Raw genomic sequence first — 576716 nt, forward strand, 5'->3', positions numbered from 1 at the left:
ATAACTTAAAGTATCTTCATTCATTAACACATTTCATTCTAATAACACAAAATGGTGTTGTGTAAGCCTTTGTGCCTTCTACAAATACAGCAGCAGGACAAAAAAAAAAGTATCTATTTAACATCATGGGCTGTAATAATAATTATACAATTTCTAGTATAATCTTCCATTTTTCTCCAACTGCTTTTAGCAAACATGCTCAGAAGTTGATGTAGCAGTAACTAAAAAGGTAGTTTTATTACTTCTAGGATATGACTAGTGTCTGTGTTACACCATATACCCCATATTTGTCCTTTTGTCTCTCAGGACTTGCATGTTTGTATATGCACATAGACTTTGCCATTAGATTTATCTGAAGCTTATTCTCAGTCTTTAATATCTTAAAGGAACAGCAGAAAGGCCATATTGTGAGCAGTACAAAGGATACAAAGGAGGGGAAGAGTGTGCAGGGAAAGGAAGCAAAGATGAGACCTCAGTGTGGCATTGGATGATTTTAGGCTATTGGTTTAATAAAATATTGAAAATGTGTAACAGTTCACAGAGAACTGCTCTGAAAATTGACCTTTAAGTTAGGCAAAATCCCAACAAACACACAAACCCCAAAACAGGCCTTTTAGTGTGCATGTTTGCACTTCTGAGTTAACAGTCACTAAGGAAGTTCTTCGTAAATGTTTCATAAGTGTAATAAAAATTAGTTTCTTCAACAATTGGAACTTCAATTCTATTGACTAAACTAAGTAAAACAAAGTAGCTCATACAACAATAGCTAATTCTTTGTTGTGTGATCCATCTTTTGTTCAAAGAAAGCTAAGCCTAATCAAGTAAGGTTGTCTTTACAAAGTGAGCAGATATATTCCTTTTTTACTTTCAAGATACTAAAAGCTAATCTGAAAGATTATGAAACATTAATAACCTGTAATGCTGACAAAACACTGAAAGAGAAGCTATTACGGTAACAGGAAAAGCTGAATTCTAACTTGTTTGGCTCTTTCACCTCCAGCCTCCTGAGTGTCTGACATTTTGATGAAACCACATTACATTTCTACAAAAAAAAAAAAAAATGTTTAGGGCAATTATTTAGAGCATAAGAACATAGATTGTTGAAATCTTAAATTATTTGGCCAGAATCTGGTAAAAACTAGAATCTGAGCTATGGGACTACTTACTTAACTTAGAGTAATGCAAGTACAGTTAATGAATTAATGCCAATTTTCAGTAGCTAGAGAGTAGTTAGTGAACATTGTGTTGTTAATTATTCTGTGCAGACTCTCTTCATCTGGAGTTAAAATAAATGAAAGGATGGCATCCTGTGTTTCATAGCAATTTTCCATTTGATCATACAATCAAAACTGAGATTAGATTTTCTCAGTTTGTTGCTGAGATGCACCAGTTTGAAACAAAATTGCCCTCATCACTAACTAAAAGTAACATACCCTTGATAAAATATATGACTAAAATCAAATTGGTTAATATGAAATAATTCCCACATTTTTTTCTGCTTGTTTTCTTAGAAGTGCTATAAGACATGTCCAATAATCCACTTCATGTCCCTGTGGGTAAACTCTGTATTGGAAGGAAACAGCATGACTGTTCTGACTTTCTGTTTTGCTGCCTCTGTAGCATCTTTTGCCTGAAGTAAGTGTACCTCCTTGTCTTCCTTCTTTGATTCCCAGCCACCACAGCAAAGGAACCCTTTGTGGTATCCTGGATCTACTGACAAAGTATGAATGAATTAGACAGCAGGAATCTATAAATCTATAAATCTTATCTGCCTCCTCTGTAGATCATTGCTGCTTTTACGTACTGTCACAAAGCAACAGTTTGGGACAATGTGGGAAGGGAAGGAAACTTAAAAATACATGTGTGTATGTGTTTATATTTGTTTGTACATAGTGATGGATGATGTATTTACAGATTTACAGATTCCTTATCTCATCTAAGGGAGGATTACTACATCACTTCAGCTGACTGATACGAAGCATGTATCACTTCACTTTTCTCTAAGAAGAGATATTTCCTTTGTTTTTGCAGTAAATATTTTAGAAAAAAATATGAAATATACTGGAATACTAGTTAGAGCTTGACACATTGCTCTGTTACTCTAGTTTTACACCAACATAATTTTTCAAATGTCAGTGAAGTTACTGTAGCATGAAACCAAAGAAATACAACAGAGATTTAACACTGATTCTAGGTAGTCCTTCCCAGCACTGTATTGTCAGTGAATCTGGCAAATAATTCCATAAAATAAAGTGCCAGCTGATTGCTGTGTTGCTAACATTCATGATAATCTCCCTTGTCTTTCTGTTCATAAACTACCTCAATTTCTCTAAACAATTGCTTTAGTGTAGCATGGAGAACAACTCCTACAGAATATAGGATTTTTTTTGTATAAATTCCGTACTCTCAATAGATTGTAAATTAAGAGTTGCCCTATAATTGCAAATAAAAACAAAGTCAACCAGTCCTCAGTGAAACAGTAGAGTCCTTCCCTTCTATCTGTATGTATCAGGAAGTGCTTTTCAGAAAGTTCAATTTTAATAAAAATGCTTTGAGTTCCCTTTATGCACTTGAATACTAACATTTCAGATGGATATTATTGACTAGTTCATAAACATCTTGGTCATGTGCATGACTTTAATGTGAACTGATAAGACAACTAAGTGAAAATTTAACTCACTTGAAATATAAATCCATTGGAATATTTGCTTAACCAGAACACAAAAATAGTGGGAACTTATGCTGTACAAATCTCTTTTGGTGCTTATACACAGAGGACAGGTTCACAGGGTATAGTTATCACCTGAAGTGATTTGCAAGCACTGTAGAAAGGAATACATAAAATAATACAAAGGAGATCAAGGGAGGAACAAGAACTGAATGCTTCTGAAATTTGTTCATTCTTAGCAGGAACTTAAAATCACCCAAATCACCTTTTAAGTCAGCATTCAAGCGACAAATTGAAGATGAGGCACAAGACAGATGCTGTAAGGAATCAACAGTTAATACACAAGCCCCATAAGAGTACAGAAATCAGATTTCTTCTCAGAAAATGACAAGAGACAATATGCAAGAGAAATTGTGGATTTTCCTCCCTTTCTTCAGTGACGCAAAAGAAGAAAGAAAGACATAATTTAACCATTGAAAGAAGTGTCTCCTAAATTCAAAAAGAATGAATAGGGAAAAGTTTAGGTTTACTTTAGGCTTTCAAGTAGTCATTCTTATAGTCCAAGAAATGCAATCAAAAAGATTAGAGAATCTCCAGCTGATAGAAGTGTTATCTGGTGTCATTGTAACCAGGTAGAAACCGAACAGCTTGCTTCTCATAGACACTCAGTGCAGTGCTGTCAATAACTACAGGTTGATTTGATAAGTAGTGTTAGTAATAGTGGTACTGACCATTAACTTTCTCTGTATTTATTTAGGGAGACAGCGGCATTACAGATTCAGAGAGACTGAGAAACAGCCTAATTCTTGGAGCTCTTCAAAGAGATCTCTTAGGGAGTGTGCAGTAAAAATGTACCACAAAGGATTACAGAGCTCCCTCACAATGAGGATCCTCTGCACATAGTGAAATGTGAAATTTTTTGCAATCATTAAAAAAATGTTGTGATAGAGAGCTTGCATTGTGTCACCCTGCAGTCACATAGTTTTCTTAAAACAGCATAAACTCAGTAACAGATTTGTTAAATTATGCAGGAAATGTTTCACAGTCAGTCTGCAAATGATTGTGCTAATTGATGAATAAAATCAATGCAGACAAAAAGCTAGTTTATATTCTTGCTAGATCACCACTACCTCACAGCAAATATATTCTTTTTCATGAGTTGTAATGCATTTGTTCATGTGTAGTAATGTTTTGCATCGCAGTTACAAACTTTTAGATTGTACCAGAATTTGTATAGACGCTTATCTATATTCCCACTAAATTATTGCCATTGTTTGTTATCATATGGTGAAGAGATTTAGCACAGTTCACACACCATTATCATTATTATTAATGCAATTTTAAAACGGTAATTAAATAGTTTATTCATTACCCTCGTTATTACTATCTAACGGAAATGAAATTTTCGTATTTCTCTCATAATACTTTAATAATACTTTTACTTTCAAACAATTATCTAAAAAGCAAGTGTAATTTTCTACTGAGAGGGCAGGAGATTAAATGTCTTGATGGACCTTCCCTTTATAAGGGCTGCAAATATCTTAATCAGAAATACTTTCTGAGTTTCTCCCATTTTTTCCAAAGATAATGTGATTCTTTTATTAATTCTTCATATCGTTCATATTATTTGAAAACATTTATTTTGTTCCTTGGTGTTTACTAAGCTTATTGCTTCAATTTTATGCAAAAATGTATATTTAATAATACTTATTTTATGTAAATATAAAATTTTCATATTCTATTCCAAACCAAGGAAATAAAAACTTCGTATCTGCTATCTGTTCCTGGAGACAATGATCTCATCTCTAAAACTGCGATGATACACCACAGACCATGTGCTATAAAATTCCGCATTAGGGATGGGAGTCATTCAGTGTTAACTTATTCAAATCAGAGAAAATGATTTGAAGTCTGTCTTCAAATCTAATGCACATGTATGTGGGAAGAGAAAAATGAAAGAGAGAAAATGGTTTGAAGGCATTATTATGCTTGTTCTGCAGTGACTAATAACATGGCAGTTGGTTAGTTAGAGCCTTGGTACAAGGCATGTTAGCTCAATAACTTTTTTAAAAAAAACCTCATGCTTTCTGTGTTTATGTATATTCATGGTCTTTATCAGCAAAGAATGTTGTGTTTATGTATGTTAATAAACTGTCAGAATTATGTTACTATTATGTTGTGGATAATGAAGTTAAACCTAGGTGTCCTTTTTCAAGAAAAAATAATTTAATTCCAATTGCAAATTAGTACAGACACTTACTGATCCTTTTTCAAATCCAGTTTATGCAGATATCATTTACAAATAATTTGTACTTCACTTAGCAGAGCTGTGACTAAAGTATGTTTTTAGATTTGATTGATAAAATGTCACCCTGGCTTATTGATATTAGCATACAGCTGAGAGTATCGTTCTGTAGCTAGAGTAATTCAGATCATCAAAAATGGAGTCAACCCTGTGACATCTTTCTCACTGCTGACCTCCTGATGTCAGATCCCAGGAAGAAGTGTGATGTTTATGCAAATCACTAGGAAAGCACTCCAGGTTTAATGCTTATACAGCTAATGTAATTTTGATACATGAAGTTACCAGGTACAGGAATATCTCTTGATGTAACCTTGAACAGATTGTCTTTTGATACTTTACATCATTCTTTTATCTCTTCAGAAGAGATAAAAGGACAACTAACCTCTTCCATAAATCTTCCTGGAAGAACAACATTTCTTTAGAGATTAATAATTGAAATGATCCAAGAAATATTCAAAAGTAAATAATTCACAGTTGAGTTACAACACAGGAATCATAGCATTCACTCATTGAGAACAGAATATGTCAGGAAGTACTGAGCCCTTAAGTCTTTGAGAAAAAATGTCTCAATCACCATCTGATCTCTTTGGACACCTAAAATGAATTAACATTCCATTCTGTATTCTGGGAATAAATATTTGGTAAGGAAAGTAGGGGAAAAAAGTATCCTTATTCTCAGAGATATGTATGCAGGGATACTTATGACCCTCTTTCTGTATGTTCTACTAACATTACTAAAACAAAGATCACACACTGTCCGGAATTCTTCATCCAAGGCAAGCTCCTTACCACAGAGGATTGTGGCATTGTTCATTTTCCATCTGGACCTGTGAATCTTGTAGCTGTGACTGCCCAGTGGCTAAAAGTGTCCAGTTTAACCTGGTGTTTAATATACTGTCTTGGAAGAGCAAATCTGCACAGGCAGAAGTGATATCCTTCTCACTTCTCAAAACCAGTAAGCTACTTTGAAACAAGGTGGGTGGGTGTGGGAAAAGTCTTCTTTCTCTGAGCTACTCATATCTAGAGAAGGATTGCACATTCTGACTCCTGAACTGAGATGTGCCTAATGGGAAGCACAGGATCAGGAATTCAGCCACGCTGTGCTTACTTTTCAATGTTCTGTTGGGGCAATAAGCTTTTTTCAGTTTTTCACTGGGGATTTTAGGGTGGGGAAACTGCAAGAACAGAACCATGTTGCTTAGTGATGTAAAATGTAGAACTTTTTTTCTAAGTGGGACTGGTACAGAAGGTAGATAGTGATCTCTCTTCTGTCACACACACATGGGCACTCGTTTTAAAGACATGATGACAGATACCAAGGTCCCTGCTCCTCCGTGATAACTGGCACCACAGACTTGGAGAAATGGAGTGCTCAACCAGTCTACACATCTGCGTCCTGGCTAGTGCCTAGGTTCCCTGTGTAGGGACTCCACTTCAGGCTCGACCTTCTGCACAGCATCGGATGGCTGTTGGATAGTCATGGATATTGTCCCACTGAGGGGCTAATGTTCATCTCCATTTATTGCTTTCTAATTTAGGCTGTTGGCATAAGCCACCAGTGGCCTTGCTGGTGGTGAAGCCCATGCTAACCTCTTTGACTTTGTCCATATCTAAAGCTAACTAACGGTTATTACCTGAGGTATTATCACCCTCTTGTTTCCCGTCCAGAGTATGTTACAATGGTGTAAATTGTGTGTTAGTGGTTCACCTGTGCTTTTTTTTATCTTTCCAACACATATCTGAACAATTATAGCAGGCTAGATGTAGTGTTTTCAGGTAGTCCTCCCCCATGACACTTCTCTTTGCTTCCTTGCTTTTCCAGTGCATACCAGAACCAGCTAATCGATCAGAGTTGGACAGATACAGTCCAGCCTTCTTTCATCTGAAAAATGCTTTCAGGTAGGTTTCACCCTGTGACACTATGTCACCTAAATCTGGGGAATCTGCAAACAATGTTCTGTTGGGTGCCCTGGCATGTTCTGACTTTATAGAATGACAAAATTAATGCATTTACCTCTCCCTCTTTTGCCACTTGTAATGATTTACATCAGAAGAAACCTCAGAAACAAGAGACAGAGGGGAGAATGCTAGGGCATTCTCCAAGCAAATTGCTGGTCTTTCTTACCAGTGTGAAGGCAAAGAAATTAGGGTGCTTTTTTGATGCCCACATATATAATGTATTCAATAGATTTACAAACTATATTTTTTCCTTTGTAAGCATATGTGTATCAAGCAAGGTGTGTTCGTAGACATCTAAGACATATTGTTGCTTTTAGAAAATTTCATCAATATGCAAATTGTGTCCATGGTAGTTCTGGCAAAAAATGAAAAGCTTTAACAAAATAGCGTATTGTGCATTAAATGGTCTCAATTTATAAAATATTGTAATAAAATTAATTTGGGTATTATATAGCATGTAAAAATAAATATTGTGGTACTATGATTAATAGCAAAGTAGAAAATGATTGCAGTTATGGTCTGCTGAATGATACACGCTAGAGTAAAGAATTCGGATTTATGGGGAACATGTTTGGTTTTGATTTACAGTATTAACAATCTCCTCCTTACTCTGTCAGACTGTTGTGCCTTAACCCTAGCCAGCAACTAAACACCACACAGCTGCTCGCTCACTCCCCACCCTGCCCCGGTGGGATGGGGGAGAGAATTGGAAGGGTAAAAGTGAGAAAACTCGTGGGTTGAGTTAAGAACAGTTTAATAATTGAAGTAAAATGAAATAGAATAGTAGTAGTAGTAGTACTAGTAGTAGTAGTAATAGTAGTAGTAATAATAATAATATACAATAACAACATACAAAGCAAGTGATACAGTATACAGTTGCTCACCACCCACTGACCGATGCCCAGCCCATCCCTGAGCAATGATCGCTGCCCCCTGGCCAACTCCCCACAGTTTATATGCATGACATCATATGGTATGGAATAGTCTTTGGGTCTGGGTCAGCTGCCCTGGCCGTGCCACCTCCCAGCTTCTTGTGCACCTGGCAGAGCACAGGAAGCTGCAAAGTCCTTGATTAACTTAAGCACTACTTAGCAACAACTAAAACATCAGTGTGTTATCAACATTATTCTCATACTAAATCCAAAACACAGCACTATACCAGCTACTAGGAAGAAAATTAACTCTATCCCAGCTGAAACCTGGACACAGACTTATGCAATTGGTTGGTCATATGATAAGGAATTGGTGCATTCATTCAACACCTACTCAGGCTTTGGCTAACACATAACCCATGCTCGATGTATGCTGGGAGCAGCATCATTAGGTCCATGTGAGAGAGACATGTAGGCGACATGACGTCAGTTTATGCAAAAAGCTTTTGAAGCGGTTCCAACAGGACTGCTGAGGCTTCCATGGTTCCCTGTGTGATACAGGGGACACCTGCACCCTGACGGAGGGGGAAGGATGAGCACTTTCACCCTCAGCTAGGTTATGATTTTGCTCATAGGTGTGCAAGTTAATTACAAGTCACAAGTTACAAACTGCAATTTAGGAGTTATGAAATAGAGAACTGGCGGGATTGAGCCCTTTTTTGTCGTGTTTGTTTTCTTTCCTAATGAGCTCATAAAGTAAAGTTTAATTGACAGAGTACATTGTCCTGTACATTTGAGAGCTCCAAACAGACCATGACAGTGCAGACAATGAAACAGCGGGGTGGAAAAAAAAGCCTTTTAAGTGCAGAATATAAATCACTGGCTTATTTCAACATTAATTTGAAATAAAAGTACATGCAGTCTGCTTTAGCATTGATTTTTAGTTTCAATATCTGATAAGACGTTAACTAGATTATACTTTCATTCATTAAAATAGTCATGTTAGAAAAGACTTCTCACAAGGAGGTGCATAGGATCCTTCTTATCATCTTTTTATCATCTTTGACCCTTATTACAAAGTGGGAAAGGAGTATAGAGAGCATCTGAATGTTCCAAAAACTTGAATGTGTTATCTTGTAAAAGCTGGGTAGTCACAATATAACAAATACATTAATGATATAACTTATTTATAGCACTATATTTATTAGAATGTTAATTAAATATTTGAAAGTTCTATAATCCCCTAATTTGTTATTACCTTCTAAGTCATTCTCATTAACCCTGTTACACAAACATACGTGTTTCATTTTCTTTTGAGATTCTCAATATTGTTACAAATCTCCTAAGAAGGAATCTTGTTATAGAGGTCCTAAAATACCCTTGTCTCCAGCAATCTTCCCAGTGACAGATGATTTCAACCTTGGGAATGTTAGCCAGTGTACACCTTTAGTTAATCTCTTTCTCTACCACAGCAGTCTCATGATCTCTTCGAACAGTATGCTCATTTAAAAACATTCTAGGTGTGAACTCATTACACTGGACAAGGTATTTTATGTTTGGACCCTTACGGTGTTTTGAAGACACTAGCCTCAAGGGCAATACAGAATAGGGTGCACTGTTCATACCTAAATCTGGTTCAGAATTTTCTCTTGAAGTGAGTTGTCATTTTAAAATGTTGTTTGCCAAAGCCTAGAGTTTTCATAAAAAAAAAAAAGCAGTTTTAACTAAACTTCAACAAAACCCTGATAGAATTTCAGAAGACATCTTCCTTATATTTGGTGAATGGCCAGGAACCTTCAGCCTTACTTGTGTCAGGCCCTTTTCTTCCTGTGCTGCTCCTGAACAATACTGGCACCTTCAGGGCTTCCACACTGTAGGGTTTAGGCTTCCCAGTGACATTGGTTGCCACTGAGTATGAGGTTATGGGACAACTCCTGTGTGTGACATGACTGTAACTCTTGAAAGTTAATGAAGTCATGTTAAATTATGACATTTGAAGATCTAGGTTTAATTATTTAATTTCAGTCTTAGTTCATATGGGAATAATAGCATGTAAGACATTGGTTTGTAAGAGTTGTTGTGTAACAGGAAATCTTTATGTGAAAAAAACTTGTCTCACAAAACCTTGTCAGCCTTGGTTACAAAAAAAAACAAAAACAACAAACTGAACACCAGAACATGGGTACAGATTTTACAGAATTTTGTGCATAGATTTGAACAAATTATTCTTAGGGTAAAACATAGGAAAGAACAAAGTGACATAAGTTGGATCACACACAGAGTCACAAGTTTTCTGACCGTTCATAGTTTAGAAGCAAAATGAAAAAAAGTGATGGAAATTCTTCATCCTGATTTTTGACCAAAATCCTGTGTTATGAATCTGATGTTACCTTTATCAGGCAATTTTGTGGGAAAGGGAATTTGGCTACATATTTAGCTAATAGATCTTTATTTAGAAGCGTAACAGTAAAAGCAGCATATTGAAGTTTTTATACATGTAGGAGGATGAAGCTTATCATGGCTGGTGTAGTAGAGGGTTTGTGAATCCCCACCAAAGTAAATTGCAAGGAGGTCTAGTGTATCACACATGTGAAGGAGTTAGGGAAAGTGCCAAGGAAACACACTGAAGTGAGAATGAGTCTGGTTTAGTGCACACTTTAATACATTCTTCTCTTGGTTTTCACAATATTTTTTCAATTTTTCACATTCTGAGCATATGTTTTATTCTAAATTTTTCTACTTTAGTCTAGTAAAATCTTGGCCTCGAGGGAGAAAAATCTCTCTGTCACCAAGGGGCAGGAGGATGGGAGGAGAACAGAAGAAGGGGAAGAGATGGAGGATTTAAATGTAATTCTGCCAATTCAGTCATTATGTGTAAGTAGGGATGTGAAACTTGCATATTAATTTACTCTGCATCTCAGATGGTAGAAATAAACTGTGGGAAGACTGTGAAGGCTAATCCAATCTGTACTCTTCTTGATTTTTTAAAAAATTCATTTCTAAAATAGCATCTCAAATCCCAGATGACTTCCCATTGTTTTCTAACCACTTAGAACAGGGGATAAAGGGGCACGACTGCTAAATCATTGGTGATTTTAAACAAGATTAGTACAACAGCCAAGACCTTGGAGGACAGAAGAGACATTGAGGTAGCGGTTGAGAAGTAGATTGTGATGCTTTGGATAGACTCCTTTGGAATATGTACATGACAAACAAATCAAAGAAGTGGGAACCTTTAACAAGTACATGACAGCAGTCTGGATTATTTCCAGGGATCATACCAGAATATTGTTTCTTGTTCTTCACTTGTGTGACAACTGAAATTTTAAAAATTAAGGAACTTGATGTTGAAGTTAATTTACTAACTAGCAAACATTGGGTTTTCTAATGAAAAATACATGAGGGATTTTGCAAGTGATAATTTTTACAAATCCCTTAACACCCTGTTAAGATATTAAGCAAATTTAGAGGAAATTGTGAGAAAACATATTCTGTCTGATTTTCTGCTTTCTGCATGCTACATTAAATGACTATTATTTTCTGCATGTCTAGTATGCTGAGGAGGATGAGGATATATACTCTTCTGGTGTGACCTATCTTGAAATATTAGGCACATCAGTTACAAGTGACAGAATTAAACCAAACCATGAGTGGGTAAAAAAAGTCTACTTCAAACAGTATAAATAAATCTGTGACAACAAGGAACGTCATGCCATGTTTGATTTATACATTAACCTCTGAGACATTTCTGGCCAAATCAGTGATGGAGGATGCGAGGGAGGAGATATTTACTGCTGGTTCCTGTTTTATCTTGTAATCCCACAAAACTACTGGATGTTTTCATTCTCTGAATTCTTAAATTTTATGTTCTTAGAAAGAATAAAAGAAAATGTTACAGCTGAAAAATAAAATTATAATTAATAAGAAGATATCTGCAAAAATAAAAAGGACATAACACCTGATTTTGAGTTGATTACCATATCATGATTATCACAATATCCTACAAGGAAGAAATGTTTTAAAAGGCTCCGAAGTGAGAAGGGACAGGTTCTTCTCCTTTTCTTAGCTATCTGGGATCATATTCTTGTCTCTCTAAGCTACAGTAAGTAGACTATTAAGACTAAACATTCAAGAGAGAAAAGCAGAAAGAGGTAGTGACAGGAAGAGGGGCAAAAGATGGCAAAATCAACATCAGTAACCCACTTTATATTTCTCTGGTGCCCTTAATCAATTATATATGAAACTTTATAAACTTACAGAGTTTAAAGTTCCTGTCATTGCGTAACATAAAATATTGTCTCGTTTGGTTTCTCCTTCTAAATTGACTGGTCATTTACAGCAGATGTTAGTCTGACGTAATTCAAGACTGGGGTTATCTAGTTCTCTATGAATCAGAAATAACGGTATTTTCTACAGTATGTGTCAAGTTTGGAACGACCATCTCTGACACCAAAACTAATAAGAATGCAGATACTCAGTCTGGCCTCTCAAGATGCATGGCAAGTCAGTGACATTATGACTGCAGTCTTTGTAGTTTAGATATGTTTGTACTGGGATCATCCTCAAATCAAACCCACTCATTTTGCACAGGCAAGGTGATCACTATGACTAGATGCTACGACAGTATTTCCAAGCACTGACTTATTAGATCTGAACTGAAAACTCATGTGCAGTACATTTTTTCATTCTCTGTCATAGAACCTTATTGTCTGTAAAAAATCATTTAGTCTCAAATCCATAAGCAGATATTATAGACAGACAGAATCCTGCAGACTCAGAGAGTTATTTAAGAAGTTTCTGCTTGTGTCTCTTAGAAGCTGCTTCTTCAACTGATGGTACTGCCTGCTCAATTGTCTAAGAGGTACTAACTGTGTGGGTTTTCTTCAGTCCTGTTCAATAAAAAGTAAAGAAGTTTAGTTTAAATTTGTAATGAAATTAATTTATTTTGTGTAAGGATGAATAAGAAACACTTGCCAGTGAATATAATGGAAACTAATCCAATTGAATTTGACCATGTGTGTTACTTTGTCAATAAACTTTCCTGCATTTTGTGAGTCACACTAAGCAAGTAAGGTAAATCACATTCTACTGCTATTTTTAATGAAGATATAAAATAGTTGCCTGAGTCATATCAGGTGTAACACCTGTCATTCTCCCCACATGGCTGAAAAGGATGGTGTTTTTTCCTACTGGGGTGATTGTATGATTGCAACAATCACATAGGTTTAAGACTCTCCTTGTATTTTGGAAGAAATGTTGAATAATTTATTATTCTAATTAGACAGCAACAACCTCTCTCCTAATAGCTCAATGTGTTCTTTTAGCACTTTTGATTAGAAGATGTATGGTAATGATACATGGTCAAGAAAAAATTGCTGTACCTAAAATATTTCCCTTCGTTATTTTCCACCCCTTAAACAGTCCTAAGACTTTGATTCTGCATGGTAATAAACAAGCCTTGTTAATTTCTGTGATGATACTGAATAGGCGATTTTCCTAGTTTCAGCAGAAATACTGTTTTTGTATAAATAGAAGACCTTTGTGATCGATACTGTCTTTATTGTGGTGACAGAACCTTGCCTTGAGAATTCTGTTTTGGCAACACTGACAGTTTCTCCCATCATGTATAACATGGCTACCTGCTCTCAAAGTTTTGCTTTAAACTTATCATTTTGGGATTTTCAGGAATGTCATTAAGTTTTACTACACAAAAAATAGAACACAATGGTCAAATACAGAACATACCATATTTTGCAGATTGGAAGTCAGGCATAATGAAAGTAGAAGCATAATATGGTAGTATTCTGTCAATGAGTATCTTAAAGTAGGATAGAAGCAAGTTTCCTCCAAACATTTAAAAAACCAAGATCTTTCTTATATGTAATACAGGTTCAATATACTGTACCTCACTACCTTAAAATGGCCTGACAGAAAGAAATGCAATGAAGTATAAAAGATATAGTGCAGCTACGGATTCTTTTCTAAAGGAAGAGTCACTGAGTCTCTGTAAAACTTCTCATAAAAATGATCTTATTACTCAGTTTAGCAACAGTTTCCAAGACCCTTCCCTTGAAAAATCACTTGAAATGTACCAATAACAGACGCCATATTCAATTTGGAATTTTTAAGAACAAAATTTTAAATTAACTAAGTGCAAATACTGACAACCTGGAAAAAAATCAAAATATGCATGCAGTGCCTTAGAAGACAGATTCTCTGAGTTCTCAGTCAGTGTACCTCACAATATGAAAGCAGATTCTTCCCTTGCTTTTAAAACATTTATATGTTTTGCTGTTTTAACCAGGATTAGGGAAAGGCAGAATTCAAGGGCAGTGCGAGTTGAGTACACACATTTGGTATATTTATTCTTTAAAAAATTCTTCTCACCACCTCTCTCAACTGAAGATTGAAATACATGTTAGGTCAAATTGTTTGACTTGCAAGACACATCAGGATTCTCAACCAACTTTTTCTTATTGTCCAGTTTCTTGAAGGGTAACAGGAGATTCTGTCCACTATTTCATAGCTTGTTGCTTAGAAATGGTAGGTGGGACATAAGTTACAGTAAGTTACGTTATGTGTTTACAGGAAAAAAAATTGCTGCATTGATAAAGTATGCCTGCATTTATCATCAGTGATCTTTTTATGCAACTGTTACTCATAATTGGTAATAAATTAGTCATATATAGTCCCACAGTTGTGAATTAAGGTAGATCTTTGCAAAGATTTTTTAGAGTGGTTTAGGGCTTTTTATGTTTAACATTTCTTTTCTGCTGGTACAGTTTCTGTAAAGATGCAACAGTTGAATTGCTCCTCTACATCACGTAGTGATATATTTCAATAATTTTCAATCAGAATTCTAAAAAACAGCACTGAAGAAGTCCTTGCCAGTTCCTGCACCTTAAATGTGGCTAGTAGGTATGATTCTCTTAGTAGTAGTAGTGCAAGACACAAGTAATATCATGGAAGACTGCTCTCATTCTCAGTATAGAAGTGTATTATCAGCTCACTTCATGCATTCAAGGAAAGCTGCAGCAAAAGTTAATTGAAGGAAGACATCCTTAGGACATTCCATGTTTCTATGTATATTCAGACATGTTGTAAGGTATATGTATTCCTAAAAGCCTAGCAGTGAAAAAATACTTGAAATGATTGATGACTGCTAAGCTTGCTAAGGTAGTTACTCCAATCAGTGTGGAAATCACAATTAAAGGAATGAAGTGAGCTTAGTGACAGCTCAGGAGCTGAGTCAAACAAGACGGTAGCAAGACGGAAAAGGAAGAAGTAAGCAGGGTGCTAGTGAAAAGGCTTCATTTAGAGGTGTTGATAAATTGTAGTTGATTGAATGAAGATTGAATGAAGGACTGAGACTACTTGAAAACCTTCAAATTTGAGTTACAGATTAATATTTTTGCACATTCACTTCTCACAGAAGATTTTAATAACAGTAACATAAAATCTGACTGTATATGAGATGGAGGTCTGCTGAGAGGCAATTGGAAACGGTGTTTGTTCCAGCTAAATGGTGGCAAGGCTACTGCATTCATATGTAGCTACTAGAAGTTTGCAAATATGCTCCCGCAGCAAATTTGCAGATGATACTAAATTAAGGTGTACCTGCTGAACAATAAAGTTTCAATCCAGAGAGACCTTGAGAAAACCATATATTGGGGCCAACAGAACTCTTATGACATTGAATACAGAGATATGTTAATCTGAGAAGTAGTAACTCACATATCAGTATAACCTGGGTACTGACTGGCTAGCCCTGCTAAACTGGATCTGGGCATTTCAGTACTGAATGTGTGTCAGCAGTGTGCAGTCAGTGCAAACAAACAAAGCCAGATAGCAGGGTACTTTAGGATAAGCATGGTCAGAAGTCTGAGGAAGTTCTTCCTCTTACTCAGTGCTTGCAAGGACGCAAGGATACTATGCCCAATTTAGGACCCTCCAGTTCAAGAGTGATGCTAAAAAGAGCAGGGCAACCAAGATGGCTGGGCACCTAAAGTACTGGTCTCCAAACTTTTTTGATTCTGCATCTGTATCATTAAAATTTTTTGAACATGCACCCACAATATATGTATATTTATTATTTATAAATGATATGTATGTACTACTGTACTGATATATTATGTACATGATAAAACATACACAAAAATGGAAACAAAAAAAGTATGAGACAAAGGTCAAATAAATGTTATTTTTAAAATATTATTTTATTTTACTTTATTTAACAATGGTACAAAACCCACTTTCTTCCTATACCCCAATGGATTGTCTAGCACACCCACGCACCCTAGTTTGGAGATCACTGACCTAAAGCACAGAAGGAGAGGATGAGGGAGCTTGGCTTGTCTACTCCAATGAAGAAGAGACCAAGGGAAGCATGTTTATGATAGCCTTTGATTACTTGAAGAAGGGTTACAGGGCTGAGGAAACAAAGGCGCTAGGTGGTATAATAAAGGGCAGTTCCAATACTTGTAGCCTGGGAGAGCCACCCTAGTTGTTAGAAAGCAACTCCTCACCATGGGGTCTGTGCAGGACTGGCATGGGTCACCAAAGAGGTTGTTTAAACTCTATACCTCAAAGCTGTTAGGATTTGGCCAGGAAAAACTATAGCTGACCTGACATAATATTGGGGATAGCGCTGCTTCAGGTTGAGCTAGGTGATCCCCAGAAGTCTCTTTAAACTAACATTTCTATGATGCAGTGCCTTTAATTTTAAAGAAAAAAAAAAAGTGAGATAAAACCTAATGAATATGTAGAGCTACTGCCCAGTTTAGTTGACCAGTGTGTGTGGGTGTCTTATACAAGAATGATTTTGCCGGCTTTGACCAAAAGTCCTTATCTAGCTCTTTCCAGCAATGTCCAGTAGCAGGTATGTCAGATATCTAAAGAACTAGGAACAGGGAAATAAAGTAGTGATACTTTTCTTAATGAAGTCTTCTTCAGTGATTTGTAACTTGGAGATTTTCTGAACTAAAAGTGTTATTTGTGTTCTTTATAATCCCTGTCTAGTAATATGGGCCCATCTATGGAAACTTGCTATGATTGGTCATAGTTTAGAATTTGCAAGGCCTTTTTATAGCAGTCCCTCCTAACAAATAAAGGCAAATGTATATTTTTTATGCAAACAAAATCCCATTAACTGTTAAAATATTTTTTTTTCTTTATTTGTTCTACCAGAAGTGGAGTCACAATTGGGTATTAAGATACTGGTTTTTAATCCTGTGCTACTTTATTCTTTTCTGAATATTGATATATACTCTTTTACAAGGACAGAGGAGTACCTAGGGCTTACTGTAAATATCTGCTGGCAGCTATGCAGGAATACCAGTTGCCAAATACACAAACTGTTCTTTTATGACTTGGAACAATTTTCTTGGTGAGGGAATGGGAAGCTTTAGTCACACACTTTTTGCTTGTATAAGGAAGGCTGTATGAACATTTCCCGCAAAGAGAAAAGAAGAGATGTAGTACACTTTCATTGATAGGATATCAGAAAGTTATGTAATGCTGAGCTTTGAAAAGAAATTATAAGGAAAAAGAGGATCAAAAATGCAATTTCAATTTTTGTGAGTGATTCTACTTTATCTGCTTAAAAAGTACATGGAAAGCAATATATATTTAAATTTTCTATGAAATAGATTTTTGCTCACAAATTTTAGTTTTAAAGATGTTTTGTTAGTGTTTCATTTAGAGTATTATCATGTAGGTTTATGATCTACATATTGTATTAGCCTTTTTTTTTTGACAGCAGATACTATGAGATATAGCTGATAAAATTTCCTTTCTGCTTTTGTTTTTCTGTAGCTTATTGTAGTTGTTACTGTATTTGATATCATTCTACATGCTGAAGTTTTCAAAAAGCTTCAGTCCTCATTCCATAGCCTTTTATAGATTGAAATACAGCTACCGATAAGGATTATAAATAGAGATCCTGTTTCCTTCACCTGAAGGACTGTGAAATACTTAGGTTTAAATACATGTGCACTATATGGCTGAACTTCAAAATGAAGTAAAATGCAAAGATCAGCGTAGTATTTCTAAGCTCTGGGTTTGCATTGCTTAGAGGAAGAATTATATTTTCCCTAATACATTTTGAGGGGCCTAAGAATAAAGCAAGTTTATTTCCCTTTTCTTCTTTATAAAGGAAAGTTTGTCTTCAATAACTTTACCATACTTCTTTTACACAGGTTTTACACAGCTTAGGTGGTTCTCCTGCTGTATAAATACTAGCCTAAAAAATCAGAAATACTTACATTTACAATCATGAAAGTAGAAATGCTGAATTTTGAGAATGAAAAATTTACAAGGAAATTAGACACTGGAAAATACGCCACATGTATCTTTAATAAAGTTAGCTCAGTTTGAACATCAAAAAAAAGATGAATTCATTTAGTCAGTTACACAAATTTGCCAGATTGTGACAATGATCTCTGTAGATCAGATCCATCAAGCACCTCTGAGAGTTTATTACAAATATGTGTGTATGCTTGTATCTATAACAATTGGCCACAGTACTCTGATAGCATGCAAAGAAATTAATGAAAATATCAAATGAAACAAACTGAGGACATGCGAGGAGAGTACAAAGCCTAAATGGAATAAACAGACAAAACTTTCCTGCCTTAGAGATTGTCATAAGTATACTCCTAGGTTTTCTTTCTTTTTTTTTTTTTTTTCCTCTCCCATTTGATGGCAGAACTCATTTGTGTCAGTTCCCAAGCAGGTCATATCTTTCCACTAAGAAAATGCTGACCTTAAAACAAGGCTTAAAAGGAGTGACCCAGCCTATGGTGGAAAATTAGGGGAGAAAAAAACCATACATTTCTACAGAAAAAATGTGGAACAGGTAATCACTATTTAAATCAGATTTTCTGTGCTCACTCAGTCAGCCCATGGTTCAGAGCATTTGCAGTTTATACAGACTCTACCTTCATTGCAGTTGTTCTTAAAAAAAGTACCAATCAGCTAAGATTTTAACATTTCTAAGCATATGTTTACTATATGAATTGATCTGAATTCTGCTTTCCGAGCAGCAATTTCTTTTGTCAGCTGTGTAATGTGACATACGCATCTTAAGATGAATGGTTCAGGTAGATATTGTTTAGTCTATTTATTCATGGCAATCTACTGAACACTAGTGTAACTCTATGGGGACTGTAGCTACCAACAGGTAGCTAAACTGTCCTGCTAGCTATTGGGAGAGAAAGAAAAGAGACAGCAACCACCTGTCAACGTAGTAAACCAGGTGTCTGCTCTTCCACGCATCATAACAATCCTCCAGGCAGGCAACAGAATGTAAAGCAGGATGTGGTTTCAGGGACAGGTTCTGTCAAAGTTAAACTCTTCCTGTCTCTTCCCCAGAAAGGATCTAGGACATCTGGAGACATTTTTATCATCTGCAAAAGTTCTTGTTAATTGAGTTCCAAACTATATTTCTGCTGTTGCAAAAGAAGAGGGAAATATGAATTGGGAGAAGTCTACTTTTCACATGGTGAATATGAATGTGGAAGTGAAAAGCATAATGACAGACTGCTGTTTGTAGTTAACCTGTTTCATGATGCAGGAGGATGAATGTGCTCAGATTGTTAACCAAAACTTTACAAGTGCGAATCAGGCAGAGAAAATGCCAAGAACTAGTATTTGAAGTATCTGTTGTATTTGTCCTCAGTCAGCTTACCCTGACTATAAGCTGACTATAGAAGGGAAACAGGAAAACACTGATCCAAGAAAAATAAGTAGATAAGAGAATCTGGTTGTTGAAACCTTATTTTTCCATAATGTATAGAAAATTTTGCATTTTCCTGAATATTTTCACAGCAGTTTAAAGGACAAAGCAGTAATAACTGATAGATTGTTACACATGTTTGAAGCTACAAGAGAAATCAGATAAACTTAATCTTTTAGGTTTATTCTACTCTTTTCCTTCCTCTCCCATAGTTGCCTTTGTTTTTCTCTTTATCTGAGTCAGATGCCTCCAAAATCCAACTTTCTTAGCATAGGATACAGCAGCAACTTTTCATATTTTTTTGTGTTTTTTATCTGGGGGGGTTCATTTGTTGTTTTTTTTTTTCTGTTGATTATTAGTTGTTGCTTTTGTGTATGTGTATGTATATAAGAGGAAATATAAAGATTGTTGCTTTTATAATAAAAAGCTTCAGGACATACAAATTCTTACATGAATAAAAGTATGAAATTCAGTTCTGTCACCTGCATTATCCATTCACATTTCTTTTTTTCTTTTTTTTTTAAATAGTGTGTAGTTAGGTTAAACTTTGTCTTGAACTTTCTTTTTCACAATACATGGATAATTTCTGTTGAGGAAATATCGGGCTCAGATGCTGGGCACAATCTGGTGACCAAATGTGCTATGCAACTTCAAAGAACTGCAGAAGTTGTTTTCATGAAATTGCTGTATTTCTCCAATTTTTTGACTGTCTTTGTGTTCTGGAAGCAGTTCTTAGAGCATGAGGTTAGTACTAATTACACTTCTAGTTGTTAGTCATATTAACTAATTAACTCACTTGTCATAATTTCTGAATCTATAGTTTGCCACTATGGGAGAAATCTTGCCATGTGAACAGGAGGGATATAATTCCTGTGTTTATACAGTAGAAAAGCAAACATACACTTATTGCGTATGTCTGAAAACAAGATGACCTGGCACTATGCTCTGGCCTTGAGGTCAAGTGATATATTAACATGTCTGATCTAAACTAGCAGGCATACATCCTTGCTCAAAACACATCCCATGCAATTCTCTGCCTTTGGTGTGCTGTCCTGGGTTCAGCTGGGATAGAGTTAGTTTTCTTCTTAGTAGCTGGTAGAGTGCTGTGTTTTGGATTTAAGATGAGAATAATGTTGATAACACACTGATGTTTTTGTTTTTGCTGAGCAGAGTTTACACTAGTCAAGGACTTTTCAGCTTCTTGTGCTCTGCCAGGTGCATAAGAAGCTGGGAGGGAGCATAGCTAGGACAGCTGACCCAGACTGGCCAAAGGGCTATTCCATACCATATGACATCATGCTTAGTATATAAGCTGGGGGAAGAAGAAGGAAGGGAGGGACATTGGGCGTGATGCCGTTTGTCTTCCCAAGTAACCGTTACACGTGATGGAGCCCTGCTTTCCTGAGAATGGCTGAACACCTGCCTGCCCGTGGGAAGTAGTGAATTAATTCCTTGCTTTGCTTTGCTTGCGCGTGCGGCTTTTGATTTACCCATTAAACTGCCTTTATCTCAACCCATGAGTTTTCTCACTTTTACTCTTCCGATTCTCTCCCCCATCCCACCGGGGGGGAGTGAGCGAGCGGCTGTGTGGTGCTTAGTTGCTGGCTGGGGTTAAACCACGACATGTATATAGGCCTGTATTTCTGTATCATGACAGGTGCTGGTTGCCTAATACAGCTATGACTTATCACATGGTCACTTCTTACATCTTCCCTCATGATCTGGATGGCCTTATGTTTTCCAGACTCACTCTGGAGAACCAAAGGTTCCCTACTGGAAGTTAGTGGAAGAAGCCTCCCTTTATCCATATTTCTTTGCTACCCCTGCTGCATTCTGAATCTGTGCTACTTGAGGACCTGAGTGATTGCCATCTTACTCTAGTATGCTGAACAAAGCCCAGGAGTCTCCACCATGCCATGCATACCTGTAATCTACTGTATCAGCACTTGCACACAGGCCATGGCACCCTGCTCTGTGGCATAGCAGGTTGCTATGCATATGTAATTTTTGATAGATGCCACTCTATCTGCTGCAGTTGCTGTGGGAGAATGTCTTCTTGTTGCAGTGACAATACATGCCACCCTCTCTTCCTGGGTCTATCCATTATGACGCCAAGATTATGACCCCAAGACAAGTACGTGTCACCCCATTCACCCTCTCCTATTTGCAGGAACAGAGCAGTTTACACTCACCAGAGCCTGACTGCAGGCTTGATCCCACTCCCACACGTGACTCTCTGTCACTTGGGATGTCCTGAACAGATCTGAGGTGGCAGTGCCTCTCATGGCGTATGATGAATCTGAAAAGACAGCCTAGAATTGTTGGCCAGTCTCAAGTGAGAGAGTCCATCAAGGACTTACGTCTTGCCTTCTCGACATAGTCTTGCTAATGTAGACAGCACTGCTGAGCAGCACTAGAGGAGTAGAACAGGTTGTGTACCTCCATGTAGCTAATCCCAGTGCTGTGGTGAAGTGTTAATAGCCACCATGCCTCCCTCCAGGCTTCTTCCTACTGGATCTTAACAGTGAGAGACTCTTGGCCTATGCCAAACCTCCTTAACTTTTGCCTAGTTCTATACAAGAATCCACAAGAACTCAATCCTTGGGTGTCTTCTTTTTGACTCTTGCACAAGAAATAATGAACCCTTTAACTATGACATTTTAGGCATCTCAGTCAGCCTGGACAATTGAACCTTGGGGCATGCCATATAGGCATGACATTATCTGTACTGCCTACTGTGTATACTACCTGGTATGGGTTAATCCTCAGACCTTTCTGTGCAGGGGGTGGGAGAGTCCTGTTAGATGGGAACAGACTAAAACTGTACTAAGAACCATGTTGACAGTCAGTATGGGTAGTAGTTGAGCATCAGTACCCAGGCCCACCCTTTGACAGTGTTTAATTTATTAATGTGGACTTAGCTGTTGGGGAACAACTTTTTAGTAAGGACAATCTGAAAACTTCTATTTAAAAATCATCAACCTGGAATTTTCTCTCCAGAAATATCTGCTTGGCAGTCTCTCTAATTATAGTTTGCTTTGCTTTTGCTGAACCATCTCGCTGAGGAACTGTGGTGATATCTGCCTTTCATTTGCATTTGATCTTAGTTTTATATGGGTCTTGAGTATAGTTTGAGAAATATACTCAAACTGCTATTAATGATGGGTAAGGTGTAATAAAATACTTTGCTCCTATCAGTTGCCTATTGGTCCCAAAATGACACTGGAATACTTTTAGAGCAAATAAGGCATAAACACAGTCTTTGAGTGCTTTCACTCTGATAGCCTCAAGAAGTTGTAAAAGTGCTCTCTTGTCTAACTGTTCATCTAATGAAATGCTCATCTTCTATCTTTTATTCATTTGCTTTTATTCATTTGATGAGAAGAATTGCAGAGCCATTTGTGTATAAGTGCTATTCATTTCAATTTTAAACATGTCTCCTCAAGCAAACAGAAGAAAGCGTCCACTGGGTAACATGTAGATTGTGATTGCTATGGGAGTCCTTTGTCTTTATAAAAATTTTTTAAAAGACAAAACTGCTATTTGGCTGACATGAATTAAATGATAGAAATTTAATGAAACAGAATACACTAAAGTGTGTGCTGAATTGAAGTAGTCTGTCCTGCTTATTAGTGGGTTGCACTATTATGCCATTTTATGTATGGGGAAAGTAAAGACTTGCTAGGCTGAGTTCCTCTTTCTAACCTCTCCCACCCACTCTAGAACAAATACAGGGTACAGACTTCAACAGTTTGATATAAGTGAGGCTCATCTGAGTCAAAGGAAAACAGAAGCATGCAGAACAAATAGCAATAAGATACCTTATATATAAATGGCAATAAAAAACCTATCTGCATGAAATAAGTGAGAGCCTGTTAATATGAGATTTGAAGCGTGTCCTATAAAACATTCCAAGCATGTTACAAGGTAGCAGTCCATTCTGTGAGTGTGTTTTTTACTTAAATATTGCTATGAAGAAAAGTATCTGTTGACAGTAGGCTTCTCTGATCCTGTTTCTAGGGAGTTGAATTATAATCCGTTACTGGAATTTGTCACAGCTGTCTTGCTTCTTCATCCACAAATCATCATAGCTTTCTGTTGTTAAGCTATAAAGAAAGTGTTCTTTCGACATGACCTCTTCTTGGTTTTTATTCCCTTTGTGATCTTTTAAAACTAGGAACAATAAATTCGACTGTGTGCATCAAAATATTTTGTAGTGAACCAAGAGAATGAAATTGGAAAAATAGCATTTTGGAGGCTAATATACTTTTGGAACATTTGCTTAGGATGAGACTACTCTTTCCCAGATTACATAACTCTAAGCCAGGCGGACATGGTCTTTGCAGGTTAGCTATGTGCACAGGTAGAGCCTGACTGTCCCTTTTACTTAGGATAGTGCACAGTGGAACAGTTTCCACTCTTTTGGAAGTTATGCTATTGTAAATGAAAGGAGAAACAAGCCCTGTGTCCTCTTCTAGTGCTGTCAAAATGTATACAGTATGGCCAAGAGTGATTGTTGAAAGACTTTCCTATTGAATAGTTGCACGGGAAAAGCTCTGATGGGTCCCTGGGCTCCTTCCAGAAACATCCAGGTTTTCAACTTTTATAATCTTAAACTAATGAAATTGTACCAAGTATACTTAGTCTGGGGAAAACTATCGAGAACATAAAAACCGAAGTAATATAACCTATAAAGAAGCTAGGAATACACGTACATATTGAAGTTCAGGTAATAATTAAATGGTACATGTATATCTAAAAGTAAAAGGAATTTTCAAAGCAAGTGCGCAAGGAATCAAGCATCAGATTTCCATTCATTTTTTAATCATATCTGGGTGTTCAATACCTGCCCTCTTTTGGGTAATTAATTCCAATTCTGTATTGTACTCCAACAAATTTGCACCATGTGGTATTTCAGCAGAGAGACTGCAGGATCAGCACATTAGTGATGAGGACAAGCTTGACAGGGCTGGGGGATGGACGAGTGGTCCAGAGAACATTGTCCTGAAGTTCTGCTTCATCAATCACAAAAACAATTATTGCTCTCAGAAGCTGAAGATAGTCTGAATGGTTATTTTGTTCCCATTTCATATTACTCAAAACTGTTTTTTTTACAAAAAGCAGAAAAAAACCAGCCTAGACATTTTACAAAAGCTGGCTTTTACAAGAGTGTGGCACTTCCTCCATGCATAGAAGCGGGAGCATCTGACTAAGTATTGGGGCAGCGCAGGCGGGCATCAGAAATTTCAGGCATGAAAAATAATAGTTTTTAAGTCAATCAGAAAATTTGTGTACATTTCAGACAAGGTTTGAAGATTCAGTTTAAGTGCATTCTTTTCAAGTAAAGATGATAGCTAGTTAATATTTCTATTTATTTTTTGGGTTACTTTTTTAAATGTTATCTTACATTGACAGCCTATATTTCCCCTTTACAACAGTATCTACAGGATAACTTCAGAATCTAAGTACAATTTATTATAACTTTTTTAAATTCTTCAGAGCAAGAAACCTCAAAATCATTTGAGTTGACTTTTGAATTTTAAGTGTAACCATAAATATCTATTTGATTTCCATATGCTGGTAAGGCTAACTGTAGGAAAATGTTCTAGTTGAGAGACACAAAAACCCACAAGGTTTTAACTTACTCATGAATAATTTTTATTTGTTGTCTCTTGATAATGAATGAAAGAGAAGCAGAGTCACTTTCTGAACTTAATGTAACAACATCTGTTTTGGTTTTGGTTGTTTTTTTTTTTTTTTTTTTTTTTTTTTTCCAGTTTACTGCATTAGTTAGACAGCAGGAAACTGTATTAAGCCTGTTTAGATGTTTGCATTATATATTGTTCTAATCTACAAAAGGATACTGAGTATAAGATCTTGTGAAGGATAAATTGTATCAAAGTAATTATGAAAGGGAAGAGAGGGAGTTTTACACCTCCCTGAAAAAAAAGTTTCTTTTTAGGGAGTGAAATGCAGGTGAGGACTTCTAGTATAACAAATCTATAAGTAACTACGGCAGATAAAAAATTTAATTAAAAAGACCAAAAACATCCTCTACCTAAGGGGGAAAAAAAACGAAAAAAAGGATTTTTGTAGTGAACAATTAGCAGTGTAAACCCTCTGAAAGATATGTAGTAAAGATGAGTTCCTGCTTCCACAGAGCAAAAATGCCTACACAGAGGCAGAAACCATGATTGCCACCTTTTCAGGAAGGAAATAAGTATCTCTGTTGTAACTTCAGTTAAGCTGTGTGGGTTGTTTTGTTTCTTTGCTTAAGACTTTTTGAAATATTTTGAACTATGCTGTATGGTTTGGATATTACAGATAAATGCTTGTTATGTGCCATTTGTCTTATGAGTAATTTAAAGTAACTGGACTACAGAAGGGCTCTTACCATTCAAGGATTAGATGATTTTAAAAAGTAGGACCTGCAGCAATAAAGTGTATTTCCGTTTGAATATAAGCCAGAGATATATCATCACAAAGACCTGAAAAATCAAGTAACCTCTGGGCAATTGATGGTGACATCGAAGGCTTCTGGTATATAATAACAGCATTGGGTAAACACTTTAACCCCCAGATCGCAAGAAAAGACTCCCAGAAGTGTACTCCCAAGTACTGGTTTTAGAGAATTTTTTTTTTTTTCTTTAAATACAGTAATACAAGCACTCCACAGTTCCTGGGAATTTCTAATTTGGGAAGTTCAAAAGGTCTTATGGTTTTATGGTCATTTATATTGCAATGGACATCAATCACATATCACAGTTTGTGAAGATCTGTGGATAGTAGCTAAATACACACAGAATATTTTGCTGAAGAAGTGTTCCATGTCTGATTTAAAGGAAATCCATGGATGTTTCTAACCTTTCCTTCCCCTGTGAACTTTGGCAAGACACAAACATAATTTTGAAGGCAATATTAGCTAGTGTCATTGCAGCCTTTCAATATTATAAGGAATGCCAGCTAATGGGAGAGACATGTCAGAAGCTGTTGTTGGGTATATAAGCTGGTAATGAATCAGAGCACTGTAAAGCACAGATGGCACAGAAGAGAACAGAGTAAGCAAAGCTTCTTGCAAAATTGTTGTGAGATCCACTACTCATTCTCTGCTTCTGTCCCAGTTGTCCTTCCCCTTTGTAATCACAATGATGGTCTCTAAGGTCCAGTTCTCAAAGCAACAATTTGGTTCCAAGCCTATAAAGCAAGGACAAATAAAAAAAAAGCATAACAAATCAAACCTAAGAAGGTAGAGTGACCATAGAATCCATCAGACTTTTAGAGGTTAATCAGCTACAGCATTTATAGCTCAGCTTGAGTAATATGAAACAGGATCTCTCTTCTTTATAGTGCTAACTCATCTACCACTCTGTACTCATGAAAGTACATAGTCTGTTTAAATGCTTCTGTAAGCAACTATCTGGAAAGAGCAATTTGCAGATGCAGTCTGCAAATATGGAAAAAGGCTGAACTGTGTAGCTGTGATTCAATCACACTCCTTCTGGTACATTCCAGGATACTTTGGCTGATGTGAGACAAGAGTAACCTACCACAAACCAGCCTTAAATTGAAAGGAAATAGTTGTTTACAATACAGAGAAAGTAATTTTCTCAGTTATATTCTTTAGGTGGCATCTTTGGATGCTGTTTACATTTTTAACTATTTTAAACATTGTTTTTCAAAGTACTAATATGATACCAAGGTGACTTAGACTTCATTTGAGCTACACTTTTAGCCATTCCTGGTTCTGTTCTCAAACTTCATTTTATTACTGTATGACAAGGACAGAGAGGTAATACACTTATTGAGAAAAGTGAAAAGTTGCCTTTCTCTTTTATTGCTTACTGAATTTTAGATTGCTTGGATACCAGTATTCAAAGCCAAAATAAAACTAGCATCATATAACCTTCACTATTTTTATTTTCTGTGCATGGAATCCATGAAAACTTACATTTCCTTTTATTAAAGATGCATATCTTTCTAACCTTGAACAAGAAATTGATGAAATAAAGAGATCAACTTGTAGTGAAGTATAGATACTGGGCTTAGAATACATCTGCGTTGCTTGCACAGTACTAGTATTAATAAATGTATAAACAGGGATAACAGGAAGCAGTGTTGGTAGTTATTGAAGTTGAGCCAAACTTTCAATTGTTAAAGTGATGAGTTTAAAACTTTGAGTTTTGATCTGCAGCTGAAACTCAAAGCCTTCAAAGAATTGTTATCCATTCACAAGATGTTTCTTATGGAAATCTTGTGAGAAGAAACAGTATTCTGCAAACTTGTAGTCATGTTTGTTCAGTGACTGCAATTTCCCCAGTCCTCTGTGAGGTATATATGCCAATCGGGAATCTTACCTCTACTTCTGGTTCTTAAATATCTTGATGTTTAACAGAGCATGTTGCACATCTAAGATGTTAAGATTAGAGTTCCAAAATTCCTTCCATTTGGTCTGCATCATGGTTTCAGATTGTCAAAATCCTTATTAAAAAAAACAAAAAAACAAAAAAACCCAAAAAAACTAACCCACAACCTGTATATTAGCAACCATAAGCTTCCATTCTAATTGAATCTTGCTTGCCAGCAATCTAGTGTGAAAGAATAAAAAAATAGTGATCTAGTGTTGTTCCCATTACCCAATTAGTTTTGAGATGCTATTAACCCTTTCTCCTCCTAGCAATTAGATTAATTCCATACTTCCTGGAGAAAAGTGCTCATGAAAATGTACATGACCGTAGAAAGTAAAGCTTGGCTGCTCTTATCACAATAATAATTCTCATTAGGGGTTTTAGTAGGCATTTAAAACATTTTAATTAGAGCTGTTAAAGATGCCCTTCTGAATATTCAGCAGTTAATATGAAGAGACTTGCTAACCCAGAGCATAAGAGCAAGTAATATGAGGAAGCTGGTGACATAAGTTAATTGCTTTATCACCATGATGTAATATGCATTATTTATCAGTGGCAACGCAATATCTCCATTAGAAACAACTATAATTATTTAGTAACATGTTAATGCTGCTGCCTTATCTCTTGGTAACTATGCAATAAACCAGTGAATTCATGTCCTCGTTATATTCAAGTATCTCAGTTAGTACGTAGATATTTTCCAACACTTTCAATATTCCTTGTGAGAATATTTTTACAGACAGCTTCTTGGGATACCAATAAATCTTTTTACTAACGTATATCAGCTATACCTGCATTTGAGAACTACTTTATATTCAGTACTGTAGGTGTTCTGAATTCTTTTTCATTATTTTAAAATATTAATGCAGTACTACACTAACTGTAATGTGCAATATTGAAAGATATACTGAAAGATTTGTAAACCAGGTTAACATGAATCTTACTTTATTAGGAACTTTTTAATATGTTTAGTATTTAAATGGAGAACTCTACTATTCCATGATATTAACAACAGCATCCCAAACAAGCAACATAGTTTTTGATTCTGTAAGGTCATACTCATTAAAAGAAACCAATTTGTCTTTCTACATGGTAGAATGATATACTACAAGTAAACCATCAGCTCTCATGAAAGTTAATTCTGAGTGTTTAAATGCAAACACCTATATTATCTCTAAATTTAACAAACTTTCTATTACTATTTGCTTTTGGTAAAAGTGCTAGAATCTGTATGAAACTTATACTGCAGGTCACTGCACTATAAAGCAATGCTTTTACATGGAATCATAACCGAATATATTATAAATCATTTTTCTACTGTTCATCTTTATTTCTATTACCAAATGTAGCATACAGCAATTGTCCAGAATTATAGATTAGTCAGCCATATAGCTGACATCATTAGACATATTACAGTATAATGTACAGAAAAGCAACCTCAGCTCTCAACACCAATTTCTCTACATAATTGCTTTAATAAATCGGCTCTACTTATGGCACATTCTATATTGATGTAAAATAATTAACACAAGAAAAAGCACTGCAACAAACAAAAACCCAGATGGTGCTGTGTACAATAGGGCTTTATTTAGCAAAATAAAGCACATCACTGGGCAATTTCAAGGCAAAATGTGTAATTTATGGAATGTTCTTACACAGAGTTAATAGCAAGACTTTATTCCACTACTGAGTAAAAAGGGTAAATAATCTCAATTATTTTCTCAATTATTTTCAATTATTATCTCTACAAAGGTTTTGTAGATCAGCAAATAATAAAATATAACTACACCTGAGGTGGTATTTATATCCACTAGCTGGGCCTCTGCAATGTTTCTATGAAATGTTATATGTAAGTTCTAGCCATTAGTTAATGTCCAATAACAATAGATTTTGAAAATATAATCTTACTTCCCTTTATGGGAAAAACTGAACTGTGTAATTCTTGACTTTCCTGAAATTGTGAAGCATGGCAGCTATTGCATTTTTACCTATAGAGCATTCATTGAGACACCTTGTAGGTGTGATTCATACCACAGAGGAGAAACTACCCATGTTGTTAGATTAGAAAGTATTTGGGCACTTCAAATGCCACAGGTTTCCTATAATAGTGGCCAAACAGTTTTGTAATCTTAGTCTCTTTTCAGTGTTTTGGACAAGTCTTCCATTCCTAGTACACACAAAATACGTTAAATATGTAATTTGAAGATGTGGAAGTCACCACATTTTCATCTTCTTGGTATGTGTTAGTGAAAATTAATGCATACCACAGTTTCCTTCCTGATGGAAGGAAATAAATGTCCAGTTCAAGAGAGTTCATCCTAAAATTCCTAGCACATTCAATCTGAGATTTGAGATAAGCACTTTTGGGTTCCACTGCACACACAAAAAATACAATACTCTGTGTCCCTTTTAGTGCACGTAAAGAGGAAATAGTTTCTGTAAGAACCCTAAAATCCATTGGGAGTTATGTACATCTGATTTAATGGTATTATGTGTGTCTCTTTCACTGGAATGACCACTTCACACTTAATATCATAAAGCAGCATGGTTTTCCTGTCAGGTTCTGCAATATCACCAAACTCTATTGCCATTTACTTGCTGTTACTTCTTTCATAAGTGTTATCCGTGCCTCTCCAATATATGCAGAAAAGATTCCAATTACCTATTTTTGTAGGATGTTTTAAATTATTTTAAAAGCTGGAAGCTACTTGGAATGTGTTACTATCATAACAGCTCCTTGGCAGGAACTGATACTGATTCATGGAATGGTTGATGTTGGAAGTGACCTCTGTTCAAGAGGTCATCTTGTCCAATGCCCCTGCTCAAGCAGTCTCACATAGAGCATGTTGCCCAGGACCATTTCCAGACAGCTTTTGAAGATCTCCCAGGGTGGGTATCTTCACTAGTTGTCACTTGAAAGATCCTGCTTCCGTCTAATTTACATCCTCTCTATTTATATTCATGTGTGTGGATGATATCCGTGATGAGCCTTCTCTTCTCTAGGATAAACAGTCTGCAGCTCTTTCAAAATTTACTCATATGTGAGATACCTAAGGCCCATCATAACCTAAGCAGCCCTGGGCTGAATTTGCTCTAGTAGCACCCTGTCTCTCTAACAGGCCTAAACTTCCTCTCCAGCATGACTGCCTATCAGGTCTGGATGACAGTGAAAACTGAGTTAGAGCAAAACTCTCATATCTCTTTGTCAACTGTTGTTCAGCTGGTCTTGTGCTTCACTGATTTTGGTAGATTCTATGATGTGACATCTCCCCAGTTTCAACTTTTTTAGGAAGTAGCTATTGGGCACATTTTTTTTTTTATTAATAAGAGCTCTGTCACTGGGAAGGCTAATCTATGCATGGAAGACTAGCTAAAGAAAATAGGATTCATTAAATATAGCCTGTTACTCAAGAGTAGCTGGAAAGAACTGAAGAAGCAGCATCCCCCACCTTGCCAGTTAGAAAAATAAAATTGCAAAACATGTGAAAGTGATAAAACACTTATGCTAAATTGTGTTTTCTAGCCTTGGCTTGGGCTGGAAAGATAAAAGCAGGAAGTTTCACTCGTCATAGCAGAGTAATACTTGTTCCCATTGACTTTCTAGAAACAACACTGATTTTTTTCTGAGCTCACTCTAAAGCAACTGTGCCGGGCAGACAGAATCATTGTTACTTTTTTCTTCTGGGCATGAAAAAAAAAAAGGAATCTCCAACAGTTTCTGAGATCTGGTGAAAATACACAGTTTATAGGCAGTAGCTAGAAATGGATTTCCTCACTGCTAATGACAGTGGCGATATGAACATCCTGGACAAGGATACTCAGTGCCAGCAACCTTACAACATCGAAACTAGAAGATCTGCATCTTCTCTGACATATGATGTCTATATAGGGATGACACTGCATGGTAATGTTATTGCTGTGCTAGGTACATCATAGGCTTGAGGTCTGGTGAGAGAACTGGAGAAAGCTTCATGACCACCTGCTCAAGTTGGAGTCTCCTATAGTATTTTCATCTCTTCCATTCCCGTGATGAAATACTCCAAGTATTCAGTCTCATATAGCATGAAAAGGAGGTCACAGAATATGGTACAGAGATGCCATAAGCAGTACAAAATGTGTGTTTAAACATGGGTACCTGTATTGGGTTTGCGTGGCAAGGTTTCGGTAGTGCGGGAGATACAGGGGTAGCTTCTGTGAGAAGCTGCTAGAAGGTTCCCCCATGTCTGATAGAGCCAATGCCAGCTGTTTCCAAGACGGACCCGCTGCTGGCCAAGGCCAAGCCCATCAGCACAGTGGTAGCACCTCTGGGATAACGTATTTAAGAAGGAGTGAAAAAAAAAAACAACTGCTGGGGAACAGTAGCTGGAGGAGAGGAGTGAGAATATGTGAGAGAAACAACTCCGCAGACACTCAGGTCAGTGAAGAAGGAGGGGGAGGAGGTGCTCCAGGCGCTGGAGTAGAGATTCCCCTGTGGCCTATATTGAAGCGCACGGTGAGGCAGGCTGTCCCCTTGCAGCCCATGGAGGTTAACGGTGGAGCACACATCCACCTGCAGCCCATGGAGGACCCCATGCTGGAGCAGGTGGATGTGACTGAAAGAGGCTGTGACCCCGTGGGGAGCCCTTGCTGGAGCAGTCTGTTCCTGAAGGACTGCACTCTGTGGAAAGGACCCATGCTGGAGCAGTTTGTGAAGAACTGCAGCCCGTGGGAAGGACTCATGTCAGAGAAGTTCATGGAGGACTGTCTCCTGTGGGTGGCATCCCACACTGGAGCAGGGGAAGAGTGTGAGAAGTCCTCCTGCTGAGGAGGAGGGAGCGGCAGAAACAATGATGAACTGACCACACCCTCCATTCCCCATTCCCCTGTGCCGCTGGGGGAGAGGAGGTAGAGAAATCGGGAGTAAAGGTAAGCCTGGAAAGAAGGTGGGGGTGGGGGGAAGGTGTTTTAAGATTTGGGTTTATTTCTCATTACCCTACTCTTATTGGATTGGTAATAAACTAAACTAATTTCCCCAAGTCAAGTCTGTTTTGCCTGTGACGGTAATTGGTGAATGATCTGTCCCTGTCCTTATCTCAGCCCATGAGCCTTTCATTATATTTTCTCACCCCTGTCCAGCTGAGGAAAGGGAGTGATAGAGGAGCTTTGTTGGCACCTGGCACCCAGGCAGGGTCAATCCACCACAGTAGTGAATATGTGAGTCACTTGCGGTTGGCTTGTAAGTTGCAAAGTCTTCAATTTTATTGCAAATAGATAGAAATCTTCTGAAGGTCAGACTTACATGGAATAATTTAGAAAAAGGAAGGGCATAAGTTTTCATTACCAGTGAATACTCTTCAAAATATATCTTACTCTACTGCAAGAAATTAGACGCATCGTCTGTAAAGACTGTGCAGAAGTAGTTGTAAATTTTAAAAGGGAGCTAGAAGTCCTAAGTAAAAATCTTTGTATGTTTTTATGTCTGCAATTAGTTTATCTCAATTGGCGCAGTTGAGCAGTGAGGTGTAGCTGAAAATATATGATGGAATGTCCTTATATGTTCATTTTTGTGGAGAACTTGAGCATGTGTACTAATGAGTGCACTCTTTGCCAGCAAATGCAGCTGCATTTACTGAAAATTTTGTCTAGAACCAAATTCAACACTTACTCATCACACTGTCTGGAAACATGCAAAATTAGTAATGAAAGCAAACATTAGATATCCTTCTAAAAGTTTATTCTGAATAAAAAATCCAGATGATAGCTGCGGTTAAACTTTACTCATCTGAGCTTAATTGTGAAATTTATCCCTCTACATTTTAAAAGGTCACTATGCTTTTTTCTGCTAAATAGAAGGTAGCTGTGAATGCATTACTTTTGTGGAAGTAGTTGCTCCAGAGTGCAGTAAATATTAATTTACTTCACAATACAAGTTTTGAGGGGAATTGTAAGACTTTGCTATGTGCTCTGGAGGTTATGTTTTCTAGGATAATTTCCTTCCCAAAATGCAGAAAAGCAATATTGCGAAGATTTCATTCAGAGTTATTCTGGTCAGCTGCATAGAAAAGGAGTTTCCTTCTCATGGGCTCTGAAAGCATCTAGTTTTGTTTATCTTCAGTAACATCTAACAAAATAATTTACCAGATCATGAAATATTCAAACCAACTAGAACATGTTGTGAAAGAGTGGACATTTCTTCCTGTTTTGTGTACTTGATACAAGAAAGCATACTCTTGAAAACCACAGCTACATATTAATGACATTGAAATGCAGGTCCTGATTTCTAGTGAATAACACCAAGCTGGTAAATACTAATAATAATTTGGGTAAGATTTTTGCTATTTAAAATCATAGTAAAGAACAGATCTGATGAAATATTTTGTACAAACTAATATTATTTAACTATATTATGCATATACCCCCTATATTAAGGGACAACTATATGTTCTATGGTCTAATCTAGCAGAATTGTCATTTACATGAAACACACAGATAGCAGGAATTTTTCTCTTAGAGGCCTTCTGTGGTGGGTTCATGTTGGCTAGCAACCAGACCCCCACCCAGCTGCTGTCTCACTCCCCCTCCTCAGCAGGTAGGAAATAAGATGAAAAAGCTGACAGGTCAAGATAAAGACAGGGAGATCGCTTACCAGTTACTGTCACGGGTAAAACAAACTCAACTTGGGGAAAATTAATTTAATTTATTATAAACTAAGATGGAGTTGGGTGGTGAGGAACAAAGATAAAACCTAAATTACCTTCCCCTCACTCCCCACTTCTTCCCAGGCTCAACTTCTCTCCTTCATTCCCAGCTTCTTGACCTCCCTTCCTCCAAGCAGCACAGGGGGATGGGAAATGGGGGTTATGGTCAGTTCATAACAATTCATCTCTGTTACTCCTTCCTCATCACACTTTTGCCCTGCTCCAGCTGGGGGTCTCCACAGGCAGCAGTTCCTTAGGGAATATCCACCTGATCTGGCATGGGGTGCTCCACACCTGCTCCAGTGCCTGGAGCACCTCCTCACCCTCTTCCTCTGGCTTTGGTATCTGCGGGCTTGTTTCTCACACTTTTTTTCTTCATTCCTCACACGGCTGGGCAGCGGTTCGCCCTTTCTTAAAGATGCTTTCACACAGACACACTGGCTTGGCTGAGGGGTTCGGCTATGCCTTGCAGTGAGTCTGTTGGAGCTGGCTGGAATTGGCTGTGTCCAGCATGGAGCAGCCCCAGCCTTTCCTCACAGAGGCCACCCCTGCAGCCCTCCCACCCCACTGCCAACGCCTTGACACTTAAACCCAATACAACTTCTCTTGTTTTGTCCTATCACCTTCAAGTAGGTTTTCAACCTTCATATTTTATGTTAAATGAATCAAAGAGAGCACATGTTGAATTATGGAAGAGATGCACTCTACACAGAGCAAAGTGAGTTTGTCTCCTTTCAAATCACACAGAGGACTGCATATGATTTTGACAGTATCAAAAATAGCTAGTCTTCAACAGCATATGGGGCTGCTCCTATTCAATTCTCAGTCTAGCATCAGTTGTGGGTGATTTTTACATTTTGGATAGATAAACAATTGCTATTTGATCTTCCTCTTTCTTTTATGTTTCCAACTGTGCTGATTTACAACATAAGTTAGAACCAGTGGTGGGAAAATGATGGTGGAGGTGGGAGAATTGCGTGAGAGAGGAGAGAAACACTGAAGACATATCAGCTGAGGTCCAATGGTCAGTCTTTCTGTACATCAGAAGAAATATTATATAAATGTTCTTGAGACCAAAGTTTTATGCCTAAGACATGGAGAACACCAATTTTAAGCACTGTTCAATGCTCTCTTCAGCACTTTTTTAAAAATGAACAGACTTCAATGATAGCAATGCACTAGGACTACTTCATATACAGAATGATGATGGGGGAAAAGAGCTCTCCTCCTTTTCACTTTGGTCATTGAATTAAAAAATATCAGAGTTAATCAGAGAAACTCTCAAATTGAACTGCAGAAGTCCTACTGCTGTAAGAATGACAGGTAAAATAGACAAGGAGAACAGCAAAGAGGAGAGAATTTTGCCTTTTCTTAGTCTTAAAAAGAAGAACCAAAAATAAATACATTAAGATAATATTTAAACATCAGTATAGAGAAAATTATTAATTTACATGTCTTATCCTATTTTTTTTTAAAGTGCCTATTATAATTGTGATAGTCTGATAATCCTAAATATTGTAGTGTTCAGAAGTTTTTAAACAGCATAAGAAAGAAGTGTGGCCAGCAGGTTGAGGGAGGTGATTCTGCCCCTCTCCTCTGCTCTGGTGACACTCCACCTGGAGTACTGTGTCCAGCTCTGGAGTCCGCAGCACAGGAAGGACATCGAACTGTTGGAGTGGGTCCAGAGGAGGGCCACAGAAATGATCAGAGACATGGAACACCTCTATAAGGAAAGGCTGAGAAGGTTGGGGTTGTTCAGCCTGGAGAAGAAAAGGCTCTGGGGAGACCTTATTGCAGCCTTTCAGTGCTTAAAAGGGGCTTATAAGACAAACTTTTTAGTATGGCCTGTTGCGATAGGACAAGGGGTAATGGTTTTAAACTAAAAGAGGGTAAATTCAGACTAGATATAAGGAAGAAATTTTTTATGGTGAGGGTGGTGAAACACTGGAATGGGTTGCCCAGAGAAGTGGTAGATGCCCCATTCCTAGAAACATTCAAGGTCGGGTTGGACAGGGCTGTCAGCAACCTGATCTAGTTGAAGATGTCCCTGCCAATTGCAGGGGGGATGGACTACATGACCTTTAAAGGTCCCTTCCATCCCAAAGCATTCTATGATTCTATGATTATTTTTATGTTTATAATTTTAAATTATAAATTAAAAGTGCTCTGTTTTAGTTTTACAGGCTCCCCCTTATCTGCTAGTTTTTTTGGTCCATAACTGTTTCTATAATATTATTAGTTTCATTTGATACTTTTACCATTTTGATATCTTAAAATGCCATTTCTAAATAAAGGTGCATGGCACTGGGAAAAAACATGAAGGTAGAAAGCATGAGGCAATATTTCTGAGAAATTAAGAAATCAAGACTAACCATGGAATTGAGTTATGTAGTAAAGTAAATCTTAAGTGCTAATTGTATTTAAAATATATAATACATATGAGGTATGCCCAAGGTTTGCAGAATTCACCATCATGGATTTGAATATTTCCATAATGCAAATCTGGGGATCTAAATTGTAAAGTTTCATTGTGTTTCCATTGCCTTCAAAAATCATTTTGCATTTAATTTCTGTTTCTCAAGCAGTTACTTCACCTCTGACGTTTAAAGAAATGGGATGAAAGCAACATGCTACAATGGCTTCTATTGTTCTTGAAGGTCAATATTTTCTGTAAAGAGTGGAAGTGGGATGGAAAGTGATCGTTTTAGCATTGGCTGTGTGTAAAGGATTCTTTGGTTTTGTTCATCATTTGCCAATTTTCCAGCCACCCACATCACACTTTATAGGAGCAAGAGCACCTAAGAGTCTGCAATCCCAGGCAGTTTCTCTGCATTCACAGTAGGTAATGTTATAGCTGCCACAAATGAGATTGTCAATTTAGTATATGTAGCGAAGGTAGTAATTGCTTGCTAGCTATGGGTTTAATTATTTGCATGCTTAGTTTCACTAAACCCATTCTTTAATCAGACATAAATATATATTTATTCTGGAAGTATTTCTATAAAGCTCTATCCGACCTCTGAGCTTTGATTCACAGCACTGTGCTCTGGTCACTCGTTCATAAACAATTTCTCTGGTAGGTTGTCCTCTTTAGCTCTCCAATTTTGCCAAGACTGAAGATTTGGGAGTCTGCTGTGATCATTCATGAGATGCAAAATCTAAGCTGCTTTCTTTCCCTTCTTGCACATACATAATTCTCTACCCATTCAATTGCCTTCAGAGTTACAATGTTGCAGGCTTGACCTTGATTATGCTAAAAATTGTTTAATCACTAGACTACAGAATCTGAAACTTAGTAATTAAGTTTGACATTATAAAATCATAGAATACCAAATAATTATAGTTAAATTGTGATGAACATATTATTATATATTTGATGTATATTAAAATCATTCAGATAACTAGGAATCTAGATAAAAAGATGACAGTAAAATAAGTCATACTAAGATGTCATAATGTCATTTCCATAGGTGAAACTGAGTTAAAGAAACAAAACAAGACATCTCTTATAGCTTGAAGTAGCATTGCTTTTCCACTAAAACCCAAGACCTATGGGCACTGCTTGTCCCTTTTAAAAGAGTTCTTTCCAAATTACTTTTCTATTTAATTTCCATTTCACAAGTTTGTGTTAGCAGTATGTAATCAATGACTACAGAAACCAGTGTATAGATTTAAGTCAGTCAATGCTGTATTGAAACACATCATTGCTATGATAACAGTAAGAGGGAAATCTGAAGGACTTCAAGGTGCAGAATATTACAGTTAAGTTGGAAAAGAAATGGAGCAACGTGAAACATTTTCATTTATATTCAAAACAGATGAATAGTCCTGACTGTAAAAGACACTCATGGAATACAAATATGAGGACTTAAAATAGTGGGTGCATATTTTTTTACACTGTACACAGCTAGCAATCAATACCTGTCTATTTATAGCCATCCATATAGTTTTCCAGTTTGACCTAAAAATATAACTCAATCTGAAATTGTATTGTGTAGTATATTTAGGTATGTTAGCCTATACAGATTTTGTTGCTATATATAGCTGTAAATTCCTAAGCTGAGAGAGAGAAAAGAGAAATTAGTATCTTATGATTCAACATGTGTATTTATACTGTAAAAGTACAAAATTTCTTGCAGACCAGTCTAGAGAAAGGCAAGGGTGGAGGTTTTTTTCCTTTCATCACTTAAATATTACAGTTTATATTTTTTCCTGTATTTCTATCACAGATCTCAAAAAGTAATCATATTGGCTTTTACTTTATGTGGTTTTGCTGAGATTGATTCCAAGTTCTTTTTTCATCAAGTAGGTCAAAGTAAATATGAAATTACTACATCTGAGAATAGCACAAAGATTGTTGAAATATTGGGTGATGAGGAAGATAAGACTGATTTATAGATTATCTTTTGTTTTAGAAACAGAAACTGAATACAGTGAGGGATCCTAAATTTTTTCCTAATAGATCTGATGATGTACACTGCAGATGACATGTCAATAAACAGACTACTGGACTAACCAGTGTGGCAATTCTGACATTGCCAGAAAGCAATTTGGTTGTTTAAATTGTAAATTGCATTGTCTAAAATGCTTATAAACTTTGTATATTTATTAAATAAGTTGAGTTGATGTCGGCTTTTATTAGGGAAAGGGAACTCAATAAGGGAACTAAAGATTGAATATGCCCTCATTCAAGATGAGTAATTAGCTAATTCCATCCATGATAGAGCAAAGAAAAATTCACATTGAATCTAAAATCTAATGAGTGAAACATTACAAGAACCTGCTAAATTAATCTTGCAATTGGACTACTCATCAGTATACGGAAGAGCATACTATCTTAAAATTGATTAGGGATGGATATTCATATTGATCAGAGAAATAAGACCAGGTAAGATAAAATTGTTTCACACTACCACCTCTAAGGTTAATATCCTATGAATGATATTGCAGTTGAAGACCACCCCAGATGCACTGAAAAATAAATTGTCCTAGACAAGGCAAAACACTGCAGAAAACCCACATTTCAAACCATAAATTACACCAAACATGGAGAAGCAGTACAAATAATTTATGTCTGGAAACTGCTTAAACGTAACAGCAGGTGCTGGAATTGTGTATAAATTTATACATAACTTTCAGACTAATTTTTTGGCAAATTTAGAATAGTTGTTATACATAAGGTTCTCCAAAATAGTCTTCTGATTGCTCAGTGTAAATATTTGAGACACTTGACACTGTTGTGAATAAAGTCTACGTGAATAATGAAACCTATTGCAATTTGTAGTAAAATTTAGCTAGCTACAATGGCAATGAAAAGCTAGTGCAGTTATGAATATAAATTAGATATGTTTTGCATCTTCAATCTATTAAATTGCAATAGTTTAATTACTTGTACAATAAATTGCATAATTATTTAATGAGAACTGGGAGTAATTATGTTAATTGTTGCTTGCCATTGTATATCAAAAGGAGATAGTGTTTTCTTGAGAAAACCACTTTGCAGAAGTATTATTTTACATGGAGGTGCCAGAGAAGATCCATAATTAAAGCAGTGTCAAGATTTATATTTAAAAGGTTTTATTCAGCTACCGTTGAATTCAAGAAATCTTTGTATTGTTTTAGATTATTGTTGGAGTGGATCCCAAATAAGATTAGAACTTATTAAAATTCTTACAAATTAATTAGACAGTTACCTCCTCTCCTCCCCCTTGTGTTCTTTCTCTTTAAAAATGCAGATCCATCAAATCATCAACAAGAGGTTTAGTAAAAGGGTAACCATCTTGCAGTCTGGTAGCAGAAACAAGGCCACATTAGGGAGGGATGGGAAATTCTAGTTAAAAGTTACTTATTGTTGTACAACACCTTAGCTTTCAAGCAGAAAATGTCTTCTGTTTATTAAGTCATGTATTTGTGTTTTTGTTTTTCCACATGACTCTGTGTTTCAGAGTTTTAGGGGAAAAGCTGCAAATTCCAAGTGACACCTATCCAATATTGAGGCTTTTTTAACCTTGTATTTTGGTTATCATTGGCTCTACTTCCAGGAAACTGTGAGATTCTGTTTTGAAGTTTTTCGTGCAGAGTCCTTGGTGGGCCTTCTATAGCCTCTCTGGTTGGAGAGGCAATAGAAGTTAGGACAATCTTTTTGGGGAGGTCTTATGTTTTAAACACTTACTGGTCAATCCTTACGAACATGTCTCAGGCGGAGAAATGCCATGGAACTGAACAGAACCAGGATGTGGAACAGAATGTCTATTTTGGATGTGGTAGTTAGGTGAAGTTCATGCACCCGACCCTACCTGTCACATCTGGTGACAAGTTCAGGATGTAAGTTGTGTGCAGAAATCCCGTGTCTGATTAAAAGAAGGAGAATGAGAAAAGTCCAGGACATAGTAAGAGAAGTCTTGACTGATTTTCTTCTGACAAAAAAAAGATATATACAGTTTTACTGATGTGCTTGCAATTAGGTAGCTACTGGAGAATTAACACTGTAAGATTCATAGCTGTTGATCTAAATCACCAGTGCAAAAGATAGTGCTAACTGCAAACTTCTCTTAGTCTCTGAGAGTTGTTGGTGCTTCAGTTGAAACATGGGAAAGACTAAGTTTCTAATGATTTTTGGAAGCTCTAGAAGAATAGAGTTACAGAGCTAAGACAATAGGAAGCAGTGTTCAATGGAGGAGATTGCCAGCTGATTGTGTGATGCCCATTGTAACATTGTAGGAAGAAAGCACAGTCTAACATCCTGTAATAGATGTTTAGATCTAGCAAAACAGAATATAATTGTTCAAGATTGTCAGTCGTGAGCTAAAAGAGAAGATGCTGAGTCTATTGCTAATTATTATGGTAAATGAAGAGGAGACTCCATTAACTGCAGTCTCTCAGGACCAGGAGAATAGTCTCTTCCCTTGACATTCACCTTATGAATTTAACCAGGATTAAATCCTGGGTTTGGCCTGTTGAGCACAATTACCTGGTACGTCTGTGTTTAGTGAGGCATGGGTTTTTGCTGATTAGCAGAGATACAAGCATATTCTGGAATGGTCAGGTAATGAGAAGTGAGTTGGAGGATCAAAACTATGGTGTATATCTGACTTTTCTTAACTTTTAATATCTAGGGCATTAAAAATGTTTAAACTTTTTCTTATATTAAGTTTAAAACATTTTTTTAAAATTAGTTTAAGCTTAGTTCTTCAGTTTTGTTCTAATGCTTTTTACTGCCCTACAGTGTATCTGTTATTTCTCAAGTGTCATGTGTCAGAATAGCGGTACAGGTCAGACCAAAGAACCATTAATGCCAACAGTATCTATAAACAGAGGCTGAAAACAGGCATATATTACTTTTCTTCTGTATTTTTCCAGTGTCCAGCTACTTTCACTTCAGAGCACCTCTTGAGGCAGTTGATGATTGTGTATTTAGTAACCTCCCAGGGGAGTTTCTTCCACATACTTTTCAGTCTTTCCTGAACTTGTCCATTAGGAACAAGTATCTCAGGTGTACTACAGAAGAAACATTCTGAGGAAGTACACTCTTTCCTTTGTTCTGAACCAGTTGATTCCTCTTAATTGCTGTGTTTAAGGAGATAGTGAACAAGTAATCCTCATGGTTATGATTTCTCTATATAGCCTTCAGAAAAGCACAGCAGAAATTCAGTCTTTTCCAGACTGAAAAGTTTTAGCCTGCTTAGTTGTTCCTTGTATAGAAGCCATTCCAAGCCTCTGAACATCCTTGTTTCCTTCAAAAATTTTTACAGACAGTTTAACTATGTGCAGGTACAGTTTCTACTTATTTGCTGAGTACATGGATTAAGTCTCTTCACATCAGTCGTGTAGGTTTTCATTCTCTTCCTTACTGCTGTTTCTCCTAGTTTGCCCCAAACAGATGTCAGGTTTATGGGCCTGATGATTAGATCTCTTTGCAAACCTTAAAAAAAAAAAGAAGAAGAAAAGAAGGCACCATACAGGTATACTATCTTCTTGTTCTTGAGTACCAAGAAATAGTAAGTGAGCTGTCAAATTTCATATTTCATGCTTGAATTCTTTCAAAACTCTTTCATAAATGCTGTCTCATCCTGGTAACTTATTACTGCCATTTTTATCTATTTGATAGATAGCTTCTTCTGCAGTTGCCTTACATTCAAACAGATCCCCTGAGTTCCCATGCGCGAGGCTGCCAGCACAAGAATCTTCCAAATTTCTTCTGCAAAGAACAGAGAACATCTTTAGTGTGTCCACAGTAACCTTATCTTCTTTGAATGTTCTTTTTACAGTTTGATCAGAAGTTGGCCCTATAGACAGCCTGGTGGGCTTCTTGCTCCTGAAGCAGTTGGAGGAAAAGTTCTTACTAGTTTTGACTCTTTTTACTAGCTGCATCACAAACTCTTGGACAGCCTTATTGAGCTTTTACATTTAATGTGCCACAGTTTGATTCTCCTTACTGTAGTCATTTGGATTTGTGTCCCAATTTTTGAAGCATGACCTCTGTTATCTAATAATCTTCCTTACCCTGCTGTTTAGCCATATTGAATTTGTCCTTTCTCAATTGTTTTCTCCCAGGTGGCATCCACTGACCTGTGCTTCTTGTAGGATGTCCTTAAGTGATCTTCATGACATTGCTAAAGTTCATTCTCCTAGTTATCCTTTCCCCCCCCCCCCTTTTTTTTTTAAAGTAAGTTTCCTAATTTTTATGCCTTGAAACTGAAATTTAAATTCACCTAAGTTACAGAAATGTTATGAATATTTATCTCTGTAGTGGTCCATTACTAGCAATGGTAAAAAGCTTAACATCCTCATACTCAGAAAAAAGGGCTGTACCTGAGTGCAGGGTGCTTTGGTTATAGGTTTAGTATTTTTAGTAAAGCAATTGCCTATTTGCAATCCACTGAAAAATGATGAAGTAATTCTACATACAAGTAAATGTGTGAGCTCACAGAAACTGGTTCCCCAGTGGGCTTAGTAATGTATATTCCAAAGGCTATGTATTTGAACTCCTCATAAAGCACATACATAAAGGGAATTCAAAGATTTTAAGGACTGGAAAAAGAGATAAGGGAGTTACTGATAGTTCATGTTCACAGGAGGCAAAAATATGGGGTCTAAGAGAAGGTCAGTGACCAACTTCAGCAGGCAAAGTTTTACTTCAGAATAATGGCATTTCTAGGAGGACTTTTTTGTTTTCTTGTTTTCCAACAGGACTTTGCAGAGCAAATGTTAACTATCCTTGGCTAATACATATTCTTGATATATATGCACACTAGATCAAAACACATGCAATGTTGCTTAATCTTGTTGGTCTTTCTTAATGAAAATATATCACTACAGCAGCCAGAATGAACTGTAGTCCTTAATGAAACTTAAGTCATGTAACCAAGATGGGTTTGTGTTGGTTTTTTTTTTTTTAAAGATAGATATAAAGTATTAGTCTAATTTTAATTGGGAAGGAGAATGCTACAGCTGCCAAGACGGGAACTCTGTAAGAGTATTAAAAGCTGTAAAAGTACAAATTATTTTAACAATAATTGCAAAACCCATTGCAACAGGAAAACTAACATGTTTTTGAGCTGTGTCTGTTAAGAGAAACAACCAGTGAGAATTTTAGGTCTGAGTCTGTAGAGCTATTATAAAATTCATAGAAAAAATTCAGAATATAAAATGGAGAAAAAAAAAAGTGAGACAATATTTTTCTGATAAGCTGTTCTTTTTTAAATATTTGTGGTAACAATCATTTTAGTTTGAAAAGATCCTCTAGAGTGCCCTGTTTATCCAGTAAAATTTAAGGAATCTCTGTTGGGGAGAGAAATCAAATGGGAAAATTCCTTATAATAAAATTAAAAACAAGCATGAGAACTCTGTAATTTTTAATGATTTTCTCTTAAGTAAGTTGTGTAGTACAGCTTCCTGCCACTCTAATGTACAATTCTTCTCAATCTTTTAGCCTTATTTTTTATTTTGATATATGTGTTTGTGAAATTTTGTTAATTTCTGCAGGAGTGTCCTGTAACATATTGATTATATTATTCAAGGTCACGTTATTGTTATCTGCTTTTTGACTATATCAATTCAAAAGTAAGGAGATATGTGGACTCTTTGGCAGTCATAAAACACCTTAGGCATGTAATCTGAAGTTAAGCATTTTAACTGATAATGAAATTCCTCTGGTAGCAATCTTCTGTGTTTTAAAATATTTTTCTATGCTGCAGAACTGGATAGTATCAGGCATAGTTCCCTTACTGTCTTCTCTGATTCTTCTTTAGCCCGTATCACTGTAAAGGTCCGGAATGGATCAGATGGTTAAGGTGTACCTTACATCTCTGAGCATCTAGCTGGGGTGGGATTCTTCAGACAGAATAAAAGAGGTGTGGGATGACATTCAGTTAATAGCATATCTATTGATTGGCTCCTGATAGAGGACAGCTTGCTTCAAGGGATATCATCTGCAGGCTAGATTACTGGCAGCATGAGTTGCCTAATACTCCTGTGGTACAAAAAAATTTTGCTTTTGGCTTTCCTTGGGAAAAGGAATGAAGGAAGGAATAAATAATAAGTATGGTAGTAAGAACCTGCTGAGAAAAAGCAATCTAATAAAAATGAGTGAAATCCTGGCACTGTTGATGTTAGTAACAAAAATACCATGCTCTGAAAAATTCCTGATATTCATTCAATGGTAGGAACTGTATTGTTAATAATACTTAATATCAATGACAGTGCCTCTCATAGGATGGATCTTTGACTCTTAGAACTTAGTTAAGGAGAAAATTACTTAGATGCATAGCCGTTGTGCAGTTCAGGGACCTTAGTTCACTTGGAAAGAAAAAGGTGACTTTATGATACAAACTACAGATGATAATAGCTGTAAGTGTGTTTAGTTAAGTTTCACTAACCAAAAGACACCTAATGCCAAAATAGGTTAACTCAAAGTTATGTTGGAAAACTTTGTCTCAAAAACAGAATAGTTTGATCTGAATTGAGTAAACAAAGGATAGCAGCAAATATACATACCTTGCTCTAGGGAATCAAAACTTTGTTAGGAACTTATGAAATGAAGAAACTGTGTTAACCTATTACTTTAATATTACAAAAAAATACTAAAATCTGAGTAAATAAATATGCTGTGAACATAGTGAAACTTGTGAGATTCTGAGCAACACAGGTAAATGCCCCATACCAAAAGAAAATTTAGGTCACTGATACACATCAGCACTGATTTATAAGCTTTGATGTCCATGAGAGCAGTTGCTACATTTGATTTAAATTATTTTGTTTGTTGGTTGTGTCTAACAGTCATCTAGTGATGGGACTACATAAGTATGGTGGGTATGAACATGCACTTGAATTTATTTCAATTTAAATTTAATCTCACACATGAGGTTATATGCTACTAATTAAACAATGGCGTAACTGCCAGTTTTCTTGATTTGTTGAATTATTTGGGCAGTTTTGTCAATGTGACATTTCATAAGGATGTGCATCTGAAATGTGGTTTCCTTCTTTTCTGTTGGTGAACTGAAAATTAAGAGTCAGGTATATTTAAGTACTGTGCATAGTTCTGTGGAAATACTGTCCTGGATTTTCATACAAGATTGGATTTTATGTGCCACAAGATACCACAAAAATGACATATTGTGTTTATCACTGCTCATGGATTTATTTATTTATTTATTTATTGTTAGGGATTGTTAGCACCAATTTACAGGTATATCTATATCACATAGTTTACATTTTGCCCTGTGGCAATGTCCACCATTGCACACCCTAGTTATTCACTGTGAAAAAATGTTTTGGGGGACAGCTTTTTTTGGTTGTTTCTAAAGTGAAATTTAAATGATGGTCTAGCTTTTAAAAAGTAAAACCTGACAATCACCTCTATCAAATAACATAACTGTATAATGATATGCAAATTTTGGGAATTATAACACTTATACTATCAATTTATCAATACAGACTGCGTGATGAATTGATTGAGATCAGCCCTGCAGAGAAGGACTTGGGGATACTGGTGGATGAAAAATTGGACATGAGCTGGCAATGTGCACTTGCAACCCAGAAAGACAACCATATCCTTGGTTGCAGGTCAAGGGAGGTGATTCTGCCTCTCTACTTTGCTCTTGTGAGATCGTACCTGGAGTCCTACATCCAGATCTGGGTTCCCATGTACAAGAAAGACATGGACCTGTTAGAGCAGGCCCAGAGGAATGTCATGAAAATGATCAGAAGGCTGGAACACCTCTCCTATGAGGAAAGGCTGAGAGAGTTGGGGTTATTCAGCCTGGAGAAATGTAGGCTCCGAGAAGACTTTATTGCAGCCTTTCAATATATAAAGGGGCTTATAAGAAAGATGGAGAAAGACTTTTTACCAGGGCCGGTAGTGACAGACAAGGGTTTTAGATTAGATAGGGCATAAGGAAGATGTTTTTTATGATGCAGGTGGTAAGACACTGGAACAGGTTGCCCAGAGAGGTTGTGCATGCCCCATCCCTGGACGTGTTCAAGGTCAGGCTGGATGGAGCTTTGAGCAACATAATGTAGTGGAAGATGTCCCTGCCCATGACAGCGTGACTGAACTAAATGATCTTTGATGGTCTCTTCCAACCCAAATCATTCTATGATTCTATGTCTTGAAAACTTTTTTAAAATACTAAACCAGGAATTAAATAGCTTTTGTAAGTTCAGTGTCACAAAAAAAAAGTGACTCTCATTGTACATTTCAATTTATTTTTTTAATGAATTTACCAAAACATTGCAGAAAGAACCATAGTATCAGGTCTATAGCGAAGAAATAGAGTGCTTTATGCTGACTTTCTCATTTGAAAAAAGGTCAGAAAATCAATTATTTTAAATCAAACATCTCACATTAAATATATTACAGGAAATGACTACCTTTAAAATAAAATAAAACCAAAGCAAAGATAATCTATTTCTAATACTATTTTTGCATAGCTGATGGCTTAATCTTATTCTTGAAAGCTACTAGGGAGGCAGTTGCTGAAACCTTTTTCTTGGCTGCTACATGTTTTGAAGAGGTGCAGTTGTGAAGAATGTTTGGTTTTGAACATGCTGAATATCACTATTACACCATTTGTTTTGCAGATACTTTTATAGCAGCAAAACAGCGAAACCTTCTGAGAAAGGGAGAGAAGGAAAAAAAAGAAAGAATCCTACCTGATGAAAATATGAAGTCACAAAATAAACAACATATCAAATTTTATCTGCTGAGTTCTCTGTAGCATACAGCTTTTGCAAGATTCTTAATGTCTCCATACTGTGTTGAGAAAGTTATGGAATTATGCCCTTCTAGGTATGAAGCAACCATCTATAAGTTTGTCCCTATCTAGGGGGACAGAGCTGAGTATGAAAGAGAAAGGATAGGAGAAAGTGGTAAGGATTAGTGAGGCAGGGGAACATATTTTACAGATATGAATGAAGTGTGGCAGGAAACTAGGACAAGGAAGCAATTAAATCTTCAACTGGAAGATGAGAAGCAGAATTTACTTGATGCAGAACAACTTTGGGAGCAAGGGAATGGATAACAAGCTGAGTATAGAGAATAAGTTTTCATAAGGTATTTTTTGCGTTATAAATAAAGCCTGCAGGCTGATGGATGTAAAACTCAAGGTCTCTTCAAAGTGCTAGTTGTGTATTATTTCCCCCTTAAACAATGTTATGTGCATCAGATACCTGGTCCTTCTGTGCATCTCATTTGTTGGAAGGTGAACGCTGAAGAATGCACTTTAAACTGGGTATTACACAAGCAGTGGTCAATATTTTTTCTTTCATCTTTCAGGAAATGCTAGTGACATGAGTAAGTTTGGCTAAAGATCAACAATCAGATTCATTCTTGAGTTCTTCGGTAAATTGGAAATAAAAAGCTCATTTACAAACTGTATGAATCTCTAAGAAGCAGGATCCAGTATGTCTTCTAAAAGATTTCCAAGTAATCCTGTAAACTGCAAGTGTGGAGGGAGGGAAAGAGCGTCTGACAGCCAGTATGTTTGGCTTTTTTTTTCTGATCAAATACGGTTTACAGTTGCTTTTTTCAACTGTAATGTCCTCTCCCTCATTAATTTATAATTTATAGATCTTAAGTCTTTCCTGTTGCTCTTCCGTGAGTATGCTTCTCGGTGGTCCTGCAGAATTCTCCAGCAATTGAACATATTTCATTACTCCTCAAAATTGTTTTCTTATTTTATAGTGTATGGATTTACACAGGACACTGGTTTATTAACATTTAGACATAAACTCCTATTTTCCTTGAAATCTGGTATATTCATGATACATATTAAATATGTGTTTTTAACAGTTGCTCATTCAGTGCAGTACCATAGCAAATGTTTATAACTTTACTATATTTTGTCACTTTATTAGTACCTCATCTTACCTTGCTGAATTATGCTTCACTTTGATGGAGATAAATTGAGCAAGTCTAGAATTTCAGAGTTAGAGGAAGGTTTCTCTTAGTGTTTTGATCAATACTACTTTTGCAGTAGTATTAAATTAAGGGTTCCAAACGACCATTCCAGTGTCACGTTCTGTGATGACACTGCTATCAAAATTCTGTCTCATGAAGACTATCGCACAGATTCCTCTAACAAAGATGGCATAAATCCAAAATACTCTGCACCTCAGGTGGTAAGAAACCAGGATGTATATGTTTTGAGTTTTGGCCAGTTAGAGGATTTTCAATGAAATTAGAATAATTCTCAATACCAGGTTTATTTCAAGGGAAATGCTGTAGCTGTATTCTTCTTTTCTCTTTTACACAGAATGTATCCCCAAATCCTCTTAATAATTTTGTGCCTAATTTGCATAACATTTCTTGTTATTTGCCTCAATCATTTCTCTGTCATTCTGAGGAGTTTTAGAAACCAGACTTTTCATAGAATACTGCTTTTTGCCATGGTGAGAACAATAAAGCATGGAGATACTTGACACGTTCTGGAAAACATCCTTTTTTCAGAAATTACTTGTCCACATTGATTAAGGAAGATAACAATACTGTGTCCTTCCAATATCTTTCCACCTTTCATCTTTTACATTTATGGGCAGTTGCAGAATTATGCATATACTGAAAATTTACATCAGTATAACAACTTTGTTTTCAAAAGTATGATTACATTAAAATATTTGTGTACCTGCTGCTCTTTAGCCTGAGCAACACAAGGCTCAGCCCAAAGTCCGTATATTTGTTCCTCTACTGTACTGTGGATCTGTTTGTTGTGAATAGACCATTTTGGCCTTCTCCACCCAATTTCGATCTAGGTCATGTCTGTCAGAGATGCTATAATAACAGGTTTTATTATCTTTCCAAAATACATCAACAGTACTGATGAGCTGATCTCTTCTGCAAATCCATCCTGTACACACTGACTCATCTTTCAAGAATGTTTTTTATGGTTTGAGAAGAGAATGTAGAAGTGATTGGGGTGTTTCATAAGAAAAGTTCTCCTAAATGTGAGAGGTTATTACAGACTCACACTCTTGTGCTTATTAACAGTACCTGCTCTGCATTTTGCCAATGTATAAAGTTAATTGCATAGTAGCAGAAATAAATGTGTAAGATTACTGTGTTGTCACTTCTCTTAGAATTAAATGAACTTTCAGGGAGGAATATAAGCACTGGACAGGCTTCAAATTACATAACTAGTTATTAAGAACAAATAATGTAATGTTTGGTCATTTTTGGTTAAACTTTTCCAGAAAATTTCTGCCTTTAAGATGCCTCTTTAGGCTAATAATTTGATTCTACTTTGTAAAAATTTTCTGGAAAAGATTGTCTGTAAGACGTTAATAAAGATAAAGATTTGTTCTCTAAATTATATTAATATTAATTATTTTAAATGCATAAATTATTCATTAGTAATTAAAGTTTCAAATATCAGTTGAGTTAGCTTATAACTAATTGGAAAAAATAGATTAGTGAAATGTAATTAAACAAGAAAAACTCTTTATGAAAATTACTATAAAATAGTTATTAGATACTGCATAATACTGTCGATAAACATTTGACTTTAAAAGAGGATTTAGAAGAAACATATTTTACACTGAGAACACAAAAGCATTGAAAGCCATGGCAAAATGCTTTACTTGCTTTTTAACTTTATTAGTCATATGGTAGTTTTAAAAAGGAGGTGAAGCATTTTGCCATGGCTTTCAGTTGCTTATATATATGGCATATATAAGAAAAAAGCAGCTGTGATGTGTGAGTGTTTGTTTTAATAGGACAATTGGACAAAATTCTGCATGACTTTGAAAGGAAAATGTCCCTGATTTTCTGTGACACATTTCTAGACACTGATAAAGATTGTATTTTAAGGTGCGTGTTTTAATTTGGCTACAGCTAGAGCAGGTTTCTAGGTCTGACAGGAAACTGAGGATACTTGGCTATTGTTCTTCCAGGTCTGAACATTTCAATAGGCAAAAAGAGGGCTATACATCCTGTCACTTCCAATCTATCCCATCTATTTTTCCCTTATTTTATTAAAGTAACATAGAGGTGCAAGAAACTAAGAAAACAGACAGATCTCTGCTTGGTTTTCCTCTGTAATTCCTGAAGACTTAATGCAAAATACTAGGTTAAACTAACGAAATTGTCTTCTTCCCATGCTGATTTGTTTCAACATTAAAACTTTCTCAGCTTGTGTGTAACGATGAAACCACTTTGAGAACAACTTACCCCATTTCATTCAAACGCAAGTGAATATTCACATGCTGTTTTTGCCAGCTACCACTTAGCTCTAATTTTAGTCCTCTTGAGAAGGATTCACTGTTCATTCTTGCTTGTTGTGAAACTCTCTGACTCAGAAGGAGGTCGTGGTCTCTATAGCCTGTTTTCTGTATATTAAACTACATTTATCAGCTATAGCATATCTCCCCTTTACCTCCTCATTCTCACTCGCTTTCTGTACAATACACAACACGTGAATGTGGTAGGGAAAGATTGAACTAAAACTTAATTGTGTTCCAGTCATAAAGAATTTTTAAAAAGTTATTTTTAATGGTTTAGGTCAATTTTACTTAAAGTATCTCTATTTTAGTTTTATAGCTGATACAAGTTATGTTTATTCTTCTGTTGGTGATTATGCACTCCTCTTTCTTACAGCAGTAGACATACAGTTGTACACATGATTGGATATTTAGAAATCCATGACTGACCCATAGAATTGTACTCCCTTGTACTGCCCATTCATAACTGGGTTTGGTTATGTGCATTACTCCTTGAATTGCCAGATAATAAAAATAAGACAAATAAAAATTATGTTTTAGAACATTTTTAATTGTTAACTGAAAATGCTAAATCCGAAGATTGTATAGCTATTTGAGTGAATGTAGTTTCTCATAACCCCAAATACAAAAGTAATATTTTGCAAATCAATTACTTTACAGTTAAGAAAACTATGGATTTCTGTTGTGGCTAGTCAATCCAGAAAAATTCCTCTTTTATTGTTAAATCACACAAGATCTTTTTTTTTACAAAGGTGTTATGAAACAGCACAAGGTGATTACTAACTGCAATCTATTAAGCTCATATCTCACTGTGTCATAAGATGAAATCATTGATCTCTTGACATATCTGAAAGTCATCTGATAGAGTAGTTCAGGAGTACCAACACAAACATGAATTAAGAAATCAATTAGTTAATCGATTTTTAAATTACTTTGAAAATCTATGCAAAAAAATCCATCAATTTTTGACTGCTTTCTCTGCTGGAAGAAAAAGCTGTCATTAGTGTATATTTTGACTCTGTTCCTCAAAACCAATGATAAAAACATCATTTTTTTCCTTTTCCTAGTAGAATGGTTAAATACTATTAGTGGATGAGTTCTTGTTTATTTCTTACATACGGAATTTTATTTATTTCTTAGATTTATTCCTCACATAAAAAAACCCAGAACCAAAAAGACAAACTATGAAGCAATAGCAGCAGTTACACTCTCTTAAAAGTTTGTTTTACTGACCTATTTAATGAATGTATGGAAAGTTGAGGCAATGTCTGCCTTGAGAGACTCTAGACCACTGTGGCCAATTCAAGGAAAAGTATTGTGCAACATAATTCTTGTTTAAAACAAAACCAAGACAGGCTATGGAAGAAAATAATGTTGCTATAATTTAGATCTCCATTATACAAAGGCTTGCATGTACTGCTGACACACATTTCAGGTGCATATAGAAGAGAATTAATAGAATCAGATGTGATCAGATCAGATCACAGAAGATGTGGCAAGGACATAGAAGCTCCAAGGAAGTGTGAGTTTTTTTATAATAAAACAACTTAACAATGAATATTTCATCATTGAATGTTTTAAGGGAACAAGAATTAGCAAAGTGTTAAGATTTTCATTGTCAACTAAAAACTGGTCATGCTATTCTCTTAACCTTGTTCTGGGAAGAAAAAAAAGTTAGAATCAGCAATAAAATATTCAAACTGCATGTATATGTCCATTTTAGTAGTGTAATTTGCTTCAGTAATAGGTCACTTAGCTAAATAATGTAACTTCATTTGTAAATGGGTTGCATAATTTTGTAACCATTAGTCACTAACATAAAGTTCACAAATGAAAAACACTATAATCAAATATCTTGCATCACTCATTATGAAAACAGAGTTTAAATTGTATTCTTAAGTAATGATTTTAAAGGTCTAGTGTGATTATAGCGATAATCTGCATTACATTTGACATTGGAAAATGTCATTAGTTTGGACCTCAACAGGAAGAGACTTTCTTTTTGTCTCTTTTTCTCTTTTTTCTTCCCCCTTTTCTTGTGTATCCACCTTGGTCTTCTAGGATTAGATAGGGCTTGTCTAAAAGTAATTGGTAGATTTCTACCTTTTTTCTGCAGCATCAAAGTATTTGTTTTTGGCAGAAATGTGAAAGTAGGCATTCTTCCTCGGATGTGAATGCAGTTGGGAATAGATTTCATCTCTGTTTGTGACTCAGATGCTCTCTGTAGTGGCACCAGTCCCCAGAGTTGTTTTTATGTGTGTATATATATGTGTGTATCTGTGTGTACATATATGCATATACTTAGTCCTTGTCACACTACAGCCTTTTCTTTCTGTAGTGCTTCTTATGTCTTTTTCTCTCTCTCCCACCTCCTTCATTGAAAATGATCATTCTATATCCATGTCATTTTGTCCAGCAGACAACATTGTTTTCTCTGAGAGAATCTCAGTGTTCAAAGAAAGAATGTCAATATATTTCAAAAGCAAAAAACAGCCCATGTTACATGTTAAACCCCAGTTAATTTAGATACAGTAGGTAAAAATCTGCAAAGGTGGCAACACTTACTAAACACCTAATACACACTGAAGAGTTAGGCACTAGTCTTCAGTCATCTATTCACATCTTCAGCATTTTTGTATGAACATTGGTGCTAGCGCACTATTTCAATTCGTATTATCATTAACGCTATTGTTTTCTTAATATTTTCTCTTAAAAAAAAACTTTAAAATCATGTTGTGTCTGGGATCATTCATGGATTTTACACTAGTATTTTTATAGTCTCTAAACAGGGATATTTTAGATAATCAAATTGCTTAATACAGCATTTTGCATTTTGGTACTGTAGGTAAGAGGTTTTTTTCAAAGATTCTAAAACAATTTGCCATATAATTAGGCACTTCCACCAGATGTTTAGCAAATGTGTTTTTAGATCTGGGAGTTCTTGGCTTCAGTAATATGTTGTGCTCATGGTGTTTTTTCTATTCCTTCAAATGTCTAGTATAGCAAAACCAAGTAAGTAATTCATTCTGTTTTATTATCTGAGAATTTTCCATTTAAAAATAAAAACAAGTTTATAATAAACCCTGATATTATTGTATGAATCAGTGTATATTTTCCTCTTACCTCCTCTCAGTTGCTGCTATTTTGAACCTGATATTTTACTTTTCACTGATTAAAGTTTGCCTAAATCATTGCCTTAAAATAAGGGTGGCAAGAGATGAAGAATGTGCTGTAAAATTTGTTTTGTTCCTTAGAATTTTGTCCCTGTGTCTCACCTATTAAAAAAAAAAAAAAGCTTTTAATATCCTACATGTATAGCTTCCACCTATGGGGTTCTTCTGTTAATTCCCCAAAGTCTTTAGTATTTAGTACTGCTTCCCAGTTAGCTCATCTTTACACCTGGTTATTGAAACAGCTCTTCCTACCTTTTATAAGGTGTCCTCCCAAGCACTGGACATGCTCCATTTTTTTAATCTTAAATGCAACAACTAAAACTAGCTATTCTGGTTTTGGTTTCATTGAAGATGACTGTTGCTGTAAAATTTAACTTTTAGCTTTACTTCTTGTCCATACATCTCTGGACACCTTAATGCTTATTGCTACAGTGTGTAATCAGGAAGTCATGATGCAATCCATCCCTGTTTTGGAAAAAATGGGCCTTCTTTTACTCTGTTTTCTTTTTTTTTTTCATTGTATTTTTAAAAAAATGCTATTTGCCATCCTAGCTCCTGAATTTCAACTTTGTGTTTGATAGTCTTAAAAGCCATTTTGTTTCAAGTTAGTGAATTTACTCAGGGTGCTGCATTGGTTTCTGACTGTCCAGTCTATTCCTACATTATCCTCTAAAAATACTAAAAATACTAATGCTGGCAATAAAGATTTCTTAATGCGCCTTAGAGCACTACAGATTAGTTTGAAGTTCTCAGACGCGCTTTGTGTGACTGTCCTTAGTAATGATGACAGTGGTTGTTTGGATAATACCTCTGAGCTCTGTGCCCACTTGATCACTTCCCACAGTATGTTCTTGTAGCTCTTAGGACCCAATAGCGAGACTCCAGCCCCATGCTATTTATTTCCCTAGAATTTCTACTGAACTCTTGACTTTTAACCTTAATGTTTTTATCTCCATCTTCTGGCATTACTCCTACATTAAGGCTTTTTGAGATGACTTCTTCATGAATACATAGTCCTGCATAATTCTGCAACTGAACAGGGTCCTTCTGTTTTGTTGCTTCTTGTTGCCTTCCCTAGGTCAGGATTAGTTTTTGGTTTAGCCAAGAATTGATTTGGCTGGGGTTTATTCACACACTTTTTTTTTTTTTTTCTTAATTATGATTTGGATTAATCAGGTGCAGTGATCAGGCCCTGATTCTTCTGGTGTCTCAGAGATGCTATAAGGATATGCACAGAGATCAGGTTCAATTGCCCTAGTGCAAAAGAGGATTTAAAGGTACATGTGTACAACACAGTTGTGGATGATGCTTGTGTACTGTGAGTTAATATTTCTCATTTTTGTGAAAAATTGTATTGTTGAGCATGAAAAAATAGGTAAATGTTGCAGGAGCCCTCATTTACACTAGCTATTCAAATCAATAGATGTATTATTTCTTATTTTCCCTATTACCTGTCTGTTTAGTCAGAATACTTACTGTTTTAAACATTGGAAAATGGTTTCATGTATAAGTAGTTTTAAAATACCTATTTTTTTCCTCTACTGGAGATTTACTCATGTTGTTATACAAATGCCTAAAAGAATGTTGGCTGCTTTTCTAATATAAATCAACAAACAGAAAGAAACTGTAATTTTGGATGTCAGGAGATCCTCTGGAGACCAAATAATTTTCACACTACTTATACCTGATTTGAGTAATTCTAATTCATTGATGTGAATGACTGTGTGAGCAATTCTGTTGCTGTCAATAATGAAATCAGAAGCCCAGGACCACAAAGAGAAGCCAGTGCTTCTGCATGTTTGCATTTCTTCTATTTTCTCAAAGCGATATCACCTGAGATTAGTGACGCAAGAAATTCAACAGGATAATCCTTCCTCTTCATTTCACGTCCCCTGACATTAGAGTATGAGAGTCTCTGTGGTATCTCAACACTTCCATGCTGCAACAGATTGCCTCACAGCATAGCGTTTTCATGGATAAAGTGACAGGAAAGCCCAAATGTTCTCTGTCCATGTAATCTTATGCCTATTTAAACTTGTGTTTTGACCTTCGAATCTTCTGCCCCACACTGAGACACACTACTTGTAAAGCTACAGAGATCTGGCAAAGAGGCATACTAAAGACACAGAAATCCTTTTCCATTCTTCCTTTGGTACTGTTTCTTTATAATATGCCATTGTGAAAGTCAGGTAACAACTGGTATTGTTTGTTTGGTTGAGTATCCAGGAATTCTGAATAATAAACTAAACCTAAAAACAAGTGGAAAAATGTAGGACTAGAAATCTTAGAGCACATTTAGTATGAAATTTAATTTACAGAGTCTTGAAAGAATCTCTACGTACACAGCAAGGTAAAAATGAAAACTTGATTTTGAAATCGCAAGGAAGGCACAGTTATTGCTTTGCATATAGCTAATTGTACTGAATAGGCAGTTCTTGTAGGTTTTATTTTACTTAGCTTTTTAAAAAGTACCTGGATACTGTCTGAGCAGTTACTGAATTTCTTGAGGGCTACCATTACCCAATATTTTTAGTGTAATACTACAGTAACTTCTGTGAATAGATGTGGACTTAAGTCTAGTTTAAGAAAAAGAAGATGCAAAAAAGAATAGATTTAAAAAAAAAAAACAAACACAAAACCCCAAACGAACCAGAATAGAAAGTTTATACTGAATTATCATGAAAAGTTTGTCTTGAAAAGGTGATTAAAAAAAAAAAAAAAATAACCACTGAAAAAAATCTGTTCAGGAGTTTAAAAAATTCAGTAAACCAAACTCAAAACATTCATTACAAATCCATTGCAAAGGTTATGATTGCAATAAATTTAAAATAAGAAAAACTAGCAAATTAAATGCAAAATACTGTTCACACAAATACCTACAATTTTCCCTTTTTTTTTTACATAGCCAAATAAAATTTGGAGGATAGCTATTAGTTCTTCCATTAAATAATTGATGGTCATGCCAGTGTTTTCACCATAAAAATAGGAAAGGGAGTTACCTGACTGCAGTTTTGTATTAAATTTATTGAAGTAACTCATAGAAAAACAAAAATTTCTAGCATAGCTTTAGTGGATCTGAATTGATAATAAGATAGAATCATAGAATCATAGAATTGTTCAGGTTGTTAAAGACCCTTAAGATCATTGAGTCCAACCGTTAACCTAGCACTGCCAAGTGCACCACTAAACCATGTCCTCAAGCACTATGTCTACCCTTCTTTTAAATACTTCCAGGGATGGAGACTCAACCACTTCCCTGGGCAGCCTGTTCCAGTGCCTGACTACCCTTTCAGTGAAGAAGTTTTTCCTAATATCCAGCCTAACATGATATATTCCTTCTTCTGTTCCCTTTTCAGTCTTTAAAAAGCACACAAACACTAACGTGAATAGTGGTAGAAAAGGCCTTCAATTTTTCCTGTGCAATATTTTTCCTCCTTACTCCTCCACAGAGGCCACATTTTGGAATTCAAAACTGAATAAAGCAATTTGAAAAGAAAGAGATCTCAAATTAACAGTTATGTTTATTTATCACCTTTAAATTTATAGAATTAAAACGTAAAGTATTTTAATCCATATTGTTATTTGACAAGTAGGATAGGATAGGGTAGGGTAGGGTAGGGTAGGGTAGGGTAGGATAGGATAGGATAGGATAGGATAGGATAGGATAGGATAGGATAGGATAGGATAGGATAGAACAGAACAGAACAGAACAGAACAGAACAAGATAGGATAGGACAGAATATAATAGAATAGAATATAAGTATAAATATAAATATAAATATAAATATAAATATAAATATAAATATAAATAGAAATAGAAATAGAAATAGAAATAGAAATAGAAATAGAAATAGAAATAGAAATAGAAATAGAAATAGAAATAGAAATAGAAATAAAGAATAGAATGGAATAGAATGCAATAGAATAGTTTAGTTCAGTTGGAAGGGTCCTACAAGGATCATCTAGTCCAACTATCTGACCAATTCAGGGTTGACCAAAAGTTAAAGCATGGTATTGAGAGCGTTGTCCAAATGCCTCTTTTTAAGGCACTGACAGGCATGGGGCATCCACCACCTCTCTAGGAAGCCTGTTCCAGTGTTTGATCACCCTCTTGGTAAAGAAATGTTTCCTGATATCAAGTCTGAACCTCTTCTGATGCAGCTTTGAACCATTCCCACAGGTCCTGTTGCTGGATCCGCCAGCTTTGTTGCCCTCTGGATGCATTCAAATACTTTAACACCCTTCTTAAATTGTGGGGTCCAGAACTGCACACAATACTCAAAGTGAGGTAACACCAATGCTAAATACAGTGTAATAATCACCTCTTTTGACCAGCTAGCTATGCTGTGTTTGATGTACCCCAGAATGCAGTTTGCTCTCTTGGCTGCCACGACACACTGCTGCCTCATATTGAGCCTGCTGCCAACCAGGACCCCCAGATCCCTTTCTGCAGGGCTGCTCTCCAGCCCCTCCTCTCCGAATTTATACTTATGTCTGGCGCTTCTTCTTCTCAGGTGCTGAACTCAGCATTTGTTCTTGTTAAATTTCATGCATATTGAGAATATGCTTTACAGTTTATTTTTTGTTTGTGTGTTTAATACAGTTTTTTTCAAGTGAAGGCTATTGAAACAGCTGCTTTTTATTCACAAAATACTATTTTGTTGTGGTGATTCCTGTTTTTTACAGAAAAAAAATCTTATAGTATATCTTGTCTCTTGTGCTTTTGGGGCTTCATCTATTACAGCATGGTTTCTGTTTCTGTCAAGGCAATTGTTTTGGGAAGTCTTTGTGTGAGAAAAAGAACCTGTCTTAATCAGCAGAAGACATCCACAGGGTTTTGAAAATAAGGACAGTGGCATTAAGACAGTGGAGAAAACTGTTGTCATTGATAACTCTCCACATATAGGCGTTTGGTGAGTATTTTTCATAGAATCATAGAATCATAGAATCGTCAAGGTTGGAAAAGACCCTTAAGATCATCGAGTCCAACCGTTAACCTAGCACTGCCAAGTCCATCTATACCATGTCCTCAAGCACCACATCTATCTGTTCTTTAAATACCTCTAGGGATGGAGACTCAGCCACTTCCCTGGGTAGTCTGTTCCAATGCCTGACCACCCTTTCGGTGAAGAAGTTTTTCCTAATATCTAACCTAAACCTCCCCTGGCACAGCTTGAGGCCGTTTCCTCTCGTCCTATCACTCGTTACTAGGGAGAAGAGACCGACCCCCACCTCACTATAACCTCCTTTCAAGAGGTTTTGAGAATCATGTGATTTTTATTCTAACTTTACTTTTCTTTATGTAATGATTTATGTTAAGAATGCTTCAGCCTGTTGATTAGCTTTCTTTGCACTGGTGTTGAGCCAGTGGGAAGTCTATTATCTGGAGACGTGGAAGATTTCTGAGGTCTGAGAGAAGCCCATGGTCATGGCCTAAGTACAAACTAACTGGTGAAACTTCATCACTGACCAGAATGATGGTATTATGGATAGAGATCTTTAATTCTGCCACTACTTATTATTTCATAAGATGTTGCCTGATTTGCTAAAAAAGAGAAAAAAATAGAGTGTATCTGTAGGGATTGGCCTTTCAGTAGTGTTATCTAGGAAAAATGGTAATGGGTGCATGCAGAGCACAATACTGGAACCAAAAAATATCAAGAAAATATTACACAGTGCTAGTGGTATGTGTGTTAATATTGTGCATGAGACTGTATCTCCATCAGTCATTCAGTAATGCCTTCTCTTGCAGGCAGTTTATGAAATTAGGTGGATCTCTCAAATAGCAATTCTCATGTGCAATCTGATCTTCATTTTACTCTTTAACAGCAGCATGAAATAAAAAACATTTGGAAGCTTAGTGTCAGGCTATACGGAACTGGTATGCTGAAATTTCCTTTTCTTTCTTCTCCTTTTGCATTTTGTTTTACTTATCATTCTGGGATTTTGCTATATATGATATAAACATATATATGTTTATGTATATGCTGCTTACAGGGTGCTTAGCTAGCTGATCCATACAATAAAGAGAGTGAAGATCAATTTTCAGTTGTAATTTCTTTGAGTTTATCAGATTAAGAAGCATGACAGAGTCCTTTTTACATAAAAAATAAATTCAGTGTATGCAGTGATATAAAATACACATTTCTACCCCAAAACATCTTCTCCAAGATCTCTCTTCTTTTTTTGCTGATAGAGTTATTTTCTGGAATATTGCCTTTTCCCCTGTCTTTTCTGATTTGAAATTACTAAAGAAAGTGTAAGTCTGTGGAGCATAGAAGAATTTTTGTAGTTGTATGTAGACTTTGTGGCAAAGTATAAAAAAAATTTCTTTTTTTAATTATAAATTGTGGTGAGCAGGGAGGGCAAGCCGGAAGAAAAAACCTATGGAAAATTCAGTTCTAATCACTAAAGCAAGTGGTAACTAGGATCTGTATTAGACAATTAGATCAGATCCGTTTGCACAGCTTTATGAAGCTTTCTCAACTGAAAATCTTCTCTACACAGGAAAACGAGTGTCTTTTACAAAACAGTAACAAACTTAAAATTGGATGACACAATATTAATTTTTATTGTAATCCTGTTGTTGCTGATGAGGGGGACATTTCTGGACCTTTTTTTTTCCACCCACAACTTTCAATGTATTATCTATTTGAAGCAGAAATAGGTTTAGAAATTTATATGATGGCATCAGTGAACTGTAGTAGAACAGTTGTTTTCACAAACATTCACAGATGACATGTATTTAAAGTATACTACAACTACAAGGAAAGCTGATGGTGACTTAGAGTTCTTGCACTGGTACAGTTGAGGTACATTTTGTGCTGGGGTTAAAGATTGGTCTGTAGGGAAGGGGACAAAATTCTATATCTGAATTCAATCTGAGCTATGATTTGCTTGATTTTTTATATGATAAGCTAACAGTTCGTGTTACTTACTAACTTACAATGTACAAATGATGAATTTATTTTTTTCAGCTGATTGTCAGTACTCTAGGGTAACAAAAACTTGGTTTGGCCTTGATTTTTAAATACCCTAGGAAAAATCAAGCAGATAAATAAATAGGGGCACTCGTACTCCAGGAGATTTAGTCCCAAATGAAGTCAGTTATTCTGACTGCTAAGCACTGTAGTCTTTTTATGAGGTGTGTAAGGAACGGCATAATTACATGATCTAAATGAACTTGTGCAGATAAAAAACACCTGAAAAGACCAAACAGTTGTTGAAGCATTGCTTAAAACACTTAGAGATGACTAGATATTCCTACAACATGTTTGTTTTTTTCAGCAAATTTTTTTCAGAAATATTGTAGGGAAGTGTCCAGGTTTCAGCTGGGATAGAGTTAGTTTTCTTCTTAGTAGCTCGTACAGTGCTGTGCTTTGGATTTAGGATGAGAATAATATTGATAAAACACTGATGTTTTTGTTCTTGCTGAGCAGAGTTTACACTAGTCAAGGACTTTTCAGCTTCTTGTGCTCTGCCAGGTGCACAAGAAGCTGGGAGGGGGCACAGCCAGGACAACTGACCCAGACTGGCTAAAGGCCATACCATATGACATCATGCTCAGTATATAAGCTGGGGGAAGAAGAAGGAAGGGGGAACATTCGGAGTGATGGCGTTTGTCTTCCCAAGTAACCGTTATGCATGATGGAGCCCTGCTGTCCTGGAGATGGCTGAGCACCTGCCTGCCGATGGGAAGTAGTGAATGAATTCCTTGCTTTGCTTTACTTGTGCGCGCAGCTTTTGCTTTACCTATGGTGCCCAATGTGGGGCTCGAACCCATGACCCTGGGATTGAGAGTCCCATGCTCTACCTATTAAACTGCCTTTATCTCAACCCATGAGTTTTCTCACTTTTACTCTTCCGATTCTCTCCCCCATCCCACCAGGGGGGAGTGAGCGAGCGGCTGTGTGGTGCATAGTTGCTGGCTGGGGTTAAACCACAGCAGGAAGCAAGTGCACAAATGTTTCCAGAGGAGTTTTTTAGCATGGTTCTCCCTCATTAAATTTTTGTGACTATATTTGCAAAAGACATTAGAACCTGTTTAGAAAGCTGTTGTTTAAAATGCAGAGTTGTCTATTAAAAAATACTGGCATATATGCTAGCCTGTATTTCAAGGTGACTTGCCAACACTGGACAGACCCCTACAAAAAAAACAAAGAAGGCAACTTTCCATAGAGTCATTTTTAGAATATGCATCCTTCAGAAGACATCCCCAGGTCATCTGTTATAATCACTGATGAAGAGGGTCTGGACCAAAGACCAAATGGTCAGACATTGCACTGACATTAAGAGGACATTGTAGAACTTGAGGAATACTAGCACTGCATAAAGGGGCAGAACGTCCTCAAGTTGATGTCAAATATTTAACAGGAGCTGAGGCATGTGACAGATGATCCAACACACACATTCATTTAATGCACATAGCTAGAGGTCATAAAATCTACCAGTGGAGAAAATGCTTATGTTACATAACCAACAAGCCAAGCTCCATCAAAATCACTGCTGATGAACAGAAAAGAAAAAAAAATTATAAAAATAAGTTACATGACAGCATTCTTGATACCATTTGTAAACTCTGCTTCTTCAAGCTAACCCTAAGACCCCTGTGAGGAAGCAGAACTTCTCAAATTATTTGATGAACAACCACATAATTTCCAGCAATGTTTCCTGGCAATGTGTAAAAAAGTGTCATTATGACTGAAGACGTTGCTTTGCCTTCAGTGAAATAATTTTTTCCCTGCAGTTTAGAAAATTGGAACATGGAACCAGTGAAGATTTAAAACCCTTAATGTAGTACCTTCTTTGGGTGGTGCATGCAGAAAATTGATAGCAGGCCATTCAAATCCAGGTCCAGCCAAAAGAAACTGAGGAGCATAAAATGAAGTAAAACAATCACACTTCAAAAGATAGGAGGCCTTTTGCCAAATTTTTCAGAATATACCTGTATGTTCCTGAACATTCAATAACCAAGGTTTACAAATGCCATATTTTTATCATCTGTGCCAGAAGGTATATAATGGACCTCATCTAGCTTTCATGAAATAGTGCTCTTTGTTTTGTTGTTGTACTGCTGCAAAATATAAGGCGCAAAATTCCTGAAAAATAAATCCTTTAGGTAAGATCTAACAAATAGTGACCAGACAGCTGATGCTAGAAGCGATTTGAACAGTCAGTGGGGAATCACTCCAGTGACATCAGCTCAGAAGTTATGAAATTTCTATTCCTGATAAATCTATATATATGTATGCATTATTAACAGACAAACTGCACAGATGTGTTTGCAAGTTACAAACCTCAGCAGTGAACAGACTTATGATTGAGACAATGGCAAGTGGGATAACAACAATGACTAGTAAAGCAGTGGGAGAAAAATGAGAATTCTGATATTTGAAATGTGCATCTGATGCTCTATTATGGCTAGAATGCTTTCTTGAACATCTGACATACTTTCATTACTAGAAAGTGTTACGTTTATCTGTCTATTTATTGTCCATTTCATTTTTTCTCTTGTCTCTGCTTGGTAGGTCTATTTAACAATTATTATGTGAACTTTGCTGGTATAGTGTAAACATTACCACTGCTAAGGGCACCATCATCACTACCTAGCTAGTTCATTACAATTTGCTTTTTTGATATCAATAGCTGAAAATTCTGATCATGACTATTATTGAAAACTTATTTATTGAAGCTTAATAGTTAATACTTTATTCAATGAAAAACTCTTTGATCTTTTTATGGGATCATAACTACCTATGACTAAAGAATTCCACTGAAAATACTAGAGGTAGCTGAAATAAAATACTCTGGTAAGGTGACTATTTTCAGTAATTTAAGAAAGAAAGGAAGCATAAACCAGTAATCTTTACAGCCTCCTGTATTTTGAAATTTGAATTTTGTGATAGGATTTTCACTTTTCAATCTTCGTATTGATTGAATTAATCATTTAAAAAATGTGTCACAGAAGAGCTGTTCATGAATATAACTTAGTTTTGAAACATTATTTCGTCGTCTTGGTACTCCTTCTAATGCAAAAATATTAAATTTTTTAGCTAAGTCTCAGTGCATTTTTTTGTAAAACTTGGTAATTTGTAGTGCTTCCTAATATATTGTATGCAGCAATAAACAGTTTCCAGAAGATGGAATGATATCCTGTATTAAGAATTTCCACTCAAATAGGCAGTATTACCTTCAACTTGGCAAGCTTTGTAGGTTTTACTAATCATGCCACTGGTGCGTATTACAACATTAAAAGTAGGTTGGTTGTTAACTAGGTACACATATTGAAATGTGGTGAGGGGGTAGAAACACTGTATCAGAAACATTGTCTGGTAGTAGCTGTTTTAGCCTTTTGAAAGTACTGACACGGAAGTGAAATGAGAAATAAAAATAAAGAAGACATTAGAGATTCAAAAAGTTGCAAGTTTGCAATATGCCTGAAGACTCTTTCAGAAATTACTGTTTTTTTTTTTATATTACTAAGTGATGAAGCACAGAAAACTTAATATTATCTCATATAAATGTAAATATATTCACATTGGATGAAGAAACATAAACTCTGGCTTTTTGCAAGCGTGGCAGGAGTACAAAGGCAACTTAAATTTTTATCATGCTGCATCTGAATAGATCTACATAGAAATGGTGCCTTTTAATCATGCTCTTGGGAAGAAGAACAATGTTTCAAAGCTCAAAGATATTTTATAAATTTTGAAAATAGAGAAATTCTTAGGTCACCTCATAAAAAAAATGACAGAAATATAAAGATTACAAAGACAGTTTATTGTATACAAGATGAATGGTGTGGTTGTCTTGAGGTGTCTTTTTCCTGATGCTAAAAGTTTTTTTTCTGGATGGAATCTGACATAAATCTATCTGTTTTGCCACATAGTAGGAACCAATGTTAACTCTCCTTTTGTTTTGTAGCTCTAATGTTCACTTCCTGAAAAGTTCGACATTGCTTCACCAGCTTTTCTGCAGGTCTGCCAATACTAAAGTCCCTAAACAGCAAACCTATTAAGTCAAAAAAATTTGAATTCATATATGATTTAAAATGTACACCATCGTGGATTCAGAAATGTTTCTAACTATCCTACCATATAATACATTTCATCATTAATCTTTCTTTTATGTCTGAAGAGGAATGTATGTGAGAATAATCAGATTTTGGGCCTTTTAGTCCATGTTATCCTATAATGTTGAAACAATGGAACCATAAAGTTGGCCTTTCTGTCAGACAATATTTTTCATAGGCCAACCTGCTTGATTAATAAATTGTAAACAGAACTTTTGCTCCAAATGCAGCTTCTGTTTTAGGAAAGTGGCTGCTTCTGCTTTCTGAGTCTTTATTGTTATATTAATATTAATTTTCTAGGTTAGACATGAAGATATAGACTCATTATAACCACTACAGAGTATGAAATAATTCTTTAGACAGAGAAAATGAGGAAAGAAAGGAGGCTTTTGAATAAAGCAATAAATCCTTTTGGCAAAGATCATAGGATTGAAAGTAGTTCTTTTTTTGACATGTGAGACAGGTCAGAAGAAATATTCCTGAACCTTTATAAGCTCTCTCCAAATCTAGATATCTCACAAGTGAGCAGCTGTATGAAGCTGTAAAGCTTATGTGTGAAGCGTTACAATGGTTAGATAGTACCACTGCTAAAAAAGACTGCATTGGGAGTATCCCCTCCGTAGGCCTGTCTGTGAAGTGTCTGTTTGTAACAAATTTCTTTGTGGTTTCCTTTGCACTAAGACACTGCAATAGACTGGAAAAAAAAATTATTTTGCTTTCTGAGGAAAGTTTAATTTTTACACATGCATTTAAAAATAACTGGCTTTGCATGCCCTCATTTACTGGTGTGGATTTCTGCCACCTGCCTTTCACTGTTATTTTATTGCCCATGTGCCTGTTCTGTCGCTCCCCCATTCTTTATAGGGGGATTTCAGGAATAAAATTTAACATGTTTACTATTCTAAGTAAATTTTCAAAATAGGTTTTGATTGACATGCTAGTTGGTAACCGTAGCATGGAACTTCATACTCACACATTATGATAGCTTCAATAGATATTTTGCCTATATATTTTTACTGAACTTTGGCTGTTAACCTCTTCTGGGAATTATGATCTGTAGCATAAGTCCTCACTTAAGCACAAAGGATTTGGTAGAAGATTCCTAACGGATCTGGTAGAAGATTCCTCTGATTGAAAGTGTATCTTGCAATTTATACACTTTGCTAATTTCTTCCAAGTGAGTTGCCTGAGGGACAGAGCGATGTTTTTCTCATGGTCCCACCTTGTTAGTCCTGCCATGTTACAATCCTCATGTTTCCTGAGATGTAGAATTTTGGAGCCAGTTGCTGTGCACTGGTTGCTAAACATGCTTCTACACATAGCCCTATCTCAACAGCTGTCACAGACACTGAAGAGTTATGCAGGCATAATGGGAGGATCTGTTTATCATCCCTTAGTGCTTTCTTGCCCTTAATTCCTTTTCTTAGCAGAGTTATGAAACTTATGAAATCTGAGTTATGAACCTTGAAGAAAATCAATCTTTGCTGCATACAAATGCTCTTGCATTTTATCATTGCTTCTGTTACGACAGGCTTCTTGAAATTCCTTAACTTTGTACACCCCTGGTCTAGAACATGGACACAGTTCATGGAGGACACAGTAAAAGAATCACAGAGGGGTTTCCCCTTCAACTTGTGCATTTAAACCATCTTTTTTTTTTTCCTTATTAGTATTCTGTAGTCTTTTAGATGATGGAAAATTCCTGGGGCAGTAGCTATCATTAATAGCCTATAGCGTGGAGAAGGAGAGAGCGTAGGACGTGCCCAGAGATTACTGACCCTTAGCTTATTTAAGAGAGAACTTTGACATCTGCTTTATTGTCTTTTGTAACTGGAAATGGGTATGTGAATTATCAGGTCAGCTGCCATCTTTTGTTTGTGACTCAATTCTCAGTAACTGTAGAAGGGAAAATCTTCTCTTCAGTGAGGCAATGAGTAATGATGAAAAGAAGCCTTTCTGTGTACTAAACTGTATATATTGTACCAGCATATAAACTGGCAACCATTTAAACAAATGCATGGCTTATGACTGAGAGCAGACATGCTGGCAAATAACAACTCTGTAGAAAAAAATAGTTTAGGGTGTCTGATACTTAGCTTTATTTTGAGAAATGTTGTGATGAGTGCCTGCCTTCTCTGTCTTGAAGTCATGATGGCACTTGACAGTCTGCAGAGAAGTGAAATTAAATTTGCAGTGTCTTTTTTGAGAACATCTGTGGGTCACTCATTCTCTACAAATTCTTCTGACTCATTCTGTGCAAATTCTTCTGAAGGATTAAGCCCCTGTTAAAATTGTGGAAGTTCTGAAGTGACCTTTAGGAAAGGATGATATTTAATCTACACTTGTACATGTTGGGCCAAACATAGACTAGCTTCAGCATCCCCAGAAATTGATGATCTAATTTTAGTTTATCATTTTATTTATTATCATTAAACATGAAAATAAAGAATAGTTTTAATTTTCTAACTGCCAACTTGCTACCATCATTACTACTACTACTATTATTGTTATTTTTATTACTATTACCACTATTACCACCACTATTACTACTACTACTACTACTACTACTACTACTACTACTACTACTACTACTACTACTACTACTATTACTATATTCTTGCTTTTTTCTGTACCTAATGATGTATTGTTGTTGCAGTGCTTAACTTGTAGATTTTGTCAGACTATTGATGTAGTGGCATCAAGAAGGTTAGTAGTCTAGAACAATATAATACTAGGAACCACAAAAATCACTAACACAAATGCCCCAAAGTACAGGTGTTTCATTGCAAAAACTAAAAGTGCAGGAAGGTAAAACTGCATGTTTCATAAAAATGAAACTTGTTAAAATGAGACAGAGGTTGATATTTGTTTAAGAATACAGAAAATCACAAATGTATAGATTTGACAATATTTATTTTCAGATAAAAGTCTTGTTATTTTAATGATTGAATTACTGCGTTACTATTAACTATCTTATATGAAAACAATTCTTTTCTCTAATTCATTAAAAATACTGACAGAAGATTAATTCTTGATAGAGAAATCTAAGCATGAATATGCATGATTCTTTCAAGAGATTGTTCAACCTGTATCGGGTTTATCCATGCCAGATACGTTGTGTGCTTTAATATTTTAGCCACATAGCGGAAAAAATGTCTCCCACACACGGTGAAAACATTTCAGCTCCAGTAGGTTCGTTGGTACATATCAAAGTGACATAGAACAGTTAGAAGTTCTTTAACTGCATTTTTATTCCAGTGTTATGTTTACAACACAAAAATATCAGGCTAGAGATAAAAAAACATTGATAACCATGTGTATTACCATTTTTGGCTATGAGGTGAAATACAAGCATTTTGTTTTGTTTTTTATCAAAAAGCCAAATTATGTATATGTCAAGAACAAGATTAAATATTTGTTCAGCTAGTAACAACGCAACTTCTTAACTCCACATGTAGGTTTTCTTTACAGGCTAGTTAGAAACTCATCAAAATATATGTGGCTCCACTGTGCTGCCAGAGGGTCTGCTTTTCTGATAATCTGTGTGTGACAAAAGCCTTCATAAGAATCTGCTTTTGTGTAAAATCATGCCTATATAAAGCTACATGGTATACATTTGCAATTCTTATTCATTTTGTGAGTCAACATGACCTAGATCCTTTGCTAATAATATGGTATAATTCCTTTGTCAATGTAGTTTTGCTGTTAGCAGTAAATAAGGATCTGTAACCTAGTGATTACAGAAAATTTCAATTCAGTCACTAGATGAGGGAAAAAAAAAAAAAAACAAAAAAACCAACCAGAATGTTTACCCACCTCTGGTATTGTTCAAGAGTTATGAAGTGAAACCTCTATCTGAATTGGAAGGTTAGCTAACGATTATGGAGCACTGTACCTGCCACAGTTACAGGCTCAGTCAAACTTCTTTAACTTCTTTCTTAAAAGACCACCCCTTTGGGGATATTCTTGTTTTTATAACTTCCCATTTCATAGTTCTGTTTTTATAAAAGTGATTCTTTAGGTCGTAGCCCTTTTTCATCAAACACACAATTTATTATGTTGTGATTTGTAATAACATTGTACTGCCTGAGTATAGGACGGTATTTGTATTAGTGAGATAGATGTAGTTAGGAATACAACAATCTAGCATACCAGCAGTCAAAGGATTTTCTTGCTTATTGTTTGTTTATTTTACATACATACCAATGACTATGTGTACGTGTGTGTGTATATGTAAACATATACTATGTGACATAGTGAAAGGGAGCTTAAAGAACAAGGAAACCTGCAGATATTTACTGGCTTTTCCTTTTAGCTGAAGTAACATGAATGAACCTAAGTAGGGTTAAATTTCGCATATCAAAACCAGAGAAGAGAAACTGAGGCATAAGCTGATGGTAGCTTCAGCATATGTGAGTTGGTACATATGCAGTATTAACATATGTGGTGCATGATCTGACAACTGTAGATGGTGAGGAGTCTGTATATTTTTATTCAGTAAGAAGCAGCACCACATAAACACAGAAATTATATAAGGCTAGTGCTAAAGAAGGCAGAGGTGTTTTCCACAAGCTGATGACAGCCTACTAGCAACCGACAGAATGGTGGTTTGCAAACTGGTCAGAAGTTTGTAGCTGTTACAGTAGATGTTTTACAAAAGCAGAGTCAATGTTCACATTTTACAGGATGATTTTTTCCTAGTTATAGAAAGAAACACGTCTTAGAGCCATAGAGGAAATCTGTTTTAGGATTCAGCATACTGCCTTTCAATTCAGAACTCTCTTCCACTAACTTCAATGGAATTAGAGTCAAGCTTTTAATGATGTATCCTGTGGAAAACTTAGGCAGAAAGATCAATAAAGTCATGAAGAATTTTCTGTTCCAAATGCTAGTGATATCTCAGGACCAACTAAGGCAGCAGATTCCTTTTATACAAGAATCCATGATTGACACAATTCAGTACAACAGAATCAGGCACATAAATATTTCCTAGTGATGTTTGAGTACAGCAGTAGAATGATACTACACATTTATGGCATGTGATAGATAAGCTTTTAGCATGTTGCAGTGTCTCTTATTGTTTTGCACCTAATAACTATCATTACATGTATTTCATGCAAAAACACAGTCAACAGAAAAAAAGAAGAAAGAAGATCTTGACACAAAATTAGTGTCTGTGGTATATAAACAGCAGAGAGAAGGTGCTGTGTAAATTGTGCTTTCCTTTGGACTGCTATTAAAAAAAATCAAACTCAGTTTGAGTTAAAAAAAGCTAAAAAAGCTAAAAGCTAAGGCACACACATCATAAGTAGTCATGTCATTGTTACTCAAATGCATTTAGTCCATTCTTTTACTCTTTTCTTTTTAAGTTTCCAAAATGTAGTTATGACTGATACAGCCACCTATGTCAAATGGAAGGTTTCCTTAAAGATAGAACATTCATTAGAATTGCCATGAGGCCTACAAAGGAGGAAGATTAAGGACTGGGAGGTGATTACATCTAAGAGAAGAGATATAGGACAATGTGCCCTGAAGCCCACATGGTGCCTTTCTGCACTATCATCTATGCATCTGCACATATTTATTATTGTGTATCCTTTATCAGATACTCTTATAGATCAATAACTTGCTGGTTTCTGTGGAAAATAAGAAACACTTTTCTGAGAACTTCCTAACTATATTGAAGTACACTGATGATTGCGGAGATTATTTTGGAAAGTCTATTGTGATTCCACATACAGTTCTGCACATAGATGGTATAAAAAGTATGTGCGTGTATTTTTTCTCCATTGTGGTGAAAATGTCTATAAAGTACTAGAAACAAAGAATTTCTCAGATATATGACATATGTCTGTAAAAATTTAAGACAAATGAAGAGGAAAATGTAACTCACCTCTCATATAAAAAAACCCAACCCAAACCAAAACAAACCACACCAAAACAAACCAAAATGCTAAGCTGAGGAAGAAAGTTTTAGGGTAAGATCAAGGAAACAAATGTGAAAATTTACTAAAAAACTGGCTGTAGGGAGAAAAGAATATGACCACTGAGAATCTTTGGATTCTTCGTACAAGATGAAAGACTCTAGTGAAATTTATGGGTAACTTTGTAAGATTTTCTTTAAATGACATTAGGCCCTCAGCCTTTGACACATAGACCAGGTGTGATGTAGTGCACACATTACAACTGGAGGCCAGTCAAATTGATTGCTGTTCTGGAAGTTGGCAGCCATGTTGCCACCAGGTCATTTTGACTGCCGTACTCTGACATATGGGTCCAAGGCTCATTCAAGCTGAAGAGTTCAGACCTTAAAAATTTTCTATATTTTGAGTCCTGAAAACCTAAAGCTGAGTTTCCAGTTTGGCATGTGTAATTTAAGGCATAAATATTAAGGTGTACACCTTCAACTGGAATATCTGTCTGGTTTTGTCTGAAAATATGACTTAACAGAACGAATGAAAGCTGGAGACTCCGTTTGTGGTTTGTATTCCTAGGACTGGATCAGAAAGAAGGGTGTAAGGTATTGTTTTATTCACAGAAGCCCTGGAAAAAGCTTCACTTTGAAGTCTGATAGTAACTTGATTTCCTTTACATGGTAAATTTTTCACAAGGTTTAGTTGACTTCCTTTAAAGAAAATCCCTTAATAGGAGTTCAGAACAAAGTGGGGTACTGTATCTTGAGACTCTAGGATGTTGGTGTTAAAGAACTAACATTGACTATATCAACCTTAAGAGGCTTTGTCCTCTTGGCAAGTGAACTACTTAGTGGGTTTAATTCAGTGTACTTGTTACTGGGTTGATTTAATAACTGGAGTTATATTTTTACTTTAATTTGAAAATTGAATCATTCAGTTGGTAGTTTTAGTATAGTTCATAATAGTGAGATTTTTCTTTTAAACTGAGAGCATAGGTCAGGATGCTGTACATGTCTACAGACAAGCAACTACCTGTTTACATCTAAGTTAAATTTTACATCCCTCTAAAAGCTCAAAAGAGGAATTCTGATGTTTATTCACCTTTTGTTCTAATCAATGATGTCAAAAAATGCTGCACAGATAATTTTCCATTTAATCTACAGATTATCAGCAAAAGAGGTCTTTTGGCTATTTTAGGATATTGCTTGTATATGCTTAGGTGCAAACACTTGCTGACTTCTGAAAATGTAGCTGGATGTTAGCTGGTGATAGCACACTGTTTCTTCTGTACCTCCTAAAATCCCTTCCAGCTGTGATTATGCCACATATTTTCTCATGCTGTTTTGAAGTTTCCAATGCACCTACAGTGATTAAATATTATTTATTGAGATTGTAAGCTGTTCTTATTGTTTGTTTCAGTGGGAGAAGTGAGAAACACAAATTGTTTCTTTGAAAAAACAGCTCTTTGAAAAACATGAATGAATTAGTCTCCCGTGCATTGCTTTGTTGTCCTACTTGTAAAGACTATGAAAAGGATGTCTCTGAGCACTAGGTGGTTTTCTCTCAACATTGCCCTTAAGGCTTACACACACTGGTGGGGTGCTGGTTCCAAAAATAACAGAACTGAATTCACATAAGCTTTTGTTCTGCTGCCTAGGTCAGTCATGTATAGGTCCTTTCTTGCTGCATTAGTTCATATCTTGGGTTTCAAGCCTTTCCTTCAATTAAATTCTGCTGCTTTGTAAGCTTAACAACTTACTTTATTTGTACAGCTTTGAGACCTCTCAAGAACCCCTTCAAGGCAGTCAGTTTGCAAAGTAAACAGAGAGCAACTGGGCTTTACAAAAGCAACGTTCTTTCCTTATCTCATCCTTCTTCTGGATTGTAACTGAATCTGCTGAAATCTAAGCCGAATCCATCCTATACTCAGGCATGATTTATACATCATACCTAGAAAATTTCACTTAATTGCTCTGCAAGACCACAGGTACTCACTTGAGCCTAAACTCTTAAATACCAAGTTCTTTTTTAACTACCATTTTTTGAAGTAATTTCTAAGCATTCATAACTGTAGGCTGCTTTCTAAAAAAGTCTCTTTTCAAAGCATAAAACATAAATATAACACTTTGAAATATCTGCCGATATAAAGTTTTACAGAACATAGATAACTGCTAAAACTCAAGTTACAGATAAAGAATAACAGGAGAGTTCTTTGTTGACTGTTTTATCACAGTGCAGTCCAATGCTAAAATATTACATATAGAGTTGTCAGAATGTTTCGGATCGATTCCTTTCCCTTTCATCAGTTTTCTTCTTAATAAGTTTGGCTGGAAAACAAGGATTCTGTTTTTTTATGTAAACATCGAAGCTTTGAAAATTTCTGTTCTGCAATGAGATGACTGAGAGATTTCATGTCCTTGAAATAACCTCCTCCAGAGACAAGACTGATGATAACAAAAAGTTAAGTTCTGAGAAACGTTTTCTGGATTATGGAGTATTCACAACTTGTCTCTCTCTGGAACATGGCCTATAACGTGAGCATTTCTCAGCACCAATTTATAATTTTTCAGGCCAAGTCTATTCCTTGTCTTTGACCAACCAGTCCATCTTGACCATGGGAATTTACTATAAAAGTTATTATAGCAGAAAAAATAAAAAAAAAAAATTAAACTTTAGTTCAAAAAATAGAAAGAAATCATCATTTGCTCTTAACCACTAGTGTTTTTTGCATGGGTGATATATTTTGTAGAACAATTTTCCTTTAACAATGCTTTTATTATCAAGGATTTACATTTCTTCAAAGCTTCCTTCTCAGCTGAACAGCTTAATCTGTGGTCTTTTTTTTAATTTTTCATTTTATGAAGTCCTTTCTTTACCTCTGGTTTTTTTTTTTTTTTCAAATTAAAGAATTTATCTTAAAAATATTTGTTTAGAATCCTGTATTTGCTCTTTTATCAAATTGTCCTTTGAGTTGAATAGTAATAACAAAAATTGGATACTTCCATATTTGCTCACTAGGAGCTCCCAAATATTCCTTTTAAAATGAATGTATAATGTTCTTCAGTTTTATTTTCCAGTCTGTTGTGGTTTCATCTGGGACAGAGTTAATTTTCTTCTTAGTAGCTGGTATAGTGCTGTGTTTTGGATTTAGTATGAGAATAATGTTGATAACACACTGATGTTGTAGTTGTTGCTACGTAGTGCTTACACTAGTCAAGGACTTTTCAGCTTCCTGTGCTCTGCCAGGTGCACAAGAAGCTGGGAGGGGGAACAGCCAGGACAGCTGACCTGGACTGGCCAAAGGGCTATCCCATACCATATGACGTCGTGCTCAGTATGTAAACTGGGGAGAGCTGGCCAGGGGGCAGCAATCGCTGCTCAGGGACGTGCCGGGTATCGGTCGGTGGGTGGTGAGCAATTATATAGTGTATCATTTGCTTTGTATATTATTATATCATTGTTTATTATTATTATTATTATTATTATTATTATTATTATTATTATTATTACTGCTGCTGCTGCTGCTGCTGCTGCTACTATTACTGCTGCTGCTACTACTACTAGTACTACTACTACTACTATTCTATTTCATTTTACTTCGGTTATTAAACTGTTCTTATCTCCACCCATGAGTTTTCTGACTTTCACCCTTCCAATTCTCTCCCCCATCCCACTGGAGTTGGGGGAGTGAGTAAGCAGCTGTGTGATGCTCAGGTGCTGGCTGGGGTTAAACCACGACACAGTCTTTCTACACTCAAGGTCACTTCAACTTTTTTCTTTTGTCTGTTTTTATTGTACAGATACACAATCAGATTTTTTACTAGAATGGATATATAGTAAGTTGTTACACATTCTTTTATAAATACAGGATAATTTAACTTTAGAATTTGTGCTTAACATTCATTCCACTCTAAGAGTTTTGAATCAAGGATGAATTAAAAACTTACAGTCATGGCTGTCTGAGATGTTTATATAGCACTGTACTAATATTACCTTAGTGTTATGAAATTTATGCCTTCAACATAAATGGATAAATCTTGTCTTGTCTTTAACCATTTAGCATTGAAGAACAGCAGAACTCATAAATTACCTCATACAAAATAGGGTATACACTAAAGTGCAGAAAAAAGAGTTTAGAGAGTCCACTGCTATGTAGGACATCACATTTTCTTATCTCTCTCTTTCTTTTCTTCTTTCTTTCTTCTCAGGTGGACTGAAAAATTGCTGCTACTATGGAGATTGAGGTTAAAGACCTTATTCCACCAGTACCCAAATCTGGGTATGATCTCTGATGTTAGGATGCAGGATTATCCAGTCCTTCATAACTATATACACCTCTAGAGTGGGCACAAGTGTGCTTGCACAGAATTAGAGGAGCCTTTCATCTCTTTTTATACTGATCCTATTTTAGAGATGGGCAAGATGATCTCATAAAAAATGCAGCGAGAACAGTAGTCCGTCCCTGGAGATGTTTCTCTGAACCTGAGCTCTCCACACAGAGAAGCAGACATTACTACTACAGACTTGCAGTTATCTTCCAGAAATTGGTCATGTGATACAACTTAATCTGATTCACAGCAAGACAGTACGGTACAGGTGTTTGGCTACCCATTTTCTAGAGTAAGTTTGGAAGTTCACTCTTCTAATACACAATTTTCCATGCAACAAGATTAGGTGTGTTAGAAGCATTTTTAAAGCACATTGGCAGACCAGGTTTTGAAAAAGCTATATAATTTAAGAAATGCTGGTGAATCATTCTTAAAAAAATTGAATACTCTAGCCAGGCCCTCAGTTCTTTAAACTAAATGCTTTGTCTAGTAGTTCTGGAGGCACTGTTTCTGTGTCTTTTCTGCTACTGTTATCAGTTTGTGTCCCTTCTAATAAGCCCCTCAAAGACTGCTTGGGGCTCAATGGAGAAGTAAGATCTTGGAAGATAAGTCATCAGCAAGGAATTTAGCCCTTGTGGCCTTGGTTTTCATTTCCCAGGACTCTGCAGAATCAGACTCCTCTTTTGAGATTGCATTTTTTTCTTTTTTCTTTTCCCTTGGCACACTGTAACATTTTATGTAGCATCTGTGTCTACCTTGGAAACATGCTGTATGAAATGTTCTTTATAAAGGAATGGTCATCATTGTGTAAAATATGTTGCCTCTTAAGTCTTACTTGATAATGATATGGTGTTCTGAAAGTGATATAATAAGGTATTTTCCTTAGCAACATTCCTGTTGCTAATAAGCAGTTAAAATATTACCTTCTTGTAATGGAGATAATTGTACTTAAATTCTTCTTGTTACTTTTTATTTCAAACCTCAGAAACTTCTTACTGTGAAAATTTATGCAGGGATCCCAGAGTAAGATATTTCCTTCTTGCTCCTCTATCACACTTTCTAGACTACTTTGATATTTTTACGTACTGTATTTGTTAAATATATAAACTCCAACCCTACACATTCCTGGAGGGAGCCAGGACTCAGAGACTGGAGAATGTTTCTGCAATAACTATAATTATGAATATGGATGTGGTTACATTTTTTCTTAGCATTTCTCAGACAGTTTTAACACTTTACTGGTCTTGTTTCTTTTGTTACCATTAACATTTGAAGAGCTTTATTTGATTAAACTTTGGTGTTAGGAAATCAAGAGTCTTCCCTTCCCAAGCATATTCACACACAACTTGAGACATTAGTCTCTAAGCCAGTGTTTTCAAATCATAAAGGTTAGGATATTATTCATATTGGTTTTGAAAGGCTTTGTTAATGTTTAAGCATAAAGCTTTCCAAGTGGGAAGTGTAACCACTGTGAAAAATATTCTGAACAAGTAGTTTGAATTGATATTTGCATAGACATATTTGTACAACAAATATAAGGTTCTTATTTTTGAGTGAACAGTATAAGGGTAATTCAGTTCATGTTTTTGGAAAATGTCATTTCTATGCACACTACATTCATCTGCACATGACATCATCTCTGTTACAAGAGTAAAAAATGAATCAGTGTAGAAGAAGCTATAATTTCCCAAGATTTTAGTGTAGACTGTTGTCCAGTCACATTGATACTTTTATGGACTACCTCCTCACTATGGAAACTTGTATCCTAACTGTCTTAAACATAAAAGTAAATAATTATACTTATTAGTTCCTTAAATCTTCTTCCTTTCTTTTATGTGGATCTAAGCTCTTTTGTGTCCTGAATGCCATTTCTCTGTTGCTTAAAATGCATTCCCCTCTTCCAACTAAGGAAAAAGGCTCAGCCATCCAGGCTTTTGCAGTTACCCGAGTTTTGTGGTTGGCCTTCATTTTTGATCATTCTTGGTTGCCGGCTGACATTTTTTGTACAGTTGTTGGCTCCCACTTTCTTCAGTGCACAGGAAACTTTCTAGGTTTATAGTTAGAAGAAAAGAAATTGTAGGTAAGCTGCTTTGCATGGACAACAGCTAGGGAGCATAAGCTCCCTAGCAGTGCTCCTATTTTAAAGCTGACATACTATGTTTTTCTGTGTTTGTTTTTTTTGTTTTTTTGTTTCTTCCACTTTCCTTGTTTGTCAGGTACATTGGTACAAATGAAAAGGGTGCTTCATTCCCCAGAAAAAGATTTTTTACAAAAATGTCTTAAGAACACATTAGTTCCAAGGGAGAGGAAGATACTCCTACTGCACCATAAATCAAACTTTATTATTTATTGTAGTGTCATAGGTGTTCAGTCATAATAAATGATGTACGAGGTAAGATGCTAGTAAGAATTCTGCATATGTGAATAATTCAATGATTCTGTTTAGTGTCAGAGAACAGATCATGAAGCCTCTTGGGCTTCCAATGAGCTTAACGAATATAAACAATGGATTAATTTTAGGTCAGGGATATAACTTTGAAGTACCAAAGTAATTAGAGTTTAATTAAAAAAGACGTGCATGAAAGGTAGTTCGTATAAAATTTGTTTGGACATAAAAAGGAGCTTTCAATACTTAGACTGAAATTCTTGATATGAACACAGCCTCTCTCGGATATTTTTCAACCTTGTAACTGTTTTTGAAATTAGCTGTCTGATGGTTCCTTGAAGAGTAGAAGTAACACACAAGCTTTTCAGTAGCTGAAAAAAGGGAATGCGGTGTTCAAGTTGGAGCTGGTCTTGGTTTACATAGGACTTTTTATATTTTTTAATTTTGACAGTATAATTATACTAGTACGAAACCATTACAGTAATATTGGTGCAATACCAAATTATAAAGTCTGTTATTGTGAATTAAGAGTCATTCTTGACTTTTGTTGTTTAAATCATCTCCATAAATCAAATTGGAATTAGAGAATACACATAGATTATATGGCTATATATTTAATTACTTTAATTCACGTTCTGTGTTATAGTACTGTAACTTGTGTAGGCAAGCATGCAAGCAATCTAGTGCAACCTTGAGTAGCTATAAACCATGCTATTGTCCAGAGAAACTCTTTGTCACAGGCGTTCCAAAGCTGTTTCAAAGCCTTCTTGACTGCTTATAGGTCTATCCCAGTCATGTCTTGGCTGGACCTGAGAGTATGGATCCACCATTTATCTGTCAGCAGGAAATCATCTCAAAATACTTTAAATTTAGACTTGGAGACTGATGTCTTCTCAGAATCTGTTTAACAACCATTCATTTGTACTATTGTTAAACTGTTGCAAATTACAGAGCTATACCAAGGGATGTCTTAAATGCAATACCAGAGTAAACAGTGAGTCTTTTTTTCCTTATCATGAGTTACATCTAGTTGAATTGTGAATGCTTGTTTTGACCAGATCATAACACTTTACTATGAGACAGCTAATCTGCAGTAATTATAAACAGTATACTGTGGTTAGAGTACTCCAGTCTGTTTGGCATATTTGCTGTATATCTGCAAAAAACAATGAAGGTTTTAACAGTGCCCACAACAAAGAATTTTGTAAGCTTCCAGTACTGAGTATATGAAACACTTGGCTGCTCTCTGCAGTCTAATTGCTAAACAAGTTTCTTTCAGAAGTTGAATGTTTAAAATTGAGCATTTGGCTAATTGTGTTTAAGTGTGAGTGTATGTGTGGAGTACAGAGAAGATATCACTAGCTAATTAGACTGATAGCCACTTTTGAACAGCGGTTTGAATCTGTTCTTATATTCATTTATCAGTGCTGTGTTTAGTTGCATTAGTGTACTCTTGAAACTCTTTCTTTATCATTTTTTCTGTATCATTCCTCCTGACAGCCATTCTCTTACATTGAATAAAAAAGTGTAAAGGTTACTTTTAAGGCATTAGATAGTCTTAGCATCTGGCTAAGTGCTTGTCTTCATTCTGTGTTTTTCTCTTTCTTTGCTCTTTATCCTGCTTTCACCCCATCCTTTATTATTCCACTCTGATTTCCTATTCACACTCTTACATCCAGTACATGTTCTATTTTCTTTATCCTTTGTTGTCATGTTGTATGTATTATAGTGTATAATTTAAAAGTATGTGATTACTAGTGAAAGAGAATAATCTTTGTGGTTTATGACAACTTATATTTGATAGTAAATACATTCCTTAATTTTTTTTTTTTTTTTTTTAATATTTGTGCACATCTTTTGTTAAATTGTTCCAACCAGTTTCTCTCTTTGATGGGTATTTCTGCATTAACTAATGTGCATGAACTAATTTGTATATGTATTTTTTGTTTCATTTGCCCTGGAACTTACTCAGTCAGAGATTTGAACTCTTGCTAATTTTCCATAGAGCCATAGAAATGCCCAGCTTGGAAGGTACTTTTGGAGGTCATCTTGTGTCACTACTGTAACTATACATTTGAATAGTTGGCAACATAGTGGATAACAAGACTAACACTGTATTCTTTCAAACTTCTGTTGAAAGCAGAGCCTTAGATTAGTTTATCTAAGAACAGATTATATTTGGGAAACTGCATCAAAGCCCAAAACCAGTCATGAAGTACAGATAAGATCCAAAAAAAATACTAATGTGAACTTTTTAGAAGGGGGAAAAAACCTCACAACCCCTCTTTCTTTTAGCTTGCCTCTATTTTGCTTCTGGCACATACAGGACAACCAAGTGATCAGGCCCAGTCAGGATCGGTTTCTGAAAGGCAGGTCCTGCTTGACTAACTTGATCTCTTTCCATGACAAGGTGACCCACTTAGCGGATGAGGGAAAGGCTGTGGATGTTGTTTACCTGGACTTTAGTAAAGCCTTTGACACTGTTTCCCACAGCGTTCTCCTGGAGAAACTGGCTGCCCATGGCTTGGAAGGATGTACTCTTTGCTGGGTAGAAAACTGGCTGGCTGCTGGTCCCAAAGAGTTGTGGTGAATGGAGTCAAATCCAGTTGGCGGCTGGTTACAAGTGATGTTCCCCAGGGCTCAGTATTGAGGCCAGTTCTGTTTAATACTTTTATCAACGATCTGGACAGGGGGATCGAGTGCACCCTCAGTAAGTTTGCAGATGACACCAAGTTGGGTGGGAGTGTTGATCTGCTTGAGGGTAGGAAGGCCCTACAGAGGGATTAGGACAGGCTGGTTCATTAGGCCGGGGCCAACTGTATGACATTCTACATGGCTAAGTGTCGGATCCTGCACTTCGGTCACAACAACCCCATGCAACGCTGCAGGCTTGGGAAAGAGTGGCAGCAGAAAAGGAGCTGGGGGTGTTGGTTGACAGCCAGCTGAATGTGAGTGAGCAGTGTGCTCCGGTGGCCAAGAAGGCCAATGGCATTCTGGCTTGCATCAGGTATAGTGTGGCCAGCAGGACCAGGGAGGTGAGAGTACCCCTGCACTCGGCACTGGTGAGGCCGCAGCTCAAGTACTGTGTTCAGTTTTGGGCCCCTCACTCCAGGAAGGACAGCGAGGTGCTGGAGCATGTCCAAAGAAGGGCAACGAAGCTGGTGAAGGGTCTAGAGAACAAGCCTTATGAGGAGCGGCTGAGGGAGCTGGGGTTGTTTAGTCTGGAGAAGAGGAGGCTGAGGGGAGACCTTATTGCTCTCTACAACTACCTGAAAGGAGGTTGTAGCAAGGTGGGTGTCAGTCCTTTTTCCCAAGTAGCAAGTGATAAGAGGAAATGACCTCAAGTTGCACCAGGGGAGGTTTAGTTTGGATATTAGGAAAAATTTCTTCATTGAAAGGATTATCAAGCATTGGACCAGGCTGCCCAGGGAAGTGGTTGAGTCCGCATCCCTGAAGGTATTTAAAAGACGTGTAGATGCGGTGCTTAGGGAAACAGTTAGCGGTGGACTTGGCAGTGCTAGGTTAACGGTTGGACTTGATGATCTTAAAGGTCTTTTCCAACCTAAAGAATTCTTTGATTCTATGATTTTATTTTCAGAGCATGCAATAACATCCTCTGAGGCATCCATACAATAACAGTGATTGCAAGAAACAGGTGGAAGGCCTAAGGCATTTTTCTGAAAGCTTTTTACATTTAGGAACAATGAGATAGTCCTATGTAGAAGTTATCCCTTTAACAAAAGTAAATAATAGGCCTTGTGGGTGGTACTGTTCATCAGTGTTTGTGGTCCAATGGCATTTCAGTACTATTAACATAAGAGAGTTAACTGCTAGAAAAACCTGGGACTATGAGAATAACAATATAGGTAAAGAAGCTGTTGCAGTAATTTTCTGAAGTGGTGATTATTAAAGGAAAGGAGTAACTTTAGAAAAATAGCTGTTATGGTGATTCTGATTCAGAATAATATCTTCAGAAACCATGCACCTATATTTCAGATATATGAAATCTTTAGATTACCTTTCAGTACCTCTACCCTTTATGTAGAAGTTTTTGATTTTTTTTTAAAGAAGCACTAATACACCTCCAACGTACTATTAACTATGGAGAATTATTGCATGCATTACTTTGTGATTTCTTTTTTGTTTCATTCTATGTACTCACATGCATTTCTTTCAGGGTAAGCCTACAGGTGGATGAATACATGTGTATCACAAGGATCTAGCAACCAAATTTGCAAATGCATTCCCTTTCAGAAAATCAGAAGTCATTACTCATGGTTTATTTTTAGCTACTTTAGCTAGTTTTTATTTGAATACATATTTCTCCTTATTTATAAATTTTTATGGCAGATGTAAACAGTGTTCTTAATGTAAAATAAATTTAAAATTTGCCTTTTGAATATTATTGTAAACATCCTTCTTACCCATTTGTACAAGCAGAAGTGTTTACACATGCATAGTGGGAAACAGAATTTTTTTCCATGCAGCAAAGACTAGAAGGTTGTATAAATTGGTATATTGGTTGTATAAATTGGCTTACTATAAATTGGCTGTATAAATTGGCTTATTCAACAGTCAGCACTGGGATTGTATTGGAATCTCTGATTCTTTGTGCTCTGAAAGTGCAGGAACTAGGGAATTAAGATGCTTTAAATAAAGAAGTGTGTGAATGGGTTAGTGAAGAATTCAAAATCATGTCTTTCAAAGCACATCTTTGTTAGGCTTGAACTTCTGATTTTTAAATAGGAATGAAGGGATGGGGTAGACAACTTCCTCTGTATTTTCCAATTACTTTTGAACATTTCCAAATAGAATGAAGATTGCTTTTTATTCTTTCCTTATTATTGTGAATATTTTATAAACAAGCAATTTTCCTTCTCATGTTTCTTGTCTTTCTGAGGATCTGATGAAAAAAAAAAACGGTTCTGCAGAACAAATCATGTGTTGAATATCGAGGTTGGTAGGTTGGTTGCTTGTGCTATGCTATATTCACACAGTGTAACGTGAATTTGGAGATTGGTAATGGTACAGATTCTGTACTGTTTCTAAGAGCAATAACAAAATAGCCTGAATAGGCATCAACTAAGTACATTTTTAAGTAATGGGAGATTGAAAAATAATCCAGTAAACACAGGAAAGCTGCAGTTTTCTTTCTTCCATACAAAAGTTTTTTGAGATTGTATAAAACTTCACCAGTCTTGATCTGCCAATAATTGATATTTTTTCAAAGAACTCAGATAACTTTGTTTCAAAAAAGAATGATTTGATTTTTCATCATACTATAATTAAGATTGCAATTATTTTAATTTCCAAATTGAAAAAAAATAAAGACAGCAATTCTATTTTAGTTTTAAAAAGTTGAAATTGCACATACTGATATTAGAATTGTTCATACCTTTTATTTTAAATATCTGAAACCAAACACTTTTTGCCACAGGGTTTGAGGCAGACCACCACACTTTGAATGGGTAGTATATGGATTATATTTCAGAAGAAGAGGAAGATAACTAAAAGTGTCTGAGTAGCTGTATTGCAAACAGTTTTAAAGACTACTGAGGTAAGTCATAATGAGCAGAGGTTTATAAGCCCTTTTTCCTCACACCATAATTTTCATTTGTATTTTTTTTTGGCAGATCTTACTTGCAAGTAATTAGTTAAAACACATAACATTACCTGCTCAAATTATTTTATTAGTCATAAAATTATGAGTTGTTAGGAGAAAAGTCAATTAGTGGGTTACCAGATGAAGAAACAAGTGTGTACTAAAATACTCAAAAAAACCCCAACTTGATAATGATTTGGAATTTTTTGTGTCAAATATTCTTTATTAACGGTTGGTATTACAGTCAAACCGAAAATCTAGGATATATGGAAAAGAAGTAAAATAATTCAAAGTTCTTGTCCACATTGATTAGCACTTTAAATACAGCATATAATTTCTAAACTTAATAACATTCCTGTATGATTTACCAATTATATATGTGCACATACTTCTTAATTTTGCTAATCAGTATTTAATAGATTTTTATTCTAAAGGTTTCCTCAAGAATTTTGTTATTATATTTCATATCCTGATCAACTTCAGAGTTTAGTATTTTAAAGCAGACATTTATGTTTTTCCTATAGCTTATTTAATTAGTGTGTTTTATCATCTACCAGATTCTTAATATGCTTTAATGCTCCTCTACATTTATGCATTGATAATTCAATACTTGGAAAAAATATCCTGTTTATCCAGCTTTATGAATTTAGATATCTATGATCTTTATGCCTTAAATGAAAATCACTATAATCTGATAAGTTTTGGAGTAGTTTGTTTTTTAATTTGTATGTAAGTATACAGTAAATAAATTAGGAGTAAAAGACTAGGAGTAATAGAACAGCACTGTGGCAAAAATTAATAATTAGGGATGATGGCAAAGCATACCCAGGACTTGCTACCAAAGCTTCTATCTCTTTCTAGAGTAGTCTTGTTATTTTTGTTCTTTTGCACAGTATTTTATGCATAGTGATACATTTCAAGAAGGGAAGGAAGGATGTTGGTTTTTTTTTTTTGTTGCCTGTAGCCTGGTGCTTGAGCCACTCTCTGGGGAAAGAGAAGAGAACCTCTTTCTTAGCTTTTGGGAAACCTGGCTGTATGAAAAAATCATTCTTTTTGCCCCTTGAAAAAGGAACTGCGTTTAGATCTGTGATAAAGTGCCATAGACACTGAAGTGATTCTCTGTTATGTATATCAACTCACAGGAGGCATCTCCATGCATTTTAATGGAAGGTCATCAGAGAAGCTTAGGTTCACCTTTGTACTCAAAGTTTCTTATTGATCAGATTTAATTGTATAGTGAACATGCACACCATGCAACAAGCCTTCAGAAAACCGAACATCTCACATTCAGGTTTAAATTCATTCTCCCCATCCCACAGTTTAAATTATTCAAATCAAAAGATCATGACTATTTTGTCTGTCGATACCACACACCGAAATCCTTTATTGGCATTTTTCTTACAGGTGTATATTACTGGCAGAGAAAAGGAAATAATAATAATAATAATAATAATAATAATAATAATAATAATAATAATAATAATAATAATAATAATAATAATAATAATGATGATGATGATGATAATGATAATAATAATGATGATGATGATGATGATGATGATTATTTTGTTGTTATTGTTGCTAATAATTATAATGGACTTGACAAAGTCACAAATAATTCTGGTGAAATGATGGGGTGTGGGAATTTCCATTTTAAAGTACTTATTTTATGATAGTGGATGAAATAAGAGGAATAATAAAGCTTTTTAAAATTTTAACTGTCAATTGAAAATGCCTAAAAAATTTAAGGAAAATGTTTCTTTGAGAATGTAACATATAGAAGCCAATTTCAGAAAGCTTCATGGCCACCATACAATACAATTCCTTATACTGTGAAACTGATCGTACAAAAAATATGGATTTGTATAAATGTTGCTGGTTCCACTATCACTGTTAACTCTTCATGTAATATAAATAAAATGCCCTGCAAAATATAAATGCAATTAAATGATAATTTTCACATTTTAGAAGTAAGATTATTTTCTGACACTAAGTTTTTCTAAACAATTATACACTGGCATTATCAGCTGGTCAGTCAGTAATGTAATGTAATGATCCACTCACAAAAAACACCTGCAATTGTGTCCTGATATTCGCATGTGCAGTTACCATGACTGTAAATGGGGTAGCTACAATCTCAATAAGGAGGGGAAAAAACCCACACCAAAAACAGTACACCAGCAGCAGAACTCAGATGACAGATGCCCATGAACACTGAGGTATTCCATAATATTTTTCTACTTCTTACTGAAATATTGTATTCCTGTATCTCAGAGTAACCTTGAACCTAGAACATGATACAAGACATAGTTTTCCAAAGGTTACTTTAAAAATTAACCAGCAAGTTGCAATCATTTCTAGTGAACAGGCTAAATCTAAAGTTGACTTTAAACATATGCAATAGAATTGACAAATTAGGTTTGGCCATTGCAAACTGAGATGCTTCATTATTATACTTACCCTCTAATTGGGATGAATTTGTATATTCCAACAAGCCTTTTTTATTTTTTTTCCTTAGAGACATTTGTTGTTGCCCAATGTTTTTGCTTTTTTTTTTTTTTGGGGGGGGGGTAGGTGGGAGGGGGCTGGGGACATTTGCGTTTCATCTATGCAGACACTGTTGCATTGAATCATGTAAGGTTTTTCTTTTAATGTTCTAAAGTAGGAGTTGCATATTCCAGTTTTTCATGGCACTTTTAATATTAAGAAACAAATAGTGATTGTGGAAGCAGTTTTGAAAATGAATACTTAAAAAGAAGGGTACCGAAGAAGATTTAGTGATTAGGCTGACATTCATCATCACTTCCCTTGTAAAGGAAGAGGGAAACTTGTCTATGTTGCAAGTTCTTTGTCTCCCTTCCAAGAAAGAAACAGTTCAACCATAAAATGAGTGAATGAACGACTAGGGAAATCCCAAAGCCTTCCAGATATGTTGTGGAGAGTGATGACTGGATTTGTGGAAGGAGCCAGTCAGCAAAGCAACTAAAGGGCCACAAACCCATGACAAAGCATTGACTGTCAATTCAGAAATAGGCAACAAGATTATTGGTCTTCAATATGAATAATAAAAGTTTAGTATCCCTCAGTAGAGTTGATTACAGACTGGAGAGAAGGGGGAGCTAGGATAAATAAAATGCTGTGATGTCTTTGCCAAAACAGAGTAAATCCTAGGAAGAGACCAATTAATTAATGTCACTCTGAATAATGATTTGTGGTGGTGTCTGTAACAGAAGATCCCTCAGACACTGCAAGCTGTTGCCTTAGAAATTGAGCCTCCCTAATTAGCTAGATGACATGCAGGGTGGATCCTTCGAGATGGTACACCGTCTGGTCTGACTAACATGCAAAAAAACATCAACAGTGACGAGGCTGGCAAAGATAAATGGAAATGAGAGCCCCAAGAACAACAGTGCAGGGAGTTGGTGTAGCAGGTCAGTGCAGAAAAACACCTGGAGATAAATTAAAGTCAGATGATCTACTAAAAACATACAGAAAATGACAATTGAAACTGAAACAGGTTGTAAGGGTGGTCAGTACATGTTTTTGAAGTCTGAAGAAACACCTGTGTAAAACAACTTATAAATGGAACAGTAAGTGTCATAAACTCAGATACAGGGAAGAGGATCATCACTTTTTAAGTACTGGTGCAATACATATTTTTCGAAGACAAGGACCAGTACTTCACTTTCAGCAACTGGTGCTGTTGGGATAAATTAAGTACTGAGATGCAGTGCAAGTGAACATCTCCTATAATGTAACAAACATTATAGGTGCAGGGAATATACAGGTGAATAGAAATTAAACACTAATAAATTCAGTTATGAAAAATAAAGGAATGAGTGACATCAGTGACAAAGATCATCTGCTTTGTGAAGACGTCACGAAAAGAAGGATGAGGTACCAAGGGTATCATGTGAAGATTAAAAAAAAAAAAAAGCCTCTCATAAATTTATTTTAAATCTGAACTCCACCTTACTGAGAACTGTTGACGTAAGTAATATTATAGAGAATATTAACAACTAATCTGATGAACTGCCTGAGAATCTTGGCTATAATAATATTTGGTTACACTTGTGTATGAGTCTAGTACCTTCCTGGCTAGAATGAATTATTGCCAGACTCCTTTCCATTCCTAGCAGACAGGGGAGAGTGGAGGTTTGTACCGGAAACAAAATAAAACAACAACCAACCAATAAAATAGCATTTGGTGTATGTGTCTTTGGTCTCAAAAACAAAGCTCAATATAATTCACTTAATTACTAAGCCAAACTATCCAGAAGTTGCGGCAAACTATGTGTTGGGATATTATAATGTCCTGTTCTTCACCCATCAGCACCAGCTGGTGAAGCCCCTTTTTCATTAGAGGAAGAGGCTACATCTGTGTATAATTATGTCTCTGGATTTTGTTTTTCACTGAATATGTGATGTATTGCTTTGTAGTCCAGAAATCTTTGAGTGTGATGTTGTTGAAGTAACAACCACTATTCACTGAGATGTTTCTTCCCTCATTTGCCCTTACCCAACTCATACTGAACACTTGTACTCACAACATTTGTTCCGCTTCCTAGTTCAAAACCATTCTTGAAATCTAGCTCTTTGAAAATTTTTCCTCACTGTCTCCCATTAGTCATCATCCTTCTGCTTCTGCTTGAAAGTTTTGTCTGGGTTTTCTTTTGTTTCTTTTTCCTTTTGCACTTATCCTTTAGCACAGATGTGAATATATCCTTGCCATGCTCCAGCTAAGCTTCCGCTACAGTGCTGAGGTGGTGAAAGTGGCCTTGAAGCTGGGGAGACTCAAAAAGACAGTGTCTAGGTAGATTAAAGAATCAGTCTTCCTGAAGTTCGGTCTAGCATCCTAAGTTTCCCTCCATACAGCCTATATTCTGCATTCATCATTAGCCTAAAATTGTAAACTGACTTTGTCCTAAATGCCTCTTTTAAGATCTGAGCTATACACACAAGACGGCATTCGTGCCATTTGTAATTACTTGTAATTAATGGTGCACAGAGATGTACCTTGTTTGTCTTTCAGCATCTGTGATGCCTTCAGTGATGTCTGCAAACATCTGGGAGTTGTGACTGTTAATCAGCTTGATGACTACTGACTGCAGTTGGAGGGAAATACTTCCCATGCGATATGTCATATATTAGTGTCCCTAAAATATTTTCCTTTTTTTTTTCCAGGACTAGAAAAATTGCACAAGTACCCTACAAAAATTCCGGGATTAAAGTACCAATGTGCCTCCAAGCAGAATAGAAGGGATTAGATGTCTAAATCATATGCCCAAATTGTAGGGTGAAATGTATTAAAAGAACTAGTTAATTTTTTCCCTTAGAGAAAGTATCAAATTACTCACTGTAAAATTCCAAGGTAATTTTGGATGTTACTTTCAAAGTTTCCTTTGTGAAATACGTGATACATTATTTAACAAATCTTGGGCTTTTGAAATCTGTTTTATTGAAATGTAAGCAGTCTTAGAAGACTAGTTCTTTGATCTATCTAGCAATGGAAACATTAGTTTACATGTATAAGTAAAGCTAAACTTTCTTTTTGATTGACCTTTGAAATAATAGAAAAATATATCAATAGTTCTGTTAAAAAGCAACATAACATTTCCAAATTTGAAGTTTATTTGTAGAATAGGATTATTACAGAGTCAACTATACTTGTGAATTATTGCTGAAACATGACCATACACATTTAGATCAATGCATACAAAGCATGTATTAAACAGGAATTGCCGGTATGCTATACATTTTCTCTGCAAAATTATTGCTAAAGGATTGCCCATTATAATCATACAACTGGGAATGCTGATCCACAACACTTCTGCTGTTTCTTGAATCTCTTACATATAAAGTAAGTGAATTTGGTGTTACTGTGTATTTGCAAAGTTGTATGATGTCTTCAAATTAGGACAAAATATGTCTCACCTTGATTTTGTCAGTGACAATACATTTTTTCATGGCTTCATGAGTCTATTTTCTACACACCAAGTTATTTGCTCTTCTTTTCTCTGTTTTTGCTAGACTTCCAGATTCTCTTTGCTAACAACTTTCTCCTGTTCTTTGTGAGAACCTTCGATTTGCTCTCTATAGTTGATGTTTAAGAAATTTCTAGTGATTATATCTCACTTTCTTTCTTACAGTCTTTTTTCCAGAATTTGCAGTCTTAGTCTTCTATTTGGGGTTAATTTCAGTAAGAAAATATTGAATATTTTCACCCATTGATAACACGGAAGTATTTTCTTTTAATCCCTTTTAATTAAATAAAAAACATAACATCTTAAAATAAAAAGTTTTTTTGTTAATTGAAAAAAGAAAAAGTTAATTTAAAAAGCCAGAATGAAAAATTTACATAACAAGAAAGTTATCTTAACAAAACTGTTCTGAATTTGTGATGCATCTATACTAAATCTGTTATAAAGGTTTTTTACTTTAGAAGTTTCAACTTTACAATTTTCTGATACCGTTTTATTGCTTCCTTTCTATCAGCTGTCCTCTCAATGTTGGGACTTCTTTTTCTCCTTATATGTTCTGCGTAGCTCCTTACATGAGCTTTATTAATGAACTGATCTCCCACTTCAGGCACACAATGCACATATTAACCCATGTTAATATTTCTATAGGCACTTCATGGTAGAAATATTTAGGAAATTTTCAGAAATTCTTTTCTGTGCAGTTTCTAGTGAATATTACTTTATTTTTTTATTGTATCCCCTCCATAGCTATAATCTAATGAGTTTTGCATGTAATATTGGTAACTTAAACAATTAACTCAAATGTGATCTCCCTGTTATTTAATTTTTTGCAACTTGTCCATGTTAACTTAGCTGTGTTCCTTGATATCGCCTGCTTCCAACTTAAAATTAAATCTGAAACTTGGAAAAGTCAATGATTGAATGGTGTTTTAACACAAGTTAAAACTTCCTCCAGGAATGATTGATACACTTCGATTTTGCACTAAAAGATTATGTTATAATCAGTTACTCTCTACTATACTACACACCCATCCAGAAAAGTTACTGTATCCATATCTGGGGCACTAAGAGGCTGAGGTTATTTTTATATTGGAATTGAAAAGTGTGACAGCAGCTCACATGCGATGTACCTGGGGTGGGTTAGAGCTATCTTGCTTGGGCACTGACAATCTGGTGGCTTCAGCAGCAGGGGACAAACACCTGACTTCTTCCTTCTGTGGTTATGCGGTGGCAGGGCTGGTTCAGAAGCCCCAGAGTTGATGTTCCATATCTAATGGCAACGTAGATATGTGTAAAGCTGCTTCCAATTATCTGACATGGAAGTAGGCTCAGGATAAAAGTATTCTTAGAAGGTACGCTCTGCTTTCTTTTGTATAGGATAGCAATTCAGGTTATCTCAGCTGACTTTGCAGTAAACTAAGCCTCCTTTCCCCAGGAGGACGTGAGCAGTTTGAGTCTACAAATTCCTCCTAAATCTGATTATTTTTTTCTCTGTCATTTACACAGGAATTTTGTTAGATGCAATCTAAAACCACAATTTCATTTTTCAAAGACTAGACTTTGGCTGAGTGCATATTTAACTTTTTAGTACATTTTTGTTTCTTTTGGAATAAAAATGACTATAAAAGAGCAGAGGTTCTCTGTCAGAGTAGCATACTAGTTTGGTGTCAGGGCATCTTCAAACCTGAAAGTAGCATTTGTTTCCTCTCTGTTATCAGTGTTGTAAAAATGCAGAGGCAGGGATAATAGAGCAATAAAAATTTTAGCAATTTTTTAGCCTGAAATTCACTGAATTGGCTCTGGTGACAAAGTTAAAATAATTTCAGCTATTATAAATTATTGCTGTTAATTACAGTAAGCATAAATAAACCCAGTTTTTTACCATATAAATCTGAAGTAAGAGAGATATGAAACATGTCTTTCCATGTTGCTTTGTATTTTGAGAAGATATGTATTTTTACATGCTCTCTAAGACATGTGTGGATTTGCTCATTATGAATCTATAAAGATGGATTTAATTTACATTAAAAAAAAAAATCTTGGTAACTATTCTTTTAAAAATCCGTATTCAGACTTGGGTAGAAATGAGCACATTCCATTAAGAAACTATTGGGAAAAGTGTACAGAACAGCAGCTGGAACTGCTGGTATAGATTTCTAATGCTTTTTAAGAGTTTACTTTTTAATCATTGCAAACAGGAAATTTAATCTCCAGCTGAACATAAATAACAACAAAGACTCCATGACTCAGCATAAAGCTGTAAACCTAAAAAGGTCATAAAATACGAAACTCCGTATTAAAAAAGGCTCATATATACAAAAAGATAAACAAAACATTTGCATTCTGGCTCCAGTCAATGCATGCTGTTTAACAGTCTGAAGGACCAGAAAAATACATCCTCTTGTATGCAAGCTCTTAAAAAATGTTAAATAATACTAAACATTGTGTTTTTTTCTGAATAGATAGGTCATGTAATTTGATGAGACTTTATTTTTACTTAGTTTGAAATGTGTTTAGATGAGTTTCATGTTTTGATACAGAACAGTGTTTATTTGTATAAGTAAGCATGTATGTGTTGCATTACTGTCAGCAGTATAGAAAAGAAATGAGTATCATTGCTTTCTGTTTGCAGGCAGTTTTGACAACAACATGAAATGGGCAGAAACAAATTCTCTCTGTGAGTCTTAAAATAAAATCTCCACTAAATTAATAATGGGTTTACCTCGAAACTCAATGTGGCATTTTTATCAGTATTTCTAACTCAGGAATACTCACAGTGGTTATACAAAAATATATAGAAGTGCATGTACTTCTACTAAATACATCATAGACATACTTCTAAATTTTAAATATATACATTTTTACATCTGTATAAAGGGAGATATAATATATATATATGGACACTGTCCAATTGGACACAGTCAAAATAGATTGGTTTCACAACCCAATCCAATTCCAGATTCAATCTGCTTCTATAAAATTTACCACAGTAGAAAAAATGTGCTCCTTATATATAGAGTAATATTTCCTGAAATTTTCTGAAAATTAACTGTATTGATGTGAAAGCTATTGAGACCAGTTTGAATCTGTCAAACAAACAAACAACAAGCAAAAAAGGAACTAATTTAATGGCTTCAGCCAAACTCTAACAAACAAAACTTTATTTGAAAATTAAAATTTTTGTTCACCTAAAGAACAGCAACATAAGTACTAATATAGTTGAACTCACATCACCGTCTACCTTTTAAGTTTAGAGCAGCACCAGGATTTATGTCTGAGATAAGTACTTGAGAATTCCCCATTGATGGGTTAAAGGAAGCAAGGCTTAGGGTCAGCATGGTGCAGTCTTTTTCACTCCCTGCAAAGCCAATGTAAATGGTTTCTGTACTATGTATTCAACAAGAAACGTAGATTAACAGAGGCTCAAGGAGAGAGAACTTAGCTATACCTCTCAGATGAGGGTAAACTCATCCTTCCCAGTTACTTACCTACTTTGCAGATCCCCATGTTGCCGTGAAAATCCATTAGGATGGACAGCTTTTTCACATAAACCTAAAGAATATTCTTATTCATGATATATCTATTCTTAAACCATACGTGGAATTTGGAGTACAGCAGCCAGTTAGATCAAAAAATGGAGAAGTTTCCTTGATTTCAGTCTAATGACTCATATTTAAAGTTTGGTCCTGTAGTTATCTGTCATGTTAATGATACTCCTAGAAATTAATTTTCCATAATATTTATATTTAGGATTACCATTTTATTTTTGAACCATCCCACTTGGGCTCAGGCAGAAGTGCTAATTCTCTTGCAGCTCAAAAATCAGGTATTTGTGTAGTTATCAGAAACGAAGAGGTCAAGTATGAACCATTGTTGGCAAGCAGATCAGTTTGGTTTGGCACCAGCATGTAACAGAAGTCTCTAATATAAAGAAAACTCACAACAGTCATTCATGCTGATAATTATATTTGTCTGGACTTTTAGTACAAAAAGGTGAAGCATAATAAATCAGGTGGTGTCTGTCCTCACTCAATCCACCTGACATTTCTTGCCATTTTGTATTAAAATATCAGTAAATTAAATTTGTACAGTAACTTCTCTCACCTCAAGTACAATCAAATGGCGTTCTTCATACAGAGAGAGGCATGCCCAGGGAATTATAAATATCACACGAAGCAATGGTGCACTCAGTAATTCACGCTTATCTAGAATAAGATTTTATTAGCATGAACAATCCCAACAGTAACAAAATACTGAGGTTCTGACCTCCTGGTGGAGAACAAATAGAATATTTCATAACAGACATAGTGTTGAGGGCTGTCCAGCTTATGGTTTGTGAGCCACTGACACACACAGCTACCCCTCCCCGCATGGTTTGGGGATGGTACAGACACTTAACCCCTTCCAGTGGCCTGCACCAAGCATATGGGCTATGACCTGTGGTCTTGCTCCAGCTGCTGGTGCTGAGCTCCTCACTCATATCAGTCTCCCAAGAAGCTGTCACTTAGTCCTTGAAGGACTCACAGAGACACGATGGAGTGAGATTATGCAGAGACATAGCTGAAAAAGGATTTAATAAGAAGACAGAATGAACTGCAGCGATGAAATAGAGGTCTCAGTCAGAAAAGCACACTGACTGTCTAATTTTACATTCAACCAGCCCCTTTTGTACCCATTTCTGCCTACCTCCCCTTTGTTCATCCCCAGTCTCCTTCTCCTCCACAGTCCTTCATCAGTTTGCAGTTCCACTGGCCCCCCAACGTTCTGTACCCTCAAGCTTGCACCTCTGTCAGCTGCAAAGTCCCTCTTTCTTGCAGTTCCTTGGTAGCTGACCAGTTAGTGTGACTGACCAGGTTTGTTTCTTGTCTTTGTCTCCATTATGTCTGCCTGTCAGATTTGTGTCTCTGTATCTTTTGTTCATGGCTTCTCTCTTTTCCTTCCCATCCCCTATGACTAGGTCCTCAATCAGGTAATCCTATTGAAATGAACATTCCCATGTTCCCGTACCATTATCAATGAGTACAACTGACCAGGTTCATTATTGCCTCCCTTATTGTTTGTTGGTCAGGTTTGTGTCTCTGTGTCTTCTTGTTTATGGATTCCTCTTTTAATTATTAACCCTTTTTGCTTTAAAAGGTCCTTGGACAGAGAGCCTTAAGGGAGCTGACACTCCCTACTTCCACATACTCTTCCACAGAGTTCATTTTAAAACTCTAGTTGATGACAGGTTGCTTGATTAAAGCAAGCTTCTGTTAGAAATACATCTTGCTTAAAATATTGTTGGTAGTATTTTATGGGATTCTTCAGAGCACACACAGAGATAGGGTGATTAAATTTTAATCTGATAATCACTTTAGTTTTAAGAACTTTAATCACTGTAGTGAGGAGGTGGGGAGGAGCACAAACCCCCTTTTCCCTTCTTTCACAGGATACCAGACCTAAAATTTGCAGGTAACATTAACCTTCCTTTTCTCTGTTCTTTTCCTCCAGAAAGAGAATGTTGTTAAAGTAATTGCAAAGCTTCTATGCAAATGTGAGTAGGAGCAAAGAAGTGATAGAGAAAAGAAAGGGAAATCTCTTCAGCTGAGCTAAGACAAGAGTCCAGAAAAGTACACAACAGATTTATTACTTTGACAAATCTCTAAAAATTTGCAGGTATTAGGTCTGATGCTGTGTGTCTGAGGCTGACTGACAGCAAATATGCTGCTACCAAAAATAATACACTCAGTAAATAATCTAAGCAAAGTGCAAAGGGATCCTAAAGGAGTTAAGATACCTATAAAAGGCAGAAGGAGAGCTTAGGTTACCTACTGCACACTGTTTGTTTTAAAGATACATTTTGTCCAGTTACTTTTACTTTATTTTTTTTATATTTCAAGTGCTGGCACACTTACCTTCTGCAATTGAATTTGTCATTTGTCACTTGCAGAGACAACAGCATCTTCTAGGCTATAGAAACGGGAGATGCAGGTCTGCTCCCCAGCAAACATCTTTCATGACAGCAGTTCTTTTCTCTTTCATTATGTGCAAGACAGCATATGCAGTCCCTGAGGAGTTGAGAAGAGCAGAAGCAGGTCTTAAGATAATTGGTAGATTTTTAACAATCTGTTTATAGACCTAGAGAAGAGAGCTTTTGGTGAAGAAAAAGGTGAGGTTATTGAACAATTTTAGTCATTAGGTAAGGGAAAGGTAGGGAACAAGGCAGAGAAAGAGAACTTTTCCTTTCATTCTTGTATCACTCTTTAATGAAGAACTAGAACTTCATTTGAGAATTTCATTCAATAACAGAACTTATATCAGGATTTATTCTTTCCATTTATATAAAAATTGAGTGAACAATACTGGACTATTTTCTTGTCTTTGATTAAACTAATAAAGTCAATTCTAGTGTCTGTTTTCACTTCTAGAAGTTAAAAGCATGAACAAACACATCTGGTTTATTGGAGTGCATGTACAGCAACAAATTACTCACAGTTAACATTGCTGTGTGTCATGATTCACTTTCCGGCTTCTGACTGTCTGGTGTAGAATCATAGAATCATTTAGTTTGGAAAAGATCTTTAAGATCATTGAGTCCAACCATTATCCTAGCACTGTCCAGTCCGCCACTAAACCATGTCCCTAAGCATCACATCTACACGTCTTTTAAATACCTTCAGGGATAAGGACTTAATCATTTCCCCGGGCAGCCTGTTCCAATGCTTCGCAAAGTACTATATTGTGTATTATAACAGTCAAAAAGAATACAAGGAAGATTACAGAAAATATATACTGCTGAACCATTTATTGTACAGGGGATGCTACATATAGCATACATTTCATCAGCAAGAACAGAGGGCCAAGTCAGTGACAGTTAATTGTCACTGTCTCTCTTAATGTTCAAAGCCACTGATGGGCTAAAACCAAATCAGCATAGTAGTCTTGTTTTGAAAACAAAACATCAGTCTCTAATCTTCATAGAGAACTTGTTGAAGTATCGACTGGCTAAATAGACAGTAAGGTGGACTGAAAACTGGCTGTGTCCAGAGGGTGGTGTTTAGTGACATGAAGTCTAGCTGGAGGCCAGTAACCAGTGATGTACCCCAGGAGTCAATACTTGTTCCAATCCTGTTCAACATCATTAATGATCTGGAAGGTAGGGCAGAGTTTACCCTTGGCAAGTTTTCTGATGATACAAAACCAGGAGGAGTGGCTGATACACCAGAGGGTTGTGCTACCATCCAGAGGGACCTTGAGAAGCTGGAAAAATGAGGTGACAGGAACCTCATGGAGTTCAACACAGGGAAGTCCAAAGTCTTGCACCTGGGGAAAAGTAACCCCATGCACCTGTATACACAGGGCCTGCCTAGCTGAAAAACAACTTTGCAGAAAATTATCTGGAGGTCCTGGTAGATACCAAACTGGACAACTTGGTGCTCCTTGTGGCAAAGAAGGCTAACAATATCCAGGGCTGCATTAGGAGGCATGTTGCCAGCAGGTGAAGGAAGAGATCCCTGGAGTATTGTGTCCAGTTCTGGGCTCCCCAGTACAAGAGAGAGAAGGAGCTACTAAAGAGAATTCAGCCAAGGACCACTAAGATTATTAAGGGACTCGTGCATCTCCCATGGAAGGAACAGCTGAGAGACCTGGGATGGTTCAACCTGGAGGAGAGGTCTGAGGAGGGATGTCATCCATCTCTACTAATGCCTGAAGGGAAGCTGCAAAGAAGACAGAGCTAGACTGTCTTCAGTGGTGCCTAGTAACAGGACCTGAGGCAATCTGCACAAACTGAAACATGTTCCTCCTGAACATCAGGAAAAACTTTTTACTGTGAGAGTGACTGAGCACTGGAACAAGTTGCCCAGAAAGGTTGTGGAATATCCATTCTCAGAGATCTTCAAAAGCCATCTGGACATGGCTCTGGGCAATGTGCTGTAGGTGAGCCTGCTTGAGCAGGCATGTTGGACCAGATAACCTCCAGAGGTCCCTTCCAGCCTCAATCATTCTGTGATGCTGGCTTGAAAAGAAGTGTTTGTTTTATTGAAATGGGAGGATATCTGTGTTTGGTTCTGGTTTTTGTTATACGTATCTTCCAACTCTGGTTACTTCTTTTTTGTTTATGTATGCACACCAGTAAGAAAATAAGTCACGCAAAAATTTTGAGTTTCTCCATTAAAATATCTAAGAAATGCAATGAGATTTATAGAAATTTTAATAAAGAGACAAACAGGGAGGACATTCAAAAGCTGAGATGAGTTTAAATTGTACCTATCGGGCATCTTCTGTGTGGTTTCCCCCTTCTGAGTAATTGGCACGCTGCTATGCAATGGTAAAAGATGTAGGATGAAACTCACCCTAGTAGTTAATGAGAACTAGGATGAGAAATACCAATCTTAAAGTAAGGTCTGAAAATGAATGAAATATTTTCATCACAGAAAAAAAAAATAAATAAGGGTTTGCTGCTAAAGTTGATGAATCTGTCATTTAGGCCACAGACTTTTTGGTAAGTTTAAAAGCAAGTAATCTTCATTAAAAAATAGAGTAAAATTTAAAAAAAAATCTTCTATTAATAATATTATATTGGGTTTACATGGCAAAGTTTTGTAGTGGGGGTTAGGGAAAGCTGCAGGGGTGGTCTCTGTGAGAAGAGACCAGGGGTTGTCTCATGCTGGACAGAGCCAATTCCAGCTGGCTCAGGAAAGGACCCACCACAAGACACTGCTGAGCCCAACTGCAAAGATGACAGTGCCTCTGGGAAAACATATGTAAGAAAGGTTAAAAAACATTGTGGAGGAGTTGTGAGACAGAAGAGTGAGAAAAAGTGTGAGAGAAACAACCCTTGGACATGAACATCAAAGAAGGAAAGGTAAGAGGTGCTCCAGGCACGAGAGCAGACGTTCCCCTGCAGTCCATGGAGAAGACTGAGGTGAAGCATGTGTCCCTCTGCAGCCCATGGAAAGGACCATGGTGAAACAGGAAATCCCTGTAGCCTGTGAAGAGGACCATGCCAGAACAGATATTCACAATTCAGGCCACGAAGGACTCCATCCTGCAGCAGGTGGACATGACCTGAAGGAAGCTGCAGTCCTCAAAAAACCCACACAGGAGCAGGCTCCTGGGAGAAGATGTGCCTTGTGGAGAGAAACCCATGCAGGAGTAGGTTTTCTGGCAGAAACTGTAGCCTCTGGGGGGTCCATGCTGGACAAGTCTGTGTCTGAAGGACTGTAGTCTCTGGAAAGGACCCATGCTAGAGCAGTTGTCTTTTTTTCTCACCATCCAACTCTATTTTTAAATTGGCAATAAATTAAATTAATTTTGCCCAAGTCGAGTCTGTTTTGCCTGTGACAGTAACAGGTAAGTGGTCTCCTTGTCTTTATCATGACCCATGAACTGTTCCATCTTATTTTATCTGATTGTCCTGTTGAGGAAGGGGGAGTGAGAAAGCAGCTGGATGGAGGTCTGGCAGCCAGCCAAAGTCAACCCACTACAAATATTTGTTTAGTGACTGTGTACGATAATTCACAAAGCTTGGTCCTTTCAGGAGTGATACAATTATCTGTTATATTCTGTTGTCTTTTATGATATATGCTACTCATTTCCTTTCATTACCAGGCAATGGTCCTGGGACTTTTTTTTATTTTTGTATTGAATATGTCAAATATTCCCCAAACTGAGTGTGATGAAGTCCGTCAGCAATAGCTAATAGAGCCTGCTACTGCTAACAATTCTGTGCATTGAATTCAACTGATATTTGAAGTTTTTGACAAACTAAGGCATTTCCTATGTGGCATTCAGTAGATATCATATTTTTATTTAGTAGTCTGTGTTTATTAGACAATTCAATTTGCATTGATCATTACACATAACTTAGCCATGTTTCAACAGAAGGAACTTTGTATGGACAGGTAATTGAACTATTTCTTTATCTGCGTTGATCAGAAAGGACCATTTAGAGGGTGATTTTAACAGAATAACATGTAAGAAAATTTCCTCACCAGCTAAGTAGCATGACTGTTCCTTGACTACTACAATACAATTCTTTATGAAGAAAACATTGAAATATCATTAAATAGGAGGAGACATTACTAACACCACCAGACTGACATGCCATTGGTAAAGACTCCTGTATTGAAAGTAATTTGTTGCCATCTCATGAGAGTGCTTATAGAAAACTAAGAAATTCGTAACAGGATAATTGGCAAAACTGTTAATTTCCTAACATGGATCTTGAACAAGATCCTAATCACCACTTATTTCTATGCAAATGATAAAAGGAGTTATGAATCATCTTAGTAAAAAACAGACTTAGTCACTCTGCTAGTTTTTCATCAATCACAATGGAAACAAACTCGTCCCATAAGTCAATGAATTCTCTCTCTCTCTCCTTTTTTTTGGATAATCTATTCTGAGATCCATTAATTCTTCAGAAGTAAACCCTTCTATCAAGCCATCCTGTGATAATTTTTCAGCTCTCAAATATCTAGTGGTCTTGTTGCATTTATATAATTGCAAAGGTAAGCTGAGTGGCAGCTAGAAACAAATGAAAAAATGTCTTTCCCTTTTGCTGTACCTGAAATTATCTAGAGTGTGAAGGAACAGTTAGAACTCTAAACATCTGCACGGGGTAGGGTATCACATTTCTTGAATTCAAGATTTTTATTTCTAAGAATCCTGTCTCTCGAGAGAAATAGTTTAGAGAGCCTGCAACTCCTGAGCACCAACCCCATGTCTCTTTGTCTTATCCTGTGTTTTCAGACCACTTGTGTTAACTTCTCTCTCTAATATTCCCATTCAGCAACATGAGGGATAACATTTTATAAGGTCCTATATGAGTATTAAATATAATTACTGTTAAACTACATTGTTTACTTGTGTTTCCATAGTTTCTTGTGTAGATTGTAACAAGTTGTGAAGTTTGGTGCCTTTTTATGAAGAGAAAACACATAAATAATTTATATAATCTCATACATTAATACAACACCTTTTCTCCTGACAGCAACATGCTACCTCTTCTTCCAGATAGTTAGAACATTAAAGTACAAATTGTGTAATGTGTCTGTGTTTGATGAGATGGCATAACAGTCTTTGCATTGTAAATTAGAATTGTCTAATACAAAGAGAAGTGGAAGACGTTAATACTTCAAAGCAATTACATTTGGTATTACCTAATTCTGGAGACTTTGCAGTCTCATTGGGTTCATCTGCGTCAGTTGATAACTTAGAAAAAAATTTCCTCGTCTTGTTCCTCATGACACTAATAGGTTAGATAGTTATGTGTGATATAGTAAGATGGGTACAGAGTAACGTTTTGTTAGTCTGCTTGTAAAAAAGAAAATGAACCCAGGGTTCACCTAGAGTTTGACTATGGACTTCATTGTAATAATAGAGATATGAAAAAAATCTGAAAAGATTTTCACTTCTACAGTCTCTTTGAATCTGTAATTTTGGCCCAAACTAGCAAAAATACCAAAGTATACTGTATGTTATGTTTCTGTTTGTTTGTGGGTTATATGTTGCAGCAGAGTTATCAGCATGAATGTAGAAAATAAGTCTAGCCACAGGAGTTGATAAGGAAATATTTTTGTAAATTTTTGTAACAATCTGGCCAGAATTTTAACTCTTCCCACCTGATTTATAGTCATCCGTTTCTCTTAGGACTAATGATACCTCTGTTTCCACTGCCATTTTGATCCACAATTCCATCCTGGACCTAAAAAATCCATGAGAACTTCTATTTTCAATAAATTGTAATTTTTCTAAAGAAAAATATTCATCTTAATGGATTCTTAATGATCAAACCAAGCCTGCCTTTTTTATGAGATATGAGATTAAAACCAACTGACAAAGCAGCAAGATGCCAGGTGATCCTGAGCAGAAGACCACTGTACACAGAGGAGCTGGTGACCCACACAACACCTAACCTGTACAGGTACAGGTCTGTGCTGTGCTGTCCTGCACGTCCCACGTGGGCTTCAGGATGCGTTGTGTGGCACAGATCTTGTGGCTGCAAGGAAAGCTTAGCTGGCTGGTGGTAATAGATGAGCCTGCTGGTGGTAATAGATGAGCCTGCAGGCATCTCCAACTTGGTACCAGCAATTATGCCACCTGTGTGGCCTTGTCTTTATCTAAAAGTTCAGCCAGAAGCTCTGTGTGAAAATTCTCGGTGTTTGGCAGTGGAAATAATGAGTAAAGTTTTTTTTTCTTTTTAGTAAATGGTCAAAATGGGGTACTCTACCACAGACAGGAGCTGTGCTGTGTGCTGTGTCCTGATCAGAGGCACATTTGATGTTGCACAGCTCAAGATTCCCAACATCTGGGAGATGTAAGATTACCTATACTATACCCTCTTTCTGTGTAGTGTTGTTTTTAATAAACGGCATTTGAACTGATACTTTAGAGAGTCAGAGTGCCTTTCTTACTGGGACCATAACAAACCAGCATGTCCTGGTGCAAAACAGATGTTAAGATGCTGCTCAGAGGTGATAAAATGCAAACGGCAGTGTCTTTGGAGGAAAGATGGGAAGCAGTTGCAGCTGACATAAGTTGCATAAGCAAGTCTCCAGTAATGAAAAACAAATCAGTAGCCTAGAGGGAAAATTAAACATGTAAGAGAAATTCCTACTCTTCCAAATATGGGTATAAAATATACAATGAGTATGAACAGCAAATAAGAACTAGAAGAATAAAAATGTAAATACTCTGGGTATCCATGTAAGCAGAAAGTCAGACTAAAGTTTCTGTGTTGCTTAGAGATGACTGCAATCTCTAGTGCACTGTACTGACTGCTGCCTCCCCTGAATCAGAATGGCCCCTTTGAAGAGAATGAATGGTAATGGGGTACTAACAGGGAAAGAAATCTGTGATTCAATTAGTACAGCTGAGAACTTGTAAGCCTGTTGGAATTAAATGCAAAGACTGCCACATATTTGTGAGAAATATTATAATTATGCCACCCTAAACTGGAAGCAGGAAATCTGCCATAGTTCTATCACTATGCATTTGAGTAACATATTCCTTCTTTTCCAAGATAAGAAAAGATAACTTAAAATCAATATTCATATTCTACATTGTTTTGATTTGTTTCAAACTAAGCAGTTGCGTTTTCTGTCTACAGCATCCCAGTTATCCTTACAGGAGAGCTATCAACTGACAGACATACAAGGTGTGGGAATGCCAAGAAAATTATTCCTTTTCTACTTTTTCACCCCAGGACATTTCTCTTTCCATGAAGTTAAATGAAACAAAGTAAAGCTGAAAGCTTTATTAGGGGTTGTTCTCACTGAGTGGCCTGAGGAGATCTTTTTAAATGTTTATATTGTGCACTTGTCAAAGAGTGGAAGTGTCCTGTATGCAATGCTTTCTATAGAGCTTCAAAATTTCTAATACTGGTGTGAATCTGGCCATAGTTATTTGTTAAAGTTCCTCTGGCAAAGGAACATCTGCCAGACCAGATATTAATTAATATGCATTGTCCAAAACATCTGAATCTCAAATAATAACAGAATCATGACTATGAAGAATTTTCACATTGCTTCTGTTGCTAAGGGAACGACTTTTCTGTTACCCATGATGTTCCCATGAACCCTAATTTTTAATGGCTTTTGAGAAAGAGAAGAGAAAAAGCAGAAAATGCATAACAGTCAGCAGTGAAACACAGGAAAAATATCTGAACTATGTTCTATCTTTCAAAAATACTATTTGTTACTTCTAGAGAGGGGGAGGTGAGCATTTTAATTTTCTCAGGCAAAGAGCGATAGCTTCCATTTTATATAGTTAAGCTTGAATGTTTCAAAACTGAATGAATGAATGAAACGTTTTTCTGTTACTTTTTTGGATACTTCTGTCTTTTTCTTAACCTCATAAGTACTAAAATATTAAGACATGCAAATCCTGCTGTTGTTTATTTTATATGCACAAATGAGTCAGATGTTTGGATTTATATTTTTTTCTCCCTTAGGTGAGTGGGTGTGGGGTAAGCAAAGGCTTCAGGAAGCAAATAAAATTAAACAGTTGTAGAACTTAAAGTAATCATTTTATTATATATTAAATGTATTTTCAGATTCCAAATTATCTATTTTTTAAAAAAATAAAAAACATTAATCAAAACTGTGTTTTCTTTCCATTTAACTAAGAGCTAAATGAATACACATATATATAGTGAAAAATAGAATATTTTCAGGAAGCAGCTCCTGAAAGCTGGAGATATAGATGAAGATAGAGCTATTAAAACTCTCTTGAAAAGACATCAAATTTTCAACAGAAGTGATTTTACATAGACTAATTGGCTTTTAATTGCCATTCATGTTTTTTTCCTCCAGATTTTTTTTTTTTGCTTCAAACTAAGAGTTGTAGTAGTTAAAATACCTCTTAATTTGTAATTTTGCATGTGCTTAATGAAAAATTTGTCACTTTTTCTTTTGGATATGGTTACCTACAACTTCATGATCTCTGTCCAAGATCATTCTCTACATATTAAGAACAGTTAAATTTTTAATTTAAGAGACAGAAGGGAAGCTGCCTGCTTTTTAAATGGTGTTTAACACAAAAGCACATTACAGTGCTGCTCCAGAAACTTCTTTCCAGCAACTACTGGTAGAGTATGGCTTACAGTTTTCCCTTTAAATGCTACTGCTGTCACATTGACTCTTTACCTAGCTACCTAAACTAAACTCAGTAAACAAATTAACTGAAACTTATAATCTTAATTTCAGATATATGATTAATGATGAAGGTGTTCTTGTTGGTTGTCCCCATTTATAGGAACACTTTCAGTCTAGCAGAGACTGAGACAGAGTCTGCATTTGTGATTCATTCAGACTTTTCGCAGTGTTTGGACTGAGTTTAACACTACCTGATAAAATAAAGGTCAAGTAGGGATGAGACTGTTGACTAGGGATATACCAGAGTGTAGGCAGCAGCAATGGAAAAAATCTATATTAGACCTGTACGGGATGATGGTCAGTTTCGGCACAACTATAAATGGGTACAGCTGCCATAAATAATTTAACTGAAAATTAAAAAAAAAGGTTCTACAACAGACTCCAAAGAAATGTGAAGAAATGAATAAATGTGGAAATACTTCTTCCCCTCCCAGGTTTTCTGCCACTCTCAGTAAAACTATCAAAACCAAGAATAGAAGGCGTATTTTACTTCAGAGTGATTTCACTCTTTGTACCACAAGTAATGAATTCTATCTGACTATTGTGTCATGCTTCTTTGATATAAATATAAGAATGTGATAAGATGTAGAAATGTGAGATTTGGTTAAAATGGTTCTTGAATGAAATTGATTAAGAAAATACGTAAGTATAGCATGGAAACTTACCATAGTGTTATGGACAATGAATTTCTAATGTGCTGCAGTGCACAGCCTGTGTATTAGAGATACATTATTACTGTATTGCTAAAGAAGTAAAGTGCCTGACTAATACCGATACTTTTTCTCCCTGTTATTAAAGAAGAATTGTTTTGTATTGTGGGAACAAATGACAGATAGTTTAGTATACATGTTTGGTAGACAGAAAAGAATACTTGAGCTTCTAGATAATGGAGTAGTTTAATGTTACAGGGAACCATTGCATAACCTGCCATTTTCATCATGTTTACAAAATATGATGAACACTGGATAAGCTACTTAACCTAAAGCCCTCATCAGGAAAAAGAAAATTTGTTTATTTCTGTAATAAGTAGTGGCTTATTCTTTGGAAAATTTGGTATCTATGTAAATCATAAGTTTAAAATTCTGTGAACTGTAAATTGGGGTGAATAAAATCCAGCTCTAGCTTTTAGTAGGCCTTGAATACCACGGGGATAGTTAGGCTAAGTTCAATGGATTTCAAAGGATGTGAAATTGTAAAGATTCAAGAATGAGGCACCACATGCAGCCTGAGAGTGGCCAAACTAGAGAAGAGAGACACTGAAAAGGAAAAGTTTATTAACAGAAAAACAGATTAAAAGAACCATGACTGCCATTTCTAAACCAGGACTAGCAGAAATTAAATTTATTTGCATGCAAGATCAGATTCCTCTACAATGCAGAAAGCCTAAGACAAAGACTTGACTTTGGTGTCAAGGTGGACAGCAGGATATTTTTTCATTTACTTCAGGAACAGCATAGACTCTCCTTGAAAAAAATAAATGAGAATTAGATGAAAAATCAGTAATTTTTACAGCAATTGTAGAAAGCATTTGCAAAATCAGACATATTTTCTCAGGCTGACCTTTTTTTCCAAAGAAGTTTTTGCTAATGCTTCAAGAGTTTTTTCCTAGCTGAGAAATATTGCATTTTTTTTCATTTGTATCAGCTTACAGTGCAAATGCATAGAAATAGGTGACCCTTCTTTCCTAAATTATGGAATTTTAAAATACTTTTTCACACAATAGTTCATAAATCACTTCAAACATGATAAAATACATGCATTACAGTTCTTAGCTGAAAATTATGATACTTCTCTGTAAGTCCACCTTCTGCCAAATGGTTTTGACTGGGAAAGTTGAAACCATTGTTAAATTATGCAGCATACATAAAAAATAGACATTCTTAATTGGTGACTAGGTAAATGGTGCATTAATGGAAGAATGATTCAGTTCAGATTCATGAATTGGCTTTTTGTTGTTGCTTTGCTTTGATTGTTTTATTGTTTTCCTTTTTTAAATTAACCACATTCTTTTTTTTTTTTTCAATCCTGCTTGATAACCTCATACCTAGATTTATGCTCCTTCTTGCTGCACAGTATCCTTTGTGTAGACTGTGTAAAGTAACAAGAGGCAAAGAAAGAACATTAGTTAATGCCTTTGAGAACGTGATATTTTTGTAAATGTCATTTTGGTGCCACTGAATCAGCATTTTTCTATCATTGAAGTGCCATTTCTGAAACTACCACATATGTATGGATTGCTTCAAACAGTGGGGATTGAGCAGTGTGAACGATAAGATAATGCTCCCCTAAGAATACAATGAAGAGAATGGATTTCTGCTAGCACTTTGAAGAAAACAATTATACAAAAAGGTTCAAAATCATGTTTTTTAGGTGTTGCAGATGAAATATGTTAGAAGAAACTGGATTTGAAATAAGTCCTTAGAACTGAATTTAGTCAGAGGTGAATGCATAAGAGGTGAGAACCTGTCTATGAGTTTGGTACAGTAGACCATCTGAGAATTAAAATTATGTAGACTGTCTCTGGAGAGTCATTCTTCATTGAAGGTTGTTAAATAGGTAGAATATATTTTGTAATATTGAAAATAAGCAATGGATTGAGTTTAACTGCATAAAAAAGGCTTTTGTCCTGGCAAAATGATGATATATAATCATATGTGCCTGAATGAAAATCTCATTGGTAGCCATGCCTAGTAAGAAGCTAAAGAATGAAACATTTTATTACCTGCTCTTACACTGCCAACTCCTCCTCCTTCCACCTCCTAAAAGCAAGTTTAAGTCATAGAATAGAATCATAGAATCATTAAGGTTGAAAAAGACCCTTAAGATCATCAAGTCCAACCATTAACCTAGCACTACCAAGTCCACCACTAAACCATGTCCTCAAGCACCACGTCTACCTGTCTTTTAAATATCTCCAGGGATGGAGACTCAACCACTTCCCTCGGCAGCCTGGTCCAATGCCTGACTACCCTTTTGGTGAAGAAGTTTTTTCTAATATCCAACCTAAACTTCCCCTGGTGAGGCTTGAGGCCGTTTCCTCTCGTCCTACCACTTGTTACTAGGGAGAAGAGACCGACCCCCACCTCACTACAACCTCCTTTCAGGTAGTTGTAGGGAGCAATAAGGTCTCCCCTCAGCCTCCTCTTCTCCAGACTAAACAACCCCAGCTCCCTCAGCCGCTCCTCATAAGGCTTGTTCTCTAGACCCTTCACCAGCTTCCTTGCCCTTCTTTGGACACGCTCCAGCACCTCAATGTCCTTCTTGGAGTGAGGGGCCCAAAACTGAACACAGTACTCAAGGTGCAGCCTCACCAGTGCCGAGTACAGGGGTACTGTCACCTCCCTGGTCCTGCTGACCACACTATACCTGATGCAAGCCAGAATGCCATTGGCATTCTTGGCCACCTGAGCACACTGCTGACTCATGTTCAGGCAGCTGTCAACCAACACCCCCAGGTCCTTTTCTGCCAGGCAGCTCTCCAGCCACTTCTTCCCCAGCCTGTAGCGTTACATGGGGTTGCTGTGACCGAAGTGCAGGATCCGACACTTAGCCTTGTTGAATCTCATACAGTTGGCCCCGGCCCAATGATCCAGCCTGTCCAGATCCTCTGTAGGACCTTCCTACCCTCCAGCAGATCAACACTTCCACCCAACTTGGTGTCATCTGCAAACTTACTGAGGGTGCACTCAATCCCCCTATCCAAATCATCAGTGAAGATATGAAAGAGGACCGGCCCCAACACTGAGCCCTGGGGAACACCACTCGTGACCGGCCGCCAACTGGATTTGACTCCATTCACCAGTGCTCTCTGGGCTCGGCCGTCCAGCCAGTTTTTAACCCAGTGCAGAGTGCACTTATCCACGCCTTGAGCAGCCAGCTTTTCCAGGAGAATGCTATGGGAGACAGTGTTAAAGGCCTTACTGAAGTGCAAGTAGACAACATCCACAGCCTTCCCCTCATCCACTAAGCGCATCACCTTATCACAGAAGGAGACCACGTTAGTGAAATAGGACCTCCCTTTCATAAACCCATGCTGGCTGAGCCCAATCCCCCGATTATCCCGCACGTGCTGCATAATGGCACTCAAGATGATCTGCTCCATGACCTTTCCTGGCACCAAGGTCAGGCTGACAGGCCTGTAGTCCCTGGATCCTCCTTCCGACCCTTCTTGTAGAGGGGCATCACATTTGCTAGCTTCCAGTCATCTGGGACCTCCCCAGTTGACCAGGACTGCTGATAAATGATGGAGAGTGGCTTGGCAAGCTCCTCTGCCAGCTCCCTCAGTATCCTCAAGTGGATCCCATCTGGCTCTATAGACTTGTGAGCATTCAGGTGGAGGAGCAGGTCAGTGACTGCCACCTCTTCAACAACTGGGGCTTCATTCTGCATCCTATCTCCATCTCCCAGCTCAGGGGCCTGAAAACCCCAAGGATGACCAGTCTGACTATTAAAGACCGAGGCAAAGAAAGCATTAAGTACCTCAGCCGTCTCCTCATCCTTCGTGGCAAAGTTACCTTCCGCAGTCATATTTGTTCAGAAGACTTCTTTCAAGTAACAAGCGATAGGACGAGAGGAAATGGCCTCAAGCTGCACTAGGGGAAGTTTAGGTTGGATATTAGGAAAAAACTTCTTCACCAAAAGGGTAAGGCACTGAAACAGGCTGCCCATGGAAGTGGTTGAGTCTCCATCCCTGGAGGTATTTAAAAGACAGGTAGACATGGTGCTTAAGGACATGGTTTAGTGGTGGACTTGGCAGTGCTAGGTTAAGAGTTGGACTTGATGATCTTAAGGGTCTTTTCCAACCTTAACGATTGTATGATTCTATTATTCTAAGATAACTTTTGTTCAAGTTAGAAAATGTCATCTCTTACACAAGTGAGTCTTGAGGATAAGGCAATGTTGACCATCAGACAACTGTAAAGCAGTAGCTTGGAAAAGGCCACCTAAATAAACATTTTACCATGTAGTCTTCTGTTTTCACCTAAAAGGAGGGAGTTTAAGACAGAATTAATGTGTGCGATAGAGATAAAGGACAAAAAAAGATTACTGTCAGCTTAGATTTTGCAGTTCCTTAACTATTACAAAACCACAATGGGTGGAAGCAGCACCAGCTAGACTAAGCTACATCACTTCTATAATATTTTCAGCAAAATATGCTATATCTTTAGAAGTTGTTTTATGTAAGAAACAAACAAACCAGCAAACAACAACAAAACAAAACCCAAGAGACAGTAATTTTTTGTTCCTAGAAGTTCTTTTATGCAAAATAAGCCAAATACTCATCCTGCTTCAGTGAGGGCAGAGTTGAAATAGCACTGTTCCAGTTTTCAAGTTCAAAAGAGCTGCCCCTTATCTCAGTCCACAGACATTCCTAAATTTCTTGCACAGCAGAATTTGAGGTTGAGGAGACAGTGAGGAGCAACCTTCTCTATAAAGATAACAGGTCTGTAAAATGGGACAAATCATTCTCAGGTCTGTACAGTGGAAGTCAGGGGACTTGGAAAGAAAAACATTGTACCAAATAATGGTGACATACATTGCATGCTCATGGTATACACTGGAAAGGGTCAAGGTCTCTTAATGTCTCCTATAACAGCTACATTCCTTGAGTTTCTCCTAAATTCTCTGTGAATTTTGCCTGTATATTCAACAATGTATTTTCATAGTGTACAGCAGTGTCCCTAAATATTAGTCTCAGGTATTGTAAATATTTGTTATTTTGAGTACAGCTATTTTGTCAACAGAAGGTCTCATACAAACTTTGCAGGTCATTGGATATGCTTCTTAATTTAAATATCCAAGAGTATACTCCATCAGGCACCTCTTTGAAGTTAAAACATTCACTGCTTCCTTCACTGAATTTGATGCAAGTGTGAGAAAGAGCAAAGTCATCCGGCAGTTAGGAAGATAAATGTTTTTCTAGTTTGACTGTTTTATGCACTTGTATTGATTATATTTATTCTTAAAGATGTTGACTCAATTTTACAGTCTCATTACACACAGATTTTTTCTTGTTCAAAACCAAGCCTGGTTGACTGTTCATGCACATATGCACCTTATTTATAACATGTAAAATACTTTGTTAGTGTTCTACTAACATGTAAATTCTACTGAAAGTGAAGCAAGGTCTTTCTATTTTGCAATGTCTATGTTACCACCACTAATGAAGTCTACTAGTAAATTTAATGCAAAATACAGAAATTAAGCCCCCACAACATATTGTGTTTTAAACTGTGTGTTCAGCCACTGTAAATAACAGAGTAGATAGATGACATCGCTACTGAAAATCCTCCTGACTTTGTTACTTATTACCATCATAGCAGAGTGTTCAGCTCTCTGTATTTAAATTTATGTCAGTATTTTCAGTGTAACTTCATTTTAAGGATTGAAACTATTTTTTGATAGTGAACTATCGGAATTGTTCTGTGTCAGGCAAATGCATAAACCAAAAAAATCTGTATATGGTATTTGGGAAAAATGTGCAGTGGTATGAAGTTCATCTAATTACACAAAACATTCACTTGATCATTTCTGTGATTATGTGTTTTGGTACAGACAACTATTAAGGTATCTGTCAGAAATGTTGTACCTCTTGTAATCAAAGCGCAGTTAAACACTGCAACATATTTGCAGTGCTAAATGGTTAATGTTAGAAAAGTTCTCTAATGTCAAACCTGAATCTCACCTGTTATAATTTAAGCCTGTTACTTTGAATAATTTCCAAGATGAAAAATGTGAAAGAAAGTGTCTCCTTCTACTTTATAAGAGACTAGATGATAAATAAAGACTTTTCTTAATTCAGCAACCCTAATTTCTTCAGTCTTTCTGATAGGTTGCTGATTGTTGTTTGTGTTCTCCTCTGCTGACTCCGGCTATCATATATTTCTCTGAAGTATCAAGATGCAAAATTTCACAAAGGCTCTTGAGACGATGCTGAGCAACATTTACATTAATGTATTTTCTAATCTATCTTTCTGTTTATATTGCCTTGTCCATTTGCCATTTGTATCAGCAAGACACTGTTAATTCATGATCTCCTTGTGATCCATTTTAGTTGGTTCTGCTTTCTGGACCTTTTTCTGCACATATACTGTCTATGCTATCATTCTGACCCTCTGTTTCTGCAGCTGATTTTTTTCCTGCCTAAGTCTCACACTTGAACCTACTGAATGGTGGTTTTTTTTTTTTTTTTCCACAGGAGAAAGGAATGGTGTTCAATGCTCCTTTGTTATGATTCTTGTAAGCACAAACCATGGTTTCCATTGAACTGACAGATTCCTTCATCATAGTGAGAAACCATATGGAATCCTTCTCCTCATAGGTTTTCACTTCTACAATACAACATTCATAAGTATTTTCTGATTACCATTTCCAAACAGCTTTGCAACCTACCTTGTAGGGATTTCATATAGGTTAGATTTCCTAATATGCTTAAGAAGGTGTTATATGAGACAATTTCAGAAACCTCAGCAATTTTAGAATTGTTGGTTTTCCCCTGTTCAAAAGACTTGTTTTTCTGTGATCACACATTCTTTTATAATACTGAGTTAAATGGAAAATTTAATGGGAAATCCCAAAATCACTGTCTTGGAGACACTGGTTACCTTTGTGTTTGGGCTCAGATGATAATCTGTTATAAACTGTATGAATACATCCTAGTTATGTGATTCCGTGAGCAGCAAGTTATGTGTTTATACACAAGGTGAGGTTTGTATAAGGGATCTGAACATGTAGTCAATGGCAAGTAACATTATGTATACTTAAGAGGGAGGTAATGGTTTTAGTTAAGCTGATATGGAAATTTCTCATCTACCTTTAGATAGCTATAATGTAGCATACACATCTGAGCTACTAATCTGAGTTCTCTTTATAGTTACTATTGAGAAATAAGCACTTCTGGAGAGTGATTCATGTAACTTATTTTACATATCTATTTTAGGATGAGATGAATTGCAGCCTTTCAGCAGCTCTTTCCCTTTATTGACCATAACAGAAGTTTAGAGAATTAGCCCAGAAGTAAATTGGAATAGATGACTCCCATCCTGCCTTTGGATTAAATATGTGACAATTATTCGTGTTCTCTGTGTCTTTAACACCTTAGATTCCAGGCATAGATTTGGTGAGACGAAGGTCTAAACTTGGGTTAATGAACACTAATGTTTGGGGCTAACATTAGTTAAGAGTAGGGAAAGGGATAACTGAATCCAAACTCACTTCCACAATATCAGGATTAAAGTCTGTCTGCTGTTAAGAAGGATGAGAGGAAATGAAGTAGAACTATTCTTTTTCATTTCCTTCTGTGCCAGTACATAATGCTTGATGTCATCTATGTGAATATTTTGTACTTTGTTTATAAATGTTTACTTTTCTCAAATTTTAGCCTAAATTAATCTGTAGTAAGAGTGGTTTCAGGGAAATGGCTTACCTTTGCTGTTTCCTTATAATGGCAGTCCTCAGAAATGTAGCCCGAGGACACCTGTAACGTGACCTGTTCCACCTCTACTGCACATTTCACAGCACATCCATGGCACAATAAACTCTCTTTCCACTTGACGGATTAGCTTGAGAGCTGATAATGCTGTGGTCTGTAAGGAAGAAATGTCTTTTGGTAACCAGCACTAGCCAGGAAAACTGGGACAAGATATGTATCAGCTGTCATGGTTGACAAGTGGAGAGAAATAAATTGTATTAAATTAGATTTATAGTTAGGAAAATTCATGTGGTTTGCAGTTGTATAAGTCATTATTTTATAAGTCTAACTTATGCTTGGTCTCAATAATTGTTGATAATATCTGGCTCTTTGAACCAAATTATTGGCCTGTGGTTTTTATGTAAATAGTATATTTCAGTATCTTTTTTTGAAATATCTTATTATTCCTCCTATAAATGTGGAAAATGTAGTTTAACAGCAGGAAATGAAATGTGGTAACATGATCATGAAATGAAATGTACTAAATTTTTGTTATTGTTTTTAAAGTCTCATTAGATATGAACTAATTTAAGATTAATGTTATCTTTCCTGTACAATTTTTTCAGTTTTTCTTATTAAACTGCATGTACTAATTAACCTGCTAGTTAACCTTTCTCTCCTATCTTACCCTGTGATCACAGAATGTGCCTGTATTTTCAAATTTTAGTTGAAAATATCACTACTGATATCACTGCCCTGTGTCTTGTAGCCCACATGAGTTTATTTAAATATAGGGATTTAAATCACTGAATGTAATCATTATTTAAATCAGCAAGAAAGAAGCCTGCACTTAATTTATTTTAGTCTTGTTTTGCATTTATACATTTAGTTGGTTTCTAAAGAAAAGTTGGAACTCACTAGTTAGTAAGAATTTAGGGTAGGATGACTGGTGACTAAAATAGTATTTGTACTGCATTTGGTACTTCTTTTTGGTGCAGCATGATAATATATTAAATAAATATTAAGAAAAAATAAAGGGCATTTAATGATTCTAGGCATTTTTAAAGGTAATACATAAAATGGAAATTAAAATAAAAAATAAGTAGAAAATCATCACTTTAGCTCTTTGGGTCTATTTAATTTTTTGTGGGTTTGTTGTATTAAGAAATGAATGGGACATCGGTATTCTAGAAGGTTGATGGACAATTATAATTTAATAAAATTTTGCGTAATGAAGTAGATTTACAAGAAAAAGGGAAAAAAATCAGAACCTATTTGGCTGCCTTGTCTTCTAAGCAATGGATGTGTTATCTGCAGATACTGAATTTTGGACCTGTTCTTCAAGATTTTAGAAAATGTAATTTTGTTTATATTTTTCATCTGGTTTTGCCCTGCAGTGAGAATATAATTTTAGGACAATTCAGGCTGAGAAGGACCTCAGGAAATCTGTTGTACAATTACCTGCTCACAGAAGGATCAGGCATGATCTCACACCAGGGTGCTCAGGGCTTTATCCAGCTGGGCTTGAAAACCTCCAAGTATGGAGCCTGAATGGCCTCTGTGGACAACCTGTTTTTCTGCTTGACTGCCCTGAAGGACAAAAAAAATTCTTCTTATATCCAATCTGAACCTATTCTTTTGTTGGGGATACTATAAAAGATACTATAACTTTCAAAATTTGGTTTTACACTTGTACATGCACAACGTAACTGATGACAGAATATGTTATCTGAATTTCTTAGAAACTTCAGCAGCAGCCTTTGAGTGCCTGAGTGTTATTTGTGTACCTTAATTTTAGATGTTGTAGTTCTAGTAAGGATGGGTCTATACATAATACATCCTAATTCAAATTTAATACATTCATTTATTACAGAAAATATATTTATTTCTTAATAAGTGTGCATTCATTTCAACTGGTATATCTTTCGTGAATTACATAAATGCAGTTTCATATACCCTGTGCTGTCATGATGTACAGTTCTTGTCTCCATTGAGACTTTCTTGTATAAAGGGCTGGTAGATTTTTAAGATTAAGTTAAGAAAGAACTAACTGAAAATAAGGATGAAATATAGAAACCCAACATATAAATACATTAATTAGGCTGGTTTTGTATTCCAAAAGTAGCAGGGAAGACTGATGAGTATCTGAGGATGGGAATGGGAAAGAGATTACTAAGTAAGCAAGATCTGAGAGATAGGTTAAACTTCTTTGTGAAGCTGCACCTTAAAAGATCCATTTTCTAGGTATTGAGAGATATGTAAAACTAAAAATTACAACTTGGTCTAATGTACTTACTGTACAATCAATTTCAAAAGTAGAAAAATAATTAAAAGCCAAGGCCATTTGCTCAACTTTAAATAATAAGATTGTAGAAACATTTTGCCATCTTTTTCATAGAATCTGCTCAATAATGAAGTATTTTATGTCTTTAGCGGAATGAAGTCAAATCCAGGTTCGATAAATTTGGAGTAAAATAAAGGTCAATACCTTTCTATGAGAAATGAGTAAAAGAAAACAAGCAATACACATAAAAAATGCCATACCTGTACTGACATGAAACAACTGTGACATACCTGAATAGCAATGCTCACATTCATTTCTATATTAAAAGTCTAGAAACAGAATTGCTTAATTTTTCTCAAGCCCACAGGCAATTTAAGAAAGTAATTTTTAAGGTCTGTTTTAGTTCATACTATATTGCCAAATTCTTTGAGTCTTGGTTCAATGTACTTTCCTCAATGTCAAAAAAGCTAAGGGAAAGTTAAGAGGTCTCTCAGGATGGAGGTTCCTTTGGGAAACAAGGGATGCTTATTTATCTCTGCATCTAACATTCCTTTTTGACAGATATTGAAATGCTGATAATTCTGTGACTGATATAGCCATCTTTGGTGTGGAAATAGGCTTATAACTCTTAAATAAATGGGATTAATGTGCATATTTGTGCATATTTGTGCACATTATTAAGCTGATATTAAAGTTTCAGTTCAAAACAGCCCCATATTACATTTGAGACACCTGGAAGCATTGGTATGAGTAAGCCAGTGTAGGGGTGTTCCGATATTTGCAAGTCAGTGCAACATCTGGATCTTTTAATTCAGTGTTAAATTCATAAAAACTAATGCTCTTGGATCAGTAATACTTGTAGACTATTTCAAATTCATAGGTATTTGTACTCATAAGTATTCCTGGACAATCTGACATACCACAGAATGACATTTCAAACTACATGTTACTTATCTGCAGTATTTCTCTGAATCCATGGATCTTGAAACAGACTTCTATATATTCATAAGAAACCTGCATTAAACTCCATTCTGCTCCTTTATAACTGATGGCTTTCTTTTACTTTTATAACCTTCCCTACCTAAAAACATGGAAATAAATAGCTGGAAAAAAAAAAAAAATCTGAATGATGGTCTCAGAGATTATTTCATAGCAGTGGTTGAAAAAACTTAATGCTCTGAGAGATTATATTTCATAATAATGGTTGACTGAGTAAAATTACTTCATGCATGAACATCTCTGCTACTCTTGGCATTGAAAACTCCCAAATTTATATCTGGTGAAGACATGTATTTTGTGATAGGGTAAATTTGGTGTCATAGACTTTACTTTGACCTTCACATTTCTCAGCTGACTACACCTAAAAAACAAGTGTTAGCAGCAATAAATAAGAAAAGGTATTTATATCAATGTCTAAGCTCTTTGTATGAAGGAGCTTCTGAGACATCTGAATCCCATTAAGTGAATTTTTATGTGCACTATGTAAGTCTCATTGTGGTGTAACTAATGCATGTTGTGCTGAGATAATTCAGAATCTACTTACTAGTTTGTGTGAGCCTGCTTACCACCCTTCCCAACGTAAGAATCTGTGAAAGAAGGAGCAGGGCAGGTCTTGGTGGAGGTTGCAGGTCCAACACTGATTCTCCCAAGCATCTGAAGATGAAGGAGAAGCCTTTTCACATATGCCTTCTTACGAGCTTTGAATTGTGACTGGTTTAAAAGTAGCTTTGAAGAAACAAGGTCTTTTCTTTCAGTGAATTATATTTTGACTAGGAAAGTGATCTGAGAAAAGATGAACATTCATGTTAGGATTATCTGTTGTATTTTTAAGTAAAAGTAGAAATATTTGTGAAAAAATGTATTTATATAGGACTATAAGTAATCCTAATACTGACATTTTAATTTTCTCAATGCCTACCATCAAAGCACACTGTAAAAGAGGAAGAAGGTGTTTATTTTAAGTCCATAATTGTGATAGAAAAATGTCACTTTTATTAATCACAACTTATATTTCATTAGGAAGATCCTCTTTTAGCAGTTATGAATATTCTAAACTAAGTATTCTTCTGACACTCATGAGCTATTAAAATTAGGAATTTGCTAATGGTACAAATTTATGATTCTAAATTTATGAAGGTTGATATAATTAAGATAGGCATACTGAAAGAAAAATGCATCTATTAAACATGTTCAAGCTGATCAGTGTCAACATTTTGATATTTAAAGCCAAGATTTGAAAATTGTGTAATATAAGTTAATTAATCAAAAAACAGAGGAGGTGTCTTTGCCTTCTGTTCTTTAGGAATAAATGATACTGGTATTCTGTTTCTGCTATGGGACAATCTTGAAACTGAAGAAATAAGTACATGTCAAATTGCTTGAATCTGCTGACTTCAAATCTATTGTACTGTGTTTTTTGAAACGTAGGGCCATGCTAAGATGTTACATCTATAAGCCATACATTAGTTTCAAAGACTGTAAGAGGGAATAGAAAGAAGAGACAAAATATTTTATTCATTTGTCTGGATCTCTTGCTAGTGTGGCAAGAATTACATGCTGGATCAGCAAATCTCAACTGTTCAGTGATTTCCACGCTGTAGAAGACCATATTCTAGTTAATGGAACCTGTAAGCATTGAAAATGGGTTAATTTTATATTGGATAGGAATTAATCATTTTACAATTTCCAAGGCTCATTACAATTTTTAGTACATAACTTGATTAATTTCTCCTCTTTTGTTCTTGTGATGTAACTGTCAGGAGAATAAGTTATCATTGAATACTAATAGTACTGATATAGTTTATGAATTAAGGTGGTAGAACTTTGATCATCTCAGTGTTCTGCGCCATAGTTGGCCATTCCACCATGAGATATATTACTGACTGTCACTTAGGATCCATAAAGCTCAGTAAAGATTTTCCATTTCCAGAGAGCCATTCAATATTTTGTCCATAGGAAAGAATGTTTTAAAAAAGAGTAAAGCAGAAACAACAGCAGCATTGTGTGACAGATTGACTAGTTTGTGTTTTGTCTCTTAAAAGTAAATTGTGTCTGTTAGGCGTAGGCTATCCTAAGGAAGAGCATGTAGCCTAAAAGTAGGTCTAGGTGAATAACAGATTTTTCAGGGCGGTTGTCAAACTGAAAATTATGATCACAATAAGTAATGGTAATCCCTCACATGATATTCCTCCTATCAGGCAAAGAAACCATCATAATTCTCTGGATTTATTATTCTTGACGTAGTCCATATTCATTTTCTTTACAAAAAAAATTAAGTAAAAGTTACCTGAGAATACCAGATAGCCTGCCAGCTAGAGTAGTCTTTTGGCAAGAGGAAATGAGAGAAACAAATCCTGTAGGGAGGGAAAGAAACAAGCCACTTACTTATTGGAGATGTGCATTAGCCACATGATTATTGCATAAAACAGACCAGGAACTAAAATTTTGTTAATTAGCGACAGAAACTGCAGATAAAAATATTATCAAAGTTATCTTTAATTCATGTATGGTTTGGGAGCGACTGAAATTGTGTTTTCCCAGTGCCCAATAAAGAAAAATTATTACTTAAATTTCAATTAAATGCATTTTCAGAAGTAAACTATTTATGGATACAAGTACACCTGCACTAAATTATTAAACTTTTCTGGAACACAATTAAATAGCACAGTTGAATAACTGCTTAATGTTCTGTACTGGGTCTTTCTCCACTATCGTCTCACTGTTGTTTCTCTAGTAATAAAAGTTCTACCATAAAGGCAGAGTTATAAGGAAAACATCTTAATTCAGTTTTGTTAACCTCACTTTTCTGATGAAACAGCGGATGACATAAGTCATAAGATTTGTGTAAAAATCAGAATATTTCAAACAAAATCCATCATGTTTTTTTTCCCCCTAGTTCTATTGGAACAATAAAAGTCTTAGATTTAAGTTTCTGCCTGGGTAGAAAGTTAATTTAATATATACTTGGGTAGTAAAATGTTTCCAACAGCTGCGATTCTAACAGGAACCTTCACAGTGTCACACAGTTTGCAGTAAAATCCTGAGATTTGTCAGATCACACAGTGCATATCAGGGAGTATTCAAGGAGGCAAAGATTTACATGAGGCTTTGCAGTGTCCAGGCTTCTGGTTTGTGCTCTTGAGCTCTGGGTATAGTTGTAGTTTAGGACTAGATCAGTTCTCAGTTCTCCTTTGCTGTTACGTTAGTGATAAAATTGTTCACAGTGACATGGGACTCTTCCTGTAATTTGGAACAGTTTAGACTTTAGGTATAGCAGACAGGGCATAGAAGACAATCCAGGCTTCTTCTCCTGCTAGGTGTCAAATCCTTAAATCTAGCTTGCTAATTTTTCATTAGCAAATGGGAAAATGCACTCCTTTTACATCATGTTCCTATATTTCTAGATTCACTCTCAGTCAAGACGTAAATCATCATGAGGTACATATAAAATAAGAATATATAAAATTAATTCTGAGAATGAGTGAAAATAATTATTGATATAAAGAATACAGAGCTTTACGTTAACAGGAACACAGTTTTTCACAGCTGCAGCAACAGCATAATTTCCATCTCCTTAATTCATCAGAGGAAGATAAAGAGTTAATTAAAACATGGCAAAAATTAGAATCAAAATTGGAATACTAGGGCTTAATAATTCCATCTTTACTATTATGATTTTCAAGATTCAAGTTACTGTTAACTTCTCTATTCATTTGAAATGTAAATATTCTTATACTTAACTCATGATAAAATCATTAAAAGACATAGTACAAAACTGTTCATCCTTCACCCTGTACTAGCTGCATCCAGATAGTTTTTCCAACATTGTTTCATGTGGAGCTTCCAAAACGAGTTTGTCTGACAAATTTATTTCCCACATACACTACTGCATTTAGGTAATTCCCCTGACAGCTATGACAAAAACAAAATGCTTTTTTTTCAGTTTTTGATATAAATTTTCAAATATCATTATGACTTTAGGCAAATAGCCTACAACCATTCCTTTCATCTACTCTCTTTAAATCTTCTAGAAAGAAATACGTGTTTATTAGTGTTTAGTACAAGTTTTGTTAAGGTTTCTGAATCACTTAAGAGATACAGAAATTTTTGCTTTCTGGATGCAAGAAACTTCTTTCTTGGCTCTTGCTTTTACACAGAAACTGTAATGGTATTTCTGTATGCTCCAAGGACTCAATGTAAGGAGACTTCTGTGGTAATCCTGGAAGCAAGCATGCTTTCCCTTTACATGAGAGATCTGAAAAAGAATCACTGCTTTCCATCAAATGGGTCTTGATACCTTCCTGTACTCTGCACTGTGCCTACAGTTTACCAGAAATATTTCAGCTGATACATATTCTTAAATCTCTCCTGTGGCAACTGCGTACACTGGAGTAGGGATTTCAGCTTGGTTATCCCACATTGCACATGCTCTGTGTTTATTCATGCTTTCTTTTTTCTTGAATTCCCTTAAAAATTTTCTATACTGAAATTTTATATACTGTAGTGGGATGGAAGAATGATGTCCTGGTCCATTCTTATCTGGCCTATTTTTTCTAATCTTTGACAGATTGCTATTCAGTTATTTTACACACCTTCTCTCCCTTTGTTTTTGTACGGTAAACATGAGAAGTCAATACATTTGTACAATTTGATTGTGCCTGACTTCTCAGTTGGCTTAGACTATTCTGAAGGCCCAATGAATAGTGTCATGTAGGCAGAAAAATTTTCTTTTGGCAACAGTTGGCAATAAAATCTTACTTGACTTACAACCTTCCCTTTGCTTTCTACTCCGTCTTTGATTGCCAACACTGACTTAAAGAGTGGTGTAGCCTTTTGATTCCTTGCACTATTATACCTAGTGGATTTATGCTGTGGATCAACTTTGCTGATAACTTTATTTCTCTTTGTCTTAAAACTTTGTTAACAGTGATGAACTACATCTATTTCTGACAAGGGTTGGATAGGTCTGAAATAGTAACGACTAAGGATGTCGATTGCCACACTTTTCCATGGAAGTTAGATATCATGATTTTTGTCTTTTTGCAATTAAATCCATAATTTCTGATGTGGAGATTTTTTGCACGTACTTTGCCTCTGTGTGTGTGATAGTGAGCCACTAATGTGGTTTAATTTGAACCGGCAGTTTTGGCTCTGGACTTCTCGTGAGGCTAAGATAGAGCAAGATTAATAATTGGAGGAGGTATTATGGCACAGGGCAGAAGGGATGAGAGATTCAGTGTCTAAGGGTTCTGGGGACAGGAAAATCAGTCTAAATACATAGCTTAAATTACAGTTTACTGAAAGCTGTCCTGCTGCTGTTAGAAAGCATGAGAAAGAAATGGGTGGGTGCCCTCTTTGCCTTTGTCCCTTGTTGCCCTGGGACTGTCCCTGCAGCCTGTGTGCTGGCAGCCACTGAAGCAGTGTGATAGGTTGACCAAAGCAGCTGCCTCCAATTTGGCTTTCAACACTGGGGGTCCCTGGGGCAAGATTACCGCATAACATTGCTTGTAGCAGGTGCACCTGGTAGTCCTGTATACAAGCCCTTTGTAAGAAGGAAAGTTTAGGTATTGCTGTAGAACATAAGGAAACCCATAAGAGTTTCTGCTGTTTGGGTGTCTCACCCTCCCTTCCCATAGCTGTCTGAATTCTATAGCTGTTTTGTTCAGACCTTTAAAATGGAGTAAGCTGTGTTGTATTTATGGCTGAGGAAAAGCATTCTGTAGTCTTGTACCCTGATTTCCCTATAGAGTAAACTGCTGATGTAATTTTACCCTGAATGACCTCGAATGCGACCCCCCCACCCTTATCTATGAAATTAAATCTATATGAAAAATCCAATGAATACTGTAATTTAACAGGAAAATTATTCTGTGTTTTAAAGCTAAATATTCTGGTACAATTAAAGGCTGTAGGTGGCTTAGATGAAGATTTGACTTTTAGACAACATCATGCCCAGTTACATATTACTTTGGTATTTTAGGTGTGGCAAAATCTGCTGTTTTCATGTGGAAAAGGATTTGCATCTCCAGACAATGTGCAGCATATTTCAGCATAGTGGTAAATGGCTAACTTCTGTAAACAGAATTTACCTGAAAGCAAAAATACCTTGTGGGTGATAGTACATGTACCTCCACATTCAGAGAAAAGTACTCGTATTACCGTCTGGTAGTTTGGCACTTCTTTTAGAACACCATTTGTCTAATTGTTCCTCTTTAATTAAATACTACTTATTCCAGCAGACTGCAAGGAGAATCTAAATTAATCAAGAGCCTTGTAATGAAATTAAATCTGCTTATTAAACAATTGTCAAATGTTTAATTATTTAAAAAAAAAAAAAAAAACAACCAAAAAACCCCAACCCTTATTAATTCCAGTACAGTGCTGCTCGGAAATTAATGAATTTTCTGTTTTTTAATGTTGTAACTTCAGTGAAATAAAGGATTTGTTTGAGCTAATTGTAGTTTAAGATTTTTTTTAGTTATAAAGTTTTGGGGTATTTTTTTAATAAAAGAAACAAGAAATGTTGAAGAGCTGTGAGAATTCTATTACTCCTATTGTAGGAATATTCACAAAGTTCTATTTCATGTTGTGCAAAGCAAGAATGAGCATTTTCTTGTACTTGGAGACATATACCATTAAAAGCCGAAAAAAAAAATCTGCATTGGAAGAGTATTAAATGTGGTAGAGGGATCTTACTCTGTTCCCAGTGTGCGAGTGTGCACGTAACATATGTGCACTCACACATTCACATGTCACCTACACAGCTGATAACTACAGAAATCAGGACCACAGCTGGAAAAGAGAGTGAGAGTTTGGAGAAAAAAAATTAAAACATGTTCCTATTTGAAGTGTTTGACTAATAAGCAGGCAAGTGTGTAAGAAAGGAAAAGGTCAGGTTCTGTGCCCTGTCTATGGACAGTTCAGATCCATAATTAACTGTATGAAGTTTGTATGCAGTTTGACAGAAAACAAAATGCTGTACCCAGCTAAATTTTGAAATTATTCCTGAAGCCTCAAGGCTGTCTTAGCTTTCATGGGGACTGCCAGTTGTCAAATGGTTCCATACATTTGAAGATCCACTCCACCCTTTCAATTTCCAAGTGGGATTTAAAGGACTGTATATTGGGACCTGGCTGTATGAGAGAATTTACAGCTTAGCAGCAGCAAGTAAATTAAAGTTATACCACTTTTAATATAATATCTGGCAGGATGTTATCTGTGAAGACCAAACAACTTCAGAACTGATTACCCATTAGCCTATCTATCTGTCATTTAAAAAACTTGTGTGTTGTTAAGTTTGAGGTAATAGCTAGATATCTATGTGGACATGCCAAATTCAGACAGAAATTTCATTTTGGAAAAGAACATCTATGACAAGATATGCCTCTTTATTTTTTAGCTTTTCCTTTTGAAGAGCTTACCACAAGTAGACAATCTTGATCTTTTAAACAAATGTTGGGTTTGCAGAAAAGGTATGAATAAATCAAAAGATGGAGCACTGAATACTGTAGATTGACATGAAGATTTTATTGGCCAGAGTTCACCAGAGTTAGGATATGGATGTTCAGGATGTGGATGTGTTAAGGTTGGAATGTGAAGACTGGCAGGGTAGCCTAAATAAGCTCTGATTAAACCTTTATAGGACAGCATACTGTAGTTTAACATAATCAGTACATGCCATCCCTTTTTCACTATGTATTTTACTTTTGGGTTGTTTTTTTATAATTTTCCACCATTAAAGATTTAGACTTTTTTTTCTCTATTAATTAGATATTTTAGTAGCACTTTTTCTTGTATTAGCAATAATGATCAAAACCCAAATATTTTGTATTTAGCACTCTATCAGAATGAAAATGTTAATGTCTGTGTTTAAATTAATATTTGAATATATTTTAATATTTGAATTATTCCTTTATCTACATCTGTATTCCATTCATATGGGATGCATATGTGTGCTTAGCATTGATATAAAGACAGTAAAGCACAGCATGGTTTGTCCTAGGCTTTCAATGTCTGGGAATCCCTAACAACATCAACAGTGGTATAACTTAACTATGCTCAAAGGCAGAGAGATGTGTAGAGTTGCTGCAGCACGCATATGTTCTGGGGAATCACAGAGGTCAGATGTAAGGAAACTTTTCACTGAACTAGCTTCCAACATCCAAATACAAAGCCAGGTTAAGGTGTGATGGCAAGATAGGCAGATGGGTTATGACATAGTCACAGAGATGATCAGTTGTAAGGGCAAGAGATGTGGAAAATGTGGGCAGTGCTGCAGGTTTGGGAGCAGGCTGGAGGTAACTGTAGCAAGTCTGAAAGCTCCACGCCAAGCAGTTTGTAACATGTGCTGGGTTCCTGGGGGTAGGTAAGTTGTGAAATTTCAAAGCACTTCTAGTACTTTCAGGATGAAAAATGCCAAAAGATGTAAGGTATTTTCCATAATAATAATTATTATTAATTTTCATTTTTATAGTTTATGCTCGAAGTTGGCAAATGCAGGGCTGTAAATACCTGCATGTCTTCATATTTTATACCTCCTTTCTTTGGAACTTCATAATTGCAGACAAGGGGTAGAGATCCCAAATAAGCATAAATATGATGGAGGACACATTTACATTTTCCAAAATAACCAGAGTAGGAATTTACATTCACAAAACATAGTAACAAAAATATGAGGTGTCTTGCACAGCTCTGGCAATTTACCTTACTATGATCTTCTGTGAACAAATTTTAACTACGCAATAAATGACATGCAGAAGTCTTAGTCTTCCACCCTGATGCATCTTTAGATGAAATTACCAGTGGATAGTTTGGCACATCTGTAGCTTGAAGCTCCATTTGTCTAATTGTTCCCATTTAACTGAACACTACTTACTTCAGCAGACTGTGAATTGATTTTAAATTAAAGTATGGTCTGGCAAAACAGGGAACGGTATAAAAGGATTAAGTTTTTCCTGCTTTCTTGTAGCATCTAGCATTATTTCATTTTTCTCGAAGCAAGGTAAATATATTATTTTTGTATTTTACCTTCAACTGACTAGGGAAATTCATGGGAAACTTTGCAGCTTGACTCCAGGGCCTTGTTCTTCTTGACAAATCCATTAAGCAATTAAAGTTAATAGGAGCTACACACAGTCATTAAGGTGAAATACACATCAGCTATCTTCACCTTGACAGGGAGTTAGGAGAGTAAACACCCACACTGAATTTTTATATGTGACAAGTACTTCTTCTCAAAAATCTCCAGGTTGCAACACAATGTTCAAATATTTAAGGGTGTGACTTTCTTTCTAGACATCTATTCTCAGAATCCTGAGTAGATGTAGTGCCTTTTACTTGCTGTTTCCTAAAACATTTGCACTTAATTTTTGTGGTATGAATCTTTGTAGTATGGATAAACCAAGATTTAGCATGGTGTGAAACAAACTGAACCTTGATAACCATTTTTTTTAAAGTGTTTAATCCTTACAGGAGAGGAACCTGGCTCCATTTTCATGGGCTACATAGGACATAACTAGAAGATGTAATTAAGGGTTTTTAGAGAAGTGAATGGTCTTATTTTTCTATTCTAATTTTGCTAATTCATATTGCAATCACCAATACCTTAAAAAAAAAAAAAAATCTTCCTTTACTCGGTCAAGATCAGATCTGGAAAACCAATCTTGCACTAATAATCAAAAGCTCTACCTAAAATCCTTATAACATACATATATGTTTTAAAGATCATTCATCACTGGCTTTTTACTTGGTTAGGTTAGTTTTAGTTCTGATTTTTAACAGTGACTAGTGCAAGGCAACTGTGGCTGCTGTTCATCTCATGCCCAGCTGTAACTTACATTGCACATGTATCAGCAGTTTCTACATATTTACTTATGCACCACAATCCCTACCAGGAGACATTTTTGCTTGTATTCCTGTACACCTTCCAGAAATGCTGTGAATCTGTCAGGTATTGATTTGTGTGTGTGACTATAAAGCATTTTTGAGCATGCTATCTTCAAAATAAGTACAGCAGTTGGTGTTTCAGAATTGTTTTGCACTTCACCTTTAGGATTGATCTGGAATGTATTGAGCATGGTGGAAGACATGTACTTCTGGTATTGTGAGGCTGTACTGCATCTAGGCTTCTGGCACAAGTGTGCTGCGCATAGCCTGTGACTCTCTAGGCTACCAAGACAGCCAAGATTGGTTAGGTCTCCGGACCCTAAAGGGATTATTTCTGCTTTGGTCTTTATTATGATACTTACAGAAGCTCTACCTCTGTTGTGAGGATAGTTCAAAGAAACTTTTATACATAAGAAAACCTGACTTAGTTATTGTGTACAGTGTACATGTAGTTATTATCAAATGGAGAAAATTTTTAATTGGTGCTACTTATTAATTTAGTTATAACCTATATAAAATGTTTTGCAGTTAGCTGTAAATCTGTGTCCATACAAGCTATTATCTATATACTCAGATGTTTATTTCCTAATCTCAAAACCAAGTTCTGCCATGCTACTTGAATTTTTGGAATGTTATTTACCTTGTTCCATGAAATCAGCAACAGAAATTAAACAAAGAGTAGAAATTCAAAAATTGATAAAACACATTTTTATGTTTTTATCGTTTAAAATTTAAGTTTTAGAACAGTCTGATGAGAAAGAGTAGACCAATATGTGGACTTTTAAAGTAATATAATGACGAATACTTTTTTTAGAAATTACATTCTGTTTTACTAATTGACAAGCTACTTAGCTTGACAATTTTCTATCTATCTGTTACATTCATACTAGAGGTAACTGCTGCTAAGCAAATCAAGACAAAAATGAGGTCCTTGTAGATATTTTGCATATTGAAAAACAGAACAAACCACTACAGACTGTTTATACATAATAGCAATATCTACTCCCAACACCAACCATCAAACCCTAATTATTACTGATTTCAGAGACCATAGCTTCATGAAATAATACAGTAGAGTAATTCTGTAGAATCTCCTAGATTCACAAATATGAATGAGGAGATCACCATGTGATCAGAGATCAGATTTAGCTGGCTGAATTTGTCTTTTCCCTTTTACAAAGCTGAGATTCTACCAAATAAAGAATTTGACCAGATATTTGGAGTGTGAAATTAAACTGTGAGATTAAAATCTCTAACACATCTGTATTTCTCTTTCGGTTTTTGAGCAGGAAAACAAAAAAATAAATAGATTCACAGGTACTGCACAGATAATATTTTACAGCACAAATTTCAAGTGATTATTCCTGAGTATAGGTTTTGGACTGACTAGGGCTAGTTTTACACAGGTGCGTAGATGGTATATAAGAAGCCATAGTAAGATCCTTTTCTTGTGTATTTTGCAAAGGAAAGCCATGCTTACTTAATTTGTACGTCTATTCTGAGCAGAAGATTTGGAGAATCCTAGTACTCTGGGACCTCTCTTTGGCACACACAACAGGACAGAACAAGGACCAAAACCATCCTCCTTCACTCTACCAAATATGTAGAACTGTTTTACATCGGGCTATGAAGAATATGCAATCATTTTCTGAAACAAATACGTACAAGACCTGATTTTGCATCCTAGTTCCACAGAATGTACCTTTGGGGTAATCGGTTGAAGTGGCATTTCCTTCATGGCTGAACTTTGCTTATAAACTTTTAAATATGTAAATAATTTTGATACATATCATGTGAAAAAGTGATGTGTTATTAGATTGTAGCTTTAATGCACCATCATCTTTATGGTGTTTCTTTTTCTATCCATGCACTTCATCTTATTATGATTCCACTAAGTCCTTTAAATGCTTCTCAGATTCTTAGCAGGGCTTTAAGTATTCAAAAGGGTCTGTAATTATCCTTTAAAGGACCTTCATTAGTTTCATGGTGATGAATGTTTAGGTCTGAGACATCTCTTTAAGATTTACCTCAGCAGGGTTTTCCTTTTCTTAAAATCATCTTAGATGTCCGGTTTAGTTTGACTATAACACTATGTGTATCTTAACACTCCCCTGGCTGCTTACTCCCATATTTCATTGTTGGTTAGCTTTATAACTTGTTTGCTATGTTGCATATAATTCTCAACCAAAGCAGAGTCTTTCTCGTAGAAGGGTAAATTCACGACCAAGTCCGCGAGTGACAAGATAGAGGATATGGAGATGGAGAATATGAATAAGGGACAAAGGAAGAGGGACACTCTAGACTGAAATATCTGCTTTTTGACCACTGAACAGGGTTAGGACATTTCTGTCCTGATATATCAGCTTATTCTTTGTGATCAGAGCAAGGCTGACATTGCTGCATTACACATGTTGGGGTTTGGGTTTTTGTGGGTTGTCCCCCCCACCCTTGTGTATTCTGTTTCTGAACTTCTGTTTGTCAATCTCAGAGCCACAGGCTAGTAGCCTATAATGGACTGCAAAAATCGGAAAAGAAAACCGAACAAGCTATGGCTCTGCCCCCTGCAGGTTTTGATTGTATTAGAATGTCAATCAAAATGCCTGGTCAATGTATTTCATACTCCTTCCTCTTCTGCTGATCTTCCTATTATCACTAAGGAACAGTTTATGGAAAGAACACCTCCTGTAAAGAAACGAGCTGTCCATTTTGACTACCAATCTGAGAAAACTGAGAATAGAAATGAAGGGGCTTTAAGCAGTATCCCTTACAACTTCAATCATAAAAGAATACCTGTGGGAGACATGGGGATTGCAAGGATATTACCTGTAGCTCTGAATCTTTTCCCAGTAGGCACCCATTCAGCTGATTATCATTCTGTGGCACAAAGTTTTATGAGAAATGAAGGCAAAGGCTGTAACTCAAAGGCTACGCTCTGGATAATATAAAGTATCTAAAGCTGCTTGAAGATATAAGCAAAGAAAATCAATGTATGTGGTACATACTGTTATAACAGGAAGTTAAGTTATTTATGGTCAGGGAACCAATTTCTTCTTTCCTTCCTCCAATTAAAAAGTCTCATTTCTGTAATGGTCAAATGGATATATTTATGTACCATTTGGCTGTCCTGTATGGTGCCACTTCCACTAATACATGTTTGCAATTAGAAGCAGAGTAGACTGCTTTCACAGTCTTCTTCTATATGTTTTTATTATAAATACTGTATCAGTACAGCCTTTTTTCATTCTGTTTTGTGCTGCATCAACAGCTACAAAAATAACTAGGGGAAGCAGATTTTCCATAATCTGAATTTTGATGTCAAAGAGCATGAGGTCACTTCCAGCATGATTAAATATGTGTATACCAGCCACAGTGTCACTTGTACAAGAAATGTAGAAAATATTATAAGCCTTGGTAGAAGTCATTTCTTTATGTTGAATCATGCTGTATAGTGGAATTTAATATCTACTCATATGAAATTAGAACTTTACTCTTGCTGTTAAACTGAATGATGTCAAGTCAGTGCCTTTTTTTTTTTCTGAAAATTCCAATTTCAGTGCCAAGCCTGAGAATTATTTTCACAGGACTTGGAAACTAGGTCAATTAATGATGTAGATGTCAACAAAGTTGTGGATTCTATGCCTAATTTTAAGCACTTGTCTTCCAAAGGACCACCCACAACATTAAGTCTGATTTTTAACCTCTTCATACCAGTCATGGAACAACATAAAAAGTGTAAACTTTTATCTAGAAATGCTAAACATGAAGGTGGTTTTTGTTTGTTTGTTTGTTTGTTTGCTTACCTTTTAATGTGAAAACCGGCATTTATGTTCTGTAGGAGCACGAATCAGAATGTTCAAGGAAGACAATCCATGTATGGAACCTAGCTAGATCCTAACATGCCCTTTTAATTTTTTTTTTCTCCAGAGAAGAAATTAGGATCTTAAAAAAAAAAAAAAAAAAGAAAAATCCACTTCTGTTATTTCTTCTAATGTGGTATGATGCCATAGTCGCAAGTCTTTCATAGGACTGTTGCCCTAGGGGATGGAAAACTGTGGTCCTCTGTCATTCTTCATCTGACAGGGTTCCAGTTTTTATTGTCTAACTGCACAGGGCTGCTTTAACTGTAATGCTGTCTCAAAGGCAAAGAACAGTCACTGTGCACTCCCTGACTGGAAGTTGGATGACTCCAGCAAAAATAAAAGATTCATAGTGTAAAAAAAGAGAATAAGGTGGAACAAACCAAATTACTGCTTAGGATTTTCACAAGCAAGGGATTTGATGCCTGTTGCAGAGCCTGAATTTCACATTCAATACTCTTTTTGTAAAGTCAGAACCAATACTCTCTTGGAAGATGGAGAATATGTGGGAAGCATTCCACAGACTAAACACGGAATTAAACACAGATCTCTGGCTAGCCATTTCTCCATTATTGGGCAATCATATAAAAACAGATACATCACCTTTACAGTATCTGTTTCCTGAATCCCCACAGGTCATATTCAGAAGCCAGAGGAGTCCATGCCCAAGCTGGAGTAGAGGGCATGAAAACTGTACAGAATGGATTGGTCATTTTCAATGGTGCATGGCTCTTGCACAAGGATCTTCATCTTGCAGCATTTGATGTATGTGACAACAAGTGCTTTATAAATTTATATTCATGATTTCTCTATAACATCAGGAAAATGCTTGCATTTGTTGAGTATGTTATTTCCTGGAAATAATTTGCTGAGTCCTACCTTCAGCCTATGAATGTATTTCTAGAGGGCTGTGTACATTTGAATTAGTGATGAGAGGATGATTCAGAAAACATAAGAAGCCATGCAAGTATTTGCTTATTTCTGGAACCAATTTTTAAGAAAATTCTGAATGCTTGGTTACACTTTTGCTCAATAAATTTTCATCTCCCCAAACCTCTGTTTTACTTATTTTTTCTGCCCCTCAATTAGTACTGAGGGATAAAGTCACTGGGATAAAGTTACTGTAGGTTAAACCAACTCAGACAGGAAATAAGAATGTCATAGAGAAAGCATGTTCTTAGGAAAACAAATACTTTTTTAAAAAATAAAGTAGTGTAGATAGGGGTATTCAGTGAGGCTTTGTGTGAGTGTTCATTTGTTTAATTTATTAGAAGCTTAGTCATTCTCAAAGTGCTAAAATGAGAAAACTCTATTTTGTCATTTTAAGATTTCTGGCACAATAACATCACTCTTCTGTGGAACAGGTAAACACACTTTATGCATTATGCTGCCCTTGTAAGTGGGTTTTTGCTTGAATAGCAAAATAACTGCTCTGGAATTAGAAATCAACCCAAAGACTTTCTGTGAAACGCTGCTTTGGTTAATTTGGACATTCTCACACCTTCACACAGACATCTTAATAAGGGCTGTTAGGATAACACTGTTAATAGTGAAACATAGTTACTGAATGAACTGCTGAAATCTCAGAGCTGGGGCTGTCTTACATCCACTGTAGGATGGTTGATATCTTCTGTGTAGATTACTGCTGAAACAAAGAGAAATTTTCAGCTATGAGCTTCACAGACTTCTCACAGAGGAGCACAGACACATGGAAAACTTGTTGCCAAACTTAAGGGTTTCTTACCAGGTACAAAGGTTTTTGGTTTGCTTTGGACGCCTTCTATGCAATTCACTTCAGCTTCTGCTTGTTTCAGATCTCTTTCCACTATACCTCTTTGTATCTTGGTTTTTCACCTTCTGCTATTTATTGAAGTCCCCTTTTCCTTCCCCACTTCTCATTTCATCCAGACAGGATATAATTCCCCAGCCTGGGGAAAAGGCTTTGCATCTATTCATCTCAGACCCAGCTCTCTGAGTGCATTGCACAACACTTGTTGACCCTGTGACTGTGATGACTGATCTTGTAGATCAGCTGTCTTACAGCTTCTAGAGAATTCAAATTTCTTACAGCTTCTAGAGAGTCAGCTAAAACAAGTGAACCATCTTTGGCCAGGGTTGTCTGCAGATGGTAGAAACTGAAGATTAAAGGATCTGTTTTTTAAAACAGATAGTACAGACCCTGCATTTCCAAATTGTACAATTCTCAAATGAGAGGAGTTACCTTGTCACATTTAAATTTAAGAAAGAGAGTTAAATGGTGCTGTATATTCTTTCCAGACATTTCTGTTTCATGCACATTTATAACATGATTCTTCTGAGATTCTAGTAATGGTTGTTTTTAGAAAAAGAGACGTTGCTTACATTAGGCATCAAGCTACAAGCATCAATTTGGTTTATATTTAATTTCTGACATTTTATACTCGTTTCTTTTTCTTTTTTTCCCCTCTTTTTCATTCATATCCCACGTAATAGTTCTCTGTGTGTTTTATTTCAAGATAATAAGAGCCCATTTGTGTGCCATACAGATTGCACGTGTAAAAAATGCCAGTAAAATAAGTTGAATAGACCATGTAATAGCGGAAAAGTTTTTCTTAAAACAATGCCAGTCCTATTGCTCAGTAATCTCTCAATAAAGGTAAATAGCTCCTTTTCAAACCAGCAACCTGTCACGAGTTGGGTCCCCCAGGGATTGATATTGGGCCCAGTGCTGTTTAATATCTCCATAAGTGATCTGGATGATGGGATCAAGTGTACTCTGACGAAGTTTGCTGATGATACCAAACTCAGTGGGGAAGTGGCCACTTCGGAAGTGGACACCCTGCAGGATAGGCTGGAAGAGTGGGCTAACAAGAACCTTATGAAGTTCAACAAGGACAAGTGCAAGGTCTTGCACCTGGGAAAGCATAATCCAGGAATGCAGCACAGTTTGGGATCTACCCAGCTGGGAAGCAGCTGTGTGGAAAGGGACCTGGGGATCCTGGTGGACAACAAGCTCAATATAAGTGAACAGTGTGCTGCTGTGGCGAAGAAAGCCATCAGGATGCAGGGTTGCATCCGCAAGGGCATCACCAGCAGAGATAAAGAAGTCATTATCCCACTCTATTTGGTGTTTGTCAGGCCACACCCGGAATACTGTGTTTGGTTTTGGTCCCCGCTATACACAAAAGATGTGGACAGGCTGGAGGGAGTCCAGAGAAGGGCCACAAAAATGATCAAAAGACTGGGAAGCCCACCACATAAAGAAAGGCTGAGAGAACTGTGTTTGTTCAGCCTTAAGAAAAGAAGGCTTAGGGGAAACCTTATCACCATGTTCCAGTATTTAAAGGGTGGCTACAGAGAAGATGGAGACTCCCTTTTTACAAGGAGTTACATGGAAAAGATGAAGGGTAATGGGTAGAAGTTACTCCTGGGGAGACTCCGATTGGACACGAGGAAAATTTTTCACAATGAGAAATAATCTCCTCAGGGATGTGGTGGATTTTCCAACATTGGACACTTTTAAGATTCAACTGGATAGGGTTCTGGGCCATCTTGTCTAGACCATGCTTTTGCAAAGAAATGTTGGACGAGATGATCCTTGAGGTTCCTTCCAACCTGGTATTCTATGAATTTATGATTTAACTGTATTTTATCCAGATTGTTTTTCAATCTCACTTACTCATCAGCCATCCTTTCCCCAGAAGCCTGTACTCTGTTCCTACAGTAGAATGTAAAAGTGACATTTTAAAATTATGTGTTGAATCTGTGTTGTCAGGCAGCCTGTATTTAAAGAATGGGAGGCATCTGTGAATCTGGACTACCAGCCCTGAAAGCTCACCTACACTAGGTGATTCAAATCTGTTGTGCTTAAATTACTTGAAAATATTCTAGAATGGGACTTAAATTAGAATGAGAGGCAAAGAGTACCACTTGCTGAAAAATTTATGCTTTGATTATCTTACTTCATTTACTTCTCAAAAACATTTTTTTAGTAATTATTTTACCTAAAGTCTTACATAAACTTTTCTGTACTTAAATTTTGATTTGAATGGTGCTTGAAGAGATTCAATTGTTTGATTCTTAAAATATGAACATAATTTGTCAGCTCTAACTGCACACTTATTAGGTTAAATGACCCAGTTGAGGTCTAGGAAAAAAAACCCTTGAAACTGATATAAGGCTTTCCACTGACGTCATCTAAAGCCTGGATCAGGACTGCTTCTGGAAGTGGATTTATTGTGTGTGTATTAACATGTGAAACCAGGTAGGGTTTTCTATGGTATCCTCAAAACTTGTGCTTTTATAAATATTTCAGCCTAAAAAGCAGTATTAGAAAAACAGAATTAGATAATACATATAGTAAATGTATTAGTTTATTTTTTAAATAAATGAGAAAAATGTTATATTTTATAGACTTACATAGAGTCTCCTTCACAGAGTCTTGCTGTGTTTTTTCTTGTTCTTGTGTTTCTTTTCCCTGTGATAGCTCTATTGTATATATTACTATAGTATTTCCTGAGCTTAATTTCCTTGAAAATAGTCCTGGCACACAGGAGAAAACTATAAAAGTAATAAAGAATAAGCAGCAACCTCTCTTACTTGTTATTGTAACAAACCAATATAAAGATCCTGTAAATGAGGGAAGAGAAAAGTGAACAGCTTTTAAAAAACATAAAATATAGCTTGTGGCTTTTTAAACTGTAAACTTTCAAAGAGTTTGCTTCAAGAGAGATGAATTTTTATTACAAATACTGTGTCCCACTAATATGAGGCAACTTCTTATCTCTATATATTTCTGATTAGTCAATCCTATTAACAGCTTCTTTAAGTTTTTATAATATAACTGTGCTTAAAATGTATAAACAAACCAAATCTATTTTATCACAAAGACATAAGTATTTTGACTAAAAACTGCATTACTAAATTTATTTATCTTTGGCATTTAAATGGTTTCATTATCATATTGTCCATGCACTTCACAATTAACAATGTTTTCTTTTTATACAGGTTTGAGACATGAGAAGATACCAGTTATCTATATTTTTAAAAAGGGAAGGGAACTAAGACAGGTATAAGGCCCAAATCCATGGTTTTCCCTGTGCCTAAAACGTAGGTGACAATGTTGGAGCTGAGTAACAAACTTGGAGCCTTGCCCTGGCAATTGTTTCTGCACTCTGCATAGAGCAGCAACTACCTAGAAGACAGCCCCAGGCCAGGGAGCTGTAACAGGGGTTCAGATGGATTCCCCTGACTGCTAGGCTGCAACATCATGCTTGCTTGTGCACTTATTTCTTACTGGCCAGGGAATCTTAAGCCACTTTTTTGACAATGGAATAGCTTCAGAAAATGGGAGACACTGCCTTCTACCATTCAAAATTGACCCTTTAAGAAGTAGAGAGATGTGGCTTCAATTTCCATTGAGGCTGCTTGGTGTTTTCTGCTCCTGGGGCAAATGCTCCAATCTTCAGGCTATTGTAAAAAAGAAAAGACAGAAAGCCACAGCAGCTGCAGTTTAGAAATGATGTTTTTGCCACTAATACATTTAGTGGATCATTAATGCACATGTGCATTAGACGCTGGCTACGACTGCCCTGTGAAAGATACAGCAGGGTGAATGCTTTGATTCTGGAGCTCAGCCAGGTAAGAGAATGCCACTTTGCTGCTCAACACTGGAATACAGAGGCAGTTTTGGGAGTAAAGGTGATTTCAGGACTAGTGGGTGGCTGAATTTTGTAGCTGTGCTATTTGGGATGCAACACCTAACTCATAAGTCTTTGATAGCTTCCTTTTGATCTTGCCCTAAATGGTTCAGACTTATTCAGGAAAGCTGTGCCAGCAAAGTATACTCAATAGCTTGCATTAGACTAGCACAAAAATTATTGGCTTATGCTTCCTCTCCTATTAAAGATGACTGAAATTTTCAAGTTAACTAATTTCCAAAGGCTGGGAAATCACATTTTAAGCCAATATCCAAGTGAAGTTAGTTAATTAGTCAAGATACCAAGAATCTATCAATTGCTTGATATCCAAGATTAAGAATTATTTAAATGTCATATGTGACAACAGAAATTTAATCATAGACACCTGTTCTGGAGATATTATTCTAGATTTTAAAGGTTATGTTTTTTAATATTACTCTTCTTTCAAAGGCTCAGTTTTCTGGCTTAATAAAACTCCCATTGATAGCTGTGTGACTGAGACTGGAACACTGGAAGTATAGTCCTGTTCATAGACACAAGAGAGACAATTTTGTATTGTTTTTGTTGTGTGCAAATATTCTGAACTTCTGACACCTAAATCATCTGAGGTAAAAATGAAAACATTCTTGAAATATCACTTAATGGGGAATTTTGAAACCAAATCCATATAAAGGTTTCATTAGTTGTTAACTAGTTCTTTTCTATGTACATGTTAAAAGCAAAGAGTAAGCATTATTCATATGGAGTTACAAATCAGTGAGAGCTCATTACTCTGTCTCAATATAAAGTCCCAGGTTTTAATTATCCCTAGTTCCCATATAGGTTATATAAGAATAAAAAGCTTATTATCATTTGCATTCAAAAAGTGCATGATGAAGTTGAATTTCAAAATACAGCAAAGCCAGCTGAATACTTAATTTGTTTCCTCCCCATTATTAAAGCATGAAAAAGCAAAAGAGAACAACTATAAAACATATTGAACGTGACATATATGAGATTAATGTCTGATCATGTACAACATACAAATGAATAAGTAGATCCATCAGTATAAAACACTGGCTATGATTTTATTCAGCCTTCTGTAAGTATTGTTTTGCTAATAACTTTATAAAAGTAAAAAATACCATGCTTTTCTAATCTCTGTTTGTCAGATACTAGACAAATAGTGACTTGTATTACACTGGCTGTGTGTTTAAAGTTTGTAAAGAGGTTACACTAGAAGGGAGAGAATTTTCTGGTTGACGAAAGTGCTTATTACCAGTATAGATGGCTTTCACTGTGTTGCCATCCCTGTGTGGGCTCCCACAACAAAAACAGGACTAAGGATTAAAGAGAGTATAGGACCTCTTTCAGTTTGCTTTAATTAAAGTTGGAGAGTTTCTGCAGAAGGCCACAACAGACATACTCTGGGGGACCTCCCTGGTGATGTAAAGCTAGGAGTAAACCTAAAATTGCTCTCTTCTTTTTCTGTAGGTTTTGGGTTTCTTTTTTTAATCTCAGGAATTTATGCCCAGTCTTCTCCATTGTGTGCTTCTGAAATTATAAATAAGACCAAAACTTTGCCTGTTTGTTTTGGCTGATTGTAAGATTCTCTTACAGTCTTTTCCAACATCACAAAATTAATGTCTACACTTGTCAGCCTTTCTGTCATTTGCTTACGTTCTTCCACATCTCCATAAAATCTGTGTGTTTCCTAACCCTGCTTAGTTTTTAGCTGCACTAGCAGTATTGCTGATATCAGCAGGGGCATGCACAGCTCAATCAAGGTTATATTACAGACAAATCATTCTCTTCTACGGGAAAAGCACTGAGAAAGATCAATATTAAACCTTGATTTGTGGAAAACCCAGAGCATTATCTACTGTTTCAGGAGGGATAAATGACAGAATGGAAGGCCTAAAGAATATAATCTTCCCTGTAATTGCATCAAGTGTGAGGATATGAAGGGAATCTTGATTCCTAGTGCAAAGATACAGATGCCTTGTCTCTGCAGTACTCTGTTCAAGACATCCTTCCCCTTAGCAATATGTGGAAGGCTTAGTCGATGCTCTGCTGCTGTCTTCCTGGTTGTGTATTAGTTCTTGCTTCAAAGAACACCAATGTTTGGACTCAGAAGTTAATGCTTCTTTAAGCAAACTTCAGTGGTAGCATAACATGAGCTATTTGTATATAAAGACAAGTACTTCCTTCAGGATGAGGAGACAGATGAGCGTGCAGAGGCTAGGTATTGAGCACTAGAGCAAGCAAGGCGATACTACGTGATACTGTGTATTAAACCAACTGGTTACTGCCTTTTTTGTTGTTTTGCTAATCTTGTGGGAACAGTCTTGCTGGCAGTAAGTGGAAAAAGGATAGAATAATAGCTGGGAAAAGCTGCTAGGCACCTCTGATTCATTAGCATCTTGTTTGTCATCCCAGGACTTTGAGATGCTGTATCTCATGAGATTTCCCTAGAGATCAAACATAGAAATACATAATTCCCATGGATCTTTCATTCTCAGACAAGAGCTGGTCTGGGTTCTTGATGCAGTATTCAGCAAAAAGGGAAGCCTAAACAAGTAAGTCCAGTCATGTCTATAATAATAAAAAACCACAAGATGAATTTATTCTTTTTGGTTTTATATAAAAGAGAATCATACAAGACAATTGCTCATTTTACATTCGGAATGAAACAGTCTTGGCAAGAGCTCGATTGCTTCCTGATACAGAAGGGGAGACATACTCATGTGGTTGCTAATCTTTCTGTCACTGCTTGTACCCCAGTTGTCTCTCCCTCAGTGTCTCTGTTTCACAACAAAATACAGGTAGACTGCCTACCTGCAACACACCTACAAAGAAATTCTACTCCATGAAGGGATCATGATCATATTTACCAGCTAGGCCCTGGTATATTAAGAGTTGCTCATAGTATCATGTGATGTTTATACTAATAAACCATATATAAGCAAATCTACACATTCACACTGGATACTTTGCATATAATCCCCATAGGGATATAATAAAAGAAAGAAGGAACTAAGAACAAAAAGAGTAAAGTGATTTTCCCTTTTCCGACGCCTGCAAAATAATACCTAAAGGAAAAAAAACCTGGAACAAAATAATTTCCCTTCAGAGAATTGTGCATATGTCTTAATGCATTGAACAACGTCAGCAACAGTTAACCTACAGTATGTAGAGTCTGACCCTGGTCTGTAAAATGTAGTCCAGATCAATGAAACATTGGTTATTTGCAGCTTACTCTAAGTGCTGACAATGCAGGTGAGACCTGCCCATTCATTTTAGATATTCACATTTTTTAAAAAGCCAAGTCCCGTATTTTTGACCTTGTTCAACTTGCACAAGTCTGTTTACTGCCTTTCTTTTTTTGTATTATCTCTCTGTTACACATTGCTTCAACAAAGCACCAGATTTGTATCCTAATGCAGTCACAAATTCTGTTGGCAAATGAACAATTTCACACAAATTAAGACAGAGAAGCCATATTACATGGTTTTTTTCTTCTAACATTGTAGAAATCAGGCTTGTGTAAGTTATATCTTCTGTTGTATAGCAACTGAACCCTTGTCTGTTTTCCACTGAACTGACAGATTTTGAACACAAAACAATTACATATAACTAAAGTCTAATGGTGCTGCAGTTTTTTCACATGGTCTAAACAAACTTCACATAAACAACTTATTCTTGTTTACCTTCCTAATATTTCTACTTCAAGGAGGGTTGTCTTTTGCATAGAGGAATAAAACCCAGGCTTATAATGGAATCAGTTTCATTACTCTGGTTTCTTGGCAATGAAATCTAGGCTTGATATACAAAGAAAACCAGGCAATATCTTCTTAAACAGTACAGACAGATCTGAGCTACATTTCCCATACATTGAGTAGACAAAAAATAGCTCCAGGCTGGATGCTTTGTAGTCTTATTTGCATCAGTCTGTGTAGCCATATCCTTGGTCATGATGAGAGCAAGCAGCTCCACATCAGGCACACTTTCAGGTGCCTGAAATCTCTGCATTGCAGCCAGGCAGCTAAGCTCCCTATCTGATGCCCAGAGAAAGCTAGCTGTGAATGAGAATTGCACCAACCTGAACACTCAGTGGGAGATGACCTAAGTTAGTCTGCATGGAGCACTAAAGTAAGGGCATAATCTTAATATACTATTCCTATTGAAGCCTTCACAGATTGATTCTGGGCCAGCTGGCTATACCTATATCAAATGGGAGTCACAGCCCAGAGTCTTCTCCAAGATTTAATTGTCTCCTTTGGAAAATGGAGCAGGAGTTATTCCGTTATTTGAAAAGTTTTCCAGAGCATCTGGTGTTTGGAGTTGCAATCCCAGGCATGGATCTTGGGTTCTCAGCTCTTTACTACCCCTGAAGACATTCGAATCCACATTTCTAAACCCTAGCACAACAGTACAAAACCAGGGAGAGGGATTCTCTAGATCCTTTGTTCATTTCTTGTCAGGCACTTCCACTCTCAATCCATTTCCAGCTCAGAAACCTTCCTTCCTACTGTGATATACTACTATACTGCATTCTCACTGCAAATACCTCCCTGATGCATATTATAATTGGTCTTTTTTTTTGTGGCTCAATCACATCAGAAGCCTATATTCAGCTCACAGTTGGCTGATTCAGTTAGGACCTCTCTATTGTCATGTGTTTCCAACTAAAGAACTAACTTACAGCTGATGTCATTATCAACCTTAAATAATGCACATGCTGCATATTTTACTATTGCATATTGTTTAACTTTTATTCTTCAGGAAGGTCATCCTATGCTTGTGTATGATACTGTAGACCTTTCCTACACTGACTATATTTTCCTAAACATCTCCCAAACCACCTGCCCCACAAACCTGTTCTTTCTGTTTCCACTGTAGCCATAAGTAAATATGTTAAATAAGGCTTATACTTTAATGATACCTTGACACCTTTTTGCCCCTTCCATTACCATCTTTCCCTCATTCATTTCACATAATCATTTCTATATTCCATCTTGTTTACATTATCAAAGAAACATCATAACTATACCATAGTCACATGCGTTCTATGCCAAGAATCTATATTCCTTTCCTTTAGGAAGGAATCAGATACCAAAACCAGCTATCAACTTAGTATACTATGATCTGCCTTTGGTAAAACCACATTATGTTTTATCACTTCACTGTCCCCTTTCAATCTCCCTGTCTTTAATTATTCTGTCCTTCAAGACATGCTTCACTTAGGAGCAAAGCCACGAAAGTAGGTTAGTGTCAAGTCCTGCAAGACTGTTTTCTTACTTCTTTTTATTATGTCCCCATTTCTTTTATTTCTACAAATTACTTTTTATGTTATCTTTTTAGAAATTACCTTCTTCACATGTGAGACTTGTTAAAAATGTTTATGAAAAGATGCATAAGTTCATTCTCCTGTATTGAAACTGTGACTCCCTGTCTTGGGAGCCACGATACACAGTGTTTACTGTGGAAGGAATAAAACTCTTGACTGTGAAATGAAAAGATTCACAAGGGCTAAAAGGAAGTATTTTCACAAAACCTCAAAACAGATACCTCCAGGATTTTCACTGCATCCTTTCAGGTGAGAAATCTGAATGATCAGACAGCAGCAGCAGATAAACTCTCTGTGCAGCCACACATCTTGTTCCATCCTTCAAACCCACATTTACAACAGTGTTAAGGGAGTGAATTCTTCTCCTGCAGGTGCATAGAGCCACATCCATTCTGTTCTGGGTTCTGTGTCTCACCTGAGAAATAAACAGGTTTTAAATCCCTAATGAAATCATATTTAGCTGCAATAATTTGTAAAATGTACCATACACAGATAGCATTTTTTTTTCCTTGTTAACAAATACAGCCTGAATGGAAACTTGCAGCTTTGTGATCACAAGACAAACTGTACTATTCTGCCCCTACTGGAAAAAAAAATAAAATGTTAAGACTAGTAGGTATGTTGCCTTTATTTCTGACAAGCATTTTTTACTCTATGCCATCCATATTGTAGAGATCTATGATTAAAAAAATATGTGTAGTAGTATGAGGTAGGTATGAATTTTTTGTCTTACAAATGGCTAAAAAAATAACCCAAATGTCATTATTAGTGTACCCAGCATAATGTGGCTCTGTTCATTTATTTTGGTTTATATTTGTCTTTGTGCATTTCTGCTCTCTGCAGTCTCTGCAGACAATTGCAGCAGTGTTTTTCTGCAGGGTTTCTAATAGTGTTGGGAAGCAAATTTTATATGGACTTGAAAGAGTTCAGTTTGTATTAAAAAGATGCATTCTCCAGCTGCATTATATGACTAGATGCTGTAAAGAATAACCTGTAATACCAATAAAACTGCAGCAGGTGGCACTAGAAGGAGGGTTAACCAAGGCCATGAGGCCGATAAGGGGATTAAGAAAACAGAAATAAATGGGACAAAAAAGAACAGAAATGTTTAAGATTTGTATCTCTTTCTTTCTAGTCTCCTGAAATAAGGCTAAACTGGCACAGCTGGTTGGATATAGAAAATGTTGGCTTGATGGAGCTGGATTAATGAAAGGTGAGATGCAGAAGGTTATAAGTGAATAGTTAATTTCCAGTTTGGTTGACGGTTTCTCAGGACTTCATGGGGAATGCAGAATTTACCAGGGAGGATTAAAGCACATATTTTCAGCCAGCCAGTACGAATGCTGTTGACTTTGCTTATTTCTGTTCTTGTGCTTCACAAACAAAGATTCATTTATTACATTTGTTGTCATTAAATAATGTGCAGTGAATAACTATGACACACTGAAAACGAAAATAATTGTTCTCTAGTAAAGACTTTCTGCCAGAGGCAGAGGAAAGTGCATTCCCTGGCCTATAGCTTATAACTGTCCTGTGTCTTTATCATCTTTTAAAATTGTTTTACAATTAATAAGCAGATTGCAGTAGAATCAGGAGTATTGTTAGCAAGAATTTAAAAGTGCTTCCTCTTTAAAGACAAAAAGTCACAGTGAGAATAATTTTAAAGAGGAATTATATTTCTATTAGTTTGAGTCTGCTAAGAAAAAAGACTTCATTACAAAGTCCTTCATTTGTAAATGAAGGCTGGCAATACCCAAATCAAATGATTCAACTTTTGTATAACCAAATTTTGCAGATGTTTCAACTGTGTGGATGAATCTATAACAACACATAGTCGTTGTTCTGGGGAACTTGCAGTCTTTCTAAATAATGCATATAAGCAGATCCACCAGGAAAAATCCTCTATCAAATCAAATGGTCAAAATGTTACATTTCAAAAAGAAATAAAATTAATAAGATTTTTGGCATGCAGGGGAACTTTCAAAACCAAGATATGAGAAAGAAAACAAAACACTGAAAGAGTGAGGGAAATAAAAGAGGAGAATAGGAAAAGAGACTTGTAAAAAAGCTGTGCAGCCAAACAGGAATGGGAAAGACTTTGTTCCACAAAGAGGAGCTCAGAAGTTAATGACAAACCTGGACACTGTATGGAAGAGAAATGGGAAATGAGATGCTGAAATAGAGAGATAAGATTATGTAAGCAGAAACATTTCATGGATGCACGAGGGAGATGTAATGTAAAAGCAGAGAGGAGGTTGCAATATTCTGGGTGACTCAAGCTATGCTATTTTATGCACTTTTTAGAGACCACAGATTCATCATTGGATAAGGAAGATGATTATCTTGACATTCCAGATACACACTGTTCTATAGACTTCTATAATTCTGTCCTCACACAAACATATATACCCAGTTCAGCATATGATTTTGTTATAAGAATAAGACTGTTTTTTTCATAATTATAAAAGTACATTATATCCATCTGTATATTTACTTGTAATTCAGACAAAAAAAAAACAACCCTATGACCTTTCTCTGTCAGATGTTCCTTTTTGGTGACTGTAAGCTATTTTACAGAACAAATATTTACCCACAATGGTGCTGGCCTTTTTACTGAATTTGCATTACATTACCAGAATAATAATTCTTCCTAATTCAAAGCCCTGGGGTTCTTAGAGCTAATCCTAAAGAACATCACTCCATAGAAAGTCCTTGCCAAGATTTTATGTGGTATTTGTCCTATTTTTAAACATGAAATTTTGTCTGGCTGTGGAGTCCAGGATCATCTCATGGGATATTCTTTAGAGATGGGATGTAGCACAAGGAACATTTTTATGCTCATATTAATTTAGTCAGAAGGTCAATATTAACTCAAGGAACTATATGACAAAGAAATCCAGTTTATGGACAAGTTACTCTATAGTTGCACTAAACTCTGGAAATAGATTTTAGAATTTAAGGGAAGATTTAGGAGAGCTAGAAGGCAGGTTATGATACACATAATCTCTAGTACAGTTCCTCCATACCTTTTTCTTACAAATAGAAGTTGATATGGAGGAGAGGAAGACCGGATACACAATAGATTATTTTAACTTCCCCTGAATCTTTCTGCCCAGTATGGTCATTTATAAATACACCTTTTTAATCTTAATCATACTGATTTGCTATTTTATAAAGAATGTAAGCAAAAGCTGCGTTAAGCACCTTTCAACATATTTTTTTATTATTTAGCTTTTTTATTTTTGATGTTTTGGCCAAACTTTGAATATATTTTTGTAAAACCTAAATTAGTGTGGCCGAGGTAGCATGAAACCAAAACACAGCTTACTCTTCCTTCTCTAGTTGAACCCTTCAAGGGCTGAGGAAGTTGATTTAAATAAGCAACTAAAGTTCAGAAGCTTCTGGGGCTTAATTCAGGTTTCAACTCTGTCCCACAGTTGTTCCTGACACCAAACAGTTCTACATGGCAATTTGCATTAAATTGCATAGTCTCTGCAACATGCAAGAAGGAAACTCAGCAGTATGCTGTTTAGTATCTGACTCACAGCCACCAGAATCCTTTTGGACAGAAAAACCTGTTGGTATATCCAAGCTCCTAAACAGCCCACATGAAGTAGGAAGCCAAAGTTTGGGCCACGGGGCTGAGTTTGTAATTGCTAAGTCTGCTGTTTATGCACTTCACAGTAACTAGGAATGTCCTTTTGTAGTGCACTGTCACAGTAATTTCTGCCAAAATACAGACAGTCTGTACAGTGGAAGCCCTCCAGAAGTAGCAGTGATGGAGCCACTGATGTGGTTCTTTAATGCAGCCTTTGCCCTCCTTAGTGTCAGGAGTTCCCTAATAAGCTGGTTATTCCTCCTACTTGAGGACTGTAACTTTTCTATAGGTACCATACACAGCAATTTAGCCTGTTCTGGAAAAACACTTTTAGCATATAGTTTAAGTATAACGACCTAAAATTCCTCTGAAACTCTTTCCCAAACGAAGTTTTTTCCCAATGGGACGTAAGTGCAAACATTAGGACAGTTTAAAGACAGGTTCCTCTTTGCAAAAGTATAGAAAGCAAAATATGCTCTGTGTGGGTATTTGGAGGGCTAAATTTTTTTGGGAAAGCTTGGCACAACCTTATGTCTGTATTATAAGTATTTACTCTTAGGAGTTGAGAATACAAATCTTTAATGTAAGTATTAAAGTAAGTATTAGTAATAAATAAGTATTATATAAGTAATAAGTAAGTATTAGTAATAAACCCAACCACGGACATTCATGGTGCATTTTTCTGAGGGGCAGCTGATCATTTGGTCCTATGCTCACTTCATAAGTAAAGGCAGACCACTCTTTTTACTTGTAAGCTTAGGTTCTCTACTACAGGTAAAGTATGTTCATGCAAAAATGCAGAACTTGGAATGCTTCACGGCTGAAAGTGTAACAAATTACCACGCTGAAAAAACACGAGGAACGGCAACATGCACAGATAATGCTCCCCTCCCCGCCCCCCCCGCCCCGCCCCGCGAAAAAAAAAAAAAAGAAAAAGGTAATGACAAAGAACTGGCCAGGGTGAGCACCCAGCAAGCGGCTGGGGCTCAGTGCTCATGTGCTGGCTGCTCTGTCTTATTGTCTGGCTTTCACCAGAGCCCCACATTTCCTACCTGTCACCACAAGGGGTGTCCAGGACGCGCTGCGAGCGTGAGGCTTCAGTCACCGAGCGGTGCAGGGGAGCCTGGCGGTTTAGCCCTGAGTGATGCTGTGAAATTGAAGGAGAGATTCTCGCTGCTGCTCTTCAGGGATTGCTGTTGTTAGAGGCAAAAGCAGATTTGGAGGTGTGTGTGTATGTGTGAGGAGATGTGGAGAGCATTTGACTGAGGTGTCTGGCCACTGGGAAGCACTGCGAGAAGAGGCAGAGAGAGGCAGTGAGAAGAAGAGGCAGGAGCAGGACTGAAGTACCGAGCAGCTGTTTCCTAATACTCTGGTTCTTTTGGGTGCCTCAGTGAATGTGAAAATGGATTCTGTCACTGAAATCTTCTTGAAGCTGTTGTTTCTCCTATCTATTCATAACTGGCACACGGCAGTGGCAGGGAATAAATGTAAGTATTGCATATGATTTACAACTCAATCCAGAGTGTTTTGAAAACTTCTATCATATTTTATTTGTGTTTAGAATAAATATTATTTTTGAGACAAATGCTTACTGCTTTGAAATCATGACAGCAAGTTGCTAGGCTGAAAATGTTCTAAAACCCTTCTGTAGATTTTTGTCATGAGTCTATGTACAAAATATTGTTTATAAAGCTTACAGTCTAAGAGTATCTGAAAGCAGCATTTTACTAAGGGATGCATGTTCAGGCTTATTTTCATTTTTGTTTCCTGTTTGTAATTGCAGCATTTTCCAAGGAACTGTGTCTTACGTGGAAATTACTGGCAGATTTCTATTGTGTACTGCTTCAGCCTGGTTTTTAGCAATTTATAATTTTGAGAGCTGGTGTCTGTATCTCCTGAATTAAGCTGGCCCTCAAATAACTCTAATGGACATTACCGTGCAGTTCAAGAGCAGTACAAATATAACAAGGAAAAATGTAGATAGCAAGACTTTATGGTCTCTGCACTGATTGCTTAGGGAGTATTGTTCATGCATGACTAAAGAAGAGAACGCTATCAGTTCCAGCAGAAAGTTTTTTAAAAAATGAGTTATTCATAGTTAATCAGCAGGGTGGTATTGCAAAATACAGATAGTGATTACAGTTTTAAAGACAATCTGCTCTCTAGGAGGCAAATCTGATATATACCTGAAAATCTCTGTTTTCAGTGCTGAATTAGATTAATTATCTTTAAATTAAAAATAAAAGACAAAACTTATCAAGAAACTAATTTCCAGGGGTTTTATCATTCTGAGCAATTCTTGTTCCATTTGATTTGGCTTCAGCAAGCTGAAGGATTTCATTTTGCATACATGTGGTAGAACAGAAGCCTAAACGCCAGATGCTCATAACCTGAACTGAGCATATTTTCTCCCCTTCCTGCTAAGGCACTGGTTGTGCATCACAGGAATAGGGAGGGCAGGAGCAGTGCCACTATGGGAAGAAAGTGCACGCCAAAGCAAGGAGGAATGTTCAGGAATAACCTTACAGCCTAGTGGCAGGGGACAGCTCCCTGGAAACATTTGAGCAACGGCAGAGAAGTTTGAACTGCTCTGTGGGTCTATAGCCTAGGGTTTTGCATATGGATAGTTTGTAAACTAAACATGCTCCCATAAGCCAGACATTCACATTGCAGCACCAAAATGATCTTGTGTTGTCATTCAGTAATGATATCTCATTTGATACTCAAGTGCACAGTGTAGCCCTAAACATGAATACTAAGTTCCTCTTGTTAAACACCCTGCTGCAATCCAGCCACAGCTTTAATTCTCTTCATCATTCTGCATTGTACAGTTTATGAATACATCCATTTTTACACAAGACCATGATAATTGAATTGCACATTAATAGCATTTGGCACTATGCACAAAACTAAATCAGTTGCTTACAGGGAGGCATATTAAAACCATTGCAAAAAAGACTTGCATCACACAGCAAAGCCGTGAAGCACTAGAGGTCACTCTTACAATTTAAGAAGCAAGGTTTGAGGAAAAGGCTCAAGCTTCTTCCCAGTACAGAATTGTGAAGGATAAAACAAATCAGGTATGAAATACATTTACTACTGTCATTCTCAAATACTTCTCAAAAACAAGCCGAACTCAATTACAGTATCAAACGAGTGACTTGAATGAACAGGTTTTTCACATATATTCAAGTATTTGTAAATATATAATATCTTTATTTATTAATAAGTCCTAACTCGTATGACAAAACACTCATTTGAACTGAAAAAGTAAGAACTCTCCCCATGCTGCAGGCAAGGAAACTGATTGTGGGAAGAGTAAATTAAATTATTTAAATTAAGAAGGAGTGAGTGCTAACATGTGAAGAGAACATAGGCAATATAATGCATATTATTCTTTTTCAATATCTAATCTGGAAAAAAAAATCTCTTTTTATATATATATATATATTATTTTGGAATTGAACATTTCAGTGGGAGAGTTAGTTTGTTTTAAAAGTGACTGTTTCTATGTCAATATTAAAGTATGAATTTTGTTAATGTGTTAGGTTTCATAAAATGACCTCAGGAGAAAAGATTTTTCATAGTTACTGATTATAGTAGATACATGCAGCAGCCATTATATACTCACTTGAACTTAATTTATTCCTTTCTTCTTGAGAAGTTGACCAGGAACTGAAATCCTTTTCAGTAGGTGGTTCTACTATTGGCATTAATGTATTCAAATACATTTACAAAACCACATAAAGTTCAGTTTTCTTGCATGGATTTTGATGGCTATATTGTCCAGTAGGCTGCTAATCATCAAAGAAAATAGTTTCGTTTTTTTTTATTCTTCCTCTAAATGAATCTATTTTTCTTCTTTTAACGTGATGGTTCTTTCTTTAATACCAGATCCTGAATACCTAAGTTTTCCTTTGTCCTTCTTCAGACCAGCTGCCATTAAGAAAAGACCAAAGTAAAGACCTTTACACTTCACCTTGAAGTGTCAATGCTAATGTTACTAAGTCAGTTGTACAAAGAAAATGTCTTGGATCAAAAATTGATGTGTTAAGAGTTACTTCTGTCTTAAAACAGTCACGGTATTCCTCTTTTGAGTAAAATGATTTTGAAGTTCTTAGGATATCTGAAGGTGACAGACCCTATAATCTAGAATATGAATATTTATCTAGATAATATAATATAGAATATGAAAGTTTGTTTGAGAGGTAATAACTGCTGCTGGAAACTCAAATCTTTTAAAAGTTCTGTAATAGTGCTGCTTCATGCTTTCCTATGCTTTCTTCCTTCCAAAGAATTGCACTTCCAAAGCAGTTGAAAGAAGTTTGAAGTGCACAGCCCTGAGTAAGTAACTGTATAAGGTCAAGTGTGAGTTTTAAATGGAGGATTAAAGCAAGTACTCCTGTAAGTTTTTTTCACTGGAGCTAGGAATCATTTATATTTTATTGCGAACTGTCTCAATAGCTGTAAATCAGCAAGTTACTAAATCAGCCCTTGAGAACTTGCCAGAAACTGGTACTCTAATAGGTGCAGTACTTTCTGGTTTTAAATTCTCTAAAACTGAAGTGTTGCACAAAACATAATTAAACCCTCTACACATATCAACTCAACTGTAACTAAAAATTATTAAGGTTAATTTTGACAGTAAATGGAAATAAAGAGAACAAATTAGGGACTTTCCGTGTAAATTCTCACCTCTTTATACTTACTTCTCTTTGTTAAAACTCTCTAGTTTTACAGAAGCTTTTATCAATTCAGATTTTCATATTTGTACTGCAATGATTTCTATAAACACAGAAATGTTTATTATTATTATTATTACTGTTGTTATTATTTTTAAATATCAGGGATTTCTTACTAATGCTAGAATAGAAGACCTACTGTAGACCTGACAGAGAATGACTGTTAATGACGCTGACGTTTTCAAATAGAGAACTGAAGTGATCACATACTTTGATTATTTTATCAGATGCAAGTCATTGTATGAGTAATATCCCCAGGGAAGAGATTACTTGCTAGAAAGAAAATATTGCATCTTAATTTAGAAAATAATTTCATTCTGATGTTAATCATTGGTACCAAACAGTTCCGTAGACTATTTGACAACTTCATGGAATTGCATTAAAAATATACCAAAATGCTGTTTATCACAAACAATTTAAATTAAAATGTAATTATTTTACCATTAGTTTGTGGTTGATGTGAACTGTAGGGGAAGAGAAAGTAGAAACTTCCTTAATGTTCTTTTAACCTCGTTACTATTTATCTTCTGTTTGTTATTATCTATCTCTGCTCTGAGATAGCAATGGACACCTCATCAGAGATCAGGCCACCTCTGGGCAATTATTTACATGAATAAAACATTACAGACATCTCTAGTATATTTTGCATCTTTTTAGTACAGTAACATCAAAAGCTTGTATCAACATCAAATCTAAACCAATGCCAATGGAAAAATCTACCAAAATTTATTTCAGACTTTCAAGGTTGAGAATTCACAGAAAGTCCTTGGGTTGATTACACTGAGTATAAGCAACAATTTGCCTCCCATTGCTCTAGGCTTCCAAATTCCCATGAACATATTTGTCCCTGGGCTCAGTCAGCAAGATGGATGGAGCAAATTTGATCATGATTGGTGGACAGTGACAGACAAATAATGACGTTCTCGAAGTGGGATAGGATCAGCCATAAAAAGAAAATGCAGTAGATTATATGTAAAGTATGTTGTCAGTGCTAGTAATAACATTTGCATTATGTGTTAGGATCTACTGTGTTTCAGTTAAGTGCTAGACAGGAGTTCCAGAGTAATCACTAACTTCTTCATATCTTGATAATTCTGCAGTCATGGTCATTCCGCTTTCTTTCTTACATAATAAGTAGATGTAAGCATACATCTATGTTCATCCACAAGAAAGACAATCTTTAACTAAGGTGTTGTATCCAGTTACCGATGTCTCACAAAATCAGGTGCACTTCTATCATTGTATATGAGGTACAATGTTCAAGTTTAGTATTTTTTCTGACCTCTTCTATGCTGCAGTAGAAAACAACAAATAGTTTGTCATATATTAATATATCTCATATGATATATTTGCCAGTTATCTGTCTATTGATTCTTCTTCTGTAAGAACTTCAACAAGCACAATTTCATAGCTTCTAACAAGTTTAACTCGGCAAAAATAGGTTAAATTTCTCCCCCATCCCTTCTCACCCCCTCTGCCTCCCCACCCCAAACAAGCAAATCAAAGAACACTTGAATGCTCGAGAAGCATTACATCTTTAAAATATTCATTTTGTTTTCCCCCAAAATGACCCTGTTCTTTGGTGCCACTTGCAAGTTTGAGAGTTCAGTGTGCAGTATTGCACAGGATTAGAGCTCTGTTTTGTGAGAAAGTTAGAACTGCTTCTCAGTACTTTTATGTGTTTATTCCTTGTGAGTTGCTCTCATCTAACAAGGTGATAACAGAGGTGGGGACAGTGAGATCCATCACTATTTCAAAGGGCTCTGCTTCTTCGAACACACCAGGCAATTTGTTAAGAAAGATAAAGAAATAGTAAATACTAAAATTAGTCATGTCTGTCGGTGACTCCAGAAGTACACATTAACTTTATTTAAGAGGTTTCTGAAGTGAAAAGTTAAAATTCACTCTTCCCTCAGTTTTCAGTTGATTTATGAAGAGGGAAGGAAAAACAAAACAATAACGATAACATTGCTTTTACAAGTTTCTGTACAACTGCTTGGTTTTTTGCACTCTTAAATATGACTAACATTAAATATTTTGGTAGATTGATCTGGTAGTACTTGAATATGAAATACTTTTTGTAACTTACAACTTGTAACTTTGTCAGTCAGGGCCTGTGCATGACTTCTAGATTAAAATTGAAAAAGAGATATGTATGTCACAGTATACTAGCATGTATTATATAAATGCTTTTATGATAAAAGCTGTCTCTCTAAACTTGAAAATAACATAAAATGTATAGGAGGTATAGTATGTTGTCATGAAGAAAATAGGTTTCCTTTATTTGTTTGTAAAAAATGATGCAGCTTTAATGCTAGGGTTTAACCAATTGTGGTTAACTGAAATTTTAATTCTTCAGCGTTTTGTACTTATGTATTTAATCATGCTTATTTATCTGTTGTGTGTTTGTGTTTTATATATGTGCTAGTATAGCATGAGAGACTAATGTTTGTCAAAGGAATACTCTAGTCTCCTTCCATCAGTCGAAGCCTATGCCAGTAACCTTGAGTTAAATCTGTGAAATGCAGAGGAGGGTTGGTGTCCAATTACTTTACTTTTCAGGAGACAGTTTTCAGTGTTTATTACAAATTGCTATGCTATTTTTTAGTAAGCAAAATGTAGTGTGGACTAGGAGGTAAAAATGATACTGTTTATATTCTACTTAATGAGTATTTTCAGTGCAATAATTTGAAAAGTGATTGAAATCCTGGAAACTTCTGACATTTTAAGTAGATTAAAATTAGTAACTACAGAATTATTATTTAAATACCATACTCACTTAATAGACTAGTGAAGAAAACTACCTCTAGGGTTTTAAATCTCAAAGGATAGAGAAAAAATATGGTTACAAAACCTATCCAGCTGGGTAATGGCTCTAATTATTTTTTTATTAAGTAGATCTTGTTATTTGGTTGTGCTCAGGAATAAGCTATTGCTTGTTCCTTGCAGTTAGAGTGACTTTTTGTTTCTATAACAATCTTTTAGCAATTAACATATTTACATATATGGTGTTGAGGGAAAAATACATTTGAAACAGTATATTGGAATATTTGAATTTATTCTTATTACTTAATATCATTCTTCAGCCGATAGCTTAAGATCTTGCTCTTTTTCAGGCATTTATCTGTCCACTCTTAAATCTAAATAGAAAGTGTTTTTCAAAACCTAACTTGTTCCTAAAAATATGATTTTATAAAGATTTTTTCCCGATTATGCTTAAAATTTGCCATTAAAAATCCCCAGCTGTATCTGGTTGACCTGTTCAGAGTTATTGTGAAAATATACATTTAAAGAAAATTCCAAACAACAAAAAAAATGAAGTCTCATAAAGTATGTAGTTAAGCAGGGTACAAAAAATATTATTACTCAGATGCCATATAACTTAATAAATAACCTCACTAGGAGAGTAAACGGAGTAACTTATTATTAGAGAAGGTCTAGAGCAGAGGTTTTGAACCAGACAGCAAGAGTAAGACCTTCAGAGGGTAACACACTATAAAAGTGATGTTGTAGACAGGCTGAGTTGCATACAGGGACCCTGAATCACTTTGGTCAATTCACCTGTGGCATTGTGCTGTATCCTCTGTTATATTAGACTGGATATGCTCAACATGGATATTCTGTAATTATCTAAAAGTTTTGAGGAGAGGAGAGAGGAAAGTTTTTTACTTCAGGATTATGAATTATGGTAGAGGTCATATGATGTTTACTGCTATGCAGTATTAATAAGAAAATACTAATTTGAAGTTAGAAGACATTTTGAATTAGAAATAACTATATCGGAGCTGCAGTAGGCATATTTTTCCTGAATTTTCACTGCTTCATTTATCAGCAAATATGCCTTAATTTTGAAATATATGATGAACTCTAATGGCTTCTGCAGAGACAGGAAAATTGGGTTTTATTGGTCTAAAATAAAAAATCTGAAACTTAAATGTTTGCTTCTGAGCTAGCTGAGTCCCTTTTTAGTCATATGAGAGAAAAAAACTAGTTCTTATAGGAAGAAGTCATCCAGAAGATGGAAGGAAGAAATCGCATGCAAAGTTAGTTACCTAGTATAATGCGATTTGCAGTGTGGAAATGCCATTTGTCTCATCACTGATTATGACTCTCAGTATAGATAACTAGGTCAGCTGTAGGCTTTGTAGACATCAAAACTTATGTGAGATGGGTTCCAGTTCCATTGAGATATCCTACTCTAAACGAATGTTAGGAGAAAGGATAGCAAGCCGTACTGACTGCTTTTTACAGTAATCACCAGCTATACCCAATGCATTTGTGTTTGGTGTTGAAGCTCACAGAGCCTCCCTTGTCTGTGTTTGGGTATGTGGGTTCTCCTTGATTTCCCAAGGGTTAAGGCTGCTGCTATGGATAGTCTGAGAGAAAATACAGGGACTAAGTGAGGAGCTGGAAACATCCTACCAGTGAGAGCGTCTTTCACTCCTGAAAGGATGACATATACGGGTATTTTGACCATACACAATGTTCTGGTAAAGTGAAAATCTCATTAACTTAAATAAGCTGGAATTCCCCATTTTACACACCTGACAGTCTGATCTTTCCACATCTTCGACAAACCATTATTAAAGCTCCATTTTAACCCCAGTCTTGTCAAAACATATTTTTGTTTTTGCTTCTAAAGAAAGCACAGAGTGAAGAAAGACTGTATTATGAACAAAATCAGCAGAATACTACCGCATTTCTTTTCATAAAAGAGTAATAAAGCAGATAAAAGTACCTTGGTACTTTAAAGGTTACTTTAAAGCCTTTTTACTATCCAGAATCTAATGATGGTTATAGACTGACTGTTGTACAGAATAGGAAGCCCTTTTACGTTCCAAGCGAGAAAACTGTGGCTCTCACTGTAGCCTCCTTTCCCAGTCTATGACAGGATGCCTATCTACTATGCAGCAGTCTAGTTTTCAGTAGTTTTGTAATCATGGTGAGACTTACTTACAATTCCTTTTTTTGAAAAAAATGCAATCTTTAGTAACTAAGATTTTTTTTTTTTTTTAGTCAATGAAAAACAGCACTGAGTCTCGATGTCCTTATTCAACTAAAGCTCCTAAGGAAATCAATGGGAGCTTTGCCTAAATAAATATTGAATAAAAGATTTAGAAAGAATGAGCTGAATATTCATTCAACTGTGATATGCTGGATAGTTTGAATATAACAGGTCTCTATTTCCTTTCTATGTACCAGTCTTTTCATTTTGCCTTGTTGGGAGGACTCAGATACACAACTGTGTAACAAACAAGAATTACTCATTTGTCCCACATGACAAAAAATAAATATGAAGAGAAAAAGACATGTAAAATTTTAGCTAGCTCCTGTGGTTAGGGAATTTATATGCCTGCAGTGAAAAACTACTGCTCTGTTTTTCTGAGCCAATGGTAACATTTTTTTTAAAAACCATCAAGATGATTGATTTTAATTTCCAAGAGTGAAATAGCCCCTCAAAACTTAGTACTTTCAGGAGTATCTGAATGCAATGGAGCACACTGGAGGTTGCTGAGCTCTGCCCTCCAATTGACAAGGTGCGTTGCAGTAACTCTTAGTTTTATCAGCTTGAATGTAGAATTTGTAGGGCTGTTTTGCAGTTGCACCATGACGGCATGCTCTGTAGCTCCACTGTACCCTGCAGTGATTATATTTCTGTCTTCAAGCAAAGTCTACCTCTGAGTCTGCTTTTCCACAGAGTAGACATGTCCTCCAGTAATAAAAACGGAGAACAGATCTCTTGGAGAAAGGAGGGATTATCATAAAACCTGTCTGCAAACACTAACAAATGATTTTAGCTTGTTTACTCTTACATAAAACATATTTGTAAATGTAAATGTATGTCACTGAATATGTTTCTTTCCCTGTAAAACAGGAGAAACAGAGCCATGGTGGTTTGTGGTATCATTTCCTAACATACTTTTGGAAGGTCTGGATGACAGGGATGAGCCTGCCACAAGAAGAGGACTATGACAGGGTTTTGCTCATGGCACAGTGCTGTAAAAATGTTATTCTGACTTCAGTAAGTAATCAAGTAAAATGAAAAACAGAAGAAATTAAATGATAGATGAATCAGCTACTAAACCTTTGTTTGGATTTGATAGCCCCACTGTTACTGTAAGAGACTATCAATGTACTTTTTTCGGCTGGGTGAAGCTTATAGTGCATTTAGCAATAAACAAGTGTAAAACTCTCAGATGACCTAGGCACAGGTGATAGGTCAAAGGCAACTATAGAACTCTCCTGAAGAAGCCTTTAAGATATGCCAGGAAATGTATAAATTTCTTTTACAGAAGATCACTTTTTACCATCTACTGCTCACATATTGTTAATGTGCTTTGGGGCATGATGACTTCTTTCTCTTTTTTCTCTTTCCTCCCTCAAAAGCTCAAAAACACTCATCTGTACTCAACTGTAAACTTGTTTTGACTTTCATGAACTGTGATTATCTCACAGATCATTCTTATGCTGTATAACTGTGCTTTACTGTGTCCTGATTCATTCTCCTTGGACAGGAAAACGAAGAATTTAAGAGATACGGATTAGGGAAAAAGATAATTGATGTGCAAGTACCAATACGTACATTTTTGTACTGTCTGCAATGAAGAGTTGTTATTTTTGAACCCCTAGCAAAATGTCTTCATCTATTTGCTAGCTTGCTGTAGCCCAGAAGTAGTAGATATGCAGTCAGACTGCCCCAAATTTTGAGCAACGGGTAAAGGACAGATTCACAGTTATGCTGAACTTGATCTCTGTTATACTTAGCATACTGCGGTTGAAAGTAAGCTTTTTTCCACCATCTTGTGCCATGTTTTCAGGGGGGAAAAATAAAAATTTACCATGGCAAAGACTGCTTTCCTTCTTCTTCCATCTCTGCAGCAACTACTTAGAAATTAGACAACATTTTGTTTCTTCGGAAGGGCAGTAATGTATTCTCTGTAGGTATTCTAGGTAAGGACAGGTTGAGAAATTCTAACAGAGAATTCTCTGATCTAACTTTCATCTCTAGTAAAGTGTGTGTGTGTGATGGAAGTATCGAAGAGGATAGTTTCTGTTTTGATGTTTCTGACATATTTTTGTAATGTCTCAGTGGATGTGTTTCTAAGATACTGCCGCAGGTGCTGAAAATGTATGTTGAGTGGAATCAAATTATGTCAAGTTTCAGTGTGTGGCTGTGCATACTTGAACATTATAGATTGAACAGCATGATTCAAAAACCTACTAGTGAACTAGTGTAGGTAAACTGATACTATGATGGATCACAATGTCTTACTTAGGAAATGTTGAATATGACATTAATATTTACATGTTTGCTTTTGTAGTTATCTTTAGTTATTTGTATCCATATCCTGTTGAATGCTTTAACTGCTTATCAGCAGATTTTTTTTAATGAGATTCATCTTTCACACCTGTATTGTTGTTTGATAGTAGCAGAGGTGTTATGATCTACCAATTCCATATATATTTAATTATTTTTATTATTTCTGTGGCTTTAATTAATGTAGAAGTACATTTGGAAAACAACATCTTATTTTGGATATGTGTCCTTTTCTCAGTCATTCAAATTGGATAAATATAATGCAAAATAATCTTAAACCTGGAAGACCCAGACTCATGAGGATTTTCAAATTTTCCTGCAATCCTTATCTTCCTACTCTGCCACTTGCCAGTAGAGAGGTATGTGTAAGAGAAACTGGTGATGAAGAAGGAGTTCCTCTGACTTTGGAACTCTGCTGCTAAAACCATGTTAAAACCGCGCTTGCAGTAATGGACAGTTTCAGTCAGAATATCAGGTACTATTTAGTACAAAATCCTTTTTCAGAATAGAACACTGTAAAACACTGAATGTTTCTTAAACTGTAATCTCTCATAAAACATGACCAGGTAAATGGGTGGTAAATGGCAGTGGGTGGTAAGCACTCAGTGTGTTACCCACTTGGAATATAAATAGTGTTCTATTTTATAGTATCCTTTAATGCTTGCCTAAAAGTATTTGAAAGATAGTATCATGATCCACTTAAATTTATTCTAATCAAATAATTCATTGTCATTATTCCTGCAGTTAATCTTTGTCATCACTGAGCGAAGAAGTCTTATGCCAGATCATAGAGTACTATCTGTATTAGAATGTGGACTTTGTCATGAAGGAGGAATTCTATTATTTCTTCAGACTGAACAGAGATTTTATTTTCAAAGCATAACTGCAAGACTCGGAAGAAAATCAAACATTCTTTAAAATAGTAAATGGTGTTCTTTTACTCGTTAAACTACTGTTGGGGAACTTTTATTGTAACCCCTCCAGGTGAATTAAGCACAGGTTTGTGCTTAAATATATATATATATACAAAAATAATTAATGAACAATGCATTCAGCAGAATCCTACTGCAATAAGTGGTTCTAAAAGGAGTCTGCAAAGATGACTCACAAACAGATGCCTTATATGCTTATATATATGCTAATATGTATTCTGCCACCCAAGGCTGGCCCCTGAGGGCTTTCTGGTATTCCAGGATGGCTACAAGACAACAGGGAATCATTCTGTCTCTGGCAGTCTTGCTCTCAGCCTGTTTAACCCCTTCTGCAGTTGGGCTTTCTTGCCCTCCGTGCCAGGTCATTTTTTGGTCACAAATTTACCACTGCTGAGGAGTTACTATCTGAATTCCCTCTTCACTACTTTTGTACTTGTGTAGCTTTTTAGATATTTTTCTTTTAATTATACTTGACAAGTCTGATTTTGTGGATCATATGTTAAAATAGAATTCCAGCAGAATGATATATAATACTGCTGTTGGAGGTCTAGAATGTGCACGTGGGCAAAACACAGATGTCCATGGCTTAGGCTACTATGTTTTCCAAAGAAAATTTAAAGTAAAGAACGATGCCTGGCCCGATTTTTTGAAGGACTTGAAAATTCATTCATTTACTTAGAAATATTTACACTTTCTTAATGTGCAGAGAATTATCATAGAAACAACATTTTCAGCATTTTTTTTTTTGGTTGGTTGGTTGGTTTGGTTTGGTTTTCTAATTGACTCAGTTTTAGCTATTTTTCAAGGGTGAAGTTACCTCTAGTATGAAATAATGTTACATGATTAATCAAAACAAAGGTTTGCAGATCCAGTGCTCTGTCAGTGACACAATATTTTGTAAACTCCCTCCGTTCCCTTTTGCAGGCATCAGAAATTCAGATGCCAGATTATTTCTTTTTACCGTGGGCTCATTTTTCTCCCTGGCAAGTTCTCCAAGAGCTGGAATTATCTCTATTTCTGACATGATTTAGCTTCCAAGACCAACCTTGGCTATTCTGCTCTTTACTGTTTCTTACTGTTCCTGAGAAACGTGGAGTTTTTGTAGTGATATGAGTAGATGGAGATAGATCCTTCCAGCTTGGAAGTCTTGCATGTACTTGAATATTTGAAGCAACAACTCATAAAAAAGGGAAGAGACTAATGGTCACTTAAAATATGTACTACTGATAGCCCATCTGTAACACATCATCTTCTGTGTTAGCAAATGGGTTTACTCACAAAGGTTGTTCCTGCATGTCAACACTCTTTGCATGTACAGTGTTGCTAGCTCATATAGTTTTTATGCTGCCTTTTGGTATCATACATGTTCTGTGAAACTTCAGCATTCAAACAATTGCACAAAATGAATGCTTTCTGAGGAATTTTTTTACGGTCTAATCTTTGTAATTGTGAAACAGACAATAAAAACGTTTAATGAGTTGTCTTAGTGAAGGCATGAACAATCTGCATACAGCTCTCAAGGATTTTAAGTGTGGGTCCTGTTCTGAGCTTCCAGACATGGCTGTCTAAGGAAGGACTTCAGCAGGGATCTAGCTGATGTCAGCACCTGTAAAACAGCAAGACCTTTTAAATACTTTGCCTGGTTTTTCCCTTGCTTTGAGTCTCAGAGTGCTTTTGCATCTTAACTATTTTGGATTTTTGATTTGAGAAATGATTGTTGTGTCAGGTAGCTTCTGCCCTTTTTGATCAAAATCTGGAAAAAAAAAACACAAAGAAGAAAGAACTCTTTATCATTTAATTCTCACTAGTTAAACTTTGTAATATTTTAATGCATAATATCAACGAATTATTTAGGCTGGCAAGATTGCACTTGCATCTGTGTACTTGCAAATCTAGATGTAAAAAATGACTTTGCATACAGGTGGGGTGTGTGTGATTTTTTTATAATAAAACATGTTTTTAAAATTTATTTTAATGAAAATGTTAACATATGTTTGCATCTTTTTAATGTGTTTCACACTGCAGAGCTCTCTTTGACCTCTATTTTGTGCTCAGTTTTTACACGATTTTCCTATTCATGTGTAATTGCATACATGCATTTAATACAGGACACAAGTAGTTTAATTGCAGATATCAATGTGGAACTTGCCTAAGGATGATAAGGAAAAGATCTCTTGTTGCTCTTCTGAGTAAGTTTCAGAGTTAATTTTGATACACATTAAGAGAAAAAATACAAATGCAGAACACCCTGCACAAACATTTTCTAGGGGTTTTTTGGATGCCTCATTCATAGCTACTGTGTTTTGAGATCACATCTGTAAGAAGTGATGCATTTCCAAATGACAGAAAGCTTCTTTTTAGTGCCTCTTTTTCCCTCATTGGTAGATTTGGTAGTTTTGACCATTTCTTGGTTCTTTTATGTCACACCATTGAACAGAGCCTTTTTCTTTTTTAGTGAAAACACTGGTTTGTGTCAGAAGAAGAGATAAACAATCATGACAGTTAGGAAAAGGCTGATTTTTATTTGGACTTCTAGTGGCAATTGGTGTTCTCTTTACTAGATTGGTGGATTCCAATTACAGAGTCCAGCAGGAGTCCAGATGGAGAGCATTCCTGATTGGTCTCTGTGGGATTTTCTGAGCAAGGCAGGTTATAGAGTATGCTGCCACTGCATGCCTTCTGTAGGTGGCAAGCTACAGAAGCCAGCAAAGCTGTTCCAACAACAAAATGCTGAAGTTTTTATATGTGTATTTGTGGGTATATGCTTTACCACATACATAGTGTTTCTGCTTTTAAGAAGAGTATCAACATTCTGTCGTAATTATAACAAAAACAGATACCATAGTTATGAACTTTGGACTGTGTCTTGTCTTAAAGTTTTTCACATTGTCTAGGAGCTTTCAAAAAACCATGGTAAATCCTTTTTGTAGATCTCATCTCAGGTCTGCCTTTATGTTTTAGAGAAACTGATTGAACATTTCTGATTATGCAAGTGCATGTGGTACATGTAGCATAACTGGTTCCCTTCTTCTGCCCCTTTACAATGTCTTTGCCTCAGCAGAGAGTTTCTTGTGAAGCTGGGTTATGCAGGTTACAGTTCTGCTGTATGTACCACAACAGCAAGTGAAAATGTACAATTGTCTTTTGACCATTTGGTACAAATTCAAGAGTTCACTGATTTCAAAACCTCATCTTGATATTTATGTCTTTGATAGTGCCGTATTCAGTCAAAATCCCCCAAACATAGCTGCTTTCCTCACCACCCTACCTGCCTTCTGCCATCAGTTTGTTATTTATCTAATAGCAAGAAATACATGGTCTGATATTAAAGTCAGGAACTGTCTTGAAGAGAAAATGGGTAGATAATACATTACTAATTAGGGCAGAAGCATTCATTGCAATGACAAAATGAGCTTTATTTTAATACTTAGTATTCATTAAGCAATAATGAAATGCAGTGTTTTTTTAAGCACCATGCTGTGTTAGGAGGTCATTCCATTTGTTTTCTTTAAAGGTGAATCACATTTCTTTAAGCAGGCCAACAAGATAAGGCATACAGCAAAGCACAAACCTTTTGCCTTTGCAGTGGTATATACAACTACGTATGGAAATGTGAGGAGGCTGTGCTAAATAAAAGTATCAAACAAGGGATTTCCTCTCCATCAGCATGCAAAGACTGCTGTCACTGAAAAGCATGAAGAAAGACTTGAGAAGCTAGAGCCAAGAGAAAAATCAATGCTGTCAGACAATGAATACTTTTCAGAAAAAGGAGCCCATACTTGTGCTATCTACTGTACTTTTGAGGTTTCAGTGTTTGCCAAGAGATTAAGATTTTATCATCTCCAGCCTAAAAGGATCCTTTTATTTATAGCTGGAGTAAACAAAACAGTAGAAGCTCATACAAAATTTTCATTCTAAAAAACTGACATACTGATAAGAGGTGTGATAATTTAGCTAACAGAGATTTGTGGGTTGGTCTCATAACTATGAAGGTAAATTTCTCTCAAACTGTAATCTTTTTTATTGGAAAAAGAATTATTGGACTGCAAGATTTATTCTTCAAGTAAATTGAAAATGAAATTATGCCTCAAAGGCCTTATTAATTCTTTTAAAACAATTTTAAAATGTGATATTTATGAAGATTCTTTTGGAATATTACTTTTATACAGTATTTCAGGTCTATTACAGCATGAGGGGAGTGTAATAAAGACATTTTTCCTTTCTTATCTTTCTGTCTCTCTTTGATAGATCTCATAATAATTTTGCAATATTGTACTCCAGAAATAATAGGAAAGGGAGGATCCTTGTGCATTACCTGTGTTTTTCATTATTTCAGATAGGCAGGCTGATTAGCTTTATTTATGTTATACTCACATAAATATGATAGTATTAACAATCTAAATAAAGCTGGAACTCTTCAGACTGATTATCCATATGTCCATCCAATGTCCCTCAATGGACCACAATTATAGTGCACTTGCAAAATTTAAATTACCATTAAATGTAAGCTGTTGATTTTCATTAAAAGATCCATTTTTAAAATTAGAGATTTTCTGTTTTATATGATGAGGCTTGACTTCATAGTATATTTTATTGCTTTGTAGTGTATTATTAGTTCAATAGTATTCTATCATTCATCTGAGAACAGGCAATCAGTAATGCTGAATTTTGTTTTCTGTCCCACTACTTTAGTGTAATGTAAAATGTGAAAATGACCCCTGAAAAAGGAACTTTTTCCTTTCTATAAGTCTCCTAATCCAGACTGTACAAAATCATGATTTATTTTCTGCTCCCTCTTTCTTGTCTGTCCAAATGATTGAGGGTTGTGGATGAGATGCTACCCGCTACCACTGGCCTACAGTAAATCATGTATATCCATATCTTTGAAGTTGGGGTGTGGATTTGTAACCCCTCATGTTGAGACAACAACTGAATGTGATAAATTTTAAGCATCTACTTGCTTTTTCACAGTTGTTCTTACTAGTAGGTAATTTTATGTCATCTTATGACTGACTAATACACTTCAGTCATGTCTATCTAACGAGCTTCTGACTTGAGCTGAAATTCTTGTTATTTCCTGACAAGTACATGACCTTGTACTTTCTGGTGCCGGATTTCATTCTCTCTCTCTTACCCTGTAATCATCTAGTTCTTTGTTATGATATCTTGATTCTGCTCTGTATTGACAACATCTCCTAATTTTACAGGGAGATGAATTCATAAACACAATCTCTATTTTTTGTTTCATGGTCTTCATGAAATTAAGGAATGCCTTGGTTCCCAGAGTTAATTCTCCCCTTCTCGGTATCTCCCATTACCATTTTCCTGTCCTTATGCAGTATGTAGCTTCTTTTCTCATCTACTCATGAATGACTAGCAATTTCCTATGCAACAATAGATAAAATCAGCCACTGCTTTTCAATCTAAAAATTGCCTGTCATAGAAAACTACAGATAACTTTGACATGATCTACATTAAATAACCTTTGTTCCATTTGATCTAGTTTTCCATTTACCTCCATTTCCTTAAATATTCTTCCCTTTCAAAATTGTCCTAAAGTCTCACATGTTATTGAACTCAGATTTACAGATTTTTACTGCCAGCTTTTCACCCCTTTTACCTTCCTCACCTCCTCCATTCTGCATTTATATTACACAGGGTATTGTCCACTTATTCACTACCATTTCTCCCTGACAGATTAATTTACAGTGCTTGTTTCTGAATCTGTGGTATCTTGTACCAGGTTTTCAGAATTCAGGGATACAGACTTTATTCTGAACAGAGCTGGAGTGTTGTAATCCACTGCTGTAATTTTTTTTCATTTGTTCACATTATCCATCCTGCCTCTGTCCCTTTGGTCATCAATCACACTTCTAAAATATTTTGAGAGAGATTGTTAGAGAACTTAGTAGCTAACATCATATTTGAGGAAGAGCAAAGAAATTTCACATTTAATATTAAATGTTTTCATACTTCAAGAATAAATGAGATGTGTGTTACAGAAAATAGAATGTCTCATCAATAAACATAGACATACTGTATTTGTGAAACCTACTGATTTGCAGAATCATGAATATTAAAAGATAAATGTACTCAGAATTCATTCTTAAATTACATCATAAAATATGAGTGGTAATGGCCGATAAATGTTTAAGTAATATGAACTTTGGAAATCTTTCTGGGATTATTGCTTCTAAAAATAATTTGCATGTACTTAATTTTATATTTGCTTTTTGTTATATTTTGAGGGAAAAATTCAATTTAATTTTGTACTATCAGTTTTTCTTTTACAGTTTTTTAAGCTGGTTAAATCAAGTAATGTACCTGAGTTGCTGCAAATCAATAAATGGTTTGAATTTAATAAAAATACCTAGTAAAAATGAAGACCCTCACCAGACGAAAACAAATGTAACACAGCAGTGATTTCTGTCTAATCTCCTAAATGTGTTGTGCCCAACAGAAATGTTTTCGTTGTGTAGTATATTGTTTAAACACTTTTTATTTTTTAATAATTAAAAATATCTCTCCCTTCCAAGTTCCTGGGTGGACTTTTTTTTTTTTTTAGTATTCTTGATTTTGTTCTAAAAATTATTGATCTATGTCACTCAGCCAATTAAGTCTTTTTAAAATGTTACATCTCACCAAGTGTAAAATTTGATTGTGTGTACGTATCTGTGTTTGTATATCTTAACATAACACATACATTGATAACTATAAATAATAACAATAGTAGTGTAATAGACATTGCTCTATATGAAACAGGGGAAAATATTATGTTTGTCTGGAGTGATCCAGTTTTGAACCTTACTCATTATATATAAACTTAAAAGAAAATGATTAAATTGTGCTGCATTATAACAGTAATGGCCCGTCATTTTGAATAAATACAAGCAGTTAAATGTAATGATTGTTTTATGGAAATTACTTTGGCTCATTCCCAATTTTTAGGGTACTTTTATTATGTGAATTTAAATAACTTTTAGCTAACAATTACATTAAACAACAATACGAGTAGTATAATAGTACCTCATTGAATTAAACGAAAAAAGAATTGCCAGTGGATTATATTAAAATGTGTTTTTATATGACATTCAGTCCCATAAGGTAACTATCCTGACATACTGTTTCTTTGTTATTTATCTTATATACCTTTGATAATATAAGCAGTGTGGCTGTTTCTCTACTTGACTTAGGATTTTGTTTGTTTGTTTGTTTGTTCATTTACATAAAGGAGAAGATTAACGTTCCATAGTAGCCCACTGCCTTCCTAACCCTGAAAAAAAATAAAGGAAGAAAGAAAATAAACTTAATGATACTATGTAATTGACTTGGGCTTTTACCAACTTTCAGACTGTAAATTTTTGAGCCTTTTGTGATGAGAAAACACAGTATTTTTACTTCTACTTTAAAATGCTAAAACTCACCAAAATTATTTTGACCCGCTGTAGACTGAGTTTCAGCAGAGTGCACTAAATATTGACTATCGTTAAAAAATACAGGGAAATAAAGGGTTATTTATCCACCTCCCACATGTATCTCTGCTTTTCATGTTTTGTTTTTTTTGGGGTTGTTTTTAGGTTTTGTTTTATTTCTTGGCAGTCTCATCATGAGCTCTCCTGCTAACGGCCAAGGTTCTTAGGACTCTGTGAAATGAAGAGTATAAAACTTATTTATAGGCAGTCCAAACTTGAGCTTTTCTGAAAGCTCTCCATCTTGATATAGCCTTCTCTAACCTTGTTTTTTTCCACTAATACATTCCTTCAGTCACCACACACACTGATTTTATGTGTGTGTGTGTGTGTATGTGTATGTGTGTGCACATATGCTATTCTCTACTATAATGGAGAAGAATTTTATTTTCTTTCTATTCTTTTAAACTGTATTTCTCTCTTACATTAAAAACCAAAACTGATAATGAGAATGAACAACAAAAAGAAAAACTGATATTAAGATCAGACATGATCATAATAAAAATATTACACTACTATGAATAAGGTTTTCTGTAAGGGGAAGAGCTTAGAAGTGACTAACTGAATTCTTTAACCCTTCAAAGACTGAGAATGTGTGCATGCAGATATAAATCATACTGGGGTTTGGTCCTGCCTGTAAATAAATATATGTGTTTGAGACTAATGAATGGAGATGGAATAATGAACAGCTGGTGGAACTGAACTTCCAGTTCACTGCACTTGAAATATCATAGAATCATAGAATTATTTAGGTTGGTAAAGACCTTTTAGATCATCAAGTCCAACCATTAACCTAGCACTGCCGAGTCCACCACTAAACCATGTCCCTGAGCATCACATCTACACGTCTTTCAAATACCTCCAGGGATGGGGACTCAACCCCTTCCCTCAGCAGTCTGTTCCAGTGCCTGACTACCTTTTCAGTGAAGAAGTTTTTCCTAATACCCAATCTAAACCTCCCCTGGTGCAACTTGAGGCCATTTCCTCTCATCCTATTGCTTTTTAGAGAAAAGCCAACCCCCACCTCGCTACAGCCTCCTTTCTGGCAGTTGTAGAGAGTGATAAGGTCTCCCCTCAGCCTCCTCTTCTCCAAACTAAACAACCCCATCTCCCTCAGCTGCTCCTTGTAAGACTTGTTCTCTAGACCCTTCACCAACTTTGTTGCCCTTCTTTGGACACACTCCAGCACCTCAATATCCTTCTTGTAGTGAGGGGCCCAAAACTGAACACAGTAGTCGAGGTATGGCCTCACCAATGCTGAGTACAAGGGGTTGATTGCTTCCCCAGTCCTGCTGGCCACACTATTTCTGATGCAAGCCAGGATGCTATTGGCCTTCTTGGCCACCTGAGCACTGCAGGCTCATATTCAGCCAACTGTTGACCAACAGCTCCAGGTCTGTTTCTGCAAAATATGCCATGTGAATGAATTCATTTTGTTTCTGTCTGAGGAGGAAAAAAAAAGTGTCAGCGCTAAAGAAGCCACTTTTTTATGGATTTACATCTTAATGTGTAAGACTGACTGTATATAGACTGATACAGGATGTTTTCATTTCCATTGCAGACATTTACCAGGGTTTGTGATTATTTGCAGTTAATTGTGTGGATTCTCTGGTGTCTTATAAGATGAAAGTCTATCTGGCAGCCTGTCCTGCAAGCAGGACACTAATAAAAGCCCTTTCCCTTATGATCACAAAGTTTTTAGGAACTTTGTTATCTTTAGAACCTCTCCTGTTCTTGGAATTTGGTTGAAACTAAGAAACAGAAAGAAAAGTTGGACAACAGAATGAAAGGGAGACAAAAATAGTCATATACACTGTACATATATAGTTACATAATTGTTATGCCTTATTTCTTTATGGAACCAAGTTAAACTGTGTTTCTTTCTTCATGTACATCTTTTAAGTTCTTGGATGAATTGGGAGAAAATAACTGTCCAGTTGCATAATGCTTGGGAGGCAGCCACTAAGCCTTTTCTTTGCTTCATTTACACTGTCTGGTATGTCTCAGAATCTTTCTGAAGGTAAATATGTTGAAGATTTGACATGCTCAGATAGCATAGTAAAGGGTATTTTGAATGAAGTAGGACAGATATGAATTCCTTTCAATTTTGGTATATGTGTTGCACCAGAACAACACGGAAAGGATAAGCTCATGCAAGTCTAAGTGCAGAAAAGAACCATCCTGCCTCTGGCATTTTGAAATATGTCTAGAGCAAATGTCATGAAAAGTAAACTGAACAAGCAGACGGGCAGAAATCTTGCTGGCTAGTTCGGCTTCAAAGTATGTAAATAAATATAAGTCTGTGATTTCTCTCTTATTTGCTGGGGTTTTTTTTGTTGTTGTTGTTTTGGTTTTGTTTTTTTTTTCCCTGTAAATATTATGGGATTGCTCTGAAGGACAATCTTACAAATATTATGAAATAAGCAAAACCAGTTTCTGGTTTCCTGAATGCAGTCCTGCACCATCTCTATCTGAGAGCATCAAGTTTTACTACTGAAACAGTATTAAGCACCCAGCTTTTTTTTTTTTTTCCCCCAGCAGGTACTACTTTTTCCCCACTTTTTTTTTCCCCCTCTGAAGAAAACAGACCAAACATGTTCTCACTGATGTGTTTAATTCTAATTAAGCTGAATAGAAGGTTGCGGCCACATAACTGAAATCACCATGAAAAAGAAGAGATTTTAGCAGGCTGACTTCAGAAGCTGATGAGTTGGTATCAAAAAACAACCCTCACAGCCCAGATGACAGGTACGGATGAAATTTACAATTGTCCTAACAACTCAGATGGAGTTTGCCAGCTCTGCTTCAATTCCATTTCCCATGAAAACAGGTGCTGAATGTGACAAAAAAAGAAAAAAAAGAGATTTAGAAAGATCAGCTGAAATAAATTACAAATACAATATAGGTTGCCATGCCAGATCAGGTAGTTTCCTTCATTCATAATATATTTATTTCACAGACAGAGAAGCTAATCAGTCTTTCTTCAGGGATCAAATTTTTAAACTAATTTATAGGTTTGTTTTTTTCTTGTTCTTTTTCTTCCCCATTTCTTTTCTCCAGTTATGGCAGTTTACTTATAATCTTTAAGGATAAAAAAATGACAGGGAGCTAAATATGACTTCTCTTTAGATAGATCATTCTTGGATCTGAGTGGAAATTTTATTTTTTTACCTTTCTAAAACTTGAATTTTATTTCCTTGAAAAAATCCATTGGTATTGTTTAAATTAAATATTAGTTTTATATCAATTCAACTTGAATCAAATTCCTATTTACTGCTGGATAGAAATATTGTAATCACATGACTTAAAGATAATTTTTATCCTTCTAAGCTGCTGTAATGTCTGTTGGCACTCTTAGCAACATTAGAACCTTGTTTATTGGCTAAAGTGTATATCCTGTAAGACATTATATTCTTCACTCTGAGTATCATAGCAAAGTAGTCTAATAAGAAAATCTGACAGAAAAAAACGTGGATATGTAAACTATTGCTCCCAGAAGTTTATTTTTTTATATTTTCAACTGACTAGAAATTAAATATTCTAGATTCTTGTTTCACAAAGATTGGGAATTATGGATCTTTTCATTTCATATGTACCTCTCACCTACAGTCAGGGTGAAAAAAAGGTCAGTTGTCCAGAGAGAGGAATATTCCCATTTCTTTCTTCATTCATTTTGTTAATCTAATAAATCCTTCTTGGCATGTGTAGAACAATACAGTTTAGTAAAACAGGATTTGGATGAATACTTGTCACACAAGAATTATCAGATGTTATTATCATGTTCTGCCATTTTCATTTAATACAATATTTATTAAATGTCAGATAAAATACTAACCTGCCACGAAGATTTCATTATTTTCATTGAAAATATTTTTTTCCTGAGAATTACTTTATGGAAACATGACATTTTTATTTTTATTTTTATTTTTATTTTTATTTTTATTTTTATTTTTATTTTTATTTTTATTTTTATTTTTATTTTTATTTTTATTTTTATTTTTATTTTTATTTTTATTTTTATTTTTTCATACAGTAATATTAATTTTTTTGTTTTCTGTAATGATCTTGCATATGAATGGCAATAACTATTTGTACAACCACATTTTTTCCAAGGTGCTCTAATTCCCTAGATTTGTAATTATTCCTGCATTAAGCAGATAGGGCCTAGAGTCATGTGCAAGAGACAGAGTTCATATGTACCTTATCTCTACATTTCCATTAAGATTTTTGCAGTCATCTGGTTTATTGACAAAATAGTTAAGAAATATTGGTTAAATAAATATATATAGCTATTTGAAATCTATAAATTTTTTAAAATTGTGTAATTAATATGTATATATTTATGTAAAATTTCTAAATTTCCTGTCTGTTATACAAATAAGTACAAAACAAGTATGATACCAAATAGAACTTCTTTCTACTCCTGCAAATAACCTTCCAAAAATCAGAAACATGAGGATTCTAACGTGATACAGGACAAAATTATGAAGTGATATAGAAATATTTGCGCTAACTATATATGAACTAATTGGAGCTCAAGCAGAAGTCCAGGTACTAGAACTAAAAATTAAATGCTATCATTATACTTATGTGCTAACGGGGGAGTGTTTCAGCAGTGGCACTTGATTATCTACATTGTTAGAAATTGTCAGGGTGGTCATAAGCAAGTTTTTAGTCTCTTCTTCCTCCACCACTCATTCCCAGGTACACTACATGAGTTAGCATGTGCCAGAAGTTTGGCTATGGCCATGCTGTTTGGGTTGCTGGGAGAGTTTAGCAATATGAATAGAAGACCATTGCTGCTGAATGACCTCTGCACCGAGCATATCACAGGCATATTTCATTTATTATTGTAAGTGTACCATTTGTAAACTGTTCTACCTTCCATTTTATAGTGCAAATCATTTCTTCATAAGGTGGTCATCCGGACTTCTGGAGTATTATTTCTCTGAAGGTAAACTGTGTCCAAAAAAGAATGCTTCCAAGAATCCTATGAATTTTAAGAGTGGTAGTATGGTATAATTTGACACCAAGTTAAAGTTTCAAGTACAAAAAGAAAAACAACCCAAAACTTCTGTAAGTCTCTTCCTCAGAGTTCTTAATTAATGGAACAATCCTATATAAGTTCCTTAGGAAAAGGAAGAACAATTTTATGGCCCATTCATTTACTAAATGTTGAGACCCTGTCATGCTTTATAAAGACAAATCTAGATTTACCAAGAAATAACAAAAATGATAAATGAATCATAAACTATTATTTTTAGTCTTTGCAAAACTAGAAATAGTTAGCAGTATTATTGCCTTTGGGAATACTTGCTAACACAAATTATCTCATCTTATACTTATCACAATCTCCTGTAAAGTATGTTTATAGCAGCTCTTATTTCCAAATCGAACTTTAGATGGCCTTTCTGCAGAATTAAACACTTGAAAAGTATCTCATAATATCAGTTAAAAACAAATCTCCAGTGAATAACTGATGCCATTAAGTTGTGTATGGTTGAATAGAGTAATCTTTCAGTAAATCTTAGGGGAAAATTAGTAATAATAAAAATTCCCATTAAATTTTTAGCAATTAATTGCTACCTATTCATAAAGTTTACAAATCCTATTTAATTATAATACAAATATTAGAATTGTTTTCTAGGAAAAAAATAAACAGGCTTTTATAACAGACCAATTACATCCCCAACTGAATACAAACACATTTTGCTTCCAAAAGCAATTTCAATATTTGGCCATTAATCTTCTATTGATTTAATATATTCAAAGTTGTAATCCATGGAATCAAGAGTAGATTTATCCTGTGTATAGCTAAAGGAAGATAAAACATAACGTAAATTATATAAACCTATATAAGCTATAAACCTTTCTGATGCTTTTGGATCAATGTGACAATGCCAATCCTCTAGAGGAAAATATGGCTTTAAAAATCAAAGTTATTTTCCTTCTTTTCAGTGCTGAATGATGGTTTGGAATTTCCACTGTCGTTCATGCATCTCTTAGTAGATTTTATCATTTTGATCTGGTAGCTTACCAAATTCCAAGTTGTTCTGAAAACTCCTTCTCAGTGCATTTTCCTGCCTGAAGAGGGTTTAGGATTGTTGTCCTGTTTGTAAGAGTGGAAAACTTGCCTATTCTCTTTCATTTACCCCTACCCTTTGAAATAAAGGGAAAAGAAGGGAAACTTAGAGTGTAACCTTTGTTTGATGTCAGCATACTCTGCCTTTTTTTTCCACCTTGTCTCAGTCTGATGTAGAAATAAAATTACTTTCAGACGTTGAGCTAAACACAGTTTTTCTAGAATTAAATGGAACCTATGGGTGGTCACTCTCATCTGAAACAAACAAAGAATTGTTTCCCAAGTTGAATACCTATACAGAAATCATACATCTTGGATTTATTGTAAAATAGAAGTAATTATAAAGAATAAAAATTAACTTTGTCTCTTTCTAGACAGTCATTATTCCAAGGTAGTAGACAGATTAAAACTAATTGTAGAAAACATTTTAAAATGACACCTTAATTTGCATGCTGTTGAAAAACAAGAGGCATGAGTAAAGGACTGAGTCATGGATTGAGAGAGAGATAACCCAGTGAACAGATTTTTCAGCATCAGTTATCTGTATTCTTTGCATTTCCTGAAGACACCAGGTTGGTGACAGATGGCTACTTTCGTGACACATACTACATTATTTGACAAGCACGTACTCTTCTAAGATTTCACCATCATCTCCACCATAATTTTTACCTTGTGACTTCATTTTTATCTCAGCTTTACCCACATTTTAATGCAAAAAAAGATTTGAAATGAAGGTTTTCTTACATGCTGTATTAACAGATTTTCTTTTATTGGCATTAATTATAGAATAATCTCTTTTCTGGAGTACATTACTGTGGATCTAATTAATTGATATGTGAAATAATTTCTTTCAGTTAATTTAAAAAACTATAAAAGTTTGTTTTCATTTTCTTCTTACCACTGCTACCTTTAGATTTTTTTTCTGTTTTGCAGTAAATTTTATTATTTATTCTTATGGTAGTGCTTCATCTTTGAGTAGTTTCATGTGAAGATTTTTAATCCCTCTTTATTCAAATGTTTGATATCTTACAGCCTGGGCATCCTCTTAGAGCTGCTTATTTTCTTTTGAAATGCAACCTTTTTCCATACTAAGAAAACAAAAAGAGGCCTCAAACCTATATTAAAGTGTAATGGAACATAGACAAGATAAGCCATGTGCCAGCATCAAATTTGTTTTGTGTCTGAAAACTGTGAAATTCCTCAAAATCAAGCATGGTTTTCTTCTCTTTGAGTAACCATAGAAGATGTTTGTAATAAAATAATTTACACTTTGAACTTTCTAAGAAGGGGAAATTATTTGCAGTGTTCACATAGAAATATTAAAAAAAAAAAAACCAACTAAGAATTTTCAGAAGAATTTAAACCAAAATCAATAGCTAGAAGTGGAAATGGGTTTTGTAACTAGCTGTTAAGTCCTGGCCTGATTGTCAGGCTTGGGGAAGGTTTGTAATGATCCCAAGAGTGAAATTAAAGACACAAACGAGGTCATATGCTGCCAATCAGATATTTTATTGGGTAAATATAAAAGAGTAAAGCAATAGGAAAGGCAAGAAATATTAGGAGGAAATTAAGCAAGCATTCAGAGAGATAAGCAAAGGATAGTCACCACCATGGATTCAGCGGTGTCTGGTTGGTCCTCAGTCTTCAGTTTTTCAGTGGCGGATGGCCACACTCAGGTTTTGTTGTGCTGTCTTTTATCTAGTGTTGGAGAGCGAGTTTGCCCTCTCGTTTCCGTTTCGTTACCCAGGGCAACATCACGTACCCAACACACGCACATCTAATATATTGCTGGTGGGCAAGCGGCCTGACCCGGATACCAGTTGGTGTCCTATTATTGGTGGTGCCTGATAAGCCAAAGAATGGCCTGCTGCTTCAGCAAGTTTGCACAAGTTTCCTTGCCAGATGGTGGTACTTGATAAGCCAAAGAATGGTCTGCCCTTGGGTCTTATCACACAAAAGGGTGGTCTACTGTCTGGTCTTATCAGATAAACACACATAAGCAAGCTTTGAGACAGTTGTTCTTAACACTTCAGTCTCTTACATTAGCTGAGGATCTCCATTATCACTTAGCTTTCTACTAGATATTTTATATAGTTAATATGGGACTTGTTGTATCTACTTACCTTGTGGCAAACTGCAGCATGTATAAATCATAAGCAACTGTGATATGTACCATATTTACTTAAACATACTAAGATGAGACAAGCATACTATTCAGCTAAGAAACAGACATAATTATTTAGAGAAATAATGTTACCTCCTTCAGAGGGATTTTATCAGCATATATTATGTTTTGATATTTAAATGAAGTGCTCATATGTTTTGGAAGTGCTGTCTTGATCACACAGTTGGTTTTGAAGTGTAATGTTAAAGAGAAAAATTACTAACCAATCAATAAAGTTAGTCTTCCCCCATATAGTTGTACATAATGTATCCAAAATTCTTTAGTCTTGTATGTTAATGAATGCTTGTCAACTTTGAGCACTACAAGATCTCACCTTAATTTTCTAAAATGAAAGAACTTCTCTAGTGCTTTATTTTAATTGTGAAGTTGAGTGCTTTTTAAAAAAAATATATATATTCATATTGGGAATAAACTAGCAGTACATTAAATGACTGCAGGACCTTTCATATGAAAAATACATTCAGAGATATGGCTGCAGACAGCCAAATAATGATTGAAACAAGATCTGATTTACTCTGAACAGAAGTCAATGCAGTCTTAATGACTTTTATTCTTTTCTCTTGCCTATCATCTCTACTAAGGAGAAACAGGAAACACTGTAATGCTTTAGACCAGATAACTGCTCTTGCTTTCATAATTTAAAGCAGTCAGGAAGCTGGCAATTTGATGACCTGAAGTTTCATCCTTCTTAGAGAGATCTGCATGATTTTGAGCTCTTTTACAGGATCCTAAATCATTTCAGTTCTACCCTTGCATTCCTGGTCTGAATGTTAAAGGGAAGCCTACATGATTTTTGAGAGCAAAAGTCTTTGCAGGCACAGTAAAATAACAAAAATTAGCAATGTTATTGGATTATTCTTCTTACCTTTAATCAACACAGATGCAACTATTTAACTTCATTACCTGAGGCAGCTGTTTCTGGTTATTTCATACTTACAGCAAGATTGGGTGAGAATTAACTTAGTTGAAAATTATAGGCTCCAGGGAATATAAATCTGCCAATGCCATATTGTGTCCAAGAAAAAGTGATAAATAACTTAATAGTGGCTGAGATGTAGCTTTTCAGTTTAAATCAGGTAAAATGCTCAGAATATGATCACATAGAATTTTACTGGTTTTATTTCCATTTTTCTAAATTTAGTGGTGAGTAGACTGACCTGGAATAGTATGATGCCACTGTGCTTCTGAGGCTACAGTTTGAATGCAGTGCCAGGCACACAGGCAGCTTCCACTGAACTTGTGCAAAAAAAAAGTAAATCCTTATTGTAAGGCAATTCTTACCCAAATCACTGTTGAAGTCATAATGCAAAGACACCATAATTTAAAATAGGCTGTGGTCCACTGTTTTTCTTCCCCATGTGTCATTGTGTGGCTTCTATTTGAATTTGAACAATAAAGCTTTATTGTAGTCAGAATACTGTGCTCATCCCTTCCTGAGACAAAGCATTTTGGTATCTAGGGTACACTTTCTTCAAGTCATGTCAAAAAAGCATGAATAAAATGTTTTCAAAACAAAATCCTGAAACCAGGTTCTATTCAACATGACATCTCTGTGCTATCCATTCACTACATAACTTAACAATATAGTTTTTAAAAAAAAAGGAAAAAAGGCATGTTTTGTGCATTATAGAATTGTTCTTTCAAGGAAAACATTCCATCAGTTGAAATGCTTTAAGTTGCTTTAAAAAGGTCAGTTGGGAATAAGCTTTCAGCAAAATCTCTGAAAGGTTTGCTTTGTAATTTAATATTAAAAGTGGTTATTTTGGGAAAAAAAAAGAAAAGGAAGAGGAAACTATTTCCCTACTTTCTACAAGTAACTTACTTAGGAAAATGTAAAATTAACAGTATATAACACCGATCTTTTTCCTTTCAATCTGTGTTCTATTGTACAGTATCATCAACTAACTACTAAATTCAATGTATGCCTACACACCATATAAAAAAATTGTAGAATATTATTTTGAGATTCTTTATCATTTAAATCTGTGTGCACTGGTGCAAGGAGTAATTCAGTGATTTGGACATATATTGGGGAGCTTCCTTATTCAATGCCATTTGCTGTGTTAGAGCAACAGAAAGATAGATTTAACTTAAAACAGTGGTTAAAGTTCTTTCTCTGGGCTAGACTGACTTGGGAAAGCATGGTGCCACTGTTCTTCTTAGGCTACAGTTTGAATGTGGTGCCAGACACACAGGCAGCTTCAGCTGAACTTGTGCAAAAAATAGGAAGTCCTTTCCTGTAAGGAAATTATTATCCAGGTCACTGTTGAAGTCATAATGCTAAGATATGTCTGGGTTACGGTCCACTGTTTTACTACCCTGTGTGGCATAGTTCCCTCTGCTATGTTTTTTTCTGAGAAATAATGCCACCAGTTTTGTAAAAGATTTTGGAGTTACGATTGCTATATGAAGATTCATCCAAATGTCTTACAAATAATTTTCTCTCCGTATTTCACTCAGATGAGGAGTAGTAGTAGTAGTAATAGTGGTAGTAGTAGTAGTAGTAAGTAGTAGTAGTAGTAGCAGCAGCAGCAGCAGCAGCAGTAGTAGTAGCAAGTAGTAGTAGTAGTAGTATCTGGTTATTTGGTTAGAGCTGTGCCAAATTTCAGATTAGCAGAGAAAATTGGGGGCATTTTCAGAGAAACATCCCAAAGAAATATAGCATGCAGTGAAACTTTCACTGCTTAACACTGAGCTGGTTTGAGCGAATTTATAAACCTAGTGGGTTATGGAAAGGAACATACCTTCCTTTGGCCTTCTTCCTGCGACACAGTTGTGCTCTGAACCAGGGGTGGGAATCTGCCAGCTGGTAATTTTCCTGTGCTTTCTACTCTTTACTGTTCTTGGATTTTATCAATGCCTATTGGGCTTCACACCAAATATTGATTTGATTTATTTTAGGGAGTAACTTATTGTTAAGGTATGTGTGAGAAATGTATTTTAATTTAAGAGAAACTTCTCCTGAATAACTCCTAGAGAAATTTGTTCCTATGTAGAAAGCTACACAGCACTTAAGTTATTTACAGGGAATTAAATGATACATGGATAAGACTGTGTATAAAAGCAGATTTATCCATGATGGATCTCTGTGCACAGCTGAAATTGCTAGGTTTTGTCCCTGTGAAGCCTGCATTGTGAGGCTTTTTATTTGTGGAGTCACCATGGTATTTTATCATTAGTCATATTGTTGTAGAATATCTTCTCTTGGAAAACATGGAAAAGACATCACTGACTCAAATGGGGTGCACATATTTAAACTCATCAGAGAACACTCAATCATCAGTATTTACTGGATAGACAAAACCTGCAGGATGTTTTACAGTGTGTTTAGGATGTTGCATAGTGTAGGTCACCTCAAATTCACTCATACCCCAAACAGATTAAGTGGGTAATCACACTTAGGTCTTTTTATGTTCCTTAGTGAACTGATAAACACTATCCATCAGTGCAAATGACATTTGTGGCAGCACACTCCAGTGTGTTATCAGAGATTGGAGAGGGTTTTATGTCTTTGGAGCAGAGAGCTGTTTACTCTCTGCCATCTAAATATGGCAGCCAGACTAGCAAAGAGACATCTGGATATTCAAGGAAGTGGAACAAGGATTATTTTAGTTATGAAGAGTGGTCAGCTCAAGGAGGGAATAGAAAGCAATGTGGGAAGAAAAATTAAGTCCTTCTGGATCCCTAGGAGACTTTGAAGATGAGATTGCCTGTAAGAGCTAATGAAGCACTCAAAGAGGCACACCACAGCCTGTTCATTGACAGAGGAGCTTTCTCCAGCTGGTGTCTGCTGTGACTAACAGACCCAAACAGACAAACCTTGAAATTATGTACAAAGTCTGAAACAGTAGCTATGCTTTATAAGGATTGAACAGCAAAGTAGTTGAGTAAAAAAGTGAGACAGAAATCTTTCTGGTTGTGTTAGTTGTCTGACTGTGTGGGTTCTCACTTTTTCACAGAAAGAAATTTTGCAAACTTTTTTTTATCTTCTGCCTTAATTGAAAGTGAATTTAATGTGATTTAAAGTACCTGGATGAGACCACGATATTTTTTATCTATGCGTGTAGTTTGGAACACTCTAACAGGTACGTTAGCTTCCAAAATGCTTTTTCCAAAGCATGCAAAGGGTAATAGTGTGTGACTCCACTCCAGCTGAAGGGGCAGGTGGAAAAATGGCACCAAAAAAGAAAGAGAATTATGTTCCAGCAAAGTATAGTAATTGAGAAGGCACTGTAGCATGCAGTGACATGCAATGAGGTATGCAAGCCTAAGCTTCAAGATTTGTAAGGAGTGTGTAACATTTCTGCTGTAAGTACTTGTACATATTTTTTTTATTTTAATTGTACCCATATATAATTTATTATAGATAAATACCAAAGTTATGTGGAGATATTGTCTCTATTTAAAAATTCCCATGCTCAGAGCACTTTTCATTTTCAGAAAATTAGTAAGTCTGCACAGGCATTCCTTTGAAATACAAAGATCTGTATATTTCTATACGTAACAGGCATGTCTAGTTGATCTTCCTAAATTTTTTTTTTTGTTTTCATTGCATCTGTTTAATGAGTTCGGGTTTCATCATGCATGCCAGTGAAATTCACAGTCTATTACATTGTTTACTATGCATGATGATACCAGACCTCAGTAAATCCTGATTATTAAAAAAAAAATTTCACTGCTTGACGTCCATGCGTGTTCGTGCATTCTAAAAAGCTCGTAATGTCAGTTTATTAATTGTTGGCATTTGCAAATTATAAAGTGATTAACAAATTTGTCAGTGAAAAGAAGGACTTGGACTTTAATGAAGTGATAGTGATTGATAGTTTTTAATGGCAGAAACATACCTTCATAAAGATTTGGATATGATATATAAAGACAAACTAGAATAATAGTAAATGGGTTCAAGTCTAGTACAGGACTTCAGAGTGGGCTTTAGTATTTGAATCAATTGAACTTAAAACTTTCAATAATAATCTGAAAGAGTAAATGACATATTAATTTAAAATCTATGATAAAAGCACTTCTAATATGATATAATTGCACAAATCTTAATCATGTGATGTATCGCTGTATAAGACTTTGATTAAAAGAATTGCATTCTGTGTCATCAATGTAGGACGTCTTAAATTGCATTAAAACTGTCTCAATGCCAATCTCAAAATATGTGGCTGTAAATAAAATGAATCAATAGACTGAGCTTTATTTAGAAGGATGCCTGAGAGACAGGTACTTCATCCAGTCCTGTTTTGTCAATGACATATACTAGAATAAAAATGACATAATAATTACAAATCATGTAAATAATAATAAAAAAAAGAGAGGTAGCTAGTCATTCGAAGATGATCTGAATTGTCTATTTACATATTAACAATACAAAACATCATGTTTCTTATTGAGATAAATGTAGATTGGGTAGTATAGGTGTACATTTGGGATCTACCAAATCAGGTTATGTCCATTAAATGGCAAAGTATCCCAAGAAGTACTGACCTAATAAATGCTTAAGAGGTCATTATGGAAAACTTCAAAATAAGACCTGTGTAATGCCATGAGCAAAGGCTTGACAAAGTGTATGAAAGTAACTGAACAAAGGAAATAACGAGTAGAAGTTGGGAATCAGTTTGCTTTTAGCACACAACACTGACCTCTGCTACTGGTTTCTGTGCTGGTAGTTTCCCTTCAAGAAAGATACGCAAAGATTGACTGTTCAGAGTAAGTCTGCAAAGTGATACAAGGGCTGGAATATAAGGCTCACAGAATAAGACTAAAGGAGTTTGTTTTACTAAAGAATTGGAGAGGTGACTTGATCACCATCTGTATAAACTTGCACTTGAAAAAATATAACTGATAGTGAAGACAGGAGATTTTTCCTTCATATGAAGACAAAATAGCAAGATCCAAAGACTTACAACTGAAGCTAGACTTAAGATCTTATCTTTGAAATCTTATCTCTGAAAAAAAAAAAATTCCTAAAAGTAATGATATTTAGATTTGTAAAATTATGAAGAAAAAGGTGAATTTACAACATTGTAAAATACAGTTAGATGGGGTGTGTGCATGTATGAATTATTGGCTTTCTGTTCCATTTCTGGGACAATTTTTATAGTCTGTAGGTGGAATCAATTTGGTATTGATCCTTTTAATCCTGAAATTAATGTGTACACACTTTCTTCTTTCCTCTTTTCCTACAGTGCCATAACAAGGATTTTATCTGTACTGCACTCAGCATTCTCAGACTTCTTGAGTTTAATTGCTTGTACTGGATGCTTTCAAGCAAGGCAAAACTAGCACTGTGTCTTTGGATGTAATGATCAGGGGCCAGAGTACTAACTAGTTCCCCTCCTGTCTTTTACCAAAGCATCAACGGAAGTCACTAGTGCCATGCCTAGTATTGCTTCACCTTGGAGCTTCCCTCTTGGTTTTTATTTTTCATCCAAATTAAATGCTCCTAAATTATATCTCTGTGATACCTGCCAGAAGAGTTTTGATGTTATTGTTCCTTCCCCTGAAGCCTCAGCTTAGGGAATGGAAGGCAAGTGCTTTTTAGTTGAAAAGATTACCAGAGTTGTTAAAGTCTCAATTAATAACTGCAAGTGATATTGTCAGAGATGTTTTAAAAATTATCTTTAGCTGAGATGCAATGCCTGACAACAATTGTCTCAAATCCAGTACGATGTAGAATGACCCAGGTGCATTGGTGTCCTAATCAATAATTGTGTTTCTAGGGCTTGTGTACAGGAAGTTACTTGTGAACTCTTACACTTCTCTTGCAAGGAGAAGTATTTCGCTATGCCAATATAGTGGCAGTAATACAAAAGTAAATATTGATAAAAGTAGTAAAATCATGAGACTTTTACAGCTTAGAGATTCTTACCTATAATTATTTTCCCCTAAACACCATTCCCTCTCCTTTCCCCCACTCTGTTTAATAGCATGTAGAGTTTTGTCCTGCAAGCGTGTTATCTCCTAACATATAACCAGATCTATAGATAAGAAAGAGCATTAATAACATGTTTCCAGTGAATGGCTTGTTAATTTAGTTTTACTAAATATATAACATTATATATACATATAGAATTATATATAATATCATGTTTGTTGCAGTAAAAAGTTGTCTGGGAATCAGTGGCAGAGCAGAGCTGTAGGACTGGAGCAGAAAGTGAAGTCGAGAAGATTCAGTGTTGCAGCGTTTTTATCTGTGCGCAGGATCTTGCAGACTCAGACAAATGGTATCCATTTGTAAAGGTGTCCTTAGAGACACTGTGCAAAGTGATTAACATCCAGCAAAAGACAGCTCATAAAGTTTTGGTTCTAAGCTGAATCTTACAAATGTAATTTCCTTTGATCTGAAAAAGCTTTAGTTAAAAAAAAAGATTTCAAACATCTTTTTAAAAAGAAAAAATTGTGAGTTTGTCTTTTGAATTATATTATTGTTAGAGTGGGTAGTATCTTTCCAAACATGAAGAAGTTTTTATTTGTGGTTTGTTTAACATTGCTTTGTGTAACGTGATTATAAAGATGGCTATCTCAGTGACAGATGATGGGATTTAACTGAATATAACTTTCCTTCTCTTAATTTCATTGCCAGATTCCTGGATTGAATATTTTTTTTTTTTTTAGGTACTAAATTATATTGCTTATTTCTCTCTGAAACATTTTGGTATAAATTCTGCCTTGAATAAAAAAGACGTGTTCTTTTCTTTTCTAACTTTAAGTACAGAAAATTTGTTTCTTGGGTAAAATGTAATCCAGTGGAAAACCTCTATCTTTCAGCAAAGTTTCATTTAATAAAATGAAAGTTAAAGTTATCACTGGAACAAACACACAAACAAACAATCCCTTCCCCCTTCTGTGTGAATTCTGTCTGCATTTGCTAGTTTAGAAGAAAAAAAAATATTTCTACATTCTTCTGGTAATAATGCATTTGAAATACTCTGCCTTTTGGTAAACATGCTGTTATTGATCTCAAGAAAAATTGTACTAAACTGTGTTTATGTTATCCCAGCTGAAAAAAAGTAAATATATAATGAAATATTCCAAATTTAAAAAAAAAATATGAGATAGCACAAAGACAGTGAAAATTTGATAATCCAGTGAGAAAGTGTAAGACATATTTAATGAGAAAGGACATTTCATGCTGTTACAAAATTAGTTTTCAGATATTGCACACCTACACAGGAAAAAATAAATGCTGATAAGAAAAGCTATCTGTTCTTGATCAGTATGAAATATTTTAATTCAAAATTGTGAGCTTTTTTAGTTCACTTATTATATATAAATTCTGTTTTGTCCTTTCTAAAAATCTTGCCATTTTACTACTGCACATATATAAGGTATTTTCAGTTTACATTACAAATTGCATTAATCTTTCACTGCTTTTCACAGAATGAACCCATTATAATTACTGAATTAAATTTTTTACTCATAAGATCATTCTCATTAACCTTTAATATATTATTACCTTTTAATACTAAAAACTTTTTCAACATGTATTCTGTATTGCCAAGATCCCCATCAAAACTCGATGGCAATAAAGAACACAAAGACCTTTGAGTTTGAGTTTATACAACTAAGCAAGGACCCATAAGATCTCACAAATTTCAGATTCTGCTGATGTTTTAGAATGTGTTCTACTTAATATTGCCAGTTTTGACTCGTTTGATAAGAAATATGCCTTTCAGTCAAAATAGACAAGGTATTTGCCTATCTAGTTGAAGGTATACGCTTCTACTTTCTTGATTTGCTATAGGGTACACGTTGACCAAGCTGATCTAAAAGTGTTACTAAAGCATATTTAGTTAATTAATAGTTTTTGCTTTATGTCTTTAAAGTGAATAACAAGAGCCTAACAGAAAATGACCCATTTGTCCCATCACGTCTCAGTTATAGTTTGTCCTACTCTAATGTTTTATTGAATCATGTACTCTTTCACCACTGAATTCACACATATAAAATGTAAATGGAATCTATAAAAAAATACAGACTTGATCCAATGATCACGGGACTTAATATAAGGATTTTTTTCATTTCAAAGGGCACTAGGAATTAGGAGTTAAGTTTTAGTGACAGGACTTCACTTGCATTGGATTATAGACTGAAGGTTTCTAGAAAAGACCAAGAGAATCAGTAGTGAGTTAACTCAGTTATTATCAATGTGTCTTTAACATCCACTAAGACAAGAATTTTTGACTCCTCACTGATTTCTGGGTGTTGAGAACAAGGAAGTCCTTTGTTTCACTTTCTTAAAACTAATTAGAAGATTTCCCTGTGATTTTTGTGCTTTTTCCTAAACTATGGAACAAAAGTCGTTTGTGAAGTCAGACAAAACAAAAAGTAAAAATAAATAAATAAATAAAAGCCTAAGGAAAGCATAATTCCCAGCTGTAAGAACCATGCCAGCTATTGAAGTTTTATTGCAAGGTGTGAATCTTTGCAAATGTCTGGGTTTGGAAACAGAATTTTATATCTCTTCCAGTCCTTTATTATGAAATTCATATCTATCTAACTACAGTCTTTATCTTCTTCCTTCTGGTCTGGCTTTTAAGTTCTCTATGTTCAGTCACAAAAAGTCTTTCATGCCCCTGGACAACAGTAAGGTAGTCAGTGAGCACAGAGGAAATTTGGCTTTTTGTACTCACTTCCTGTTCTTGATCCCTCCTTGGCATGAAATAACTGCAATTGTGAAATGGGGATGGCTTCTTGAAAGGAACGAAATGTGGCATTGCATGTATTTTAAGGTAAACATCACATGTTTGATGTGAATAGTATATTAGGAACAATTGACAGCTAAGTGTCAGAATTCTGTGCTGAATTTGTGTGAACCACAGTCTGCAAAGGCTAACAATTTTATCAGAAAACTGGAAGATTTTGTTTCAAATTCAAGAAAGAATCAGCCCTGCCATGAAGGTTATCTTCTTGATAAATCATTTGTTACATTCACAGACAAACTGTTACAACAGCCTAAAGACTTTTCTTTTTTTTATCTTGGTCAATCAGCTCCTCTCCTTCTCCCTCCACCCGCCTCCAAGGAATAGCTGAAATCTATTCATGAAAACTCATGTTTAAACAAAAACAAAACAAACAAAAAAAACCCCAAAACCCAGCAAAAAGAAAGCCTGGGCCAATCAGGAATAAAATTTCAACTTGAAGGGTTAACATTTTTCAAAGTAGTAAGCAGCTGAAAATGGCTAGAAAACTTCAGCAAAGAAAAGCACTATGAGCTTCTACGGTTCCTATATGCAGTTCAAGTGGAACATGTGGAAATCATAGAATCATAGAATCATTAAGGTTGGAAAAGACCCTTAAGATCATGGAGTCCAACTGTTAAATGTCTAAAAATATTCCACAAAATGAACTGCAGAGTGGAAAAGGGAAACACTAGTGGCTAAGAACTGCTTCAAGGAGCTCATAGAGGCATGTATGAAACAGTGAAACTTTTCTAGTTGGTTGTTTTTAAACTCTTAGCTGCAAACGGGCAGCAGTAGACCCAAGAAGAATAAGTGCTTAGGCTCTCTGAACAGAAATAGCTTATTCCTGGTCAGGAAGCAAATGCAAGAGGAACCATATAGCAGCAGCAGCAGCAACCACAGGCCAGTTTTGTATTAAGTGACATTGCATATTGTGTAGCTAGAAGGCCTGAAACTAACCTGATCTAATTGTCTGTAAATCTATCAACTTGACTTCTCCTCATTATTCTTATCCTCATTGATGAAGAGTTCACCATAATGAGAATCAGCATAATGGTCAATACCTCTCAGCAAAAGAAGGAGAGGGGCACGTCTCTTTTTATCTATGTCACATGAATCTCATTAAGTGCAATGAATCTTTTGAAACTAATTACAAGCCTGCACTTGGACTGAAGACTAAATTACCACAATTAACATATTTAAAGGTTCTATTAAGTAAAGCGAGATATGTGCTCATTCCTAGGGAAAATTAAATATCTTCTCTTGAAAACAGTAGATGGGCTCGAGGATATTTGGTCTTCACAGTAATAGGAAAAGGAACGCTTTGAAGTCCACATGACTGAATCATAGATTTAATAAACACCTATTGGAGAGTACATTTTGTGGCACCTTTTTTTGAGGTTTTAGCAAGTACTAGTCCTGTTAATACAATATGACATATCTCTTATTTTTAAGAGCCTCACTCCTTTTCATGAAGTTTTTGATCACAAATATTCATTTATTCAAATCTGAATGTATTAATGGCAGCAAAGTTGCTTCCTAAGTATTGCAGCTGCACCTGCATGGGCAAGATGAACATTAATAAACTTCTTAGAGACTCCCAGAGTTGTTATTTCTTCTGTTCTGTTCCACTAAAACTGCATTTCCAGTTGTTCCTAGCTAGTCTACTTGTCTGATGATTAAGTGTTTAGTTTTCCCTAATTGAGGAAAGATTGCTAAACTTTCTTTGATTTGTTTTTGTTGCTGTTGTTTTATTTTGTTTTCATGTGGCTTACGGGAACAGATTTTTTTTGTTAGCATTAAAATATTTATTGCTATGCTCATTAGGCACTCATTGTTTTCTTTGGATCCTGGATAAACCTAAAGAACTTACTAGTTTTTTAGGGAAGTCAATCATTATAATCTTTTTTCCTTCTTTGCTACCTATGTCCTGCTTTACCAGAAGTTCAATAGTTTATTAAGAAATTGGTGGTGCTTGTTTTTTGAGAAAGTTTTGAGTAAACCAAATTTTAAGGAAAAAAGTGTATACAACAATATAATAACTGGAATTAATTTCATTAAAAAGTTAAATAAGTGAAATTATAGTATGTTAATTTGTGTATGCTCTTGTGTTGGGATGTTTTAGTTTGAATTAAGATATGTGTTGAATAAAGTGAATGTCTCAATGTAATACATGCCCTTTTTAGATAATTATGAACAGAATGCATGTCAACATGTAGTAACTAAGCTCTGGACTCTGACATTTGCTTATTCAGAGAAAATTTGCACTCAAATTGAAATGCATGACAATCTGTGAGTCTATATTATTCACCAAGCTGAAAACTTAGATGACAAACAGCAGCCTGACTGTTACATTCAAACTAAAATCAGTGCCATATATTCTTGATGTTGCAAAAGAAAAAAGGAGGTTTGTGCCTGTAAATGACATTAAGTTTTTATCACTACATGGAAATGAAAATATACACTTATGCATCCTGAAGAAATAAATCTCAGGTTGCCCCAGTATCCTACTATTTTTATTACTATTTTTATTTTAGCAAGCTGCTGCTTTGGTTGAAGACACAAAATTTATTTGATCAACCATAGTGTTATAAACATAACTTTGATAACTGCTTTACTATGTGATATCTTATTTGAACTCCATCTGTTGTAGATCATATGGCATGATCTATGTAAATTATGGCACTGTATAAATAATTTCTTGGTTTACTCTGAATTTGCATAATGAGATAGTATTTGAAGCTGGAAGAAAAATTATAGGCATACTTTGTACATGCAGCATTTACAGTTTTATTCCTATAAAATTTGATTAAATCTGCACTGGAATTAGGGTATATGGAAAGGCATGCCTTATATAAGTTGAATAACTTTTTTCATTTGGTGATGGAACAGGTAATAAATTTTTGTTTATATATCATTTCCCCCATTTGCACATTCTTGCTTTTTTTTTTTTTTTTTTTTACCAGTTGCACTTCAGCCTTTCACCTCTTATTCCTAGAGTAATGCCTTTCTGTCTTTTGAATACTACTCTTTTCAGACATTGTTTCTTAAATAGCAACTGTTACAGCTCATGTCAGTATACTGCATTAGCCGACCCTGGCATTTCACTATTATTCCTCGCTCTTCTCATTGTACAGTTGCTGTACAATGACTCTGTAGGCCTGAGCTTGATTTTATTTGCCAAAAGGTCTCTACATCAGCATCACACAATTAAATATATATTCTTTCCTTCATAAAGCCTTATTTTATACCAGATTTTTGTACATATTACAGAAACCTATGGTTTGTTTACATTTTTTGTATCCTTAGCTATTGTTTAAAAAAGAAAAAAAAATTAACAGAAAAATCGAATAAAAGCTATATGATGCATAGCTTTTAAATAAATTCTTTATTTTAAAAATCATGTGAAAATAGACTACTTAAGTATTCATTTAGCCTGGAGAAGCTATGTGAAATATCCCTAGAAAGCCCTAGATCACCTTCAGCAGTGAGATCTATTCTGCTGTACAGAGGAAGGGTGTCGAAGAGAAATAAACAGCTGACCAGTAGCATGTAGGAAAGCACTAAATTCAAGCAGTGCTTCATTGTGTAGTATGTCTTCCACTGTAGGTGAAACCGTATAAAATTGTCATGCTGTGCAGATTATATTTTCAGAAATATGTGTAGTAGTCCATCCAGGTAGAATAATGCAGTACCACTGATTCCTTTCTAACTTGTACATTAGGAGGAAAAAAGGTGAAAAGTGTAGTCAGCAGAAGCAAATAATGCAAAGGCAACTGTCTCATCCACCCAGTGTAAATGTTTTTTTTTTTCATTCTGAATTAAAAAGTTGTGAAAACTTAGACCCAAGGGTGTTGAAGAATAGTCTATCTGCTGTTGTGTATCTGCTAATGCTTGTAAGTATTAATCACATGGTCTTATTCCTAGTGATTAATTTCATAACACATGCCACCCTTCACCAGAAGAGCAAAGTTGAAAATATGAGGCATATGAATGTGATGAGACATTCTACTGCATCCAGCTCTGGACTGGTCAATATAGGAAAGACATGGACCTGGTGGAGCAGGTCCAGAGAAGGGCCATAAAAATGATCAGAGGGATGGAACATCTATGAGGAAAGGCTGAGAGAGTTGGGGCTGTTCAACCTGCAGAAGAGAAGGCTCCAGGGAGACCTTATTGCAGCCTTTCAATACTTAAAGGGTGCTTATAAGAAAGATGGGGACAGACTTTTTAGCAGGGCCTGTTGTGATAGGACAAGGGGTAATAGTTTTAAACTAAAAGAGCGTAGATTTAGACTACATATAAGGAAGAAATTTTTTATGGTGAGGGTGGTGAAATACTGGAAGAGGTTTCCCAGAGAAGTGATAGATGCCACATCCATGGAAACATTCAAGGTCAGGTTGAACAGGGCTCTGAGCATCCCTGTTCATTGCAGGGAGGCTGGACTAGATGATCTTTAAAGGTCCTGTCCAACCCAAACCATTCTGTGATTCTATGATTCTAAATCAGATTTAGGGGACAATGCCTTTCTATTCTCTCCTCTTAATTTTAATCTTGATATCTAGGCTTACAATGTAGGCTTTGACAGTAGAAAAAAGATCAGTGGTACTTGAAGCACTCCCTTGCATCAGCAGTGTAAGTAGCTCTCTGTGTGAAACAGCAGCATCATACTCTTTTCTTTCTGGTATAGTTTATGACTAATAAGTTGTTTTTATTTTCTGTGCTGTAAAGAAACATTTCACTAATGAGGTCCTTTTTTAAGACTTACCAGTGCAATGCATTTGCTCATAAGATGAAAACTTGTTTCCTTTCATTTTTTTCTTCTTCTGTGCTTACCAGTTGGACAATTTGTCCGAAGTAGCACAGCCTCTTTCACCATTATAAATCTAATCTGTGGATAATGAACTGAAAAAGGAGCTTGCAATTAAACAGTAAAGAGTAGATATAAAATTTTGCATTTTGTATTATAGAAGGGTAGAGCAGGAAATAAACTTGTGAAAATAAATAATAATTTTATTTGTTCTTTTCACATGAGTGAGGTACTCTGAATTTGGTAGAAGTATGGTATATGTGAGTTTATCAAGAGCAATTATCCTCTTCTTTATAGTGACTGGTTATTATTTATGGGATTTGAGAGAACTTCTAACTGTAGCAGCCATGGTCAGTCTCAGGTCTTCTCTTTAGGAAGAGTTTTGCTTAAAGAATGAAATGAACAAACTTAAAAAAAAATAAAATTTAAAGGTGATCAAAAAATCCCCTTCAGACAGTCATATAAAAGTCTTGCTGCTAGTTAGGAATATCCATAATTACTCAGCAGAAACACTTAATTATCACTGAGTCAGGAAAAGATTTTGTATTAATTAATATTCATTATTTTGATAGTGGAAATCTGATAGACAAACAGAAGGGTTGGAAGAAGAAGGACTCACCTGTGAGTTGTCACTTATCAGTTGCATCCACAGAATGTGTTTGTCTTAAAAAGAAACATTTCATAAAGACTAATAGTTTACATATTCCTCTAATTTTCTACACAACAGATGCCAGGACAGTATAGCTAGGGAAAGACTTGCTTACACTTATTCTAGTATTTTAAAGTCAGTCTTCTTTTAGGTAAAACTAAAACAGATATTGATTCTCAATTTATATTTTTCAAATTTAAATGAGGAATGAACACATGCCCTGTATAGTAATTGAGCTGGAGAGGCATTTAACATCCAAAGTATTGATTACCATTTGCTTGCTTATGCACCATTGATTGTGAACTGCAGTTAAGTCTTTTTCTGAAACACTCAACTTTCATTCTGTATGATGTTAGGACTTGCATACTAATAACTGTGCGATAATGATTTTGTGCTGTGTCTTTATCAAACACTCATACCATTGGCAAAGCAAAAGATTTTCCATTTTTTCATTTTTACAGGGCTTGAAAAGGATGAAATTATTTTTTATCTCATTTGGTTCAGCATTTTTTTTTAAGAAATAACTGTATTTAATGTGATTGCACATTAGATGTAATTGCACAGACTTGTGCTGGCATCAGGTCTAAAGAAAATAAAGAGCATGTGTCGACATTGTAGCTTCGTGATACAACCAGGACTAGAAGATATCAGTTGCTCTCCATGTAAATGATCATGAGCGAGCTGTGAACAATTTACCAGGATGATCTCAGCAGTTAGGTTAGAAGTGGGCAAGTACAGCCAGAACATAACAAATTTACCCTGGTAGTCTCATGAAATACTGGGTTAAAAAAAGGGGGGGGGGGGGAAGTGCTGCCTCACTACTGATACTTTTACATATAATACAGCAAGAGAAAATATTTAGAGATGTGCCGCTCTCAGACACAGGGTTAATTCAAATATTTTTCTAGTGTTCTCTTTGGTTACAATTCCAGTAAGTGGTGTTCATTATATTAACCTGAATGTGATATTTTTCACTGGCAGATAATTGTGATGATCAGTTGGTGTCTGCTTTGCCTCAGTCATCATTCAGCAGTTCATCAGAGCTGTCTAGCAGTCACAGCCCTGGATTTGCAAGGCTTAATCGAAGAGAGGGTGAGTGAATTTTATTGGTTGATTGGTGTTATTTTTTTTTTACATTTTTTTTAAGCATATTTGTACCTCTCCACAACGTTGAAATGATACATAGTGAAGAATATTCTGGGTTATTGGGGCTGGAGAGAGTTAGTTTGTTGTCTTCAGGAGAATGGGAAGGTAAAACAGTCTCAAAGAATCCATTTTGCCAGGTACACTAAGTTTTTCGTGGTAAAATTATACGTGCGGACACTTGTGAACGTTTTAGTAATTTTAGTGTAAAGGATTCATCTTCATTGAAACCAAAATCTTCTTGTGATTTTCCAGCATAAAATGTAGACAGCTTTGGACATATATTTGTGCCTACTCCTAAAGCAAAATTTAAATTAATTTTGTTTCTTAACAAGACAGTAATAACATAAATAATTTCTTTTCCCTTAGAGGACAAATAGAAGAAGTACAAACATATGAATGTCATTGTACATCATTCTCTAAGGAAATAAGGGTAAATGCAGATTAAATTTGGAAAGACAGGACCAGATATTCAAGAAATATTTTTGAGAAACTGTTTTCTCTTTTTCCTGGCAATTTAAAATCTTGATTATTGTAATTTTACTTCTTCACTGAGCCTAGTATTTTATTATGCTTATTCACTGAGACTGTGGCAAAACATATAACTGGCATATGGTCCAAAGTGAAGGAAACTTGCCTGTTAGGTTATTATTTATGTTATACCTCTACTGAAAGCTCCGTATCATTTCTAATTTTCTTTGATATAGTAATTAAACATACATTTTCAGTCTTTTTGGTCAAGTATGGGACACTTTCTTTTGTTAAATGCAATTAAACTTTGATAGCATTGTTATTTTTGTCTTTTCTGACATGTAGCTAAAAAGTTTAAACACTTGGGTATACATCAGAAGACCTGGAGATTACCAATTTCATCTGAAGTTTAGCAGTAACACAAATCTTATATTCTGTGTCAAGGATACTGTAGGGATGAGAAATGATGAATTTCTTTTAATTACTGTAAGCATGTTTTCTGTTCCTAATGACAATGGTCATCATACTTTCTGTGTGAAGGACATTTATTCTGAAGCTTTTTGACAGTATCTGTTAGATTATATAAAATATGCCAAAAAAACTGAATTTAAGCTGTCAAGTCATATAACATTAGACTTTGTGCTGTGTTTGTGGCCTATTTGTAGTAAGTAATTATGTTCAAAAGTCATGTTAAAAAATACATGTAAGTACATTGAACATTAAAAAGATAAAAATTAACTTTGAAATACTGAGAAATCTCAGTCATCAGCCTCATTAGGCAAGTATCCAGGAGCTCAGTCATTCTTATCAATAACATAAGGCAATTTTTCATAATTTGTCATAAGACAATCAATAACTTAAGGCAATTTTTCTTCTTTTTTTGCCAGCATACTAGCAAGGTTCTTGGTCTTAACATCACAGTGCTAATGCTAAGGAGAAATAAATATCTTTAGGAAGGATTTTATTAAAATGTCGCAATATGGTGTTACTGGTAAACAAAATCCCACTTGTTAATATACCTAAAAATAATACTCTGTTTTAAAATTATATCTTTAAAAACAGCTAAAGTCTGGGTTGAAATGAAATCAGCTTAGGTATCCAAGAGCATATGTTATTGTTTCAAATCATCTTTCTCTGGTGTTTGTAAACCAGCCATGATCCACAGTGTAGTTTAGGTTCAAGGAAGTTACGAAGCTCAACTTACCACCCATTGGTAAGCTGTCTGACAATATGAGCACACAGTGGCTGGACCTGCTATACGGGCTTATGGAAGAAGGAGCTTCTATGGACACTGAATTGTGTTTAATTATTACCCATGAGGAAGCAAGAAAGAAACTGATTCAAAGGTGTAGACCTGGGAGACCTCACTGAAATATTATGTCTTAGGTCGCAATCTAATAATTCAGCATAAATTCAGAAAATGAGAACCATGCTGGTTATTTAGAGCCATTGAAATACATTCAGTTCCACTCATATATTTAATTATTATATTTTATATCAATGTATATAATTGATAAGTATGTAAATTAAATCTTAAGAATACTTTACACTGCCAAATCCCTCTCTCTTCTTGGATCACCATGATTTACTGAAACATTTGTTATGTACTGATAGATAGAAACTCTGTAGTGAAGAAGGAATATCCCAATCTATTTCATTATCCTAGTGTACAAATTTGGTAAACATGAACTCTGTTTTGAATGAAGTTGTGATATTAAAGAAAATTGTATATTATGGAAGGACTTGACTTAATTTGAAGTAATATCCGCTCTTAGAATCTTAACTAACATGAGTTCTCATCAAACAGTATATTGGTCTTCCCAAAAATGTACATTTAAAAACTTATTCGATTTGGCTCTTTTCACATGCTATGAAGTTGTTTGTACCATGTCAGCATGCATTTTTTAGATTTATCATTTCCTTCACATTGCCCTGCAGTGTGTGCACACATTAGAAGTGCTCATAGCTTTATGTCTGGTATCTTTCCATCTCATGTAGATACAAAGCAGCAGGCTGCCTGATTAGAAGATTGCTAGCTCTCTGCCTTCTCATTCTGCGTACCTCAGGTTCACAGTACTCAACAGGTTACAGATTTGAATGTCTTATTCATTTGTCATGTTCAAATATTTTGTTGGTTTAATAACTTATGACCAGACTGTTTGGTTAGGTACCTTTTGATTCATTCAGACGTAATTCTATAGAATTGTGTAGATGAGGTGAGATGAAAAATTTCTTCATTCTTCAGTAAATTAATCTTAAACAAATTAGTTTTAACTTATATTTTCTTTTTTTTCAGTGAGAGTAGAGGCTCAGTACTTGCTATGGAACAAGGAATACTTTTTCTATACTGAATCTGTATTTCACTCTTTTCTGTGAATTTTCAAGGGAAAACCTGACTATATTTGTAGCTACATGAAAGTTTTATTGGGGTAGAACAAAGTAAGTAATTTTACAAATGTGTTTACAAACAAATGGGTTTAGTCACACAAGAAATGATTGTTATACTATACAGACCGGAAAAAAAGGTCTGTTACTAGGAGAATATGACTTGGCTTGCTGTGTTGTCAGTGATCTCATGGAAGCAATGAACACATCATTACACTTTCAAAATAAATTGTCTGATAATTGTAAATGGGTTTGCCTTTAATACAGATAATTCTCTGCTTTGAATAAAACCAAATAATTCATTCAGCCAAAGTCAGTGTTTGGGAGTGATTGTGACCTGGCATTCAATTGAGACAGACAGATTATGGTCCTAGTCAAATATATACTTGATTCTTAAAATGTCAAAATTAGGGAAAATTTAACACAATTTAGACAGGAAAAAGTACAGTGTTTTTACACAGATTACTTAGGAGTTAAATTGTTGTTACTAATCAGTAAAGAAATAAAACAAATATGTATATAAAACTACACTGTTTCAATTGGCAAAGAAAAGGTAGAAATTAGCAGGAAATTTATCAGGAATGTGGGAAGTTGCACTGAAAGGGGGAATAGTTCTTTAACCATATAGCTTTGTATTTACTAAATGTAGAAAATTAACAGGAAATGTTAAAGTGCTTGAGGTGAGAATGCCATGGTTTAAAAAAAAGTACAGTATGGAGCTTAAACGAAGACATAATGAAAATGGTGACAGCAGAGACAGATTAGTAGAACAGCTAACTGCGATTGTGTTCTGTCTCCCTGTTTGTAAAGGACAAGGATAATGTGGTTGAACTAGATGATGAAAAAAAAGGTTTTGCAATCTATCAGCAGCTAAAGAAAGTGCTAACATCTAGGAATAACTTGTTAAATGTTCTTCAAACTTTTAATTATTATTAGTGCATTGGTTTCCTGAAGCTTTGCAAATATTTGATACTCAACCACAGCCAATGAATACTCCTGCTAACTGCTAGCTATTTTGACATCAGCTCTGCTTGCAATAATGGAAAAGTAGATAGAAGAGTCAAGCAACAAGAATTAAGTAAAAAAAACCAAACACTAATAGCAGTCAAACAATCTTAATGGAAAAATAGATCTTATAAAACCCTGATTTAATTATTTGAGGTTAGTAGACATAAATGCAAGGATTTATTATATGTGGAATTTGACTTTTGGCCTAATGTTGTATGACTTTCTAATTTTAAATAACAGCACAATATCAATACATTCCAAATTAAACAGATTAAGATCTAGCTGTTTGATCTCAAAAAACATTTATCATTACTGTATAATGGTGTTTTCACAGAAGTTTAGAGGAAACTCTAAGGCCAGTTGTTCAGTACTTTTATTGATTATAGACAAGTAAACACAAATCATTTATGAAATGCGTAAATGACATGAAGATTGGTGAAATAGTAAATTGTGGCAAAGAAATTATGCAGAGATATGGTAAACTTTAACTTTTCAAATAAGGACTTTACCAGGGTGAGTTACAAAGTGTTTTGAAAAAGGAATGGAAGTCATACTTATCAGATAGGAACTGTATTCTACAAAGTCGTGACTCTGAAATTAATCTGGGAGTTGAGCTGAATCAGCAATTCACCATTAGCATGTTCTCTAGCAAAAAGAAGTAATGAAGCTTTTGTATATACAAACAGAAGAAAGGAGTTCTTACTGTCCATATAGCTATATACTTTACCACTGAACTGTGTTGTAAAATTCTGGATCCCAAAAGCCTTGTGGAAAAACTATACTGTTTTTCTATGCTGGTTCCACCACTGTGAATAGGTGATACAAAAAAAATTATTTAGGGGAGGTGGGGTTTTTTATGTATCTTTCCATGTGAGGCTAAAAGAAACAAAAGGGAAAAAAAAAAAATCAACAAACCTACCAAAAAACCACCCACAAAAAAAAACCCCAAACAAACAAAAAGAAGGAAAGAACTAGTTTTTGGTAAGCTCTCAGATCTGCAAAAGGCTTGAAAAAGTTAAGTGGGGACAGAAGCATTTAAGGATTTGTATGTCTTAAAAGTAGGCACTTGGTCCAAAGGAGAGTATATTTTTTTTTTCTTTTGCATAAAATAGATAAGTAACACATGCTTCTTTACAGGGAGAAATGAGGCATCTCAAAAGAAGGGAAAAAATGGCCAGCATGCAGAGCATGCCTACTAGGACTGGTGATAGGAACCATAAGTACCAATATCTAACCTGGACCATCGAGGATGTGCCTCTGTTCACTGTTTGCCAATAATTTGTATGATGAATAGTCAGCTGAAGTTTGGCATTACAGACGGTTTACTCCATCTGCAAGTATAGAAGGTTTCTTGACATATTATCTCCCAAGCATGATCTGTGGAAGAACCCTCTGCCAGAAAGGGAGAAGGTTGTGTCATTGTTGAGGTCAGGGTCTTCTGGTTTTGTCTGTAGTGGGATCAGTATTTCACGCTGGTTGTACATACACAAAGTCTTCTCATTCACCATTCCAAACCCGCTGGAAAAGATTTATTAACGGGACTGTGAACCCTTATACCCAAGAACGTGGACCTTCTTTTGCATTAATGAACTTTTGCAACTTTAGAGGTGAAAAATTCAGAAGGCAGTTGTTCTACAGGAGTACACAACCCATGGAAGAGCCTTGATATTTGCGCAGCTAAATGAGCCGGACAGCGATTTGGCTGTGATTACCTTGCCCCATATTCACATACAATTATTTGATTAGAATACGACAGAAGAAAATTAAATATATAAGTTGTTAAGTAGCAAAAAAAATCTGGCTTACAGCTTTCTCTTTCCCTGAAGTAGGAGGAAACCCATGTATTTTAATTATGCTGTCAGCCTACATTGCCAGATTTTCAGAAGTGGCCTGGAAACTTGAATGCGTTAGCAGCTACCAGATCTGTTTTTTCTCTGGTAGGTATATGGGGCTTCTTTGTCTCTTTCATTAATCTTTACCCTACTATTTCACTGAATATCAAATACACCTCATTACATTTTTTTTAGTACAAAGAACATTTAAAGGGTAGTTTATTCAATATGGTACTGTAAACTCCATCTTTTTTTTTTTTGGTATAAAACGTTATAGTTTAATCACTTTTTGAGAACTTGCACTAAGTAAGTCAAAATGGATAAATTAATTCTACCTACCAGTAGTTAAAGAAAACATTAAGGAAACAGTTAAAGAAAAAAGAACATTTCTCACAGAATAAGAAGAAAAGTCTATTTTCAGCATTTTTCTGTTTTTTTTTTTTTTCAGAAACAGTTTAGCCTGAATAATCTAACGCTAAAAATTAAAATAAAAAAGAAGACATTAAAAACCAGCTAGGTTTGTTAGTGACCAAAAGGTAATTAGAAAGAGCTTACTCCCTCAATTTCATTAGTATGCAAATAAAATTCATTAGAGCTGATATTTTGCTTTAGTACAAGCAATAAGAAAACAAAGCTAGAATGAAAAAGATTAAATCTGATGGTAACCACTGTGCTTCTATAAATTAACAGCAAATCTAAGTTGATCCAGCTGACATTATGGCTTAGATTTTGATGACTTACCTGACTTCAATAAGTGTGTTGGGAAAAAGGCAAAAATGGCAGTCTAAATCTTTTATTTTTAAACTAAATAAAAAAAGCAGTGGTTGCAGTAACTTATGCATAAAAGTCCTTATGCGTACTGCTGTATTGTCAGTGAAATCCCTGTACCATTCAGTTTCTAAGGAAGAAATCATAGATTATTTTTTTTTTCCTTTAACTACTGCACTAATTAGGGCTTTCAGTGAGAACATTGATATCAATCTCTCAACATATTAATTATGGAATTGTTTTTAATACCATTGTACAGATTCACTTTTTCTACAGAAAATGTTTTTAACACCTGTTTTAAATACCTTAATGAAAATCTATGGGCACATATAAAAGTGGTGTATGGTATTGTAGGTGCACTACAAGTTTTAAGAAATTATCAAGTTTACACTAGCTTCGGTGATGGCAGGATTTGAAGCACTTATATTTCATTAATGTCTAAAGTTAAATTTATGCTGGTTTTGTTTTGCTTTGTTTTGGGTTTGTGTGTGTTTGTGGTGTGATTCTGATATTGCAAAAGGGTGTATGGGAGAAAGAAAGAAAGAAAGTAGTAAATTACTCCTAAGTAGAGTAAGTAAATAGGATAAAATATTTATAATTATTTTAAATATTTACAGAGCATTGTACTTTCATGAACATTTATGAGGAGTTAGGAATATTCATACAGTTATTTCCAGAAACCAAATTCCCACTTTGTCGTCAAAACTCATTCACGTGTAACAAAGCGTAACAAAAGGTTCCAACCAGAGCTATTTCATGTGTGGGAGCTTCTGTGGATTAGCAAATTCAAGTTATGGTGAAATGCACAGAAGAAGCAAGGAAATGGTAATAAGGGTATTTTGTTGTTGAAATTGTTTGGGACTGTTTTGCTACCTGAAATATAGCTATGGGAATAGAAAAAGGTGAGAACAATTTTTGCAAAAAGTTGCATAGAACTACAATATTCAGATACTCTTAGAAGCAAACTTGAATGGGCTGAGAGCAAGATCAAATAGACATTTACTTCACAAATCAAATTTGCTAAAACTTATGTATGCTATCAGCTTTATTAAAATCAATATAATAAAAAATAGAAATCTCAATATACCCATATTGATGTTTTGGGTTTAGATATTTTTAAATAATATATTTTTGAAATCTTAGATAAAGGCTGAATTTTATCCAAAATTTGAATCAGTGTGATGTCTTTTAGAGAGTCATAATAGAATTTGACTCCCAAGCCTGCTTTGCAGTAATAACTAATTTAAGATCATACCTTCTTTAATATTTTGAGGGATGGAAAAATAGATCATAAGTGCTGATGCATCTGATTATCCTCAGATTTTTCTTTGCATGTTCGAGGCAGGAGGCAGGGTTGGATTTTTTTTGCTGACAAATCAAAAGCACTCAAAAGCTTTCACCTATTGCTAGATGGGCCAAGATCAGAGATTTTGGACAATTTCCTGAATGAAAAAAGGGTAGAAAATTTTCCATATGGTGTAATCTTGACTAATTATAGCTGTTCAAAACAAATTTGAATGTCTTAAATTCTATCTTTTTAAGAATTCTTAATTTTTTAAATTCTAAAGGAAAGTAATATAAAAATATAGGACATTCTTCCTGCCACAACCCTATAAAAAGTTCAAAGACTTTAGTTTGGCAAAGGGTCTGTCTGTTGCCATCTCCTTTAAAATACTTTCCCTTATCCCATTAGTGCTCAATTTGCTGGCATGCAGGATGTGCTTTGCTGTATTATGATCCTACTCATACTGCCATTGCACTGGGACAGTACTGCCATACCAGCTCAGCTGGATGGAGAGCTCAGAATTCCCAGGCTAAATTAATCTCAAAGCCTTACAAAATGGTGGCATTCTCATAAATATCTTAGTCTCTGTTTCCCTCAGTGTCAGATAGGCAGGTAATTAAACTAAATACTATCATAACCTTTATAAAATTATGTTACATTTATTATATTACACTCTAATCTACATCATCATTTCAAAGGTGCAGAAAATCCTATACTAAGCCACTTCAGAAAATAGTACGGAAGAGCTGAAAGTAAATTAGATACTCATGAAACATATGTCTCTGGGAAGTAACAGACTCCTCATGTTAAATTGACTAGTATCTAAAGTAGGACTAACTGGTGGAAAGTAACTTTGACTTGACTTTGTCTCATCTTTTTGCCATACCAGTGAATAGAAATAAAGTATCCATTAATGGGATTTTATTTTTAAAATTTTAAATCAAATCCAATATTAAAGATAGATGTAATATTAAATAATATCTTAAATACACAGATATATCAGATAATTGCATTATGTATGCAAAATGCATACTTATATTTTCATTCACTTTTTAAACTTTCTGTCACAATCTGGTCCTGCTCAGGAGACAAAAAACTGAGGAGAGTTTTTGAAGTGGGATTGATAGTGAAATCCTGTTACTTAGCAGTTTTGAATAAATTTCATTGGTCTCCAGGCAAGCCGAAGAACATCAGTCTCTGTCTAACATTCATATATCCTTTTGTTTTTCTTCTAAAACAGAAATAATTTATTTTATAGATTAATAATTTTCAGTTATAAGCTGTTGTATGTAAAGAGTTAGGCACAGAAATTAGTGTTAGATCATGAAAATTAGTGTAAGATAAACTCATTACATTATATTTGCTACTATATTTTCTTCAGATTTCCAGTGAACAATGAAATCTATCCATGTTTCCTCAATCAATTTTGCTGTTGTCTGGGAGCCTGACTAATAACCAGACAAGTTGTAATAAATTATTTGAAAGTAGTGAATGGAAAGTGGGTATAACAAAGGTTTCTGCTGTCCAGAGCAGCATATAACTGCATATTAACGTCCTTGTCCATGTTGGAATTAATTCCATTTATTGCTCTTGGTATAAATATCACACAAAACTGCTGTGGTCCAGCTTTGACCAGCTAAGCTTGCAAGATAACTGTGTGGACTTGACTTCATGATTTTCTTCACCCACAGTGGGGTTGTTCAGATAACTCCTCCCATTGACTGAAACCAGCAGAAGAAGGTCAAGTAGCTCCATCAGCAGGATTATTGATGTATAAACAGAAGCAATAATGTACTTTAAGGGTTTTTTAAAACCAGTTAAATTGGCATGATGGTAGATAGTGAGGTAGAGTTAAGTAGAATTGATTTGAATGGAATCAGTAGAACTTTTTATGAAATTTTTTTTTACTTCTTTATAGAAGTAGTCTTTTTAGATACTTGTCTGTCTCATTTTTCTCTGTCATTATTTAGCAAAAATAAGAATTTTGTTATAAGTTTAGTAACACAAAGTTCAGTATTATGTATTTTTATGTACTCATGTCATTTAGAAATCAGTAGATTGCAACATGTTAAAATTAATATTAATGTCATTTGCAGGATCAAAGGTATTTCCATTAGTTATTTTCTACCGTCAAATAATTTATGAACATGTGGATACTCCACAAAGCCATCATTTGTGTGTTCTCTTTATTTTTTCTCACCTTTTAAACAAAGGATAAAAAAGGATCTAAAATTTCCATAAATATCATGGCATGTCAACTACTTTATATGATTTTGCAGTTTTTACAGTCCTCCTTCAATTTTAAATATTAAGAACCTAAATTGCAGTGTCATGAAGATTCTAGAATTATAAATAATTTATTTAATACGCTTTCTGTTGTTGCGGTCTCTTCCTAGTGTCACATTGGTACGTGGCACCAATTAGCACCAAGTATAAGCTTGGCTTTTGCTTCCTATCTTGCAAATTATAACTCATGAACCATGTTAAATGAAAGTAAAAGGTCATCAGTAAATCAAGCTGCTCAGTCTTCAGTGGCTCAGGCTAAAAAAGTTCTCTTCCTTTATGTAGTATGTGAATTTATCTAGGCTACCAACACTACTGCCTGTTTTTTTTTTCTTTTAAGAACAATTCACATTATAGTTTTTATTGTTTTGGTGTGAGGTTTTGTGGTGTTTTTTTTGGCGGGGGGTAGAAATGCCTTCCTTTCCTACCTACTATAAAAAAACCCCAGTTGCTCTTCATTTTATAGAGTCATTTATTCTACATATTAACCTGTTTTTTATTCTGGTTTTGACAACTGAAGTATAGTTTTATATTAAGCTCATCATGATTGTGTCTAGAAAGCAAATAAAGGGTGCACTATTTACATTTATGCATGAATCTAAGTTCAGCCTTTTTTGTAAGGTATGGGTTGGATTTTTTTTAGTGTCTAACGTATGAGCTTTGAAGGGAGTGATAGCCACTGCAAAAGTCGGCTGCAAATATTCTGAGGTCAGAAACTGGGTGTTTATAGTAAATTTTTCATACCTTCTGTCTGATGTAATCTCTAATCCTTCAATAGACAATTAACTTGAAGAGAAGTGGTGCTGATATCAGAGATACCTGTGCATCACTGCACGCTAAAGTTGCTGTCTGCCTGAAGCATGAGTGGATTGCAGGATGTCTCACTCATAGATTATCTCCTGTACCACTTGCATGACAACAGAAATAGATCATTGCTAAATAGTCTGACCTGCAAAGGAACAAGAATAAAAATACATTTTTGGATTCATAGTAATTCTACATTGTTATGAACAAATTTCACAAAAACATTGCCGAAAAGGATAATTTGAAATAAATTGTTTTGGGACAGAAGATAAACACAGAGAAATGTAACCCTAAATAATCCTGTTTGAGGAAGTAGGTGTAAATGAAAATAAAAAATAAAAATCCAAAATAAAAAAAAATTATAAAATTGTTACCAGCATCAACAAATCCATCAAGGGAGAGGTTATCCATTGTGTTCAAACCTAATTAATAATTTTCAGAATAACATAATGAGCCTGAAAACTCAATAGGAATCCTCAAGACTTTTTAAGGTTTGAAATCCAAAACAGAATTTTGAGTCCATTATCCAAGAATTTTGTGAAAAATAATTTAAAGAAAGAAAGGCCATTAGAAACTAATACTAACTAAATCTCCAGGAAAGATGAGAAGCACTTAGTTATGACCATTTGCATCCTTGCCAGATAAGTGTTTTTACTGCAAGGTTTAATCTTTGAAAAAGGACTCTGAAGAGTGAAAAAATATATTTTACTCAACAGTTGCCAAGAATACTGGGCATTATAATAAAAGAAGTATCTTTACCCACTTTATCAACATTTATTTTTTATTGATAAATTGAAATGATCTCTTATTTTAAAACTTCTGAAATGTAACAAAATATATGCAGTACTGAACACCCTGCAAATGTAAGCAGTATACTGCAAGTATTGCTAATACAATTTTGAAATGCAGCTGGAATTTTAAGTAGGTAATTAGTGTCATTGATCAGGCATTGATTTAAAAATATCCACAACTGAGATCTCCAGTGTTGCCACCTGCGAGAAGAGAGGCACAAGGGTGGGAATTTAACACAGGCATAATCCAGAACCCTTTGATGTGAATAGAGCTTTAAGCACCATTTCTGATGATAGTTGTTTAATTTCAATAATACTGGGAAATTCCATTGAAAATTCTGAATTTTTCAAAGGGAATGTTAAAGAATAATTGTAATAATTTAATAAAAATACATAAAAAAGTGTATAAAATACACTTCATCCAAATTTTTCAGTGTTGTAATTTATTTGTGTTGTTTTGTGAGTGATAAGTAAAATTTGTGCTTATTATTTTTAGAAATAAAGCAGCCAAAGTCTGCCTTTGCTATTAAATCCTTGAGCTCTAGAAAGAATGATGTCTTTCTAATGGGAAATCAAAAGGGCCTATTGATTCTAAAGTGTAAATTGTCAAAAACAGACTGGCAGGAGCTCACTGATAAATCAGTTTTCAAACACCTCTTGATATTTCAACTTCTAACATTTTAAATGGGATTAAGCTGCCTCATGTTAAAGTGTACCTGCTTTCTAAATATAGAATGAAGGAATGAAGTGGGATCTCCACTTCTGCTGTTGTTGAGAAGGATAAATAGATTTACATCTGGCAAGCACAACCCTTTGTTTGAAGTTATTATATGTCTATACTTCCGAAATAGAATGTTTGCAGTTTAAGAAAATTTATAACATCATTAAATTTTTAATTAAGCACAAAACGAAAAAAAAAAAGGGCAAAGAGTGAACTGTAGTCAAGTATGGATTCAACCTAAATTCAGGTGTTTAAAAATTGTAAAAGTATCTTAAATAAAACTAAAAATTAGAATTGATTAGGGATGAGAAAGAACTGGAGAATATATCACTATTCATTGAAAATAGTTGTATTTTTCCTCATTTTCTTCCAGCTATTTTTTCACAAAAGATTTTTCATAAGATTTTCAGTGGACCATTTGCATGTCTTGCAATGTGTCTTTACAATATTTTATATTCAAAAGCTTCAAGATATCTTATAAACATGTTTTGATTAATGAGCCATGAGAGTTTAAATAGACATTTTATCTTCATTAATCATAATACTTCTGGGCAATGTATGCAGTGTTGTTTTGTTTAGTCCTTTGTTAAGTTATTATTTTATGTCTCTAGGTTTTCAGTGTCTTCTCACTAATAACCACCTTGTTAACTGCAGAATATCCTTTTGATTTTTTTGCTAATAAATGTGGGACACATTACATTGCTAAAAAGAGCATTGCATTGTGAAGTGACCACTAGTTGGCAAAAGAGACACCTTTTCCTCTTTAGAAACTAATTGCTCCTGGATGAAACTGATACTGGGAAAAAATCTTCCATTTCCTTAAAAATTGATAGCTTTACAGTTTTTCAAAGTACAGCTATTATAGGTAAACTATTTTGAATTACTAAAATGTAAGTATTCTGACTTAGGTTTACAAAGTTTAACACATTCATAACCATATACATTTCCATTTTGTTAAGTCGCAAGTATTCAATAGAAAGGTGAGTAAAAGTACTTTGAGAATTAACTATGTGAGCCTCATACATCATCTAAAATACAATAAACCAGAACAGATTTTGGGTTTGCTATTGATTTTTAATGATGAATCAAGCTTCTTGTATTTTAAAGTACTAATTCAATAGCTTTGTTGTCTGTGATATTCTGCTTTCTGCACTTACCCTCTAGCACTGTAGCTATTTTAGGTATAAGGTCTTTTTCATAAATTGAAATGTTTTTGTTTGACTAGCCCAGACTGCTTTCCTAAGTTACCTTTTTTACCCCCTCTAATAGTCATAGCAGTAATAGTTTTAAAACGTATTTTGTAGGGAAATCACAGTCTCTAATAAGTAGTTTCTGTATATACTCACAGGACTAACTACAAATTTACTGCAGAAGGCCAGCTGTCTACGTTTTGACCTTGAAATTATTAAGCTTAGAAGAGTAGTCATGAAAAAGCAGCTCAGGCAAAAATGAAACGACCCATTAAAATCATAGATTTCACAACTCATTACATTGTTGACTGTGTTTCCTCAAGGGATTGTTTTGCCTTTTGGAGAACTAAGAAGGGTTGATTATTTTTCTAGCCTGTAGAAATACGGAAAAGCTTTCATCATTTAATTATTTATGAGATGGAAGTGCTAGAGATAGAAATATAAAAAAAATGTAATTTCAGCTTATTATTTCCTGATAAAAAAAGCAAAACAAAACAAACAAAAACCCCCACCTCACCTTCTATTTGGAACTGCAACAAAGAATCTCTTATTTTTGATGCTGTATGAGTATTTGTCACATAAAATTATGTGATCATAATTGGTGCCTTTGTTTTTCTAGTGTGTGTGTGAGGGAACACAGAGTAATGTAATCAGACTATTATGAGTAGAGATGCTTAAGGGACCATATGCATGCATAGGATTCTTCATGCTCAAATGAGAGAGTACAAAAACCACCGTGGCTCTGTTCACGTTTCTTAAGAGCATGCAAGATATTTTTTCTCTCACAAATCCAGAAAAGTTGTCTGTCTTTCCCAGGACTCGTAGAAACTTATTTCCAGATTCATCTACTTGACTGATCCATATGTTTCATTTTAGTCTCAAAGACAGGATTTTCAGCTAGAGTGAGACTTTGTGAGCCACTGTTAAGCAGCTCTCCCTCAGGTATTCATTATTTTCTGGGACTGGGAATTGAAAAGAAACCAGGAAGAATTTGGCAAAGTTAGGACTGAACTGGGATTTCTGGCATATAAAATTATAACACTAGCCATGTCAGTGTGAATACTGCTGGACTGTTTGGCCTAGTGCCAGGATCTGAAGCAGCTGGAGCCTCCTCCTGGGAGGGCTTACATAGTGAGAGACAAGAAGAATTTTCTAAATGCCAAAACTTTTCTTTACAGAAGACAAGATTCCCAGTGCAGTTTCTGGCTATGTTCCATCTGCAGTAGCTGTCAAGTCCTTTCATGTGCCTTTTCCACTCATTTCTCTAACCTTTACACAATTTATAAGATCAGAAGAGACAGTGGCACAATTATTTTTGTAGCTTCCTACTTGCTGAGGCAGTTTTGGCTTACATGGTTACAAATGTCCTTCTGGACTTTAATCCAGGTTCCAGACTGTCCGGACCCAATTTTACAGTTGAACTACCAGGTATTCAAACCAGACCTGAAGTCACTGCACCTGGTTGACTGTCACATGTAAGAACTGACCGTGCAGGTACAGAATATCTTACCATGAAAATAGTTATCAGAAAAAATGTCCTCACCCCAAAATCCCTAAAGAAATTGAATGTTACCTCCAACTGATTCAGGTTTTGGTACTGATGAGTCTTTGACTTCTCATTGAATCAAAAGCAGGTAGTATCTTAGTATCTTCATCCATGTCATAAAATTTGCCTACTGGCAATATCTTTTGTCCTCTGTTTGTGCAACATGCTTGATCTTTTTTGCCTCACAGCATCAATATTTACGAAAAAAAAAAAAAAATGACCAAACAATCAGAGAACGTGGTCTTTCTAAGATCATAATTTATTCCCTCTGAGAGTCATTCATTACCATCCCCTATTTTCAGCTCACTTAAAGACTTTCTTCATATATTCTTCACACATTAAGTGTTTATGTAGCATTTATGATGATGCTGATGAGGTTGTATTAAATCTCTTTAACCAAAGTCCAGTTCAAGTCACAGTGGAGTTCTTTGTCCCAATCTCTACTTCTCATCTTTGACAAAACTCTTGTCTCTCTGTACTGAATCTTCTGCCTTCCCATCACCTAAATAAAGCAGATGGAAATGAGCTGCAAAATAAATTTCCTCATTTTGGTTCTGGTACCTGGTGTTAACCCATAAATCTCAGCGGCACCAGTACTTCAGTGGAGCAGTGCAGCCAGACCTTTCAGAATTACCTTATAATAAATCTTGATCATTTGTTTGCAAAGGTTTATACATCAGCCTAATGTGGTGGTTGATAAGAAAAGAAAAAAAAAAAGCATATTCTGACACATATTAATCATCTAATAACTAGCAAAATCCTGATCTAAATCTTAGAATTGCTAAGGGCATTCATCAGATTAAAAAGGAAATAGAAAAACAGAGAAAAATAATCCTAAAACAACTAAAGATTTCAGCCTAGTTCTAAGTCTGACAGGATTTGAAATACTTGGAAACAGAGAATTTTAATTTGGAAGTAATGGATAACCTTAATAATAAGCCATACCACCAAGATTTCCCATAAAGTAATTCTTCCTGCATTTTTTACAGATCAGTGGATTTGAAATCCAGATCTATATCTTTTCCATTTCATATAACTTAATAAGTGAAGAAGAACATGTCAGCTCTTGGCAGGCTATGGTTGGGCAATCAATGTTCAGGACTGACATCTGGCTGTAAAAGGCTCATTAATATGATCAGCTGGGGGCAGGTTTGTGATTGATTGGTGGTCCTCTCCAAGCTCATTTGTATATCATCTTATTTGGTAAAACAAAATGTACTTCTTAGTGCTAAACTACTTGAGGAATAGGAGTTGAAAGTGGAATTTTATCTACCAGATCTATAATTTCTGTGGTGGCTCATGGAGTAGACTGTCAGATACTAAACAAGAAAAAAAAAAAAGCAAACTTAATACTTGTGGTTTTTCTAGAGACCATACTTGGACCTCTGAAGATATCAATACTTTGCCACCTAAGTGAAGATATTAATTTTTTAGTAACAGAACCAAGTATTTTTATATTTGGTTTAACCATTTTAGAATGACACAAAGTCATTCTATATTAGTGTAGTTTACAAAAGCATTCAGTTTAACTTCCTCCCCTTCACCCCCTGCTAAGGCTATGATAACCATGGATATTCTTTGTACTAGTGTTGGAGAATAGAACACTCCTGGTTATTTTATTTGTGAGGTAGTTACATGTTAATAGCTCTCCAAAAGTCTTAATTACCCTCCAGAAGGGAAACCCTTCCATAACACTTAAACATGCAAAATGCATAAAAATTTTACAGCTGGAAGAACTTGGGCAACCTGATGTTTTGTGTTATTTTGTGACTACCTGCATGAAGTGGGAGTTGAGAGGTGTGGGACAGAATGTCTCTGATGATAAAACTGGAAAAGCTTAATACATGGCTTCCCAACAAACATCTTTGTGCAAAATATGACTTTTTTAACACCCTTTTTTAATGTAACATCTGCTTTATTGCTATAGTATTGTGGTCTGACTAGGACAGCAGGTTTATTTCTGTTGGAAATTATCTTTTTGCTGAGAACCTGTTGTGGATTTAACCCCAGTTGGCAACTAAGCTCTACACAGCCACTCGCTCACTCCCCCCACCCCCGGTTGGGGTGAGGGAGAGAATCAGAAGAGTAAAAGTGACAAAACTTGTGAGCTGAGATAAAAACAGTTTAATAGGTAAAGAAAAAGCCACGCATGCAAGCAAAGCAAAATAAGGAATTCATTCACTACTTCGCATCGGCAGGCAGGTGTTTAGCCATCCCCAGGAAAGCAGGGCTCCATCATGCGTAACGGTTACTTGGGAAGACAAACGCCATCACTCCGAATGTTCCCCCTTCCTTCTTCTTCCCCCAGCTTTTATTGCTGAGCATGATGTCATATGGTATGGAACAGCCCTTTGGTTAGTTGGGGTCAGCTGTCCTTCCGAACTTCTTGTGCACCTCCAGCCCACTCACTGGTGGGGTGTTGTGAGAAGCACAAAAGGCCTTTACTCTGTGTAAGCGCTGCTCAGCAATAATGAAAACATCCCTGTATTATCAATACTGTTTTCAGCACAAATCCAAAACATAGACCCATACAAGCGACTATGAAGAAAATTAACTCTACCCCAGCCAAAACCAGCACAGAACCCCAGTTAAATTTGATTATCATCAGTTCAGAACATGTTAACCTTCCTATCCAAATTTTATGTGCTATATCTGCATTCTTTTTCACTTGTTGGCATAATTGTTGAAGTCTGTCATATGTTTTGGTGAAGCTTCAGCTTCTATTTTGTTCTTTTCTTAGGATATGAAACTATGAGTTAGTCTTGGTAGGCAAAATATAACCTCTCAAACAAACTCCATTATTTGACAGTTTCCACACTTAGACTACATCATTATTATTACACAGCAATAAAACTAATTTTCTGGCAAAAAATTAAATCACAGCAATTGGAAAAGATCTTCCTGTCGTTTAGCTTGTGATTTTGTTATAGCCCAGCAAGAGAAAAGACTGGTCACACAATAAAGGATGTTTCTTTTTACAACTGGCAACTAAAAAAAAGATGCTAAGATTAAAGAACAATTAATAAAATATTTTTCTTTAATTTTTCATTAACAGTTTCATTATCATCTACTTATTTAATAGTCAAGATCAATATTCTCTAAATATTAGTTTTCACTGTGAAGAAATCTTTACCATAATATATCTTCATTCACCTGCTTAAGTAGACAAAACTTCCTCATAAAGACATATATCTGCAAAACCAAAAAATATAATGTTATCATGTGGACAAATGTGTTATCTACATCACGTCTCACTTAGAAGTTTCAGGCTCTAAATCCACCTCTTGTAGAGGCAGATACTGACTTTTTATTCTTTTTGGACAGTTTTTAAGCAATTTGGCCTCAGTCTTTGACTAAAGCTCTTTGACTATCTAGGAGTAAGTAGAAATGAGTTCTTGAGTTCATAAATCGATTTGCAATCCAGTTAGTCATGTATATTTCTCAGCCACCTGACATTCATAAATCAAATAAGTAATATGCTGTTAAAATTTAAGGAACTTTAAGGGATGTGTACGTGTATATACAGATATATATATATGCTTTTATGATGGGTACTGTCAGTTTTTTTTATATATGTATATGATGTGTATATCTACTATATCATAATAGTCTACCTCAAGGAATCTTTACAATATAATGAGCCAAAATTTCAACTCAAAGCAGCCTACTGTTCCATAATACATTTGAGACAACAAGACAGCCATGAAACCTCTTAGAAATAAGAGCAGAGAGAGCAGTACTATTTGTTATTCAATATCCATCTAGCAAATCCTGGATACCCTATCATCTAGGATAATGTTTCAGGATATAGAGTTAGTTAAGCTGCCATATGAATGTTTGCACATAGACAGCAGAATCAAAACAACAGTGATGTCAGACATTAGTTTGCAGTTGGAAATTAGTAATTGCATATATATAGTTGCAAACGAAGCACAAATATTGTCTGGTCACATCTTATTTATGGTTATATCTATTTGTTGCTTTTTATTTTGTCCTAAAAAGAGTTTTTATTTTAGTAATTAGCATTTTATTTACCCATGTGTTACAAGAGATTGAAAATAATTTACAAATAAAGTGGGTTTATTCTTAAAAATACAATTATTTAACGGATAATATCAGATTAACTTCTAATTAATCAGACTCATGCTAAAGAAGTGTCAGTTTACAAAATTAATTCTTATAAACAAGAAGAGACTGTATAAACATTATTAAGTTGTACTGGATTGGTGTCATTCTGACAGTGTTCCTTTAAAATATTCTCTGCAATATTTTAAATAATATAACATTTCTGAAGAAAAAATAAAGTTAGAATCATAGTAGCCCACAGAAGCTGCACTGTTCAATTCATCAAAGCTTTTAACAAGAATATTACTTTTCTGAAATATCTGGAAAATTTTCTACACAACAACTACTATGATTTATTTATTTTTACATATATTATGCAGCCTGATTCCAGTAGTTCTGCTCTCCATAATGGCTGTCATTAAAAGTAAGAAGCTGTGATGTTCTGAAAAGATGGGATCTGAATATGCATAAATGCACAATTTTCAGTGTGAGAAAAGCTTTTAAGTTAAACATAACTTTATAAATAATACAGCTTAGCTGTGCATTTGTTATACACCAGTTGTTGTAAAACTGATGCAAATACAAAGTCCCTGAATTTCTCATTTGGCTGTTGAGGTTGGCTGATTTAGTTTCATAAACATTATAATGATATTTTTGAAAATCACAAATGAGGACTAATGTCATTATAATACTCTGAAGAAAAAAATCCAAATTGCTGAAAAATGAAGCTTTTTTCCAAGAACAAAATTTAAGTGAATTGAACTGCACTTTTTCTTCATTGTTAGGTACATTGATTAATAAATTTTGTCCTCCAAAGTTGCATGAAACAATAATAAAACTCTTAATCTGGTAATATTTATAGCTGTACTACCTATAATTTAAGCATTTAACCAGCAAAGATGTTATCTTCTATTTCTGATAATCAAGCCAGATGTGATTATATTTGCTGCTCATGAAATTCCATTAGTCTAGCTCAATTACATTTTCCCTATGCTATTTTTCTAGCCATCATAGTTATATTCTCAGTCTTTATGCCAACAAAATTGAGTATGGAGTGAATGCTGTTTGTCCTTATCTAATTTAAAGTGCTCAAACCACTTCTTACTCATGAGGGCTTATTTCCAAATTCTATGCTGAAGTACTGACGTCAGAATTCATGAATTCTAAAAAGCACAGATATTACACAAATACACAAAACCAGAAATTCCCTTGGGTTTGAAGAGAAATTGTGTAGCTTATTTTTAACTCTTTTTATAAGAATAGGAATATTGAAACATGGAAGACAAATGAGCTAATGGATTGGTTAAACCATGGATTTGTGAAAGCCCCATACTAAATTGCTATTTCAACAGTTTATCATTCAGTCAACATGGAAAAAATGATTGAAAACTAAATACAGTGACTTAAGAAGAGTTATATTAACTTTCCAGCTGAGGATGTGGCATAGTGTGTGTATAGATACAAATGAATGAATTGCTATATAACCTTGGAATTACTGAAAAATGTCAGTAGACGGACAAATACTTTAATTATTAATGTGCACATTTTCTAAATAAGGATCATATGACATATAATTGCGTAAGTGAACAGAATGCTGGGAGTCATAACCGGAACACCAAATTTGGGAAATACTGTTTATGTAAGGGACATTGTACTTAATGGTTTGGTCTCATCCTTTTATGTGGTTGTCAGGTCAAGTAGCTCACAAATGTACATGTACACAAATGGAACTGCACATGCACAGGCATATTGCGACACTTCAATGAGAGTACCTTACACAGAGCCAAAATGGAATCAGACTAGACATTTGAGTTGACTTATAGCGTATCTGAAGGTCCATTGTAGAATATTCATATTTTTGTGCATATAAGCACAAGCATGGACTTTAAGTACCAGAAGGGTGATACTGCACTTGTTCACTTAGTTATAAAATCATATTCTCTTTCTGTATGTCAGATCTGCATGCAGGCCAATAGCCAGATGGAGTTGGCCAGTGTTCCCCTGCTGCTAGCTGTAGTAAATTATACCCACAATAATGCAAACAAAATAGAGCTTTTCTGTTTTAAATATATATACTTAGAGTATTTTTGCTTGGAAACTGCAGGTGCCAATATTTTATCTGTGTGCTTTGCTGTACTAAATACACCATGTTGTATGTGCTAAAACAGGTGCCAAAGGCAGTGAATCAGCATTTCCAGGGTTGAAATAGAGTTTGCAGAAGTACCACCATCAGAAAGCAAATCATCGAGGTTGAGATTAAAGCAGTGATAAAAACGGCAGACACAAACATGTTCATCTGTTCAGAGATACTGCCCTGCTCATTCTCTAGCAGAGTATGCAAACATATCACTTCTGCTTAGTACAACTAGAGATGATCTATCTAGCTTTACATTAGAACTATGTGATAAATATCAGGGGGATTTAAGATTTAGTTTGATATTATTTTTAAATTTGTTGCCATTCTTTTTATAGCTCACTGATATTGCTGTTTAACAGTCTCCAAAATGGTGTGTAAATTCTGAAGGAAAATACAAGAGTATCTGAAATATTCTTCTACCTCTTTGCAGTACGGTTAAAAAAAAATTTAGTCCATACCTGTGTCAATCTGCTTTTAATAAATGTCAGTATTTCCTATTAAAATGCCAGTGGTGGATTTATGTTTGAGGAGACAGGAACACAAATTATAAATGAATGTCTGGATCAGAGAAATACAATCTGGGTGTACATATTTGTATTTTTCACTGTAATTCACATCACTGAAGACTGCAGCTTGAGTTAGGAAATTTAATTACCCTGGAAAACATCATCAGAACACTGTCACAGTGGCATATATTTAAAATATTCACAGTCTTCTTGTGTCAAGTATACTGAGGCCAACTGATCAATACAAAATGTTTTAATCTTCCTTTCCTTTTCTTTTCATTCTTTGACCACAGTGAGTAGAATATAGGGATGGCACACTAGCTTAAAGTGAACAGTGGTCAATGAAAAAGAACCAGGTTTGATGTCATTTGATAGTTTGGTTTTATCTGGTTCTTTCACATCTGAGGGAATGAAAGGAAAATAACCAGAAACAAAGAAAAAGATTAAAATTTTTACAAGTGAGTGAATTGCAGAAGTTCAAATATAAAAACGTCTTTGTCAATGTAAAAACATTTTTCGCCATGAAAGCTATGGTTAATTTGCAGTGCTAGCTTTAAATTGCAAGACAGTAGAATAACACGTAAGACTGCTAAACAAGGAAACAAATATAGGTAGTTCACTGAAAGCAGCTGCTATGTAAAGAGCATGTAAAAACTTATTAGACCTGAAAGAAGTTGTATAACTTTATCAAACTATGCTGAACAGTCTATTGGAGTTAGTTATGCCATGCTTTTTTTTGTTGTAACAAATATTGATACAATAAATGCATATTTTCGATTTCTACTCCATTTGGTTTATATTTGCTAACGGAATGTTGTATACACAATTAGAAATTACTTCAGTACAGAATTCTAAAAGAGAATTCTGCTTAAACTCAGTGGTGTAATGAAAGATGGTGGCAATGAGATCTTTTTATTTTTGTTTTCCCCATGAAGTTTTCTATGCATCTTCTACCTATGAACAGAATCATGTCCTCAGACAACATTTACAATGATGAGGTATAAACAATCTCCACTTTGCTGATGAAGAAAGAAAGAAGATTAAGGATGAAAAGTAATGATCCAAATTTCACATACAACAGAATTTACTAATACAGCATCCTAAACCTGGATATACACAGAGACTAGAGAAAGAAAAGAGAACAGCACTACTGCAAGAGCACATTTTCCTAAGAATGAAACAATCTCCCAAATTAAGTCCTCACTTAGTTTCAGCCTTGGATTATTGTTGGAATATGTGCCAAAAAGGGGTACACCTGCAAGCTATGTGAAATTCCTAGTTCCTAGTAAGAGAGATAGTTTGCTGATGATTATCAAATAAAAGTGGATGGTAATAGCTAAGAATGATGAAAATCTTGCAATGAACTGGCACCCTTCCAAAACACTTTTTCCTAAGAAGCATTGCCTGTGAAGAACAAAAACTTTCCCAGCAGAAATCTGCAGGAAGGATATTTTTCTAGTGCCTGCCTTCTGCTGAGGGAAAAAAAATCCCTTTTTAATACATAGCAGGAGCGGCTCAGTCTCAGAGTATATCCTACACAATTACAGCTTCATTATAATATTTCTTAAAAAATCTTATTTATTTAAATGAAAATGTGGTCTACTTTCAAAGAGTAAAATATAGTATTAATTATATGAAAGTGTTTGACTCAAACTTGGGCTTTCCAACACATACAAAACTTGTTGCCTAGTGTAGACTGCTGGTTCATTGCACTTTGTGGTATGATGGTGATGAAAAATCTGAAGAAAAAATACTGGCTTTGATAAGTTTTTGAATCATTGTCAATAAGTTCTCATTTTGATAAACTATGGCAGTCACTTTATAAAATATGTCCCTGGATATATTAACACAATGATTGACTGAGGAGAAATGTCTTTAAAGCATTCTGAAGATGGAATGTAAAATGGGATTCACTCACTCACTCACTCACTCACTCACTCACTCACTCACTCACCTAAATTACTGGTAACACAGAAGCAGAGGAGCAAAATAAAGTTAGCTAGATTCTTCTAACTGGCTCCATGAAGCTAGAGCAAACTTTGTCATTATTAATATCATTTCCCAGCACCTTTCTGTCATGCTGAATCAGATCCAAAATGTCCCTGAAACTTCTCTTGACATAGTAACTGCTACTTATCACAAATGATTATTAAAACCTAACATTCATTTTATAATACCTGCCACAATTTTGAAATTACAATCCTTACATATTAAATATTCTGACAACTGAAAAAATAAATGCAATTGCTCCTTCTCTTCTAAGATCATACTTATTTTCTTCATAGATACTCAGGTTCTGAATATCTTAAAATATGGTAGACCTTCCTACAAAATTAAGCTTGTTTTGTCTTTGAGGCCACTGAAGTTGCTGCTCCACTCACCTTCTTTAAAAGAGAGTCTGTCTGACTGAAACATTCATATAGCTCTCTTCATGTTCTGCCTAGCTCAAAAATCCCTGAAGTTTTTTAGTAGTTCTGATTTCCATTGAGAAAGCTCTGCATGCTACCTATGAAATACTGCTGGGAAAATACAGCTTCCTTACATGGATAAGCTAAAAAATAGCTGTTATTTCTAGACTTATTCCTGTAAATTACTCAGGTAAATTCCTCTCATTCTTCAACTTTTAAGAAGCAAGACTTCTTCACTCATTTCTTGACAGCAAAGGTAACTTATTATAGCTTTCAGAATCAGATGCCATTCATGTGGGACTTTTCGGTCTTTATTCAAACAGCACACCTCATGAAATATTCTTGTGAGTGAGAAGTTCTGCTCTTTTTTTTTTTTTTTTTTTTTTTTTTAGTGTGTAGGGTTTTCCCAAATACCAGGCCTTTCACACACAACAGAATTTACTAATAAATTCTAGTCCCTAACTAATAAATTCTAGTTCCTAAGTAACAATCATCTTTGTTGTTTTCATAATATTTTCTGAAACCTGGCCAAGAGCTCCCCTAACAATCCAGAAAATGTTGGCTCATCTGTTAGGGAAGAATGGGTGGTACTCAAGACCTTCAGAGTTTATACAGCCTGACTAAATCTGATTTTGTTGTAATATAGGGAGATGAGTATTTTTTTCCTAAAAAAGGGCACTATTCAGAAGACTTCTTTGAAGGGGATATCTTCTTTTGATTCCTTGAAACCTATCCAAGATTTCATTCTGTGTTTCTGTTATTGAGACCTTAGTACTTATATTGAGCTTGACCTATCTCTGTCGGTTTGTAACATACGAAGACAAGACCAGAAAACAGCTAAGGAGCTATGCATAAAGTTGGGAGTATTTCTTAGCTTTACCAGTTCTTCTTAATAGTTAGGACAGCTTCAGATAGTAGTTAGTTTCCTAGATTCAACTGATGTTACTTAAACACTACTAAAGTCAGTGGGAAATGATGAAGACATTGAGTGGTTTCCTACAGAATCCAGTTATTCAAGGATACTGAACCATGATACTGTCCTGAAGGACAGCCATGGAGTCTTTTTATACACTGTTAAAGTGGCAGGTTACAACTGCTTTTAGTCTCCCCTAAATGAGTAATATATCTCCTTCATGCAGAAAGTAATTACTTACTAGAAGTCTTAGATTCCCCAATGTTAAGTCCCGGTCTGATTATCAGGCTCAGGGAAGGTTTGTAATGATCCCAAGAGCGAAATTAAGACACAAACGAGGTCATATGCTGCCAATCAGACATTTTATTGGGTAAATATAAAAGAGTAAAGCAATAGGAAAGGCAAGAAATATTAGGAGGAAATTAAGCAAGCATTCAGAGAGATAAGCAAAGGATAGTCACCACCATGGATCCAGCGGTGGCTGGTTGGTCCTCAGTCTTCAGTTTTTCAGTGGTGGATGGCCACACTCAGGTTTTGTTGTGCTGTCTTTTATCTGGTGTTGGAGAGCGAGTTTGCCCTCTCGTTTCCGTTTCGTTACCCAGGGCAACATCACGTACCCAACACACGCACATCTAATATATTGCTGGTGGGCAAGCGGCCTGACCCGGATACCAGTTGGTGTCCTATTATTGGTGGTGCCTGATAAGCCAAAGAATGGCCTGCTGCTTCAGCAAGTTTGCACAAGTTTCCTTGCCAGATGGTGGTACTTGATAAGCCAAAGAATGGTCTGCCCTTGGGTCTTATCACACAAAAGGGTGGTCTACTGTCTGGTCTTATCAGATAAACACACATAAGCAAGCTTTGAGACAGTTGTTCTTAACACTTCAGTCTCTTACACCCAACTATTCAAAGCATACTGTTTTAGTAATCTTTAAATAAAGACGTATTTATTTGTTCTTACAGTTTAGCTGAACACAATATATCTGCTAAACTCCCCAGCTTAAAATAAGAAGAGGAGAGGAGACTGCAGAGATGAAAACACTAAGGTTGTTCCACCTGGGACAGGTTAGACATGGGCCTTTCTTGAGGCAGTGATGACCCTTTTTGAAGAGCTGAGCTTTACTGCATTGAATGCCCTTTTGTCTTTTTAGGTGTTAGGATTGGCTGTTTTGTATGATAGTTTTAAATATAGGTAATATGTGAGTATGAGAAAGACTTTTTAGTCCTGAAAATAATCTCATGGGAAGCAATAGGATTATGCTTAGATCAAAGGCAAAGGATGATGCAGCTATCAAACATGGTTAAAAAATACTATGCAGAAATTTTATATATGGAGCACTGACTGCAGAACTGGCTTCTGATCTAGCAATCCCTCTCTGCCTCCTTCTGTCTGTGTTCAAAGATGATTCTGTGTCCAGTATTTCTTATTCATAGCTCAAGGTCCCTCATCCTCTTCTCAGTTTTACTTGCCACAGTTTATCCATAGTTTCAAATCGTGATGCTTACATTCATGTCTTTTGTCACTGAGATATGACTCAGAACAACATTTCTGCGATAGCTTTTGCATAGCCTTTCTGACAAACTGGCCAAGTTGTGACTTACACTGTTCAGCATCTTTAGCTATTTAGATTCTTCCTGATAATTACTTTTTTTGTATTTTGCTAGTGTGTAAATTGGAGTTTCTAATTGCATCAGCTTGGTTTCTTAGATTGCTTTATTCAAGCACAGGAGAACTAAAATCTAGAAGACAGAGGTTCGATCCCAGTATTCATCCTCTTCCTCAGTTCTGTTACTCAAGAGACTTTTCTAAGGACCAAAGTGGGTTCTCACCTGGTAGTAATCCATCAACACTGTTTATCAGGTATTCCCCTTTCCCCCATCCCTGTCATCAGTCAATAAACTTTTAGAGAACAAAATCCTTGCAGTGTTTACTTAAGTGTAAGCCCACAGTTTTGTAATTCTCCATTTGTGAAGGAGGATGCCTTGCTGTTCTGGTTAAGAAAGGAAATAATGTCAGATTTTGGTATTTTAGGTTTTTTTTGGGATGCTGTAAAATACTTCATTTGACTTTCCTAAGCCTAGGAAGCCTCAGTGGTCAATTACTTGCATGTAGAAAATCTGCTTTGTAATATGCATAGCCAAATTTATCCCTGGTGCAACTTTATTGACTTCAAATTAAAATCAGCTTCTGTTAAATGATCCATATGGGAAATACACAGCTTGGTTAATCAAAGGAAAATATCCTTTATGATGTGTGTTATTTTAAACTTGGATTTTTACTTATATGCATTGCTTGCAGTTATTGAGATTAAATATGCAGAAAACAGACTGAATTTGAAACTAGTACAAATGGTAATTCTGGCTAAATGGTATAACGAACTGCATGTGAAGAAACTTGTGTGAATGCATATATGAGTATGAACTGTATTGTGGTGTACATAACAACATAGGCAATAGTAGTCAGAGCAGGATGAACAAGTATGGGGGTGCTGTTCGTACAAAGGTGGAATCTTTGTATCAGTTTCTATTCTCTGTAGCTCAGAGTTTTTAAAATGAAGCAAAAGGAGCCTGGGAGCCTGACATCTACAGAGACCCAGTTTGGAAAGCTTAGGCATCACCTAATTAATGTAAAAAAAATAAATAAAAATTCCAAATAAATAAATAAATAATCACATTTTCCTCAGTCATTTCTAATTTTGTTCTTTTGTAGCTATTTGCTGACTTTGCTAATTTTTCTGTTTTCAATATCTTAATGATAATGATATTGTCACCCTTGTGACGCTAAGGAATTATGAAAATGCATGTGCTTAAAATGCATATCCTAGCACACAGGAGACAGGATGAGGAAATAATACCTATTCAGCATTGTGACATATTTATATTGGTGTATATGGGGGAAGGCAGAGGATATTTAACATCCAAAACCAAGGAAAACATTCTCATAGAATTTAAACTATATGTGAAGCGCATAAGAATGAAAATCTTCTAGAAATGTAGGCAATCTGAAGGAAAGCAAGTCTTCTCCTGTAAATTTACTGTCTAAATCTAGACAGATTACAGGACTATAATCTTGTTTATAGTTTAGCAACTGAAATGACTAAGAAATTGTTGACTAAACTGTGAGCTGATTGCTTTAATGAATAACACCTCCTTGTATAACTTCTCCAGAAAAGGACTGTGCATTACTTGAGGGGAGGGTGTGAGGAAACCCTAATATATTGTCACTTAACTCACTTGAAAATGAATGTTATAGCACTGTAGAAACAGAAATCAAGAATAATGAATGTTCACAAGGCAAACTTTGGTTCAATAATATACAAAAGATGCATGATTGCTTAGATTTTATATCTAGTACAAATCAATCAATTTTATTGCATTAAAAATATCAAGAGCTTAGGAAATTTTCCAAACATTTAATCCTCAGTTTATTTATGAATATTACATAAGATGAAGGAGTTTACTTATAAATTGGTATGTACAAGTGACTGCTGGAAACTTTCAACTTTGATTTAATCACTGCTAAGCTGGATGAAACCAGCCTCCCAGTAACCATAGACACTCCATTAACCTGTCAGCCATCAAGGTAAGCTGGCAAGTTGCTACTAAAATGGGGTTGAAAAACAGAGATTCATGAGTTAAGAAAAAGAGTACTTCAGAAAAAGTATGAGGTTGCTCGATGTGTTCAGTAAATTAATGTACTTTAAAGAGAATTACACTGTATCTGTACAAATTTTTTTTCAAACATTTGTATTAAAGAACAACAAAAATAGGAAGAACTGACATTAAATAGAATCAAGAGATTTTACTTATCATGTGCAACTTCAAGTCAGCATGTTCTTCATAAAAAGGAACTGTGTAATGCTTGGTTTTTTTAACAGAAATCAAGCATGAAACTTACATGTTTTTGCAGCCTGAATGTAGATTTTTGGCATAGTGCATGCAACTAATCTCAGTAATGGCAAGAGACAGTGGAAAATAAAGAGGGTTAAACACCTCCTGAGACAAAGTTAAAAAAAAGTATCTCTAGATATAGGTTGTCTCACCTGTGGCTATTAGAAAATAGAGTAAGAGGTAATAGAAGAAAATCTATGCTTTACATAAAGAAAAGTTAGATAATTAAGGTGACGGCTGCAAACTCAACCATTCAGTTTAGGGATGACAATGTTATGTTCTTCCTGTAAATCTTAGTTTAGCCCTGTGTGTTCATACATTTTAGTACAGTCTTGATTAACGTACAGAGTATCTGCACCCTCACACAGACTCTTGAGGACCTTCCCAGGTCTCCCCAGAAACATCGATACCACACAGCATGAACATCTCACAAGCCTTTCAAGTTTTCAGCAAGATCCTTTTGACATCTGTTATACCACCAACTTTTATGCATAGAATCATGGAATCATAGAATCGTTTATCTTGGAAAAGACCTCTAAGATCATCAAGTTCAACCATTAACCTAGCACTGCCAAGTCCACCACTAAACCATGACCTTAAGCACCATGTCTACCTGTTTTTTAAAATACCTTCAGGGACGGAGACTCAACCACTTCCCTGGGTAGCCGGTTCCAATGCCTGACTACCCTTTCGGTGAAGAAGTTTTTCCTAATATCCAAACTAAACTTCCCCTGGCACAACTTGAGGCCGTTTCCTATCGTGCTATCACTTGTTACTAGGGAGAAGAAACCGACCCCCACCTCACTACAATCTCCTTTCAGGTAGTTGTAGAGAGCAATAAGATCTCCCCTCAGCCTCCTTTTCTCCAGACTAAACAACCCCAGCTCCCTCAGCCGCTCCTCATAAGACTTGTGCTCTAGACCCTTCACCAGCTTCGTTGCCCTTTTTTGGACAAGCTCCAGCACCTCAATGTCCTTCTTGTAGTGAGGGGCCCAAAACTGAACACAGCAGTCGAGGTGCGGCCTCACCAGTGCCGAGTACAAGGCCACTATCACCTCCCTGGTCCTGCTGGCCACACTATTCCTGATACAAGCCAGGATGCCATTGGCCTTCTTGGCCACCTGAGCACACTGCTGGCTCATGTTCAGCCGGCTGTCAACCAACACCCCCAGGTCTTTTTCAGCCAGGCAGCTCTCCAGCCACTCCTCCCCAAGCCTGTAGCATTGCACGGGGCTGTTGTGACCCAAGTGCAGGACCTGGCACTTAGCCTTGTTGAATCTCATACAGTTGGCCCCGGCCCAATGATCCAGCCTGTCTAGAACCCTTTGTAGGGCCTTCCTACCCTCCAGCAGATCAACACTTCCACCCAACTTGGTGTCATCTGCAAACTTACTGAGGGTGCACTCGATCCCCTCATCCAGATCATCCATGAAGATATTGAAGAGGACCGGCCCCAACACTGAGCCCTGGGGAACACCACTCGTGACTGGCTGCCAACTGGATTGGACTCCATTCACCAGTGCTCTCTGGCCTCCGCTGTCCAGCCAGTTTTTAATCCAGCGCAGAGTGCACTTATCCACTTATCCACGCCTTGAGCAGCCAGCTTCTCGAGGAGAATGCTGTGGGAGACAGCGTCAAAGGCCTTACTGAAGCGGGTAACATGAAAGCGGGTTTATGAAAGGGAGGTCCTGCTTGACTAACCTGGTCTCCTTCTATGACAAGGTGACACGCTTAGTGGATGAGGGGAAGGCTGTGGATGTTGTCTACTTAATGGCCAGAAGCTCTTTAGAAGGGATAGGCAAGGAAGGAGAGGTGGTGGGGTAGCCTTGTACATTAGAGAGTGTTTTGATTGTCTAGCTCTCAATGAAGGTAATGATAAGGTTGAGTGCTTATGGGTAAAGATCAGAGGGAAGGCTAATAAGGCAGATATCCTGTTGGGAGTCTGTTATAGACCACCCAACCAGGATGAGGAAACAGACGAAGTACTCTATAAGTGGCTGGCTGAAGTCTCACAATCTCTAACCCTTGTTCTTATGGGAGTCGTCAACTTACCAGATCTCTTCTGGAAATACAACACACCAGAGAGAAAGCAGTCTCCGAGGTTCCTGGAGTGTGTGGAAGATAACTTCCTGACGCAGCTGGTAAGCAAGCCAGCCAGGGGAGGTGCCCCGCTGGACCTGCTGTTTACGAACAGAGAAGGCCTGGTGGGTGATGTGGTGGTCGGAGGCTGTCTTGGGCTCAGAGACCATGAAATGATAAGAGTTTTCAATTCCTGGAGAAGTAAGGAAGGGGATCAGCAAAACCTCTGCCCTGAACTTTAGAAGGGCAGACTCATGACAGTCTATGTAATTACATTTGCCTCCTTTAAGTGCAGAATACCACTTTTACATTATACTTATTTTCACTGAATATCTGTCTTATCTTGCTCTTTTCTTTGCTTCCTGTTCTCCATCTTCATTCTCAGAGACATGTCTGTATTTCTTCTGTTAGATGTAGTCAGTTAAGTGTTTACTTAAGGAAGAATATATTCTTTGTCAGAACTCACATTTATTAGAGACAGTTCAAATTTTGAAGGAATCTGTTTTCAGAAACTGCTAATTCTTGCCCATTTTGTCAACTTGCATGTACAAACATTGGGGTTTTTGAGTTATGTGATGTGAATATTACGTCAGAATTGTTTTCTTATCATCCTTTTTGAAAAAATATTCTAAATTTATTGGGAAAAGGCATGGGTGGGATAAAATGGTTGTCTTTAAGTTGTGCTGAGACTAACTGTAGCTGTATTTAAATTAGTTTCCAAAATAATTGTATTACTAATTATGATTATGTGAAAATTCAAATCCCCACTCAGCTACAGTTTCCATGACAAACAGGTTCATAGAGAAACTATGGAATGTTCATATGTAGAAAATGCTATAGGTATATCCTGGATCTGATGTCTCCACTTATGAAGAAATGAATCAAAGGAGTAACTCAGTGGGAGTTTAGGCAAAATATCTCAAATATTTATGTGAAGTTCTAAATCCTGATTTAGGTAAAAAGCTAAAAAAAATTTTAGAAATCTACACAGCCTTTAACTCCACCCGTAGATTTAAATCTGTTACATTTTAATTAGTTCATAAATGTGTGGACAAAGGAGTTGTTACACACATGAAGCTTTATGTATTTTTCTCAGCTCTTTCCACTTACCTTGCTTTGTAGAATGAACTTCACTTTTTCTGGCTTATGAACACCTACATGATTTCCCACCATTTCATTTTTAAATGACAGTTCTAAATCCCTAAGTAACAATTCTTTTCTTTTTTTCTAAAGGAGGTAATGTTAAGAACTTGACTCATGACCCTGAACAGAATTAAACCATATGTGATGTTTTATTTATGAAATGTTATGCATCTTGAAGGCTATACAAACATAAGATCGGATTGCAGTTGTCTATTTCCACATAATACAGTGTTTATTGATTGTTGTGGGAACTAGATATATCTCTTCTTCTTGTTCTGTATCTGTATGCTTTGAAAACTTTTCAAGGTGCCTCTTATGTTATGTGAGTTTGTCTGAATTAGATCCAAAACTGCGCTTATGAAATAGATCTTTTATCATTTGTTGTCACCCCATTCTCTAATAAAACCCACCAGATGCTAACCATGTCTGAATACTTGCAAATTTTGCAAAATATTTTCATAAAACAACATTTTTTTCTTATGAGACTGTTTGCGACCAACCCTTGGGCTTTTCCATACAACTTTACAGACAAGGTAATAGCCTGATCTGAGTAAATAAAGGCAAACTAAGGAAGACAAGGGAGAACGGGATTCATATGATGTATTTCTTCATTTCAGCATGTCTTTCTGATTAGTTAAAATGCTGTGAGAGTTTTATGTAGAGCTATGTGTTTTGGGTTAAGCTTTATCTTTGAGAACTGGTCTGTCTCCTGATTGAAACTGCATGTGTATACCTCACACTCTTTTACAGTTTTGCCTGCAAATTTGTTGGTTGCTTTAAGAGGCGTGTGTAAATTTATCATCGAACTGTGCTTTATTGCTTCATATACAAATCTGTGTATCCAGGACTCACAGAACAGAATAATGCAGAATCATTCAGGTTAGACAGGACCTCAGGAGATCTTCTAGTCCATATACAATGAAATTGAGATGTATAAAACAAATATACAAAATTCTGAGGATTTGACTTGAAGCGCTTTGTCTAATTGGATAAGAATTACTCTGTATAATTCATTACAAAAGCTAGAGAGAGAAAAAAGGGAGTGAATAAATTCACAATGACTTTTAATAGTTACAATTTGTTACATATATCAAGTAATCTGCATAAATTTTTATAATAGTTGTTAAATAATATCAAGACAGTCTTGGTGCAACTATATCTTGAATTAGAATTGTAGAATCATAGAATGGTTTGGGTTGGAAAGGACCTTTAAACATCATCTAGGTTCAAAGCCCTGCCTTGGACAAGGACATCTTTCACTAGATCAGGTTGCTCAAATGAATTAATTCATTTTTGCATATACAAGTTTTGTGTTAACTTGATTCTTTTAGGAATGCATTTCAATCTTTTTCTTTCCTTTTAAGGTGCTGGTGGCTGGTCTCCACTTGCGTCCAATAAATATCAATGGCTTCAGATTGATCTTGGTGAAAGAACTGAGATTACTGCTGTTGCTACTCAAGGTGGTTACGGAAGCTCTGATTGGGTAACAAGCTACCTTCTGATGTTTAGTGATAGTGGACGAAACTGGAAGCAGTATCGTCAAGAAGAAAGCATTTGGGTATGTTCTTTTAATAATGAGAATTAAGTTTCTGCAGAAGACTTAAAATACTCATGCTATACATTGTTGCAAATATAAGCAAAGCAGTGGAACATAAAGAACTGCACTGAAAGTGTTTAGATAATTAAATATACAAACTAAATTAGCTTTTGACAAAACAAAAGGCTGTAAAAAGCAAACAAACATCTAAAACCTAGCCTTTGCATTACTCCATTAACTGTAAAGCAGGTATTCTGAGAACTAAAACTGTACTGCAAAATCTCTTTTGTGTTGCTATGTATGGCTAAAGTTGTTTTCCCAAAGTATTGATCCCAATGTGTTAAACCTGTCTTTTTAATTAGGAAAATAATAATAATAATAATAATATTTGCTTTATTTTTTCTGGGACATTTAATCTGCTTGTAAAAATAGAAAGAAGCAACACAAAGAATTCAAAATCACAACCAAATAAATCCCAGTTTATTTAAAAACAAATACATCCTAAGCAATATTTAAATTTTGGTCATATAATTCAGAGTCTAGTTTCTGATGTTCCAATCAATTATCTCCTGTTAGCTTTGTAGCTAATAATAATTAATAAGCCTTGCTATGCTCATCACCTTCTATTCACATGAATTTTATTGAGATCAAAGGGTAAGCAATACCAGACAGATGATGTCCGAAATCCATATGGAAATTTGAATGATATGGTTATAGACCAGAGTTGCATCTTTCCTTGATCCCCAGTGATTAGCAGCTTGGACTAAAGTAAGACTACTGGCACTTGTGGTCTACAATTTTATCCTGTCAATTTACTTCTGTCCTTTTGTCCATTGAAAGAGATGATTCATTTTTAAATTTTACTAAGCTTTAGGCTTCAGTTGTTTCCTGCTGCAGTTAAACATTATGTTAAAATGTATTTTGTTTTATGCATTTTAATTTTGTTGATTTTTTGATTCAAAATGTTCTTGTCACTCTTCTTGTCAAACCCCATCTATGATATAATGATACTATGCAATGACTTACTTATTGCATAATTATCTTTCTTTTTGAATTTGCTACATACTTCTGCTTCAGATTGTGTTTTCTTAACAAAGAGAAATAAATGAGCTTCTAATCCATATGGCTGTGAGGATTGAGAAAGAAAAACAATCTTCTAAATGTTAAATGAGCATAAGCTGCTACAATATTGTCTTTACCCATCTTCAGACAGACTGATAAGACAAATCTGACAGGTAGAGATGCTTGATCTCTTCACGGAGGGCTCTTTTGAAATCCCATATTGGTATTGCAAGTAGTGATGTAGATAGTTATTTCTTGAATATTGCCACCAGTAAAATATCAAACAAAAGTTAAAAAAAATTGTTAGATGCTGATGCAGCCATTAGGGTAAGGAGGTTTTTAGATCTGTAGGAGGGGAAAAGTAAGGTTTCAATTCCATTATCTCAAATTTAATAAAAAAATGATTATTTTAATGATTTCAATGCAGATTGGAAGTATAGCTTGCAGGCAGTGATGAATAATTCAAGGATGTAAACCATCAAATTCAGGGAAAGTCTATTGATCTTTTTTATGTATCTTTATTTAGGAGTTCTGCTTCTAGGGGAACATATTTTCTCTTTTCTAAACTAATGCATAGATGTAGTCTTGGAATGAAACTCTTAAATCTCTATTTATTTTATAGATTTTCTCTGACTGTTATCTATTTATGTTAAGTCTTCTTAAATGAAGTGCCCAAGTTCATTTCAGGCAAGAACTTCCCACATTTTATGGTACCTACTGTGTTATTTCTGTCCTCTTTTTAACTGAGTCATTGCGCTATTACAAGACTGTTTACCAGAGGTAACTTTTTTCCTTTTTTTTTGACTACTACTGTGCATTAGAAAGATGGAAGATGCCCAGTTTTGAGGGCCCTGTGTTGTTACAAGTACTTCAGAATTCTTCACTGTATTTAAGGATTTGCACTTTGTAATCACTCTTTCTAAACTTAAGCAGAAAATATACTTATCTTCTATACAATTTCACAGCTCCCTACTTTTTTTTTCCTTTTCAGAAGTTAGTTTTGAATTGTCTTTGTCACCTTATGGCTTATGTTAGCTTAAGTTTCTGAAGCTCCTGTCATCAGTGAAGCTGATCACAGTTTTTTCTCTCACTGTAAAATTTTTGTAACAACTGAGATGCAAAGAGGACTATCTAGTCATCTGCAAATGATCTAGTTATAAAAACTCTCTTTATAGTCTGCAGAAAAGGTAGTCTTTTCTAAGGCTGGTTGCTCTGACCTTAGATGTCTTTGTTAGGCTGAAATGAATCATGTACAACTATCTTACCCCTCCCCCACCTATAAATTGTTTCATTGTCTATTGGTGCTGAATTTCGATGTAGATATTCTAAAGTTAGGTGAGATGAATCTATCTCCCCTCTTGTGGCTGCTAAAAATTATTTGTTTTCAAAATATTCTCTGCATATTAGGAATTAGTTTAGCAGGAATCATGGTGACTGTAGTCTTTACCCGTACAATATACCTTGATCTCAGTCTTCTCCTTGACAGTTGACTGATGACCTAAATGTGTGTCTTACTTGCTATCTTATACCTGTAAGGAGTTTTTCTCTCATGTAGATTTTATTTATTGTTTAAAATCCTTTAATTACTAAAGAAACTTTTGAAACACTAACTCCATTATGGTTACTAGGACTGCTCTCATTGTAGATAAAGTATTGTTAAGCATAGTTAGGTATAGTTTTTCTCAGTTCAACAAAAAAAAACCTATTTGCACACTCATTTTGTTTTCCTTCCTCACTGACATAACAATCGCTGTCTTTTTTAAAGTTATCGCGAAGTATTTTCTGCACTGCTCTTGATACGTATATTAAGATTTTTCAGGCAGCAATTCCTAAGATCATTATTAACATATTTTTAAAAGTTGGTACAGTTCTGGCCAAGATATAGTTTTCAAGTGAAGCAGTCGTTATTAATGGTAAAATACATATTTTTGGACAGAAATCTTTCCCTTTGAGAAGGATTAGTTTAATCTTGTAAAGAGATTAATTCAAATTATTTTTTATTTTCTTTAATGTTATGGTAAATGTAAATGTGTTTGAACAAGGAATGTTGTGTGTCTTTATGTCTATGTTCTTCAACCTATTTCTATTTTTTCCATTCCTTAGGGTATAATTTGAGATGCAGTAAAGCCCAACCTCCCAAGCCCAACCTTTTGCAAAGGTTTTTTTTCTTTTACCGCTAAAATGAGCAGTGGTTGCAAAACTGTTTGTATATTAAGCTAGCAGATTTTTACTCTGGAAAATAAAATTGTTTTCACTTGTTTTCTTTCAAAGTTCAGTAGGTATACAGTAAAACATCATAAAAAATGTACAGTAAACTTAAACTTCCGTTCAAGAAATGTTAAGAAAAATTTTATGTCTTTAAATATTACCTTTAATAGCAGTACTGCTATTATTTCTTCCTAGCAATTTGTATTCTAGATATCATCACCGGTATTTTATCTATGAGGAATCTCATATATTAATCCTTTTAACTAGTGTAGTTTCTAGTTTTAACTAATTTCATAGCTTTGTATCACAAATGTTTTTATGCTGTGTACTCTCTCCTTAATATTACTAATTAAATGTTTCTTTTAAAAGGAGAATAATAAGGTAAACGGAGATTATATTCTCCATCATCTTCAAAAGGAGGAGCTAAGAGAGGGGTGAAGGAGTGCAATTTACAGTTTGAATGACAAGTTTCCCATGGCTGATAGTTTCAGTGAAAACATTAGTGACACAGCTCATGGGGAAATATATTACAATGCCATTCATTAGCAGGAGTGTTGAAGAAGAAAAGAAATACAATTTATCTTCAATTAAAAGTTGACCATTTCTTCTCTGATACAGTTGGGGAAATATACAGAAATTCAGCCTTTGGTTTTGTTGGTTTGTTGTGGTTTTTTTTCCTGAGAGAATAATGATTTATCCATTCCACAACTATGACCCAAGTTTCAGTTTTATTTTTTTGAATCTTTCTTCTAAAGTTTATGTCCAAAGCAGAGGAATTAAAAGTAATATTTATACAATGTTAGCTAAAGTTTGGGGAAATTCTGACCATTTTTGTAACATCTATTTTAAAAGGCAAATCTTTGTGATATAGAAGTACGTTTATGTCTGTGTATGTTTGTATGTATATTTAAGTTCTCAGGTCTATTTTCCATTTTATTTACCTTAGCTGAAGTTAAAGCTGGAAGTTTGTTTTATCATAATTTGCTCAATCTTGTGAGTTTGCATAGAAGTAGTTTCATTCTAACAGTTACTATTCTGTTGGTATGTATTAAAATTGTATAAATGTTGAATGGTTTGTTATGCATGTGTTGATACATGTATTCCCAAATTCCTCTTTAAAGGATTCAGGGTGTTAGAGTTTATTGGAAATTTCTCATGCTGTAAAATGACTCGCCATTATGGAAAGTTCCAGGTTAAGGAATACCGAATCACAAGTATTCCGTGATAGTCACATTATACGATTCAAGAGTGTGGAATTGCTTCACTGTTTTCATGAAGCTGGTGGCTTTTCCTCAGTCTCAGAGATTCATGTGTTTGCTACAAGCTATGATCCTTCTCCTTGGAGACAAATCAGAGTCACTCTTCTGATCATAATCTGCTTCACTGTAAAAGCAAAAGGCTGTATCTATATATTACTTTGCTGGACTTCTATTAAGTACTTCTATGAACCAAAACAATTTTCTATTGATTCCTTCTGCAGCCCAAGGCATAGATAGTTTCAATGGGTATGCCATCACTGCATTTTCATTAGGTACAGATTCCAAATGTTGTGACTTCAGTACACAGACTGGCGTGTCACTTTTTCTTTTGCTACTCTCAGAAAATAACAAACCTCTTTGTCTATGAACTAAAGTAGGGCAGATGGTGATGACTTCAACACAGTTGGTTCTGATGTGCCTATATTTTCATAGCTTGTTCATCATTCACTTGTCTTGCATTTTCGTTCAAAAAACTCCCAACACAACAGTTTTAACTACTTGACTCAACTATGTAACTCAAGGACATATAACTTAGTTGTAACTGACCTCTGTCTTTCTGTAACATCCTCAAAGAGAAAATCATCACAGAGTTTGCCAGGTTGTATAATGTATGTGTAAAAACTCCAAAGTGCACCAGTATGTTTAAAGGGGTTAACAGAAAAATATTTGCAGCTTTAAATTTTTAAATTCTTCCTTGTAAAGAACAGTAGCATAAAAGATAAGCAAACTGTGTTTTATTTTATCATGTAGATTAAAAACCCTCTGCATCCTATGCAGAGTGTGTGTTTTAAATAAAAAAAAAAATATTAAAAAGCAACTGAATGCGCATCCCAAAATTGTAAAATGTGTCATTGGCATCAAAATGTCTTGTCTCTGAAATGTTCTGTTTCAGGAAGATTTGTTAAAATAACAACAGGTGCAGTCATGGCATCACTATCATCTAAAATATTAGATATACAAATCCAATACATGAAACCAAGAGCCACAAGGATGGGAATCAGCAAGAGAGTAGTGAAAAATGGTGATTATCAAAATCCATGCAGGCCAGAAGTAAATTTCCTAGTATATTGAATTACATGAAAAATTCTCAGGATCTGAAAATGAGAGATGGTACTTTGAAGTTTAATGGCACATAAACAAATTAGCTGTGTCATGCTAGCTTAAGATGATAATTTGAAGACTTTCACCTTTAAAAATTTTTGTGTTATTAAGGTAAGCATCAAATGTACTTCTTTTTATAGAGTATGCGGAATGATATTACATAAGCTTTTGTAGTTTTTTTGTATTTATATTTTCTTCCTTATTTCACCATTATAATAATTATAGTGTTCCATACATAAATAGTTCCAGATATTAAAAAAAATACAAATCATTTTTTCCAGAGCCCTTTAGATGGTATATGTAACGGTGCATATCCATATGGTGTTATTTATCTATTGTAATAATGTTTTTCTGTCACTGAATATAGTTATGGCAAGGAAATAATTTTATATTGTGTAGCACAATTGGCTTATTTCACAGCTTAATGTAACATACAGGGTTTTTTGGTTGTGTGTGTTTTGGGGGTGGCATGTTCCTGAGTGAGAGATGAGTAGTGGAAGGGGGCATTTTTATCTTCCATTGAACCCATACAAGATGTGTCCAAAGAAGAATCTAAAATCCCATCTGAGATAAGAAAGATGAGGTTCAGTGAAAAAGGGTTGAATACTGAAACATTTATTGAATTCAGACATCTAAAATGTTTGATTAGTCTGTTATTTCACTTGACGTGAGGAGGAGAATACAGACACGTGAATAATTTATAACTAATAATTTATTCAATGAACTTTTGCATTTTCTACCTGAGAATTGTCTGTTAGAGTGTGATTTCCATAAATGAATTTTCTATTTTCAAATTATTTGTAGAATAGTGCTTTTAAAAATAGTTTGTGAATTTTATTCAGCTTGCTACAGCATTCAGGAATATATCCTGGGCTGTTTTCAATATGTACACAGATCACAGTGATATGTTTAAATTTTCCAACTAAGTAACCATAAAAGTTAAGATCAGGGCTTCCTGAGTAAAAGTTCAGAATAATAAACTTGAAATTAATTTTCCAGAAGAATTCTGTACTAATTTCATGACACTGTGGTGAATATATTTACAATACCCCATGAACTAGAAAATTGTGGGCAGGGAAAACAAATGAGATAAGAAAATGGTTAAAATAATTTAAGTTAAAAAAGATTTTGAGTGCTCAATTTTAACACCTGCACAGTTATAGAGGAAATTAAATCCAAAAATCTGGGAACAGTTAATCTTGTGGATATTTCTAGTAATATCTGATTTCTTGCCCTTCCTCTTTTGTTCCACAGCAGCTGCTTATCTTTTGTAATTGTCAGAAATAGTACATTGAATAACATTTTCAAAGCTCTTTGGTCACCTGGTAAAGCATTATAAAATAACACAAAACCTGTCTTCTTTGTCTTCCTTGCAACCTAAACAATGTTTTGGTGTAGGTACATGCCTATACCTACATCCACAAATGCAAAGATATATTCCACCATAGAAAACTGACTGATACAGATTCTAATCAAGAGAATTTGCATAAAAATAAACCTTATATGTCTCTATAATTGGGAGGGATACAGGCAGACTGATGTCAGGTAATATTGCTCAAACAGTGTTTTGCCCACTTTTTGCATGGGGAAGAAGCTTACAAGTGTGTAGTTGAAATACAAAAAGAGAAACAGTTGAGTGGAGAAAAATGCTGGGGGATGCAGGAAGAAGCAAAAAGAAGAAACCAAAGGAGGAGAATACTCTGACTTGGGGTAAAAGGAGCTTGAAGGGAAAACTGAAAAATGCAGTATGAAGAAAATCAGAGATACAAGGAAGCTTGGAAGGAATGATAAATGCATGGGTCTGCTGTGCAGAAGCTTTTGTGAAACTGGTTGCACTCATAAGCTTCCATTTATGATGAGGACATTATGATATTTATCTAAAACATTAAAATTTCTGAACTTAACTTTTAAGCTTTTGGATTTCCATATCCACTTCTCTTTAAAATGCACTCTGACCACACTGCCATTTTTGGACACTTAAATGGCAATCTAATAAGGCTAATTTAGCAGTCACAATGATTAATGCTCTGTATAAAAGAACTTATAGTAGGTGAAGAGATGAATGCATGCGTCAAGGTTAACCTGTCCCAGAATATCTATACAAGCTAAAAAGAAGAAAAAAAAGATTGAAACATCAGCAAATAATGCAGTGTTCTAAATAAAATCCAGATAAATTTTGTGGCTAAACATTAAAGAAATTATTAATGCCATAGCAGGTAAAATATATATTGTCACTGCATATATTATGGCAGTCCATATGTGGGGAAAAAAAAAGTTACATGCACACAGTTAAAGAAACCATATTTAACTAAGGACAAGATGCCTTGAAAATACACACGTCCAGCAACATGTAGTAGTAAATGTTCTACTAGAATTAGACATTCACAGGTTAGTTTTAATGTATGTGTTAATATTGCGGTCATTAAATTGCCTAGATGAACAGAAGCTTTGAGAACCAAATTTTAATGTGTTAGGATAACACTTTGTTATTTTCAGGACTACTGCCCAGGTAAACTATTAACCTAGCATGAGAGTTGGATTCTGGGACTGGTCTTGATCAGAGCTCTTTTTCTGACAGTTACGTGCTGCATCAGGATCACCTTAAGAGAAAGCGGTAGAAAAGCAACTACAACTTGGTGTATTTGCATAGTATAAGAGAAACAGCAAGTAGCCAGTTCATTGCTTCTGCCTTTCTCTGCACATTTAGTTAGAGAGTTTGTGCTATAAAAGTCTGAGCACGACTTTGCACTTCTAATATGCACAAATCCTGGAAAATGCAGTGCTATTATCTTGAGTTGGTTTTATAAATATCAATAGTAATTTTTCATGAAGGTAATTATTTTCTTTAGACCTCTGATTATCTCTAATCTAAATATGGTGACAGTGGCACACTGTTTTTCCATGAAAATAATTCACTGTGATAGATGCTGAATTATTATACATTGTTTCTACTGATTGATTGTCTTAAAGTCAATAACATTTTAATAGCCACTTTGTGAAAAATACTGTAGGAAGTATTACAACTAGAAAAAAATGTTTTAGTTCTTTGCCTCTCAGGTGTTGGCTGTTCTAGAGTGATATGGTACTGATCATATCATTCTCATACTAATATGAAATGTTTGTGCTTGAACACATATTCCTGCCTGAAAATGGCTTATGATGGATGGGAAAAATTGTGCTGTGAATAGGAAAATATTGTCCCTATTTTCTGCAACAGACAGACTGTGAACATTGCAGGTGACTTAAGGAAATCAAGCTGTCTTTGAAGAAAACAGTTCATCTTCATAAAGAGAATGGTATGTGTTTAGTTTGCTCAAGGCCTGTTGACCTAGCAAGTAGTAGTAGACCCCACATTCAACTTCTCTCCTATTTACCTCAGCCACTCTCTCAGATGTAGCAAAAATACTTTCAGAAATGGACTTCAGACCTCATTTGGAAGCATCTCTCTATTATACATGAATTTGTTTTATGCCTAGTATAATGCCTGAGGTTTAAAGTTAACCAAAGAGAAAGCCCCGAATTTTTACAAAAACTTTGGTCACTGAATTTCAGAGAAAACCTCAAGTTTATTTTGAGTATATACAGTCTGAACCCTGGTATTGTGGTGGTCATGATATTGTAACAGTATATTATCTTTACAGCATAGTCATATTTGTATCATCTTCATATTTCCCTTTTAGACACTTAAAATTCCTTTAGAAAACTTTTTAAACATTGAAATTATAGATTCCTAGAAGCAGAAATAATGTTGCTGACTTGCTTGAACCTGGGAGCTCCAAAGTACACTTAGATGCCCAAATGCCTATTTTGACTTTTAGGAATCTGATTTTTTATCTGTAGTATTTCAGTGTTTTCAATCCAATCTTCATCTGTTTCTGCTCTTCCTCTAGATCTGTGTTTCTATAAAACAGATGCCATGATTAATAATCTTCTTCTCTTACATGATTGCATGACAGTTTTGACTTTGAATAAGAATCGCTGCGCATCACTAGTGTTTTATAATTGTGGTTTTTTTTTGTTGTTTTTTGTTGTTGTTATTGTTGTGGGTTTTTTTTCCTTTGTTGTTGTAATTGTATGTTTGCTCTTTGTTCCAGTTCATGTACCAGGCTACTGAAGAAGTAAAATCTGCCATTATGCTTCTGTAGCTATACTGTTCCACAAAAACAGCAGAAGTCTCTGTTATTTCTTGTGCTGTATGATCTAACATGGAATAGGTAATTACCACCCTGCTGTATGATCCTGCATGAGCTGTTCAGTTTGCAATAGCACACTGCACTCTGACCCCATGCCTAAGCATTCACTGGAAACCTGGATAACCTCTACCTTGTAATTTGTTTATGTAGTTAAGCTTGTAAATAATGGCTAGGAATTAACTTCTAAACACTGTTAGAATATGGACACTTTTAGGGAAAAAAAGTAAGATCTGTTCCTGAAGTACATTTCTTAATGGGCAAATATACCTTAAATGTAGGGTGAACCTCTATGTCTAAGACAGAGTTTATAATAGTTAATTATATGAGCAGAAGAACATGTTTGAGAGTATGTATGAAATTTCTGTTTATTTTTGAAGTAAAATGATCACATACCTCTTAGTATGAATGTCTTGTTTTATCAATATCACCTTCAATTGATATTGACCTGACCAGTATCTTGATAAATCTCCACTGTGCATATTTCTGAATTGACTAAGATTCCATGTGATCATCGTATCTTCATAGTTTGGGAGCATTGTACCTTGGTAATGCCATAGAATTTGCTAAAATTTTACAAGCTTATGCTTAATATATTTTTGATTCGTTTTTGGCAAAATGAATCATGTGAGAACAAACAAGATTAATAATCTATATATCAATACTGTGTAATTTCTTGTTTCCACATTTTAGGACCTTTTATAAATTGAAATGAATGTTAGTCATTTGGCTTCCAGTGGACATGTATTTAATTCTTAGCAGCATGCATTTCCATGCCAAATAAAGAATTAGTTTTTCTCTGGTAGGCTGGTCTTTAACCCATTTAAATCTACATTTTCTATTGTGAGACAGTAACATTTGCTACCACATGTTTTAAAGGTCATAGGTAAGTAGGTTTAAAGTGAACTTTATTGCATGTTTCACCACTTGTATAAAACCTGCTAGATTAAAACTGTTAAAAGAATATTTCAGTGTGTTTTAAATAAGTGATTCAGCAATTATAGCAGCACTACTCATCTTATATCTAGTAAAGTTTTCTTTGAGATCAGTTCTATACTTTGAAAATTCAGTGAACACCTTTTCCTTTCCCACTTCTTAAATTGCCTAATTTTTTTGAGGGTCACTAGCCTTAATTAAAATACCACGGACAAAAACTTCCTTAATGTGCCTCAAGGTGCCCTTTCCTCTATTTCTCTATATAGTTAACTATAGGGAAATCAGCTGGAACTGCATGTTTTTTGATCTCCAGAATGGAATCAAAATACCAGAAAAGTTCCATGAAACATTCTAACTTATAGCATTTAACTTGTTTTAACAATATGTATCTCCATTATTAAATTATTTTTTTCCTATATCTGTTAATTTACCTGTAACTTTTTCAACAGATTTCATTGTATGATGGTCACAAGTATTTTCTTTAAGTCCCATGGACATATTGAAACTCTATTTGACATCTTTGACTCATTTCAGCTATGAAAAGAAAAAAAAAAGGAATTGAGCATATCGATTTTGTGTAGACTTCAGTAACTCCCAGAATTTTCCATAAAAAACAGCTAAGTTTTAATTTTACCTGTTAGGTAAATTTTTATTTTGTTTAGTGGACAGGTCATGGGTGCTATATATTTCTCTGTCTTACTATTTGATTCACCTTGCTGACAGCTTAGGCTGTGGAAGACATCAGAGAATTCATTATGGGACTCTATGGTATTTGCAATAATCACCCTTTTTAACTAGCTCTCTGTGCAGATTTTTGCTCCTATCCCAGAATTTATTATTATTTATTAGAGTTACTGACAGGAAAACTTTAGGAAAAGTGATACTAACTTAACTGCATAATAACCTGCACCTAAATTAAGTAGTTGTAGATTTTTGTGCTAAGTTCTTAGTTAAGGGACTGTATATTTTTTGTGGAATAGAAAAAACTAGGTTTTAGTGTCCAGTCATAGATATGAAGTGGAGTCAGCCTGGGATATTTCTTCACATTTGTGAACTATTATTTTACCTTTGTTACAGAATGATACACTTCTGGAAACACATGTCTTTAAGCCTCATATGACAGATGAATCTTGTATGAACTACCCTTTATATTGTTGGGAATTTCTAATGGATTACATTAAAAATAACCATTTTGATAAGTTCATTGCCACCTTCCCTTTCCTCAGTTTTCTGCATCTTACTGAAAAATCACAATAGTTATGTGATACAGAGAAAACTGATATATGAAAAATTTGGTGAGTTGAGCTGTGTTGTACTCTGAGAGGTATGTAACTCTAATGAAAAGGTCTGTTTTCTGTTCATGATTTATGTGCTAAGGTTGAATACGTCACTTCTTTTCTAGGTGGCAATATAACTAAATATTGTGCATACATGTAACCATACAATCATAGAAACATACAACCATTTAGGTCAGAAAAGACCTTTAGATCAACAAGTCCAACCATCAACCTAACACTACCAAGTCCACCACTAAACCATGTCCTTAAGTGTCACATCTACATGTCTTTTAAATATCTCCAGGGATGGGGACTCAACCACTTCCCTCGGCAGCTGGTTCCAATGCCTGACTACCCTTTCAGTGAAGAAGTTTTTCCTGATATCCAACCTATAACCTGCCCTGGTGCAACTTGAGGCCATTTCCTCTAGTCCTGTCACTTGTTGAGAAGAGATCAACCTCCACCTTGCTACAACCTCCTTTCAGGTAGTTGTAGGGAGCAATAAGGTCTCCCCTCAGTCTCCTCTGAACTAAACAACCCCAGCTCCCTCAGCCGCTCCTCATAAGACTTGTGCTCTAGACCCTTCACCACCTTTGTTGCCCCTCTCTGGACACTCTCCAGCATCTCAATGTCCTCCTTGTAGTGAGGGGCCCAAAACTGAACACAGCAGACGAGGTGCGGCCTCACAGGTGCCGAGTACAGGGGGAAAATCACTTCCCTAGTCCTGCTGGCCACACTATTCCTGATACAAGCCAGGATGCCATTGGCCTTCTTGGCCACCTGAGCACACTGCTGACTCATGTTCAAGTGGCTGTCAATCAGCACCTGCAGGTCCTTTTACGCCAGGCAGCTTTCCAGCTACTCTTCCCCAAACCTGTAGTGTTGTGACTGAAGTGCATGACCCAGCACTTGGCCTTCTTGAACCTCATACAGCTGGCCTTGATCTGTTGACCCAGACTGTCCAGATCCCTCTGTAGAGCCTTCCTACCCTCAAGCAGATCAACACTCCTGCCTGTAATGTTAACTGTAATGTGAAGCAATACATTCTTTAACTACTTGCAACTGTGAGATGAGAGCAGCACTGCAAAAAGGAATATGTAAACATGGACAATACCAAAGGGAAAGGGTTTAAATCTGTTTTAAGGAAGATATTTTACCAGATCATGTCTGGGGTAGAGGGAGGTGAATTAAGAAATAAACTGAAAGAGAAAGGAAAAAACATTATTGTTACTGCAGAAGATAGACTTCACTTTTGTGGATGATGTAGAATAATTCATTATTTGTCCTCTTGTTCACTGCTGGATTTTTCAGATAAGACCATAATTGAAGTCCTGGAAGCTGCCTCTGTGGATAGAAAAGGAAACAATAATGCTGTTTCAGTTGTCAGTACACTCTCTGTTCCCCCACTGTCTTTCAGTGTGGTATACAACATATTGATCGTCTGATGTCTTCAATTTGGACACTGATATCTTTCAGTGATGTTTGCTATATATAATATTTTAAGTGAAAGATGCTATTTTAAACTAAAATAAGATGAGCAAAAAAATCTGTTTAATTCCTTTTTAAAAATCTTGGTGTAATCAAAAGTGAATTTAGTTGGATTCATATTACTGAGGTAAAAGTTAAAGAAAGATTACAGTGCTGTTATGGATCCTTGCTTGTTGAATTGCAGAGAGGTAGTAGGTATGTTTGCAGTAGTGTACACGAATTCTGCAATTCAGATTTTTTTTTTTCAAAAGGCATTTTAATCATAAAGTCTTTTCCACAGAGTTTTATATTATTTGCATAAATATGGGAAATGTTAATAATACTTTGGCTGATACAGGGGGAAGGATGTTGAAGACCTTTTCAGAGGCATACCAATGTAATCAGAAAATTGATGATGTATACATGTCATATGAACCATCTTTTATAATTTACTATTAATTGATTTCCAAAATACACTCATGTAACTGAATCACATGGCAAATGTAGCGTCTAGCAAAATGAAACAAGTAAAGTAATGTAAATGTAAAAAGAGTAAACCAGTTTCTAATTCTATGGACTTTTTTTTTTTTTAATAGCTGAAGTATGCAAAGCATGCTGAGAAGAGATTAATGATGTTGAATACAGTTGTCAAAGTTAAGCAGTCTACTGAAATGCTGCTGTTTTGTGGGTTTTTTTCTTATCACCCCACTTCTGACCTCTTAAGAAAACCAAATTCATTTATCCATATTGTTCTGTTTGAGGTGATAAACTTTAGCCATATCAGATTATTCATTGAAATGTAGATCTATACTCACTACATTAAAAACTCAGTGTTCTTATTCTTTCTGACCTTTCCATTCAGTTATGGAAACATACCGATATCAACATTGTATTAGATGCATGCCATCAGTATTATGTTTATTGTGTTAGGCTTGTTATGTGTTTTGAGAATTTCTGTTTCCCAAAACACACCCATTTTTTAAGATTACTAACCTGAAAAAAGAATAGAAAATAGAAAAGTATGAGTTGAGCTTTCCTTGGAAAAAGCATGGACCTTGATGAGAAAGCAACAAGGTCTTTTTTCTTACAGAAGAGAGGTAGAGTTGTTGTTTACTGTTTGGTAACTTGTTTAGGTTTTTTTATATTCATAGTTTGGTTTTAAATTTAGTTTTGCAGTCTATGACGGAGTGTGTGGTATAAATTTTTCAATGACTTTTCGTCCCTTCTGATTAACAGTTAAAAGAGAGGAAGAATAATAAAGTCTTAAAACATAATTAAACAAAGACTAGAGAGATCAGAAAACAAAAAGAAGAAAATAGGAGAGTTTATCTGTGAAACTGGGAAGGGATTTCTTTTTCTTTTTGGTGAGTGTTGACAGCAGAGGTATTTGAACAATAAAGATGCTGGCATGGTGGTACAATGTCTTTGAATGGTTATATTGAAATGGTTTTTTTTTGTATGACTTCATAGGAAAGATCTTAGGGCTGGAAATGCAATAGAAGACTGTGGTGGATTTCACATAGGATTTGAGTGGAGGACAAAGCACACAGAGGGAAAAGACTGCAAGGACAAAATGCAGTTTAGAGACACTTGATGAACAAGAGAACATGGAAAAAGACTGTGCACAGGAACCTTAAAGTAAAAAAGAGATAGTAGAGAAAAACCTGTGATGAAATCAGGATTTACTGTACTGAAGATGACAGACGAGGTAACAAATATAGGGGAAAGGAGTGGTAAGGAAAAGAATAGAGGAGTTAGACTAAAATGGAGAAGAGGAAGTGTTAATCGAGGAGGAAAGCCTGGGGAGAAACATGTATGACAACATGAGCAGTAGTGAGGAACAAAAGACATTATAGCTCTGTGAACAGAACAGAGCACCAGAGAGAGAAGATACAGGATGACAACATAAATAAAACGAGATGGAAACTTAGACTGGCATGTGCTGACCGTGGGCAGGGAAGACTAAGACTAAAGAAGAACTTGAGGGAAGCAGAGGCAAAAATCCACAACAAAGAACCAGAGTGCTGGTTATTTCCCTTTTCCTAAACACAATGATATGCATGGGAAAATTTCCATTACTTTTATTTCAGTCCTTCTGTGTTCTTGAAACTTTTGAATGAAAAATGCTTTACAGTTCAGTTGAAAACAACATCAGAAAAACAAACAAACAAAAAATCAGGAAAGAAAAAAAAACAGAAAAAATTCTGGTTTATGTTGTTTTGTTTTTTATGAGAATCACTGTGGTATCGATGCATAATCACAGATCTAAGGAAAAAAGATTTGAGAAGCAATACTTTTTTTATTTTTACATTGACTCATTGATGACAATGGGTAAATCACTTCTCACTGCCTCAGAGGGGAACATTAAAAATATATTCTAAAGATGATACTTCATCATTGAAAAGGAAGTTAGGCTTTATGAATGTCAGAGTAAATTCAATAATTTAAACATACTGTCAGGTACTGGAAGAAGAAAAACAAAGATATTTGTCATTGGCTTGGTCTCTCCATTATTTTTGTCCAAACAGCTCTACTCCATTAGTACATGTGTGGAATAGGGAAGATTAGTCTTCAGTTGTTACTGATTTAATACAGTTAAAAGATCAAGAGAAACTACTATTTGTTTTTACCTTTTTCATCAGAAAAAGGAGGAATGTAAACCTCACAAGGCATCCTGGACAACCTTAGCATTAACATTTTTCTAGAAAAAAGATAAAGAAATTGGAAAAATATTAAGAAGACTAATACTTTGTTTACCCCTGTAACATGAAGCTGAAAGCAATGTGGTCAACACCGAGGAATGTAAAACATATCTGTCTAGGATGCTCAGATTATTTGCTTTAGGAAACCTGAGTATGGCAGCACATACAGCCATACAGCAAGTGAAATAGGAAATAAATTATTTTTCAAAGATGGAATAAAAGAAGAAGTACATTCTGTGTTGGGTAAATGATCCTTCTAGCTAGTAAAAAAATTACTTAGTGTCAACGATGAGATAGTAAAACTTGATAGCTGATGATTTGAAGCTTCAGAGGTACATGATTAACTATTTTTCATAAGACTTTGGCAGCTGGGGCTTTTTTTTCACTGAACAGATTGTCCATTTTATCCCTGAACTGTCAATAGATGACTTAAAATAGATTTTCATAGGTGTGTTGCACCTCGCACCTCACTGGAAGCCAAAGATCTTCAGTACATCTGAAGTCAGATCCAGGATTTTTATAGTCCACTACTGAATGTTTCCATCTCTCCTTCTCTCATTTTCAATATATGAAGACTGGAATGTAATGTTATAGACACACTGTGATCAGTCAGTCAAGTTTCCTAACAAAGCAAATAAATCACCATATAAAATTTATCTTCACTAACTGGGAAAAATCTTTCCTAACTGGGAAGCATGAAAAAAAATACTTCTAGCTAGTCAAAACGACCTGTGAGTTTCAGTAACTGAGTCAAAGAGCTAAACTGTTGGCTTTCAAATTATTTTATATCACAAAAATAATGTCTGTCTGTAATATGCCCATTTCCAGAAAGATGGAAGAATTAATACACTGGTTTATCAGTCTCTACAGTGTGCATGGACCTTCAGACACCTCTGTTGGAAAACTTTCTGGAATAATGATAACAGTCAACTTTTTTTTCAATTTAGAGCAGATCCTTTAAATTAAATTCAAAGGAGCTTTCTGGATGAACTGCTATATGAAGCTATATTTTCCTAAAGAGGGAAATACCAAAGTAATTCTGGAGCATTTTCAGCTCAGCAAAGCAAAGAGAATGTTTATTCAGTGAGCATCTAAAAATGCTCAGCTATTTTAGATGCATATATTTTCCCCTTTAATACCTTTTTTTTTTCTATTTTTGTACCACTATTTTTAAAAATGCTGGAGTTGTACCATGAAATTTCATAAAGTCTGCCTGAAAAAATGAAAATCCCTCAAAAGCTGGATGAAGGTTAACTGCATGTAGCCAAACTCTGCCCTGTATATGTTTTTCTGTTCTTTTCATTGAAATGTACACACATGTGTAATGGTGTTCAGAAATCAAAAAGGTCTCTGATAGAGGCTTTCTAACCAAAGCTATGGTCAGGAAAATAGAATTTCACTGCTGAAGACATCAAGCATGGTATCAAGTATGGTTTATCAGTGACTTGGATAAAAAATTTGCCTTTTTGGTCTTGTTCTCCAGACCAGACTGTAGTGCTGTTTCATATTTATGAAAGTTCTGTAATGTTGAGTGAGAAATACATGTTCATTCACCACTGAACAGAGATTTCAAGCACTAATTATATGTTGTGGAAGTTGCTCTACACTTGAGCATAAGGCAAACACGGGAAAAGCTTAGAAGTTTGTCCTCCTTCTTTGTAGTACATACATTGAATCAGTGATTCCCCTGCTAGCTTATTCCAAGAAAACTTTGGCCTTCTGCATTCACTGTAGATACACTGTAGTCCCTGTACAACACCATATAACTGTAAACCAATTCCTGATGCAGATTTCTGAAATACTTCTGCCAGAATTTACAGCAAATGTCCAAGAAACTGTTAAAGCATTGAGCCAATAAAAAATCAGTGTTCCTGATGTTAGTACATAACGAAACTTAAATCAAGGCACTCGTACTGTTTTACACATGCTGAAGCTGTTGTGATACCCATTTAAAGAGCTGAAAAGTGAAAAGTTATTTGGCTGCTGAGGGTAAGAACTTCTGAAGTCCTTCCAGAATAGGCATATCACATTGTAAAAAAGAGCTCTGGTGATACTAGCTACCTTTTATTAATGATGTATTAACAGACTATATTTTAGATTTCCTGTCTTGTTAGAAGTATTATTTATGGCTATATTCACTGGTGTCAAATAAATTATTTTAAAGAAAATAATGATTCTGAGAAAAGGAGACAACTGCATTAATATCTATGCTATATCTTTTTTACTGTTGTACTTAAGGGAAGACTGAGTCTCTGTTTTGTCATTTGATCACACAGGAAGTACGAAGCAATCTGCTTAGTCTTGAGTCTAGGCTGGTTTGCATCTGGCTTAATGTCTCAAACAGTTACCAGGAAAACTGTAATCTGAGATGCTTAATTCTGAAGAGGTCACATTAGTTCCCTAGCAGGATGCTGTCAGCAAAAACAAGAAAAAATCTAATATGAACAAAACAGTCTCTTCGTGTTTACTCTTCCCCTTTGGTAAGTGAATCCTGGCCCTTTGAAGAAAAAAATAAGTCTATCCTGTTCAACCAGCCATGTCACATTAGAAAAACCTAAGCTCTGTGCACTGTCAGAAGCTTCCAATTACTGAGAAATCAGAAAAAACTGCCAGTGTTCAAAACAACATTCAGACAAGCATATTCAAAACAATGGGTCTGCCTTAAAGGGTATCAGATGGAGAAAAAGAGAGAGAGAGTTATTTCACTGAGGGGAAAATCTTTTGCTCCATATTAGGAAATATTCAAAACAGCTACGTGATTACTCTTTCACACATTTTCGAAGCACAATGCAATTCTAGCCAATTGCCTCTGACTCCCAAAGAAAAATGAAGGAACTTTGAGAAAATTTTGTTACTGTAAAACCAAAAAAAGAATTGTTGTTCAATATCGGAAAGCTCTTATAGCAAGTTTAGAAATTTATTAATTAAAAAAAAAAAAATCCCTTGCATGTCCAGGAGTACCACGATAATAAATATTAAAATCTAATGCTTTTTAGATCAGCTAGAAATCTAAGTTCACTGATTTGCAAGTGAAAGTGGTGTAAATTAACACAGCTTCACTGAGTGCAAGTAGTACAAGTAATTTTCCAATCTTTTAGACATTGGAAAATAGAAAAATATTGGAAAAGTATTTGTTGGCTTTTGTGCATGAATTTGCTGATTTAACTGATTATCTTGCCACAGATATATATATATATATTAGCCTTAGAATTACAAGTTGTAACAGCTGTATCAGTTACTTTTATGAATCAGTTCAACATATTCAAACATATGCTATATTGCTCTTTCAAACAACTGTATCTTTCAAAATTTACAATGTATTAGCCAACTCCAGTCAGAAATACTTGGGTATATCTTCCAGTCTGCAATAACAAACAACTTGGAAACTCTGAAGTCAGTGGAAAGCAAAATTAATCAGATATGCCCAAAAAGAGTGTTAGCATTGAACATATCATCAGATACTTCTGATTATGTTTTAAAACCTGTTTGGTCTTAGTACTTGTTGCTAATGTATTTGGCAGAGATAAATACAAAAGTAGGAAGGAGGAATGTGTAAGAACATATGAAGGCATAGTCAGATCCTACATCCATGAAAAACAATGGGAGTTACGGTCAGGCTTCAACTCCAGTCCCTAGGAAAAAATACGGAAGCTTATTTTGAGAAGTGAGAGAAGGTGAAAACTTTCTGTGCTTTAAACTCTTTGCTTATTTGGTATCAAAACAAAAGAGTTACCATTTTTTCCTTGGGTGAGTGAAACCCTGAAAGTATGCAAAGCCACTTAGTTAGATTTTCTTTATTCTCCCACTGTATAAAGTTACAGTAGAAGAAAGTTACTAAGAGACTGTAGTCTTAACCACTACCAATCCACACACCAGTGTCTTCTCAAGGAAATTTGTCCAGTGCGTTTTTTTGCCAGGATTTTGTGGGCTGATAAAGTGTAGGATAGTAAAGTGGTGACTTTATAAAAGAATATGCTCCCCCTCTCCCCCTGCAATGTTATGACCAGGTAAAACTCTGAAATCAATTGGATTTTAAAGTGAGAGACCCAAAGACAGACTTCACTTGGTGCAGGGAAAAGACTGAGTCTATAAGAGGGATTTTTCATGCTTTTTCACCTTGCAGAGTAAAAATGAACTGTGGGCAGACTCTTCAGGTTGCAGAAGTTGCACCTTGATTCCAATTTGTTTGGCCTACAGTGTATTTAATTAGCACTGGACACATGACTTCTAGTTTTAATTTTTTAAGGTAGAGGGTAGGTTTGAGAGGGCTGTCACCATCACGGAAGTTGACTATGAGAAAATTTGTGATCTTCCACTTGAAAATTGCTCCCTTTTTTAACTTTTCTTCATGTCTTAATTCTGTGTTGCTTTTTATAAGAGCAGATTCAAATAAATCCCAGATAAAAGATGAGGAGTTAGATATCTGGCAAAATCAAAGTTTAAGTTAATCTGTAAAACTGTATTGCTTGATTTAAGACAGGAACTTGTGATTAGATTAGTTTTATGATGTTTTCACTTCTTACACTCTCTTATTGAAAATTGTTATTTTAATGTACTGGAGAATGAGCAAGGGAAATGGACAATGTTTTTTATTTATTTATTCTTGCTTTTAAATATCAGATATTAAAATTTCTTTTTTTTTTTTTTTTTTTTTTTTTCTCTGAATAATTCCCTCCTTCTCTTTAGCTTATGGAGTTATAAAAGTTTTCTTCTGAATGTGAACAGATGCAATGTTCTGCTCTGGGCAGTAACAGATGTAGAAAGAGGGACTTGTGGTGACCCAAACAGCAAAACCTTTCAGTTTCTTCTTTCCATTGTTGAGATTTACAAGCATTCTGGTTTCTCTTCCTGGCTGTCCATCAATCCCTATCATGTTCTGGGACACAGAGTAGGTGGTGGGAGTTGAAAGAAAGCATATCAGGTGCAGGAGAGCAGGTTTATTCTTCATGTTTACCAGATTCAAAAAATCACCATCATAAACTCAATCTCCCGATGATCTTATTGTACATCAGTAGTAGAGTAGTAAAGAATCCAAATTAACAACTCTGTTACCTGAGATTTGCTCTTAGTGAAGGGAAGATACATATCTAATCTTATCAGGGTCTGAAACACTGTCTTCATCTACCCACGTGTCTCTCCATTTGTTTCTCCTGTGACAAGACCCTTAAATTAGACTTCTTAGTGAAGTTTTTAAAGGTGGGAGTCTTGAATCTGGGACAGAGTAATAACATTTCCCAGAAAATATCACAATTCGTGAAGATATCTGTAAAGTGATATAGGCAAGCCAAATAATTTTACATATGTTTATAATAAATTATTTCTGTTTCTAACATGGCAAAAATTAAGAATATTAGCTGGATGAAATCTGACTCTGTGTAAAATCTGATGAAATCTGATCTGTGTATATCTCTTATTTCTGTTCTGGCACCAACCATGATATTATTAGACTTTAATAGTAAATAGAAGTTTAAGAACTCTCTTTTGGGCCAGCTATGCCTGTTCAAGTAATGTTTTTACATTAGGGAAAGAGTAAGGCTGGAAATGAGTACAACTACATGTGGGGTCTGGCTGCCAGGCAGAATAACACCTTAGTCTCATGTACATAGGAAATACGTGGTTTTGAGTAACCAGTTCAAAACTTTACCCCCAAATCCTTTGCATCTTTTACAGACTCATAGAATCATACAATCATTTAGGTCAGAAAAAACCTTTAGATGATCAAGTCCAACTATCAACCTAACACTACCAAGTCCACCACTAAACTATGTCCCTAAGCACCACATCTACATGTCTTTTAAATATCTCCAGGGATGGGGACTCAAACCCTTCTCTCAGCAGCCCGTTCCAATGCCTGACTGCTCCTTCGGTGAAAAAATTTTTCCTAATATCCAATCTAAACCTCCCCTGGTGCAACTTGAGGCCATTTCTTCTTGTCCTATTGCTTGTTACTTGGCAGAGGAGACCGACCTCCACCTTGCTACAACCACCCTCCAGGAAGTTGTAGAGAGCGATAAGGTCTCCCCTCAGCCTCCTCTTCTCCAGACTAAACAACCCCAGCTCCTTCAGACACTCCTCATAAGACTTGTGCTCTAGACCCTTCACCAGCTTCGTTGCCCCTCTCTGGACACTCTCCAGCATCTCAATGTCCTCCTTGTAGTGAGGGGCCCAAAACTGAACACAGCAGATGAGGTGCAGCCTCACAGGTGCCAAATACAGGGGGACGATCACTTCCCTAGTCCTGCTGGCGACACTATTCCTGATACAAGCCAGGATGCCATTGGCCTTCTTGGCCACCTGAGCACACTGCTGGCTCATATTCAGTCGGCTGTCAACCAACTCTGCCAAGTCCTTTTCCTCCAGGCAGCTCCCCAGCCACTCTTCCTCAAGCCTGTAGTGTTGCATGGGGTTGTTGTGACCCAAGTGCAGGACCCGGCAGTTCAGCAAGTTCAGCATTGCTGAACCTCATACAGCTGGCCTTGATCTGTTGACCCAGACTGTCCAGATCCCTCTGTAGAGCCTTTCTAACCTCCAGAAGTTCAACACTCCCACCCAACTTGGTGTCATCTGCAAACTTACTGAGAGTGCACTCAATCCCCTTGTCCAGATTGTTGATAAAGATATTAAACAGAACTGGCCCCAGTACTGAGCCCTGGGGAACACCACTTGTGACCAGCCGCCAACTAGATGCATGTCCATTCACCACAATTCTTTGGGTTCAGCCATCCAGCCAGTTTTTTAACCCAGTGAAGAGTATGCCTATCCAAGCCAGGAGCAGCCAGTTTCTGCAGCAGAATGCTGTGGGAAACGGTGTCAAAGGCCTTACTAAAGTCCAGGTAGACAACATCTACAGCCTTTCCCTCATCCACTATGTGGGTCATGTTGTCATAGAAGGAGATCAGGTTAGTCAAGCAGGACCTGCCTTGCATAAACCCATGATGACTGGGCCTGATCCCTTGGTTGTCCCGTACATGACACGTGATGGCACTCAGGTTGATCTGCTCCATAATCTTCCCCAGCACTGAGGTCAGGCTGACAGGCTTGTAGTTCTCTGGATCCTCCTTCTGGCCCTTCTTGTAGAGGGGAGTCACATTAGCTAACTTCCAGTCAACAGGGACCTCCCCAGTTAGCCAGGACTGCTGATAGATGATGGAGAGTGGCTTGGTTAGCACTTCCACCAGCTCCCTCAGTACCCTTGAGTGGATCCTATCAGGCCCCATGGACCTGTGTGTGTCTACGTGGTATAGGAGGTCGCTAACCATTTCCCCTTGGATTATGGGGGCTTCATTCTGCTTCCCGTGCCTGTCTTCCAGCTCAGGGGGCTGGGTACCCTGAGAACAACTGGTCTTACTATTAAGGACTGTACCTCCTGTCATACTTTTTATAGTGAACAGCATCATTATATCCTTTTCCCAAAAATATTTCTAAAAAGCCATACTAGTTTAGATCAATATTAACAGTTTTTTTCTGTCACTTCAAAAGATTTTATCTTAAGCTCTCTTGAAAACTTAAACTTACCGTTATGAAAATGTTACAATAGAGAAGCTATTGGCAACACCATTTGGTTGTCATTAAAAGCTGATCTTGGGCTAAGTTACCATATTTGGCTTTGGCTTTGTAAGATTAGCAACTTTATGATACGAGACAAGGTAATGTGGAAGAAATTTTATGTTTTAATTGGGTAATTGAAACTACAGTTCTTCAAAACAGATTACTGGAAAAAAATAGTTTCTGGCCAGCTGATAATAGTATGGAAATCTGTCCAGTCTTCATCAGTTTGGTCCTTGTTTTGATGGAAGGGTCTCACAGACAATAATATATTTGAATTGTGAGAAGGATCAAGGGACAGACATATGTGTTAAAAGATCAATTTTGACATCATAAAAACTACTCTCTTGTCTGTCTAGTTTTCAGCCAAACAAATTGTTTGCCGCCCATTTAGTCTGTAAGTTGGGTTAGCATGTTATCTTCAACAGTGTTGAACAGTGTCTTTTATGAACCCTCTACCTTGGTCTGAAATCCTTACCTACCAAAAGAAATAATGAAAATACCCTACTATGTTATGTAGGCAAACTGTGCAATCACATGAAGAATTCTGTACTGATCTTTTGTGACCAAAAGGCTCTGTCTTCTGTAAAAAATTAAGTGGTTTTACTCCTTTTCCTTTGATCTATATGGGTCAGTCATATTTGTTTGTGGATGATGATTAAAATGGGCAAAACCTCAAATACATTTGGAGAAATCCATGGGCAGTTCACGTGGGCATTTTTTTTCCAAGACTGATGATCACCACATAAAACTGATGGTATGTAGCTGTGAGATAAGCATATTAACAGTAAGACAGAGATTTAAGACACCTTAACAATTACTAGAAGAGCTGTCATCACTTGATATTTGTTCAGCAATTTGCTTTTAGTTCACTCATTGTAACAACAACTTTTCAGTCATACTATTAGTAACATTTCTTCATCATTATTTTAAAAATTATACTGAATTGAAAAGCTTGCTCAAAACACTGCCAAAGAAAAAGAACAAACTTGCTTATCAGCTTCTATGCAGAAGGAAGATTAAAATTCTGGTAAATAAATGTATGCTTAAAAAGGTTTACATTTTACTTTTCATCTTTTTGAGAAATATCAGACTTGAACTGAAACATGGAATTCTGAAGTAGAGAACAAAAAAAGCAAAATTACATTAATTGTTGCATTTTGAAAATGTTTTACATTCAAGCCATTTGAGTCGTCAGATTTATTAACACTTTAAGAAAGGCAGAACAGTGAGCTGTTGTGAATAACAGGAGATAAATAGGACCCAAGTTTATTGTTTTATCATCTTTGCTGAAGATGAGGTGCTCAATTTTGTCTTATTTATCCAAGATTAAGATATATAGCCATTTTATTATGCATAAATCTTCAAATCCAGTAAGAAATCAAAATTCTTCATACTGTATGATTCTTGACATCTAGCTGTAAGACTTCACACAAACTTGGTTTTTCACTAGTGTTATACTCTTATTTTTTTAAAATGAAACAAGTTTAGTTAATTTCTGTTTCTTATGAAGAACTTAACCTAACTTGCAAATTAAATATAAAAAGAAAACAATTCTTCAAACCCTGGAATATACGAATATCTCAATGAAATGATACTACAAATGGCATGAAGAAAAGAGCTAAGTGATATAGGAGTATAAAACCCCTTGAAATCTTTTGGAATTATGCTCCTATGAAATTATATTTTTTTTTTTAAACCCTGAGTCATAGAGAGTAAGAAGCTTTGCACAGGCTAGAAATAAATTGGAACTATGATTGTCTTTCTAGAACTCCAAAAACCTTAGATCTAGTGGGCTCAAACCACTAACCCACACTTTTTATTTGTTTCTTAGGGGTGTTTCAGCAACATCATCAGTTTTCTGTTTATGTGTGTCATTTAGTAATTGCTTTCTGTATGTGGATTTGAACTTTTTCTTCCCTTAAATTCAACCAAATTTTATTTTTTTGTTTTGAGACCATGAATAGCTTCCAGTATTTCCATGAATAACAGTGTCATACATCTTCTTTCAGTTCTTGAATCTTCGTAGTATAAGAGTCATAGAGTCATGCAGACTGTATTTTTCCTTCCCTTTTTTTAACACATTTTGAATGAAAACAATATTAATTCTTCTCTGGTTCTGTTATTCTGCATTTCTTGCAACGTAGAATTGCACCTAGATTTAATTTAATACTTAGTATGATGTGAAAAAATTAAAAGTGCACTGATAGACTTACACGAATCCATATATAAAGCTAAATCCTTCTTTGCTACAAATCTGTGGCACAGAAAATCTGTAGACAGTTGAGAGATCTGATGGCTTAAGCTGTCAGAGCACATTGAACTGGGACACAGAGAAGCAACATAGCTATTTCTCACTCTCTCCTTCAACAAACCATAACATATAGTAAAATAGGCATAGCTGCTAGTAGTACCCTTCAGTGCCAGTTTTTTAGAGTTGTCCAGATGTGGCAAGTGCTGAACAAGGGGTTCAATGGAGAACACCATCAAGGCAGTGCAATAGATAGGTCAGAGATGTCATTTAAGTCAGGAAATAAAAATTTACTTTCAGTGGCAAGAAAAATGTCTCTGACAGTTGCATTCCTTTCTTTACGAGTAGCCTGTCTAAAATTCAATGCTATTCTTCTGTTATAAGGCACAATGGAAAATAATTGGCCGGAGCTGTTCACTGGTTCATTGGTCTAACGTGATTGTTCCAGCAAAATGTTAAAATTTGAATGCCTGTGACAAAGCATTGATACAAAGCTCTGTCCATAGGCTGACATAAAATTTTCCTGGTTTATGATTCCCCACTGACAGAATAGTAAAATCTGCTGCTCGTCTCCATCCATTCCTCTTCTCTGGATCCATTAATTCATCAAGAAATCTGTCTCCTGTCCATATGCATATGGACTTATTTCATATTCTTACCCTACTGGACTGAGTCACATTGTACTCAATAAGTATTTCTCTTTTGCTTTTTTAATTTCAGCACTGCAGGTTATATACCATTTTCCTGACCTCCTTAGCTCATTACACTGTAGACAGTTTATACACTGGTCATGTATAAGCTTTTATGAGGCTTACTTTGGCAAGTGCAACCTTTACATAAGGATGTGCTAATCAATGCTCAAAAAGCACTCCATGTGATACAGTGCTGTATTTCTTGCTCATGCTCAGGATTCTAAGAAATCCTTGAAATCCTTAGTCATTGGAGGTCATTTGTTTCTCATATCTTTTGGGGGTAGTTGGTAGTAGTACAATTCTTTCAGAGTACATTTTTTCTTTAAAACATTGTTATCAAGACTAGTATTTCTTTGTTCCAACAAATGCTAAGAAAGGATTTATTTTTTATGGATTTCCTATTCATGGGAATACAAGTACGGTATTTTCCTCCGTCATAAGAAAATGACAGTCAGATAAAATGGACAGAAGATTGATTGCAGATCCATATTCTCATTTTCAAATTCTTCATCACATATAGGTAAGCACACCCTTTATCTATCCTGTCACTAAAATTGATTTGTTTCATTATATGTATTTCTGTTCTATACTGCAGAACAAATTTCAGCTTTATCTAACAAAGCAATGTTAAATAAAAAATACTTTCTTTTTACCTTACTTATGTTTTCAGAACTCATTAGTCAGCAGGAGAAGATATGAATTAATTCAAATTAATTCAAGAAACTGATTAAAGAAATTTCTTTCTCTGACTTGTGGGAGAAGAAAATAAGGAGGAAAGTACAGGTTAGATCAACTCTTCTTTGAGGGGTGGTCTTGATACAATATTTACTTAATAGTTTGTAATTGACATTGGGGAAAAAAACCTAAAAGCATGTTAATTAAATTTGATGTCATTTAATTTGTGTTATCCGTGCAGAAAGACCAGAGTAGCTTATAAACAAAACTGGATAACATTGAGTATTGGGGCAGCGGAATGAAGTACCAATCAGTAGCAGCAGAGAGCTCATCATCACCTTTTTTTGTCTTTTTTTTCCTGGTAGGTAAGGTCTAATGTAAAGGCCATCCAATTCAGTACCATCTTTCTCATTCTATCAGATGGCTTTGGGACTTAAGTGCTGATACAGCTTCTTTTACTTATTTTTATAGCACCAGAAAAAATATTTTGGCCTATGACACATACTTCACATTAGGAGTTTGGTTAGGTTTATTGGGATATGGAGCTATTTACACTCTTCAGTTCCATAAGCCATTCAAGATCATTAGCAATTATGGGGAGAACTTCGTTTTTACATACACAAAGGTACAATTAGGTATACAGTTAGAACTTCACCATAGTAATAAAACCTTCAGCTGTGCTTATTTGTATCTAACCTGTACACTTAAACATTTTATTTGGACATCAGTTAATCTATTCTTTCTCAATCCAGGAAATCAGTTATTAAATATTCTTCTGTCTAGCTGTTTGGGTTTTTTTTTTTAGTTACTGTATTTCCAGGAATTTATGAACTCTTCTCCTAATCTTTCTAATTCAATTGTTTTTTTAAGATCTTATTCAGATCTATGGTTGCACTTTTTGCAAAGTTTCTGCAGGTTCCTTTGTTGAGTGTGATTTAATTTCTTGAGATCATTTTGCATGCACTTATCACCTGTGTACCTTCCTCTAAAAGTAGTTTTCCTTCCTTTTTATAGTAGTGTAAGCTGAGACAAAGGCCCTTCTCTTTCAAAGAAAGATTTAAACACATTAGGGATTATTTAATAAGGATTATTGTGGTGGAAATGACAGGATTTGGTTGTTTGTGATTTGCCTTTCTGACTCAGGAGGTCTTGATGTTAGTAATATTGTTCACATGAAATCAATATATGAAGTCAAGTCATCAGAGTGTGCATGGTTGCCTAAGTGTTTGCAAGCTGGGACTATAAACTGAGTCAAGACGAACACAGTTAAATAGCTGTATTAGTAAGTTCTTCAGCCACACCAGCCTAGTACCTCAGTAGTTTTTGTTTGATCATGTTCTAATCCAAGAATGTTCTATAGCAACAGAGGTTTTTATTTCTGTATTTCTCCTGGAAATCATTATGAAGAAGAGGGAAAATCTGAAGAAAACTAAGTAACGTAGGGCTTTGCAGATAATAGATCCTACCAAATTGTAATTATTCCTTCTGCCCATCCCTTTCTGGAGTTAGAACAAAAGCATTGCATGGCATTATTTTATTTTGATACCTACGAAACAGATTGCTTCAGGAGAGGAAGTATTTAAAGTGTTGTTCTGTGTAGTTTGTATTATAGAAGAGGAATTTAGGGGAAAAAATCTCATCTGCCTGTACAGACTAAATACAAGTAAATATTGAACTGAATATAACTTGGCAAGAAGAAAAAGGTAAAGATAGCAAATATGGAACTTTTAATTTCAGTTTTCAGAAGCTGCTATATTTTACTGTTTGCAAAGCTAGTGAAATAATGACTTTTCTTAGGTCAGGAACCTAATGACTTTCAGAGACCATTTATAATGAAAAGTTCCCTGAAACACCTTATAGGTCACTTGTTCAGTTTAGTTTTATAGTCTTGCTATAATTTTCTGCTAGGTGAAAGTATTTAGCTGTGAATAAATACATGTTACACATATTTTGAAAAGGCTAAATTGTTTTTAATCTATATGTAAATGTGCTGTAAATGCATTGTGGTGGTTGTTCTCCTTTATTATGTTACTGATGCAACAGATAACATACTCAATGCTATAATAACTGAAACCCAAAAATTATTACCAGAGAAAATAGGCATTCATTACATTTAAAATGTAACATGGAAATAAAAATCATAGCACTGTTATTAAAAGAAAAAATATTGCAGAAGGAATGTTTTCCTCTTAATGACAGTAAACATGTTGAATACCTTGATAAGATACGATAACTTACTTACACTGTATAAAACCAGCGCACGCCAATATTGAGTAAATGTCTCAAAAAATCCTCAAAAAGAGGATTTTTATACTGTGTAAGCCTAGATTTTCACTGTTGTACAACTAAATTGACCATGGTAGATATCATAATGAAACTATGTTTCCTTGATTTTTTTTAATAAAACTAGAGTTTAATTTGGTATAAAAGTACAGAACATACAAATGAGAAATAACAGCACATGAACACGGCTCAGAATAATTTTTTTGTTCATAGTTTTCAACAGAAATATTTTCACCTTTTCTTTTAGAGATAGTTCAAAATATTTGTTCATTATTTATTTTTTACAGAAATTATTTTTCTCTTTGTGTTTTTTTGGACACATTTGTATTACCTGACAAATCCCTCTGACAGTCTGTGTCTCAAAGAACAAATGTGCTGCTTGGAACCAAGACCATCTCACTTCTGTGTTGAGTCTCTTCAAGTCATTAAGCCACTTGTAGGGATTGCATACAGGCCCTGAGGTCAAAATAGAAGGTCATGAAGAGTCACTTATGCAACATGCTTGAGTGATGAGGTTCATTCACAGGGTATGAGTGGGCAGTAAGATATGTGGCTGCTATGACCATTAATACAAATTTGAGAACTACTTCTTTTTTTTTTCCTCTTTCATTATGTATTATGTTAGCATTTTTTCCCATTGCAGGTACAATTTGCTCCCTCAGAAGGATGAAAAACACAATTCTTATTATGCCTTTTTTTTCCCTCAAAATTCAGTCAGTAATTGGAAGATGCCGTTGTCTGCCATTTATATGCACAGGTGATGGGTAGCTAGTAACTTTTAAGACGCTTGGCCAGGTCAACTGGATGCTCAAGACTGAAATACTATTATGTACTTATTGAAAATGTAGACAGAAACTGATAAGCGAAGAATGATACAGCAATGTTCATGATTCTAAAGTCAAAGCTCATTTTCTGAACCATTCCTCAAGCTTGGCTTTTTCAAGGAATAAATTATCTCTCCCTCTTCCTCTCCCTCTTCCTCTCGCTCTCGCTTTCCCTCTCTCTGCCTCCTTCCCTTTCTCCCTTACTCTCTGTCATTCTCCCAGTGGTTTAGAAAAACCTGACAACGAGGACTAAAGTATCTGCATTCTCAGGAAGCTGATGAAAATTTTTTACCCTTCTTTAATTTATATATTTGTGAATTTCATACCTTTTGACAGTCTCATCAGGGTGATGTAGAAATACAAGGCTACATGCATTTCCTTCCATGAACATTAACATATTCAGATACTTCTGATCTTACATAGAAAGGTAATTTTGAATCTGGGTACTGTTGTGGTTTAGCCCTAATCAACAACCAAGCACCACACAGCCACTTACTTACCCTCCCCCCAGTGGGATGGGGGAGAGAACCTGAAGAACAAAAGTAAGAAAACTTGTGGGTTGAGATAAGAACAGTTTAATAATTTAATAATAATAATAATAATAATAATAATAATAATAATAATAATAAATTTGTAATGAAAAGGAAAACAACGAGAAAGAGAGAGAAAGAAACAAAACCCAGGCAAAACAAGTGATGTAGCTGCTCACCACCTGCCAGTCAATGCCTAGCCAGTCTCTAAGCAACAATCACCCTCCCCCAGTTTATATACCGAGCATGATGTCATATGGTATGCAATAGGCCTTTGGCCAGTTTGGTTCAGCTGTCTTGGCTGTGCCCCCTCCCAGCTTCTTGTGCACCTGGCAGAGCAGGGGAAGATGAAGAGTCCTTGGCTAGTGTAGAGCACTACTTAGCAATGACTACAACATCAGGGTGTTATCAACATTATTCTCATACTAAATCCAAAACACAGCACTATACCAGCTACTAAGAAGAAAATTAAGTCTATCCCAGATGAAACCAGGACAGGTACATTTTGCTAGATCTTTCTTTTTCTATTTTACTTTCTTCTATATAGACAATAGTAATACTTTGGAGTTGGTGAAAATACACCACGAAAAAGAAGCTGTGACACAGCACCTACAAGAATTATCATCCAACACTGTGCTTGTCATCAATTACATAAATATGCCATTTAACTCCAATATTTGTCTTTGTAGTTAATTGTCCATTTACATTTAGGAAGATTGTCTGAATAATGGCAGAACTACAGTCCTAGCCTTAGAAAAAGACCAAAGTGTTTTTGAGCTGAACAGGTAAGTAGATAGAGAAGGAACTCACTGGAAAACAGAAACCAAAAACTGGGTGTGGTTGGGACTGCAAATATCCCACAGGAAGGATAATATGGCACATTTGTTAAAAAGGTTATTTTATGGATAAACTTCATTGTGAAACAGTTTTGTTTTTCAATTTGCTTGAGGTTCCTTACCATAAACAGGCAGAACAGTTGTGTATTGTAAATGCCATTCAGAGCCAGACTGTGTGGCCTCTCATGGTTTTTTTGGGTGTTGAGGGGGGTTGGCTTACTGCCATTGAGTTAAAAATAATTGAATCTAGTGCTACATGAACTTGTGTAATGGTAGGTAGCCCCATGTATTCAATTAGGTGGAAAGGATTTCTTCTTTCATGCCATTGACTGATTAAGAACTGCTTCTGATAACAATGTGGGAAAAAAACTCGTGTGCGAAAAGAAGTACAGATTTCAACATGATTTGGTGTCATTATAAATAAACAAGTAGTTTTGACTGGAAATGAATGTATTTAAAAATTAGACATGTTTCAAACTCTCAACAAAATAAATAGAACAGTACGATTTTTCTGAGAGATAAGACATTATCGAGGGAGTGTAACTATCAATAAACAATAAACAGTGAATCAAGAGCTGTTCTGAAACTGATTGACATGGTATTATGTAAATCTAAATACTTTGGTAGAGGTTGAGTTTCTTTGTAGGACAGCTTTCTGCTCATAATGTTGTAACTAATCCTGTAGTATTTCCAGTTTGTTCCTGCTGTGTACTGGATATATAACATGGATATTAGATTCTGCGCCATGAGTAGTAAGGGATCATTAATATTGCTAATAAAAAAAAAGAAATTTACATATACTACAAAATTTTTAGACTGTTACTTTAAATCAAGCCACTGAGGACACTGGAGCTAAATGTAAAAATACATATTTTGCCTGACTTGCCGGAGGACACATACATTGATAACTATTTCCTGTTTTACCGAATAAATTATATTCTCTTACCTAGAGTGGTGTCCCTTTGTGCTGGAGAAGGTGCAGTCCTTGCCTTGGAAAGACTGCTTACTTCCAGGTCCTGTCATTGCTTGTATGCATTCATTAGCAGAGTCTGAAAAACATTGTTTGACATGATAAAAATTTTTTATTGTTCTAACATCAGCAAGTTATAGCAGTGGCTATCTTCAGAACATTATACTTTTCTCCAAGAATAAAATTTTGTGAAGGAATGTAATTGTTCTATTTTGCTGCTTCTGAAAATATTACATTTTATAACATTCTCTTTTTCTAATAATGTATAACTCCTCTGGAGACACTTCCATATTTAATGAAAAGTGGAATTATCACTGCTAGGCTTCCATCTATTATTTTTTGGAACTTTTCTTTCTCTGTGCTCACTATAAGTAATTGATATCACCATAGACAGAAATTGTATTAGTGGAGATAGAATACAGGATTACAGAGCTGTCTTATCAACTTTGGTGAAAGTCCAGTCAACATTTTAGTAGTTACTACATTTGCTAGTTTAATCATGAAAAGGGAGTTTTATTCCTAGATGAACATACAGGACATATACTGCATTGTTTTTTCTGCCAAAAAATAGTTTCAGTAGTGGTAAGAGTGAAACAAAGCAGGCTAACTTAGAGTTATAATTTTAGCTACTTAAAATTGCATATTAAACTGTTAAACTGAAAATTGCTTCATATGTGCCAATGCAGCAAAAAGAAAATAGAGAAATAGTGCAATATAATTCAATGGAGACAAAGTGAATACAATTTTATAATGTCAGATTTCTGTACTGAATGTCCATTGCAATAAAGCTGTGGTAGATGTTCAGAACAAAACTAATATTTGTAAATTACATGTTTATAAATTAATAAAAATTACATTGAATCCTTCTAGGATAAATCGGTGATCCAGGGTATTGTAGTTAAAGCAAAGATACAGACAAGATTAAACTTACGTAAACTAGGCTGTAAAAACATTCATTGATGATGTAAGGAAAAAGAAAATGTCAGCAGTAGTACTGTTGTAAATGTACCTATGGTGGTTCTTAAGATTTCAGACTTGAACTGGCTCCAGTAGGACCAGCTTGGGTGACCCATCACCAACAACACTGTTCACTTGCAATTAACTTGGATAATCCAAAAACAGAAAATCAAGTGGTGTTTTATCAAATAGATAATACAAGTATGGATTAATAACAATTTAGCTAGTGGGAAATTACAATGACTTATGGAATGTATGTAGGAAAATTATATTTATTTACATTATCTAATCTTAATCCAAATGAAATCAGTAACAAAAAATCCTTCACAACAGCAGGATCTAGTCTATGTTTTATTACTTAATTAAGTCAGGGTCAGGCTCAAATTTGTTTTCCAAACATGTTTTTGACTTCACAGTAAATAATAAAATAAGCTGCTAGAGCTTACAATGAGGTCAGACAAACCAGAGATATTGTCTTTGGTTTAGGCATTCCTGAGCACTGACGAGTTCTCTCTATCAAGGATTTTGGATTTACTGTTGAGCAAAGCAGAGATATCAGTCATGCAGAAGCTAATCCTTACTCTTCTTCCACAGTCTTTCCTTCTAGTTTTAGTGGAACTACGTTAATTTTATAGTGAGACTACTCATACCCTGATTTCTCATTCAGGTTTGTAGTGGAACTACATGTGGGAGATAGTAATGGATTTATGTATTAGGAAAAGTAAAAATGAATGGATACATTGGAAACTGATTTAGACTGTTCCTTGTTTATTACATCCTTCTGTAACCTGTCTTTCTATTCTTTAAATTCACTGATCTTGTTAGATTCCATTTGATTTCATAGACCAAGTAATTAAAGTAACTTATTATCAGAATGTACTTGTTCCTGACTATGCCATCTGAAATACATCACCTGGAACTTCTTTTATTCATGGAATTCCTTCATCAAATTTGCACTAGAGGAACTGACTGAAAGAATACAGCTTTTTGAAGCTGCTGCCTGTAAGTATAGTATTCTACCACTGAAATCAATGAAATCCCTTTCATCAGCTTTCACAACATCAAGACATCATGCCAAACCCTCCTTTGTGCAGTCCTGGCTCAAAGTATGGAAAGTATTTGCCCAGCTTTGTGTAAATTGCTATCACTATGAATAACTTAGTGATACGGTACCTCTTCACTTCACATACAAACTCACAAAACACAAACAAATGAAACAACCACCTTTCCTTCCTCCCCTTCACCTGCCATTACACATATTTAAAACTCTAGACTTGTGTCCTGGTTTCAGCTGGGATAGAGTTAATTTTCTTCTTAGTAGCTGCTATAGTGCTGTGCTTTGGATTTAGGATGAGAATAATATTGGTAACACACTGATGTTTTGGTTCTTGCTGAGCAGAGTTTACACTAGTCAAGGACTTTTCAGCTTCTCGTGCTCTACCAGGTGCATAAGAAGCTGGGAGGAAGCATAACTAGGACAGCTGACCTAGACTGGCTAAAGGGCTATTCCATACCATATGACACCATGCTCAGTATATAAGCTGGGGGAAGAAGAAGGAAGGGGGGGACATTCGGAGTGATGGCGTTTGTCTTCTCAAGTAACTGTTACACGTGATGGAGCCTTGCTTTCCTGAGGATGGGTGAACACCTGCCTGACAATGGGAAGTTGTGAATGAATTCCTTGCTTTGCTTTGCTTGTGCGTGCAGCTTTTGCTTTACCTATTAAACTGTGTTTATCTCAACCCATGAGTTTTCTCACTTTTACTCTTCCGATTCTCCCACCCATCCCATCGGGGGGGGGAGTGAGAGAGCGGCTGTGTGGTGGTTAGTTGCTGGCTGGGGTTAACCCACGACAACTTGCAATGGAGATATGGCATGAAATGATTGATGCTAGATTTGCTGAAACAGCCAAATGGGCAATGGTCATACTCTGAGCAGAACTCCAAAACTTTCAGAAATTAGTCAGATGGAATTTTAATGAAAATAGAATTTTTGAGTGCACTCAGAAAATGCTATTTATATGATGAAAGAATGCACTTTTGATGTCATTAACTATAGTACAATTAGAAGGGTCACAGGGGCTTTATGGCTTAGGGTATAAATTGATTTCTTAGCTGGGAAAGTAGTCCAGAATATCAGAGAGCCTTAAGTCACCCCTGAGACATCTGTAAGCTTATCTTTAGAACATATTCAGTAAATGGCTAGTCTTTTCTGTTAATGATAATTCCTTTGTCCTGATCACAACTACAGAAGAAGGTATATGTTTGAGGTATAGAGAAAATAGAGTGAGGGGGGTGGAAGTTGTACTTAGTGATATGAAATAGTCTTCTGAAAAAAACCCCACATCATTGCTTTTGTAGCTATATGTTATTTCAGAGTGCAGAGCTTATTTATTAGTGCTGTGGTACAGAACTTAGCTCTGGCTAATCTTTTTTGTTTCCTAAAGGTAGGTTGAAGACCCTACAGTTATAAGTCCTTTGTACAGCGTGGACTTATTGACAGGGTCTGTTTTGTAAAGCATTTATCAGAATATTTCTTTTTGCCCTGAAGTCTTTTGAAATTTTTGGTTTTCTTACTATAAAACTTGCTTTGGGCTTTAATTTGACATTAAAAGTATCTTTGATGAATTGTGATTTATGTTTAAAAAATGTGGGGTTTTTTTTAGTTCTTGCACTAATGGTCTGTTGCCATTATTATCAGTATATATAGCATTACATCAACACATAATCTGTTACTATATCTCTAGTGTATATAGCATTTATAAACATCACAAGATTCGATGCAATTACAAATTGTGATTTTGTGGATGTATTTACATGGTGTGGGAGCATCTACTGTGCATCATTTCATTGTCTTTAAAATGCTCTCACCTTGAAATTAGATTGTGGTAGTCACTCTGTTGGTGTCAAAATCCTTTTAAGGAGATGAAAAAGGATATAATGCATCAGTTAAGGTATAATGTAAATAACCAGAGTAGTGGGATTTCATTAGGATGTTGGAAGGGGAAAAAACAATTTTGCTATGTATACCTCTGGTAAGAATAAAAATTGAAACTTAAAAGACACTTTCACCCATCTATTATCTTCCTATGATTTCCAAAGAGAACAGAGACAAAAGAGAAAAAAGAAAACTATTTGTTTTAGTAGGAATTCTCTGTTTGCATGTTTCTTGGGAACTGTGGGTCAAGCACATTTATCCAAGTCATAGAAAACTCCATGGATTTCTCTGCTAGTCCTATACAGTCTAAGATATAAAATCTTGAATGGAAGAACATAATAGGTATGAGTGATTCCAGAAATTACATTTTCGAAACAACTAAACAAAGGCTAAAATTTGATTAGCACCCAGATAGTATTTGTGTATGTGCGTACAATGTCTTTCGTATGTTAAATACATAAAAAAGTTCAAGAAAAAAAGTATTTTGTCTAATAAAGTGTATGCCATGCTTGGGACAGGCTGAGAATTTGATTTACTGCCAGGCTATTAATTTGTTCTTTTACTTGCACTAAATATCACCAAGAAAGAATATGATCAATTTCTGTGAAGGGCTCAAAACCTCTTCAGTATGAAACTATTTCTCCATAACAGTAGTGCTGACACCAGAACGCATTTCAGTCTAGATAAATACATTGAATCTATTGATTTAAAATACATTCAAACTCAGTAAATTTTGAAAAAAAAATGTATTTTAGGTTAATTTGAAATATTTTGAAAAAATCCAGTTTACAAAAAATAATTGTATTCATATTTTATATATGATGTCAGGTCAAATCAACAAAGAACTAGTAACTTTATATGGAGAGGAATTTTTTCCCAAAGAAAAATTCCACTAAAAAGAAATTTAACCTTTTCAGGCTTACCAGTAGAAAGACATTTTGTAACTTCTAAATAATAAAGAAAATTATCTGGTCCTTAAAAGAGCTATAACATATTTCCAGCTGTTAAATTTCTTTGAAGTAAACAGTTTTCATGCCTAGAAACATTTTCAGCATTTCAGCATTTAAATTCAGTTCTTATGAAATATTTGCATTTAATGGTATTGTTTCTTTTTTAGCATTCTTGCAAGGAATGTGTATTGTACCATCAGCAATGATTCTATCAGCAGATACATACAGCTCTAAACATTTTTGGAATCTTAAAAGAAATTCAAGTATTTTCATTGAGCTACTTAAAAAAAAATTAATTCCTGAGGTAACTATCAGTTTCAACATTTTGTCAATGATGACTTTGGATCAGTAGATATTTGTTTCCATTGTGTCTTTGCTAGTCATACACTGAAAAAAAAAAGTCAGAGCAGTGTTGTTGGAGCAGGACAGGTAAGATTGCAGCAACCAGCACCTAATTCTGTTTTGCCTGCCACTCAAATGGGCTCATCTGCTTGACTGTCAGATATCATGGATTTCTGGGAAGTCATTCATGCACAGAAATTGCTGTCATGCTGGGAACAAACCAGTAGCCTTCTGAATTACCTGCATTCATTTTTCATTTCTGTGAACAATGTCACAAACCAAAAAACAGTGGACAGTGAGGCTGGTCTGTTGAAATGCAACTAGGAGTTATTGTGGATATTATCATAGTTTCAACAATATTTGAATTTATTATAGTTTGGCATAATCATCGTCAGCCCTGATCAGCCCCCATATAACCTCTGATTCTCAGATGAATGTGTACACCTTTTAGGGTCACTTCTTGAATTCTCCTATCTCTTTTAAACACATTCAATTAATGAACATTCAGAAATTCTGTGTATAATGTTATGTGATTTCACTAAAACCAACTGTTTCTATTTCATGTAATGGTATTTTAGATTTGACAGTGAAATTAAAAGGCTTTTTCTTGTCCCATTAAGAAAGAGAGAAAAATAGAACTTTCCCAGTAGAAAAGATTTCCATCCCAGTTACATTCACGTACTTGAAGACATAATCCTCCTCTTTGAACACTTTCCACAAATCAGTCCACTGCCTCCTTAGCAGATTTAATGCCTTGTAATGTAGATTTCAGGAGGGGGAGGGAAGAAATTACCATTATATTACTGTTATGCTCTTGGAAGGTGATGTAAATTATTTGACTTAATTCCTGATAATAAATTATCAGGAGTACCAAATTACTGCATAAATACACCATCCTACAGAGTGCTATTTAAAAAGGAACTGCAGTAAAAAACTCTTTTTAGTAAAACCGTTTTAATTCTCAAAAGACATTCATGGAAAGAAAAAGGTATTATATGAGAAGGGCATATGGAAAATTTTGCTATAAACAACATTCCACTGTTCAAGAGCTTTATGAGCCACTTAAATTTCTTTTGATCAGGTTAGCATTTAAGCTGTATTTATTACTTTTTATAACAGTACTGGATAACTGATACTGTAGGGTGTCATATATTTCTACTTCTGCTGTCTTATAAACCAGGATCAATTTTACCAAATCCTGAAACTCACTTAGGAGAAAAAGATTAAAAAGCAGAATGAAGAAATTTAGTATCTAAGGGATGATAAAGGTGTTTAGTTCAGGCACTCTGATATGAGGGAAATTGGAATTAAATTTGAGCTCATCACAATATAGCCAAAGTCCCTTACACAGGATCATAATATCAAAGGTGTCCTTGATACTAGCTAAAGAGATCGTTCTCTTGACAGTCACTTAAAGATGTTTCTCTTGATAATACACTTAATAATATGCATCTGGTGTATATTGACATGAAGAATCAAATATACAAATATTCTAAAATAAAATGAGCAAAACCTGAGTCCAAAGCTGTAAGGGAAGTGATTCTTTGGATGCAACTTCTGTAATCAATAGTAGAGTGTCAGTGAGGAGGCTGTGATAGTCTTCCCAAGATAGTAATTACGCTGAGTAGAGAAGGAAGTTATTTTCAATTAGATAGTGAAGCAGAACATACTTTTAACCTGAAAAAGCTGCTTGTGTAGGATGGAGAAATAGCAAAGTTCTCGTCTGAGTTGATTAACTTATCTTGATAGAATCATAGAATCATAAAAGTTGGAAAAGATCCTTAAGATCATCGAGTCCTGCCGTTAACCTAGCACTGCCAAGTCCATCTATACCATGTCTTCCAGCACCGTATCTATCTGTTCTTTAAATACCTCCAGGGATGGGGACTCAACCACTTCCCTCGGCAGCCTGGTCCAATGCCTGACTACTCCTTCGGTGAAGAAGTTTTTCCTAATATCCAAACTAAACTTCCCCTGGCGCAGCTTGAGGCCTTTTCCTCTCATCCTATCACTTGTTACTTGGGAGAAGAGACCAACCCCCACCTCACTACAACCTCCTTTCAGGTAGTTGTAGGGAGCAATAAGGTCTCCCCTCAGTCTCCTCTTCTCCAAACTAAACAACCCCAGCTCCTTCAGCCGCTCCTCCTAAGACTTGTGCTCTAGACCCTTCACCAGCTTCCTTGCCCCTCTCTGGACACTCTCCAGCACCTCAATGTCCTTCTTGTAGTGAGGGGCCCAAAACTGAACACAGTACTCGAGGTGTGGCCTCACTAGTGCCAATTACAGGGACACTTCCTGGTCCTGCTGGCCACACTATTCCTGATACAAGCCAGGATGCCATTGGCCTTCTTGGCCACCTGAGCACACTGCTGGCTCATGTTCAGCCGGCTGTCAACCAACACCCCCAGGTCTTTTTCAGCCAGGCAGCTCTCCAGCCACTCCTCCCCAAGCCTGTAGCATTGCACGGGGCTGTTGTGACCCAAGTGCAGGACCTGGCACTTAGCCTTGTTGAATCTCATACAGTTGGCCCTGGCCCAATGATCCAGCCTGTCTAGAACCCTTTGTAGGGCCTTCCTACCCTCCAGCAGATCAACACTTCCACCCAACTTGGTGTCATCTGCAAACTTACTGAGGGTGCACTCGATCCCCTCATCCAGATCATCCATGAAGATATTGAAGAGGACCGGCCCCAACACTGAGCCCTGGGGAACACCACTCGTGACCGGCCGCCAACTGGATTTGACTCCATTCACCACCACTCTCTGGGCTCAGCCGTCCAGCCAGTTTTTAACCCAGTGCAGAGTGCACTTATCCAAGCCTTGAGCAGCCACCTTCTCCAGGAGAATGCTGTGGGAGACAGTGTCAAAAGCCTTACTGAAGTCCAAGTAGACAACATCCACAGCCTTCCCCTCATCCACTAAGCGCGTCACCTTGTCATAGAAGTAGACCAGGTTAGTCAAGCAGGACCTCCCTTTCATAAACCCATGCTGGCTGAGTGTGATCCCGGAGTTGTCCCGCACGTGCTGCGTAATGGCACTCAAGATGATCTGCTCCCTGACCTTTCCCGGCACCGAGGTCAGGCTGACAGGCCTGTAGTTCCCTGGATCCTCCTTCCAACACTTCTTGTAGAGGGGTATCACATTTGCTAGCTTCCAGTCATCTGGGACCTCCCTGGTTGACCAGGACTGCTGATAAATGATGGAGAGTGGCTTGGCAAGCTCCTCCGCCAGCTTCCTCAGTATCCTCGGGTGGATCCCATCTGGCCCCATAGACTTGTGAGCATTCAGGTGGAGGAGAAGGTCGGTGACTGCCACCTCTTTAACAACTGGGGCTTCATTCTGCATCCTATCTCCATCTCCCAGCTCAGGGGCCTGAAAACCCCAAGGATGACCAGTCTGACTATTAAAGACTGAGGTAAAGAAGGCATTAGGTACCTCAGCCTTCTCCTCATCCTTCGTGGCAATGTTTCCCTCCTTATCCAACAAAGGATGGAGATTCTCCCTGGCCCTCCTTTTGTCGCTGATATATTTGTAAAAACATTTTTTGTTATCTTTAACGGCGGTGGCCAGTTTAAGTTCTAGCTGGGCCTTCGCTTTTCTAATCTTTTCCCTGCATAACCTCACGACATCCTTGTAGTCCTCCTGAGTCGCCTGCCCCTTCTTCCAAAGACTGTAAGCTCTCGTTTTTATCTTGAGTTCCAGCCAAACCTCTCTGTTCAGCCAGGCCAGTCTTCTCCCCGGCCTGCTCGACTTACAGCACATGGGGACGGCCTGCTCCTGTGCCTTTAAGACTTCCTTCTTGAATAATATCCAGCGTTCCTGGATTCCTTTGCCCTTCAGGACTGCCTCTCAAGGGACTCTGTTAACCAGACTCCTAAACAATCCAAAGTCTGCCCTTCTAGAGTTCAGGGTAGCAGTTTTGCTGACCCCCTTCCTTACTTCTCCAGGAATTGAAAACTCTATAATTCCATGGTCGCTGAGCCCGAGACAGCCTCTGACCACCACATCACCCACCAGGCCTTCTCTGTTCTATTTTCCACACACTCCAGGAACCTCGGAGACTGCTTTCTCTCTGGTGTGTTGTATTTCCAGCAGAGATCTGGTAAGTTGAAGCCTCCCATGAGAACGAGGGCTAGAGATCGTGAGACTTCAGCCAGCCGCTTGTAGAATACTTCGTCTGTTTCCTCATCCTGGCTGGATGGTCTATAACAGACTCCCACCAGGATATCTGCCTTGTTGGCCTTCCCCCTGATCTTTACCTGTAAGCATTCAACCTTATCATTACCTTCATTGAGCTGTAGACAATCAAAACGCTCCCTAATGTACAAGGCTACCCCACCACCTCTCCTTCCTTGCCTGTCCCTTCTAAAGAGCTTGTAGCCATCCATTGCAGCACTCCAGCTGTGTGAGTCATTCCACTATGTTTCCATGCTGGCGACCACATCATAGTTTTCCTGCCGCGCAATGGCTTCCAGCTCCTCCTGCTTATTGCCCATGCTGCATGCTTTGGTGTATATGCACTTCAGTTGGGCTATTGATCTCTTCTCCAACACAGGCATGCCCCCCCTAGGCTCATCCCTAGCAAGCTTGGTTTTATCCCCTCCCCCCATCGAATCTAGTTTAAAGCTCTCTTATTGAGGCCTGCTAACTCCTGAGCCAGAATCCTTTTCCCCCTTTGCGACAGGTGAACCCCATCTGTCTCCAGCAGGCCTCGTGCCGTGTAAGCTGCCCCATGATTGAAAAACCCCAAATTCCACTTCTGGCACCAGCCTCTGAGCCATGCGTTAATGAGATGGGTCTTCCTGTTCCTGTCCGTATTCCTCCTGGCTACTGACAGGATGGAGGAAAACACTACCTGCGCTCCTGATCCTTCAAGTAATCACCCCAGTTCTCTAAAGTCCCTTTTGATCGTCTTTGTGCCTCTATCACCTATGTCATCACTGCCAACGTGAATGACCAATAGTGGATAATAATCGCATGATTTTACCAGCCTAGGGAGCTTCCTGGTAATGTCTCTTATCCTTGCCCCAGGGCGGCCGCAGACTTCCCTATGAGATGGGTCCGGTCAGCATATCGGGCCTTCTGTTCCCCTCAGAAGGGAGTCGCCTATGACAATTACCCTTCTTTTTTTCTTACCAGTGGCCGTTGCAATGCACGGGGCTGACTGGTTCCCCCTACTCAACCCCTTGGATGGATCACTGTCCGCATCTTCATCCTTCTGGCCCTCGAGTTCCAGAGCCTCGTACCTATTGTGTGAGGGCACCTGGGGGGGTGAGGTAGGCTGGGAGAGGACTTGCCTGCTGCACCGAGCAGGGATCTGTTTCCATCCCCCTCCGTCTCTTAGGTCCCCTCCTTCTGCCTGGTGGCAAAAGGGTAGGGGAGCCTCTCCTTCTCTTGATGCTTCCATCTGGCGTGCTCGTCTCAGGGATGGTAGGGAGTGGCTCCACCAGTCTGTCTCCCTCTCGCACTCCCTGATACTCCTCAGTCTTGCTACTTCTTCTTTCAGCTCTGCCACCATGCTGAGCAGCTCCTCCACCTGCTTGCACCTCACGCAGGTGTTGCCTCAGCTGCCCTCCGTCCCCAGAGCAAGGCTCTGGCACTCCCTGCAGCCAGAGACCTGGGTGGCTGCATGTTTTAGTGGGAGCTCCACCTGCGTCGCCACATCCCTTCTGGCGTTGGCTTTTGTCCAAGTGGAAACTGTGGCTAAGTCTCTTCCGGGAGGGAGTAGACCACAAGGAGAGCTCACCAGCTGCCTGCTCACTCTGCCTGTGCAAACTGCCGCGTAAACTGCTGTGCCACGCCCTTTCTGACGTGCCACGCCCTGTTTGCCCGTCCTGGTTGCCTCCTTCCTTGTCACTCACGCTCCCTAGGGGCCCATTTAAATCTCCCGCCGTAGCCCCAGCAACGCCCAAGCCCCGTCTGCCTCGCTCGCAAGAGCAGAGGGTTTTTCTTTGGCGCGAGGGCCCCACCAGGCTCTTCATCGAGTTCCCCGGCACAGGAAACCCCCTTTTCCACCCCAATCTAGCGCCCAGTCACAGGACTTACCATTGCTGCCGCTGCGTTGCCTTGCTGACTGAGATCCTCTTAGTGATGTTTAGATTAAAAATAAAAGCAAAGAAGAAGACAAGACACTTTATTTCAAGGTTTCTACTGTTTGTCTTAATTTTATTTAAAAAAAGGCAGAGAATTATCCTAAAAGTGAGATACTTTTTGTGTAAAATTTTTAGGTTCTAGTTAACTGAACTTCGCTAAACTGAAAGGAAAAAAAAGTAACTATACTATTATTTTTTTAATATTAATATATTGAAGAAATGGTTTCTTACCTGTATATTTTATATTTACATAAAGCAAATTTATCTGGAAAAAATAAGTATTACATTATTTCCATTGTACATAAATTGGATGAAAACAAAAATAGAAATCTACTAGTCTTCTAGTGTTCTACTCTAGATTTTTAAGTTCATCTTTTCCTCTGAAGATTGATAACTTCAGCAGTGTTATCACCAAGATCTTATAAGTAGTGTAAGAGCATATGTTTGTAATATACTGTGTATTCAGGAAAAGGAACCATTTATTTTTTACTAACTTTGTTGCAACAGAGCACAGACTAAGTAGAGAATCTACTTTCATTCTAGCAGAGCTCATCATTCTTAACCAGGAAGAATCACCTCCATCAGAGGACATTGTATTGCAGTTTCCAATCTGAGATGAAAGCTGGTGAGACTTAAAACACAAGGAATATGGCCAAACTGTTTCGTGCTGTATAGAATGCTGGACCTTTCCACTAAGAACTAGAATAAGATCAATAAAATCTTTCACATAGGTCATCAGGCAGTCTTTAGATAGTGATATTCAGTCACTGCTGAGTTGGAATGAATTTAGACTAGTCACCTAGAAAGGAAAAGCTGCTTTTCCCATTTCTTGCTCTCTTGAGTATCTCAATTCATACACAGGTTTAACATCTCTGTCCTGAGTCAGGTGTACTGAAGAGTGACGATTTCAATATGTGGATTAATTGGGCTCCTGACAGATACAATTACAATGAAGGCAATGACTTAAATGTTATGGAAATAATTGTAAATCTGTAAAAGGCACTTTTATTGAGTTATAGTTCATTTTTGTTGATTTACTTGAGTACTTGTTCAAGATATGCCTCAGAGATGTGCTAGAAGCTGAGAGGGTTCTACAATAAAAGTGATATACCGTGAAACAACAGCTATTCTTCAGCTGCAGTCAAGATGGAAACTGTTCTGCACTGTATTTTATATCATGTTTTCTGTTTGTGGTCTGCCTTTGATTTTGTTTGCACCTTATATCTTAGGATCAGTTTGTCCCTAGAATTCTACTGGGAAACTTCTGATACCTCTTGTTTATTTTCTCAGATCATAGGCTGCAGTATACTGTGTATCCTAAGCAAAATTACTTATACTTTTTTTTTTTTTTCTTGTAAAACACAGATTGTGTTGGCAGTGTGAGCTGTAAATAAGGTTCCATTAGAAAACTCATGTCTATGCTAAGGTTACAACTCCCAAACTTGAGTTATTTTGTCTAAAATTTTCTATGCTAGACAACTTTCTCACTCCGAGGCTGGGAGTGGAGGAAGATTTTCAGATAAATCTGTCTGTTCATTTCTGATGAAAAAAAATAGATAAAACATGTAACTTTGCTACCTAAAAGTGTGCTTTTCACTTTTTGGAGAAATTATGGTATCTCCATTCTCTGAGGCACAAATTCTAGAAGCAGATATGGCTTCTGTCCCTAGCTAAGGTTCATCCCACCTAATTAAAGATACTTTACTAAAGACTGTAAGTTAGGCTCCTCATTTTTGTAGGTTTTTTCAGTGATGGTGGAAAAAGCAGCATATCCCTCCTAAATGACAGCTTGCTTTCTACACGTGCCTAGTCATGTCTATGTTCAAGTCATTGTATCTAGTCGCCAAAATATAATTAACTGTTCCAGCATTCTGGATTCTTATGCAGTCACAGAGTTATTTCCAAGAAGTGTTGCCAGAATTAAGAAGTGTTGTCAGGATTATTCTTCTTGGAAACATAACTTAATGGGAAAAAACAAGCCACACATCTGAACTGCTGTTTCAGGATTTTCAATGTTCAGCATCAGAACAGATGTCACACCCTTGTAAAGCCTGATCTCATAATCATGAATAGAAACTTTCTTTTTCACTGACAAAGAGCAAGATTTTTCTGGAATTGCCATATAAGGTGTTTGTAAGTGCTTCCGTTTAGTTCCTGTTGTGGTTTAACCCCAGTCGGCAACCAAGCACCACACAGCCACTTGCTCACCACCCACACCCCTCCCCACCCCCCGCAGTGGGATGGGGGAGAGAATCAGGAAAAAAAGTAAAACCCTTGGGTTGAGATAAAGACAGTTTAATAAGACAGCAGAGAAAGAGAAAATAATAATAATAATGATAAAAGAATAAGCAGAATAAGTGATGCACAATGCAATTGCTCACCACCCACTAACCAATGTCCAGCCCATCCCTGAGCAGCGATCGCTGCCCCCTGGCCAGCTCTCCCTAGTTTATATACTGAGCATGATGTCATATAGTATGGTACAACCCTTTGGCCAGTTTAGGTCAGCTGTCCAGTTTCTTGTGCACCTGGCAGAGCATGTTGAGCTGAAAAGTCTTTCACTTAGTGTAAACAATGTTTAACAACAACTAAAACATCAGTGTGTTATCAACATCTAGATAACAGCAAGTTTTACTTCATAGGAGGAAATAAATCAGAATTCCATCATTTTTGGTAGGAATGCTGAGAATCTTCCTTTCTACCCAGACCCTTACTATACGCTCAACAATATTTTGAAATAATGGAGTGATGTATACTCATCCTACAGGGCATTTAATATAGTGTAATTAAAACAATTACATGTAAGGCATAGTATGCAGACTAAAGGTTTTGTATGTTCAGTTGTGCTCGTATTTATAGTTTAGCTTGCTTTAATCCACTTTATGGAATGCAGTCTTCATTAAAAGTTCGAATGTCAAAGCTATCAGAAGATCTAGCTACAACAGGTGCACTAGTATTTTCACTGTTCTGATTTAATCAATGACTTTGGACCATAGCATTGTAAACACATGAATTTGGAAAACATTTGCTTCTCCAGAACAAAATAAGCAGTTTTCATAGAATCGTAGAATCATAGTATCGTTTAGGTTGGAAAAGACCTTTTAGATCATCAAGTCTAACCATTAACCTAAGCACTGCCAAGTCCACCACTAAACCATGTCCCTAAGTGCCACATCTACACGTCTTTCAAATATCTCCAGGGATGGGGACTCAACCACTTCCCTCGGCAGCCTGTTCCAGTGCCTGACTACCCTTTCAGTGAAGAAGTTTTTCCTAATATCCAACCTATAACCTGCCCTGGTGCAACCTGAGGCCATTTCCTCTAGTCCTATCACTTGTTAGAGAAGAGACCAACCTCCACCTCGCTACAACCTCCTTTCAGGTAATTGTAGAGAGTGATAAGGTCTCCCCTCAGCCTCCTCTTCTCCAAACTAAACAACCCCAGCTCCCTCAGCCGCTCCTCATAAGACTTGTGCTCTAGACCCTTCATCAGCTTCATTGCCCTTCTTTGGACACACTCCAGCACCTCAATGTCCTTCTTGTAGTGAGGGGCCCAAAACTGAACACAGTACTCGAGGTGCAGCCTCGCCAGTGCCGAGTACAGGGGGACGATCACTTCCCTAGTCCTGCTGGCCACACTATTTCTGATACAAGTAAACAGACTTTAATAATAAAAAAATTACATAAATATAATTTTTTAAAATGCATGTCCATTCACCACAATTCTTTGGGCTCGGCCGTCCGGCCAGTTTTTTAACCCAGTGAAGAGTATGCCTATCCAAGCCAGGAGCAGCCAGTTTCTGCAGCAGAATGCTGTGGGAAACGGTGTCAAAGGCCTTACTAAAGTCCAGGTAGACAACATCTACAGCCTTTCCCTCATCCACTATGTGGGTCATGTTGTCATAGAAGGAGATCAGGTTAGTCAAGCAGGACCTGCCTTGCATAAACCCATGATGACTGGGCCTGATCCCTTGGTTGTCCCGTACATGACACGTGATGGCACTCAGGTTGATCTGCTCCATAATCTTCCCCAGCACTGAGGTCAGGCTGACAGGCTTGTAGTTCTCTGGATCCTCCTTCTGGCCCTTCTTGTAGAGGGGAGTCACATTAGCTAACTTCCAGTCAACAGGGACCTCCCCAGTTAGCCAGGACTGCTGATAGATGATGGAGAGTGGCTTGGTTAGCACTTCCACCAGCTCCCTCAGTACCCTTGAGTGGATCCTATCAGGCCCCATGGACCTGTGTGTGTCTACGTGGTATAGGAGGTCGCTAACCATTTCCCCTTGGATTATGGGGGCTTCATTCTGCTTCCCGTGCCTGTCTTCCAGCTCAGGGGGCTGGGTACCCTGAGAACAACTGGTCTTACTATTAAGGACTGAGGCAAAGAAGGCATTAAGTACCTCAGCCTTTTCCTTGTCCTTTGTCACTATGTTCCCCCCCCCCGCATCCAATAAAGGATGGAGATTCTCCTTAGCCCTCCTTTTGTTGCTAATGTATTTGTAGAAACATTTTTTGTTGTCTTTTACAGCAGTAGGCAGTTCCAGCTGGGCTTTGGCCCTTCTAATCCTCTCCCTGCATAACCTCACGACATCCTTGTAATCCTCTGAGTTGCTTGCCCCTTCTTCCAAAGGTCATACCCTCTCCTTTTTTTCCTAAGTTCTGGTGGAAGCTTTCTGTTCAGTCAGGCCAGTCTTCTCCCCTGCCAGCTCGTCTTTCAGCACGTGGGGTTGGCCTGCTCCTGCGCCTGTAAGATTTCCTTCTTGAAGAAGGTCCAGCCTTCCCAGACTCCTTTGCCCTTCAGCACTGCCTCCCAAGGGACTCTGTCAACCAGGCTCCTGAACAGGTCAAAGTCTGGCCACCGAAAGTCCAAGGTGGCAGTTCTGCTGAACCCCTCCTTACTTCTCCAAGAATCGAAAACTACCATTTCATCATCAGTGTGCTCAAGATGGCCTCCAACTGTCACATCACCCACCAGGCCTTCTCTGTTCACAAACAAGAGGTCCAGCAGGGTGTCTTTCATAGTTGGCTCCCTCACCAGATCTGTCAGGAAGTTATCTTCCACACACTCCAGGAACCTCCCAGACTGTTTAATCTCTGCTGTACTGTATTTCCAGCAGGCATCTGGTAAGTTGAATTCCTCCACAAGAAAAAGGGTTTTGTCAGAAGAAAAAAAGAATTGACATGTATTTTGACATTTAAAAGCCACCCTAATATGAAAAATTTACAGTCCCTTCCTCGTCAGCATTAGAACTTTTTTTCACTAGATTCCTGAAATTCTTATTTTGTAAAGGATAAATTATGATTTCTTTTTAAATAAATTACATTTTTCATTAGATTTGCCTTTCCTGATAATTTTTTCATTGATCTACTACTCTGCTTGAATTTCCTTACATAAGATATTCATTTCTGACTGAAATTCTTTACAATAGCTTACACTGTTGCTTCTGTCCATACATTTCAGTCCTTCAGAAAGACTATTTTTTTAACTTCAGTTGTTGAGTCATCTTTCCATGGTGAAGGTTGTTGATCCCTAGAACAATTCTGAGATATGCTAGAACTGTAGCTGCCATTGTGTGAAAACCCTTAGATCCGTAATGAAATAAATAAATGTTGGAAATGTAACTGTTAACGCTACCTCAGTGCTTAAAAGTATAATTTAGACCTGTGTTTTTAATAAAAGAAATATTGTCATGTATATTTTCATATTTTTGTAATGAATAAATTTGAATCTTAGAACTCGTTATTAAAGATTTTGATTACTAGTGACTGTAATTTTTCATCTTACATTTAAAATAGCTTAAAAAATCCTCTTATAATTTCCTACTTCTACCATTCTTGTTGTATCATCATGTTTGCAGTTCAGATGTCTTTCTCTTCTTATCTGTCTCTTCTCCATAAATATCTTCCTCTCACCTCTCCCCCAAAAATGCCACGAATACTGGAAAATACAATTAAGGGATTAGTACTCTGCAGGTTGCCTGTACAATATGTTTGTATTTCATTATGTCAAAATATTTTGACATACTGCCTCTTCGGAAATTTTACAAAGGAACCCAGTAGGGTCATCTTTTCATTTTGCTCAGATAGTATTGTGTCTGAAATTACCCCCAGAGACCTTCCTCAGATTTGCAGCAGCACCTGTTGAAAAAAAAGTGTTTATTCCCCTGATTCTCCACTGATAGCTTTCTCCCTGAGCTAGAGAAATGAAAATTTTGTACCAAGTTATGCAATAAGTAAATTAACCAAGTGTCAAGTTTATGAAAGTAAAATTCTAGAAATTTGCCTCTAAGACATTTTTGAGCATGGTGAGCTTTGGTATTCCTTAATAGCCTGCTTGAGTCTGTATTTTACTTGAATCCAGCCAACAGAAAAAACCAAACCAAACCAAACTAATTAACCAGAACAACAACAAGAACAACAAAACAAAACTAAAAAAAAACAGTCTTCCATTTAATGGCAGTGAAGCTGCGCTACCTGTTATTTAATGGGAGGCTGGATGTGATTTAACTGTCCTTTTCTAGGCTAGAAGTTGGCAAAAGGGATGGAAGATAATCTTTTCTCTTACTCAGAAATTGGATATTAAGAAAATAAATATCATTGAACAACTTTAATTTTAATTAATTATAATTAATTTATTATTAACAATAATTGTATTCTTATTATAATATTATAAATAATTTATTAATTTATTATAATTACTAAAGGGTTTTTCAGAGATTCTCAAAAAATAAAATCACTTTAAACATTTACTGTGGAGAAAAAAACACTGCTAGAGTTAACTGCAATTCTTAAGGAGGTTGTGAGAAAAATAAGTTAAAAGAATGCTTGAAATAATTTTGTTGCAGTTACTTTTCATTCTCTCAATAAATTAATCTCAGCAGTTCAAACAGAATGGATAGATTGGTGAGAAAACAGTGATTTCAATTTTTTTTAACAAAGTCTTTTGAAAAGTTATAATATAAAATTACAACATAGTAAAGCTCTCGAATGAGGTGGTGATGACTGTCAAAAGGAATTATTGAAAGTGCTATAAATAACATAGCATTATAGATATATACATATTAATATACATTATATTACATGTAATACAATATTTTATATAATGTATAATATAACAATATCATAATAGGATATTATAATTATAATTATAATATATTCATGGAATCATAGAATGTCCTGAGTTGGAAGGGAACCATAAGGATCATCAAGCCCAATTCCTGTCCCTGCATAGGACAACCCCAAAATTCACACCAAATGTCTGAGGACAATGCCCAAATTCTTCTTGAATATTGTCAGGCTTGGTGCTGTGACTGCCTCCCAGAGGAGCTTGTTCCAGTGCTCCACTACCCACTGGGTCAAGAACCTCTTCCTAATATCCAACCTAAACCTCCCCTGGCATATCTTCCTGCTGTTCCTTCAGGTTCTGTCATTGGTCACCAGGGAGAAGAGATCAGCACCTGCTCCTCCTCTTCCCCTTGTGAGGAAGCTGTAGACCGTGATGAGGTCTTGCCTCAGTCTCTTCTTCTCCAGGCTGAACAGACCAAGTGACTTCAGCTGCTCCTCATACAGCTTCCCCTCTAGACCCTTCACCATCTTTGTGTCTCTCCTCTGGACACTCTCTAGTAGCCTTGTATCTTTTTTATATTGTGGTGCCCTCTTGGCTGCCAGGGCACACTGTTGGCTCATGTTCAATTTGTTGTCAACCAGAACCTCCAGATCCATCTCCACGGGGCTCCTCTCCAGCCTCTCGTTCCCCAGTCTGTATGTACGTCCAGGGTTGCCCTGTCCCAGGTGCAAAATCTGGCACTTGCGCTTGTTAAACTTCATACAGTTGGTGGTTGCTCAGCTCTCTAATTTGTCCAGATGTCTCTGAAGGGACTCTCTGCCCTCGAGAGTGTCAACAGCTCCTCCCAATTTTGTGTCATCGGCAAACTTAGGTAGTAGTCCTTCAAGTCCTGCATCCAAGTCATTTATGAAGACGTTAAGTAGCACTGGCCCTAAGATGGAACCCTGTGGAACCCTGCTAGTGACTGGTCACCAGCCTGATGTAACCCCATTTACGTTAACCCTTTGAGCCTGACCCATCAGCCAATTGCTTACCCCTTGCATTATGTGTTTATCCATCTGTATGCTGGACATTTTGTCCAGGAGAATACTATGAGAGACAGTATTGAAAGCTTAACTGAAGTCCAAAAAGATTACATTGACTGGCTTCCCTTGGTCAACTAGGTGGGTAAGCATGTCATAGAAAGAAACTAAGTTTGTTAAGCAGGACTTTCCCCTCGTGAACCCATGCTGGCTGGGACCAATGACTGCATTGTCTTTCAGGTGTTTTTCAATAACTGCCAGAATAACCTTCTCCATAATTTTGCCAGGCACAGAGGTGAGACTGACAGGCCTGTAGTTACCGTGGTCATATAAATATAAGACACTAGTCTTCTATAAACTTACATTAGGTGAACAATAAAAAAAATGGTGAAGATAAGATCTTGAAAAGCATTATCAAGATCTAGATGCAAAGTTTCCATCCATTTTTCCCAGCTTGATTAAGTTTTCAGTTCATGTACATAATTTAAAAGTGTCACCTGACATTGTTAATATGATATTATGTTGATTTGTGAGGGTTCTGAAGGGTAACCCCAAACAATTCAGCCAAGTGGATAATAGTGTTGGACGCTACTTATTGTGTTCTGTGTGTCTTTAGCTCAGCCACCATAAATTTACAAAAAATTGCAAAAGGAGGGTAGCAATTGTGTTTTCAGTGTTGATACTTAAAAACTTGACTCTATAGTAAAGAAAAAGGTATACATTATCCTCAATCATTTTTATGCCCTCAAGGTGATCATTTTCAGCTCCTGCTTGTTGATTTGGTATTAAGCAATGCACCAGTTCATCAGTCAGATGATTCCAGTCAAAAAAAAGATGTAGTTAAACAATTTAGTCCTGTTGCATTTCACTGTGATGCATTGTGATTTGATTCATCATAAAATTCTTCTGTGGTTTGATCAAGTCTTAGGCACTTCAGCTAGTAGCAGACTGTGGGTGAAGGTCTGCATGTTTATATATAAGATTTATTAACTTTTGGATATGCCCAAGTAGTGAAAACAAACAACTTTTCTTTCATTAACAATGATTCTACTGGCATCTTTTTTATGCTGTTTTGTGGATATCTGAAGTAATGCCAAGTCTGTCTCCATTATCCCAAGATGCAAAACACTTCGGATGCAGTGAAGCTGATAGAAGTTTACAAGATTTACAAAATTACCGTGTTGTAAATTGTGTGAGCTGGTTCTGTCATTTGTATTTTGTGAGCATAGTGACATAATGTGACTTCAAAACATGAGCACCTGAACTGTGGATGTTGAGGTGGTAAAAGAAACTTAAAAATCAGGCAAAAATTAGTGAGTAGTTAATATATTTTATGTATTTTTTATTATCATTATATAAATATATATTTTAAATCTTAAAATTAGAAAGGTAATACAATTTATTGATGTTATATATTATTTATAGGTTAGTACTTACTAATTAAATATATTTAAATACTTTCATCTTTTCTTCCCTGTTTTTAAATGGCATTTGGGAATTGAAGGTCATAAATTCCAAATAAAATTGGATTAATAACTCATTTTTATTTCCAGGAGGCTGATAAAAAAAAAGTGGGATCCTCAGAGTACTCCCCAGGCTGTTTAGCTTGTAAGAGATAAATAGTCAGGATAACATCTTTTAAGAAAGAAGAAACCTGCATATGATTATTCAGGTCATGTGATATCTAAAATTCATCTATCTTCAAACAGATTTTCTGTAATATGAAGTTAAATTACTCTGTTAACCTCTGATCTCCTTCATGTGGTATCCGAAGCATTATCACCAAAGGTAGTGCCTCATATAAGTGACTTCATTAAGAGATTATACACTTCACATCTTAGAAGAATCAAACCCTTAATAAGCTGACATATACTGAAAGAGTGTCTAATTATGCATTCTGCTTGTCTGATTTCTTTTCTAACCTGTGTACAAGAAAGAAAAGGGAAGAAAAGAGATCTTTCCTGGAAATCTGTGACAGTTAATATGACAGACATTAAACAGGCACAGCAAAATAGGTATCTTTGAAAAGCAATTCTGAATCTCTCCAGTAGTTGCTTAGTAAAAAATTATAAGCATATTTGAAGATATTCCCTCGAGATACTCAAAGCATTGAGGTAGGAATGGCTTAGCCCATTCAGATAGCTTTAAAATTCCTCAATATATACTTAAAATTCTAATCAAATACAAAGCCAAGGTACTGGGAAAGGCCTGAGTAACCTTGTCTGACCTAATAGCTGACCTTGCTTTAAGCAAGAAGTTGGACTGAATGACCTTTCTAACCCAAATTACCTTATGATGCAACAAAACACGATTCTTTTGAATGATTCCTGAAGTTTACTTTCCCAATTCACCTTTTCTTCTTTTTCTTTTCCATCTGTCTATTGTCCTACTACTTTGCAAAAAGGAAAAGGAAAAATATTGACATGATGTGGAAACAAACAAATACATGCTAACTTTTCATTTAGTTTCAGTGATTGTGTGATTGCACAGATTGTATTTTTCTTTTGAAAAGATTCCGAAAATGAAAAGTATGAAACTGTATGGGTATTCTTATATGTTCACTATTTTCTGTCTCTCTTTCTCACACAGGCATACAAACTTCAGCTCAAAATAGTCACTTTGAAAAGCATATGTATAATTTTGAAAGCGTGTTCCTGAAAACTATGATTTTTTTACATTTTTTTTTTAATTAGACTGAACAATAATGTAACTTTTTGTGTAAGAATCATAGAATCATAGAATACCAGGTTGGAAGGGACCTCAAGGAACATCTGGTCCAATTTTTCTAGGCAAGAGCACAGTCTAGACAAGATGGCCCAGCACCATGTCCAGCTGAGTCTTAAACGTGTTCAGTGTAGCGGAGTCAACCACTCCTAGATTGAGTTATGGCCTAGATTTTGGTCTGGAGCATTTGTAAGCTCATATATATAAAATGCTACAATAGAAAGGAAAAAAAAATCTGGCTTCATTACTAACATAATGAACATGACAAAAAAACCCCAAAACCCTATGACCTCCCCAAAAAACCCTTCTGTCCTTCCATGTTAAATCACTGTTTGTGGGTTACTACAGGAAAAGAGCTTGACATTACAAACTGTTTCTAAATATCAGCTCAATCCTGAGGAAAAAAGATGTGAATGGAGTGTTAGAATTATTAAGAAATGAGTAGAGAATGAGATAGAAAATCTCATTATTCCACTGTGTAAATATGTGTTTTGTTCATATCTTCAGTGCAGACCTGATCATGCATTTCAAAAATGATATAATAGAATTGGAAAAGATTCAGAGAATGGTGATTTTAAAGATTAAAAAGGGGACAGCTGGTATGAAAGAAATAACGGAATAGACTAGGATTCTTTGGCCTGGAAAAGAGAATATTGACTATGGATGCAAGAGGAATCTGTAGGCACAGTGGCATAAGTGACCCACTTAGTGGATAAGGGGAAGGCTGTGGATGTTGTCTACTTGGACTTCAGTAAGGCCTTTGACACTGTCTCCCATGGCATTCTCCTGGAGAAGGTGGCTGCTCAAGGCTTGGATAAGTGCACTCTGCACTGGGTTAAAAACTGGCTGGACGGCTGAGCCCAGAGTGGTGGATGGAGTCAAATCCAGTTGGTGGCTGGTCACGAGTGGTGTTTCCCAGGGCTCAGTGTTGAGGCCGGTCCTCTTCAATATCTTCATGGATGATCTGGATGAGGGGATCGAGTGCACCCTCAGTAAGTTTGCAGATGACACCAAGTTGGGTGGAAGTGTTGATCTGCTGGAGGGTAGGAAGGCCCTACAAAGGGTTCTAGACAGGCTGGATCATTGGGCCAGGGCCAACTGTATGAGATTCAACAAAGCTAAGTGCCGGGTCCTGCACTTGGGTCACAGCAACCCCATGTAATGCTACAGGCTTGGGGAAGAGTGGCTGGAGAGCTGCCTGGCTGAAAAAGACCTGGGGGTGTTGGTTGACAGCCGGCTGAACATGAGCCAGCAGTGTGCTCAGGTGGCCAAGAAGGCCAATGGCATCCTGGCTTGTATCAGGAATAGTGTGGCCAGCAGGACCAGGAAGTGTCCCTGTAATTGGCACTAGTGAGGCCACACCTCGAGTACTGTGTTCAGTTTTGGGCCCCTCACTACAAGAAGGACATTGAGGTGCTGGAGAGTGTCCAGAGAGGGGCAAGGAAGCTGGTGAAGGGTCTAGAGCACAAGTCTTATGAGGAGCGGCTGAAGGAGCTGGGGTTGTTTAGTCTGGAGGAGACTGAGGGGAGACCTTATTGCTCCCTACAACTACCTGAAAGGAGGTTGTAGTGAGGTGGGGGTTGGTCTCTTTTCCCAAGTAACAAGTGATAGGATGAGAGGAAAAGGCCTCAAGCTGCGCCAGGGGAAGTTTAGTTTGGATATTAGGAAAAACTTCTTCACCGAAAGGGTAGTCAGGCATTGGAACAGGCTGCCGAGGGAAGTGGTTGAGTCTCCATCCCTGGAGGTATTTAAAAGAGGGGTAGACATGGTGCTCAAGACATGGTTTATTGGTGGACTTGGCAGTGCTAGGTTAACAGTTGGACTTGATGATCTTAAGGTTCTTTTCCAACCTTGATGATTCTATGATTCACAAAGAGAAAGGAGGTCAGTTGTTCATTGCCTCTACCCGTACAGCAGAGTGGGAATCATGTACTCTGCTCACGACTCAATAAAATTCATCCCTTTGGGGATGTTTGTTCTGAGTAGGCTGCTTAAACCTGTCCTTTGAAGACTAAATGAGGGACACATCTGACACTGTAGCATACCTGACTGTTCCTTGTATATAATGCATTCAGAAAAAACTCAGTCTGATCATTATAGAAGTATCTTTATAGTGATGAAGATAATGGTCAGCATTGACAAGTAACCTTGTCCTGGTTTCAGCTGGGATAGAGTTCATTTTCTTCCTAGTAGCTGGTATAGTGCTGTGTTTTGAATTTAGTATGAGAATAATGTTGATAACACACTGAGGTTTTAGCTGTTGCTAAGTAGTGCTTACACTAGTCAAGGACTTTTTAGCTTCCCATGCTCAATCAGATGCACAAGAAGTGGGAGGGGGCACAGCCCAGACAGCTGACACGGACTGGCCAAAGGGATATTCCATACCATATAATGCTTAGTATATAAACTGGGGGGGAGTTGGCCAGGGGGCGTGCTGGGCATTGATCAGAGGGTGGTAAGCATTTGTATAGCATATTACTTGCTTTGTGTATGATTATTATATTATTATTATTATTATTACTACTATTAGTACTATTCTATTTTATTTTACTTCAATTATTAAACTGTTCTTATCTCAACCCGTGAGTTTTCTGACTTTCACCTTTCCAATTCTCTGCCTCATCCCACTGGGGTGGGGGGAGTGAGTGAGCAGCTGTGTGGTGCTTAGTTGCTGGCTGGGGTTAAACCACGACATCAGTAAAGCAAAAATATTTTATATAAAAGGTCATATATATATTCCATCAAAGAAAAAACCTTGCTAGTTCATATAATTAAGGATGCTAGCTATAACAAAATAAACATTCTATGTTTGATAATATTCCCAAATACAGAAAATTTAACTTGTTCTTTCTTTCAACTAATTGCACCAAGGGTTTGTATCATATGGTAAACACATTCTTGATACTGAGTTCTGGATGTTTGAATAATGGATAATCACAGTGTGGTATTTTCCATAGCTCTTATCTGTTTAGACAATATTTATCATAATGTCATTCTAATTTGTTTGAAGAGAGATTTTGTTGTTCATATGGAGTCTGCATTACAGTTTGTTTAATAAGTGTTTTGTGGAGTTGAAATTACGTTTGCATTCCACTATGTCATACTCAGAAGGCAAATAATATTCAAGCTGAAAAATCTTGCATAGAAAATACCTAACATAGAAAATAAATTATTTTGAAACAGTAAAGAATCTGTAGCAACTTGTGTTTAGTAAGGCCAGAAGATCATAGTTTTTAGTAAAAAGAGTAGATGTACTCTTGCTAGACCCAGATATCTAGCACAGTTATCTTCCTTATGACAAAGACTTAATATTTAAAAAGGAAAAAAAAAAAAAATCCACTGTCAGAATTATTTTAGTGCAGGATCTAATCTTTTGAACAACTGTGTCCCCTCCAATTCTATTTGTGATGGTGAGCCTTAGGAACATGAAGTACATTACCTCTGGTGATGTAGACAGGAGAAGCTGAAAGGTTTAAAGATACTTTCATGAATTCCAGCAGGAAAAATCAGAGCTTGTAGTGGTAGCTTCTGAAAGACTGGAAAATATGTACGGTCTCAGGGGACTGATAATTGCAAGGCAATAATGAAAACTTATATATATAAATATAGTATAAATATATATAAAAGTATATGCAAATATAGTGTGCATAATATAAAGAAATTGCAAGCCAATAATAATAATAATTTTTTTTTTAATTGTTGAAGGTAGAAGAATCTTAATAATGCATAGCACATCTGTACTTTGGGTTAACTCATAACTTTCTTGATGATAAGAAGTGGAGTTCACTAACGTGTTTAAATTTTTTGTTAAGGATTGTTCAATCAAGTCAGTTAACCTCAAATTCATATACAAACAGCTTTGATGTAGAGAAATAGATGTCATTTGGCCACTGTAAAAGAAAAAATAGCCATACACCTTTTTACTGAAGATTGAGCTAACTCATATATTTTAATACATTTAAAATTACCAGGAACAATATGAAACACAAATATTTGCATGTGTGACTTTACCTTAGTTTCCACTCTTTCACATCCAAATTTTCAAAAAGCTCTCCAAAGGCAGTCTATTTGAAAGAATTTCTTAAAAAATAAATTAAAAGACAAATGCATTTGCTGTATATTACTTGCTTGGCACTCATAAATTAAGATTTTTTAGTTTGTTTATAGTATATAGTTTTTTTTCCTCCCTTTCAAAAAATAATGGAAAAATATGCAGTTAGGAATCATAGAATCGTTTAGGTTGGAAAAGACCTTTTAGATCATCAAGTCTAACCATTAACCTAAGCACTGCCAAGTCCACCACTAAACCATGTCCCTAAGTGCCACATCTACACGTCTTTCAAATACCTCCAGGGATGGGGACTCAACCACTTCCCTCGGCAGCCTGTTCCAGTGCCTGACTACCCTTTCAGTGAAGAAGTTTTTCCTAATATCCAACCTATAACCTGCCCTGGTGCAACCTGAGGCCATTTCCTCTAGTCCTATCACTTGTTAGAGAAGAGACCAACCTCCACCTCGCTACAACCTCCTTTCAGGTAATTGTAGAGAGTGATAAGGTCTCCCCTCAGCCTCCTCTTCTCCAAACTAAACAACCCCAGCTCCCTCAGCCGCTCCTCATAAGACTTGTGCTCTAGACCCTTCATCAGCTTCATTGCCCTTCTTTGGACACACTCCAGCACCTCAATGTCCTTCTTGTAGTGAGGGGCCCAAAACTGAACACAGTACTCGAGGTGCGGCCTCGCCAGTGCCGAGTACAGGGGGACGATCACTTCCCTAGTCCTGCTGGCCACACTATTTCTGATACAAGTAAACAGACTTTAAAAATAAAAAAATTACATAAATATAATGTTTTAAAAAATAGAATAAAGCAGATCAAAAGGAAAAAAAAGAAAAGAAACCCCAAATCTCTAAAATCACAAACCAACTTTCTGTAAATATTAAGATGAGAAATAATTAAGACTGCCAAATTCTAGTTTGCTGGATCAAACAATAAGAAAGAGCTATGTTCTTAATTGGATTAAGTATCTGTAGCTAATTTACTCACAAACATATTTTATTTAAGGAGGGCTCGAATGGGTTGATTAATCTTGCATGTTTTCATCAGTCTGGATAAAGCACACTGCAATTGTTCTAACTTGCTTTATTGGTTTGTTATGGCATATTTTCCACATATTTTGTTCTTTTATCTAACATGTTTTCCTTTCTTTTTTTTTCTAATTTCTGTAATGAAAATTTATCCTTTAATATTTTTAACTGAAAATATTGTCCTCGAAAGAATTATTTCAAAATGTTGTCTCAGACTTTTCTTCATGTGAGGTCAGATCTTCACTTTGTTAAAAAAGCAGTCAGTTCAGGTGAAATCAGTGGAATTATGAAGCAATGTTACAGCTAAGCAAAAATGATCACCTAGGCATGTGTTAGAATATTAAACATTATGGATTTAACAAGTAGTTACTGGTGTTTTCCTTTTTTTTTACACTCCAGAACCAACGTACCTTCAAAGAAATCTTCCGTTTGTCCTGCTTTCTGTCCCTGAGAGCGCCTATCATTAATTTGCAGACTTGATTTTCATCATCTATGGGAGGTTATTTTTAACATGGCAGGGGTGTCTCTAATACAGTCCTATTTCAGGACTTTCTCAGAGAATATATCAATTCTAATAGATTTTTGGTGATATAGATTTCAATTCCATTCATAACTGTGTATTTTTGCCTAAACTCCCCTGTATTTTCCACAGTAAGATTTCGGTTTCATATTTAAAGTACAGTTCACTAGTGTGGGACGAATTTCTTTCTGGATATGTTTGTAGCTTGTAGGCCATATACTCTTACTTACCTGGCTGAACATGAACAGTACGGGAACGAAGCTCACATAATAGTGTAGAGCAAATCTCTGTCAGCACAAGAGTGGACATATTGTAAGGGCTGGAAAGAGAAGCATGCAAAAAAGCACCCTGAAGTAGTCTGCAAAAGCACAGCTGGTTATTTTAATGGCAGTGTTCTCCCATGCTGAGACACGGACTGCCATCCAAGCTGAAGACGTATTCATATGACTTGGGGCAACCAGCAAGGATCTGTCCATGAGCAGCTCAAAGCTTTGAGATTTGTTTTCCTACTTGCACAGCTCTGATGAGTTTTCTATTAATTTAGCTTTGATGAACTGGAGTTGGTTTCAGTTTCTTGGGCCATAGTTGGGGAAAACTACAGAAATCTCTAGAATCAAGTTAATCTTTAGATTTATAATACTGCTTGTAGGTTTGGCTAAGTGATTAGAAAAGTTATGACTGGGACAAAATAGAAACTGATGGTTCTGTTTTTATTGTGGTCAATGACTTTTGTCAGAAGCCTCAGAATAAACTGGATGAGGTAATTTACTCCTTCGTGAAGGTAATAAAAACTATTCTGTAAAACCATGGAAGAGTCCTAAACAGAGTAAAATTTGAAGAGACATGCAATTTCTGAACAATGATCCTCAATCCAGTAAGGTCTAGAAAGTGACTTATTAAGAATATAAGCTGCCAGGAGACTTTATAGGAGGTCCTGGTCAGAGAAAGAGCCTGGAATAAAAACATGTCATAAAAGTTAGGTAGCAGCCTAGCCATCTGTGGCTGCAACCTCAGGTGGGAGAAGCTCTTTTTTTGGGAATAGAGGGGTCTGTCCCTAGAAAAAACCTTGCTAAAACTGCAGAAACTTCATTAAAACCTTTCTTTATTCTTATGTCTCTAAAGCAACATATAGTAGTCCCATAATGCAACAACAGCTTACTTCTGCTGTGCAAGGGAACTAGGTACAAACTTCATGGAAGATTATTACAACATCTAGTAAGATTATATGGATTTTTTTTAATTAGCACTTAAAGAGGTTCTAAACATTCTGCACAGTAAGTCTAAGTGTGGTTTCATGGGGTGTCCCCAAACTTCGAGCCAAGCATTCTGCAATTTGGATGGAGTGGTAAAAGGAGGTTACACCAGAGTCAGTTACAAGATCCTTTACAGGGTAATGGATATTTTTCTTATTTCCAGTGATTAACAGCTATATACTTTCATTTGTTAAAACTATTTTGATAATAAACTACACTATTGTCATTTATTATGATACTCTTCTCTTAAGCCTCTGTTGTGTTACACACACATACATGCACAGATATGCGCAGATGGGTGCAGACTTCTGCTGCAGAATTTTCTCTTTAGTTCTTTAGCAGCTAAAAGCTCTTAGAGCCACCTCACACCTTAGGAGCATGTGACAGATAGAAGGACTTGATTTATTCATCTAATATGATGGCAAGGAGTAATTATTTTGGGGCACTGGCTGTCAAGGTTACAGGAGAGAAAGCAAGGCATGTAAGTGGGAATCATGTTGAATTACTTCTATTAGATATTTTTTCCTTTCTCTATTATTATACATGCAAATTTGTAAATTCAGCCTCAAATAAAAGTTCTTTTTTATTATTTAACACTGTCAAAATATCCAGTCATGCCAACAACATAAACGGTACAGCACATAATCTCACAGATGGTCTGTGTTCAAAAAGCATCTTTCATAACCTTTATCTGTAAGTAACAAATAAACTGCAGAATAATGAAATCTGTATGTTTGTGCTTCATGTTCATTTATCAGCTTCAGTCATCCCAGCTCCTAATTATGGTACTAGAATTATTTTTATTACCTGTGGCAGCACCATTTAGTCCTCAATTTCCTTTCTGTGTCTTCTACCTTTTTTGCAAGATGAGCAAGACTTCTGGTTTACAGGCCTGTGCATGCTAAAAGCTGATCAGTACATAGACTTCTAACTTCTAGAATGGCCTTCCTTCTATAAGAGGTGCTAATTTAAATTGCTTTCTTTACTAACTAATGAGAAAAGACCAGGCAGACTGGCAGGCAGCAAGATCACATAAGCCTTTTTAGATATGACAGAGGTCTAAAGAAGTCTTGTGCATTCCTAGTGATTATTGCTATAGTAAGATTCCCCTTAGGATAAGACTTCACACAGACCTAATGACAGATAAAACTTCACAGAGACTTAATAACAAACTGAGTGAATATATGTACTAAAAGCAGAGTCTGAAAAATTCAAAGTCCATTTTTTTGGATTTTTCAGTTCTGAGTTTCAGTTAATAATATTTTAGAATAAATAAATAAATAAATAAATAAAATAACATAAAATAACATAAAATAACATAAAATAAAATAAAATAACATAAAATAAAATAAAATAACATAACATAAAATATAATATAATATAATATAATATAATATAATATAATATAATAATAATATGATATGATATGATATGATATGATATGATATGATATGATATGATATGATATAATATAATATAATATAATATAATATAATATAATATAATATAATATAATATAATATAATATAATATAATATAATATAAATTATTATATAATAATATAATAATATAATATAATATTTCCTTCTTGGAGGATTAAAAAAAAAACAAACCACGCACAAAATTAAGTTAGGTATCAGAAGACTATGATAACTTCCTTCTCATTACAACTAAAGAAAGATTACTGCATGAAAGAAAACATTTCATATTTTATGATTCTGTGATTTACTTCCTGCCATGTTTCATCTTTTTATTTGATCTAATAAAATCAAATTTTTTTTGCACTCATGAGAAACAGACGCAAACATTTCAATAAGTTTCGTATTTCATAATTGATTTGATTGATAACTTTGACATGTGTATCGTAACCTCTTAAGACTCTTGAATACAATGTAAAAAAATCTAACTGAGGAACATGTGTTCTTGGTAGTGTTCAACTTAACGAACACGGTGCTTAAAAACAACTGCAATGTAAGCACGAGAGACAGACATCATGGAACAAAGTCATGTTCCACTCACAGTGCAGAACTTAGCTATTCATGAGGACATAAAAAAAAAATAAAGTCTTGCCTTCAAAACCAGAGACACACAGTTAAAGTAACCCAAAGTGGTGAGCTGTCAGCATTAGTAAGAAATCCTCTATCAGTACTGAAGGTGGTAACAGGATAAGACGGTTTTGTAGTGATAGTGATAGATAGAATAGTGATTCTATTTGGAGCCCTGATGGAAATGCAGAGCAGGAGAAAAGAGGTGTAGAAATTTGAATTAAACAAAGCAAGGAAAGGTTTTTGAAAGAAAGCAGTCTGCACCTGTGGAATAAAATGGTATAAACTTTAGCAAAAGGTCACTTGGCCTCCCAGTAATCCTTTTGCTGTAGCCTATTTTAGCAGAATAGATTCAAAGAATACTACTCATTTATTCAGTGGGAGATGGGGGAGGGAGAAGAAAGAAAGAATTTTCTAAGTTTGGGAGAAGATCTGAAAGCAGCTGGAAGAGTGTGCTAGTTTTGGCTGGGGTAGAGTTAATTTTCTTCATAGACACTTGTATGGAGCTATGTTTTGGATCTGTGCTGAAAACAGTGTTGATAACACAGGGATGTTTTCATTATTGCTGAGCAGTGCTCACACAGCATCAAGGCCTTTTCTGCTTCTCACACCACCCCACCAGTGAGTAGGCTGGGGGTGCATAAAAAGTTGGGAGGGGACACAGACGGGACAGCTGACCCCAACCAACCAAAGGGATATCCCACACCATATGACATCATGCTCAGCATATAAATCTGGGGAAAGAAGAAGGAAGGGGGCATGTTTGAAGTGGTGGCATTTCTCTTCCCAAGTAACTGCTACATGTGATGGAGCCCTGCTTTCCTGGAAATGGCTTTAAACACCTGCCTGCCAATGGGAAGTAGTGAATGAATTCCTTATTTTGCTTTACTTGTGTGTGCAGCTTTTGCTTTACCTATTAAACTGTCTTTATCTCAACCCACGAGTTTTCTTACTTCTACCCTTCTGATTCTCCCCCCCATCCCTCTGTAGAGGGAGTGAGCAATTGGCTGTGTGGTGCTTAGTTGCTGGCTGGGGTCAAACCACGACAAAGGGACATTCTTAGTCCAGGCTTCAGTGAATACTAGAAGGTTTAATAACATCAGTTGCAATTATATTTCTTTCTAGACTTACCACTGGTATCTTAATATCTTTATCCTACATGATGCACATAGGATAAAACACAGAACAAAGCACAAACACAAGTATTTGCTCATATTAAGCAGAAAATAAGTCATGTGTATCTTCTATTCTTTTTAAAAGAGAAGCAGAGAAAATCCGCGTCATGATAGACTTAACTGTGTTTAATAGTTGACATACATGCATACTACTGCTCTAGCAGGCATCTGATACCTCAGAAATGTGATGCAGAGATCCCATACCTAGGATATCTGCAGAGCCTGCACTGTAAACAGTGCTAGATCACTTAGGAACATTTACTAGAGTAAATGTCTCTTGTGCCCAGGTAATTTGTCCTAAAACCCACAGTAGGATTTTTCAACTACTTACTGGAATAATACCAAGTTCCTAGGTATTCATCACAAGGAAATTTTGTGTCTGACACAGAATCCAATATTAGTCTAACCAACAGATTTGGGTACCCTAAGCAGCAAAATAATGGTAGTTCAGCCTTTCCTATACTCCTGTGCACTTAGATACAAATAAATAACTATCAAATACAAGTGACTATCAAATATGGCATGCAGTGAAAGCAATCAAGAATACATGATGGACAGGGAACAGGAAGGACACACCTGCAAACCTCAGCAAATGGTATGATTGTGGAAGGGAAAGGAGAAATGACTGAGACGATTGTGTCCATCAGCTATGGGAAGGGCAGGCAGAGAGTGAGTTGGCTGCCCACACAGTGGGGAAAGAGAGAACAAAGAAGGTCTCCGAAGAAACATCATGAAATCAGGTGTCCAAACAGAGATGGGAGAAGACTATTTTAATCTTTGTGGCTACTACTCAGAGTTGCCCACCCTGTGGCATATGTGCAGATCAAACCTATTCTATGACGTATGCCTTTGTTTCTTTGAAGACATGAGTTTGAATGACCCCATTGATCACAGGGAAAATATGGAAAGTAAGGTACCAGTACAGTATTAACAATAATTCTGATACATTACTTTCTGTAGAAAAGCTAAAACAGATCAGCCTCATTGAACACTAATCCCATCTCCTCTACAGAACATTTTACTTCATCTTCTCTGTTTGCTAAGAAAAAAAAATGCAAATTGCATCAAAAGCTGGTAATGTTTTGACTTCAGTTGTCCCAACTGCTGTATCCCAAGTTTAAAAATACAGAATGCAGTCATGTCAAATGACATACTGCTTGTAAACCCAACTTACGCTGGCATTGATTTATCTCAAAGGTAGGCATTTAAGTATTTGCTTTATAGGCCCTAGTGTTACTGCAAATATTACTTAAATCTAGCTGCATGCTAATCATGTTCTAGCAAGTGAGAAATGCATCACAAGAAACCCAGAGTAAGAATATATAAGTATATGAACATCTTGTTGTTACAATAGGATGGACATAGCCCTCAATTTGAGATTTCAAGGGTATTTCAAGGGTTTTCAACTCTAACAATCAGGAATTAGACCTTATATGGGATAAATGGGAATAAATTCTTTTTAGTGCACATGAAGTGAGTACCCATAACTCTGCTTCTTCAATGGTGGTGACTGAATATATGGGAATAGTGCTGGCAACTTGTCATGCTAATCTCTTTAGTTTATGTAATCATAACAAGCATTTAATTGCATCTCTATGTGTACATCTGTCAGTAAGTGTTAAAGCTAAAATACAGACCAGTGAGAAAAAAATTTGTAGTGGGTGGGTCTTGTATAGATTGCCAAGTCCACACTACAAGACATTTACTCCTAGATATTCAACCATTTTCTTTCAATAATTAACTGCCTACTGGATAGTGTCATTGAAGAAGCATGATCAATACGAAGTATGGTTCTTTATATCAAAAATGATCCTACTTAAATGAAAGAATCAACAAATTCTCTTTTCACTTACCCCTACAGGAAGGCTCTCATGCCAGCAACATATTTGTGAGACAAAATCAAAGCCACACAGCTCTGCTGAAGTACAAGTATTGCCAGCTTCTATTATCATTATTTTCAGATTATTTAATATCTTTTATGTCTAACATTTACGACAAAGCTTGAAGGAAGAGAGGCAGTGAAAGTCATTTGTGCGTTGCAAAACTGGACCTTGTGATCAAATGGCTACAGGTACATGGGTGGTCACATCTCTCAAGCTAAATTTTTCTTTGCTCAAGTATAGTCTTAATACTGTTTTTTATTTCATTATTTAGATATTCTAAACAGACTGTGTCAGAAAAGCCTTTCTAAGAGAAACAGTACCATTCCACAGTGTACTGAAACTGCTCCTAAACCCATTTTTTAAACCAAAACTGGGATGGATGGTATCTCATGGCTTTCTGTAGGGCATGAAAAGAAAGCAATAACTAAATACTGAGAAAAATTAGAATGTTATTACCTTTTTTTTCTTTATTTTTTTAATGTAGACTTTGCTTGTGGAACTTAGAGCTCCATAAAATCCTCTTTTCTTCTACAAGAGTTTTGACAATAAGAATGTTAGTTCTTTTACTCTATATTTGTGACACGAGATTTCATTTCAAACTAATTTTAATAGCAATTTCAGATTATATTTAGATGTATAGAAAGTTGAAGTAGTCTGTGGGAAAGTGTGTGACAAAGTAATTTTTACTGCCTTAGACCTTTTGTAATATTTCAACCTAATGGATCTTGCTTACATGGTAACATCTTTAAACTGGCTTTGGTGCACACCGGTGCTGTAGAGTGGGCATAAATAAAGCTATCTCAAGTGAATAATTCTAGTTTGCTAGTCATCCCTATCTACTCCATGCATCTGGAAAAAACTATGTGCAAGGCAGAAGGGATTGGCGAATTAGTCTCATATACCTAGAGAAAACAAGTCATCTAAACAGATAAACTGATTCTGAAATGCTTTTGAAATGCATGCAAACAGAGATCTAACTATCTGAGAACTTGAAGGAATTCAGATACAAATCTAAATTTGAATTCTAGTAACAGGCTCCTCTTTAATTTTTTTTGTATCTCCTGTAGAGGTTCTTGAAAAAAAGGCAAACCAAATGATCATGTGATTCATGTAATTAACACCAAAATCTATCTAAAAATAATTACTCACCTGAATGAAGGAAACATAAAGTTGCAGAGATTCATATTAGTAAAAGTATTCTTAATACACTTTATAAATAGAGGTTGCATCAGACAAAAGTAATTTTACTGAAGACTGTTTTCTCTTTCATTTACAATTGAAACTGAGCACATACAGTTTAATTCACAATTCTCTGTTAAAGACACCAAGTACTTAAGCTTATTTAGTATTTTTATTTCATCTAAAGAAATAAGGAGAGCATTATTGCTATGTGACCAGTGCTCCAGTGAACCCAGTTTTAAAAACCATTTTATCCCTACGGTGGAGGACAGCTTATTCCTTGTCTTTGATCAGCGAATTTCAGTATGTTTGTGCTCCAGTAGAAACTCCATTCTATTTCCTAGGGAAGACCCAAATCTGGAAAAAAATAAATCAAGACAAAAGTGAAGCAAATTGTCTGACCACAATTCAGCAATGCAAATAAGAACGATTACCTTTGAGTACTGAGAGTGCAAAGGTTAAAAACAAACTTCTAGATAGTAACACAATGTAATTAACTGAACAATTAAAGACTAATTCACTAGTGTTCTTTACAAATACTAGGGGTGGAAGAACAGTTTGAGAAAGGAAAGAGATGAAAACACTTCATTACTTCATACAGGCAGTCTGTCTCATAGCGAGTGATCCATTCAAAGCAGTTGAAAGTGCCCACAGAAGTCAACTCAGTCGTTCTCAAGACCTAAGTTTACAACTCTTTATATCTAATTTATTTTAAAAATTGGTCAGTTCCTACTCCATGACAGCTACATTATGTATTTTTTTTTTTTTAACTTATGACTGTCAAGTTTTGGATTAAACCAATACTGATTTAATCTTGTAATATAGTCTGCTTTTTATAATAGGCACCTTCTCTTTGAAACAAGAAATTGTTTGCTCCCAAAAACCTTTGTCATCATTGAATAAATCAAAGATTAAGCTATTTGTAAAAGAAGACTACTTCTGCTTGGCGAATTAACATCTTGACAATCAGAAGTGATGTCAAAATAAGCACAGGAAAAGGACATGACAACACGTTTTATTTTTTTCTCTGAAAGCATAAAAACTAGAAGTCTATTTTATTTTGACTAATGAATGTATATGAACAACTGAAATTCTCACATAACCAACTGACTCCAGGACCCAGGTTTTTCATCTGAACACCAAATGCTTCATCTATCAATCTAGCCATGTTTTTCATCCCAAAGTGATGTACTCTTGCTGCTTACAACACAGAAGAAAGAGGACTTGATGAAAATGAAAACCTTGCATGGACATAGTAAACCTGTTGAAAACAGAAAATCTGTTGAAAGAAGTTACATATTGAAGTTACATGGGGGAGAACATGATGGTGTTCATCTGCTTAATCCTTTGTATTTGGTTACATTAGGGAAGTGATATGTTTTAACACTTATTTTTATCTGAATGATCATTTCAATACCTGTATCAGTTAGGTATAGCTCTGATTTCACTTTACCTTTGGTTTCTGTAAAAGTCTATTAAATAGTCTTAGTTTATTTCAATGCAGGTGTGTAACCACAGAATAAAAGGGGTCAGCTAGAAGTTCAATTAGCTAGATGAGGGATAGTTAGAGAATGTCATCAGGAAACTTGAATTTGGGGGATTATGCTGTTATTCCATCTATTTTCAGTGTCAGCACCACGAATGTTGACATTTCTAGAAAATCAGACCTCTGCTTTTTTACTCCAAATGTTCTTAACAGGAAATATTTTACACATGGTATTTAATTTTTCTTAGTCACTGATAACTACTTCTGAATGCAACTTTAATATACATTTGCTGAACATTTCTGTTAAAATTTAATGCAGAATTAGTATTAGTATACAGAAAAGTCTTTGAGCCTTATTTTTTAAGGTCTATTTGAAAAGCTTAATCTCTTCAGTGAGTTTCTCTGGGGTTTCTTTTCATAGAATCCTTCAACAGAGTAAAGCAAACAATGTGGAAGCTGCTTGCTTTTGAAAAATTTTCTTATAACCAGAATGGCAAGCACTATGTAAAAAGAAAAGTTATAATTTGACACTGAAGTTTTTGGTGAGATGGGTGAAATATTTGACTAATTTGGGAGTTGTAACAACATAAGAAACTGATTATCATTATGTTAACTTAGTGTGTTATACACTATTGTGAGTCCATAATGATGAGCTACAGAAGAATTCATATACAAGCATTTCTCTAAAGTTAGAAATGGTGAGACTTCATCTATGAAAAGCCACAGAAATAAATTTAGTAGGAAACCTTTTTATTGAACTCTTATTGTCTGTGACCCTCAGGACATAAGAGCTCCAAAGCATTTGCTCTGCTATTTTTATGTTGCATAGTTAATGAGATTTCCTTCCTTTTTTTCTGGTCATTTAATTTCATTTCGGAGCGAAATGTGAAATTGTATGCAAGGGAATGTTATACTGTAATATTAGGACAGGTTTTCTTATATTGCTTTAAGCAAACAGGATTCCCACGTACTATTTTGACATTTCAGTAGATGCACTGCTGTTACATCATAGCTATTTTATTTATAAATTACCTGAATTATATTGATTTATTATTTCTTTCTGGTAGTGTCTGTGCTATGCTATGTGCTGTGGAACTATAATTATGAATCCTGATTGCTACCTAAATTTCATATAATGAGAAGTATACCATCCCACAAAATTTTACAACTTTTAACAAGTAGATCTGTGGAATGAACAGGTTAAATAAATTACTGCTCTTTGAAAACATTTCATAACATTTATAGAGCTTATTATTTCTATGTAAATGTATTTGGTTTGATACTCAACATTAAATACCATTAGTAAAGACATTTCTTTACATAGCACAGTGCTGGTTGAAGCTCAAACTGATTTGAAAGTAGAAAGAACAGTTACACTGTAGCCCAGACTGCAAATTCAATGTGTTCATATTTTACAGATTACTTCAAATTGATTTATTAAAAAAAAAAGTAGTGAAAATAAATTGTCATAACACTTCCATTAAAAACTACTTTGGCAGTTACCCTCAGAGATTATCACAGTTACCTTTAGAATGTCAGAATGCAAATTCAAGGACTACAGTTCCATATTTTAAAAAGTACACGAATTTTTGTTTCAGATAAAGAATTACCTAATCTTTGAAAGTTGTTGAGGATAAAGATTGTTTAGAAATCCATTAATACTATTATGTAATACATTCACACTTTAAATTTTCAGGGAATATCTGTGAAGTACCTCTGCTTAAGTATTAATAAATAAAGCATATTGGTTTCATAATTACGTATTGGGAATTAATAAAGAGAACTTGCTATGATAACTTTTTAAGAGTGGATTAACAAACCTCAATGTTATGCCCAGTTGTGTTAATACAAGGGCTCCCTCCAATGGTGACAAGTTACTTCACATACAATTTGTTGCTACATATGGATGAATGAAACAGGAAATAAGGTAGATGGAAGAATTAAAAAAAAATAGTTGTCTCTGGGGTTTACATTAAGATATTTTTAATGCATACATTAGTCCCTACACTGTGACATCTAGACAATGAAGTACCTGAACGTGAAAAAAAAAGAAAGAAAAAATACACTTTTTATTAACCATATTTCCAAAGGAGCATGGCTAACTGGTGATGGCCCTCTGCTGGCTAGGAATAGCCATTCAAGGGGCCCCTAGAATTAAACCTTACCTGCACACCCCTGCAAAGCTGTTGAGTAAATGAGATATCCAGCTGCTACTGCTACAAAAAGAAACAAAAGACACATACTTTTGTTGTTAGCTTATTTTTTAGATGATAAAATCTTCCTCTTCTATATTAATATGAAAGCAAACTGATTCAAATTCTGTTTCTTGAAAAGAAAACAAACAAAAAACACAAAAAAAACCCAAAAAACCCAAACAACAAAACAGAGACAGAAAGAATCTCTAGTACTGGGTCCTTTCACAAATGTCAGCTGTCACCTTTGATAAATTACCTTGTAAGTGTGGTCTCATCCTTTCTTCATCTCCTACTTCTGGAGCTGTTCCCTTATGTAAAGGTGTGCTGATATTCTGCTCACCCAGTGAAAGGAAAAAAGAGGAAGGAACATGACATAATACACCAGCGAATAAAATATTCACTCTATGTGAAGAAATACCATAAAGAGAAAGATTGAAAGAATATTGGTACAGTTTACCCCAGTATCCTGTTTCTGACTGACACTGATGGAAATCTGTAAGAATAGCATGAGGATTTAGTGAATGCTTACCAAGTATGGTCTCCAAGCCAGCTGTGCTTCATGGCTTACTACTTCCTAGGAAGAGAAGTTGTTTAAAGAAGACAGAATTGGTGCAAAACTGCACCACCATCATCAACAGCACACATCAGAAAATTCAAATCTTTTAGCTTTAAGATTAGGATTGAAATAAGAAGTCTGAAGAGCAAAGATAGGCCCAGCATTTTTACAGAAGAAAAATAAAAATTTGGGCAAAGGAAAGAGAGAGGAGAAGAGAGGACTGAAAACGGAATATTTTGCATGGTCAAACTTAATATTCAGAGAGTACTGAAAGGAACATATATCTCTGAAGGGTCGTTTGTGTGTCAAGTTTTTGGTGCACTCCTTTGCACTGCTTTGGAGATGTTAACACTCTTAGTTCCCAACAGCATGGAGGAGGTGGACCTCTGGAGGTCTGAGCCTTGCAGAGGTTCCACTGGGATTTCAGTCTCATGTCACATTATGAACTCTGTTTTTTGCCTCCCACCACCTGGCTCAAAAGAAGTCCACACAAAAACTCAATTTTATAACGTGAAAACAAATATCACAGAATCACAAAATGGTTGAGGTTGGAAAGGACCTCTGGAGGTTATCTGGTCTAACACCCCTGTTAAACAGGGTGATCTAGAGCTTGTTTCCCAGGAACATGCCCAGAGGGCTTTTGAAGATCTCAAAGGATGGAGACTCCACAACCTCTTAGGGTTTCAGGTCTCTGGAAAAAAAAATATTTCTTTACAGTAAAATGTTTTCCTTATGTTCATACATAACTTCCTGTGTTTGAGTTTGTGCCTGCTGCCCCTTGTCCTATCATGGAACACCAATAGAAAGAGCTGGGCTCCATCTTCCTTATGTCCTTCTTTCATGTATTTATATACATTGAAAATATCCCCCCTGAGCCTCCTCTTCTCTATGCTGAACAGCTCTCTCAGCCTTTCATCCTATCAGTAATGCTCCAGTCCCTCCATCATCTTTGTAGCTGTTTCCTGGACTCTCTCCACTATGTTAATTTCTCTCTTGTACTGGGAAGCCCATAACTGGACACAGTACTCGAGATGTGGCCTCACCAGGGCTGAATAAATGGAAAGGATCACCTCCCACCACCTTCTGGTAATACTTTGCCTAATTCAGCTGAAGATGCCATTAGATTTCCTTGCAATAACGACACATTGCTGGCTCATGTTTAATTTGGTGACTTTGTGCTTCCCTGTGCTGAATGTCATGAGATTCCTGTTGGTCCATTTCTCCAGCCTGTTGAGGATGGCAGCACAACACTCTGGTGTGGCACTTGAACACAATCCTCCAAGTTTTAACGTCATCAGGAAAATTGCAGAGGGTGCACTCTGTCCCATCATCCAGATTATTAATGAAGATGTTAAACAGGATTGGAACCAGTATTGACCCCTGATATACAGGAGTCATGAACAGCCTCCACATAGATTTTGTGCCACTGGTCACTGTGCTCTGGGCCCAAATCTTCAGCCAGCTTTCAAACAGGGCAGAATTCAAGTCACTAGTGGTGTCTACGTTTTTACTACACTTCTGTACAATAGCCAAGTGTTTCTTTTGCATCTGGTCAAAGTAGCAACTTTTATATCAAAAAGTATTAGAAAACTCTGTCTAATAACCCCATAGTTCTTCTTTCATATATTCTATTTAAGCATTCAGTTCTGTTTTGAGGTTTGATGCATCATTGTCAGGAAAAGTGATGGAGTGAAAAAAGTCTGTCAAAAAGTCAGAGATGAGAAATTTTATATAAGAAGGATGGCACTAGCAGTGGTATGCAGCCTGTCCATCTGATTGCTGGGTCATTTTACTATTACTATTTACTATTCTATTACATGGAACAACATGTTCACAATTATTTGGATAATATTATATCAATATTAATATGTTCCTTAGCATTAGCATCACTAGTCTTGGTTTACAGAGTAAAGAAATGAGATTTTTGACAGGAGACCTAGCATGGAGAATCTACAGAGATGTTTTCGACTAAGAAGAAGTAGTTCCTGAATTTCACCTTTTACTTATATTGAAGCTTGTGATATTCAGCTTTTAATAAAAATTACAGGGACAGCAGTCATTCTGCTTCCACATTAGCACTGCCAAAGAGGAAATTGCAGTGATTTAAGTCTAGGAGGTGGGAGATACTGTTTTATATAGATGTCTGACCAGCTATTTCACAGTGTGCTGAACACTTAACCTGTTTTTTTCTAAATTTTCCTACCTGAGAACTGGTGATAATGACAACTACTTTTTTCAAGTGTTTTGACATTTATGGAGGTCTCATTAATTTTAGTAGTTGTTTTCTTGCTTCTTTCTGTTCTCTAAAATGTGTTTGCAAATGCTTTTATTTCAGGCTGTTTCAAGACCATGTATCTTCTTTTTAGTTATTATTGTAAGTCGTAAATTCACTGCTTACGTTAAGTACCCAAGTGACTTTTTTAGGAGGATATTTTCAGCAAACAAAGTACAAAAGTAGAATGAAAAATAATATGGCATAAAATACAATCCACTTATTGGTTGAAGGTAGATCATGGCTTACCGATTCCATAATTTTGTTTGACATTTAAACTATTTGGCTTAATTTTGTTTTGATCATTAGTTGTCCTCTAGCACTTTTAGGTGGAAGATAGATCTAGTTTGCAAGTCTTTGGGAAGAAGTTCATTTTAAACAATGCTCAAAAGAGGGAACTGCAAAAGGAACAATTTATCTTTGCAAGTTTGTAGAGAAATTGAGTGTAGTTGATGTCTATTAGAGAGGAATTTCACTGGTCATACAAATCCTCTTGCTGAGCATTTTAATTGTATGATGTATTTCTTGCATCCTTCACAGCCCGTTGTCTTTTATGGTGTGAATTTTAGGATTTTTTTGCTGTTTAAAAGCTGGGAAACATCCAGAACACTTCTATGGTGCTAAAATTTTTCATTATTACAAAATTAAAGAGCTTAAAGAAGTTGAGAAGCATGAATAGGCAAATGACAGGAGCATGTAACAGGACATGGCTATAGCTAGGTAATATAAACATGAATATAAGGAGCTTGAGTTTTAAATCTAAAAAATATCAGTAGACAGCAAAGAGGATTAGGTCACAGTCATACTGGTCAACCAACCAGTTTAATGCAGTAAAGCATTCCCCCTAATGTGTTGCCATAAACAGTGAAAGATACTACAGGAGGGAATTGATACCTTGTTCTGGAGTATATCAGAGAATTCTTTTGGATACCGAATAATTTGAAATAGCTAGCTATATGTAGTAGCTAGAGTCTTATTTCTTCAAAAGATACCCACTCGTCTCCTGCTTTTCACCATAGTACATGAAAACAATTCACCTTGAGGTGTTCTATAATGAGCAAAGACACAGTTTAGTAAATTCTTATGAAGGGAAGTTATATAAGATAACTATGTACAATGTAATTTTTAATTAAATAAATTCCCTTTCTAATTTTTACCTCATCATGTATAAAACTATTAGTAATGCAGTTACAAAATAAATCGTGTTTTGAAACATTCTGAAGAGTGCTCAATAGTCCGTTTTTGCCATCTGTAATTTTAATAGCACTCAGAGATGGCTAGTAATTAAATGAGAGATTTGTATTCCTCTTGGTAAATGAAATGATTTTTCCACAAGAAAAAAAGGTAGTATTTTCAGTGCTAAAAACTATAAAATTATAATTCTGAACTCTTGATTTAAAAGCAGAACAGATTATACTTTAATGGCAAATTCTACAGCACAATGAATTAAGAGGTATTTAAAATATAACGTTGAATGGTATTCCTTAAAGTATTCTTAATGGACTACAAAAACACGAAGTGAAAAATACAATTATAGATTAAGTAGTCTTTGAAATCTTTTCTTTCAGAGGATTTTTTAAAAATTGTTTTTGTTTATTTTTTGTTTTTCAAATAACATTGTGTTCAAATGGAGTTGTACTTTGTGAATCACACTGTTCAAGTTTAAAATATTAAATAATGAAATCAGTATGCCTCAAAGATTTGAAATCTTTTAGGCAAGCACATTAGAAATATCTATATAATAAAAAAACTTAACAAACAAACAAAAAAGCAAACGAGCCCAAACTCCTTTGTAACTAAGAAAGATGATACACTTAGGGAACCACAGAATGAAAGAGCAAGCAGTATCTCATGCATGACGTCAATATATCTGACACTAATTAGTCATGGTTGCAGCATGGCAGTGATTTTAAGATCCTACCGCTGTTTTGCTTGGAAATCGTGTTATTGCTATAGCTGGTCAGATATTTTTCTTTTGATCATAGCATTGGACAGATGATGTGCACAACATGCAGATGATATAAATGCATCAGAACATGCCAGATAGAGTATGCTCCTATGGAAACAGCAGAAGATGTTACAAGCAGTGGACATTGACTGGAACAAGAATTTATGATGATTTTCTAGCCAGGGTTTTTTTCTATCTGGTCTATATTAACCATGTTGTCATTAATATATACTGTCCTTCTTTACAAAAGATATTATGATCAGTCAAATTTTTGAACTTGTGCAACTACTGTGTGTTTTTGTCAATTTAAGATTACTCTAGTATAGTTCAACTGTATCTTCAAACAGTTCAGAGACAAGACCTGGTGAAAAATACAGCAAGTAACTTACAGCACAGGGCTCCTCACTAAGATGCCATTGATAATATTTTATAGCCAACAGATCTGACAGTTTTTACATAAATCATTGATTATAACCAATAAAACCCTAACAATCTTTATTCATTTTATCTCTGCAATCACCTTCTCCTACGCATAATTCTGATCTGGAGGTCAAGTAAAGCAAGCAGTTGCCTGGTACAGTGTTTTCTGGTCAGAGTGAAGGACATTCCCATTCATTTTTTCACTTTAACGAAACAGTTCACATCTGTTGATTGTCAGGACCAACTTCAAAAGACTAACAATAACTTCCCACAATGGTACTAGGATGAGAAGGAAGAGTCTCAATGTTTGGATTCTTGTGCAGTGAATATTTCATTGACATTGATGTTAATTGGAATGTGTGCTAGGTTAACTTGAATAGACATTCCTTTTGTTACTGAGATGTAAATAGTTAAACTATTATATGAACTTGGAGGTGGCTTAGAAGTTACAGGAGAAAATATTTTATTTTGAACTCCCTTAGTTCTCAGAAGAGCTCAAGCTGGCTTAATCCTGCTGCATTATTAGAGTAGTTTGACACTCTAAGGCAAATAAATTGCCAGGAGCCTATTGGGATTTCTATTCACTTCCTGACGACCCCGGCAGTAATACCAACTACAGTTTTGGTATGCGTCACCAGCAGAAAGACTTGTACAGGCAGTTCTGCTTGACAGTGTTTCCAAAGCATAACCATCATCATGCAACAACAGCAAGTATTTTATAGGAACAGCTCTTAGTTACTTCACACTGATTTTGTCAATTGCTTTTGCTGGTTTTAGTAGCAGAATTCATAACATACATGATGAAGCTTAGGTACACTAGTACTTCACTGCTAAACTTCCTCTTCTGACAAAATTATGCAGGTTGGGGTCCTGTTGCAGTTCTTGTCATTTAACATGAAATAAGAATTTGCATCTAAGTATACTTATTTAACATAGTAATATTTGTATTTAATATGAAGTAATATTTGTAACAAATCTCATAATACTTCTTACAATGGGTACACAACATGTAAAAACATTGTGCATATTATTTAGCCATAGACTATGTTTTACAGTGGATATATAGTATATTATACAGTAAAAGTGGCACTCATAAATAAGCATCATCTGTTCTAGGTGATCTAAGTATGGTTCAGTATATACAGTGCATGTCTCATACACAGCTTTACCTATGGAGGACTTTGTGACTGGCTAAGGAAGTTTTGGACATGATGCTGGTGTTATCTCTGCTGTAAAAACACATTTGCTTTCTAGATAGAGTATGGAGAGGGAAACAAAGAACTTCATTTTTACCTTATCTTGATATAAGCTTACCTTCACAATCGTTCTGAGCTTGCTGATGTCCTTCTACACAAAGGATTTAACTTTACTAATACAGTCTGGAGCACATGTGTGATTTCTGATGCCATAATGAGCTGAATAATTCTGTCTTCAAAGCAGGGTTAAAATAACTTGAGGTAAAGAAACTACAAGGTTAGAAATTGAGTAGGAGCGTTTGAGAGTAGGCCTTCATTTCCGGCTTCAATACAGCCCAGGGTACCTTTCCTTCATAGAATACGATAGGCTGTGAAGAGCTATCTGCTTAGACATCTGTGCTACTGAGTGCCCCTGCTACTGTTTAAGGCTAAACTGCAATAGAATGTTTCCAAGTTTCAAAAATTGCATTCTTTGAGAAAGATGGTATGTCTTTATGGTATTGAAAGGCAGTATAATACAATATCTGTAAGAACATCAACTGAGATGCAGTAGGCAGTTATATTGGAGGGATTGGCTTTACAACCCTATTAATATTTATGCAAACAATGCTTATTATGTGTAACGTTCATATTAACTGAGGGTCACATTGAATCTTTTTAACTATGAGATGCCTGTGTAGGTTGTGAGGACTCTGCCTAACCTAGAATAATGGCATGTTCCCTTTGAGTGATTTGGCACAAGAATGAAGTGGTCTGAACAGTCTGAAGAAGGCAGAGGTGGGAGGAAGGAAGCTCATTGTATGGTTATAATTGTGTATTTAAACAATAGCTGGATTGGACTGTGAAACAGTAGCTGCATTCTACTATAAAGACAGGAGTGTATTTCTCACGTTGAATATGCTTCTCTTCTAAAAAGCCTACAAGCTACTTTCATAGGTTTTGGCTATGCCTTTAGTACCTATAGTCTGGAGGAAAAGCTGTTGGATAGCCTCCTCTTTCTCTTTCTTGTGAAAAGGATTAAAACTGAAAAAAGGCCCAAACTATGTATTTTAACCTTTAGCTGCTTACAATCAAGCAATAAAGACCCATTTAATACTCAACTCATTTGATACACTTTTTAAAGTGTTCTTCCCAGATAAAAGCTGTGTAAAATGACAGCTAAAAATATTGATTTCTAAACTGACCATTCTGAATGGTTTAAGGAGTAGTTTGAATTACTTTTAGGCTGTTACTGAAGTCAAAAACCTAATTTTAAATTAAGAACACATGGCTTAAGTATACCCTGCAGTAAAAAATCAAGCAATATTCATTCTGTATTCAAAACTTAACAACTAATTTTTATGAGGTGGCTGCCCTCTGAAAATTATTTTGGAAAAAATTTAAATCTTAATTGAACACTTAATTTGCTCACAGTACTTAAATTTCTGGGGCCTGGGTTCTGGTTCAGTCAACAACCTAATCGGCACTTTCATTGGCAGCTATGTTTGTTACAGACTGCAAATAAAGATTTGAAGGGACAAGAGGTCTGAAAGAGTGTCACCCTACAAATAGTATCTATTCTCCAGTGTTTGTTTTAGCATATTTCCACCTTCACCCACTGTGATAGTGAAATTATAAAGCATGAAACTGAAAGTGGTGTGGACATTCGGAGTCACTAACTCTCATTGCTTATTACTAGCTTAATAGGTTAGCTGTAATAAGCCCATTCACTAGCTGTTTTCTTTTTTCTTTTTCTATTGAATATTTGCAGATTAGAATTTATTAAAATTTTACTAGTACAGGGGAGGGAAGGTGCAAAGATTCATGTGTAAGAGGGTAAATAATGAATACAATCAAGCTAACCTCTGCTTCAAAAACTTATGGAAAGAGAAGCTGCATACCTAAAGATGTTGATTTGTGTATATTTCTGCAGTTGTAACATTTGTGGCTTATAGTTACAGCAACAGTACTGTCCATATATCCATAAATGTGTACTCTTTTTTTAATTCTGCTCATCAAAATATTTCAGAGAGCTATTTCTGTCTAATTTATCAGATATTTAGATCCAAAATGTTTGAACAAATTCTTTCTGCTTCACATATCACAAACAGGCAATGAGAAAAAAAAAAACCACAAAACACCTGAACATATAACCAAGAAAATCAGAAGATATTCTCCAGTCTTTAGGATGCTAAAGTTCATTATTACAGCTCTTTAGATTTTTTACTTTCTTCTCTACATTTCTTTATGTTTCTTTATGTTTTCTTTATGTTACAAAAAGGGAAAGTAGTGTTATCAGTTAAATACTGCCAAAAAACGTTTCTGTAATACTTTAATTTTTTTTTATCTCTCACCTGGGAAAAAAAGTTGAAATTTAGATTTTTCTTTTTCAACAGAATGCTGAATTGAAATTCTTTGATAATACTCTGGATTCTTTAGTTGGAAACCAGAGTCATTCATCACTATGATCTGTCAGTATAAGGACTTTTTGGATGCAGCATACTACGCATCTAAAACACAGGTTTGCAACGAAATGTAGCTAATTTTTCAGTAAAAGGAAATCATAGAGCTCACTCTGTTGTCTTATGAAAATGCCAGGATGTCCTACACATTTTGCAAAAGGAATGTTTGATTTTGAAATGTTCCATTCACTTAAATTTTAGAAGGTGTGAGATTTTTCAATGAGTGTGGTGTCACCACTAAATGCACAGATGACTTAACACTTGATCCAGAAGAATAGTGAAGATTGATTCAGCTGTTCTTCCTATGGAATTCACTGATAATTACATTTCATTCCTGTCCTTCACTGTTTGCCAGATGAGGGTGTAAAATGAAAAGATCAGCAATACTTCCATATATTTCTGTATTCAATATGGATGTGGCTGATCTCTTTTTCATTTTCTTCTAGGCCTTTTCTGGAAACACAAATGCAGACAGTGTCGTATACTTTAAGCTTCAGCACTCCATTAAAGCAAGATTCCTCCGTTTTGTGCCTTTGGACTGGAATCCGAACGGCAGAATTGGAATGCGCATTGAAGTGTATGGATGCACATACAGTAAGTGTTTTGCTGAATCAGCTAAATGAAATGACTATTAATTTTTGTCTTTTACTACCTAAATAACATTTGAAAGTAGATTTCTAAGCTTAAATTTAATATTGAATAAAACTGATTCAATAAGTTTATGTGCAGACTTCACTATTTCTGCATCATTTAACAATATGCGATGCTTATTTTCCAGTTCTTTCTGTGTTGGAATGAATAGTATGGACAGAATCCAATAACAGATTTACTGCAAACTCTTTTTCTGGTAGCATTAAAAACTGCATCTTAACATGGTATACTTTCTACCTGAATGGTGAAATGTGGAAAATGTTTACAGTTTTAAATATATATGGTCTTGGTCCTTAGCCAATAAAAGTACAAGTAGATAGACCCACAAATACACAATTGAAGGATACTTCAAAGTTGTTATATATTTAAGGGGTACTTTCAGAATAATTTTTTGTCATTAATAAAACATTAATAACAGATGGAAGCATTTGGAAGACAAATGCATAAGTGTTATGGTTGTGTTGATCTGCTGGACAATGCATATCTTCCTGTTGTCTTCCTGTTATAGTTCTTCATCCCTGGACTTTTTAAAAAATATTTGTCTTAACAAGTTCCTTACTGGTTTTTATTCTGCACATCTTTCATCCATGAGGGAAACAGAGTTTATTTGAAAAAAACTCTTTAATTGTTTGTTTTAAGTACTTTCATCTGTTGTTTTTTGTAGGATTCTATGCTTAAGTCATGCCTTACATGGCTGATCTCTTCTGAATGATCTCCATATATCTGTCTTCTATTTCCATTCATTAGTGTCTGACGTTAAACTGAACATCAGTAAACACATCTCTGGGCTTTCTGCCTTAAACTTGACTTTATAAAATGAGTAAAAGACCATGAACTAAGGCTATTGGAAATTTCAACCTGACTGCAGGAGATTAGATCACCTCAGAAACTAAGTGAACTGTCCCATCCCAGAGAACAGACAGCTCATGCCAGAAGGGTGTGAGAAGCTAAAAACACACAGAATTCCTCAGTGACATCTGCCTGGAGACTGGGAACATGACTTATGATTCTTAGAACAATCTAATGATACTGCTATAACAGAGAAATGTGGCCAAGATTCAACTTACACTCCACCGTTTTAAGTACCAGGACTACTAACAGTTAAAAATGGAGTCTGAACAGATGATGTTATCATTCCCAGCTGAAAGCTCATCTGAGCCTCCCATTTGAAATCTCATCTCTGTGGTACTTCATGAGAGTACATTCTTTCCTGTCTCTAAGCTTCACTGAAAGTCAATCAGCTTTGCTTCTTCCTAATCCTTTACCTTGTGCATTCAAAAATGTTTAAATCCTTACTCAAAGTCTTGTTCTCAAACATTTCCAGACTGAAGACCTCTCTTTTGCACATGCCTAAAATCTAGAGTTTAATTATTATATTCACTACTATAATTTTCTCTGTCACACCTTGCAAGGTACCCTATGGCTCTCTTCTGTGACATCCCTATTACCACACTGTCAATGGAAAGTGTCCATGTTACTAAAAATAATAAAACATATAGAATAAGCAGTTACACAGTTAAAATATTTTGTGTGTGGTCAGTAACTACTTCTGAGAAAGAGTATGTATTTTTCTGTATTTTACTTATTTGGTACAGGATTGATCCTATAGATAGCTTATGGAAACAAATAAATGATAACTATCTTCTAAGATTAAGTTGAATATAAAAGGAATATTTACTTCATCCATTATCCAGTCTAATGCAGTACATAAAGAACACGATAGTGTTAAAAATATGGAAACTTTTTTTTAAGGTGGTTAAGATTTTCTCTGTATTAATGATGTTGTGAGTTCTTGAAATACTCATTATTTCTATGTATAAATGCTTTTGTTCCAAATGAATTGCAGACGGTTTATCATCTCTTTATTTATTTTAAACATCTAGAATTACCATGTGCTTTTAGTAGTTCAATTCAGTGGTTACTGTTGAAGACAAATCAGCTCATTATAGTCTTATAGGTCTAAAATACATTTAACAATTTGAAAGATGAATTCTTTCTTGCCAATCTTTCCCTCCATTTTTCAGACATATGCAGAACATGTAGTTACAATAATTATGCCTGGCTCTTTCTAAATTGCTATGTACTTTTCCTGGGGGGACCAGAAAATAAAGAAAAGAAGAAATGCCAATGATACCTACTTTAACTTTGATTCACACTTTCCAGATTTCCCATTTCTCATTCTTCCCTTCAGAGAGATCTCACTGGGTCTTATATTGTAAGAGTAAGCAGGTCTCTTCCCATTTACGACCAAATATGTGGACTGTGTTCTGTATTCAAGTACAAATGCAGTAATTTCTTGCTTCAGTCTTATCTGTTGCAAATTACACAACTAAAACTAAAACTGCAAGAATATGTAAAGTTGATCTTACTGTTCCATAAAGTGATATGGAAAAATGCATGTCTGTTACATCCAAAATAAGTCATTACTATCTTAGTGAAGTAATACTTAGAAGACAACTGTTGGCACTACTTTACCATTGCTGCTCTGTGTAACTGAATAACTTGGCCTAATATCCTCAGAACTAACATTTAATTTCAGTCTCAACAAGGTTTGGTAATGTCCATGATAGATGTCCATAGGCTAAACCAGGTTATTATGTGTTTTGTTTCCTTTTTTTTTTACACAGAAATCCTTTTTTACTGTAAACCTTTTAGGCCAAGGACTGTCACATTTTTGTATGTTTGTAAAGCATGCATCCAGAACATTTCCTGCCATTTTTTTCTCTTCACACTTATGGAATAGAAAGACTAAATAAGGGTAGTCAGTTATGGAGTTATATGAAACATTAAAAGAATTCCCCTGTATTCTTTGTGTTTAATTATTCTCCTTCCTCACACTGCTACCTCTGCCATGTTCCTCAGTTTTCTTACTCCTATTCTACAGTCTTTTTCATGTAAGAAAGAAAGAAAGATGTTTTCTACCTCCAAGTAAACTACCTGGCTTCATGTGGACTGATGAAATCTGCTTATGCCATGACTACAGAACAAACACTCTGTGCTGCCAAAAAAACCCCCACCCCAAAATCTCTCTAGTCTCTGCCTGATAGTTCTTCCTATTTAGTCTGTGCAAAAGAGACTGATGAATCTCTACTGACATTTCCTGTGTCTTGTTCCTGAAATGTCAGATTGTGACAATTAAGCCATGTAAATCAGAGTTCAAGTTAAGCTATCCTCTGGCACTAAAAATGGGAAATTACAAATCTCTTTGGCTTACTCTTTTCTCCCTTCATTACAACGCTGTCTTTCTCATTCCATCCTCTGAAAAACAGTAGGCTAAAAATAAAAAAAAAAAAAAAGCTTTTTCATGAGACAGAAACATGGCTTTAAATATGAAAATGACAATTGTGTAAAATTGTAGGAGAAAAATAACTGGGAACTAAATTCACGTTGTACATTAAAACATCATGAGATGCAGTGCCTAACAACAAACACTGCAGATATTGCGATATGCAAACCCTCTTCCAGAGTCCTCTAACACTGTTAAATGTGTTGAGGCTTTTTGAACATTCCCTTCCTGGCTGGAATGCATAAAATCAATGGCACAGTTACATCAGTCAAAGGACTTACTTCCCACCCTCTTCATAACTGGGATAATGCACTTTCACGGGCTTGATGTGAATGTGATTCAAAAAAGTCCATTTTAAATGTGGTTGATTATGAACATTTTTAACATGCCACAATTTTTTTTTTTCCAAAGGCTTTGTTTAAAGCAAGACCTAAGTCCGAGTTACTTAACTGTTTTGAACACTGTGAACATTTTCAGTCTGCTTTCCCCAAAACTGGAAAGGACCCAAGAGCATATTTCTCATTTTAATACAATTGGTCAGGACTAAGGATATCTAAAACGAATAAGAAAAGCCAAACAGTTTGCATTGGTTTAAGTTTTTTCCTTATAGAGAATTAGCATTAACTTTAATTAATTTAAAGATCAACAAAAATCAGATCATTTTTCAAACAAAGTTATTGCAACTAAAACTTTTGCTCAGGATGACTAGAACTCTTGATCCTATGGTGTGTGAGGAGGCTTCCAGAATTTCCAGTTTCTCAGAGGCATTTCATCACTTCCAAAGGTATTTTCACAGTATACTAAGGATTTGGATTACATTAATTTGGGAAAGACACATTGTAAATTGTGAAAACAAAAGAAGAGTGTTCACAAAGCAAACCAACCTTTTTTATTTTCCTTATTTATAAGAGTAGAGTAGAGAAAACCCATGGAGACTGATGTTCAAGTCCATGGACTATTAGAAGCTGAGAGTAGTTGGTAAATACAAAACAGGAAAATGTTATGGCACCCTGGGTATTTGAGCTCATTCTCTCTATCCTGATAACCCTGTAGGAAATGCAAGCTTTATCTCTCACAACTTTTTCAATTTATTTCTAGTGGTAATGCACAGATGGTGAAGACAAAACATGTGTGAGAAATGATATAAGAATTTTGATTAACATCTGCAGCCCTTTCACAATCTTCATTCATGCGTGGTGGTGCGGAGAAGGTTTCATTTTGTTTATTTTCCAAATTTGGACAGAGTAGATCTCGCTTCTTAGGACAGCGCTGCAGAATAATGAAAGGGATTTTGGAGAGCAGTGCCAAATTTTGTTTATGCTCTTGTCTCGATAACTAATAACAAGAGTATGTTCCCAACCAAAAAATCCTGCTGTTATCAGTACCTGCTAATAATATATCTATATATATATAGATAAGAATATATCTATATATATGGTTTGATAGATACATAACAATGTACAAGTTCTATTATCGAAGTTTTTATTGAGCTTATTAAACTTCAACATTCATTATTTAAATTTAACATTGATTAATGCTTTTACTGTCCACATTTATTCAATGACATAATGAAGTAAAATAGTCAACCTAGGGTTCATTTTTAGGTGGAATGTCATGTTTATTCATTGTATATTTGGTCAATTAATTCTTCATAAGTAAGAATTGCATTACCCAGATGTGAAGGAAATCAAGAAACTATGTTTGAAACCATAACTGCATTCACTTGACAAGAGTTTTTGAAAATGGAATATAAATGACGGAATTTAAGTGCTATAGTTAATTTGAATTGAGTTCATTTCCATGCCAACAATGTGGAGAAATATTTTTAGGGAAATTAAATAAAGTTAGTAAATATATAACAGGTTTCCGTTGACTTGCAAGAAGTCAACCAGTCAGTTGAAAAATATCTTCATATTTTATTGAGTGTCCTTTACATCTTCATTTATTTCACAAATGTATCTTTCAAGGGTAATTAACTTTTTCTTCTTTACTTATGAACTGTGAATGCTCTATGAGCTTTTTATAGTGTTATCAGTTCCTTTGTGTGGGTCTGGTTTGATCTGTACTGATTTTGACAGATATTCTTTTATATTATTGGAATAAAATCAGTTGGTCCTTTTCTTTTTCCTTTCCTTGCCCTGCCTTACCTTGCCTTACCTTGCATTGCCTTTTTTTGCCTTGCCTTGCCTTGCCTTATCTTTTCCCCAAGTAAAGCAAAAGTATGCGACCTTGAAATAAATTAGGTAAACCACTGTCATAAATAGAAAGCAGATTTCACTGGAGCACTGTCATGGAGCTATAACACTGTACCTACCTTTTAGCACAGTCATGAGAAGCATCAATGTAAGTGAGTAAGACAGAAAGCATACATTCATAATGTAATAATGAAAATTCATCAGTATTACCCTTTTCTTCATCTGTAAAACTTAGGAGTTTATTATTTTGTCTGTTATAGCACAGAATCAAGCAGGTCGCGGGACGTGATTCTCCCCCTCTACTCCACTCTCATGAGACCCACCTGGAATACCGCATCCAGCTCTGGGTTCCCCAGCACAAGAAAGATGTGGACCTGTTGGAGTGGGTCCAGAGGAGGGCCACGAAAGTGACCAGAGAGCTGGAACACCTCTCCTATGAAGAAAGGCTGAGAGACTTGAGGTTGTTCAGCTCTGCAGAGACTTTATTGTGGCCTTTCAATACTTAAAGGGGGCTTATAATAAAGATGGAGAGTTTTTTCCAGGGCCTGTAGTGACAGGTTTTAAACTGAAAGAGGGTAGTTTTGGACTGGACATAAGGAATAATTGTTTTTCTTTTTAAAATGATAAAGGTGGTGAGACACTGGAACAGGTTGCCTTTAGAAGCTGTGAATGTCCCCTCATTGGAAGTGCTCAAGGTCAGGTTGTATGGGGCTTTGAGCAACATGATCTAGTGAAAGGTGGCCCTGCCCATGGCAGGGGCATTGGAACTAGATGATCTTTAAAAGTCCCTTCCAACCCAAACTATTGTATAATTCTGTACTATGCAGGTGACCCTTGAGGTATGACCCTAACTCTCCCCATTGCAGGTGTTGGAGGCCCCCCTATCTGCCTGTCTGACCTGTTTTCTAGGGAGGTTTGCTGCTTGTTAGGGACTTGGATTCAGGACACTGTGGAGAGACTGTTGAGGCTTGTCCAGCCTTCAGACTATCCCCCTCTGCTGCTCTTCCATGTGGGCACTAACAGTACTGACAGGGGAGACCTGTTGTCTATCAAGCTTGACTACATTGCTCCAGGGGCAAGGGGCAAGGGCATAGGGTCTCAGCTGGCATTTTCCTAGTTCCTGCTGACAAAAGGGAGGTGCTTGAGGAGGACTGGGTGGATCTTTTGGATCAACAACTTATTGCACAGCTGATGTCAGCAGCAATTATTCAGATTTAACAACCTTAGGACACTCTGAGGATTGAGAGTTGCTAGGAAGAGACAGAATTCATCCAAACATTTAGGGCAAAAGCATCTTTTTCAACAGGCTGTCCAACCTGGTGAGAAGAGCTCTAAACTAGGAATGATGGAGGAGGGAGATGATGCCCCAAAATCAAGTGAGTGAGTGGTGGACTGGTTTGAGAAACAAAAGCTTCAGAGCAGTGTGGATAAGAGATACCATTGAAACAACAAACCAGGGCTGAAGTGCAAGCACTTGACCATCTCAAGTGCAAACACACAAATAGGGAAGTGCTGCTGTGAGGGCAACATGAAAGTTCTCAAACTTTTTTCTGAGAAATCAACACAAGTAGATGCCTTTCTGAAGAGCCTGTGTGCTAATGCACACAACAAGGGGAACACACAGAAGAAATTGAGGTCTTCATACATTTGAAAGATGACAATCTCATCACAACCGTAGACATATTGTAGAATAGCTCACACAACTGGAGTGGTGCCATAGGTGAACACAGGCTATTTAGAAAGGACTAGCCAGGATGATGAGGAAAGGCAGTTAACATTTATGTAAGCAAGCAGCAGGGATGCATGGAGCTTTGCCTGGGGACAGATGATAAAACAGCTCAGAGTTTATAGATTAGGATTAGAGGACAGAACAAAGGTAGTGACATTGTGGTGGATGTCTTTGCTGGTAAGACTTGCCTTCAGGAATCTCAGGTCTCTGAGACCCATAGGAAAGACTGGAGCAAGGGAGACTCTCAGTGGAGGAGGGTCAGGCTATGCAACATTTGAACAAGTTGTACATATGTAAGTCCGTGGACCTATTGAGATGTACCTGAGAGTGCTGAGGGGACTGGTCATGGTCATTCTGCGGCCACATTCGTTTATCTTTGAAAGGTAGTGGCAATTGGGAGTGGTTCCTAAAGATTAGAAGAGAGCAAATGTCACTCCTATCTTCAACAAATGCAAGAAGGAATACCTGGGGAACTACAAACTGGTCAGACTCATTTCAGTCCCTGGGAAGGTGAAGGGCCAAACAATCCTAGAAACCATTTCCAAACATGTGAAGGATGAGGAGGTTATTGGAAACAGTCAGCATGGATTTATGAAATCATGTCTAAGCAAGCCAGTAGCCTTCTACGGTGATATAACTGGCTTGGTGAGTGAAAGGGAGTGTTTGATGTTGACTATCTTGAATTTAGCAAGAGTTTTGATGCTGTCTTCCATAACATCCTCATAGACAACTGATAAGTACAGGCTATTTAGGTGGACAATGAAGTGGACTGAAAACAGACTGAACTGCCTGGCTGAAGGAGTTGTAATCAGTTGTGCAAAGTCAAGCTGAGTCTATTCACTTGTGGTATATGCCATCGTTGATACTGGCTTCAGTGCTGTTTAACATTTTCATTAATGGTCTGGATGATGAGGCAGACTGTACATTCAGAAAATTTGCAGCCAATAAAAATTTGGAGGACTGATTGACACACCAGAGGGTTTTGATGCCATTTAGAGGGACCCAGACAGGCTGGAGAAATGGGCTGACAGGAATCTCATGCTGTTCAACAAAGGGAAGTGCAAGGTCTTGCACCTGTGGAGGAATAATCTTAGCAAGGGTTTACCAGCACACACTGGGAGCTGACTGTGGCTTTGAAGAAAAAGACATGAGGGTTCTGGTAGACACCAGGTTGACCATGAGCTGGCAACATGCCCTTGCAACACAGAAGGCTGACAACAACCTCAGCTGTTTTAGGAAGAGTGTTGCCAGCATGTCATGGAAGGTTAGTCTTCCCCTCTACTCAACAGTGGTAATAAGGCATAAGACTCAACTGGATTGTTGAGTCCAGTTCTGGGATCCCTATTACAAGAAAGACATGGACATACAGGAGTGAATCCAGCAAAAGGCCACAAATATGATTAAGGGTCTGGAGCATCTGCCATATGAGTAGAGGTTGAGAGACCTGGGCCTGGAGAGTAGAGGGCCTGGGGGGAATCTTACCCATGTGTATTATTAGCTCATGGGAAGGTGTAAAGAAGACGGAGCCAGGATCTTTTCAGTGGTGTCCAGTGACAGGACAAGAACCAATGGGCGTGAACTGAAATACAGGTTTTGTGTACTGTGAGGGTGGTTGAACACTAGCATGGGTTGCCTGTAGAGGTGTAGTCTCTATCCCTGGAAATAATCAAAACCTGACTGAACATGGCCCTACGAAACCTGCTGGAGCTGAACATACTTTGAGTGGGGAAGTGGGGAATTTGGACAGGATGCTCTCCAGAGGTACATGGCAACCTCAATCATTCTGTGATTCCGTACTTCTGAACTAGGCCCTACTTACAGCTGATGGATTTTCATTTTAGCATATTTTTATTGTTTTCCTAGAATACTATGCCATGGTATTATTTTGAACTACTCTACTGATATCAATTTTAATAGTGGCTTAAATCTACAGCCTGCATGAAGGCCCTGAAAATCAGTTAAATGTAACGGACATGATTTTTCTCTTCTTTATTTTGTTAATTGGAATTAATTGCAGGTAAATTAATAGAGATTTTCACGCTAAGAATACAGTAAGAACAGAAATGGTCAAAGTACTTCATGGCTCCTAAGCAAGGAAGACCTTTCAGCAGGAAGATTACTACTAGATTGGAACAGAAGCCAGATCTCTTCTGCTCAGCTTGCTTTATTATCTAGTGATAACATCATCATTAAAACAAGACAGTCTTAACATTTGGGGAAGAACAGGAATAGCAGAAATAAGCTACACTTTACTGGGCACAGGTGAATCTAGGGATGTCAGCTGTGGGACTTCATGTCATATTGAAATAACATGCAACTGTTTCTTTTAGATGTAGCATTATATATTATCTTTCATTTCTTTACTTCTAGGGTCCGAGGTGGTTGGCTTTGATGGGAAAAGTTGTCTAATTTACACATTTAATCAAAAACTCATGAGTGCACTGAAAGATGTGATTTCTCTGAAGTTTAAGACAATGCAAAGTGATGGAATTCTCCTCCACAGAGAAGGACAAAATGGAGACCACATCACCCTGGAATTAATTAAAGGGAAGCTGTCCCTACTCATTAATTTAGGTAACGGCTATGGTCTCATAAAGTCTAATATAGTTATTAGGTATTATCTGACTAAAACTTCTTTGAATTTGTTGAGTGGATTTTAAAGTATAGAGTATGATAAACTATCAGTATGTATTTGAATAATTATATTTTTATATGGAATTAATAGTTTTTATTTTCTTCTTTCAAGGTGATACTAAAACTCATCCTTCTAATGCCCAAATTAATATTACGCTGGGCAGCCTTTTGGATGATCAACACTGGCATTCTGTTGTCATTGAGCACTTTAACAATCAAGTAAACTTTACAGTGGATAAACACACTCATCATTTTTATGCAAAAGGAGAATTCAATTATTTGGACCTTGATTATGAGGTGTGAAAATTACCTTTCCTTTATTACACTTATTAACTTTGTTATGTAAATGCAGTGAAACAAGAAAAGGAGACAGAACTTAGGGAAGTTTGTAGTGCCTAAGACTTCAGGGATTTTCTGTCTCCTAAAGAAATGAATCAAAGAAAAAGAGATGTTCTTAGATTACTAATGCTCCACTAGACTTGCAAGTCAAAATTTTCAAAACACCATCTTTTTTTAATCTCAGAATTCATTATTTTAATATCTTTGTTTCAATAGTGCTGCAAATGTGGTAAACAGTATGTAAACATAAAGAATGAGTCCCAACTCAAAGTTATTATTTTATGACTTGATGAAAATTTCAATAAATCAGCATAAAACCATTTTAGAAATGTTTAGATTAAGACTTTTAAATTCCTGTTAAATCTGGAAAATGTACTGTGAAGAAATCTTGCTTACACAAATGGTAGATTCATGAAAAGGAGTAGATGTAATTTGCTCTGACAGTTTCCCACCTATGGTTAAAAATACCACTATTTCACAGCTGTAATGTGATGACTGGCTGCTTTATGTTTGCCCCTGTCCTGTTTGTTGGATGAGACAATGAGTGATAGAGCAGAGTGTCTGGAACCCGCAGATCTAAATTACTTTATTCTACTCATTTGCGTTTTTAAGCAGTAAGATTTCATGCTGTTCCATGTCTGCATTATCCAATTTCAAAAATATCATTCACAAGATTAAAGTCATGATTCTGCTTAAAATTTCTGAATCTAAGCTACAATGCCAGGGCTTGCAGGATCATATCAATTAAAAAAAAAAAAAAAAAAAAAAAAAAAAAAGAGAGAGAGAGAAAAAAGGGAACAACAAATGTTAGTTGTAACTGATTGGCAAACAGTTTTATTTTACTCAAACCACCAAGATTGCAAATTAATTTTTCATGTCTTCCACACACTGTAGTTTGAAGTATGTGTTAACAATACAAGGTAGAAAGGAAAACAGAAGCTGGAAAAAAGCCTAAAAACTTCCAAAAAAGTATGAATTACTGTATTTAGAATTGCATTTCTGACTAAAAGAATTTCTCAATTTAATAACTTAATGAAATATATTTAATTTTTTTTAATAAAATTATTTTAAATATTAAGTGAAATTTCAAAATTAGAAGATAAATAGTTTAAACTGACCTTTTCTACAATGTCAACCAGAATAACTTTGAAATGAGTGAGTTCAAAAGTTCACTTAAACTGGCATCCTGTTTCTGATGGTGCCCAAGACTGGAAACATGGACCAAAGTATGACTCAGGTAACCCTTGTGGCAATGTTTTTCTAAAGTAATTTGCTTTCTAACAGTTTCTGACTCAGGGACTTATTAAGACAGAGTGATATTCTTGAATATAATAGCTCTCAACAGATTTTTATTTTTATTAAATCTTCCAATCTCGTTCTGAAGCCAAGTAAACCTACAGCATCACATCAAGAAACTGCACAACCCGCACATTTTGAGAAGGAAAAAGTATTTCCTTTCATTTGTTGTGAGTCTACCCTAGTATAATTTAATCTGATGCACTCTTGTTCTCTGTTATGGTAGTTATGATTTGCACACAGTGGAGCAGTCAGGATCAAATTTGCTAAATAAGTTGTTAGTGAATTCTCTTCTTCCTTTTCACACTGTTCAGCATGGTCTCCATGTCCTGGGCCTTGTCCTTCTTCTCCTTGGCTTTGCAGCTGTAACGGACCCTGAAAACTGATAAGACTCTATACTAAGCAACTGTTAAGAGGTATCCTCAAAAGAAAAAAAAAAGCCAACATTTCAGAATATTTTAACGCATACATATGACTTGATATAGCCTAATTTTTGTTGGCCTGTTCTTTTAATACGTAGATGTGATACAAGAAAATAGCCAAGAAGTAGCAGATTCGTTATTGGCCAGTCTTTGACTTATCTTCTTACGCTATTGGCAACTTCTTTCCTTAGAAAATTACTTAATAGTATCATTGATTTCTCTTCTCTTTCTAAGCTCAGCTTTGGAGGGATCCCAGTGCCTGGAAAATCAGGGACATTGTCACGCAGGAACTTTCATGGGTGTTTTGAAAATATTTATTATAATGGAGTGAACATTATTGACCTGGCCAGGAGGCATAAATCTCAGATCTACTTTGTGGTAAGAGATCCATAGTTAAGAAAGAATAAATAAGTAAAATAGAGAAAGAAAAAAAAAAAAAAAAAGACCACAGCCACTTTCATAAGCAACCTGTTAACACACAGTTCTAGTAAAATCTATGTTGTATAATGAAAGAAGATCAAGGAATCACCTAATTGGGTTATTCTACATTTGCTGCTGTACAGACTCATCCAGTAAACAATGCAGGATGCATTTTATTCTTCAGCTCTTTAGCTGATATTTGGATGTGTGTGATATTTGACTGTTGTGTGGTATCTCACTGCCATGCATGTACAAAAGCCAGTGAGTGACATAAGATGAATTTGAAGTCATTGAAGTTCTGGCTTTGACTTCTGTACCTGAATGGTAAGAACACCAGCAGTACATTTTAAAAGCCTTCAATTACTGCGGACACTGATCTACTCTGTTTTCTCCAGAGCATTATAATTTTGATAGATAAGTTCTGTTTGTCAATTTATACTGCCCTTTGTCTGAAGAGCTGCAGTTTAGGTTGGTGGGTTTAATGCATTTATTGTGTCATGACCAGCAGTTGTATTAGAGAAATGGTTTCAATAAGGAACCAACTTTCTTCTGTGTTACAGAAAGTTTTCTATAAATTTTGCTAAGTCCTTTGATTTTTTTCCGATAGTACAGGAGCCATCTCTGTTTGCAGTATTTATTTATTTAGCAGCAGGAAATGTAGAGGTAAGATGGAAACAATCAGTTCAAAATAATTAACAAAATATTAAATGCTTTCAAGCTCCAAATATTTGATTTGGATTTCAGTTCAGAATAAGAACAATCAAATTTACTTCTCTGTCCCAGAAAAAATGGATGACAGGCATCTCTTCTCATGTGAAGCTCATCTGAAATATTCCACAATTAACTAAACTGACACCTCCATATAATATCCTGTCCATGATGCATCATGATGGATGTTGGGAAGAGGGCAGTTACATGAGGCTCTCTGTGGGCTAATGAAAGGGGAACTATGAAATTATTGTCATAGGAAATTTCATCATCTTCATCTCAAATGATTGAAACTGTTGTGCTACTTTCAAAACTATTTAGGAGATGTTTGATAATATAAATGTTCCAGAAACTATCTATGTTACCATAGAATCCTTGTCAAATAGCCACTTTGCTGGTCTGATACAGTATCAGGCAGCTGTCCAGATAACGTGGAAGGGGAATCTGCAGACGGTAAGCTTTTAGCATTTAACAAGGTTTATTAATCTGATCACTGCCTTTTCACTACGGGTCAGTTCAGTTGACTATTCATTTCTTTACAGCTGAGTTCATAAGACAGAGGCTTTATTTATTTATATATTTTCCCTGAAGAAAATGAAAACGGATAAACTTTAGTTTCTTGCCATGCCAGGGCTTAGTGAGCATCATTCTTAAATTGATTTTTTAGCTCTTTACTATAAGGTCAAAGTTTTATGCATGTTCAAAAGTTTAAAAGCTCTTTGTGTTGAACAGAAGTTCAATGTACTTTAAATTATAAAGCCATTAATATTTTAGTAATCATCTTTACAGAACAAATTAGTTATAGTTCGAATGGTGCCAGCAAGTCATTAGATCAAAGTGCATATTGTAACACTATCAAAGGTCATAAAGTATTAACTAACGCTTGACACCAGATGCAAAAAATGCATTATTCCCATTCCAGTCTTCTTATCTATATCACTCAGTACAACCACAGATTCAGGTTAAACTCAGATTTTGTCAACAAACTTATCCGTAAGTTTATTTAGGTACCTAAAAAACAGTGATTTCTGAAGCAGTCAAGCACAAAATAAAAGCTAGGTGCCTAAATACAACTCATGATCTGGTCCATATGTGCCTGCTTGAAAATACATTTCCTTCTGATTTATGAAGTATGTCTTTCACATTTGTAAGTAGCAAGAGTTTATAAGTGGAACTTTGTCTGTTTGTGAAAACAAATACTGGGGTCAGTGCACATCTCCAGTTGCAGTGATTTGGAAAGACTGCTCCTTGGTCTGGCAAAATGGTTTTTTTCTCAGATTTAGCACTTCCTTAAGCAGTCAGTAGCCAAGCTCGACATTTTTCTCTGCATACAAGCATTTAGACCCATGTAAATATTTGTACCAAACTTTGCATTCAGTGGCATTTTATCTGACATTCAGAAATTTGTCAAGTCCCTAATGCTTCCTGCGGCTGAGCCAAAATAGAAACAAAGCAGGTCTGCCTAACTCCTACAGTATCATTAAATCACCCACACAATTTAGGATCTTACCTCATTCACTCAAAAGTCCTTGCCACTCTTTTCTCAGGCAGATATGTCTGTACTGGTCAAACAACTAGGAAAACATCTCTCAAACTGATGTTCTTACATATTCATACTTGATTTTTAGACTAACATAATTCAAGTATTAGAAATACTAGGTTCTGTTCACAATATTTTGAAAGTCTGTAGTATCCATACAAAAGTTCTCATGACTGGTTTTCCCCGAATGTTCCTAATGCCGTATTTGTTTAATTTCTTTCTAGGGAAACATGTCCTTCTCATGTTTAGAGCCACAGGTGGTTCCTGTTACATTTCTGAGCTCCAATAGTTACTTGGCACTGCCAGGCACATCAGGGCAAGACGAAGTATTCATCAGTTTCCAGTTTCGCACCTGGAACAAGGAGGGACTTCTATTATCTAGTAAACTACACCAGGCTTCAGGTGGTTTCCTCTTATATTTGAGTGATGGGAAAGTTAAAATCAGTCTTCATAAACCAGGAAAAGCACTGAGTGACATCACTGCAGGTAACAGAAATGAAGAAAAAAAATCCAAGGTTCCTATGCATAAAAAAATAAGTTGATGTAAAGATATTTAAATTAGTACCTACATTCTTGACTTAGTTTTATGACTAGTATTTGTGTAACTATGCTTTACTTGTGTGAAATGTAATCCCGAATTTTCTCACAAACATGTATCTATGCTTTTTTCCCCTGGATTGAGTAGAATCTTTTCTCACTGTCATGTATCTATGCTTTTTTCCCCTTGATTGAGTAGAAATTGCAATAGTATAGGCTGCAAAATTGAGTCCTTAGCTTTACATATGTACAGTATGTAAAGCTCATGTATAATCTGGGAAATTTGAGACATCTAGAGCAACTTTTTCAGTTATGAAGTATAAACAAGATAATTTCTTACTCTGTCAAGCTAAGCCATTAAAATGTTTTCCACCATTTGTCAGTGCCTTCACAGGGCATCAAAACTCATTTTTTTATAAAGTTATACATTATTATAAATATTATGTTTGTTATTTTCTAGAGGTCTCAATTACAGACCTGTCCATTAAATTTGGACAGTGAATGCCCAATACCAGGTTGTGTTCCAGAAAGCTGGGGCAAGTTTGAGTCTATATTTAAGAAGAAAAAAAAAAAAAGTATAGTAAGGACAAAAAGTAACGGAGAAGTTGAGGAGATTGAATAATTGAGAGCTAAAGGGTCACTTTTGTAGTTAAACACTGAATTGAGACTAGGTCATCCACTTTTGGTAGTGTGCACTTCTAGGCAGCCCTCAGGATGGAGCTGAGATTTCCAGAAAACATACCCTCTAGTCTTCTTCTGAACCATTTCCCTGTTGGCAAGGACAAAAGGATGAGACAAATATAGTAAGATACAGCCATGTTAGAGAGTATCCAGCTGGGATTCTGAGAAGCAGCTCCCAGCTTTCACTTTTACTCAGTTTGGGAGCAAGGGGACTCCCTCTTTCACAAAGACACTCCTCAGTTTTCCTGAGTGCTCTTAGCACTTGATGTGAGAACAGCAAGACTGCTGCCCCAGCCAGGAATCTCCTTCTTTCATGAAATGTGAGAGCAGGACAGAGCTGATAACATCTTCAATTTCCATGACTTTTTGAAAAATGGTGAGAAACAGTAACATCACCATGTGATAATATCAATACCTTCACCTAGCACCATGTCATCAGTAGTATCTATGCTCTGACACTCCATGCATCACAGCCGCCTTAGAGTTTCTCATCCTTTATGTAAACAAATTGAATTTTGCCCCTTTCTTGTAGAAGGATAAAATGGTCATTCCAGAATGAGTTCTCAGACAGGAAAAACAGGACTAGAGATGTTGACCACATAAATGGGATTCCAAAGAACATATGAAGATGAGGAAATGAGGCTGGGATTGGAGTGGCTTCTGTATGGACAAAGAAGATGACCAGAGACCACTAGCTGGAGGAATATGTCATAGAAGCAATGAGTAATTTGGCTGCAGAAAACACAATAATGATATCCAAAACATCAGTTGATCCTAGGTTTATTTTGAACTGTACACAATCATATATTTCATATTTCATATTTCATATTCATAAAGCAGGAATATTATCAGTGAAAAAGAAGCCAACTTAGTTCCAGTAATGCAATGTGTAAACTGAATTAACGGGTGAATAACAAGTTGGAAAACTACATTTTGCATTGGTACTTAGAAAACAAGTTAAGGATTTGAATGTGTGAAGAATTTAATCTTGTATATTCATTGGAGTGTTAGGAACCAAACCAAGGGTATCTTTCAGGGGAGTTTTCAAGCCAGAATATAGAGAGTTTAATGATGCTGTTTAGTGTTAGTTGTTCTAAGCAATAACAAATATAGTAGGTGAACTAAGCAGTTACTGAAATAAAAATAAAAATAAATGATAAAATAATTATCATAAAAGTAAAAATCTCTTTTGGACCCCACAGAATTAAAAAAGTTACATAAAAGAGGGAGAAAATTTCACAAAAATATTATAAATGGTACAAACACAAAATAAGAATCACTTATCTAAAATATTCACAGACCGTGTGCTTGGCAGTGTAAGGCAGACAAAGAGAGCAAAGCAGAGCCAAGCAGAGCAAAGAAACAGCCACAGGATTTGAAGATGAGGCCTCCTTAATCTTCATTTTGTGCCCCTGTTTCTTTTAGATCGATTCCTCACTTCAATTCCTGATACAAAATGAAAATTCCTTTGAGGGGAAAAAAAAAAGAAAAAGAAAAAAGAAAAAGTTAAACATAACTCTGAAGCTTATTATGTTTCCACAGTTGTATAAGGATTAAAAGTAAAATTTTAAACAGTTGATTATTTTAATTCAGGAAAAGATTCTAAGGCAGTAATGACCATGGATAATGTTGAAATTTATATAAATACTTTGATCCTGTTTCTGCGGGTGATAATAGGATCATCCCTGGTATTTATTATAACCTAAAATAACTGATGCATAGAGAGTACCATTTTAATGACAAGAGGTTTCCCTAGGCTCACTATTTGAAAATGTCAGTTCCTTAGTAAGAATGTCAGTGGCATGTAGTTAACAGTGATGAATTTGGCTTTTTAGGAGCTATTTCAATTGCAGTTCAATTAGGTGATCTATGTTAAAGAAACTATTGCCATGCAGTGTCATTTTAACAGACCAGCTGAAGCTGGTGGCACTTTTAACAGCTGTAGACTTGCATATAGAGCAATTTATTCACTTTCAAAGTTGCAACACAATACATAACGTATTAGCTGAAACACCCCAAAGTAAATCTTGACACTCTATGCAGAAATAGAATTTAATGTTCTCATACTATGTTAAGCTTACTCTTCATAAAGTCTAACAGGAGGAATTGTGTTTGTCCTTGTGAAGACAGAAACTACTGCAAAAACATCTTATTCTCTTCTGAGAGAAAAGTTATCTAACAAAACCATATGGGGAACATTTTCTTGAGATTTTGAAGTGTTTATTTTTACACTTACTGAAGCAATTCAAGTCTGCATTTGGAGGCTGAGTAATTAAATTATGGATGGCTGGACAGGTTTGTGCCCCTACAGGCAAGGACTTATGACCTGACTTACACACACACACATGATATTTGATAATTAAATCAGAGCATATTTCTTCATGCACAGTTCTTAAATTCCTTGTCATGTGTTTTTTAAAGATTTCTTCAACCGTATAAAAATGAGGAGAATGGCATGTGAATTCATAAGTGATTAAGTTGTAATAAGCTATATCCTTTTACAGAATTGCTGCTTAATATCTTTCCTTTGTAGCATCTTTTGCAAGCTGGTCATCAAATATTCACAAAGAAAATTTGTGTTGAATGATGAAGCCAAATTAAATTGCAACATGTATAAATGTTTGAGATCTTATTACTCAGTTTCTTCATATGACCCTGCCTTTCTATGCAGCTTTAAATTTCTGTGCAACTTTTAATTAAGTGATGTTAACAATCGTTGCATTTAGTGGTTATACTTCAGACTAATCTATGAATTACTTTCTCTAGTTTTTTTTTTGTTTCTCTCTGATCTCCTAATATGCTACAAATATTATCTTTTTATGTATGTGTTCCTAAGGTTGGATGTCATTGTTCTGCAAGACCTCCTACAGACCATTTTTTTAGTACTTAGATATTAAAATGATGGTAGCACTACTAATGAGCATAAATGGATATCTTGTTTAATAGCTACCTTATTATGCACTAAAAGTTTAATTGCTATTTTTTCCTCACTTGTTTCTCATAAAGCATTTTTAAAACTTCTAGTAGAGTACCAGACAATATCATTTTCAGATGGAATGGAAACGTTAGCAGTCTGTTGGCCTCCGCCATTTATATGTCGTACCACTCTGTGGCTTCGCACAAGCAAATGTGAATTTAATCAAGGTTATCAATTCGAGGGCTATACTGAGCTGTTTTCTCAGGAGTGTCTTGTGCTCCCACAATGGCATTCCTCAGTTCCCAGACTTAATGAAAGGGACTTTTGGAAATCTTGACTTTAGCTAAATGAACATCATTTAGTATCTCTAATCATGCCACCCTGTACGAGGAGGAGATAAAACATCCACCCCAAAATCATTTAGTAAGTCAGTATGATGAACTACAGTAAACAAATAAAAAAATGCAAAATTCAGATAATCTGTTTTCCAGTAACCAAAAATTTTTTTCTAATTTAGTCGTTCTTTCAATTTCCTTCTTTTTGTTAGGACATTCTCTTACCTACATTGACAGTGAAATATTGCAATATTTGGAATATGGTTTTCTCACCAGAACAATAAGTTATTGAAGCAGGATTAAGATTATCCTTGCAATTATTCTTGCAACAACTGAAATAAAATTACAGAATTTATTGTTAGATTTAATATCTTCAGTAATGACATAGATAGTGGGATTGAGTACATCCTCAGCAAGTTTGCTGATGTCACCAAACTAAGCAGTGCAGTTGATTCACTAGAGGGAAGGGATATCATCCAGAGGGACCTTGAGAGGCTTGAGGCCTGGGCCAATATAAACCTCATGAAGTTCAACAAGGCTAAGTGCAAGGTCTTGCACCTGGGCCAGGGCAATCTCCAATATCTGTACAGACTGGGAGATGAATGGATTGAGAGCAGTCCTCCAGAGAAGGACTTGGGGATTCTAGTAAATGAAAAAATCATGTATGAGACAGCAATGTGTGTTTGCAGCACAGAAAGCTAATTGTATCCTGGGCTGCATAACAAGAAGCATGGCAAGCATGGCCAGCAGGTTGAGAGAGGTGATTCTCCCCCTCTACTCCACTCTCATGAAACCCCACCTAGAGTACTGCATCCAGTTGTGGGGTTCCCAACACAAGGAAAACATGAACCTGTTAAAGTGGGTCCAGAGGAGGGACATAAAAATGGTCAGAGGGCTGGAACACCTCTCCTATGAAGAAAGGTTGAGAGATTTGGGGTTCAGCCTGGAGAAGAGAAGGCTTTGGGGAGATGTTATTGTGGCCTTTCAATACTTAAAAAGGTTATAAACAAAGATGGAGAGAGGATTTTTCCCAGGACCTGCAGTGACACGACAAGGGATAACGGTTTTAAACTGAAAGAGGTTAGATTTTGGTGTCCCACCCCTGGAAGTGTTCGAAGTCAGGCTGTGCAGGGCTTTGAGCAACCTGATCTAGTAAAAGAAATCCCTGCACGTGGCAGGGAGATTACACTAGATGATCTTTAAAGGTCCCTTCCAGCCAAACTATTCTATGATTCTATGATTCTATGATTACTAAAGGAAAAGATAGCATATTGCAGAGATGTGATTGAGGAAAACATCATTCACTCGAAGTACCTCTGCAAATAAAGAAACTCTTTGCTTAATCTTAAAGACAACGTGCAAAAAGCTGGAGCTTTTGGTACCTGGGATGGAGGCTAGAAAAAGGGAAATAAATAAGTAGGGAAATAAATAAGCAGGGAAATAATTCCTTTTTTAAAAATTATTTTCTGAAATGGCTAATCTTAAAAGCACAGTGTGACAAGTGGTGTTATAGACTATATATATTTTACAATTTAGTTTCTTATTGAAGGATAATTCTACACTAATTTATAGAAGAAAACTAATTATATTACTGGAAATTGGGAAAAAAACCTTTCTCAGACTTAATTTTCTGTGCTTTAAAAAATACATTATTCATATTCTTTGTTTTAGCATACCTATTATCTCTTTGATGAAAGAGTATAGTTCACTGAGGTTCACAGTGGTATAAAAGACCTAAGGGTGCTTTATCTGTTTGTGATTCTTTGTTGATTTTTGTTTGAAGTTAGTAAAACCTTTTGATATATTTGATGAGTTCTTGCTGTAAGACAGTACTAAAAAAATAGGAGAGTTAAATAATAGTACTCATTAAGTCTAGAAACTTCACTATACAGTGTGACTCATCTATGCCCCTGATATTGCAAAGCAGCAATAATATTTTTTGAATGATTTATTTACTCTGTTTTTTAAATGACTGTTACACATCATATGACCTAGCTAAAATATAACTAGAGGTAAAATTGCTAGGCTTTAAGATATTTTCTTCATCCTCAGCTCAAGCGTATGCCAGTTATATTAACTGCCACCAGTACAAAGGGACTTCTTCAGCAGTTGGACATCTTGAAAATACAGGGAAACTCTAGTCACTCTCTCCACATTGCCTGTAGGGCTATATAAATACTTGTTATCAAAAGATTACCCCTCTACAGATGACCTTTTGGTAGCCAGGTGTAATAGCATTAATACTATTTTATATTGTGTGGAATAAGGTTTCCAATTCTTATTTTAGTAGAAAGTCCATCATTATAAATATAATCAATATAGAGTTTTACAGAAGTAGAAAATACACCTATTTACCCAGAAAATTAGTGATAGCTTTAATGGTGATTATTTAGTCTGACTGTAAGTGTACTGCTCCTGTTAGCAAACTCAAATGCCACTTCTCATAGAAGATTGCAACGAAAATAAGTAATGGCCAGAATGGTATCAGAAAACCCATGACTACGGCCCTGTACTTTCTGACATTGTGTTAGAAAGGTGAATTGTTCCTGAAAGTGCAACACAAAGATAAGATCTTTTAGCCATAGCTTTTATACAATTCCACTGAGGCTGGGAATATAGCAAAAGGTCTAAGGTTTCCTGTTATGTGATCCCTAATAAATATACTGTTGAAGTAAGGAAATAAATAATAGAAAAGGTGTATAAGACTAATATTATATTAAATATATTAGAGATTTTTATAGATGATAATTTATCTGAATTTATAATGTGATTCTAAGATTTATCTCTTGATTGTATGCTGATCTTGTGTTTAAACTGTGGTAGTTAACAATATATGGATCCTAGTTCTGATGTAATTTAGCTATTTGAATCTTCTCATCTTTCTATTTTAATTTCTTTTCCTTCTGTTTGAACTAATCAGTTAACTGATGGACTATTTCTCTAGAATATACCACACTTTCTAGAGAGGATTATATAAATACATGAAATTTCAAGAGGGAAATCACAGATCACAAATGATAGGCACTCTGCAGTCAAGAAAAGACTTCACATAATTCAAATGTTGTATTCTTTGTTCTTTACCAAAAGAAATATCTCTGCTCTGAAGATCACTCAAGAACATGATTGACTTAAAGCACGTCTTAAAGATACTAATGTGCTTATATACTGACCTGTATAAAATTTATTTAAGTCTATATATATGTAAATACTTTTCAGAATCAGGGCTTTAGATTGTTGCTTTGTGGCACCTTACACTTACACAGCCAAAGGTAATGTAAATTGGTGTTAGAAGCTAAACCCAGAGCATTTTCCCATACATTTCCAATAAAAGAGAAATCTGAAAGAAAAATAATCTTGTGACATTGATATGACAGTTGCTGAAGATTTTAACATCTACAGGATTTTGGTATTTTGCTGGGTTGTAATATAATGGCTACCTTTGATTTTAAAAGATGAAGAAATCCTTTGTAATAGTGCAGTAAAAATGTGTATTATGTATAAAATACTGTATCAGCCATCACAATGGCAGTGCCTTTCTTAATGATAACCTCCTTAGATTGGCAGGATACTTTTCATAGTCACTATATTAAATGGACGTATTACTTATAATTAGGAGTATTACAACAGTAAGACTTATTCACTGAAGTATTTTTATTTTTTCTTTACCAGATGCAAAACAAGGGAATGGACAAAGGTTCTGTCTTCACAAAAGACGTTCGTGTTCTTTATCCTTTTTTTTTCCTTTCATTATCACTTGGAGTTTTATTTGGGCTATGATTACTCTACCGTTCTCTCATTCTTTCAAGTCTATAACATTCAGGTAGTATAACAAGTAATGGATGTTTACACTTCATTTTGCCTTTTATTTTGCTTCCAGGTGCTGGATTAAATAATGGCCAGTGGCATTCTGTATCCTTCTCTGCCAAAAGGAATCATGTCAGTGTAATAGTGGACAATGATGTGACCTCATCTGCTCATGCCTCCACACCTCTGCAAATTTATTCAGGAGATTATTTCTACTTTGGAGGTGAAATATGTTTTTTATTTATGCTGGAAATATCCCACAGTTAAATAAAAACTTTTCCTGATGTATGTAATGACATGGTGAGAATTATTTGGCTTGCCTGAAGTCGTCTTTGCCTAGCTTGGATATCTCTTAAAGGATCTGTTTTTCAGGCCCTGTTATGATGTTTTTGAGTTTGCGTTTCCTGAAAATTTTATAATGTTGGATAGAATAAATTACCACCCTAAATCCTTGGTCACTTTTTAGGACATCATTTTCTGGTATCATGCTCTGATAACTGAATATAGTCTAGCTGACAATCAGACAGACACACAAAGGTGTCTCTTATTACACACCGTGTTGCTAAATCAATTTTTTGTGAGAATCTTCCACTGGGATGACTTCAAGTTTTCACCTTAAGTGAATGTTTACTTACTTGTGCAAATATCCTTTTGCATAATGCACATTCTAAATTTTTTTTAGTTTTTTTACCACAGTGACACAACTTTCCTATGTTTGGAAAATACAACTTGTGCCTAAAAACTACATTTAGGTATCTTCATTTCCCTAGGAATATTGACAATTATCTGTCACAAGGTGATTTTGTCATTAATCACATATATTGTTACTGATAGAGTTGAGCAGGTTATGTCCAAATTAGTTGGGAATGGACTACATAATAGCACTGTTAAGCAGCCTCTGAATGCATTATTCAACATTAGCCTAATGCTTCATCTCTTAGTAGCTTAGGAATTCATGACTGCACTATTTATTAACAATTCTCAAATTTCTGAGAAAATTGAAAAATGCATGGAAAACCCTAAATGAGTATGGACCAAGTCATTGTCCACAGATCAGTTCAACTGAAACAATAAGTTGTAAATAAATTTCATGCCCCCAAGTGGACTATAAATATAGGAACAGCTACATGACCATCCATGTGACTTCACATCTGGCATCTAGCTTTCTCTACTAAAGATACCCTTGACTTGGCTGATAATTGGAGAAAGATACAGAATATTGGCCTTGAATAGCCAGAAAACTTTTCTTTTTTCCTCCTCCTATGTTGCTTCAGGTTCCTACATCTCTGTTTAGGTGATTTGCACCATTGCAGCATTGATGACACAGGTGAACAGATCCAGAGGGATGTGGGCAGCTGCAAAAAGCAGCATATTCAATTAAGTTGTACAACGACATTTCTGTTTATCTTTTGGAGGGGTCAAATTAATTCCAAGAACATTGAAAGTACTAACTGCATATCCACCCCCCAGCTTCTCCGATTTCAGCCTTATAGCTGAAATCAGCAGCTTCTGCATGTTGTACAAACTTGGGGAAAACCAGTCAAAGGTTTCTGAGTATGGAAATTTGTTTATTAAAATTTTATGTCATATACCACTGTCAAAGTGCAGACAATGCATTTTGACTTTCTTTCGAAGTTTATATGAATATTTACCATGTTTCTATATGCTGATTGTTAAAACATGAATATCAGCCTTCCAGGAGAGGTGTCCTGGGGACATAATGGTTAGTTTGCTTGTTTTAATGAATACAATATATGCAAGAAATGTGTATGCTTAGCTGGGAAAATGTGTAATAAACATGAAAATACTTTAGCGTTATGTCAGCACAATTTCTAGTCATACTATTACCAAGGATATACTATGTCTCTCAGTTCTTGGAATAATAATTCATTGCAACTATAACGGCAAAAAGAGATTATTTAATATTACAAAAAACACACGGTAAATTTCATTGTTAAAGGATTTCTTCCTACCTTTAATATCTGACCCATAATTATAAGTAATCCCAGTTTCATTAATATTAGTGATGTTGCCTTTTCTGTGACAGAGCTAGAAGACAACTTTTAAAAGACAGACACAAAGAAAAAATCTTGGACAAAATTTTGTAGAATAACTAATTGTAAAAGATATAAACTTTCTCCTGCCTCTGGCTTCTTTTTTTTTTTGTTGTTTTTTTGTTTGTTTTTTTTTCTTGATATTAACTCCACCGGAATTATCTCATTCTCAAATGAGTATCAGATTTTTCACCAGAAATGACAGAATTTATTTTACCATTTTATTGTAGGATGCTGTAAAGAATGTGGTTAGACCTGTAATTAATGTGTCTAACTGTGTGTGGTGCTGCAAGTTACTGTGCTCCTATTTGGACTTTTGCAAGTCCATGGATTTATTGTTTTTAAAGCAATATACCCAGTAGATAATAAACATTTTCCTTTAGAAAGGTAGCAACAGTTTTGAACAGTTTCATTCCTTACCAGAGTAAAACACACTGAGAATATATTTACTTATTTCATTTCAGTTTTAGTTCATTTTCAATTGTATACTTCTTAAAAACATATCTATGCTATTTATGTTTTTGTACACTCATTTGAACAGATTTACTGGTTTCCACTGCCATTTTTCTTTCCTCTGTAGTAAAACTCTGCACTGTCTTTACAGAACTTCAGAAAATACCCATTAGCTCTGTGGAATAGAGAAGTTTCTTAAAAGTCACTGTTTTCTAACACCATGAAACAAGAAGGTCTTTGAATGTTGTGAACCAGAATGCAGTACTGTTTGACTAAGATTGAAGAATGGCCCTTTTGCATCATTCCAAAAGCAGTATTACCCTTTGGAAGAAAGCCAAGGAAAAAAACATTTAGGCATATTTTGTCACACAGTGTTCAGCTGCTGCTGGGAAAAACTCCTGAATGGACATGGTTTAAATCAAATCAGGATCAAAGCAATTCATTTATTTATTAACAATGTTTGATTAATTGACAATCAGTAAACAAGGCATTGGATAGTTGCATGGACTTGTTCCATCTCAGATTAAAGACCTTAAACTTGTTCTTACTGAACTTCATGGCATTCCTGTTAGCTTATTTCTCCAGCCTGCCCAGGTCCCTCTGACTTGCAGTCCTGTCCTCCAACATTTGACCCCTGCCCCCAGTTTAGTATTAGTCACAGGCCTGCTGAAATTGCACTCTGTCCCATCACCCAGGTCATTAACGAAGACATTAAACAGCATAGTTCTCAGTAGTGATCTCTGAAGGACCCTCTGCTCACTGACCATCAGTTGGACTTTACATCATCAATTATCTGCTTATCCCACCCATATCTCATCAATCTGCTGATAGGGAGACCATAGAAAACGCCTAAGGGCTTTGTTAAAGTCAAGGTATGCAATGCTTACTGTTCTTCCTTTGTCCACAGTGCCCATCATTTCAGCAAAGAAAACAAAGATCTCGGTCAGGCATGATTTAGCCTTGAAGCTAGTTATCCAGTTACCTTCTTGTCCTTTACATGTTTAGAAATGGCTTCTAAGAGGATTTGCTCCATAAACTTGCCAGGGACTGTGTTAAGGCTGACTGGCCTCTAGTTTTCTGTGTCCTCCTTCTTGCCTTTCTTGAAGACGGGTGTAACGTCTGCCTTTTCCAGTCATCAAGAAGCTCACCGAATTGCTAAGACCTTTTGAGGATTAAAATGATAATGGCTTCATAATGACGATGGCAGTTGTTGCAATGACATTGGCCAGGTCCTGCAAGACCCTCAGGTGACCCTTGGACCCTTTCTTCCTTTATTGTGGATACTACTTCCCTTCTTCATACTCTGATAAGAGATGGGAAGCCTAAAGGATTAGTTTTACCGGTGAAGTCTGAAGAAAAAAGGCCTTGCACAAATCAGTTTTTCCCAAGACCCTTGTCACGAAGTCCCCTGTCCCATGGAGTAGTGCACTCATAAAGTCCTTAGCCTTCCTTTTGCCACTGTTGTACCTATAGAAACCTTTTCATTGCACTTCACCTCCCTTGATAGTTTTAACTCCACCTGAGGTCTGGATTTCCTAGCTGTTTTCTTAGACATGCAGGTAATGTCTTTGAATACCCCTCCAAATCGCATGTCCCTGCTTCCACTTTTTGTGTACTTTCTTTTTGAGTTTGCACTCACTCAGAAGCTCCATGTTTATGTTTGCAGGCCTTCTGCCACACTTACTTAACTATTTTGATATCATTGTGGACTTTGCTTATGCTCCAAAGAGTTTTTTATTGAAAAATATCCAGCCCTTTTGCTCTCCAAGGCAATTTCCAATGGAATCTTCCAAACAGGTCCTGAACAGGCCTCATTGGCACTTCTGAAGTCCAGGGTTGTAATTCTGCTTTTTTTCTTGCTCTCTTCTCTGTGGATTTTAAACTCCACAGCCTCATGTTTGCTGTAACCAAGACTGTCCTTGACCTTCATATTTTCAACCATTTCTTCCTTGTCTACGAGTAGCAGGTCCAACAGAGCATCTCTCCTAGTTGAGTCATTGATGACCTGCATCAAGAAATTGTCTTTGGTACTTTCTGGAATCTTCTAGACAGCTTAATAAATTAAAATCACTGTACTTAGCAACTAATTTTTGTCTTGTTGACTTCAGTTGTGACTTAAAACTTGTCCAAATCATGTGCACCTTGTATTGTAACCTAACATTTTGTGACTAAGGTCAGTCAATCTGTTCACATCTTGATTCCATTCATTGCTTTGGAACTGCTGCTTGGGTTATTCTTTACCCAAATTTTTAGTGACGCTTTTGCATATGCTTTAAAAACAATAAGACTGCACAGAAGTATTTCTTTACAATTGCACCACCATGCCTAATCAGAAGAGCTTCTTGCTAAAGTCTTCCACTCACGAAGTTTACAATGCCTGGATATTATCAAAGTTCAGTCTACTTTTGGAATATATAAATTTTTCAACTAAACATTTTTTTCAACTCCAGGTTTTATGCTTCTTTCAGGCTGCCCTAACAGTGGAAACATTTCTGAATGTAATACTTCATTTGGCGGCTTTCAAGGATGCATGCGACTCATTTCCATTGGTACCAAAGCAGTGGATATGATCTCAGTTCAGCAAAATGGTTTCGGCAATTTCAGTGACCTTCAGATAGATTTATGTGGCATAATAGACAGGTAATAAAATAATATTTACTCATTTATTTATTTATTTGAATGTTTTGTTTTCAATACTGACTTGATGACAAAGAATAGAACACTTACAAAATGGCATGCTGCTTCTTTTGTAAGAATTCAAAAGTCTAGAATAAATGCAGCATACATAACACAGCAATTAGATTTCAATGCACTGCAAATAAAATTAGAGTAACTGGGGTTAAAATTATTTAATGGTTCCGACAAATTTTAGATATCTTACTTTCTGTTCAGATAAAGCTGTAAATACAAACCACCTCCTGTGACATGTAGTCCCATTCACCCTTTGAAATGCTATGTTCTTTACAAGTTATTGCTGCTTCCTATATTCTACCCATCCAGAAACACAGTAGATGGTATTCATCACAGTGAGTGAGCAATCTTTTTTAGGCTATGGTCAGAACTATTCTCGTAACTTACAGTATGTGGTATTAGCATCTATCTAAAAGAGAGTCACTGGTCGAAGTGGCTCCCTCTGCAGGGAGGAAAGAATGTATACCTTCCCTGAAACAGATCAAAATGCTTGCCAGAGAGACATTGCTGGAGTTCAGTGCAGAGATGTCAGAAGATGAGCGAAAAGGGGTGTTGCAGAATGGCACAGGCTGCTGAGAAAAGAGGGAGCAGGCACACAAACGGGTAATGGAAGAAGAAGTTTTCTGCTGTAGGCTCAGGAGAATTAAGTTACAGGCATCTGTGCAAAGTGTGCTTTAATCCAGAAATGGTTGCCTTGGTCCAAGCTGAAAGGCTGTACTGAAATGACACAATAGGCAGGGGAAAGATGTGCTTGTAAACACTTCTCCCCCACCCCCTAAATTTCCAGTCCTCAAAAGTTGCCTTTTGGTCTAAAAAAGTATGCCTTTTGATGTAAAAAAGTATGGCCTTTGAATTATAAGACTTCCAAAAATTGCTCTCTTTGAGGAAAGCAGTGTAGGCAGAGGTCTGCTTCAAGATCATAGCCAATTTCAGGCTCAGTCACACAGACATATTTCTGTGACCTTCTTTCCATTCATAGAAACAACAGAGTATACATCCATCCAGGTTATTATTTTGAAGAAAGTCACAACATCTTGTAGATCAAAGACAAAAATAATACTAGTTCTTTACCTAATTTTTTTCATAAAAGTTTACAGAGAGAAACCTCTGAAAGGAGGCTAAAAAATCTGCCTATGATGTGATCCCTTCAATTAGGTTGTAATGTGTATTCTCACGAATCTTTCTACATCTATCATGTGTTAAGAACATATACAGTTGCATATGTATCACTCTTTGTGCTAATTTATCCTTTACTGAGTTAATTCTGACTTGGCAGTAGGCAGTAAGTGTGATAGACACATGACAAAACAGAGTTTAGCCTCAGTCAAAACTTTGCCATATAACTTGTTCAGGATTTGTATTTTGGTTGCAACATACATTTACCTTTCTTTTTAGGTTTCTTGCACCCTACTCCTTTCAACTCATTTTCTCACTTTTCAAACTTCTTTCACCACCTCCTTCCTCTCCCCTCTGATAGACCTCATGACACTTCCTTCCAGCTTCTAAAGCACTGCATCACTGTTGTTTTTTTCAACACTGGAATTGAACTTACTCCACTTCCATTACACTGCTTGCCCTTTTTGCTTGTAGTAAAGAGACAGAATCAGGAACAGAATCAGGTCAAAAGAATGTAATGTGAAGATCTCCATATTCTTTAGTCAAACATAACAATGCAGATCTAAGCAAGATTATGAGTGGAAAACATCACCAAATTGGCTCATAATATAATTGATGTCATTACTGTCTCTGATTTACCATGGATTTTTCAGTGTGCATTGTAACTGGGGACCTCTCAAAATGCTCATCTCAGAGCTGTGGTTTAGGAACCGTCTCTTCCTTCATGAACACAGAGGTGTTTCACCTAAATTCTTGAAGGAAGATCATACATTTTTACATGTAGAAATTCCAGTTCCTTTCAGCTTTTGAACAGCCATGATATGTAAGTGTATACACGTGGTTTTTTAAAAAGAAGTTTGTGTGTATAAATATGTACAAAGTCACTCTGTGAATCTCAGTATATAGAAATCCAGCATTATTTACGGTATTCCAAATATCATAATATTTGTCTCTTTTTCAGTGCAATTTCAGTTTATTCAGAACTGCACCCTACCATTTTGATCACTTTTTTGTTGCCTTTAAGCACTGGGTTAGATTTATATATAGCCTTTCCTCATATTTTTATCTTGCTGAATTTTTATAGCATATGAAGAGTTATCATCCTTATTTTATGTCAATACCACTGCCATCTGTGTGGGTTTTTTTTTTCAGTATGGACTTGTGTAAGCAAGCCACTTAAACTTCCCAGCCACAGTCTTTTTCAAAGTGTTTTTATTACTTTCTGACACTGTATTAACTCTTTCTTTTTGAGTTCATGTTGCTCTCATAGTTCATCAAAATTATGTATGGTTTCCCATGATCAATGATACCAAAGAAAAAAAAAGTCTTTATGGAAGGTTTTTGTTTGGTTGGTTTTGTTTTCTCTAAAATTTGCTAATGTTAAGTCATGTCTTCTTATGTCTTGACAATTGCACCTTTCTTGCATTAACTCTACCAGGTTTAGTTTTCAGCTTTCAACATGCTTATCATATGTCTTCCTAAATTATCAAAATAGAAATCTAATCCACCCATTTTCATCAATTTCATTACACTCATTATCTTTTATTTCAAAATAGATTGTTTTTAAAAAACCCTCCTGGTCTTGTGCTAGCTTGCTCCAGGGACTGTTTCTTTCCAGTTTCCTCACACAGTTTCATTCCATTTGATATCTGCAGCTCATCATCTGGAACAAACTTGATGTTTCTCTTTATCAGACTGATTCTATATCTCACCATAAATTCCAATTGATAAGACACCTTCTTCTTTGCCAACATTAAAATTGCTTATGTATTAAACAATTTCTAATACTCAGCTTGTGTCATCTTGTGCACCGTATCGTTTGAGAGAAAATATTTTCTTCCTGCAATGATTTCTACATGTCTTTGGTTGCTCTAAGCTAAAGTAATCAGCATTTTTGCCACTGTGCTCCCAATGGTAGATGTCCCTGCTACAGCTGAGGGCAAACAAACCACTTCTTTGTCTTGGAGTCTTTATGGAAGTCTTTGCATCTCCAATTCCAAACAGTGAAGCATGACCCAAATTCTGGAGTTATTGATGGTTTTTGTAGTAGAAACAATGGACCACTAAATGTAATAGTTTTGCATATTTAAAGTACATAAACTCAAATAAAAATTACTGTTTGCATAGTGATCTTAATTTATATGCAATAGTAAATAAACTGGAAATAATTATTTTGAGTCTATTCTTTATCTTGTTTATATATATATATATACACATTTAACATATATAGAGTATTCTTCACTTTATCAGATTTACAGTCCTCATTGACAGATGGTTGGTTAATCATTCATTTATTCGTTGGGATATAATTTGTTAACCTATTCTTGTTTTTAAACAGAAGCATTCCATTTTCCTATTTTCTATTTTCTCAGTTCCATAAAATTTCTATTTCCTCCTCCTATGCTTAAATTATTATGCCTTTTTCCAGTTATTGCTCTTCCCATGCTCCTTCATTTAGCCTTTTCATTGCATATCTTTATATTTTTCCATTGCTCATATACCTCTTGGGCATGCAAATAATTCTTTTAATGTATTTCTCCTTAACATCTTTTCTCTCAGCTCCTTTATCGGTGTATATTGGTTTAATAACTACTAATTATACATAAACCATTGACAAAATAACTTTAAATGACTAGTGTCATTCTAAATGCCTTACAAAGTTAGCACATTTAGTCTTTGAGGAGAGAGTACCAGATGAATCTGTCAGAATTACATCAAGCCATACACAGAAACATACAATTGCCTACCAAGAGTTATTGCCTTTGGTGTTCTGGCAGCAGTGTGTTGTACAAAAAAAAGTGTAAATGGTTTTACATGTAAAAAAAAAAAAAAAAGACACTGGCACTGGGATAGTTTTCAAATATTGTTCTGTTGTTTTTGTTTGTTTTTTTTTTTAAATTGAAGACTGAAGAAAGAAAAATAATGAAAATTGCAGCAATTAGTTATTCTTTTCAAAATGTCTTTTAGCCATAGTTTGGAACCATGATAAGCAGATAGTGCACAAAAAATGTATTTAGTAGAAAATTGACATATGAAATTCTTATTTTTTCCTTCTTTATGAAAACTATATTCATGTTCTGGATCAGTGTTGTCCTTTGAGTGTTAGTTTATGATTATTATTAGCCTGCTGCCTTGGTTTTAAATCATATATCATTTTCGAATGTCATACACTTAAAAGCATATTATCAAGTAATATGTTGTAAATGCTTAATCTGCTAGTTTTTTCCTAGTTTCAGCAGACATGGTGATGAATCAAAAAATTACCTTTTACAGATTAAGTATTAGAAATATTTTTTTCTAATATTAGAAATATTTTTGTTAGAAGATTAGTTTCCTCAGAGAAAACACTGTTCTAAATCTTGCTTTGGGTAGGGTTGCAGCATATAATGTAATTATAGCTTAACTTTGATGTAGCTAGTGTCTACTTTCTATTATACATTCTAAAACACGGGGAAGATGTAAAATTTAATGTTAAAAGATTTAAATTATACTATAAATTGTTTTCACTTCTAGTAAAAAGTTGATTCAAGCATCATCAATTTAATCTAAGCTTTTCATCTTGTGAACATTATTAGCAAGATAAATTAATATGGACAGGGAGTCAATAGAAGTAAAAACCATGCAAATCATTTGCAGTTTTGGGATAGTGATGTCTTTATCAAAAAGGAATATGACAAGAAAAACTATGACTGAAATACATGTAAGCAGAGCAGCTGTCAGAAGATGCACTGAAAGTCCTGAATGGCAGTTATGTTAGAGGAGGTGTATATTCATAATAACTGATGACTAGTCATACCCATAGAAAGCATTTATCCTAAGAATTATTACTTTGAACATTTATACAATTCCTTCAAAAAAGAATACAATATCAAAGTAATTGGAAGCCCGGTGCCTGAAGTTCATTTTTATGTTCCAGACCAGACCTCACTGAGATGTATATCATCTACAGACTTGTCTTAGAAATATATTCTGTGAGCTCTTTCACCGGCAAAAATGTCACTTGTTTCCTTGAAAACAGGTGACCTGTATCACTTTACTTACTTTACCTGCACTTTACCTGCTACTTTTTTCTTTTTCCTTCCCTTCTCTGAAAACCTCTACTTATCCTTGTTTATAAACATGAAAGGAAAATAAAATTCTTTGAGAGTCAGGAGAAGTGAATATACAAAGGCTCTAAGTCATTCATAGGGCAGATGTGTGAACTGCTGGGCTTTCCACAATCCTAATTTAATACTCTCCTAAGATTTCTTAAATGAATGAAAAGGTATTTTAAGATTCTGTGAATATTAGTGGACCTGTTTTCTTTTTTCTGTGGTTAATGTCAACAATAAAGCCTTTTTATACTTTCTGAGCTGTATCACATGCGCATGCATATACACATACCCTCACTGCAATTAAACTGTTGACTAATTTCTAAGGTGACAAGCTAGTAAATAATTGATCAAAGTATGCCACTCTATTTCAATATATTTTCAGTTGTGTTTATCAAAAAGATAAATTTTCTTTTTTTCATATCATGCAATATTTTATACTTAGAAATAGTGCTGCAGTCTTAACCATTAAGCAGTTACACACAAATTTTCTTTGCAGTCAACCTTTGTAAAGAAGAAAGCCATCAAAATTCTTCAGGTTTCTGCTCATATCACCGAAATGAAAACTGGTATACTGGTAGTTACCTCTTGTGATGGAACCAACACACTGAATATTTTACTTTTTCTAGAATAAGAAGTAACCATAATTTTAGAATAAGAAATAGTTCTCAGGTACTATGGTCAGTTTTATTTGTTATGTGATTTTTAAAAAATTTTCTATTATTTTTAGAACAATAGAAGGAAATCTGTTGTGATGCTGCTTTGTTGTGACACATCTTGTTGAATAAATCTTACCGGTTGCAAAACTTGCCAGTGAATTATCAGCATGTGAATCTTTCATTGGTTTATCAATCTGTATTGAAGTGCAGATAGTTGGATGGTAATAAGTAACAATTATGCATCTTAGACTTTATTTCTGTTCTCACAGGCTTATTGCATAATTAATATATCTATAATAGGCAATAGGAATAGTGGGGAAGATGAAAGGAAATTCTATTAATTTTCTAATAATTACATTGACATCTTCCCCAATGGCATTGAAGACATCCTTCATGTTATGGTACTTCTTTTCCATGGTTTTCCATCCCTTGATAAGTACAAGTGACATGTAAATGAACAGAAAAAAGAGTGAAAATGCTCTTTGTTTTTCATTTTAGGTGTTTGCCTAATTACTGTGAACATGGTGGTGAATGCTCACAGTCCTGGAACAGCTTCTACTGCGACTGTGACAATACTGGTTACAAGGGAGCTACTTGCCACTATCGTAAGTCTAAGATGTTTTCTGATTATGCTTTTATTTCTGATTGAATTTTTTTACTACAAAAATATACATTTATATTGATCATTCATATCAGAAGATTTTTCAGCCATGTAAATATTCGTAAGTTGGTTCAAGGAAAGGCCTTGAGAATTCAATATATGTAGCAGCAAAAACCCATTGAAAGTTCTAATGTTTATCTGTTTCATATTTTTCATAACTTACATGAGATGGTCAGTAATATCTTCTTCCATCCATATCATTCCACTTTCTGAATCAGCAAATCATTTAGAAATGTGTTTAATTCATCTTTATTCATCACAACAATCAATATAATTTTTTTCTGAGATAATGGGACTACATTGATGTGCAAAGGTAACCACATGCTAAGCCCTAAGCACGTGTTTATGCAGTTTGCTGAATCATGGATTAGATTAGGAGAAATTTAAAATAAAATAAATAATTGAAAGTAACAACTAATTTCACAGGATATGCTCTACATTTGTACTGCTTTAAGAATGGTCTGGGAAGCAGAATAAATCATTACTCTGGCCTTCACTATATGCTTCTAATAACTAGAAATCCTTATGAAACTTTACAGATAATTTAAAAAAAATTCCAAAGATTGTCTTAATGATCAGAGAAATAAATTGTCCTTGTAAATTGTCCTTATAAAATCTATACAGTCCTTGTTGGCAGAGTTTATGAAAAGAACGTATGTCTACACACATGGGATTTTTTGAGAAGTCACCGATTTTAGAAGATTGTCTATTAAATCTGGCTTGTACAGAGTGGACAACAGTCATGACTTTTCCTGTAATGACTTAATTGTAAAGAACACAGTGAAATAAATAACAATTTTAAGAAAATTTCTGTAACAGAAAAAGGATGCTAATAGTAGAGATGTTTTTGAATATTGCAGTGTAAAATATAAAACTATGACAAGCCCAAAGTGAAAATGAAGGTGATTTGATTCATTATAATTTGAAAAATCTTTTGTTCAATCAACTGATTATATCTGTGAGGACAGATGAAGGCCATGGTTTCCTAATGAGTAGGACTCCGTGAGAAATGTAATAATATGATAAGAGTTACTGAATTGTTATTCATTGTCAAAAATACATATAAAAGCCTTCTGGGATTTTTTTTATGATTAATAAAATGCTTGATCTATGGATATAAAATGAAAGAGTCATAGTACTTGATTTTAGTGATTTTAATAATAATTTCAAATCAAGAACCTAGGATAATTTTTGTCCATGTTATCACACTTCTGTGTAATTTCAAAAGAAAAAAATGCCCCTTGAATTCTCAAAGCATTCTTTTTGTTATGACCCTAGAAATAAGTTACCAAACTTGAAATATTAATACACAGACTACCACATTCATAAAATAATTAATGGGTAATTGAATTTCTTTTGTCTTTTTTGAGTTTAACTAAGACTATTTACTGAAAGGAACCATAAAATTCCATTTCAAAATTACATAAATTGTGCATTCTGAATATTTCATAAGGCAAGGAATCTGAATGAATTGTTTATCTTTTTGATAGGTGTTGCCATAAAATATCAATAACCAATAGGCAAAACATCCAGAGATCACACTCTTCCAAAAACTAGCTTTTTTAAAAAAACAGCACCTTTTTTGGATTATTGTACTAGTCCTTTATAGCTTTTTTTAAAAAAATTAAATAAACTGAATTTTTATGATCAGAATCTTCTAGACTGTTAATAATTATTATGGAGTTATGTTTTTATTTGTATAGCACTCATAACTATTTTTTTTCTGAATCTAACGGCTCTTTCTTTTTAGCAGAGTGTTTTCAAGTTTTAATAATAACTGATAGAGCACACAGTCTAAATTTGAAAAGAAAGACCAGAACAGTATGACTGCTCAAGAGCAATATAATAGTTAAAGCAGAAGTTAGGCTAATGTGGTCTAGCTGTGGCATTATCATCAGTGGTTCCTGTTTGTTTAAGTACAGAGATAGACTCACAAGTCCTGTTCCTCAGGTTTTTGATCATAAAGAAGTCATCACAGACTTTTCTTTAGTCCTTGACTTATACAAAGCATACATGATATGGGACCGAGGAACTGTCATTTTGTCTTTGATTAGTTAGTTCTTTTACTGCAGTCTCTGACAAGTTATTTGCTCTTCTATTTAAAAGGGGAAGAAAATAAGAACGGTGAAAGCCAAAAAAATGCCAGGAGACAATCAGAACACCTAGAAACAATGCCTACCTTGCAACAACGACAACAAAAATCTGATTTGGTTGAGGTAGCTAGTGGTTGTTTCCTCAAAATCTGATTACCAGGGTCTAAATAATACCCTTGGCATTCACATTACTTGGCAGTTTTTACAAGCATTTACTCATCCACATTTCATGGTTTTCTCCCTGAAGTTTCTACTTGAAATACAGAAGAAAATGTTTGAAAATGACCCTTTTGATCTCCCCAATAAATACAACTGAAAGCACTTTACAAATTCAAATGAAAGTATAGTTTTGATTATGCAATTTCTTCTACATTCTTTAGCAGTGAACACACACAACTTCTTTTCCCCATTGACAGACTCCATGCACTTTTTTTTAAATTCCCTGAATAAAATGTAAAATTATGCCATTACACTTGTGATTGAATGTGTTCTTTTACAGCCATCTATGAGCAATCATGTGAAGCCTATAAGCACAGAGGGAACACTTCAGGCTTTTACAATATTGATTCAGATGGAAGTGGCCCCTTGGGACCGTTTCTTGTATACTGTAATATGACAGGTGAGGTGATAAACGTACTTAACTCACAGCTGGGTCTGTATATATACTCATTATATTGAAACTTGAGTTATCAAGTAAGAAGCCTCTGTAGCTCGCAAGTTTAATGTATACATGCACAACAAAATGAAGGTGACTTCTTAGCTCAGAATACTGGACAAAGAATTAGGCAGAGAAATTAGAATAATAACAGGATTCAGGCTGTGAAGCTAACACTGCATTCCTGGTGCGATTTGCATAAAGGGGACGTGTTCCAAATGGAGACAATGTCATACTAGTTCATTTTTGGGGAGCAGCTTTGTTTTCATTGAAGTTATAGCCTCTTGAGGACATTTAAGGAAATGAGAAATAAGTTATGTTTTATGAGAAAATTACTGATTTTTTCCTGGTAGCCTTCTGAAAAATTGTAATTCAGAACTGGTCTTTGTTATGAGTAATATAGACATTAAGCTTCATTTTTCAAACTGCAAGTAGGTCTCTTGGAGAATGCAAATGAAACCAGTGGGACTCTCACAACCTCACTTTCAGGCATCCTGCTTCCTCTTCTGCACCCAGTTCTTTGAATCTGACCATTTATATCACTAGAAGTTTTAGATATCAGTTTGTTGTTAGTCTGCTTTTTAGAAACCATTTGATGTTGTCTAGGTATGCTTATTGGTATATGCCCTTTCAGTGAAACTTACATTTAATGGCTTTTTGCAATTATTATTTGTTCCTTTTCTTTTTACTTAGGCTCTATGTATTTGAATTGCTTTCTAGACAAAATAATGGAAACACTTTATTGTTTTATGTGACAAAAATATATTTTTACACAGTTATAACTGTTAAGAAGACTGCATGAATAAGCTATAGTTGAATTTGGCCTAGGTATGTCCTAAGTGTTGAGAACCTGACTTAGAAACCTTATCATAAGCTTTTGATATTTATTTGTAAACAATTTGTGGTCTCATCTGTTTCTTGAGAAACTGACAGGACTCTGTCTGCCAGTGGTATTGGCTGATTTTCACAGTGATCTAAAGAATACTTATTATATGTGTTGAAATAATAGAATTCTCATCATTTCAATCAGTCTGTGCAATTTAACTGGTCTCACCACGTCAGCTCCTGACTTTGACTTCTACAGTGAACTGTGCTAGCTCACAGTGGGCACACTTCAGATCGGCACAGGCCCTTGAAAAGAAATATCCTAGTGTCCTATGAGACTAAAAGAGATCAAAGAATCATGGCAGAAAGATGACAATTTTTTTTAAGTGGGTATAACCCTCCAAAGTACAGTGTAGTGTCTGATTTATCCTTGTGTGTCCATGAACAGCTGTTACTGTTTTCCTCAGTCACTCCTTATTCACCACATTAAGCAAACCTCATTGATCAGTTCTTCATCTCAAGGTGCAGCCTGACATGATGAGTCTTCTATATTTGTTTTGTTCCCAGTTTCCTGATGACTGGTATTCCCTTTTTCCACCAGAGGCAGTGAAGGCAGATGCCCACATTTCTTACAGCACTGCCTTGCCTTTGACATTCATGGTGCTCTTTTCTCAGGCAGCTGGGAAGGAGGTGCCTTTCTCTGGTTCTGTTCTTGGAGGTCAGTTTCAGAATGAAAAGCCTACAGTCCGCACTGCCAGTTAAGATGACCAAACTTTTCAGTGACCTGCTTTTATTTTTCTTTGTAAATTTGGGAGTGTGACAGTGAGTCTGACAGGTGACCTATTTGTCTTAATTTTTATGTTCAGCATAGCTTTTAGATATATTTGTCTCTGTATGTATGTACACGTACAAAAAGGAATCTAAGTTTGCTATATTTCCAGACATCTGCTTTTTGACACCATGAGCATGTACTTAATAAAATTTTATAATTTGACCAAAACCTGGTAAGCAATGATAAAAAAGTTGTATAATAGACTCTTTTTAATATAATATTTTTGAATAGGCATCTCACCTTGATATTTCCTTTAGGTTTTCTGATGAATACTTCTCCTTTAAGTGACCATGAGTTCCTTCCTCTCTGTAAATACCTTATAATGTCAGCCTGTAGGAAGCTAATGAAATATAATACAACTCTGTTAAATAGTTAGAAATATTACTATTAGAATGTCAGAAATATTATCATCAATACTACAAGGTAGAAACCATAATATTTCTCATATCCACTGAAATTTAAATGGCCATTAAGATACAAGAATACAGTGAACATAGATCTAAACTTGACTTGACTGACCCAGACTGGCTTTACCTGGGAGCCTGCTCACCCCTACCTTGAGGTGGATTTTAGTCATGGGGTCAGACTTTGTTATAGGCTTTGGTTTTTTTAACTTTTTAACAGGTTTTGTTACAGGCTTTGCAAGTCAAAGTTGAAACAGAATAAGCTCAGTTCTTCCGTATTCATAGGTGAGGGGGCTTGGCAAAAGTACAAAACAGCAGAATCATATGAGCCTTTATCAGCCAGCAATATTTAGGGCAATTTATATTTTGAAGAACATTGCGGGACTAATCTCTGTACTCCCAAGCAGAGCGTCTGATGTTACATTTCCTTGCCTGCAAACTATAGGACAGAGTGACCAATACAATCCTGTTCTATGGTGCCAGCCAGTTTCATCCTTCCTGTGCCAGCATACAGGAAAATTATTTTTCTAGTCTCAAAGTAAATACGTAATACTTAGCCTATGGCCTCTAGTAGCTTTTGAAGTAATGCCTTCATGTAAGTATTGTAACATCAGTTTTAGTTCTTGATCTGTGTGGCTTTTCACTGTAGTAAGTTCTTACAGTTAAAAATGCTCTCAATAATTGCTGTAAGAAATTAAAAGAAGACTTTTAATGAAAGAATATTTGTGAATATAACTGGAAAGCAGACTGCTTTGTTGCTTAGTATAAGCAACATGGCTCCAAGTTGGAGAAAGTCTGTTTCACAACAGACTGCACATCTGAGCATATACCTTTTATAAATGTACAATATATTGGTTATTATTCAATTATTTGAATTAAATGTATATTTATACGCAAGTCTTTTCTGCTCTTTTATTACAAGAGCATTACTTTGGAACATATTTTTCTAGAAATAATGTTTGGATTACTGAATATTTACTAGTGATTCATGGAAACAAATCTTGCAGACACAGTTCAATTGCTTCTGGAATAAATATTTTGGCAATATTTTGCATGCTCCAGTTTACATGAATCATAAGGCCTGTCTACACAATGCAATGAAGTACGTAGCTACCTTACCCAGCAGCAACCGAGCTAAAAGTCAACTTAAGAGCAGTATGTGTTTTTCACAGAAAAGCAGCTCTCAGTTCTGAACTAGTACTTCATCATGTTACAGTACCAAGTCAAATGGGCATACCATGGTTGTTGCCATAAATTAATATTACATCAGGTGTTTGGAAGCAACTTTCTATTGAACTTAGGAAGCTATGATTCTTAGACCTTGACTAAACATAGGCTTTGAATAGTACTTCAAATAATGACTACTATTTGATTTTAAATGGCTAGAATAACTCACCTTCATGTAGTCTGAGTTTTGTAGTAAATACAGTATTTGCAAGCTACTTTTGCTTCTTTGTATAACAGAAAAAGATTGTAGGCCCTTTTCTCACACAGAATAAATTAATTCAAATTATAGTGATGTATATAATGTAGGTAGAATCTAGGATAGAACTTAGTGTTATTTTATAAATAATTTAAGCCTGGGAAAAGTAACAATAGTAAGTATTATTTCCTTCTATTTTTTCATTGCAACTTACCAAGTAAACTATATCTTATTTCAGAGACAATTATTTGGCTGTTGTCAATTACTGTTTCCTTATTCGATAATCATAACAAGCTGAATACCTGTTACAGTCACAGTACAATAATCTACTTATAAAGAGAAACAATGATTAATTGTTTTCATTTTTGCTCAGTGATTTATGTCTCCCTTTCGTATGCCCAAAACCACTTTTTGTGATCAAAGAAGTCACCTTAAAGTTTAGTTAATTTCATCATAGATTCCTTTTCCATTACCAACTTATGCAACTACTTCTCATTCTTTATTACTTTTCACATGTGTTTTGAAAGATACAACGTGGACAATTATACAGCATAACAACACCAACCTAACCAGAGTCAAAAGTGCTAATCGAGAGAACCCACACACTGTGTTTTTCAAGTACTCTGCCAGCCTAGACCAGCTTCAGGCTACAATTAACCATGCAGAGCACTGTGAACAGGAGCTTGCTTACCACTGCAAAAAGTCCAGGCTTTTAGATAAGCCAGGTAAGTAAAGCAGACAAATGTTTTTATGTTCCATAATGCATTTTATTTTACTGGCTACTACAGGTATTTATTTCTATCAACGTTATGGCATTTTGCTACTATGGTGTTTGAACTAGTTCAAATATCTAGTACTCAAATTCCTGTAAGTTGCCAAGAGATACTTGAACCAGAAAAATACAAATGTCACCTTATAATGATCTTTGTTCACAGAATTAAGTGCTCTCAAAGTTAACTTCTCTCATAAGTCTTTCAAATTAACAGAGATTATTATTAACAGAACTCCTGTTGTTCTGCCTTCCAGGAATTTTTAAATTTTAATGAAGGAATTACTGAGGAAGTAGCTTCTTAAAAGAACACAAATTAGTGCATAGATATCAGCAGAAGTTTATCCCTGAATGTTTTTGAACACTTAATGTGCATATTGTGAGTGCTTGACAAAAAGCATTGATAACATCAAATTTTCACTGTCCAATATAAGCATTCATTAAAAAAAAGCAATAGTTAATATGTGGATTATTGACAAAAGTATAATTGTTTTAAGAGAAAAATGAATGAAGATCCTGTGACGTACTTAAAGAAAAATGAAGTTATATAGTCTACTTAAATCTTAACTCTCACTGACACAGAGCTGCTGTTTAACTGACTTTACTGTGAAAATCCATTCTAAGTACTCCAAATAATGTGGAAGTAAAAATCTCTTTGTTTATTGTCTTTTGAAAAACTGAGTGAAATTGTTTGACTTGTCCACCAGAAACTCTGAAACTGCTCAAACTGATTTCTTGGCATTCTTTCCTACTAAGCAGAGAGCAGACCTCTGAGTGCAACAGTCTCTGTTTCTGTCTGTAAACTCTTTCCTTAAATATGCTTTCTCCTTAATTATGTCATGGATATCACTGGACGTGTTAGACTAGAATTCACTCTTGGCAGACTGTCTGCTCGAAAACGTCTATGCAGCATAAAAGATGAACCTACTGCTTAAGTTGTCCCACTGAGCCTCCCTTTTACCTGTGGACTCCAAATTAAAGTTATGTTTAGATGTTCAAAAGCCTGCTTTACACCAAGCAGAGGGTTTCAAGGTTGTGCTCTCTAGGTATTTCATATCTTTTGGCTACTAACTGTCACATAGACTAAGTAAAAACAAAACAAAACCAAAAAACCCAAACCAGTAAACCCCACCTTCTCAAATCACCAGTTTCAGCAGCATGATCAAGCTGGAAACCATGAAAAAATTTAGGTCAGAGAAGAAGAGTGGGAAAGACCCAGGCAAGCAGGACTTTTTTTTTTTTTTTTTTTTTTTTGTGATCCAGTGAGATTGCACAGAAATGCAAGTTTTTCTAGAAAGCTAAAAGACTGTAATCAGTCAATTGCGCTAAGCCATTTAAAATTTAGAGTTTTGAATGCTAGGAGTAAATAGGCATGGGAAAGTTATTTGTGGGTTCTACAGATTGTTTTAGTGTTTATTTAAACACTACCACAGACTACCAAACACAACTTGCCATTCTCTTGAAGAGTAAGCTTTAGTCTGTTCTGAAAGAGAGAGCTCTGAGGTAAAGAAAGCTAGTATCTAGTGATGGTCACTCTTGGCTTCTGCAATGAGGTCACTTAAAAAAGGCAACGCTGAGTTTTGTGACATAGAGATGAAATAATAACACTTATTAAAGAGAATGAGAGTTTATGTTTCCCTCTGTTTGAAAGCAGCCAGAGCCACATTTTTGTAACTGTTTAGAGGATGTATTAACTTTGCCTTATCCTTTCTAGCATTCTTAATTAAATCACTTCCTTAAAATAAAATTCAGATTTCTACATGCCAGGATTTAGACCTGCCCTTTTTTAGGTCAAAGGTAGTGACCCTGGTGGATGACTTAATAAGAACAGATCCTCTTTCACCGATTCAGTCACAGTAACTGTAAAAACAGATAAAGCTCCTGGGAGAAGAAGCAGATGACCATTTGTAGATATAGCCTCTTCTGTGCTTTTGAAGGGCTAGGTCACACCTACAAGGAGAAGGAAAAAAGTGTTTTTTTTCAAAATATATGTGCTGGTACTTTTATCAGGGAACTCAGTGATCAGTGCACCTAGAGTATCCACTGAAATAGATGTTTTCAGCATCTGAACCACATCAGCAGCAAACAGTATGAGTTTGCACAGTCTTAGAATCACAGAATCACAAATCACTGAGTGGCCGAGGTTGGAAGGGACAGCTAGAGGTCATCTGGTCCAACACCTGTGCTCAAGTAGAGCCACATACAGTCGGTTGCCCAGGACCGTGTCCAGACAGCTTTTGAATGTTTCCAAGGACAGAGACTCCACAACCTCCCTGGGCAACCTCTGCCAGTGCTTAGTCACATTCACAGTGAAGTGTTTCCTGATGTTCAGGAAGAATGTCACATGTATCAGTTTGTGCCTACTGCCTCTTGTCCTGTCACTGAGCGCCATGGGAAAGAGCCTCTCTCGGTCATCTTTACACCCTCACTTCAGGTGTTTATATACATTGATAATATCACCATGAACCTTCTGTTTTCCATGCTAAACAATTCCTGCTCTCCCAGCCTTTCCTCATAGGAGAGATGATTCAGTCGCTTAATCATCTCCCTGGCCCTTCGTTGGACTCTCCAGTATTTCCACCTTTTTTTTGTAATGAAGAGCCCCAACCAGACACAATTCTTCAGGTTTGGCCTCACTTGTACTAAATGGAGGGGTAGAATCACCTCTCTGAACCAGCTGGCTGCACCTCAATCTCCTAATGCAACTCAGGATAACAGTAGCCTTCTTTGCAGCAAGGGCACATTGCTGGCTCATGTTCAACCTTGTGCCCACCAGGACCCCAACGCCTTTTTGTCTTTGAGGCTGTGAGAGTAAGTTTTTCAAATATCCTCAAATTTATCATCTTTCTCTTTCTACAAATATAAATTTAGAACTTGCTGATATCATGGAAAGGGAGAATTCTAGTATCTTTTGAAAATTTTAATGTCATGCTACCCCATGAAATACTTCTTTCATTTATCTCCTGGATAGCAGAGAGCTGGGGGAAAAAAGAGGAATTAGGCACCCTCTCTTGTTTTCATGTCTTTTTTCTTCAAGATATGTTTTTCCATTGAAGAGTATGGAGAGAACACAGAACATATTATTTGTTCTCTCTGAATAATAGTAATTTCAGATTTAAAACTCTTACCAAAAATTTAGTTCTATGTTTTTGAGACCTTTGGAAATATATTTCTCACCTATTTTTATCTGAAACATATCACTTCCAGCTTGCTCCAGCAGGTATGCATTCTAACTTTTAGTGTCTCAGTGTAACATAGTGCCATAAACTTTAGAAGTTTCATTAGAAATTTTTGTAAGAATGTTGCAATTATAAGTGTGAATTATAGTTAAATTTTATAGGATGCTCAGCCTATTTAAAAGAGCTCAGAGAGCTAAATAAGAATTCTGTTTGGAATACAAATGTTTTAAAAATATGAGGGCAGTTTAGGAAGGTAAAGTGATCTAATTTGAAATTTTGGATGTGCTGACTTAGTTGTTAATTCATCTATTCAGCATCTGAAGATAGTCTTCACCAAGTTTTCCTGTTTAAGATCACCTTTATGTATTTGCTTGATGATTTTCATGTATGTTTCTTAGAATGATTTTATAGTCAGAATTGCAAAACAAACAAAAAGCAATCACACATAGCTAATAACTGAAGCATACCTGACATTGAAACAAAATTCAAATAACATTTTACTGAAATATGTTTGTTCTGTTTCATTTACTATGAGCACAATGAAATATCAGAATTTGAAATGCAAATAGGAACATTATTAAATTGCCTGTGCAATTTAATCCCTCCCACTTCTGCTATCTATAAGCTCCACTAGCGATGCCTGACAAGCACAAAATTTGATGGTGGTCATATGAAATAGGTTTTGGAACATGCAGTCTACATAGTAATTTTTAACTGACTGTATTTTAAGAATACATTATATTGAATCAGCCTGGATAGCATTTGCAAATGATGCCATTAAAGGAGTCACCTGTTAATACATTTATGTGATCATTATGGAGAAACCTCTAGCCATTTTAATTAATATCTTTATTTTGCTTAGGCAATATTTTCTGCCAAAGCAGGGATAACAATCTGGGCTAATCAGTATGAACGTGCAGCATTTTGGTAAATACTCTATCCTCACCGTGCCGTATGAACAAATAACTGAGAGCAGCTTTTAAACATACCCCAATGTCCCTAGTGAAAGACTGGGAATATTATTTCATGACTACAATATAAAGCTAAGGCATGCTGTTGAAACAGCAGAAGAACTCTGCTTTTTACAGTCTTAGTTGTTGCAAGCTTTTTAAAGTTTTGTCTGATAAATTATTTATAAACTGTCTCTAGGTTTTCTTCCTCCTGTGATGGCTTGCAAACACAAATACTGATATTGGACATTGATGCCATTATACAAGTTAGACTTTTCCAGAAACTGCTCGCACTGTTTTTTGGCCTGCTGCGCTGACAGTTGTATGGTAACGAATGCAGTCGATATGTTTACAGTCTGAAAGATTGTCAGTGTAACAGAGGTCTTATCTAACAGTGAGGTTTAATAAGCAGTGGAAGTTGTAAGTAAAATTGAGATTAGGATAAATTCCAGCTTCTTCATGGGGGCCTGCTGCTGAAAACTTGGAGCTCCAACAGCAAAAAGAAGTGCATCTATAAGAAACTATAATTTAACAGTACTTGATTTCTTCTTGTGCCTTGACTTTCATGCATTGCATCTGTCACCCTTCTTCCTTCTCATTTGAGATGGTTTATCTTTATGCTTCATATCTTTTAGCTATTATCTGTTCTGTATATATTTTCTGTTGCTGTGCTTGCTTGGCAGCATCTTTAAGCTTAATCTGCAGTACTTTAACATTAAGGAAACATCCAGTTTTATCATTTTGCTACAAACAATGGTGACTGGATGCACCACACAGAGATATAATAGTCCTGGGAAACCTCACTTCTGCTCACCAGATACATCAACTTGCTTATGGGATCACCATTAATATGATTTCTGCTGTCTCTGAATATATAAATTCTGAATCTGTTGCCTGTGACCTAACAGCTGTCTTTGGGCATTTCTGATTAACACCACTATTCAGCTGCTTAATGTTCGTCACAGATACGGGTAGTGGTACTCTGTAGTATTCTTGGGAGCGGTATGAGACCATTTCTGCATAGCTTTTCTGTAACTCTTCTCATTCTATTGCTGGTAGTTCCATGATCTGAAATTGATCTTTACTTGGGAATATAAACTACCTTGATTTTTAGGGCAATAGCATCTCCTTTTTCATGGACGATTTTAAAATGAATTATATAAATGGACTGCTTAAGATAAATGATTCTAATATCATGGCTGGCTGAGCTGGGGACTGTGACTTCCCTTTTCCACTAATGCAAGCGAAAACCTGTGACAATCATTTAATACCTGATAATGAAGTATTAAAATGAATAATTACTTATCAACTAAAAGCAGTTATTTTTTTTTCCAGTTGTTTAAAGTTTTTAGATTTGAGGGGTGATTTTTCTCTCCTTAACCTTTTGGAAACTTGTTTGGATAAGAAAAACTGGGAGAAGTACGAGACGAGACTAGGCACTGATTTTCTCTAACCTGCCTTGTAGATGGGATGCCACTGAGCTGGTGGATTGGAAGAACCAATGAAACACAGACTTACTGGGGAGGTTCCTTGCCTGCTGTACAAAAATGTGCTTGTGGATTAGAGGGGAGCTGCATTGATTCCCAGCATTACTGCAACTGTGATGCAGACAGAGATGAATGGTAACTTTTTACTGTTGCTTATTCACAATATTTTTTCCTGGAAAGTAAATAAAGAAAATATACAGGCCTTAGCACATTTAGAACACCAAAGTTGTTGTAAATTTAAATTACCATAATGTCACCTGCTGCTTTGATATAGAACACATTTTCTCACAAAAGTATAACTATATACATTAAGCATTATTGCTAATCCTTTCACTCTGAATTCTGGGGTGAGTTTAATTTTGTAGAGATACTTTCCAGTTTTGTAGTATATTGCATGTTGTATATTAAGATATTAGCTCTGGTTTTTAGTACAAATTCAGTTATTGGTTTTAGAATACTGAAAGTAATTAAAGCTAAAAGAAAAGTTTCTGGAAAGAAGTAAGTTAATTTTTAGCATAATTTTAAACTACACTTTTAAGTTTAGGCTTTTTACCCCCTTTTTTTTCATCTACAACTTAGATAATCAGAAATTGGACACCCTTGCTATCAGTGAAGCAAAGAACTCATATGGAATCCTATTCTAAAGGGATGGAAGGATTTCTAAAATGTAGATCTTCCACTTATACTTTAAATTCTCTGATGTTATTTATGATCCTGCTCAAATAAGTAATGTAAGAGATGAGTTACAATGTTACAATGTCAAATCTGAACCTGACTTTTCACTTAAGATGGTCAGATACAACTTTCTCAACAATAGCTCCAGTATAGGACGTTATAAAGCAAACAGGGACTTTTCAAATGAAAGCTTTTCTATTCAAGAAACTTTTAAGCTTTTAAACTTGTAAAGCATATTTAACTTATATAAATCTGATTCAGTCAGTGGGTTAATATACGTATGTTAAGAAATGTATCAACATCTGTTTTTTGAAAATAGAAAGATGTAAAGAAGGTACTTAGGAACATCTTCATGTGTACAAAATGAAGAAATACATTATTTTCTCCTCAAACTAGATATCCACCCTTCCTTTAAAGGAACAACTAGTGAATTTGGTTGGAAAATGCTTATTCTCTCATCAAGAGCATGGATCTCAGCAGATACAGAAATGAAAATACAACAAAGGGTTAGTCAAGCAAGAATTCTTCACAAGCTTCAAAAGTTTCTGTAGGAAAGGAATTTGCATCTGCAATAAAACTCACAGAGTGTTATCTGATGTGCTTATTCCAATAAAGAGATTAAACAAATAAACAGAACACCAGGAAATACTCTATTATTGTGCTGTACAAAAATACAAACAATTTTTGATTCCCAACAGCAAAATAAGTGTTAAAAGATGAACGCATTTTGAGACAGGATTTTGAGTAGTTGCTAGTATATGTAATACATTCTTGCTCAGGTTTGTCGTTCATTTAATCCATGCTCACATACATAGGTTAATTAATAACGGTAAAATACTTGTAAATAAAGTAGATAAAGGATGACATGCTTGTCTTCACTATAACCACTTTGAGTAAATTGCATAAGTTGGTGAGCATATTATACTGAAAATATAATTACTCCGGTTTTATATTCCTGTATGTTTCCACTTTTGACGTTTTAATTTTCATTTTAAGTGGAGATTTATCCCAGTAACTCCAACGTTATGGAGGCTATGTTTACACTTATTTTGGTAGTTGTACTTAATGTTACATTTGGTTCCCTAGAGACTACTGGTTTGAATCAGTTGACTCAATAATGTTCATAAGGCAGAAAAAGTAGGTAGAACCTGTGCTTGTTTGAGACGTTTTCTGAGCACAGAAAACCGGAGTTACACACAGTGTGGTTTTGAAAATATGGTTTTGATATCCTATTTTCTTAGTGAAATCTGTCTTATTTCATAGATTGGACATACATTTAGCTCTAAAGCTCCTTGTTTGACCAATCAAAATCTTTAAGTCTCTGAAAAATATGTTTAAAAAAAAAAATTTGTTCCTAAAGATCTAAAAAAATGCAAATCCTCTCTGCAGAAAAGGTAAGCTGGTTTCTATTCAGTTTCTGTTTATTTGCAGCATAGTTTTACTGAAGCAAACACTTCCAGTGTTTTGAGGGGTTTTTTTCAGTTCTAAATTAGAAATCTGCAATATTTCAACTCATCAAAAATTAACATTTTTTTCCAAATGTTTTGCATTCCTCACTTAAGAAAAAAAGTTTCCTAAAAAAAAAAAAAAAGTACGTTTAAGTGCACTGTGCTCAAAGACAGATTAACAGAAGTTGTATACAGGGGAAGAATGGCAATGTTAGTAAAGGGGGGGGAGGGGAGAAAAAAATCACTAATTTCATTTAGCACAAGGATGGAATCTTTTCCCATTGTCTCAGTCCCAGTGCACGGTGTACTGAGAGAGGGGGCTGCTAAGCCCAACCACGTTCCCAGAGAAATGTGATTTGCTTGTTGAGGTGTGTGTCTTGTGTCCATTCTCTGAGCAGTGTGAGTTCCAGATTGCCTGCCATCTTTGAGTTTGTACTCTTGTCTCTGATCTATTTGCTTTGCCCATCAAAGGGAAGATTCAGCTATAAATGGATTGAATGGACAGATTGAACTTTACAGAATGGTCCTGAGTGATTGAATATTTCCATGGGTTCAGGAGAAGCAATTTTAGGGCCAAAACTGGTGCTTATGAAATTTAGAAATTCGGTTCTGACACTACATTAACAAAGATTTTAAACAAGGAATTTGGTCTAAGATTACAAGTACTGGGTGTGTGCTCTGAGTGCTAGGTTGCATATTTCCTTTTCTGTGAGTTACATATTTGTAGCATATGCTGTTTTTTCTGTACACTTAGCATGAATTCGTATTTTTCTGTTTGATTTTCTTTTAACTTTTGTCACAGTGAAAAAGGAAGAAAAAGTTAGACTTATTTGAAAGTTAAACTAAACCATTTAATATTCCATAATGAAGACACAGGCCATTAGAGATACAGTATGTCCTCAGTAACATAAAATTACTGACATGGGCAAATACATTAACTTAGGCACCCAGTTAGGCACCCATTTATGTCAAAAAGAGTTTTCTCATGCTTATGCAGATGAGTACAACCATAAAACTGCCCACTTCCCATGAAATTGCTTCAGTCCTGTCAAATGATCACAATATCAATACCAAAGCATACGTTTGTATTCACAGTTGCTTGTATTACCCATAGAGTTATGCAACCCTTTTTTTTCAGAATTTAATCTTTTCCTTTTCCCCAGCAATGTGTCAATGATAATAAAATGTTTATCAGAAATATTTAGGAGAGCTGTGGCTTTCATTTTACCTTTTCAGGACTAATGATACTGGATTCCTCTCCTACAAGGAGCATCTACCAGTAACTGAAATTGTGATCACAGATACTGACAGACCAAATTCTGAAGCAGCTTACAAACTGGGGCCTTTGCTTTGCCATGGTGACAGTAAGTAACAACTGCAGAGCTTTGCTAAGCAACTATGGGGTTTGAATGCAATAAATTTTAAATGTTGTTTGCTAAACAGCCTAAGATACACTTTCAGAAAAAATTCATCCAGTTCTTTTAGTAATTAGAAAGGAAAAAGACAAAATGTGATGGTCCAGTGCAAACCAGGGTAGAATTGTAAAGATATATTTTTTTATGATACACATGATTAGTGAAGACAGAAATAGTTAGTACAGCTTTCAAACAGATATTTTGAGTACAAAATCCAGTCTTTTTATGCAGTTTGAATTGTTATGAATAAAGCATTACATAAAGTGTAATTCATAACTGGTTACCATATCTTGGAAGAAACATACCCTTCACTAGATATACATGCCTCCCTCACCAAAACTTATGCCTATTAAGTCCTCTGAGTATTTGTGCAACTAGGAAAACTATATTACAGGAGATTAATCCAGAGATTAATATCTATGCAGTACCTATGAGCAAAATTTCAACTCCACATAAGAATTTAAAATTTAGAAAGTTATACACTAATTCAAAACATAAAGCTTGTACATACTGAATATGTATGTAGTAACCAGAAAAATATCATGTGTGAAGAAAACATTTAAAGGTAATGAGAAAACTGGAGCAAAACTGATACCTTATTGAAGATTCACGATGACATTTCTGATTTCATTAATTTCTGTCTTCATTGGCAAATAAAACAGATTTTGTTTATGTTCAATAGTAAACCATTGCACAAAATTCTATGGCTGCTGCTGTTTGTAATCAGAAGTCAGGAGAAGCAATGATATAGATCATCCTAAAGATCTTAACTAAGAGTTGAATGGGCAGGTTTTTGTGTATATTTGAGTAAGGGATTAAAATATTTAATAAGCTTAATTTCTTTACATCAAATGCTACCCTATGAGTTTTCATGAACTTCACTATTGTTCCAAAAAATTACAAATTACTATTTTTATTCATTATGTGATTTTCCTCCTTCATCATATCATGTTGTGTTTGTTTTTCAAATTTCTTCAGCCTTTATGAGTAAGAGGAAATGAATACCAGTAAAGAAGTACTGATCTGTACTTTTAGGCTTACTCAGGAGACTGCATACATAAATAAATATAAATTAGCACGTATTTATTTTTATGTCATCTCTGCTTTCATTCCTGTGACTTCTCAGCATAATTATGCCTAGAAGATTTGTTAACAGATGTGTGTTACAGCAGTGCATTCTAATTTTCTTATGAAAATTTATAAGACACGGAAAAAAAACCTGTTGGGTGCTTACTTTTCACTTGTCTGACATCCAGTTGTGAGCTGACCATTTATCCTACCTATTAAAGAAATGTTAAATCATGGAGTTATGATATAGGATTATGGTATAAATCAGAGTGGAAAGGACCAAAGGTGGTCTCCTGCTTACAGAAGGATCAGCCATGAGCTCAGACCAGGTCTCTCAGGGTTTTGCCAAACTGGAGCTTGAAGCCCCCAGGGATGGAGCCTGCACTGCTTCTCTGGACGGTCTGCTCCGCTGCTTGGCCGTCCACACTGAGAATTTCTTTATACTTATATCAAGCCTGAAACTGTGTTGTTTTGACTTATACCCATTGTCCTTGATACTCACAGCCTACATGAATGCAAAGAGCCTGGTTTCGTCTTGATGATTTCCCCTTAGGTTTTGGGGGCTGCTGTCATTTCCGCCACAAAGCTGTCCCTCCTCCAGGCTGAACCAGCCCTGGTCCTTCAGCCTGAAGGGCAGGAAAAATGCTCCAGACCTGAACATCCTGGTGGCCTCCCCCATACTTGCTCCCGTTTATGAATGTTTTTCCTGTACTGGATGGCCTAAAATTGGAGGCAGTATGTAGATGTTGTCTTACAAGTGTTGAGGAGAGGGGGATAACCACCTCCCTCAATTGACTGGCCATGCTTATAACAGCCTATGGTACAGCAGGCCTCTGTTGTGACCAGGGACAATGAAACCAGGCACAATGACAGCGAAGAAACAGAAATATTTACAGTTTATGTAGTACTAATAAGAGGGGAGAATTTAAATTTCACTGCTCACTAAGTTCCCAACTACTATTAATTACATAACCTGACCGCACTTATCACAAATCTTAAAACATGGAATCCAACTAGCTTCCCCAGGTGAATCATTAAAACATACAGACAGTTCTGACACCCATTGACCTCCCTGCCTTTATTTGATGTTTGCTTAGTCTGAGTGACTGAATTGCTGCAAAATTTCTCATTGATGCTAAATGATCATAGTATTTCTAGATGAGCTGCAAAAGAGAATTCTAAAATATCATGAGGATAAGCACAAGAAGTCAGAGTCTGAATGTCAGAGAAATATTTTTGTAATGTCAAGACAACATTCTAGAATTTTGCTTCAGAAAGAAGCAATTTGGGACTGAAATAATCTCAGTGAAAAGACCTTTCAGAATATAACAGTTAAATCTTGAAAAGGAACATTCACTTCAATTGTTTAATGAGAGCAGTAATGCAATTTTTCTCAGCTGTTTACATCATAAAGACAAAGACAGTAAGAGACGGCATACTTTTAGGGAAGTAGGGACTAAAATTTGAGAAAACTACAGAATTTCTGAAGGAAAAAATCAATGTAAAATAATAGAATTTTGACATAAAAACAAAGTGCAAGGTGTTGAGTAAAATATTAATTGTATGATAACATATAATAAAATTTTATATACTACATATTTATATATTTTATATATTCTGTATCATATATTTTATATCATGTATCATATATAATATATTACCTATATTATACCATTATCATACTATATTATTCTATGTATTTCACAGTATAATTATATACAATATAGGGTGTATAATACATAATATATTATCTATATAATATTTTATATTGTTTAAAATTATATCTTTTCTCATTACAACATAATTATATTATTTATATTACAATAAATGTTCTATTCTATTTTCTATTACTTTAATCATTATTCTGGAAATGCCTGAGTCTATGACTTACAAGATTTTTTTGTAATGGTCTTTATGTATCATCAGCAGTGTTTTTTGTAAGGAAAATTTTCTTTAAAGTTCGGTTTTCCAGAAAATGTAAAAAGCCATGCATTGTAGTAGTTTCTGAGTTCTACATGTTAAATTTCAAACCAGACAAAACTGATGAAGTAAGTCTAAACTCTCTTGTAAGATCAGCAATAACGTATTAGTAACACTTTGAAGTTGCAGGAAGAAAGGAGAACTTTAAGATTTTTTTCTAAACTGAGGTTGCAGATACCCATGAGAGTCTAATTAAATGCACTTTTAATTACATTTATTTTCTTCTTCGCCTTTGGATAGGTGGAGAACACAAAAAAGGTCTAGTAGCAAATACCCATTTCTCAGAAGTGCTGTCAAACAAGGAAAATCATAGAATCATAGAATCATAAAATCATAGAATGTCCTGGGTTGGAAGGGGCCCACAAGGATCATCGAGTCCAGTTCCTGTCCCTGCACAGGACAACCCCAAAATTGACACCACATGTCTGAGGGCATTGTCCAAATGCTTCTTGAATATTGTCAGGCTTGGTGCCATGACTACCTCCCGGGGGAGCTTGTTCCAGTGCTCTACCACCCGCTGGGTGAAGAACCTTTTCTTAATATCGAACCTAAACCTCCCCTGGCATATCTTCCCACTCTTCCCTTGGGTTCTATCATTGGTCATCAGGCAGAAGAGATCAGTAACTGCCCCTCCTCTTCCCCTTGTGAGGAAGCTGTAGACCGCAATGAGGTCTCACCTCAGTCTCCTCCAGGCTGAACAGACCAAGTGACTTCAGCTGCTCCTCATACAGCCTCCCCTCCAAACCCTTTACCATCTCTGTGGCTCTCCTCTGGACACTCTCTAGTAGCTTTGTATCCTTTTTGTACTGTGGTGCCCAAAACTGCACACAGTACTCTAGCTGAGGCCGCATCAGTGCAGAGCAGAGTGAGACAATCACCTCCCTCAACCGGCTAGCAATACTGTTGGGCTAGCAACCCAGCCACCCACGGTTGGCCCTCCTGGCTGCCAGGGCACACTGTTGGCTCATGTTCAACTTGCCATCGACCAGAACCCCTAGATCCATCTCCGCGGGGCTCCTCTCCTGCCTCTCGTTCCCCAGTCTGTATGTACATCCAGGGTTGCCCTGTCCCAGGTGCAAAATCTGGCATTTGCGCTTGTTAAACTTCATGCAGTTGGTGACTGCTCAGCTCTCTGATTTGTCCAGATGTCTCTGAAGGGCCTCTCTGCCCTCGAGAGTGTCAACAGCTCCTCCCAATTTTGTGTCATCAGCAAACTTAGATAGTAGTCCTTCAAGTCCTGCATCCAAGTCATTTATAAAGACATTAAATAGCACTGGCCCTAAGATGGAACCCTGTGGAACCCTGCTAGTGACTGGTCACCAGCCTGATGTAACCCCATTTACGTTAACCCTTTGAGCCTGACCCATCAGCCAATTGCTTACCCCTTGCATTATGTGTTTATCCAGCTGTACGCTGGACATTTTGTCCAGGAGGATACTGTGAGAGACAGTATCAAAGGCTTAACTGAAGTCCAAAAAGATTACATTGACTGGCTTCCCTTGGTCAACTAGGTGGGTAAGCATGTCATAGAAAGAAACTAAGTTTGTTAAGCAGGACTTTCCCCTCGTGAACCCATGCTGGCTGGGACCAATGACTGCATTGTCTTTCAGGTGTTTTTCAATAATTGCCCTCCATAATTTTGCCAGGCACAGAGGTGAGACTGACAGGCCTGTAGTTACCGGGGTCATCCCTGTTGCCTTTCTTGAGACTGACAGGCCTGTAGTTACTGGGGTCATCCCTGTTGCCAGCTTCCAGTCAACAGGGACCTCCCCAGATTCCCAAAAGCATTGAAAAATCATTGAGAGAGGTCTTGCTATGACATCAGCCAGCTCTTTCAGTACCCTGTGATGAATCCCATCGGGCCCCATTGACTTATAGGGATCCAGCTGGAGCAGCAAATCCTGCACAAGTTTGGGGTTGGCTGGGAGTTTGTCATTCTCTCAGTCATGGTTCTCTAGCCCAGAGCTCTGCGGGTCCCAGAGCCCATCATCGGTGTTGAAGACTGAGGTGAAGAAAGCATTAAACATCTCTGCTTTTTCTATGTCCCTGTTTGTGAGGTGACCATGCTCATCAAGTAACGGGCCAATGTTATTTCTGGCCTGCCTTTTGCTATTAACACATTTTAAAAAGCCCTTTTTATTGTCTTTCACAGTACTGGCCAGCTTCAGCTCCAGTTGAGCTTTGGCCACGGGTATTTCCTCCCTATAGTGGCAAACAGCATCTCTGTAGTCTTCCCATGTTGCCTGACCTTGCTTCCACTGGCCATACATTTTCTTTTTTCACCTTAGTTCTGGAAGAAGATCCCTGCTCAACCAAGCCAGCCTTCTACCTCGCCTGCTTGACTTCTGACATTTTGGAATTGCCTGCTCTTGTGCTCTTAGGAGGTGGTACTTAAAAAGTGATCAGCACTAATGGATCCCAGGACCTTCAAAAGCTTTGTCCCAGTGGACGTTACTAAGTAGTTCCCTGAGCAGCCTGAAGTCAGCTCTCTTCATATGTAGAGTTGAGGTCTTGCTGGCATTTTTCCTCCTGTTACCATAGATTTTAAACTTGACTGCTTCGTGGTCACTGTGGCCAAGGCAGCCACCAATCTCCATTCACCCACGAGACCCTCTCTGTTAATAAGCAACAAATCGAGGAAGGCACCTTTCCTAGTTGGTTCCAGAAAAGGAAAAAATAGATATTCTTGGATTTACAAGTGTGATTTGAGTACTTTCCAGAGAGATTATTGTTTATTTCTGCTTCTGTCACACTCTAAAACTAAATTATACAATTCTACTTCATAGGGGGTATCCTTTTATTAAACACGTCTTTTGTTCTTTCTGACAGACATAAGTTCTTCAGAATAACTCAGTGGCATATGTTAAAAAAATGAGGGGGAGAAGGTTTATTTGTATTTGTGATACACTTAGTACTTTGTTAAATGATTCAAAACCAAAAGATCATAAATTCTCATTGCATCAATAATCTATTCCTTGTAGGGTGTCTATTTAGAGATAACAATAATTGTTTATGCCCACAGCAAAATAAAGTAGACCCATAAATAGTTTGTTGAATTGAATTGTCATAAACCATACACTTCCTTGACTAAGTTTCCAAGTGTTGAGGTTTAGCCCCAGTTGGCAGTTGAGCACCACACAGCCAGTCACTTACCCTTCCCCTCTGCCCCTCAGTGGGATGGGGCAGAGAATCAGAAAAAAAAAAAAAGTAAACCCCATGGGTTGAGATAAAGACACTTTAATCGGAAGATAGAATAATAATAATAATAATAATAATAATAATAATAATAATAATAATAATAATAATAATAATAATAGAATATACAAAACAAATGATGCACAATGCAATTGCTCACCACTCGCTGACAGATGCCCAGTCGATCCCCAAGAGGTGATCGCTGCCCAGCCAACTCGCTACAGTTTATATACTGAGCATGACATCATATAATATGGAATAACCCTTTGGCCAGTTTGGGTCAGCTGTCCTGGCTGTGCCACCTCCCAGCTTCTTGGGCACCTGGCAGAGCATGGGAAGATGAAAAAGTTCGTGACTAATATAAACACTACTTAGCAACAACTAAAACATCAGTGTGTTATCAACATTATTCTCATACCAAAACGAAAACACAGCAGTATACCAGCTACTTGGAAGAAAATTAACTCTATCCCAGCTGAAACCAGGACACCAAGTTAGAGTTACTTCATTAGGTACTTCTGAGAAGTCATGTATCATAACTCAAATGTAGTCTAGCAGAAGCTGTCTATTCTTCATTGAACATTTTTTATTTTCATTCTTTTATTTAACTTTACATTACTGTACTTGGTTTCTTTATGTAAGGTTTTATGGATTGACTTTCTTCAATGAAGTGTGTTACTTATAGAAAACCAAACCATATTTGCCAGAATAAAGCAGGAAAGAGTAGCCCAATATAAGAAAAATAATAACAAAAGCAATACCAGTATAGTTCTTTTTATGTATGAAGTTCCATTCAGATATTACTGACTTTTCTCAGCATTTGTGATAGAGTTAGCTGTCTATATTTCTAAGATGCCAAAATGCAATGAAAGTATTAACGATATTCTGGAAGAATATGGCCATTTAGAGAAATTAGGCCATAGGATTTGGTGACACTCAGCCCTGTACAGAGGAGTTGCACTCATCTAATTCTGTCACCTTTAAAATATATTACTGATTCATTTCTATATTCCCTTTTCTGCTGTACAATACAGTATGTCTAATAAATTGTATGTCAACACTGCTGGTATCATATTGAAAAATATATCTAAATATAATGAAAGTTAAAATTCAAATTAACCTTTAGCGGCTGAGTAGGGTAACAGGAAAGATTTTGAAGTGTATGAGGACAAAAGAAACCTTTGGGCCATTAATAGATAGAAATACTATGATTTTCATAAAAAAGAAAGAGGCATCTCCATTATTTTTGTCATTATTCAAGAAAAAGCCAGATGTTGATTAAATTTTAATAGAGTCAGTTACTATGGGTAGACTTTTAAAACCCCACACATTCAAGGGGGGGTTTTTTGTTGTTTTCCCTGCAAGAACTGACTGGAAACACACCAATTTATTCCTATGAAATTCCAATAAGTATTAGAACATATAAATATATCCAGAACACTGAAAGAAAGCTAATGTGCCAAAATTATGTGTAATAAATAGGTAATTATAGCCTGTCAGCATCAGATTGATTCTTGGTCCCAAAATAAAATTGAAGATATAGATCTTAATTGAATAAAAAATAATATAAGGGTAGTGCAATGCAATGTAAAGATAATATATAATTCAGCATGAGTTTATATAAAGTAAATTTGGTCAAACTTTTGAGGACTTCAGTACTGGTAAAGGCAGTACTGGTGAGGTGAGATACTTTGAGTCTAGTAAGATACTTGATGGACTGTCACATACATAGTTGAATTAAAAAAAAAAAAAGGAAACATACAAATTCAACTGAAAAATGATAGTGCAAGCAGGTAAATGTGAGCAGATAATCCATTCAAGGTGAGTACCCAGTTTGACATTTAAACAAAAAAAAAAATAGTGTGAGTTTTGGATATAATAATTTTAGAGACCAACTGTATTAACTGATCATAAGTGATACCTTCATTAAAGCAGCACAGTAGATTTCTAAGTTTAGCCAAAAAAATCCATTTCACTTCTCCACAGTAGCCCGAGAAATCAGGGCATGTCTTTGACTGTTAATAACAGAAGTATCTGTATACTGAGAGTTCACTTCTTCCTCTTATTTAGCTTTACAATATTAATTTATTTTTGTCCTAACCTCAGTCTAATCAACATTATTTTGGTTCTGTTTACTGCTTCCTGCATAATCAAGATGTTTAATACAAGCCTGTGGTTACAGGTTTACACTATGTAAAAAGTATGTAAGATTAAAAGATTGCATTAAAGAAGTTAAGAGATGCATTTTGTAGTGAAAGTCTCTTAAGGTTAATCTCTTTGCTTAACTCAGGCAAAATCTAAGGTGATATGTTCAACTTAAATGGAGTTTCACAGGGTAAGAACTTTCAAATAATGTTCTTGAAAGCAGGAAAGAAGATCAGAAAAAGATCCAGTGGTCAGGATTTGAAGCTAGGCCAATGGGCTGAGTGTGTGTGCATACATAAATATATATATAAATTAACAGTAAGAGCATTTGTAAATTTTCCATAAACAGTCAATTTTTAATTGAATTGATTGAATATTTTTCCTAGAATAAATGCTCTTTTTCAAACAAGAATTGATTCAGGGAATTTATACTGTGGTATATTAGAGGTCGAACTAGGTGATCACAGTTTTTCCTCCTGGTCTTTTAATGTAAGAATCTTAAAATAAGCTGCAATGTAGCGGAGATGGAAGTCGTGATACAGATGGGGCAGCTGAACTTCACAAATTCTCAGAGGCAAACAGTTGCCAGCTGGTCAGACTTCATAATCTTAGGAGGATAGCTTTAGAAGAAGCAATTTGCACACTTCTCAGTAATTTTGGCCACCTCTCTGCTGTGCTGGATGAAGGGAAATCTTTGCACCTAACAAAACTGACAGAAATATTGGGCAAATATGGAAAGAAATAGATGTAACTAAAACATGTAATAAGTGGTGATGATTTTCCTGCTCGATTTTGCACAGAAATAAAGCAAAGCAATCCCCCCTTGCCCCCCCTGCCCCCCCCCCCCCAACAAAACACAACAATGCCAAAGCAAACCAATCAACCAAACAAAACCATTAGGATACATATAATAGATGAACTCATAACTTAAAGATCAGTTTAAGAGGCCAGATAGGGAGGACCAGACCAAAGAAAACAGGCAAAATCCTAATCATCCACTGGTAGTTTAACTAAGATCAGATAACGCAGTAGTGTAGATCAGACAGGTTAATAGGATCTACAATTTACAATGCACACACTTTTTACAATATTAACCTTCTACATTACTACTACTGTGCACTTATAATCCGATCACAGTGACATTCCAGTGAAATTCAAAGATCCTTTCAATCTACCAGAGACCAGAAGCTAACTCTTACAGAGAAATGGACTCTCTGCTGGAAGGTCTCTCAGTACCTTTTAAGTGTTTCACAAAATCCCTCTAAGAGGGAGAATATGGGAAAGATGGAAGGCACATTAAATGTCATCTTCACAAAGACTACAGCTGCTTTGAGAACACAACTAGCACCTGCAGATTAATAACAGTGTGCCTTAGCTATGTCAGTCCGTAAGAGATGGGTAGTATTTTATGAGTCATGTCATTTAGAGATTTGTTTTGTTTGGGGGAGATGGAAGACTAGTCAAAAAAATATGCACAGAAAATATTGTTTGGTGACATAAGATCTTTATTTTCTCTGCCTCAGCACTCACTGCTCCTCCTGGAGTTTCACACTGAAAGAATGAATGATGCAACAATTACAAATATCAAGAAGAACTGATACAAATAACAAACAGATTTCTGTTTTGATTAAAAACTTGAAGAGTGCTACAATTTGCAACTGCACAATTGTTTTGAGAGTCACTTTTATTATCTTTGCAACATTAAAATGGCTAATTTATCCGTCTTGTTCTCATTTGTCCTTTTTTCACTTTAAATTTCAAGTTGGTAAGATTAGTTGATATATGCCAAGATATAAAGTAAATTTTGCAATATAAATGTGCTGTTTTATTTATAACAAGCAGGATCTTCTTTTTTTTTATTCATAGGAAGGCTGCAGTCTTACTACTCAGATAAAATGCTAAATATTATTGATTTCCTAACTACATGATGTTTGGCAGTTCCAGAAAACTGAATAGGAGACTGTGAGCCAGATACTGTAAAGTGAAGAAATTCATTTCCCACCCTGATTTACAACAGCATAAGATACTTTGTAATATACTTTTTCTAGATCTATATTTAACATTCTTTATTGATACAGTAGCTTAACATTCATAAATCACATAATTTTCAGAGCTGAAAAAAAGAACAGCTACAGAGAATACAGGAAATTAAGAGAGGAAGAATAAAACTTCCTACTCCTGCCCTCCCCCAAGGACTCCACTCTGATTTACAAAGATCATTCAAATGCTTAATTGAAGCTAGTTATATCATTGCTCTACTGACTGTTTGTTAGTGCTCCTATTGTCTCTCTTCTAATGACTAAAAATGTTTTACCAATTTTGTATAAATTGCTGGTATTAAACTTCCTATTGTGTGTGAATTACTGGTAACAGCCAGCCCATTGTTTTTTAAATAGCTGTTATATACTTGAGTCATAACTGTGGTGAAGTTTGCTCTGTGGGAGCCATGACCTGAAACAGTTCAGGAACATGGGCTTAAAATTGATCCCAATGTATAAGGCTGCTGCCATTGGCTGGCGGCACTTTGCACAGGATGATGACCCTAAGGAGCCCATCAGGCAGCACAGGAGAGTGAGGTGCAAATCTATGCTTTCCTCTCCCAGCCTGAGCCATCTGTTCACAGCTCTGCCCTACCATGTAAAGTTGTCCTGATGGTTGCTCTAACTTTTGATGGCTGACAGTACTCCCAAGTGGCAAGTGTTGCAGCAAGCAATTGCCAAAATACATATGAATATCCTGCCATGCTGGTTTTTTAGATGCGGGATCCAAACCCCGATTAAAACTCTGCTGAAATGTCAGGAGGAATGAGTGAATGGACTTTGATTTTACTTCACTGGGCTGTGGACCAGGCCTCTGTGTACACTGTAACATAGAGTTTGATTTTGCAGATGAGAGAGACATTCACAAATCTTTTTTTTTTTTTTCTCCCTCCCCTCCTAAAAAGAGAGTGCCTGGAGCAAAAATCATGGTTTTGCATAATATTTAGACCCAGATCACAGCATTATCGGGAGAACGTACAATGGCCTTGTTCAATTAGATAGCAAGGTATTGAATGCCTCATTTGATTTGGAAAGCAATGTAGCTTAATAAAGAAATACAGATACATCTGTAAGAATTCAGAAATAATAAGAAGATACTTCTAGTTGAACACCATAAAAGCAGATTATGTTCTTATTAGGAGGTGTTATTACAGATTTTACATAAGCTTTTTAATAATCAAGAACAAAATCTAACAAATTATGATTAAATACCAGCTTAAAGATAAATCAAACCAGCAAAATGTCTATGTTTGGTCTTGTAAACTTTTTTGAGTAAAACTGACTTACATTGGATTTATCATGTAACTAAGAATGCATATGCCTTTCTAAACTGCAGTCACTAAAGCAGAAGATACCTTCACTATTTTTTTTCTTTTTTAATTCCTTCCACAGTAATTGCTAGGAGTTATATCCTACCTTCTTTGTGATATCTGGTAAAACTTCACTGGACTACAACAATAACAAGACTCTTTTTCCTTGTTACGTGAGAAATATACACAACAACTGTCATAGTTATAGTTGATACTAGCTAATGTAGGTATAATACTTCATTCAAAGCTGCTATGTTTGTTTATTTCATAAAAGGCTATCAGGCCCTAACTGGACTGTCTAGCTGAGATACCAGGCATTTTATTTCCCATTAATTGGTTTTTGGTTGTCTGAACTGAGCACCTTAATTGCTCTTGCTGAATCATTTTTCTGTGTCTCCAAGAACACCCACTTTTTGTTTTACGGACTAAGCAGGAGGCTTCTGTTGAAGTTAGACTCTCTGAACATTGCAACCACTTCCTAGACCTCGGCACTTTCCTTTGTTTAATTGGTTATAGATCTTATACTGGCAATATTAGATAACATTGTATCTATCATTTAATCTTTCATTTTGACAACCAGGAACATTTTGGAATTCAGCATCCTTCAACACAGAGACGTCCTACCTGCATTTCCCCACCTTCCATGGAGAGCTCAGCGCAGATGTCTCGTTTTTCTTTAAAACTACTGCTTCCTCAGGAGTGTTTTTAGAAAACCTGGGAATTCAAGACTTCATAAGGATAGAGCTATACTGTAAGTAACATGACTGATGGTTGTTATTATTATTGTTGTTGTTGTTGTTATTATTATTATTATAGATTTCAGTTGGACTAAATTAGAATTAACTTAAAGGGGGAATATTTTAAACTATTCTCTAGCTTTATTACTGTTACAACTGCTATTGGAGCTTTATCATTCCCCTCAAAATCCCAGCACTGAGACTATAAAAATATCCATTCAAAGATAACTTGTGCCCCAGAGGGTTCTTAATCTAAGAGCGCAGCAATCAGCCCTTAACTGGTCAGACTCTTCCTCCTTCCCTTGCTCACTGCATCCCTGCCATCAAATTCTATCCCTCCAAATTTTAAGGCCAGGCATTACATGTGGCTGCTGGGAGATTCACTGAGTCACAATGTGTGACTCAGACCTTCTGTGGCACAGTATCCTAGCTTGGTCACACTTTCTCATCATTATTTTTTTTTTTTTTTAATTTTCTTTGTACATACCCAAATCTTTAGAATTTTACACATAAATAAATTTCTGTTGTACAAGAGAAAATTAAATGTTTCACCAAATTCGGTAAGACAACTAATGTAGAATGAAAGCTTTATCTTAGCTGACTCAATGTTTTAGTCTTATATTGTTCATTCTTAAAAAGGAGACTATTTTAAAGGATGAAGTATTTTTTCAAAAAACTTTTGGATTCTGTTGAAATGATGCATTAATTAAAAAGTCTTATGCTTAACAGGTGCCTCTGAGAGTTCTTTAGAACTCTGTTTACCTTGGGATTAGACAGTTCCTCATTTCTTTACAAATCCATTGTGTTATCACACTCAAGTATTTTCCAGTGAAGAGTACAAATAAATACATATGTATAAAATATATATCATGTAATGCAAAATATTACTATAGAAACATTAATGCATCTTTACTAAAAAATAAAATATTCTTCTTGCTTGTTTTTTTGCCAATGTTAATGTTTTAAGTTATTGAAACAAACAGGAAAACACCTACTGTGTTCTTCTGTAGGCAGTTTAATTATAGAATATTGTGTAATGCATAACCAATTTGGTTTGCATTATCTCAAACTGTAGTGCTGTATTTGAAAGATACCCTGTTTTCAACGAGGTTTTTGCCATGTTTATCAAGACTATGAACTGCCTTCTGTTAGAGTTCTGTGAACAGGTGAAAACACAGTAGCATTACAATCTATGTCATACAATACAGAAAATGTACTGGGTCAGCACTTCAGTGGAGAATCTCTGAAGCAATGATGATATTCTTGTGTGACAAAATATTTTCCATTTTCAAAACAGTTAAATCATGGAAACATTAAAGGAATGCTTCTGATAACTAAATTTATTCAGACAGTTAGCAGAAGACCATAACTCTTTCTTCAGGATAGTAATATACAGACAAACCCATGTCACTTGTCCCATTCATTCATAAGCATCCAAACTACTGTATGCTTATGGTTTTTATATGAATTATGACTTGCGAGGCATGAAAGAAAGTGAAAGGCTGAACTGGTCTGTATTTTCAGCATGTAAAAAAAACAAAGTTTATCTCATTATTATGTAGCATGTAGAGATATTCCTTCACTTTCAGAAACATCCTAATTTGTTGAATATACAGACCTATTCTTTTTTGTACATCATAGGTAGGATTGTTTGTAGTGGAGTTAGCATTGTGTGTTTGCACTGATGGTAATATCAGTCAGAAATGAGCAATATAAGTTTCTATCACAAGTACCTTTCGCTCTAAAAAAAAAAGAATTAATCACCTTGAACATTTCATATTGTATAGGATCATTTAGATTTCATCATCATATGCTTTTTTATAATAGATGTGAATGTAAATCACCAACCTACACTCGATGTTCTATTAATAGTTCCACATATATCAGTCTTTTGATTTGTGTAATAATAAATAACAATAATGAAAATGTCAGCTGTCAGTGTTTAAGATGAGGACATGTTAGAAATGCTTTAAAACTCATTATGTCATTAACATTTGGAACTCCATACTTGTGAGCACAATGATTTTTCTTAGCATTTTCTTGATTGTTCTCAAGCTTTATATCTAATTCTTTTATTTATGACATAATGATCTTTAGACCTTTAAGCCTAACTTTGCCAAAACAAAAGTATCAGATCAAGAATCTTTATAGGAAATGTGATGTTTAGAGCTTTTTTTTTGGTTTTATGAAGTTATAAACACTACAGTGTACCTGAGTATAATATTCTAGAAAGCTATTGCAAAAATGTAGGTCTGCATCCTAACTGTATTTTAAAACACAGAGGAAGTGAATTGCCTTGAAAAAGATACTTGATACTTTTTTTTTTTTTTTACGGAATTATAAAAAACTCAAGTATTTGAATTTTTGTCAGAGTTCCTGTAATCCTCTGCAGAAGTAGTGGTTGAAAGCAACAAGGCTGATTGAACTCTGAGTAGTACACTCTATTGAATGCTTATATGACCGCAGGTTACATCCTCTAGCCAAAAGTCTGAGTCACTATTTTATACTGAGTGCACACTGAAGGATTATTTCTTATTTAAAAGCAATGAGTTAAACAGAAATTTAAAGTAGGGTTGGAAACACTATGGTGTATTAATTTGGAGGGTCTTCTGTGGTTGCTCTGAAAATAGTTCTGAAGAGTCCAGCATGCAGTTGCTCTTGGCCTTTGTCTGCCCAAATTCGCAACTTATTGTCCAGGATGAGTGGAATTCAATTGTTTCCTTTATGGAAAGTGCTTGGGTTTTGTATTCTGTAGCATATTACTTGGTAATCACTTTCCGCTTCTGCATGTGATTCTCAGCCTCGATACTCTGAATGGTTCTCAATGACGGTGCTTTCTGTTAGTCATTGTAGACACATCTAGCCACTGACAACTCTCCGTGATTACCATCAACTGCCCCTTCTGCTCCACTTTGCCAATCTATAGCTGTGCTCTGCCTATGTTTGTGTGCATTAGGGCCACAAGAGTCCCTGCAATGTTTGGAAAATTTTTGAGTAACACCAAGGTAGGTAGGGCCCACAAAGTATTTTTGTACTGGAAAAGGACTTCTGGGCATACTCTCCCCTGATGCCCAGAAAATGGCCAAAGTGATTTTTGCCTTGGTCCTTTCTCACAAGAGGACAAATTTTAGAACTCAGTCAACATCTTTCCATGTCCTGTGGCATACCTTCTACAACTGGTTTGACCACTGTGCTTATAAATGCCAAATTTCTTCCAAATTTGCAGTGTAGTTGGTTTTAGCAGAATTATTTAAAACATTATAGAATGTTAACTGATGACATTTTTCACTTTTTCTGACATATTCTGGTCAGTCTTCAGACACTCCAACAGATGAACATATAGTCGTCCTTGATACCTGGGCCTTCATCTCTGGAACTTCTGGGATTGGTTCTCTTTTTTCAAGATTATATTACTTTTTTAGTGGTACTAACATGATTCATTATTTCAGTGGTTTTTTTCAGAATCTTTATTATGTGTTTTCTTGCCTTTAAAATCTAAACAGTAAGATTGTTTATCAGATCTGTCATTCTGATATGCTATTTAATAGGCACATTCTTTGAGTTCAAAGCAGAATTTGTGTTTTCAGGCTTCACTCCAACAGTATCCAGAGGATTACAAAGACCTCCCTACAGAAGGTAACATTCAGCAGAAATTCTCTTTACCTGATCACATGGAGTTTCTGATGCTTTTGTTCTCCCACTATGTGGTTGGTTTTTTTCTTTTACCCCTCAGTAAGGGGAGACTGAGCTCTCAACTTTGTCCAAATGAAATAAATTATCCTAAAATTCATTTTACTGAGGAACTCTTTTTAGACATCAGTTATTTCTTATTATTATATAAAACACTTGATTTTTAAGCAGAAAAGATCATTTATTACAAAAGGCCTTCTGTTTAAAAATTGACTGCACATTATGCCTTATTTTATTTGGAAAGCTAAATGCTTTGTGTATTTGTCCTGTTACTTTTCTCTCTCAGGTTCAACTGTTACAGAAAAATACTTTATAACAACCAAATTCAGGGCTTAAGGGACTGCAAGCATGTGGCATTACTCAGTCTAAAGGTTGGCTAAAGTGGATCTAAAAGTTGTAAAAAGTCTAATGTATCTTTAAAAGTGAAAAGAAAATAAAAATATTTCATTGATTTTTTTTTTTAATTCAGTAAATGAATCCTTGAAAATATTTTTTGAACCTGATTTATTTCCCTTGACTATTTATAATGGTTTTGCTTTTCTCTCAGAGTCCTATGACATAAATGGGAACCTTTCTCTTGGATTCATGGAATCTTCTCAGACCTCTAGTCCTTTAATCAAATCCTTAATAATTCAAAATGCTGGTAATGCCTTGTTTAGGGATTACTTATTTTCATACATGATTGTCCTTGAATATGGGAATGAAAGAGTTTCAGAGAGAATATTCATAATTTTCAGATCTTCAATTTCTGACATATTCCTCATCTTATTCTTTTGACCTGCAAAGATTCAGTTATGTTTTTTTAAGCAAACTATTAAACCGTGTAATGTGAAAGTTGCTTAGGGAATGACTCAATTTAATTCACCGTATACATAGTCTTATAAACTACATCAAAATTTGCCCTCTGACATTTGTAGAGATTTTTTGAATAAATAACAAAAATAAATAGACAGTATGTGATTATAGTGGTGATAATTTAAATATAGTTAACAATGGTAATCGATTAGCATGTCGTCAAGAGATGTTTTTTATCCAAACTGAAAAATAATGAAGCTGGCACATTTCACTGTTTCTTGGCTACAATGCTCTCTAGTGGTCTACAAACAGTTTGAATTCCATGGTGTTGACAAATCATTGTTCTCACTGTCAGTGAGTGTGAAGAATAAGCTTTGGGGATAGGCCTCCTAAAGTAAACTATTCCCCTAAACAATCAGTCTTATCCCATGAAATAGTAGGCTAGACCTTAAAGTAACTTGTTCTGCCACTTAATGATTTTGTGACCCAATTAATTATGAAATAATTTAAATGTCCTTTATTACTGTCCTCTTTCTAGCTCCATCTGAAGTGATTTTTTCATTCGATGTTGGAAATGGACCTAGCGAAGTTACAGTGCAATCCCTCACTTCCTTAAATGACAACCAGTGGCATTATGTGAAGGCTGAACGAAACATCAAAGAAGCATCCTTACAAGTAGATCAGCTTCCTCAAAGGTCTCATGGTGCTCCACCTGATGGGCATATTCGGTTGCAGCTCAACAGCCAGCTTTTTGTAGGTAGGCACCCATTTAACAGAATCTTTCCTAATTATCATCATGAAAACATGAGCAGAAAAGGGAAAAAAAAAAAAGAAAAAAGGAAGAAAAAAAGATGGCAGCGGGGTCTTTTGAAAACAGTTCATATGAAAAGTGTGGAAAATCCATGGAGAAGTAGCTCTCTTTTGAGATTAAAAATTCAGTGTCTTAGCCTATAGTTACTGCTGGACAGGATTTCAACCAAAGTTTTCTTCTTTTGAGGTTTGTATGAAGAACAACTAAAGGATCTCCATTTGCACCATTTTTTGAGAGGATATAATCTGCTGAAGGAAGATGTGCTACTACTGTAATTTCAAGAAAATTTTGTTGTCTCTTTTCATCCACAACTTCTCAGGTTGCCCAGAAAAGTTGTGAATGCCCCATCATTGGAAGTGTTTAAGGTCAGGTTGGACAGGGCCTTGAGCAATCTGATCTAATGAAAGATGTCCCTGCCCATGGCACAGGGGTTGGACTAGATGATCTTTAAAGGTCCCTTCCAATTGAAACCATTCTGTGGTTCTATGAATCTGTAACCTATTCCTCTGCCTTTTGCTAACACATTTAATGAAATAATCAGACCGTGTTTACTTAGTATTGGAAACAAGACAAAGGGACTATTCTTTGATTTCACACAACCAGGAAAAATCCAGATCTATGGTTGGTTCTGTCTAAACTGTGAAAGCTTCAAAGGAAGAAATTTACCTGAATATTTCTGCCTTTGTACTTTAGCAAATATGACATTAATGTATTTAGATAAAATACTGGAAAAGCAGAAGTGGAACAACAAAAAAATAATTAATGTTTACTTAGCTATTACATAGAGCAATGTAGAGCTATGTGCTGTGTCCATGATAGTGTTCTTACTGTAATATTGTCATATTATGAATTTAAAAGTTTCTGGTGTGCATGTATGGTATACAGTATCAGAGCATGTAAAGTCTGCCCTAATTTAAACAGATCTTTATCTAGATCTGCTGTGAGACACATCTTACTAAATGAATGTTTTATTTGCTGTGTGTTGGGGAGGAATGTAGTTAAGGGGAATAATGTTCTGAAACTGTAGCTACAGAAACTGTGAATCCTTAGGAAAAAACTAAATGGAAAGGGAACCCTTGTGTGCTGGGATGGGAATTCTGACCTGTGCCTCAAAAGGCATCAAGGGTAGAAGATGGACACTAGACCAAATATTGAAGAATTTTATATTTTAGTTAAAAGCATGGAGGAGTTTTCTATAACAAAGAAGATATCCAAGATATTAGCCATAGTGGAGTCAGGAGAAGTCTTAAAATTAGTTTATATTCACAGCAATGGACTAGAACTATTAATGGAAGGACTAGGAGGTTTCTGCTTACTATATTACAATAAATTTTGTTGCTGCCGTCTGACTTGACTTACCTTACAACTGCTATTATATGAACAGCTGACATTAGATCAGTTTGAATTTGGAAGGTTTTATCTGTGAAGCAAGACTAAGAAATAGTCTAATGTAGGTGTTTATGGTAATATCAAGTCTAAATAGTTTTCTGATAATTTTGACAATTAATTGATCTCTAACTCTTCTAATCCTTCTCCCAAACAATCTAATACCGTACTAACTTGTATTGACAGTTGAACTTTATGGTAAATTTTTATGAAGTAATTGGCCATTAAATAGAGTGATTTTTTTTGTCAAATAATTTGACAAATTCTAGTAAATTTATAGACATCCATCTCCTGTATGGAGCTGACAATTTAAAAACTGTTTTGACTTATCTACAAGCAAGCTGTCTAGCTTGTTTTCTTCAGATAATGTTCAGGTGAATAATTGTATTAGAGTGTATTTCTGTTGTTTTGCTTCTGGTGTTGTGGGTTTTTTTCCTCTGAAAATTCTTGAAGATCCTGGGAGTAAAATGAAACAGCATTCACTATAGTACTGTGTACCTTGAAATCCCTTATGAGTTTGTACAATTATTTTGAAATCATTTGGAGTAGAACTGGCATAAAAATGGCGTTTGTTTAATTTTATACAGTCAAAACAGTGTTTTTGAAGTGTGACATGACAAATGATAGTGATTCATTTGAATCATTTGTGTCATGCATTTCCTGAATATAATTTGTGAGGGTTTGCTATGACTGCAGCAAGTGTTTTGGGGTAATTTGTTTCTGCAACAGCAATACCATCATGTAAATCAGTATGGTGTCTAGTTTATTTTTGTCTGAGTTAAACCAGTATTTTGGATAATGCAACTTTTTATAACTCCCAATTATTTCTAAGCTGTTTTTATCCCTTCAATTAAATATAGTTTTGTTAAGTGGAGGGAGTAAGGAGACTTACTGTTTGACTACTTCCACTGACAGTCCACTTGTACAGACTGAGGCTTGTCTGCTTAAGCCAGTGAAAGGATCTAGAGAAAAATGAAACATGCAGTGTCCTAAGAATGACATTAGCAGAGGCACTCTTTACTTAAATGCCATCTTATATACCTAATACCTGCCATAGTCACCCATCAGTCAGTTACTGACCTACTACTGACTGTGATTTCTTCAGGCTAAATCACTTTTGTGTATACTCTAGTTTTCCAAAGAAGCCAGGAGAAGAACTGAAGTCTAAAGCTGCCATCAAAATGTTCATTTTAGCAGAGATAACATAAAATCTTCATATAGTTAGGTGGTTTTGTGCCATTACATCTGTAAATAACAACAGTTATGTCAAGATTTTCCATGTAACACCAAGAATTTTACAAATTTTGAAATAGAAAAGGATGAAAATGGATGATCACATGGAAATACTTAACCAAAAGTTAACTGGAAATGCATGAGAATTGTAGTTTGTAATCTCACACATTGTGGAGTATTTTCTGCTTTTACTTTTTAAAAGAGAACATGACAGGAAATATCAGTGTAAGTTGTGCAACAAAGGACAAGAGAGGTGGTGTGTAGAATGCACACCTTGCTAAGCAATCAGGATGAATAAAATGCTAGCTGTCAGAAAGTGTGCTAAAAAGAAACAACAGTGAAAACGAATGAAGTGACAATGTTAGAATGAAGCAAAGTTGTTAGACTTATGACTGCCCTGTATCTTTATCACATATGCTTGGTAGTCAGGTATATCCTGACCAGTATTCCTCTGTAGTGAGGGGGATAAACCTTCCTATTACTCAAGAATGGACAGTATGTGACAAAGTATGTCAGGCCAGACACCCAACTGTGGGGTATCATGATCTATACCACGAGACTGACAGACAGACAGACACACTGGTCAGCGGATCGGTCAGTAGGATCTTGAAAGAGTAAAACTGTACAGCTTATCACTCTCCTATCCCCTTTTTTCTTTTTTTCCTTTTGTTCCCCTTTCTTGTTTGTTTGTTTGTTTGTTTGTTTTCCTATTTTCTTTCTTTTTTCCCTATTTTCTTTCTTTTTTTCCTCTCCTCTCCTCTCCTCTCCTCTCCTCTCCTCTCCTCTCCTCTCCTCTCCTCTCCTCTCCTCTCCTCCTCTCCTCTCCTCTCCTCTCCTCTCCTCTCCTCTCCTCTCCTCTCCTCTCCTCTCCTCTCCTCTCCTCTCCTCTCCTCTCCTCTCCTCTCCTCTCCTCTCCTCTCCTCTCCTCTCCTCTCCTCTCCTCTCCTCTCCTCTCCTCTCCTCTCCTCTCCTCTCCTCTCCTCTCCTCTCCTCTCCTCTCCTCTCCTCTCCTCTCCTCTCCTCTCCTCTCCTCTCCTCTCCTCTCCTCTCCTCTCCTCTCCTCTCCTCTCCTCTCCTCTCCTCTCCTCTCCTCTCCTCTCCTCTCCTCTCCTCTCCTCTCCTCTCCTCTCCTCTCCTCTCCTCTCCTCTCCTCTCCTCTCCTCTCCTCTCCTCTCCTCTCCTCTCCTCTCCTCTCCTCTCCTCTCCTCTCCTCTCCTCTCCTCTCCTCTCCTCTCCTCTCCTCTCCTCTCCTCTCCTCTCCCCTCTCTCTTTAAAACAGGAAAGAAAAAAAAGAAAACCACCTAATTTCTGGTTATTACTCCTTTACAAATTAATAGAAGTGTGCATCATTGCTTGGTATCTTCCTGTGGAAAATCTTTGTTTCCCACTAAATGTTTCAAGGTTTTGCTCTAATTACTTGACAAAAAAGAAATCATATATGCTTTTAAAGCTATTTAGAAATATTTTCACATGAATAGGCTTGTGTCTTGGAAATTCATAATAGATTGTTCAGGGGTTGTAAAACATAAAGAGGTTTTTACACATCAATTCTTTTAAATTTTTAAAAGCTCATATGAATTTATTTCAGGTGGGACAGCATCCAGGCAGAAAGGATTTTTGGGATGCATTCGTTCATTACAGTTGAATGGAATGGCCCTTGACCTGGAACAGAGAGCAAAGATAACACCAGGAGTTGAACCAGGCTGTCCTGGACATTGTAGCAGCTATGGTAACCTGTGTCACAATGGTGGAAAATGTAGAGAGAAATACAGTGGATTCTCCTGTGACTGCACTTTCTCTGCCTATGCTGGGCCATTCTGTAAGAAAGGCAAGCATCTCTTTTAGGTTTATCAGTTATTGAAAACAGGAAAACACAGTCCAGAATGAGAACTTTACAGCCCTTTAGAGACATGTTTAAATGCTTGCAAAATATCTGTGTTTTAGTTCACGTAGAGAAACATCCAGCTGAATTTGTTCAGTAAGTGTCAGTTTTGTTAAACACTGTTTTCCAGAGATATGTTCAATATATACTATTCAAAGCAGGAACCACATTACCTGAGAAGATCAACATCTTTTCTTTAATGTTGTGCAATTCCTTTTATTCTTTTATATTATACTAAAGCTAGGAACTATACCTTTATGAATAAACTTTTAGATTTCTGTCTTTCAAGTCTTAATCTCAATACTAACACTAAATTTGGAAAACAAACTAAAAAGCCGAAGAACCTTAAACTTTTTACTGTAAGAAGAAATTGAGATCATCAGTAACAGGGCTGAGCCCATGTTTTCTGCCATTTTAAAGGAGTTTTTTGGTGATAGTGTCATACTGGTAGATCGTCACAAGTTGTCAAGTTTGAATTTTAAGAATGGAAGTTTATCTAACATTTGGGTATTTGCATACAATTCTGATCTGCTAAAAATTACTTGTTTCCTCCATGTATTAAATGCATTCTGCAAAGTACTCAGTGGCTTAAATGCCATAACTCCATGTTCGACTAAATTAATGAGCACAACATCTGTCCAGCCATCACTGACACCACAAGAATAAAGGACTCATGTGAAGTCCTTCCATATTGTGGAGCTAATGCCACTGAGTGAGGAATGATAGTTTCTTCCTCTCCCATAAACAGCAGAAGAGACTAATGGTCACACTCCATGTTTATTATTCTGCAGGGACAGAGTGGTGCCTGTTGCTGAAAGTGTGGGATGACCTATAGTAATAACTTTCTGTCACCTTCTGTCAAAGATACTGAGCCAGATTACAGAAATTTCCAGAATTTTTTCTGAAGTCTGGAGGTTGGATGTGAAAACAGGATAGTCTAAGACAGCTACTTTTATCAGAAAATGGCTGTGAGATATCACAGAGATACAGAAGCTCTCTGTGAGTGATTCATCCATAAGAAGACCATAACCTAGTTTGTATTCTCCTTTTCTTTTTCCCACCTGACCAGTCTCTTTTGCCACATATGTGTTTCAGGTGTGGCCAAGTTTAATCAATATGTTAGGATTGAAACTGTGCACCCAGTTCTCTGTAGGAGCAACATACATACAAGACAGCACATATTGGACTTGAGGACCTGGATAAACAGGAAAAAAGCAGAAAGCATGTTTAAAGCTAGACAAAAAAAAGCACTTCTTCATGCAACAGATATTTAAGACACATGTCTAGCTGGGCTTTTGCTCTCGCCTAGGTTGGGTCTTATTTTTCTCTACAGTTCTAAATCTTAGTTCCATTTATGTTTCTTTTTCAGCTTTATCACAATAGTTAAGAATACTGTTCTGTGACAGAAAGAAAAAAAGAAGAGCTTTAGTCTTATTTTGCATGATATTTAAAAACTTAATTACTTTTTGTTTCAGAAATCTCTGCCTATTTTGGGACTGGCACTTCTGTGACATATAATTTTCAAGAATACTACACCTTAGCTAAAAATTCCAGTTCTCATGCTTCTTCTTTCTATGCTGACATGACACTGAACAGGGAAGAAATTACATTTGCCTTCCGAACAACACGGACACCAAGCTTACTGCTTTATGTCAGCTCATTCTACCAGGAATACCTCTCGATCATTCTCACTAGAAACGGTGAGTGTTCAGATAGGCCATCTAGAAACACTAACGAACGTCCTAGCTGCCAGCTCAGATTCATTCTGATTCCCAGACCTGAATCATAAACTAAGCATTGTCGTGTTGTTGCTTTAAATGGTATATTTATTTTTCACCTGGACCAAGGAATGCTTTCCACATGGAAAACATTCCTTCTACTGTAATTTCTACTTTTGCTACTGTTTTCTTTTTATCATGTTGGCAAATATATATATATATAGAAATCCTTTAGAAATGTAGTAAAATATTGCAAATTAAGGTTTTTTTTAAAAAGTTTTGAAGTGAAACTCAAAATGTATCTGCTCTGTCTGCTACTCATGCAGTGTATTAATTGCCATCCTTATGATAAATAATGAAATAAACTACTTTTTGAAAGTACATTATCCATTTTCCAAATTAATTAGAGGTCATTTCATTCAACTGATTTCATAAGCTACTATATACCTGTGAAAATACACATATATATACCCGTGATAATACATATAACATAACTGATGTTTCCGTTTAAGCTGAATATTAAATGTTAGTTGGATCTTTCTTTTTCATTCTTTCACCTATGTCTAGATTTTTGGGGTTTTTTTTAATTAAAAAACCCCACAGACTGAGTTGAATCTTTGGGTTTATCAAAGACTCTTTGCAGTCACAGTGGTTCTGTGCTCAAAGCAGGTTCCAGGCTTTCCCAGATATTTGGATGTAGAATAACTGTAGTATACTCCCCATCATGTGTAGTGGAACACGTTTTACTCAAGAATGGCCTGGGTCTCGCCTGGGCCTTTCTTTCCAAAGAATGAGTAGAAAACTGTAGTCCATTTACAGCTGGGAGGGAATCTCTGACAAGGAAACCATGCTGCCTCTGTGTTCTGCTGTGAAAGAGTCTCTATGTGATTATATGTACACAGACAATACGCTGAGAATTAACAACAAGAAATGGAAAGTGAGATAGACATTATTAACCGTATCCTACTGAATTGTCAACTGGTCAGAGGTTAACAGGTCCGGACAGTGTAAACTTTATTCAAGAACAGTACTTGTAAGGTACAGAGTTTTATTTGATAAGTCACACTGATAGGAGCTACCACACCAAGTCTTTCTCAGCTGAATTATAAAGGTACTCACTAAAATTTCTGCACAAATTTTAACTCATTATTCAGATTTGTGACAGTTTATGTCTACCTTTGCCACTACATCCTACTTCCAACATTGCTATTACTTTTTCTGTTGTCTTCTTTCATTTCTCACTTATGTCAATTTCTTGTAGTTAATTCCTTAAATAAATCAATCATTTTTTTTGCTCTTCAAATGCACCTGTGAAGCAGAAGGCATTGTATATGATCTACGCTGCCTGTTGTGTCTGTAGTGTGCTATACCTTTTGCTCTATTTATCCCTGCAGGAAGTTTACAAATCAGGTACAAGCTAGATAGCCATCAAGATCCCGATGTTTTCAGCATTAATACCAAAAACATGGCTGATGGACAACTGCAACATGTGAAGATTAACAGACAGGAGGAAATGCTCTTTGTAGAGGTAATTCAGTTAGACAAGAAAAAAACAAAACAAAACAAAACAAAAAACATGGATTATCATAAAAAAGTAGAAGATCCAAAGCAAAATGAAGTAAATAGTTACAAGGCAATTACCCCCACATAAACTGTATCTCAAGTAAATGAAGCAAAGGTTAGCAGACTCATGATGCACAGTGAAAGTCTACTTTAGACAATCTCTTTGGTGTTCATCCTGTCTATTTCTAAAGGTCAATAGCTCCTCATCATTTTATATGAAAATACAATGAATTTCTTGATGGTTAAATTTTCACAACTTGTGAAATATGTATGAATGCTGTCATTTGTTATGGGTCTTGCATTTTGTTTTTTGTTTCAAATTATGTGTCAAACTACAGTACAAATATATTACCATCTAGATAATAATTTAAGCTCATTTGTCTAATTTTCTTTGGTCCATTTTACATCAAAAGGGTGTGACTATTAAGGAAAAGATTTTTGTTATATTTTGTGGAAATTTGATGATAAAATATAAATATTTTATTTGTTAATAGTAGATACTAGCATGTAAAGAAGTTTTAATTTTTTAAAATACAATTTAAAAAACCTGGAAGTTACAAATTAGTATTTTGAGTCTAGAGCTGAGTTTGCTTAATTATGCATTGGTACAAAGCTTGAAGGCAAGTAGTTCTAGAGGTACTCTGGGAGGCAGAGCATTTACAGTATAATATCTGATCTTTATGAACTAAAGCTGAGTGCCTTTTTTAATGAAAAGAGCCTTTTTCATGTTTTTGAAAGTTTACCATTTTTATTCATCTTACAGATGAAAAAGGAATCAGCCAAATCAATAAGATAAATGAAGGCTTATAAAGTGGGATGCTTAAGAAGTATCACAGCTATAATCAGTGATCTGAGGAAGCTGATCATCTATTTCCTGATTAGTTTTTATGCTATAACTAACAAATGCTTCCCTCAGCTTCTTTTATTTTTAACCTTGATCTTATCTGGTTTTTTTGCAAACTTTTACTAATATCTCTTCCATTATTCTACTTTGTTCTTCACCGCACCATTCTGCAGGTTAACCAGAATGAAAGAATGAAGTTTATTCTGTCTTCAGGCACAGAATTCAATGCAATCAAGTCTCTCACACTTGGCAAGATTTTAGGTAAGTGGAACACCACAGGGTTTTCTAAAACATAGATCAAAATGTCATCACGGCACGTAAAAATTAATGACCCTAATCTCATTGAAAGACATTTGTTGTCTTGGATTTAATTAGACACTAGGTCACGAATCAAGGTAGAAACTTCAGTCTTGTTGAAATACAAATATAATCATGGGTAAGTACTTCCTGAAAAATGATCAAGTGGGTTCCATTAAAAATAATTTCACACTTCTCTCTCTCATTTTGCAATCAAATGTTATGAAACACCACTTTTTTTTTCACTCTGAGGAAAAAATAAATCACTGTGAAATCATACACAAAGACCATAGAATACTATTAATCATGTATCATATTTGAAAAACTTTCTGTGATTAGATTTTGATGTAAACAATTAGGGATAAGGTAATGTAAGCAAAAACTTTGTTGGAGTTACTTTTTAAAAATGTTAAAAGTTAAGCTACGGCAAAATATTTTGTCCAGCAATGATTCATCAAAAGCTGTCCATTTCTCTGTAGTAATGATCAAAACGGGATTTACCTATCTACAATTACCATTTTGTCAATTTTGTTAAAATAAAATAACCTGAATTAAAATTTTCAAGATCTTATTATTTTCATATTCATCACATTGGGAAAGCGCAACAGTAGAGGAAGATGTGGTGCTGGCGAAAAGTCAAAGGATATTTCTGTTTCCTCTAAAGTAATTTAAAGTCTATGTTGCTACATTCCCATATCAAGTAAATGTCCATTTGGGCATTCTTCCTCTAAGAGCACTTTTTATTGCAACAATATGAAAATAGAGCTGGTATAGTTTGTGATACATAGTAACTAAGGCTACACTAACCTTTTCACCATTTTGTAGTTAGACTGATTATTTTGACCCTTTCACAAGTGGTCTTGGGCTAAGTGTAGAATAAATAGGTTTACCAAAATATGGATTATTGGAAAAGATTATATCTAGGTCTATAGATCTTAAATGTTTATAATTTCATATAGCACACATATTATCACCACTACTGAAAGCAATTCTGTTTATTTTTAATAAAAGCAATTTTTAACAGAAATTATGAACAATGTTCCAAAACATGATCCGAGAAATGAACTGGCTCCCTCTCTAACTTTTTGGTGCTTGAACATTTAGCCAGAAAACTGCCTGCATAGGAGCAATGGTTTCCCATTCTTTAAAAATTTCTTTAAGTAAGCAAAAGGCTTTTTGTAGAAATAAATTCAGAAAACTGTGATATGTGACATAGGAGAAATTGAGTTTTCATCTCAACTTATTATAGACAATATATTACTTTACCTTGCTCCCCCAGGCTTATAGGAACTATTTACATGTTTTATATAATACCTACCCTAAACCAGAAGATCGAAGAAGTGTTTTCTTCACATTCAGTTGTTTGTGGTTTAGTTTAGAGGAATTTTATTACTATGTACCTGAGGTGTCCCTCCAGGATCCATATATCCACCACTTTTTGTATAGTACCTTTGGGAATAACATAATAGCTTTTGCAAATCAATGTTTCTGCCATTGTAACAGACCCAGAAATACTGTCCTGGCTATGATGGTAGAAAATGCTGTTATGTTTTCCGAAAGAATCTCCTACTGACAAGTAAGCATTATCTGAAATAATCTATCATGCCACTGGGTGAGAAGCAGTAAGTCTCCAACAGTTTCTGTCTGACCTCTGTCTACATCCAGATAATGTAAATCCCAACACAAAAATGTGTATGAAGTTAGTTTTCTGCTCTATTCTGAGTGAAACTTAGAGTTTAACTCTTTCTGTCACACATATGTGAGCATACACACACACACACACACACACACACACACACATGCAAAAATCAGTTCCAAATATACCCTCTCCTATATGTAATCTCAGCTAGAACAAAGGACTTCATGAAATCTTCAGTTCAATTTCACAACAGAAAAGCATAATTAAGACAATTTCTGACCTATCATTGTTTAGAAAAGTAGATATTAATTGAGTGAGATTTTAATGTGATATTTCAAGTGTAATTAATTTAATAGACTGATGTATAAGCTCTAGAATCACAGAATGGTTTGAGTTGGAAAGGATATCTTTCACTAGACCAGGTTGCTCAAAGGATCATACAACCTGACCTTGAACACTTCCAGTTGTGGGGCATCCACAGCTTCTTGGGACAACCTGTTCCAATGTCTCACCAACACCATCATTAAAAAAAAAAAAACCACAAACCATTTTCCTTATGTCCAATCTAAATTTACCCTGTTTCAGTTTAAATCTGTTACCCCTTGTCCTGTCATACAGACCCACCTTTCTCTACAAGCCGCCTTTATATATTGAAAGGCTGCAATAAGGTGGAACAGCCTCAACTCTCAGCCTGGAGAGGTGTTCCAGCCCTCTGACCATGTTTGTGGCCCTCCTTTAGACATGATCTAACAGATTCATGTCTGTCTTTTGCTGGGAACGCCCAGAGCTGGATGCAGTACTCTAGGTGGGATCTCACAAGAGCAGAGTAGAGGGAGAGAATCACCTCCCTCAACCTGCTGGCCACACTTCTTTTTGTGCAGCCCCGGATATGATTGGCTTTCTGGGCTGCAAGCATGTGTTGCCAGGTCATATCTAATTTTTCTTCCACCAGTACCCCAAGTCCTTCTCTGCAGGGCTGCTCTCAATCCATTCATCCCCCTGTCTGTATCGAAAGTGGGGATTGCCCCAATGCAGGTGCAGGACCTTGCACTTGGCCTTATTGAGCTTCTTGAAGGTTCACATTGGCCCACCCCTCAAGACTGTCCAGGTCCCTCTGGATGGCATCCCTTCCCTCTAGTGAATCACCTGCACCACTTAGCTTAGTGTTATCCGCAAATTTGCTGAGGATGCACTCAATCCTACTATGTCATTAATAAAGTTATTGAACAGTACTGGTCCCAGTGTGGACCATTGAGGGACACCACTTGTTATTGATCTCCATTTAGACATTGAGCTGTTGCACGCAACTATTTGAATAAGGCCATCCAGCTAATTCTTTATCCATCAAATTTGTATTTGTGGTTTTCAAGAGTCTCAGTGCAGGTGATCTGTTTTCTTACTGGAAAAATAATGAAGGACCTCTAACACAAACAGAAATTTATATTATTTTTGAAATGCAAATTTTCTTTATAGAACTCACAGTCCAGAAAATAACTAGTATGTAGATATGCACAGAAAATGGAAAAGAGAATAATCATTTAAGCACAACCTTAAAGCAATATTAGCTGAAATATAAACTACTGGAAGAAAATAATTTAAAATATTTCAAAACCCCACAAATAGATGATAAAACTGAATCATGAATTTATAATATTTTGAAGGGTAGTAGTTTATTGCAGTCACACTCACATAAGGGTAATACTACAATGACCAGTACAGAATTAAAGGGCTTGTTATCTTTCTTATAAAATTCCATATCAAAACTTGCACCAATTTACTTAAAAATGTGTTTGACGCAGTGTAATGAAATGCACATTTTTAGGAAAATAGCAGTCTCTTTTGATCAGGCCCAATGTTGTCTCTTCCAAAGAAACCACACTGTTATAGAAGTTAAGAGGTGGGAATTTCTTCAGTTATATGATGGCTTTACCTCATCACAATAGTGTGAAGCATGGAGTTACAATGACCTGTGGGGGCACCCAGTCCAATTTGGCTCAGTTTACAGAATCTGTCCTGAAGAAAACATATGTTATACTTCTCTCCCTTACAAAGGAGAGATGCTATTGAAGAGCTGCTGTTTCTTTTATAAATCTGACTGCTCTGGGTCCTGATTCCTGTGAAGTCATGTCTAGAGATGGAAGGAGACTTTTTGAAGGCAATGGAAAAAAGTAATGTGTTTGCTGCAGTGAAGAGGTCTAAACGGAAGAAGGAATAACAAAGTATGAAATCACTTATTTCTTGTACTTTGAAATGTTGTTCAGGAAAAACCCACAAGTTCTAAGCAGGCCAGAAAGCTATGGATTTTCCTAAGTGATCATTTTCTAAGAACTATCTGCAGGTGGAGAAGTGTTTGTCTGAGGTCTTCTGCAGTTATGCATAGCTCAGTTTTTTGTTGAAAGCAAATCTGAGAGTTAGCTGCTGAACAAGATTTGAATTCCCAGGGGGAAAAAAAAAAAAAAAAAATCAGTGTTCTTCCTCACTTCCCAGAACCTAAGCCTTCCAATTTAAAGAATTCTGAATTTATGTTATGCAACATTGTGACAAAATAGTCAGGGAGCTAGGCAGTGTTGGGACTCAGCAAAATATGTGAATGTTAAGTTCTGAGGGAAAAGAGAAGCAGCACAGTCAGCCATAGAGTTGACAGGATACCAGCCAAAGGGCTCCTTATGTTTTTTGTTTTCCTTCTAAGAACCTACTTTCTCTCAAAGCACCCCAGATTGTAAGAGGGCTGTAGAAACCTCTCTTTTTAAAGCAAGCCAATGACGAAGTAATTTACTTCTGCTGAGTAAAGCCGCATTTGCGAAGGACAGTGTCCTAGCCTTCCCCAGATGGAGGGTGGGCAGCTGTGGGTGACGTTTTTCTTTAGTGAGAGTTGTTAACCTTTCCGTGCCAACCGAGACAAAGATAGGCTATCAGCAACATGTACTTAGATCTGATTTATATACAAAGTTTCACCAGCTTAAAAGAAAGTGTGATTTTAAGCTAATTCACTTAAACAAAGGCATCACACTGAATATGGACATCTCCAACAATGTAAAAATTGGTTATTTCAGTAATAAATAAAAATAAATTTTCACTAGACTCTTAATAAGAAGACCTAAGTTAAACCAGTAAAATATTTTGTACTCACATTTGAAATGGAATTTCTCTGTATTCAAACTATTCTGTTCTATTTGTAGTGAAATTGTCCTTTCTTGGTTTACTTGTCTGTGAAATTATAAGATTGTATAATTTAGTTCTGTCTTTATGGGCATATCTTTGAGGATAATTAATAATTGCACAGCTTGCTTAAAAGCTCTAATTATTATAGTTTTATTGATAAAGAAATGATGGAATTGCAAAACTCTCACTGCGCTCCATTGATAAGTAAAAATATAGTGATAATTCAAATTATTAATTTGAAAATCAGCCTTTTAAAACAATAATGTCTCAGTACTCCCAAAGAAGCACTGCAGTGAAGCACATGCTAAATAATAGTTGCTTTAAAATTGTCTTTTTCTCTTTATGCAGCTTTTTCTACTAAAAAAGTCTCAGTGACAGAAATAAAATAATAAAATTCAGTCTTTTAAAGTTGGTTGATAAATAACGTTGTATTTCTTTGTATTAAAAAAAAAAAAGGTAACAGCATAGCAGCATTTATGTGGTCACATATTAACCACAGGGAAAAAAAAACCCACCCAACCAACCATATACGATTCAACTGAAATCAGAGGGTGTATAGATGTGATTAGTTTTAACTGTAATAAGCACTTTTAATGCAAAAAGCTTGGCCATGATAAAATTTTCATACCAATACAGGCTTGTTGCACAAATGTGAGGTTTTGTGGCAGTCCATTCCAAGCACATTGTTAGTACCTCCAGATGATAATTTAACTGTGAAAGACAAATGCACATTAATTTTTTCTACTGAGCAGATTTATAGAACCATAGAATCATATAGTGTCGAGTTGGAAGGGACCCATAAGGATCGAATCCAACTCCCTGCTCCTTGCAGAACTACCTAAAACTAAACCATATGGTTAAGAGTGTCATCCAGATGCTCCTTGAACTCTGACAGTCTTGCTGCTGTGACCACTACCCTGGGGAGCCTGTTCCAGTGACCAGCCACCCTCTCAGTGAAGAACCTTTTCCTAGTGCCTGAATAGATCTGAGCTTCCCCTGACGCAGCTTCATTCCATTTCCTTGTGTCCTATCGCTGGTCACCAGAGAGAGGAGATCAGCACCTCACCCTCCACTGCCCACCTTGAAGAAGCTGTACACTGCCATGAGGTCACCCCTCAGCCCTATCTTCTCTAAGCTGAACAAACCAAGTGACCTCAGCCAGTCCTCATAAGTCTTGCCCTCGAGACCTTTCACCATCTTGGTCACCCTCCTCCGGACACACTCTAATAGTTTGATGTCCTTCTTGTATTGAGGTGCCCACAACTGCACACAGTACTCGAGGCGGGGCTGCACCAGTGCTGTGTAGAGCAGGACAATCACCTCCCTCGACCAGCTAACTATGCTGTGCTCGATGCACCCCAGGACACTGTTGATGCTTTTGGCTGCCAGGGCACACTGTTGACTCATATTCAACTTGCTATCAACCCAAATCCCCAGATCTCTTTTTGCAGGGCTGTTGTCCAGTCTCTCATCCCCCAGTTTGTAGGTATAACCAGGATTACCCCATCCCAGGTGGAGAACCCTGTACTTGCTCTACTTAAATTTCATACAACTCGTGATTGCCCAGCTCTCTAGTCTATCCAGATCTCTCTGTATGGTCTGTCTACCCTCAAGGGAGTCCACAGTTCCTTCTCATTTAATATCACTGGCAAACTTACTTTAAGTATATTCAATTCCTACATCCAGATCATTTATAAAAACATTAAAGAGCACTGGCCCTAAAACTGAGCCCTGGGGAACTCCACTGGTAACTGGCCACCAGCCTGATGTAACCCCATCTACTAAAACTATTTGAGCCCAATCCATCAGCCAATTGTTCACCCAATGTATTATGGATTTGTCTAATTTTAAGACAAGATAAGATTGCACAGGAACATAAAAAATTTTGAAATCTTCAACATCAAAAAAGCATAAAGGTCAAATCTAGTCTTTTGATCGCACAGTTCTTAAAATGTTCTGCTAGGAGCTGTATGTCTGCTGACTTTCAGCGTTACTTAACAGAGGAAAGATGGTTAAAGCAGGACTCAAGAAAGAGGGTTACTGAGTTTCTGTTTTGCTTTTGTTTTTTTTTTTTTAAGGCGGCAATGTAAGTGGAGAAATTTTGTCTTTGCTGAAAAAAATTGAGTACACTTAGCAAATGAATTGCTATAAAGATACTTAAGGATGCATACTGCTGTTTACTGTAAAATACAGTCTTCGATAAACAACTTGTGTGTGTGTGTGATTTTCAGTCAGTTAAATTTTACTTAAGCACTAAAGTGGAGAAGGGTTAGTCTTCTCTAAATCTTGTCACTTTTACCAGCAAGATTTCTTGATCTAATAAAAAGTTTTACTTTATCCCAGAAGTATTTTCTAATTAATGAGTCAAGTGAACTCTAAGGATTTTAAATATCTAATTTCCTCTCACATTATACATATACAATGTTTAAGAAATGTTTGTATAGGAAACTAGAAAATAGAAAAAGCTTCATTCCTGAGGTTTTTGATCCTACCTATAGTTAGAGATAAATATTTTTATCACAAGGGGTTTTGGACATTTTTTTCATGCAACCTCAGGTTAGTCTTTTTCTTAAGACATCCAGTTCACTTTGGTGAAGCGAGGCAATCATGAGAAGCAGTGTATGCTACAGAGAGAATAGAGGCAGTTAACTATCCAACATTTTACATAATCCATCAATGTAGGTGAGCAGACTCTTGGCTGACATCCATCTATCTAATGACACATCATCATTGCAATAAGCAGAGAGTAGTTGAGGAAAATGCTGCTATGCTGTCTTGCAACACTCTACCAAAACACATTAGCCCAATTTTCAATATTAACTTAATTGTATCAAAGAGTGCATTGTCCATTGGTATTTGAAATTGTTGTGGTAGCCATTGTAAAGATCACAAGTTCATTCATGGGTTCTAGGGTAAGTTGGAGGTGGAAATGAATGAGATGAAATTCCCATTTTATTTGCACAAAACTTGAAAACTTACTTCCCTTAAGAGTCCTCTTTGAATAATTAGTACTTCTAGAGTTTTTGCTTAAATTAGAATTGTCAGAGTAAATAAATTGTTTTCCTTTTCCAAAGTAGTGCATTAGTGAGCATTAGCTGATCAAAAAATGGAGATTTCTGACAGAGTACATACATTCAGAAATGCAGCTCAAGAGATAAGGGGGAGGGGAGATGTTATTTTTTTTTTTTAGTGGGAAAGATAATGATGTCATGTTTAAAATATATAGTGAATTGGAACAACATTCATTTTTTAGAATTTCATGCAAAATATCTTGATGGATTTCCAGGATCTGAGGTATTCAGGGAGTTTTTGTTTTGACAGACTTGATAGTGATGGGATGAAGTACATATATGAATCTGTGGAAAGAATATGATCCAATAATGTAAATATTTATGAAAAGAAATCTAATAAAATATGTATTTTCATGAATGCATGCTTCATATTTATCTTTTCACAGAATGAAAAAGTGTTGCATTTTAATTTAAATATTTTAGTTACATTTGAATCTTTTTGCTTTGGAACTTGCTATAGTAAGTTAAAAGCATTTCCCTCAGCAGACTAGCAACTGTCATCTGTTAAAAAAAAAAGGGTTTAATGTATCTGACTGTCTTTTTATTAAAGACAGACAAGAAAGGGATTCAATGAATCTACATATGCTGCTGTAACTCAGATGTACTCAAAGGAACACAGGTTAATTATTCATTTATTCTTCTGTCACTTTATTTTGTACATTTGCACTATGATTAATTGTGTTCTGTTCCTTTTGATTAACAGAAAACAGTGATGTAGATGACGAGACTATGAAGGCAAACTCTCAGGGGTTTATTGGATGTCTCTCCTCAGTGCAGTTCAACCACATTGCTCCTTTGAAGGCTGCACTGCACCACAGCAGCTCAGCCCCCGTCATTGTAAAGGGACGCTTCACTGAATCCAACTGTGGTACTTTAACTGGGGCTGACTCAACATCAAGTGAAACAACACATTCATTTGCAGGTAGCATGTGATTATCACTTGTTCTGATCTCTGAAGTAAAATCTAAATAGAGTACTTATGACTTGACTCACAAATGTCTTTTTTTTTTTTTTTTTCCATATGGGTTAACATCTCAGGAGTAGTTTGAAAAGAATTCTCTTTTATATATACTCACTTCCTTTTCTCTAGCCTTTCTCTTTTCCTCTAAATGTTTACATTTTTCTCTTTATCTCTGTATCATCGACATCACTGTTCTTCTTTGCATGCTTATGGACCCACACTACTTCCACTGTACCATACTGTACCTGAGCTGTAACCATGTAAGAATTTCTTGAAAACCCTTCTTCTATTTGTCTGTCACTTTCCCTTTTTTCTGCTGCAGATCACTCTGGACCAATAGATGAGGGAGAGCCCTTAGCTAACACAATCAGAAGTGATTCTGCAATTATTGGAGGTAATAGGGACTTTAACAACTCCATGGGAACCATTTTTTTCTAATGACTGTGGGTCTTTCAATGCTGAAATGAAGTCAGTTTAGTTTTGTGTGTATAAGGAAACTAGTAAAACGGCTTCATTTTATTACAATTGGTGGACAGATAAAAATCAAGCATTGTTTTAGAATGCAATCAATAACTCTCATATTTTCTTATTACATAAATTTATGCCATCAGTGTTTCTATACATTGGAACATCCTGCTGAAAGAGAAGATATTAAGAACAGGTTTCCAACCTGCCTAATGTTAGTGTCTATGATGTAAAAAAGTACTTGGACATGTTGTGACAAATAGCATATATTTAAGAAAGCACAATCTTTCCTCCTTGACTATGCCAAAAAATTATATTTTGCTACACAGTCAATTTCAAAATCTTCTTTAATAGATCGGAGCAACACAGATTTTTCTTGAGAAAATGGGGTCTAACACTGATTGAATCAATCCTTTGACAGACTGAGGCAAGTTTCATTCTGGTTCTACATTTGGAAAGCAATGTACTCTTGGACAGACTATTACTTGCATTGATTAACAGCTTAAAAATAAAATACATGTTAAATTAATAATAAAAAATAATTACCGTTGGTTTGAAATACCATTTCTCCTCCATTTTCTTACTATTTCTTTTGGCCACTTTTATCAGCTCAAATACAACTACAAATGATCATCCATAAACTTTTTTCAAAACACTTATTTTTAACAGACGAATTAGAGGAAGAACCACGTACAGTTCAATTGCTCCTAAAGTGATTGTGTTGACAGTCCCTTTACTTTTTATGCATATCAGAACAAATATGGTACAAAGCTTAGGATAGACGTCTTGTGCTTAAAGTACAGGACTGATAATCAAGATATGCAGGTTCCATTACTGTGTCTTTCTGACTGACCATCCTTAAGCCAAGATCCGTCTCTGTTGTAGTGGGAAAGCCTACCAGTTCTGTCTCTTTAGCAGGAATGAAGAGTACTCAAATGAGTCTTAACAGGGAGAGTTTGGGAATGGTGACCCTCAGGAGAATTTCAATTCCTGTCACCAGTATTGTAGAAAGGGTATGGCTATATCAGTTCAGTTTTTTTTCTTTCAAGGAATAGTATTGTCTCTTGTGACAATCTTCCCCTCTGAGAATTTCTAGTAGTATTTCTTATCTTGGGAGAAGGTGAGGGAAGGAAACTTGTTCACTCATGAAGATGGTATTTTCACAGTATAATTCACTGTTTCAACTTCCATTAGGTACTTCAACAGAAAGAGGGCAGAGGGAGGGAAAGGTCATTCCTTCCATCTTTTAAATTCTGAATAGGTTTCCTTTCTAAGGGTTTTAAAAGTCTCAGCAGACAAATGACATAGTGGGATTTAGCAGAATAAAGCTGCCAAGGCTTCTCACTGAGGATAAAAGCATTTAGGTCTATGGAAGATGAAGTTAAGATAAGAACCTGCAGTCACCTGTGTGTCTGCCATTTAAATAATGCTACCTGCTATGGTCAGTGACTGCCAACAGCACACTACATGGTCAGTGACTTTTAACATGGTAGTACTAAAGATACTAAAATAAGAGGCAATAAAACCTAGCAGCTTCCTTGCTTGTAAAGTGATACTTATGTCTGTATACTTTTATACACACAAACTTTGAGAATTTTACGACTGAATTCAGTGAGGTCAGAATTTAAAAATATGGTTTCTGAGTTCTTCTACATGTCTACCTTTGTCAAAAATTGCTTTACTCTTTCAAAAGATAAGTATTACTTTACATAAGCATCTGTACATAAAGATCACATTATGTACTAGCTAATTTAGTGTTGGTGGGGATTTTTAAGTGTACTAACAACAAAGTCATTTTTGAACTTCAAGCTACAATAGTTACAATCTTTTTAAGATAATAATAACCTCACAATTTTATTGTTATTAAACACATTTGGGAATATGCACTCACAATTTTTCTACTGCTTAGCTATGGTTGCTTAAAAGTCAAAATAAAGCAAGCTGTACAACACAATAAAAGTTTAATGTAAGTACCCTTAAATGAGTATAAATGAGAACTGTACCAATTCAGCTACCTCAGACAAGGAAAGTTTATGGACAAGCCCTTACAGGGGACATGTGCTGTGACTGTTAAACAAATGAATGACTGCTCTATTTAATCTAAATAACAATAAGATTTACTCAGATTTTAGAGTCTATTCCAGAGAAGAAGATACCACACACACAAAAAAAATGTATATTCCTACCATTAAGGATGGCTGCTCATATTAAAGAATGCAAAAACTGGCAAGTGCTGAATTTTGAATGGTCTGGTTTTATTTACAGCACTAAGGGACTATGCATTTTTATTTTTCTTGCAGTAGTGGCCAAGTTAAGCAGCAGATTGGTCCTTCATCTAGTACAGCTGAGCCATTACAACTGTTTCCGAGACTGTTAGTGCTTTTTTCCTCCCTGCAGCCTAGTCTTGCTTTCTGCCTCTTTGACAAGCACTTTCTGCTTCCCTTCTGTTTCATTTCTCCTCCAATTCCTCTCCTGTCCAACCTCTGACTCATGAACTTGAGGGCCTGAGATGATCATGAGAGGATGAATGAGGAAGAGAGGAGATGGGCTGGAAGTCTGTAAGGACATGATTATCTCTGTGGGAAGTATCTTTTTCCTCACTGTTCCTAATCTGCTGTGCTAGGAGCAGCACGCCCTGGTAACAGTTCAATAATCTTAAATAGTTGCCTTTAAAACTAAGTGCCCATTCCATTTAGTCTCTTATGTGTTAGGTATGTGGCCCATATGATACCTGATGAGTCCCTTATATAAAGCTTATGCTCCTGTCCCTTTGCTTTCTAGCTCATCAGCTAGAACACCATAATGAAGGTGGCTGTACTGATGATGATTTTACCCTACCAGATGGGGCTGTTAAAGCTGTTGGAAAAGGAAGATTTCTCACTACCATCTGTGTAGGCAGGGACCTTGTTTAGTTATGAATGCAAGGTCATGTAGCCATGCAAAGCAAAAACACACCTAGGATGTCAGCAAAAGTGCTGCAAACGGGAAGGGAAGGGAAGGGAAGGGAAGGGAAGGGAAGGGAAGGGAAGGGAAGGGAAGGGAAGGGAAGGGAAGGGAAGGGAAGGGAAGGGAAGGGAAGGGAAGGGAAGGGAAGGGAAGGGAAGGGAAGGGAAGGGAAGGGAAGGGAAGGGAAGGGAAGGGAAGGGAAGGGAAGGGAAGGGAAGGGAAGGGAAGGGAAGGGAAGGGAAGGAAAGGGAAGGGAAGGGAAGGGAAGGAAAGGAAGGGAAGGGAAGGGAAGGGAAGGGAAGGGAAGGGAAGGGAAGGGAAGGGAAGGGAAGGGAAGGGAAGGGAAGGGAAGGGAGAGGAAAGGGTCACACCTATGTTATTTCACCTAAAACATGAAGTGAGACTTGATTTTAGTATTTTAGTATTTTAACCAGTGTCTATTCATTACAATGATGCGGTTACAGAAATGTGAGCCCTACCTAATGTAGATCATGAAAACCTCCTCGTCCCATTATGAGGTACCAAAGGCAGACAGAGTTGGGATTTTCTTCCATGAGGCAGAATACACATTAGAATTTCTGCCCCATTTGATCTGATGATAGGTGGCTATAAACACTGGCCAATTTCCACCAGACTCCCTATGATGAACTGTTTTATGTCTTCTTTTATAAATTCTCCTCACTAACTACATTGTTTACTCAGAATCAGTCATCTGTGGTCTGAACTAATTTGTGTGAAGTACTGGATATGAATGGTACTAATTCTGTGCAACAATTTTACTGCAAAGGGTCTGAGGCTTGGACTTTGTGGTGTACACAGGCAAAGCTGATAGAGGACCTGGTTCAGAATTCCAGATTGGTACCTTTGTCCTCACCCTGTTCTGCTCTGCCTCTGCTCTCCAGATTCCTTCCCCAGACCTGGAGCAGCGACAGGAGAGCGGATTGGCAGGAGAAAGCTGATGATGAGACACATGTCCCCTTCCCTCCTGATGACATGTGACGTGAGAAAGGGACCTGAGTGACATGAGTGACTGAGGAAAGGGAGAGTACTTTGTCCAATACTCATAGGAGTTGGGGAAAAGGAAAAAGTCATAGTAGTGCCTTTTGTGCCATCCCATTTTCTAGCATGAAAGTCCCTGAAGAACAGCTCCTCAAATCTGCAGTGACTTGAGTTCCCAGCATGGCAGAGAGCTAGGGGCTTATGAAGAAGGAGGTAAAGACACCCTTTTATCTACAGTACCCTAAGGCCCATACTGGTATTCCACTCAAAATTTTCAAAAATTATAGTATTCCATGGATTTTTTTTTTTTTTGGCCTTAGTAGTGTGCAAAGTTTCAAAACAATCACCATGAATTAATGCAGTGCTGGTTCTGGTTTGAAAGTAGCTACGGCTTCTTATTTTTCAGGGTTCCCTGCAACTCCTTCCATTATGTGATGGAGTCATTCCCTCTTTGTCCTACTCTTTGGCTCATGAGTTATTATTTGTCTACCCTTTCTCTTGACTTTTTTCTCTTTTCTTCTCCTAGGTGTGATAGCGGTTGTGATATTCATCCTACTTTGTATCACTGCCATAGCCATACGTATTTATAAAAAAAAAGGCATATACTCAAAAAATGAGGCAAAAGGATCTGAAAATGAAGACAGTGCTGAATCTGCACTGAAAAGTGAGCTCAGCATGCAAACGACAGCAAATGAAAATCAAAAGGAATACTTCTTCTGATTGGCATTCATGATTTAATTTAATAATGTGACAGTCTGACTTTCTTGCTAAGCCAGGGGCTCTCAATGGACAGAAAAAGCTCTTGCACTCTACAGTAAATGCAATGGATTTGAAACTTATTATACTGCATATGTTTAGTCTCAGTGATTGCTATAGGGGGTCTCTTTAAATTACATGTATTCCTTAACTATTCTACCGTAAATACATTTTATGTAACAGTGAATTAGATATTGTAACCAATTTCATTGTTGGTAGTTTCCGACTGTTCTGATGTGACCTTTTACAACTGAATATGATTTTTGAATGGGAAAATTGTTATGAAGTCTTTCCTATACTTTTATTTAAAATTTGATTCTGGAATTTTGTTCAAGATGAAAGATGGATTCTAATACTTTGTGTTACTAAAGAAATTCTACTGTGTTGCGTTATAGTGATCCCTCTTACTTTCTCAAACTGAAAATGCCTTTTGAACTGCTGTTGGCTAGTGTCAGCATCTGCTTGTGAGCCATGGAGTTTGATGTCCAAAATAAACTGTACTTCCTTCCCCTGGGATGTGACCAATGCTGTCACTATCCCTTCTTTTTGTCAAGCCTAGCAGGACTTAAAACTGAAGGGTGTACAATGTGTTGAAATGCTATAAAATCTCTTTTGAAATAGGTTTTCACTTATGATCAAGTGATGGCACCAAGAGACTCATGCACATTCTAGGCATTTTAAATAAAATTGGGATCACAAAAGGCAAGATGTTTTCTTGGAAAGATCAAGTAATATATTAGCAATAGTTAAATTATCATGAGTGAAAACACCAAAAGATCATAAAGGTTATTGTCCTTGGAAATTAGTAATGCTACTTCTGTCAAGAAGTAATGCTCTGTGCCCTATCTGGGACATATTCTCCAAAAAAGTTGTATCTATGACCTGCTCCAGACCTCAAGATTAAGTTGTTCTAAATTATAGAAATTATTTATGATTATTATGACAATAGAAGTAGGGCACTTAGAGTCTAGTACGGTGGCTGCTACTTGAATACTTTTGTTCTTAACCCTTAATAGTACCTACTATACCTCTGTAAGATAAGGTCTGATTATACCACTCAAAATTAAACAGGTGCTTACTATTCTGATAGAGTAAATGAGAGCTGTCTATGATGTTGTATAAACAAATTATTGTATATGAAGCGTAGATTTAAGTTGTCTAAACAGAAGGTTGTAAGGTCATTTTAGACACCATAGGGTATCCGAAATACCCATGTGGCCTGATGGAAATGTCACAAGTTCTACAGAAGGTACGTGTCTTTTAGAAGAGACATCTGGGAATTGAGTAGAATACCCCAAGGCATTGAAAATGGCACTAGATACCAATATTTAGGTAACTGACCCCCACACAAAGGATTTTTTGATTTTCCCTAGACAGAAGACTGTGTGCCTACAGCTTGGATCTGAGAAAAGAATCAGGAATTCTGTGCTCTTGTAGACTTGAGTTTAAAATTTTAACAGCTTTCAGAATTTATTTATATCTGCTCCCATTGAAAGCAATGATAACAGTCATTGCTTTTCTCCTCTTCAGTGAGGAAAATCAAAGCTAGACGCTAGATTGTGAAGTTTAGAAAACTTTTATCATAGATGCCCAAGAACATTATAAAGACATAGAAACATGTCATGGTGTGCCAAACTTTTAATATGCAAATTTCTTTACATAAGTGGTAGTTATAAATATAAATGTCCAGCAGAGATAATCTTTTAAAGCTTATTTTCCTCCATCAATCTTTACTTTTTATTTTCAGAATTCTACAGTTCCCTTTCTGCTTCCTCCTGTACAGTTTTACTTCATTTTTAGGAATAAATTATTTCCTTTTTTTAGTACCTGGAGGCACTGTAATCAGAAATTGTTCAGATTAAGACGCACTGCTTTCTTGTTCTTCTCATTTTTGCAATTCTGCGTGCATCTCTGGTAGATTAATCAGGCTGAGGACTCAGGATCAAGAACTGAGTATCCATGTTGTGTATATGTTAGTGTATTTGCTGATACAGTTTGGTCCATGACAACAGGTCACCTTTAGAAAGGACAGAACATGGTGAGGGAAAGATACTGGTCCATTCCTAATTAGTGATATTGATAAGAATGATCTGTATCGTGGATAGGGAGTGAAGGAGATTAAAGCCCCACATTAGTTATGAGAAGAAGACCTTGAATTGTTACATTTGCTACTTTGGACCCTCTCAGTCAAGCTAGTTTAAAGTGAAAATTATGACTCTTTCTTTTCAAGGGTCTGAAGTAAATTACATTTAATTCAAGAGGAGGCCTTCCATGGACTTCTCTGTAACTCAAACACTCCACATCTCAAGAGGCTATCCCATGATAGATATGTCAGTGTCCACATTTTTGTGTCACTTACATCAACAAATCTATCAGCAATGATGAGTCCCAGTCAACCCCATTTTTATCAATGTGGGATGTAGTAACCATGTAGGACAAAACTTGTATGACAGTGTTGATTAAAACACATTAGATCACCAAAATGAACATTTTGATTGAATGATAAAAGACAGACTATTCATATGAGAGGTATCCATATACTAAGCTAATAAAACCTAAAGGGTCTCCACACCAGGACAAGTTGGAAGTATGCAAACCTAACTTTTCAATGACTTGCTTTTACTTCTATTTCCTTGCTAATTTTTATTGTGTGTCTTGATGAAGAGAAAGGTCTCTTCCCTTACTTTGTTTTCTTCCAAATGAATAATTATTTTCTTTCCCTAGTCCTTAGAATTTTTAAAAGCAACAGGAAGGGAAAAGCTGAATAAAACTCCTGTTTCACAGACTAGTTAAAAAAGAGGGGGGACAGTATAAATGCCTGTGCGAATGACACATTGTTTCATTCAAAGACCTTTTAAAGACATTTCATTATGTGAAGGATTCTAAGGGGAAAAGCAGAAATGGATTTTGTTGAATGCACATCTATCTGCAGATTTGTAGCATAAAATAATTATGTCTCTCTGAAGATGCAAATGCCCATTTTCATCCGTAGGAAGAGTGATGATATATTTGTCACCTGAATTTGAAATATACAGGTTCATAGGCAACGAAGCAGCATTTTCCATTTCTTGCTGCATTTCTAGGGGGACAAAAAAATGGTGGCACTGAATTGCACTGAGACATCATACAACATTGTGCTGTCCCTTTTTTGATTCTCTATTCCAATGTGTGACCTTTCACCTCTCTGTTAATAAACACTTTTTAAAATAAAGTGAGGAAAATATTTTTAAAAAAAATTTGTATTAAAAAAATTAAAACTGACAACAATATACTGATTTTTTTTTTAAACAGTAAAAATATGTAGAAGTGCACATAATACATTGGTGAGTGTGGTTATTTATAGATATTACTGAGTACTAGTGTACCAAATTTAATACGCATTGACACATTTTCCATGGCAAATATATTTTTTCTTAAGTACATTAGAAAATAAATAGCAGCATGTATGCTAGCACATTTTTAAAATTTTATGCAGACGCTAGCTACAAAAGACATAATTCTTTATGTACCCAACATTTAACACATAAATATGATTTATTTAGGTTTTGGGAAAACATTTTCCAATACATCCACTGTTGTGTAGATGAAAAATATGTAATAAGCTAAGTGCACAACTTAACATGAAATGTACTAACAGTCAAAATAAGTTTACAGCACAATTATACATGACAGTGACGTACAAGGAAAAAAGTGTGTAAATGGCAAAACAGACATGATTCCTGGGAGGAATCAGCTATGTAGATTAGAGTACACACATTTAGATTTAGATGCCAGGAAGCCTGCAGCACCAGTGTGAGATAAAATCAGAAGATGCAACTATTGCAGGTCAGTGGAGGATGGATAGGAAAATATCCTTTTGAAATAAAATTAATTACCTTGAGAAGTAATTTTAACAGTTTACACTCAAGGCAGAGTTGTAGCTGTATAAGCCATGTGACAACACAGAGGAAGAATGTTCTTTGCAATAGAAAAATATTTGCTAAGTCAGAAGACTTAATGCTGAAAAAGCATGTGACCTAGTCTGTGGATTGCGATGCACAGTCTATGGAGTAAGCATGCAGAAATGCTGCATAAGTTTATCAAATCGAGCTCCTTATTCTGCAGCCAAAAGTATAATGAATCCATAGTGTTTCTGATCATTTAATGAGATTGTGCACTATCAAGAAGGAATAAAAATGAAAAATCCTACAGAAATCAGAGCTGAATAAAAAGATATAGGTATGAAGATACTGAAGTAATTTCAGTGTTTTTTTTAAAGTGCACACAAGAACATGCTTAAAACAATAACGAAAATAAAGGAACTTCCCTTTAAATTTACTCTTTACAGGACCTTCTCTTGGGGCTTTTCGCAGTGGTGGGAAGGAAGAGTTTAATGGTTTTGTGTACAGAAAGTGCTAAACCTGCTAACATGAGAAAAAACACAAAGGTGAAAAAAAAACCAAAGGTGCTTATAGACCATGCTTTGCTAAGAAGCTACAATCATCCTCATTCTTGAATGTCTGAAAAGTAATTTTTGACAAGAACTGGCACTGTTCTTTGGGTACATTGTCCAAACCACTTAGTCTTTGATCTTACCATTACCATTAGTTTGATCTTACCAGAAAAGAACCAAACATCACAACTGCATTGCACAGAGAAGGTTGCCTTTCCTTCAAACACTGACATAAAATCTTATTTAATTTCATATGAATTTCTAACTTCTATCTATGATGAAATTCTGATGTTTCTAACATTTCTTACAAATAACACTGAATAAATCATGCCTAAAGTCCTTATTAACTAGCGTGGTAAAATCCACAGTAAAGATCACGTGAGCAAATGCATGCACACACACATACATATGCATGTGAATGAGCTGCGTAGTCAGAGCTAAGATTCTTTAGACTTTCCCATTTTCTTTGTATTATGTTCAATACTGAAAAACAGTCCAGAGTTCCCTAATATTGGGAAAATATCCAAGCTATTTCACAAAACACTTAAGATTTCACAGGCTTTGTTCAAAGAAAAAAAAAGAAAAAAGATTAGAGCTCGCAGTTTCTTCCAGAAGAGTAAGAGGTAAACAACCAGACTGCTGATAGGAAAAGCAAAGGTTATAGCATCTCTCACACAGACACAGTATTGTAGTAAGTTCTTTTTTTCCTTTTCTTTTTAATTTTATTTTCTTTTTCTTTTTTTTTCTTTCTTTTTTTATACTTTTTTTTTTTCCTCCTAGTTACATCCAGGACTTGGTAAATCATTTGACTGATAGTAAAATAAAGTGTTATTTCACATACACATACAAAATCGCTACATTGAACAGCATATTTCAGCTACTCTCTAATATGTGTATTGGAAAAGTACTAATCAATTAATAAACTTTTAATCACTTAATATGTCCTTTACCAATTCACTTGAAGTGTAGTTCTCCTAGTCAGTTAACTGACTTTTAGGAAACATCAGGACACATGCTTTCAGATTAGGTGAGGCAGTGGGCATCAATGAAAGACTCCTCAATATGCAGAAGAGAAACAGCTACTCAAAATCCTGCTGAAGTCCAAGAAAATTAAAGAGGAATTGTCAATGAGTTTCATCAGATTTCACAAGCATGCATTTGTCATCAAGAACCTAGTGATAACAGCATAAAAAGAACCATTAAAATAATATATATATTATTCAGCAAACAGACAGATACCAGATAGGACTTGGTAACCTTTGTATGTTATACTTTTTAATACAACATAGTTTTCAGGTCTTCTAGCTTATTCTGATATATGCAAGAACTTATTATTTCAAATACAATGCAATCTTTTTGGAGTTTATGAACTGATGATTTTTTGTTTTGAAAAGCAGAAGTGCCTTGCAAGCAATTTATAAGGCCAATGTTAATTCAACTGAAAGCAGCCATCATAAAAACTTCTGGATTAAAAAAGTAAAGGTTGCAAAAAAATTCCTCACTACATAATACAAATTCAGTGATGGAGGCCTGTTTATAAATTATTTAAGTAATTAACAGACTTTCAGCGCACTTTTCCAGTAACAGAAGTGTGTGGACTGAGCTCTCAGGAACCCAAGAATATCTATCTTGCCCTTAAGTGCATGGCCTTGAAAAAAGCCATTAACCTTTACACTCCATTAGTACAATAGGGAGAAAATACTGAAGTTTTGACTGGCTGGCTTTATTAATGTTTGTGAAGTCCTTTGAAGATGGAAGCCTTTATATAAATGGAAAGCATCATAATAGAAATGAGATTCTATCTTTTATTTAGAAAATAATGTTATGGTAAGTAACATTAATTATCTATATTTATTTTAACACATTTATTGCAGGAGATGGTCCTTTATCTTTCAGTCAGAAATAATAGAATATTCCTGTTATTTTATGCATAAAGATAGAGTGACGCATTAATAAAGAGGAGAAAAACAGACTTGGACTATTTGGTGTAGTACAGATTTGATTGAATATCTTCTTTTATCAGCAAATGAGAGCCCAGAACATTTAGATCTAATTAGATGGGTAATAGTTGAAGTAAACAAGATATGTGTCATATAAACAAACACAAAACATGGATTATAACAACACATTTACATTCTTACACAATGTTTCTTGCTAACTGATTAGTTCAAAGGGAACATGGCGAGTATGTATTTTAAATGTAATTCCTGGTTCCTTCTTAGTAGCTTCAGCTGCTTCATTAATCCTATTTGCTGCTATTTTTGGTTACCACAGAGTTACTCTTCTAACCGCCAGTAACTGCTAGACTTGCCATATTTTATTTTTTTGATGACAGCATAAAAAATTTACTGTGTTCTAATACCTTAAATCTATTGCACATATAAATACTCCTTATCTAGATAAAATAATATTGTGTATTTATTAACATGCATATTCTATACAAAGTAGCAAATCTAAAAGTAAACATATACTGGTTTGGGGTTTGGGTTGTTTTTCTGGGTTTTTTTTTTTGATTTTTTTTTTTTTTTGTGCCACCACCCCCTAGGTAAACAAAGCAGGGATTGTTACTTTTAGCTTAATCACATACTGGTTGTGAACAAATTATTTTAAAAAGGTGCTACAAGATGCTACTATTTAATTTTAAAAACTATAGACACTCTTAGTAAGAAAACATTCAGATTTTTTCAGTTGCAGTCCCAAGATATAGCCTCTCTCTTTTCTAATTTAAAATATTAGCAAACATTCCTTGTATGGTATAACTTCCCCCCCCCCCCCCCCCCCAATAGATTCAGTGGCACTAGCAATAGAATTTTACATCATCTCAAAAAGAGTAATCACTCAGTCACAGTTCCCTAACCATGGAAATTCAAAAATTTTACCTGTAAGATAATTTGATATTTACAGATAGGGTCAGGAAGTCCTTTAGAATTTACTGTGTTTTTATTGCAAAACATACAGGGCCTTATTCTTGCACAGCAAAAACTACTCATGAAATTAATATTTAAATGGATTGTTTAGTGTCATGATCTGTAAATCAGCAACTCATATTTAAATTACTGATATGTGTTGCTAAGATTTTGTCTCTGATGTTCAGGTTCATAATATGTGCATGTCTGATTCAAAGTCATTTTTCATTAATTCATGTCATAAACATAAAAATGCTATGCTTCAGGTGTCTTACAGATAAATCTGACTAGAAAACAGATGTTAAGTATAGAATAGGATTTGAAAAATGTGTCATATATTCCTTTACATTACACATTGATAAAGTCCATTTACTTTTACAGAACATACTGTGATGGATTTATGATTTATTCCCAGAACATATAATGGGAATAAAAGGGCAAGATTCATAGAAAAGGAGAGGAGTATAAAACAGGAATTTTCTTTGTTGATAAAACTGTTTTTATAAAAGACCTAAAAATTTGTTTTTATTTTATGCTTGTACAGCTATTTTTCAATTCATATGAAGTGTTTATTTTGGATCATGTTATCAAGCACATCTCCTTTAAATTATTTCTTTTGTAAAAACAAGCTAACAGTAATTTTAGTTTCAAGCTGATATCTAGCTGTCTGTTTGCCTCAATAAAGTATTTCAATCTGTAAATTAAGCACAGCGTGAAATATCTAGTATGTACCTTCTCCCTGCAAAATAATAGCAATAATTAACAGTCCTCTGACATAGTAAGATCTTTGAGTGTCTATAGTTGCCTTGACAGTCTTATTTTATGATTACAAGTAAACTTATTTAGTTAGAACCTAGTTAGGAAAGCATTAGTAAATGATTGTTATTCAGTACTCTATAATGGTTAAGTGTTACATTTGAGAAATGAAATGTTTTTTAAATGAGTCAAATAATACATACTATGGTAGCAATGCTGTTCTTGTGCAGTATGTGCTTGCCCACTGTGGCACTTACTAGTGACTAACAGTCATTTCTCCATTACCAGATTTACCTTAGGGTTCTGTAGCATACTGTAATATCCTTAAAAATTAAATATGTTTGCAGTAATCATGTCTTCTTCACACTAGCCTTTTTTACTTCATCTAGGAATTTCCTTATTTTTTGCACCAGTGTTATGCTCATAATCCTGTAACTAGTGGAGAATCTATAATTGTAATTACATACAAGGTTGCTGCAATAGAGGTTGCTTTTCCATTAGGTGGTACCTTCAGTTAGCTCACAATAGTGAGTATTTGCCTGCACTGTCAGGCAGCATGGCTGTCATCTTTCAGTCTGTTTCTTATCACCCTCGAATTTCCAGACTGTGGTGGTATTATTTAAGAAATCTGTATATGATGCTCTCTATTCATTGAGTTAGGTTAACACCCTTACAGCATGCTAGCTACTTACCTCCTGCTGAGAACTGAGACATCTCAGCAACATGAGGTAAGAAAATAACACCTCATAATGCCTTAAAAACATGCTCCCAGAAGTCAGTCATCCTCCCTCGGACAGGATAAGAAGATTTTCAAAAGCACTTCAGTTGGTTCAGGAAGCAGGTACCTGTTCAGCATTCTGAAAAAAATTCCTAAACATTCAGTTCACAGAATGGTTCAGATTGGAAGGGACTTCTAGAGGCCACCTGGTTCAACATACTGGCTCAAGCAGGACCACCTAAAGCCAGCTGCCCAGGACCATGTCCAGTAGGCTTGTGTTTCCTGATGTTCAGGAAGAAAGTCCCATGTATCAGTTTGTGCCCACTGCCTCTTATCCTGTCACTGGGCAGCACTGGAAGAGTCTTCTTTACACCCTTCCTTCAGGAATTTGTATACATGGATGAGATCCCCCCCTGAGTCTTCTCTTCTCCAGGCTGAACAGTCCCAGCTTTCTCAGTCTTTCCTCATGGGAGAGATCTCCAGTCCTTAATCATCTTCTTGGCCCTTTCCTGGACTCACTAGTGCTGAGGAGAGGGAGAAGGATCACGTTCCTCAACCTGCTGGCAATGCTTTGCCTAATGCAGCCAGGATACCACTGGCATTCCCCACAGCAAGGGCACACTGCTGGCTCATGTTCAACTTGGTGTCCACCAGGACCCCCATGTCGTTTTCTGCCAAGCTGCTTTCCAGCTGGATGGCCCCCAGCATTTACTGGTGCATTGGGTTATTCCTTCCCATGAATGGAGTTTGTATCCATAAACTGATCATGTAAATTGATTAGATATTTTGAAAATCACACCATTTAACATTATAAACATCATTAATCAGCCAAATTTCTTCGGAAGTCTTAAAATGTACCTGCTGGTACTTCTCCTTATTGCTCTTCAAGGCAATATCTAGTACTGATTTTGGTTTTTTACTAAAAAATGGCAAAATTTAGTTTATTGTAATCAGAGCATATATAAATATCTAACTGGGCTATATAAAAAGACAGTATTTCAGCAAAAGCAATCAAAAGATATTCAGTAATCATTAGATTTCAGGGACATTTTTGCTCTTGCTTTCCTACTAGACTTGCCATACATCTGCGTGAGATGGAATGGTAGAGTGAAGAGTAATGTTCTGCTTTTTATTTTGACTGTGATCAGATTGCTAACTTTTTGTTTTCTTTAAAGTGGGAGCTTCTCAGTATTAGAAGTGATGTAGCTGCATGAGATGTAGGGAACAGTGTTAGTCAAATGGCCTCTACCTTTTTTCTTTATGCAGATTCTAGATGTCAAGCTCTCCCTCACTAGTAGCCATTAAAATAGAGCTATGGCGATCACAAACCAAAGCATATCACATAGTATTGCTTTCTTTTCTGTATAATTTGTAAAAATGGTCATCTTGCTGTAAATTCTTGATTGACTTAGTTTGTGAATACATTGCATATATCAAATTTTATGGTATTGTTTCATCACAATATAAAATTACATAGGCTACAATAAAAGGAAAAGTGGCTTAAAAGCTAAGAGAAAGCCCTGTTGAAAATAATCAGAGCAATAAGTAATAATAGACTGTCAAATGTCTACATGTCTTTAGGATATACTCAGTAACATAAGGTCAAAGAGCAAAAGACTTTGAAATAGATATTCAATACTCTAACAAGTTTCGAGATTCTATTTGATTTTTTAAATTGTATGTATTCTAAACAGTCAGTCTTATCATTTGTCTAAAAAACTGCTGCAACAGAAGCACAAACTATCTGGTACAATGTAGCTTGCAGTACAGTTGATATATGTACAGAGTAAAGGAGATCAGTATATCTGATAGCTTAACAATTTTAACAGTGCATTTCCCTAGACCGTGTATTCCTTATTTAATACATCATTCTTTCTGGATTTTTATTGTTTATTTGTTTTATTGCTTATAGTCTGATAGAAAATTCAAACTGTCTACATTATTATTTTTATCTTAGTGGTGCCAAGAGATTCCAATTTATACAACAAACCTGTTGCAGTAATGGAAAAATACACTCACGTGCAGACACACAGTATGAGGTGGATACTGTCTAGAACAGCCTATCTACTACATGGCAGACACACGTAGAGTAAATGACCAAAACACAGGAAAAACTGGCAGAGCTGGAAGTTGATCCCATTACTCCATTTCTTGTTTTTAACCACCAGCTCAATTTGCCTTCACACAGAATGCTTTTTGTTTAATTTGTCTTATACAGGCATCATCTCCTTTAATCCAATAGACAGGAGATGCAATCCAATTGCAATCCAATTGCATCTCCTCTAATGCAATATTTTCAAATATAAAGCGGAAATAAAAAAACCTATCCTTTATTTTTTATGTGGTTCTAATGGAAATACTGAAAAAGGTTTTTGAATTTTAAAACTAAAAGACTGTCCTTAGCCACAGTTCTTTAAACACTAGAAAAGAATATTAAAAAAATATTATTTTGTGCTGCCCATGTGCATTTGTCTCTATTTCAAACTTTCTCAGAACGTTGTGAGTGATTTGTTGGTGAACTGGATTCTTTGATGACAATGTAGACCCAAGAAACATTGAAAGAGATTTGTGAAAACTGAGGGTGATAATGAGAAAACTTCATATGGAATAATTACAAGCTGATCCCCACTCTCATCAGGCTATGCCATTCAATATTTGGGGGGATAAGGGCTAACTCATGTATGTACCTTGGAAACTTACCCCAACATTTCCCTTGTAATTCAGGATTTGTTCCCCTGAAATGCACTGGAATAATAATTCTGGGATATAAATTTTTTATGCCTGGCCTTCTATGTGAATGAGAGACTAAACCCATTAAGAAAATATCAATGGCAAAACTGTTGTTGCTAGCGCAATAACATCAGTTGTTCCTAATTTTTTAACGCAGACCATAGAAGTTGTTTTGCTCCATGGAAATATTTTTAGATATATATTTCTAAAAGTGATTGTTTAAAAGAAAAATATTAAAATAATCATCCCTGAAGTGCATGTGAGTTTGTATGTTACATAAAATGGGATCTGTTAACCAAACCATTCTGGATAATTTATTTTATGGGTAACAAGTTTACATTTTCAAATATGACACTGGTGGGTTAGATCTCCTACATTCTATAATAATAGTTTTCTTTTCCTAACGTAGTTCACAAGGCGTTGTTGCCCTGGGGAGCTGACCTTGCCTGTGGGCATGCTCTGAGACCTGCTGACAATGCTCTTCGGAAGTGCTCCCTGGTGAAAAACACTGGTGAAGGCTAACTAAAGTCTTAATCAGTGTCACTAAAAGCAAAGCAAGACAGGGAAGCCAGCTCAGGATGCCATTACTCAAGCAATCAGCACCTGGCCTTTTTATTTGAAAAGTTATGCTGGCCATCTGAACATTCAGGGCAAGAGAAGGAAGGCTAAAACAGATTCAGATGGATACTTTCCTTGCAGGGCACTGAATATATCAATAAGAACAGTGAAAATACAGGAAGTCGTTATACTAGTGTAAGCCTAATGGAAGTAACGCATATTTAATAAGTTGACAAGTATTTCTATTTAAGTTCTAACACGTTTTTAATGTCTCATGTATTCGTCTCCCATTTTTAGTGGTTACTCCTTTAAATTATTTAAATTTGTTATTTTTAATCTGCATAATTATTCTTAGACTGATTTCAGAATTCTTTGCTCACGTGGACTTGCTAAGCCTTAGTATAAACCCGGTACTTAGAGAATTACATAGGGCATCTCTACATAATCAATCCTTGAGTTTACACAAAGTATTTTTAACTTTGGAAAAGACTTCCATGTGTCCGTCAGATTAATAATTTTTTCACCAAAGAAAAATGTAAGATAGTCACTAGAAAATAAAATATGTTCCTTCATGTTCCATTCTAATAAGTATGGAAGCTTAATAAATATCATCATGTTTCTTTTGTAGGTAAAAGAGGTAAAGTTTCCATTAACCCAGATTTCAATCAATATTAGATGGCATCTTTTTAATACTGTGATAAAAAAAAATAAATTTAACTTATGGATCATGTATAGATAACTACAATAAGTTGACTACAGTCTGTGAGACTGTCATTTATTACTGTTTCTTTACAGATTCCTGTCTATACATTGTGCCTCAAATGCACTATAAGGTTTCTGTTTCCTATAAACTATGCATGTTTTAAAGGAAATACACAGTGGGAAATGAGGAAAATTAGAAAAAAAAGGTAAAAATACTTTTTAGGTACTTGCCGTTGTTTCTCTTGACAGAGCTAATAAATTTTTCCTCACATCTCTCTATCAGTTTATTATGTTCTGTAAAATGTTATTCAGTTCTAAACTAACAAAAATAAAAGGAGTTAAACTGACGACATTCAGAGGGTTATCATATGCACAAAGCTAGCAATGAAAAAAGTTAAATAACCTCTTTTTTTCATAATTTTATGTGATATATGTAAAGATTTTATAACTTTAAGTGAAATCACTTGACAGCAAGCAAGCCCAAGTATGATTAACAAAGACCCTTCAACTTCAAAAAAAGGGAAAGAACATCTTCATGGGGTATAAAGTTTCCTTTAGAGTACCTACAAATATTATCTGGGGGTATTTAAACTTGTAAATTTCATAAAAGACATCGATAGCTTAAAAATTGAATTTCTTTATTAAATAAACCACTTAAGAAATTATGACACAGAGAAAAGGAAATTAACCAGAAGAAGAACGAACTGTATTTCCTAATGCTTAGACTTGCTATACTTTAATGTCACTTTATATACTTTACTGCCTAAACTTGTTATGTTTTAATGGTCTGACCCATAAGCAAGGAGGCTTTTAACAAATTGCTGCTTCCCTCTTTCTATAACGTGTATATGTATATCTATTTGTGTGTATTTGTGTTAAAGTTAAGCATTTCTTTAATTTTATACATCTGTCTATAATGCTTCATTTATGGGTATAAATGAAGATGTAACTGCAGTCTTAGTCTTTAGAATATGAACACAAAAAACTTCTATACTTTTACAAAAAAGTAAGTCACACCATGGTTTATCTAAAAATTACAGACAATCTATCAACCTCTAAGAAGTACATATATAAAGCATTTTGGACTAAGATTTTTGTAACGTGAAAGTCTTTTTTATGCATGAAAATGAAATTGTCAGGAGTTTATGCATTCACCAGCTAAAAGAATTCCTTGGAATCAAATTACTGAAGCAGTTTTATTGACACTTGCCACAGCTATAGCACTGAGTAGAAGGATAAAGACTGGAAGAACCTCTTTTCCGGGATCTGAGGCCTTTCTCAGTGCCTGTACTCATTTAATTGAAGAAAACGGACTCCTGTGGTAGCACATGATGGAAACAATGGGTAGGAAAGAGGAAGAGGTGGTCAGGTGGCTACTGCCATTCTTCATTGGGCTCATTGGAGCTGTGTATCACCCTTCCCCACATTACAGCTGTGGCTTTAAAAAGTGAAACAGTTTTTAGTGGACATTCACGCACATGCGCAGGAGAATCCGTGCTCCACCAGAACTTCTGAAAGCAAACTTCACAGTTCCTGTATCAGAACTGATTCAGTGCAGAGCAGAGACAGGCAAAGAATTGATTCTGAGGATTTTTAAGGAAAAGTTAGTGTAAGAGATTATAAGAACCAGCAGTACTAACATCAGAGACAGAATATAAATTTAACAGCCTCCTAGGTCTGGCTAAAGAAGGTTAAAAGCTCACAACTTTAAGAAAAACTTGAGATGACATAAAATAAAGCTGTGTCTCTTTAGGATTTAATTGTCAAAGTTTCATCAAGACCTCAGAAATGTACACTGCTACAAATTTTATATATATTATAAACATACATATTATGTAAAAGAGTTTGAGTCCTATGGTGTCTTGTTTTCTTGCTCCTGCTGTGCTTTTCTTTTGCTTCACTTTCACTACATTAAAGGCAAAATATTCTCTGTTTCCTGACTTGAAAGCATTTTGTGGTTACAGCAGACATGATGATTTTGTAACTTTCTATTGCTAAAAAAAAAAAATCCATCTTTGCCTCACACCCCCCAAAAAAGAGAGCTTTATTTTGAAAAATACATTCTTTCCCTGCAGCGCTCAGTGTGAGTTCTAATGGAATTTCAAGTTTCTTAATACCATTAGGATTCACTGTATTTTATACAAAATGAAACTGTGAAAAACACCTTGTGAGGTTAGGTTAGAAAAAGCTCATATGTAAAAACAGAAAGTGATTGTTTTGTGAAATAGTACCAACCAATGCCATCGTAGTGCATAAACATATACAAATATAAACAAAAATATTGTTGTGACATGACTGTGATATTCACTTTTCATTTAGTATTGTCTTATTGTAGTAAGAGCTAGAAAACACACATGGTAAAACTATGGCAGCATAGCTTGTAGAGATTCTCTTGTTAGCAGTGCAGCATGTGCTGCCAGTATTTTCCTAAAAATATGGCACCAAAAATGTGTTTTTCTCAGTACTGTTTCCCAGTTTTCCAATATACAAGAGCAAAAGCCAAAGTAGCATGTCACGGTACAAGGCAAGAGGGAGATGATCAAGGTAGCAGTTCAGCTGACTGCTTCACTTGCCTGCAGTCAGAATCTTTTTCCTGTTATCAGAAGTGTTGTTCACTGCCCCAGACCAGACCTTAGAAGTAAGAACAGAGGTCACCAGTCTGCCTTCAGGGAAGAAAAAATAATCTAAAAATAAAGTTAGGTTTTCGAACACTGCTGCTTCCTAGTGGAGGTTTGTCTTTTAATCTTACATGTAGCACAGCTGTCTCTAAAAATTTCCTCTTCTACTAATTTTTTCTTGTTCTACTTGCAAAATCTGAGGGGCTTTGAAAGCTCATCCTTCATTATATTGAAAGATAATCTTTAAAAAATAAAGCAGGACTTGCAAAATACATTGCTGACGTGAATTTTGGAAAGAAGGGCTGAGATTTTGGTCTAGCCAAGTAAGAATGGATTCATCCTATGATGCTACAAATAATCCTACACACAGACAAAGGCTAATGGGCTTCAGAATAAAACCTGTGACACAGAAAAGGTAGAGAATGCAAGTACCTGAGAAGATGTGTTTGAAAGTCAGTAGTATGTCCCTGTCTCTGGACTTTCTACAGTTACTAAGGGAAAAAAAAAACATTAATAAACAATGCCAGGGTGAAGATACTATATGTTAATGCTGAGTCAAAGTTCACATTATGAACACATAGTGGTAGTTGCAAATATTTAAGTATTTTAGTCAAAGCCAAGCAGATACTAGCTTATTTCCAATTGTGCAGTGTATAGTTTACAAACTCTCAGCAGTAGGAAAAAAAAATTAGAAACACCCTGCTGTGCTGTCATGGGTCAGCAGGAAAAAAAGATTATGATACTTCACACCTTAAGGAGAGATATTAATACTGAAAATCCTTTTCTCAGCTAACCTTAATAGTAAACAAATGGCACTTGCCAGCAGCAATGACTCTATGCCTTGGCTCTATACTCCCGACACATTACCAGGTTCATCTCAGACTTTGGTGCAAAAAAAGAAAGAAAGAATTCCAGAATTCATTTTAAACAAGGACTCACAGTCACCCTAAAAAATACATTTAAAAGTCCTATTTATGTTGCAGCTGACAATCTGAAAATACAAAAAACACATTTGTCTGTAGAGGATACATTTTGTTACTTCTGTCTAACTTGCATGAGGAGATACTGTGAAATATAAGTGAGAACTCGTAGCCAAAGTTCAATCAGTTTTTCTTCTTGCCAGTGAGGATTTAGTGACTTAAATGTGAAATGGAAAGAATATATTTTTGTTTATTATTTGCTGCCCCTTTACAAAACCATCTCTATGGTGCACTCAGGGAGGAGGGAGATGGAAAGACAAAATGGAGAAGAAAATGTGAGTCTGAGGGGGTAAATAAGACTTATAGGAATAAGAATGTAACATACCTTGGCACACAATCGCTCTTATTGGCAAATGTTTCCTCTTGCATTCCCAGAGGTGAGATGTTTTCTGGGGCAACCTAAAAACAGCTTATCAGTGGCCAAGGTTAGTTCATTCAATTATCTTGTAATTAAATTGAGATACATAGGACAAAATCAGCTCTGAGCAACAGAAAGTAATCCAAGGCAGATGGCGCAATCAGCATTACTGAAGTTTGTCGTTCCTTGTTCCCTAACCTTCCTCAGATACTTGACAATAGTTTTCAGTATGCAACATGATAGTATGTATTTACATACTGTTGTCTACCTGGACTTCAGTAAGGCCTTTGACACTGTCTCCCACAGCATTCTTCTGGAGAAGCTGGCTGCTCAAGGCTTGGATAAGTGCACTCTGCGCTGGATTAAAAACTGGCTGGATGACCGAGCCCAGAGAGTGGTGGTGAATGGAGTCAAATCCAGTTGGCGGCCGGTCACGAGTGGTGTTCCCCAGGGCTCAGTGTTGGGGCCGGTCCTCTTCAATATCTTCATGGATGATCTGGATGAGGGGATCGAGTGCACCCTCAGTAAGTTTGCAGATGACACCAAGTTGGGTGGAAGTGTTGATCTGCTGGAGGGTAGGAAGGCCCTACAAAGGGTTCTAGACAGGCTGGATCATTGGGCCGGGGCCAACTGTATGAGATTCAACAAGGCTAAGTGCCGGGTCCCGCACTTTGGTCACAGCAACCCCATGCAACACTACAGGCTTGGGGAGGAGTGGCTGGAGAGCTGCCTGGCTGAAAAAGACCTGGGGGTGTTGGTTGACAGCCGGCTGAACATGAGCCAGCAGTGTGCTCAGGTGGCCAAGAAGGCCAATGGCATCCTGGCTTGTATCAGGAATAGTGTGGCCAGCAGGACCAGGGAGGTGATAGTGCCCCTGTACTTGGCATTGGTGAGGCCGCACCTCGAGTACTGTGTTCAGTTTTGGGCCCCTCACTACAAGAAGGACATTGAGGTGCTGGAGCGTGTCCAGAGAAGGGCAACAAAGCTGGGGAAGGGTCTAGAGCACAAGTCTTAGGAGGAGCGGCTGAGGGAGCTGGGGTTGTTTAGTCTGGAGAAGAGGAGACTGAGGGGAGACCTTATTGCTCTCTACAACTACCTGAAAGGAGGTTGTAGTGAGGTGGGGGTCAGTCTCTTCTCCTTAGTAACAAGTGATAGGATGAGAGGAAATGGCCTCAAGCTGCACCAGGGGAAGTTTAGTTTGGATATTAGGAAAAACTTCTTCACCGAAAGGGTAGTCAGGCATTGGAACAGGCTGCCGAGGGAAGTGGTTGAGTCTCCATCCCTGGAGGTATTTAAAAGAGGGGTAGACGTGGTGCTTGAAGACATGGTTTAGTGGTAGACTTGGCAGGGCTAGGATAACGGTTGGACTTGATGATCTTAAGGGTCTTTTCCAACCTTGATGATTCTATGATTCTATGATTCTGCAGTAAAACATATTATCTAGTATCCACTATATATTATACATAATATAGTATGATTTTATAATACTATATAGTATATTGTAAATATAATATATTACAGTGTAATATATTATGGTATTTTAGTAGACGGTATTATGCTATTTTGCTTAAAGCACCAAACAATTATTTCTATTGCCATTATCAAAAGAAAAAGTAATATTTCATACTGCAGGAAAATATGCAGAATCAAATGGATTTCTGCAGCCCTGTATGTAAATGACATCCAAACTTTAAGGCTGTCTCCTGGGATTGAGTAGATTATTTGCTTAAATCATAGACATATTTTTCAGTAGGTCTTACAAAAAGTTGCAAAAAATGGAAATGTGTTTGAATCCTTTTCATTTCCTTTGTGCAAAAAGCTGGCATATGATTTCCCTTGAAAAATATAGACTATGGTCACAGACATTTGCAAAAATATTCAGGTTGTTTAAAAGAATACTAGTCTAACATTTGATAAACCTTTCATTACCTTTATAGTAGATGAAAAAGGATCAGGCCCAGTTGAGATACCTGATGACAAAAGACGTTGTGTTTCAGGTTAATCTAATAAATTTTAAAAAAGCATTCACTGTTCATCTCTGTCTAGATTCAAATTGCACTCTCAATAAGTTGCAAATGCAATGCTAAATATAAATGCTCTTTGAATTTATAATGCAAAACTTTGTCCCTACAGGTATACAAGAAAAGAACATTCTTGACGTTATACAGTTTCTCCTAATCTATTTTTCTACTAGATTAATTCCATATTTCATCATTCCTGCAGATTTACTGATTATCAGTTTGTTCCTGCTTTATACATCTGACACCTAGTTCTAATAATCTACACCCATATTTGTAACACTGACAGCTCTTTAAACAAGTAACTTGTGCATTGTGGTGCAGTATAACATATTCAAATGCTGAACTGTTTCTTGTTAAGAACTTCACGTACAAGGATATGAAACTATTTCACTGACTGAAATGTCATGTCTGTACTTAAACCTTAAAAAAAAAAAAAATCCTGTGATTTACTTGGTAGTTATCTAAAATTACAAATAAACATCTGGCAAGCCTTTATTACTATCTACCACCCAGAAAATAAGGGAGAGGCACAGCTTTTGAGGAGCTCCCTAGCCTTAAGCACAGACCTAAATACATATATAATGAGAGCACACTACTTACATTTTTTTCCAGAGCTGTCTTAGTTCTGGGGATCTAAGTTTTGAAAATGACCTTTTTCTTATGGTTCAAGCCTAATTCAACCTACATGCAGAGGTCTCACCTATTCACATCTGCTTTTGGATCTGAATTATATGTGTCCCTAGAAAATTCAAAATAGAATCATAGAATCATAGAATCGTAGAATGTCCTGAGTTGGAAGGGACCCACAAGGATCATCGAGTCCAATTCCTGTCCCTGCATAGGACAACCCCAAAGTTCACACCACATGTCTGAGGGCATTGTCCAAATGCTTCTTGAATATTGTCAGGCTTGGTGCCATGACTACCTCCCGGGGGAGCTTGTTCCAGTGCTCTACCACCCGCTGGGTGAAGAACCTTTTCTTAATATTGAACCTAAACCTCCCCTGGCATATCTTCCCACTCTTCCCTTGGGTTCTATCATTGGTCATCAGGCAGAAGAGATCAGTACCTGCCCCTCCTCTTCCCCTTGTGAGGAAGCTGTAGACCGCAATGAGGTCTCACCTCAGTCTCCTCCAGGCTGAACAGACCAAGTGACTTCAGCTGCTCCTCATACAGCCTCCCCTCCAAACCCTTTACCATCTCTGTGGCTCTCCTCTGGACACTCTCTAGTAGCTTTGTATCCTTTTTGTACTGTGGTGCCCAAAACTGCACACAGTACTCTAGCTGAGGCCGCATCAGTGCAGAGCAGAGTGAGACAATCACCTCCCTCAACCGGCTAGCAATACTGTTGGGCTAGCAACCCAGCCACCCACGGTTGGCCCTCCTGGCTGCCAGGGCACACTGTTGGCTCATGTTCAATACATCTCTGGAATCTTCAAAAACACAGATAATGGGGATTTCTCTCCTTAATAACATCTCCTTTCAGTGACATTTCAGTCATTCATTTAATTGTTGATATACTAGTCTTCTCATAAGTAAGGGATCTGATCCTGAGGTAGTACTAAACTGAAAAAGAGGATCCAGAAGAGAAGATGGTCCAATAGAGTTGGATGTGGAGTAGCTCTGACCATCAGCACTGCCACTGGAGACAGGACAGCAGTCGTTTGTTTGGCGAAAACAGAAATATGGTTGTTGCTTCCTTCCCTGATGTACTACCACTGCTGACAGTTCTTGTAGTTTGGAGATGAGGGCCAAGATTAAGGAGAAAGAAAAGGTGCACCAGGATCATGCTCCCCCCCATCAGCTGCTTTACCACTTGGGTCACCCAAATCTAGTGACTTTATGCCAGATTTGTTTTTGATGCTGTCAGAAGTAGAGGATAATATGAGTCACTAATTAGAATTCCTAAATAACCCCTCCTCTAACTAGCTTGACTTCTCCAAGCGTGTATTTTTTTTCCAGTTTGACGTGATGTCCCAAAGCTCCTCTCTCAAGTGTAACAGCAGAACAAGGAAGTCTGCAAAAGGAGAAAAAAAAAACAAACCTGAAGACTCTGTTATGAAAAACTGTAAGTTAGCTTCATTGCAAAATATATTATGCACCTGAAAATACGTCTGTATAAACTGTGCATAAGCGGACATGCCGATGAGTTCTGCAGGCAGTAGGAAATAAATGTAGCTTGGATGATTTGAACTCTCATGTGTGTTCTTCAAAATTGAGATATGAACTTCGGTAACAATTTTACTGCAGAAAATGAGTGTAAAAGAAAAAAGCTTTTAATAGCTTCCTTAAAAGACAGATCATTGTAGACATCTTTTAAACAATAGAATATTATAATCGTATCACAGTTACTAGTCCCACACCATTACTGCTCAGTAACAGATTATATCAGTTTTCACTGATATTATTGTTGTGTGCCTTTTTATCCTTGATGTGAAATAGGAAAATAACCTTAGTTACTTGCCCCCCAGGTAGTGTGCAATCTTAGGGTTCATATTGAGGACACATATACAGGATAAAAGGGCAAACAGAACTACCTCATGTTCAAAGTTTTTTTTTTTTTTTTTTTCCCTCCCACATGTGAATATACCCAGCTGAAGCCAGTGGAGACCAAGGAGAGAAGTCTACTCTGTATACCATTTACCCATATTGCCTGGCACTAAGCAGATAGTGTGCTGCATGATGTCCTTTTTCGGAACAGATAATAAAAATCAAGTTAACAGAGTGACAACTCCTCTGATTCTCAAATGGCCTTAGAGTTTGTTAGCTTCAATAGCCAACCTGAGAACATCAGCATCCCTTCCTACCTGGCCATTTGAAAACGTATTCCATAAACCTGTGTCATTCTATGGTTTAAGGTCTATTTAACAAAACTCTGTGGTGCCTAGTTCCTAGAAAGCCTTATGTCTGTACCAGAATTTAACACTGATGTGTAATTGACTAAAGCCTCCTCAACAGAAAAACTGACATGTATTTTAATTCACTGTTCACTGAGTTTTCAAAGAAAATTCTGACCATTAAAGAGAAATTACAGTGATGTCAGTGGGTAATTACTCTGCAGCCTAATAGCTACAGTAATTTCTCTGTGGTTAAAAATCCAGTCTGAATGTGTTCCTCTGGCCCCTGGACAGTTGGTACTGTTAACAGCTTCTACGTACGGTAATATTGCAGTTTCCTTCATTTTTATTACCTCCACAACTCTTCTCAGGAAATACCTAAGCAACAGATTTATTACCTCTTGATTTAAATGTATCACAGGTTCTTCTTTGAAATCCTCAAAGGCAGAAGAGGCGCAGTGGAAGAACAGCTGAAGGAGCTTAGTCCCTGGGATGTTAAAGTACTTCATACCATCTATCATCTCTTTGTGTAAGGAAACTCTGGCCATGATATAAAATACAGACAAACTACATCATTGCTGTACATCTTGACTGATCACAATGGACAGGATTTATTTGTGTAACTGTATATTCTTTTTGTTTATTTACTAGTCCTTGTTTAATGACATATATGGAAGCACATGATGGTAGTACCAAAACATGAAAAAGTCTCAGAAATTAAAATGGTTATCCGTTAAGAGTTTACCACACCAACCTGTGGGTGGAATTCAGATGCCAACCCAGGAAGGTCTGAGACGCATGGGACTGTGTGATAACAGATGGCCCAAGAGAGACCCTCACCCTTCTGGAATGTCATCTAAAGACCAGGCTGATTGCACTAGAGCATCTCAAACAACTTTAACACATTTGCATTTAGGTAACTGAATGCTACCTCTTACTTGCATACTAATATGGCTGTCAAATATTAAAGACAAATTCTTTCAATTCACATGAAAAGTTTTCCTTGCTGAGGTTTTTGGATGTCTTTAATGCCTAGATATAACAAGAACTTTTACTCTATAAGTACCTAACAGTCATTGCTGTATGAAACTTTAATGTTGTTTACTGACAATGAGTTTATTCTATATTATATTTGAGACAAATATTTTATTATTTCCTTACATTGTTTCAGTTGTTTAACCCAGCTAAGGTTTGCTTTTGTCCCTTTCCACTTAATATTATTTTAAAAATATATTGGTACTGCTGTTTCGCTCTTTGCAGGACAGACAAAAATAGCAGATTAGTTCATAGCCAATAAAGGTTAATACAACTGCTTTGTTAAGAGTTTCATTTGCAGTTTGTTAGCCTAAACATCTAATATGAGAATATCAGTGTCATCTCTTATGAGGATATTTGTAAATTAGTTTAATCCTCTAGTTGATTGAAATAGCTGATTGAAATTGCATGCTCCCATATTGCTCTTCTTGGAGTGGAAATATTTAAATATTTACCCAATAAATATTTAACCTGCATGTTTATAAAGCAGAACACTTTCACCTTCATCTACTACTTTTTAAAAGAAAAAAGACTGTTTAAATATTTGCTCATGGACTTTAAGACTACTAACAGGTACCTAAAATGTGACAGACACTAGAAGCAAATACAGGAATAAATTACTTTTAATATGAGCTCTGCCAGTGACAAGAGCATTCTGCATGAAGTAGCTTCCAACGTCTACTTTTGCTAGCTAAATAGAAAATAGGGTTATATAATCCACATCAGAGTGTAAGATTTGGCAGTGATGTATTTGTATGCATCTGGTTGTTTGGATATGTTTTTCCAGGAACGGCTGAGGGAGCTTTTTGCAAGTATATCACAAATGAGCATTCAGTTTATCAAATGCTTTTTTTGGTACCAATTTGAAAAGTAAATTGTTTAAGAATTTTTGCTATATGTGTACACACACATTTTGGGTGTGCCTGTGTGCGTGCATGTGTGAGTGGGTATGCACAGTGCACAGCATAACAGAACTCTAATCCCTAACTGAAGTTTTGAAGTTTTATTGCAATACAAATAGAAAATAATAAGAGTTTATAGACTTTAGTGGCTCAATAATAAGAATGGAACTTCCTCCAAGAACAACCACAACAGTCCAGTTTATGCACAACTTAAACTCAGAAGGGTTAGAGAGGAGTGGAAGCCAATCCCCCCCTGCTGTGTAGTTAGATAGATATCAATTTACAGCAGCTGAGAATTTGGTTCATTATAGTTTCTGAAGCCTTATTACTTCTGTAATAATCTGACACCATGCTTGCAGGTTTACCAGGTCCTGTGTTCTTCTTGGATGCGGGCCAAGGAGGCTGTGAGGTGCCTTTGTGGCTGTTCCCAGAGGCGGAGGCTGCTGCTGCCAGGGATTCTGGAGCCAGTGTAGTCCCCTCTCTCAGCTGCAAGTGCTGTCATGTAATTTCTGCAAGTAAATGAAGGATTGAAGAGCTAGAGCTTTTGGCTTGTCAGCAATGCTAAAACACAGTCGTGCAGCAAAAAGAGGACAAAGGTTGTGTCTCAACAGAATGTGTAATCAGCCAAGCATCTCTAGGGGCCTAAAAATAAATTTGGGTACAAGCAGATTTAGGCAACATTAGAGTGATACTGTAACACAGTTTAATGAACACTTACTTAAATTTAACAAGAGAGTGATTTTACCAAACAAGATCAGAGACCTTATTATGTCTAAATAGAGGGAACATCAAAACGAAGAAATTGCCTCTCTGGATCAGGTCAGTGCCACGTCTGGCATGGTGGCATGAGCCTGACAGTGACGGATCCTGCAGAGGAAGGCACAGCAAACTGCCGACCTGGCTGTTGGAGGATTTTCTTGCATAGGCAGTTTCTTCTGACAGAAGTGGCAATGACTGACTTATGCTCTGAAGTATGAGGATTTACATTTTTATCTATCCAAAGCATTTATTTATGTTCTCAATTTACATGTGAATACCAAATCCTTTTTCAATGCCCTTAGTCACAATCTCTATGATCTCTTATGGCAGTAAGTCCCACGGGCTGGTGGTACATGTCTCAGAAGCCCTCCCTCCTCCTCACTAGGCTTCTCTGTTTTACATCCAATACATTTGCAGTTTCACACAAGGTAAACAAAGGCAAATTTGTTTAGTCAAATAAAAAGATAAAGGCCAAGGTCATGGAGAGGCTAGGTTCAAAGTGATGCTAGTGTTTTGGCAACCCTGTCACACAGTGCTGTTCATATGGCTGGGGAACAGACCGGGGCTCGCTGGAGGGGCTGACAGGGCTGGGGAGGACTTTCACATGCCAGAAGGAGCTCTTCCAGCTCACCCAGAAGGAGCTCTTCTAGCTCACTGCACAAAGTGAAACTCTTCGGGTTGCCCAAAAAATTAGTGCTGAGTAAAAGTGTGGGCTTAAATCTTTGTTTGACATTCACGGCCATGAACCTCACTTCTTCTGGGACTGCTCTTCCCTTGGGTATGGGAATAGGTAGGCTGTAAGGTCCATGTGAAGGCAGGCAGTGAATCCCACTGGCAAGTTGACCTGAGGAAGGCACAGACACCCTTGTGTTCTTAGTGCAGAAGATCTGCATGTCATGCCCATCAACACGTGTTCAGACACTTAGAGGATTTTATTAACTAAGACTTAGGATCACAAAGATCTTAGAGGGTTAAAAAAGTTTTGAGATTTTTAGGTACTTGGCATGTTCTTCCTAACTGTCCCACAGATTTGTGTGAAAAAAATGTTATGCACAAATACAGAGGACTGTAATAGCTTGTCCAATGTTCTGAGTTCTACTCTGTTACTAATAGGGAAGTGAGTCCTAGAAAATGAGTCAGGATAACTGTGTGGTTTTCAGTATGATGTCTTTCTTACAGAGGATGAAGCTTTGGGTCAGATGATGAACGCTTTAACTCTGAAATATAGTTTCTATCTGTGGGTGGGCATGGTTGGAAGGAAATGTGTATTGAATTTCAATTTTATCATAAAGTTTAATCAAGATTTGCATTGAAGCAAAATGAGTATAACGTAGGAATCAAGATCCTCTGTGCCATTGAAGCAAAATGAATATAACATAGGAATCAAGATCCTCTGTGCAGGTTTGAAAAGAGAAATTTTCTCTTCTACACGGAACATAATGAAATAACTTGGAAAGAAAATTAGCATATCATTTTCTATTTCAGTCCTATGAAAGAAAGTTATCACAAAGTTTAACATGTGCTATTTCCTTAACGAATAATTTCACCATACCTGCTTTTTATAATGTAATATATTTGCATATCAACATACTGAGCCTTTCCAATTGTAGAAGAAAAAATATTCTTTTTCCACAATAAAAAAAAAACAGCTCCCAGTAAATATTTTTAGTATGTATGTACATATATTTTTATCGTGGAAAGAAACAACCTACTGGAAAGCTGACAAAACTAAGTGTGTTAAAAGGAGCAAGGGTTGGATGGCTGATGGAGAGACAGATAGCTCTTTTCATCTAGTATCTCTTTATATTATACCAAGTGATGCTTTGAAAAAGGTAAAAATAAATTAAGAACCCCTACTGTCTAAGGTAACTAATGTTAATTATTTCTCTAATGGCAGATGTTTTGTGAAATAAAAATTTGAATTAAAGGGAGATTATTTACTTTAATGATAATTATGCAAATTGCTATCTTGTTTCCCACCTGAAAAACAATCACTGACAGGCATAGCTTCCAAAACAAGTATGTCCTTTGTTACTGTTCTGGATTCTTTGTACTAGTTTGTTAGAGTTTATTACTGCAAGATCTCCTGGCAACTTGTAATGTTTCTGATGAAGTGACAGTGCTGAATGCATGTGATATCTCCTTATTTCCTCCAGATTGTTAACGATAATGGAAATACACATTTCTTCAGTAAAATTCTTCACTTTTAAAGTTTTAAACAGAGCCAGCTCCAGAACCCTGAAACACTGTTGTATCCAGCATGCCAGGAGACAGGTGACAATGTGTTATGTCTCCAGTAACAAGACCAAAGTTGCTCTAGAGCCACCTCAGGGCTTGTCAGTAACACTGGAAAAAGTCGTCTTCTCCTGACAGAGGAACCAGGCGTAGTTGTCCATGATTCAGACATGAAAGCTGAAGCAGAAGTGCTTTGTCAGAGAACCACCTTGAAAACCTGAGAGCGCTGCATTTGCTGTTCATGTTGCTGGAGTGACAGGTTTGGGGGTACCGGTCATCTCCAAATGGTCATCCCTATCACATGCAAAAGCATGGCCTCTCAGAGACACTGTAACCCTGTCATGAATGCCAATGGTCTGCACAGCTGTCCATTGTTTTTTGACAAAGCAAAAGAGTCAGAAAGCCTATTACATAAAAGTAGAGGAACACTACCCTAATGGTCTCAGGACCCCTCAATAGCAGAAGTTATCTAATGGAAAAAAACAGAAAATAAATTATTTGCTTGTATGTAGGTTGCCATACAGTCTCCATCTACCTAGGAGAATTCTCTTTTATTTCAATGAACCACGCCACTATTTGTTGTTTCGGGGTTAAATTTATGTATCTTAATCTTTTTATTTCCAGGTAAGAGTTCTTCAGATCCTCAGACATGTACAGTCCTAGACATGGAGCCTGCACAGGGTGGTATAATATTCAATGGTTCTCTTTTAACTCCAAAAAGCCATGTGAAAAATAACGTTAGACCTGTCCTTGTCATTAAACTGGAAAGCTAGAAATCTCAGTTCGTGACTGACAGAAGGAAGAGCTGTCTTATCAACAGCAATTATCCAGGGTATTTTTGTTAGTTTATTTTAGTTGGGCATTTAAATGAATTCAGATGAAAACCAAATTTTGGAATTATTTTTTGATTAATGTTTTATTGACTTAAGATAATACTTTAATGTTAAGGTTGGGCTATCAGTGAAAGCTATTTGAATACAAATAGAATTTTGTTATTATTGGCTGTTTTGCATTTTTTTAAGTTGCCTTTTACCACTTAGGTATTCTTAAATATTTATTAAAGAGACTTATTTATTATAAATATATTTATTAAATTTACTAAAGAGAGTGTATTTAGAAACTTCTAGAAGAGGTTTCTGTTTTGCCCTGGTAATGGGGTAATTTTCCATGGCAAGTTTTGGGCACCTGCTGAAAGAACATGCCAGTCCCTGTCCTGGAAGAAACTTCCTTCCCAGAGCTCATTTGACCTTGTGTGTCTTCATATGAGTCCAGGCTGATTTACTCCTTCTCTGTTTTGTACTTCCATTCTAGTCCTCCTCTTCCCAAGAACAGGGTTTAACATCTTGTTTTTAATAAGAATTCTTTCCTTTTCTTAGTTATGCAAATACTTATTAGATAGGGAGCGGTCTACTTTACTTGACTGATTATTAAGCAACTCCTTACATCTTCAAGTCATTGCTTTAGTATGAAATTATTTTTATGTAAAGGCTCATATTCTCAAAACAATAAATGCACTAAAAAATATGCATGATACAAATGTAAAGAGGTGTAAGTGGCTGTAGCTCATGTCTGGGGTCCTGGCTGAGACTACTCACCATTGTAATCAATCATTTTGGGGCAAATTATTTGGGTTTTGTTTTTTTATTTTGAGTTTGGAGGACCAATCTGGGGGGTTTTTATGATTTTATAACAAACTGCTGTTCTGAAACTATAATAAAATATATATCTAAATGAGTGCTCTATCTTTCAAATAAGACATATTTTCGTTATTAGTTCATTGACCTTTACTGTTTTGAAAACAAGTTTTGAAACTGAAAACTTCCTATTATAACTGATGAAGAAAGGCCTGACTTTATCATGTTGATTTGGGAAATCAGATTTTGTCCACTGTAATGCATTATTCATACTTGCCAAGTTATTCTGAAATAAATTTCAGTGCTCTGGAAGATTTTATATAAAGGACTATGACAGAAGTTTTTCAGCTTGTCAGAGAGTTTTACTGGCTATACTGTATAAATACTGAGGATTTTAATAATTGCTGTTCTGCATGTAATGCTTCTTGCAAATATAATTTATCTTTCTTGAATTAGCTGTCAGATGCCTGAAGAGAGTGTGCTTCTATTTGAAATTGTAACTTCGTGCTAATTTGAAGCCACCAGGTTTCAGGTTTTGGTGTTGGCTAGTGTCATTAAGTGTACAAAGAATAACTGACAATCAATCTACTGACCTGTTCCATTTCTTTTATATAATCATGGTATGTATGTATGTGCGTGTATGTTTTAAAAAAGAGAGAGATAGAAAACTTCTATCTCTTGTGCAGGCAAAAAGCCAGAGAACAGGAGTATATGGATGGAGTAATACGGATGATATTTCACCACAATTTGCAGTTAGTTCTCTGTTCATCAAAAGGAAAGACAAGTGTATTTTGTTTCAGCTATCTACACATGACAGTTGGCTCCTTAGGGACCATACTCAGCTGGCATAGGTTAGACCACTCCCCAGGCCGCTCTGATCTATACAGAACTTGGGTCAAAGCATTAGGGAATGAGATTTATTTCCTTGTTCAATACAGGGTTTCCTTTTAGCGGAGAAGGTCTTAAAGTGTGATACGGCAAAGGACGGACAAACTCAAGGTAATACCTTCTAGTCCTTTAAATAAATTAATTACTACTGCTGTGATGATTTACAGTGTTAATATTTGTTCAGAAACTTTTTTACAACCTTGCATTCTGTTTCTGCAGTTGCCTGTGTTATCCTTAAAACATAAAAATCTAGACAGTGGGTATACAGGCAAAAGATGTGACTATTTCTCCCTAAGTTCCCACCCCAGTAACAAAGCAGGTCTTAAGAGAGCTGGATGAATAAGTAATATAAAGGGTAAGATACAGTAATAACAAGTGCTCCGGTATAGGCTGCCTTTGTTGCTGGCAGTCATGTCCCTCTTACTGCTACAGCAACTTCAGGCTACAGCAACTTCAGGCTACAATTTCAGTTCAGAATAAAGTTGACAGCACAGACCCAGCTGGCTGCCCAACAAATAAAAACAAAAAATAAAAGTCCACTTTACATATTATTAGTTTTCTATTTGTTTTTATCTTTTACCTTGCATGTCTTAATTGGTCAGTTTACCTGTTTACTAAGAATGCACCCAAAGTCCAATGTTTACAGCAACATGTAATCAGTTCATACATGCATTTTTTTAGTCTGCATATGGCTATTGTATAGTAATGTAGGTGCATGTAAACCTTTTCAGCTTATTCGTGAGTATGGATGTCCTCCTCATTAGTCTATGAATCAGCTGTTGATCAGTCCTACTTTCAGGCGCTCTCCCAATTTCATTGCAGTACTGCAGTATTGAAGATAGCCTGTTTTCCAGGCAGTGTAGCTTTACTTTTTAATCAGCATGACACATAATTAGAATCCCAACTTGTCTTTGTATTTTCAACCAATTCTTGATCCAAGACTGTTACCAAAAGGTCTTTAGATTAATCCCAAGTAGATAGCACATCAAAATGTAATTCTTCATTTTACATGTGTTTTTAATGTTATTATAAATTAATGATTTAATTGCAACAATTTTTACCATAGTTTGAATACACAGAAAAATTATCTTTGAGTTGCTATTTGTTTTGATTTGAGAGTGAATTGTTCAATTCTCCCCACCCACTTCCAGATGAAAAATGTACCTGTCTTCACAAACACTCAGGAAAGGTATAAGTGTATTCTTAGAACTGTTATTTTATTTTGCAAAACCCACTTCTCTGAAGTAACTGAAGAACAAAACAGTAAAGAAGGTGAGGACAGATACTTCTGTAATTGTTATGAATGGGAACACTTTAGAGGTTATTTGAAGACATCAAAGGCAAAGAAAACACACGAGATGAAAAAAAAAGAAAACAAATGGGGGGACGGCTCAGTTGAGAAGGATCAAAATAATCTCAGTTTGTACTTTTCTCCTGAGCCAACTCAAGTGAAAGGTAAATGAATATAGTTTTGTGGGTTGGTGTTTTTGTGGGGGTTTTGTGCGTTTGTTTGGTTTTTTTAACCAGTATAAGTGGTTACTATTTCCTCAAAGACTAACAAGAAAAACTGTGGACATATGAATTAAAAAGAACAAGCCAAAACAAAACAAAGGCCTGCATTCTTTCAATCTGTTCTAGGTATAGGAGTAATAGGTAAGGTTCCTGTGAAAAGTGTCTGTGTGTGTATATATAGTTATGTATCTGGGGGCGGGTGGACTGAAGGTTTCAGAACCTAGTTAAAGTTTTAAAGAGTACTTTATTCAACTTTTTGTGTATAATTAAAAAAAATTAATTATTGCAAGAGTAAGGAGCAACTTGATACAACCTTGCAAAAAATATTCAGCTGAAACAAGGAAGAAGTTCTGCCTACCCTGCTGCTGATTTTCTTTTTAAATTTACATTAGTGCTTTTGATTTACAAAAAAATTCTTATCATAACTTATCACAAGTGGTAAACTGGTACATCTCAAAGGAAGAAACGTTGCCAGTCTGCAGAACACTAACATCTTAAGTAATTTTTTTGTAGTATGTACAACAGGACACTTCTGCTTTCATCTTCTGTTCAGATGATGGCTTGGAGAACCATAAAATAATTGCTGGTAGGCTGCTCTATACAGACGAAAGAACAAATAACAGCACTATGATCTTACATCCCTTAAGAGGAAAAAATATTTTGTCCGTTTAATTTTTATGTGTGTGAGTCTCAGCATCTGCTTAAAATACTAACTGGATTTATTTCAGCTCAGGGAGGAAGTCTAATGTCAATCCAGCATAAACAAAGCCAAAAAAAGAGTTGTACCTTACCTATTCTCTGGACCGTATACTGATCCCATATTAGTGTATGAGTATATTAATTAATTAAAATTAATTAATTAATATTAAGGTATATTAATCTGACTTCTGCAAGCATTGCTGTGGTCCAGGTACTCTTTTGTGTCCATGTACTTGGGTCTGTCTATGTGTTCTGTTTCTGAATACATGCAGCATTTCTAAATTAGATGTTCCAGGATATGAAGAAGAATTTTGTGTGCTAATTCACAGATCCTCCTTGTACCCTGAGATGGGGAAGAGTTCAAGTTCCTCCTCTCCTACTTCAGGGCATGGTTACTCACACATGTACCTGTCTTCAATACTTACACTCGTGTTTTTGAACTTTTTTGACTGATTACAAATAAATTTGAGAGAAAAGAAGAATTCTAGGCAGCTAGTTGATGTAACATTTGAGTATCTGCGGTCTTTGTTTTGGCATCTGTCTTCAATGTACAAAGATAAAAGGAAAACATAGTTCTTTCTTATGTTTCTCTATCACCAATCATTTGTAAGCCATATATAGCTGTTCTTAGAAGATAATCCTATAAGAATATACTTCCTACCTAGTGTAATGTCAAGTTGACTGGTGTAGCACTAAATCACATAATTATTAATTGTTATTAATTTAGGTTAATTTAAGTATGCATATAATTTATTTTAACTTCACAGACTACATGTGTATTAGTCTGAGAATAAAAGCAGAATTTAAAGTAATTATGATATTTATGTTCTCCATCCCCATTCTGCCAATTCGTTTTAATTGCAGTTTTCACTATTCTACTAGTAATTGACCTGTGAAATCTGAGGTAGTACTCTTTCAGAAATTTGACAAACAAGGCATTTATCTTATGAACAATTATAACACTGGTAAAAAAAATATCAATTTGTCACAGAATAAACATTTTCTTTAAGTAATGATTATTTTCTTTTAATGGGTGGCTTAACAATATTACCTGTCTTGTCAGGGACATGCATGATATTTTTTTTCATCCATGGGGATATACACAACTTGTGTTATATACACAACTTGTTTTTAAAAACAAAGTCCCCTTTCAGCCTTTCAAATTGCTCCCCAGTATAGGCTGAAAACAGATGCTGAATTCTGACACCCACTCCAACGTCCCTCCACCCACCAAAGCAAATGCCCAAGCAGACAGAATATTTTCATTCTATGAGACACAGATTACTAGGTCATTTGCCTAATCAAAGATTTTAAGAATCCAACTCCAGTTACATAATGGGTACATTTTTCTTTTCTCTAGTAACTGCAAATCTAAGATGACATGTAAACTCTTTAACTTCATACATTATATTTTGACAGCTAGAGACAGTGTTTATTTCTGTGTGTTTGTTTTGGTTTTTTAAGTGTTAATGAAACTATACCCTTTATTGATTAAGAATAAAAACAACTAAATGTTAGGAGCTTGGGTTTTTTTGTGAACAAAGAATCACTTAAGGAAATCTGTTTACTGAAATAGTTTCAAATTGATAATTAAATATTCAGAAGTTGAATTTATATAAAGAATGTTCAGGTTTGTGTCTAAATATCTCCTAGCCAATCAAATTTAAATGTGAGAAAACAAAGTAATTATTAAAGAGAGTATATTGTTAGATATAAACATTAAAAAGTGGACGTACAGTATGCAATGATTCCATTATTGCCAAATGTTTCCTTCATCTAGACAGGTTATATGACTAAGAAGGAATTATAAAAAAAAAAAAAACCCTGAAAAATTAAACTTTTGAAATGAGAATATTTTTCTTGATGATAACCAGTGATATGGTTTAGGAAGTAATGATTAAAGATATTGCACATATTGGTACATAAGTGAATTTGAAGAGATATAATACATCTATAACAGAGTTCAGTGGGTGACAACTATGTTGAAGATCTGGACATTTTTGGATGTTTTTCATGATGGTTCTTTGGCATTGCAAACTTTGCTGTGGGAGGCATAATTGGAGTGTAGAGGGTGTGAAGAAAAGAATATAAAAAGACAGGCCTGAAAAACCCATAAGTTTCCAAATGAATCTGAAGTTTGTGAGGTAGCTTGGAGCAACCAAAAGAGACCATGAAACCCTGAAGGCTGCTTCTTACCCCCGTCATCTAAATATTTCATTAGAGGGACAGTGAGGAGAGCACAACTCCTCCCCCCTCCCCCGCCTCTGCATCTTCTGTTTTGTTTTGACTTACCATGCACACAAATCCTTACCTGGACTTATCTCCTTTGTCAGCAGAGAATACAAGGATAGCAATGTCCAAAATCCTACTGAAGGTATGTTATAAGGTGCAGCCCTAAAACACATGTATGGCCTTGCAGTTGCTTTGTCTCAGACTTTAGTTTATTCATCTCAGTCCATCTTCAGTTTATTGTCTCCTCTCTGAGCTTGGGAAGATTAACCTTCCACAAGTTATCCTTTCCAGACTTTACAGGATAATCAAAGGAAAGAGAAGACTCTTATCTTCTGTTCAGACCACTGTCTGGCACAGACCTTTATCTTGAGACTGACTTTTACCCTGAATTTGCGAGCAAATCTTGCAACATTCCTGTCAAACTTTTATCCTTCCCTCCTAATGTTGTTGATCTGCAGTTTGTTTTATTACTGTAACCTCACTCATTCCTTTTTCTTTTTAGGACCAAGTCCAATTATTCATTCCGGAGAATTTCTATACCACTGAAGATCTCACCTGCAATGCTCCTTTCTTCTTTTCCCTGTATTCCTCTTCCCCATTGGAAAAAAAAAAAATCCTGACAGTCTTTCATGAACTGTGTCAGTATTTCAGTGTCTTCAGCTGCGAACAATTACATACATACACACATGTAAGGAAGTTATTGCTTAGTAAGGTGTGAAGCCAAGATTCTGTTTTTTGCATGTCATACTTGGATATCAACAGAGTGAGTTCCATAGGACACAACAGATAATACATAAATGCCATTTCAAGACTTTTTATAAACCCAAGGTATATTTTAAAACAATGATTACATTGGGTTTTACATTGACGCCAAGGGAGAGCAGGGCAGGGAGAATTTGCTTAATTTAAGGACCTGTGACTCAAAATACTTTATTTTCTCTTTCCTCTCAAATCCTGACATTGAAATAAAGTTCTTGTGTTGTTTATTAAAAGATGAGAATCTGCGATAATGTTATAAAGTTGTTGGAAAGAAAAAAAAATGTTTTTGGAAGGATTATGTGCAAAAATAGACTTCAGAAGTAGAAGACAGTTATAGTCAACCCTGGTGACATAATTTATCACTTCAATGTTCAAAGATCTCTTCTTTGCTGAAGAAAGGCATTATTTTTATTAAAGCTGTGATGGTAGGGTATGTACTACTAAGAAAAGTATCATACAACAGCATCATCCAATAACTGTATCACAATTATAGTCACATGCTGGTTTTCATTTGAACAATTACAGACTAATTGATTTAATCAAATCACCTTTGCCATTAAACTTCATGCTATCCCCAAGGTCCATAACATGCTCCATTGATCTACTGGCAGCATGTGAAGACCCAGAAAGATATCCAATGAATTCTCTGTCCTCAAATACGTTCAGCTTAAACCAGAGAGTTTAAAGAGTTGTTGTGTAGAAGAGCCATCATGGTGATTCTTTACTTCATGAAAAGTAGCAGATTCTTTCTCACTCTGCTGTTTCAAATGACCATTTGTTAGAGAAAGAATTATGAGATCAAACATTAAGGGCTAACTTCATCATAACTTCATCATGCACAGAAGAAAACAAAAGAGAGCTGCAAAGAGCTGTGAATCAAGAGGTGACTCAAAGGCAGCCAAGTAACAGAAGAAAATCTAAAAATTGTTGCGGATGGAGAACTCTCATGCATTAAGGTGATAAATAGAATTAGCACAATAATGATAATGTGCAGGGGGGAATAGAACATGAGTAATGGAACCTGAAAGCTATATGTGCAATAAGGGGCAGACCAAAGACCTAAACATGGCTTAAGATTAAAGGGTAAATGTATAATTTAACATATGTGAGCTTGGAGTTTACTCTCCAAGAAAATGGAAGTTAGTACTTGAGCAAAAGGACTGGCAGCAACATATCAGTACAGTTTATATGAGTGGTCTTTCTCCTATCTAAGCAGAGTCAGATTTAGGATTCTGAAGTTGGGAGAAGTTGGCTGTTACTGCAGACCACCCAACTGGCTGTCCTGGCTGCAAAAGAACAGCCCATAAAGACAAACAAAAAATCTTTCCTCCAATAAACAAACTACCTCTCCCCTAATATTAAATAAACAACCATTATTCTGCAATTCACATCTTTCTGAACTGCTTAATGTGAATGGGTGAAACTATTGCTAACCACACATTAAGTGTACAGGGGAAAGGACTCCAGGTTCAGTATAATGAAAATTATTTTGATTGTGGGGAATGAATGTATTATGATTTTTCTTGAAGGAAGGTAAGTTGATTTAATTTTTTAAAAATCATATAGAAATTATTACAGTGCTGGGAATTGGTTGTGAACATAAGGGCACAAGGAGAATTTAATGTTAGGGCCTAGGAAGTGGTTAGGAGAGTGTAAGGTGTCTATCTTCATGTGATTATTGATGAGAATTGATGGTTTGAGTGTATGCAATGAATTGATTTTTTTTCTCAGGGATAAACTTGATTAGCATTGGTTTAAAAGTGGACAACTGACTTTGGAGTTAATGAATTTTCAGTGACTGAGAAAGCAGAAAAGGTAGCTGAAAGAAGCATCATCCTGAAATAAAGCACAGAATAGGGCAGTAGACTGTTTGATCTTTAAAAAGGACAAAAGGAAGTCATGGTACTCTGCCACTGAAGATTTACCTACATTTGGGTGTATTTGAGATGATACCCAGCACACTAGCTGACTCAGAGGCAAGGTGATTACAGCAATGACTCTTACAGAAAGCCCTGACTGAGAGGTAATTCATGGGAGATTCTCAGCACTGAAAGGAGGTTCACACTGTTGAAAAGTTCCTTGCTACAAAATATGCATTTGAATCTGGAACTGAGGATTTTCGGAAGCAAAACAAAAAATATGAACTAAATTCTGTCTAGCACGCATGATTATTTAATGTTCCACATGCAATTTTTTGCCCATCTCCTAGCTCAAGTCCCTGATGAGATATTTTTCAGAGTTACTACTTTAAACCAATGCATGCTCATAAGCTGCTGCTCATAGCACGGAAGCTGTTTCAAAGACTTCAAGCTGTGGTACTTCTTCAAGACTTTTCGCAAGCTCATCAGGTTCACTAGTGTTAGATGAACTTCTCTCTACGAATCTTACCTTTGCCCCAGAGACCGTCTTGTGTCATCATCATAGCCTAACTATAGGACTTTTATAAGAAACTATAGAAAATCATGACAAAGTATGCATATGCGGTTAAAAAAGTACCCATCTCAGGGGATTTTTAATAGCTTTTAATTTGTTGATATATACTTGCATTTGAACTGCAGTCATGTTGAAATATAGCAATTGTGAGTAAATATTGAAGTACATGTGCAGTTGTTTATACGTAAAAGGAATTCACAGCTGAATTAAATCTCCACTTATGATCTAAAATGAAAATGGAAGTAAACTTTTTATAATCACAAGTACACAAATTGATGAGATTCTAGATAGCTAATTATTGTTTACAGCTCTTTTGGGAAGAATATCATTTTGGGGAGCTGGCTGAGTAAAAAGACTTATACTAATTAGTTTCTATTTTCGCTTTCACCTGGGATTCAACTGGATTCCCTAGAATAACACTTACTTTGAGGAAATGTCTCTGGTATGTACCCTGCTCAAAAAGGTGTCAGTGCGTATTCCTGTGAAAGCAGGTCTGAACTTTGACTTTATTAAATCATGTTGTATCTAGCTCAAACAGAATCAAATACCTAGCATTAGTAACAAGACTTGCTAAAGTTTTAGGCCATAAGCTGTGAACTTTCACCTACATATGCTGACTGTGTACGGAACTCTTACTTAGCTACTTGAAGGAAGACCCAAAACTGGTGCAAACCAGAAGGATAAGGTAGCTGCAACTGTCAGCAGAAGTTGCATCCATTGAGATGAGAAAAGGAATGGCCCACCTGGAAACAGAGAAAGGATCCAATGTAGCACAAGAAGACCTCGGACCCAAATATTGCTATTGAACCAAACCATCGTGTGAGGAAAGGGGAACTAAAATTATAAGGGTATAATTAATTTCCCAGAGATTTCTTTGTTTAGGGTCCCTCTCCAGAGGCACCCACCTTGAGCTATTTTTTACCACTGAACCACTTGATAAATTCATCTGGCGTACATCGTGTCAGAGAGTCTGCTTAGGGGAAACCTAAGTTAGAGCCTGAGTGGAGAGAAAGCGCTAAAAAGTGACTGTGTGAGCAAGGCATCAAAAAGGGGCACTCATCAGCTCAATGGAGCTGCCTGCTGCAAAGGGACTCCGGTCCTAGCAGTTAAAGTTTCAGGTGGTGTGTGTGTGACTCCCTGAATGGTGTGTGAGTGCTCGGGCAGCGGCTTCTCATTTAACATAATAGTGTGAGGGAATAGGGTTAGATTTGTATAATGCTCACCTGAAAACGAGTAGTCAGATTTCAGGAAATGCAGAATCTATATAATTCCTAGAATCATACAGTACTTTATGTAGGAAGGGACCTCTGATCGCACCATCCATCTACCCATGTAGAGCAGGGCCAACTTATATCATGTTACATGGGGCTTCGTCTGGCTGACATTTCAGTATCGCCAAGGAGCGGGAAGTCCAGTCTCTCTAGGAAATCACCTTTGGTCGTTTGAATATCACCACCGTGAAACATTTCTAATATCAAACTGGAATTTTCCATGCTCCAGCCTCACTTTCTGCCCCTGTGTACCTCAGGATAAGTCTGGCTCTTTGTTTTCTGTACCTTCTCACAGCAGTAAGCTCTCTCCCTGGCTCTCTTTCCTTCTGAATGAGGAAGGATTTCTTCAACGCCTCAGCCTCTCCTTGCACAGCATAAAGCCTCCTTCTTTTTCTGTCACTAAAATAAAAGAAAAATTGTGAATTAGTATCAACCAAAGCTGAGAGCAAACGTAAAAAGATGACAAGATGACTTAAATGCTCCTGATCATAGCATTTATATGCTCCTGCAAGGCATTGTAAATGATCTGCCAGTTTTAAGAAAATACAAAACTTTTTTCAGGTTTAGGTGAATTCTACTGATAGATGTTATAGTTGGTTTTTGAGAATCAACCTTTTTTTTTTCCCTCCCCCAAAACAAACAGAGGAGCTTTTACTCTAGTATTAGTATTTAACATTTACATAGGAGTAAATTTCGCCACTACCCTCATTTGGCATGATTTAAATGAACAATTCAGAGGAGAATAAACTGAAAAAAAGACTCATCTTTGCATTATGCTTTTAGATTTTTATATTTATTTAAATAAACTAACAAATCAAATTGATCCAGTGTTGACAGGTTTCAAGAGAAAGATTTTAAGGATTAAGTCCTTTAAGGTTTTGAAAGAAAGAAAAGTAGCACAGCCATAAACAACAAGCATCGTAAAAATCCTTTGCTACTTCGAAAGAAAAGACATTGAGACTTGAGTAAGAAAGTCAAGATTTGAAGAGTCACATTTGCAACAAGTAACTTATAATCTACTGTCATGAATGTATGTGAAGCAAGCTCTTGGCAGCACTGCAAATACCATTAAATCTGCTTTACCATGTTTTTGAGGACAATACCTTGCCTGAGAATGTTTAAAGTGTGCTAATGATTTCAGGGGCGCACAACTTTTGGGACAGGTCAACCTCATACTTGACTTGCAGCATCCTAGACAATGGTGCCCTTTCTGAAGTGCCTTTAGAACTAAGACAGATAAGAGTTTCTATTCTTGCTATTTGCATCTACATATTGAGAATACTCAAGAGAGAAAAAAAAAATAAAGGAACTGCAGTCCGAAAATCATTCTGGGACTGTAGTCACAAGTAAAATGACTGAATGCTGAAGTCACTGAAATGTAATTACAACTTTTCAAGTCAAACCTACTAAACAGATTTTTGTCAACACTATAAGAGCAGAATACTAGATGGAGTTTTAAAATCTTTTGTAAACAGGTACTATATGGGTATTTATTTCCAAGGAAAAGACTAATTACAACCAAATGCAATAAAAACAAAAGGTTTAAAAATAGCTCCAACAGTTCATACTTCCAAGAAAATGTACTTCTACGTGGTCAGCAAACCTCAATGTGTGAGTAAAAATTTTTATGCATGTGTTGTAATTTTCATATACCCATGAAAAAAATGATGGATGCTTTCTAAGCACAGTGTTGCACAATGTGGGATTTGTCACCTATCCTAAATTTTGGATTGTCAATTTGTAATTCAGTGCATTTCTTCTATGCCACTGGGCTGGCCAATTTAATGTTAGTGAAATAAAAGACTGCTGACTGAGTGCAGATTTTTTTAATTACAAAACCTCAGACATACATATTGTATTCCTAAATTGCAAGCTAGAAGGAGGAAATAAGGTTCTGGAAGTCAAGAGAATAATGGGAAATGAATTAAGATCAAGGGGAAATGCTATTACAGGGCAGTGCAGGGAAAATAAATGAAATTTATCAAAAGTTAAAAATGAATTTTATAAATCTCATTTGGAAATAACTGCATAAGGAAACACTGCACTAATTTGCATATTTTTGCATTTAATATCACTTTTATTTTTATCCAGTTTTTCTTTCTATGTTATCTTTAGGCATTGTATGTTGCTAGTAATTTTAACAATCTCTCTAGAAAATATTTTCATGCTTTTGATGGGTATGTTTTATATGAGTACATATGGTTCCTCTCAAACTTCACAGGGAACAGTGTGCCATCGTAAATACAAAAATCCTTTTCAGGAGTGAAAAACATTGCACTTTGGGTTTCAGAAACTAAAACTAAAGTTAATTTTCCTATCTTTATTCAGAAATGTAAAAAAAAAACCTCAGTATGTATGCACTTATGCCTATGAAGGCACTTTATCAGAAGTACCCATCTCTACGTGATACTCTAACTATATCATTGTGCGTAGGTTTCTAAACGCTAAATAACTTGCAGCTGATAAAGACCCCTTAAATAATCAGAGATATGTGTTCACTGACATTTTTTGACCCTAAAAATACTAATTTATTTGTGTATGTGCATGTATTTATTTTTTACCATATTATTTACTATGTGCATTTTGGGTAGCATTTCAGTGCAGTACATGGCTACAGATGAAAATCTTTAGAAATAGATTTTCCCTGTTTCTTTAAGCACTGAAACATCAATTAACATATTAGGACTTTCCCAGTTCTTAAAATCTAATAGTGTCTTCTGCCTTACAGTATTTTTAATTTCCTACACCAAAAAAGTAATTTGGCAATCAAATTTCTAAAAATGTTTCATGTTTCAAAAGTTCTTTCCACCACACTCTTCTTTTTTATTACAACAGTGCAACTGCATTTTTTGCTGTAACTTTTGAAAATATTTTTATCTGCCATTACTAAGAAGCTAGGCAATTGGAAAAGATTCAGGTATATACAACCATACTAAAGAAAATGATGAAACATTTTCAAAAAAGTCTCACAAATTTAACACCTTAATGTTTCTGGGTTTCCTTTGGTTTAGCTTTATTCTGAAGGAAGCTAGCAAACAATTTTTGGCAATGTCTCACTACAAAGTGAAAATATTCCTTAAATTATGAAATCATCAGAGGTGAGTTCTAAGATATAAACTCCTTAATAATGTACCACTAATGATGTTGTCTGTAATTGCTAGCATTTCATTGTCTTTCTAGAACTGATTGCAAAACATCAGTAGGTCAGACGCCAAATATTTCAGATTTTCAAATGTTAGGTTGTTACATGAGAAAGAAACAGTCAAAGTTTTTACTAATACAGTGAAATGAACTGCTGTAAAGATTCTTTTCCATTGTTCAATTTCAGTATACCATTAAAACAAAGACAACTAAACAAGAACATTTTTATAATTGCATTATTTTAATTTGTGATTAGTTATTAATTCTGTCCCACTGAGAATCATTTGGTTATTGTGATTTCACTGTGCCAAGAACAAAAAAATTAACTTAAACCTGAAGTAATATGAAATACAGCATACATCTATGGTAGCCAAAGACATGGAAACATCTGAATTTCTACAACATGCACACAGTACCTCTGGGCATTACACCCACTCTTTGGAAAATAGTTGCACGTCTACTGTGCCATTTTCAGTTGTAGTGTAGAGCCTCTGATGTCTGACTTTACAGGAGGACATACAGGACAAGCTGATTTGCTTGAGATAACCTCAGATAAATCAGTGCTCTATTCTTTTGTTTTTCTGTACTGTAGATCATCTACTTGGAAGAAAATTTAAGTAACAGAATCTTTGCATTAGCCTTAGCTTTATCTTTGCTTATAAATGTCCTTTGTCCCTCCAATTTTTTCCCTTCATGCTGCACAAAATGCAATGAAAACAAGATAAAGTGGCGTAAACAGATGGACTTTAACTTTAGATGTCAAAAACATCTCTCTTTTTAACACTCTACAGCAATAACTATAAAAGTCTTCGAGTCAGCATCCATTTTTCCTCTAATGTCAATCCTCAGTGCATTGCTGACACCCCACTATTGTGCCCTCAAATGAGGCAGCAGACAAGAGAAAGGGGATCTGCCTCCTTATTCTGTCAGACATGAAGATTTCTGGACTTTTCCCTAGCTTTTTTGGGAAGTACTGCTTCTGAAGTCTGTTTCCAAGTTTGTTTAACAGAAAACTAGATCCCCTAGCAGAAAAAAAAATCCCTAGCTTCTGCAACTTATCTCTTTTCCTTAATAGTTGTGTTCTCTCTCTATTCTTAGTCAAATATATATATATAAATTCCATGAATGACTGAAGCTCCTCATAGAGTATTTTCAGTGGGAGATTATTGATCTTCTTGTTCCTGATGAGTCACTTGTCTCCTAGTCTTATCAACTCATGAACACATACCAGCTCTCTGCCATACTCTGTAACATTTTAGGACACTTCTATTATCTTTCACTTCAACTGCTATTGTAAATCTCTTTTTGTCTGCAGTAAACAAAGTGTAAAGCTTTTCTTTTAGACATAAATATTGATGAAGGGGGAATTTTTTGTTTGGTTGAGATTAGTTCTCAAAACAGGATCAACGAATTTGAGCACAAATGGGGGAAAAATTAAACACAAAATTAATATGTATGATAGTGTGAGTTTAACTTCTAAGGTATCATGTTAGACTAAGCTTAATCTGAATAATGATTGTTCCCTCTATTTAGTTTTAAAATCACTTTCCCTTGCTCTCTATTTTCTGTCTAATTCCTGAAGGAATTGGCTAGTTGAATCTCAGAGTTTTAACGTTTAATTGTTATAAAAAGTCTGATAAATGAGCAGGAAGAGGACAGAGGCAAGATAAAACTAAAGAATGGGGAACAGCTGACAAAAGAGGTCTGGCAACAATAGTAGGAATAAATCTCTATTAGAGTCAAGTCATACGTTTCCAGTACTGGCTCTGGATTAAAAGAAAGGAAATTAATGAGGATTTAGCAAGAGGAATAAACTTCAGCAAGCATCCCCTGTTTAGAAAGAAACTGGAAACATTAAAATCAAAAAAGGACTTGTGCAGGGTGATAAGATGCGATATGAGGCATATGACTACCTCATTGGAGTTAACAGGATATTTCATTATCAGAAGAAAATTAAGTTGGAAGAGGCAAAAATGAGCATTGTATTTAGAAACTACTGAGTTTTATTCAAAGTAGAATAACAAAGGTTAGTGTCATTTTTACTCTGATCCTCATTTTGGTTAGATTACTTCTTGACAAATATATTTATACCTTTCATGACTTATTTAAGAGCATAATACACATATTGAAGTTTATTTGTTTTTTATAAAAATTATAATAAAAATACTTGTGTTCCATTTTTAACAGGCTCTTGTCCCATTCAGATGCTTCATTTTTGTATTACATTATACTTTGGTATATTATATTATAATACATTATACTAATTCCGTTTCATTTAAGCATGTGAGAAGGCTGTAAGCTTCTGAAGTCATTTCTCCTTTCTCTCCTACCAGAACACATGCATGCTAGACTTAAAGTTGTGCTCTGGAAATTTTTTTTTAAATGAGAAGTAACTTTTATGTTGCTTTCCAAGTTTTGAATCATACCTTCTGCATCAGATAATAGTAACTCAGTAAACCCATTGTGACATACAACAACAACATTTCATATCCACATGCGTGTCAGGTCTACAAAAATGCTGGGAAATTTCATAAAGAAATTTCTCCATTAGCATAAAGAAGTTTGCAGAACGATGTCCAAAACCTACTGGTTTTGTGATGGCACCTAAAATAGCCAATAGGCCTCATCGGTTTTATTTTTAGACGTACAACCCTCAATATTTCTGAATGTGCTGACCAATGATTTCCAAAGATCTTACAATTTAAACTAAGTTTCCAGTTCATTTGTGATGTTCACTGCTTTCTCTGTTTGTGAGTGTATGCATAACATACTCTATCTTGTGAAAACTGTTTTTTAGGAGAAATACTTTGCAATGGAGTGACTGTAAAGTATATTAAGTTTCTGAAATTCTAACTGATCAACACAGTTGAACACTTGTTTTTTCTTAAATTTTCTCACAGACTAGAGATCTGTATTTGTAACATAAGAATTTGTGTCTATGGTTTCAGAGATAACAAAACTTCTCTTTGCCCAGTTTGACATTTTGTAGAGTATGAGCAGAGAAATAAAACAAACAAAAACCCCATTTCTCCATCAAATTTGGGAATACACATGCATATTTATATATACTTAACACCATAATATGCATATCCATATGTGTAAAGTGTTGTTATCAAATATGGGTCTATCCTATAAATCAATTAAAAAAAAATCAGACAACTTTATTGCAGAAATAACTTTACAGGGAAGGAAAAACACCTTACAAAGTGGATTTTGTAATGCAGAACTTTTAGGAAGGAGACTTTAAGAGCTTTTCTGCTTCTGTGGAGTCTGAATATTATGAACTTAATTTAGGCTAAATGTACAGACACCAATCTTGAAGACTTCATATTCTATAACTATTTCCAAGAAGATTTTATTTTTGTGGACCACAAACCTATACATCAGAATTTACTCAGAAATGTAGGAAGTTGTATATACAAAGAACAAATGTTAAAGTGTCTGGGGGCTTATCTGACAAAATGTAACAGTGGTATTTTATAGCCACATCTCCAGTTTTAAAAATTATAAAGTAGTACATTTCACAGGGAATAGAGCTAGGTTACTGGTAAAATCTCTATTACAAATATATCCAAGATAAATCTCCAGGTTCAAATATTCAAGTATTTAAGAGGATTTTGTGCACAGCAAGAATCTAGGCTGAAATTTATTATAGAGAGTTTTAATTTTTATACCAAAGAGGCTCTTCATTTTTTTCTTAATTAAGCTTAAAGGTGATCTTAGTCCACATATTAACAATGCTGAACATATGCAGTGTCCTAATATATTAATTTTAACTATATTGGTTGTACTCCAGAGGGTCAGATCTTCTTCTTGGCATTCACTGTCACATTTCACTTAGACTAAAGCAGGGTTCAAGATTCATTTTATCAGATCTTTATGAATATTAGATATATTAATCCCAGGATATTCAATTAGTCTCCCATTTAACATACAGCTTTACAAAGGGAGCTATAAAGCACCCTACATGAACTTACAATTGTATGAGTTTATTTTATAGTCCATAGTTTGATTCATTAATAAGATTACAAAACTCAGAGACAGTACAAAACTCAGGGTCAGACTCTTTAGAATCATTCTAACTGTATTAAATTCTATACCCTTCATCACATTGTTTGGCATAAGAACTAAAATGGAGAATAATAAGTAATGGAAAAGAAAAAAAAGAGGAAAATGAGAAAAAAAATAGAAAAGGGAACACTTTGTCTTAGGATCTCATACACAGCAAAGACAAATTTTTACAATAATTTAAGTCATATTCTCTCATGTAGTCTGCCATAGACTGATTTCAAATATACAGCTTTGCATACAAGTGTGTGTGTTGTGTGTGTATGTTTCTGTTTATTTGTATACATAAATAAGTAATTTGTTGGTGTTTTGAGTTTATGTTCATAACTTAATTTTGATTTTGACAAATCAAAACACTGGGTTTTTTCTGCACTTCTCTTGGGTTGTCATTTCAACATTAACTTCCACCAATAACAGTTGGTGCATTATTCTTTAAATGGGCAAGGATATGTGAAAAAATAATAAACAATGTTTAGATTCTATACACTTTAAAAAGTTCTATACATTTTTTGCAGCCACATTTGCTTTTGGATTAGTATATACACAACCCACTGTTTTTCAGCTGTGTTTGGGATCTTTAAACAAAGGTTCCATTTGTGTCATAAAAAAGTAAAGGTAAAGTCCTAATACTCTAATGTGTCAGGATACAAATCTGAATGCATCAGTAAACCACAGTGTTGCCGTAACAGTTGATGTACAAACTGGAGGAAATTTCTGCAGGTGGGGAAGAATTTAGTGAGGAAGGATTGTTGCCGAGCAGCAGGGACATGGCCACCTACAGGCCCTTCTGTTGCATCTATTTTGATTCTGACGAATTTTCTTGCAAGTGAAACATGATACTGCCCCAATAGCAGAAGACCAAAGTGACAGGAAGTGGAGGACGAGCTGTTAGTTTTCTGTGTGCTGTCATATTTTTGAGGAAATCTGGTTATCAAAGTATTCAGGGTACAAATTCTCATGAGTAGCTATATGAAACAAAATGAGGGAAAAAATATTCCTGATACAACTCCACCATTAGTTCGACCCGTACTAATGGATACCAAAGGGAGATATTTCATAGGTAACAAAAATTGGTGCAAAGTTGCTCCTGGCTTTTGCAAAATGTCAGCCTTTGTGAGGAATTGGAGTAAATCCCATGACCTTAAAATGTTTATGGGTAGAAGTACTGTTTCTACGCAAAGGTCACTAGGCAGCCAGTGTTCCCAGCTAGTTTAGCAGCTTAGTGCTTCTCTCCAGATGACAACATAATTTAATATCTTGCTGATGCTTTGGCCATCTAGCGGGTATTTCAAAGTAGACATCTGTCAACATGCTTGAGGAATCAGCTGTTGAGTGACACCTTTCCAATGAGCAGGCAGATAATGAAGATCATTTTGAAATAGTCAAAAGACAAATACTTAGCTGAAATTAAGCTTTCAGTGTTTCCATGTGCAGATTGCTTCATTAGCTCAAACTGCAGTTCTTGGAGATTTTGTAGACAATAGGGTTATGTTTCAAATTACAAGTGAAAGGAAAAAGTCCAAGGCATTATATCTATTTGTATGTATTTGAAACTTAAATATAGTCCAGAAATGAATGTAATAAAATTTCAGAGCATTTACCTATTTTTAAAATTCAAGACGAAATTCATTCATGACAAATTGGTTTGCATCTTAAATAAATATTTATTTTGTAAGCAGAATTGTTAGGGCAAAATACTTTTTACTAACAGTCTGTGTTTTAAATGTTCTATGTTTTTATTAAATTGCATTATTCCAATAATTCCTGCTGAAAAATCAATTAAAATTAAAATTATTTTTATATTATTTCATTTTTATTCTGAGAAATAATAGATTATTTTAAAATATCTAACTATCATGTAATCCAAAATAAGATAGTTTGTCTGAAATGCTGGGTTCCACTAAAATCCTTTTGGAACCTTTTCTAGAACTAAAGAATAAAAAAAAAAAAATCTGTTATCATCACAGGTGAAATGGTGATTATACAAGTACCTTGTGAATACGAAGAATTTGGGGAACAGTGTTACTGATGTCTCAAGACTATCCAACAACAATGTAATCCAATGATGCATAGTAGTATAAGTATCAAAGAGCTTAAATCAGTTTATGGCAATGGATTTTTTTCCCCATTTTGTTAGTTTTATTCTTGATTGTTTATTCAGAGTAGATTGGTTGGATTTTTGTGGTGGTTTTATGGTTTCCATTATGTTTTTGAATACCACATGTATATATTCTTCTGAATCTATTAGAAAACCTTAAAAACTCAGTAGCCATAGCAATTTTTTCTAATATGATTGAATCCTTTTCATAAGACACTGAAATAAATGTGAGCTGGATTTGCATTACTTAAAGGCTTAAGTTTATCAAAAACTGATGTGAGAAACTGAGGCACATTTATTTTTAAAATAATTGAGAAATATTTCTATAGGTTAGCACATTCTATTTTATCGTGGAAAATAGGCATTGTGACAAGAAAGAATGGAGCTGGACAGCGCTGAAAATAGGAACATAGCAATAAAAAATTTATTGAAACTGAAGGAAAATAAAATGCTGTTAAAAAACAGTTATTCACTGAATAAATGTTTGCCATGAGGAGCTGTTTTATTCCACTTTACTGCAAAACAAAGTACCTAACATTTAACTCTGAATACGTGTTTTAGTAATAACTCTAATCCTTCACTGTATATTCCTGCAGACTTTGAGCATATGCTAAGGTACTGCTTGTTTTGTTTTATACAGATGTCCATTAAAAAGTTCACTGTCAGAAAACAGATATTGGTGTGGGGTTTATCCACTGGACAGTGGGGTTTATTTAGTTGAGTCCTTTTTATGTTCTTATATCAGGGAAAAAACTGATCAAGGTCTGATGGAAGGAAAAAGTATCAATTATTGTAGAGAGATCACAGAACCAACAGAAGACAAAGTGTGAGTAAAATAAGAATCTAAAATTAAGAAAGAACTAGGTGATTCTAGGACTGGGAAAAGTAAACACTAGCTATTTTAAGTAACAGTCTTCAGTGAACAGTTAATGTTATGGATTTGATCATTTCTCCATTTTTCTAAACCATAGAACATGGACAGGAATTTTCTAGAACATGTGTTTCAAGAAATGCAATATGTAAAGGTTTTTGTGAATTGTAAACATCTATATACTATTATTTATCTGTCCTGGGTGCATCAATAAAAAGTATGGTAAATATTTAATTTTTCTGTTTTGCACTCACTCATTCTAATGGTCATCTCAAATTCAGAATAGGTAAGTATGTTGGCATGTCATCATGGACAATGGAAATAACAGATGAGATATTTTTCATATTTTGAATCAATTGCATTTCCTTTTTTCCAGCCAAAATGTTTGTATGTAACGTGCTTCAAAGATCAGCTAAAAAAACCTAGTAGTGCTGATTTGTAGTTAGAATAGCGTGAATAGATAGGTATAATATGCAGACAGGACAGAACTATTAAGAAATTACAACAAGGCATATACTTTCCAGCTCAAGGTAAACTCACAAAAACATAGCTTCTTAAAAATAGCTGATATTTTGTTGTTGTTATTATTATTATTATTAATCCTTCTGGGTTCCAGATTCAGGTGGCAAGTCTAATTAGCATATTAATTTTGGCTACTATTAAATGTTGGTTCAAAGAAGAACATTACTGTGTGAAATTTACAGAAACTGTACCTCCTTATGCTGGAATTGATTTGCTACTTCCAGGTGAGCCTTTCTTTTTAAGTCTAGTTTGTACATAATCACAGGGCAGTGTACCAAAGATAAAGCATACAATTAGAGTTAGACACATAATTGCCTTAGTACAGAGTACTGATACCACTGTATTTATGATCCACTGCAATTCATTTGAAAGCCACAGTAAACTATTTTCCCTCCTCTAATATGCCATTATACAAATTGCTTCAAATCAAAAGCCTAGTGAAACACTCTGTTGAATGGGTATACAACTCTTCAGAAAATTTCTTAGTTGTGAGGCTGCTTTACACTGAGATAAATTCTAACCACAAAAATCCTTTAAGGGCTAATTAACATTATTTCTACACATTTAACACAGGGACAGCCAATTCATTTGGGTTTAATAAGCAAACCAATGTTTTTCCTCAGACCTCTTGTTTTGACATATAAACATGCTACATCTTAGTAGCAAATTATTGTGGACCAGCTAGTCCTTGGTAATTGCCTATGTGTAAAATTTTACCCAGCAATAACCTGCAGTAAAATAAACAAAATACTTTTTTCCCACTGTGGAGTAAGATTGCACAGTTATTGCAGTTCAGCTAATATGAAATGATGTGCTAGGCAGACCCCAACAACATTTTTGTTGTAACTTTGAAGAGAATTTTTTTTAGTTCTGTAAACATAAATGTGACTAATTCTTTCCCTGTTTTACATATTCTACACAGTTATTGTCCTTGCTATATCTAAAAAAGAAGTGTTGATGTATTCCATGAAGAATCTTAGGTGTCTTGCATTATGTAGACTCTTCTCTCACTCTGCTTTTCTTTGTCAGTGAAAAGATTATTGAGGCAAGATGCTCTAATGTTGTATACAGGTTTTACTATTGTTGTTCAAATCAATATCTCCTTCTAAGCTATGTGCTTTAAAAAGATGTCCAGTCAAAAACTTGTTTCAATTTTTACTGAGGTTATGATCTGAGTGTATAAAGATGTTCTTTTATATCTTTTACTGTATTCTTAAGAATAGAAAAGAAGAATATATGAATGCATGATGGAAAAAAGAATATAGAATTTTGTCCTTTCTTCTTTTTATTCAAACTGTTTTGACTCGTTCAGGTCTTACAGTTACTTAGTATATCAATACCTTATTCCCAGAATATACACTTATCTGAAAACAAAAACAGGGAAGGAGAACAAGAAAAGTAAGGTACGTGTAAAGAGCAGAAAAATCTGAATCTAGAGTCAGTTTGAGCTGAATGTTTAGATTAGACCTAAATGGGTCATGCAGATAATTTCCTGATGAAGCCTGAATTCAGATCAGAACCAGAAACTGAATACATCTTCTTTTCAGTGATTTCATTGCTGTGGTGATTCTTTTTTTTTGTTTCCTTTTTTTTTTTTTAATACCTGTCAATTTACTCTAGGATATTAAGTGTAAATTAAGTAGATATCTAAAATACAAGTATCTGTCTACCACACTTTATTAATTTAAACGAGTATTCAGATTATAGAGTCAACTCAAAAGTTAAGAAGTACTAGAATTAAAACTGTGCAGGAGCATTTGTTTTTAAACAAATTTTCCAAGTCTTTGATTTTGGACAGATTTGCCCTTACACCAAACTCTAGTTGACTAATATCTGCTAGTTCACATAATCTGCACCATGAGATATAATGCACCATTCCAGGTATGGAACATTTCCATATGCAGTTTATCCTCAGTTTTCAGCTTTATTCTTAAAAGGTTTATGCATTTATTAATCAACACCTTGCATTAAAACTATTTAAAAGACTTTGTAGACAAAAAAGCTTATTATTATATAGGGTTTTTTTTTTTTGACACCGTTTCAGTAGTGATGCATGAGGCTTAATCTCACCTTACTTAAATCAAGGGACTGCCTATGTTATTATTTAAAATATATATATATATATATATATATATATATATATATATATATATATATAAAGGAAAAAACCAAAACAAATCACTCAACTAGATTTTTAAAACAAAATAATTTCCAAAGCATTACAAAAAATCCCTGCCTTGGGCCTTAACATGAACTGCTAATACATACTGAAAAAGAAGAAAGCCCTAGGTAAATGAAGCTACATTGAAGAAAAAACACAGAAAACAAATGCACACACAAAAAGATCCAGTAGCTACAAATGTTTACAATGTAGAAGAAATAGGAAAGAATTCCTATGACTATATATATGGTACTACTTCTTTATTTAAGAAGTGTATTTTAATGGCAGAGATCTCAGTGTACACTGAAAAAATGCTAAAATGCATAATGTGAGAACTTCTGTGAAACAGTCAAGGATGGATGCTTAAAAAATTATATCTTTTACCATGCACAAGGATAACCAGTCCATATTGTGATGGGACCATTCCTCAGTCATTTAAAGGAGGTGAAATGATACCTGTCCAGAGAAAAATATACACTCTGATAGTTTAAAAGGTTCAACAGAAAACAATTAAAATTGCCCTGGAAAAAATTAGTTTAATCCCACAGCTTCTTGATATTATACTTCTAACTTTACAATATAGGTTTAACTGACTATTATGGTTCAAGGGCAAAAAGTTTGGTATCAGTTACCTAAAACCCATTGTTGCCACAGAGTGACTATTTACTATTTGTTTCTAGTGGCATACAACTGTTCAGTTGTCTTAGGACAGTTGTGTACCAGGCAAGAGAGGAATATTACAGCTGCAGGGACAAACTTCTTAACACAAAGGTCTGCTAAGGGAATGAACTGAAAAAGAATATTAAGACATTAGGGAAAAAACCTAAAAGAGCAATAACTTATGTCAAGAATTAAAGGAGCTGCTCTTCTGAGAACTCTTTACACAAGAGGTTCAAAGAATTTACTCAAAACAAAAGAATGCAAAAAAGACAGGTTTTGTTCCACAGGGACAGAATCTATTTAATATCTTTTACAATTTTTCAATTTCTAGAGTTATGCCTGTTATTTTTCTAGATGTTCCTATCTCAGGAAGCCTAGCTGGTGTCTATATGCATAAGATTTAAGAACTTTAAAGTTCCTTTCATTCTAAATTGTCTCTTATACTTCTCTCCTTGTGGTAACTTCTACTGTTTTTCTTTTGTTTGAATATTGTACTCTTCAGCTTATCAAAGCTTTATCTCATTCTTAATTGTGTTTATCTTATTTCTCTTTCTGTCTTCCTGTCTTGTCCATTATTATTATTATTATTATTATTACTATTATTATTATTATTATTGATAAGCAAAATGATGTACAGACACACATTAGAGAGATCTCTCTGCTCTCAGAAGTTTTCAGACAAACAATACTCTTCCCTTAGCTGCAACCAAGTTTTCTCGAACAAAATCCTTTGGTAATTGCCTAAGTCAGGAGAAAAGGAAAACTGGACCCCGCTCAGACTGGATGAGTGAACCTTCTATATCATGTGAACTGCTGGTCACAAAAAAAACCCAACCAAAACCCCAAACATTCCACAATTAGTAAACATAAATAATTCTCCGGTAAAGGAGAGTAAATCATCATCACCTGTGTTCTAGGTGGTGACATTTTGTTAGTGATACTTAATCATGCACCACTACATCAATTGACATTTCTGTGCAGCATGTCACCTCCAGCAGGCTGCAAAACATAGCAAGTGAGGAAAGCACAGGAGCATCAAGACACATAGATGTTTTCTCATACTGGAGCATTACTTACAGGCACCATCAATAAAATGATGTATTGTCACTCTGAGATTTATGTAGCAAATCAGCTTGTAGCATGCTTTAAGGTAAGATTAAAGCCTGGGTCTTCACTGCATTCTGCAATTTCCAGAATATTCCAATACTGATTTTTCAGAATCTTCCATGTGATTATTTTTCCCCTATATGAACCAACTAAAACTTGTGTAGTTAAAAAACAAAACAGAACAAAACAATGGAAAACCAGACCTACTAAAATTGATTTTGTGTTTTATCTATAATTACAAATGGGAGTTCCAGAATTCAAAAGTTTAAAAGAAAAAAAAGAAACCCTTCTTTCCCTTGAACACAAAGCACTAGAATATCTGTAAAGCGTCATAAATTTTTTTGGCAGAATTAATATACATTTTGAGTAAGGCATTTCTAATCAGTTTTTTATCTGATACATTCTTACTGTTTATTGTAGTTTTTTCTAATGATGCAAATACTAGCCCTCCCCCCCCAAAAAAAAAAAGTGAGATAAGACTACAGTAAGCATAGGCTAGCAAAGCAGCTCACTACTAATAAACAAGTAACAGATACAGATGAGACAGAAAATTTGAAATTGCTGAGGAAATATGATATGTCTGTTCTGAAAGAATAAATTCTCTTTTCTGGTACCTTTCTGTCTTGGAGTTCTTCCAATCCAGGAATTCTAAATCTTACTGGGAATAAGTTGTAAGTGTGCCTGCCAGTATAATCCTGGAAAAGAGCTGAACTGGAATGAAGCACCATGGCTATCTTTATGAAAAATGAATCATGTGTTCAACTGATCTGCTAGAGCAAGACCAGGTAGCTCTAGCTGGGAGCATGGATTTGTGCTGTGGATTTTGCAGGATAGGGCAGACGCAAAGGGAAAATTTCAAAACATTGTTGCCAGTGATGGAGGTTTTAGTTGCACTAAGCTTAACTGTTAAGTTCCAAGTGTCAGCATGCTAGGCAATCAATAATTATAAATATGGGATTGACAGTAACCCTGTTTTATATCATTTTCATTTCTTACAGACTTTTTGATTAACATGTCTGCATTTATTCTCTACTAAATAAGAATTTATTCTTTCACATTTCCAAATGTTTCCAAATGTCTTTATATTAAAGTGGCTTTCTTGGACACCAAGTTCTGAATGCAAGCTGTACTTTGTTGAGATCCACTGTGAATATCTCTGCAAATTGTCAATGAACTTTTTGCAGACCTGATGTTAGGAGAGAGAAAAAAGGAGAATTGTTATACTTATGAGGAATATATATATCAAAAGCGAAGGGATAAATGCTAGGGTTTTTTAGAACTAAGGAAGCTGTACCACAAAAATAAATTAAGAGCCGTGATAGGACTTGTCATAGCAGGCTAGACAAGATGAAGCACAGTTTCCTATTGTTTATTTTGCAAGCTGTGGAAGCCATGGATCTGTACCTACTGAGATCACCCATGTGTTCAGAATGAAAATCTAATAGCAATGTTTGAGGTCACAAACGATATGGATGTGTCTGGAAGCTGAAGTACAGGACAGCATATAACTAATTTTTAGCAAGGAGTCCATTACGCTGCTGGTCACAGAAGGATCGTTGCCCATTTTCCTACCTATGAGGGTCTCCAGTTGATAATATTAGAATATTATAAAAAATATTAGAATGTAACTGTGGGCATAAACTCAGTAAGGTCAGATATTAAATTCAATGCCATTGAGGACCTCAACCAGCTACCTGTGAGATGAAAGGAAACATGTGTGTTCAATTAAGAATGTTTTTTTTAGTAAAAAACTGAAGAAAACAAGGGGAAAAGCTCTAAAAAATGAAGGAAGGAAATATTAAGGAAAGAAACAGTAGTGAGACAGCTGTGTAGAGCTCTTCCTATGAAATAACTTTAAAAATTTTAGTCTGTCACCTATTCACTTTAACAGAATAAATTTACCAAATACTTTTACAAAGGTCATCTAGCTGGAATTTTATTTTGCAATGTATAAAATGAAATCACTACTTCAGTTCAGCTTCACTGGAAAAGCAATTTGATTCAATACAGTTCAGTTCTGTACAAAACCTGAGCTTTGGTAAATGAATAGATCATCCTAAGATAGAAATTTTCTGAACTGTCATGAGCAAAGGTTCACCTCCTAGTAGGCATACTGAGAAAGAAAGTGTCCTGAAACATTGCAAATATTTGCTTATGAAACACTAAAAAACAGGACAGTTATCATGTGAAATTAATAGTGCCTTAGTGCCCTCAATACTTTTTCTAAAATGCTCTTTTTGGCTGTGTGCAGATCCGTACTCCAAAGGAAAGTTGTTCTGTTAAAAAACAAAACAAAACAAAACAAAACAAAACAAAACAAACAAAAAAAAAACCAAAAACAAAAACCCCGAGATTACAGGAAGTAAGAATGACTAATGTTTGGGGTTTTTTTCAGTAATCTCTATTAAACAAAAAACAAACAAACAAAAAAACCCCCTTATTGTCTAGGAAACATGTATAGATAAAGAATAAGCAAAAAAGGATACTGTGCCAGGTTTGTATGTGATGCATACCTCAATGCCTTTAATTCAGCCTAACCATTCATGCAGTCTTTGTAGTTAGTTTAGCTGTAGTCCTATAGCAGGCTGACACTGGCTGAATGCCAGGTGCGCACCAAGCCTCTCCATCACTTCCTTTCCTCAGCTGGATGGGGAGAAAAAATATAATGAAAGACTTGTGGAACAAGGTAAGGATAGGGAGACATCACTCACCAATTACTGTCATGGGCAAAACAGACTTGACTCGAGGAAATTAATTTAATTTATTACCAATCAAATCAGAGTAGGGTAAGGAGAAATAAAAAACATGTTTCCCCCACCCCTCCCTTCTTCCTGGGATCAGCTTCATTCCCAATATCTCTACCTCCCTCTCATGAGTGGCACAAGGGGATGCAGAGTCAGGGTTGTGGTCAGTTCATAACACATTGACTTTGACTATCCCTCCGTCTCCCACTGTTCCCCTGCTCCAGTGTTGGGTCCCTCCCACGGGAGACAGTCCTCCATGAAATTCTCCAACGTGGGTCCTTCCCACAGGCTAGAGTTCTTCATGAACTGCTCCAGAATGGGTCCTTTCCGCCAGGTGCAGCCCTTCAGGAATGGACTGTTCCAGCATGAGTTCCCCACAGGGTCACAAGTCCTGCCAGAAAACCTGCTCCAGTGGGGTTCCTCCCTCCACAGGACCACAGGTCCTGCCAGGAGCCTCCTCCAGCACAGGCTTTCCACAGGTTCACAGCCTCCTTTGGGCACATCCATCTGCTCTGGCGTGGGGTCCTTCACAGGCTGCAGGTGGATATCTGCTCCACCATGGTCCTCCATGGGCTGCAGGGGGACAGCCTGCCTCACCATGGTCTTCACGACGGGCTGCAGGGGAATCTCTGCTCCAGTGCCTGGAGCATCTCCTCCCCCTCTCCTCCTTCTTCACTAACCTTGGTGTCTACAGAGTTGTTTTTCTCACATGTTCTCTTTCTTCTCTTCCAGCTGCTGTCGCACAGCAGGTTTTTTCTCTTCCTAAATATGTAATCACAGAGGCACTACCACCGTCTCTGATTGGTTCATCTTTGGCCAGAGATGTGTCCATCTTGGAGCTGGCTGGCATTGGCTCTACCGGACATAGGGGAATGTTCTAGCAGCTTCTCACAGAAGCCACCCCTGTAGCCCCCCTGCTACCAAAACCTTGCCATGCAAATTCAATACATGCACTTATCTTTTGTATTTGCTATTCCTTGACATGCAGCTTTGAACACAGAGTCCCATGATATCACAATTCATTACTGTTCTCTATGTTTCCTTCCCTGCTGATTGATTAGAACTGAATTCAGATATGTATTTAAATGCTCTCATAAAGATCAGCCCACACTTATGGCCCGTTCTGGTTCTGTCACTGGGCATAGAATATATGTATTTTTCACTTTATAACTTCCTTTGTGCCAGAACATACAAAGTTTTCCTACTTCTTCTGGTACTGTGCTAAAGAGGTGCTATTCACATTTCAAGTATTTTAACTGATTGTTGTGTTAAAAGGCTAAATATATGACCCCCAGGGTGGTTTTGGAGTGCATTTTGCCATGCTGAATTTAAGAAAAATGTAATAGATTGTTCTAGCACAGGTGAGGTTTGGACATGAGATAATGATATATTTAATAAAAAATCCAGTTCCAGATTATTATTTTTTCAGACTAATTCTCCTTTTATTTTATTATTATTATTATTATTATTATTATTATTATTATTATTATTATTATTATTATTATTATTATTATTATTGTTGTTGTTGTTGTTGTTGTTACTGTTATTACTGCTATTACTGTTATTATTGTAAAGATCAAATTCCATTATATATTTGTAATTAAGAACTAATTCTTAATTTACTAAAACCAATTTCCCAAAATCAATTTCCTTTGTGAAACTATAGAAGTGCAAGAAATGAGATAAATGAACAAACATTTGCATCATAACTGTCTGGTGCCACTATTTGAACATCCCAAAAAAGGTCATCCAAGCATACCTCTATTGTCTTAATTGATGCTTTTCAGAAGGCCTCAATCCCACTCCCACTGAAATGAGTGTAAAAATTCCTTTGCAACTAAATGCAAAAATTACCTGAAACAATGTTTGAAAAACACAAGTGCATGAATAACCAATGGTATTTTCCTAATCAGTGGTCTTATCCAGACTTGGGAGCAGTTTGGAACAGAGATGCCAGGAGGCATCTGTGCTGTTAAACATTTCCTTTTTAAAATTTTGCAACTCGTACATAGCAGCTACTGTTACTCTGATATATTTAAAGGCTATCATTAAATGCCTATTAAGCTCTTTAAGCTATAAATTTAAAATAAAAAAAAAAAACATAAATTGTATCTTTTTAAAATTTGAAATGGCATTATCTAAGCAAATGAGAATCAAATTGTGATTCACTAATTTGCCCAAAGGATATAAATCTTGGAGCAGAACGTATCTGCGTATTCTAAAGCTGTAACCGTGTAATTTTTAATAGAAAATAAAATGCTTTCTTTTATAATATTGGCCTCAAGTTGTGCTTTACATCTACCACTTTTGATATGTCCAGATAAATAGAGTAAACTAATATTTCACCAAAATAATTAAGAAGAAATATGGTGTTATTTAGCAGTTCAAACAGTAAGCAGTAATGTTCTAAAAGGGCTTATTAATTTTCTTAAATATCTTCCCTGAGGCTCCATCTTTTGTAATGTGTGCAGCAACTTATGAATTACTTTCCTGAAAAAATCAAAACTGCATTAGAGTTTTAAAGCATTTCTTAATAACTCCTTAATCATATCTGATAATCATGGTCATAATATAGTCACTCAATTTTGTGTGAGGAAGGGCTCAAGTGGTTCTGTATTTTTTAATTTTGGGGCTTCATTCTCCACAGTCTGCACTGTTATCCTTGAAAAGTTTGGTTTGTTTGTTTTTCTGTATGGCAAAATTCCCTCCTTTTCCTATCAATTAGAGTGAATAAACGTTCCTTTTCTACTGTTTTAAATCTGTTTCTTTGTTATTTTTGAGAATATTAGTTGCATTATCTTCTGTCTCTGCCTTCTTAATGGATATCTGTCACTGTAAGAACTTGTGGTTGTGACGAAGTTGTGGTATGGTCCAGCTACCAAATAGTTAGCATTTATTATGGACAACTTTGTGTGAGTTAGCTGTCTGGAGTCCACAGATAAAAGAAACTGATATTTCTACAAGATGATTCATCTTGTCCTAAAGCAGTAGCTTAAAATGAGATCTGTCCTATTCCCAAAGTGCATATTTCTCTCCACTGATTGTAAAGTCAAGATGACCTGTAAAGGCACAGCCATCTGTACAGGAAATATCTATAAACTTATCTGTAAAGTCTACGCTTAGTCTAACCAGTTCTGGTCAGGACTACCATTAAAATCCTTTCATATGTCTATCTTCGAAAAATATTCACTTGCAGATGAACTTTCTATGACTGTCCTGAATGCAGAGTCTTTGTTTTTTTTTTTTTAGGAAGAAAACCCCATTATTGGCTCTTTATCTTTCCCTTCTGCAAACTGTTCTTTAAGAGTGTGATCCTAGAATCACTGAAGCTGTGGGCATAACTCTGAAATCATGACATAAATGCTTTTAAAATCTAATTTAAAAATAGAAGAAAAATGAGTACTGTTTCATATATCTGTTTCCTCTGTATTTAACATGCCACTTTACATGTCCACTGACCAACATGTGTAATTAATATTTCCTTTCTGGTAGCACCAACAGAATAATTAGATAATCTGGCCTGGTTCTACTCACAAGTTATTTGTGATGGTTCACTTATGTTCCTAATACTCTGATGTCATTGATACACTCTTCCGACTTAAAATATGTAACGACTCATATCAATCACGTGCAAACTCCTCATTATCTTAAACTTTAGTTGCCCCATAAGTAAACTGCTTGAAATTTGTTTGTCTTTCAGTATGAATGGCATTTCAGGGATGCTAATCCTTAAAAAATTATTCACTAATTTGATAAGTAATATTAAAGGAGCCAAAGGCTACCATCAAAATGCAAGCTTTTCCAGGTTTTACCCTTATGCTATGTAATTTCACTGTTCTCAAGTTATAGGACTGTTCAGAGTATGAACAAAAATACTTTATTTTAAAGCTCACTTTAAAAAAAAAGCTACTTGAGTAAACCGACCATGGAACTGTGGGTTAATGGATTGTCAATAAACCATATTTTTGGGAATGGTCTTCCTCTTACTTCTTTCTGGAGGCAGATTTTAAGACTACAAATCTTTCAGACAAGGACTATGTCTCATTTCTATATCACTCAGCTAACCAATTTAACTTTAAGATACCAGAGTAAGTACATAGAACTGGCAGTCCAGGAGAGAAATGCATGTCTACAAACTCGTAAAATAAAGTTTTGATCTGGGATACTGAAAGCATTATGATAAAAACTCACAATGTCTTCTGCAGAAGTTTCTTAGTTCTTCTATTCCAGATGTGATTTGCAAATCAGAATTAATTAATCAGAAAGAAATATTTAATGTTCAATTGGGAAAAGAAAGAGTTTTTAACACCCATATACTTGGTTAATATTGTTTTCATGCTTTTTTTTTTTTTTTTTTTTTTTTTGGTAGTGTTTCCTACCATTCTCCTACAGGATAATTAGAAGAGGTGGTAACTTTCCAGAAATGCAGAGAATTTGTAATGGTAGTCTTAAGTGAATAAATATTAATAACAAGTCAAATATGTATTGTTAATGAAATAGTGTTGGAAATTTAAGTAATCCAGACATTGGAAGAAGAGATAAATTGTCCTTTCATTTGAGACAAGGGATTTTCCCACATCATGATATTTAGCATTTGTGAAAGGATCCAGGGTCTCATCCAGTTTTCAGAAGGTGATTCTCAGCAAGTTTACTGAACAAAAATTTCCCTGAAACTAGGTATTTAGATTATTTTACTCCTCTAACACCAGGACATTGTCAAAAAAAGCAGAATTAATAAAGGTTAAAGAGTTAAATCTATGACATATAGGTATAATGATCCCCACTTTAGATAGGCAGCCAGATGGGGATGCTCAATTTCTGTCCTTAAATTCAGATCTTACGTTTTCCTGCTGCATACAAAGGCTATGGTGAGACTACAAAGCATATTATGAGAAAATTTCTTCTTTCCAAGAAATCAAAGGTATACTGTTCTTTCAACCCTTAAAAAACAAAACCTACCAACAAATAAAAAAGAATCTGCCTTCCATATGACATTTCCAAATAACTTGTGCAATGTCTGCTTGAATGCTTGTACACTTCAAACATCTGTAAGTAAATATTAAAAGTATACAGCCAAAATTCCAGACCAAAGTATTACATTGTATGCTCATTAGGATAAATGAAAGTGATTGTACCGAGTTCAATGTGACAGAATTTCAGCCTTAGACTCCTAGATCTTTCATCAGAAATTCTTAAAAAAATATTTTGGCACAGCTTTTTTGTATATATTTATATACATACATTGAATTGATGAATATTATAAAACTCTACCATTTTAAGATTTTGCTTTTATTAACAGTGATAAGTAAAATCAGTCTATTTAAAAGCTGCAAGTGGTATCCTAAATTATTCCAGAAGGCATCCTCAGTGATCCTTCTTTTCGTCCCTCTCTTTGGTGAGTGGCACAAAGCAGATGCATTTTTTCTTCCCTTTCAGGTATCCTTAACACTTTTGCTTGTAAATTTCTTAAAAGTCTTACCTTGTTCCTCATTTCAATTGGTAAGCCAAACAGAAATAATTTGGCTTTTGACCAAATTTTGGTGAATGTACACATTTGCTTCTGAATAGTAAAATGCCCTATGTTATCTAGGGTGCTGTAGATATATTTATACTTTCCAGTCCCTTAAGTTTTCCAATACCAAATGTTTATCAGAGGGATTATTTTGTTTGTCTCTTCATTTCTTGACAGCTGATTTACTAGTTCTGTGAGTAGTCTACTGGGAATTAGTGCTTAGAAAACAATCTATGGATTGGAACTGGATTCAATTTATATGGCAAGAAGCTACAGCTGTGTTATATGAGTAATAGATAGAAGTAAATTAGAACTAGTTTACTATGAGCTTTTTTTCCTTGTTAAGTGATCGCTATATAAAGTATATAAAGACTTCTCAGAAAATGGTCCTGCCCCAGGCTGTCTTGCCTTCTAATCTTCTAAACAACTACTAATCTTCAGCAATTGCAGTGAAAGTAAAAGAACATATCTGAATTAATAGGTAGGCACAAAGATAATAGTATTAATGTTGGCCAAAATGAAACTAAATTGAGATTTTACTGACAAAGTAGTTCTAATCGTTCAAACAATGAGCAAGCAGAAAATGCTTGCCTAGTGCTGATGGATTTCTAATCAACTGTGAAAAAAATAGGTATAAAGATACCTTCTGGGAATTCCAAATGTGAACAGTTTATTAGAAGGCAAAAGGTTATATAGAATTAATCTATTTACAGAATTCTGCCAGCAATATGCAAGCCAGTGGGAATATCTAAAAGGAAATAATAGATATGTAGGAGTTGCCTTCTCCAGCAGGAAGTCAGTTAATGAACATTAAGATGTAAAGGCCAAGACCGGTCTTCTTTTGGAGGTGCTATTATAGTCTTAACATATGAATATAAATCTGGAAACCTTCCAAAGTTATAAAAAGTTTTATAAACATCTGGATAATAAATAACACAGGAAAACATCAAGTAGGAAATGAAACAGATTTATAACAAGTGCCAATAATAATCAGTAATTTCCTACCTACAAAGTTATGCTAAAAGAAATTTCTCAAATTGTATTGAAAATGAATGCAGAGCACCTGTTTTGACAGATGTGTTACAGGGCAGCAGCTGCAGGGATATGAGAAAGGACAAAAAAATAATCTAATGAAGATGTATTAAGGAAAAATAACTTGTAGTTAGTAGACCAGTGAAAAATGAGGAGAAGAGGAGGCAAATTGACAGCCGTATTCATAACCTGAAGAACACTAGTTTCTGTGATGAAAATTTAGATTCAAAAGGCAAAGTGAACCACATTAATTCACATTAGTAAGATTTTTAAACAAGGAAGATGAAATCTAGTTTACTACTAGATTTTCAAAATTGTTCAGCATTTCCCAGGTATCATTGAGCTATAGATATTCAGTACTTCTGAAATCAGTGCATTTAGGTGATTGAGCTTGATTTTGAAATTCTGAAAAAAATTTTGAAAGTGAAAGCCTCAGTTTTTGCAATAAAATAGGGGTTTTGTTTCTGGGGTATGGGGTGCTTTTTTCTTTGTTTTCTTGTTTGTTTGTTTTCCAGTTAATGACTTTTATTTTTCAAGGAAAGACAGTAGAAAAGGACAATCTGAATTTGTCATGCAAGTTCTTTAATAGCATGATCCATCTGAAATAGAAACTCTTCATTAGAGGTACAGTTTTGTTCATACCAAATCTCCCTTGAACAATAGTCTGTAAGGCAGAAGGGTTCATATAATCCAAAGGTAATGTCAACAAGCATCCAACTGTACTGAATATATGGCTATTAAATTTATAGATAAGTTCTTGCAATTTCCACCTGCTGGGGTATTTGACAAATCAGCCATCTCTTACAAGGAAGTATACTGAAAATGCATGTGGTAAAAAATGTAAGTTTATCTTCTGCTCCAATATTTTCAACTGATACTTACTGTAAATTTCTAAGAAAGATAAGTAGCAATTTATTCCTCTGAGTAATATAATACTCAGTGACAGCAGAGCTCCTGCTTTGTGTAATTTTAAGTTATACATGAAATAGCAAACTTAAAGAAATTACTGTTTAAATTTTCTCATTGAATAAGTAAAGATTATTTATCATAGCATTATATATGTGTTTAAATCACAGTCTGCAATTATCCCTCATACGCAGAAAATTGCAGAACACTTTGCATGGAAAAAAAAGATTATGCAGTAAATAATTTTTTTTAAACTGTGCATTATTATATTATGTGCACCTATTGCATTTGACATATAAAATAAAATACTTTAAATGATTAGTTCCTATTAAAAATATTGTGCTTCTTCACTGCCACTGAATAAAACTCTGTTATATTTTTAGTTGTATATTTCAGATTCGGCTTTTTAAACAGATTTCAATCTCTGATTTTTTGTGCAAGTGCTCAGGAATTCAATGACATTGCATCTGCCTCTTACATGTAATCTAAGATTTTACCTTCCAGCTCTGTGGTGCGATGTGTTGTTTTGGCAACCTGAAACAGTAGTACTTTATTCCTGTGTTTATAAACTAATGCTTACTGAACTATCAGGACTTGCAGTATCATAAGCTTCAAAGACTTATTTTTAATCCTTTTGATCACTTGTGGTAATTTCACATGATTGTGACTGTGCTCTTCCCCCTGATCCTGGATACCAAAATATCCAGTCTTCTCACATTATGAAATGGAAATCATATACTTTGAACTAATCCAGGCAGGCTAAGAAGATGTCAAGAGAGACAGAGAACTGAAGGAGCAGGGGATGGTGGTGAAAAGAAATTAGATATCTTCCTTTCCCAGAAGTCCTGAAGAGGAGCATGGGTTAGATACAATTTTCCTGCATCTCATGATAGGGGAAAGGCTTGAATTTTGTTCCTGTTAAAGATTTAGGTTTTAATTTGAATGATTATTTACAAATGGAAAGACAGATGAGTTTAAACTGGAAAAAAATCTACAGTTGCTTACTTAGGACAATAACATTAAAACTTTGTAATTTTCAGACTCATAAATCAGTAATCTAACTGTTTCACCATTCCCCACATCCCCCTCGACTCTTCTGGTATCAATTTTTTTTCCAGGCTTTTCACCATGAGGCCCTGTATTTCCTTGGTGTTTTATTGTTCTGATATATTACTTTACAGTTTCTAACCTGAATCTTCCTTTCTTGTCAGACCATGATTTTACAATCCTCCTGAAATATATTCTTGTCCTCAGCACTTCTCTAAATTTAGTATCATTCACAAATCGAGTAGTCTTGCTGTCTTCTCCCTCTTCCAGACCATTAACAAAGCTGTTGAACTCATCTCCCTCATCTTGACAAGCGCTGTTTCACTCAGCTCTGTTTATGGCTGTGTTTCCAGCCCATCTTCCCACCATGCATGTGAGAATGGTTCATCATGGTCCACATGATCTCACTTCTCTCTGCATTGTGTGCAAGCCACAGCTGCTTGCCTGCACATGTGGCAATGTGCCTGCAGTGGACAGGGGAGAGACAGTCAGCGTATCTGAGATTGTAACATAACAGGCTCCATCTGCACTAGCTGTGTGATTAGATTGCTGCAACTACTGACAGGGCCACCCCAACCCTCTTTGTACTCCAGCAGATTGATTCTAACCTGGGCACTATGCCAACAGTGGAGACATTTCATTTTCAGTCTGTGACCACTGACTAGTCACTTTACTAAAGAGAAGAGAGTGGACGTGATATAACAGTTTTACAGCTTATATCCAGCCCACAGAGCATTACGCAGACTATGTCAAAGTAAAAATCATAACTGTAAAAGAAAATACAATCCTAAAAAAAATAATGAGCTAGATTCTCATCCGGTAGGCATCATTGCACCAGCTGAGTGAAACTGAACTGAATTCCGCCAGCTGAGGCCATTCTTACCTCATTTACCTTTAAAGCTGTAAAACTAAAAATGAAGCACAAAATTATACCAAAATCTCATCATATTTCTCCAGTGTAATTATAAAAGTAAGAAAGGTGTATTATCAGCTAAAACTTAAGGAGTTTTAAATGTATTTCACCAAAGCTTCCCTAAGCTTGTTTTGCTAATAAGTGGTACACTAACGTGTCTCTGGCTTTCACTCATCTGCTTTTTTTTTTGTAGTCAAGCACATACTGAAGACATTTAAAAGAATTCCACAAAGGTTTTGGAATGAGTAAAACCAAAGTTATATTTGCTGTGGGGAGTTAGGAAATCTGGTTATTTGCATATACTCATGTCATATTGTTAGCCATGAGGTGAGGAAAAAGGTCAATGCAACAGATTAAAATGTCTTTACATTATTAAAATAATGGTCAAATGCTTCACCTTCCCAAGGAGACCTAAATAATGCAGACATTTCCTAATATCTTGTAAATCTTGTGAATTTGAAGAGTACATAGTTTACTAATGACATAAAAGTCCTGGCTAGAATGTTGTAGAAAGATTCAAATCTTTATTTTCAGATCCAGTTTAATACTTTACAGCAGCCGAAAATATACTTTTTTTTTTTTTTTTTTAAATATTACTCATGATGGTCTAAGCCAGATGGAGGCTGGAGAGGACAATGGAGGAGACAGCTGAGACATTCTCCATCGCTATTTCTCCCACTTCTGTGGCTGTGCAATGCAGAACCATATTTCTGATCATTTGTACAAATATTGATTAAATATTGCTAATCATCAGTAATCCTTAAAGCTGCACTTCAGTAAGTTTCCTTTAGTGGCTATCAGAACTCAGCTACCTAAAGAAAAGAAATCTGCCTTCTAACAGGCAGTTTCCACATTGAAGTGGGAAATGATTCATGAAATTGTTTCAATCCTTTTATTAGTAGTGAAGATAAAACACCCTCTCATGTCACAATTTATATTATCATTGAAGGAAGAACCTTATTTATTAATGGTTCAGGAAATACAGAGCTGCATTTTAGCATATACCAAACCTAGAATTAAAATTTGTAAAACATTTCTTTTTCCTATGAATAATAGAGAGGTGAATTCATAACAGAGATGGAAATGAACTGCTTCATTGCTTGACACTAAGCACTTCATTCCCTTAGGGAGGAGCAGAACATGTAAAATCGTCTCTACCTTTTTTCAGTGGCAGTGACCTGTTACACAAAGATAAAAATTGACCCAAAACACAGCTCAGAAACCAAACCAATCACAAAACTTTTGTTAGTAGTAAGAAAATCGAGTAATATTCTGACATAAATTTTGAAGTCTTTCTATTAAGGAGACAGTTTGAAAAATGAGTGAAAAAAATCTAAGAAATACTGAAAATGTTGTAAAACATAATTGGTTTTGATATATTCAGCACACTTTCATAATAAAAGAGGTTCAAATAAGACCAGACTTGCTTTTGTGAGCTGGATTAAACTTCTTAACTTTTAGTCATCCAAACAAATTGTAAAACTTGAGGAAATTATAGTTTTCACTCTCTAAGATTTCTATCTATCTTTTACACTCAATTCCCTATCCCATTACTGTCTTGTTTCCTTTTCTCACACTTTAACGCTCTCTAGCTTCTGCTTTCAACAATCTCATAATTTTCCTTGCTTACTTTACCTGGGATCTGAAATACAATAGTTAATTTTGTTATTTTCTTCAGCTTTAATGTTCTTCAAAAGAGAATGTGGATTTTGTTCATGCTTTTTGGTATAAATGCTTCTCCCAGATTCACAGTAACCCTGTTAATCATAAATTGTTATTGTTGCAAAGTACTTTTCAAGATAGTCAGTGGGAGTGTGTAGTTATTTTAATTAAGTTTTCTACATTCTAGTTACATTTTTTTTATTGCATAGTTTGACATCTAAGAAATCAAGAAAGCTTGGATTCAGTTTGATGTCAAATGTCTGAACATTTAGATAACTCCAATGCACAAAATTTTTACAATAATATGTAAAAACAGCAAATGAGATTTAGGCCTGACCAAATACTAAGTGAAAGACATTCTCAGTCTTAGTATTTCAGAAGTTCTATAAGGCTGGTATGGTTTAATGAAATGTTTGGTCTGCCAAAATTCTCTTACATGCTCACAGAGGTATTTTTTCTTCTTTTTATAAAGCTTTGTTCTGTTTGGTTTCAATACTGAAATTAATCATTGTAATTTAAGATATGTAGTAAGAACAACTTTGCACAGTTTGAAATGAAAGGTAAATGGTAGAACTAGCACTACTATGCCACCATGAGCCTGCCACAGATGGAACATTTGCCACAGCTTCAGCCAACCAGCGTAACACTGGATAGAGGTTGAACCCATTTCAAGGCCACAGACGAGTCCATGTGTAGCAGTAGATCGCAAAACAATTCCAGCAAAATTCACCTGCCCTAAATTCTGTCATGTTGCTGCACGACTGCTACCAGTCCTGAGTCAGCTGTCTTCGTAGTCATTGTGTGATACTCTGCCCAGACACGTGTGATAGAATCTAGTTTAGACTCTATACTCTTAAGAAGTTGCAAAATCTGCCACTGAGTGGATCTATATGAGTGCAAACCTAACACACTCTTAGCAGGCCTGTTGTGAGCATGGTAGGCAGCTATTGGTCTCCTATATTGACTTTTAAAATGTTTACAGTGATCATTATGTGCTTAAGCTTTTAGGTGCTGAAACCTGCACACAGGAAGGAGCTTCAGTTTACATGCAATGCTAGAAGCTATTTCACACCTTTGCCCTCTTATTTCCTTCCCAAGACCCCCTCCACTTTGATGTCTTCTCATCAGTTCTTGTGCAGGCATACATGCCCATCTATTACCTAAATTCAGTGTTAGATGAAGCAGTATCAGGCTCTTTCCTAAATGTGAGGAAAATACAGATTTGTTTCAGATAATGAGAATTTTCAGGTAAGTGACATTTAGATAATCAGAATTATGCTCTAATTATGTGCCAATGGCATCTTTAATGTTTTATCTTTTCTCAGTCAAGAATCTTGGCTTTCTTCTCCTTTTATCTTACCAGCAGTTGTTTACGGGACATAAAGCTAGAACAGACACACATTTTGCTAATGTAGAAATACTTCCCCCACCATTTTTTTCATTCTACTACAGTTTAAATAATTACATCTACCCTACTGAATATGGACGTAGATACAGATTCAACATTTTGATCTTAAAAAATACTGGGCTAATGAAACCTTAATTAAAGTAAGAACCATTATCTCTCCCTTAGAATAAGAGTTTGAAAATGCACTTAATAAGATAATACAAACTGCACATTGAAAACACAGTGACAAGCAATCGTCATTCTTAAAAGGCATATGTAATAAGGACCCATGGTGTTATCTGAGTACTATCTCAGTACTAACTGCAAGAAAGGGCAAGAGCGCTATCCTTAGATGAATGACACCTACAAACTTTTTGTTCCTTTTCAATCATACCTTCCATGCGTCTGACATTTCCACATCTGCAGACATTTACAAAGCCAATGAAACATCAAAATGAGTCTATTATTCAAGTGATAACCCAGCTATGAACCTCTATGGTATGCTGTCCTCTAGTGTGTATAAGAGCTGCTCCAGGACTAAATCTGTATACCTCTCCGGGGTGTTAACATGTTGGACATGTTGCAGGAATTTTACAAGGCGTCAAGTCACTGTAGCATTACAATTCTCATCTTTAGGCAAACTTCTTAACTCAGAGCTCTCATTTTTTACAGGTTGCTTCATTCTTTGGTGATTACTCTGGTTACTTGAAAATCCTAAAAATGGACATGGAAACTTCCCCTACAGCAGCATAACACCAACACTACCTTCTATTGTGGTTGTTGAATAAGGCTCTTTTTACCTTTCTTGCTGTGCATGAGAAAAAGTAAAAGTACTGACTAAGAAATGACAGAAACATGATGATATCAACATATGATGTGAAAGTCTAATGTTAAACAGATGAGGTCAACTTAGCATGGAGAGGTTGTGAACTCTGCCTATAAGTCAAGTACTTCCTAAATACTCTTCAAGTATCTGTTCTCATGCCTGTGTTGGAAATGTCAGTTACAACTTCGACTGATTGAAATGCAATGGCAAAAAAGATTTTTCATGGACTCTGTTCAGTTCCCTTCTGTCCTGGAGATGGAGTTATTTTTCTTCCTAGTAGCTGGTACAGTGCTGTGTTTTGGATTTAGGATGAGAATACTGTTGATAACACACTGATGTTTTAGTTATTGCTAAGTAGTGCTTACGCTAGTCTAGGACTTTTCAGCTTCCCATGGTCTGCCAGGTGCACAAGAAGCTGTGAGGGAGCATAGCCAGGACAGCTGACCCAAACTGGCCAAAGGACTATTCCATACCATATGGTGTCATGCTCAGTATATAAACTAGGGAGTTGGCCAGGGGGCAGCAATGACTGCTCGAGGACGGGCTGGACATTGATTAAAAGATGGTGGGCAATTGCATTGTGCATCACTTGTTTTGTATATTCTTTAACCATTTATTATTATTATTACTATTGTTATTGTTATTGTTTGTTATTGTTATTGTTATTGTTATTGTTATTGTTATTGTTATTGTTATTGTTATTGTTATTGTTATTGTTATTGTTATTGTTATTGTTATTGTTATTGTTATTGTTATTGTTATTGTTATTTCTTCCTCTGCTGCCTTATTAAGCTTTCTTTATCTCAACCTTTTTTTTCTGATTCTCTCCCCTATCCTGCTGAGGGGTAGGGGGAGAGTGAGTGATTGGCTGTGTGGTGCTTAGTTGCCAACTGAGGTTAAACCACGACACCTTCCTAAAGTTGCAGCCTTGTGGCAACTTTTGGAACTGCAAACATTTGGAACAGATATTTTGGCATGGTCACAAAGGGAATACTCTTCTACTATTTTTGCACATGACAAGACACTTTTGCACAGAAGAGTATATTGCAAGTCAACTAACAAACTCTAGCCCAGACTAATGGCTTGCCAAATGCAGCAGATGTTAAAATATAACACTTAGTATTATTAAATGTAACCTCCCCTCTAGTTTATGCACTAGGTGCTTGAAAAATAAGAACTGAATTGGCTAAGCTGACTACCAGCTCTTAGTGGATTATTTGATTTGATATTGATAACAGGAAGAAAGTTCTCTGAGCTTTGCCATTCCTTTATGCAGAACATGTCTGGATCCATTAGGTCTTAATTTCTGAATTTAAGAGATGTTTCAGACCAAACTGAACCTAAGAATCTTAAGACAGATAAAACCAGAGATAAAACCAGGTGGGGTCCTCAGCACAGGAAGGACATGGACCTGTTGGAGCGGGTCCAGAGGAAGGCCAGAAAAATGATCAGAGGGATGAAACACTGCTACTATGAGGAAAGGCTGAAAGAGCTTGGGTTGTTCAGCCTGGAGAAGGGAAGGCTGCGGGGACACCTTATTGCAGCCTTTCAATACTTAAAGGAGGCTTATAAGAAAGATGGGGACAGACTTTTTCGCAAGGCCTGTAGCAATAGGACATGAGGTGATGGTTTTAAACTAAAAGAGAGTAGATTCAGACTGCATATAAGGAAGAAATTTTTTACAATGAGGGTAGTGAAACACTGGAACGGCTTCCCCAGAGAAGTGGTAGGTGCCCCAACCTTGGAAGCATTGAAGGACAGGCTAGAGCACAGGTTATTTTTTCCTCCCTCCTTCCAGTTACAGGCAGGAACTTTGAGAAGAAAAGGTGGATCTAGTCCACTAATACGTGGCTCCGTGGCTGGTGTCAACATCACAATTTTGGGTTTTTCAACAGTGGGATGGCCTACATGGCACCAGGCTTGCTGGCATCCGACAGGGTTCACCTTTCTCAAAGGGGGAAGAGGGTCTTTGCTCAGGAGCTTGCGGGGCTCATTGACAGGGCTTTAAACTGGATTTGAAGGGGGAGGGGGTCAATATCAGGTTTGCTTGTGATAAGGGGTGGGATGGCACGCCATGGCTAGAGGGATGGGGCACTAGTGGGGGATGGGATGCTAGCAGGGGCCCTCACCCTGTTGATCTGAGGTGTGCTGGAGACACTGCAACACAGTCGAAGTCTTACAGGGATGAGTGGGGCGCTCTTGAGGTAATAGGAGCCAACAGGGAAATACCAGAGAAATTCCTCAAGGGAACCAAAGGGTGTTCCTCCAAGCAGGTGATACAGATGACAGCCCAGCTGAAGTGCCTCTACACGAATGCATGCAGCATGGGCAACAAACAGGAGGAGCTGGAAGCTACCATGCTGCTAGAAAGTTATGATGTAGTTGCCATCACTGAAACTTGGTGGGACGAATCCCATGACCGGAGTTCAGCTATCGAAGGCTACAGGCTGTTCAGAAGGTACAGGTGAGGTAGGAGGGGTGGAGTCATTGCCCTCTACATCAAGAAATGGATAGAGTGTGAAGAACTGTCCCTGAAGAATAGCCATGAGCAGGTTGAAAGTTTATGGGTAAGAATTAGAGACCGAGGCAACAAAGGGAACCTCGTAGTTGGGGTCTATTACAGGCCACCTGATCAAGGGGAGCCTGTTGATGAAGCTTTTTTTCTCCAACTACAGAAAGCTTTGGGCTCAGAGGCTCTTGTCCTGATGGGGGATTTCAACCACCCCAACATCCGCTGGGAAAGTAACACAGCAGGCGGTATGCAATCTAGGAGACTCCTGGAGTGCATGGAGGACAACTTCTTAAGGCAGGTAATAGATAGCCCTACCAGAGGGGATGCAGTGCTGGACCTGGTGGTCACCAATGTAAGAGAGCTCATCAGTGATGTCAGGATTGAAGGCAGCCTCGGTTGCAGTGATCACACACTTGGCAGCCTTCACAGTCCGGAGAGACAAGGGCCGGGTGAAAAGTATAGTCAGGACCCTGAATTTTAGGAAAGCAAACTTCCAGCTCTTAAAGGAGTTAATCAACAGGACCCCCCTGGGAAATGGTCCTCAGGGACAAAGGAGCAGAACAGAGTTGGCAGGTCTTCAAGGATGCTTTCCATAGGGCACAAGAGCTCTCAATCCCCAGGTGCAGGAAATCAGGCAAGGAAGGGAAGAGGCCAGCATGGCTGAGCCATGACCTGTGGGTCAAACTAAAGGACAAGAAGAGAATGCACAGGCAGTGGAAGAAGGGACTGGTATCTTGGGAAGAGTACAGGGACACTGCCCGGTTGTGTAAGGATGGGCTCAGGAAGGCCAAGGCTCGGCCAGAGCTGAACCTGGCGAGGGATGCAAAGAACAATAAGAAGGGCTTCTATAAGTACATTAACCAGAAAAGGAAGGTCAAAGAAAGCATACCCGCTCTGATGAGCAGAAGTGGCGGGCGGGTAACAACAGATGAGGAGAAGGCTGAGGTACTCAAGAACTTCTTGCCTCAGTCTTTGCTGGCAACCTCTCTCCTCACACTTCCTGAGTCAATGGGTCATTTGACGGGGATCAGGGGGACAGAGGTCCTCCCAATATAAGAGAAGATCAGGTTCACAATGACCTGAGGAACCTGAACGTACATAGTCTATGGGTCCCGATGAGATGCATCCCAGAGTCCTGAGGGAATTGGCTGATGTAGTTGCCAAGCCACTCTCCACGATATTTGAAAAGTCATGGCAGTCAGGTGAAGTCCCTGGGGACTGGAAAAAGGCAAATATTGCAGCCATTTTTAAAAAGGGTAGAAAGGAGAACCCTGGGAACTACCGACCTGTCAGCCTCACCTCTGTGCCTGGGAAGATCATGGAACAGATCCTCCTAGAAGCTATGCTAAGGCACATGGAGGACAGGGAGGTGACTCGAGACAGCAGCATGGCTTCACCAACGGTAAGTCCTGCCTGACCAACCTAGTGGCCTTCTATGATGGAGTGACTGCATCAGTGGACGAGGGGAGAGCTACGGATGTCATCTATCTGGACTTCTGTAAGGCCTTTGACAGGGTCCCCCACAATATCCTCCTCTCTAAATTAGAAGGATATGGATTTGATGGGCGGCCTGTTTGGTGGATAGCTAACTGGCTGGATGGTCGCATCCAGAAGGTAGTGGTCAATGGCTTGACGTCCAGATGGAGATCAGTGATGAGTGGTGTCCCCCAGGGGTCCGTACCGGGGCCAGTGCTGTTCCATATCTTCATCAATGACATAGACAGCGGGATCGAGTGCACCCTCAGCAAGTTTGCAGATGACACTAAGCTGAGTGGTGCAGCTGACACGCCTGAGGGATGGGATGCCATCCAGAGGGACCTGGACAGGCTTGAGAAGTGGGCCTATGTGAACCTCATGAGGTTCAACAAGGAGAAGTGGAGGATCCTGCATCTTGGGTCGGGGCAATCCCTGGCATCAATACAGAGTGGGGGATGAAGGGATTGAGAGCAGCCCTGCAGAGAAGGACTTGGGGGTACCGGTGGTAGATGAAAAGCTGGACATGAGCCGGCAACGTGCTCTCTCATCCCAGAAGGCCAACCGTATCCTGGGCTGCAGCAAAAGAAGCGTGGCCAGCAGGTCAAGGGAGGTGATTCTGCCCCTCTACTCTGCTGTGGTGAGACCCCACCTGGAGTACTGCGTCCAGCTCTGGAGTCCTCAGCACCGGAAGGACACAGACCTGTTGGAGTGGGTCCAGAGGAGGGCGACAAAGATGATCAGAGGGAAGGAGCACCTCTGCTATGAGGAAAGGCTGAAAGAACTGGGGTTGTTCGGCCTGGAGAAGAGAAGGTTGCGGGGAGACCTTATTGCAGCCTTTCAATACTTAAAGGGGGCCTACAAGAAAGATGGGGATTGTCTTTTTAGCAAGGTCTGCTGTGACAGGACAAGGGGTAATGGTTTTAAACTAAGAGGAGGATAGATTCAGACTAGATATAAAGAAGAAATTTTTTACAATGAGGGTGGTGAAACACTGGAACGGGTTGCCCAGAGAAGTGGTAGATGCCCCATCCTTGGAAACATTCAAGGACAGGCTGGATGGGGCTCTGAGCAACCTGATCTAGTTGTAGATGTCCCTGCCCATTGCAGGGGGGTTGGACTAGATGACCTTTAAAAGTCCCTTCTGTCCCAAAGCATTCTATGATTCTATGATTCTATGATTCTATGATTCTAAGTTCTCCTGTACTTCTTTTTCTTTCTCTCTTTTTTTCTCTTGATCTTCTAGAAAAGAGAATTATGGGAGATTTATGAGTAACTTTTTATACTCCCTGTGGCCAGTCTTTGTGTCCTATTTAAGCAGAATGAAAAGGTAAAATACTTGTTTTATTTATTTATTTATTTATTTATTTATTGCCAAAGATCAAGAACCTTAAACTTAGATACTAAAGTAAAAAAGTTTGTATGGAAATAACAAAGGAATTTCTTTAGGTCACTTTTTTGAAGGCATCATTGTGACATTGCAAAGTCAAATTTATGAAACAATATATTTTTGCCACACATTTCATTAGGAGTTTTGACACAACTAACAATTAAATGTTCATCTTGTTAATGTTTGTTTCTTTGTTTGTTTGTTTTAAATTGGACATGTTTTAAGGCAGGTTAGCTTCTCCCTATTCAGCTGCATACTGACAAGAAGACAGAAAGAAAAGAAAAGACTCAAAAATACTCCCTTTTAATCTTGACAAGCTTTACGTAATAATATTGTGCTTTTCTATCTGTCTTGCAGGAGAATCTCTGAGAACCTGCTTCTGCTTTAATAAATTAGAAAGGAAAAAGTAGAAAATTAATTATATAAATAAAGGTCAACAAGAAGTTTTGAAAAACTCATAAGGGTTTGCTGAGCTATGAAACTCAGACTATATATGGAAGAACTTTATATAAACTTTCTATAAGTATGAAAAGGTTAAATGGACATCACTAGAAGTCCAGATAACAGGAATCCAGTGAACCATTTTGAGGCACAGTGACGTGTCATGAGTCCTGTTTCAAATCCTTTATGAAGTATTTTGGTGTGATCTCCTAAGATTTATAGATTTTTAAAACAAAAATTGTATATTCTGCAGCCTACAGCTGGAGACACTACAAGGCTAGTTGGATTCTTTTGCCTAATGTAATGGGCCTTGAAATTAAAACATACATACATTTTATAGCTTAATAAACAATCCCATTTCCAGATATTAAAACTCACAGTTCATGACTTTTACATGCAGAAAACAAGACTGCCTTGAAAAATGCTTCCTCTATTTAAAGTCTTATTGAGATATTGGATGTATATAAAATATAATAAGCCCATTAAATTTTTTGGGTAGTACTTATAAGGGGCACCACTTACAGGCTTTAACTAATGGCTATACATTTTTGTATAATAGGTACATATCTACTATAATATCTATACATAACTACAGATTTATCAGCAGATGAATGCACAATGATATTAAATCTAACCTAGAGCTTTTTAACATTTCTCTTGGCAATTTTCCATTATGAGATTACTCATTCTGAAGTGTTATACCTATAAAGGTAATAGTGGTGCTAATCCTGATAGTCATGTAACATAAAGGGCTTTAAATGCTAGCTGTAGCTAGATGAATTGCAGTATATCTGAGTTTGTTTAGTAAATGACAGCTGTTAATGCATATAAAAGTTTGGTCTAGCATGGACAGCCATGAATGAAGCATGGTTAATTCACTGTTTTTGACAGAATTCATCCATGGCCAAAATTTTATCCACACATGAATAGTGATGTGAAGAGTGTTTAGGAAAATGAATGTTTAAGTGCCTTGGAAGCCTAGAATAACACAAAGTATAGTTATCATGGGCATTGTTTTGTATCATAAGTAAAATGATCCTCCTAGTAGGAAGAAATTAACCTGAATAATGTATAAACCTTGGCATATCACAAACAATGTTTGCAGGTTTGTATTAGCTTTGATTTTCAAAAACAAATGAGCACATTTAAATTTAGAGGTAGACCAGCTTCTCTCAGGATCTAGTGATCTAGGTTTTTTTGAGACAGCATAGTTGTTTTTCACAGTTTCTATATGTTTAAGCCCTTGTGGGTCTCAGCTGCGAGCACTCCAGCTTCCTAGGGAAAATGGTTCAAGATAATGTCAAATTACCATGGTTTCCTTTTCTGTTATTTTAAGATCAATTCATCACTCCATTTACCTTGCAGTTCTGGCCCCTTTCCCCTAGTTTTCCAGTAATTCCCCTCTGCTGAGGCAAAAGTGCAATTCACAATGAGATGTTTAGGCACACAGCTCGTCCTAAAATTGTGTGAGCAGATTGTACAGAGGGAATATGCCAACCTTTGGTAAATTATCCCAATCACAATCTTTGAAATGTAGATGGGCTGTTGGTTTGGGGTTTTTTTGTTGTTTTTTTTTGGTTTTTTTTTACAGTATGACTGATGTATAGCATACAACTAGTCAACTAAGCTTGTCAGATAACACCAAATACAGCTTTATTTGTTCCATAAAAGGGATTTATTTGATATCAGATGTGCATATGATGTTACAGCTTGTAAAGGCCTGCTAGCTACAAAAGTAGTACTTTGTTCCCAAATCTTGTGTGATTATTAGTTCTGTTGAAAAATTATATCTAGCCAGATTCTGCACGGGATGAAAATGCATCATCTGTTGACACAAGGTAATCTTTCTGTTGCTGGAAAAGATGACTCTTATAATAAATTACTTTGTTTTGAACCTCTCAGAACAGGAATTTTAACTAGATAATAAACATATTTGGTTAACGCTTGTTTAAGGATAAGAACTGGAGAGAACAATATTTATCATGCCTCAGGAAAATTGGTGGAAGGGAGCCTTCAACTCCTTTTTTTACCTCCTGGTCCTTTTTATACCACCTGGTCCCTTAACCTAGCAGGTTGGACTGGCCCCAGAGCCCAGCTTTCAGTGCATGGAGAGCTCTTCCTTCCTGTGCACAGACCAAGCGTTCGGTAAATCTGAAAACATCAACAGGAGCCCAGAGCCATTGGAAGTAACTCAGTCAAGACTTGCTGAGAAATTGGACTCACAGAGAGCCTGAAGCGCAGTGCCTCATGCCTTGGCACAGCACCTGCCCAGTCCTCCCATGTTTCCTCACTGCATTGCCCAGTCCCACATTTCTACCTCCATCCCATTTGTGGCCTTGCTCCAGCTCTTTCACTTTTTTCCTTGTGTAGTCCTTGTGGTTTGGTAGGATGATCATCACGTATTCATAGCTTTCACAGTGTTTGTACCACCAGACCTCATGCTGTTGTAACTCTGCCTTCATCCCCAACTCACATGAAAAATAAGCGCCATAATGGCCGTAAGTATGGATCTATTTCCAGGGTAAATGTATCATAGCTATCAAAATCTGTAGGCTATTGTGTATATGGTCTTACCTTTCCACAAAATATGCTTTAATTTTCTCAGGGTTAACATTCAACAACTAGATCTTGCAAAGCACCAGATTTTCAACTGATATCCTTTTTTCAGCATTTCCTACTTTGTGCGCTAGCCGATGTGAATCATATTCTAAAGCACACCTTTCTCCTCATGCACCACATGGCAAACCTAAGCATTATCTCAGGTTACTTCAATCCTCAATATGAAGTGGCAATAGCAAAGTTTCTTTTTAAGTGTATCATCTATCAAGGATTAGAATCAAGAACTATCTCCCATTTGTTCCAAGGGAAATCAAATACTGCTACAAGTTTTTGCCGTCTGCTAGTGTACATATTTGTGATACTTTCTGGGTTGAATGGGTTATGATCAGTTGGTCAGAGTTGCATAAGGAAATAAAGCTACAGAAGAATATGAGCATTACTGTTTTGTGGTCAAGCCTAAAAATAGAAATATTACATATAATTTCTCTTCCTAAACCATATGTTATCACTCTGAAATGCTAATAAACAATCAATCTGCTGCATTCAGCTGGTATGATTGGCATTTTTTCCTGTAGATGTACATTTTACTTTTGTCTGCACATCACAATTGCTAGCTAGTATTGCAAAGCGTTCGGCGCCGAGGTTTCTCCAGATGATGAATTACATCCCTTTTAATTGTGTCCCTGAGTGCTTCCTGCTGTCTGTGGCATCCCAGATCTCCCATTCAGTACAAAAAGCAGCCCACTGTTGCTTCCCATATGAAATATGATATGTATGCCACTGACAAGGGTCCTCTGAGATTAGATACTCTCCACAGATTTTTTTACTACAAAATATTAGAAAGGAAATACTGTGTATATTTCTAAAAATTGGTTTAGAATGGATTAAATTGAAGTAAGTAAAAAAAAAAATTAAATTGAAACAATAAAGCTTGGGCAGTATAACCTCAGAAGATCAAAAGTCTACCCAAACCTTACCACAGTTAGGAGACTAACAGATACAAAACCTGTCATTGCAGTCATCAGCCACAAAGGAGTCACTTTGCCACTATGGTATCTTGCCAACTTTTTCTTCCGAAGATGAACAATAATTACTTATTTTTAGCAGTGACAGCTGCATGTGGGTTTCAGTGCAAGCTTGAAACAAAGTTTGACCTTGATTCATATCTGCTGTACTACCATAGCCTTACAAACAAGTAGAAGTAGCCATTATAAAAATGGCTGCTAGGCAGGTTTGCTTGATGTCCAACATCCTTATTGAGAAATCTTAGTGTTCTTCTGACATATTCACTGGGACTTGGAAAATATTTTCTTTTTTTTTCCCCAGTGCAAGAAATATGTGTAGGAAAAAGCAAACACATTAGCTATGCATTGACATGTCTTAAGAGTTCAGCTTTTACTTTTCTTTTTTTTCTTCCCCCCGTCTATATCTATCAGTTGACTCATCTTGTTTTCTGCTTCTTAATCTTTTTCCATAATGTTGATATTTTATCTAATATCAATGAATAAAACATAAAAGGAAATAAACACAGAATTTTGAAAAATAATAGGGCAAAATGCTTTTATACCTGGTAACTCAAAGCAAACACAATCTCACTACTGCCACCAGTACAGTGGCTCAGGATTACACTTTCCTTCCTTTTCAGATCTCATCAGAAATCCTTTTCAGTCACTATGCTCTGTATCTTTTATTTCTGCTGGAACTGGGATTATTCCTATTTGTTATAAAAGAGTCTTCTCCCACTGTCAGGCTAAATACCCAGGCAATGGACCAATCACTTCTGCTGTGGATATAGCATTCTACATGTGGATGCATACTGTTCACCTCCCACTCTGCAAGCTCACAATCTGCAGGTTTCTGTGGCGTCACTGTGTTCTGAAGAATACTATGCATTTTAAGGAGAATAAATTAATGTGGAAAGGCCTTATCTTTTACCTACTAGGTGATCTATTCACTAGAGTAACTAAGGCAGACCGACTTTGTGCAGCCCAGTTGTTTCTGAGTTCTCACCTTCACCTTAATTTCACCTGAGAGTAATTACCTGTTTGCTGCAAATCTGTTGCTTCTTTGGGAATTGTCCTTTTTAAAAGGCTATGTCTTTTGTTGTTACACCTTTTTACATCTTAGGTTTCCTTTCTTGACAAGAATATCCGTCAAGTGGAAGTGGTGGACAAGCCCACTCATTGCTCTTAAATATGGCAGATGTACAACTCTATGCCTCCACACTTTGAAGTCCAAAGATGCATTTCCAACAATGCACTAACTCATCTCCCAGCCTGTAAAGATTTAAATTATATTTTAATTTCACACACCACTCCTAAGGCGTTCTAGTGAACTTTAAATATATCATAATGATCTTAAGAGAAACCTTTGACTAAGACAGAGGCTGTGAAAACAGACTAATCAGGTAAAGCAGAACAGGAAACCTATTTCCATTTGGAAAACTCTGACAAGCTAACAGGTGATACCTCTGAAGAACCTAGAATCAATTTACTCTTCATTACATCAGACAAATTCTACACAACTAGAGACATTTTTAATGACAACAAACCATCACTCTCTTCAGCCTTCACAGAACTGAGCGGAATATGAAAAAAGACTTCCTTGGAAAGCAAGCTGCCTTTATGACTATTTGCCAATGAACATGTTTTTTGATCCCAAAAGTATTGTGTCACGATTCACATTAAAAATAACAACAATAAATTTATCCTACTATACAAAAGAATAAGTATTTTTAATCGTCTCTAATTTGATATTCACAAAAATAGATTTGATCGTCTTTTATAGCTTTTTAAGCAATAACGCTTTCAGGAGTGTGTCTTGATTTTCCACATTGCATTTTAGTAGCCTGTGATATATCACCAAACTTATGAAAAGCTCTGGTGGAGCATGGAAAGTCAAAATTCCTGTAACAATTTGATGATATAACATAATATAAAAAAATGGAATTGCTACTGAACACTACATCTGTATTAAAATTTAGACAAAAAAAAAAAAAAAGTGAGGTAGTATCAGGCTTTAAATTGAAAGTACTTGATACTCTCATAGCTTCTAACCTAGCAGTGATATTCAGAGATGAAAGAATATGGAAGTGGCAATGTGTGGCAACATGCTGGCAACTGGTGCTCTGTCATTTCATTTTTTTCAACTGAGAATGAAACTTCCTCACTGTGGCTGAAAGTTTAAACCAGGACAATTCATATTGCAAAAGGTACAGTTTCTGTTAGATTATCTATTGCTTTTACAAAGAATTCAACAACCAGTGGCAGTCCAAGAGTAGAGCCTACAGTGATTTGTGTGACAAGAAGGGATGACAGGAAAGATGAAGTGTCAATGGTTAAGGAGAGAAGGGAAGAAAGACTATTTTGCAGTAAAGGTAATTTAGCATTATTAAAGTTTACTGAATAAATTCTTAAGATATGTCTATGCAATCAGTTACGTTTCTGACATAGCTACCTGTCACCAGTTAGTAAGTTTACCAACATTTGCCAAACATTGCCTAGCCTTGGGATGACCATCATATCACCTTGCCTAAACAGGAAGTTAACAAATAAAACTGAATGGCAGGAAAGAACTGCCTGCTTCTCAGCTTAAACCCACCTGTAACCAACTTCATAAGAATTCTTTATCTAAACTGTTTTCAGTACCTCCCATAGTTAGTTAACCAACCTGCAATCAGATTCAGCCAAGATCTAAGGATTGATAATGTGAAGGTACATATTGCATATTAATATTTATTTTAAAAAAATAGTTTGTTTTAAGCTACAAAACAGTGATTTAAATTCACTTTTTTGACTTTGCCTGAAATGGTCATACAGCTACAGCTAAGACAAGTTGTTTAGATGTTTAGACTGTGTGAACATTTCTGTGTGATACTGCTGATCTTCAGATGAGAACCCAAGTTTGTTCTCTTTGTGTGCACATAGTATTAAATTCTGGTTAAATTTCTCAACTAGAATTCACTCCATTTCCTATACTGAACTGTTTTATTCACATTTTACTTTACCTTCAATGCATATTAGGCTAAACATGAATGCAATATTAAAACTTTCTGTGAAACAAAGTATTATATTTGAAAGACTTTCTGAAATCTAATTACTCATATAATCAACTGTTAAAGCTTTGATATGTCTTTTTATGTCTTACCCTAGTCAAAAATTATGGGGTTGGGGTTGCAGTTAACACAATGCAGAATAAGCTTATATAGTCAACATTTCTTAAGAATACCATAAACAGCACTGTACATTAATCCTCTTGTTTGGACAAGTAATAGAAATTAAGCAACAAAAATTCAAGGGTCTTGTCAAGAGAATGAAAATACAGGGTGGAAGAAAGAGGTAGGAAACTAAGTAGCAAATGATCATTCCAGAGAGGGGGGAAATGTTATGTTGACAAGGTTATAAAAAGTGTTGAGAAAGAAGACGCAGAGAAGGGCAAAATCTTTTACCACTCTTAAAAGTCAAATACATAAAGTGGAGGAACAATCAAAGACAAGGAGACAAAGTGAATAGTTCAAAAAACAAAAAGTGGGTAGGATGTCAAGGAAAAAATGGAGTGAAATCTCAGTCACATACAAGGAAGCTCGTCATCACATTCTTGGAACAGAAGAAAGAATAAAACTGTACTAAGTCTGGGACAGGATTGATAAGGAAGGCAAACCACTAATTTCAGGTAGTCTAATTAGCCAAGACAAGGGGAAATGATAACATGGTCTCTGAAGGATCGATAGAATCAAAAGCAAGAGCAACTAGGGAAGCTGGGAAGTTAAAGAATTAATGAAGGAAGTATGGGAGAGGAAAAGGTGGGGAAGATAATAATATTTACTGGTATTATTTTAACAGTGGCCGAATGATTTATTTTTATCTTCTACTATCAATTACTTAATTTATCTCATCTACACCTTTTCATTTTCTTCAATACCTTTCATCTTCAGAAATTAATGGAGTTACAAAAGTGAAGTTAAATAGTGATAACATGGTCAAAATTTCTGGACATTGGGGTAGTTTGCCTTTCAGAAGTTTCAAAACTGAGATTTTTGAGCCTCTATTTTCTCTTTACATACCTGGGCAATACACCAGTGAATATAAACCAGAAATGAGTAAATTCTGGAAAAAGAAAAAAAAACAGATATAAAAATGTGGAAGAACAAATATGTAAAATACAAATAGTCCCAGTTTTGATGGGTCAACATAACATATGTAGTGATAAGATACTTATGTTTCTCACACATCCAAACTAAAAAACTTCTAAACAAAACAACCTTCTGTTTATTTATGCATGATGATTTCCACTTAAAGGAACCAAATATGATGATTCTTCTCTCACGGCCCCGAGAGGGATTTGAAAAATGGACTCAGTTAAGGTCAATAACAGTATGCTCCATGAATCTGTCTGTGGCTTTCCAGAAGACAAAAAATCTTATTTACTCAATAAGAGAGCCTGTCAATAAATCCAACACACACACTTATTTCTTATCAGTCCAAGGTACAAGAATTTGCTCTGAAATCCAGATCAGGCTTTTTTTCTCTTTATTTTCAGTTTCTGAAAATATGAAATTATTATTATTTTCTTTACTCTGTGTGTTTATAATTTCTCTCCCCCATGATTCTTGCTCTTTCATGTATTTCTCTTTTCCTGCTGTAGTTTGAAGTTCTGTGCTCCTAATGTCTTCCTGCATTCTTTAAACTTTCATTCTTTAGTTATTGTTTCTTTGGGATTTTTTTTCCCACTGTAAAGATCTGCTGTTCTTCAGAACAAACCTCAGTGTTTCACCATTGCTCTCAGAACTACTAAAGAAGACGAAAAATTACGAGGAGTGGGGGAGTTGCACTGAACTAGAACAAAGAATCCTTTAGTAAAGTTCTTTGCCTGAATGCTTTGTCCTCTGTTAAAATTATGTGGATAGGGAAAGCGAGGTACAATATTTAACATGATCATAAATAACAGTTCAATAAAGTTTGATCAGTAAATAAAGAATTTTTGGATTCCTAATGGAAGAAATGTAGATTAAGAAAGAATAATGAAGCTCTGGCAGGGCACTATGAAGCCAACATATCTATGTATACTTATCTGTTTGTCTATGTATCTATTTATTTATTTATTTTCACAAATCTGAAAATCATAGAATATGAACCATACGGGAATTTAGGTCAGAACAACCAGGATCAAATCATACACCTAAAAAGAAATGTTACAGTTGTCTTTACATATTTCCTTGCTTAAACAAGAACAGAACTACCTGTTCAAAAATATGCCTGAAAAATGGCAATACTTCTAAAGAAATTCATTAATTGGGAAAAAGTCCATAAGGGAAGTAAATACTGACAACATCAGCCACTTTACAACAACATCATGATTCTGTACAATGTAGTACAGTCTTCTAAAACACTCTGGCATGTCTTAGAATGAAAATGGTTCCTGAGTAACTTGCCAGAAGAAGTCATAGTAAAGCATAAAGTAACATCAAGAGTAAACACTGTATGGTATTTCTTACTATATTTTTAAACTGAGAAAACAGAAGGAAATATAAGTGCATTTTATTGTCCTTTACTGCTAGACATAGCCAACAAGGCTTCAGTCATGCTCTGGCTTTGTAATGAAAGTGAAATTTCCATTTATGAACTTATATTATTTTTTCAATTTCCAGTTCATATCATATAGAAAGGAAGCGCTTCCATTTCCTGACTTGATTTTCCTTGTACTCTGTATTCACATTTTATGGGACGAATTCACCTTTCTAAGATTCATTGCTGCCACCAGTTAGTTCAGCCCATTGAACTACTCCCTGTCTTCTTGCACAAACTGGTTCCAAAGTTAGAAGCACGACGGGCATTTCATTGTACTGCTGTGGGGTCTCTCCACAACCACTGTTTTTCCCAGGGGCTGTCTTCCACCACAGGTACCAACAGCTTTTGCTCTCTTATGAAGAAGAAAATTAGATTGGTAAATAAAACAGTAATTAAAATATTGTTTTTAAGTTATAACATAAGGAAACCCAGGGAGAAAACCGGCACACACTAGGAACAACACATAAGGATGGTCCAATAGTACTAAAATGTTGTCTGTTGACAAAAAAAAAAAAATCAAACTACATCTGCAGTTTTAAAGGAGTTAAAAAATTCTGAGTTATTGTACCATGTTTCAGCTATTTATAGGACAATGGAAAATAACAGAATGTCTAACAAATACTGTGGTCTCACTGTTACTGAATAACTTTGATAAAGATACTGCATCTGAAGTAAATTTTAGTACAAGCTTTTATTTGTTCATGGATAGTGAAGGTTAGAGGATAAATCTCTACATTAATCCTGAAATAGCAATGATTTCACAGGAACAAAAACATGAATCAAATATATTTTTAAGGGACTGGTTTCTGATTTAATATTTTAACTAGATCTATAATAAAAATAATGGGTTACTTCTTTCATTTTCTTCTTTTAGATAGTAAGAAGCAATATTTTTAGGGCTTTCTTTTACTCTATATCTTAAAAAAAAATATTTTGGGAAGAAAGATATCATAAGCTCCTTAACACTTATATGATAAGTTAAATCACATAATTTTAATTTCATGTTTTGTCTGATCTGTGAAGGCAGTGAATAGCAAAGGCAGACCAAAGGCAACCAAATATATCCTCTCATGTACTCCTGCAGCAACTGACAGCAAAAGTGCTCAATTAATTTTAAGTGCCATTATAACAAAAAAGCGAGAGGACACACTGGGAAACAGACATAAGCATAAGATAATTATAAATATAATCTTGAAAATATGTATGTATGTACTTTGAGAGAGAAAAAAGAACTAGCAGTGAGCCCTGCATTTAGACTGCTAACAGCTGTTAAAAATGATGAAGTTAGTATTTTCCATAGAAACGAGTACTGTAATTCTCTTCTTTGGGGGAATATTAAGTTTTATTTACCTGGTCTTCAATCTGTATATTTGGGAGACATTTTCAGGCTAAACCAGTGTGTTTTCAGCACTTTCAAAAGAAAATAGATTTAGTACATCACTGAAATGGCTTACATTTTTTAACTTGCTAAGAATCAAATATATCTCTCTTCATTCCATCACCGCAGTAACTGGCAGTTATTGCACTGGGAATGCCAGGAATCTACCACAGAACTGTGGTCAGTGGCCACAGCTGATTAGCTCAGTGATTATTATTGGTGGGGCACATAATCATAAGATACATGAAAGAGGCCAGGTTTCAAGCCTGCAACTACCTTTGGTGTTGGGATAGAGAGGGGCTATAGCCCTTGACTCTATGATCAATGCAGGTTGCGTACATCTTAATGACCAGTGTTAGAGTCAAAAATGAGCAGAAAAAAAGGGGCTAGAAAGCTCTTATCTTTCTGAAAATTTGAACTGATGATGAAATTGAACATCACGTGTTGAGGATGCATACAGTAGTGTAAGCTTCTTCCTTGGTATTTTTATGATTAAGTCCAGATTTTACCAATACTTAAACTGTATTCTCAAAAACCTACAAATTCATAAAACAGACATTTGATGGTTGCTAGGTTGAAGTACATGTTCTATCACATGCTCTCAAAATTGGAAATCCTCTAATCTCTACAACTCAGGACCCAGAACAAACAATAACAGCTTGTGTAATCACAAAATGTGAAAGACAAAAATCCAGTTAAGCAGTTGCAAGAGACATAAACGACAACAGAATGGATAGATTTTGAATGATTGGGACCAAAACAAATTAATATGGGAGATAAGGCTGAAAAATATGGCTGAAAAGGAGCTGGGGGTGTTGGTTGACAGCCAGCTGAACATGAGCCAGCAGTGTGCTCAGGTGGCCAAGAGGGCCAATGGCATCCTGGCTTGTATCAGGAATAGTGTGGCCAGCAGGACCAGGGAGGTGATAGTGCCCCTGTACTCGGCATTGGTGAGGCCGCACCTCGAGTACTGTGTTCAGTTTTGGGCCCCTCACTACAAGAAGGACATTGAGGTGCTGGAGCTTGTCCAAAAAAGGGCAACGAAGCTGGTGAAGGGTCTGGAGCACAAGTCTTATGAGGAGCGGCTGAAGGAGCTGGGGTTGTTTAGTCTGGAGAAGAGGAGGCTGAGGGGAGACCTTATTGCTCCCTACAACTACCTGAAAGGAGGTTGTAGTGAGGTAGGGGTTGGTCTCTTCTCCCTAGTAACGAGTGATAGGACAAGAGGAAACGGCCTCAAGCTGCGCCAGGAAAGGTTTAGGTTAGACATTAGGAAAAACTTCTTCACCGAAGGAGTAGTCAGGCATTGGACCAGGCTGCCCAGGGAAGTGGTTGAGTCTCCATCCCTGGAGGTATTTAAAAGAGGGGTAGGCGTGGTGCTTGAGGACATAGTTTAATGGTGGACTTGGCAGTGCTAGGTTAACGGTTGGACTTGATGATCTTAAGGGTCTTTTCCAACCTGAACGATTCTATGATTCTATGATAAGGGACATTTCTAGTGTGATGAAACTGACGCTAATTGGCACCCAGATGATGCCTCAGCAAAAGGACCAAGGACTGACTGTATAGGGAAATTTGTCTCATCACACAAGACTAAAAGGCTTTTGAAAATATTTTTAAAAAAATAATGATAAAAATACATTAATTTGGTGAGATAAATTCTGTTGTGTCTGCATATATTTTCTCTATAGTGTGGAACAGTAGATGAAATCCATCTCCGTGAAGGTCAAAGAGGTCAGCACATTTCACTGTGTCTTTAAAGACTGATTCTGATACGGTGAAATATGTTTTATTGCCCTAATTTGCATCTTACATGAAAGAGGGAGATGAACTATTATCATGCTTTGCTTCAGTTATACACCCAACAAGTAATCAATTAGTATGATAATAAGAAGGTAATGGGGTGGAATAAGGTGATGAGGGATATGCATCTATTTAATTTTTTAAGTTTTGAAGAGATCCTATAGAAATTAAAATGTGTAAGTGGGCAATAGAGCAGAAAAAGGGACATACAAAGTCTATTGGCTTAAAGTCAAATAGCAAGGAAAACAACAATTGCTCACCAAGATCACAATATAAGTTTCCTTTCAGACCTTATGACAACATCTGAATGAATTAAGTTTTCTGGTGTCCCAGAAATTCAGAAAGCAGAAGATGTAATGTAAATTAAAAAATTATATCACTGTGATTATCTCCGATTCTTGGATTAAATTTAATACCTGCATTCTTACCTATGCTGGCTCATTGAAGCTAAGGGCAATTCTTTATGTTTCAGGAGATTTCAGGCACACCCCCAAAAAAGGGCTGCATTGGTAAAGAAACAGGCAAAGAAAAGTCTCTGTGAGTGACATAACAACTAATATTGTTCAAAATAGCATATTCCAAATGGAGGCCCATAGCAGTACAAAAGGTTGTAATTCAAGTCAAAGTGCAGCAAGTGTAATCTACTGGCTGTATGTGGAGAGAAACAATCATCTAAAGATTTAGCTTACATGAATGTGATTTCCTTGAATACTTTTTCCATGTGTCATACAGTCCATTTATTCTGTTTGCTAACATTTTTTTATTTTGAAGTTTAATTCTCCCAACCCATCTGGCATTAATTTCGTACTTAAAAATAAAAGAGCTAGACAATGTTGATCAGATCAGAAAAAAACATTGTTGATGAGAATTTGTCATTATTGTTGTGGGTTTTTTTTCTGTTTTCTGTAACTCTGCTAGGATGTTACCCCTTCTCCAAATGTTTTTGTGCTAGGTGATCAGCTCTAAATGAACCATTTCTGGGGAAAAAAATAAACTATTTAAAAAGCTTAAGCCAGAAGAGGGTAGTAAGAGATGTTAAAAAAACCCAAAACCCACCAAAAACTCCCTCAACTCATTCTTTGAAAAATACTAATGCTTTTGTGCTTTGGAGCAAGGACTGTCCTTGAGTTAGCTCAATGAAACTACTCAATGTTGGCAGAATTACATACATCTAATCAGAAAATGAGCATTATTTCTTGAGAAAGGCTGAAAAAAAGAAATACTGGGTTTTCATTTTAGTCATTAAAAATATTTTTACTTTATATTTTGGCAGGAAAAAAAAAAGAAGAAAAAAAAGAAAAAAAGAAAAAAAAGAAAAAAAAAGAAGGGAAAAAAAAAGGAAGAAAAAAAAATCCTAAGTTAAAAGTCTCAGAAGCTTCTGTTCTCAAAGAGTTAAGAATTTTAGCAAATGCTCACTTCAAAAGATGATAAATGTCCATATGAGTGTGCTCCAACCTCACAGGGTTTATTTTGTGTATTCTCAGTCCCCTGATACAGGTCTCCTTCAGGTTCATACAACACTAGGTTGCCAGACTTTTGGGCCTTAGGAAACTGAATGTCATCAGTTCTCTTTGGCATGCTGAAAACTGCATTCAACTGTGCTGGATAACACTTGGATTTCCAGTTTCACAGATTGTGCAAAGCTTTGAGTTCATAGCCTGTACTTAGGAGCAAGATCTCATAAGAGTTGAGACAATATTATTTGATAAAACACACAATGGGAATGTTGAAAAGGTCACTGCTGGCATATCTGAGAAGACAAACACGTCTGTGTAATAGCATTCTTAACTGCCTGCCCTTTCAGATAAATTTGTCGTAGCTAGGAGTTTTGGCAGCTTTCTGAAACTATAGGCTTTACTGGAAGCATAAGAAAAACACATATTTATCTAAATATTAGTATATTTTATTGTGACATATAAATAATAGGCTGTTTGTCACTGTTTAATGATTTTTCAAGTATTACTAATACTGCGACTAAATAGGTATAATAGGCAAGTAAACAAACCCAGCAAATTTCTACGCACGTTTATTAAACAATCCATGGTTTTGAAGCAATTTCCTAATTCAACTACAAACAAAACCAAGGTCAATAACTTCTGTATAGAAAAGAATCACAAAGAGAAGAGAATTAGTATGAATGGAATCTAAAAGAGACCACCAGAACTTCACTGTGGATAAAATATTGATCTATTTTGCTCTGAACACATTTGAAAGAGGGAGTGTGTGAGTAATAAAAATCTAAATTTTCATATCTTCTCCTAATGAATGGTTTCTCTTTATCATTGTTTCCTAAGTTTTTAATCTTTATTTTATGTGTCCTGTTAATTCTTTGTATTCTGAGTACTTTAATAAAAATGCTTTGTGGCATTATATCAAATGCATTGGGAAAATCCAAATATATGAGACCAACGCAGTTGCCATTTTCAATCAGGACTATTAAATCATTTTAAAAAATTTAAAAAGACAATATTTCTGACATGTCTGTTGGTCTTGTGTAAAAGTAGTTTAAGTAAGTGAAACACATTACAAACAGGAACTTAAATCTATGTACTGTCTGGATGGGGCAGAGTTAATTTTCTTTATATTAGCCTTTATAGTGCTGTGTTTTGGATTTGTGACTAAAACAGTATTGATAACACACCAATATTTCAGCTCTTGCTGAACAGTGTTTGCACAGCACTGCGGCCTTCTCGGTTTCTCACACTGCCCCCCAGCGTGTAGGCTGAGGGTGAGCAAAAGGCTGTGAGAGGCAGAGTTCGGACAGCTGAACCAAAAGGATATTCCATGCCATAATGTCATGCTCAGCAATAAAAACTGAGGGGAAGTTTTCCCAAAGTAGATTTTGTGCGCAGACTGGGTGGGCATCAATCTGCTGGTGCAATGTCGTGAGTGATTGCCTTTGTTTGCATCACTCACTTGTTTTGGGAGCATTTTCACCCTTTTTTTTTTTTTCACTTACTAAACTGTCTTCATCTCAACCCATGAGTTTTTCTCATGTTTGTCTTTCCAACTCTCTCCCCCACGCTGCCGGGAGAAGGGGGAAGTGACTGGATGAGCGCTTAGCTGCTGGTTGGAGTCAACACACCACAATCAGAATTATTGTAACTGCCATAAGTAGTCAAGGACAACTCTGCTGTGGTGGCAGTGTCTTAAGTTCTGCATATGTTTGTGTAATATCACTGGCCTATGAACATAAAAGAAGGTCTCACCACCACTTGAAATATTGATGAAGATCAATATTGCACCATTTTCCTAATATGCTTCAAAGAGGCCTATATTATCACTCACTTTGATGCTCAGTTGCTGACTATTTGTGGCTAACAGTTCAAAGGAGTATGTTAGCCTCAGTTAAAGATGCCTTTGGGGAGGTTTTGGGCACTTTCTAAGGCAACCCTGCTTCCTTCAACTCACCACAGAGTAGCTGCTTGAGGATGGGCAGTGTCCGTTCGATCTGCATATGCAGCCTGCAGCGGCTGGACCTTCACTGGCACTGTATCAGTGCACTGGCTTTCTATTCTCAATGTGCAGAAAGCTAGCAGAGTGCAAGACCTCATTCCTGATCATCTTATCACATCTACCTCGCCTGGAGCAGAAGAAGCAAGTTCTTCCAATCAGTGGATATTTCTTCTGTACCACATCCTGTTCTAACATTCAAATAATAGCACAGTAAGACAATATGTTAACATGTCTTTTGTGTAGTGGAGAGCTTGATTCCAGCATACCTGATTAAGTCCTTTCAGAAACCCTAATTACTTTCTGTATACAAGAGACTACCTCTCTATCATGATCATTCCAAGCACTTAACAAAAGAAGTAAACTCATGAGTGATCTGAAGTTTCAGTTTCACTAGTATATACACAATGAAGAACACATCTCCTTAGAATGGTTCATATGCAACATTATTTTTTCTAAAATTAGTCTTTAAAGCAAAGCTGATTTCAAAACCTGAAAACCAGTGTGTGTGTCATCAGCTAAAGATCTTATTTGGATACAATCATAACACACAGGAGCTTCTGAATAATCTGTTCAGGAATTTCAGAAAGTAAATGCAGACCAGAAAGGTTAAAAGCATCCCTACTATTTGAATGTGAATTATGATGGCCAGTTTAATATCATAAATTTCTTTTACCAAATTTTTTGAGTAAAACAGTTCAAACAGCGCATGCCAATGACACATCCCTTTTTATATTAATACAATATTCATTATGTTAATACATTGTTAACATAAAGTATACATGAGAAGTCATCTGAAATGAAAATTTGTTCCTCTAGCAAGACACAGTAGAACACATAACACAACTGAAATCAAGCAATATTGAAAGTGTTGGGTACATTGCTGCCTAATGTCTTAGTAATTTATAATTAGTCCTTTTCCTCCTTTACTCTTGATAAGTGTCTTTATTTCCTGCACTAAGCCATAAACTACCTGAGCCCTAATGTGCCAGCATTGAACAGTTATGTACACTGTATTATAGTCAATAAAATAATTGATCTCTATTCTGGAAAAAAAAGTGCATAAGCTTGATGGTTGGTCATCATTAGGGAAAACAAAGATCAGCAGAAGACTGAAAATGTATATGTTAGAAGAAGTAGTGACACAAGACAGACATTGCCTCATGTTTTCCAGAATTTAGATAGTACAGGTGAGGGGAATAGTAGATAGATACATGAAAGACCAAATGTCACTGTTGCCAGTGGGGAAAAAAAAACATCTTTAGTTGATCTAGAGGCACATACTCCAGCTGATAGGTTCTTCTGAAGACCTTTATAGACTGACTTTAACAATAAGAGGTTCATGAACCATATAGAAGTTGGAACAAAAAGGCCATGAAATTCCAGTTGATAAGCAAAAATAAATTTATAGGTTTTTTATTCCCATGCCCTTATGAAGTAACTCTAGATAGTAGGTTTCTTGTAATTTTCCACCCTGAACAATCACAAAAGAAGGGAACTAATGGCATGCCTTAACTGACACCTCAGTAGGAGAACAATAAAAATAGGGTAAATATGATCACCAAAGGATGAAAATGATAACTGTAGAAGCAGCTGAAACTGACTGGAATTTTAGATATGAGTTTGTAAGACTTTTAAACGCAGGACATGGGATTAAAAAGACGAAATGCATTGACAAGTAGTATATTTGATCTAGTGGGTTGTTTTGCACTGGGAGGAGCTGGTTCATTACAGTCCCAGTAAGAAAGGCACTTAAGCTCAGTCAGTTATCATTTCAAATGCTTTTTATTACTGCTAACACTGTAAGAGAATAGCATAGGTAATCTTACATACCTTTAGACACTGGGAGCCCTGAGCAGCATAACATCAAACAGACTCCAACCCATTTGCAGCATGCCATACAGACCCTGTCTATAGCAGATATTTTCCCCTTTTGGTCATTCAAGCTATTATAAGATTTTCTTTACAAGAGAATAACTTTATTCATCATTTCTACAGTTAAGGAGAAATGATGTTCTTATGAGAACTTCTTGCTGCGCTTTTAGATAAAGGCAAGGCCATGCTGGTGGCTTTATTACTGGTACTGAGTAAGAGCTGCCAGCAGGCTCCTCTGTTGCTGTAAAGTGGCTGAGGTTATCCTGCAGCCAAGGGATCTGTGCAGCACAACACAGCCTGAAGGCCACACTGGATGCACAGCCCCATTCAGCACAGCACTGTCCTGGGCATACTCAGGTTAAGAGTGTTGTGGATCCCTAACTTCTCCAAGTTAGGGAGGATCACCACAGGAATTATTTGTATCTCTTGCTGATATGACTTTTGGATAAAATTTGAGTTTTGGAAAAAAAAAAAAAAAAGAGTTCTGGAAAACCATAAGTGCCACTGAAATTACCCACCCAACAGGAGAGGAGAAACAATTTTTAAAAATTCCTAAGTGTAGCTTTCAGCCCAACAGCATTTCCTTTTAGAAGTACTTTTAGTTATTCAAGTAAATTTTTGTCTTTTTCTGTTTTGCATATTTTACTAGTTTTACCTTTGTTTTTTTCAATTCTGGATTTCTATTTCACTGGAATGCACTTTCCTCAAAAGTAAGCTTTTGTCAGGAGTGGAGAAGGTTTATTATATCTCCAGCTACTCTACAATGTTATCAAGAATATTACTGTACCATAGTTGTTTTAGGAAAATGGCATTTTCTCTTTATTTTAGTGCTTGAGAATAAAAGAAGTAAGATTGACAGCTCTAAAGATTGAAGTACTATATCAAGAGGATTGATACAGCACAGCCAGAGGCTAAGCAAGCTTCCTAACGTTGTATCTGACACCAGGTCTGAGCAATCCCTATCTTTAGACATAAGAACAAGTTTGTGTTCTGGTTTTGGTTTCTCTGTGCTGAGAATGCAAGATGTCACTTGTTACGTTTCCTGTTACATAGGCAGTTGTGTGTGGACTAGATTACCAAATTCATTGATTCAATTTTCATATTGAAAGTACCTGTTTTAATGTCTACGAAGTTTGGATATGAAGCCTTACCCATAACTATTTCATATTTCATGCAGTTGGACTGTAACTTACCTGTCTGTACAAGTGAATTGCTTATCAGCAAAGAATTTACTTGTTATCAGCTACACTAGTTAAATAGCTTGGAAATTGTATTTTCATTTGAGTATTCATTACTTGTTTAATTTATCTCTGTCTCAATGTAAGTTATAGGTCTATCAATTCTAATTGACTAGGAAATTCTATGACACGTATGAAGATGACCATCTAAAAATTATGTTCTGCTTTAGCTTATAATTCTGTAATTTTACGAGCAACTCACTGGCCAGCAAGTACTAAAAATACAAAGGTATGGGACAGATATCATTCAAAATCCATGAAGAATATCTTCAGAAATAACAAAAACATTTCTATAAATGTAAATTTTGTCACTATGTAGAAATTTTAGCTTTATTTTAACCTTCCAGTTAAACTAATTAAGACAATAGAATAATGAAACAAAGTGAAAAAAGGCAAGCATTGCTGTGTAAGATACTTAATGAGAGAGACCATTCAAACATTAAATGTCTTAGAGACTTAGTTAAATCCTTAGAGGCATCAGAAGCCAATGAGTCATACAATCCTAGAAAAAACAGGCTGAAAAGGATTTCAGTAAGTCATCTTATAAACCATTTCTGAGCTTTATGGTGCTTTTACAGTTGTGGGTATTTTATTTATTTGTTTTGTGTTTTTTTTAGGGTGGGATGTGTAAGAAAAATATAAAGTTAAATGCACAAAGCCGGGTTAAACTGTAAAGCTGTTCAAAGTTGGCCATACACGTATATTTTTGATACAGTCTTTGCTACTGCTGTCTGGGAACAGAAGTGTGAGTCTCTGGTTCTGTGCTTAACACTGGATAGAATATTGTCCCATAAAGTTTGTTGAGCTTGAAAAAGGCAACAGCCATTCCCTGCACAATGGAGCATCTGCATTCCAGCTGCTCCATGCACCTGTACATTTGCCCATCAGAGACTGACCCCAGCACGGTTACTTTGGCTTGTGCATCTACTGAGTGTGCATGGCAAGGTAGAGGGGGGCTACAGGCGTGGCTTCTGTGAGAAGATACCAGAAGCTTCCCAGTGTCCAATAGAGCCAATGTCAGCTGGCTCCAAGATGGACCTGCCACTGGCTAAAGCTGAGCCAATCAGCGACAGTGGGAGCACCTTTGTGATAACATATTTAAGAAGAGGTAAAAGCCGCTGGAAGAGAGGAGTGAGAATATGTGAGAAAAACAACTCTGCAGACACCGAGGTCGGTGAAGAAGTAGGGGGAGGAGGCACTCCAGGCACTGGAGCAGGGATTCCCCTGCAGCCTGTCGTGAAGACCATGGTGAGGCAGGCTGTCCCCCTGCAGCCCATGGAGGACCATGGTGGAGCAGATATCCACCTGCAGCCTGTGGAGGACCACACGCCGGAGCAGATGGATGTGCCCAAAGGAGGCTGTGAAGCCGCGGAGAGCCCGTGCTGGAGGAGGCTCCACAGAACAAATAAACATATAAACATATAAACATATAGACATATAAACATATAAACAAATAAACATATAAACATATAAACAAATAAACATATAAAATATAATTTATATGACATTTCGCATTTGTTTGATTTACTGTGAATAGAGTTTATTTGTTCTGTGGAATCTTACACAGAAAGGAAAAAGTAGGAAGATGAATTCCTCCATGGCAGAAGAAGAGAGGCATCTAAGATTAAAATATTATTCCTTGTTCAGTCAGGCCCTAAAATGACTTGTAACCCTGTTCCTGTGGTGGTTTTTGGAGGAAAGATTTTGGTTAGTGAGTAATTTGAGATTCCCAGAAATAATTTTATAAACTACATGTTATACATTGAGGCCTCTATTTCTAAAAGTTAGTGCATTCTACACTGCAACATTTTGAATTTTTTCATGGCCTATGGGACTATTTCTTTCCAGAATCACACATCTCAGTTACTGAAGCTGTGGCAGTCTCTTTGATAGCTGTAAAGGGTTTTGATGTACACTTTGGTCTTCAAACCTTCATCACAAGATGAGAGGAAATATGACTGCAGCACAATCTAAAAAGTTTACATTACCTAGCCCTTGAGCATTTGGATTTCCAGCCTAAATGACCTTCCTCTTGCAGTGAGCTGACCTTGGCTGACCACCAGGTGCCCACCAAGCCACTCTATCACTCCCCCTCATCAACAGGACAGGGGAGAAAAAATACAACAAAAAGCTCAGGGGTCGAGACAAGGACAGGGAGATCACTCACCCATTACTGTCATGGACAAAGCAGGCTCGACTTGGAGAAATTAATTTAATTTATTGCAAATTAATAAAAGAGTAGTATAATGAAAAATAAGAACAAATCCAAAAACCCCTTCCTCCCTCTCTTCTCCCAGGTTCAGCTTGACTCTTGACTTTCCTACCTCCTCCCCTCAAGCGGCACAGGGGGATGGTGAACAGGGGTTGCGGTCAGTTCATAACACTTTGTCTCTGCTGCCCCTTCCTCCTTATGCTCTTCCCCTGTTCCAGTGTGGGGTCCCTCCCATGGGAGACAGTCCTCCATGAAATTCTCCAACATGGGTCCTTCCCACGGGCTGCAGTTCTTCAAGAACTGCTCCAGCATGGGTCCTTTCCATCAGATGCAGTCCTTCAGGAACAGACTGCTCCAGCGTGGGTCCCCCACGGGGTCACAAGTCCTGCCAGAAAACCTGCTCCAGTGGGGGCTCCTCCCTCCACAGGACCACAGGTCCTGCCAGGAGCCTCCTCCAGCACGGGCTCTCCGCGGCTTCACAGCCTCCTTTGGGCACATCCATCTGCTCCGGCGTGTGGTCCTCCACAGGCTGCAGGTGGATATCTGCTCCACCATGGTCCTCCATGGGCTGCAGGGGGACAGCCTGCCTCACCATGGTCTTCACGACAGGCTGCAGGGGAATCCCTGCTCCAGTGCCTGGAGTGCCTCCTCCCCCTACTTCTTCACCGACCTCGGTGTCTGCAGAGTTGTTTTTCTCACATATTCTCACTCCTCTCTTCCAGCGGCTTTTACCTCTTCTTAAATATGTTATCACAAAGGTGCTCCCACTGTCGCTGATTGGCTCAGCTTTAGCCAGTGGCAGGTCCATCTTGGAGCCAGCTGACATTGGCTCTATTGGACACTGGGAAGCTTCTGGTATCTTCTCACAGAAGCCACGCCCGTAGACTCCTCCCTGCCACAGCCTTGCCATGTAAACCCAATACATCTTTTTTTATATATTTATAATGTAATTAAATAGCTGAGAGAAAGGAGGATATACTTGCAAGGTTACTAGCCATGGTGTTCCATGGTCTTATCACTCCAGAGACTTCTGAAATATTACGTAAATCAATAACTTGATGCTTTTCAGCCCATGCCTAAAGCAGAGGGACTTCTGTTTCTTTACTTGTTGGTATTATGAGGATTATTTGACAAAATTTGTGAGATACTTGGCCAGTATGATGAACTTGTGTTAAAGAAAAGATTGCTTACAAATAAAATAAAATAAAATAAAATAAAATAAAATAAAATAAAATAAAATAAAATATAAAATAAAATATAAAATAAAATACTTGAATAGGTGCCTTGATTTCACTATATCTCTCTGTTTGCTGTGACAGGAGATTGTACACTGCATGAGCATGGTGTATGTCTAGATTAATATTTGTAAAAGCTGAGAATTCACAAAGACAGGTGTCTTGTCTTGGGCAGAGTATTGCTGCTTTAGGGTTTTTTTAGGCTAGAGACAAAGTTTGGCTTTGCATACCTTTTCTCTGCAGAAGTTTTCCATTTAATTAACTGTGAATAATCACTTATAATAACAAGAAAAGCAACAGCATGAAACCTGCAGCATTCTAACAATCAATTTGGTCAGACATTTACCTGATCACAAATAACAAAATTAGTTTGACAATACAAAACTCAAGGTGTGTGAGAGGGAAGAATTCTAAAGAATTAGAATTAATTCTCATTGGAATTAACGAGAATTAAATTATTGTCCCAATATAACATAGCATATTATTACTTAATATTCCAGTGCCACTTTGATATGACCTAATTCCTTTTCCTTAACACTCAGTCAATTTTATTATGGGATAGTATGAAAAGTTAATGCCAGACCAAACTGCTTTAGAGCAGTTCAAGGGATGTGACAGAAAAGACCTAAGATGTAATACTTTTAGTCAATATGTTTTGATATGTTATTTTAATTTATGGTCTTATTACATACAGTACCTGGAGCACCTAATTGGAGAGAGTCGGTGCAAACATGCAATTTTTACTTTTGCTACACTTTGCTTGAGTTTTGTAAAGGAATTTAATCATTCAAAATGAATTACAGGACAGAATTCTTAATCCTTTTGAACTTGGGGAAAAATTGTTACCTGATATGACTCCTCCAAACTCAACATAGTTAACACAAACTTCCAAAAGTAAGGTGTTTTAAAACATAAAAACAAAATTTATAAATAATATTGAATATTACTACCATGGAGCATAATTTTAACTATATTACAAAAACTGGAAATGAAAACTGAAAAGTTAGAAAATGCAAAGATGACTTTTTAATTTGGAGACCTTGTGTACATCCCTTAGCATATAACCTATAAATTTCATGATCACCTATAATTTTTTCTTCAGCCCTCTGCTTCACTGGTAACTGGGCTAATATGTACTCACTTAATGAGCACATATTTAGTACCTGATTTTATCTCATTGATTACTGTTTGCCCTCATGCTTTAGGAGATGGTACATACTCTTCAAAGTGTAATGAAAACATTGCATTTTTAATTTTCTAGGAGTTTTTCTGTGCTAATAATTAGTACAACATTTTCAACATTCATAATGTTAGTGTATTTTATTTGTTTACAGATAAGGAACATAAATGCTTAGATCAAAGAATCCCATAATTCATATTTCCCATTGAAATGGAGTAATTTCTGGTTTTGCTTTCCCTCCTTTATAAAGCTATAACATTACTGTTCAGATCTGACTAGAAAGAAATTCATGTTTGTATTGAAATAATTAGTCTGTGTATCAGTTCAGCAAGAACTACCTATTCCTAGCTGTTTAGGCTGAAGCATTTCAGAATAGTTACCATTTATATGGCTAACACTGACAATTAACTACTGCCATTAAATTTCAGGATTGACATTTTAAATAAATTTATGGAGAGAAAGGAAGTTTATCTCTGTTTCAGAGAAACTTGGAGAAGACAAAGAGATTAGGAATGTTCACTTTTAAATGAAAGTTGAAGTTCTGCCGTATGGATGCAAGAATATCAAACTGGGCCAAGTGTTTGATGTTTCAGGACTGGGTAAACACTTCTTGAACCATCTTTTTACTTCTTGTTTCTCAGCCACTTTACAAAAAACAAGCAAACAAACAGAAAATACCCTCTTTAAAACCCCTCATAGGCACAGGCACAATCATATCTTTCCTATGGTTCACTTTGAATCTATTTAAATTTTAGCCTTGAGGCTTGCTCTTGCATCTATGCTTTGAGTTATGCCTTGCGGAGCTGTTCACCTCAGATATTACATGCCATGATTATCCAACAATTTCCCTGTTTTTACTTAAGACTCAACTTGCCTATTTTTTACTTCTTTCCATTTTCAATACTTGGCCTATTTTACGTAGCTCCCTTTATCTAGCCCTATTTTTCCCCAAAAGGAGATAAGCACTGTCTTATTGTTTGTGTTACATGGGTTTGGTTTTTTTATTTATAGTCAGAATAATAAAGCAATTGAACTATTTGAACTGCTTAGAAGAGAAATATCAATGCATTACTATTGATAAGCGTAGACACGCATTGGATATGTTAGTACTTATTGGCGCTTTAAAACAGGAACAGATGTTAGCAGTGTCCTGAGAGGAACAGTAAGGTAGTCATGTCTAGATTATCTGAATGAAGAATAAGTTAATCAAAAAGAAATGCCTCTGAGGCAAGATCATGTTTGAAATAAATCACCTCTTTTATTTACTGAGATACAATAAAATCCAATTTTAGATTCAACTGTCGACATATCATTATTTTGCACTAATAAATAAACATATAAAATGAATAACCATTTTGTAGTGCAAAGGTAGAAGGAAAGGAGACATAAAACCATTTACAAGGGAAAATGATTCTGACATTCTTTTTTAAAAACTGAGTTGTGAAATGAAGTATCAATGATCATTACTGAAAGCAAAACCAAGACAAAATAGGAGGCTTCTATCAAGGTGGCCTTATTGCATTTATACAAAATGTGTCTTCAAGGTATTCAGGCCCTTAAAAACAAAAAAAAAACCAAGTTCTTTGGACTTTTCTTGGGAACAACTTTCCTAACGTGCCACAACATCCTCTGTGCTCCTGTTGCAGAATTCTCAAATGATTAAAACATGGGAGTGGTCACCCCTAGGGCTGACCAAAAGAAGGGTTTTCTTTTGTGAAAGACTGTCGTAGCTGGTTTCAGTTCCAAAGAAAGTTACAGTAAAAATTTTTGATTATTGACCCAAACTGGAAATCCTGTAAAAAACAAGTAATTTTGACATTTTAAGAATGTATTAAGGAATAAAATCATCTTTTGCACCCTGTAATCTGCTTAGTGAAATTTACATACAAAGTCCTTACGTTTGTCACTTTATCATGCTGTCATGACTGCTATTCATTAAGTCAGGGTAGCTTGCCTTTTGATCAGAACTAGCTAGAGACCTAAGGGCCCAAGAATATTTGTGGTTTCCATAAAATGGCTGAAAACATTGAAACAGTGCCAGTTCTCACTGTCACAGGGCCACAGAGTCTGAAATTTCAGGATTTCTGAGGATTTTCTTCCAACTAGAAAGACAGGGCAATATCAGAAAAAAAAAAAAAAAAGTGTCGTAGTGCATTTGAAGACAGAATGAAACTTTCAAATCCCAGTGAACAGGCAGAGCAAATCACAGCCTGAAATTTTTTCACTGTAAAATGCCAGTTTATTAAAAATAGTTTCTTTGACCAAAACAGAAACAAAGAAAAAGGAGAAATTAAGCCAATTACTTTTTCTGCAGAGATAATTTTCACACTTCTGCTTTCTGCCAATGATTTTTAGTCATCAAGAGAGCACAAAACCCACATGTATGTCACATTTTGCTCTCCTTTTATAAGCTTGCACACTTTCTGATTACAGAAGAAGCAGTAGCAGAGAAAACCACAATAACAGAATGATAACATAACCTCCCAGACAGTTTCTTTGTTGTCTGCTAGGGCACAATGTTAAATTTATGACAGAAAATATACCATATCACATAAATTGACTGTAATTAACGCATACGGTAAATAAAGATATTTCAAATGCATTATACTCATTGCCCATACCGAAGGAGCGATACAAATTATACAGGCTGAAAGACACACTAAACTGCCATAAGAAATTAATTTGATGAATATCTTGTACTTTAGTTGCATTCCACCCCTGCTGAGCAGGGAGCAAATAAATGAGTTCCCCTGTAGCTTTCTAGCAGAGTGGCATATTGTGGGGCAATTTTTCAGCTCTGTTTTTTTGTTGTGCTGAAGTGGTGGAAATCAAACACTGCCCTCTGCTAAATTATGACAAAGGCCTACGCATTTTTATAATTTGTGTGTGCTTTTTTAAGATGATCTCAGAAAAAGATTTTGTTAGCATGATTTTATTATGCATTATATAACACCACAGAGACAAGGCAAATGACATTGCTCATTTGCTGTAAAAGAACTGAGACATTGGTACCACCTCTTCAGGAAAACCTCTATGTAGATTGAAATAATAAAACTAAATAAATTTGACAAGCTTAAAACTCAGCAGTCATTATTTCTCCTACTCATCTAACCTTTCCAACTTTTACTTATTTTAACAAAATCACATCTTTCAGTTCTGTTTTCTGTGACTTCTAAGGTCTCAGAGTACCATTAGGTGATATAGCTCATGTGAGAGCCTGAAGGTAAGAGTTTAAGCCTTGGTACACTTCGTTTTCCTTCACTGTTCCTTCCAGCCTCTGTTGCCTGTGCACTGATTCTTTTACCGTGAACTTGCAGCTTTTATTCCTTATTGGAAGCACTGCTGGTTTCTCCCTAATACAATCCCTTAAAGGGTACTTTGGGCAAACATCCATCTCATTTCATATTTGCTCAGTTACTACATAATATGAGTATTTTTTTTTTAAACCTTGAGCTTCTGTGAGTGACCTCAGCTGCACATTTCTTCCTCTGCCTCATCACAATATAGTAATTTACTGCTGATCCTATCAATGATATATTATGATCTAATTCCTCAGTGACTCAGAAACAATTGTTAAATCAAGTCTCTACAAATTTATCTATCCTGTTTCATCTACATCCTCCAAGGTAGCAACAATCATATAGGCTGGTTTGTTCCTGCATTTTCCAAACTCAGTGCCCACTGTGGCTTCACTGCACAGCTAACTCAAGTTATCTGCAATCAGCACTGAAGGGAGCACTAGAAGACTGTGTAGGAAAGAAAAAGACATCTGGAGAGAAGGAAAAAGTCAAGAGACAGAATGCATTGAAAAAGAGTTCAGATAACCTTATCACCTTAATCAAAACCTTAAATGCCAGGAGAGCAATTATACTTTTCAACAAAACTCTAGCTCACTAGTATAATCCAATCCACAATTCAGAGTACTTAGTTTATTTAAAAGTGGTCATGTTAGTATGTGCATAGTAAATTATTCTGTAACTTCACCCAGTCCAAACAGTGTGACCTACATTCCAAAGAACGAATGGGACACAAACCAGAGGCAGCATTTGAGTCCATAAAGTGTGTTGCGTCTACATCCATAGACAGGTTCTCATTTCCAATTATATTGCCAGAGAGGCACATAATGTGAATCCCTATCTAATTTTCAATTTGAGGACAAAACTTCCTAAACTCACAGCTAGCCATTGGCCAGTAACTCAATAAAAATAAAGTCTTAAGGATATACCTGGGTTAATTTAATTGATTCCTTTTAACACTTATTCAGGAAGGTTTCATTGTTCTCCCTCAGCATCCATTATCCTTTTTCAGCTACCCCATTGCTCAAGGTTTATTATGTGTAATCTCCTCTCCCAGTGATTCTCTAGCCCCACACCTTCTCCTTTCCTTGGCCTTCTAGACACTTCATACATAGTTTGTCTGCATTTTCCTTAGGTCTTCTTTCAGCTTTACTAACTCTCTTATACTACACTGTCAGACAATAACAATACTGTACACATCACAAGTTCAGGGCAATATTTGAAAGACTGTTTTAGCTATTTCCAAAGTAAAGATATTTGCTTTCATCTGAAAAGACTGCACAAAATTGCTAGTCATTATGAGACAGAGTAACCATTTTGAGTAGGAATGGAGAGAAAGCTGTCACAAGATTAAGGCTGTAGTAAAATCACAGCACATGAAAGCTAACCTGAAATGAGCACTACAAAAAGGAAAGCCTTTCCTGTAGTGATGGGATCCTTCCAGGTAGATACCACTGAAATGTTAGAAGATCTTTTCCTAGTTCAATCCTAACAGTGGGTTTATAAAATGGAACAAATATCTTGACTTTATGATGCTTTACATCTGTTTTGCCATACACTATACAGAAGATGAATAATAGGATCATATGGGCATGATGCAAATAATATTTAAAGGGCAGAAGACCAATTACAGCTGAAGCAATTAAATAAATAGTGTGTCATTACTGTGAAATATTTCTGATAAAAAAGTAGAATCATAGGAATGAATAAAATTACGAGGCAAGCAAATTCATCAGCAAGGTCATTCTGATATCTTCCTTGTGAGGAAAAGTGTTACATTTCAACCTATGTAAATAACGATGTTTTTAAAACTGTCAGATGTGCAGCAGCTTGTCTAACTATTAGCACAATCTAGAGAATTATCTACAATTTAGAAAGCAGTTAAGGAGGTCTTAAATAGCAGACAATTTTACTGGGTTTTTCCTTTTTTTTTTCCTTTTTTGCCTTTTATTTTAAGCATCCAATTTACATAAGACCTGGAGCCAATTAAATACACTTAACTCAGAATGAGTTCTCAAGTTCAGTTCACATTGTGTTGGCAACCTGATCTTTTTGATATATTCTTCAAAAATTCAGCAAGTTTACACCATAAAATGTCTGGTGCAAAATATGTCACTGCTCATCTTACTCCTAAATACATCATACACTTCCCTGGGATCCCAGTCTTTGTATAAATATAATAAAATTTCCAAGCTTTGTGAACTTATATGGAAGTACCTATTTTTTTAACTTTCTGTTTATTTAGAGCTACAATTTATATTATTATTGGATGACCAAAGGAGACAAATGGGAAAACAGTAAAGCCTTCTAGGCACAAAGATATGAGATTTTTTTTTTAATTTAAATATATGTGTGTATGTATGCTCTGTGTGTGCATGTTCTCTACAGATACATATACTGAGAACACTTCAACAGCTGTTTTGAAATAAGAGACTTTTCCTCTAAAATGGCTAGCCAAACACTTGGGGTACTATTTTTCTTGATAACTATGAAGAGCTTTGTAATATTTTTCACCTGAAAGGCTAAAACAGTTAGAAAATTAGAGACACTGAAGAGCTGGATCTTGTCTTGGAACAAAACTCTTCAGAAGACCTGGAAAAAAGTTCCAGTGTTAAAGAGGACTTCCATAAGGCACAGAATAAATATGATCAAAAGACAAAGAGCTGCAGATTCTGTGGTATATCTTTTTAGGGCTTCAATTTAAGAAACTAAATGCTGATCATTTTCTGAAAATTCATACCAACATAAGTATTTATTTTTCCTTTAATAATTCAGAGTTTATTTGGTTCTTATTTTCCTCTGAAGAAAGGTTCGCAGCAGGAAAAAAAAGAACATGTATTTAGTATGCAAAATTATTACCAAATTTGTTCTGACTTAGTGGTTGAAGCAGAGAAGAAATAGAATAAATCAGTGTTAAGGATAGATGATCTATTGTAGTTATCCATGCTGAAAGATTCCAATCAAAACAAAGAGTTATTTGCCAATGAGAGTTATGAAACCAAGATTCCTAAACAGCACATGAATGAGAACCAAGACAGGAATTGGTATTTGTGTTTTCCTTGAGCCATCTGTGAAAAGAAGTTGGCCGTGAGAAGTTACTGGTTTTATGCAGGGTTTTTTTTTTTGTTGTTTTCATTTCTTTTTCATAGAACAAAACAGAACAAAAAAGGTTTAGTAAATTTCTCAGCTACCTATTTTTACTCTCCCTTTTCTTCGCACTATTCTTTACAAATAGGCTTCTCAACTTCGTACCCTACACCTTCTTTTTTTCACTTTTATTTCCTGGTAGCCTGTCACCCACAGGAGTCTTTAGACTCAGGACTGAACAGCAGCTCTGTGGATATTTTAGACCTTGCAATTAAACTTCACTTTGCTGAATGTCTGCTAGTACCTACCAAATGCTATTTAAGAATCTCATTATCACAGCTTAGACCATTAAATAATAATGTCTCTCCTTCCATATCCCTAGCACAATTTTATTTCTTTTTTTTTAAGATTTCTTCAGACTTCCTCCCTTGATTTTATGAACAGTGATATTACTTAATTAGTAGTACTATCATTAGATTTAATTTCACTTTTGAAATAAAGTACATAATTTTCTAAGGGTCATAAAGAAAGGAAAAAAAAAAAATCCACAACAAAAAAACCCAACAGCCAGTGATCAGAGGACAGCACAGACTGTGACCTGTAAGCCAAATAACATTTCTTCTTCTACATAGAGGAAGACAGATATTGAGAAATCTTCTGCATCAATTTTTATTAAATTATTGACTTAGGATTGCACTATGCTCTATAGAACTGCTGGAACATTTCATAAAACAAACAGCACAGGTTAAAAAGTCTCTGTCTTGGCAGAAAGGAGGTTCAAGACCTTGATGTTAACTGTGTGAGGCTTCTATTCACTGGCAGGTGGTAAATTGAAAATGATCCCAGAGGTGTGCAGTAAAAACTTCCATAAAACTTTGTAAGTTTTTCTTCTGGTATTCTTCCTTTCAACAAGATATTGAAATAGCAACTACAATAGCTATCTGAATAGTAGTTCTCAACTAGTGAAAGGAATTTGAGCACTTCGTCTCTGGAGAAGCTGTTTTTCTGGAATTTCCCAACTTTGTTCATACTGAGTTATTTATACAGAAGTAAACAGTAAACATTTTCATTGCATGATTTGATCATTCCCTCAACAAACACATGATAACAGTATGATCATTCATAAAGAAAGATTTGTGTTACATCTGTGCACTACTCTGTGCAATTAAGTTCCCTGCTACTATTTAAACAAAAAGAAGATAAACCATACAATATCTGGAGCATGCACTAAGTAGAAGATGAAACTAAATAAGAACATGTGTTCTTTCAGAATAACCAAAAAATGGAAAAAAAACCAGGTACATCTCAGATGTTTGCATTTTGTCAAGGGTGATGAGCTAAACTGCAGCTCCAATGGACAACCATCCTTTCCTGCACGAGTGCAGGACTCACACTGATAAAGGAAGCAAAATGACTGCACATCAAGAAAACAAAACTTACAAATTTCAGTTTAAAATAAAGAGAAACTGAGACATAGCAGTCTTTATTAAAAAACAACAATAAACAAAAAAACAAACACCCCCCAAAACAAAACAAACAAAAAAACTCCAAACAAACCAACAAAACCCCCAGTATAGAGAAAAGAAATATTGTTCTTTTCTTTCCATGCTAGCAAGAGATGATATGTTTGAGTTTAGTTAGGAGGAAACAGCCTTAATGTTAGGTAGAACTTTGTAGTACAATTATTACAACCTGGGACATACTCGCTTAAAAAGATACAACAATATTCAATGTTAAAGGGAACAGGAAATATTTAGACAAATATCTACCATGTTTGGCAGACCATTCCATAAGCAGGGTGATTTTGCGGAAGAACTTTCAAGCGTTCTTCCATTCCTACCTCTTTATGAAAGATTTAATAATGATATTAAATTAACTCCAATATGTGAGGTGAGGTCCAAGATGCAAAGAAAGAGGATTTTTTTCTCTTATGAAAACTCAAAGATGTTTATTATTAGAAACAAACAATGGCTATTGTGTCTAATATACAGTGTTCCATTATCCCTTAATGTTAGGCATCAAAAGCTTATTATTCATGCCTCATTTTTTCCAATGCTAATAACAACTTATAAATGGTACTGTATTTTCATTAAAAATCTCATTGTTTGGACTCCATTTTATTGGCATTTCATAAGCATTATACATCATAATGCACTGTATGTTTGTGGGTATAAACAGTATTGATAGCAGTTCAATTGTAATGAGCGGTTTAATAATTGCCTGCTAATTCGACTTTGAGCAGAAGTTCTTTGCTTTTCAAACTCGATCTGCTCCTAGATCATTAAAGCAATGATAGGCTGCTGCATAGGGGGTTTTTTTAGCACCTAATTAAAGATGCTGCTTGAATTATTCATGCATTATGGTCTTCTATGAATAATTTATGCAGACATTTCATTGACAAAACTTAATTTTGAACTTCAATAAAACCTTAAACCTTATTACACTTTTCAAGGTCTTTCAAAATAATCTCTCCACAACTTTTCTAACCAACAGTTACCAATTAATATTGTAAAATTGAAACCAGAAAACAAATTTAAGGACTAGATTTGGTTCATTAAAAAAAAATATGAAGTTTGAGTAGACTAATTTTTCCTTAAAGCAGAAGTGGAAATTTCAAAGTCAAATCAGAACAACACAGATTCATAATCCGAACAAGAATTGTGGACAGGACAGAGACCAAGGGAGTATTGAGTGTGATGGAACTGGACACAGAATATCATAAGAAGTTGGCTTTGTCATAAATTTCAAACTCGTGACTAAAATTCCATCCTCAAACTCACTCTTGAGTGATTTTGCATAAGAACAGATTTTAAAGACCTGAAAACCATATCATTCTCTGTGTTTTCAGATAAGTTACAGATTACTTCGGTCACTGTGTTTAACATGTTCTGCACAAGCTGAGAAAGTTAGAGAAAATGTCCACATCTTTTTGTGGAAGGAAACATATGCTCACAGGCACTAAGTAAAAGTGCTGAGCTCCATGAAATACATCCTTTATGCCATGGACAAAGGAGCAGAATACAACTGCTCGTCTGTTGTATGTACAACAGAGAATAACGAATAACAGTTAAATATAAGCGTTTCACAGTGAATCTGAATTTACTTTTGTCTTATTCAGGTTGATCATCCAATCAAAATGTAATGTAGATTTTTCTTCTCCTGGCATCACAGCAACAACCTCTTAAGTGTGAACAAGCTGAGCTATTGGCAGACTGAACAGCTGTGTGCCACCTAGCACTTAAAAGTTAGTGTCTTCATTGTTGAAATACTGCATAATATCAGAATGGCTTTGAGGTTTATGCAATAAAGCCTGCCTTTCCCTTTAAAGCTTGTTAAATTAGATGGTGACACTATTACACATATACATTATGCATGTTGTAAGCTTTGCCAGAAATAAATACGAGAAGTAGATACCAATTTTCTGAGAAAGGCTCTCTAAACTGGCCAAGACAAAGTCTGAAGAAAGGAACAGTTCTTCAATTCAGCTCTTATCCCAATTTTATACAGACAAATCATACTAACCACACAGGAAAAATAAAAAGAGCTCTTTATCATTTTTCTCTGCAGGAAGAAGGTTTAAGTGTTTTTAGCTAAGAAGACATCTTTAAGGCTGATTTTTAAACAGAAAAAGTGACTCTTTTACTCTGCAAATTGATCAGTAAAAGTTTTACAGAAGTAAAATATCATATTTCAGCATGAAAAGGCTCTCATGTTTATTTCAAGAAACACTCCACATTTTTGTAATTTAGAGTTTCTTGTAATCATAATGCTTGTGCAACATGACCACAACATCATTAGAATTTTACATTTCATATTAATTTTCCTGGAATTTAAACTGCCAAGTGCTTAGAGAAATCAACATTCCAGGTTTTGTAAACATACAATTTTCATGCTAGGTTTACTGCTGAAATCTCTGGGAAACATATTCAGATGGGAACACCAGCATACTTTTTGCACAACTTTGAGGCATCTACGTACCCAGAGATGCAAAACCAAACACACAGCATGCAGTGTGAGGAGTCATGTGTTACACAACTAATATTTCCCTTGTGCACAGGTACTGAACATTTGCACAAATATTCTAGACTTCTGAGGAAACATACACTCTGACAAGCACACACAGAGACAAGCTCCTAAATATCTGACCCAAATTCCAGCTTCCTACTTAATTGACTGCATAAAAATTAGGTGACTATTGAGCTTTATCACAGAAAAGAGGGGAAACAATGAAAAGGCAATCAAATAAAGCAAAATAAGCACCTTGATATGTATTCTGTTATAATGAAGCACCACAATTTTGAAATTCAAGAAAAATACATGGTCAAATTATTTTAAATATATTATAAAAGATTGACTAGGAGGAGAAGCAGAGAACACAATTAACTTAAATTTTCAGTGACACACTTGGATGAGATCATTAAAGGAAGCTGACAATAACCACAGGGCCATCACTGGTATGAATTAAAAAGTGCTTAAGAACTGGGAAGCCAGAAGTAATAATTAACTTCTGTTCACTCAGAAATTCTCTGAGTGAACAGAAATTAATATTAAGGTACTCCAACATCAGTTTTGGGACTGTTGAGCTCAGTAAATAAAATATTCTGGTGACATTAAGCTTATATGAGTCACTAGGTACCTCCTTGTGTTGAATGTTGCTTTTCAGTTTAACCATGTAATTTCAGGAAAGGTATAGAAGAAAGAGATAATGCTCTGAGAAGGGGGTGTGCCTGGGAAGGGGCAACACAGATCAAATCTAAAAAAAAATTATTCATTGTAGTATTATTCAGTACAGAAAGAGTAAGATGAGATGGTCTGTAACAGCAAAGATATTCAGTATAAAATATTACAAGTTCCATGCAAATCTAGAAAATGCCTTAAAAGTATCTAGAAGTGATGATCAATGAAAATTAAGGACAACTATCATTCAAATGAAATAAAAAACATTGCTGAAACACTACTTAATCAGTTCATGTAATGTAAACACAAAGGATGTTGTGCAAAACAGTTACAAATTAAAAGAGCAAGAAAAAAATTCACAAATATTTAAACAATATCCATAAGTACTAATATTTTTTTTTTGTTCACTGAGAATATCAGTCACAATCAGAGACAGAATCCAGAACAAAACTATATTTATTCTAGAAGAAAAGATCTGCATACCCATGCCTTCTTCCTGAACAATTTTTAAAAATTTTATGGTAAAGACCCATGGCACACTAAGTATCTTTGCGTTTAATCTAAAAGCACAGTTATGCTACCATCAGCTTTGTCAACCTCTTCTTTTATTCTGTTTGTAAATAGAATTTGATGAAAGCCACATATTTTGGAACAAAACAGAAACAAAGGTTTTATGAAAATAAATTTCCAAAGAACACACAAAAAGTTTATGTGTATTTTAGGAAAAATGAAGGTGGTCTGCACTCTGGCACTGTCAAACAAGCTTTGACCAGATTTGGCAATTACTTAGATGAGTTGTGGTGCAGTTTCCTGTTTTGTAATATTTACAAAATTGGTTATTAGTCCATTTCACTCATGGAAGATAGGGATGGAGTACATAGGCAAAGCACTATTAATCCTATCACACACCTGAGATTCAATGAATATTGAAATAAGTGCAATTAAACAACAAAAATAAAAATGGGAAAGCCTTATTCAGTATTTGAAACAAAGCTGGCTCAGCAGATTCAGTTAATTTTCTTTCTAGAAATATCAGTCCAGTGAATATACTTACATTCAGAAGGAAGCCTACAATGACAAGAACTATTTCTGTTCTGATTTCAGTATATGATAAATGGAATTTGGAAGTCCCTAGAATCTGTACGAAATTTAATTTCTTGAAAAACTAAGAAACCTCTTTTTGAATAAACTCTTTTCATAGAATCATAGAATCATTTAGGTTTGAAAACACCCTTAAGATCGAGTCCAGCCGTTAACCTAACACTACAAAATCCACCACTAAACCATGTCCCTAAGTGCCATGTCTACACGTCTTTTAAATATCTCCAGGGATGGGGACTCAACCACTTCCCTGGCAGCCTGTTCCAATGCTTGATAACACTTTCAGTGAAGAAATTTTTCCCAATATCCAATCTAAACCTCCCCTGGTGCAACCTGAGGCCATTTCCTCTTGTCCTATCGCTTGTTACTTGGGAAAAGAGATCGACACCCACTTCTCTACAACCTCCTTTCAAGTAGTTGTAAAGAGCAGTAAGGTTTCCCCTCAGCCTCCTCTTCTGCAGACTAAACAACCCCGGTTCCTTCAGCTGCTCCTCATAGGACTTGTTCTCCAGACCCTTCACCAGCTTTGTTGGCCTTCTTTGGACATGCTCCAGCACCTCAATGTCCTTCTTGTAGTGAGGGGCCCAAAACTGAACACAGTATTCAAGGTGTGACTTGACCAGTGCCAAGTACAGGGGGGGGCGATCACTTCCCTAGTCCTTCTGGCCACTCCGTTTCTGATGGAAGCCACGATGCTATTGGCTGTCTTGGCCACATGGACATACTGCTGACTCATATTCAGCTGGCTGTTGACCAAGTCCCACATGTCCTTTTCTGCCAGGCAGCTTTCCAGCCACACTTCCCCAAGCCTGTAGTGTTGCATTGGGTTGTTGTGGCCCAAGTGCAGGACCTGGCACTTAATCTGTGTATCAACAAGACATCTTAACAAAATTCAGGAATTTGTAAGTCTGCTTTCATGACGCTTGATGGAATCTTTTGTAAAGAACAACAGCTGTTTTATGAAAGTTCTACCATTTTTTTTTCAGTATTTCACAATTACACATTTGCGATAAAATCTCAACAAGGCAGAAACACTGGAGAAATATTTGGCAGCCTTTCAGATGTGTTTTGATTTCTGGGGGGAGTGAGATTTGCTATAAAATATGAAAACAATTAAAGTAGCAAATCCAGGCTATGTATTGCACTAAAATTTATACCACTAGCCTTTTTAGAAAGTGAACATATACTATGTTACTAATTAAACGTTACTGATAAAAAATGAAAACTCCAGCAATATGCAATCTTAATTTCTAGTATGCACTAATTTATCCTTAAACTAGCTCAGGGGTATAGCTTTGTGTTTCAGTCTATGATCACACAAGGCATGGTTATCTTATAGAAAGCTATGTATATAGAATTAAATGTAAACCATATGGATTACCATATGATTACATTCATAACACTGAATCCCCAGATTGCTGGCTGACTGCTACTGTTACATGATATGCTTCATCTTCTAGCCCTGATTTTTCTTTTTTTTTTTTTCCCCCAATGGGCAACTTCTTTCATGCCATTTCTGTTATTATTTATTTATTATCCTAAGATACTTCTAATACATATTCCAGGGGAGCCTGACTGACAGGTTGTAAAAGAAGTCCTGGAAGGGAACAAATACTCTCTGTGAGTGGTTAGTGTGCCTAGAAAAAGGAAGACAGGAAGAAAAAAGTGTAAGTAGAACACAGAAGGGTTAGGGAACAGGACTACTACGTATTATGCAATTTTTTTTTTCTATAAATTTGAAAAAGCATCCCTTGAGTGGGAGCAGTCTCCACGTAGTGGATGTCTAACTGTTCCACAGCCTGAGTAGGAAAATTTATTGCCACACGTCCTTTGGCTCAATATTTAAGACAGGTCATGACCCATGTTCTACACACTATCAACAAAAAAGCTGTCAAGTTACCTTGACAAGAAAGACAGAAAGTGCATGAATCCCTTAGTACAGATTTTTTTTTCATCAAGAATCAAGATTCTTTTGCTTTTATCTAGAAAGTAATAACTGCGTAGTTGTATTGTTAATAATAGATAACAAGATAACTTTCCTTACTCTGTAATCACTTAGTTTTTGACTGTTTAATGCATTTTGTTAAATTAAATAGGATTATTTAAATAAGATTTGAAATTACAGACTTAAATAACCTGTATAGAGTCCTTTTCTTTACCATACCCTTCCAAACTCGGCATTACTGAACTCTTCCTCTGTTGTGCTCACTTAGCACACTAAACCCTTCAGGACAGAAGAGACAGGTCTGTCTTTTCCTAGCCTAGGCAGTATCATCATTGCCTTCTTTCACATGGTTCTGCGGGAAGGCCGTGAAGTAAATCCAGTAAAACACTGACTATTTAGTATTAACTAATATATTTAGTATTAACACAATGCATATATTAATAGCTACTCTAGAGAAAAACTTCCCCAGATTAAGACTCTTCTTGCTAATAAGAAATAGTACTTCAATGCATGACAAGTTCTGTCCCCTTCAACTGGCCCAGTTACATAGTAAACTATAATTCAAGGAAACTTGGGATAATAGAAGGTCTCAGTGTTCCAAGTTATTATTGAAAAATGTGTGCTGTGTCAAGTTATAAAAACAATGTCATTAGTATTAGTTATGTTGAGTAAGTCAGAGCCATTTAATGAAGATACTTGGTCTTTCTGCTATGGAAAAATCAAACAACATTGACCGAGTGTCAGTGGAAAAGTCAGCAAAGTAAATGTTGTTTCAATTACAGCTGCTCAGTATCTTTTAACCCTTCTTTGTCGAACATGGATATTTGTGTTGGTGACACTACAAACTTGGGTTCCTTTTGCTGCAGATGTATTGTGGAATATTTAAAGAGAAAGTAGTCAATAGCAATCAAACTTTTTTTATTCATTAAATTCAGTAATGTGCTTATCCTAAAATTGAAAGGAACTTTCTATTTTCTTACTCATTTGTCTGTGAGCTGGGGTAGATAATATTGGCTTGTCTGGCAACCATTTTATTTTATACTTGGAAATGATGCCTTTCCTACACATGCTGGAATTCCTGTAGTTGCCCAGTTCCAGACAATTCATAATTTCAGATGCATTTGTATGAGCAGCTGTTTTATGACTTATTGTAAGTTAGAGACTATTGTAGCTATATTTTGTGGAGTATTTGCCTTTTATGGATATTGCCTATAGGTAGCGTTGTGTCGTGCAGAGAAGCTTACCTTGATCTTTCTCATAACCTCACAGTTACTTAGATTTATGAAGGAAGGAAAAACTCAAAATTTGCTCCCCCTCCTCCCAATACCCCCTCCCAATCTGTAAATGGGGTATCACTTGCCTTTTAAGAAGTGTCTGATTCAATGCATTCATTCATTCTGAAAGATTTTTTTAATGCACATGGATTTTTTACTGTGTGATGAATGACCTGGTGGTTTTAGACATGTTTGCCAAAACTGAGTAGATTCCTTTGGACTGATTATAAAAATGTACATATGTTAATGTAGAAGACAGTTAGTTGCTCATATATGCAACTTCTAATTTATCAGTAAATGGCTTAAGATCATGAGGTGGAAGCTGATGGATTTTAATAGTAGAATATCACTGGTTTGGATTTGGAATTTAAATAAGGCTTTCAGCCCTCTGCCCCATACAGCTCAAACTTTATGGCACATCATAGCAGTCAGTGAGTTTTATTTTGTTGCATAACACACAACCACACCTTGTCAACAAATATTGTATTATTTTGTAATTACTCCTTCTCATGTTCAGCATTCTTTTTGTATTATCTCAGATGTTTTGTGTACGTCAAGATTATTTACTGGGAAGTACATACTGAGGCTAGAAAGGCAGCATTTTAAGACTTAAATATATATGATGATTATGATAATGAAAAAAATATTCTGTACTTTACTACTTCATTATTGAAAAATTGCTTTGGATAACAAAAGTTCTTTCATGTTCATATGTTCTACAGTACATAGATTTGGTTGCACAAAATGTGTGAACTTACAAAAAATCTTGTTAGAGAAAGATCTCATTATGTGCAATCCTAATCCATAAAACTTCAGTAAAAACTACTATGTTGCATTTCACCAGAAATAAATTTTGTGTATTAGCCATACAGAAACAATTTTGGGCTGGAGTCAAAAACTCTATTAAGTCCTCATCAACTACTGCTTTGAACAATGAAAAATATATTTTTGAAAAATGAACGTTAAAGGCTTTCTCAGCAACACTCTGTTTACTCTGTCTCTACTCATTTCTCCATATCCTGGGGTTTCTGTCAGTTTGAGTAAAAAAAGAAAAAATAAAAAAAGAGAAAAGAAAAAAAGAAAAGATTTTCACTGGGGGTTATTTTGTTCACGTTACATTGACAGGGAGGCCAATTTTCAAATCAAGTGTTTCAAAAGAAAATCATAAGCTCACATTTAATCACTTAAATCTATATTTAACCTTACAGCTGTCTGCTTCTTTATATGTTTTAGTTTCCAATTTCATTATCTGGATGTCCTGTTAAATATCTCATGTTTGGCAATTTAAGAAAAGACTGTAACAGCTGCTCTGGGGATATGAGACAGAATGGAAGATGATATCCACATTCAGAATTACAATGAGTAGCATACATATGCAAGCTAATTTTGTTTTCTCCAGCAATTTTTAAACTTTTAAAAAAAAATTTCTGGCAAGATCTAGTCTTCACGGTGATTTTAGAAATTAAAACATCACACTATCTTTAAAAAGACGTACATTCACGTGCAGATTATAAACAAAAGGAATTGACTTAACAATGTTCTAAAAGAGGAAAATAAAGTGTTACAACATTTTGACAAAAAGATGCTTTTAAGAACATTCCAAAAGTGACTACTTCCCCTTCTACAAAATGCTCCTTAAGGAGACATCACAGTCAAAACATTGTTAACAAATTCTCCTTTAAAAAAAAAAAAAAGTCTTGTGACAAATAACCTCATGTCTAAAGGAATTATTTCAAATATACTGTCCTTCAACGTTATTCCAGAGTAGTCAACATAAACAAAATATCTTTCTAGTTTCTTACTCAGTCTTCCTTCATAAGACTGTTTCTTCATCTCTGTTCTAACACACATGCAGACTTCTTACATTCGAAGACCTCTTAATAGCATGATGATCATTATCAGTTAAAAAAAAATAAAAAAATTAAAAAAAATTAACTGTGGTTTTCATTTTGTCATTCCAGTATTCCCCACATCAGTTCTAAGAATTGTCCTTAAGACAGATTCATGATTTTTTGTGACATCACTGGAAACTATTTAAGGAAGACAGCAACAAGTCAATGAAGACTGCAGACAAAGTTACTGTATAAATCAGATACCCATTTCTTGGCTTCTGTGACAAATCCTTCTATCCTTCTGACTTTAGTTCTGTTCACTTCAAATAAAGGAGCATCCCTATAGCATCTAGAACTGAAGTGACTGTTAGTACTTATGGGCCCCTTATCTTCTCTCCAGACAAGAAGGTCTTATTTGTAAATACAGACAAAAGATCAGATGTATCCCTTCTCAAGGACATGAGAACAAGAACATATCTACAAGAACTGCTAAATCTTGTTTCCTCCAGGAACAAATCATAGAGAAAGGGACAGGGAAGATGTAGAGTTATGGCTATGCCCCTGTTTGCAGCAGACCATAGAGCTTGATCAGTTCACATTGACCACAGAAGCACTATGCTATTGCTAGGACAATTTTGGATTTGGTCAGGGAATAGATAGAGTTATAAATCAGAGTTCTGGGCCAAATTAATGACTGCTGGGAATTGCTATTGCTGTAACTAGAACAACTTTGAAGTTTCTTAATGAAAGAACTTAATGCACAAGTTACATTTCTTTCTCTTCCTAACCAGTGCACTGAAGGATCTAATCCAAAGCTGTAGAACAGTTGAGAAGGTAGCTCTAAAGGCTTTTTAATTACATATATATTTATCCAGGTTATACATATATTATAATCATACTTGGGGGGAGCTGGAAGCCACAATATCAACAGTAGCTACTATGTTTTTCAACACTGCCTGTCTGATTTGCAGCATCAGGAGGTCAGGTCTACATTCTGGCTGAGGCTTCTGTCACTGAAAACTACCTAGGAGATGTGCTTATGCAAAATTTATGTTCTCTCTAATTAACAATATGGGTTGATACCTGGAAATATGACAGAGAGGGGCACATCAATCCATACTGCTGCACACTGGCAGCTTGCTGAAAGTTTGACCTACAGCCTGAACCATGCTGGTATTATTTTAGTAGTTAACTTTTACTTCTCCAGGTTAAAACTAAAATGTAAGTAAACATTAACAACAACAAACTGAGTCAAGTAAAAGCATGGAGAAAATATCTTTGTCCCATTGGAAACCAAATAGGTCTTCTGACTCAGAGAGTGCTTTATAGAAGATGACGTATTGCAAAACAAACATGATTTCAGATTTTCAGTTCAAGCAAAGATTCTGTATAACTATAAGCTACAACACTAGTGAAAGTAAAAAAAACCAAACCAAAACAACAACAAAAAAAACCCAAACCACATATTAATAACTAATGATACAAGTTGCTTTTTAATATGGAAAGGGCATACTTTTTCCTTGTTTTCAAACATAAAGGTTACTATTTGGACAAGTTTAACATTGTTTTTCAAGTTAAGTTGCTTACTTGACTAGGCAAATATAATTTTCGGACTTCATGATTTTGATGAAGTTCAATGTTTGTTGCTACTTGAAGTTGGATTATGGAAAAGCTAGGAGCTTGTTGTAGGAGTGGCAAATCACACTTTTTTTTTTTACACAGCCATCTAGGAAACTGTGGACTTTTCTTTCTACTTAAAGAAGGAATCTGCTGTCATTTCACAATGTGGTTAAACAATAAAACTAGCATTTGGGACATTTATCTTTCAGGTGAAAGAAGTCTACTTTGAACATCAGAAAAGTATTCTATTTCTTCAAGAGAGTGAAGTTATAAAGGAAATAGAAGTGAAACAGCAGAACTCCTTCAGTAAGGCAAGTGAAATTTCATACTTTTCCCTATCCAACCTCCACAGCTCACACCATAGTTAAAAGATTAAAGAACTACATATTTTATGGGGTTTTCTGCAACTGTTTAACATATTTTACACATTCCTGCAATCAGGTTTAAAATAATCTAACAACCTAGCTTGATGAACTAGCAGCAGTAGCAGAAGTAGCATTGACTTCAGGTCCTGGTATAGTTCTATTAAGTGTTATAAAAATGATTTACAATTTTGATACTTTGTAACTGTCAGCACCACACACACTAGGTAGAACCATGTTCAACATTTCCCACTACAAAATCAACACTGAAAATTATCTAACCATTGATTTTAGTATCATTACTTTTGATATTAGCTTATCTTAAGGTAAGATACTTATAAGTGTCTTCCATGAAATTTTTACTATAATTTAGTAGCTTTTCTATCTATAAATAAAAAACAGTGAGGTTCTTTAATGCAGACCATAGTTCTACCATCTTTTCACTTCAGATGATTTTAGACTCAACTTGAACAAAAGAGACAAAAAAATGGAAAACCCTCTGAGAAGGCTCATCAGTGATATGAATGTCTTCTCATCAGTTCTGGACTGGCTAAAAACAACAAAAAAACCTTTTGCAGTTGAAAATTTTACCTTCAGGAAAAGGAAGGAAAGGAAGCAAGCTGATATTTTCAAACCTTTTTTATTTATTCTGAGCTGTAATATGAAGTCAGAAAAAAACCAAAATTTAAATGAAAATTTTTGAAAATTATATTTTGACCAACCAAAAGTATTTTTTTTTATTTTTTGTAAACCTGTGCCCATCTCCTAGGCAGGTGGTAGGCAGCCTTTATGACAGCTGATGGGTAAACATAAAGAGAGTCAGACAGGCTTGCCAGGAGGCTTTATAGAATGCTGCAGTAAGATTGAATCAGGTTTTCTCCCATCACAGAAAAATTTCGACCAGCTCTGATTAAAGAATAAAACAACTTTTTTTTTTCTCGTTTACTCCTTGCTTATATCTAGTCTTTCGTCTTCTAAAAGCCTGCTTACATGCATATCCCCTAACTCAGTCTTTTCTGGAATAGAATTCCATTTGTAAGAGAAATCTTATTTTACAGTTACAAGTAAATCTAATCATTTAGGCCATAGAAAAAAAACAACCCACACCTCTCGCCTCAAAGACTGACAACAACACTTATATTAAGAAAGACTCAAAAAGTACAATATAATACCTAAACTCAGTAACCAGATAACAATTTACTATAGGTTGGAAATTTGCATTGTTAAAGTTTATATGGCAGAAAGACTGGTGTTAGGTAGGATATATTTCATCTGAACCCAAACTCACTGTTTTGTCAGACTCATTAAGCTGTACATTATTAAGGCAGCTATTTATGCTTACCTGGCAACCTTCTCAGAATATCTGCAGTTTTCAAGGAGGGGAAAAAAAAAAAAAAAAAAAAGAAAAAAAAAGTATACTATGCAATTTAAACAGGAAGCTATAAAAATTATATGAACATAATACTAATCATCTGAGACATTTAAAAAAAAATATTAGGCACCTCCTTCTTAATGGAAAAGGTCTCCTACAATCTTAACTTGTTTTGATACATCTCGAAGAAGACAACTGCAGTGAGAGAAAGAGCTGACTTTTATTACATTCAAGAACTGCACTGTGCTTTATGCTGAACACCAACTATTTCTAATGTATTTGAAAAAGGTTTTGCTATTTCTAACATACAGGAAAACCCCTACAAGGGTGACCAAAAACCACTAAAACTTTTCCCACTTTTACCTGCATATGTGCTAGAGGAAATAAATTACAACTTGTATGTTTGCCCTGTCCTACAAAGAGTAGATTTATCAATACTGTTGTCTGACAAGTCTATTAAAATATCAGTATTTTTTTTTTCACTGAATGGCTATGCACCAAAATATATTAAAAACTAAATTGTTTTATTTGTTTGAACTGATCACAAAAATCATAATGCATATCTCTTTTTTCCTGCCTAGAGAAACAAACCTCAGAAATCAGTTTACAAATCTACTTTGTTTATACTTATAATGGTTGAAATGTATCAATCTGCCATGATAATTCAATGGCATATTATTCTATCTATCTCAGCAAAACATTTCATGAGCACAGATTTGCATGAACCTCCCACAGTTCCAGCCAATCCTTGGGAAGTTAGACAAAGTGAACACTAAGGATGAAACAATATCCTACCCCTCACAAATTAAGTATAAATAATGAACAAGATATGTCTTAAATAAAGGGTTAAAACTGAAACAGATCTCTTCAGAAAGTTGTAGAAAATCTTTGGAAATACTAACCCATCTCCACTGAAGAATTTTTATGTATAAAGTAATTCATACCTTAAACTCTAGCATTCCCCTTATGAAGTTAATAATTATTCAGATCCTTTTTTGTGGTTCAGACATTTTAAAGGGTAGAACAGCAACTGCCAAGGTTTTAAGTTAGATGAAAGATTCCCCATAATATTGAGCTCCATTAGATCTGGTTACATTTCTAACACTAGTTAGAAATATTAATATTAATATATTATTATATAACTATATAATATATTATATATTAATTAGTATATAATATGAAGTTAGGTATATGAACCTAAGATATTTCTAGACTTTCTGCATAACTTTCTGTATTATTCATGAAACACAGCTATATATCCTAAAACTTATTCCTTGTCTCTCTTTAACTGCTAATTACTGTAAGATAAAAATATAGCAGCAGCTAACTCAGCATTAATCAGTTTTCTTGCCATCAATGGTATATAGAGTTTTGTACTTCATGAAAGTCAACGTTTCACCAGATTAAAAATTATTTATCCTTTTCAAATTCACCTACTTAAACACTGATCTACACAGTAATCTACAAACCATTAGCTATTCCACTATATAGCTTTTTTAAATTTATTTTTACTTTCACAAATAATTATTTAAAATAGTTATTACCTCTGATGCACTATAATACCACATATTACAATATAATACAATTCAAAATACATCTAAAGAAAGATAATCCTTAAGAAAAGACAATCCTTAAGAAATTATAGTTAAAAAATAGCCATGTATCTCAAGCAGTTAGCCATTATTTGGGATGTGTGATATTTCTGTGAGAAGTAAAAACTGATGTTTCAGGAAGTCCTGTTTGTTTTTTTTTTCTTCCTCAAAGCCAAATAAAACAAAGAGCAGCAAAAATTTTTCTGTTCACATTTGCAGGACTTTTGCCAGCCACTCTTTTTTTTTTGGTCAAGAGACTTCTCTCTCCATCTCCTCAGCTGCTAATGCCTCTTTTGTTCTCACCTTGTCTATCTTTGTTCAATTCTGCCTGCTTAGGCTCTCGAATGTTACCAATTCGGTGAGGTTAATATGCAGTTCTCTACATTTTGGTTCAGCCTAAAATGCTTTCAGCCCCTTGATGCAGACAGCTTAACTTCTGACCTGTCTTGTATTTGCTGGTGTTTCACACAAAGGGTGTTATTGTTTTGACCATTTCACTCCAGTAAAGGAGTTTATCTGCTTCTATTCTTTATCCTGAAAGAAGATTGGAATAATTGATTCCTTACCTATAACATCACCAGTTCAGCAGGTTTTCTCTTCATCAGAGTCATAACCAATGACTTTTCACATGGCACCACCCTTACTGTCATGTTATTTTAATTAAACTAATTTATTACAAAGCCCATTAGAAGTGTAACTATCTCTTTCACAATATAATCTAGTTTTTATAGGTTGAACTTCTTTTTCTTCTTTAAAAAACAAACAAACAAACAAACAAAACCCAAACCAAACGAACCCAGAAAAAGTCCCTCAACTAGGTAATATTTCCAAATTTGCCTAGATACAATTATCAGCAAATAAATTATTCGTAATATACATTATTCTGCATATATATTGTGACACCTGTGTCTTAAGTAAATTAAACTGATTGAGCTCATGGGGTGTCTCACTGCAAGCATGTTTTCCTACCCCTTCTTCCATTTTTTGTTTTTTTTCAAGCATTCCCATTTTTACATATTCATTTCTACTCATAGACTTCTAGCCAAAGTTCTGCGCTGCATCCTCAGCAAATTATCCACCCTACCTAAGAGTTCCTCTTAGAGTCTTCAAGTCTGTTCCTTGCATAACACTACCTCCAATCTAGAACCATGAGCTTGATTCTTGCATCATGACACCATATTTCCATTTCTTGAAATTCATATTATTTTCTTCTATCCACCGCAGCTAGTGGAGTCTTAGGATCTTGTAGGAACACATTTGCTTGAGTATGTGTCTCTATTTAGCCCACCATGATCTTATATGCCTACGAAGTAACTAGTTTCAGTTTACCAACACCTGTACCCAGAATTCCTAAAATAATTTACTTTGCACCCTGACACATTACTCCAGAAACAGTAGTCCTGTTCTTGTGGGAAGTTTATTAGTAGTTAACAATTCTCTAAAAAAATAAAATCCTAATTTTTCATGTTGTAAATATTTTTTTTCCACTAGATGTTATTTTCAGCAGTTTCCATCCTATTCTAACTGCAGGCCTCCTTTCAACCAAAAATATTTAAATTTACTAAATGCAGATTAAGGACTAAAAAGAACAACCAAATGTAATCACACACATGTGCAGATGCACATACACACAATTGTTCATCCTTATTCATTGCTTTCAAAATCCTCATGTAATGATATCCTGAGAGTACTGAGTTTTGCTGGAATGGAGTTAATTTTCTTCACAGCAGCCCATATGGTGCTCTGTTTTGGATTTGTGACCAAAGCAGTGGTGGTAGCACACCAATGTTTTAGCTGTTGCTGAACAGTGCTTGCATAGCATCAAGGCCTTCTCTGTATCTTATGGTGCCCCTCAGCATGTAGGCTGGGAGTGGACAAGCGATTGGCACAGCTGACCCAAATTGACTAAAGAGATGTTCCATACCATATAACATCATGCTCAGCAATAAAACTGGAGGCAATTTTTCCAAACTAACCATTTCTTGCAGACTGTCTGGGCATCAGTCTGCTGGTGGGAGGTAGTGAGTGATTGCCTTTGCACCACTCTTAGCATTTTATGTTTTTTATAAAGATCAGTATGGAAGAAAAATGCTGACAGCAGAAAATCTCCAACCATTACTGTCCTGCTTCTCTTCCAAATATAAAGTATTGACCTCTGGCTACTTTGTATATCCAATATTCACCAAGGCTTTCTGTAACGAAAAAGCTACAGGCTTTTTTTCCCCCCAAAAAATGTGGTCAACGGATTCAGTAAATTACTAATTAATGAATACAGAATGAAAGAACAGATAACTCAGCAAAATTACTTGAGTGACATTTTTTCATTTTTTATTTTTTATTTATTTTTATTTTTATGTTTCCCAAGCAGCACCAAAAACTAGGAAGAGGTGATACAGAGGGCCTTATTACTGGCATCATTCACTGTAATACTAATTACTAAAACCAGAAGTACTAGAACATTAGTAAAACAAGGGTTTGAGCTAAGAACCCACAAAGTTTATTTGTGACAGTGACATTGGCTTTCAGCAGACATTTTTTAAACTAAAGTGTTCCTAGTATTTATTTTCACTGTTGTTTTTATTTTGATTGTGAAGTAAGGATGAACTATTTTTTATTTTTATGTTTGATCTCTTTTCATGCCATATTTTTCACTAAAATAGTTTTTAAGTATCTACAGCAGACATCCTTAAAAGTGATGTGGACAGAGCACAGAATAATCTTCACAAGATACCTTTAATTGATGAGTATTGTCTGTTGTCTAGAAATGAATAGACTAAGCAAAAAGCTCAGTGTATGATGAAGTGTGAAATGAAGTTTTGACAGCTGCATACCCCATACTTTATCAGCAATCAATGGCTACAGGTCTATATAATCTTTAGAATGCTGCTCTACAGGCTGAAATTAGCTAGTTAAACATAATTTAGTACAATATTAAGTGTAAACAGGGCAGTAGGAAGATTTTTGAATATATTCTGTCTAGAGCAAGGAAATATTCTGTCTGCAGGTGAAAGAAAATACATTTATAACTCTATCTTCTGGCTACTTCATGTTTGAATTAAGAGATTAAAGTCTTTCTATGGGTTTTTGTAGACCACAAATTACTTGCATGGAATACTAAATTGTGCAGTAGGTATCTGAGATTACATGAACACTTGTTTGGAAATGTCACCCAGGTCACGGGTGAATATCTACTTAGAAGTGGATTTGGTGTGCCAAAGGTGCACTTACCTGTCTGTTTACTAACTGGCCAGAAATAAAAAAAAAAAAAAAAAAAAGTGTGGATAAAGCAATTCTTGTGGATTGTCAAATCTGAGTAAAGTATGAAGTACCTTAAGTCCTCTGCCTGCCCCCACCAAAGGCCTTTCCTTTTTTGCTTTAACATAGAAAACAAAGACACATAATTAATTAAGATTTAGGATTTCAAAATCAATTTTCAAACATGAATTAAATCAAATTGCTCACCTCAAAAGATTGTATTACTACCTAACCTTTTGAGAAATTTTCAGAGAACTACCTCAATAACCTCAGCTGCAACAGATATTCCATGTAACATGGATCTTTGTAAATCCAGTAAAACCATGACAACTTTATTTTATTTTATCTGTATATTTTCACATTACATAAAAGTTCATAAATTACATTTTCTGTTATTTTGTGGGAAGTGAATTCCACTTCTAAGGCAGCAGATTGCACACATCGTGGAGATACCACAATTTAATAGGTAAGGGAGGGTTTTATATTTATTTTGCAACTTTGAGCAATTGTTTTGGGACATTATTGCAACATAAGACACTGCACTTTTACTAGTTGAGAAGTTCAGCTGAAAAACCCAAAATCAATCTAACCAAATACTGCTACTAAAGTACATTGAGTATTGAGTAGTAGAATCAGTGCAGTGAAAATTCACCAAAAAGCCAACATCTTCCACAAAAAAAGGAGAATGCAGAATACAATCTCTAGTAGGTAAAGGTCACATACAAGAAGTGAAATAAGAATCACCATGCACTTGAACTTCTCCAGCATACCTGTAAGAATTGCATGACCCTAATGAAGTGTAGGATAGGTATATAAGGTTTACATGTACAAAAATATATACGTATAGAAGATATACTCTGATGAGGCATTGGAGAGAAAATTACGCAGCATTAAATTTCTCTGAGAACCTATTCACATGCAAGCTAAGATGTCTTCAACATAAAGCAAAAAATCTGTCATAGTGCTTTGTCTAAATATAGATTGCATTACCAGAATAATTTTCACCTATGGTGTGGCATGAAGATTCAAACAGCTTGCTTTATTCAACTATTTATCATATATGCTGCTTCATTCGCATTTAACTAGCCATCAATTTTCATAATATCTTCATAATCATACGTTACGTAATAGTTTTGACTACATAATGGATGTTTTCATTTCTTGAGTTTGATTCTTTTCTTATGTGTAAAAGATATATAGGCTTTCAAAACAGGAATAATTTTTTTACAATGTCTTTCTTTAGAGCTGTCTGAATTCTTTTAATAAGTGCCTCAAGGCTAAAGGGATGTATGAAACCCAGAAAATAGAAATATTGCTTTTTTATTTGAATCTTATGATAACCATTAGTTTTCCTTCCTATATTGCCCAAGATTTGGAGCTTCAAAAGTCTAATGTGCATTAGATTTAAGATTAGTTTGCTCTACAACTAAAAGTCAAAATGCTAATGGAGGCAGTGGGAATATAATTTAAATCTTTATGGCTATCTACTGCACAAAACCAAAAATAAAACTATGCAGGCATCTTGTTCTAGCTTCTTTAACACTGAACATTATTTTGAAACCATGCTCTTGACTGCTATGCATTCTGTCCACTGAGCCGCATTATGAAGAGTTCTATTCCCATGAAAGACCTTTGGATAGACAACACAAGCTATTGAAAACAAGTCCCCCGTATTGGTGGCTGGTTTGCCCAAAAGACAGCTAAAATTGTAACTCTGATAATGCTCTTAGCAAATAGTCCTCAGGAAGAGCACTGCTTCTTGAAAGAGGAGTGTACCGAGTGCCAGGAATATGTTGTTTTGCATCCAGAAGTTCTGAGAGACATCAGGTTTTTCTTCGCAAAGCACCTGCCTGAATTTTTTTTTTTCAATTGCAGAGGAATAGTCACCAAAAATTTCACTCTGAACCTGTATTATCTGGCATGAGGATGAGGTATTTTGTATGAGGAAATGCAGAGACAGTGTAAATTTATCTGAAAAATAGTTATTTTGTATGTAATATAAGATGTGCATCTTAAAGGCTTCTAGGAGTTGAACATCTTTTTAATTAATTCATTTATTTCTGATAATAATGAGGAAGAAGGAAATAGTAAGAGTTAATAAGGTAATAGAGGAGATTAGTTCTGAGACATAGGAAGTCATTCTGATGACAGAAAACTTCCCTGCTCTAACAAGTAGATAAGTTGCCCACATTTGAACAGAAAACTAGAGCATTATGTGACAAACCATAGAACAAGTCACTTTTAAGCTTATTTTGTATGGAACTGGTTGAGTAGAGACCCATACTGACATTGTACGTATTTGCAATCAGTAATCATATCTTCCAAACTTTTAAGGGTGCCATTCAATTGAAACTGTAACTGCAATTCAGTAGGCCACAGAATAATTACTCACATCAGTGAAGAGGAAAAAAGCAGAATACAAATAGGATGACTTCATGAGAGGTGTTAGAACATGAATATTTGTCAAGGTAGTTTTACAAACATGCTGATGAGAAGATTTGAAACCATATATAGAATTGGAATAAAAGCATCCAGGCACAACTGTGCACATCAAAATTATAGACAGCAGAAGGAAATTTCAATAGAAATTCTAGAAAAAGGTTTATGCTGCATAATACAATCATTCGGCTCAGATGAACTGTCCCAGGCATCAAAGCCTGGAAATCAGCTATTCCTTTTTATAGTGAACACATCCTCATTTGCCTTGCCCTGCTCTCTATTGCCTAGGATCTTAGGAAATAGACAGACAGACAGACAGATAGATAGATAGAGATATGTAGACATATAGATATATTTAGGTACATAGATATATTTATACCCATGCATGTATTTTTATAGATGCATATGTATATTTATATACTTATATGTATGTATTTACTTACTTGTATGTATGTGTATATCATGCATGTATATATGCGTATATAAAAATATATAAGTACACATATGTGTACATAGAGACATGTATGTTTATATATACATATACATCTTTTTTTTATTTTTCAGTAGAACATTAGTAGGAAGGTTAACAGATTTTCCATTTCAAAATGGGGACTAGGAAGAAGGAGTTTGAATACGCTATGCAAACAGAAATGAACAGGCATCTTACTCTTTTTATGTCAGCTTTTGTATATAAATTGTTGACCTGCAGGAAAATAATGACTACCAGAACCCATCTACAAAAAGAAAGTGATATTAAATAAATTTAATATACTGTTAAATTTTACTAACGTATATTAAGACCTTAATATTTTACTTTAGGAGAGCTACCCAAGTGTTGATTTAACTTTGGCATGAGTCAGGTAATGTGCTACCTTGGTCTTTGAAAACTGTGGGATGTCTATAAGAACTTCATAAACAAGTGTGAATGATAGGTGTATGCTTTTACATATAAATATATGTATAATAATGTAATATATGCCTATATTTATATATGTATATCCAGTTGAATATAGCTTTTCAAATTAAAAATTCTGCCTAGCTCCATTTTAGATGTGTTCTTTTTTTAATATCTTTTTCAAGTTTTGAATCATTGCTAGAATAGAAGTCAGTTATCTTCCTCTTGTTTAGTGTTTTCAATATTTGTGATAAAGCCGTACAACAAGAATTAAAGCTCCACTGATGTCTGCACCATTTGTTTCTAATGAAAATATTAATTTAAGCATTTAATTTTTACTAATTATTACTAAGTACCAAGACTAATTAAAGGGACTTTTTTAAAAAAAAATTTTTCTTCTCTTTTTTAAACTTGAAATTGGCAATGGCGTAATTCTCAACCCCTACTCTATGCTTTCTCAGGTCAGTCATAAACTGCATTGATGAAGATCCAAATATACTTCATATTTTATCTATTTTTTCATATTACTTGCATTTAATAAGAAATGAACTAGCTCCATCCAGAAACATATTTGCTATAGCAACCAGGTTTTGATTTAGTCTGTTTTATAGTGTCATCACTGACAATAAACATATGTGTTATTTAGTGGAACATATAAATAGAAATGCAGAATGACTCAAACTATTATTCTAACAGTGTTTCTAGGATAACGAAAGTTGGTTACAATTCCTATGATTTGACTATGTGGCCACAAGAAAATAATTTTAATTTTTTTTTTTTTTATTCACAGATGGTGTAATGATAATGACAGGCTTGCTAAGTTGAGGAGTACCACAGCAAAAAAAAATGCTTGAAGGAAATTTTCCCAGAGAACAAAAGCTATAAATGTGGGTATCAATTTAGAAACTTCATATTAAAACAGGGCGTCTTAGCAAACAGGTGGTCATATAGCATCTTTTTGGATTATTTAATTTAGGTAGAGGCATAAATTACTGGATTTAAACAAGTCAATGTAATCAACTACCTCAAATTGCCATCTCTGAAAACTATAGTAAGTCAGATGTGACACAAATGATTCACAGTGTTATAGCAGTCTGCAAAGCACAAGATATCACTGTGCTGTCTCTTATAGCAGCTACTATATAAGGTCAGATAGTGAGAAACATGCAATTCCATACCCAAAGAATCTGCATAGACGAAGACTTCATATGTTTACACAAAACCTCAAGGTGAGCAGTTGTTTATCCTCAAGGTTACCTGGTTGGTATTTCAAAAGAAACTTTGTTCCAGCTGTTATAAAAGAATGCAAGAGCACTTTAGGACTGCAGGAGAGGGAAAACCAGCTTTGTTAGCACAAAGACAAAAAAGCAAAACAAAGCAGCTAGTATAAAGAGTTCAGGATATCAGAAACTTAAGATTTGAAAGATTTTTTTTGTAAAACACAATGACCGATTAGTCAATGACTGTTAGTACATACATACAGTATCTCTTGTTTTGGAGGGATCTAATGAATGTGTATAAATATCTGAAGGGAGGGTGTAAAGAAGATGGAGGCAGGTTCTTTCCAATGGTGTCCAGTAACAGGACAAGAGGGTACAAAATGAATCACAGGAGGTTTCTGCTGAACATAGGGAAACACTTTTTTACTGTGGGGATGACTGAGTATGGGAACAGGTTGCCCAGAAATCTTGTGGAGTCTCTGTCCTTTGAAATCTTCAGGAGCCATCTGAATATGGTCTAGGGCAGCATGCTCAGGGTGAGCCTGCTTGATCAGGCTCATTAGACTAGATGGCCTCCAGAGGTCCCTCTCAACCTCAGCCATTCTGTGATTCTCTCATTTATCTTGCAGGCAATTAGAGATTACCACTCGGTAGGACTGTATGCAACTTTATATATAGAGCTCCTCCTTCCAGAACCCAGCTATTCCCAAAACAGTTCTTACACTCCTGTTCACAAGTATATTAGGTTCCCATTGCTGTTTTCTAGAACCCTACTGACAGTTAATATCTACCTTTTAATTTCAAGCTTAAATTTACTCATAACTTGTTTATGTACATTCTAGTGTGTAGAATGTCCATTACAATTGCTCACCACCTCATGTTCACCCTATCCTCCCTTCACAGACATATTGATAAAGTTCTATTCTCTTCTCTAGCTCCACTTTACTAGATTATCAAGTCAGGCTCTGCAAGTTTTAATACAGACTGCCAATTCCCTTGATTACACCAAAAGCCTGTTTCAAACTGAACTGGTCTTTCTTCAACAAACATAATCAGAATTGTACACAATATTTCACATGGCTTCTTAGTGGTTGTCTTGGCCTTTTGAGAATAGTTGATTTGAAATAATATAATCCTTTGTGAAACACCAGCCTTCTTGTCTGTCTAAAGTAATTGCAACAAAATTGGTTACCCTGTAAAATGTCTTTCTTTTTCTTCCTCCTAAAAAAACCTTAAAGAGTCAGACAGAATTTGTATTGATTAATCTGTGCAATTGCTGCTTGCAAGATGGCAAGTCTCTGGGGAATGTTTTGTCAACCAAATCAGAAATATTAAGTGGTTGTTTCCTACCACTCAAGGGTTTACACTCTTGCCCTTGTAATTGTGATACTAGTAGAATTGTTCTGTTATTTATTGAGCACCCTACAGTCAGCTCAGATGGGCACTCAACATAAAGGAAACCATACAATATGATTTCAGACCTTTAGAACACTATAAAACGCTAAGAACCAGACGGGATCCTACTGTCAGGCAATTTAAATATTTCAGAGTTTTCAGAAAAAAGAGTCCTTCCTAATTCACAACATGGCATCAAATGGCTAGAAGTCAACTTTATTATTTAATCTATTGAAAATTAGAGCTTTTATTATAATCAGAATAAATCTGATAAATCAGAGTACAGTCACATATTAAGTTCCTGAGTTAAGTGTAGTAACAACAATTAATAGAAGTGCACATATCTATACGTAAGTGCTGCTTTTCAGGAAGTAGAGTTTTCTCTTTTGTGAAAGATGATATGCGCACATGTATTGATGAGAGAAAGTGTAACTTTATAGCAATAGGGGGAAGGAGAATGTGTAACTGCATCACTTAATGCAATACAGAAATATGTCTGACTGCAAAGGGCAGCAGATGGAAAGGAAAAAGCAAAGCCATGAAAGAAGGCTGTTAGGAGGCAAGAGAATAAAGGAACAGAGGGAACATTTATGCTGACTCCGAAAAAAATATTAAAAAAAAAAAAAAACAAACCAAACAAAACAAAAACAAAACCCAAACTTTAAGAAAGAAGAATCTGCTCAACTTTTCATCAAATACCTAAGGTAAAAAATTAGGACAGACACTTGAGACATAACCAGGCTGGACAGCACCCTGTAAACATGTAATAAAAACTAAACCCACATTGGCAGAGAGACAGATGACAAGACATATTGATTCTTTTCCAACTATAGTGCCTAAGATCCATGAAGCAAAGAGTGATCAGAATGAGCAATACATCCTGAATCTAATTTACATGTCAGTAAGCTTTTTCTTTCTTAACTATTCCAGTGTGAACAGCTAATTGGCAGCCACCTATTAATTGGCTAGTCAAAGCCAAAAGTCCAGCTGGCACAATTTTACATCCCTCTCTCCCAGGGTTCATATAGATGAATTCAGGGTAAGGTGCGAACAGTGTTTTACAGCAGGAATTAAGTTTATTCCTGGGGCAAAGTACAAAGAGAAGTGGGTATGTATGTACAGCAAGAAGCTTGTCTCGCATTCCACTGTGACTGAGGAAATGACAGCCAGTTGGCAGTGGGCCAGACAAATAAAAAATACCAGCTGGCAAATGTCGGATTATTTTTTCCACATGGCTAGAGGTATGCTGGATGACAAGAAGATATGTTACTGCGTACTAAGCCATCTATTCTTTGACGGTAATTTAACTCACCAGTCACAAACTAGTTCATACCTAAAAGTGAGGCAGTTAACAACCTTGTCATTGTACAGAAGTTGCTTGGAAGGTCTGAACACACCAGATTATCCAGAATGATCATAGTGGTGACACAAAACTGATTTGAACTAACTACTTTCTTGAAGAGTATATGAAATATCAGCTTTGTATCACAATTCTTTGTAAATAATTTTCAAATACTGTGTCTTTAGTGTTGGCTGGAAATTTTGAAACTTCTGCCTTCTTAGGACCTTTTCAGTAATTATTAATTTTAGATTAATTTTCTTCCTGACCAATACATTTCTGTCCTACAGACAGAACATCAAACAGCATAAACAAAAGTGAATTTATTACATCAGTGCAGAGGAAATAGATCATTGCAATTTAAGAAAATTATTAATGTCTAAATTGGAAATAGCCAACCTAGATATGCCTCTGATGTGTAATTCCATACTGGAAGTGAAAATATATAATTTTATTTTATTTATTTTATTTTACTTCATTTGTTTTGTTTTATATTAGTTTAATTTTTAATTTTATTTTTTTATTTAATTTTATACTATTTTATACTTTTTATACTATTCTGTACCATTTTATATAGAAAATTAAAACCTTATCTTTTTCTTTTCTCCTTCATTACATCTTCTGAAAAGAGATCTCATGGTTGTTGAGCTCAACCCTTATGTAAATTCAGCTGTGAAAAAGTCAGTTATGATTCTCAGTTACAGGGGTATTATTATGTTTCAACATCCATCTGCAATATCATTAATTTAAGGTGGCCTGATGGCATTAAAAGAATGTCAAATAGACATGTCTATTTTGTAGGCTTCAAGTATTTCATGCCAGTATATATTTGAGATCTTATTAGTGACAGCCCTAAAAGATCAGTGTACTTTTTGTATTATATATTGCACTTGCAATAGAACTAAAGTATTATATATTAGGATAGAAAATTAACTGCAGATATGCTTTAGGAAGGATGTTAGAAACCTAATGAATGGCAATTTGAGGAAAATTAATCCTGGTTAGTATTAAAGATGGCATATTGTCAAAGGAGGCATTGTGCACAGAATGAAGAGAAGCAGACACTCCTTGGGAAAATATTGCTAATAAAAAACCCTCACAGTTCTCATCCAGTTCTATCAAACTTCTCATAAGAGAGATTTCATTCTATGATGCTTTCTACACATTTTACACCAACTTTTTCACATATGACATTAGTTTATCTAAAACATGCATTAGTCCACATTTTATATCCAATATTTATACATATAGTGCTCAAGACTTAGGAGTTAATTAGATACCAAAAAAATTTTCACATTAATAAAACCCAGATCTTCCACTGGTTAGCACATAACAATTTACTTTAGCTGATACTCTGATCTAAATCTATTTACTTTATCCAGTACTTAAAACTGTCTAGAAATATTTAAAGCACGATGCATCCCTTGAAAAGCTGACACTTTATAGCTGTGATTGCAATAATTTAAAATATATTGAAATCTTGTAGGATGAGATATTAGTGGTCTGGTAGACCTGACTCATTGGTATGCATATGTTACTAAATAAATATGAAATATGAAAAGGCACACATGTAACGTACATCCTGAAAATGGCAGGAAGTTTTCTAACTTTTGAATTTTTTTTTTCCCCAGATTATATCTGAAAAGCCATTACTACTTGATCATCAATACAATATCAGTTTTAGATCCCTTCAGTAATTAAAATAATTAGTCTGGTTTGTTCTCTTTTCTTTGGGGGTTTTTATTTGTTTGTTTGTTTGTTTTTTTGTTTTAAAGCCAAAATAGGATTAGCTTGATATTGTTCCTATTAGATACTGAGTAGAATGTGTTAATTCATCTTTTAAAGCAATAAGATTTCATTCAAACAAATTGTAAGCTGCAACCACAACATAATGGTTGCCCTAGGTCTTTCCTAGCTAATTTTTTGTATTTTTGAGTTGCCTTCTATATCAGTCTACCAGAAGCTACTTTGAGAATCCTTGTATCACAATTTACTGTTATTAGCACATTAAATCTTGCCCTTGGCTAGAAATAATTTTGTGATTTGACATGGTATGTACTTAGTGACATACTCAGGAAAATATTTTTTGTTATTAACTTATTGAATAGAAAAAGACATATGCCGGCTTGCTAATCACATCTGTTTATAAAATACAAATTAAATGAAAAAAAGGTATAATCTATTAACTATAAATAAATGACTTGAAGATCTACTTATTTAATCGTTGTTCCATGATCACAGGATTTACTCCACATTATTGCACAGTTATACACTAGCTCAATTGCCATGACACGAGGCGTGTCACAGAAGTCCCTTCTAAAATAGAGTTCAACTGATAACGTATAAGATTCATAAACAGATGTTGTGTCTCCTAAGATATCAACACCAAAACAATTAGCTGTTGTCCTCTATGCATATGAAGGAAGTGAGATAGCATAGCACCTCTACTACAAAGGATATTACTTCCCTATAGTTGTACGATGCATAGGTTACTTGTTCAATATCATAGGAAATCTACAGGAATCAGCACATCACAGAGAGATTCAACGAAGGGAATAATATTGTGATAGTCTGATCTTGGGTAAAACTGTTATTTTCTTTGAACTATGATAATGAACTTATGTTAAAATTAAACAAATAACTGTGTAAAGAACATGCACCTTATTGTGACTTGAAAATGAAATCCAATTATATGAATCTCAGCATTTTTACAAGATGTCTCTGGACTCACAGAATGTAGTCAACAAAAGAAGACATATGTCAAGCACAGAGAGTACCCCTTTGTCTTTGTTATCTAAATTCATATCTTTAGAAACACAAAGCCTATTGTTATTCTGCTTAATTCCCATGTATTCCAATAATTCAACTTGTTTGGTACCAACATGTTGGCATTCAGCATTTTAGTTGTTAATATAAAAATATGAGACAACACAGGCTACACAGGAATTGCTGATAGAAGGCTTATCTCTGTCTTTACAGGTGAAATGTTTAATGTTAAGACGCAGATAAACTGAGTTCATTCAGGTTCAAAATTGTACTGAGTATATCTGCTGAAAAGAATAATTTAAAGACCAGCTAAAAACCAGATGCAAAACAATGAGGGCAAACAAATCTCTCTTTTTTTATTATTACTGTTTTGTTGGTCTATTATACTAATATATTTTTATTAGGAAGCTTCAACTGAATAATAATCTGCATACAGTTTAATCAACAATTTCCACTGCCAAAGGAAACTGCAGACAAAGCCCTGGGAGTGTTATTATAATGGATGAAAGGGGGAAAAAACTATTCAGAAGACACAGTATCAGCCCCAAATGTCTCAGAATAGCTTAAGACACATTTTCAGATATGTTCTTACTTTGTTAACTTCCAAGATAGAATTATTATTGCCTCCCTGTGTATATATTTTTATGAGACAACAGAAAAATGGCCAGTATATTTTTGGAGTGTCTAGGAAGACTGACTGACAAAGGCATTTTATGGTAAGTAAGGAGCAGCCTACTGAAAAGAGCAGGGTTTTAGGATTGCAAGCCTAAGCATAGTATCAAACTGGGGCAAAAATGAGTATCAAATTGAAACAAAATACAGCAATAAAATGGTAGTTCTTTGAGTTTATGAATTTGTTCATAATTTCTTGAAAATTATCAGCAGAATGCATAAACTACTGATTGGCTAATGTTCAAAAGCAGAAAAGCACTGCAAGTATTTGTTGTAACAATTTTTTTGTGAACAAAAAAGTATCTGATCTTTTTTAAGTTATTTCAGGAGAAAAAAAATTTCCTGCCACTAACTGGTGATGAGAAGGCATTTTTTGAGGTTGTTTCACAGTTAAGCTTTAACTTTGCAGGTTATAACTGAGAGTGATCCCTTTTCACTCACAGAACAATTTTTAGATAAGTGGATATGCTAAAACCATACTCTCCAAACCCACCCTGTTTACCTCTCCTGTTATTTTCTTTGTGTTAAGAGTATCATAATCCACAGAAATGCCTTACCAATGGAGATCAAGATCAAGAGATTTACTATACCCATAATAAAGCTATGATCAAAAGGAGTCAAATTTCTTGATTTCATTTTTAATAACTGCGTAAAATTAATTTTGTTTTCTAATACACTATGTTTCAGTAAGGCTGCACCATGTTTCCATACCAGCAACCCACTTCATTCAGAAAAATTGTTGTTTTAAACTAAAATCTATTAGGGATTTTGGGATTAATTATGGGATTAAGCTAGACTATCTACAGCTATATCTGGATGAAGGTGCTTTGTTACAAATTTTTCCGTTAGCAAATCAGTTAGCTGTTCCCAACAGAAACCTTCCACCTGCATGGCCTTTCTGACAGCATTGTTTCTGACAGAGTACCACATTTCATCTCATGCTTCAGGAAGGTTCTCTTTAAACCTATTACATTGAGCTGATTAGCCCGTCTGCTTACCCTACTGAGACAGATAAGCACACCTAGATAATTAAAAAAAAAAAACAAAAAAAACAGAGGAGTATCTTTTTTGCTTTCAAAATGTTACTAGGATAACTTGGACCAGTCTCTGTGCACGCAAAGAATGTGTGCATGAATCTCAGCCCACCTCTGCTTACAGGACTCCCTCATTTTCCAGCTGAGGCTTCTATCTACAGCTCCACCCTTTTCTGAGGCCTCCCAGGTACCATTACCTATCAAATCAGTTAAAACCTTCTCAAAGTCTAGAACATCTTGCTGTTGAAGAAACATGTATACCAAGGGCCTTGGTAAACACCTGGTTTTCAAGTAATTGTAGGGTTTATGTGGAGTCTAAGGATTAATACAATGGTCCAACAAAGTGAGACATCAATACATAATCAACTTCAGATCCTTAAAAAGACTATAGCTGCTGACAACCATTCAGAAGATTCAGTGTTTCATTTGTTTCATCTGGAACCAAGTGCCAACGATCCACTTACAGGGATTGCTGCCACTATGGGTGACCATCAAAGAGGAGGATGAACAAGTTGTTGTCTTACCTGGCAATTTGGGGTACCCTGGTTTGTTTGTTTGTTTTCTATTTTTCTGACCGCTGCCTCTATAGCAGTATTGGCTTTCCTAATTTCTGACTTTGACACTTATTTCCAAACCTGATTTAGACTGACTTCAAGGCTAGGCTGAATTGGTTATGTCCTTGATAAAAAACTCTGATTTGAGACAGGTATATATTGTACCTACACAGCTTTGAAAATCTCACTTTAAGTACCTACAAAATGAAGATATTTACTAGCCAAGCAAACAATGGTGTCTTGCTTCTGTGACAGCAGGTGACTTCTAACTCCTGAATGTCACCTGCTGACACATTTGACACTTCTAAAAGAAAATCACAGACTAGCATAATACTCTAGAAAAGCTTAAAGCTCATGTAACCAACTGTCTACAGCTATCTTATCCAGTTACCCTTAACTTGAAATAACTGGATAAATATTGTAATTTACTATATTAGCTAACAGTGTTAAAGGCTACAAACTGTGTTATCCTCAAAAGTAGAGAGAATTTTAGCCCTAAATTTGTATTCATTAAGTTAATGCAAAGGCTGTAGAATGAAAGCATGTTATACACTCTTACCAGATGTTATATTACCTACGGACCTGCAGACACATGGGAATGAGAAAAGGAAAGGGAAAGGGAAAGGGAAAGGCAAAGGCAAAGGCAAAGGCAAAGGCAAAGGGAAAAGGAAGAAGGAACTGGCCCCATAAAAACAATCAGGAGAAATAAAGAATATTAAATGAATCATAGAATCATAGAATGCTTTGGGATGGAAGGGACCTTTAAAGGTCATCTAGTCCAACCCCCCTGCAATGGGCAGGGACATCTACAACTAGATCAGGTTGCTCAGAGCCCCATCCAGCCTGTCCTTGAATGTTTCCAGGAATGGGGCATCTACCACCCCTCTGGGCAACCCGTTCCAGTGTTTCACCACCCTCATTGTAAAAAATTTCTTCTTTATATCTAGTCTGAATCTATCCTCCTCTTAGTTTAAAACCATTACCCCTTGTCCTGTCACAGCAGACCTTGCTAAAAAGACAATCCCCATCTTTCTTATAAGCCCCCTTTAAGTATTGAAAGGCTGCAATAAGGTCTCCCCGCAGCCTTCTCTTCTCCAGGCTGAACAGCGCCAGTTCTTTCAGCCTTTCTTCATAGCAGAGGTGTTCCATCAAGTATTTTGAATGGATGCAAACATGAAATTAAATTAACTTTTGAAATAACATGTACTAACTGTAAGGAATGCTGAAAAAATCAGCATGGATTTCCATGTATTCCTGTTCAAGAATTCACCACCGAATACACTTGAGTATGCAGTAAATTTATGCACAGAAGATAAGTAATATTTATGCTAAAGCAAATTGGTTATGTGATTGGGTGACTGTTTGTGATTGGGTGACTGTGTTGAAGCTGTCAATTAACTTTGTGAATAGCATTTAAGTGCAGGCAGGTACACATCAGTAGCATGATTTGGTCCTTTACTATAGCTGAGGGTACTGTGGTTTTAAGGATCATTGGTTTTACTATGTCTAAAGTTACTGGTGTTTATAGTTGCCTGTAATGCCCACCAGCTTGATGGAACATTAATAATGTCACAGAGCTAGCCCACAGCCAAAATCTCAGATCCAAATGGATGGGAGTTTTGGTTTTGTTATTTTATTTTTCATTGATTTAAATTTTCAGACTCACAGTTTTAACTTTATGTCTAGATATTTCTTGACATTATTTAGTGCACTGTCATTCTGACAAATATTCATCTCAGGAGGAAGACACTCATTGAGGAAATCCCTCAGGAGCATGCATTTAATAAGATTAAAAGTGCCCACTGATGAAATACATGATCGCACAATAGCAGTATGACTCTTTTTGCCATAACCAGTTACAATTTCCACAGCTAGCTACACCTTAACTAAGAAGATACTTTATAGAAAATAACATCTGATTGCAGTATGTTTATATTAACATATTTTGACATATCATCATTTCACTTTGTCTCTTTTCCAGCTTTATACTCTGGGTATAAGAGCTTCTAATGCCATAGCTCATAAAGCTTGGTTTGTAACGCTCAGCAGGTATTAGAAAGTACATACCATAAATGTCCTGAGCCATCAAGCTGGAATGCCTGTGCACTGATGAAAGAAACTTTAAAAAAAAAAAAATGCTATTGTCATAAAAGTAAAGAAATGTTGAGGCTGGAAAAAAATTGGTTAATTTTCTTGAGGATTCTTTGCAGGTGACGAACATACACAGTATAGGACAAGTACTTAAACAATCTCTGAATTAACACCAATTGCAGATGGCTAACCTGCCAACATAATTGTTTGCAAAAAGTTGGAAGTATTATGATTCTTTGTATTTTTAAATTCCTCAACCTTTCAGTGAGCATCTGTTTAATATCACTTATGCCAGGCATGCAGAAACCTACCTGTCAATGACATGACCTAATCTCCTCTGCAAGGTACTTCTGTTTGCTTCTTTTTCCTTTGATGGTCAGAAGTAGAAATTTCATTTGATTTAATCTTAATAATTTCAAGAGTGCAGCAGCAGCTGAGATGCATTATAAAACCATTTCAGAGAGTCTTGGTAGATAAATTACTTTTAGTAACCCATAGGCTCCTTAATTGATATATGTTAAAGATGAGGAAAAAAAAGAAAGAAAGAAAAAAAAAAGCTGGAGAGGAAATAGTACTGGAAAAATAATATTGGGAGAAAACTATTTAATTCTTTCAGGGCATGATTTTGTTTGTATCAACTACATAAGGAAAAAGCACAAGTCTTTTTGTTCTATGCAGGAATACATAGGAATGCAGACGAATAAGGGATACTCATCCAACTTCAAGTTTAATTTGAAAAAGAATTTTGTCATACTTCTGTATGAAATGAATTAGTTACCTATAACCACCTTTCTCCACAAGACCCCAAAGTAAAACCATAAATATATATAGGGTTTTTTTATTTAGATATACATGCATACTTAATTCCATTTCAAATGTAGCAGGGAGATAAACTGAGGAGTCAGAACTGTGCCTCTCTGCATGTACTTCCTCAGCAGCCAGATTCTAGTTTATAGCTTAGAAAATGCATTGAACAGCACTAAATGGAAGAGCAACCCTTGTGGTACATGTTTGTTTTCAAAACCACACAATAAACTGAGCCTCAGCATTCAGGTTGGCCAAGACTTTTCATCAAAGAGGAGCTAGATTCAGTGGAAAATACTGATTCAGGAATGAAAACTTTTCAAAAACACATGTTGGTTTTATAACTAGCGTGTAGGAAAAATTTCTCAGCTTCCAGGATGTAAGGACATTTCAGTAACTAAAAGCATGTAACAACTTATAGTTTGTGGATTAGGGCATTTGTCTGGAGCACTTAGTGTTCCAGTGGTACACTACTACTGAAAGATTCCTCATTTTTGAAATTTGCGTTTCCTAACTCACAATGGAAACTTTCCCAAAGTTTTTAACAGCTTTCTAGTCCTGGAACATAATTTCATTATTAAAAATATTCAGAATAACATGTGCTTGGAGACATGCTTTCCTCTGGGCAATGTTACTAAGGCATGGCCATCTCTTGGTCCATACTCAGGTCTACATCCAGGATAGAATGATTTCTCTGCTGAGATAGATTAAGTGGGTAAAGTTAAAACTTATTACTTCTTTAAAAGTGTGTATATAGTTAAAATTCAGCATAAAAAGTTTTTTATTTGGCCTTGGGGGAAAAAAAAAATCAAAGTGAAAGCCTTCTGTCTGCTTTTTAGAGCTACTTTCTTTTCTTTTTCCTAAGTAGCAATTTTAACTGTTTTAATCTTAGGCATATAAACATAGCTTTACTTCACTGGAGGGTAGTTTGCAATAAGGCAACTCACTGTAGGAAATGCTGTAATGAAAAACATTACCTTCCACTTGTGATTCATGCTGGCTTGTCCAGTGTTTGTAGTCAAAACTTGCCTTCTCCTTAGCCTGGCCTCAGTAAGGACAGAAACATTGCATTGACTTCAGACTACATCAGTGAAACCAAGACCTGAAATAAAAAGAGAAAAAAACTCAATGAAACAAAACAAGCCAAAACAAAGTGCATGTTCTATCCAACATTATGCTTGGACGTCTCCCATATAAAAAAAACAGTGCTTCTAAAGGGTAATATATAAGCATACATGACACATCCATTGGTTTTATTTAAACAATATGGCTTAGGATTTATGGAGATGACATTGGATATAACAGCTGATTCAATTTGTTTAGAAACATAGAGACCATGAAAAGTCAGTGAGATTTCAGCATTTACTATCTGCAAACTGATTTACCATTGAAAGGCAGCATTATTTGACATTACAAATGTTATAGAATCAAATTACAGTACCCCATTGCTTTATGAAAGTAATTAGGCTAATAAGGTTTCAGTAAAATAATTCACAGATATTTTTTCTATTAACTATTTTAAAGGTATGGATGTGTCCCAGTCCCAAAACTGAAAACGGGAATGGGACAAATTAATACCTTTAAAATAGCTAATAGAAAAAAATATTTGTGAATGATTTTACTGAAACTCTAGGCTGATATTTATAACCCAAAATATCTGTTATAGTTTCTGAGTAAGGAATGGCTTTCACTTTTATTGTGGGGCCTAATAAAGGCAGCCTAAGAAAAAATCAGTCGAATCCTATAATGAAATTTACATTTTAATGAAACTGTGAACACATTCTTTTTCCTAGCATTAATAAACTTCCTTTTAATGAATTACAAAATAAGTTCATGCAACAAAAAGCCTCTTCTCCACGAATCATTTCCTTCTGCTTGCTTTGCAGAAACAAAACTAAAGTAAACATGCAACTTTTGTCTTCATATGCATTTTTCTTTATCTTGACTTAAGTTTTTAGTTACAGACTAAATATTCTGGTCTTAATCCTTACAAAACTGTAGATGCTTTCATTGTCTGTAGAGCAGAAAATGAAAAGTAGCAAGAAAACCATCATAAATATCCACTTTAAGATTATCCTTTACTCCTACTGAAATGTCACCTTGGCCTCCTGTTCAGACCAGTCTCAAGGCTAGAAGTCAAAAGGAAAAGAATCCCTAGCGTCCCTATGGGTGTTTTAAAAGGAAATCTGACTTGTGCAGACAACTTTACTGCTGAAGAAGGTATCATTTTGGAGAGCTTATTACCCTCACTCAGCCCTTCCAGACTGGCTTTTCTGCTTCTTAAGAAAAATTTCTTTTTTGATTTACCTTTTCATGAAAGACAGTAATATCGAGTTCCTTAGGAAAGATAGATTTAGGCAATTACTGAAAATTGCAGAGATGGAGTAAGCAGTGTTTGAAAAGGTATTGCAAAAATTAAGTTGGTAGGAAAAAAAATTATGAAAGAAATTTAGAAAACTAAGCATGTTTCAGGCTTCAAATGTACAGTTTCATGATTGTTTTTAGCTTCTCCTTCGGAAGTGTAGTTCTTTTTTCTTAAGATTCACTGCTTCAAAGAAAAAGACCTGTAATTCTCAGTAATGTCACATACTCATGCTGAAGTGCAGCTTGAATTAACAAGTCATAGAAGAACTTGAACAAATTGTTTCCTAATTAACCATAAATAGAAATCTATGCAATTGTTTGGTTAAGTTTCTAAGCAATTTATAAATTTTTGTCACTAACTGGTTACAAATGAGGTAATTCTGGGGAGTGTCTTTATACCACTGTTGCCCTCCTAATATAAGCTCTTTCTATTGCTAAAATCAATGGCAGTTCTACAAACCAGCTTGGTCTTTCATACCCACAATCCTGACATGGCAGAATCAAAAAATCCTCAGGCATTGCAATGTCATCTTCCAGGAAGACCCCCAGTGAACCACTGATTAACACCATCTTTACTTTCAAGCCACCTAATTTGTGTATATTATTGATATCTCTCTGCTTGGTTGTGCTGGCTTTGGCTGGGACAGAGTCAATTTTCTTCATAGCAGCTCTTATGGTGCCACATCTTGGAGTTTTGACCAAAACAATACTGATAACACAGGAATGTTTTAGTTATTGCTGAGCAGTGCTTACACAGTGTCAAGGCCTTTTCTGCTTCTCGTGCTGCCCTGCCAGCAGGTAGGCTGAGGGTGGGCAAGAAGTTTGGAGGGGAAACAGCTGGGGCAGCTGACCCCAAGTGACCAAAGGGATATCCCATACCATACGGCATCATGCTCAGCAATATAAGCTGCAGGGAAGAAGGAGGAAGAGGGATGTTCAGAGTCATGGTGTTTGTCTTCCCAAGTAACTGTTATGTGTGATGAAGCCCTACTTTCCTGGAAATGCCTAACCATCTGCCTGCCAATGAGTAGTGAGTGAATTCCTTATTTTGCCTTGCTTGCATGTGCAGTTTTTGCTTTCCAAGACAAAACTTTTCTTTGCAGTAAACTGTCTTTGTCTCAACCCATGAGTTTTCTCACGTTTACCCTCCTGATTCTGTCTCCCATCCCACCAGGGAGGAGTGAACGAGCAAGCTGTGTGGGGTTCAGCTGCCTACCAGGTTTAAGTCACAACACTGGTGTAACAGTGTGTCAAACATCAGTACTGTATTGATGGAAGACCATTTTATTTACTCTTTTTCCAATGTACTCAAAATATTTCAGTACTAAAAAATTGATGCATCATAAGATGTATCATTGTAGAGCTAGTTAAAAACAACAAAAACTTGATATATGTCAGGTCAGTGATTTCCATCACTTCCATATTTAACAGCAAAGATGATAATTGTTGAGGCCTTTATTTTCTCAAACTCAATTTATTTTCCTTTAATTTTTCAACACAAATACCAAAACAGAAACACATTCCATACAAGAAACATGAGAAATAGTTTGAGAAGTATATTTTGCAATGCTTAAGGATAATAGTTTAAAATTAGACATCTTTGAGGCGTAGTGAGCAGTGTAGATTTTACTGTAGTTTTAAACTGGAAAAATATTCCAATGTTAGAAAAATACATCTATGGTTGATTATTTTTTCTCAGTGCCCTTCAGGTAACTGACAGCCAGTAACCTCGATATCAATAGAAAGGGAAATATCCACCCAATTCTCTCATTAAACTTAGCAGAACTGGAAGAGCTTTCAAATGTGAATGCAGATTTAGATGAACTTATTTTCCAGCCAGATATTCCCCAAGCCCCTGCCAAAGCTCACACAAAACTGTAAGATTGCAGCTTTTCATGACAGATTTCAAAAACAAAGTATCTATGGCCATATAAAGTGTCCTGCTGTTGTCACTAACACAACAGCAGAACTGTATATTTGGACAAACTGAGATTTAGGTTAAATATCAAAATAAGATGGCATGGAAAACAAGTGTCTGGCAAATCAGAAAGAAATTTAGCAGTAGAGATCTGAGAGTAAGAAAGATGTCATCATATTCATTTGGACAGAAGTTTATTTTAGTGCCTTAGTATTTTTACCGTGGCATGACAACCCTTATGTTCTATGGTGTTCATTTAAGGTCTTAGAAAACCTTTTGAATTTTCATTTTCTGTGGAAATCATAGTGAATATATTTCATTGGATTTAAAAAAAGCCTTGATGTCAATCATTGTCCTTTGGTTGATTTCTGCATCTCTCAAAACTATTAACTAATTAATGGATTAAAGTAGCATGGATAAGATCTTTCTACTTTTAGCCCATAATGCCAGAATTTCTGCTAAACCTCCTTATGTTTCCTTCCTGTATGAGAGAGTTTTGATCAACCTTAAAACAGTAGCTGTCATTTCTTATTGTATTTTTTAACTCTTCACTTCAAGAGTTCAAGATCTTTTCAAAGAAAGCTGAAGTCATTAAGTGATTTTAGTACAAAAAATGTATTGTGTTTTAGAAAACAATAAAAGTAAATTTTAGAGTAGCTTTATAGAAATTAATAACTTACGGTTTTCTTCTAATCATGATAGTCCATTACAGTTCTAGTATCTGCCATACTGTGGTCAATATGAAATTTATTCTTGTGTGAGTAAATCTGCAAAATTAGTGATATAAATCCATGCGACTTTGGTATTTTAAATATATCATAAAAATATACTGTATAGGTCCATCAAACCTAAAACCTTGTTTTGATTGTCTAGAGCTCAACGAAGGTAATGATAAGGTTGAGTGCTTATAGGTAAAGATCAGGGGGAAGGCCAACAAGGCAGATATCCTGGTGGGAGTCTGTTATAGACCACCCAACCAGGATGAGGAAACAGACGAAGTATTCTACAAGCGGCTGGCTGAAGTCTCACAATCTCTAGCCCTCGTTCTCATGGGAGGCTTCAACTTACCAGATCTCTGCTGGAAATACAACACACCAGAGAGAAAGCAGTCTCCGAGGTTCCTGGAGTGTGTGGAAGATAACTTCCTGACGCAGCTGGTAAGCGAGCCAGCCAGGGGAGGTGCCCCGCTGGACCTGCTGTTTACGAACAGAGAAGGCCTGGTGGGTGATGTGGTGGTCGGAGGCTGTCTTGGGCTCAGAGACCATGAAATGATAGAGTTTTCAATTCCTGGAGAAGTAAGGAAGGGGGTCAGCAAAACTGCTACCCTGAACTCTAGAAGACTTTGGACTCTTGGGGAACCTGGTGAACAGAGTCCCTTGGGAGGCAGTCCTGAAAGGCAAAGGAATCCAGGAAGGCTGGATGTTATTCACGAAGGAAGTCTTAAAGGCACAGGAGTAGGCCATCCCCACGTGCCATAAGATGAGCATGTGGGGGAGAAGACTGGCCTGGCTGAACAGAGAGCCTTGGCTGGAACTCAGGAAAAAGGAGAGCCTACTGCCTTTGGAAGAAGGGGCAGTCGACTCAGGAGGACTACGAGGATGTTGTGAGGTTATGCAGGGAGAAAATTAGAAAGGCAAAGGCCCAGCTAGAACTTAAACTGGCCACCGCCGTTAAAGATGACAAAAAATGTTTTTACAAGTATATCAGCGACAAATGGAGGGCCAGGGAGATTCGCCATCCTTTGTTGGAAGCGGAGGGAAACATTGCCACGAAGGATGAGGAGAAGGCAGAGGTACTTAATGCCTTCTTTACCTCAGTCTTTAATAGTCAGACTGGTCATCCTCGGGGTTTTCAGGCCCCTGAGCTTGGAGATGGAGATAGGATGCAGAATGAAGCCCCAGTTGTTGAAGAGGTGGCAGTCACTGACCTGCTCCTCCACCTGAATGCACACAAGTCTATGGGGCCAGACGGGATCCACTCGAGGATACTGAGGGAGCTGGCGGAGGAGCTTGCCAAGCCACTCTCCATCATTTATCAGCAGTCCTGGTCAACCAGGGAGGTCCCAGATGACTGGAAGTTAGCAACTGTGACACCCCTCTACAAGAAATGTTGGAAGGAGGATCCAGGGAACTACAGGCCTGTCAGCCTGACCTCGGTGCCGGGAAAGGTCAGGGAGCAGATCATCTTGAGTGCCATTACGCAGCACGTGCGGGACAACCGGAGGATCTGGCCCAGCCAGTATGGGTTCATGAAGGGAAGCTCCTGCTTGACTAACCTGGTCTTCTTCTATGGCAAGGTGACGCGCTTAGTGGATGAGGGGAAGGCTGTGGATGTTGTCTACTTGGACTTCAGTAAGGCCTTTAACACTGTCTCCCATAGCATTCTCCTGGAGAAGCTGGCTGCTCAAGGCTTGGATAAGTGCACTCTGCGCTGGGTAAAAAACTGGCTGGACGGCCGAGCCCAGAGAGTGGTGGTGAATGGAGTCAAATCCAGTTGGCGGCCGGTCACGAGTGGTGTTCCCCAGGGCTCAGTGTTGGGGCCGGTCCTCTTCAATATCTTCATTGATGATCTGGATGAGGGGATCGAGTGCACCCTCAGTAAGTTTGCAGACAACACCAACCTGGGTGGAAGTGTCGATCTGCTGGAGGGTAGGAAGGCCCTACAGAGGGACCTGGACAGGCTGGATCATTGGGCCAGGGCCAACTGTATGAGGTTCAATAAGGCTAAGTGCCGGGTGCTGCACTTGGGTCACAACAACCCCATGCAATGCTACAGGCTTGGGGAGGAGTGGCTGGAGAGCTGCCTGGCTGAAAAGGACCTGGGGGTGTTGGTTGACAGCCAGCAGTGTGCCCAGGTGGCCAAGAATGCCAGTGGCATCCTGGCTTGTATCAGGAATAGTGTGGCCAGCAGGACCAGGGAGGTGATAGTGCCCCTGTAATTGGCACTAGTGAGGCCGCACCTCGAGTACTGTGTTCAGTTTTGGGCCCCTCACTACAAGAAGGACATTGAGGTGCTGGAGCTTGTCCAAAAAAGGGCAACAAAGCTGTTGAAGGGTCTAGAGAACAAGCCTTATGAGGAGCGGCTGAGGGAGCTGGGGTTGTTTAGTCTGGAGAAGAGGAGGCTGAGGGGAGACCTTATTGCTCTCTACAACTACCTGAAAGGAGGTTGTAGCGAGGTGGGGGTCGGTCTCTTCTGCCTAGTAACAAGTGATAGGACAAGAGGAAACGGCCTCAAGCTGCACCAGGGGAAGTTTAGGTTGGATATTAGGAAAAACCTCTTCACTGAAAGGGTAGTCAGGCACTGGACCGGGCTGCCCAGGGAAGTGGTTGAGTCTCCATCCCTGGAGGTATTTAAAAGAGGGGTAGACGTGGTGCTTGAGGACATGGTTTAGTGGTGGACTTGGCAGTGCTAGGTTAACGGTTGGACTTGATGATCTTAAGGGTCTTTCCCAACCTGAACGATTCTATGATTCTATGAACCTTGGTGCAGTGGTCACAATATTGTGGAGTTTGGGATCCGGCTGAGCATGCTGAAGGTTAGCACCAAGACAAGGCTTCTAGATTTTAGAAGAGCACACTTCAGCTTGCTCAGAGCTGAGCTGGGAGGGATTCCGTGAGAAGCTTCTATGGAGGATAAAGGAGACAGTCAGTGCTGGGAGTTCTTCAAGAATGCTCCCTTGGAAGCACAAAATCAGTTTATCCCCTATAAAAGAAAAGGAAGTAAGCTGAGCAAGAGGCCCGCTTGGCTCAACCACGAGCTCCTGGGTCTGCTTAAATCCAAAAGAGATGCGTACCAGAGATGGAGAAGTGGAAGATTGTCCACTGAGAACTACAAGAGCATTGCCAGAGTGTGCAGAGATGCAGTTAGAAAGGCTCAACTTGAATTGGAACTAGCCAGAGACGTCAAAAATAACAAGAAAGGGTTCTTCTGGTATGTAAGTTGCAAGCAGAAACAGAAGGAAAACATAGGCCCACTGTTAAACAGCAGAGGTGAATCAGTCACCAACAATGCTGAAAAGGCAGAGGTTCTCCACACCTTCTTCACCCCTGTCTTTACCAACACTGTTGGATCCCAGGCATTGGGAACAAAAATCCAGGAGGATCCAAACATGGACCCACCATCAGTGAAGAAGGAGTTAGTATGTGAATTATTACAGGATCTTGACCTCTACAAATCGATGGGCCCTGATGCCATCCAGCCGAGGGTGTTGAGAGAGCTGGCTGATGCCATTGTGGGGCCACTCTCTATAATCGTCAAGAAGTCGTGGAGATCGGGGGATGTCCCAGAGGACTGGAGGAAGGCAAATGTTGCCCCTATCTAGAAGAAGGGCTCAAGGGAGGATCTGGGTAATTATACGCCCATGAGTCTTACTTCAATCCCCGGGAAAGTTATGGAATGGATCCTCCTGGGGGCCATCACGAGTCAAATGAAGCACGTGATTGGGAAAAGCCAACACGGCTTCACCAAGGGCAGAACGTGCCTGACAAATCTGGTGGCCTTCTATGATGAAGTGACCTGCTTGGTTGACATGGGGCAAGTGGTCGACATATTGTCTACTTGGACTTCTGCAAGGACTTCGATACGGTTCTCCACGGCCTCCTCCTGGAGGAACTGATGTGTTATGGCCTGGACAAGTGGTCTGTGCAGTGGGTGAGGAATTGGCTGATGGGCCGCACCCAAAGGGTGGTGGTAAATGGCTCTTTTTCAAACTGGCAACCTGTCACAAGTCGGGTTCCCCAGGGATTGATATCGGACCCAACGCTATTCAGTATCTTCATAAGTGATCTGGATAACGGGACCAAGTGTAGCCTGATGAAGTTCACAGACGACACCAAATTGAGTGGGGGTTGTTTAGTCTGGAGAAGAAGAGGCTGAGGGGAGACCTTATTGCTCTCTACAACTACCTGAAAGGAGGTTGTAGCGAGGTGGGGGTCGGTCTCTTCTCCCTAGTAACATGTGATAGGACAAGAGGAAACGGCCTCAAGTTGTGCCAGGGCAGATTTAGGTTGGATATTAGTGAAAACTTCTTCACCGAAAGGGTAGTCAGGCATTGGAACAGGCTGCCCAGGGAAGTGGTTGAGTCTCCATCCCTGGAGGTATTTAAAAGACATGTAGAAGTGCTTGAGGACATGGTTTGGTGGTAGACTTGGCAGTGCTAAGTTAACGGTTGGACTCGATGATCTTAAGGGTCTTTTCCAACTTGAACAATTCTATGAATATATGATTCTAATAGATGCTGATTTATTTTAGCTGAGAACCTAGACATATAAGAAATTTTTTTTTGTGTTGTTAGCTCATTTGTGCATTTTTAATTGATGTTGTTTAATAATCTGTCCCTTTATATTAATGTAGGTATAAGCTTTTCTGCAGGCTGACATATATTACCAGCGTTTGGTTGGAATATGACTATTTAACCACCAGCTCACAATACCCTGTATCAGTAATCTGTTCCTCTCAATATTTACTATTTTTCTACAACCTTTATCATGTAAGATTTTATATCATGATTACTCAGAAAACTCTTAGCCTTTGGAGGTGTAATGAAACAGTCACACAGACATAATCCCCATTAATGATTTATATCCATTCATAGATCAATTGGCAGTCTATCACATATACAGCTGTGTAAATACTTTTAATATAGGCTTTCCAGCAAAGATAATATTTGGAAACAAGAAAAACCCCAACCTTGAGAAATCCAACTATATGAATTAGTGTCCCTTAGAAATCAGTTCTGTAATCAAATCAAACAAATCAAACAAATTAAACAATCTTACATAGGCAAGATCTATTTGCTGTAAAATCATGTTGACTATTTCATGTAAAATCAGTCAAAACTTGGTTACAATTTTTGTTAGTGAAATTCTTAGTTAAACACTTATTGGCCAATGCACATTCTGCCTGTAGTTCCTTACATTCTCTCACCAATATCATTCCAGGATTTATAAAAACTGCCTCTTCCATTTCTTTTTAATTTCCTCAGTTAAATAAATACTGATAATAAACATTGATAACGTTTCTCAACTGCTACTTTAAAAAAAGCCGAGTATGAGGAATCATAGTCTGTTCTTGTCAAGTATTTGATTTTTCTACCCTGCATGATTACAGACATTGACATTTCAGTCCCAGAGACTTCATGGATGATAAATTTGAAAACTCAAGAATGGACCAAACAAGTTAATCAAGGGAAATCTAGTGAGAGTTATGAATGACATAGCAGTCACATCCTTTTCAGAAGACTGAGCTGCAGATGCTTGGAGGATGAGCAACTACTAGCAGGAAGTACGCAATATACTTTCCTTGTTCTCACTCTTCACTTTTACACTTTGGGCCACCATCTGAGACAAGAAATCTGACTAGAAGAGATCTCTTTTAGACATAGCATAGATAATGTCATTTAACTGTGATGACACATTTTCAATAAAGAACAGAAATCTCCACTGAGCTTTTCTTCCTTTCCTATATTATTTTTACAGTTTTATCATTTACAGCAGGTACCAGATAGAGGCTGGACTATTGTTCTTTTCTTGCTTCTGATACTATCATAAAAGAACTACTTATTTTTCATGCCATTGGCCTTGCTATTTCATTAAATCTCTCTTCAGCTGTTAATGTGCATATACATATACATACATATACACACCTTTATGTCTTCGTTGTCCTCACTTCTCTACTTCCTTATGGAAATATTTTTACGACTTCCTTCTCATCTTCTTTCATCCTGTTTTACTGTTTGCCTGTGGAATGATGACTTTCCAGGTGTCCACTAGATATCCTGAGACGTTTCCCAGTAATCTATTTTTCCTCCCCGTAGTCTATTTTTATCAGAGCAAGTTACTGTATTTCATTGCTTGAATCTTGAAAGAAAGATTGGCAAACCTTTTTAAGTAAAAGAAAGGAAAAACATGTTGTGCATATGTTATTTCATGTATATTTTTCGTTACAATTACTGGAATCTTTATGTAATATATATTATTTTATTCTGAATGGTTCCATAGCTGTTATGTAATGATTAAACCTGAAAATTTAATGTATACAATGAATATATTTCTGGCAGAATTTGTAGGCTAATTGAGATCGATAATAACTTGAACAGTGATCTTCCTGGAAACCCACTCTTTTCAGTTCAAATCTAAATATTTTCTTTATAGACATATATCTTTTATTCTCAATACCCAACAAATTCTTTATACAATCAAGTAGTGAAATAATACACGTTATATTTAATGACCTTGACTAATCATTAAAAAGCCTTTTTCAGGTCTAGGCATCTATCCCATATTCTGTGAATTCTGTATTGCATTTTTGATGCACTTTGATTTGCTTTGATTTTTTAGTATAGATCTCAGCAAGAGTAAAAGCTACATAACATGACACATCTGCAAAAGCTACAAGGTTTCACTTTGCAAAACAAACTTTTCCAGTGAATCGGGGATAGAACCACCAGACTGGTTCAAGCTTCTGGTAGATACATTAGAAGGAACAATTCTCTTCATGCTGCAGCTGATAATACCAGCACTGAGAATGTTTTGTTTATTTCCAAACAGTTAATAATCAAAAGTGAAGTGAGCAGCATAAGTTGTTAACCTTCGGTTTCTGTCATGAAAAAAGTACACTTCCTCAAGTTATATTCGTCTCAACTGCAGTCAGAAGTGACATTCTCCACATGTATATGTATTTACACTTCAAAATCTGCATTTCACTTACCTCTGCACACTTTCTGAACTACAGCATGTCTACATCATCTGTGTCTGTGTGGAACATTGGTATTTCAGTTATGTATAATGCATACAGAGATAAAAAGATGATGTCGAAACTCTTTGAAATGTATACATAGAGTTGTTATCCTTCATTTTATTGAACTACAGGATTTAAGCACATTATGTTCCCATCTCAAAAGAAAAACAGACTCAAGGTTGCATGCCTTCTCATTGCTGGGATAGAAGAGTTGACAAGGTTTATTTGAGACAATATATGTGAAGAAGAAAGATATGAAGCAGGGAGGAGGGAGTAGAGCTTCAGCAACACCTGAGCAAAACACCTATATGGCCTTGAAAAAACACAAAAGAGTGACTTTCAGGGGGGCAGCACTACCTGAAAAAGCAGTGTGGCTGAGAATAGGCAAATAGTCTCCAGCTGTTTGGTTCTTATTCTGCTCATTAGTGTATGTTTCCCTGGCAAGATAAAAATCGTATCATTATACTCAGTCTGTCACCACTTTCTGATCACAGGTAAAATAATTTACAATCCCTTGTTTCGGCTTATGACTTGGATAAATCCATTCCAAAGTACTTTTTGAAAAAAAAAAAAAAGTTATCTAGAAACACTCTTCTGTAATTGTTTTCAGATCACAAAGTATAAAATGAGATTGTCAAGCATTTCTGTTCCAGTTATCCTCTCAGCTTCCTGTGGCAACATAATCATGTATATAGGAAAATGTTCTTTCTTTTTACTCCATTTTAAACTCATGTCATGAGCATTAAATTGGTAGTTACTTTTTAACTCTAATTTACCTTCTCCCTTTCCTTTTGTTCTGCTTCAAATGGATACCTGAACATTTCACTCGGAGTGGCTTTTTTATTGCAATTCCCTATTCGCCTTCTCTGTACCATTCATTATTGTAGAAGTTTTATCAGATCACAATTGTGTTACCATTGTAAAAAACTCTGTTGTATTTAACCTACTTTGTATAGAAACTGTTCCACCTCTTCTATTATTACTGTCATCCTACTTCCAGCCTTTTCTAGTTCTATCCTTTCTAGGCAAAAATTCATGCAGGAGTGAAGGTGTGGATACGTTACAGTTATAAACAGTGTTGTAATAAAGTTAATCAACTGCAGTACAAAAGGATGGCAGAGAAGCAGGCTTTTTCTACTTAAATATGTATGACATATTTAGAAAAGGACAGATGAGTGTAGTATGATGAGGTTATAAATTATTTTTAACACTCAGAGAAGATGTGACTCCAAGAAAAACAGACAAAACAAGTGAGCAGCACCCATGTAGTCTTTGCTTGTTTATTTATGACTGCTGCCAGGCAAACTTAGTTGAAAAAAACTTGAAATTATCCAGAGTTTCACCTAGAAATCAAGTGCATGTAGTTGAGTGCTCGTAATTAGAGCTTGTCACCATTTCCTGATTTTTATTTTTTATCATTACTTTTTGACAGAAAATATTGGTTTCAAAACCAGGTCTTAAAGAAGAAATATATCATCCCTTGGATGGAATTTCTGAATAAGACTGCAAGGGGACACAAGAAAGAAGAAACATTCTTAGCTCAGTTGCTAGGACTATTATCAGAGATTCAGAGTCAGATCCAACTTCCTATCTAATTAGATTCATACTTTGTACGCGTGACCTTGGGCAGAGGTCTGGCCACGCTATTTGCTGGAATATCCTCAAGCCTGGAACTAGCACCAAAAGCTGGTTCTTCTGTCTATATTTTACAGCACACACCAAGAACATATTTATATTTCAGGTTTATTGATAGGTCTCAAGAAAATTAGGGATTTTTTGAAGATTTTATCTCTTCTAACTGCCCTTGCATCTGTGCTATATGACTGATACTGGACAAGGAATCTGTAGTGTGCCAATACCAGCTACAATGAGCAGAGACAGTGAGCTGAATTTAGGCTGTCAGTAAAAGAAATACACATGTTGGTGTCAAGCTTCACAATCACCTTGGTCTTCTCTCTGGTTAGATAAGTATAGGTGTAACAACTCACATCAGAGACAGCCATTTCCCACTCCGGAGGTTTGTACTCTAATGATCAATAGATATACTGAACTCTTGTTGATTTTGCAGTAACTCACATTTTCCTTTTGCTTAGCAACCTTCACATTCCACTGAGGACAGTGGCATTCACTGGAATAGCTTCTAGATATATGGAGTTTAATTTCATATTTGTCTAAATCTGGTCCATCTATTGGTAAATTCCACAAATGACGAGAAACATATAATTAGGTAAATTTTCCTTTAAAAAACAAACAAGCAAAAAGCACAAGGATAATGACATCCTCTTTTAAAAAGCCAGACTCTGTTTTTTTAATAGCTCTAGTCATTCTGTGAAATGTTATCATTTTCTTGTATGGAATGACATGTCAATTTTCTGAAGATATGGCTGTCATGAATCCACCTGACTGACAGTTTTTAACCTGATTTATGTCAGTTACAGTAGCAAGACTGAAAGCCTGTATTATTTGCAATAAAGCAGAATACTATTTGTTTTAGAAAGACATCTTGAGCTGCACACTAGTAATGAAGATAGCAACGAACACAAGTCACTTGCTGACACACTGGCAGTGATGGTATTCCTTTGCTTTGCTGCACATGATTCTGCCAATGGTTCTGTCCCAATGGGGCGCTTAGATGAAGGTAGTCAGTATTTCCAGAAATGCAGACAGTTATTGTATAATTACAAGCAAAACCAACAAAAAACCCCAAGAGGCCTTGGACATTTTTCAATGCATTTTGCTTCCCATCATTATTGGGTAAAGCAATTTAAGCTTGCTTTTGCTTAGTACCCCACTTTTAAAGAAAGACACCTGACATTAGAGTTTCTTCAAAGAAACAAAAAAAAAAAAAAAGGAAAAGGAAGAAAAATATCTAAGCCTACAGTGCTTTGAGGCATTTCATCTCTCATTTGATCTACCACCTGTAGCTCTGACCTTTACTTGTTTTGATTACTCAGAGACTGTGTTCTGGCAGTCATATTCTGTCTATTGACAAGCATTATCAGCTCCTCACCTAGTGCTGGTTGGAAAGCCTTAGAAGCTGGCATTTTTACAACTTCAGTAGGCTTTTGGATGAGGAGCATAACAGAGTGAAAGCACCAAACTCTCTGAAGGATTCAGGTGCCTAATTTGCATTCAGCAGCCGACCACTCTGTACTGAAACACTCTTATTTCCAAAAGACTAATAGTATGCTTTAAGGTCAGTAAGGAAAAAAATGTTTTGGAGGGTTAGGGTAGATCATTGTGAATATAAGGATGAAGCAAAGTAGCTAAAAAAGCCATCATGAATTAATTTGGAACCTACTCCAAGAAATTCTCAGCCACCAATTGAGCATCACTTGGAAAATCTACAGTAGAGAGTAATTCTAAAGGAATATGGTTACTACTACTGTTAATCACATTAGTGATGTGTCCTGCTATTGTAATGGCATGAGGTTTATAAAACATACCGCTACCTCATCACATATAAACCCAAAGTCTTCTGAAGCATCTCTTCAAGAAAGAAAAGTGGACAGGGTTATAACAATACACATTTCTATTTAAATTTCAAGAAAAGTTACTACATTTCAAGTGTTATTTTGGTGCTTCCGTACACTAACATTTTCAGTGATAAAAGTTTTGGCTAAGGCAAACTTTAGACACAGACAAATGGAATTAGATTATCTACGAATTGTATCTCCTATTCATTGAAATTTTAGTTTTCAATTTAAACCATTATTTGTACTCAAGATAAGCTGCTTCAACAGGAAGCAGCTATATTTCTATTTATAATAAACGTATCAAAAACGTATTCTAAGAATGGATGTGATCTATTTAATTTATAATGTGTAAGTATACATATATACAATACATATACACATATACAACTGTGTTTCAGATATGACATTTTCACATATGATTCATAAAATGTGAGGAAATAATGATTACATTGTGGAAATATATTATAACTGTCTGCATTTAAGCTTGAAACATATCTCTGCATAAGTGAGATATGCCTTTAGGCACAGTAGTAAACACACCATTTTCTGATAACAGACCTATTATATTTTTTGTCTCTTGGAATGTTTTATTCAAAAAACCCATCCATAATTGCTTTTTTACATAATAATATTTAACAGCCTGTAAAAGTAACTGTCAACTAATGATTGCATAAATAATGGGTTTTTTTAGAAGTCTGGCATCATGTTCTAATCACATTCTAATACCTCAGGCCATTACTGCATTACTTTGAAGAAACATTTATCTCTTAAACTAATTGTTCTTAATTTTCCACTACACCTGCTTTTTAAACTCCCCAAACCTTTGGTGAAGAAGGTGAACTGATAAAACTGTTTTAGTTCTAGGAATATTACTAAAATTAGAGAGCTGTTTTATAAACCTTATTTGTTACAACTTATCTCTTTTTAAACGGCCCGTAGGGAGCGCGAGTGACCAGGAACGGGCGAACAGGATGGGCAAACAGGGCGTGGCACATCAGAAGGGCGTGGCGCAGCAGTTTGAGTGGCAGTTTGCGCAGGAAGGGCTCTGCAACCCACTTGTGGGTCCACAGCCCAGGGAAGTGCTCTAGGCCTCTGGCAATATGGTGGGCACTTGCTTCAGGGCCAAAACCACTGTTCCTACAGAGAAAACCCCTGAGACATTTGGCGCATCCACCCAGATGGATCTGGTAAGAAAAGAAACATCAGTACAGGTGGTAGGTTGCAGCAAGTGCCCAAACCCTTCCCCTGATGAAGAGGTAAGTACCTGCATAAGGTGCGCACACGTCGATGATCTGTTACATCAGGTGGCTGAACTGCAGGAAGCAGTCAAAAGACTGCGCAGTATTAGAGGAGCTGAGACAGAGATAGATTGGTGGCTTCAGAGCCATGTTCCTGTGGCAGACACCACTGAGAATGAGGCACCTTGGACCCTGGTGACTCACAAAAGCAGGACTCCACATCAACCTGCACCCTCCACCATCAAAACAAAAAAGATATGAAGCCTTAACAGCTGAGGACACCCATGAGCAAGGCCTGCAAAGCCCCCTGCAAGGGGAAACTGTACCAGCAACACACAGTGGACACCGTAAAAAGAAACGACGAGTACTCATAGTGGGTGAATATCTGTTGAAGGGTACTGAGGCACCCATCTGCCAACCTGACAGGGAGTCACAAGAGGTATGCTGCCTTCCAGGAGCTAAGGTTCGAGATGTGGCCAAGAGGGTGCCACAACCCATGAAGAAAACGGATTATTATCCGTTGTTACTATTTCATGTAGGCATGAACAACACTGAAAGCCGAAACTTGGGTAAAATCAAGGATGACTTTCAAGCCCTGGGCGTGCAAATGAAAAACATTGGTGCCCAGGTTATCTTTTCCTCCATTTCGCCAGTTCAAGGAAAAGAGGTAGCCAGAAATAGGTGCATAATGCATATCAACTCCTGGCTACATGGCGGATGCCATCATGAGGATTTTGGCTTTTACGACAATGAGGCATTCTTCGATGACTATAACATCATAGGGAGGGATGGAATCCACCTGTCTAGAAGGGGCAAGGGAATCTTCAGCAACAGGTTGGTTAACTTGGTGATGCAGGCTTTAAACTGAAGGACTTCGGGGGTGAGGTCCAAAAAAGAAATGCTCATGCCACCACATCCAACTGAGAAGTAAGTCAGGCCAACCAGAGCAGCAATGGGTGTTCCTTAGCTGTCTCCCAAGATGTGTACCAGAGGAGCAACCACCTCAAGTGTATGTATACAAATGCCCACAGTCGGGGAAACAAACAGGAGGAACTGGAGCTCCATGCCCAATCAGAAGGTTATGATATCATAGAAATAACTGAGACATAGTGGGACAACTCACGTGACTGGGGAATTGCGATGGACGGTTATAGGCTGTTTCGCAAAGACAGGCAGGGAAAAAGAGGTGGAGGAGTCGCACTCTATATTAAGGAAAACCTTGAATGTATCGAAGTCAACTACGGTGATTGTGAGTGCTCTATTGAATGCCTCCGGGTTAAAATCAGAGGGGTCAGCTCCAAGCAGGACATTACAACAGGCATCTGCTACCGGCCCCCAAACCAAGACAATAAAGCCCATGAAGCAATATTTGGGACACTTAAGGCAAGCTTCTTGTCAACAGAACCTGGTTCTCATGGATAACTTCAACAACCCAGATATTTGCTGGAAGAACAATACAGCAGCTCGCATGTCATCCATCAAGTTCCTGGAATGTGTAGAGCACTGTTTCCTCTTACAAATGTTAGATGTGCCAACCAGGAAGGAGGAACTGCTGGACCTGCTATTCACAAACCAAGAAAACCTGCTTTGTAATATCTCGATCAGTAACAACCTCTCAGTCGGCAAGGCATACAGTAGCAGCAATGGTAAGTCCTGTGACTGGGCGCTAGATTGGGGTGGAAAAGGGGGTTTCCTGTGCCGGGGAACCCAATAAAGAGCCTGGTGGGGCCCTCGCGCCAAAGAAAAACCCTCTGCTCTCGCGAGCGAGGCAGACGGGGCTTGGGCGTTGCTGGGGCAACTGCGGGAGATTTAAACAGGCCCCTAGGGAGTGCGAGTGACAAGGAGCAAAGCAACCAGGACGGGCAAACAGGGCGTGGCATGTCAGAAAGGGCGTGGCACGGCAGTTCGTGCAGGCAGAGTGAGCAGGCACCTGGCGAGCTCTCCTTGTGGTCTACGCCCTCCCGGAAAAGACTTAGCCATGGTTTCCACTCGGACAAAAGCCAACGCCAGAAGGGATGTGGCGACGCAGGTGGAGCTCCCACTAAAACATGCAGCCACCCAGGTCTCTGGCTGCAGGGAGTGCCAGAGCCTTGCTCTGGGGACGGAGGGCAGCCGAGACAACACCTGCGTGAGGTGCAAGCAGGTGGAGGAGCTGCTCAGCATGGTGGCAGAGCTGAAAGAAGAAGTAGCAAGACTGAGGAGTATCAGGGAGTGTGAGAGGGAGAAAGACCGGTGGAGCCACTCCTTACCATCCCTGAGACGAGCACGCCAGATGGAAGCATCAAGAGAAGGAGAGGCTCCCCTACCCTCTTGCCACCAGGCAGAAGGAGGGGACCTAAAAGAAGGAGGAGGATGGAACAGATCCCTGCTCGGTGCAGCAGGCAAGTCCTCTCCCGGCCTACCTTGCCTTCCCAGGTGCCCTTACACAATAGGTACGAGGCTCTGGAACTCGAGGGCCAGAAGGATGAAGATGCGGACAGTGACCCATCCAAGGGGTTGACTAGGAGGAACCAGTCAGCCCCATGCATTACAATGGCCACTGGTAAGAAAAAAAGAAGGGTCATTGTCATAGGCGACTCCCTTCTGAGGGGAACAGAGGGCCCGATATGCCGACCGGACGCATCCCATAGGGAAGTCTGCTGCCTCCCTGGGGCAAGGATAAGAGATGTTACCAGGAAGCTCCCTAGGCTGGTAAAATCGTCTGATTATTATCCACTACTGGTTGTTCAGGTTGGCAGTGATGAGGTAGCTGATAGAGGCACAAAGATGATCAAAAGGCATCTTGGAGAACTAGGGTGATTACTTGAAGGATCAGGAGCGCAGGTAGTGTTTTCCTCCATCCCGTCAGTAGCAGGGAGGCATATGGAAAGGAACAGGAAGACCCATCTCATGAACACATGGTTCAGAGGCTGGTGCCAGAGGTGGAATTTTGGGTTTTTCAATCATGGGGTAGTTTACACGGCACCAGGCCTGCTGGAGACAGATGGGGTTCACCTGTCGCAAAGGGGGAAAAGGATTCTGGCTCAGGAGTTAGCAGGCCTCAATAAGAGAGCTTTAAACTAGATTCGATGGGGGAGGGGATAAAACCAAGCTTGCTAGGGATGAGCCTAGGGGGGGCATGCCTGTGTTGGAGAAGAGATCAATAGCCCAACTGAAGTGCATATACACCAAAGCACGCAGCATGGGCAATAAGCAGGAGGAGCTGGAAGCCATTGCGCGGCAGGAAAACTATGATGTGGTCGCCAGCATGGAAACATGGTGGGATGACTCACACAACTGGAGTGCTGCAATGGATGGCTACAAGCTCTTTAGAAGGGACAGGCAAGGAAGGAGAGGTGGTGGGGTAGCCTTGTACATTAGGGAGGGTTTTGATTGTCTAGAGCTCAACGAAGGTAATGATAAGGTTGAGTGCTTATAGGTAAAGATCAGGGGGAAGGCCAACAAGGCAGATATCCTGGTGGGAGTCTGTTATAGACCACCCAACCAGGATGAGGAAACAGACGAAGTATTCTACAAGCGGCTGGCTGAAGTCTCACAATCTCTAGCCCTCGTTCTCATGGGAGGCTTCAACTTACCAGATCTCTGCTGGAAATACAACACACCAGAGAGAAAGCAGTCTCCGAGGTTCCTGGAGTGTGTGGAAGATAACTTCCTGACGCAGCTGGTAAGCGAGCCAGCCAGGGGAGGTGCCCCGCTGGACCTGCTGTTTACGAACAGAGAAGGCCTGGTGGGTGATGTGGTGGTCGGAGGCTGTCTTGGGCTCAGAGACCATGAAATGATAGAGTTTTCAATTCCTGGAGAAGTAAGGAAGGGGGTCAGCAAAACTGCTACCCTGAACTCTAGAAGACTTTGGACTCTTGGGGAACCTGGTGAACAGAGTCCCTTGGGAGGCAAAGGAATCCAGGAAGGCTGGATGTTATTCACGAAGGAAGTCTTAAAGGCACAGGAGTAGGCCATCCCCACGTGCCATAAGATGAGCATGTGGGGGAGAAGACTGGCCTGGCTGAACAGAGAGCCTTGGCTGGAACTCAGGAAAAAAAGGAGAGCCTACTGCCTTTGGAAGAAGGGGCAGTCGACTCAGGAGGACTACGAGGATGTTGTGAGGTTATGCAGGGAGAAAATTAGAAAGGCAAAGGCCCAGCTAGAACTTAAACTGGCCACCGCCGTTAAAGATGACAAAAAATGTTTTTACAAGTATATCAGCGACAAATGGAGGGCCAGGGAGATTCGCCATCCTTTGTTGGAAGCGGAGGGAAACATTGCCACGAAGGATGAGGAGAAGGCAGAGGTACTTAATGCCTTCTTTACCTCAGTCTTTAATAGTCAGACTGGTCATCCTCGGGGTTTTCAGGCCCCTGAGCTTGGAGATGGAGATAGGATGCAGAATGAAGCCCCAGTTGTTGAAGAGGTGGCAGTCACTGACCTGCTCCTCCACCTGAATGCACACAAGTCTATGGGGCCAGACGGGATCCACTCGAGGATACTGAGGGAGCTGGCGGAGGAGCTTGCCAAGCCACTCTCCATCATTTATCAGCAGTCCTGGTCAACCAGGGAGGTCCCAGATGACTGGAAGTTAGCAACTGTGACACCCCTCTACAAGAAGTGTTGGAAGGAGGATCCAGGGAACTACAGGCCTGTCAGCCTGACCTCGGTGCCGGGAAAGGTCAGGGAGCAGATCATCTTGAGTGCCATTACGCAGCACGTGCGGGACAACCGGAGGATCTGGCCCAGCCAGTATGGGTTCATGAAGGGAAGCTCCTGCTTGACTAACCTGGTCTTCTTCTATGGCAAGGTGACGCGCTTAGTGGATGAGGGGAAGGCTGTGGATGTTGTCTACTTGGACTTCAGTAAGGCCTTTAACACTGTCTCCCATAGCATTCTCCTGGAGAAGCTGGCTGCTCAAGGCTTGGATAAGTGCACTCTGCGCTGGGTAAAAAACTGGCTGGACGGCCGAGCCCAGAGAGTGGTGGTGAATGGAGTCAAATCCAGTTGGCGGCCGGTCACGAGTGGTGTTCCCCAGGGCTCAGTGTTGGGGCCGGTCCTCTTCAATATCTTCATTGATGATCTGGATGAGGGGATCGAGTGCACCCTCAGTAAGTTTGCAGACAACACCAACCTGGGTGGAAGTGTCGATCTGCTGGAGGGTAGGAAGGCCCTACAGAGGGACCTGGACAGGCTGGATCATTGGGCCAGGGCCAACTGTATGAGGTTCAATAAGGCTAAGTGCCGGGTGCTGCACTTGGGTCACAACAACCCCATGCAATGCTACAGGCTTGGGGAGGAGTGGCTGGAGAGCTGCCTGGCTGAAAAGGACCTGGGGGTGTTGGTTGACAGCCAGCAGTGTGCCCAGGTGGCCAAGAATGCCAGTGGCATCCTGGCTTGTATCAGGAATAGTGTGGCCAGCAGGACCAGGGAGGTGATAGTGCCCCTGTAATTGGCACTAGTGAGGCCGCACCTCGAGTACTGTGTTCAGTTTTGGGCCCCTCACTACAAGAAGGACATTGAGGTGCTGGAGCTTGTCCAAAAAAGGGCAACAAAGCTGTTGAAGGGTCTAGAGAACAAGCCTTATGAGGAGCGGCTGAGGGAGCTGGGGTTGTTTAGTCTGGAGAAGAGGAGGCTGAGGGGAGACCTTATTGCTCTCTACAACTACCTGAAAGGAGGTTGTAGCGAGGTGGGGGTCGGTCTCTTCTGCCTAGTAACAAGTGATAGGACAAGAGGAAACGGCCTCAAGCTGCACCAGGGGAAGTTTAGGTTGGATATTAGGAAAAACCTCTTCACTGAAAGGGTAGTCAGGCACTGGACCGGGCTGCCCAGGGAAGTGGTTGAGTCTCCATCCCTGGAGGTATTTAAAAGAGGGGTAGACGTGGTGCTTGAGGACATGGTTTAGTGGTGGACTTGGCAGTGCTAGGTTAACGGTTGGACTTGATGATCTTAAGGGTCATTCCCAACCTGAATTATTCTATGATTCTATGATATGCCTGGGGAGGTTTAGGTTGGACATTAGGAAAATGTTCGTGGCCCAGAGGGTGGTGGCGCACTAGAACAAGCTCCCCCGGGAAGTAGTCATGGCACCAAGCCTGACAACATTTAAGAAGCAATTGGACAACACCCTCAGACATATGGTATGATTTTTGGCATTGTCCTATGCAGGGACAGGAGTTGGACTCGATGATCTTTCTGGGTCCCTTCCAACTCAAGATATTCTATGATTCTATGAGTCGCAGATTATTTAAGTGGTGTGCTCTCTCCTCTCTGTCTTCATCAGCCAGCACGTTCCATCTCTACCTGACTGAAGTTCAGTACGTAATCCAAATGGCCATATGTCCAATGGTAATGGTAAATGCACACGGTTCTGAGTAGATGGGGTTATGTCAGCCTGTGGAATACAGATGAAAACCTCAGCATTAAGGAAAAAGGTACTATCAACATCTGTACCAGAGGACTTACGCTGTCAAACACAAACATTTTTTGAGTAGATGCATCTGATGAGGCACAACTAGCTTCTGCTGTGATGCAGAGAGTTGCACAGAATTAAAAGGAACAACCCCTTCTGCTAATGTAATAACAGCTGCCCTGTCCTTCATCTGGCCATGAATTCCTTAAAAGGGGAAGAAAAAAAAAAAAAAAGGAAAAGTATGAAAAAGCAATTCATAACAACTACTGTTTGGGGATACACAGTACCCCCAATGACATAACAACTTTTTATCCCAGTTACACAATGGTATACGGGTACACGAAGGACAGAATGAACTGAGTAAAATTCCAAGTTTCTCACAGAAAAATCCAAAGATAAATAGCTGTACCTGTGGCTTTTGTGAGGTAGACTTTGAGGTGTGAGGTAAAACATTTTTATTTTCAGGAGATGATTGTGAAAAGCAAATTATTAAAACCAAATGAAATACCAAATTTCTTCCAAAACTAAGAATATCCAGAGTTCCTTTAATGTTTTTAAAAATGAAAATCATTGAATAACCTTTTCTTATTTAAAGACAAATCCTCAAAAAAAAAAGAAAAAGAAACAGAATCTATGTGCTGCAAAATTATTCTAATGACAAAGCTAGAGGTTATATTACTTGAAAATTACCCTTGCCCTAAAAACGTGCTCCTTATACCAGTTGTAAAGTGATCTAGCCTAAGTTAGGTTGCTGGCCAGATCTGCGACAAATTGAGTTGGTTGAGTGTATTTCTACTGACTGTGTAGGATTAAATCAAGCTTCAGAAGCTGGAGGATTTCAATTTAGGAGTTTCTGGATTGCTGTGTTTTCTCAGTGCACAAAGTTTTTCTTAGAGAGGAAGGGCCTGTGAAGGCACAGAAAAATCTGGGGTCAAGTAAATAAAAACAATATGTGAGTTGTCCTTTTGTGCTGTAGTAGAGAAGTGTGCATAAGACAGGACATGCTCTTTGTGTGATCCTGATGAAAATAGTGGTGTCATCCTGTAACCTCTCCATTTTACGTGATTTTGTAGGCAGCAGATTAATACCAAGGGCAAAAAAAAAAAAGGTTTTTTTTAGACATCATGCTTATAGAGATCTTCCCTGCCGTAAAATTCTGTCAGGCTGAGAAGTCATGAGGTAAGCTTCATTCTCTATTCTTTTAACTGTGTGAAAACATCACTTTGATGTACCATAATGGAATATTATCCAGCAAACTTATTTCCCTCTGTGCACAATAAAAGAGTCAGAGACTAAGGAGAGCTGTAAGAAGAATCATTAGTAGGTCAAATTTGACTAAACCTGTATTGGTCTTGTTTGCCAGTTGAGTGCAGAGTCAAAAACATTAGAAGAAGAAAATAAAGATTTAAAAATCCTCAACAAAAACAAAGTGAAGGGAAGCACAATAAAAAATGTTTTTAGATCTTCCAAAGGAACCTGGGATGATCTTCTATTCCATGGCAGTGAATACAACAATATAACTGGGAAGACAAGCTTAATAGTGCCCTTGAAACTACTCGGATAAGTTCTGATCAAATCCAGTAAATCAAAGCTTTATATTTTCTTTAATGTGAAACTGAATTTAATGCTGAGTTCATAAAACAAGCCTTTCTATCTAGCATCAGATAATCAGTAAGTTACTTTCTATATTTAGAATGATAAGCCATCTCCAATATTGGAGACCTTTTTACTTAAGTGTGAACTGGCATGTTTTTTTGTTTAATGCTTTATTAAATTATTAAACAATTTCCTTCCTTTTCGTCATTTCTGCATGACTGTAATTTCAGTATGTTACTTCTAATGAAATTGTGATGAATCTGCGTGATGATAATCTTCAGAGTTCAAGGTTAACCTGTTTCTGTTCAGGAAGGAGGCTTTTTTTTAGAAATTAGAAACTTACTTTCTGTTCATGTAAAAAAGAAAAGCAATTTTCAGAACAGAGGAGTTTATTTTTCCATTTGTCTCACTTGAGAGACTTCATAAATGCTGATGTCTTAGGGCTATAAAGGTCTCTCAGCCCATGCAGCTAGCTCCCATTGACATCCCTGGCATTTTATTTTTGGTCAAGGGCAACATATGACCAGTCAGCTCTCACACCTTATCACTCTCCTGGAGAAATAAAGCAGAGAGAACTGATTTTAAAAAGATCAGATTCCTTTTCTCCCTGTTTCATTACTTTCTGAGGTTTATATATTTAAAATGGAAAATTAAGAACATGCTAAGGTTTTGACACTCATGATAAACCTTTCAAATTATTCTTATCTGACAAATAAGAAGGTCACAAACTAGTATCAACCTTAATCCCTTAGTACCAAAAAGTTTGACATGACTGTCACATCTTAAACTCACCAGCCCCCTGGTTGCACACAGTCAATCCATTAATCACATTTACTGTTGTCTATGCTCATCCATGACTTCTGTTAAAAACTGTTGGCAGGACAAACTATCACTGCTGCTTAAAGCCTTATTCTGGTATTTAAACTAGTATTTTTTTCAGCTGTGAAATAAATTTTAACATATGCTGTTGGTTCCTTTGGCTGTTTCTTCTGGAACCTCTTTGATCTCTCATTTGTAGCTAGAAGAAAAAAAGAAATTGTTTTTCAGTTTAGTTGCTACTGATAGACCTTTCTTTCCAGATTAACAAAATTCCTTGTCTTTGTAAGGTTCTGCAGTTGGGAAATATACACAAGTCATCACATACCATCAGCTTTCATGACAGATCACGTTCCAATGAAATTTACAGTAAGTTGGAATAGTTCTAATTTCATGAGGGTGCTCAGTTTCCTTGTGTGGTACTCCCAGATATCTCAGAAAGGTTTTTTTTCCATAAATTTGGTAAAATTTTTGTATTTTCACAAGCCATGGTATTCTTGGAGGCACTCATTTAAAGACTACAGTTCTCATGCACAAATGCAACAACTTATTTGGTGAATTTATTGCAGCAATGTGTGTGTAGGAAACCTATAAATGAATTAAACCATATATAATGATTTAGGAATAAGTAAATGTGTTTATTTCAGTCATTAGGTGTAAACTGAAGCATTTTGATGAAAAGCAAGAGGAATATTTTTCCAGCCATTTAAATGGTTTTGCCAAGAATAAATTGATTTTCCTGTACTGCATATTCTCTATGGAAAAAAACCAAAAACATCATGAAGTGTCTAGGTATAAAATACAAAAGGATTTAATAACATGCTTCAGTTGCTCAAACCAAATTGTGAAGCCTGTACATCTTTGAAACCCAGCCTTTCCAACAGTAAGGTGGTGTAAATAACTGATATAAAGTGTTCTGCTCTAGTATATTTTTCAGTATTATAATCTTTTCTATTTTTTTTTTTTTGCAGTGACTGCTATTAGTTACCAGAAAATTGATTTGAACATTGTTTTGTTTCAAATCCCAAAACTGGGAGATCTAAAAGTGATTTTAATTCCTCTAGAGAAGAAAGAATAGATTGATAACATTAAAAAAAAAAAAAGCTCCTTTTTTAAATTTTTTTTTTCCCCATTTTATTTTCAGGAGTAGCACAGCATAAGAAAAGTCAGTGCAAGTTTCCTTGTGCTATAATAAGGTAGAATTTAGCCTCTGACAACACTGGCCCATTGGTAGTTCTTGTCCTTTTCGGTATGTGCAGTCTCTGAAGTTGTCATTTGTGAGAGATGTTTTGTTTGTTCTTTTTATGGAGGCACCTGTCAGCTAGGAACTCAACTGACAGCAGGATTCTTATTATTAGGGATGTGCCAAAAACAAAGTGCCTGCTGTTTCTTTCTGCTTTCTATCAGCAGGCAAATATTCCCTCCCTAGATGTGACATAGGCTTTCTATTTACTGGGAAGTAAAGATTTTATTAGCATACAATAGAGGTCCAGTAACAATGCCTGACTGAAATCAAATTAAAGAAAAAAAAAAAAAAGAAAAAAAAGGAAAAGAAAAGCTGTTTCTTTATTACCAGAAAGTATTACCAAAGGTTTGGATACTATACCTGGATAACAGTGAATTCAGAAGAAACTTTCTAAATGTTTAACTATAGTAGAAAACATGTGCCTTATCAATGCTTTTGCCACACTTTAGCAGAAAGTGTTAACCTCAAAGATTACTTTGGTTCTGACTCTGATTCTCCTTGGTCAATTTTCTTTAGCCTGTAAAAAAGAAAAAACAAAAAGTCTAAAACCCAAAGTAGAAAAAAGAAAAAAACAACAAACTAAAAGGTTCTGTATCATCTAGTAAAGAACTTCAGTGCATAAGAAAATAAAGGAAAAAGTAGTACTGTGGATGCTGTAGTAACCTGATATTTGGAGCATTATATGTTTGTTCACCTTAGAAAAGTAATATTGTTTATATCTGTATTCTTCAGTGAAATCCTTCTTTGCTCAGGAAAGAAAAGTATAGAGAAATTTGTGAAGAGAGTAGAAACAAGTTAAAAGGCAGTTTTTATGCTCAAAAATTCTGAAACTTGTTTGTCCAGTAATGTTCAATTCTGAAAGCTCTGCCTTTCGTCCACACTTAGCCATGTTTTTGCTTGCTTTTCTCACCATCTGTTGGCTTTCAGATCTTTCTGGACTGAGGGCAAGCAACAATACTAATTAAGCTGGTTCTTCCCATATCTTTACTGCTCCTTCTTGCCCTTTCCTTGTTTTGCCAAAGCAACTGTTTGTGTAGCTGTTCAGTAAACTGGATGAAGACTGGCTTAAAACTAGCTGGAAAAATATTGACATTTTCTAGGTAAATTTCTAGGTTCTCTAAAGACCAAGGTTCCTCAAAAGTGACACTGAAAATTAAAGGATTAAATTCAACAGTACCAGTATTAGGCAGGAACTACTCTTCAACAGCCAAAGCACTTTTGCAAATGAAAGTATGAGGGTTAAAGTGAATCACAAGTATCATGTTAACAAGCAACTTAATACTGTTTAGAGAAAAACATTTGTCTACTTCAAACACATAGCTTGCAAGAAATGAATTCACCCTGCTGCTATACTCCCCAATGGTTTCCCCTGCTGGCTGTCTTTCCAGGTCATTTCTGAACACTCCAGTACTTTACATGTATTTAAGGTGCATTAAAAATCAAAAGCTCTGATTTCTCTACTCACCCTTCACTTTAATCAGGTTACAGGAAATTTCAATGGTGAAATAAGTTTCAAGCAAATACTATCTTTTCCTCTTTGATGAATTTTACTCAATTCAGCATATTGAAGACAATAAACAGTATAATTTTACCTAGTCACACAGAATTTGGTGGACTGTACGAACAGTAGAGTATGGGAAGTCTAATCCTTAGGTATCTTGAGTGAAATGGAAGTATAGAAGGACTCCACAAGGGGAAAACAACATCAGGAAATGAAGCAGCCATAAGCTGGTGACTGGAAATTGACAAACTCAGAAATTATTCAATTAATTTTTGCTTTTTGATTCAGCATTAAAACAAAATTTTGAAAAACATAGACAATTACTGTTGATGATAAATAATAATAATAATAATAATGATGTCTTTTCTGAAGTAACTTGATGCTTACTGTATATTAGAAACTTTTGTGACTTCATAAACATACCTAAACACAGCTTTGTCAACAATGTTTGTGGCCCACTGTACTTATTATGGAAACAATGGGTACCACAGAAACTGACTTCAGGCCAAAAGAAGGAAAACACATTTCACCCCTACAAAGTGTTCCAAGCATTTAAAACCATATGAAATTTCTCAAAAAAAGACTTCTTCTAAACCTACAAACACTGCCCACAAGCATAGCTTGAAGCAAACAGTTCTGTATTAATCCAGACCTGCCACCACTACAATAAAATACAGAGGACATGAAAAAAAAAAACAGGTATGGAAACAGAACTGCTGTTTTGGAACAATGAATGAAAACAGAAAAATCTGAAAAGAGAATGGTAAAGATTCTTTTTTATTTTTTCAAATAATTTCTCATCAAGATCTGAAAAACAGTCTGTGTAATATACATAATTAATTGATAGAATTTAAAATATTGCCTAACTGTACAAATATAACACTTTAAAAATCAATCCTAACTTGTGTATAAAATCACCTGAGAGATTGGGTTAGCCCACTGAAGTTCTTAAGGCAAAGAATACATTGTTTAGGGGGAAATAAAGCTGTTGAAGTATATCCATACCTGAAAATATCTTCATAAACATTATGAAACATACTTTTAATACAAATTTTAAATACTCAGTTACAGAAAATAACATGCTACATCTTTTTAAGACTATTTTATCAAAATTTCTGATGAGACAGTACGGTTTTAAACCTTGACAAAAATAATACCAGGAATTCATATACTTCTTCTAATGTTTAGTTTATAAAGAGAAAAAGTGTGTGTGGGGATATCTTCTATCTACTATCAAACACCACTGTGATTAAATAATTTTGGGAATAACAACAGAATGACATAAAACAAATTTGTTGACAATAAGGGATATTAGTTACCTTGGTAATTGTTAGAAATGAAATAGTGAAACAGACTGCCTGTTAGTTATTAATGTACTCGTGACTTTTTTTCATTGCCCCAAAAGTGGATATATCAACTAAAGCAAATGCTTTTCTTGGTTTGATTGTGGCCAGAATGAAATCCAGCCAGGAGGAAATGGCTAATATGACTGATAAAAAGGCAATACAGTCAAGGGTATCCATGAAACATTAAAATTTTTGATACTTAGGAAAAGGACCATCAGGAACTCTAAAAACAAATAAGCAATGACATTCAGGAGAACAATAAATGTGAAAATGGTAAGTGAGATCTCTAAGAGACAAACCTAAAGGAAAAAAAGAATTAAAAGAAGATTAACTTCCCTTATAGAAACAGTGATAAAGTTACATGCAAAGTATCCAATGCTCTGCATTACGAAGGAATAACTTGTATTTGTGTGTTGTTTCTTAATGTTTCTTGATCATCTTTTATCTTGGAAAGCCTGCTTCACCTTTCCATTTCTTGTACAAAATGGAGACAAGAAAGTTTCTGTTGCCACCATCATTAGAGGGCTTTATAGATAAGTTAGATAAGTTTCTGCTTCATTACATACACATATACATACGTGTATATTATATATATTACACACATGTATTTCACTCACCAGCTAACTGCATAGGTAGTGTATATACTCAGCTATTTTAAATATTCCACATTATAGCTTTACTCACTATAGCTGGGCCTGGCTTGTAGTAGGCAAAATGAGCTAGTTACCCTTTGATTTTCAGCTCTTTTTTGGTTTTTTTTTTCAAAAATTATTATGATTTAGAGTGATGATTTTGATTATCTTATGACTTAGAGGTATGAATTAGCTTGTCATTTACTATCTTGTCATATAAACACTACTTGACTCAAAGATATTTTTCTTTGTATTGCACACAAATAGCTGACTAAGGGCTTGATCCATTACCCAGATAAGTCAAAGGAAATGCTAATTAAATCAAGGCTTAGCTGAACACCCATAATGTCCTTGGAAACATTCATATGGCAAAAGAATGTCAGTCTGTGAATGATGAGCACAGTGTGTAAAAGGAAACAAGCATTCAAACATTGCCACAGACTAGAATGAAGAACCCTTATATATGGTTGGAAAACTAAATTTCTAACTGATCATCAGTACATTTGGAGGTCCTTTTTCCTAATTATTACTGCATTTATCTCTCTTACTTTCTCTAAGTTTAAATATATTTCTGACTTTGATCCTTCAGCCTTTGTGGATTTTTAGCTTCCAGGACTTAATCAACTGACAACCAAGTCTTATTCTGGCTGTCAGTAGTGCATGACTGTAATTCGTAAGGCACCTGTTCTCCAAAGATAACTATGCTGTGCAGGAACTAAGCCTAATTACATGTTAAGAGTGTTGGACTAAATATATAGAGAATGTAGTTAAAGCTATACTTAGGGTTCACTTCTAATAAGGGAAGAGAGTAGGAAAGGGTGCTTCTTTATAGAACAGTTAACATAAATTATCTTGGATCATGGCTTTTCTCAATGGAGTGACAAAGTTACTCTCTGAGTCCCACTTTGGAGATATGTCAGAGAAGTCCATAGGCATACACCATGAATTCTCCCTGGTGTCACAACCAAGACTTCAAGGACAACTATTGTGTAAGAAATGACAGACTCCACAAGACCTGTGCTGGTGTTGGAAAAGTAAAGGATAACATACTGAATAGTGAGAAGCAAGCATCAGACAATCAAAAGTTTAATGAAATCTTTCTTCTCTCCCTTCTTTCCCCCACCCAGACCCAGCACAGGGGGCAAATAAGGCGCTTGCAATAGGACTATACCATATTATTTGACTACATATTCTGCCATAATCTGGAAGTTTATTTATTTTCCCCAAGGGCCTATTTAGAAATAATTTGTGTTCCACATTTAAGAAAATGTGCCAGCAATTTATTGTGAAGATAGATGGAGAAAGTTAAGTGCACTGGAATATTAGTGTATATAACAAGTTTTAAAAACCTGAGTTCAGAGTTAGAGCTTCATTACCTAAAGGTCTGCCTGTGTAAATGTGACGGCAAAAAAAACCCCAATTAAGATCAGGTTTTGCCTTTTGTATCTTTTTCTGAAAAATAAATCACGGACTTCCATTTAGCCAATGTTATGCTTTAGTTTCATTACTTTTTAATATTTTATCCATAAGAAAAATTAAGTCAAAAATACTTAAATTTATGATGCTTTACCATGCTTATAATCATATAAATGTTGAGTATTCAGAGAAAGAAAATAAGCAAAACAAATTAGTTTTATGACTAAGAGTGTAAGCTGATAGAGGAGAGATTTACATTCAAATTCTTGCTCTAAAGAACATTGAGGCATTTTATCTTAAGTATGACAGCACAGAGATGGGTGCTACTTCTCCCAGATCAAAGCCATAACTGTTGGAAAAGTCATGCTCGTGCATGCTCGTTTTCTTCTTGCAATTAACATTTAATTATTTTATGCAAAGTGAAGCTCCTATGGATAGAAGAAGATACATTTATTTATCCAGCATGCCCTTTAGCCTATGAGATAGGATGTGTAATCATGAAAGACTAACAGAAGTGAAGTGAGAAGGGAAAACTGAATCTCAGATTATCATACATGAGTACTCTAAAAGTGAACTATTGAATCACAAAGGCTGCAGTTCTTATAGTTTCACTTCTTTATACAGCAAAATACTGAGAAAGACTCCTAACTCCATGTTCTTGGGAGCCAGTGTGAAATAGTTGATACCATGATGCCCAGAACAAAGACTGTATTAGGGATATCCTGCAGTACACAACCTTTTCCCATTGCTGGATAGCAGCTGGCTTAATAACTACCAGCACATGGTTTGCAGGAATTTCTCTTTTTAAGTACCAAATGTTGTATACATAATATAAGACCAAAAGACCAACTTAAATGGCCTGAAAGTACTCTTAAAAAAAAATTGTCTCAAATTTTGATGGGTTTCTTGGCTTTGTTGTTTTGGTTTTTGTTTTTTTTTTCCCCCTATGCCTGTGTAGGTCTAATTCTGGAATGCCTATCCTGCAAACGCTCTTAATGTTTAAGTTTAAATCAATAGGAGTAAAAATGCAAATATACTTAAGCCCTATGGGCTTGGTGCTATACAATTTTACTTTTCCAAATAATGATGCACAGAGATGGCTTTAAAACCCTCTCCCTCAGTAAAAAGGCTGGAGCAAATGTAACTTGCAAATCATCTCAGCCAAACGATGACTGTGAATAGGCTGAAATGGAACTAATCACTAACTTAACCATAGTAATGGGACTATAAACTAAAACTCTTTTAGGGAATTATCCATTCCTTTTCCCAGTTAATATTTTCTGAGGGTTTTTACCAGCAATTATCTCTTATCTTATGAATAGACATGTTAATTTTTTCCCTTTCATGGAGTGTTAGAGAATTGAATCAAAATATTCATAACTTTTTATCTGTATTTTTCACATAGATGTGTTCAAATTCTTTGCTACAGAAAGAGGAAGTTGGTGGTGTTTCATTATTCAATGGCCTAGCCTGAAAAATTCTATAGAAAAATGTAGGCTGTAAGAAATTTGTACAAACTGCACTACTTTTTAGTTAAAAAAAATGGCTGAAGTTATGATCCTTGTCTCATAAGAATTGCATTTCTCTTTTTTCAGTTTAGGCTTGTTTCAGAAAATGTAGCTTCCAACATCAGCTTGCAACCTTTGCCTTTCTACGCACCTTCAGGAATGGAGAATGTAGCACATGACAGAGAGGTCTTTCTAACAACAGCTAACTTCAGCAACTGAATGACATCTGAAAGAAATCCAGCTGTGGTGTTCACAAAATATCGATTTATTTTCAATAGTAACACTTTAGCTAAAGTACTTTTTGAAACATAGAGGTCCAAAGAAAATCTGAAAAAAAAAAAAATGGGAAAGAATTTATCAGTTTGCCTTCATCCCACCAAAAAAAACCCAAACCCACAAAACCCTGTATTTTTTTACTTACCTCCCAAAGGGCTTTGGAAGCTCTGATGCAGACTTGGATAAGTTACAGTTAATTGTGTGTTGTTGGAATCAGAAGGATGTGTTAGGAATTTTCTTAATTCTCTGTGTTTCTGAAACTGCATGCTTTCTTTATGATTCTCTGTAGAGAACACTGCACACAAAATTCTTGAGTATGACGAGAATGTTGTATATCAGTCACCTTCCCACACTAGAGAATCATCTTTTCTCTAAAAATATCTGAAAACAAGGACTTTCAATGTCATAACCTGAAATTTCCACACAACCCAAAAGTGGTTCCACAGTTATAAAAACATTCCAGTGACAGAAATAAGAGAAAAAAAAAAAAAAAAGATAAACAAGTAATAATAGGAAACTAGTGAATATATTTATATATATAAAAAAATGCAATTACCAGTAACCAAGCCAGAAGTTTAACAGTGTGTTGAATTCTCCACACAAGAAGCCTCCTCCATGTCTTGATGTTGGTGATGAGATGCTGGGTTTTGTCTGAATTAATTTAACTTACTTCAGACTAACTATGCCAGCTTTTCCAAATCTGGAATTGTAACAGAAGTTAAATTCAAAATTAGAGTCAGGAATAATTTAAAACTAGGTGAACAGAGTCAGCACCTTAGTTAAACTCTTGGCTTTTATATTGATATTTTCTTTCTTTCCAATTTAAATGTTGTAAAGACCTACTTTTTTTGTAATCTTCTTTCTTACTGTAACAGAACAGAGATAGCTGAAGTATAGTCAAGGTTGACAGAAAACTGCCAGCAAACTTGAAATTAAGTCCTTGAACAGTAAAAGTGGGATTTTGGCTCACTTTAAGATAAGAAGAATTATAGAACAAAGATTAGTTTTTAAGCCGTAATAATACTTAAACAGGAAAGAGCTGATTGATGCCGGTTCTATAATATAAACTTTCAACAAAGTATATGATATTTGTGGAGTGAACAACACCAATGTGGATAGACACGGTTCAGTTTAGGCTTCCAGTGCTACTTCTGTCTAAGTAAGACCAGGTAATATAACAGAATATGTTGATTCTTGTCAAGACTCTAGTGTGACAATACATAACAGCAATGGACATTGTATGTTTATTCCAATGTATGGAAAATCACTGACTTCAACAGGTGGATAAATATATAACATATCTAACATTGATACAGTTAGACAGAAAAATGGAAATATTGACTATATCTTAGTTAAAATATATTTACATCTAAAATTACCTTAATGGTTTGACATAAGTTAAAAAGAACAACTGCAGATAAAGGAGGATTCAGTACTTGAACAAATTGACTACTTATGATAACATTAGATAAGAATGGAGTATCTGACCTAGTTTTGAATATCTTTTTTCTTACAGCATTTAAAGTTAAACTAACATAATTACAGTAAAACAAAAGGCTTGAAGTCTGACAGCAAATGGTAAAGCTGACGAGGATTTTAACATTTTTCACTATGCAATATTGCAGACTGTGTTTTCTGGCAATTGCTTAATTCAGCAGTAGGTATCTCAGATGAAGGTTTTAATTCTTGATCCATGCAGAAATAGAATTTATTTCAGAAAAACTCATCTGAATATTCAGAAAATATTCATAGAATCACAGAATACGAGGTTGGAAGGGACCTCAGGGATCATCTGGTCCAACCTTTCTAGCACAATCTACATGAGATGCCCCAGTACCATGTCCAGCTATGTCTTAAATGTGTTCAGCGTAGCGGAGTCAGCCACTTCCCTGAGGAGATTATTCCAATGATTGACTGTTCTCATTGTGAAAAATTTTCCTCTCGTGTCCAATCGGAATCTCCCTGAGAGTAACTTGTACCCATTACCCCTTGTCCTCACCATGTGGCTCCTTGTAAAAAGGGAGTCTCCATCTTCTTTGTAGCTCCCCTTTAAGTACTGGTACATGGTGATGAGATCACGTCTAAGCCTCCTTTTCTCAAGGCTGAACAAACCCAGCTCTCTCAGCCTATCCTCATACGGCAGGCTTCCCAGACCCTCGATCATCTTGGTGGCCCTTCTCTGGACCCTCTCCAGCCTGTCCACATCTTTTTTGTAAAACGGGGACCAGAACTGTACACAGTATTCCAGGTGTGGCCTGACAAGCGCTGAGTAGAGAGGGATAATGACTTCTTTATCTCTGCTGGTGATGCCCTTTTTGATGCAACCCAGCATCCTTTTGGCCTTCTTGGTCGCAGCAGCACACTGTTAACTCAGGTTGAGCTTCCTGTCCACCAGGACCCCCAGGTCCCTTTCCACAGAGCTGCTCTCTAGCCAGGTGGATCCCAGTCTGAGATGCACTCCTGGATTATGTTTTCCCAGGTGCAAGACCTTACACTTGTCTTTGTTAAACTTCAAAAGGTTCTCGTTAGCCCACTCCTCCAGCCTATCCAGATCTTCCTGCAGGGTAGCTCTCCCTTCCAGAGTGTCTACTTCCCCACTCAATTTGGTGTCGTCTGTGAACTTCATCAGGCTACACTTGGTCCCGTTATCCAGATCACTTATGAAGATACTGAATAGCGTTGGGTCCGATATCAATCCCTGGGGAACCCGACTTGTGACAGGTTGCCAGTTTGAAAAAGAGCCATTTACCACCACCCTTTGGGTGCGGCCCATCAGCCAATTCCTCACCCACTGCACAGACCACTTGTCCAGGCCATAACACATCAGTTCCTCCAGGAGGAGGCCGTGGAGAACCGTATCGAAGTCCTTGCAGAAGTCCAAGTAGACAATATGTCGACCACTTGCCCCATGTCAACCAAGCAGGTCACTTCATCATAGAAGGCCACCAGATTTGTCAGGCACGTTCTGCCCTTGGTGAAGCCGTGTTGGCTTTTCCCAATCACGTGCTTCATTTGACTCGTGATGGCCCCCAGGAGGATCCATTCCATAACTTTCCCGGGGATTGAAGTAAGACTCATGGGCGTATAATTACCCAGATCCTCCCTTGAGCCCTTCTTCTAGATAGGGGCAACATTTGCCTTCCTCCAGTCCTCTGGGACATCCCCCGATCTCCACGACTTCTTGACGATTATAGAGAGTGGCCCCACAATGGCATCAGCCAGCTCTCTCAACACCCTCGGCTGGATGGCATCAGGGCCCATCGATTTGTAGAGGTCAAGATCCTGTAATAATTCACATACTAACTCCTTCTTCACTGATGGTGGGTCCATGTTTGGATCCTCCTGGATTTTTGTTCCCAATGCCTGGGATCCAACAGTGTTGGTAAAGACAGGGGTGAAGAAGGTGTGGAGAACCTCTGCCTTTTCAGCATTGTTGGTGACTGATTCACCTCTGCTGTTTAACAGTGGGCCTATGTTTTCCTTCTGTTTCTGCTTGCAACTTACATACCAGAAGAACCCTTTCTTGTTATTTTTGACGTCTCTGGCTAGTTCCAATTCAAGTTGAGCCTTTCTAACTGCATCTCTGCACACTCTGGCAATGCTCTTGTAGTTCTCAGTGGACAATCTTCCACTTCTCCATCTCTGGTACGCATCTCTTTTGGATTTAAGCAGACCCAGGAGCTCGTGGTTGAGCCAAGCGGGCCTCTTGCTCAGCTTACTTCCTTTTCTTTTATAGGGGATAAACTGATTTTGTGCTTCCAAGGGAGCATTCTTGAAGAACTCCCAGCACTGACTGTCTCCTTTATCCTCCATAGAAGCTTCTCACGGAATCCCTCCCAGCTCAGCTCTGAGCAAGCTGAAGTGTGCTCTTCTAAAATCTAGAAGCCTTGTCTTGGTGCTAACCTTCAGCATGCTCAGCCGGATCCCAAACTCCACAATATTGTGACCACTGCACCAAGGTTCATAGAATCATAGAATCGTTCAGGTTGGGAAAGACCCTTAAGATCATCAAGTCCAACCGTTAACCTAGCACTGCCAAGTCCACCACTAAACCATGTCCTCAAGCACCACGTCTACCCCTCTTTTAAATACCTCCAGGGATGGAGACTCAACCACTTCCCTGGGCAGCCCGGTCCAGTGCCTGACTACCCTTTCAGTGAAGAGGTTTTTCCTAATATCCAACCTAAACTTCCCCTGGTGCAGCTTGAGGCCGTTTCCTCTTGTCCTATCACTTGTTACTAGGCAGAAGAGACCGACCCCCACCTCGCTACAACCTCCTTTCAGGTAGTTGTAGAGAGCAATAAGGTCTCCCCTCAGCCTCCTCTTCTCCAGACTAAACAACCCCAGCTCCCTCAGCCGCTCCTCATAAGGCTTGTTCTCTAGACCCTTCAACAGCTTTGTTGCCCTTTTTTGGACAAGCTCCAGCACCTCAATGTCCTTCTTGTAGTGAGGGGCCCAAAACTGAACACAGTACTCAAGGTGCGGCCTCACTAGTGCCAATTACAGGGGCACTATCACCTCCCTGGTCCTGCTGGCCACACTATTCCTGATACAAGCCAGGATGCCACTGGCATTCTTGGCCACCTGGGCACACTGCTGGCTGTCAACCAACACCCCCAGGTCTTTTTCAGCCAGGCAGCTCTCCAGCCACTCCTCCCCAAGCCTGTAGCATTGCATGGGGTTGTTGTGACCCAAGTGCAGCACCCGGCACTTAGCCTTATTGAACCTCATACAGTTGGCCCTGGCCCAATGATCCAGCCTGTCCAGGTCCCTCTGTAGGGCCTTCCTACCCTCCAGCAGATCGACACTTCCACCCAGGTTGGTGTTGTCTGCAAACTTACTGAGGGTGCACTCGATCCCCTCATCCAGATCATCAATGAAGATATTGAAGAGGACCGGCCCCAACACTGAGCCCTGGGGAACACCACTCGTGACCGGCCGCCAACTGGATTTGACTCCATTCACCACCACTCTCTGGGCTCGGCCGTCCAGCCAGTTTTTACCCAGCGCAGAGTGCACTTATCCAAGCCTTGAGCAGCCAGCTTCTCCAGGAGAATGCTATGGGAGACAGTGTTAAAGGCCTTACTGAAGTCCAAGTAGACAACATCCACAGCCTTCCCCTCATCCACTAAGCGCGTCACCTTGCCATAGAAGAAGACCAGGTTAGTCAAGCAGGAGCTTCCCTTCATGAACCCATACTGGCTGGGCCAGATCCTCCGGTTGTCCCGCACGTGCTGCGTAATGGCACTCAAGATGATCTGCTCCCTGACCTTTCCCGGCACCGAGGTCAGGCTGACAGGCCTGTAGTTCCCTGGATCCTCCTTCCAACACTTCTTGTAGAGGGGTGTCACAGTTGCTAACTTCCAGTCATCTGGGACCTCCCTGGTTGACCAGGACTGCTGATAAATGATGGAGAGTGGCTTGGCAAGCTCCTCCGCCAGCTCCCTCAGTATCCTCGAGTGGATCCCGTCTGGCCCCATAGACTTGTGTGCATTCAGGTGGAGGAGCAGGTCAGTGACTGCCACCTCTTCAACAACTGGGGCTTCATTCTGCATCCTATCTCCATCTCCAAGCTCAGGGGCCTGAAAACCCCGAGGATGACCAGTCTGACTATTAAAGACTGAGGTAAAGAAGGCATTAAGTACCTCTGCCTTCTCCTCATCCTTCGTGGCAATGTTTCCCTCCGCTTCCAACAAAGGATGGCGAATCTCCCTGGCCCTCCATTTGTCGCTGATATACTTGTAAAAACATTTTTTGTCATCTTTAACGGCGGTGGCCAGTTTAAGTTCTAGCTGGGCCTTTGCCTTTCTAATTTTCTCCCTGCATAACCTCACAACATCCTCGTAGTCCTCCTGAGTCGACTGCCCCTTCTTCCAAAGGCAGTAGGCTCTCCTTTTTTTCCTGAGTTCCAGCCAAGGCTCTCTGTTCAGCCAGGCCAGTCTTCTCCCCCACATGCTCATCTTATGGCACGTGGGGATGGCCTACTCCTGTGCCTTTAAGACTTCCTTCGTGAATAACATCCAGCCTTCCTGGATTCCTTTGCCTTTCAGGACTGCCTCCCAAGGGACTCTGTTCACCAGGTTCCCCAAGAGTCCAAAGTCTTCTAGAGTTCAGGGTAGCAGTTTTGCTGACCCCCTTCCTTACTTCTCCAGGAATTGAAAACTCTATCATTTCATGGTCTCTGAGCCCAAGACAGCCTCCGACCACCACATCACCCACCAGGCCTTCTCTGTTCGTAAACAGCAGGTCCAGCGGGGCACCTCCCCTGGCTGGCTCGCTTACCAGCTGCGTCAGGAAGTTATCTTCCACACACTCCAGGAACCTCGGAGACTGCTTTCTCTCTGGTGTGTTGTATTTCCAGCAGAGATCTGGTAAGTTGAAGCCTCCCATGAGAACGAGGGCTAGAGATTGTGAGACTTCAGCCAGCCGCTTGTAGAATACTTCGTCTGTTTCCTCATCCTGGTTGGGTGGTCTATAACAGACTCCCACCAGGATATCTGCCTTGTTGGCCTTCCCCCTGATCTTTACCTATAAGCACTCAACCTTATCATTACCTTCGTTGAGCTCTAGACAATCAAAACCCTCCCTAATGTACAAGGCTACCCCACCACCTCTCCTTCCTTGCCTGTCCCTTCTAAAGAGCTTGTAGCCATCCATTGCAGCACTCCAGTTGTGTGAGTCATCCCACCATGTTTCCATGCTGGCGACCACATCATAGTTTTCCTGCCGCGCAATGGCTTCCAGCTCCTCCTGCTTATTGCCCATGCTGCGTGCTTTGGTGTATATGCACTTCAGTTGGGCTATTGATCTCTTCTCCAACACAGGCATGCCCCCCCTAGGCTCATCCCTAGCAAGCTTGGTTTTATCCCCTCCCCCCATCGAATCTAGTTTAAAGCTCTCTTATTGAGGCCTGCTAACTCCTGAGCCAGAATCCTTTTCCCCCTTTGCGACAGGTGAACCCCATCTGTCTCCAGCAGGCCTGGTGCCGTGTAAACTACCCCATGATTGAAAAACCCAAAATTCCACCTCTGGCACCAGCCTCTGAACCATGTGTTCATGAGATGGGTCTTCCTGTTCCTTTCCATATGCCTCCCTGCTACTGACGGGATGGAGGAAAACACTACCTGCGCTCCTGATCCTTCAAGTAATCACCCTAGTTCTCCAAGATGCCTTTTGATCATCTTTGTGCCTCTATCAGCTACCTCATCACTGCCAACCTGAACAACCAGTAGTGGATAATAATCAGACGATTTTACCAGCCTAGGGAGCTTCCTGGTAACATCTCTTATCCTTGCCCCAGGGAGGCAGCAGACTTCCCTATGGGATGCGTCCGGTCGGCATATCGGGCCCTCTGTTCCCCTCAGAAGGGAGTCGCCTATGACAATGACCCTTCTTTTTCTTACCAGTGGCCATTGTAATGCATGGGGCTGACTGGTTCCTCCTAGTCAACCCCTTGGATGGGTCACTGTCCGCATCTTCATCCTTCTGGCCCTCGAGTTCCAGAGCCTCGTACCTATTGTGTAAGGGCACCTGGGAAGGCAAGGTAGGCCGGGAGAGGACTTGCCTGCTGCACCGAGCAGGGATCTGTTCCATCCTCCTCCTTCTTTTAGGTCCCCTCCTTCTGCCTGGTGGCAAGAGGGTAGGGGAGCCTCTCCTTCTCTTGATGCTTCCATCTGGCGTGCTCGTCTCAGGGATGGTAAGGAGTGGCTCCACCGGTCTTTCTCCCTCTCACACTCCCTGATACTCCTCAGTCTTGCTACTTCTTCTTTCAGCTCTGCCACCATGCTGAGCAGCTCCTCCACCTGCTTGCACCTCACGCAGGTGTTGTCTCGGCTGCCCTCCGTCCCCAGAGCAAGGCTCTGGCACTCCCTGCAGCCAGAGACCTGGGTGGCTGCATGTTTTAGTGGGAGCTCCACCTGCGTCGCCACATCCCTTCTGGCGTTGGCTTTTGTCCGAGTGGAAACCATGGCTAAGTCTTTTCCGGGAGGGCGTAGACCACAAGGAGAGCTCGCCAGGTGCCTGCTCACTCTGCCTGCACGAACTGCCGTGCCACGCCCTTTCTGACATGCCACGCCCTGTTTGCCCGTCCTGGTTGCCTTGCTCCTTGTCACTCGCGCTCCCTAGGGGCCTGTTTAAATCTCCCGCAGTTGCCCCAGCAACGCCCAAGCCCCGTCTGCCTCGCTCGCGAGAGCAGAGGGTTTTTCTTTGGCGCGAGGGCCCCACCAGGCTCTTTATTGGGTTCCCCGGCACAGGAAACCCCCTTTTCCACCCCAATCTAGCGCCCAGTCACAGGACTTACCATTGCTGCTACTGTATGCCTCGCCGACTGATCTTCCTGCCATTTGCTTGGGTCTTGTCATTTGTCATCAGGGAGAAGAGATCAGTACCTGCCCCTCCTCCTTCCCTCATGAGGAAGCTGTAGACTGCAATGAGGTCTCCCCTCAGTCTCCTCTTCTCCAGGCTGAAAAGACCAAGTGACTTCATCTGCTCCTCGTACAGCTTCCCCTCTAAACGTTTCACCATCCTTGTGGCTCTCCTCTGGACAAAGCTCTGGATAGCTTTGTATCCTTTTTGTACTGTGGCACCCAAAACTGCACACAGTATTCAAGATGAGGCCACACCAGTGCAGAGCAGAGCGTGACAATCACCTCCCTCGACTGGCTAGCAATGCAGTGCTTGATGCACCCCAGGACACGGTTGGCCCTCCTGGCTGCCAGGGCACACTGTTGGCTCATGTTCAACTTGTCGTTGACTAGAACCCCCAGATCCCTCTCCGTGGGGCTGCTCTCCAGCCTCTTGTTCCCCAGTCTGTATGTACAT

General features: G+C 36.3%; 1 protein-coding gene across 2 annotated transcripts; it reads left to right on the forward strand.

Moving 5' to 3' along the window:
• The first annotated feature begins 145599 nt into the window (after positions 1-145599).
• Positions 145600-396107, forward strand: CNTNAP4 (contactin associated protein family member 4). Of its 2 annotated transcripts, XM_087741477.1 has the most exons (25): positions 145600-145958; positions 189326-189436; positions 223078-223271; positions 304248-304395; positions 314033-314236; positions 314409-314593; positions 316588-316731; positions 319246-319507; positions 327369-327518; positions 332247-332442; positions 338858-338964; positions 341613-341732; positions 345780-345977; positions 351616-351772; positions 354997-355124; positions 367493-367663; positions 372673-372891; positions 377153-377392; positions 378922-379146; positions 379284-379348; positions 380525-380692; positions 381745-381832; positions 390444-390662; positions 391024-391095; positions 395638-396107. In XM_087741477.1, exons 1-25 carry the CDS (start codon positions 145874-145876, stop codon positions 395829-395831), a joined length of 4050 nt encoding a protein of 1349 aa, XP_087597603.1. In that variant the 5' UTR covers positions 145600-145873; the 3' UTR covers positions 395832-396107. The 2 variants fall into 2 exon arrangements, with proteins under 2 accessions (XP_087597603.1, XP_087597604.1); XM_087741478.1 differs by lacking the exon at positions 379284-379348 and having other exon boundaries at positions 332271-332442; positions 380559-380692.
• The last annotated feature ends 180609 nt before the right edge of the window (positions 396108-576716 follow it).

This window comes from Nipponia nippon, unplaced genomic scaffold (genome assembly GCF_047370975.1).
Source record: "Nipponia nippon isolate SJK-2023a ecotype South Korea unplaced genomic scaffold, ASM4737097v1 scaffold_8, whole genome shotgun sequence".
Lineage (NCBI taxonomy): Eukaryota > Metazoa > Chordata > Aves > Pelecaniformes > Threskiornithidae > Nipponia > Nipponia nippon.

Bases quoted from the DNA above. Each gene is read 5' to 3' on its own strand.
- CNTNAP4 (XM_087741477.1), top strand. From the start codon at position 145,874: ATGGATTCTGTCACTGAAATCTTCTTGAAGCTGTTGTTTCTCCTATCT. The intron at 314,594-316,587 runs GTGTGAAAATTA...TCTCTTTCTAAG, and splicing joins ATTTGGACCTTGATTATGAG to CTCAGCTTTGGAGGGATCCC. The intron at 345,978-351,615 runs GTAAGTAAAGCA...CCTGCCTTGTAG, and splicing joins CAGGCTTTTAGATAAGCCAG to ATGGGATGCCACTGAGCTGG.